Raw genomic sequence first — 576,716 nt, 5'->3', positions numbered from 1 at the left:
CTGGCTCCCCGTCAGCAAGAGAATCAAGTTCAGACTCCTCACCCACGCACACAAGGCCCTCCACGACCTGGGCCCCAAGTACCTCAACGACCGCATGACCTTCTACACGCCCACCCGCCAGCTACGATCGACCAGCCACGTCCTCGCCACCGTACCACGCATCCGCAGAGCCACCACCGGAGGAAGATCCTTCTCCTACCTAGCAGCCAAGACCTGGAACTCCCTCCCCTCCCACCTTCGGCGAACCCAAGATCATCTCTCCTTCAGGAAGCACCTCAAGACCTGGCTGTTCGAGCAGTGACATACCCTCTCCCCCAGCGCCTTGAGACCCTCCCGGGTGAGTAGTGCACTTTACAAATGCCGTGATTGATTGATTGATTGATTGAGCGGTTCACACAAGTGTCTGGAGGTGAAGTGTATTAGCAGATGGTATTTAAACTATGTCAGTCGTGCGTCCACTGCACGTTCCACACAAGCTATGGCGACCCGGGTACACACAGAACGTGCCCTTGTGAGAAGGAGGAAGCATCTTGACCTTCACGTTAATGACCTTCTCACAGAAGCCGCCTGGGCTCTAAACACAGGCATGTTCCATACCGGCGCGTCATCCTACAACAACTCTGCATCAGACCTCGGTGGGCTTCAACTTGTAACGAACCCTCAGACAGAAAAAACACACAAAATAGATTATTTTAATATTTTCTTTTTTAGCGCATTACAATGGTTGAGGTGGGTAAAATGATTACCATTCAAGTTTATTAGAATTTCAAAAGCCACTTCTTATACCAAGTCATTTTTGCATTCTTGCACCGCCGGCACATCATTTTAAAATATGGGAAAAAGTGGCATACGAGTGGCGCAAGGGCCTTGTAAATAAGCCCTTAAGTTTGTTAGATACCTCACATGGGCGTCTGCAGAAATATTTTCAGGGGTAGCATAATTAAATATAATCAAACTTGTGCTGCCGGTATTATACCCCCAGTGCGATCCTGAAATGTTGTTAATGGGCAAGTGAAAAATCCACGATCCGTTGGGTTGGGGGGGGGAGGAAGCTCCCTCCCTTGCAGACGCCCATGATATGTGACTAGACTGAGCACTCACTGCAGCCTAATCATTAAGATATTTTAAGCTGCAAGCGTCAGCTGAAAATGCTTTACTTACACCTGAGGAATTGACAAAGAGATTCTAGGCAGACGTATGTGCTATTATAAAGCCTGGTTTGTACCAGAAGTTTGGGAATGCCCACAATCTTAAACCCCAGACAGGCGCTGTGATTAACCTGAAATCTTTAACAAAGACCCACAATCACCCTGCAGCCCAGCTCTGTTAAGAAAAGAAATGCAGCAACTCTACAAACACGACGTGAAAAGCACACGTCGTGTTTGTACAGTTGCTGAATTTTTCTACTTAGTAGAGCACAGCTGAGGGGTGATTTACACCTTTCTGTGTTTGGCATAGTGGGCCACCCTACACGTATTTTACCGTTTCTGTCATTGCATCCAGATATATGATACAACAAGTAACATCATGCACATATGGGCTCACAGGACAGCATGCCAGCAATGACCAGCCTATCGGTGCTGCTTTCTTACCAAGTTTGGCTCTTGGCTTTTCTCTCAGCTATCATGGACAGGTGCTAAGCACTATTTAATGGGCCACAGATCAGTGTGCTTTCGTTAATCATGTGCACCATGCTTCCCAGAGAAGAAATCCAGTTAATAATTTGCACAGGTTACCAACAAGCCGCATTCTTTCGTTTACAATTTTCTCACCATGTACTTGTTGAAATGTTATTTGTTAACAACAAAGGGCTGGGAAGAGGTCCAAGTTATTTTTTCTTATTAATGCTGATAGTCAGATTTGCCTCGAGTTCCATTGACAGTTATACATTCGTCTAGTACACTTGTTAATTGTTTCTGCTACTCCCACCGCCTGTTGAGCAACCTGTTGCGAAAGATCGGGAAAACAATTTAGTGTTCTGTCTCCAGTAATTTATGTAAGAGCCCACTCGTAATATTTGTGTATCTTGGCTCATGTTTCAAGAATTTGTTTTAGCAAAGCATATACATTACCTTGCCAACCGGGACCAACATTGGTGAAATAACGCTGTAATGTTTGTGTGTGTGTGGAGCACGATAGATAGCTCTTTATCACAAGTGTGTCGTATTACTGGGCTTTCGAGTGTATGACCCAATCAGAGTCGGTAATAAAATGCAGTTGCTTACGAGAATTGATTAGTAAATCGCGTCCTTTGTGATCTGCAGGGAGATAGTACAATCTATTTTGCCTGGGAGTGCTCCCATATGAATGAATTTCTCTGACCCTTATATAGACTTGCTCTTAACCTTGTGCTTTTCTTGCTGTTTCAATTGAGCTTTAGATGTCTTAAAAATTAGTAAAATGTTCAAGTGAAGATATCTTGGTCAAACTGCCTTTAAACTGCTAGGACGGAGAGGATGTAGCCTTATGGCTAGAGCGGTCGATGTAGCCGTATGGCTAGAGCGGTCGACTTCGAAGCTGGGGAACCGGGTTCGAACCTCAACAACGATTATGGGCAAATCACTTCATCTACCCATGCCTCACAAAAATATGTCCTTCTGTAACTGGTGCTCATGTAAAGCGCTCTGATACCCGATGTCTCGGGTCTAGTTCGTGCTATATAAAACTCTTAAAATAAATAAATCATACCTACAAGTAAGGTCTATTGACTTTGTCAATGGTTGTTAGTTGCATAAGATAAATAAGCAGCAACTATGACCTGTGTGTAATATTGAGAAAGGCTTCAACTTAAAGCCCTGGTGGCACCACAATAATGTTGTTGCCCCTGAGTTTCAAAAAGAGAAGGGAAGCAAGTGTTAGTGAAGAGAATACTCCAGACATATGGATCAGTCATTTACACACTTGCGCTTGCCATCTGTTCAGGCCTGCATCTTGGCAAGATTAAAAATCTTTGCAATGCCTAACCAGCCTTCCACCCTTCTTAGTTTGTTCAGGTGAGCACGGTTACATAGAGCGCGCATTTAGAAATGACAAGATGGCGAAAAAGGCTCCTTATAGAACACCCCAACATCAATATGCAGAGACGCTACTTCTGAAGCATTGCCACACCACACTTGCTGTCTTCTCTGACATATCTTTTGTCCTTTTTTCTTCCACTCCCCAGCTGCTCTCACCGTCTCCTTCTCTTCTTTTTCTTCTTCCTCATATCAGTCCCGCTCCACGTTTACCCACTTTCCCCTTCTCCCCATCCCATTCTTGTCTCCATTTCCCTCTCACTGCCTGTTCTTTGCTTTCTCTCTTACCGGCTTTCCATTCTCATTTCTCCCTCACAGTTCTCCAAAGCCTCTGGCTGCCTTTCTTTCTGTCCCTCTCTTACCAATTTCTCCATTACCCCTTCCCCATTTCTCGTCTTTGCGCCCTGACTTTTTCTACTTTGTTCCTCTCTCTGCCACTAAATCCTATTTCTCACGTGTCTCCTCTCCTTTTCCTTCAGGCTATGTTACAATTTTAAAAACACAGACTGTCTGGTGGCCTTTAGGGTCCCGGCTTGGGATACGCTGAGCAAGATAGCGACTAGTATTAAATCTGGCTTGCCTAAAGATCCTGCTCCGGCTAAAGTTTCAAGGGGTAGCACTGAGACTTTGGAGCCATATATCAGACACTTGTTAGAACTCTCTTTTAGCTCAGGTAGGGTGCCGAAAACACGGAAGGAGGCAGTGGTGCTCCCTTTGAAAAAAAATCCGAACATCAGTATGGAGCAGTTAGACAACCTGCACCCCATCTCGCTTTTACCCTACTTAGCCAAGATTGCAGAGAAAGCTGTTAATCAACAACTGACAGCCCATATTGACACTCAAAAGCTGCTCCATCCCCACAATCTGGCTTCCATACACTCCACTCGACGGAGTCAGCTCTGCTCTTCTCCACGGAGACTCTACGTAGACATGTGGATGAGGGTCAAACGGCGGCACTCATTTTACCTGACTTAAGTGCCGCATTTGACACTGTAGCGTATCACACTTTGCTGCAGTGTCTGAATAGTGGAGGAGTGGCTGGTAAGGTGTGGGAATGGCTGGAATCCTTTCTTCATGATCGTAGTTCCCAAGTAGCACTAGGACCATATAGGTCAAAAGCTATAAGCCTGAAGCAGGGGTTCCATCAATGGTCCTGCCTTAGCCCGAGCCTTTTTAATCTTTATGTGGCGCCAGTGGCAGAGATTACTGATAAATATGGGGTGGAAGTTGTGTCATATGCAGACGACACTCATCTGGTTGTGGCTTTGGCACAGCCAGCTGAGAGTGCAGCCAGTAATTTCACCTCTTGTTTACAAGAACTGGCGGTCTGGGTGGCTAGCAACGGTCTCCGATTGAACTGTGATAAAACCGAGGTGCTGATTGTTGGGAAGGCGCCGTCAGTATGGACTTCGGCATGGTGGCCTCAGATGCTTGGCCCTCTACCCTCACCCAGTGAACAAGTCAGGAATCTGGGGGTATGGATTGACTCTAAAACCTCATTCGAGTACCACACTAGACGAGTTGCAGTCACCTGTTTTGGCATCTTGCGGGGCCTCAGGAAGACTTTGGATCAACAGGTAGGAAACCCTTAATCCATGCCTTGGTCACTTCGAGGCTGGACTATGGTAATGCCCTCTATTTGGGAGCAAATGTGAGGTGCATCCAGAGGCTTCAGTGCATACAGAATGCGGCTGCTCATCTGGTGTTGATGCTGCCAAAGAGACCTCCCTCTATGAAAGCTCTGGAGACGCTACACTGGCTGCCAGCGAAAGAACGGGTGCAGTTCAAAGCCCTATGTGTGAGTCATCGGATCACACAGGGGAAAGGGCCCTTTTATCTCCAGAACCTGTTAACCCTATACAATCCGACCTGGAAATTGAGATCTAGCGGGACGGGACAGGTTAAGGTCCCTAAGATCAGAAGAGCGAGAATGAGAGGGCGCGCGTTTCGCTTTCTGACAGCGCAACAATGGAACAGATTACCTCTGACGCTTTGGTTGGAAACCTTAGAGCTGGCTTTTCGTAAAGAGCTGAAAACCTACCTATTCCCTAGTGGGTAGGCCAGAAAGGTTTGTCCGGGGGAATGGGATATATGGTGGCAAGGGAGGCTGTGCTAGGCTGGTACTACAGCGCGGGGACACAATGGTCAGTGTAACCATGCGCTTTATAAGCTCAGTTTACTTACTTACTTACATCCAACTATCTCAGAATATTACATGGAAGCACATTTCGAATTTGGACCAGTGTGCCTCTGCAGTGTCGGTGACCTGGCCAAAAAGGACATGAAAAGGCTGAAATTGGATCATAAATCCAAGGCTGTTCAAATCAGGGGCCCCGGAAATAAGTTTGGCCCTGGCAATCAAAATCCTTAGGATGTCCCTGTGCATTTGTTAAAGTTTTCAAGTTAATCGCAGCACCCATCATGAGCGGCAATTAACATGAAAATCTTAACAATAGCTCACAATCACCCCGCAGCACAACCCTATTATGAAAAGAAATGCAGCAACATAGCTGCCAATTTTTCAAATTGCAATGTGGGATGTTTTCATACTTTCACTGTAATTATTAGTGCCATTTTGAACAGGGCCAGCTTTAGTGCAGGTGGCGCCTGCTGTGACCGTGTTTGTTGGCGACTCAATAACCACCTCAGCCACGGATGCTCCCATTACCAACCTTTAACAGTGACCCTCAAGTCTCCAAAACCCCTCTCTCTTTCATATTTATATTGTTTAATGGAGCCACTCATACCAGTGTAAGGTGTTAAGCACTTTACATCACATACACATTACACAGAGACACTGAATCATAGTGCGTAAATCAATGTATAGGAAATGTTACATCAGACAGAGGAATAAAATGTCTTTTCTTAACAGAGCTGGGCTGCTATGGTTTTAAGAAAACGTTTGTAGTGATATTTGGCACTGCACACACGTGTGGTGTGGTTCCTGGTGCACATAGCTACAGCTGAAGCGCACAGAGACCCTACACTGCCACACAAAGAGGAAAAAATTAGAGGGAACATTGCTTGGGGGTCGCATCTGAGTAAGATGCTACTAAATCATAAACGGGTGACGGGTGCCATTTCAAGAGAGCAGCGCTCCTCTATGTCCCGATTGGTTGCTCCGGCTCTAGTGGTGTATGAGGGTAAAGCGGTGAGATCGGCAATTTACGGCGCTGAACTCTTTGGCTTTGAGAATATTGTAGAGATCAAAAGATCAGAAAATAAATTCATCAGAGATTTGGTCTCCGACCCCATCCATACACCCCTGTAGCCATTATTCCTCGATATGGGTAGACGCTCATTTAGTGAGAAGGCCAGACGTCATCCCCTATTGTACTGGGCAAGAGTAAGACGCACCCCAGAACTGACACATTACGCTGCTGGCCTTACTGAGTTGATTGCTCTGGATACAAATAAGAGAGTAAAATGGCTAAGGGATCTGAAGGATCTATTGTGCAAACTAGGCCTAGCAGAATCCTGGGAGGATCAGGCCCCCCTGACCAAGGTAGAGATTAAAAGAATTTACTGGAACTGGGTTAACTATCAGCTTGTGCACCACTCTAGGCTTGGGAGACTAACTGACGAATTCCTCCTTCACAAATACGTTAGTTACCAGGAACCATATTTAGATTTTATTAGACTTCCTAGAGATAGGATTCTCTACATGCAGTTCCTCTTTGGCTCCTTATACTTAAATTCCACGCTTGATCAACGGGACCCCACAAAATATACCTCAGCCTACTGTCCATGTTGGGGAGCACAGCAAGAATGGGTAGCCCACCTATTATTTGCATGTCCGGCCTATAAACAGGCTTGGACAAAATGGCTCACCCCAATTTGCACCCAACTGGGAACCAAGAACCACCTATTGGCGCTTCACATCCTGCGGGCAGATGCCTCAAGGTCTCTGTTCGTATGCGGAGTTGCCAAGTACCTGGGCTGTGCATCGAATATCCGCTCAAAAATTATTTACAAGGTAGTGGTTCCAAACTGAACAATGATTTTCTGTGCAGGAAGCACTTTCATGATTGTAACTTTGCTAGTAACTGTTGCTTAGAGATATGCTGGGGATATTCTAATAATAATAGAAAATGTTTCCTCTACCCTGTAAAGGCAATGCATTACCTTTGGGAAAATCATGTCTTAATCCTCTGCTTTTAATTTTTAACTTATCTTATTTTAATCTTTTACCTTCTTTATATTGTATAAATGCATTGGTATTCCAGATTTGTTATGGTTCTGTACCGCTTTTATGATCCTTGTGATTGAATAAAGCATATTTGAATTACAAAGCCTCTATAAAGCTATGAGAATGATGCAGTTTAATGCCATGATGTGTGTAGTTTACCGAGTGCTCTACTTGTGGGATTCATGGTAGAATGAAATTGTTTTCACTTGTTTTGGATTTATATTTGTGAGAACCATGATTTTTGTGTCTTTAAGACTAACATGTGAGGCCCACTGTTTGTATGGAAGTTCTTTTTCAGCTCTGTTTAGAGGCTTTCCTTAGTGGATGAATCATTTTTTGACACAGTAGTCTGGGAATCTCTGTCATGCAGGACACACTTTATGTAAGATAGGTTTCACAGTGGGTTGAGTGATTAAAGTCTTTGCAAAGTTGCTTTGGGCTGAGACTGCAACCCATGCCTTCCCCCTTTTCATGGCCAGAGACGCCTGTGTGCCTACGTCTGAGGGCATTGTGCCTAGGACACAGAGAGGTAGGTGAGAGCACGTGTTTATCGTGTTTATGTTTTAATTTCCTTCATGTGCATTCGAGAGATGTGTTTCATATGCTAAGAGGTGAAGGACCAGACCTTTACCTAGCAGAGCTATTTTCATGCCAGGATGTTTTTTGCTAACTTCTACTGTGCGAATGTTTGATAGAAAGAATGTTTACCAGAGTGAACCCCCTCGCCTCCGAAGAGTGGGGCCAGGGCCACCAGGGTGACACGTGGCCAAAGGCCATGTGCAGCTGCTGTCCTGGAGATACAGCTTGTGCCGCCACCACTTCTTGTGGCTTCTCTCTTTGACACCTCTAATGGCATCTCTCTCTGCCACCTCGCTATGGCTCTGTAGGGTGGCACCAGTGACCACAAAGAGGGCCAGGGAAGCTGGGAATCAGTTCCGACTGCTGCACCTGATGTTTCACGTGCATTTGTTGCTTAGATTCATTGCACAGTTTGTACAAGGATCACGCCGTGAAAGAGGGTCAATTACTCCTGAGATGATGCCAGGCAGACAGGAAGCACTCTTGTGGTGAAATACCAGGCAACCAACAAGCATTGTAGAGGTGATAGAGCGCTCACAGCACTTTAACATATCTGGGTGCATCCTACTCATGGTTTAAACGCATTCATTCATATTTGTGGTGTGTGCAGTGTATTATGTTTATTAAATGCATTTATGCATTTATTCTACATCTTAAGCAATATATGTAATGTTCACCTTTAAATAGAATTTAAATGTGTTAAAGACACCATCATTTCTGTATGTAGAATGTGCAGAATGACATTATATTCATATAAATGTAGCTGTGCGTTGTTTAAGTGGGCCCAGAGCTGCAGGTTGTTGATAGTTTCGATACTTGTGGTAGCTAAAATAAATAAGTTGATGAGTTTTTTTGTGTGAACAAGAACAGTATGCTCTCATCCTATTGCGTGTATAAAGAATTCAACATTGTTATTTTAATTTAAGGAGATAACGGGAATGTCTTTGAAAAGTCTAAGAAGCGGGAAGGGAGGATATCTTCTGTGCCTGGCCTATCTACACTCCAAGGTCACTAGAAGAAAAGAAGAATTAATTAAAGAAGCAATGGAAATTCACCTCAACCTTCAGAAGTGAAATGATTTGTCAAGTGATACATTTAGGAGGGGGCTAAGATTGTCCTTTCGTATTATGTACAGGGACAGAGAAATCAGACTTCTACATTTTTGGAGAAAAGGGAGCATCCTGAGAGTGAGCTCCATAGCCTTAAGCTAATTTGACCCAATTGACGTGAGTACTTCTCAGGAAGTCTACATGTGCTGACACCAGGGCCGGCTCTAGGCATGGGCAGTGTGGGCAGCTACCCAGGGCCTCGCACCCAGCTGTAAGACAGGGGGCCCCACTTCTCTGTGAAAGGCCACACTTTCACAGATTCCCCACCTGCTCCTCCAGGAACCCCTCCCCACACAATCACAATACACATGCAAGATGGCTTGAGTCGACCTTGCTGATCAGGGCGTGTTGGCATTCCTTAGGGTGCAGTGGTGGGGGAAGGCACAGCAGCTGGGCCAGCAATTATGGCTCACAGTGTCAGGGGTGGGGCAGCACCTGTGTTAAGTACCAGCCATTCCCTTGCTGCATTTTGTTGCTAGGTGACAGAAGGCCCCTTTGTTTCCAGGACCAGCCAGACACAGGTAAGGCGAGGTGGGTGAGGGAAGGGGGGAGTAGCCAGATCTACTGGCTCTTGTTAACTTTTGCAACACCCATTTTTTTTAATGGGAATGTGTATTTAAAATATATGTAGGGCAGTGTTTTACGAAATGCCTCGTTACTGCTTCGAAGGCCAGAGGAGGGGTCCCCCTTTCCCTGGGCCTCTAAGCACTATAGAAAGCTGCAGGGTCCAGCTGTGGGAGCCCTCTTCCCTGGGCCTTGTAGACAGTACTCCCTCTATCCTTTCCTTTATTTGTCCCCCAGTGAATTTAATCCAAAAAATAAAAACACTTTTGCTGGAAAGGTCGTCTTCTTTCTGACATTTTTCACTTCCAAAGTGCAGCCTTGGGATGGAGAGAAATAAAAGGTTCAAAATGTAAAAAAGAACTAAAGCTAGACAGAGTGGGTCAAAAGGAGGCCATATTAGTTTTATTCACACCCTAAACACATTAGTGCCACTTTGCAGAGTTTGCCAGTGAAGCACTACTTTTGCTTTCTTGTCTTTCTCTGAAAAGCATTGTTTTCCCCGGATAAGGAAGTGCGCTATTCCTGAATGTACTGCAATACCTGCTTGATGGGCGGATTGGATAACAAAATGCATGCCATGTCTCTGTATTCACGAATGTGGTCTTTTTAAACCATATTGCTTACGTTTTGTAAGGATATAAGCAAAGGATATTGAAACTGGCCCCTTCCGGCCCTGTAGTTATGGCCTTAACTGTTCATGCGAAAGCACTCCTCTCATTGATTTTTGAAAAAAAGTGTAAAAGCGTTAAGGTAACCATGTTGTCCCTGCTTACATTTCACATGCTTTTAATTAATCTTACATTCTTTATGAGTATTTGCTTTTTCTAGGATGTTGTCACTTTTTTTTAGGCAGCATATTGCTCTTGTCTAGAGCCAAATTTGAATTGAGTCACCTCCAGGTGTTTATAGCGGATCGCAATTGGGTTGTAGTTGAAGGCAGTGCGAGTTTGTCTCAGTGGGGCAGTATGGTGTTCAGTGGGGGAGAGGATGTGGCACTATGGTCAGAGCTACCGAATTTATAACTGGGGAACCAGGTTCAGCCTTCATGACCAGTCCACCAGACCACTCTCCTGAGAGAGCACATTTCCATGCTAGACCTTAGAAGGCCCAAAAGACCTTAGAAGAATGGTGTCTGAGCACCAGCAGGTAGACCATAGTGGTGGCAAGTGTGGGTTAATTATGAAAGCCTGTCCACTACAACCCCTATTGAAGCTCACCTCAAGTCTTTTGGGCAGGTCCTCGAAGCTGCACACTCTAGAGCACCAGTGACTCTGCCATTGAGGTCACAGGACCCTTGAGCAGGAAGGCACTAGGGCGGTTCGACCTATGAGATCGCACTGAGTACTGACTTCGGGTGGGGGCGTCATGTTTGCGAGTATATTATGTTTCTAAAAGCACTTGTTGCCTCCTTCCTGGCCTCCAGCAATTTTTGGCAACAATAAAAATGTCATGATAACTCCGGTGATTAATGTTCTTCCTAGAGAGAGATAGAGTTTTGTCAAGTGAAGGTAGCGCAGAGGGTTAATGTGCCTGCTGCAAAGAACATGTACCATGCAGATCACTAAGTCCACATAATTTAAATAGGCCAGTGGGTTACTACTTTTGTCAAAGAGATCCTATTGTTACTTGCAGTTTATAAGTCAAAATCCTAACATAGAACAATGAGCTATTAACTGACATCTAAGAGCTGCATGCAAACTGCAAGGTATAAATTACAGCGCTATGGTTTTTTCCCCAGTCTTTGATTATCCTAATGTTGCAAAAAGGGTTCATTTGGACAGAAATCAATTCATGGTATTACATTTTAAATTTAGAGTTTGTGTTTCTCCACATCAATCACTAATAAACTATACTGCCTACTAGTATGATTGTAATGTGACTCCTAGTCCTTTGTCTTATGGAACATTACCTATTGTGATTTACACACGTATGCTTGATTGTTTCTGTGTAATGTGTGATATAAAGTTCTCTGACTCCCTACACAGGTATCAGTTATGATGTAAATCAAATAAATGCATCTGAGCAAGAATGTGGTTATGGTGACTTGAGTGGCACTGTTAAAGGGTGGTAGTGAGGGAATCCGTGGCAGAGCGAGTCATTGGGGGGCACCAACATTATCGCACATGGCTCCACCACTGCTAAAGGCATCCACTTCTACTTCCTACAGTGCTACCACCAAATCAAAAACGTTAACCCCTTGAATCTGAAGTGTACCTTCAAGTCAATGCATGATTTAGCAGTGGTCTTGGTTGTTTTAAGTCTTTTTTTATTTATGTACAATCTTTATTTGTTTGCAATGGTGTCTTGTAATTATGTACTATGTTTTGTGTTTTTGCCCTTAACATAATTCTGGTGAGTAAAGAGCCCACACACAAAAAAGATTGTCCTATGTCTCTTAGCATGTGTATGTGGGATACTGATGAGAGGATTTACGTTAAAACAAATTACGAAGTATTAATGTCATCCTAAGGTAGCACAATAATGGCACAGAAAGATACAGGAGCCTTTTTTATAATTTGTAATTATATCCATGGTGTGAGAGGTTTTCTCGTGTCATTTTATATTTTGAATGATCACCCCCCTCATTACCTCAACGGGATCTCCCACTTTGATGAGGCAGAACTAGAAATTGTATCATGCACTCATCTGGAAACAATCAGTCAACGAGGAGTAAATAATCTACATATTTGTGAGACCTGCTCCTAGCTTTTCCATCCAATGTGAAAAATGTAATATATTTAATACAGTTTTAAAATATATGGACTTATTTTATTTGTATAGTTATCTTTTTGTCCATGTTACTGATAGCCACGTTAGGTCACTTCGGGGATGCCAAATAAGATCAATTGTCCTGTGATGTCACTTTCTGTGATCTCACTTCTTGCGATGTTACCAAGGGCGGCTCCTCCACTTGGGCGGAGGAGCGTCGCACTACTGCTTTCTCACAGTGCGAGAAGCAGAAACACAAAATGCTAAAACTACCATTTTATGTTTCTGCTTCTCGCACTGCGAGAAAGCAGATGTGTTTGGTTGGGGGCGGGCGGGTCTGCTTGAGGGCAGGGGAGGAGTGTCTTGTCCACTGCTATGGGCGCTGTCTGTTTGGTTGGCCCTCCAGACGCGAACCCCCACAAGATCTACACTGGCGCCTCATGCTGGCCACAACTGGATATTACATGCAAATTAGAGGGGCCTTGCATCTTCCCTTTTGCTGAGGGCCCCAGAAGCTCTAGGACCGACCCAGGCTGACACCTTTGGGAAACGAGGTAGGCCTTATAATAAAATCCATAAACTAGAATTCGGAGTCTGTGGTCTTTAAAGCATGACTACATTGTAAGTATAATCTTGAAATGTTTATTCCCCTAGACAACTTTTAGCAGGCAAATAAAAGATCATCAGTGCTAAATTTGTAAGGTAAGGAAAGGCTTAAATTTAGCTAAGTCAGAGGTGAGGCCCAGCAGGTAGCAAGTAGTCCTGTGGTGAGGCCAAGCAGACAGCAAGCATTTGTATGTCAGAACCATGCAAGCCATTACAATGCATGGCTTTATAACACAGTTTTTACAGTGACCCGTTTGTACCACAGCATTACTTTACCACGCTAGTCCTTACGGCAAGCAAATTCTTGCATTAGGGAAAGCGCTGGGGTTTAGAGAGGGATGAATTACAATTCCAACTCCAGTCTGCCTAACAGTAGTGAATGAACTCCCAAGCACACGTTAGAATTAAGACAAGGTTTCCCAATTAATGAGCGAACAAAAAATAGTATTTCACAAGACAAAATATACACAATTTCTTTGGATGTTCTTTTTTTACCCCGTGTTTTATTCTGTTGATTTCAGCCACAGCCAACACGTGTTTCGTCGCATTCGGGGCGTAATCCCGCGACTTCCTCAAGGTTATAATGTCCAAGTGCAAGATTGTAAATGTGGTGATACTTCTGACCCAAAAAGGAGTTCTAGTTCGTGATGTAATCGTCCAGCTTACTGACTGAACACGGCGGTACAGTATGCTCTTGGAGGTCTCTGCGGTACTGCTGAATATGAGATTATAATTATCATTGGAAACTTGGATTTGAAATTGAAAGGAAACTTATTGCTGGATGATTACATCACAAATTAGAACCCCTTTGTGGGTCGGAAGGTTAGCTCAGCCGCAAGTCATCCAGGAAGGGCCAGGCACACCTCAACTCCCCTCCCCTAGTGGCTGTCTACAGCAAATGCAACCCAGCCCTTGTCACTCTAAAACCAGACAGTCAATCTACAACAGTTAGAGGCAAACAAAATGGTAAACAAGAAAATGCCTACTTTTTAAAAGGGCATTTTCAAACACCCAATTTAAAAAGGATCTTTACTAAAAGATGTGTTATGAAATCATGAGTACAGAGAGCCTAAACATTATTCCTCCATCTTATACAAGTATACTTGTAAGATGTTACAAAGTATCTTCCATGCTATCCTATGATACAGATAGCCTTTCAATAGTGAAAAATACAATTGGTAGTATGTTGTTATGTTATGTTATGTGCCGCCAAAATTCTTGGTGTTTGGTTCGATGAGAATCTGAATTTTGTAACGCATGTAAAAAAAACTGGCAGGCACCTGTTTTGGTGTGTTGAAAAGTTTGAGAAAGTTTCTGCCCTTCTTGCTGAACTCGGCCAGAGAGACGGTTGTTCGGGCACTGATTCTTTCTCGCTTGGACTATGCCAACGCCCTCATAGTTGGCAGCCCAGGTTTCCTTGTGAAGAAACTACAAGTGGTTCAAAACTCGGCTGCCAGACTCCTAGGGGGGCTGTCATCCAGGCACAGTGCTCGGGCTCTTCTACGTTCATTACACTGGCTTCCTGTCGAAATTCGCCTGAAATTTAAAATGCTCCCAATTCTGCAACAGGCCCTTTACGGTCTTGGTCCTACCAATTTGCAGAAGAGACTTACTTTTTATACACCAGCGAGACAGCTGCGTTCGTCTTCACAGCTGCTGATGCAGACTCCGAAGTTTAAGCGCCAGCGACTGGGGGGGAACTCCTTTGTGCGCAAAGCTTGTCTGGCCTGGAATTCGCTGCCCTTGGCTTTGAGAGCCACTCAGGATCCTCTTCTGTTTAGGAAAGCATTAAAACCCCTACTGTTTTAATTGGTATTTGTTCATCTTCTGCCTTTTTGCTGTTAGCGCCGGGACACTTCAGAATAGCTGCGCGCTGTATAAATTAAAATAACATAACATAAGTATCACCACATTTACAATTAATGGTGAGGCCAGGCAGACAGGCAACAAGCACTCTAGAGCTGAGATCAGACGGGAAGCAATTACTCGAGTGGTAAGGCCAGGCGGACAGCATGCACTCTAGTAGGGAGACCAGGCAGACAGCAGGCACTCTAGTAGGGAGTCCAGGCAGACAGGAAGCACTCCCTTGCTGATGGTTAGGCATACTGTAAGCACTCCTTTGGTGGTGGTCAGGCAGACAGTAAGCACGCCAAAGTTGATGCAGTTTGTCAGCTGTAGACAGGAGCATACAGGATCGGTCGCCAATTATAGTCTCTCCTTTGTAGCTCAGGGTCTGAGGATGAGAATGTTTCTTTCAGTGGGGGGCCTTTCTTCTGCCTTCACGCAGGGGCGGCTGGTGTTAAAGAGTGTGAGAAGCATTGCACTCCCACCATAGGGCAGAAAGAAAAAGATTTGAAAGAAGACTGAGCAGCTGGAAATAAACTACAATTGCTGATCCGTAATGAACTGAAGTGAATTTCTGAATTTCTGAATTTTTTATGGCAGGAGGAGTCCAAGGAATGTGGTCGGAGGCCTCCTGCTCATTGCGTATGTGATGAATGAGGAAGAACTTCCTCGCTCTGGAGGCACAAATCAGGCATATGATGACAAACTGAGTGGAATGGTGGCTTTTCAATTTTACAAATGAGTTTCTCTATGGGTTGTTATTTAAATGGCCCAGGGTGAGACCAGAATAGAGCCTTTAAACATAATGGCTGGGGCCAGGGCATGTCATGTGAACAAAGAGGGAGTAGGTGTGACTCTGCCCTCTACCTCCTTCATTGATAGCCAGCAACTGCTGTTGGTCACGACGCAGCTGTTTTTTCTGTCCTGTTTTTGTTGGCTATAGGACTCTTGGCCCTTTACTACTGCTGTTCACTGCTAAAGTGCATATGGTCTCTGTGTAAATTTTTATCTTGATTGGTTATCCATGATTGGCACATTTAATTTACTGGTAGGTTCCTAGTAAAGTGCACTGAGTGGGCCATGGCCTGTAAAATCAAATGCTAATAGTGGGCCTGCAGCACTAGTTGTGCAATCCACATGAGTAGCCCTGTAAAAGTATCTCAGACCTGCCACTGAACTTTCTGCAGATCAGTTGACTGGGGGTGAGTGTTTGATTTGCTCAAACACTCCGTCCATCATCCCCCTTTGTATCGCTTTGTTTGGCCTAAGTTGGCAGGGTATGCTCAGACGTGAGTCCCTTGCTCACTTGGCCACTGGATTCAAGATAGCCTGGCTGATGAAGATTATGAATCTGAAACTGGTCCCAGGATTCTTGTTTCCGGTCCAGAGAAGACATGGCTTGGCAGTTCGGGCTGGACTGTTCCCATGAGGCACAGGGTCAGACTGATTTGCATATGGCCATGTCTGAACTGGGGTGGCTAAGTGAGCTAAAGAATGGTGATGGATTAAACCCAGATCAGTTGACTCGGGTGAGTGTTTGGTTTGCTCAAACGCTCCGTCCATCAACCATTTTCTTTTTCGCTTTGTTCACCCTAAGTTGGCAGGGTATGCTCAGACGTGAGTCCCTTGCTCACTTGGCCACTGGATTCAAGATAGCCTGGCTGATGAGGATTATGAATCCGAAACTGGTCCCAGGATGCTTGTGTCCGGTCCAGGGAAGACATGGCTTGGAAGTTCGGGCTGGACTGTTCCCATGAGGCACAGGGTCAGACTGATTTGCATATGCCCATGTCTGAACTGGGGTGGCTGAGTGAGCTAAAGAATGGTGATGGATTAAACCCAGATCAGTTGACTGGGGGTGAGTGTTTGATTCGCTCAAATGCTCTGTCCATCATCCCCTTTTGTATCGCTTGGTTCGCCCTAAGTTGGCAGGGTATGCTTAGACGTGAGTCCCTTGCTTACTTGGCCACTGGATTCAAGATGGCCTGGCTGATGAGGATTATGAATCCGAAACCGGTCCCAGGATGCTTGTTTACGGTCCAGGGAAGACATGGCTTGGCAGTTCAGGCTGGACTGTTCCCATGAGGCACAGGGTCAGACTGATTTGCATATGGCCATGTCTGAACTGGGGTGGCTGAGTGAGCTAAAGAATGGTGATGGATTAAACCCAGATCAGTTGACTGGGGGTGAGTGTTTGATTTGCTCAAAGGCTCCGTCCATCATCCCCTTTTGTATCGCTTTGTTCGCCCTAAGTTGGCAGGGTATGCTTAGACGTGAGTCCCTTGCTTACTTGGCCACTGGATTCAAGATAGCCTGGCTGATGAGGATTATGAATCCGAAACCGGTCCCAGGATGCTTGTTTCCGGTCCAGGGAAGACATGGCTTGGCAGTTCAGGCTGGACTGTTCCCATGAGGCACAGGGTCAGACTGATTTGCATATGGCCATGTCTGAACTGGGGTGGCTGAGTGAGCTAAAGAATGGTGATGGATTAAACCCAGATCAGTTGACTGGGGGTGAGTGTTTGATTTGCTCAAACGCTCCGTCCATCATCCCCTTTTGTATCGCTTTGTTCGCCCTAAGTTGGCAGGGTATGCTCAGACGTGAGTACCTTGCTCACTTGGCCACTGGATTCAAGATAGCCTGGCTGATGAGGATTATGAACCCGAAACCGGTCCCAGGATGCTTGTTTCCGGTCCAGGGAAGACATGGCTTGGCAGTTCGGGCTGGACTGTTCCCATGAGGCACAGGGTCAGACTGATTTGCATATGGCCATGTCTGAAATGGGGTGGCTGTGTGAGCTAAAGAATGGTGATGGATTAAACCCAGATCCGTTTACTGGGGGTGAATGTTTGATTTGCTCAAACGCTCCGTCCATCATCCCCTTTTGTATCGCTTTGTTCACCCTAAGTTGGCAGGGTATGCTCAGACGTGAGTCCCTTGCTCACTTGGCCACTGGATTCAAGATAGCCTGGCTGATGAGGATTATGAATCCAAAACTGGTCCCAGGATACTTGTTTCCGGTCCAGGGAAGACATGACTTGGCAGTTCGGGCTGGACTGTTCCCATGAGGCACAGGGTCAGATTGATTTGCATATGCCCATGTCTGAACTGGGGTGGCTGAATGAGCTAAAGAATGGTGATGGATTAAACCCAGATCAGTTGACTGGTGGTGAGTGTTTGATTTGCTCAAACGCTTTGTCCATCATCCCCTTTTGTATCGCTTTGTTCGCCCTAAGTTGGCAGGGTATGCTTAGACATGAGTCCCTTGTTTACTTGGCCACTGGATTCAAGATAGCCTGGCTGCTGAGGATTATGAATCCGAAACCGGTCCCAGGATGCTTGTTTCCGGTCCAGGGAAGACATGGCTTGGCAGTTCAGGCTGGACTGTTCCCATGAGGCACAGGGTCAGACTGATTTGCATATGGCCATGTCTGAACTGGGGAGGCTGAGTGAGCTAAAGAATGGTGATGGATTAAACCCAGATCAGTTGACTGGAGGTGAGTGTTTGATTTGCTCAAACGCTCGGTCCATCATCCCCTTTTGTATCGCTGATGAAATTGAGTCTTTGGAGGATAATGCGTCATGCAAAAATGGACTACATGCTCATCGGAGACCTCAACTTCCACCTCAACAACCTCAGTGACCTGAACTCCATCACCACACCCACCCACAAGGCAGGACACACCCTCAACCCCATCTTTGCAGGAGATAACCACGTCCACTTCAGCCACATCAAGCAATGCCCCCGGCCAGACCAGCACTGCGATCATTTCCACCTCGACAAACCCACTGCGCACAAACCTTCACCCCGCCCCACACAAAGGTACTGGAGTAAGGTCACTGAGGAGCAGCTCAACTTCACCCTCATCTGCGCTGCCCCCCTACCCTCAACCGACACCACCCTCCCAGCCAAAGAACTCCAGATGGTCACCAACTGTACAGACAAGCTTGCACCCCTACGTAACCCCCACAGAAAGGCCACCTGATTCACCTCCAATAGTCCACACCCACCTGCAAACATCTTGATAAAAATTGGATGAACAGCATATCTTAGGAAGACCGCACCATCTACAAAATCGCCATTATAGAATACCACCAATGCATTAGATCCACCAAAAGGACTTTCATCCAAAACAAGCTCCTCACCAACTCAAAGGAACTCTCCAACATCATCCAGGAATTCACAGAACCCCCCAGAGAAGCCCCAGATACCACCCCCTCCCTGGACTTCTGCACCAAGCTTGGCCCCTACTTCAATCTGAAAATCAAGGGCCTTTACGACAACTTCAATGACCATACACCTGGCTCTGAAACCACTCCCTCATCCAGAAAACACCATCCAGGCCACCATCTTCTCCTGGACCCCAGCCACCACCAAAGACACTGCATCGCCCATGAAAGGCATCCACTCAGGAGCCCCCACGGCACCTGCCCAGGCACGTCTTCCACATGGCATACGCCGCCATCGCACCAGAAGTGCAGCGCACCATCAATGCCACTTCCAAAACCAGCCTCTTTCCCGACGACTTGAAATGTGCAGAAGTCAGGTCCCTACTCAAGAAGCCCTCAGCAAATCCCAGTACCTGAAGAACTACGGACCCATCTCCCTCCTCCCCTTAACGGCCAAAGTCACCTAGAAAACCGTCAAATTCGAACTAATGAAATTCATGGAAGAAAACTCCATCCTCAGCCCCTCCTAAATCGTATTTTGCAGCAACCGCAGCACTGAGACAACTCTACTCGCTGCCACAGATGATATCTGAACCCTCCGTGGCCAAGACTACACCGCAGACCTGATCCTTCTCAACCTCTCTGCAGCCTTTGACCCCGTCTCCCATCGCACACTCACCGCCTGACTCCACGATGCCGGCATACAGGGAAGCTCCCTCGACTGGATCCACTCCTTCCTCACCGGCAGAACGCAAAGAGTCAGACTTCCATCCTTCCACTCTGAACCCACAGAGATCAACTTCAGAGTACCCCACGGATCATCGCTCAGCCCCACGCTCTTCAACATCTACATGGCCCCCCTCACCGCCATCGTCAGACAGCACGGACTCAGCATAGTATCCTATGCTGATGACACCCAGCTCATCCTCTCCCTCACCAAGAACCCCCCCACTATAAGACTCAACTTCCAGGAACGAATGAAGGCCGTTGCATCCTAGATGAGCAACAGATGTCTAAAGCTCAACTGGGAGAAGACAGAGGTCCTCATCCTCGGACCCTCCCCCTCTGCATGGGACAACACCTGGTGGCCCACCGCCCTCGGCATCCAACCCACCCCCACAGACCATGCCTGAAACCTCAGAATCATACTTAATTCCTCCCGCTTCATGACCAGACCGGTCAAGGCCATCACCTCCACCTGCTTCAACAACCTGCGCATCCTCCGAAAGCCCTACAAATGGATCCCCCCGAATCAAGGAAGACCGTCATCCAGGCACTCATAACCAGCAGACTGGACTACAGAAACACCCTCGACGCCGGGATCAACATGTCTCTGCTCTGCAAACTCCAGACCATGCAGAATACTGGAGCCAGACTTGTCCTCACCATCCCTAAACATGAACACATCTCCCAACACCTGTCTAACCTCTACTGGCTCCCCATCGAGAAGCGAGTAACTTTCAAAATACTCACCCACGCATACAAATGCCTCCACAACACCGGACCCCAATATCTCAACATAGGAATCTCCTTCCACGTACCCAAGAGGAACATCCGATCCACCGCCCTCACCCTGGCCAAATCCCAACGCATCCACAGAGCAAGAACTGGTGGAAGAACATTCTCCTATGTAGTGGCTAAGACCTGGAACAAGCTCCCGATCTACATCAGATGCACCCCCACCCTGCACACCATCAGGAAGTCCCTAAGACCTGGCTCTTCAACTGACCGGAGCTGTACCCCCCCAGCCCCCCCCCAGCGCCTTGAGACTCTCATGAGTGAGTAGCGTGCTTAAAATCCCTGATTGATTGAATAATGTTAGGGTCCTCAATGTTCCAGCAGGTCTAGAAAGAGAGAACATCAAGGGCCTTATTATAGGCCTATTTAAGGAATGTATCCCCTCCATTGATACTGCAGAACCTGAGGCAGATATACAGAAGATTCACCAAGACTCATTTTCAAAGAATTTAAACAGGAAAAATCCCCGGAAAATCTGCATTAACTTTCAAACCTACACTTTTAAAAGAAAAAGTTTTTTCCGAGGCCTTAAAGGCAGGAAGGTTCACCAAAGGGGACTGGGCTTTTCGAGTAGGTCTGAAGTTTCAAGAATTACACAAGATAGACAGTGGGAGTTGAACAAATTCATTCCAGAAAAAAGATCTTTAGGCACTACTGCCCAAATGAGATTTCGAGCTCTACTGAGAGATATGTGGAACAAAAAGATGCACAATACAAGGGACACGAAAGAGGCTAGAACTCTGCTTGATCAGATGAGGGCGCAGCAGAAACATAAATAATAAATGCCAGATGAGGCAGAGCGCTCCAACGTATATAGGTACATACCCAAAGTAGGTTTAGGGAGGGTTCCCCAGGGAACGTGGGGTTCGAACTGGGCACTTATGGCTGTAGTTTGGTTAGAAATGCACTGTGTGGCGAGGACGTGGGGAAAACAACAAAAAAATACATAAGTCCCCAGTCACAGAAAGCTAGAGCAAATGGGTGGAGCTGTGCATCTAAGAAAGGCAAGGCGGGACACCGATGTGTAAGGAATGTTGAGGGGGCTAAGTTATCAAGTAAAGGGGATGAACACTGTGCTAAAATTGTGTCTGTTAAAAGGCAGATTTAAAGAGCAAAGTTTTAGCAGTTTACTGTTACACGTGGCCTCAGTTTTTATAGATTCAGGAATATGCGTGCCAAATTATACATTTTAATCCCAATCTTCTGAAACCGTAATGTCTTCATCTAAGCCCTGTATACAAACTAAACCCAATCTTGGTGGTACTGGGGGTTGTCCGTGTTTTTCCAAGATTAGGGGTATCCAATCCTTGCCTTTCAAACTACTCTGAGGTCTCTCAAGAGTACATTTGAGGTATTCCAATATGGCAAATGTGGTTCTGGGTTTTGTAGCTGAAATTTTGTTTGGCTAATGGTTACAGTTTGACGGTAAATCACTATTATGAGTAGTAGCCCCAAACAGCTCACATCTTTCTAAAGCTTGTTTGCAAATCAATTCAGGCTGTGACTGTTGATACGGTAAGACTGGTTAGGAGATGAGTGGTAATATCCTTGGCCTAAAGATCATGATAAAGGGGCTGACCTTGCATGTGAAGTGCTCTCCTAACAAATCAAGACATTTTCTAGGGCTGGCTTCTAAGTTTAAGGAACAGTCAGAAGACCCCAGTTATAGTCAAGGGAACTGGAATCTACTTGGTAGGAGCACCAGGCAGCATGGGGAAGAGAAGTGAAGTACATTGTAATGTTGCAACTTAAAACACAAGGGCCTGTAATATGTATAGTCCTCTATCAAATCATTAGGAAAATTATGATGAGAAATCCACTTTTTCATCATCATTTTTCCATTGTTCTCTTGGGGAAGGAAGGTAAATTTCACCCTTTCGGAGATAAGACATGTCTGGCATACTGAGAAAGTATTGCAATTTTGTATTTGTGCCATTCAGCAGAAACCCCGATAGATTTTTTTTTATTTGAAGTTATTTGTTTATTTCATTTTACATTGCATAGCTCACTGTATCACAGCAAAACTCACAATATAACTGATGTGCAGAATGAAAACAAAACCTTTTTACACGCACAATAAGCACAACCCACTGGGCGAGACAAGCCCTTCTTATTGGACATGTTACTACATCTTCATCGTTACTAACAACGTATACAACAAGCACAGGGTGAATCCTATTTACCGTGTATGGACAGGTCACTGAGCAGACCGACAGAACGTTCATAGGTCAAAGTGTTCAAGTCAGAATAGTTAACATTCTTCACATGTTGAACAGTTACAAATCTCAACCGGTGTATGGAGACTAAGGAGTGGTTGGTTCTTTCGTCTCCACCTTCTGGCTCTCCTGCCTCTTTCCCAATCAGATATTGCTGGTGTAACCCACAATAACGTTTGGGAAGAGACTGTGGTGGAAGGAGCTCATTGTATGCATCAGATTGTGTGTTGCCTTAAAGCATATCTGCAATCCATTCAGAGATTGGTTGAAAGAGGCCCTATGACCAGTGCATGGCTACTCTGCATTTGGCGAGTAACAATCCCATTGCCACTAGTTTCCTGCTGCTGGCTGTAATCTCCTTTTCATACCCCAACAACACGACTAGGGGGATTGGCACCCACCGCTGTCCCACGACCCCGCTAAATATCGAGAATACTTTCCCTCATAAAGTTAAAATCCTGGAACAGTGCCATGTCACATGGAGGTACCCAGGGCCTCATTTATGAAAGCCTTGCGCCACGGATGCATCACTTTTTCACATGTTAAAAGTGCCTGCACCGGCAGCGCAAGGCCTTCATAAATAAGGCCCTTAGTTTCCTGCTCCACTCATCTGTCGCAATTAGCTGAGTCCTGCAGCCCGTATCAAAACCATCTGCTGGGAGTGTAGTGCACCCTATTGATGTACTTAAAGTGTATCAGACGATGCCTGCCATTCAGGGACACACACCTTGTCACTTTGCAGAAGTAGGCCCAGCATTTGTCGTCTAGTATCATGTCTCGGCCCCTCTTCCATTCCTGTTTAGCTCAGTGTAGGGGTGTTTTCCTGGGTTCCTGAGCTAGGCAATGTAACACTGTGACTAGTTTGGCTGCGGAGTTTGCCTTAATAATATGGGAAAGCACGGGAAGGGAACTAGGTTCCTGAATATCCTCTCCCATAAGTTACTGCAATGCATGACAGGCCCTGGAAATATTGAAAACTACAATGGCGTGAGACCCTGTGTACCCTCGGAAAAGTCTTCCTAGCAACGTACCACCCCTTCTTGAAAGATGTCTTCCAATGTGTGTATACCCACGCGCTTCATTGTGCGGAGCACTTCCCGTTCCGTGCCTGTTGGAAACCAGGTACACAGTCCAGCAGTGTCAGCAGAGAGTAGATGAGCGCGCCTGTCTGGGTGTTAAGCCGTCTGTGCCATGTGTGAGCCGTGGAATTGAGGGAGTCCAATACAACGCATCGTCTGATTGGGGACTTAAGTAGGATCTGCGGTAGTGTGTGGGAGTCTGTAGATTCTCCCTCAATGAACAAATGTGGCAAGTCTGGGGGGCCGTGAATCCACGCTTATGCATGAGAGGCCTGCGCCACCCTGTAGTTTAAGTCTAAGTTTGGTGCTCCCAGTCCCCCAGCAACATACAGAAGAGTCAGTGGTTCCCATCAAACAATCAGTTGCTTTCCAGCCTAAGCGAGTTTAATCAAAGGCTTGCGACAGTTGGCAAACATAGAACGTGGCAACAGGATGGGAATGTGAACAAACATAAATAAGAAGTGGGGCAGGATAACCATTTCCATTAGCGAGATGTGCCCTAGCAGCGAGAGCCTTATCCACCTGTTAATGTCATCCTCTAGTCTTGAAATAGCACTCACATAGCTCTCCAAAATCACCACAGACGAGTCAATGTGGATCTGTATTCCTAAGTAACGTATCAGGTCTGAACTCCACTGCATAGTAAAGTCTGAGTGGTGGTTATCACCGGACTTTGCAGGAAGATTAACCATTTTGTTCAGTTGATCTTAATTCCGGATATCCTCCCAAACTGCACCACCTTTGACAATACTGGGTTTAGATTGGTCCCGGCGTCCTAGTGTCATCCGCATATGCTAAGATTATTAGTTGATATCCGGGAACCGTAGCCCTCTGTGTTTGTGATATTCCCACAGTGCACAAGCCAGTGGCTCAGCTACCAGTGCAGAGAGGAGAGGAGACAGCGGGTTACCCTGACAAGGCCCTCTGGAAATAGCTATAGCAGCTGTGACCACCTTGCCCAGTTGTATCCTAGCCGTGAGGAGGGTGAAAAGCATTGTAACTAATTGGATGAAATTGTCCCCCACTCCGATTCTCCTCAATACTTCCTTCATGAACGCCCACTCAATGGAATCAAATGCCTTCTCAGCATCTAAGAAGAATGGAATGGAAAGAGTTCTTATATAGTGCAATCTGCCACCCTACGGGTATCCTGGTGCTTCGACCGAGAGAGGTAACCGCTCTACAACTTGCTCCAGACATCTTAAAGGAAGATGAATCAGACCCTAGGGAAGAGCCATGTTTTAATGTTCCTCTGAACTCGAGCAGAGAGTCAGTTTGTCTAATGTTCTGAGGAAGCTTGTTTCAGACAAGAGCAGCGGTCACATTAAAGGCCCTTCCTTTCATCCTAGATCGTTTAAATCTAGGAGTTACCAGCGAGCTGGCACTTGAAGAGCGAAGTTGTCTCTTGGGATAATACCAAGAAAATCTGTCTTGCAAGGGAAAAGGGCCCAGATCATGTACCGCTCTGTATACCAGGCATAATGACTTAAAAAGGACCCTTTCCTTGATAGGCAGCCAGTGGAGGTCCTTCAGAGCCTGTGTGGAAGAAGAACTGCGCTGTCTATTTAGTGCCATTTTTTGCAGCTGCAGACTGGACTCTCTGCAATCCCTGAAAAATATATGGAGGGGCTCCCAAATATAAGGAATTGCAGCAGTCCAGCCTGCTAAGCACTATGTTTCTCACTACCATTGAACGCGATTCTTCTGGCAGTAGTTGAAGTGTCTGACGCAGCACGCGCAGCACAGAAAAACACACCCTGGCGGTCTGGTTGGCCAGTGACTCCATTTGGAGATTGTCGTCAATTAGAACCCCCACATTACGTAATGTGCTAACTGGAATCAGTGGTTCCTCCTCCGGAGTTCACCTAAACTCAAGAGGGATACGGTTAGACAACTTAAGGGAAGAGCAATACACTACCTCAGTTTTGCCACTGTTAAACTGTAAAGAGTTTTCTCGGAGCCAGCTAGCGGTACAGTGCATACACTGTTGAAAAGTATCCATGGATACTGCATGTTTTCCTATCAAAAAGGTCAGCTGTGTATCGTCAGCATAATTAATTAAATCGACTCCGAATGATTTAATAATGGAAAACAGCGGCTGTAGGTAAATAATAAAGAGTATGGGGCTGATCGCTGAGCCCTGTGGTACCCCATGAACTACTGGGGTTTTGTAAGAGGTGGACGGTGCCAAAGACACCATCTGATGTTTCCCAGTTAGATAAAACCGCAGCCACTGCAGAGCCTGCCCTTTCACCCCTATCCTTTTCAGTCTCTTTACTAGGATGGAGTGGCTTACCGTGTCGAAAGCTGCCGTCATATTGAGAAGCACTAGAACAGAGTCATTGCCGTTGTCGGCCCGCATATGCAGATTGTCTTACATAGTAACCAAAGCCGTTTCAGTCCCATGCTCTGGGCGGAACCCAAATTGGTCCCTGTCCAAGACTTGACTATACTCCAAAAAATTAGATAGCGTCTTACTTACTGCCTTCTCCATGATTTTAATCGGGTAGGGCAGAAGAGAGATATGATCTGAAATTTGCTGGATTCGTTCGATCCAGAGAGGGTTTCCTAATCAGAGAAGTCACCACCGCCTGTTTCCACCTCTCCGGAACGATTCCAGTTTCCAGAGATTGGTTGCAAATTTGTCACAACCAAGAAAAAGATCCTTGGCCACATGTTTTCCAGATTTTATGGGGCAGGGTGTCCGTAGGGGAGCCTGAAGACACGCTACACGCCAAGTTATTAAAGGAGATATCGGTAAGAGTTTGGAAGTTGTCTAAGGTCACTATTTGCTCCTGATTCTTATCCTCCATCTCACTGGAGCTATTAGCTACGTCATTGCTACCCGTAGGGTGGAAAGTACCAATGATTTTGATGATTTTTTGATTAAAGTAGGAGGCAATTTCTTCGCACAATTTTTGAGAGGCCGCCACTTTGTTACTGAGGCAAGTTGGTGATGAAAGCTACTTAACTATCTTAAATAGGGCTTTCATCCCATTTGTCGCCTGTATAATGAAATTGGCATAAAAGTCTGCTTTAGACCTAGTGATAAGCTCCTTATATTCCAGTTGTATTACTTTCAGCTCTTTTTTGTCTGAAGACTGATAATTCTTTCTCCATTTCCTCTCTGCCTGCTTGTAGGTCAGGCGTAGCTGTTTCAGGCCTTCATTATACCAAGGGGCTGAGATTCTCTTCCTGTTTTTTAGTTTCTTTACTGGAATTGCCTGGTCCAGGATGTTAGTTATGAAGGTGCAATAGGTGTCATAATTTTCCTCAACTGTGGCAGTGAGGCTAAAATAGGTTACACCCGAAGGGATTTCAGAAGTCCTAATTTTCTCTAATTTGACCATTCCCTCCCTCTCCGATAGGTGGCTAGGGGGTTAACTTGGTTCTCAGGACAGAATTGCTTAATATTGAAGAGGATTAAATAGTGATCAGTCCACTTTTGTGGAATTATGTGAAGTACTTCAGTCTCATCTTCATTGGAAAATAGAAGGTCAAGCATATGGCCTCCCTGGTGGGTAGGATGATTTATCAACTGTTGAAGGTTGAGATTCGCACATATATGTTTCATATCTCTGAATTGGCTACTGAGCCTCACATCAGGAGGTGGAGGAGTGTGGCTCACTGATTAGAGCGGCAGACCCTGATGCAGAGGTCTGGCGCCCGGGACCAGGGTTCAATTCCCGACGCGGCAGGGTCCTGAGCACAAAATGTCCACGGACTCGATAATTCTCGCCTCGGTGCCTATTCTAATCATGGGGTCCCACACTGCAACTCTGGGCAATAGCTTGCTTAGTCTCCACTACAGCGGCCCAGCCGCTGCGCGATGCCTGGCTTTCACCTTGGGGATGCCCAGTAGGGGTTATCTCACAGGGAAAAAGCCAGGACGGGTTCCCAAGGCAAGTGCCTTGATGCCTTCGGGTGATACGTGAGCTATATAAGTCGCAATACATTTACATCTCTCAGATTAAAATCGCCCAGAATTATCATTTTAGAATATGAGAGCGTTAAATTCGTAATAGTATCAAATAAGGTTTGAAATTGTGTACTGTCTCCTGGTGGCCTATAGCATACCAATCCTGTCAATGATCTACCACTTGTTTCTTGCAATGAGAACCCTATAAATTCTATCCCTTAAATTATATCTACCTTCAGAGCCACAAAATTCAACTCTTCCTGAAATATCATCCCCACCCTTCCCCCTCTACCCACTACTCTGGGGTTATGCAGAAATGTATAACCACCTGGACATGCCAGAGCCAGTTCCACCACAGACTCAGCCTTGGTCTATGTTTCCGTTAGGAATAGGGCGTCCATTTTCAAGTTTTCAATCATCATTGATATCTCTGTATGATGTTTAACTAGGGAGCGGCTATTAATTAGTCCGCATTTGAGATGCTTTCCCCCATTAACCGCAGAGGTTGCCAAAAGCTTGCATTCCCTACTATCCCTCTTACCTAGACTTGCCAGCATTTCTCTGGAATAAATCTTATCCCCCTGTTTGCTGTTTGAACAAACAGCATGGCTGGCACTGTGCGCGGCCGGTGCGTGGACGGGCGCTGACGGGCTTTCATCTGGCGCGCCAATGGTGCTCCTGCTGCGTGCGCGCGCTGCGCGCTTGCATTGCTCAGGTTAAGTAGGCAGGCACGTGCAGGACAGCCCAGGACTAGAGCACCTCCCAATATGGCGCTACAAGTTGGCCAAAAATCACCCAATCCCTCACTCAAGATGGCGTCTATAGCCGGGAGAATGCCTAAACCTCGCTCAAGCAACGAGTATGATGAGTTATTTTTTAATGTGCGGGTAAGCAAGTAAAATGAATTATTTTTATTGTGCAGGTAATACTGCAGCAGCCTAGACTTCTGGATATAGTCTTTGAATTGCATAAAAATAGTTAATAGATTTAAGGTTAGATTACACCTGGTTACAAACCCTGCCTGCTCTAGTCTCAACCTCAAGTGGCATTAATGGGATTAAAGTATTAGCCAATATTTTAGCATATATCTTGACGTCCACAATTAACAAGGCAAGGGGTCTGTCGGATGAACAGGCTTCAGGTGGCTTCTCTGGTTTCAGAATCATGATTGTCCGTGCCTCTCTCATAGAGGGGGGCATTGTTTCTGCCTGTGCCATGTGTTTGAATAATGTCATTAGATGAGGAGCAAGTTGATACTGAATTGCCGTGTAGAATGCTGCTGTAAGTCCGTCTATGCCAGGGGCGTTACCAGTGCGCATAGACTTAATTGCTGCTATGACCTCATCCAGAGTGAGAAGGGACATAATGTATTCTCTGTGAGTGTTTCTTTGCCGTGTCATCTGTATTTGCACCAGATAGTCCTGAATAGCATTGTCTTCAGAAGGGGATTGGGAATCGATGGAATCTATTCGCTACATCTGTTCTATCGTGTAGCAGGAGGCCGTCTTCATCTTGTATCTCTGTGATGGTATCCTCTTTTTGCTGAGGGTGCAATAAGGTTGCTAAGATGGCTCCCGGTCGTTCCCCCTCGCCATAGACCCTTGCTGCGACATATATGTCAAGTTGTTTGACTTCCCTGTCTGCTGTATCCTTCAATTCCTTAAGCGCAACTGTTATATCCCCCAATATATATGCATCCCCTGTCCTTTGGAAGGTTTGTACAAGTGCTGGAATATCCTTCCTCAAGTGTGTCAATCGGTCCCTCAATGACCGGAGCACTCCGACGTGCTTAGAAATGACTATACCATCGATATCAACTTTAAAGCCCTCCCAGATAGTGGCAAAATTGTCTACAGACCTGTAATGAATCAGGTGTTGGCACAATTTGGAGCTCATTCCACTCGCTAAGCCATTACTTACCACAGCCCCTCTCAGGACTCATGAAAACACCACATATAGAATACCTGCCTGAGAAAGGAATAACACAAGTAACAACACATATACAGCTAGAAATACTGAAGATCTGGAGCCATAGTCTTAGGGGATATGTACAACAATACAGCAAAACTAACACCTTCGGTGACAGCTCCTCACTGCACGGCAAGAAACAGCAAAAACCAACACCTTCCAGTGACAACTCGCCACTGCACGGCAAGACAACGCGCACTCAGCACGACAACGCAATTATGCGAAAAAGCACCACCTATAATTTGGACATTCCTGATGAGAGCCGGTTTCCCTTCCTCTAAAAGGGGTCCGGCCTTCCCTCACAGGAAGTATAAGATACAAATTGCACTTGTAGTCATCCCTAATCACTAGCAGACCACCTTCCTGTCATCAGTTACCTGCAAGAAGGGCAACTTACCATCCTTCTGTGCGACAGCACCTGGCTAAGAAGAACCCATACTCCCTCTCAGAGACAACAGACAAATGAAACTATTTCACATTGGGGTCTCTTTATTACACAATGATAGAATGACAAGGAAAGAAATAAGTAAACATTACACTGAGCAATCACCAACACATACATACACATAAAAGGCTGAAAAGAAAAATATGGTTAAGCATAAACAGGTATAATGAAAACATTCTTAGAACACCTCACCATATTTCCATATATCTGGCTTTCAAGGGGCCCATTTTTCTGGTTCGATCAGGATTCTCTGTTATCACCAGACCACCATCACCAACAGACCAGCATCTGATGTTACTCATGGCCCTCGCACTCCACTCGGTTTCAACTGGCTTCCAACTGGCAACTGTCTACTGACCCTTCCAGCCGAACAACTGGCTTTCAACTGGCAACTGGCCCTCTAACTCTCTTGCTAATATAGAATGCAGCTTTTCCAGAGAAGCTTCTAGCAAGCACCTAGCCTCCCATCAGATTCCTGGACAGCTCTGTGCCAAGGACGCACCCCCAGCCGGCCGAACTGTTGTTGCGTCTACGGCACAGGGCAAGTACATTCCTCCGATAAGAACCAGTTCTCCCTGGAAAGAAAGAGCGAACAACAAGTAGAAATGTAAGCATTGCCTCTCACCTAGAGGGGTTGGAAAGATGGCGACAGTTTAGAACATGAAGTCACTCGAGCATAGGCCTCTATGCTCGCGAAAGATGCAAGAAGACATAGAATCATGCCAAAGCCAATAGGCAAACCCTGCCACTAAGCAAGATAAAGTCCGAAACATAGAGAGAACTTCAGGCCTACACATCCCTATGTTATATGATGATGTGAATTGCAAAGCATGTCAAAGGCAATTGGCTACAATATGCTGAGATGGTGGTGGGCAACGGTCACGGTCATAAGCGGACCCAATCATTACCAATACCTCTGTCATTACATTCCACCCATGACCATTGTCCAACACCATCGAAGCTTCAAACAATATGCAAACTATTACAGAAATAACAACAAACATAACTGACAGAATGAACAAAAGCAGTTCTAGGGCAAAACATATTCTAGACTAGGCAAACATTGAAAATAACACCATAATGCAACTAAAAACAGTGGACTGAAAGATACACCACCCAAGATAAAACAAAGCATCAGGTAGCCACCTAAGGAGCTAATCCCACAGTCCTTTACCAAGGGTCCATTGACTCAAGCAACAGTTCAATAGCGGGAAATAAGAACAACCCCATTCTGCAAAATAGCTAGTCTAGTACTACGCATGTCAAGCAGGAAATCAGATAAAGCTATCAAGGTGTGGTTAACATATTTATCCAGAAGATAAGCCAGTTTGCTAATAGCCATAACAATATGAATTGTCAATCCAGGAATCCTAACAACTGAAGCAGCTAAATTAAGAGATTCAGACTTGGAAAACAGAGTGATAGTAGACCAAGCCAAAGGCAATAGGCTGAAGTCATAATTCACCTAACCCAAAGAACAGTATGCACCTAATCCCTCTGTATCCACTATGGAGCTCATGCGTGCACCATCACCAACAACATTGCACCTCAACATCTCCTACCTTCTATTCTTTGGCAAGACTGTTCTACTGAAAAATAGCAAACGTATAGAACAGAAGAGAAATAGAAATATGCAAGGCCATTCTACATTAAGGCTAGGATAACATAGCATACTAAAGTCAGTACACCATGGCGGTTATTGAGGGTTATCACAGGGCATCAGATCACAAAAGCAGCTCATTCGCTACATTGCACCCCATGACCCCTGAACATCACCATTCACATATATTAAAAAAGAAAATCACTGAACTAAAGGCTTAACTATAAATGAGGCACTGCATCTCTGAACTGCAAAATTGGAAGTATAGCAAAGGAACCATTAACCTTACAACAGGATAGAAAAAGAAAACTATCATTGGGGCACTGTATGCGTTAACTGCAAGAATGGCATCAAGGCAGAATAACCAGCTTCTGAGGAAAACCCCATTAAAAATGTAAATGTCATTGAAGCATCCATTTAAAGGCAAAACCATGGAAAACTATTTTTTACAGTGAAGAACACAAGACTGCAGGCCATAATGAAAAGCATACTGGTAAGAAAAAATTACATTACAGCTTCAAAAACACAACTTAGTATAAATCAGCATTTCCTGTGTTGAAATGGCTACACAGAAAACATTACATTCAAAGCAAATCATTACTAATTGTTGGTTCTTTTTAGAGCTTCACTAGATGAGTAAGGAACACAGTAAAAGATATGATGATCACTATTAAACAGGTCAAGACTGTAACACGCAAAGCCAAAAAATCTAAAAATAATTCAGAAATATCCGGCTGCTTGTTGCATTGAACCTCTAATGATTAAACTGCAAATTTCACTGCCATAGCAGCCAACTGTAGCTCAGAAAATATTTACTCTAATTGCAGCAAAACATCTCTATTGAAGGGGGAAAAAAGTTAATTTCTGTGAGAAAAAAAAGGACTCTTTACGCAAGCAGTTCTCCTCTGTGAAAGACACACAGGTTTCATGCCTTCAAAGTTAGCCTCACTTGAAAATAACAGTTCCAAATGTAGCACACTCTCTTCTTCTGTTTTAAAAGGTATATCGTCACACAGTTGTTGATGCATATTTAAATGAACACTGCTATCTCTGTCCAAGATGTTATACCTCTGTCTGCCAGCTTGAATACACTTTTCTCCCGAGTCTGTAAACTCATAGGAATTCCAAACATTTTCATCCCACGTTTCACATAGCAAATGAGCACATTTTAAATGCATTTTTACTAAACACTTGAAAGGGATCCAGCCCTTTTCGGCCTAATGTAGCAAGCTATTTACAAGCCCTTTAAACAAAACACTTTACATCCAACAGAGCACAAGTAACTCAGCAAGTGGGTTTTAGCACAATTTGGAGCTCATGCCACTCGCCAAGCCATTACTTACCACAGCCCCTCTCAGGACTCATGAAAACACCACATATAGAATACCTGCCTAAGAAATGATTAACACAAGTAACAACACATATACAGCTAGAAATACTGAATATCTGGAGCCATAGTCTTAGGGGGTATGTACAACAATACAGCAAAACCAACACCTTCCGGTGACAACTCGCCACTGCACCGCAAGAAACAGCAAAACCAACACCTTTCGGTGACAATTCGCCACTGCACGGCAAGACAACGCGCACTCAGCAAAACAACGCAATTATGCGAAAAACCACCACCTATAATTTGGACATTCCTGATGGGAGCTGGTTTACCTTCCTTGAAAAGGGGCCCGGCCTTCCCTTACAGGAAGTATAAGATCAAATTGCACTTGTAGTCATCCCTAATCAATAGCAGAGCACCTTCCTGTCATCAGTTACCTTCAAGAAGGGCAACTTACCATCCTTCTGTGCGACAGCACCTGGCTAAGAAGAACCCATACTCCCTCTCAGAGACAACAGACAAATGAAACTAATGCACATTGGGGTCTCTTTATTACACAATGATAGAATGACAAGGAAAGAAATAACTAAACATTACAGTAAGCAATCACCAACACATACATACACATAAAAGGCTGAAAAGAAAAATATGGTTACGCATAAACAGGTATAATGAAAATATTCTTAGAACACCTCACCATGTTTCTATACATCTGGCTTTCAAGGGGGCCCATCTCTCTGGTTCGATCAGGATTAAGCATTAGCGAATTCACGATCCGCGGATTTGTGGATTTACGAATTCGCGATCCGCAAAATTCGCGAATTTGTGTGAATTTGCAGATTTTTTTACTTTTGCGTGTTCGCGGGGCGCTTTGCGTGTTCGCGGGGCGCTTTGCATGTTCGCGGGGTTTTATTTGTGCGAGACCGCGATGTGCCCTCTGGTTCATCACTGCCACCCTCTCGTTTTTGTGCCCTTCTGCCCTCTGTACCACTTGTTTTTGTGCCTTTCTGCCCTCTGCCCCACTCGTGTTTGTGCCCTTTTGCCCTTTGCCCCACTCGTTTCGTTTCAAAAACTTTATTCGATTCATAAAATGGATCATAAAAGTACTGAACATACAATTCATCATACCTCATAAGATAAGAAAGTTCTTATTTAAAAGTACAGTTTTCCAAAATTTATGAAGACATAATAATGACCATAAAAATATATAAAACATGATTTTCACCAGGGGATATTCTATACAGTATAATACTACCCATAGGCCTTCCTGATCTTTAGCGAAATTCTAATAAAATTTAGCATGGCACAACAAGTTTCTACGGAGGATAATGCTGACAGATAATCATACCCTTCTTTATAGGTGCAAGGTTGCCTCCCCTTCAAGATTGGTTTAATAAACCGAAGTCTTGGTTCTTGATATAAGGAGCCAAAAAGGACCCCATGTATAGTGCTTTGGCTATCCCTATTATTACATGGACAAGGGGGCAGCCTCTCACACCAACCCCCTTGTTTCGGGAATGCAAGCAAAAAATGCAAAATGTCCAGTCTAAACCTTGTTAGTAGGAATCGCCATTGAACATTGAGGGTAAATGTTAAGTAAAACTGAGGTTGGGGTTTACAAGCATAAACAGTAGCATCGTCCAAAGGTGGTGGATTCAATGATTTCCAATACTTTGCCTTTATGTCCACCTTATAATTTCCCTCTATTTTCCCAGGATTCTCATAATAGGAACCCAGTCCAATCTTATTTAACATGTTACAAACATAAGACAACCAGGGGATCTGTTTTGAGTTTTCTAAAGCCATGCAATCGATGATAATGTCTTTAGTAAGTTGCAGGTCTTCAGATTTCCAAACTTTGCCCCATAACAATAGAGGGGCCAGGCGAATCGTATCAGAGACACTGACCATGCCAATTTCTTTGTGGCAGAAAATGTTCGAACAACCTTTTGGAACTGATAAGACCCTTTTTATAAAATTATTTTCCACCACCTGTATCACAGATGGTATTTCGGTCCCCCACACCCCTGCCCCATAGGTGGCCACCGATAGACATTTTGAAGTGTAGAGGGTTTTGAGGTGCATAACATGTTTTTGCCCCAGTTTACTACAGAAACGGAAAATGCCCTCTATGGCCCGTGTCATGTTCTGGGCTCGAACCTTCATGACCGGCGTCCAGCTTAATTTGCTATTAAACAAATTACCAAGGTAGTTAAAATTTTCCACCTTTCCAATTATGCGATTATTTACCACGAACTTCCTAATATTTGACCCTTTGGGCCCACAAGACATTACAAAGGATTTGTCAAAGTTCACCTTTAAATCGAGGTCAAGCATGAATGTATTGAAGGCATCTAAACATACTTGCATGCTGTTTCCTGTTAATGTCATTAGGACAGTATCGTCTGCATAAGAAAGGATGGGAATGCTTTTACCATTAATTTTTGGGAAGTCACAACCCTGGCTTAATAGATACTTTTCTAACCCATTTGTGTAAACGAGGAACAGAAAAGGCGCCAAAATGCATCCTTGACGCACACCCTCAGTGGAAGGTATTGATTTAGTTATTTCACCTCCAGGGCCAAATCTGATTGATACAGTTGTTGCTGCATGTAACCTGTGGAGCAATGTGACCAAAGGTTCCTCAAAGCCCATATCATCCATCATCCGCCACAACTTATCTCTACAAACAGTGTCGAATGCACTTGTCAAGTCCATGAAGGCAAGATGTACTGAGGATTTTTTTGCCTTCATGTACTTGCCTAGAATTAGTGCCAGATTAAGGCACTGCTCGTTAGTCCCCTTTCCACGCCTAAAACCATATTGGGAGTCAACTATAAGTCCTGTAGAATCTGCCCAACTTTCTAATCTCGCCAGGATTACCCTACCCAGGATTTTACATGAGGCATCTATTAAGGAAATCGGGCGATAGCAACGTGGGTCGCACCTATCGCCCTTCTTAAAAATCGGCACTACAGTTGCCTCCTCCCATGTACCAGGGATGCGCCCAACCACAACAGCCTTGAAGACATTCAGTAATATGGGTGCCCACAAGCTAACATTGGATTTAAAAAGGTCCAAGGGGACAGCATCTGGGCCTGGAGCTTTTAGTGGTGCTCCCTTCCCTAAGGCTTCCTCAATCTCTATCAGTGTGAGTGAAGAGCTGAGGGTCAAAGCCGAGGGAGGTGCCACCAAATCCCCTATCCCATCCGTACCTGCCCTTGTTGAAATGGACTTAGGATTAAAAATCTTAGTAAAATGTTGAACCCATTGTTCAGCGGTGACCTGCATAACTATAGATTCTTTATTTTCGCTCTTAAAAAGGGGTCGATTTAGGACCTCCCAAAAGAGTCTACTATCTTTTAGTTCTGCAGCCTTTTCAAGGTCTTCCCAAGCGGTGTTTTTTAGGTCCTGCTTCCTTTTTGCAATAGCATCCCTATAGGCCTTTCTGCTAGTCCTTACAAGCTCTTTGTTTCTTGGTTTTTGGCGCAGAGCTAGTTTTAGTGATCGGTGTGTGGCAGAACACACGGAATCAAACCATCTAAAGGCCTTTTGGCCTCCCTTCCCCTAGGGTTTCCGAAGGTGCTTTGCTACATGACCACACAATTTCTCAAAGCTTTCAATAACCTGATGGGGGTCAGATACTGGGGCCAGACATGATTCCATTTCCGTTTTACATTTAACAACCATGTCTTCCTCCAGTTTTATCGCGTTTACCTTCCCCCATTTCACTGTAACACCCTGATTTTTACTATACTTAATTGGCTGTTCCCAGATCCTTGGTAATTCTTGTATTGGCACGCACAATGACAATATTAGGGGATTATGATCACTTGCGGGATTAGCCACCACCTCCAACTTATCAACATACTTGAAAAAGCTACTGGACACCAGGACAAAATCAATTGTGCTCATCTCCCCCCTTGTACCCTGAAAGGTTGGTATATGCGGAGTATCGGGGGCAGACCAGGGGTCTACCACACACAAGTCATTTGTGATGATGATATTATTCAAAGCATCCCCCTGGGGTGTGTGTTTAAAGTGGGTCAAGGGCTGAGAGTTCGAGTCCTCTAGTCCACACACGTTCGAACCTCCAAAACTGCACAGCGTGCAGTTAAAATCGCCAACCCAGATGAGAGACGATGAAGGGTGCCTGCTGCGTGCTTTACCCACTGTATCCTCCAAACTTTGTATTATCGCGATGTCATGTCCATTAAGATGTTATAATACCAATTGATTAATAACACAGGTTCCGGGAAAAGATGTTCTAACAACAGTAGTTGGTACCAGTTTGTCTCCACCAGTTTCGAAGTTTTCATGTTCTGTAGTTTATAGACAACGCTGTTGTTATACCACCCTTTGCCCTCCCTGATGTGGATGGAACAGCCAAGACAGTGAATGATTGAAAACCCTCAATGTCGCAGGTGGACCTGGTCCACGTCTCCTGTAAACACAGGATTCCATGGGCCTCCACAAAATCCAACCATGCCTCGTCTTCCAGTCTGCCTGTTAGTCCGGAAATGTTCCAAGATATTAAGGATATTAAAGATGGCCCCTGTGTTCCATGGTGGCTTCCCAAAGCATCTCGAGTGTCGGAAGGATCTTGTTCAGGCAGTAATGATGTCTGCTTCTCATAACCCAAGGAGATATTTCCCCCAAACGTGACAGCATTCTCTACTTGAGGGGGGCCAATACTCACAATATCACAGTCAACAGTCACCAACGCTGAAACATCATTGCAAAGTGTCCCTAAGTTTTCCTTCTTTCCCAAATCTAGGATGTTAGGCGCATTGCCTTCAGACCCAGTTAGTGGTCAGTCTACCCCGTCCATACCCATTAATGGATCAAAGCGGTTCATCAATGGGATATTATTATTATTATTTGGGAACCATCCTGGGTAATCTACGCCTTGAAACCTTGGTCTCCGTGGGTTAAAAGGAACTTGTATAAAAGGGGCCATACTTGGTGGTCCCATGAGCGGGCCATTTGTCTCATGCCATGGGACGTGATAATTTTGTGGGCCTTGATTCCTGTTCAGGTTATGTGCCCAGCCCATGTGATTTTTACCATTTGTTCTATACCCACGGTGGTTGGGATTTGGGGCAGTCTGATAAAGGTTGGGATAGAAATATTCAAGCCCCACACACTGAATATCTCCCATTCTACCAAACCTCGCTTTACTACAAATGATGTCCTTAACCCAGATATCTCTAAAGTTGATCAGGATGCAATCTCCCTCCAGGTCTTTTTTGCTTGGCCCAACCCAGGGGACCCTCCGTACACTTAAGATTTTTGTGGCAGTATCTTCGGTTAAAGGCCTATTGGTATTTAGCCAAAATTTTGTTTTGTTTAAGAGGTCCTCCCTTGTCTCATATTTGTTCTCTGCAATTAATGGAACACCTGTCAAAATTGCCATATACGGGGCAGACTCCGAGGTATATTTACATAGATCTGTTTACCTTGTAAGGGGGTTTTACTAGGGACTAGATGTTTACTAGCTGGAGTTTCTTTCCCTTCAGTATTTGGCAGGGTCGGGGCATCTGTGTTTATAGGTGTAGCCACCACCATGGAGTTGTTAACCTTAGAGTCTGCAGTAGTCGCCGGCTTAGTTTTAGATAAAATAGCTGGCGCTATGCAAGAGGTAATGCCGTTAGGATCTGTAGACATTGCAGTTTTAGGTTGCTGTGGTTGTATCTGGTTGTTCTTAGCACCCTTTTTTGCTAAACTAGAGTTATTATTACCACCAGTAATAACGGGTTGTTTGCTATTACCCACAAGACTCTCCAATAGAGCGGTGTTTTTAGATGTTAAAAACTCTAATTGATCTAGTTTTAAGTCAATGATTTGAGTTTTTTCCATCAGGGGATTCAGCAGGATTTTTATCAACTTCTCAAGACTGGCCATGAGTTCCTTATCTTGTTTATGGGTTGGTTTTTTTATCTAAATTTGAAATGCTTTTTTCCATATTCAAAAGCTGGGATCCTATCTGTAAAAGTCTATCTTCAAAGGGGTTTAGAAGCTTTTTAAGTGTTTCCCATACCACAGTTAAAAATTCAACGTCTTTCCCTTTTATAACGCAGAATGGCACCCCACTAGTTTCATTCTCTATTACGAGATTCTTATTATCATGAGTTACCACCAGCGAATCTATGTCAATTTCTGGTGTTAGAACAGAAGGCTGCTTGTTGATCATTGGGGGTGGATCATGGGGTAACGGAGATGGTGCCTTGGTGGATAACTGTGCCTTCGCAATCTTAGCCTTCACTCATTTTTGTGCTCTTCTGCCCTCTGCCCATCTCGTTTTTGTGGTCCTCTGCCCCACTCGTTTCTGCCCTCTGTCCCACTCGTTTTTGTGCTCTTCTGCTCTCTACCCCACTCGTTTTTGTTCCCTTCTGCCATCTGCCCCACTCGTTGTTGTGCCCTTTCTGCCCTCTACCCCACTCATTTTTGAGCCATTCTGCCCCTTGCCCCACTCGTTTTTGTGCCATTCTGCCCTCTGTCCCACTCGTTGTTGTGCCCTTCTGCCCTCTGCCCCACTCGTTTTTGTGCCATTCTGCCCTCTGCCCCACTCGTTGTTGCGCCCTTCTGCCCTCTGCCCCACTCGTTGTTGTGCCATTCTACCCTCTGCCACACTCGTTGTTGTGCCCTTCTGCCCTCTGCCCCACTCGTTTTTGTGCCATTCTGCCCTCTGCCGCACTCGTTGTGCCCTTTCTGCCCTCTGCCCCACTCGTTGTTGTGCCCTTCTGCCCTCTGCCGCACTCGTTGTTGTGCCCTTTCTGCCCTCTGCCCCACTCGTTGTCATTCTACCCTCTGCCCCACTCGTTGTTGTGCGTTTATGCCCTCTGCCCCACTCCTGTTTTATTTTAGAATGGCAATTTCTGCATTGAATACAGGATCTATTAGTGAGTATGGGGAGAATCTCCAAAGAAATGCTGGGGCCTGTTTGATGGGGCATTTTAAGTCCAATTGTACAGATGCATGGTCTGAATAAGTGCTAGGGTGTAGGGTACATATCTCCATCTGCCCAGATAGCCTCCTAGACGCGAGCCAGTAATCAATCGTGTGTATGTCATGGGGGCAGAATAGTGTGTGAACCCTGCAATATCGGGACAGTGCTGCCTCCACGCATCCACCAGGTCAAAGCTCTCAATGACATATAGGATGACTCCAGCTGCGGCTGAGGGGCGATGAGCAGGCCCCCTTGGAACGAACTCTGAGCTGATCTAGGATACAATTAAAATCCCTGCCTATTATGAGTGGAATATCCCTGTTGTGCAGCAAGACATCACCAAGACTGTGATAGAAGTGTGGGTCATCATAGTTGGGACCATACACATTGACTATATTTACTGATAACTAACCCATGGCATAGTACTACGCTACGCTCGTGGAGCGTGCATAGTTTGTGCTACTATGCACTACGCAAATTGCACGTATCACAGTGCAAAGACACATAGTGTAGATTAACAGGCATTTTTTGCTTGCTCGTGGTCCTCAACGTCAAGTTGGCGACCGCAAGCGAGCAAAATCACCAACCCGGTGAGACTTGTGATTTTTGGATGCAGAGAGCTGCTAAGTATTCTTCCTAAAGACTGCCATTTGGTGGACAGTTCGATATAAGGGTGGGACTGCAGTTCCTGTCGTCAGGGTTTCAAATGTCTTTTGAAAACCATCAGCCTTTTGGGTCTTTTCCTGATTACAGTCAGGAGTGGCTATGATAGTCGGGTGTACACCGCTCACACCTCTTGGTGTCGTCTGTTGTTAGTGCTCTAGTCTAGGGATGGCCCTGCTGTGAAGAGCATTACTCAAGGGAAAAGGCTAAGTCCGGAAGACAGCCTAAAGGGATACATGAAAACAGAATCGGCCCAAACTGGTTCTGAAAGTGGAGAATGAGAATACACCCCCTCCCCCCCCGCCCCCCCTGTCTGCTATAACTGAATAAGAATGCTGCTGACTCACTTGTTGTTCCAGTTTCAGTTTCTCTCTGACCACAGCGTGGGTGCTACACTAAGTATAATGTAGGACTACTGCACAATCTGAGCTGTTGTTGTATGCCTGATAGCCAGATACCCTGAGGTGAAGGCGTATCACTTGGAAATTAATCTGCATGAAAAATGGCTTCATCCTGTCCTGGAGATACTTAAAACACCTGCCTGAACAAAAAGGGAAGGTGAAACCTAACCCAGCAGGTGGTGTTGAGAGGTAATATGGCCAAAGCAGTAGATTCTGGTGCTGTTGTCCATCCACTTGAGACTCAACAAGAGTGTAACTTGCGTGCTACTGACTCTGAATCAGTCATTGATCCTGAAGAGAGGAACAGTGGCACTGCTGAAGTACACCCAAGGAAATCTGGACATCATCACTGTTGTTGCAATCATGGCACTAGCCTTAGTGTGCCTGATCGGCTTGCACCGCTGTAGACCAGGATTGGCGTTGATCAGCTGCATACTTTTTATGCTCCAAGTAACTATTGCCATGTGACTGTAGCACATATCGAGTTGTAACCAAGCAGCAAACGCCACTGAAGAACACTGTGAACCTGTGGCACCTACCCCAGGGTGACTAACAAATTTAACATGTGGTTAGCTATGGCTTTGCTAATTGTGTTTGACACAAACTAAGCTGGCCAGAAACAGCAGCCTTGAGACACTTTATGCACGTGTACTGTAGTGTAGTTCCTATATTCCCAATAGGCTCTGCGCATTGGAATAATATATCCTAGAACTTAGGTCAACTAGGTCTCTATCGAATATATTAGACTTAATTGTGAGTGCTAGCTAGCTCAGAGGTAACTAGAACATTTCTTGTATAAACAAGAAGGGATTCGTTTCTGACAACCACATAAACATGACAACTTTGTTTCCCCAAGAAAAAAACTGATCTTCAGAATCGTGGAAAAAATAGATACATATTTTACTCAGTCAGTCGTGCATCCTTCGTTTCATCAGAGGTGCAGAGAAATAGAGAGACGGGCGTTTTCAATAAAAGGGTTTATTGAACAGTCTTCTTCTAAAGTGAACTGCCACAATCATAATACTGGTTGCAAAGTATAATGCGTACAGTAAGAAGAGCATTATAAAATAATACTGTAAAAGCATTGTATGGTTTCTAAACCATAGATAAATACATACATAAATAACAGAGACTAAAAAGTACTCAACTGGTGCTTCTAAAATACGCCTACCCCAATGTACCTAACCTAAGTATAGTACGCGGGAAGAAGTAAGTGAGGTGTAGCATAGGTTTAGTTTTTTTTGCCAGGAATCTAACCAATATTTCTCTTACGATTTAGTCAGCTCCGTACCTTGGTTTTAGAATGAAGGAGGTCTGGTATCTGTGTCTCGGACTCGATTTCCCAGCACCCCGCGAGGGGAGCTTGGAAACACTGGAGCTGGATTCACTGCTAGAGAATGGACCGCTTCTCGATCAGTGCTTCAGCTGGAAGGTCGGCTTCCTTCGGCACTTGCTGTAGCGAGCTGCGTCGGGCAAGTAGATAGTCAAATTTGTTCCGAACCACTGTGTGTTTGCTAGGGCAAGTGTAGGCATATTTAACCTTGCAGGTGCCTAGTTTGACGTAAAGTCAGACATAATAACGTCATCAAAGAACCCCAAGGGAATGGTAGTTCCTTGAAAACTTCATGATTTCTAGGAAAAATCAATATTCAAGCAAGGGGATGTCCCTGACTGCTGAAGCCGAGTTTTCCAAGAAATCGCTGTTGCTTTTTGGAACAAGTGGAAGTAGCCATGCCTGTATTTGAACTGGATGGGTTATGTCTAAATATGGGTATGATTTCTATGCCTATATAAGGGCAATGTGAATTATACCTATATAAGGGCATGAATTACGCTTGGATTCTGAAATGCTACACAACATTACCAAAAGCACTGATTGGTACTTTTGACGACAACTTTCAATACACCTAATTGACCACAGTCGTTGCTGACAAATTCACTTTGAATCTATTTGGTCGCTGTCCAGGAACCTATACCTTGAAGAAAGATGCCCAGCACGGCCTAATGACTATTACCCAGGCTCAATGAGTCAGTAATTTGTCAGTAGACATAGCCTGACATTTGACCTCTGCCTTTAAACACACTGCAAATATGGCAAGATAAAAACTACATTTAAAGGCATGTTTATTGCTCATTCCCCTTCTGAACTCAACATGGTGATTTTGGGGGTGCTGCAGCACCTCCCAGCGTACACCTACTTCCATCCCCTATGCAGACCCTGCCTTCTTGGTCTTCATTTAGCCCCTCTTTCCGAGGCGCATGGTAAATTTGCCAGGTGAAACTGTCTAGCGGAATTAGTGCAACCATGTGCTTGTGAATATTTCGTATGATGCTACTGGTCGACTATGATTTTCAGAAGCGGACTAGAAGTGTACTTGCAGTTTTTGATTTTACCACACGTGTTTCCCCCTCCATGGCCTGGTTCCCCAGAAAAAATAGCTCAAGATAATACCTGGAAGGATTTGCACAAGGGAAATACTTCTTGGTTTGAGCACAATTTGCGCCTGACTTGGTATGTCGAGTTGACAGTTTGTCTGTTCGGTGCGATATCTAATGACTAAAGTATACTGCATGCACTTTCATCACAGCTCCATTTTGAGTAGGCCAGGGCTGGCCCTGGGCAAGGCTGGACGATTAGTAGAGCGCGCCGTCATTATGGTGGTCGCACGGCTCCCCTGAGTGTCCAATAGGCAGCGTTCGTCGGGCGTGAACTGGAAGCGCAGGCGTCCAACATTGGGGTCCAACCGGTTTAGAGTGGCCTGGCCCGTGCCCCTCCTCCCCCCTTAAAAGCGCGTGTGGGGAGCAGAACAGTTTTTTGTTCCTTTGCTCCCCACAGACATGGCCCGGGCCACCAGCGGCCCATAATTTGTTTTCTTTTTTTATATTCTTGCAGCCGGAGCATCAGCATCAAGTCGAGCTGCAAAGTGGAGGAGCTGCAGGCATTCCTTTCATGCAGAGCATTCTCAGGGGAGGGAACATGTCAAACTCGATGACGAGCAATCGGCTGGAGAAGCAGCTGGCAGGCGAGCCTCGGCCGAGGTGTTGGGAGTTATCAGCTGTTGAGTGCGCTGCGGAGAGAAGAAAAATGATCAGCTCTGCGAGGTGAGCGCGTGTGTACTCAGGGAGGTCTTGCCTTTGAAGCTGAGCCTTTCATTGTGGTTCGGTCACCGGAGTGTAGTGCTTGGGGCCGAGATTGCACTTTGTGTGAAGGCGAAATGCCAGAGTTCATCGCTTGAGAGTAGCTGTGTGTGGCGGTTTGGCAGCAAAAAATTTCAGTTAAACAGAGACCCAAATTTTTACATAGATTGTGTGTGTCTATCTTTCATGACTAAGGCCAGTGGGGTCAATTGAGGCATTAACAACGAGCGCTTCTGTTCACATGTGTGTTCGCCAATAGGCCTTTCCATTGTTCTGTTGTGAAGGCGAATGTTCCCACACATGCGAGGCATGATGGCGATCTTTCTGGCAGCATCGGATGCCTGACCTCTCCAGGGTCCCTCAGCATGCACACTTCCAAGACGTGCGTCATTAGACAGTGGCAGGTCAAACAGCCGATGTCAGCCATTGTTTTGGGTGAAGTAGGCAGGGGTGACTTCTCTCTGTTTCTCCAGTGAGAAGACACACACATCATTCACTGACTGAATTGAGTTTGGGGCAAAGTCTTGATTTAGTGGACTTTTGTAGAGATTGTGGCAGTACGGGGGGCCCATGTCGGCGTTTGACCGGTCATAGCAGAGAGGGGTTCCATGGGGTTATCAACATCGGAAGAATGGAGGGTGGAGGCAGTCCCCTCAGTCAGAGGTGTATCGCTCTAGTGTTTCTGAGGTTCTCGGCTGAGCCGCGGAAACACTAGCACACTATGTATCACCTTCTGGCCAGGCGTGGCCAGAAGGCTATAAATAAATGGGCCAAAGTCGCTCGGGACTTCCGGTCTGACCCAGTAACCAGCGTGTGGGAGTCTGGCTTATTCGTTAATGCCCATAACGTAATTTAGTGCAAGCCCCTCGACCTGCACAATTATTGCATGCCCCCTTTGTACTCGACAGCCCCCACACTGGCAACGAGGATGGGATCCCGTTGATCGCCCTGGAAGCAAAAAACCACACCTGTACTCGTGCATCGCAGAGGAGGCGGCGAGCGTTGGTGCCGAGAAGCGCTTGAAGCCAAAAACGGCGACATCAGTAAGAGGCGTGCATCAAGAGCTGCGTGGGGCACCGGTAGAGGAAGCGCCAGGAAGACGAGACCATCGGCAGCAGGCCCGTCTCGCGGGGAGGCCTGACCGGCAGTTTGTAAAATGCGCGCATGCGCAGAAGCAGCGAGGAGGCACGCAGAAGGCCCGAGAAGGGCACAGGAACACTGAAGCACCCCGCAATGCCGGGAGAGAGAAGGGCAGTGACAGGGAGGACCCACATCCAAGAGAGAAATGAAGAAATAACAAATAGTCATAATAAAACAAGCACTGACAAAAGGCAGAAGAGGCAAGAGAACAAGCATTGGCAACTACTCAGCCAGCAAAGCAGCACAGGCAAAAGGGCAACGAACACCACAACAAGCAGGGGCTTGAGCAAGGAAAGCAAATAAGACACAGCGACATAAGGAAGGGCAGAAACAAGAGGCGCCCACAACAAACAAGCAGTGGCAAAGCCAAGAGGAGAGCAGAAAATAACTGCATCAAAACACCAAACGCCAAACAACGCAGAGGAAAGCACTAGGCGCTGAGCATTCTACAATGTCAAACCCACCAGATGCCGCAGCAGAGGGACAACAACAAGGGGCACCCCCTATACAACTTCCAGGGCCACCGACGCTGCAATCAGCCCACTCGCAAATTCAGGCCCTACCACCGTTCAGCGAGCTGATTGATCCTGCGACAGCGGCTCCGAGATGGGCGGTCTGGATTGGGCGACTGAATAACTATTTTGTAGCCACCAGAGAAAAGGATGAGGAAGTCAAGAGGTCGCTACTCTTACACTTTGGGGGAGATGAGATCTATAAACTCTTGGTGCACTTCCCTAATATCGGAGCAGCCAACAACTATGACGCAGCGGTAGGATGCTTTCCATGCGCGCCTGAGAGAACTGATAAGCACCTGCATGGAAGATGACCAAACGAAAGAAGTTACAGCGCAACTGATTCAAGGATGCCGTAATAAACCATTGAGAACACTGATATTGCGCCAACCACGCATCACGCTAGGAGAAATACTAATCCTTGCTCGATCGCATGAGCTATCAGATGCCCGATCCACAGCGATGGAGGCTGCCCTCAACCCTCACGCAGACACCAGAACCAACGTGAAGACCGAAAGAGAAGATGCCATCCACAACCCTGGCCGGGGCGGGCGAGGACGATGGCCAACCCGGACAATGCGACAGGCGTCATGTGGCTACTGCGGACGTCAAGAACATAACCAAGATGGATGCCCCGCGTGAGGGAAGACCTGCTCCAAATGCAGAGTGCCAAATCACTTCGCAGGTGTATGCAGAGGTGGTTTCCGCGGAAGAAATCCGTCAAGGAAGAAGACAATGACTGGAGTAGTCAGACACCTAGCCCAGGACGACGCTCAATCTTCACGCTCCACAACGACCCAGCATAGTCACCACGCGCGCCTAGATGATTCCTCTACTGAGGAGGACGATGAGTGCTATTTTGTATCCTTCACGAATGACTTGAAGAGAAGGCGAAGACCCCAACCTAAATGCCAAATTCAAATTGATGGATCATCAGTGACCAGAGTGATAGATACTGGCGCCACCCTAAATGTGAAGGGCATACAGCACTATAAGGCCCTCAACCCAAAACCACGACTGGTACCGTCTAAAATTGGATTCCTGACGTATGGCAGCCAAGAGCCACTTCCTCTGCAGATGTTAGTGCTAGTCAAATCTGAAGATCGAGAAGTGACGACATTCCACGTCGTCGACAAAGAAGTTGACCTACTCGTCGGGAGCCACACTGCAGAAGATCTCAACCTCATTGCTTTTGCCAATGCCGTGAAGATACTCCAAAGAGAAGACATCTTGCACCTGTTTCTGTCCCTCTTTGAAGGATTGGGAACAATCAAAAGGCCACCCGTGAAACTTCACATTGACAAAGCCATTCAACCAATTGCATTGAGACACCAGAGGATTCCGTTCCATCTACGGAGAAGTGTGGCTCACAGGTTAGAGGTGCCAAACCCAGAAGCAGAGGTCAGCCCGGGGCCAGGGTTCAATTCCCAACGCGGCAGGGTACGGAACTAATGTCAGCGGGCTCGATAAATCTCGCCTCGGTGCCTCTCCAACCATGGGTCCCACGCTGCAACTCTGGGCATGAGCTTGCTTAATTTCCACAACGGCCCCCTCGCTGCCGGGGATGCCTGGCTTCACCTTGGGGATGCCCAATAGGGACCATCTCACAGGGAAAGCCAGGACGGGTTCCCCAGTGGTACACAGCACCAAGAAACCCTAGGGTGAACGTGCACTCTACAAATTCATACTAACATAACATAACATAACATCTACGGACAGCAGTTGAAAAAGAGCTAGTCCAATTAGAGAAACACAGAGTCATTGAGAAGGTGACAGGCCCGACACCATGGGTGTCTCCCATGTTAATAGCAGAGAAACCCCAGCAGCTAGGAAAAATAAGAATTTGCATCGATATGAGGATGCCTAACAAAGCAATAAAGAGGGAGAGACACATCACGCCCACAGTGGATGACATCTTAGCTGATCTTAACGGAGCCCAATGGTTCTCAAAACTAGATCTGAACGCCGGATACCACCAATTGAGGCTAGCCGAAGAGAGTAGATACATCACTACATTCTCGATACATCTGGGCCTCAGAAGAGACAAAAGACTAAACTTCGGAATATCCTCCGCAGCCGAAATCTTTAAAAACACCATAAAAGAAATCTTGTCAGGACTACAGGGAGTGTTAAACGTCAGCGATGACATCTTAATACGCTCCAAAGCAAGCGTAGAACATCAAAGGAGACTGAGAGCTACGCTCCAAAGATTGGCCGAACACGGAGTGACATTGCACAAAGATAAACGCAAATTCTTCCAGAAGTCGATAGAGTTCATTGGCTATGTTTTCAACTCGGACGGAGTCAAAGTGGACCCCAGAAATCTCAGGCTATCAGACACGCCCCTACACCAATGACAGCCTCTGAAGTGAGGAGCTTCCTGGCCATGGCCCAATACTGTGCAAGGTTCATCCCAAACCTGGCTACAATTGCCAAGCCACTACGAAACTTAACAAAGAAGGAGAGCCCGTGGAGATGGACCAACACAGAGGAAGAGGCATTCAACAAAGTCAAAGCGACGCTATTGGATGGGACCACCATGGCCTATTTCGACACGTCAAGACACACCGAAATATTGGTAGATGCCAGCCCGGTCGGTTTGGGGGCCCTACTCACACAAGAAATGGAGCCAGGGGTGTGGGCTCCATTGGCATTCGCGAGCAAAGCGCTCACCGTAACTGAGGCGCGATACTCCCAGATCGAAAGAGAGGCACCAGCTGTGAAATGGGCCTGTAACCACTTCCACCTATACATCACGGGTCACCTGTTTCGAATGGTAGCTGATCACCAGCCGTTGATACCTCTGTTCAAAGGCACTGCTCCCCACCCACCACCTCGAATTGAACGTTAGGGCTTTCAAATACAACAATATTAAATGGACCTTGTGTACAGGCCCTGGGCGAAAAACCCTGCTGACTTTTTATCTCGGCACCCAGCTACCGAGGAGGCGCTAGAGAGCTAACAGGAAAAACAAACTGAGGAATTTGTGAACATGAACATGATATCCCAAGCATTGTCGGCAGACACAATTGTAGCCCAGTATGCCAACGATGTGATACTCCAAAGAGTCACGGACGCAATACGAACAGGATCCTGGGAAGGTGTCTTGCAAAATGTCCATGGCTGGAGTGAAGCTGACCGACTGTGTCTAGGCCAATTCTGGAAGGTTCACAACTAACTCAGCATCGCGGAAAATGGGCTTATACTGAGGGGGCCTCGAGTTGTGATAAAAGCCAGAATGTGTGAAAAGGTATGGTTCCCCAACCTTGAGAAAAGTATTGATGCAGTAGTGCAGAACTGCTGAGCGTGTCAGCTGACCAGCGCCCCTGAAACTCCAGTGCATATCATTACTGATGACCCCGCACCATCTCAATGGTCATTGGCCTGTCTGGATTTTGGCAGCTTTCCGGATGGGAGAGTTACGTAGTGCTTATAGACAGCTACACCAAATATCCCATTGTGGACCTAGCACCATCCACTAGCTTCGCAAATGTCCAGCCGATTCCAAGCAAATCCTTTGCCATGTTCGGCATCCCGCATGTCCTCCAAACGGACAACGGTCCTCCGTTGCAGGGAAACCAGTTCAAAGCGCTCCTGCATGCACTGGGAGTGAAACATCATTGTATCACACGCAGTGGCCCTAAGCCAACTGGGAAGTGGAGAGGTTCATGAGGACTATCAATAAAACTCTGAGAATAGCTATGGTAGAAGGAGAAAATCCAGAGGAAGCATTCCAACACTTCCTTAGAGAATACAGGAGCACACCTCACAGCACGACTCAATGATCACCCTGGTCGCTCTTGCTGGCTGGACCAAGGTGTGAATTGTTGCCCATGGCGGAAGACTGGGTGCCTGACCCATACCGGCCTGAGAACACCCAAGAGCGAAGATGGCAAGCTAACGACAAAGCAAGTCGGAGGAGGAGAGCTCATGAATGGACGTTAGTCCCTGGAGACTCAGTGCTCATTCGAGCCAGGAGACCACGCGGGAAATTCCGTACCTCCTACGAGGCGGAACTATGGACAGTCAAAGCAACAAGAGGCACAGCTATAACAACACAGCAAAATGGAGAAGAAGTGACAAGAAATGTCTCGTGGTTCAAGCGAATACCATCTGCACCTAGCGACAGGGAGCAAGCCAGCGAACCACCGACAGGAGAGAACACGGTAAGTGGGTCAGAAGAATTTTCTCCTGACTCGCCAACAGTCATCCCTTTGACGGCACCACCATCACCACAGAGAGACAGTCCAGAGCATACCCCAGCAAGAGGAAGACGACAATATAACCTCAGGCCAAACCCAAGGCCTAGTCAGAGGCTGGCAGACTTTGCATGTTAAATGCCTTAATGTTATTTGTTCAAAAGACCAACTTGGGAAGGAATGTAGCGCTCTAGTGTTTCTGAGGGTCTCGGCTGAGCTCCGGAAACACTAGCACACTATGTATCACCTTGTGGCCAGGCGTGGCCAGAAGGCTATAAATAAATGGGCCGAAGTCGCTCGGGACTTCCGGTCCGACCCAGTAACCAGCCGGTGTGAGTCTGGCTTATTCGTTAATGCCCATAACGTAATTTAGTGCAAGCCCCTCGACCTGCACAATTATTGCATGCCCCCTTAGTACTCGACAGCCCCCACAGAAGGCCCCTGTGTTTTTCGTGGCGGTGGGTTCTCGGTGAGGGATGGAGTTTTTTGCGCACACTGCAATACTTGGTACAGAATGGGATTGCATAACAGGTGATTGAAAGGGCAATCCGTTTACATTTGAGCAAATGGTTTCAGAAGATTTTCCGAATCTGTGGCAAATGAAAAAGTATGTTTTCGAATGTTTGGTTGCTTCTATATAATCCTGTGAGGTCGGCGGCCACCATGGACAAAGATAGTGATTGGTATGTGTAACGCACAACTGTCTTTATATAAAACTAGCAGCCCGCCCCGGCGTTGCCTGGGGCTGGGGGCAGCATCGCAGCAGGAGATGCGCAGCAGAGCGGCCGGGAGCAGCAGAGCGTACTTGCAGTGTTTCCTTGCTCCGGTTTGTTGGTCCTGGCCGCTTCTGCCCAAGCTCGTGTCCGCTGTTTCCCCCGACGTCTCGACTTTGAGGAAAAGGATTCCGAGCACTCATGGCCCCCACCCGTCTCTCGGTGCGCACCCGCGGCTCTTGTCCGCTGTTTCCCCCGACGTCCCGACTTTGAGTAAAAGGCTTGCGAGCACTCATGGCCCCCGCCCGTCCCTCCGCCCGCCCCTCGGTCAGCACCTGCGGCTGCTTCACTTACCTCAGCCTCCGCTCCTCCCCGTGCTGCTGAGTTTACTGCTCCACTGCTCCTCCGCTTCTCACCGCTCCTCACCGCTTGTCCGCCGCTCCTCCCCGCCTGTCCGCAGCTCCTCCCTGCGCTCATGTCCGCCGCTCTTCCTCTTGCTCCTGAACGCCGCTCTTCCCCGCGCTCCCGATGTCTTCACGCACGTCGTGGCCGGCGCTACTTGCAAGGGACTACTTTTTTTTATTCCTAAATTTTTAGAACGTATATATCTTTTTTTTATATAGCCTATGCCTTCTGCTTGCCCTGAGGTTTTCAAAGCTGTCTTGGGTGTTTGGATTGGTGGTGTACTTTTCGAGTTTACCTGGCTCAAAGGACACAGTTCTCTCTTTATAATAGTAGTATAGATGGCCAATCTGACAATGGATTGCTAGTTTGTAGTCCGGTGATCATAAATCTACTATTGCTGGAGTGACGTTGACCTTGTGCGATTTCTTTCGCACTGCACATCTTACATCTGATGTGAATGTAGTTTATGAGAACCAGCACAGTCCCTGTGTCTAGGCCTTACTGTTTCCTTCCAGTTCCCTGGACACCTACGGGCAGGCACAGGCCTGGCCCACTTTTTTAAGCGCTGCAGTTGAGAAGCTCGTCAACGCTGCTTTTTTCCTCCGCACACATCGTGTTAATTACGCTTTGGGGAGTGTGTAATGCTAACTTATTGTCAGCAGCTTTTCATACCATAGTATTGGGCATCCGCAAATAATGATGAATTGTTGAATGTAGCTCTTCATGCCACAGTATTGGCTATTTCAGAGCACAGTGAATAACCGTTGTTATTATTACTTAATGTATGGTTCCCAGTAGGATTATATGTCAAATCACATGGCCTTTCGTCCCATATGTAATATGTCATGTCTTTTGTTGTGTTGTACCTTTTAACAAGTAGATTCTTTCTATTGGAACATCAGTATGTCATTTGGAACTATCTTTGTATTGGATCTCAACTGACCAGCTTTGGGTCTACAACTCCATTTGTGGCCTCCTTCTTATTTGAATATATCTATTCAACAAACTTGGAGAAAGAAACCTAACTTCAGTATACAGAATTCTTCTTTACCCCGTACTACACGTTATGGTACCAGGAGTGGGGTATGAACCCTCACGGACACATGTCCATTGACACTCAAACTATTAGAGATAGAGTAGCTGTCAAACAAACCATACAGAAAAAGGCTTATGACAACACATTAGGTTAATTTTGTCCTGACATCAAGATTAATGATTGGGTCCTTCTTACAAAACCATACAAAGTTCCTAAGGGTGAATCTAAGTTTACTATACCTGTTCTGGTGGTCAAAGTCACTAAATCTTCTGTTCAATTGAACAATAAAAGTTGGTGGAATAAAAACAATGTTGTTAAAGTTGGAGACAACCAAGTAAATATTTTTAACGATGTTTATGCTAGCAAAAGAGATGAAACTGATAATGATTTCACTTTTGGACCTGGTTTTGAAGTGGTCAGTCACTCAAATGATTCTGAATGTATTCCTTCACAACAAACTAATTCTTTTAGATGTTCACAAAACTGATTCTGCCAGTCCAACTATACGTGGCCATCGTATTTGCAAAATGGCTGTCAGATTTGAAGATTACGTAATATATTAATTTCTATTTATAAGGGGGGGAGGGTATGTAATATGTCATGTCTTTTTTTGTGTTGTACCTTTAACATGCAGATTCTTTCTATTAGAACATCAGTATGTCATTTGGAACTTTCTTTGTATTAGATCTCAACTGGCCAGCTTTGGGTCTACAACTCCCTTTGTGGGCTCCTTTTTATTTTAATATATCTATCCAATAAACTTGGAGAGAGAAACCTAACTTCTGTATACAGAATTCTTCTTTACCCCGTACTACACGGTACATAGGTGGTGTTTTTTAGAGGCAGCTTCTGGGGCCCGCGTGTCATGACTCACACTTGAGATGAGGTGAAAACAGCCTGTTTTATGCTCTGAAAGTTTTTAAAACTGTTTCTGTCATCTCATCTTGTTACATTAAAAATGTTTAGGTTATCACTGGTGGGGTTTGGATCCTAGATATTCGAGTTTTGGTGCCTGCACTGCTGAAGAGCGGAGTACCACGTTGGTGTTACCTGCGGGTGTTACCGCGTGGGTGTTTACTGGCGTTGGTGTTTACCACTTTTGATGTTTACCGCATTTTTGTTTTTACCGTGGGGGTGTTACCGTGTGAACGTTACAGGATGAAGGTTACCGTGGGTTACCACATCGGTGTTCATGAGTGATTGTTACCGTGTAAGGGTTACCACTTAGGTGTTAACAAGTGGTTGGTACTGTGTGAGTGTTAGCGTGTATTATCAAGTGGCTGTTACCGCATGGAGGTGGCTGCAGTGATGTTTCCACATGGGCGTTATTTGGTATTAGCATGTAGGTGTTACTGCATGGGTGTTACCAAATGTTACAGCGTGTGTATTACCGTGGGGTGGTTACCACGTATTATCATGTCCATCTTAGCATGACTACATCACATGATACGAAGGAGCAAGGCAGGAGATCACTTAATCTCCCCGTGCATAACAAATATGAATGTTTCCTCATGTAATGTGATTGTTAAGTGTTCTCAACACAATGTCTTATTTCAATTAAGCTATTTTGTAAAACTCTCGGAGTCCCTCAGTTTTGGGTTAGCCAGCCCTTAAATGAGCTGACACACTGTTACACTAATCTTAATGCTGAGAGTAACTAATGACAAAAACATGGAAATTAGAATTTCAACCAGCTAGATGGCTGTTATAATTCACTGGTGATAATGCATAGCAAACCGAGGATCCGGTATATGGGATGCCATTTCATGACCAAGTTGTCTGATTGTGATTTTAATGAGGATATGTTTGCTGGTCAAAACAACAAGTGTACAAGGTAGCAGTCAGAATACACACATTTTACGTTGGGTGCGGGTGGGCTTCAACCTGCATGGCCAGATTTCAATGTTCAGCAGGTAACGCAACTTACGCTACGCTAAGCGCTCTCATTTGAAAGTCTGATTTCAATGTTCAACAGGTAATGCAACTGGTACTATGCGTAGCGCTCTCAAAGTCTCTCTAAAAATCTGATTTCAATATTCTTCATGTAATGCAACTGGTGCTATGCTTGGCGCTCTTAATTGGAAGTTTGATTTCAATGTTCCTCACTGAATGCAACTGGTGCTATGCTAGGCCCGCTCATCGAAAGACTGGTTTCAATGTTCCTTTATGTAATGCAACTAAGGCTATGCTAAGCTGTCAGATCTGAAAGTCTGATTAAATTGTAAAGTTTTAAAAGCCCTGCATGGCGGGCTGGGGACCATTCGTGCTTGGAGTGAGCTGGGACCATATCAAAAGGAACACAAGTTATATATACGGTATATTACCTGTTATTCTTTTTGTAGTTCCACAAACAAATCCTTGCAGAAGCTAAAGAGTGATGACATCCTGGTTAGCTCACTCTAATTTCATGCCACATTGTGTGGTAGAACTTACTTATGGAGTGAGAATGTGTCTGGTCAATCTGAGCGCGAAGAATGCAATGGTACGCATCCATGGAGTGACAATTATTTACCATCGTAATGGAGAAACCATTGACATTTTTTCAGGTTGAAACATGACTGCCCTACTGTTGGCGTCACATCAAGAAATTCCAAGCCGTGGTGATGTCACATCAATATATTCCATGTTTTTGATGTCAGTCTTGAGATGTCACTTACATACATGATCGGTATTTGTGATGTCACATCAATACATCCCAAGCCTTGTTGTCACACCTTCGAGAGTGCCACATGCACGCGTGTGCTGTTACACATATGAATTAGGAGTCTGGGTCAAATAGCATCTATGCACCCTTTGCAGGTACACGTATGCATTGGAAGCTGGTTATGCCACGCGCCACCTCTGCACTTGTGTGCTTGTACACGTATTCAATATATGGCTGTGGTTTGTCACACAGTACCTATGCATCCTTGTGCTCGTACACCTATAATAAGTGATGTATTGGATCACACAGTACCTCTGCCCCTTGTGCCTGAATGCTTATGCATTGGATGTCCATGTTGTTTCACACGTTACCAATTCACCCTTGTGCTTGTGCAATCAAGCTTTATATGCCTGTGGTTCGTCTCACAGTACCTACGCACCCTTGTGCTTGTACACTTATGCTATTAATGTATTGTCACACAGTACCTCTGTGCCCTTGTGCCTGAATGCTTATGCATTGGATGTCCGTGTTGTGTCACACAGCACCTATGCACCCTTGGGACTGTACAATTAGGCATTATATTCCTGTTTTGTGTCACACTGTACCTAGTTCCTGTGTGCTTGGGCACATTTCTGCATTAGATGCCTGGGCCGTTTCATACAGTACCAATGCACCCTTTGCTTGTACACTTTTTAGGCTAGATACATATGTGGTGGCACACAGTACCTATACATCCGTTTGCTTGCGCATTTGATGTCCACGTTGTGGGCTGAGGGTGTGAGTGGTAAGGAGGGGTACAGTCTCATGATGTGGTCAATGGGCCTGGCATATGAACCGCATCTCTTATCCAAAGGCTAGGAGCACTAATCATCTGTGTTTTTCATGTACCTTTATGTATGGTGGATCCATGAATGTGATACCTGTGAGGTGATCCACACCGCAATGACGGCGAGATGTGGGCAAGAAGTAGGGACCGGAAGATCTGGAATGCGTGCGGCAAGCGCTGGTGATATGTGCTGCCATGTTGCGAGACTAGAGGCCTTGATGGCACTGCAGATGTGGCCCTGGTCAGGGCAATTTCTGCTACATGGCGATGGGTCGCTCCTCACAATCTTTCTGTTCAAAAGAGTCATGGGTTTGGCCAGCCAAGACGCTGGGATGGATTCAGATAACTTTGGGACCCACTCCTTTAGAATTGGGGCTGCCACCGGGGCAGTGGCAATGGGTTTAAGGGAGGAGCAGGTCAAGAGGATCGGTAGGTGGTCCTCTAACTGCTATAAGCGCTATGTGCAGCTGCACATGCTCTGGCCCATTGGTTCTTTTTCATGCGAATTGCAAGTTCTTTATCCTGTGGCTCAGGGAGAAGTTTGCATCATTACATAGTATCATGTGCAGTACTGTAGGTTTTTAACCTGTCAGTAGGGCAATACACTGACGGATGTTCTATTTTCACGTTTGCTTGCAGTCTCACGAGACCAGGGCACGTATGTTGGGAACAAAAATAGAGTTTCATGGACAGGGCAGAATGTGCATGGGGCAATTCAGGGAGCTGGTGAACCGCGCTTTAAAAGAAAGTAAGGGACCACCAGCAATCTGGATCCTTCACCTGGGATGAAGGGTTTTAGTTGAGGAGCTGCTCATTGAAGTGGGATGGTTGGCAAAGAGGTGCTGCAATGCTAAGATCGTCTCGTCTCACGTGATCCCAAGGTTCCAATGAGAGGGGGCAAGTCAGTGTGAGCATTGAATCATGCGGTGAAGCGGATCAACAATAAGTTTGATAAGCTGTTCAGGACCCCGAAACTGAATTCAATAGGACGTGGGTACATACGGGGTGATCAGTTCTTTTTTGCAAAACGGGGTTCACATATCATTCAAAGGGTCGGCAAGTCATGGAGGACATTTTAGCATTGTTGGAGGGCGCAAGTTACAGGGCATGACCTCCTAGTGGTCTGAGGGGAAGGACAGATAGTCGGGCAACTATGCTGTCCTGTGGCGGTAAAGTCATGATTAGAAAGCATAGTTTTCGGCCCTTAGCAGTCAGAACCATGTAACTCTAGGGGCAGAGACAGCCGGTAGGTAGGCTGTCGGGATGCTGAGTCCAGGGGAGTCACTCTTGCCAGGGGGCCGGTGGCCACCCTGGCACACGCATGTGCATCAGGGCGCAAGTATGCAGAATTTTTGCAGCCCCCGTTATGGAGTTTAAGTCACATGGTGTAGGGGGGGCCCGGGGGAAAGTGTCCGTCCGATAAGCTGTACCCCCTGCACAAGCCTACTCCGGCGGAGTCATTTGTAGTTTGCTGGGATCTGGAGGCTGCCAGTCATTGACCTTGCCATAGGCTCTAGAGGGTACACGCAGAAAGTGAACGTATGCATTATTAGATTTACGGTAGGAGTGTTGTGTGTATTAGAGTTTGTTAAGGTTAGCCACTTTACATCATCTGTCTATACAGACTTCTACATGATTGTACATGATGTTAATAAATGTTTTTTAATTTTGTAATAAATACGTCCGGGGGATACTCCCCCTAATCCAAAAATGGTGTGGTCTTAATGTTTGACTTGACAGAGGGAGAGATAATCCATCTGTACAAAGGCTGTGGATCCAAAAGGTAAAAAAGGGGACTTGGGGAGTACCAGGCCATATACCAGGCAGCAGACGTTTTCCTGGTGAGCGGCAGGGTGGGAGCTGATTTTACTGCTGGCGGGTGCTGGTTTTGTTGCTGGGAACTGCGAGTAGCACTGGTATTCGGGGGTTCAGAGGGAAGGAGGTGAGGGGTCTGCTGTTACTTGACTCAGAGAGTCAAGTACCTGTATGATAATGCCTCTTCAAAACAATGTAATTCTTTATAATGTGGCCATTACAATGCATTTCCGTTTAGTACATTAATATTACTATTTCATTTGGCATCACCTGTTAGAAGAGATTCTAATCATGAATTTAGAAACATTTATGCCCCTCCCCCTCTGCACTGTTGACGATGCAATTAGTGACCAAGAGGGGCAGTCAGTTTTCCTTTGTTCCTATAACTGGCCAAGTGTGCTAATTAAAGTAGACTAACATTGAAGCATTTTATTTTGTTCTGCACACACACTAAACTTATGAATTAAAGGTGCTCTCATGTAATGATGAAAGAAATGGAGGCACTCTGAAACAACCTAGGATCACACAATGTGGTCTATTGGAATCCGGACTGGTGCACAATTTCCTGTTTTTTTTATATATTGCAATTAATCCTCTTGGAAGTTATCATTTTACATCAAAGCGTAATGCTTTGTTTTTAAATGTCATCCTTTCTTCAATTACTTCACCCCCGCACTCCACACCCATCCAGCCATTCATTCAATCATTCTTTGAGCCATGCAGCACTGCCACTAATCTTCATACATGCATGCAATGATTCTACAAGGGAAAGTAATGAAACGTGTTCTAAAATGCACAATATTTTCATTGTTCCCCAAAGAATTTCTTTGAGGGGAGAACCGCACCCCACAACTAAATTCTAGTGGTCAGGATTGCTTGCTTCTCTAGCTCACTATACACAGTGTGAGGGCTGGTCTCATGAAACATGCCAGAGCTGGATTTAGTTCCCAGTACTCCCTGATGGGAAGGCCTGACAACATGAATAATACGAAAGAAACTAAAGATTTAACAGCCTCCTTAAAGCTCTGAGAATTGAACAGTGATAGGCCAAGGTGTATATTATTTATACCGTGCTCAACTGGTGTGATAATATGAAACTGTTTTCGCTGTTGTTGAATTTAATTTTTGGAGATCAATGGTATTTGCTTCACGTGCGATGCCTACGGTTTACAGCAGGTCTTTATCAGATCTGTTTGGAGGCTTTCTTCAGTGAAAGACTAAAAAACTGATCTTTTACACATTAACCTCTTTATATTTGTGTAAGGTAGGCTTCTCAGATGGATTAGTGACTACTATGTTTGTTGATTAGCTATGCGTCGAGGATGCACACCATACCTCCCCCTTTCTCTTCATATAGACGTGTGCCTGCCTCTGTTGGAGTACATTATGCCAGGAACGCAGAGAGGTAAGAGAAAGTCTCTGTTTACATTACTTGATGTGCTTTAGAGAGAAATGTTTCATGTCCTATCAATCAATCAATCAGGGGTTTATAAGTGCGCTACTCATCCGTGAGGGTCTCAAGGCGCTGGGAGGTAGGGGGTGGGAGGGGAAGCAGCTCAGGGTCAGCCAAAGAGCCAGGTCTTGAGGCTCCTCTCCTGAAGGTGTGTAGGGTAGGGGAGCGTCTGATGTTGACTGGGAGTTCGTTCCAGGTTTTGGCTGCACGTAGGAGAAGGCTCTACCCCCGGCTCTGCGGATGCGTGGAGTAGTTGCTAGGGCAAGGTCAGCGGAGCGGAGGTGTCTTTTGTGTGTGTGGAAAGAGATTCTTTCGTTGAGGTATTTGGGTCCGATGTCATGGAGGAATTTGTTGGCGTGGGTGAGTAGCTTGAAGGTTACTCTCTTCTCGATGGGGAGCCAGTGTAGCTCTCGCAGGTGTTAGGTCATGTGTGCATGTCGTGCGGTGCGGAGGATGAGTCTAACTGCTATTGGATGAATAACCATATATTTACTTGGCATCACTATCTTCATACCAGGATGTTTTTGCCAACTGTCTCGATATACATGTTTGGTGGAAAGAATGTTTACCAGAGTGTACCTCCTGGTCTCTGGGGAGTGGTACCGCTGCAGGAGGGTTAGTTGCTTTTTAGGGCTCTCCTGGAAGGTGTAGATGCACAAACAATATGTTATGTTGTTTGATTAGAAGAAGAACATGCAAACTATACGTGCAAGCTGAAAAGAGCTCTCTCTCATGAAGGACTTGTTTTACGGCTTACTCGATGCATGTTACATCAAAATTTCTCCATGTTGTATGCCTTTCAATATTGTGTCAGTCTTTTCCTGGGATTTCCTAGCTTTTCCCGCTTGAAAAATAATTTTAATGAAAATAAATACATATTTTCAAGCAAGGCAGCTGATCACTTCTAATCAAGGGCTCACATGCTCCAGTAAAGTAGCAGTAGTGTAACATCAAGCTAATAATGTTCTCTCAAAGAATGGGCTCTCTTGCTCATTTCCTTTTATTCTCTTCTGAGACTAACTAGGAGCAAGGCAGAGTGGTAGCCCTGGCTGAGATGCAGCTGATTCTGATGATTAATAATTCAGTGTTCCGGACAGAGGGGGGTATTTACAAGCTCTGTGCACTGCCGGTGCATCAGTTTTAATATGGGAAAATGTGACATACCGGCAGCGCAAGGGGCTTGTAAATAAACCCCACAGTTTTCCAAGGTGCAGAAGCACTGGGCCCGATTTTACTGGCAATAAATTCTTGATGGTAAAATCATGTGAGGCTTTGGGTGTAACAGCAGCAAAGCCTCGCATCCCAGCCCCTGCCAGCCTTTTTATTTAACAAGGGTGCTTGCAGGACCACCTCCTGCTAAAAACATCCTCCCCTTGCCCTCCTTTGCCATCCCAGCCCCGTTCCTCCAACTCAGCTCCACAGGGAAGCCACTGCTTCCATTTACCAGTAGCTCAAATCAGGTGGTAAATGGAGCAATTAAGCCCTAGGAATATGGAATTCCACATGTTGTTCCATGTCCACACAGGTAGTCCACATTCTGAGGATTCTAACTCGTAATAGGTGATATTATCAGACCCCGCCCAGGATATTGCGGCATAGATTTGCAAATTTTGCAGCATAACAAGTGAAATTTAGCAGCTCAAAAATTGACATATAGCGGCATTATTGAGGCACTTTATTTTACTTGTAATCATTACTTTTCAGTCTTAAATCAATGTAAACTGTTTAAGCAGAGTATTCCACTTTCAAATAGGCATGTTTAAAGTGTATGAGAATATTTGTTTGCTATGCTAAGTCCCCAAGTCCTGTAATGGCTGGCAGCAAAATTGTTGACATGTTGCTGGCAGCCAATCAGAGAACTTGATGGACTCTGACTTCCGCAGGAGTGATATGGCCCAAGGGAAATAAAAATCCCAGGGCCAATCATAACTCTCTACTTTTAAACTAGAATATCTGCAAGAGTCTAAGACAATCCTGCTGGGTTCCAAAACAAGAAGAGAGGGGATGCAATGGTGCCCAAGGCTGCTCCCAGTTGGCTGTCTAATCTTGCCCCAGGACAGGGTGCAGGCACCTCTTCCCTGACCACTGGCATCAACCCTCTCCGACCCTTCTTACAAGCCTGCACTATAGTTTGCTGTAATTCGATTCTCTCCCGGCTGCTCATGCATTTAAAAGTGTGCAGTAAACAACACATTGCACATGTGATCATACTGACAGACCTCTACCCCCATCTTCCACCACCCCTGCTCCACGGCACAAGTCCTAAAAAATAGAAAGTGGGGGGACTAACCAAGTTAGGTACTTTGCAAGTCACTTCCCACTTAGGTTTATCTGGTATATCATGAGTACAATTAAGCGCATTATGATATTTACCAAATTAGATTTGCTTTAGGCTTGCTCCAAAAATAGTGGTGCAATCCCAAAGCAAAATCTGGCCTCAACTAATATATAATTTTTTAGAAAGCCTTGCCACAAATACATTGGCAACAAGGAGAAGCATGGCATTGGCAACAAGGAGAAGCATGGCAGTAAATCTCTTCTGCTTAATTGGTTGCAAAATCTGCATTTTAAAATATTTATGTTGGTAAGGCTTCTGCTACTGAGGTGTCCAGCAAATCTCAGGGAATAATAATAATGGTTAGATAATTCTGGAGGAAAAAGCATTGCTGGAGAGATCTGCGTTTTTTGTAGTCACAGATTTGCATCAAAGTAGTATGGAAGATTAATGTGCCAATCAACTAATAATATCACTACACTGTTCTGGTGTACATGGATCAGTATACATCGACCACCTAATGACGCTACACTTTTCTTCTGTACAGGGTTCTCAGTATGCCAAACACTTAACAATGCCAATACTTTTTACAATACGTATCACTCACGCAATGGCTATACACCTTGTGATGCACGTGCTTTCAATGTGCCTACCTTCTAATAACACCAGGTTGCCTTTTTGGAGCATGGGTCTTTCAGAACTTCCTCAAACTAATAATGCAACACTTTACTGGGGCAGTGGTCGCGTATTGTTGCAACCAGTAAAGCTACAGCACTTTATTGGTTGCCAAGGGTTCTCAGTAAGCTAACTACTTAATGCCGTCACATATGTCTGAGGCACAAGCTTTTCAATGTGCCTGCCATCTATCGTCACTATGCTTTTTATGTTCTTTAGGGCTTTTGATGGGCCACCGACCTAGAGCCACCACACTTTCCTGGTGTCTATGGCTTGCTATGTATCAAGCTAATGCCTGTGGTTTTCTTTTGCAAACAATTATCTGTATATGCTAATAGCTCAATGTTGCACCACTCTGGCACACAAAACTCTGAATGGCAAACCATCTACTGCCACTACATGTTTCTGGTGCACAGGCCTCATGTGGTAAGCACAAAGGGTCACTACACGTTCCCAATGCACAGGGCTCTTGATATGGCTAAATGCTGGAGGGTATGTATTCTGTGCAGTGATGTTGGTTGGTAATGGTAATTCTGGCTGTTGGGAAGCTCGACATGGAATTCCACCTATCTCATAATCAGGGCCTAATTGTGGAATCTACATACCTCTACAGAGAAACAGTTCAAATATCGGCAAGTAAGGCTGGAAAATTAGAATCTAAAGTTATCTTATATTTACTAGAAGTCTAGCCTTGCCAGTTCTTTTCAAATGGACATACAACCCTGCTCTTATCTACCCAGAAATGGCACTCCTCCAAATCTTTGATGTTAGGTTGTGTGTATCCTGCGGCGCAGCTAGACCTGTTGAGATCTGTTGCAGTCAGGGTGTTTGCCTCCCTTCCCACCCTCGTCAGCTGCATGTAATAGCGGGCGTCCCCCGCTCCCAAAACTCGGGCCACCCGGCCTCCCCACTTGCTACGCAACTGTGTGTATCCTTGCTGACAGAATTTAATTTTTATCCCCAAATTTGGTTTAAAAAGAAAGGCAAACAGGCCTTTTCTGCTAAATATTAGCTTCAGCAGAACATGCTATTCCGTTTTTTGATGCATTGGTGTAAGCAGCTCTGCTGCAGGTGATGGCAAATGTAGTGTTAAGGCACAATATACATCTTCATGTGAATAGAACGGCCTAGAAAAGTTAGGGTGTGTAGAAAGCTGTTTCTTTTTTTATGATGTACTAAAATGAAGTACACTGTGCAAGAAGTCTAGTTAGACTCAGATTAGTATACAGAGGCAAAAGTAGATAATACTAATGCTTTATATATGGTGGTTTGGGTAAGCAGTTAGGCTTATCAGAGGCTAGTGCTAAGCATTTGTTGTACTCAAAGGTTCAAGGTTCAAAATAAGCTTTATTCGATATTTAGACAAATATCATATAAGCATACCTTCATATACATGATTTAAAATGCATTTCTATAACAAAATGAAAATGTCTTAGTTTAAAATTTCATACAAAGCTTCGGAAAGAATAAAAAGTCTACGTTTAAAAAAGACAGATTAAAAACAGAGAGGAGTAATCACTATCTCCAATCTCAATCTAAGGTTTTCCTAAATTTTATCACTAATTTTAAAAACTGTTCCATTTTGATTGTCACCTCCTTATCCTCAAGTTCCTGTAGACGCTCAAAAGCAGTTTTACATGTCCTGATATTCCATCTCTTTAGTAGGGGTAGTAATAGGGCTTTTCTCAGAATCCCGTAATACTTGCAGAAGAGAACGGTGTGAATGTTAGATTGTTGTGAAGTAGTATCACAGGGACAGAGACAGGTGATCCGTGACCAGTCATTGCATTTTGGGAATGTTACGTATTGATAAAAAGAGCCCATTCTAAATCTGGTGAGTAACATCCTTGAGTAGCACGGAAAATCTGATGATAGGTATGATTGGAGGCCCTTCTGAGGTGTTGCCCTTTGATATGCCAGGATGGTGTCAGAAGATTTTTGTTTGTTCCATCTCACTGCTTCCAAGTGCTCCATTAATATCTTTCTCAAATGTTTTCACGAGATATTTTCAAGTGACGATGGATCTGTAAACCACTCTTGGTGCCCGATCTCAAAAAAGGAATTTCTGACATAATTCAACCAGTTCGATTTGTTGGGATGTTTGGCCCCTTTCAATTTAAAAATGTCTTGTAGCACCTCTCTATTAAAAGCAGTCTCAGGGGTAGTCCAAATTTTGTGCCAGAGAAGGGGGGGTTCAGTTTTTATAGTATCTGTTATGTACGGGAGATCCAGCTCAATGTGCATTTTATATACAGAGGTTGCCTTTGAGGCAGCGAGGAGATACCTTAGGAATTGATTTTCCAGAGTTTGTAACATTGAGATGTTTTTATCTATTCCCCAGAGGCCAGCCCCGTAGATAGCGGTAGATGCACATTTTGCTTTATATATAGTTAGTAGTTGTTTAACTGGTCTGCCCCCTATCTTTCCTGCAAAATCCCGGAGACCTCCAATCGCTCTCAAAAAAGCGAGTTTCCTCTTCTCTATTGCAGCTTTCCAGAGTAACTTTCTATGTAGGCAGATTCCCAAATATGTAAATGCCTCCACTGTCTCCAATCTTTGGTTCTCAATAAAGATGGGGCATGGAATTTTTTGTCTTTTGTTGCATAGCATGGTGTACGATTTTGCTATGTTGACTTTGAGGCCCCTGTCATTCATAAAAGTCGTGAAAGCTGATACTGCCTTTTGTAGGCCCACTCTGGTCTGGGATAGAATTGCAGCGTCATCTGCATATAGCAGAATTGGAACCGATTGTCCTCCTATTTTAGGGAAGTCACACTCGATGGTTTTGAGATGCTCGCCGATCGCGTTTATATAAAGGGAGAAAAGCAGGGGAGCCAGAATGCACCCCTGTCTAACCCCTCTGTTGATGTTAAAACGTGGCGAGCACTCTCCCCTCAGTCCGTATCTCACTCTGGCTCCTGCATCACGGTACAAAGCCTTAATGAAAAGAAGGATTGATGGATCCATCCCGAAGTGGGTTAAGATATCCCATAGTTGGTCATGGTGGACACAGTCGAATGCTGAGGTGAGATCTATGTATGTTATATACAGACTGTGCCCTTTGATGTCGATGTATTTTGACTTGATTAGATGTAAATTGAGGACCTGTTCAGTTGTACCTCTGCCTGACCGGAAACCATATTGTAGTTTCGAGAGTATATCTTTTTCCTCTATCCAGGTGGTTAATCTTTTCAGGATTATACGTCCAACAATTTTCATTAAGGTGTCGAGGAGAGATATGGGCCTGTAGCACGATGGGAGGTGTCTGTCTCCTTTTTTAAAGATTGGTATTACTATAGCCTCTCCCCAAGTTGGCAGGAGCTTTGTGATGCTTATAGAGTTAAGGACGGAGGTCAATAGGGGAACCCAGAATTCCATCTCTGCCTTGTACACATCTGCAGGGATTGCATCCGGTCCAGGGGCCTTCCCAGGCGGGCTTTCTTTAATGGCTGATTCCACCTCCTCAAGTGAAAAAAGGATTTGGCATGGAGTATCCCGGGTTGGGTTTATGGAATATGGATCCGGGTTGAGGTTATTTAAACATGCGGGTTTAGAATAGAGCTTCTGGAAGTGCGCCGCCCACATCTCTCCATTTATTGCCATGTCAAGGTTCCTCTCGGGCATTTTTACCCATGGCAAGGGGGAATTAATAAGTCTCCAAAAAGCTGACATGTCCCCCATCTCCGATGTTTCCACCAATTTCTGCCATGCTTCCTTTTTCAGTTCCTTTTTTCTCTGTTTTATGGCTAGACGATATTGATTTCTGGCCTGGCGTATTTCTAATTGAGGTTTAGGTTGGACACGCAGAAAATTCTTTAGGGAATTCAATGCCTTCGTACATTTTGAATCGAACCACCCATTTTGAACCAATGTACCTGTTTTAAACTGTCTCGTCAAGAGTTCTTTTACGGTGCCTTGAATTTTAATGAAAGCATTACAGATATCATCGGGATTGTCCTTATTAGAAAGACAAGTATGGATCTCCTCCCTCCTTTTATTGACTGGGTGTTTGAGGAGGTTTTTTGGGTTGATTTTATCCCATTTGACACAATATCCGTTTTTTGCTCCCAGCGTAATTGGTTGTTCGTAAGGATCTTTATTAGAGTTCCGGCTCAGCGATAATCCCGGTAAGTCTATGGTCATCGACAGAGGATAGTGGTCACTGTGTGGATGGTCGAGTGTGTTCCAATCTTGTATTAATAAAGCATGTGCTTCAGAGAATAATAGAAAGTCTATGATGGTGTTCCTGCCTCTGCCATGGAAGGTTGGTTTAGGGGGGCATGGGGTCTGCAGGAGCTCATTTACCAGATGTAAGTTAAAAGAGGTCACGAAAGTGTTAAAAAGGTCCCCTGTCTTTGTATGCAAAAAATGGCTGAAGGTGGAAAAACCAGGGTCTGAGGCATATGTATCATGAATGTCACAACCATCTCTTTCTGTGTTTGGGCAGATATGGCAGTTTAAATCGCCCGCAAGAAGAATTGCACACTCTCCACCCAGGTTTACCTTAGTCATAAGCATGGCTTGACGTAACTTATCCATGACTTTCTCCAATTGGTCTACAGGTAGGTTGTTGTAAAAATTTATAATTAGCAATGAGAATGACGGGGCGATGTCCAGTACAATTATCTGGAAGGAATCTCTCAGTAATGTTTTCCTAATCTTCTGACCGACTGTTACACTAATGTAGGTACATAGACCCCCCTTGTGTCTGCCCCATTTAGTAGCGGCAGCCGGTGAATGGAAAGTCTTAAAGCCTTGAAGGTGGATGGGGGAGATCGCCCAAGTTTCCTGGAAGCACAGGATGGAATACTGATTTACCACCTTTATCCAATCCGGTAGGATAGTTTTAGAAGAGAGTCCTGCTAGATTCCACGAGAGGAACTGTAAGTTACCAGTTTTGTTTTTGTCTGCCTTGTTGTTAGAGTATAAATTGGCATTTGTACTAATGGGACGACAACTTAGACTATTTTCTTTGCCCCTGTCAGTGGTTTGGACTCTGTTATTTACCCCGTTATGTGGGGAATTTTTATTTGGGCCCTTTTCATTATTAACCTGCTTATGATTGGAGTGAGCGATGGTACTCTCAGATCTCCTACAGCCGTCATTTACTTGCTTCTCTTTAGCGAGTCATTCTACGTCTTCCATACCGCAGAGTGGCTCAAAGAAGTTATAACTAGGTATATTCCAATTTGGGTGGAAAAAGGAGGGGCGGTTGACATGGCCATGTGGATAAAACTGTGGAGTCAGTGGTAGAAAGAGATCGTTTGAGGGAAAGGATATCTGGTCTCTTACTCCCTGGGTAAGGTGGTTATTTCCATACTGCGCAAATGAATGTTTAGGATAGTGAGATTTATGTGGCTTGGAAGACATTAAAGTTTCAGGGTAAAAGTAGGCTAAGGGTTTTGGCAAAATTGGTCCCCTGTGGAGTCCCGAGAACCAGTCTGTAATATGTGCAATGACCCTTGGATCTTTAAAGGTGACAATAACCACATCCCCTTCTATGTCTTTGGGGCGAATACCAACCCAGTCAGTTCTTCTCACCATTATTATGTCCCCATTTATATGAGGGGGTAAGGGCCTATTTTCCCTGAGCCAGAAAATCACCTTGTTTTTTAAACTGTGATGATTTTCGTATCCTCCTGTACTTGAGAGTGGTGCGACCCCCGTTAGTATGATAACATTTTGTGATGCTGTCGGGGGTAGGTCGACATATCTTTTACCTGGCCGTTTATCCTGTATCACGGCAGGGTGGGTTTTTTCCCGGGTAGGAGGGGGATTTCCCATTTTTGCTGAAGCAATGAGAGAGTTGATTTGTGTCGAATTTGCCTGCGTATGAGGAGGCGCTTTTGAGGAAGCAGCTGGTTTTTGAGTGGTTGATGGCTTCTTTATGGAGACTAACGGTTGAGTTTTGTTGTGGTTTGATACCGGGGTTTGCTTGATAGGTATCTGTTCTTTTGTCGATTTTTCACAACTAGGTTTCTCTCCCCCGATTTTTGTGATTAACTATGGTGGTTGTGATTTTTGCTTCCTGTTTAGATTTGTCGCCAGTTTTCAACATGGAGTCAGGATTTGCTACTTGGGCTTGGGTCAGGGTTTCCGAGAGAGTGTGCAGTTCAGTAGCTATTCTTTTCACTCTCTCGAGTATTGGTGTTAATAATGCCTTCACAAGATGTTCCATGGCGTCCACAAAGTCTTTAATTGTGGGAGGGACGCAGGAAATTAATGTTTCCCGTGGTGGTTTTGGTATTCCTTCTACAATTTGTAGCAATTCTTTTGTGAGTATGTCCTTAGCCGAGGTTTGAGTTTTAGGGGTCTTTTTCGTTGGTAATTTTTTCCTCCGTTTTTTGGGCGGTGATCGAATAATAGGCTGGTTCTTTTTGGGTTTCTGTTTCCCTTTAGTCACTTTATCTGACTTTACTACCACTGGAGAAGGGTGGAACATAGAAATCTTTTGTGTGGCCTGGGAGGATGGAATTTCTATGATATCCGGCCCCACGAACTCCGCAGTCTTTGGCAGATTTGGTGTAACCAAGTCTATGAGGTCGGGGGATGCCGTGGTTATATGATTAACAGTTTTTAAAGGGGAAGGGAGCAGAGATCCATTATTTGGCGGAAAGTAAGATTGAAAAACTGAGGGCACATTATCAGTGTTCATTAAATCCTCTACCGTGATTTTTAAGGTGGAATTAAGTGGGCTGGGCTCAAGAGTAGGTGAGGGAACCGGAATGAGAATGTTATTTTTAAGTTGCTCAATAGATTGTCTCCTTGCAATGCGCCTCTCTGCCAAGGTCAGATCTCTATCAATTTCACCCTTAACTTTGGAGAAGAACTTGTCCAGAGGGCCACAGATTAAACTCCCTTCACCCAAAGGTTGAGCTTCGCATCCAGCTTTCGCCATAGTTATATGTCTTTTAGACGAGGATGCAGATTATGGGGGTGGCCCGACCCGGCCTAGTCAGGCCTTGGAGGGCCGTAGAGGGCCCGCCCTTTGCCCGGGCTTAGCCCGGCGCCTGCCCGCGCGCGTCCCGCGACGCGGGAAGGGATGCCCCTTTTTGTGCGCCTCCTGGCGCGCTCAGCCTCGACGCGACTTCCGTCCAGGTCGCGGAGGCTTCTGGGGCTTGTGGTCCTCAACTCCCCCGCTCGGCGGCAGCACCGGTGGTCAGCCCAGCGGAGCCCAGCGGAGCCCAGCGGACAACAGCAGCAGGGAGCCTGGGAGCTCCGAACAGCAGAAGCAGAAGCAGGTAACAGGTAACTGGCAAGAAAAAAACACTCCCACTCCCCAGCAAGGGATGCCCCTTTTTGTGCGCCTCCTGGCGCGCTCAGCCTCGACGCGACTTCCGTCCAGGTCGCGGAGGCTTCTGGGGCTTGTGGTCCTCAACTCCCCCGCTCGGCGGCAGCACCGGTGGTCAGAGGCTGCAGCGGGGGGAGGAGACCGGCGATGTGAGGAGAGCGCGCTGTGTGACACAAGCAGATCCCGCGATGGTGAAGGAGAGCCCAGCGGAGCCCAGCGGAGCCCAGCGGACAACAGCAGCAGGGAGCCTGGGAGCTCCGAACAGCAGAAGCAGAAGCAGGTAACAGGTAACTGGCAAGAAAAAAAAACAAAAAACACTCCCACTCCCCAGCAAGGGATGCCCCTTTTTGTGCGCCTCCTGGCGCGCTCAGCCTCGACGCGACTTCCGTCCAGGTCGCGGAGGCTTCTGGGGCTTGTGGTCCTCAACTCCCCCGCTCGGCGGCAGCACCGGTGGTCAGAGGCTGCAGCGGGGGGAGGAGATCGGCGATGTGAGGAGAGCGCGCTGTGTGACACAAGCAGATCCCGCGATGGTGAAGGAGAGCCCAGCGGAGCCCAGCGGAGCCCAGCGGACAACAGCAGCAAGGAGCCTGGGAGCTCCGAACAGCAGAAGCAGAAGCAGGTAACAGGTAACTGGCAAGAAAAAAACACTTTGTTGTACTCAAAGAGACAATAAATGAGACACATGCACTCAAGAATAAATCGAGACCAATTTGCAATAATAACACAGATTTTTATATAATTTTTAAGACCAAGAACTAGCAGGCACCTGCATCATTCTATGAATTTGCGATTCTGTATTTGTGAATTTTAAGGAATCGCAAATAAGTAATCGCAAAACGCGATGCATCATAAAAATAGCGAAAAATTAAAGAAACACTAAAAATCGCACAATTATTTGCGATTTCTAGCTTTTGCGATTTCGCAATTAGCAAAATCGTAATTTCCAGAGTCGCACATTGATGCATCTTGATGACATCAGAACCAGGAAGTGAGCACTCCAAGCCTCATTTTCAGTGCAGAGGCTCAGGGAGAGGAGTGAGCTGACTCTGGGAGCAGAACAGGAGTGGGAGAGAGAGATTGCAAACACCTGGCAACCAAATGAAAATGGAAGATACACAAACAGCAGAGGACAGCCAAACAGGCAGGAAAAGAAAAGTAAAATTTTCAGAGAAAGAAATTGAAACACTCATTGAGGGAGTGGTCCACAGCCATGATAAGCTGTTTGGCAAAGCTTCATTTTTCTGTCTCTGTTAGCCACCACTTTACCTTTTCTGGCCTGCTTATTTACCGGCCCCCGGGTCCGGATGCTGCCTTCAGGGCTGCCCTTCCAGATGCAGTTGGTTCACTGGCTCTAAGAGCTGCTAACTTTAGCATTGTCGGTGATTTAAATCTCCACTTTGATTCTCCATGCTCCCCAGCGGCTAGCAGTACTCTTGCCGACCTGGAGGCTCTCCAGTGATTCCAGTTAGTTGATCGCCACACCCATGCTGGCGGTCATATTCTGGACCCCATTTTCACTAACCTAACGTTGGTTAAGGTGATGCCTCCAAGACCTATGGCCTGGACTGATCATCATTTAATTGAATTGCACCTTACGCTTAATGATTCACCTCTTAAAGCCTCTATTCCTATTACTCTCAGACGTCCTTGGAAAAAACTGAAACTGGCCGACGTCCATCAGCTTCTTGGCTCTTACCCCTTGGGCCCTTTCACTGATGTGGAGTCTGGCTATGATCTTTATTGCAACTGGCTGATTAAAGCCTTAGATAGGTTGATTCCAATCGCTGAGAGCAAACAGCAGCGTACTGAATCCAGTCCCTGGTATGATGACTCGCTTCGGCTCCTAAAATCAAACAAGCTGAAAGAGCCTGGCGTAAATCATATCAGCCTGATAGGAAAACTCAGTACCTTGCTAGTATTAAGAAGTACCATAGAGCGATCTGTAAGGCTCGTGCTGCCTACTTCTCTCTTGAATTTAGTACCAGCAATAACCCGACTAAACTGATATTCAAGGTGCTTAAGGATCTTACAACCAGCAGAGCCCCAGTTGCTGAGATCTGCTCCTCCACCCATTGCGAGGATTTGGCTGCTTTTTTTATTGGAAAGGTGGAGGCTATCTACCGTTCCTTTCCCTGCTCTATAGGGTCCCCGGAGAAACAGATACCGGCTTCGAAAACTACTTTATCTTTATCTCACCTCCCAGAGCTTTCAATGGAGGATTTTAACAAATTGGTAGTGAAAGTTAAATCAGGTTCTCCTATGGATCCTTTACGACCTGCTCAATTCAGAGAATCTGCCTCCTCTGCCTCCCTCCTTTATATGATCTTATCAATCTATCCTTATCCTCAGGCTCCGTCCCGGGCACCTGGAAACAGGCCCAGGTGATTCCCATCTTAAAAAAACCTGCCCTGGACCCACTGAAATTGGAGAATTATCGCCCTATCTCCCTTCTCCCGTGGGTAGCTAAACTGACCGAGGCCCATGTTAATACCATCTTATCTAATCATCTCCATTCTGCCAATATATTAGACTCTTCGAGAACGGGTTTCCGCCTGGCCACAGTACCGAGACTGCGTTACTCTCAATGGCTGAACATCTACGAATGTTGGTAGATTCTGATCATACTGGTTCTTCTTGATTTCAGTGCCGCGTTCGACACGGTCTCCCACGATATCCTATTACAGCGTTTGGTAGAGGCTGGTGTCGACAACATGGCACTTGAATGGTTTCGATCTTTTCTACCTGGTCGTACCTTCAAGGTTGCCATTCCACCTTTTGAATCTAAACCTTATTCGATCGCCCAGGGAGTTCCGCAGGGATCGGCTCTTAGCCCCACTTTATTCAACCTCTATGTGCAGCCCCTGGCTGCTGTCGCCAAGCGTGGGAACCTGACTATGGTGTCCTACGCTGACGACACACAGCTGGCGGTTGTAATAAGTGGGGCTTCCGATCTTGAGGCAGCTAAGTTCCGAGAGGGGCTTATTTCAGTGGCCCGCTGGATGACTGATAATTACCTTCAATTGAACGCCAAGAAAACCGAGGTGCACATTGTTGGGAAACAGAGTCATCTATGGGGCGACAATTGGTGGCCTTCAGGGCTCGGTCCTACTCCCATCTCTGTTACTGAGGTTAAAAATCTAGGGGTTTGGTTCGATTCTAAACTCAGCTTTTCCACCCATACTAAAAAAGTTGCTGCCATGTGTTTCGGGACCTTGCGTAAGCTCAGATCCATTTTTTAATTCTTTGATGCTCCTACTAGACAGCTTATTGTACAAGCTATGATTCTGTCTAAGTTGGATTATGCCAGATCTCTTCTATTGGGAGCTAATCAGGCTGAACTCTCTAGACTTCAACGCATTCAGAACGCTGCCGCCAGGGCTCTGGTAGGCTTACCTAGATTTTGCTCAGCCAAAAAAATTATTCATAAGCTCCACTGGCTTCCTGTTGCTCAGAGAATTAAGTTTGTCTCTTTGCCTTTCATTCAAAATCCTGAAACACTCTTCCCCTCAGATTCTGAAGCATCTCATCTCTTCATATGCTCCATCACGGTCTTTGAGGTCCTCTGGACTCCACCTGGCTATGGTACCGCGTTTCAAGAGGTCTAGGATCGGCGGCCGCTCCTTCAGAGTGCTTGCTGCCAAGTTATGGAACTCCCTTCCTGTTCATATCCGTGCGATTGACGGACTCTTGGCATTCAGGAAGGCTGTTAAAACTTTTCTTTTTCCCTTAGATCTCTAGTGTTGTTGTGTTCTGGTTCTTGCTATTGCTTCTGTCCGGTTTTCTGTTCTGTCAGCGCTGGGACGCCCCTTTGCTGGGGCATCTGTGCGCTCTATAAATCTGGCTAACATAACATAACATAACATAACCAGAGCAGGAGAAACGGAAAATATGGATCCGGATCCAGAACAGAGTAAATGCAATTGGGGAGACACACCACACCAATGAAGAGCTAAAAAAGCGATGGTACGATCTGGGCAGTCGGCTAAGGTGTGCATTGCAGACCGGCTGAAGGAGACAAATAAAACAGGAGGGGAAACACCAACAGACGCTGGAAACACTCCCCTGGAGGACTTGGTGGAATCCACAATCCAGCCTGAAGCTGTTGTTGGTGTGACTCAGCTGGACACTTCAGGAACTGCACACACATCTGAAGGTAAGAGGAATGTATGTCACATTTGTCCCAATTACTTAAGTCACAACCTGAGCTCTGTACAGCATAAATGCACATTGTAAAGCATTAACTACATTTGTTATCAAAAAGGGAAGTGCATTATGGGAGATGTAGGCAGGTCACTCAGTGACAATGACTACCACACACATATGCAAAAAAACTATTACAAATAGTGTAGCTGATGTTTAAATTAATGACAAATGTATTAATTGTCAACTGTGACATGACCTCACAAGCATGAATTAATGCTGTTTTGCACTGTTCAACGTCACAGATGCAGAACGTGTTGAGGCTGGGGGATAGTGAGGTCGAGGAACTGCAGCACTCCAGTGAATCTGAACATGAGGACACACCAGCTTTGCCAACTAAACAGTCATGTGTACCAAATTCCCATAGGGCACCTGTCCCAACACTGGTTCCCATGGCGTCAGATGATGGGCTCAATGCAACACCTGAGGGCAGCCTTCGCCAAAGTACCACCATCACAACCCCACCAACACAGATCCGCAGAGGCAATCCCAGAGTGTGACGGAGAAGACGTACAGCATGCAGAACACAGCAGGCAGAGCAGACAAATGAGGTCTGGGGTGGCCTAGAGGGACAAATGCTTTGTACACATCGCCTGCAAAGCAAGAACACACAATTAGTGAAGATGGAAATTACAAAGATGGCAGATAAAATAGCAGTACTGTCCAGTAGTGTGCAGGAACTGACTAGGGTCATGCAGGAGGGACATGCATCTCAAAATAGACAGCATGAGCAACTTATGCAGCACCTCAAACTGTATGTAAAATCAAACAATAGGCTGGCCACTACAACTGCACTTCTGGCACGTAGGTCGGTGACCATGTAAACCCAAATGTGTCATTGGCGCGGAGATGTAGCCAAAGCACTTAGACCAGGTCACATGCTGTTGAGATGATGAATGCATCCACTAGTGGAGGCAACATGTCTGCGCAGGAAGAGAGTATTGAGTGTGCCTCAAGCATGGGCAGTACAATAATGCCAGTTGCCACTGCAGTGAGATGCAACACACGCAGCAGCACACCCTCCACTCCCAACGTGAGGCATGAAGCTGCTGCCACTGACAGGCGTCTGGGTGTTCGTGGGAGAAAGCGCTAGGCTCCCATGTACAATGATTTTCAAAGATGGTGACATAACCATTGTTACAATGTCACCTTATTACTGACTTTCAAGTATTCGTTCCTTTGCATCTTACATGTTTATTACCAAGACTCTTGTGCCACTAGTCACATTGGGAGTGTGCTTGAACACCCTGGTCATTATTTCCTTACGTAAAACTTATTTTATTAGCAAAATACTGTTTTTGTGTCATCATTACTCACCTTAGAAGTAATTTTGTGTGATCTCCAATCTTCTCCTGCGCCCTTCTGCAGCACCTAATCCTTGTAGGGCACGGTGGTGTTGCACTTGCTGGTTCCCATCCTCTGAGTCGCTGTCAGACAGCTCCATTTCCAAACCTCCCTTTGTCGCAATGTTGTGCAGCATGGCACATGCTGCCACTATCTTGCAGTACTTTTCAGGGTTGTATTTCAGTGCTCCACCGGTCTTATGAAGGCATCTGGATCGGCTCTTCAGCAGCACAAATGTGCGCTCTATGACATTCCTGGTTGATATATGTGCTGCATTGTACCTTTGTTGGGCGGCAGTTGTAGGATTGAGGTAAGGTGTCATGAGGTAATTCTGCAAGGCGTATGCGCTGTCACCTACATGTGAGGAAGCAAAGGGTGTCAGCGGTTGTTTGGCATTGACATACGTACAATGAATGTGTTGGTCTATTGCACATATTTACCTAGCAGATGACTGAAGGAGAGTAGGGTATGCTATCCTATGGTCACCCCAAATTTTTGCTCTTTGTTTCACTGGTTTATGACTTAATGTGGCTGTAGGCCTGCTAATCAGACCCACAGCCTGCTGTTCTCTCTCTAAATTTCTGCCAATGCACTCTAGGTGCATTACGAATTGGATACTGGTTCACCTCATAGGCCCCTGTAACAGTGTACCATAGGTACCCAGGGCATAGGTGCATCCCAGGCCTACCAGGGGCTGCAGCATGTATTGTGCCACCCCTGGCCTGGCCTCCATATTTGACAGAACTGGCTGATCACTCAGCTGGGGTAAGTCGGTGTAATCACCTCTTACTTAGGTATAGTATCCCTATGCCTGACCTTAAACTGGACACATATGTTCCTATCAGCCACTGCTATGGAAGGCCTCTTCAATCCTGGAGGCAGAGTGCTTGGAAATATGTGAGATGGTGCTCTAGCATGAGCTGAGCCTGTCTGCAGCTGTCTGGAACCACTCCCTAAGCTGTTCCGGGATATTGCCATACCATATACTCTTAAGTGCATTATAATCCTCGCGGTTATATGTTATCTTTGGTTTGGCTTTATCAAAACATGTCGAGTAAGGTGTCATACGAATTGGAATACTATCCCCTCGACAGTTCTGTCGACGGGGATAGCATTCCACCCTTCTAGAGGGACACGACATGTGTGTAGCCTTAACCCCGGTTAAAGTTAACCAGAGCCTCAGCATCACAAAATGGATGCTGCCACCACAGACACGAGTCTGACCTCCTGCTGCTGGGAGTCCTTCCAGCGAGGGAGGCTTGGACAAAGGGTTTCCTGCCTTGGGAGGTGCGAGCACCTCCCCAGACAGGGTTTTGTGTATTGGGTAGGACAGGGCTGAATAGATTGAGACATGCCCGGGGCACACAAGGTGTCCCCGTGCATAAGCCAGTCCAAACCGGTACTGGGACTTTCCAGACCCAGGCCTGGCGAGGAGCTGGACAAAGGAAAGGGGGTGTAACCGCCCCCCTTCCTGGTTCCTCCCAGAGGAGGGACCTAGTAGGTGATCCACCCCTCAGATTGGGAATAAGAGTGGGAGCAGTTCCATTGCACAGCAGATCATCCTGAATCAACTTTACACGAAGAAGACTGGACTTCGACATTCTGCTGCACAGAAGACTGAAGAGAATCTCCCTTGTGGCCTAGGAGTGGCCATCCTCTGAACACAGGCACCAACCAGCAACTCGACGTCTGCTTTGCCGCCGCCTCCCGCCGGAGCCCGAGCCTAGAGCCTGACAAGACCCAAACTCCCAGACCTCTCACAGCCCGATCCACAGTCCCTGCAAAGAAGGGACCCGTGGAGGCACCGAGTGACGTGGGAGAGGACCTCTTGGAAGACACTCAAAAAGCTGACTGCGCAGCAACCGAGGCATCCTCGATGTTGTGCTTTGGGGACTGAGAACCCCCACCACCGAGCAGCCCTTGCACCGAAGATCAGCCCCCCAGCATCTCCACGATCTGCATGGGGCTCTTTTGCATTGTGCCACTCGACGCGCCATCCCGGCCACTAGCCACGTGGTCAGCGGCCATCTTGGCGAGGAAACCGACAAACTACACTGCGGGTCTGGTTGCTCCAGACTTGCCCTAGCTCCTGTGAAAAGGAGCACCCGCTCTGACCTTGCTGGTCCGAGTGTTAAGCCTTTTTTGACTCCTGCGTGGCTTGCATTAGCCAAGGCCTGTTTGCTCTGATCAAGTTGCCAACACCGCCAACCGCGAGAAGCCTGCGTGGAACAGCTCGTGACCGACTCTTGGACGTCCTCGACCCCCGGTGTCCACGTGGCTGCAGATAGAAGCTACACCTCAACGCCTGTTTGCACCCGACATCGCCTGGTTCCAATCTGGTTCCACGGTAGTCACTGGCTAGTGACTTTGAACATTGTCCCCTCTGCTTTCAGGTCTTCACATCTTCAGATCCACCCTTGGATCCACCGGAACTCTTCACATCGAGCCGCCTGCAGCATCTTCAGCTCCAAGCACCATCGACCAGCGTGACGAAACCCGACACTACTTCGACCCTGTGCACCTGCTTCCTGTGGGTGAGGTAACTCAGCTCCGCCGGTGTTCCTACACTGGTACACATCTCAAGGGCCTGTGTCTTAAGTTTCAGCGTTCTAGGTCACTCGGAAGGTTCCGAACTAACTAACTTTGTACTTTTTACGCACCATAGACTTTACATTGGTGAGTGCGTGCACTTTAAACACTGCACCGAGTCCCGCGGGCCTTTCCCGACTTAGTCACTGCTAGTCTCGAATAGCTCCAGCGATTCCCAAGGCCCTAGGCCTGTTTCCGTTCTGATTGGTATCTCTTATACCACTTTCTTAGTATATGGTTTAGGTGGCCCCTAGGGCTCATCCATATTGTGCAACTTTTGTGTATTTTAAACTGTCTTGTGATTTAACGCTTGTGCTTCTGTGCTCATAAAGAGTCCAGGGGATACTTTTAGTTAATAAATCAATATATATTTTCTATATATATCTGTGTGGTGTCCTTTCATTTGGTATTCAAGGGGGTTGTGTATGGTAATACAGCTGGCTTCACATGCCTTTCAGAGTTTAGCCTAAGACTGCTTTGTCCACGTTACCACTAGGATAACTGGTCTATAAGGTTGACTTACAACCAATCATCATAAGGGTTGCCTGGCATGGTACAAAGTGATCACTAGAATTAGTGAGCATTATATACCAGGCCAACTTCTCACAATGACCCTCTCCAATTTCTCCCCTTGCAAGACGGGTGTGAATGCCACTTTGCCTGAATATGTATGAATCATGTGCACTGCCGGAAAATTGTGCCACAATGTCCGTTATGATGTTTTTGGCATTACACACAACCTGAATATTGAGGGAATGATAACATTTCCTATACATATACAATTATTCCTGTGCAGCAGGGGGACATATTGCCACATGGCTGCAATCGATACAACCCAAAACTTGTGGGAAGCCTGCAATCTGGTAAAACTCCTGCTTAGTCTTGGCAATGTCATGGGCTGTTGTAGGGAAATTGATATGTGAGCCTATCCGGACCATCATGGCATCAAGGAATGCTTTAAATACTCTTGACATTGCGCTTTGCGACACACCTCCTGCTACTGCGATTACACCCTGAAAACTGCTTGGCGCCAATAGATGTAGGCAACATAAAACCTGTACATGCGTTGGGATGGCATTGGTCCCACAAGTCTGTCATTGCAGGACGGGGTCCCATTCATTGATGAGATCATGGATCATCTCAGCATTAAGCCTATACTTATCGTATATCTCGTCCTCATGCTATCCTAGCAAAGTTATGCCGACTCTGAAGATGCGCTCATTGATTCGCCTCAGTCTGTCGCGCAGCCTCATCCTCCTCGCCATCAGGTACAGCCCTGCCATTGTGAGTCCTGGTAGCTCATTGTGGGTGGGTTTAAATCGGTTTCAGTGGATTTGCCGCTGTGTGAAATTTGCACTCATGATTACCATCTGGTTGTGTTCCTTCTTATTTTGAGATTGCAATTTAGCGATTTTCAAAGAAATCGCTATTTGCGATTTTTTATGCTTTCCATTTGCGATTCTTTATTCGTGATTCTCTATTTGAGAGTCGCAAATAAAGAATCGCAAATGTTTCCTTAGAATAATTTTGTGATTCTTTAATTTTGCGAAAAAATACAGTTTTTCGCAAAAATAACGGTGATGCATTGCTACACTGTAATTTGCGATCGCAAATGCCATTTTTTTGTGATTCGCAAATTTAGCGATTCCTTAAATGCTTGATGTATGTGCCTGTTTGTTCACAGGTAAGTACTTCTTTTGTTATGAATTTCCCAAGCCTGGAAAAGAACTCTCAGCTGTACTCAATTATGCACAATAGAAGTCTGAAGAGAAAATTAGAAATATGTATAGAAAATCGTACAGTTGGTTCTCGTGTTCACCTTAGGGTTTTAGGAGAGTAGCAAGGCTAGGTGCAATGTTCCATCAGCAGATTGTTGGGGCGTCCTAGGTTCAGCTGGGAGCAGGGTGTTGAGGTCATTGATAGCAGGCGCTACAGAGAAGGGCGGACCACCTCAAAACAGGCTGCACAAGGGGACTTACAGCTAAGTCCTGGGGACCCCAAATGAGGGATCGGGTCGCAAGAGCCTCAGGACCACTGAACCACAGATTGTTCACAGTCCACCCAGCCCACCCAGGCTGGGTGGGCTGGGTGCAGAGCAAGTATGTTAGCTGGACTCTGTGCGTCAAAATAATCTTCGTGGTCAGAAGCAGACAGATTGCAGGGACAACTGTAGAAACCTACGCTCCGCCAGTAAGAACCTCCTGATTGTTCCTCGGGTTCGAAAAGTCAGGTGGGGAGGAAGGGCCTTTTCGGTTGTTGCACACCCTTCCCCTGGAATTAAAAAGTCAACCTGCCATCGGTCTCTTTAAGAGGGCATTAAAAACATGGCTTTTCTCAGAGGCATATCCATACGCTGGCTCCTGGCACACATATTTTGGGAATTGTTTCTGTCAGGCGCCTTGATGCCCATGGGCTAAGTCTGCGCGTTATAAGTTTTGCTTTCATTCATTCATTCATTCATTCATTCTGGGTCAGCTGGGCCACTAACAGAGTAGGTCTCAGGGATCTTAATGTCCCTCAATGGGTGCTTGCTTCCTGGGCTGTTTGTGTCCGGATTGGAATCTTCGTCTCGGTGTCAGTTGCAGATGGTCTGGTACCTCAGGTTTTGCTACTGCACAGCTTCGATAGGTCCTGGTGTCCTCTCACTTAGTGGGAGGACAGATCTGACCCTTCAGAGCTGGTGTACCTCTTCTCATTTGGCTTCTGCGTCAGCGTATCCATGGAGCAGCAAGTCAGTAAGCTGGACTCTGAGGCTTTGGTGTCTGCTGAGTTCAGGGAAGTAGTTCTTCTAATCCAAGGTAGTTCTCTGGTGATTGTCGAAGATTGTCGAAGAGCTGGATGTGCTCTGGGGTTTTTGGAGGCCTCACAGCAGCAGGACAAGACAGCACATCATGATGGTCGAATCCTTGAGGCAGCAGGCAGTGTTTTCTGCCAAGATTCTTCAGCAGGAGCTCCGTTTTTGAGTCAGCAGCTCTGTCTTTATCCGTTTTCTTCTTAGGACCATCAAAACTAAAGTTCACTTTCCAAGGGTGCTACATAAATATTACATTTAGGGGCATTAAAGGGAGAACCAGGTAGTAGCCCATGGGCTGCCTACCTTTGGGGTAACTACACCCTCCTACGACCACTTCTGTTAGGAAGTGGGCATAACCCTGAACCTGGCTGTATAATTCTCTCCAACAAACAGGAGGAATTGGAAAAGTGGGGTACATATCGCCTACCCCACCTTGGGGGTGGTGCTGGCTTAATGTGGGCACACCTCCCAATCTAACAAATGTTTCCAACAGTTCTTCCACCAGAAGTGGAGCAAGACAAGGGGGGTTGTCATCCTTCACTACAATATCCAAGAATGAACTGGTATTGTAGGGTTGTATCTGCCTAGGCTATACATGTGGTGTAGTGCACCCTGACTAAGGGCAGTAAGGCCTGCAGTAGGGGTGACATACTTATACCACATGCACGTCCTAGACACTGTAGGCACTGCTATGCCCAAAGGCAGCTGCTTCACCTTAGTGGAGTACAATACTTCAAACATTTCTCTTGTAATCTTACAGAATAAAATTGTACTGAACAAAATTATAACAGTAAATCAATTCTGTTTTTTAATTCTGTTGTTCGTAGATAAAGACTACTCTTCACAAATGTTATTTTTCACATTTGTGTCGTCCAACATGAAAGTTAAATACATTTCTTGTGATCATCTTTTCAAACAAGCCTAATGCATTTTGAATCTGAAAGACCCTTCATCAGGGTCACTACAATCAAAAATGAAATGCTTGGATTCTTGAACTCAATACATTATATTCTTTGTTCAAAGTTTGTCATACGACTCGCCATCTAGGTATGCCAAAATGGAAGATAAAGTGCAAGAAAAAATTCCTGGCGGTATAAAGACCAAACTAGGACAAAGATGCGCTCCATGAGCTAGTGCGGTAATTGACTACAGTATCTATGAAATTAGTGATCTCAACATGCATATTTTGGTATTATTTGTAAAGAGACTTAAATTCCCAGCATGCAACTTGAAACCAATTGTGAAATCATGCCAGAGATGGTGCTGAAAATAACACAATGTATAGCAGTATCTGGCGGTCTTTAAGTGTTACCCGTAATTCATGATTAGTATTTATGTGATTGTGACAGATTCTGACCTCTAGCAGGATGCTTAAGCCTCTGGTCGAAATGGCGGGTGCTCAGAAAACGATCTCTGTTTCGTTAAGCAGGATTAAAAAATAAATGACAATTGTGTGAGCGAATCTCCTTGGAATAAATACACAGGTGCTCTCCCTATCATAGCTGCACTAGCATCACCAGCATCAGGGTAGATAATCCGTATTACTCCGATAATCAGGATGGATTATAGAGCAAAGCTTGTACATGTTAGTTTTTCTGAAATTCCCGGGTTTGCAAATGCCCGATAAAGACAGCTTTCCTTACCCGTCTGGAGGGACAAGTAATTCAGGGCCAGATGCATCAAGCATTTATCTCCTCGCAAACGGGCCGATTTGCAGAATCGGCACGTTTGCGATTTCAAAAAATGCATCAACCCAATTTTGCGATTCAGTAACCTGTTACCGAATCGCAAAATGTGATTGCAATTCGCTATTTAGGAGGGGCGTATTTAGGGCGTCCCTTCCAAATAGCGAATCCTATCAGTATGCATGAATGTTTTGTGACCCTGAATGCGGTTGAAAAACATTTGCATATTACCACCTACTTTAAGTAGGTGGGAAGTCATTCGCAAATGGGAAGGGGCCCGTTTGACCTTCGGGACCCGCAGCAGTTGTTTATCGGTAGATCTCAGAGTCCTCTTGGTGTCATATAAATGCACCAGGGGCTGCAGCAAGGCTGGACCTTTCCCCGATATCCATTGGAACAAAAAGGACAATCCTACCGTTAACCTCTTCACTGATCTACTTGACATCAATGACCTTAAACAACTATGCCACTCTCCCTCTCACTCCAAAGGAGCAATTCTTGACGCTATCATTACTAACAAAGAGTTGGCCTCCCTTTCCTCCATAGTCCCCATCAACTGGTCCGACCACCACCTTATCCTTTTCATGATCTCCAACACTTTTCTACCCCCTCACCTTGTCCCCCAGGTGAACTTGAGACCAAAGTTCCCTCACAAAACACCAATGACCTCACCGAACACTTTAACAAATCCATCGTCAAGGTCCTTGACCAAATTGCCCCAGCCAACCTAAAGTGATAGAAAAACTCCAATTCCTGATTCAATCCAGATCTCAACAATGAGTGCCTCACTTTTAGATCGACAGAACGCTTATGGAGGCAAAGCCCTTCCTCCGGTGATTTCTCTCTCCTCAGATCTGCTAGATCCAACTGTAAAAAACACATCCACGGTGCTAGGACATCATTCTTCCGCTCCCAACTCAACCGGGCTAAAAACCGACCAAGGGAACTCTTAAGCATTGTTAAAAACCAAGCATCCTCTGTACCCCCCAAAGTGATTACCACCACTGAAAATGCGAGGATGTTGCCAGCTACTTCTTAGAAAAAATCTCCAAAATTGATCAATCCTTCACCTTAACTCCCCTCCTTCATAACCCTCTACCCTCACCAGACATTTCCATAAATTCTCGTACACTCTCTACGCTCCCTCAAGATTCCTTATCGCTCCTGCTTATCGTCTCTATTCTTGAACTCGGCCCCATCATACTTGAACTAAAAAATAATGCTTCTTGGCATGACTTCCATCCAGTCACTGAACGTGATGTACTTAACTTCATTTCCAGACTGAAACCATCATCTGACACTAAAGACCCTCTCCCGTCCAACCTTCTCCAAGACGTAAAACATATCATTACCCCCTACTGGATCTCCATCATCAACCCCTCCTTTACCTCTGGTTGTGTCCCTGCATCCCTCCAATTGGGACAAATCACTCCCATCCTCAAAAATCCAGCTGGCAACCCTAATGACCAAAATAACCTTCGTCCTATCGCTAACATTCCTCTTCTCTCAAAAGTGCTTGAAAAATGCACCCTGTTACAACTAGATAGGCACATTGATTCATTCAATCTTTTAGACTCATTCCAATCAGGCTTCAGAAAGGGCTGTAGTACTGAAACAACAATGCTAAACATAATTGATGACATCCAACACACCCTCGACAAAGGCGAATCCTCCCTACTCATTCTCCTTGATCTCTCCGCTGCTTTCGACACTGTTAATCACTCTATTCTACTTAACACACTTAAAGATCGTTATAGTCTTAGCGGATCAGTCCTCAAATGGTTCACCTCCTTTTCCCAACACAGAACCCAGCAAATTAAAATCCACTACTGCCTTTCCAAACCTCTGCCCGTCTCCCTTGTGGTCCCACAGGGCTCTATCCTTTCCCCCTCTGTATTTAATCTCTTCCTGGAACCCCTCCCCCTCATCCTTAAACAAGTGGGAATCAACTACCACCTATACACTAATGACACCCAACTTTACAATAAGATTCAATCCTGATCAGATATCTTTCACCTCAATGATGCCTTGAGCAAGATTCATTCCTTGTTCCACTACAACCACCTCAAGCTCAACCCAGAAAGATTGAAATCATTATCTTCTCCCCTGAAAACAACTCGCTCCCCATTCTATCCTGGACCTCTGACCTTACAGCTCTCAATTGCTCTCTCACTATATCCAACTCAGTTAAATCCCTCTGTTTTAACATTGACCAGAACCTTACTCTTATCCCCATATAAAAAATTCGGCCAAAAGCGCTCTCTTCACACTCCATCACTTAGAGAAAATAAAAACCTTCATTCCAGCAGACGACTTTAAATTAGTAGTCCAATTGCTGGTCCATTCAAAAATCGACTATGGGAACACCATCCTCGCTGGAACTCCTAAAGCTCACCTCGCCCCCATCAATTGGTTTCTGAACCATACCGCTAGGCTCATTAGGGATATCTCTCCTGCCCTTAAAGCCCTCAAATGGTTGCCCATTGAAGGAAGAGCTTCCTACAAGACTGCGTGCATTATGCACAAAGACCTGCATCAGTGCTCCCCACAGTACCTCGCAGACAAACTTCATAAAGCCGGCTGCTCTAGATCACTAAGGAGCCCCAACACCCTTCCTCTTATCCCTCCTCTATCAAACAAGAAAACCAACAATCTTGCTCCTTTTCCGGGAGCGCACCAAACATCTGGAACTCCCTCCCCAAAGATCTTTGTTGCAACCCCTCTCATGCCAGCGCCAAAAAAGACCTCAAACTTCTCCTGCTGAACAAATGCTGGGGTCCTTAAATCCGCCCTTGGGCACTCATCCCACCCCTACCATCAAACTGTTCTCCTCCCCCTTTTCCATCTTTCCTCGCCCACTAACCACTCCCTCCAGCTTTTCCTACAGGACCTGCCCGTCCCTCCAGATATTACCTAATCCTCCACCCCCTCCTCAGCCTTCCCCCATTCTTTTACCCTTCCCCCTTCTCTCCACGTTCTACCTCCCACGCTAGGCTATTTCTCTCAGGACTTGCTGCAACCCTTTGCAACTCATGTAATGTGATGGTGCAAAACTAGAGCTGTTTTAACCTTCTTGTTGGGTTTTGAATACTACCTCATTGTAATCCTGTTACATTCTATTAATTTATCTATATGTAGTTGTCGGATATTGCCTTAACTATACCCCTCCCTTGCCTGTCCCCATTCCCACACCCTTCCCCCTCTCTTCCACCCTCTCCCTCTCTCACTAGCCTAATATCTATTAATTTGCTGAATCCCTCTGGCAACTTGTTTGTTTAAATTGTGTAATATTGAAATTCATTTCTACCATTCTGTATTGGTTTCTGAATACTACCTCATTGTAAATTTTTCTAGACTGCAATACATACTCATGTAAAGCACTCTAATACCCCCGGGTCCAGCCACTGCTGTATAAAACATGTTAAATAAATACATAAATAAATAAATAAATACGCAGTTCTGTATTCCCCTAATTCACTACCCTTGGGGCAATGAGAATTTGGGGCTGCCCTGAAGGCAGCACATTATTTGTAATAGGGCACATTGTTCCTTTTGGTACATAGTGCACTTCCCCAAATGTGTGACATGGCTCAAACAAAGACAGTGTACCCATTTTATAATACTAAAGTATGCAAAAATGATGGATGGAACGCTTGAATGAATCTTAGTCACTGGTAATTGCTTGGGACTGCATCCCAGTAAATCGTTATTTTTGCGCACCATTCCTCAGCCAGGTCCTCCCTGAACCGGAACATGAACAACCCATGATCGGTTTCACCCTTGTTATGGACTCATACATTTCTAAGTTCTATACATTTTTTCAGATAGAGGAAGAAAGTCAGACAGAGGTAAATGTGTTCGCTAAAGTCCCACTGTCTGACCAAACTACGATTACAACCTACGTCTTTTGGTTCAATAATCCACAACCTAGACACTAGGTCAGATCTCCTGCACAACTCTCCGCAGCTGACTTATTAAGCCACCACGTTATCTTACCCATAAACACACCCAGGCAGTACTGACTCCCTTATCATCTCCCCAAGCAATACCTGCATTTTTTTCCCATAAATGGATCCTGGACTCAAGCCCATTAACAAACAAACCAACGATTGTAAATAAAACAATATCCCTGTGTTTCATCTTAGACAATAAACATATGGAACATATTGGTAGTACATCAAAAAATGAATGGCAGCTGCGTATCATTCATAATTTAAAATACCAGGTATTTATGCAAGATATCTAAACCATAATCCAATCTCCAGTTAATTTGCTTTCAGGCCTTCAAAATCTAGTCCATCCTTTCCAAATTCAACCAGTATATCTTGTTTACAAGTCAAAATTCTTCATTGTTCGCATATGTGGTTGTATGGATGGTCGAGTGGATGACGGTGAGAATGAATGCATGCATGAATGAATAAGTGTGGGAGGGCATAGATGGATTGTGAGTTGAATTGGAACTGCATGAATGGAACTGAGGCAAGGGTACACTGATATGGCGCTGGCAGCGTGGGACAAGGGGGCAATTAATAGAGAGGAGGCAGTTAATGAGTGAAGGATTGAGTGTACTGGTGGTAAAGAAAGTGCAAGGATGGATCAGTGGCTAGATGAATAGGCGAGAGCATGAATAGAAGAAAGGGGGAAATTGCAATATTGTGTTTCGCACAGTGTGTCAGCAGTACCTTGAAGTCTACCTGTAGGTGGTGAAGCATTAGCGACCACATGTTATAATTGCCAAAAGTACGTTGTATTCTAAGACAACACAAACCACGAGCCAAGCAAACAAACACACTAGTAGGATTAGAATGCTTGCATGTTCAAACAACTAAGTTACAAAGAGGTACATTTGTTTTTAAGGCTACAGGTCATGAAACTGGATCCCCAATAGGACGTCCCTTCACTTGGGACATTTGGCTTAAGGCACCGGAAATGGTTTGCATATCATTTTATAGAAAAAACACAATGTCATAGCCTGGTGACCCTTGACACAGACAATGAAGCCATTCTGGAGATTTTTACAGTGTACAAAACCTCACTGTCTCCTCTGAGTCACATGTAGGAGTGTATACAGAATGGCTGACAATGACAAGATCATTGATTTGCAACATCTGATGGAAAATTGAAATCCGTAAAATAAAAGGACAATTTTCTCTGAGTGTGCACTATGTAGCAGAAGTGATTCCATGGCCGCACAGTAGTGGTGGTCTGAATCTCAAGACACAATGGTAGTCTTGGTTGAAGAATGGCATGTTCATGAGAAGCTGGAGTGATGTATAGGGTATCTCCCTTGATCCTCTTATTCTAGTGAGCGCACATTTATGGGGAGAATAAGGGGCTGTCAAATCTCACTAAGACCCTACTACTTTTAATGTGAGTTCATTTGTATATCGATAGGGCTAGAATGTGCAGGCTGAATATCTTACTTTTGCTTCCATTTCTTTTTATTTTGAATTTACTTTTGTTGGGCGGTTGCTGGCATGGTCCCAAGTCCCAGGACCCACAGCTTCAATACATGGTATTGACAAGAAATCACCATTCACTACCGGCAAATCAGCACCCTCGACCATACACTTAGACTATTGCTCCCCTTATATTCGAATAGCTAGAATGGGTGAGTGTCTGGATAAATGGTTGAATAAATGAGTGCCAGGATGGATAGCTGGATGAATGGGTGAGCTGATGTGTCAGCTGGGTCTGGAGGCTAAGTGGGCTAATATGTGTACTGCAGGAACCTGTGTTTGACCTCGTGGTCACAGGTTAAATACCTGGTGAGTCCTTTCATCCTTCCGAGCTCGATAAAATGAGTACAATTGAGTTGGGGAACAATAAAATCTGTTATTCAGTGCCAAGACACCCTTCTGGGCGAATGTGCACTTTACAAATGGTATGTGAATGAATGGGCGAGTGACTGCGTGGATGAAAGCAGGCAGTGTATTCCAAGCTCACATGGTTAGACCTTGGACTGCATTTGTGATAATGTGTTGAAAAGTTCGATATTGTCCAATATAATGTTACTGCAATCTTTACTATACACGTTCTTGCAGTTCAATTTGAAATCGTAAAGCGAATGCATTAAGTATTATTTCATGAATCGAGTCTTTTGCAGATGGTGTAGTTATCTTTGACTAAACTCTAACTGGATTACGAACTTTCTACATATTAATATCTCTAAAACTAAGGTGCCAGCTTTTAAGCCTAGGAAACATTTAAAACCCTTTGGATGGAACTTTGGGGACGAGTGATTGAACAGGTCAGGACATAAACCTACCTTGGCAGAATATGTTCCTAACGACCGTGCAAATAAGTATAATTTTAGATTAATAGGGAATAAAGTATTTATACACACCAATTTATTAAAGAAATATTACAAATCTATAGGAAAGACACATTTCATGTATTTAATGGGCATTTATATAGCCATCATTTACCTAGTTTATCCTACGCATTCAAATACACCTCAATAAATGAAGGGTCTTTTATAAATCCATACGACGGCATGATCTTACAGAAATTTTGTGTAGTAAGTCTAGTAGATTTAGTTCAGGTACTGAGGCTGGAATTTGCCTTGGCAAGTACATATACCCCATCATTCGCAAAAATAATTCTCTGGCCGTATTGTGAAATGCATGACTCCAGCCATTACATTTCAAGACCTTGGTAGTCTTAAAAAAGTACGATACCTTTACTGTTAACCTCGACTGACACTAGCAACACTAGGGTGCACAATTGAATATCTCTGGTCTAGTGGCATATCGAAAATTGAAGGGACCCACCCTGTAGAGTACAAGTAGGGGGCTTTCTCCTACTAGTCCCAGTCAGGAGCTGTCAGGCCAGGGGCTTGCTCCCGTACAAAGTGTTGCAAGGGTCCCCCAAAAGCTCGGGCCCCCCATACTGCAGCGTGGGTTGAGGGGGCTAATGTTACGCCTCTGCTTCAGTCATCATCTCCTAGACAACCTAGGCTTTTTCTTAAACACGCTGGGGCATATTACCAAGCAATAGCGATAATTATCGCTATTGCTTGGTTAGCGTGAAAAAATTAACGCTGAGCTGCGGCGATTTTTATCGCAGATAAACCTTGGTATTATCAAGGTTTATCGCAAATGCGATAAAAATCGGCCGCAATGCATGAATATTGCTGAAAAGTCAGCGATATTCATGCATTAGCGAGCTAATGCTCTTAGCCATGTTATCCACCTCCTATTGGATAACATGGCTAAGAACTGCTCAGGGCAGGTGTTAGCTTTTGGAGATATTTGCGCTTAGCGCAAATATCTCCAAAAGTTGGTAATAGTAGATAGCGATGTTAGCAACTGTTTTCAGTTGCTAACATCTTGGCACGCCCACTTTGCATGTCATTAGTGATAAATATCACTGACATGCAAAGTGGGGCCCAAGATGGTCGCTATCTCCTACTAGCTGTCGCTAACTGGTGTTAGCGACAGCTAGGTAATAGGGAGATCATTTTATCTCCGCTTTCTTGGCTTTTAAAGCCAAAAAAGCGGAGATAAAGTTATACTTTGGACAGCGTCCACTGTGTGAAACTGAAACTGAATAAGGCCTTGCCAGATATGGTATGTTATAAGCAAACCCAAAAGGATCTCCCCTTTTTTTTAACTTAGAGTTCAAAGACTAATGCCACTCTTCAGGATAGGCATCCTTCCATTGAAGGATTGCGTAGGTGAATGGGTAGATCACACAAAAGATTTCACTTTGTGCCTGATTATAAGTAAAGGTGCTGTTTATTGCACCTGTTGAATTATGATACCCTGGGGTTCGTTATTTTTTGGGTGCGATAAATAGTACCTCTTATGAGTTATTGGGGAATAACATGCGGATTTTGGTGTTTGACACTCCAAATCCACATTCTGCAGCAAATACTTACACATTTCCACTGTTAAATTTGATCAGATTCGACCTGATGAAATTTAATGAATGTTGGTTTATTTACCACATCCGATAATTATCGGATGCATGAAATAAAACCAAACTCGTAATTCCGTACCTTGTGTTAATAGGGGTTTGCGCACAGGATGGAATTAACCTCCCAACTTGTAATCAGGGCCTTTGTGGCTTGTATGTCGAGGTAGAAACAGGTTTTGACACATTCTTTTTCGTTTGTCCGGTACTGGCAGACACATTAAAGCATTTTGTAAATTTGATATGTATAACATTTTATATAATATATTTAGATGAATTAATCAATTTTATAATGATTACACCAAATTAACATATATTTTCCAACCCTTATGAATTTTTAAAAGGTTTTTAAAGTTATTTTAATATTTATGTATAAATTTAAAATAACATTGCTGTAATAATGTCAAATATTTTAAATTGTTGATCTCAATTGATGTCTAAAAGAATTTTGATAAACTCCAACTAGTTTAAAATATAGCAGAGTAGGTAGTTCTCTTGTTTGCATGTCATTTTGTAATAAAAGTACCTTCAGTTTGATTTTGAAGTTCTGCAGCGATTGCATTGAAAACTATTTGGTGAAGGATTTTGGATGCACTTTATTGAGTTTTTTGCATCTTTTTACGGGTATTTTCTATTGTAAAGTGCATTTTTATCATTACATTTGTGCTATACGTAATGTACGACACATTTATAAAAATGTAATTAGTCTTAATACTATATGATTTGTTTCTATATTAGGTAGCCAATAAACTATGTTTCCTGCTATACAAAGGAAGTCAATGACCCATTTATCATAGGTCAATGACCCATTTATCATTGGTCAATGACCCATTTATCATTGGTCAATGATCTTTCTTTAATAAACTACATATACAATTTGTGTTAGAACACCTTACTGTTTCCTAAAATGAACCCAACTTCTACCTATACAAGATTATTGAAAGACGAACAAAATCTCTGTTTATACAAGTTACTTCTCTTTCACAGTGTCACTCACAGAAAGTTCGTGAATTTGTGGTGCTGCATCGCAGATTCTGGATTGTGGCATTACTGCAAAGTTTCAAAGCAACTCTGCACAAGAGCCTAAATACTACATTTGAATTTAGTATGGATTGCGTTGTCATTGGACAAACAAGCAATGATCAGCAGAGACCTTAATCATACCCCCCCAACACAATGTTACTGGTGACTTTAGCTGAAGCAGTGATATGGTAATTTTAGGTATTAACTGATTGCTGTTTGTAACAAGTGTAAATATTTATTATCATGTGTACTGGCGTCTCACATCTTATGCTAGTCAATACAATAATTGGCCCAAGTTTCCACATCATATTCAATTTTCTGTCATCATTTGCATGCAGAGGCGCACCCATCACATGCCAGTCGTTGCTATCATGTGTTAAGGCATCCCATCTTACATGTCAGACATTGCATTATGTGATCATATTTCTCCCATATGGTATCTTGTACCATCTTGTTCCTAGGTATCTCTAACATATGTCATTGCTATGGGGTGTCTACATATCCTCATCATATTTCAGTTATTGCCACAGTGAGCTCAGGGATCTGTATTGTATTGCAAGTGTGCCTATGTAACCAAGCTTTAGACTAGTCTTTTCAATCTTGTGTCTAGTTATCCCTTCACAAGCCAGCCAACAAAACCATGAAACCTGGAATGCTCTAACATATGAAAGTGTTTGCCATAAAATGCTTAAACACCTCTTGTATACACTGGTTATAGCCTTCACTTAATGAGGTAGTCTGCCTGGTCGGGATGGGAAAGTCCCCTGCACTTTATTTGAGTGTGAACACCTGCCCTGAGTTCCACACTGCATGTGTAACTGGTATCCTGACTCTTTACCTCACCCTGGTATCCTACTAATCTAGCATGTGCACATGGCCTAGCCTTGTCCCTTTTAATGTGAGTTCCAGAACCTGTTCTATAACCTGACAGGGTGCATCAAATGTGGCAATAAAGATGGCTTAGGACTACTGTTCAACCCATGGAAAAGTCATGTAAAGCAGTACTGTAAATGTACTGAGTACTGTGTTATGTATCAAGAAGAGCCGGGAGGTGGCTTCTGTGAAGCATCTTTGTATGCTATTAAACACCAGGTCTGTGCGCAGTCACGCCCAGGAGCTCTTTGACCTCTTGACTACGGAAAAACCGGTGTGCCTGATGCTTACAGAGACCTGGCTTGGAGTTTCTTCCAACCCGGATATCGCTTCTGCGATCCCGCCAGAATATAGCATCTACAGGCAGGATAGACCGGAAGGAAGGGGCGGCGGCGTAGCACTCGTGGTGAAGAATTCCGTTGGATGTTCTATCATTCCTACTGAGGCTATCAAAGGGTCTGAATCCCTTGCCTTTTCTCTATCTTTGGCGCGCATCAGTCAGTGAAAGGACTGTTAGTATACAGACCCCCTGGTCCAGCAGGTACTTTTTTCGAAGAGCTCCAGTCTGCTATGTCAGCGTTGGCCTTGAGAGCGGACCATTGCATTTTGCCTGGCGACTTCAACTTTCACATGGACGATGCTTTGAACCCAGACGTGATTAAACTATCCGATATCACGGCTCCTTTGGGCTTAGCCCCCTTCCTCTATGAACCAACGCATGACAAAGGCCATACTTTGGATCAGGTCTTTTCTACCTCCCCTTTAGAGGTGACGGCACTTCTGCCGGTCCTATGGACTGACCACCGTCTGGTTAACTTTTACATACTGGCCAATAAGAAACCCCTGAGTAGTGCCCCCAGGCAGTTAGGATCAGCGTCAAGGGCATTTCACCGGGTGACTCCTGAAATGTTGTCACAGGCACTGTGCGAACATCCTTGCCCTCTTACGGGGGTTTTGGATAGGGACCTGGAGTCCTTGCAGGCCTGGTTTGTGGACAGGTTGAATGACCTGGCCCCCTTGAGGGCCCCCCATTCATTGCCTAAACGGGTTTCTGCTCCATGGTTCATTGGTGCGCTACTTGCTTCTCGCAGGCAGTGCAAGGTGGCGGAAAGAGCCTGGCGAGCTCAGTACAATCCAGCCGCCAGACTCGAATACAGAACCGTGGTCAAAGCCTACCACCGAGATATTTTCCTTGAGAAGAAGAGCTACTTTGCTACGAGGATTGAGGATGCCTCAAATTCCTGCAAAGAGATCTTCACAATCGTGATCGTCAGGGAATTTACTGCTCCACGGTCGAATGCGGCCCAGACTGCTCCCACAGAGTCGTGGGCATCGGATCTTGCATGCTTCTTTACTGCAAAGATGAAGTTGATACAGGACTCCTTTCCACCGCGGCCGGCTGGTGCCTTCCTTTGTTGTGAGGCTGGTCTAGTTCCATCGGTTCCCCTAAGGCCAGTCTTCTCAGACTTTCCGCCTATTTCAACTGCTTCGTCCCTGACACTTCTGGCCAATCTCAAATCTGGATCGCCGCTCGATCCATGCCCGGCCAAATTTTTGGCGAAGATGGCGGCAGTTGTAAATCCGTTGGTCAACCCCCTTCTGAATCTTTCTCTGAGCCAGGGTGTGGTCCCTTCGGCTTGGAAGCAAGCTATGGTTATTCCCCTTATCAAGAAGCCCGGCTTGGCCCCGAGGTCTTGGCCAATTACAGGCCTATTTCTCTTCTCCCCGCTTTGGCCAAGACCGTGGAGAAGCACGTGCATAACGTGCTCTCCAATTTTTTGGAATCACATGATCTGCTTCATTCCACTCAATCGGGCTTTCGTCCCAATCTTAGTATGGAGACAGCGCTGCTGGAGGTGTCTGAGGCTATCAAGGAGACGCTAGACTCGGGTGGTAGAGCCATGCTGATCATGCTCGATTTGTCGGCGGCCTTCGACACCGTCCCCCATGAGGATCTGCTCGTCAGACTTCATGAGATCGGTCTGAGGGGGACGGTGCTCAGCTGGTTTACATCTTTTCTGGCCGGCCGCCGACAGACGGTCTGGGCCTCCTCTAGCTCTGCCGAGATGCCGCCATTGGGAGTCGGAGTCCCGCAGGGCTCTGTATTGAGCCCGACTCTTTTTAATATCTTTATGACCCCTCTGGCGGCTCTGGCCGAGTCCTTCGGGGCCCAGATCGTATCCTACGCAGATGACACCCAGCTGCTCTTTACCTGCCGGAAAGGAGAGGATTTCGACAGAGAGAGTATCCGTGAGTGCCTTGGGGCTGTTTTTAAATGTCTCCAACTGAACAGCCTCAAGTGCAACTCAGATAAATCGGAGGTGCTCTTCTTCGGTTGTCAATCCGTTCCGGACTGGCAGGTGTGGTGGCCGGCTGACATGTCTCCTCCGGGGCGGTCGTCTCAGTCAGCTAAGAATCTGGGGGTTAAAATTGACAACGGTCTGACTTTAAGATCTCAGATCCTCGCCCTCACTGGCACCTGCTTTGGTCTTCTCCGCATGCTTCGGAAGTTTTTCCCTTTGCTCTCTGAGGACCACAGGAGGATTACGGCACAGGCCTTGATCGGTTCAAGACTGGACTACTCCAATGTCCTATATCTTGGCCTGCCCGAATATCTCCTGCAACGGATGCAGGTGGTCCAGAATGCGGCAGCACGTGCCATTTTTGGCCTGCATAGGCGAGTCAAAGTCTCTGACCTGCTGCAGTCGCTTCATTGGCTGCCTATCCGACAGCGGATCGTTTTTAAAGCTTTAACCCTTGCTCACAAGGCCTTCTACGCCACAGGGGCTAAATACCTTCAGAAGAGGCTCGTTTCCTATCGTCCTGCTGGATCTTTGAGGTCAGAGTCGAAGTTCCTTGCCATTGTCCCTCGTGTGAGGAGGGCCCGTATGGGAGGTCGTTTCTTTATGCTCCGGGCCCCTCAGCTTTGGAACTCTCTGCCCCTGACGTTACGCAGCACCTCAAATCTGTTGGCTTTTAGGAAGGGCCTGAAAACTTGGCTTTTTGCTTCCTAGATTTCCGTGTTCTGTTGACCCTGCTTTCTTTTAATCTGTTGTGTTGTGTTTGTCTTCCTAAGTTGTCAATAAAGCGCCGGGACACTCTTCTGAGTAGCCGAGCGCTATAAAAGACACAAAATAACATAACATAACATAACAAGAGTGTGAGCCCTCTCATGTAAAACTGTGAACCCCATACTCCTGTGCTGATATTCCGTTTGTTGAATATGTGTATGTACAGTGAATGAGTGGCATATGTTTTTGGTAGTACTCTGGGTGTGGTGAGAATATGAGTCCTGTGGATAGTGGATTAAATTTTTGATGGACCCTACTTTAGTCTGCCATAGCACAAAGGGCCGATACCTTGTGTTGATTTGATTGTCCACTCGTGTGCCATTATGAGCATCGTCCCTACAGAGGGAGGAACTGACTGATGCACATGCAATGGGAGTGGGTCCCTTTTGCAAGCTCAACCTCTGTGAGCCAGACATTGTTTTGGGATGGGTGCTGGCAGACATGTGCACTGACGTGACTTCAGCAATGCGTTATCTTGTGTCTATCGCATGCTACCTCTTTGTAGTGAATTCCACGTTGACACAGCATTATTTTCCCGCGATAGGCTGCGATGTTAAAAGTTGCGTTATGCTACTAATATTTATTTTATTTATTTTATTTATAAAGTTTTATATAGCGCTAGCTAGACCTGGGGGTATGAGAGCGCTTTACATACACAAGTAAAGGAGAAGTTGCATTACATCGTAGAACATGAGGAATCATAAAATATATAAGCAAATACATCACACTTAAATATACATTGGGGGAGTGAAGAACCCAGGTGGTTGAAACAGTGAGATGACCCCCTCCTAGAAAAAGTCAGAGTGAGAGGGGAGACCATTAGTCTATTGATCTCTAGGTTGCTTGACTTGGTCAGGGAAGTATTGGTTGAGGAGCAGTAGTTTCAGCTCCTTTTTAGGTCTCGCCTAGACGAAAGCAAAAGCGAAGCTTTTGCTGTCTATGCGAGACAACTTATGTTGCCGCTTTTCTGGGAATATTGTGGACATCAGACTGTGACGAGCCTGTCCTCCTGGAGATTGCAGCTCGTGAGCGCGCACGTCGCGTCGCCCTGCCTGCTATTCGCATTCACACAAAGGCTCCCGCACGCATGCGCACATACACACACTCCATACACACACACGCACCCCCCTTTAACAGACACACGCGCAGACAGACACACGCACGCACAGACACACTACAACAGACACACGCGCACACCCCACCCCCACTCACCTCTCTCGGACAGTCTCTTCTCTCTCGCGCTGCGATGGGGGCGGGACTTCCGGTTGGGGCCGCGCTGCGATTGGCCGGCTGCCCAACCGCTTCCGGGTCGTCGCAGGCAGCGCGGCGGCAACTTGTTGTAATAGCAATGGTCTGAGAAGGACAGTGGCACATTTGTGTATGTTTTACTTCAAGGTGGTCGGTTCCGGAGGCACAGTAGCCTTGTAGCAGCATGACCATTAGGAATTACACTCATTCTTGTTTTTTCTTAAAATTCATTTTTCCCGGCCCGGCCACGCGGCCAATGCTTGTTTTGTAAATTTATGCACTCAGGCACCGCTTTCCCTCCCACAGCACCTAAACACCGCATCCATGCTTGGGGCCGCAGAGAGGAATTCCCTCCCACCTCTCCCCCGCTGCTTCCTGCATCATTTCCCACAAGCCGACCGTAACAGATTCCTAGCCCGCCACTAACCGATGTTCCGGAGCGGAAGCGCTGCAGAGCTCTAGGCGCTATGCACCCGTTGGCACTTGCAAACTCTGAGCTAGACAATGTACCAGAAGTGGTTTTCTTGGCGCTTACTTGGCAACCCATGTAAAACATGCGTGTCTTTTGTGCTATTACTAGCGAGGAGTGAACTGAAGGTTTCTTTACAGGTCGGGTCGGTGCTCTCAGCTGTGCCAGCCTTTCATATAGGCAGTGTGTGGCCTTATACAGCGCCCGTGCTCCCGGAGAATGGCAGCACTGCCACGGCTCAGTATCCTGCTCCCCAAGCTCCAAGCACACACGCATCCATGCTTGGGGTCGGAAGAAGGAATTCCCTCCCACCTCTCCCCGCTGCTTCCTGCATCATTTCCCACAAGCCGACCTTAACGGATTCTTAACTGAACTGTACCAGCTGTGCTGACGACCCTGGCACCCTGTGACCCTCTGCATCTCAGCGGCAGTGTAAAGCCTTGTTGGTTCTAGTGTGTGCTAAGACTGCAAGATGTCTATTTCGAGGCTCTATCCTGCGTCAGATGCATTACCAAAACACAGCAATATAACTCCCGATGCATTTAATTACTGGTTTGTAATTGCAATTAAAGTTTACAGAGCTGTGAGAGACAATAGGTATTGAGCACAGCCAGCAGTAATGCTACCTACAACCCCTGCACCGGGTTCAGCTATTATTCCCATGGAATGTGAATCCTGCTAAGAGGAAAGAAATCACCCGACAGCAGAGCGGCGTCACTTTGCTCTGTTAAGAGGCAATGCTGGCTGACTGCTTCCGACAGGCACGAGCATCAGTTCGAGCTGTCGGCTTTAATCACTTCCTCGGATCCTGAGGGGCAGAGAGAGCAGAGTGCAGAGCAAGTTAACACGCTTACTCTTATTAACTCTGTCGTTTGCACTGTAATGTGCTCCTAGAAATACGCTTGTCAGATGAACAAGGTCTATTTTATTAAATGCAGCATTCTGTGGCTACAGGTCGGTGATGTGAAACCGATGTGTGATGTCTCTGAGCACAAGATGTGGAATGCTGCATCTCAAACCCAGCCTGTGCAGTGAATCTGCCCATCAGACTAACTGGGGGAGTGACCCCAAGAACAACCAGCATTTGCAATGCAATAGGTCTCTCATTTAGGAGACTTTGAGCTATTGGCAATGTAAATGACAATACCTTTTATTTGTTTTAAAAACCTATATAAAAGGCATTGCCATTTACAATGCCAATAGCTCAAACTCTCCTAAATGCGAGACCTATTGCATTGCAAATGCTTGTTGAAGCAAGGGAATGAGGGGTTGGATCTGAGGTCAGTATGGAGTGTGTTTCATATCTTGGGAACATTACCAGAGAAGGATCGGCACTGGGTCACATTTCTTTTTATTTTTGGGGGGATGAGAAGAAGTGGGTTGGTGCTTCTCAGAGTTCTTGATTTTCCTGCTTTAACCAGTTTGTTGTTCAGGTAATTGGGGATTGTGTGTGAAGGGCCCTGTGAGTGAAGCAGGCCAGTTTGTAAATACATCTGCCTTCCAGGGGGAGCCAGTTGAAAGATTTGAGGGTAGGTGTGATGTGTACAGATCTTTTTCCACCAGTTATGAGTCAAGCTGCTATATTAAGGAATAACCTTAGAGGGGCAGGGTGAGCTTTTGGTGCACCTGTTAGGATGGCGTTCCAGTAGTCTTGTTTAGAAAGGACTAGGGATTGTACAAGTGTCTTAAGATCATCCTGGGGAATGGAAGGTTTAATTTTCTTGAGGTGTTTTAGAGAGTACAGTGCACCTTTTGCAGAGTTCTTGATGTAGTCTTTCATTGACAGGTTCTTATCCAAGGTCATGCCTAGAGATTTTACTGAATCCAATAAGACAAAGGAGCAGTTAAGAGCATTAAGATTTTTGAGCCAGGCTTGGATAGGTTGGTGGTAACTTTTCGGAAAGAACAGTATTAATTCAGTTTTGTCCGGGTTCAGCTTTAAATGGTTTGCATTAAACCAGGATTGGATCTTGGTAAGCGTGGTATTGAGGTGTAGGATATCCTTTTTGTGGTATATTTGGGTGTCTTCGGCATAGAGGTGGTATTGAACCCCTGCTTGCTTCAGAATAATTGCAAGGGGTTCCATGAAGAGATTGAAGAGGGATGGTGAGAGAATCAATCCTTGAGGGACTCCAAGTTTGACAGGTAATGGTGCAGAGAGGCAGGAGTTGACTTTAATTTGTTGCGAACGGTGCTGAAGGAAGGAAGTGAACCATTCAAGAACTGTGCCATTAATGCCAGAGCGTCTATTCAGAGTCTCAAGTAAAGCTGTATTGTTTATTGTGTCGAATGCCGCTGATAAGTCAATAAGGATGAGGAGACCGACCTCACCTTCATCTAAGCCTCTGTGGATATCATCTGAGATATTGAGCATCGCTGTTTCAGTGCTACAACCTTTCCTGAAATCCGATTGAAAGGTGTCCAGCAGGTTGAAGTTGTCCATATGTTTTTTGAGTTGTTGGAGAACGCATTTCACTAATGTTTTAGCTAGGAACGGTAGGTTGGAGATAGGTCTGAGGTTGTTGAGCTCGTTGGGGTCGTCCCTTGGTTTCTTGAGTATGGGGGTGATTTGCCCTAGTTGTAGGGAGTGTGGGACACAACCTGATGAGAGAGATGAGTTAATGATTTTTGTCCAGAAAGGGGTAATGATGTGGCTGAGATTTTTTACTATTGAGGATGGGAGGGGGTCCAAAGTGTGGGAAGATGGCTTTAAGCTGGCAATTTTATTGATTTCAATTTCTGACATGAGTTTGAAGTTTAAACAATTAGCACCATTCTTTAGTTGGAAGCAAGCCTGGTGGTCTGTAGTAGGTTTTTGGTTGGTTTCGTCAGGAGTGGTTAAAAGGGGGCAGGTTGCTGGGGAGGGAGGCTTAGGGGTTTGGATGAAGGATCGCTCCATTTTTGCGACTTTATCTGTGAAGAAGCTAGCGATTTCTTCTCATCGATCCTTGGTGGCAATTATTTCTTGTGGCGGTGTGACGTTCGTTTGACTTTTTACAATTTCGAAGAGTTCTCTAGGTCTATTCTTTGCCTGGTCTAGTTGGGTGCGAAAGAACGAGGCCTTTTCTCTAAAGATGTGTTTCTTATATGCCAGCCGGGTAGACCTAAGTTGCGCTAGGTGGAGATTCAAAGGGTTTAGTCTCCATGTCCTTTTCGATTGTCTGAGTTATCTCTTTTCGTTATTGAGATCAACATTGAACCAGGATTTAGATTTGGTAGATCTCAAATTTTTTAGTTTGAGAGGAGCTACTTGATCTAACACTTCTGTCATTGTGGAATTAAAGTGGGCTATGAGGTCATCAGCTGTCATATTGGAGGGCTGGGGTAGTAAATGGGCCTGAATTCTGGATTCTAGGTCGATTATGGGGACTCTTTTGCTGTTCCTGGTCCAGCGCTTAGGTTTGACAGGACGTTTAGAATCGTTTCTGACATGTGAGACAATATTAAACAATATGAGGTGGTGATCGGACCAGTTAATGGGAGAAATCGATCTGAGAGAGATCAGCTCATTTTTGGTGATGATCGTATCCAGTGTAGCTCCTTTGATGTGTGTTGGTCCATTGCAAAGTTGTTTGAAGTTGTTTATTTCAAGCAGGGTGGAGAGGACCTATGTAGTGGTGTCTTCTGGGTTGTTCCAGTGAATATTGAAGTCACCCAGGAACATGTCTTCTGTGTCTGTTAGGGAGAAGTGAGATATTATGTCGGTAAGCTCTTCAGTGACGATGGCACATTCACAGGGAGGATGATAGATGGTGTGAAATTTTTTGGACATGGTGCCTTTGATTGTAAGTTCAACACCTAGGTACTCCAGAGTTTGGTATTCCGTTGATTTTAATCTGGTAAGTTGTATTCCTTCTTTGTAAATAATAGCTAGGCCGCCACCTCTTTTGATCTGTCTGTCATGTCTGATGATGTTGTAGCCTAGGAGGGGGGGGGGGTGAGAAGGTCAAGAATGGGGGTAGAATGGTCATTGAGCCATGATTCTGTGAGGAATGTGATGTTTATTTCCTCTGCGAGTAAAACTTCAGCAATTTCTGTGGTGTGTTCAACTGCTGATCTACAGTTGAGGAGCATGCACGTCAGGGAACAGGGGGCCGCAGTGTTAGTGTGTTCTGTATGTATAGACTTGTATAGAGCAGGGTGTCTTGGCGAGCTGGCAGGTCTAGGATTTCTGTTTGTGCTCACTAAAACAGGGATAGCAGAAGGGGCCGTGTTCTGGCTTTTTGTGAGGTACGAGTCGTTGGTCTCCTCTGCTTCTCGTGCTGAGATAGGGCAGAGAGTCTGGCTAGGTCCATGAGCCTGCTTCCTCATAGAGTTGGTGGGCCAAGGTGTACCAGGCAGGGTCATGAACAAAGTTGTAGGGCAACCCTGATTGTGTGAGCAAGGTGGTTTAATCTGGTAGGTGAGGTCATGTTGTAGGTGTAGGATATCTGCCTCTAGGGAGTCTATTTTCTGCTCCATTTGGGTCAGTAAGTGGGTAAGTGCGCTGCAAGGGCATAATGCCTTCATCTGTAGTAGTGTATGCCTAGAATTAGTGGAAGGAGAGAGTAGACAGTTGTGAGACTGAGTGGCATCATTGAGGTTAGGAGTGGGGATAGATTGGACGAGAGGAGTCGGGTCATTGTTGCTTCTGGTCAAGGAGTTAGGTGGAGGTATCGTGGTAGTTATCACTTGTTCTTGTGAATATACCCCCGTATGTTCAGAACAATAACATTGTGAGCTGAGTATATGAGCAAGATTGACATGAACCTTAAACTCATAGGTTATTTTAAGTCGGTCCCACGGAACCATTTGTCCTATGTTTCTTAAACTGCTATAGTTATTACTGTGTATCACCAACGTGCACACCAAAGGTACAGTTACAGTTTGCATTCACAAATCCGTTTCAGATTGATTGTAAAGTATCACATTTATGAAAGCATATTTTATATCTTTCATGAAAAGAGTTCCAGTTAAGCGTGTTTTACTGAAAAAAACCCTATCCACATAGCAGGTGTCATAGTTACCCGACACAGCCAGTTTTCTAGGGTGCACACAGAGCATGACAAGGATGCATTCCAGTTTGGATGGTTTAAAAGATTTCTCCTTTGTAAGTTATCACCTGCCTTTCTCCGAAGAGTCTATTTCTCCTCAGCTTGAGTCCTGCACTTGTTGTGTAAGTGCTTGTTTAGCACTTGAAAGTCAGTAAGGGCTGTGGGCGTGGATGTTGAAAACAATTGCTGTTCCCAATGTGCATGTTACAATAGATCAGCATGCAGAATGAGCGATAGTATAGGAGTCAAAGATATGCATTTGTATGGCGTCTACCACTCAAAAAGGGCCCCTTGGCTCATTAGAAAGAACCAAATAATATCTGTTTCTTTGTGGAGGAGCCCTCCGCATTAGAATATTGAACAGGCATTGGTGTTGAGGTCAGTGCTCAAAGGATGTTACATTCTGCTCGTAGTGCGAGCCTGGCGCTTCAGATCTACTGCACTGCACTGTTCATAGTATTGCCATGTCTCATCTTGTGTCCTTCCTCTGTGTTTCATTTGCAGATTGTAAGATCGCAAGATGTCTGCTGAACTTTTAAAATACAAAGACATGCTCTTCCCTTCAGTTGGTTTTTCAGAGGAGAGTGTGAGTTTTGCAGAAAACTATTTTCCAGTACTGGATGACGATGTATTTAATGTCACCTATCCCAAATCAGGTAAAAGAAGTTTCTGTTTAGATGTGGCTTGACAGAGCAGCTGTGACAAGACCTATTGTTACAATTATTATTATTATTACATAAAGTGGGTATTTCGCTCCACTATGAGTAGTATTGCACTCGTGCCTCATACTATTGGATATTAGGGCTATATGCACTTTCTATTAAGTTGTTCCATCCGACTACGTGAGGAACTATGGGGCATATTATCAAGGGGGTTTATCTCTGCTTTTTTGGCTTTAAAAGCCAAGAAAGCAGAGATAAAATTATCTCCCTATTGCCTAGCTGTCGCTAACACCAGTTAGCGACTGCTAGTAGGAGATAGCGACCATCTTGGGCCCCGCTTTGCATGTCAGTGATATTTATCACTAATGACATGCAAAATGGGCGTGCCAAGATGTTAGCGACTGGAAACAGTCGCTAACATCGCTATCTCCTATTACCAACTTTTGGAGATATTCGCGCTAAGCGCAAATATCTCCAAAAGCTAACACCTGCCCCTGAGCAGTTCTTAGCCATGTTATCCAATGGTAGGTGGATAACATGGCTAAGAGCATTAACTCAGTTTTGCATGAATATCGCGGACTTTTCAGCGATATTCATGCATTTCGGCCTATTTTTATCGCTTAGGAGATAAACCTAAGAAGTGTGGCTCAATGATTAGAGCGGCAGACCCTGATGCAGAGGTCTAGCCCGGGACCAGGGTTCAATTCCCCGCCTCGGCGGGTCTTGAGCTCAAAATTCCACGGACCTGATAATTCTCGCCTTGCAGCCTATTCCAATCATGGAGTCCCACTCTGCAACTCTGGGCAATAGCTTGCTTAATCCCCACAACGCTAAGGATGCCTGGCCTCCACCTTGGGGGTGCCCAGGAGTGGACACCTCACAGGGAAAGCCAGGATGGGTTCCACAGCGGTATTCGTACAAGCGCCTTGAGACCCTTGCGGGTGAGTAGTGCTCTATACAAGTATCAATTTACATTTACAATTTACATTTACCTTGATAATAGCAAGGTTCCTAAGCGATAAAAATCGCCGCAGCTCGGAGATAAAAATACCGCCGCTAAACCAACATAGCGATAATTATCGCTAGTTGTTGGTAATATGCCCCATAGTTACATCTGAACTGTGCACTCAGTCATCACACTGTTTATCACATTCAACCCTTTATTTCTTATGTCCATTCGTGAAAGAAAATAATCGTTTTATTGCTTCTTTTTTGTTGGATTGGGAAAGCATATGGGGCTTGCATTATTGTTCTAACCATCATTGTGAATGACTGTGTCAACAAGTGTTAGCAAATTTAAGCCAGACCCATAGGCTTTGTCAGTGACTATTTTAATGATGATTCCAGTGTATGTCTCTTTGTTTTGCAGTAAATGGCTATTTAGCGTTTTCTGATACAGGCCCATTCACAATAACATACCTACTGTAAACAAGCATCTTAAACAATATGTTGTTTAAGTTACCAGCAAAGATCATTGGCGATTGAGGAACAGACTTACTTATATTTCCAAAAATGGGTTAAACTTCAGCTAGCAGAATACATAGGGTCACATTCCCAATGAGTTATCGCCGTGTTAGCGCACTTTTCTGCCGCTAATGCGGTGACCATTTTATTGTTATTACCAAGCTGTCGACGCTAACAAACGTTAGAGACCGTTTTTAGGCAAAAGCATCCGTTGTAAAGATCGCCACTTCTGTTAGCAATATTTACATGCAGGAGAGGCATTCCCGTACAAAAACGCACACAAACAACACTAATCCATATTCACAAGGGGAACCGTGAACTTCTGAAGACCAAAAAACTGCCTGTAACTGCAGTTAGAGCCAGTTACTTAACACCAGAAAATAGCTGGTCTTAAAAATGGGGATAACACTTGGGGTCACATCTCAGCAGGTTTTGGTGCTGGACAGCGCTGCAAGCAATGTTGCAGTGCAGCCTTGCGACAAAACTACAGTGAAGGAATGCACACGATCAATAAGATAATGCACATTCCTGGGCCCCAGTAATGAAAAGTGTTGCAGCGCTGCGACAAGACAGCATTGCAACAGTCTCCCTACGCCCTTCTTGGGACAGCATGGATGCGCTGTATTCACTGGACAGCTTCATGACGCAAGTAATGACAGATATGTCAGGAATCCTGACGTATCTGTCTGTGCTAAAGTCACACATTGCTGCAGTTGTGTCACAATCATGACGAAACTCCAGCAATGCATGGGGCTAGCCTATCCCTCTGGCACTGCGTCACCCTCACTCCTGCCATCAGGCAGGCAAAAGGTACTGACGCAGTGCCGTTCATGAGGGGGGACCGAATGTCGGCGCTGTTGGAGATCCATCAGTGGTGTTTGCGCACTGCGGTGTCATCGTTTGGAAGCATTGGTGGAGTGTTGGTGTGGAGGGAGTTGACGAGACGTTCTTTAGTGGCCTTGATTTAGCTGCGAGAGGGTGCGATTATGGCGGTGGCATCAGGTGGGCAAAGTGAAGATGTGATGTTACCAATGATGGTTGGTCCAGGAGAGTTCGGTGTTGTGGCTGTAGTTGAAGTTCCCACAGGCAGAGGTGACGTGCTCTACCTTGTGTCCTGCTATGTGGCTTGTTGAGGTGACTTGCTGCTTGCGTCTGATGTAGGGGACCTTCCCCAGGAGGGGGTGCTGTCCTGGTCACAGAGGTTGTCCAGGTGGAACTTGAATTCACCAAATAGGATGTCGTTAGTGGATGGGATACCCTGGGGTGCAATGAAGATTGGAGAATGAGGGGCCATGGCCCGGGGGCCTACACATGAGGGTGCCACAATGGATGTGCTTGGGCTTGGTCCTTATCTGGGAGTTGAGGTGGTCCATGGTCACCCTTGGGTCAATATAGTGCGTGATCAGACAGAGTGTGCTTCTGTAGGTGATGGCAATGCCTCCTCCTTGTTGGGCAGGGGTGCTCCCTGCGGGTGATACTGCAGCCGTCAGTGATGGCGATGACGATAACCGGTCTGGAGCAGAGGTTGCTCCTGGCAGGCGAGGTGGCGTACATGTTTGATGGTGAGGAGAGTGTTGGAATAGTAGCAGTGGAGTGTCCAAGAGGAAGCCTCCTTGGTGCTGAGCGCTGTCCAGGGGCAGACTGACGCAAACGGCGTAGGCTATGGGCTACCATTGGCACGGGAGATGACCATTACAATGCAGGCAGTACATCGTTAACATCACAACTTCGACAACGCAGGTGCCTTTGCATCGCATTTGATTACAACTCATTGTGAGGTCAGTAATGGGCTAATTTAACGTTTTTCGGTGGGTATGGGGTTCGGATGTAAAATATGAAAATTAGGGGGTGTTTTGGGGTAAAATATGAAAATTGTCTCTCTAGGACCTTTACCATTGTCGAGGCGCTCTTCCTTAAGCCCAATCGCCATGGGTGTGGCTTCACAAACTTCCTGACTTCTTACCACACAAGACAATTGCAGTCTTCTCCTGCAATTGTTTCTTCACCTGCACCTACACTTGTACCTGGTGTGGAACTTTCCCATTCAGAACCTGTAACCAGGACCAGTATAGCTACCAGGACACGGACACAGGCTTTTAAACTCCACACCAAGGCCAAGAGGAAAGAGCCACCAGTAAGGTGAAGAAGGGGTGGGGGCATACGAAAACCTAAACAGCAGAAAGTGACCTGAAACCCCAACTCTGGGGTAGTACAGACTTGTACAATCAGTACACAAACTGATGTTGCTTTTGCTTTTCCTGTACTCACATGTAATACTCTGGGGGTTGCAGCCCTGGACACTGTTAGGGAGACTTGTTTGTGTGCCTCTCTTGTACGTTTTAAGGAACTACCAGACAACAGCCTTGAACCACTCTGGGGGTGCTTGAAAAATCTGGATTCGGTAATGTGTAAACTGGCTGGCAAAAAAGATTTATTGCAGCCTACAGTTGTTGCAGGGGAAGGTTTGGGCTCAGATGTTTCCTTAATACAAGCAGGCCAACACAGATCTGCGAGGGAGGCATCCTCAAACATCCATGAGGAAGCTACTGGGACGGATGTTTGCACCACTGAGTTAGTATCCACCACTGTTCCCCACGAAGCAGGGTCTGACCTCTGTCAGACTCAAGCTTGAGCGCTTTTCAACGGTCATAGGGGTCCCAACATCATAAAAGGCTACGATGATGCTGTCTCCCCCGTGATGGACCCAAATGCTAAAGCGTTGGCCCAAACATAGACAGGGGCAGTTGGGGCTGGAAGGGCCCAACTGGGGGTTAAACTAGTGGCTCATGAGGAAGGTATTGGAACCGTGATGCTTTCAACCATTGATTTACCTCCAACATCACTTTCATATGTCATTATGCTGACCGGTGTGCCCGTGACTAAAGCCTGCCAGAAGGAAACACAGTTTGAACTAAGGAACAAGTGTTTATTCTGGCTGGCTAGACATGGGCAGTTGTAATATGACTAAGTGGGAGAGATTTTAATGGTTCCTAGGGTTGACTGGGTGGGTACGAGACCCAAAACAATACGAGGGGATTGCATTGACATTAACTTTAGTCACCCCCCAGACTGCTCTCTCTTTGGCTAGCTATATCTTTAGCCTCCAAGTGATACCTACTGTGGTGTCGCCCGCAGTCAGAGACATTTGGGATATCGCTTGGCAGTTTCAAAGCCCACATTCTATACCAGGAACATTTGTGGACTTCGAAGGCTGACACCTGGGGTTTCCTACGTCGGAGCGGGACTGCGAGGACCAGAGGTGTTTGCGGTTCCTCATCTCCCGCACCTGGTGCCTCATCCCGCCCCCTCCTTCCCTACAGCCCTTCAAATACGACTGGCGTCATTCGCTCCGTGGGTGACTCTCGCAGTCAGAGACATTTGGGATATCACCTGGCAGTTTCAAACCCCACATTCTATACCTGGAACATTTGTGGACTTCGAAGGCTGACACCTGGGGTTTCGTATGTCGGAGCGGGACTGCGAGGACCAGAGGTGTTTGCGGTTCCTCATCTCCTGCACCTGGTGCCTCTTCCCGCCCCCTCCTTCCCTGCAGCCCTTCAAATACGACTCACATCCCCCGCTCCGCAGGGGACGCTCGCAGTCAGAGACATTTGGGATATCGCCTGGCAGTTTCAAAGCCCACATTCTATACCTGGAACATTTGCGGACTTCGAAGGCTGACACCTGGGGTTTCCTATGTCGGAGCGGGACTGCAAGGACCAGAGGTGTTTGCGGTTCCTCATCTCCTGCACCTGGTGCCTCTTCCCGCCCCCTCCTCCTCCTATTTAGCTACGCCCACAACCACTACCGCGGGACACGCGGGCGAAGCCCGGGCCAAGGGAGGGCCCGTTGTAGCCCGTTAGAGACCATGTAAGACCGGACCGGGCCACCCCTCTTGGCTGGAGAGTATTTAAAATTTTGTATTTAGACTCACAAAGATATACCGGTCACTGTGTTATCACCAATCTTGGATTATGGCGGCCCGAGAAACCAGAAGTAAAGCTCTAGCATCGAGTACATTGGTGGCAGGTACACTGAACAATTTTCTTGTTAGAGCAAATTCTCTTTTATCTAATGAAATAGTTATATTGGAACCCCGTTTGTCTCAGGGGATTGATAATGCGAAGAGATCTTCGCTGGGTCATATTGCTAATGCGAAAGCACCCGAGAGACGTGTAGGTTCCCCTGGCGCTCCATTAAATAGTAATGATCAATTAAGAACAGCTGTCCTGTTGGACTCTAGGAGTAGCTTGGGAGCATGCAGAGACGCTCTACCTGACATTCCTGAATCAAGCCCAGCACCTCCTGTTGGTGATAGTACGACCCCTGATATTAGGCCTCTCATTGGTACTATCCAACTCCGAGGGAACCGGGAAGGGGCTGTTCCCAAAAGAAAGCGTGGGGCACAGACAGGGGGTGGAAAGAAGCCGAGACTAGACAAATGTCCCACTGGTAAACATCCTAATGGCCAGGCAAAAGGAGGAGAGGCCCCGATAGTAGCTTGTGACGCTGTAAGCTTCACGGTGCAAAGGTTCCCCCTGGTGCACACCAACATGTTTAATTTTGGAGAAAGAATACAGGATTGTAGCGACCAATCTAGCTCAAATCTAGCCAGCATTTTGAAATCCTTGATTGAGCAGCTGGTTGCCAGGCTGGATCAAATAGACTATAGACTGGCAAAAATAGAAAAAGTCACTGGAGCAATGTCGGACAAGTGGAAATTAATAGAAACTACGCAGGGGAACTCCAACGTCAAGGAGGGAGGCGCATCTGTAGCTAACATCATTACCACACCAAACTCCCCTGCCCCCGCACCAGTTACTATTTCTCGGGTAGTACAGAGTAACCCTATCACTCTCCCTGGTAACTCCTCTGTGGTAACGACTAAAAAGCCCATTGAGAATCTGGAGCGAACTAGCACGGAGGATAAGCTATCTAGAACGAAAAATTTAGTAAATCTACCTCCAGAGGCAGCCCCCCTTGTAGTGGTCCTAACTGGTGTCGCAGAGCTCAGCACTTCAGTAGTGGAATCATTTTCCTCACTTAAAAATAAGGTGGCAAACTGGTTGAATAATCACAGACCCCTACCCCCCCATATTTCTAGCGAAATTTTGATGGTTAGAAGGGTTGCTTGGGTGGTATACACCAGTAAAAACATCACTGGTGATTGTATCCTGGTTAATTTTAGGAACCCCGGGACAGTCTTGCACATTTGTAATTGGCAGGGCAGTGAGGTAGATAGCACAATTCAAACTTACCCACTGTCCTTCTTTTACCCTTCTAATAGTTTTCGATAGGATTTAGGGCACGAAAAAGGCTGGACAAGGGTCGGACCTAGGGGTCAGCCCAGAGGGCCAAGGACACATTTTCACACTACCCATATGGCCACCCAATAATTCCAAAACAATAGGTGTAGCTGCTTGGAAGAGGTAGACTGACAGAATAAATCGGGAGAGGTTGGTCGAAAAAGAGGGATTGATGGTACAGACTATACACATACACCATTGAAGCGGATGGATGTTTGTTTGGATGTGCGCAGGACACAAGTAGATGATAGTGTAAAGAGCAATCATCTAGAGACACTGTTAGTTGTTCCCCTTGGTCCTAGAATCATTGACTCTCAGTCTGAGCATCAAGCTAATTTGCAATCTCTGGCAACCCCAAGTACTGCCATGGAACCAAGCCTACAAACCCATGGTTGTACAACTAACGGCAGATTGCTGAAAATATTGCCCTGGAATTTGGCAGGTCTAGGTAATAAAATAGCCTGTCCCAATTGGGGCTCCTTTATAGATAAGAGCGACATATGTCTGTTCCAGGAAACCTGGGCAAGGGAGGAACAACTGCGGAACGGTTTTGCCTCATTCTCAGTCCTGGCAAGGTGGGGTGGGAAGGGCAGACCGTCGGGGGGCTTAACAATCTGGGTAGGATCCCACCTAGGCTGTAAAGTCAGAGTAATGAATACAGCATCGGAGGATATTCAGTGTGTGGTCCTAGAGTGGCCGGATACTTCAAAGCTCGCTTTGGTTAAAGTCTATTCTAGACCAGTGAGCATTGCCTGCGATTCAAGAACTATCGAAGAACTTTCCACATTCTTAAATAGGATCCCACAGGGTACCACATTTCTGGTCGGTGGGGATCTTAATTCTCACTTTGAGCCACTTCCTGGCTTGATGGATGAGGTGGGACTGGAGGAGGACGAGCAATGGAAATTTTCCCCGGTGGCGGGACCACCCCCCAGTTCATGGGCACCGCTGGCTGTGCAAATCATGGCTTTGACGCTGAATCATTCTATCAGGGCCTGCAATGGCCGTGTAAAATCGGATATACCATCTAAATGTACCTACAATAAGCCTGGGCATCAGTCAAGGTTGGATTATATATTTGTTGAAAGTTGTGCTTGGCATAAGGTTTCCGACTTCAGGGTAGAAACTAGGGGTGACCATAACGCACTGACCCTGGATTTTATATTACCGGGTATCCCCAACGATGACAGTAATACAGCTAGTGCTTCAGATGATAGGGTGATTTTGTCCAGTAATAGGCGCAGGGTTAGATGGGATAAACTTGTAACACACCCAGAAGCAGTGGCTGAGCTATATGCCCGGGCAATCCCGGTACTGGAAGCAGTTGGTGCTTTAATCCTGCAGCACCCCCTATCTGAAACACATTCTCAACTTTGGGATCGCAATCTGGAATTAACTATCTCACTAACAGAGGTCCTTAATCCCTCAGTGCCAACAGGGAGAAGGGTGCGAAACACACCTACCTGGTATAATGCTTCCTGTAGAAAGGCGAAAACCCAACTCCTCAGGGCCCTGAAGCAAAATAATAATAAAGGGCTGATAAAAGAAAGGAGATTAGAATATAGGCACCTAATACATCATGCCAAGGTTGAGTGGGATAATGATTACTGGGCTAATCTTACACCTGCTCTTAAAATTAGGGATGCAAGGAATTTCTGGCAACTTGTAAATACAGGGTCTGTTGACCCATTACCGGTAATAGAGCCTAATATCGCTGTGACTGTGTGGTAAGAGCATTTTTGTACCCTCTACGGAGGGGAAAACTCCGATTCTGGTATGGAACAAGGGGGAAATGTGACCAGTTTTAATGACCTAACTACCGAGTTTGAGTTTTCTGAGGGAGAGGTCCGTGCTGCTATTTCCAAACTTCCAGCAGGCAAAGCTCCAGGGTTAGATAAGCTCCCTGGAGATCTTTTCAAGCATGAACCCACGGGTTGGGCCCCCTATCTAACGGCTATATTTAATGCAATCCAAAGAGATATGGCGGTCCCTAGTACTTGGCTGGGAGCTAAGATAGTCCCTATCTTCAAGAAGGGTTCTCCTCTCCTCCCAGCCAATTACAGGCCTATCAGCCTTATCGATGTATCGCAAAATATCTTTGCGAGGCTGATTCTAGACCTCCTTCTGGAATGGATGGAGGAACACTCCATCCTTAGCCCCTACCAGGCAGGGTTCAGGAAAAATGTATCCACTACGGACAAGATTTTCCGCCTGACCCTACTATGTTGGAAAACCGTTAAAATGGAGGGTGGCTCTTTATACACTGTTTTTGTCGACCTACGTGTGGCCTTTGACTTGGTCCCATGTGGGAAACTGTGGGCTGTGCTTTTAGAACTGGGCATTCCCTCTCCCCTTCTGAGTATGATAATCAGACTCCACAAGGAGAACTACGCACAGGTTAGGTGCGGGAGAAATGGTGTTTTGTCTGCTAGATTCCCCGTTGGTAGGGGGGTGAGACAGGGGTGTGTACTGGCACCAACCCTGTTTTGCCTTTATTCAACGGGGTAATTGCTCACTTGAAATCGGTGCCTAATAGGGATGCCCCCAAGCTCGCTGGGTGCCGGGTTCCTGCGATCATGTTTGCAGATGACACCTAATTACTCTCCAAGTCCCCTATGGGCATCCAACGAGTTTTGAATGGCTTTGAGGCCTTCTGTTGGGAGAGGGTGTGGTAAATATTTGATTTACCGTCCTAATTTCTATGCAGGTAAGTACTTAACAAAAATAACTCAATCGGAAAGAAAGACGCAGAGTCCGTGGTGTTAGAGTTCTTAGGGGTTTTATTCCTTAAAAAGGAATGGTACAGGTACCGGATATCGTGTTCCCGACACCACTGGGGTGCAGGAAGGGATAGAGCATACTTTATTGACAAGACATAACTTTTATACTTAAACCATATAGTGAATACCAATACAGTAGGCGTAACAGCTGAGAGAAGCAAGATAACAGCATACACGTGTTAGCAATACGTAATCAAAAGGCGTGGACTAGGCGTGAACATAGAGGTGTGTGCTAGAAACGTCACACGTAAGTGTCACAAGTAGGTGGGTACAAAGCAGAATATTGCAATGTCAGCAGAAATCTGAGGCCTGGATGCGCGCGCAGCTGCATGACGTGTGATTGACGTGGAGCCGGAGGGTGCAGGGGACTTGACATTTACACTAGCGGAAAGAGACAGAAGTCTGGCATGTCAGATCAACTCGTACCTATATCATATCTGATATCTGATGTTTGGGAACCATATTATTTAGAGGGAAAGGTCTCTTGGGCAGAGGCTGTTCTATACTGACTGTGAGTGTGTGTATAAGCGTCTAAGGGTCTGCATGAGATGCGAGGGGGCATGGGCCTACCATGGTAACGGAGCTATGAATTACTTGCACAGAGACAGTGAGGCCGGGCCCTTTGCTCTGCAGCTGGAAGGATGTTTACTTGAACTAGTAGGCAGGAATGTATGTTTGAGGAGCGGAACAGATAATTCGAAGGTTGAATACAGTCTTGGCAGGCAGCAGGCTGAGCTAAGCGCCGTTAGCCGCACAGGGAGTAAGGCAGAGGTCATGGGTCCAGAGGCAGCCCAGGCTGAGGCGTTCAGAGTCAGAAGGCAGAAAAAAGGCTCAATGGCAGAATTCAGGGCCTACTTCGCCAGAGCTGAAAAACGTGTAAAGTACACCACAAAAAGACGTTGGCATGGCATACTTAGGAACGGAATATTCAACCCGTTCAGGGTGGATCTGAAAGAGGACATGTTAACGTTGGACGCAAATGTATTTGCGTCTTCATAGCTGACACAGGAGGGAAGTTACATGCACTTTAAGCTGGTACATGGAGACGGTGGGGTACACGTTAGGGAACATTTCTTGACCATAAAATTTATATTTCCTCATTCCCTCCTTGTTCCCTACGGACCCTTCATGATATATCGATCCTCATGAATCGATCAGTCTGTTCTTGTAACATTATTTGCTCTTCTTTCTTCTTTTCGCGTCTTGAATGAAAACTAGAATGTGGAATACATGAGGTGGCGCACAGACCACACATCGCTGGCCCACACTGTAGGCACAGGCAGCAACTGAATACTATAACAAGGGCAATGCCTAGGAAGGATAGGATCTTCCATCCCCAAGCGGTCAATGTTATCCAGAACCAACCGGACCAAGTCCAGGTGCCTGGATTCTGATGTATCAAACTTGCGATCTTATGAAGACGTGTAATAGCTTTATATACAGTTGGCGCGTTTTCTGGAATGAAAACACAGCAACTTGACCCGATGACCTTACAAGCTCCGCCCCTATCTGCTAGGATGACGTCAATAACAAGACGATTTTGGAGAACAACAACCCGCATGGCAGATTGCTCCTCTGTTAAGTTGCCTAGAGCGGAGGTAGTTTCATTCACTACTGCTTCGAGTGTTCTAGTTAATCTACGTATTAGTTTACTGTTTTGGACGGGACCTGTGAAGAAAAAGAATCCTTTATTGAAATCGGTGTATTGCTCCCATGCCGTTTCAGTATAGTCGACAATCGGAAGATCTCTTCGGAGTCTTTTCGTTACTAGATTTGTATTTCTGTGATAATCAGGAGGGGCTAGAAAAACAGGTGACAGAAGGAATGCAATGTAACAGGTACCATCCCAATCTGGAGGTAAACGTATGTATGCGGTATGGCCACAAACAAAGTAGGAATGACGAGTAGCTCTAAAGGAAGACCTGCCTTGATCACTGAATTCGACCACAGTAGTACATTTACTATGACCTAAGTGTACTGAACCCTTCTTTCTGACACATAAGTCACCTGTGACTGGTAATACTGACATAGCAGGGAGAACTGGTGCAGCTTCCGATTCAACAGTAAGAATCATAAGGTTAATTGTATAATTTCCTAATCCATATACTTCATTTTCTAGATCAGTTCCTATTCTAGTGGGAACTCCCTTTTTGTCGGGATAACAGGCGTTAAGCAGAACTAAGTTCAAGTTTCCCCAAACCCAATTTCCTTTGAAAACAGCAATATCAGGATCTAAGGAATTAATTATTCGAAACCATGCTCCACATGAGCCATTGTGTGTGAACGGATACGGAAAGAGGGGCAGAACTCCCTTGTATTTCTGATAGGGAGGGAGTCGGCCACATATCCAACAGTTTGTAGCATTATTAGTCTGATGGGAGTGATGTAACATACTAATGAATGTGTTGTTGCGCAGCGCAAGTCTGTAAGATAGTTCATGAGGGGGTAATTCGCTAAAAGAATGTTCGGCAGTGACATTGTAAGCAGATTGTTCACGCTTGAAGATAGGGTAGTATATAGGCAGTAGTATACTAGCAACAATAATCAAAAGACTTAGAAAAAACATAACCAATAATGTCACTATACAGTGACTACGGAGTGATTTGCAATATGCATGTTTCTTGAATTGTCTCTCTCTCTCTCTATCTCGATCTAGGGGATACATGTCAGAAACTATTTAACCGATTCACCTAGGGGAGGACTTAAACAATTAAACTGTCTGACTTGCTAGATCGTAATTTCTTTTTGTACTCCTCTTGGGGAGTATTCTCTCTTTTGGGAACTTTAAAGTCACTAATATCGAGGCAGTCCTTTGAGGGGGTGGACGAGTCAGTCTCTGGCAACAGTTCATTACATTTTTTAATATGACTCGTGTGGATCCACCCCTTTCGTCCTTCCACTTTGATTGCCGTCCTCGTGGTCAGAAGGACGATCTTCGGCTCCTTCCAGCGGGGCTCCAGCGGGCTTTTCCTGTCGAAGTTGCGAATCAACACAGTATCTCCGGGACGGACATCGTGTGGCTTTACATCAGTGTTGTCGGGAAAGGCTGCGGCAACCTGTGAACGACATGATTGGAGTGCAGACATCAAGGAGGCAAGGTAATCTGTCAGCATATTACAATCAACATCGGTTATTTTCTTAGGCATGGGCGTCCCCCACATATTCGGTGGTCGCCCAAAGACCACCTCATACGGGGATAGTCCTGATCTCGAATGGGGGACCATTCTCATATAGAACAGTGCAACTGGCAGGGCGACTATCCAGTCGACCCCTTTCTCTTTACAGATTTTAGCAAGGCGTGTTTTCAGTGTCTGGTTATGCCTTTCCACAAGGCCAGCGGCCTCGGGATGTCGGACACAATGGAATTTCCACTGATATCCTAGCAGAAGGGAAACCTGTTTCATGAGCTCGGATGAGAATGGCTGTCCGTTATCTGAGTACACGACACGAGGCAAGCCGTACCGTGGGAAGAATTCTCGAACCAGCTGCCTGGCAGTGGTCGGGGCAGTGTAATCTGGGACTGGATATGCTTCGGTCCAACGGGAAAGTGCACAAACAACTACGAGGACATACTTGAATCCTCGACAACGGTCCATCTGGATATAATCCATCTGGAGGACTTCAAAAGGGTGATCGGGAGGATGAAATCCACCTTGCTCTACAGGGACGCTTTTACCTGGATTGAACTGACAACAGATCATGCAAGTACGCACTTTCTGTTTTGCTGCTGCTCGTAAATGTTTGTTGTACCAGAGATTCTGTAAACTGTCTAACATAGCTTTTTCTCCTAGGTGTGCTGGACTATGTGCTGTATTTATTATGACTTGAACCATCGAGTCTGGGAGAAACCATGTAGATTTTCCCTTTGTCATCCAACCTTGATCTGTCTGGATCCCTCCTAGTTCAGTCCATTTCTTGATTTCATCTGGCGTAGCATGTGTCTGAATATCGATTACATCTAGTGTGGGATCCCTAACTGTCATACAATGTGTCGGCACTATTGTCTTTGTCACATCAGTTGTCTGGGTGTGAGTCAATGCTGTATGTTTTGCTGTTTGGTCTGCCAGGTCGTTACCCTGGGAAACGGAATCTGTAACTTTAGTATGTGCTTTACACTTCATGATGGATATGCCTGAGGGCAGATGTATTGCTTCTAATAGTGCTTGAATGAGGGGACCGTGTTGGATCTTCGCACCGTGAGAGGTCAAGAAACCTCGTTCTTGCCATAACACTCCGAAGTCGTGTACGACTCCGAAAGCATAACGTGAATCTGTGTATATGTTAACATTTCTGTTCTCGGCTAGTATACAGGCTCGGGTCAGAGCGATGAGCTCTGCTGCTTGAGCGGACAGTGTATCAATACGATATGTTTCTTTAATTTCAGTTTCAGTGGTCACTGCATACGCGGCCACTAATTCTCCTGTGTTTGTTCTCATACATGAACCATCCACGTAAAGTGTCAGGTCTGCATTTGTCAGTGGAACATCTGTTAAGTCTCGTCGGGGCTTTGTTACTGCGTTAATGATCTCTATACAATCATGCGGGGCTGAATTAGTCATAATTGAAGGTAACAATGTTGCGGGATTCAGAATGTTACAGCGTCTGATTTCTATGTGTGGCTGGAATAGCGTCAATTCATAACCTGTCAGTCATGCTATAGTCAAGTGTTGAGTCTGGGTTCGGTTTAGAAGAACCTCTACAGAATGTGGAACTTGTACTGTTAATTGATGTCCTAAGACAATTGAGTCGCTCTGTCTGATTGCTAGGGCTGTCGCTGCGACTGACTTTAAGCACGCAGGGAGTGCCTGGGCTACTGAATCCAATGTACTTGAAAAATAAGCACAAGGCTTATGAGATCCTGCTTGATCTTGAGTGAGGACAGACAATGCTGTACCATCACGTTCTGTGACAAAAAGTGTAAAAGGTTTGCTGTAACATGGTGTTGCTAAGACTGGTGCTTGACATAAAGCTTTCTTTAATTCCTCAAAGGCCTGTGTATGTTCCTGAGTCCAAGGGAGGGCAGTCGGAGTCGCTGCCTCCTGTGTTGTCAACTGAATGAGAAATGCATATTGAGGAATCCATTGTCTGCAGTACGAGGTGAGGCCTATAAAGGCCCGCACTTCCTTTTGTGTCTGGGGTTGTGGCATATTTACAATTAACTGAATGCGGTCAGGAGTGAGCTGTCTCCCCACTTTGGACAGCAAGTGACCCAAGTACACAACTTGCTGAACACAGAATTGTAGCTTCGAAGGAGACACCTTGTGTCCTTTGTCGGCCAGAAAATGTAAGACTGTCAGTGATGCTTGTTCACATTCGGGTTCACTTCGTGCGGTGATCAGCAGATCATCGACGTACTGTAGTAAGGCGGTGTTAACTGGCATTTGGATACAATCAAGCTGTCTTTTTAGTGCTTGACTATAGATACTGGGGCTTTCTGTGAATCCTTGAGGTGCGCGTGAAAATTTGAAACTTCGTCCATTTAAACTGAATCCGAAGAGGTATTGGCTCTCTGGATCAATGGGCACACTGAAGAAGGCGTTCTTGAGGTCAATTACAGTAAAGAACGTTGCTTCTGAATCAATAGCAGTCAATAGGGAAGAGATGTCGGGAACCACAGGGTACTGTGGAACAATGCATTTATTCAGTTCTCGTAAATCAATCACCAGCCGATATACTGGCGGTGCATTGGGATCAGTACGTTTAAGAATCGGAATGATGGGGAATTACAGATATTGGAGTCGGTTTCTACGACCACTCCCTGGGCAATGAGCTCTTCAATGATTTCCAGTAAAGCCACTACAGCATCGGGTGGTAACTTGTATTGTCTGATTCGCGGCAAAACAACTCCAGGTTTGAGTGTAACACGGTATGGTGTAATGTGCATGCAGCCCACATCGGTTGGGCCTTGTGCCCACAAGTGCTTCGGTACATTTTTCAATCTGACATCAAACTCTCGTAATACATAGTGACCCTTAAAGTCACGCAGAAAAAGTCTAACTCCTTCCGGAGAACAACATATCACAGCTCCTAGAGCCTTCAATGTTTTGATACCTAACAAGTTTTCTGGACATGATTTCGTGAGTAACAAGTCTGTAACACGTGATAATGGACCTACAGCCAGGGGGACTGGTTTCGATACCTCATTTACAATAGGCTGTCCTGAAAAACCAAGGGAAACATTCTGTGAGCCTGAGAGGGGTGCCCCTGGGACTTCATTATGGCTGATTGTTGTGCGGCTTGCCCCTGTGTCAATTAAAAACTTTCTGTCTTTTCCCAATACTTGACTGTGTACATAAGGACCCTCTTGATCTACAGGAATCTCAATAAGAGGCAAGCCAACCTCCCTCCCAAGTTGTTTCATGTGTATCGCTGATAATCGGGATAATCAGATTGGGCATACTGGTTCATCTGTCGTGAAACTTGCTGTGTCGCGGCAATGGGCTGTGGCTGTGGCTGTGATACCGCTGCTGTCTGTGCTGTATGTGGTGGAGCATGCATAGGTTGGGAATTCTGTGAAGTCTGTTGCTGGACCTGGTCTTGTCTAGGCGGATGCGGTCTTTCTTTAGTTTTACCTGTTGCTATATTGTGTTTCAGGACTGGACATTCATGTACGTAGTGACCTGGCTGTTTGCAATAGTTGCATGTCCCTTTAACGGGAGCTGCTGCATTTCCTGTCTGGGTCGTACCCTTTCTCTGGCCGTCGGCTGGAACCGACTGGGCCACTAACATTTTCATTTTCGTGTCTTTCATACGTCTCTGTTCGTGATCCTGTTCTTCTCTAATTCTGTTCTGGTGGTATTGTAACATTTGTAACATCTGGGATGGTGTATTTGCTTGCCATGTACTTTCAACTTTATATACACGGTTCTTAACTGCTGTCAGGGAATTCTCGACTAACTTCGATACAAAAAGGTGCTGGTACGACTCGCTACCTGGTTTTAGGCCACTATTAATAATGAAACATTTCTCGAATCTTGAATAGAAGTCACTGGTATCTTCATCGTGTTTCTGTTTACAGGCTGAGATTGCGTCCCAGTCTTCCTTTTTGGTTGTCAGTAATCTTGGCAAGACCTGTACTATTAAACCTGGTAATGCTTTTGCTTTGTCCCCAAGGCCTAGCCCTGGAGTACGAATTCTTTCCTCGTCTTCTATTTCCGTCCATATAATCTTTTTATCTCCCACCTCCCATTCCTTTTCCTTCAGTTTCTCGTAGATGCCGGTGGGCAGCAGTACCTTTAACAATTTCATAATGTCAGTATATGTGTAATCTCCCATGAGTAACATGTCTTTAAGTTCTCGGTGAAAACCTGCAGGGTCTTTATCATGACAGGGTACTAGTTTCTTCATTTCTAATAGTTCTAACTTGGTCAGAGGTGTGTATACATACACACGTTTCAGGGTATTATCGGTGCCCATAACTGGGTGTACTTCTCGTAACGGATTCTGCCTGTCAAAATGCTCAAAATGACACATTTTTCTTTCTGGTGGCTGAGCTGGAACATATTGTGGGCCTAAAAAAGCGTTATATTTACGTCGTTGTTCTAGAATTATTTGAATCAATCTGGTACTTAGGCCTCTCCATCTATTCATAAGTAGGGCTTCTAATGTATCGGGTAAGGGACCTGAATCAGAATGTTGTTGTCTGTATAACGTGATGAGATGCTGAATCATGTATATACCAGCTAATTTCTGCTCGTCTGGGGAAAGGTTCAGAAATGTCTGTGCTACTGTATCATCATTGTACGTGTTAGAATTGTCAGCCCATAGTACTGCTGACCGGGCTAGTTCTTGTTCATCCATAGAATTGAGTACGTGGTACCCCATTTGTTCTTGAAGCATTTTATCGGTAACTTGAAACAGATGTTCAGGCGATTTTGGTTTTAATATGCCAGAGAGAAAAACTCTCTTGCTTTCTGGACGAATGCCTTTCCTAAGGTAATTTCCCTTACCTACATACGCTATCATATCTGTAGTCGTTTCTGGTTCTTCAGGTCCTTCCTCCTCCTCCTCGGAGTTGTCATTTTCTTTTTCTTTTTCATGTATTTCTATTACCGCTTTTCTGATTTTCTTGTACATACTTGCTATGCAATTCATTTTATCATGCTTTCCCTCGGCTATATTTTGACCCCACTTGTTTAGTGATTCTATTTCATCCTGGTCTACCCCAGGCCTGTCTCGGTCTCTTATTAAGCAATTTATGAAAAAACGTAATATATATGCTTGAGTGTCAACTTTCTGGTGTGCCAGGGCCTCCTTAATACTATCGGGATTTTCTCCAGTCTGGACAAAATGATATATTCTATCTAGGTGATCAGTCATCCCTGGGAATAACACTAGGTAATCTGTAGCTTGTCGCAAGCGTAGTGATGCTATCAACATCCTATCTTTTTTACCGGGTACTGGATCGTATCTGCAAACTGGAAGGGGTTCTTTGAGTCTGTCGAGACGGGGTGATTGGGGTGTATGTTGTTTCAGCATGTCTCTAAGGTGTAATCTGTGTGTTGTTGGCGGGGTCTGGAGACCCCCTGAGCCAGAGGCTTGAGCATTATTTCTCTGTGGAGTCTGTATGTGTATCTGAACTTGTCTCTTACTGGGATCGGGCATAGTCGGATTCGGTATATTAATTTTAGGTGCGGGAAGTGGTGGAGGTGGAGGAACAAGTGGAGCAGGGTGTCGAACGGGGGAACCTTGTTGTGGTAATGGCGGGATATGGTCTGGAGGCGGGTTGCCACCTCCGTCCCCGTCACAGTCAGTAGGCGGGACGCGGGCACGTGGATTGGTGTAAGCGGGTGCTACATCGTCTAGATAGGAAGCAAGGAATATGTCTTTGGTGGCCCTTTGATTTACTTTAGTCGTAACCAATGGTGACGGCAGATTTTTCGGTATATCGGAAGTGGCTTCAGGCGAACCCTCGGCCACTAAGTACATGCCATTTACAAGATTGTTTCGCGCGCGGTCTACTTGTTCTGATTTTACTCGGATCCCTTCATTAACTAATTCATTTTCTCGGGCTCTATCTGACTCCTCTCTATGTCTGTCTTCTCTACGGAGCACTCTTTCAGCACGTTTATGTGATTCTTTACGCCAAAATTCTATGGCGTCTTTCTGAGATTGTCTGGCTTTCTTTTTCCATATCGCTTCTTCTACCTTTACGATGCACTCGGCATCCCATGTTCCTGTAACGGGCCATCTGTGTCTCTCGTCTAGGTGCTTGGTATAATCAGCCCATAAATCTAGGTACAGTATGGCATCTAAGCCATGCTTATGATACATAAAATTTCCAGGAGTGTCCCTAGGGGGGATAGGAATTTCTTCCTCTAATATCCCTTTCCTAGTTCCTATCTGTCTTAGTTTATTGAAGAACGGCATCTTGTTACCTAGTACTGAATACTCGATACTGGTTACTTATTCTGAACACAGCTGGTTACACAAAAACACAATAATGTACATCAAACAGTCACTCATACCACGACATTAATCACATAAAAAACCTTTTGAACATATACGACTACCCTTGATACCAGATGTACTGCTAAACAGCACAGATACACTGTCGAGGACAGTGCAAGAACTTGAATTTGATTTGATTGATTTGATTTGGACTTGTAGAGCGCATGGCTGCCCTGGAGCGTCCCAGCGCTCTGATAACTGATATACTGCTAAACAGTACAGATACACTGTCTAAAACAGTGCAGACCGCGTTTGTGTACCCAAACACGTCTTTACCGGATACATAATAATGCACCCGTCTAGATACGTCCCAGCGATGGTGCTCACCGGGAAGCACGGAACAGAAGGCCTCGGAAAACTCGACTGGACTGGACCGGACTGGACTCGACTCGACTCGACACGTGGATACATCGGAAACTGGTGGGCCTCTTGACACCTCGGACCTTGCTTCTTTCGGCTAGGCTCTGGTCGGGATCCTCCGCACTCCTTACCGCCTCGTCTGGGTGCTGATCGCAGTCTCCGTCACCTCCGTGGGCCAGAGGGAGATACAGGAAATCCTGCGGGTACGCGTAGTGGTCCGTCTTGACTTATGGCAGGGGGCAAAGGTTGCAACGCACCAACCGGCGCGTAAGGTGGGGGAGGGGTCCCTATTCGGGCGCCAAAATAATGTGGTAAATATTTGATTTACCGTCCTAATTTCTATGCAGGTAAGTACTTAACAAAAATAACTCAATCGGAAAGAAAGTCGCAGAGTCCGTGGTGTTAGAGTTCTTAGGGGTTTTATTCCTTAAAAAGGAATGGTACAGGTACCGGGTATCGTGTTCCCGACACCACTGGGGTGCAGGAAGGGATAGAGCATACTTTATTGACAAGACATAACTTTTATACTTAAACCATATAGTGAATACCAATACAGTAGGCGTAACAGCTGAGAGAAGCAAGATAACAGCATACACGTGTTAGCAATACGTAATCAAAAGGCGTGGACTAGGCGTGAACATAGAGGTGTGTGCTAGAAATGTCACACGTAAGTGTCACAAGTAGGTGGGTACAAAGCAGAATATTGCAATGTCAGCAGAAATCTGAGGCATGGATGCGCGCGCAGCTGCATGACGTGTGATTGACGTGGAGCCGGAGGGTGCAGGGGACTTGACATTTACACTAGCGGAAAGAGACAGAAGTCTGGCATGTCAGATCAACTCGTACCTATATCATATCTGATATCTGATGTTTGGGAACCATATTATCTAGAGGGAAAGGTCTCTTGGGCAGAGGCTGTTCTATACTGACTGTGAGTGCGTGTATAAGCGTCTAAGGGTCTGCATGAGATGCGAGGGGGCATGGGCCTACCATGGTAACGGAGCTATGAATTACTTGCACAGAGACAGTGAGGCCGGGCCCTTTGCTCTGCAGCTGGAAGGATGTTTACTTGAACTAGTAGGCAGGAATGTATGTTTGAGGAGCGGAACAGATAATTCGAAGGTTGAATACAGTCTTGGCAGGCAGCAGGCTGAGCTAAGCGCCGTTAGCCGCACAGGGAGTAAGGCAGAGGTCATGGGTCCAGAGGCAGCCCAGGCTGAGGCGTTCAGAGTCAGAAGGCAGAAAAAAGGCTCAATGGCAGAATTCAGGGCCTACTTCGCCAGAGCTGAAAAACGTGTAAAGTACACCACAAAAAGACGTTGGCATGGCATACTTAGGAACGGAATATTCAACCCGTTCAGGGTGGATCTGAAAGAGGACATGTTAACGTTGGACGCAAATGTATTTGCGTCTTCATAGCTGACACAGGAGGGAAGTTACATGCACTTTAAGCTGGTACATGGAGACGGTGGGGTACACGTTAGGGAACATTTCTTGACCATAAAATTTATATTTCCTCAAGGGGACTGGAAATAAACACCCTAAAAACAAAATTTATGATCTTTAATCCACCAGAAACTACCCGCTCAAATCCACAGATTGGCAAAGATCGGCTAGAAAGGGTACAGACTTTTGAGTATCTGGGTCTTACCTTAAATGAAACCATGACCTGGCTCCCTCATCTAATAAAATCTCAACTCAAGCTGGCCCAATTATCAGGGGGGATCTTGAGACTTGCAAACAAGTCCACTGTGAAACCGATTGGCCCTCTGCTCGAAATATATAAACTGCAGGCACGGGGGGCAGTAACCTACGGTGGCGAACTGTGGGGCTACCAATGTAGACCAGAGATTGCCGCGGTGGAAAATACATTTTTACGCCAGCTGGTGGCCTTGCCCTCCAGCACATCTTTATTGCCGCTCAGGCTTGACTTGGGCCTCAGACCCATAGATGAGGAATTAGGCCTCCAACCTCTGACATTTTGGCAGAGGCTCTGGATTACCCCCGAGCTCACGAACTACAGGCAGGAGCTCAAGGGAATCTTAACGCTCCCAAACGCGGGCAAAATTCCCTGGTTGAAGTATGTGAAAGAGGGATTTGTGAGATTGGGTCTCCCGCAAATGTGGTCAGATCCACAGACGGCCTGCACTAGGATATTCTGTCAGCATTTGGCAAAATTGTATTATGAAAGCAAACTAACCGGCACTTTATCCGTCACCTTTTTAACTATCAAAGATTTTTATCAATTTGAGACAGTTTTAGACGGCATTAGTCCAATCGCTCTGAGAAAGTTGTATCACTAATGGAGATATGGAACTCTACCTATTAGAGCTTTTACAAGCAAATGGTCCATGCCAACACCCCAAAATTGCCTTGGTTGCACTTCGGAACAGGAAGATGAATTGCATGTTTTATTCTTTTGTCCCCCTTACCAAAAATCCAGGAGGTGCTGGATTGTCCCCCTATGTAAAAATCTTGGGTTTAAGCACTGTATGCAAGCCTATAGAATATTTAAAACGGATCTCTCAACTGTGATCGTGTTTGCAGTAACAACATTTCTGGCAGCCATGGGAACAAAAGAAGGTTGCTTGTTAATAATGCTTGAATTTGAATTTATCAGTAACAGCTGCATGATCCTCTGGTGTTTTGTATCTAAACTCTAGTTTGTAATGGAGGAACACATGTACATGCTTATTTATTATTCTTTATTTGCAATCACTATGTGCACCCACACTTTCTCGCTGTTTCTTGTTTTATATTCTAGTATTGTATTGTATTAGATTGTTTTTATACTGCCTAACCATGTGAATTCTTTTATGACAACATTGTCGAAATAAAGATGAAATGATGATGATACCTACAGGAGTCAGGGCCTAAACGTTGGACTATTTTTATCCCCACAGTTGTAATTACTACAGGTCTACTATTATCTGCGCCCCAGTCACTAGCCCCTTAGGACAATCAATAGTGGCTTCCTAACCCAGACCTCTCCTTTTTAACATCCCAGTGTTGAACAGGTACAGGGATCTGGAGGAGGTGGATTGACTGGTGTGGAATGGCGGAATCAAACAGAATAGTGAGCACAGGAGCACCGGTAGGGAACCAAGGGATTCCTATAGTGGGCAGTTGGTCCCGGCCATACTGTGTGGTACTTGGGAGAAAACAGGGGACCTGTTTACTGACTTCCAGCAGGGGAACCCACCGTTGGAGGTGCACGACTCTCCACTTTTGGGAAGAGTAGGCAACAGCTTTCCCGAAGTAAGAGTTGAAGCTGCCCTTTTGGTTCAGTATGAGATTACTTCCAGCTTAGATCCTAAAGCAATCTTCCATCCGGGGAAAATTATAATTCTGACCATAAATCGAGGATTCTATCCTGGAACATTGCTGTAAACAAAATTAAACTGGATTCTCCAGACAGGGGGCTCTTTGTGGGTGCCCATGATGTCTGCATGTTTCAGGAAACCTGGGACAGGGATGACCTTGTGAGGACGAATACGCAACTTTTAACATCCCAGCCATACAGGCGGTGAAAGATATACCCCCTGAGGGCCTTAGCACCCTGGTTGCTAAATACTTGGACTGCTCGGTGGACCATTTGAATACCCAGTCTAATGACATCCAGTGCACCATACTTACTTTCCCACTCAGCCTCAGAATTGCTTTTATTAATATCTACTCCTGCCCTGTAAGCATTTGCCATGAATTGCGGACTTTTGAGCAACTGAACGCCTTCATCAGCACTGTTCCCATGAATATAAGACTGGTTGTGGGTAGTGAATTTAACTGTCAATTCGAGCCCCTTGTTGTCTCTCTTGTTGCAAATTCTAGTGCTGAGGATTGGTTATGGTTGATCCCCGACCCTCAGATACAAGCAATCAAGGAATGGACTCTGCTGGAACTCCAGATCAATGCTGTTACTCTAACGTATTCCTTGAGAGCTTGTAATTGCCGTACTAAGTCAGACAGACCAGGGAAGACAACTTTTATAAACCTGGACACTCCTCTCTGCTTGACTATATTGTTGTTGAAGCTAGATTATGGAAATGGGTGGTTGACTTTGCTGTCCAGATACGGCACGACAGCAATCACAATGCTTTGCAATTGGAGCTACAGCTTGCAAACTTTAGCAATCCTATGGATACCAGCACCCATGTAGCTAGCAATATAACTCTCGCTAATAATAGGAGGATAATTAGATGGGGGACACTAAATCAGTCTCCGGATAAGGTAGCTGCATTATATGCTGTAACTATGAAGCCCATTCAGGAAATGAGGGAAATTGCTGGGGAAATGAATTCTGCCTAACCTAACGATAGAATAGAGGTGCTGCACGTAGAACTAACAACTAGTTTGGCTAATATATTTAACCCCCTTGCACACTTGCTATAATGATAAATGACGCAAGGCAATAAGAGCTCTCCTTGATGCCATCAAAAGTAGTGACAGATCTTTGATCAAGCTAATGAGGTGCTGCTATAGAGACTGCATCAAAGAAGCAAAGAAGGCCTGGGAGACAGATAGATGGGACGCCATCAGACAAGCTCTCTCAAATAGAGACATGAAGTCATTGTGGTCATTAGTGTGCTCAGATAGTGGAGAAGGTCAGACAGCGTTAGAGCCCAATATTGCAGCAGCGCCAAGGAAGTCCCACTTCCTATCCTTATACACTATGGAAACAGACATTGACTCAGAATCTGGCAGACCCCTATCAACCCCTGTGATGGCAGCTGGCGAGGAGCAAGGGATCACCCTATTTGAAGTCCTAAATGCAATAAGGAGGTTACCTTCTGGTAAAACACCGGGTCTAGACAAGATCCCAGGAAACTTATATAAGGAAGAACCAACAATATGGGGTCGTCCATTCCTTTGGGGAGTTTTCAGTTAGCTGTCTGGAGTCTGAAATGTATCCTGTTGTCAAAAGGGGCTCACCTATTTTACCGACCAACTATAGGCCAATCAGTCTGATTAATGTTTCACAGAAACTGTTTGCTAGGGTCGTCCTCGATCTCCTTCAAGGTGTTGAGGGAGAAAGGAAGCCCTCTGGGGTGTGGTCACGAGTCACAACCCACAAACAACCCTGCTGTGGTCATGAGCCGTGGTCACAGGTCACCGACGCACACTTCACTGAGGAACAAGGAGCAATGATATGAGATGACAAAGATCACATTTAAAGTGGCATTTTATTTGTTAAGTCTTAAGTACATCAGAAAATGCATTTATTAATTGATCAGCCTGAGCAATGAAATGTTTGAAAGTCTGACTTTTAATCTGTCAGGATAAAAACAAAACGCAAGTTCACATTCATTATGTGCAAGAGCCTAGAAAACAGGCTGGAATGAGGACCTGTAAACCGGTATAATCGAAATCAGTAGGCGATTTAAAAAGGCTCAGAATACATTCAAAGAAAACATAGCGCCTACAAAGGTGCTTTTCTGAAGAAATTACCCAAGCAAGTTTAACATTCTAAAGAGATCCAAGGTGCAAAAGGACTGGGATCTTTCAAAAGGCACAATAGAAATTAGTTAGGGAAAGCAGAACACTTTATAAAGTCTAGTGCCTTGAAGCACTTTAACTATGGAGACTATCCCAGCAGGGCCTAATAGTTTAAGGGAACCTAAAAATGCAAGGAATTGGGTGTGAATGGAAAATACAGAGCAAGGACAGAGATTTAAAAAGACAAAAGTATTATCTGGCTTAGGAAGTCTACCACCTGAGAGAGAGGAATTGAAGACCCAAGTCAGACAATCGGCTAGCCGGAGAGCTTGCATGCAAAGGTCGCATCAGCAGAGCTCTGGCTTCAGATTTGACGTTTGGGCCTGATATACCCAAAATTGAGGAACTCGGGTTTTATGATGACGCTGACCCACGCCCTTTCAGTCCAGGTGGTTTACAGCGGAAGGAAATGTTTTCAGTACATCATGTTCCGTATATTTTTAGAACAGAACATCTTGTACCTTTGAAAGAGAACATTTTCAGGACATCTTGTACCTTAGAAAGAGAACATTTTCAGGACATCTTGTACCTTAGAAAGAGAACATTTTCGGGACATCTTGTACCTTAGAAAGAGAACATTTTCGTCACTTATTTCTAAAAAAAAATGGTTACATGTTGTACATTGCTAAAAAAGGACATTTTTCTGTCACGTACATTTCTACATATCTGAAAGTGTGAACTCCCATGATTGATGCCGTTTATTGCTAGAAATTGCTGCTTATACTTGTGCAAGCTATGTTTCAAAATATAACGTTAGCAGGGTTTTCAGGAAGCTGTACCAACGGGCACCCGTCTATGTGTGTGTGTGTGTGTGTGTGTGTGTTCGTCTTGAAGCTGGCAATGAAACTAACTAATCTTTGAAGGCCTAATTTTACCTTGTTCAGTTCAATGCACAGAAACGTGTGTTTTTAAGCCTTAAGCATAGTGAGCCCTGGGGCCTTTATTTACTAATGAGGAAAGCTAGTTATTTTAGCATGTTTTCAGATTTCTATCACGCAGGGCCATGTAGGGCCTTCAGGCTACCAGGGTCGATAAAAAGGCCCCTCTATCAAAGGGTGGATGGATGAGTATAAAATCTTGAGCCGCTACCAGGCAGGGTTTAGGAAAAACATCTCCACCATCGACCAAACTCTAAGGCTACAGCTATTATGCTGGAAGACGGTATCAATAGAGGGTGACAGCTTCTATTTGATATTCGTCAATCTGAAAACAGCCTTTGATCTGGTACGAAGAGATAAATTGTGGGAGGTACTCAAACAATTGGGAATGAATTGGAAAATTGGGGTGTGCATTAGGGGTAAAATATGAAAATTGAGGTGTGTTTTGGGGTAAAATATGGAAAATGGGGTATGCATTTGGGTCATATTTGATTTTTGGGTGTGTTATGGGGGCTCAAAAAAGAATTCCAGGGTTCATGGTTGGATTTGGGATGCAAAGGTTAGTTTTGATTTGCACTCACTGAAGTGGGAATAGTGATATTAATGTCTCTGCTATGCAACACCTACTTTACTGTTACAAAGTGCCTAGTATTAGTATGCATTGGAATAGAATGCGATGTTAAGGCATGCTTCGCAACCACGTATGTGCCTTTGGAACACGGGTGGTACGCCCGCTGTGCATGGGCACACAGCGGCCACCATTGAGAAGCGCTTGGGGGGGCTGGACAGCTGAGAGGTGGTAAACGCTGGAAAGAACACTGGATGGGGCGTGGACGCGGGGATGTATGTGTGAGCGGGTGTTGTAAAAATGTTAATAAGGGAAGTCTTACCTCGAAGCTGGGTCCCGTCTCATCATTGCTCCTGCTCTCCTGCGTCTGCTTTCATGAACAGGAAGTAGACAGCCAGGCTGCCTCCCCTGAGCCAATCACAGCACTACAATGCAGCAGTGGGATTGGCAATTAGCACCGGGAGAAGACATACAGCCAGGGGCTGGAGGGGTGGGCATGTTCTCTATGCAGGCTGTAATGCAACCTGAATTACGAACAGGGAAGTGCACATGACTGCTTTGGGCGGCCTGAGTGGGCCGACCAAATAGTCATTGCGCACTTAAGTGGGCATGCCGATGCGCCCATGCCTTGCCCTATGCTTGGAGCAGTCCTAAACACGTCCTTCCCGCAAGGGAAACATAGCACATTTACATCAGTAAGTTATCATCATGTGATGATTGTTCCTCTTCTGCAGTGCTTGAAAGCAGTAGGGCGACGCTCTTCCGCCTTAATGGATGAGCCACCACTGGGGGTTCGTCATCTACGTGTGCTAAGCCCGGAGGACTCGACCCCCAGGCATCCTGCGCAACGCATCCCACCTTCTCCTTACCTGGACATTGACACCATGGCACAATTTGCTGCACTCTCTCAAAATTTGTGACTCAGCCAGCAGGAGCCTCAGCCAGGAAGGATTTCACAAGCCTGGGTTCAGCAGTCACCGCCAAGTCTGCTGGTGAACCTCCTGATGCAGTTGATGCAGAAGGGCCCCCTTAGGCGTAAAGTTGCAGCGCTCCCGCCACACAAGTTTGACGCAGCTGAGGGGCCTCAGCGTCCGGCCAGCCCAACCTCATCCGGTCTGTGATGCAGAGAGACAACACCCACCATTGGTAATACCCTCTGTGCACGCCGGTGTAGCGGTGGATCGTGGTATGCCATGCAGATCTCCCTACGTTGGGGGGCAGGTGTGTCTCTACTACTAACAGCAAAGTGTCTCCATGCGACCTGCTAGACTGCACCACCAGGTACGGGCGATCGTCACACCTCAATGTCTACTGCCATGGCTCATCGACTCCACAGCTCCTCGGAATCCCACTCCAGGCTCCAGACGCAGGTCCAGCGAGGCATCCAGGCTCCAGACGCATGTCCAGCAAGGCATCCAGACTCCAGGTGCAGGTCCATCGAGGCATCCAGGCTCCAGATGCAGGTCCAGCGAGGCATCCAGACTCGGGGGGCGTGGCTAGCTGCTGAGCATGGCGGACGTGAGCTGAGTTAGCTTCGTCTGAAATCCCCTATAATTTTGTCAAATATCCTGAAAATCTGGTGATTGACCCTCACCTTGCACCTTTCTGTTGTGGAACTGCCGACGACTGCGCCAAGAGGACTTTCCGGTGGCCGGGACCCCCACACGCAGGAGATTGCACCGGAGTAATGGTGGGGCAGGACGGGGTCTAACAGCAGGAAGGAAGCCGCGGTCCACAGTGCGTCTGGAGGCGGACCGGAAGTGGTGATGCCTCGGGGGAGATGTAGACACCATTGGCCGCTGTAACCTACGATACCACAGACAGGCACCGGAGCGCGGCAGACACCAGTGGGGCAGCATCACACGGAGAGAGTAACGGATGGTGTGGAAGGGCACGCTTCCGTTAATAATTGGGAAACAGGCGTCTGAAACCACACTGGCAGGTAAAGCTCAAGAGGCACCCACGCCCGTAATGAACGCCATAAGGTAACTATTACCCGGCGAATTTAACAGTACCTGGCACGGTGTACGAGGCGTTCTCGTGGGGGAGGCGAGGTTCTGCTTGCCGCGACACAGCAGCTGAATGGGGAGAGACGGGCAGGCCCGCCCGGACTCCGGAGGTGTGGCCTAACGGCCAGACGCGGCACGCAGGCCCACAACAAGACAGAGACCGACCCGGAGGAAAAACGTCACCATCCGGAGAGTGGGTGCCCATGCAGCCAAAGACCGGGACTACGGTCAAGAGCAGCATTCAACTGGATGGCCGCAGACAACGGGCCCCGAGCCTAGCACCCACAAACATACTGCGGATCTGGAGCTGTTGCATTGTGGCGCTATAGGGCGGGTAACTGCACAAGACACCACAAGGGGCAGGGAACGCCTTCACCGACCGTGGATGGCGGAAAGGAGCGATCGCCGCTGAGAGCTGGATGTAGCGCAGAGCCCCCATTGGACAATTGATACCACAGGGCAGGGCAGGCCCCCCTGGTGGGGTCTAGGGACAACGAGGAAGACACCTGCACATCTGGAGACCTGGGAGCTCGACACCTGTCCCGCTGGGAGAGGTGCAGGGCTCGGGAGGCACGCACAGGGACCTCATCACCCGACTACCGACGTTACAGCCAAGTAGACCAGCCCGAGGGGTAATACCGGAGGAAGGGCAGCCATAACAGTGGAGAGCAAACCGGAAGTATACCGCTATACGGATGCAGACCGCTGCAGTGGGCTTCATTGACTGAACCCCGAGACCGCTGGTGCATGCTGGTCTAGAACGTCGTGAAGAGGGATCACGGGTGAGTGTGGGAAACGGAGGCATCACACAGTTGCCCCCTGAGGTAAATCATCACAACACAGACCAGAGTGGTTGGGGCGGGCTAATCCCCGGAGAGGGCACAGGACCGCCGAGCACAGAAGGCCCAAGCCCCACCAATGACCTGAAGTATTCAACACCAGGGCGAATGATGGGTAGGAACAGACTTCCCCGCAATAGGGCACATGCCTCCGGATCGGAAGACCCACTGGCCTCCTCCAACGAGGATATGATACCCCCAACAGGTGTTAATGCGAATGAGGCTAAACTGGACCTTATCCTGACGGAAATTCGAGCATCCACGGAGGTACTAGAAACGAGAATGGACACTATGTCGACGGGGCTGTTGCTGCTGAAGGACGACCACAAAAACTGGCGGAGAAGGTATTGGAGCACAACTAGCCGTCGCAGATTTGATACCACAGCAAACAGAACATTCTACGCGGCTTGAAGCCCTGGAGAAGCAGGTACGGGGGCTGAGAGACAGGGTGGACGATGCTGAAGGGCGCTCGCGCCGAAACAACATACGCATCTTTGGAGTGCCTGAACGCAGAGAAGGGGCGAACCCGACCCGCTTCGTGGAGGACTGGCTGAAAACGATAATGGACCCGGCGGAGCTCACCCACATGTATAGCGTGGAGAGAGCGCACAGGGTGCCCCCAAAACCACCGAGACCGGGGGCACCGCCACGACCCCTGATAGCGCGCCTCCTACACTTAAAGGTCCTGAAGGCCGCGAGGGAGAACGGCCCAATTAAGTATGAGAATCACACGTTATCCATATACCCGGATTTCACTCAAGCGGTGCAGAGGGCTAGGGCGTCCTTCTAGGGAGTGAAACTCGCCCTGAGAGACCGTAATGTGAAATATGCGCTGTTCTTTCCGGCGCGCCTGAAAATTATATATGACCGCAAGTCTTACTTCTTTGACACCCCGAGGAGGCATCAGAGTGGATGGAAGTGACATTCACGCCGCCCCTGTCCCGACGGAACGGAACAGAAGGTCCGGATGCACAAAGGTCCGGTAACTGGGAAGTGGCTCGGAATCGTCCCCAGACCCCGGAGATGGAGATCCAGCAGACAGACCAACTGGAGGCGTCGGAAGGAGAGCACTCGATAGCGGTGGCGATACTGACCACCAATGCCCTGGCAGCACACGATGCGAAGATTGGGGTGGAGTCCGCTAGCCAAACCAGCTCTTGTATGGCAGTGTCGGATACAGACGTCAGCTTGCAGTTGTTCCCACGCATCACGGCGCAGATGGCGGAAGACATGTGAACACTGGCGTAGTGGAAACAGTATGGTAACGTAACAGACTGCACGTATTGACTACAAAGGGGAGGGTCTAGAAACCAAGGCACCTGCCATCATGGGGAGCTTAAGAGAACAAGATTTTTGGTAATTACGTGCCGAGAGACTCCGGCGGGGCTCGCGCCCCCCAGGTATAGGCACAATTGCATTCAGTTTGCACCCCTGTTGGGTGTTATGGTTTGGTCCCCTTTGTTTTTGCGGAGGGGACCTTGAGGTTGGGGAAATGTACACGCACACAGCACTGACACTGTGCATCTTAATGGCAGTCTTCCTTAGGACAGGGACAATGTATAGTGATGGGAGTACTTGGTGTAATGTCGTCTCCTAATAATTACAAGGTCTGCACTTGGAACGTGAGAGGTATGGGCTTGGTGCATAAAAGACACAGAGTGTTAGCCCAACTGAACAGGCGACAAGTACACATAGCGTACCTCCAAGAGACCCATCTAAACGGGGCGGAGAGTGCTAAGCTGTTGCGGAAATGGAAAGGCCAGCTTTACGCCACAACATATTCTGTGTTTTCCAGGGGGGCGGCCATATGGATTAGGAACACTGTTCCATTTAAAACATTGAAAACGAGAGTGGACAAGGAGGGTCGATATGTGTTCATAAAGGGGATGATGAATGGCAAAAGTGTAGTGTTAGGTAGTATATATGCTCCCAACACGGACCAATCCAAGTTCATTGATGATGTTAGTAGAGTATTGTCGGACTGGGTGGACCATGACTGGGTTATAGGCGGGGATTGTAACGCTGTATTAGACACTGCACTGGATAGGTCGCACCCACCGCTACACACGTCGGAAAGCCGAAAGCAGGCTGTAGCATTAGCACAGTGGGCGGCTGGGTGGGAGCTGGATGATGCATGGAGGGTGTGGAACATGAACAACAGGGAATACACATTTTACTCCCCACCACACAAGTTACACACAAGAATAGACCGAATATTCTGCTCCAGGACACTGACGGCGTCGGTGGCATCGGTCACGCACATGGGGAAGACACTATCGGACCACAACCCGGTAGAATTGTCGCTGCACTGGGGGAGACTGCCCACCCCGATACCGACATGGCGCTTGTCCCCGGGCCTATTAGAGGATACCGCTTTCAAAGCCGCGCTATTGGACGCAAGCACAAAATGCTTTACTGAGAACGACAACACGGCCAGCTCCAGACAAATCAAATGGGACGCCTTTAAGGCGACCGTAGGTGGGGTGGCGACGGGTACCAAGGTGGGAGTTAAGCACCTGGTTCTGGACAAACTGCGGGCAGTGGAGGGCAACCTGGTGTTACTAGAGAATGAAGCTGCGGGCGTGGACGGCACTCTCACACAACTGCAAGAAGCTCACATACAACACGCAGAACTACTGGAAGAATTAAGGGTGATAGACTACAGGGAGTACACGCGCAGGCTGATAGAGCGGGCACACTTTTAGCGCACCTGACACGCAGCGCCCCGGACAACACCCCCATACTGGAAGTGCGTGACGACTCTGGAACGGTAGTGCAGGACCAAATGGAAATTAATGCCACGTTCTGACAATATTACTCTGCTTTATATAGCCCCCCACACCGCTTTCGGAACAAGACTTAGAGTCCTTTCTCTCAGACACACGCATCACCCAACTGACTGATGCACAAAGCGCGGACCTCTCGAAACCCATAACAATAGCAGAAGTTAGGCAGGCCATCAAGGCTTTACCAAGGAACAAGGCACCCGAACGGACTCCCGGCAGAGTTCTATATGACATTCATTGACTTACTGGCCCCCCGTTTACACGCACTATACAGGGAGGCACTAGGCAGCAACGCTTTACCGGACACGACGTTGCAGGCGCTGATAGTGTCCTTGTTGAAACCTGGGAGGGACGCATTACAGCTGGAGAATTGCAGACTCCTGTCTCTGCTGCATACGGATTATAAAATCCTCAGCAAGATCCTGGCGAAACGTCTCTCTCAGTACATCCCAGGCGTGATCCACCCTGATCAATGTGGATTTGTACCGGGCAGGAGCACTGCATTGAACTTAAGAAGGCTCAGCCAACTGATGTTGCCGGATGGCAGGGGGACGGACACCAAGGGATGCATAGCCCTGGACCTGAAGCAGGCCTTTGATTCCCTTCGGTGGGATTATATGTTTGCGGTGCTGAGCAAATTCGGGATTCCGAAGGAATTCATAGCATGGGTGTCTTTGCTCTATCACAAACCCACAGCGAGGGTTCGAACCAACAAATGTATCTCCAAACAGTTCGAGATAGCGAAGGGTACAAGGCAGGGGTGCCCACTATCGCCCTTCCTATTTATAATTGCCCTGGAGCCTCTTATGATGAAGGTGCGCACCATTGCGGTCACAACTGGGATTGTCAGACTTAACACCCATCATATCATATCGGCCTATGCGGACGACATATTGCTATTTCTAAATGACGTTGCTGGCTCGCTACACCCATTGTCGACGCTCTTTAATGACTTCCATGGGCTCTCGGGACTCCAGATTAATGGGGCGAAATCGTATGGGTTCAGCTTTCACAGGCCGCTGGAAGACTGCATCTCTTGTTCGAACCCTACAACCTCCAGGTGGTGCCCACGACCTTCAAATATCTAGTCATTCAAGTGTACAGACAACCACAAGATCTGTTGCAGGGCAACCTAGGCAAGGCCCTGACCGCCTTGCGTCACAGGTACAATTCTGGAACACGCTGCCCCTGTCGGTGGCGGGCAGAGTGGCGATATCCAAAATGGTGGTACTCCCAAGGCTGCTCTATTTCTTCACAAACTTGCCGATACTGGTGCCCATGACCTTTTTAAGAACCCTTAACACGCTCTTGATGGAATTAGTATGGGGGAAGGGCAGACAACGTATCAGCTTGGCCAGGCTACAGCTTCCCACAGACAGAGGCGGTATGGGAGTACCTGATTTGATTGCTTACGGGTATGCATGCCAACTCCAATGGCTAGCGTACTGGTTGGCAGGTCGAAACCTACAAGAACTAAACATGACGGAAGCAGACAGGAAACGGGGAGATATACATCGGTTGTTACTCCCAAAGGCCAAGATCCCGGTCTCGACCCCACCCCTGCTTAGATTAGCGATCAAACACTGGAGGAAGGCGGTCAGTTACACGAATAAGCACTCAACGTACGCACCCTCGATACCGTTGTTGGGCATCCCCCTGGGGTCTGGAACACTAACAGAACGCAAACTGCGACCCTGGACAGACACAGGAGTTATACAAACGGGGGACTTCTTCTCTGAGGCAAACTCTTGTCAAATGCAGACTTCACCCATTTACACCAGGCGCCGAGGGAGCTGTTTATGCAACACGCGCAGGTCACACACTACATAACCACACACTGGGCCAGGGATGGGGCGGAGCCGCACACGAACACATTGATCACTATGCAGTACCTCATGGGGTCGGGCAGCCACCTGACGAAATGGCTGACTAATGGTATCAGAACCAACAAAGCTATTTCACTACAACCCATTAGACAGCGCTGGGAGGGAGATGTAGGGAGAACTCTCAGCGACAGGGAATGGGAGAAGGTTCTGAAGTTGCCAAAAAAAGTGTCGCGGAACCCTAAATTCAAGTTTATACAACTCATGATTGTCCATAGGGCTTACTTGACTCCCCAAAGGTTATGTGCAATGTTCCCTGACGCGAACGGAGCCTGCCCCAGATGTCACCAGGACGACGCGGGGCTGACACATATGTTCTGGGATTGCCCGAAGTTGGGGCATTACTGGGCTATGATTCACCGGATCCTCACTGTGCTGGCTCCGGACAGGCCCTATGAGTCCCTCCTCTATGGCATATTGGGACTAGGACACAAGGAGAGGAGGAGGTCAGTGGCTACTAGATTTGTGGACCTGGCACTGTTGGTAGCAAGGCGAGCGATAGCGATGAAATGGAAATCACCACGACCACCAGATATAAAAGCCTGGAGCGGGAAGGTATTGAAATGAGGTAAGGCAGAAGGACAGGAATTGCACAGAAAAGAACGCAGAGGCCTCAGAAAGAACCACATCTCACTAGACTGGAATGCGTTAATGGTAGAATTTGAACAGGGTGTTCAGGACCACGTTGGGCAGCTACGCACTCAGGCAGCCATGATAGTGCCGTACTGGCAGGACCCATAGTGTTAGGTACACCGAGCCCCACACACGCTGTGCGATGGAATGCGAACATTGGAGAGGGGGTGCAGACCTTGATCACACAGTACATTACTTGCTTATACGTTGAAATGAGAGACCAGACACCACGATAGAATACCATCATGGAGAGTATGCTAAAGTCACTGTCAGTACGGAATGCATTGTATAACATGTAGGTGCTGAGGGGGGAGGAAGGGGGAGTTTAAGGAGTTGTAAGTTTACAAGAAAGTGGAAAATAGACATAGACACCATAGATATGTTAAGATAATCATAATTGAAGTGTATTGTGTACATGGTGAATTGTTGTCACAGTAAACATATTTAAAAAAAAAAAAGCAAGGCATCCAGACTCCAGGCGCAGGTCCAGTGAGGCATCCAGGCTCCAGGCGCAGGTCCAGCGAGGCATCCAGGCTCCAGGCGCAGGTCCAGCAAGGCATCCAGGCTCCAGGCGCAGGTCCAGCGAGGCATCCAGGATCAGTCGCATGTCCAGCGAGGCCTTAAGGTTCTCATCCTGATCATCCTGGATGTTGGGTGGCTTGCAGGGGTTGTTGATGTGTGCTGCACTTGGCCATGGCTGCTTGTTGTATTTCACCTTTTATTTATTTATTTCCTTTGCTGGAACTAGAACCCTGCTCCTGTGTGAGCCTTCCTGGTTCTATGTTCCAGATTCTCTGTTTGGCAGTTTAAGCCTGCCCTGCTGTTCAGCTGGATGCTCTGTGCCTTTTCCACCTTTAATAAATCCTTTTCTTAATATAAATCGTTTGGCTCTTACCTTACAAAATTGGCGACGATTGGAGAACCTAAGGAGTCCTTTTGCGGCATTTTCAAGGCACAGGTGCGAGGATTCCTTCAAAAAAACGAACCCGTCTGTTTTTTCCACTTTCAACTAAGTCGGAGCACTGTTGAAGAAAGTCCCTTCCCTTACGTTTCATCGGCAGCCTCGGGGTATGTACTTTGCCAAAGTTATTGATTTTTATTACTTTCCCCGTTACGAGAGGTTTGCCGTTTGGTTGCCATAACTACCAACCAGCCTGCTGCTCCACGCGTCATCGCGCTCAAGACGTCACCGCGTTTAACGCGTCATCACGTGGGTCACGCTCTTTCTAGAGCTAATCCTCCTTGTTTTCCTTGTTGCCTCGTCACACAGCGCGTCACAAAGCGTCCTCGATCAGCGTCCTGGATAAGAGTCCGCTTCAGAGGACTCTGACTAAGCTGATCGAGTGGGATTCCAACGCTGTGTTTACATTTGACGCGCAACAACGTGGTTAAGCATTCATTTCACCTTCAGCGCGTTGAGAGAGGTATTTCCAGGCTAAAACGCTACACGCTACAATGGTTGGTACTTCTACATTGGAAAGTTGATTTTGACTGGCTTTTCCTGAGAGACTTGTTTCTTCCACTGCTCTGTAAAGATTGGTACTTTACTGATATTTTTTTTTTAATAGTTCTTGCTGTTTCCAGTATAGTTCCAGTATATTTTTGACATTCTGACATTCCCAGCAGTCATTTTTGTGTGCATTTTGACACGATTTTTACATTTCACTCTTGGCATTTTCTGTACTATTACAGACACTGCTACTTTATTTAATTTGTGTTATTAACTTATTATTCAGCCATGCAATTTGATCCTCCAAGCAAGTTTCTACAAAGCAAAGGTGAACCATCTATTCCATGGTCACGTTGGAAAGAAGAGTTTATTACTTATCTAAAGGCTATCGATGGCGAGCGTATGTCTGCTGAGAGGAAGAAGAATATTTTCCTCCACTGCTTGGGTTCAGAGGGTCAAAATGTATTCAGAACTCTTCCTCCTATGCGCTCAGGAGGGGATCACAATGTTTATGATGAAGCTTTATTGCGTATTGAAAATAGATTTAAACCAAATATTAGTGTGGCATTAAACAGGTATAAATTCTATACTAGAGCTCAGGAAGAAAATGAGAGTTTTGATGATTTTCTCACTGCACTTCGAGCTTTGTCCCTACATTGCAATTTTGGTTTAATGACTGACGAAATGCTCAGGGACCAAATCATTGTGCACGTAAGAAGCAAAAAGGTTCAGGAACAGCTTTGGATCCTAGGTGATCCCAGTTTAGAAGTGACTATCAGTACCTCCAAAGCCCTTGAACAATCTGAGCGTTGGATGAAAACTCTAGAAAGTAAAGCCTCCTCTGGTACTGTTAGCAAATCATCCTCTAGTGTTGACGAGGGCAATGTTAATGCTGTTGCTGTTTCCTCCTCTAGCTCATTTTCCAATAGCAAGCCCAATGCTAATACCAAAACTCAGTCCAATTCTAAGAATTATTACTGCTTTAGATGTGGTAATCCCAACCACATTGCCTCGTATTCTCGTTGTCCTGCTATTGGAAAAGAGTGCACTAAGTGTGGCCGTGTAGGTCATTTTTCAAAAATGTGTAAAGACACTGGTACTAGAAAAGATTCTTCCTCCTCATCTAAAGGCAAAATTTCTACTGTGTCACAAGGTATGTCTTCATCCCAAGACCTAGAACATGGTATTGTTGTTTCTATCCGCAATGTGGTTGGTATCAAATCTGCAGAAACTTTGAGTTCTCCGGATTGTATCGTTAATATTTTAGGAAAAGAGCTCAAACTTATGGCTGATTCAGGCTCTCCCTGGACCATTATTACCAAGTCATATTGCAATGAAATCTTTGGGAGCCTTGTTGATCTATCTACCTTATGTGAGCCCGATATCGTTGCACAAAACTTTGATGAATCCTTTATTAATGTTGTTGGTTATAAAGAAGTTCTCATTGAATTTAGAGGGAATAGTGCTTGGATCAAAATGTACATTGCTGTCAAAGGTGTGAATGTTCTGGGCTGGAGGGATCAATTCAGACTTGGTATTACCTTAAATCCCAGGAACAAAGATCCTATCTCTGTGGTTGCCATTACTTGTGATACTGCACCTTTGGACAACACTGCTTCCTGTAGGGCCAATACTCTTCTGTCTGATGATAGTATGATTGCTTCTGAATCTTCCAAGAATGTGTGTGATCTTGAGAAGGACCTCCCTTTGTTATTTCCTCAAGTTTTTTCTGAGAAACTTGGCAAACTTAGAGGTTTTTCCCATAGGATCAAAGTTAAAAGTGGTGCCATCCCAGTCAAACAAAAATTGAGGGGTGTACCCATTAGTATAAGAGCTGAACTCAAGATCTTATTGGACGACATGATCCTTGGAGGTGTTATTGAGGAAGTGGAGTCCTCTGAATGGGTTTCGCCCATCGTTTTGGCTCAGAAACCCGATAAAAGTATCAGGTTGTGTGTGGACCTAAGGGCTCTCAATGCGAATTTAATCACTGATTGTCACCCTCTCCCTAATATAAACGAAATGGTATGTTTGTTGGATGGTGCTTGCATTTTTTCTACCCTTGATTTGCGTTCCGCTTATCACCAAATCGAATTGACTGATGATGCAAAGCACTTTACCGCTTTCATCACTCCGTTTGGCCTTTTTCAATTTAAGCGGATGCCTTTTGGCCTAGCCTCCGCCGCTTCGGTGTTTCAGAGGGCCATGCACCATATTTTTAAGGAGGTTAGCTCTTTCGTAAAGTGTTTCCAGGATGATATCCTCATTTTTTCAAAGAATGTGAATGATCATTGTGTCCATCTTAAGGATGTGTGCAACAAGTTATGTGATGCTGGTCTTACCCTCAAATTTAACAAGTGTAAATTATTTTGTAAGAGTGTCGAATACTTGGGTCACACCTTGTCTGCTGACGGTGTAGTTCCCAAGCGTTCCCTTGTTGATGCCATTGTAAAAGCCCCTTCTCCTGATAACAAGGATAAATTGCTTTCCTTTGCTGGCTTATGCGAGTACTACAGTAAGTTCATTCGCAATTTCGCCACGAAAATGGAACCCCTCAGGGAGCTTACCAGGAAGTCCTCAGACTTTGTGTGGTCTGAAAGACAGGAGTCTGCCTTTTCTTCTATCAAAGAAGATATCGTCAATGCTCCCACTTTGAGATCCTTCTCTCTTAACAAGAAGTGCATCATCACCGTGGATGCCAGTTGTTATGGCCTTGGAGCTGTGTTAGGTCAGGTTTCTGGCAAAGAAGAATGGTGTGTTGCCTTTGCGTCAAGGACCCTATCTCTCACTGAGAGGAGGTATGCGGTCATCGAAAGGGAGTTGTTAGCCTGCACATGGGCTGTGGAGCATTTTCGCAATTATGTTTGGGGCAACAGATTCATTCTTAAAACTGACCACAAGCCCTTGGTTGGAATTTTGTCTCCTGGGGGAGGTTGGAACTCAACTGCTCGCATTGCACGCTTATCTTCAAAGTTGCAGGAGTATGATTTTGAGGTTTTGTATGTTCCTGGTAGGAGTAATGTCACGGCGGATTTTCTCTCCAGGTTGCCTTGCCCTGATGTTGGTTCCAACCCAGATAATCGTGATATTGATATTGTTTCTGTGGTCAATGACTATGTTTCTAGTGATTTCAGGGGTATCTCTGAGATTGAATGGATGTCGGAAGTTGAGAAGGATCCTATTTTCTCATTTATTTTTGACTGTTTGGAAAGAGATTGGCCCAAGGATAAATCTGTTTTACCTGAATTTGGCCCTTTTTGTCAGGTTTCGTCTGAGATTGAGGCTGTGGGAAGGATTTTATTTAAGGCTGGGTAAATGATTCCTCCTGCTTCTTTGTACAACAAGATTCTTTCTTTGGCCCATAGGACTCATATTGGAATGTCCTCTATGAAACGTCTCATTAGGACCAACTTTTGGTGGCCTGGCCTTGACAAGATGGTAGACAGAACTGTCCGTGACTGTGTGGATTGCATTAGTAGTGATAAGATGCTTAAGGTGTCTTCTGCTCCCCTTCATCCTGTTTCTTGGCCTGACCATCCCTGGCAGAAGCTAGCTTTTGACATTTCTGGTCCTTTCTATCGCCTGCCAGAGAATGCTCGTTTTGCTTTAGTTTTAATTGACTATCACAGCAAGTGGCCGGAAGTTAAGTTTGTCTCCTGTGCCACCACCTTAGTCATCATTTCTTTCCTTAGGGAAGTTTTTGCTAGAGAGGGTTCCCCTGAAATCCTTATTACTGACAATGGCGTCCAACTTATCTCTCGGGACATGGAGGATTTTCTTGTTTCTTGTGGTATCAAGCATCACACTACCTCGCTGTATGAGCCTAGAGAGAATGGCCAGGTTGAGAGGTTTAACCGTGTCCTTAAAAATGCTGTGGAGCTTGCTTGTTCTTCGGGTGAATCTTGGAGGGATGTGGTAAGGGAAAGACTTTGGATGTACCGCATCACCCCACATGCCGTCACTGAGGTCAGTCCCTTCCAGCTTCTGAGAGGGAGAACTCCTAGTTCAGAAATCTGTCCCTGGTGGGTTAAGAAGTTGGATGTTAAGGTTGACCACTTGGACATCTCGCAAGTGGCCAGTCGGGTTGAAACCAAGCAGAACACTATGAAGACTTTGTTTGACCGGAAAATGAATGTGAAAGTTCCTGATTTTGTTGTGGGTGAGTGGGTCAAGATCAAGAAACCTGGGTTCACTCTCAAAGGTCTTTCTAAGTTCGGCAATCCCATTAAGATTGTTAAGGTTTTCAGGAATTCTGTCATTACCCAAGATGGTAGAGCCTGGAACATAAGGAGGGTTGCCAAGTGTAAGTCTGTTCCTCCAGGTTCTGTTCAGACATCTACTCATGACAAATGTTCTGCTCAGAGTTCTTCTCATGACGACAGCAACTGTGTTCTGCCCTCCCAATCTGTGGCTCATAGAGTTAAAACCAATGCCAGACCTGTTGTTATGCCTTCTAGGTTTTTATCTTAATTCTCCTCTTCACTGTACAGTTTGGCTTGTTTTATAGGAAGGAGATGTGTTGTATTTCACCTTTTATTTATTTATTTCCTTTGCTGGAACTAGAACCCTGCTCCTGCGTGAGCCTTCCTGGTTCTATGTTCCAGATTCTCTGTTTGGCAGTTTAAGCCTGCCCTGCTGTTCAGCTGGATGCTCTGTGCCTTTTCCACCTTTAATAAATCCTTTTCTTAATATAAATCGTTTGGCTCTTACCTTACACTGCTCCATTCTGCATTCTAGTGGTTTTTATGCATATTTTATATCGGAGGTTAACTGACAGGCTATTTATTGCATTAGAAACAAAAAAAAACCTTACCTTGGGCTAACTAGCATGAGTTTTTTTGCTGCTAATGGGCCTATCGGTAGTTATCGCCACTAATGCCGGATTTCCTATCGCCATGGCGCTGATGTTAGCAGCAGTTTTCACTGCAGTTCCCTGATACTATCACCAGGTAGCGACGGCTTGGGAATACACCACTAACATGGCGATAGTTTTCAGGGTTAGGTGGCGTTAAAAACACCGCTGGTAACTGGCGTTTGCGGTAGGTATCGCCGGTCCTTGAGAATATCCCCCATAGAAGGGTCTTTAGAAGGGCGTATATTACAGCAAAGACAAAAGTATGACAGGTTAGACGTTCTTATATAGATACATCTAATGTCGATGCTTCTGTCCAATAAATTCATATTTATTAGGTTTTTGTATAAACAATAAAGATAATATAATAATTACTGGTTGGTTGGTTGATGCTTTATTTCGATATGCACATATCATAAAAGCAGTACAAAAAGATAAAAACAGCATGTCGAAATAGATAAGACTGTACAAATGGAATGATAATTACAATAAACAGATGTCATATAAATGTTTACATTTAAGTTTAAAATATTAAAATAAGCAAAGCCTATATATTCAAGTTAGGTGTTACATTAAATTACGTTGAGTTCATCCACGATTAAAAGCATTTTCTAATGTTAACGACCATCAGTACAAAGCACAATACTGCAACATAATATCGCAATCAATCTAGGGATTGGAGAAACATCAGAGCCAGCCTATGCTGAGCAAAATCTAATAATTGTTTTTTAAAGTGTGACCTGAGAATTTTATAAAACTTACAAAACACATAAAGTGCATAGCGCTGCGTGTAGAACAACCATCGTAAGGACAGAGTGTACTACTTCTCTGCCTGTGGCGCATTTTCGAGAAGAGCACCATACGATGGGTAATGTAAACGAAAATGTTTCAGTATAAATCGATGCTGATAATGTAATACTGTAACGAGATATTGGTTGAATACATTCTCCGCATAATACAAGATCATAGGCACAGGTTGTGGACTTCCCTAATTCTGTCATTCCAGTTTTCAACAATAACTCGTTTTAGCTGTCTTTTCAATTCCAATTTCAAACTAACATTGACAGTGTTTAGTACTTTGAAATTGGCCATATCACCAAGAGAGCTACACATAGTTAAAAAAGAATCACGCTAGGGTATCTTAAAAACATAACAAACTGATAACGAGTTCAGAATATCTAACCACTCTAGCATAGGGGGCATTCTTATGGTATCTTTAATACATTCCGGCTAATGTTCCTTTTAATTGGTTTCCTCTTTGTGCGGCAGTGCAAGGTCGGTGTGCCCTGCAGCCTAGGGAACGTGAACCAAGTACCTGACATTCATGGAAATCGCAGCCCGAAGCTGTCAGGGCTCTCATTCCTAGCACACTTACACAATCACATTTCACCATCAATCAGAGACAAAACCCACAGTCATATGGCAGCCAGTGGTGATATTCGGTGCATACGAAACTTGTTAGGTGAAGTTTCAGGATTCCTTTTCGGCACTTAGTGATCTTGGGCTATGATCACTGTACTTTACGAAAAGAATTAAGGAACTTGCTGAAATCTTATATAACTATATAGAATAAAGAAATGAAATACTGCTCAATATAACCATTACTTATTGATCAGCAATGTTCTTAGTGAATACTTCGGCAACACCCATCTAACATCTAGCTCTCATTAGCCTAATAAATAACCAATACATTCAAGACCAAAAAAACAGCGCAGCCAGGAAGCAGAGTGTTTAAGATATGTAGATAAAAATTCTTTGAAATACGATATTTGCACTTCACATCCACAATGTGTGATCTTCGTCAGAAAAAACCTGAACTGTACAACGGCAGGGCCTAAAAGCAGAAGACCACAGGTTGAGCGCATTATGGGCCATATTCACAAGCCCCTATCGCTACCATAGCCACTCACAGTGACTTTGTGATGGCGATACGGCCTTCACCTTATTCACAAGGGAGTGTTAAGCCACTTAACTTGGCTTAGCGCTGCCTTGTGAATAAGGCACCCTTTCACTCTGTATTTAGCGTGAAAGGGGCGTGCAGTGGGTGTTGCGGTGGGCGCTACACCGCAACATCCATTGATTTTGACACTGTCCCCTAATCACAAGGGCAGCATCAATAGGAGGCAGCACCAAAATTAAGACCAGGAAAATCCTGGTCTTAAACAGGCGAAACGAGGAGAAATGCTTTATTTCTCCTCCTGTTTGCTTTTTTCATATGTGCTACCTTGTGGAGCACACATGGAAAAAGCAAATTGCCATGGTTTGTGTATGTACAAGAAGGTGTCCCTTCCTGTACATAAACAAACCTTATTTTTTAAATGCCATTCTCTCACTTTCATGTGTGCTGCATAAAGCAGCACATATGAAAGGGAGATAATTGCATTTAGGACTGTTTATGTGCAGGCAGGGGCACCTTCCTACACATGAACAATCCTCCCCTGCACACAGACACTCTGGTGCAAGGGTGCCAGTGTTGGCGCTAAGCTGTTAAACTTGTGATAGAGAATACAAGGGTACCCCAATATGTGAACTTGGGGCGGTAAACTGTTTAGGGAAAACAATGGTGGTGGTGTGGCCTAAAAGTCCATTCAGAAGTGACCTGGTGGGGGGCACTATGTATTTAGAGAAGGAAGTTGCATCTTACAAGGGAGCGGTAAGTAATATACAGAGGAACTTGTAGGTCAATTGATGACAGGTGTTTATTCCAAAACAGTAGGACTCAGGTGCTCACACAATAAGTGACAATAAGCGTGACGTGAGAAGTGAGGGTTATATTAAAATAAAAACATTGCATTGATAACAGTAATAGGAACTCCTTTAGAACGTTTTTACAGAGTAAAAGGAGTTGAAGTTGTAATGGATCGACAGCATTTTGAAGTCAATTATTTGAGTTCATCATCAGGACAAACATAGGTGAGCAAGCTGAATTGGATTCAAATGCTATTAATTAACATCCGTGGCAGCCAGTGCCTGTAAAACGATTGCGTTCCTCTATTAGTGAGCGCGGGAAACTGCAGTGCTGAATTTAATTTTGCGAATTCTGGACGGGCTGCTGTGCACTGTGAAGCACCGTCAGAGCCGGGCAATTATTTAGAAGACTTCAGGGCACTGAATGAAGGCTTGGAGACGTAGAACGGGACGTGTCCTTCTGCTGTGGTTGCCTGTGCTGAGTGCGCGCTAAGTTGTTAAACTTAGCGCCATCACAGGGGGAAACGCAAGGCTGCACCATATCCTTGTGAATATGGTGCCGCCATGCATTTCCGAAGTGGCGGAGAGAGGCGTTAAGCCAAAAAGGTTAATGCCTCTCTGCCCAACTTCCTTGTGAATGTCCCACTATGAGCTCTATGTTCGTGCCATACATTTGGTAAAAATGGTCTCAATTTGTCGCCGACTTTCAAAAATTACATAGTTTTTTTGCAAACCAACATATGTTCAAACGTTTTGGTTTACAAAATTCAAAGTCCTAGGGAGTGGCAATTTAACCTACCTGATTAACTTAAGTAAGGTATGTCTTAGATTGTGACCCATTATAAATAGCTGCCATCCAATGGAAGGTATTCAGACCAGCCAAATCTGAGTTTGTCTCCTCTTTATCCAAAAGCTGGATAAATAATGACTTATTTTTCGATTTACATGATCATTAGTCAAAATGTGCATATGTCTTTGTGGGGAACGGGGTCGGGAGAATGAGAATCGTCACGAGTTTGAGTATGTCTTTAGCTATTTTTATTCGGTTTGACAACACCGAGATAAGTTCAAAGACTTTAAAGCACAGTCTCCTGGAGAAACAAACAATACACGAGGGTCCTCTCCTTTGGGGAAACTTCCGGGTCTTCGGTTCCAGTCTTGAGGAAGCGGGAGTTGACCACAGGGGTGGAGATACACTCGGAGAAAAGGAAAAGAAAAACAGCCACGTTAGGGGGCTGGGCTCGACTTATATAACAGATGAGAGGAGGGTAGGGTAGTGAGGGTTCACCAGGGTGCTACCACCAAACCTATCAGTGAGGGTGTGTAGGCGGCCGGCAAGATACGACGATAGTGACCACCCTCAGGCTACCCCGTTCCACCCCGTGATTTGAACAACCCTTGAAAACGGCCCCGTACCTTGTGGAGCCACACTTCTCCCCTGGAAGTGTGGCGGGGCGACTCGTGGTATCGTTGGCCTCCTGGCTTGTCGTCACTCGGCTTCAGGGGTCCCAGCAGCGGTTCCACGACAGTGACTCCGTCTTCCTCCGTGGCGTCCTCCTCGTGCTTCAGCTGGCGTTCCGAAGGTTCCGCGCCGGCAGTCCAGAACGGGGCTTCCTTAAACGCCCCCAGCTCCTCCGATTGGTCAGTATCAGGTGACGTCGTCTCACCTGATTGGGTGAGTGCTGTCGAACATGCCCCTAGCGTCACAGAGGCTGGATACAGAGGTGTACGTCCCTGAGGCAGAGCCGTGGAAATCCAGGAAACGTCCAAAGGATCCTGCGGACGGGGTGGAAAGGAAGAAGCGTTAGCAAGGACACCCCGTCCGTCCGAATCAGGGAGCTCATCTAGGTCAGGGAGCTCTGCTTCGTGACACATCCCACCCCCAGGATTGACCCGATCGGGGGAAATCGGATAGCGTGACAGGAAGTCAACATTCCCCTGCAAGGAACCCTTTCGATGACGGACCTCGATCTGGAAGGGCTGCAGGGCCAAAAACCAACGCAGAATGCGATCATTGTTCCCCCTGTTACGCTGAAGCCAAGTCAAGGGAGCATGGTCCGTGTACAACACAAATGGCCTCCCCTCAAGATAGTACCTCAGTTTTTCGACACCCCAACGGACAGCCAGGCACTCCTTCTCAATCGTCGAATACGCCTGCTCCCTAGGAAACAGCTTGCTACTGATAAAGAGCACGGGTCTTTCAGCCCCAGTCTCATCTTCCTGGGAAAGGACCGCACCAATGCCAACCCCAGAAGCGTCTGTCTGGAGGATGAAGGGTTTAAGGAAATCAGGGGACATGAGGACAGACGAGGAAGTCAAAGCGTCCTTCAAGGCTTGGAAAGCCGTAGACTGTGCTAGAGAGGGTGTGGGGAGTGCAGCAGACTTGGTGTTCTTCCCAAGGAGGTCTGTGAGAGGAGCGGCCAGGCTAGCAAACTGAGCAATGAATCGGCGGTAATAACCCACCAATCCCAAGAAGGCCCTGAGTTCTTTCTTTGAAGAGGGGTAAGGTAGAGCTTTGATCGCTTCCAGTTTCTCAATCTGGGGCTTAATCTGTCCATCGCACAAAAGATACCCAAGGTATTTGACCTGCTGGAAAGCAAATCGGGACTACTTCGCATTGATGTGGAGACTGGCCTCCCTTAGACTGGTCAGTATGTTTTCGAGGTGACACAAATGGTCTTCCCAGGTTTTGCTAAACACCACAATATCGTCCAGGTAGGCAGACGCATATTGTAGGTGAGGTGCCAGCAGTGTATCCATAACTCTTTGAAATGTAGCTGGCGCCCCATGTAAACCAAAGGGGAGTACCGTGAAGTGGTAATGACCAGATGGTGTTGAAAATGCTGTCTTTTCCATGTCTTTGGGAGCAAGGGGAATCTGCCAGTATCCCTTGGTGAGATCTATGGTGGTGATGTACCGAGCCTCCCCAAGGCGTTCCAATAATTCATCGACCCTAGGTAGAGGGTATGCATCCTGTTTAGACACCCGGTTAACGGCCCTAAAGTCGATGCAGAAGCGGATGCTACCATCAGGTTTCGGTACTAACACCACCGGCGAGCACCAGTTGCTGTGGGAAGGAACTATGATCCCAGCCTTCAGCATGTTGTCTACCTCGGCTTGGAAAGCCGAGCGTCTTGCCTCGGGAATTCGGTAGGGCTTCTGTTTCACCACTGTGTTTGGGAGGGTAGGTATGCTGTGTTCCGCTAAGTGAGTACGACCCGGTTGATCCGAGAAGACCACTGAATGTGATAAGAGTAGTTTTCTAACTTCTTGTTGCTGGGTCGATGATAAGTCAGGATTCACAGGGGCAGCACCGACAGTATGCTCTGTATTGAGTACAGGAGACACTACATTGACTGACTGGGGGGGCGGACCTAACCATTTTTTCAGGATGTTAATATGATATATTTGGGTTTTGCCTCTACCTAACTGGACCAGATACGTGGTACGTCCTATTTTCTTCAGGATTTTGTAGGGTCTCTGCCACTCCTTCCTCATTTTATGCGTAGAAGAGGGTAATAGGATTAGAACCCAGTCACCTACGTCCAACACCCTCCACTTTGTACCACGGTCATACAGGGTTTTCTGTTTAGTTTGTGCTACCGCTAAATGTTCGTGAGCAAGGGTTCTGAGTTTATGTAACCTGCTCTGGAGTTGCCTTGTATAATCCAACAGGGCTTCAGCTTCTTGTGCTCCCTCAGTTTCCCAGCTATCCTTCGTGATCTCGAGGAGCATTCTAGGGGGTCTCCCGAACAACAACTCAAATGGGGAGGTCCCTAAACTGGATTGTTTCTGGCTACGAAGTACAAAGAGGGCCAAGGGTAATAACTGATCCCAGTTCTTTCCATCACCCGACAATAATTTTTTTAGGGTCAACTTAAGGGAGCCGTTGTAGCGCTCAACCAAACCATCTGTTTGGGGGTGATATACAGAGGTTTTGATGTGTTTGATATTTAGCTGTTTGCATACTTGTTGCATCAAACGAGACACAAAAGGGGTGCCTTGATCGGTAACGATCTCTTTGGGGAAGCCATGCGTGAGAAGACTTCAACTAGCCTCTGGGCTATTGCTACTGAAGTGACTGATTTGAGAGGAAAGGCCTCGGGATACCGCGTAGCGTAATCAACCAAAACCAAGGCATACTGATGTCCTCGGGATGATTTAGGTAAAGGCCCGATTAGATCCATTCCGATACGGTCAAACGGGACCCCTATAATAGGCATGGGTACTAACGGGGCAGGAGGCGGAGTGTAGGGATTCCATTTCTGGCATATTCTACACTCCTGACAGTATTTCTGAACCTGGGCATATATACCAGGCCAAAAAAAATGTCGCAATATAGATTGACTCGTTTTTTCTACCCCGGAATGGCCAGCTAGCAAATGGGCATGACCAAAGAACAAGATCTGCTCACGAAAGTCGTTTGGGACCAACAGCTGGGGTTCAGCGTCAGCCTTGGCAAGTCTATACAGCAAACCGTTTTTTTCGAGAAAAGTGGGATAAGCCCTAGTGGTCGGATCCTGTCCGCTTCGTGCAACCTGCCATGCGTTGGCGAGACTTGCATCATTCAATTGGGCAGTCCTAAAATGGGTATCCCGGGCCCATGGTTCTGCAGCCAACAAGGTATCATGGGGAAGAGATAGGTGTTGTAAGGTCTCCAATAGCAAAGCACTAAACGAAGGATTATCAGTCCCTATGATTATGGGTTCAGGTAAACCAGCCATTACTCCCACAACAACTTCCATATTCTTCCCTGAAGGTGTGTGAAGTGTGATTTTAGCAACAGGATATTCCTTGACGTCCCCATGGACACAACGGATACTAACCCGTTTCCCTGGAATGTGCGAGTTGCGGTCTACCAGCTCTTCCCTTATCACTGAATGTTTGCACCCGGAATCTAGTAATGCTCTTATACTAGTACCGTTCAAAGAGACACGTACATAGAAGGTGGTTCCGGTTTCTTGTGCATATAGGATAGACCTTGGGGCATAGCTCACGTCCATAGGTTCGTCTTCTCTGTCCTTTTTCTTCCGACAAAATCGAGCAATATGTCCCCATTCACCACAGTCATAACATTGAGGCCCTGAATTGGGAAGTTCAGGTCGTTGGAAACGGACTTTGGGAGGTTCGGGAACGGGTTTTTGGAACCGCTTCTCATTTTTGACAGGTGATATGATTTTTAGTGTTTTTTTCGGGCTCCTTCATGTACGGCTTACCCTGAGCCCGGGCATAACAGGTAGCCATTTCGATAGCATGCTCCAAGGTTAACCCCGCATGTTGTTTAAGCCACCTTTGGGTACTATAAGGAAGGGATTCGATGAACTGTTCAAGATACACTTTATTCATAATGGCGTCGATGTTTCCTTCATGTGGTTTTAACCACAAGTCGGCAGACTCCTTTAGTTTGAAAAACAGGGTTTTGGGCAAATCCCCGGGTGACCCCTTCTCTTGCCGAAACCGTAATCGATGGGCTTCTTCGTCTGCCCCCAAGCTATCGAGGATGTATTGTTTCACAACCGCATACGCAGTTGTTCCATCCCGATTTACTGTCTGATACGCTGCCTGGGCCTCACCAGTCAGCAACGGCGCCAAATAGAAGGGCCACCTATCGCCAGGCCAGGAACTAGCTCTCGCCGCTCTTTCACAGTTCAAAAAGAAAGCAAGGGGGTCTTCACCTGTGCTAAATTTCTGTAAAGGAACGACAGTACCCGGAGGTGGAGCTGTAGCCCTTCCCTGTCCTATTACAGTCATCAATTGTGTTTGTCCTTCCGCCAATTTTAGAATGTTATCGGACTGCGTTTGAATGGCTTGGGAAAATGCAGTCCGGTCTGCTTCCATTTGGGTCAAAAGATTCTCCATTCTGTATCGGATGGCGTGGTTCACTGGTTGATCCGAGTCACGGCACCACTTGTGGGGAACGGGGTCGGGAGAATGAGAATCGTCACGAGTTTGAGTATGTCTTTAGCTATTTTTATTCGGTTTGACAACACCGAGATAAGTTCAAAGACTTTAAAGCACAGTCTCCTGGAGAAACAAACAATACACGAGGGTCCTCTCCTTTGGGGAAACTTCCGGGTCTTCGGTTCCAGTCTTGAGGAAGCCGGAGTTGACCACAGGGGTGGAGATACACTCGGAGAAAAGGAAAAGAAAAACAGCCACGTTAGGGGGCTGGGCTCGACTTATATAACAGATGAGAGGAGGGTAGGGTAGTGAGGGTTCACCAGGGTGCTACCACCAAACCTATCAGTGAGGGTGTGTAGGCGGCAGGCAAGATACGACGATAGTGACCACCCTCAGGCTACCCCGTCCCACCCCGTGATTTGAACAACCCTTGAAAACGGCCCCGTACCTTGTGGAGCCACACTTCTCCCCTGGAAGTGTGGCGGGGCGACTCGTGGTATCGTTGGCCTCCTGGCTTGTCGTCACTCGGCTTCAGGGGTCCCAGCAGCGGTTCCACGACAGTGACTCCGTCTTCCTCCGTGGCGTCCTCCTCGTGCTTCAGCTGGCGTTCCGAAGGTTCCGCGCCGGCAGTCCAGAACGGGGCTTCCTTAAACGCCCCCAGCTCCTCCGATTGGTCAGTATCAGGTGACGTCGTCTCACCTGATTGGGTGAGTGCTGTCGAACATGCCCCTAGCGTCACAGAGGCTGGATACAGAGGTGTACGTCCCTGAGGCAGAGCCGTGGAAATCCAGGAAACGTCCAAAGGATCCTGCGGACGGGGTGGAAAGGAAGAAGCGTTAGCAAGGACACCCCATCCGTCCGAATCAGGGAGCTCATCTAGGTCAGGGAGCTCTGCTTCGTGACAGTCTTCTATTAGGATAGTGGCTGGGTATGTTTGTCTGCTATTTGCAAGCTACCATCCAAATAGTACATTATGTTTGCTATTTAGCCAACGAATGGGCAAATAGTGAAATGTCTTTGCAATTTAGATTGGCGTCAACCAATCTATTCATTATCTCTACTTTTTAGCAAGCACAGGAGTAAACAGTGAAGTTTCTTTGCTATTTGCATCACGACCATCCAATTGGTATATAATGATTGCTATTTAGCTTGCAACTATGTACATTGGGAAGTTTCTTTGCTATTCGTACAGCCACTGGCTAAACAGAGTATAATCTGTACAATTTAGCCAGCAGCTCTGCAAATGCTGTTTTCTCTGCTATTTGCACAGTAACCAGCCAAATCATACATATATTTTGCTACTTAACCAGCAGGCAGATAAATAGTAAAGTTTCCTTCCTCTATGCATGGCCATTCATGGATAGGCAAACAGTGAAGTTTCTCTGTTATCTACTCAACCGGAGAACACACAATGCATAATCTCAACCATTAAGCTAGAAGCCCCGTAAATAGCGAAGTATTTTACTATTTGCATGGCTGCCAGCCAAATAGTAAATAATGGCCCAGATGCATCAAGCTAAAATCCGCTCGCAAAGTGGTAGATTCTCAGAATCTGCCCCTGTTGTGAACGTATCTAGGACCCTAATTAAATTTTCCGGATTTATGCCCTTATGTGGTTATAACAAATCATATCCTTATAAAGGAATAAGAATCATATCCATATTTAGTCATTGCCAATACAGTCTAAATACGGCAAGGCTACTTCCCTAAACTCCTAGAAAGTACAATGCGTTCTTTAAACAAACCAAACCTCCAGCAGCCAGGGAATTCCCCCTGCTTCTGTTTTGATTTGTCCTAGAACTCCTGAGAGTCCTGAAAGAACTGCTATTTCTTAGTGACAATTCTTAGTGACGTCTTATGTCTAACCGTATGTCAAACACGGCACCTTCCAGGTATAAATATACCAGCATTTGCCTTGACAAACACACAGTGGTTTGGAGCAGAGCGGCTATCTACTTACCCAAAGCCCAGCTGATGCGAGTGCCGAAGGAAGCTGACCCTCCCATTGACGCACTGAGAGAGACGCTGTCTTTTCTCCTGCCAAGAAATCTAGCTCCAGTGTTTCCAGTCACCCTTGCGGGTTGCTGGGAGATCGAGTCCTGAGAAAGAGATACAAGACCTCCTTCATTCTAAAACCAAGGCACGGAGCTGATTAGATCCTTAGAGAATTCTTGATTCAGATTCTTAGCAAAACTAATTTAACTTTAACTGCAGCTCACTTACTCCTTCCCACGTACTAGGATTAGGTTAGGTACACCTGGGCAGGCGTATTTAGAAGCACCAGTTGAGTACGTTTAGTCAACTTTTATCATTGTATGTATTGTATATATTTTATCCGTTTTAAGTATCATATGGCTCAGAAACCATATAAATGCTTTTACAGTATTAGGTCCGGGAATAAACTGTCACTTTATTTTGCTTTAATATTTGGAATTTAGTTACACATAAGCACTCCTTTGTTGTTTCTAATAAACCTTATGGGGCACAGGAGTGTTGACTCGAGCCCTACCTCTCTCGTTGATATTTAAATAATTATTTCATAATACTCCTTTTACTGTACGCACTTTACTTTATGATAAGTATTGCAATTGTGGCAATTCACTTCTCTTGCATGAGAAAGAAGACTGCTCAATAAATAACACCTTTCATTGAAAACGCCCGTCTCTCTATTTCTCTGCACTCTGGTGAAACTAAACATGCACGATTGACTGAGTGAAACAGCTATCTATTCTTTTCACACGACTCTGGAGATATACTCCTTATTCTGGAGGGAGCAAAGTTGTCATGTTTATGCGGTTGTCAGAAGCTAATCCATTCTTGTCTATTCAGAAAGTTAACTCATTCCAGGTTCACTCGAGAAACTTTCGAGTGACCTCAGGACTCTCCCCACGCCGCACGGCTCACCAGCGGTGCCCCTCACTGCTGCTCGGTCTCCTTGTTCCGTTTTTGCAGGCCGATCCTCGTGCTCACTGTAAACATTTCCCTGCTATTGTGTGGTCTTCTTCTGCCTTTGTATTTTGTGTGATATTTGTTTTTTTCCTGTTCTTGTGTATTTTTAACTTCTGCCTTTCCTTCACTTGTGCCTGATTTAGCGTGCCTCGCCACTACCTCGGGTGCCCCCACCCGCTCCCCGCTTCCCGCCACTGCTCCATCGCGGCCCGCCCTCTTTCTTCTTTTGTACCCGATTGGCCCCCAGCTCCCGCCTCCCAGCTGCTCCGCCCTCCCACTTCGCCTCATATGGAGCCCACGCATACGCGCAGCGGTCACGCGCAGCGGGCGCGCCGATTGTGCGTCGAAGGTGCGCCAAAGGCAAGCCCATCTGCGCCCGTCCGTGCCTGGACCGCGCCCAGCGCCAGGACCCCTGGCACCCGTGGACGCCAGCCCACACGACGAACCTATGACACCGCCACCCTCTACGCACTCAAACCTGGCCGGAACCCCGCCTCCTAACGAGCCACCCCGAAACGCACACACGGACCCTTCACCTGCCAAGCCTGCAAGTTCACCTACATCCGGACCTGCACCACACCCGCCAAGCCGAGCACCAGCAACAACCACCTCAAGTCCATCCTGCTCAATACCCGCTCCGTCCACAGACACACCGTCGAACTGTGGAACCTACTCGACACAACATCACCAGACGTCGCCTTCCTTGCAGAAACCTGGATAAACGCCTCCTCAGCGCCTGACATCGCCATAGCCATCCCGGACGGACACAAAATCACCCGGAAGGACCGCGCCAACCAGACTGGAGGAGGCATCGCCATCGTACACAAGAACACCATCCACATCACAAGCAACCCCGACGACACTTTCACCGCCGCCAAACACCTCCACTTCCAGATACACACCGATCCCAAGACCACCTTCGAAAGCACCCTCATCTGCAGACTCCCGGGACCACGCACACAATTCAGCGAAGACATCGCGGACTTCATCAGCCCGCACACACTCCCCTCCGCTGGCTACATGCTCCTAGTGGATCTCAACTTCCACCATGGAAAACAACAAGAACAGCAACACCACCACCATACTGGACAACCTCACCAACCCCAGACTCAAGCAACTGGTGAACACCCCCACCCACTACGCCGGCCAATGCTTGACCCCGTCTTCTCCTCCAGCAAGCACATCTCCTTCAGCCACGCCACTGGACTCCACTGGACTGACCACAGCTGCATCCACTAAAGCTTCAGAAGAACAACGACCCACCACCACTCGCAACAGATTCCTCGCAGAAGATGGAGCAAGATTACCATCGAGCAGCTCACCACCTCCCTCCGACAGAACCCTCCCGCCAGCACAACGGACCCCAACAAAGCAGCCAACAACCTAACATAGTGGCTCATCAACTGTGCAAATGACCTTGCACCACTGAAGAACCCTCCAAGCAGACCCGGCAGCAAGAAAGCCTCCTGGTTCACCAATGAACTCAAAGTTCAAGAATTTATATAGCGCACTACTCACCCAGAGGGTCTCAAGGCGCTTGGGGATGGGGTTCATTGTTTATCGAATAGCCAGGTTTTAAGTTCCTTTCTGAAGGAGATGTAGTTCTGTGTAAGGCGGAGGTGGGTGGGGAGTGAGTTCCAGGTCGTGGCCGCCAAGTAGGAGAAGGATCTACCTCCCATGGTGGATCTTTGGATACGCGTAATTGCGGCGAGGCCTTGATTGGAGGATCTTAATTGGCGGGTGGGTGTGTAGAAGGATAGTCGAGTGTTGAGGCATTTGGGCCCATTTGGGCCCTAGTTTGTGGAGGGCCTTGTGTGCGTGGGTGAGGAGACAGAATGTTATTCTCTTGTTGACGGGGAGCCAGTGGAGGTCTTTCAGGTGGCCGGTAATGTGATTTTGGCGAGGGATGTCCAAAATGAGTCTCGCTGATGCATTTTGGATGCGTTGGCGTTTTTTCAGTAATTTGGCTGTGATTCCGGCGTAGAGGGTGTTTCCATAGTCCAGTCGACTCATGACTAGTGCGTGGGTGACAGTCTTTCTTGTCTCGGATGGGATCCAACGGAAGATTTTTTTGAGCATACAAAGTACGTTGAAGCAGGAGGATGAGACGGCGTTGACTTGTCTGGTCATCGAGAGTGAGGAGTCTAGGATGAAGCCCAGGTTGCTTGCGTGATCTGTGGGTGTGGGTGCTGTGCCCAGGGCCGAAGGCCACCATGAGTCGTCCCAGGCAGAGGGGGATGATCCTAGGATGAGCACCTCCGTTTTGTCTGAGTTAAGTTGTAGGCGGCTGTTTTTCATCCATTCGGCTACTTTTTTCATACCTTCGTGAAGATTGGTTTTGGCGGAGTTAGGGTCTTTGGTGAGGGAAAGGATCAGCTGGGTGTCGTCAGCGTAGGAGATGATGTTAAGGTTGTGTTGACGTGCGATGGATGCGAGTGGACACATGTAAACGTTGAAGAGGGTGGGACTGAGTGATGATCCTTGAGGTACACCGAAAATGACTTCGGTAGCCTCTGATTTGAATGGGGGAAGTCGTACTCTCTGGGTTCTTCCAGCGAGGAACGAGACAATCCAGTCCAACGCTTTTCCTTGTATTCCGATGTTGTTGAGGCGTTGTATGAGGGTGCTATGACAGACTGTGTCGAAGGCGGCGGAGAGGTCGAGTAGAATGAGGGCCACTGTTTCTCCGTTGTCCAGTAGTGTTCGGATGTCGTCTGTGGCTGCGATGAGGGCGGTTTCGGTGCTGTGTTTGGCTCGAAAGCCGTTCTGTGAGGGATCGAGGGAGTTGTTGGCTTCGAGGAAGGCGGCGAGTTGGCTATTGACTGCTTTCTCGATGACTTTTGCCGGGAAAGGGAGGAGGGATATTGGGCGGTAGTTTTTGAGTTCAGAGGGGTCTGCAGTGGGTTTCTTCAGGAGGGCGCTGACTTCGGCATGTTTCCAGCTTTCTGGGAAGGTAGCAGAGTTGAAGGAGCAGTTGATAACATCACGGAGATGGGGTGCGATGATGGAGTCTGCTTTGCTGAAGATGTGGTGGGGACATGGGTCGGTTGGCGAGCCAGAGTGGATGGAATTCATTAGGCGGATGGTGTCTTCGGTGGTGATTGGGTTCCAGGCGTTGAGATTGTTAGAGGGCGGTGTAGGTTCTGAGGGGGGGGGGAGGATTGTTCGTTGGTACTGTTTTCGAAGCTGTTATGTATGTCGGTAATTTTGTTGTAGAAGAAGGAGGATAATGAATTGCAGAGGTCTTGGGAGGGAGTGATGTCGTTTGAGGCTGCGGTGGGGTTGGTAAATTCTTTGACGATATTGAATAGTTCCTTGCTGTTATGGGCATTGTTGTCAAGTCGATTCTTGAATGCTGACTTCTTGGTGGATCGAATCAGTTGGTGGTGTTTGCGAGTGGCTGCCTTGAAGGTGGTCATGTTGTTGGAGGTTGGGTTTTTTCTCCATGTTTTCTCGAGAGTACGGCAAAGTTTCTTGGATTTTTTAAGGTCATCGTTGAACCAGGGGGTCTTTTTGCTGTCTTGTTTGGTGTGATGGGTTTTCAAGGGTGCTAATTCGTCAGCGCTGTGAGTGATCCATTGTTTAATTTTGATGGCAGCATGGTTAGGGTCCGATGAGAGGGTGGGTGGGTTTTTGGTTGAGCGATGCGAGGAGTTGGTCGGTGGTGATTTTGTTCCATTTTCTTCAGGGAATAGGTTGTGGGGGGTTGTGGGTCGAGGTGGTTTTGTAGCTGAAGTGAACACAACTGTGGTCCGTCCAATGGAGAGCTGTGGTGCGATCGAAGGAGATGTGCTTGCTGGAAGTGAAGATTGGGTCTAGCGTATGACCGGCTATATGGGTGGGGGTGTCAACAAGTTGTTTGAGTCCGAGATTGGCCAGGTTGTCCAGAAGGGTGGTGGTGTTGCTGTCGTTCTTCTTTTCCAGGTGGAAGTTGAGGTCTCCTAGTAGGATGTAGTTCTCGGAGGCGAGGGCATGTGGACTGATGAAGTCGGTGATGTCTTCGCTGAATTGTTTACGTGTTCCTGGAGGCCTGTAGATGAGGGTGCCTCTGAGTGTGGTTCTTGGGTCATTGTGGACCTGGAAGTGGAGGTGTTCGGTGGTGGTAAGGTTAACGTCGGAGCTGGTCGTGATTTTGATGGTGTTTTTATGGACGATGGCGATGCCTCCTCCTGTTTGTACGGTGCGGTCTTTACGGATGATCTTGTAATTGTCCGGGATGGCTATGGCGATGTCAGGTGTTGATGATGCTTTCATCCATGTTTCAGTGAGGAAGGCGACGTCTGGTGATATAACGTCGAGTAGATCCCAGAGTTCGGTGGCGTGTCTGTGGACCGAGCGGGTGTTCAGCAGGATGCACTTCAGGTGGTTAGGGTCGGAGCTGTGTTTGGGGTTAGTGGTTGTGGTACGGGTCTTGACCAAAAACTCCAAGAAGAACTGCCGCACCCTCGAGAAAGCCTGGCGCCACGACCAGACCACTGACAACATGACTGCCCTCAAGCACGCCACCCGCAAACACCACCAGCTGATCCGCACCACCAAGAAGAGAGCATTCACAGAACGACTGGACAACAATGCCCACAACAGCAAGGAACTCTTCAGCGTCATCAAAGAGTTCTCCAACCCAGGCGCCGGAAACAACGACATCACCCCCTCGCAAGGACTCTGCGACTCACTCGCCTCGTTCTTCCACCGCAAGATCGCTGATATACACAACAGCTTCGGCGCACCTACCACGCACCCAACCACTGAACCAACGCCCCCCACCACCACCCTCTACGCCTGGACCCTGGTCAGCACCGAAGACACCACCCGCACAATGAACACCATCCACTCCGGATCACCAACCGACCCCTGCCCCACCATGTCTTCAACAAGGCCGACTCCATCATCGCACCCCAACTCCTCGACGTCATCAACACCTCCTTCAACACGGCCACCTTCCCGGAGACCTGGAAGCACGCTGAGCTCAGTGCCCTCCTGAGGAAACCAAGGGCAGATCCCACCGACCTCAAGAACTACTGCCCCATCTCGCTCCTCCCTTTTCCTGCCAAAGTCACTGAGAAGACCGTCAACAGTCAGCTTGCCGCTTTCTTTGAGATGAATGGATCCCTTGACCCCTCGCAGTCCGGTTTCCGAGCCAACCACAGCACTGAGACCGCCCTCATCACAGCCACTAACGACATCAGATCCCTGCTCAACAACGGGGAAACAGCGGCCCTCATCCTCCTGGACCTCTCTGCAGCGTTCGACACTGTCTGCCACCGCACCCTAGTGCAGCGCCTCAGCAACATCGGAGTCCAAGAGAAGGCACTGGAGTGGATCATCTTGTTCCCGCCGGAAGAACCTAGAGAGTCCGCCTCCCCCGTTCAGATCCGAGGCCACCAAAGTCATCTGCGGCGTACCACAAGGATCATCACTCAGCCCAACCCTCTTCAACGTCTACATGAGCCCTCTCGCAGCCATCGCACGCAAACACAACCTCAACATCATCTCCTATGCCGACGACACCCAGCTGATCCTCTCCCTCACCAACGACCCCGCCACCGCCAGAACCAGCCTGCACGAAGGGATGAAAGACGTCGCAGAGTGGATGAAGCACAGCCGCCTGAAACTGAACACAGACAAGACGGAAGTCCTCATCCTGGGATCATCGCCCTCCGCCTGGGACGACTCCTGGTGGCCCCGTGCCCTGGGCACTGCTCCCAAACCAACGGCCCATGCACGCAGCCTTGGCTTCATCCTGGACTCCTCCCTCTCGATGACCAGACAAGTCAATGCCGTCTCATCTTCATGCTTCAACACCCTGCGCATGCTCCGTAAAATCTTCCGATGGATCCCCACTAAAACCAGAAAGACGGTCACTCCGCACTCGTCACCAGCCGACTGGACTACGGAAACACCCTCTACGCCAGAACCACAGCCAAACTTCAGAAAATACTCCAGCACATCCAGAATGCCTCCGCATGACTCATCCTGGACGTCCCCCAACACAGCCACATCTCCGTCCACCTGAGAGACCTGCACTGGCTCCCCGTCAGCAAGAGGATCACGTTCAGGCTCCTCACCCACGCACACAAGGCCCTCCACGACCTGGGCCCCAAGTACCTCAACAACCGCCTGGCCTTCTACGCGCCCACCCGCCAGCTACGATCAACCAGCCTCGCCCTCGCCACCGTTCCATGCATCCGCAAAGCCACTGCCGGGGGAAGATCCTTCTCCTACCTGGCAGCCAAGACGTGGAACCACCTCCCCATCCACCTTCGACTGACCCAGGATCACCTTTCCTTCAGGAAGCTCCTCAAAACCTGGCTCTTCGAGCAGTAGCGGACCCCCGCCCCAGCGCCTTGAGACCCGACAGGGTGAGTAGCGCGCTATACAAATGCCCATGATTGATTGATTGATCTGAGCTAGCTGGCATTCATAATTAAGTCTAAGATATTCAATAGAGACCTAGTCGACCTCAGTCCTATGTCTAAACTATTGTTTATGTTATTCCAATGCGCAGAGCCTATTGGGAATTTATGCCCAGATGCATCAACCGTTTTAGGAAGTGCAAACGGTGCGATTCGCATAAATCGGCCTTTTGCACTTCCTAAATTGGTTACTGGGATGCATCAAGCATTTTTTGGAAATCGCTTTTTTTGCGAGTTCCAAAAAAATGCGATTGCTGTTAAGGAATCGCACATTTGCGATTCCTTAACAGCAATGCATCATCCCCAAAACATTTGCGATTTCCAAAATTGCAAATGCAAATTACCACGAAGTTGAACTTCGTGGTAATTTGCAAAAATGTTTAAAAACGCATGAAAATGCATTTTTTAAACGTGTACGTTACAGGCACACATGTCCTTAGGACATGTGTGTATGTAACTCACATGTAAAAGTGCATTTCATGAGTGCAGGGGGGGGTCCTTTGGACCCCCCTCTCCACCCTTGAAAGGCTTTGATGCATTCCGTTTCGAAATTGCGAATTCGCAATTCCCATTCATTCCTATGGGCATTTCAGCCCATAGGAATGAATGGGAATATCGGATTCGCTATTTGGAAATCGCAATTTTATTGGAATTCGGTAAAAAATGCGATTTTTACCGAATCCCCAAAAAATAGCGAAATTAATGATGCATTGCCATTTGCGAATCCTTAATTGCGATTCCTTATTTTTCGCAATTAAGGAATCGCAAATGACAACGTTGATGCATCTAGGGGTTAGGAACTACACTACACCCCTTTGCGACCGGTATTTTTGCATTTGGGATGCATCATCCCAAATGCAAAAATTGCAATTTAAGAAATCGCAAAATTGCAATTGCTTAAATTGCTATTGCATTTAAGGAATCTCAAATTGATATTCCTTAAATGCAATGCATTAAAGTTAAAAAAATAAGCGATTTCGCTAATAGGTGGCGCAAATTACCATGAAATTGAACTTCATGGTAATTTGCAAACTTTTTGAGAAATGCACTAAAGTGCATTTTTCAAAGTTCCATTTTACAGACAGACATGCCCTTAGGGCATGTGTGTGTGCAAAATGTACCCATATGCAGATTTCAGGGGTGCAACAGGGTGTCTTTTTGACACCCTGGCACCCTTGAAATTGCAATCTCAATTTGCGATTCTCTAATTGAGAATCGCAAATTGAGATTGTCTTCCCATTCATTCCTAAGGGCCTCTAGGCCCGTAGGAATGAATGGGGAGGTATTCCTTAATTGCACTCGCAATTTGCGACTCGCAATTAAGGAATTTTAAGGAATCGCTATTTTTTAAGTGAGTTCTTCATGCATGGTATTTTGCTGTTCCTTATTAGCGAATCCTTATTTTTCGCTAATAAGGAATTGCAAAATGGATGCTTTATGCATCTGGGGTAAATCTCTTATTTAACTGGTGGCCAAAAAGCAGAGGCCACTTTATAATAAAGACAGAGATGAGACAAACTCCAAACGTTTCTCCATCAGTGCTATCTAGGAGCAACCCCATGTAATGCATTTTATACAGATATTTCCATTGCTGTGCAGAGGAACAGCACCAGAGTACTGAACAAGAGTGCACACCCTGAGATACAATTTAGTATCATTTACGAGGGACCTGGTGGAGCAACCATACCTATGACAAATAATAACGAAAAATTAAAACTCCTGTCTATGCCCTTCGCTGGTTATCTATTGCTCTACACATTCAGTTATGGGTTCTATGCAAGGTGCTCTGGTTGTGGAAACCAGATTATCTTCAGATGTGACTCAATCACTTCATACTTACCTCAATGCTCAGGCCACTTCTGCTTCCCTATCCTTCCAGATTGGAAGAAACCTTCTTGTGGGGGAAAGGTACCAATATCCCGAAACTCTCCCAGAATAATTTGGATAGTTTGACCATCAGCATTTGGCGGTCATAGTCATGCTCTGTATCTGGGATTATGGATAGCTTGAAGCCCATTTCAAAACCTGGATAATACTACTATTTTCACATGTTCACTCTTTAACCCCTTCGATACTCATGACGAGCTCAGCTCGTCATGAGGTATACCTCTTGTGTGCTCATGACGAGCTGAGCTCGTCATGACCACACCCATTTACATTAGGGCCCAGCACAGGAGAAGGATACCATCAGCAGCGATGGTGTTAAGACATGTGGAAGAGAAGGTTGTGTCTTTGAGTTATAATTTGACATAAAATATTCTCAGAATACAACTCCTGTGGCGGTTTGGGCAAACAAAACACTGATGTTTTCTTTATAAAAAGTACTCATGTTACTAGTGATCCCCATCAAATATTTTTATAAAGCACTGTCATGTTGATAGGCTTTGCCTTTACACTGTGTTAAGTTAGCATGAGCTTATTAGGAGTTTAAACGCCATTTTGTTATTAATGCTTTGAGCCTAGTAGAATATTTTGCTTCACACGAGAATAATATGTTTTCCTATAGTATCAGCTTTGCTTGGTAAGCTATGTCTGAACATTGAGTGCTGAGGCCTTCAAGGTTATTTCAACACAGCTGTTGTTGTTCGGTCTGATCAGCGCACATCTTAGACATAACACATAGGCAGCTGTGGTCAACTCTGGCTTTTGGCGCGGTTAATAATGCACTGCGGAGAGCATGCAGACACACTTGATGAATATCCGCATGCAGAGAGTTGGTGTAGAAGATGATGTGATCTCTTTCTACTAAGACCAGAGGTATGGGGCCGCCCTTCTAAAACCCAAAGAGACCTTCTATAATATAATATAATATAATATAATATAATATAATATAATATAATATAATATAATATAATATACTAGCAAGGGAGGGTAAGACTGAGGTTCTATTTAGACCTTTTCCCTTTAGCATTTTAACATGCTTTCACCCTTTGTATTTTTTGGACTAGTAACTGTGCTGATCACCTTGTTGCTTATACTATGTTTGCTTGTATTAGCCAAGATACTGCGCTTGAGAACACTGCATTAGAAATAAATATTTTAAACTTGTACGTGTCATCATTTACTCCTCGTTTTGGACTGGTATGTTAGTATAACAAAAGAGTGTTCATGTGTTCCACGTGACCTGAGGTGTTCATGTTCTGGGTTGTCTAATCATTGGCGGTGTGTAAGAACCAATGAGACACTGATTGCTAGTCTGGTAGGAGATTTTAGATACTAAGGTGAGTTTTGGCACACCCTAATTCACTGAGGTTCCAAGTCTCTATGCACAGTTCTGTGTAGGAGCAGAATCCCTGCGACAGCACATAGTAAAATTTGTTGCATTAGACATGAAAACAGAGTTAATAAAACATAACACAAAAGTGTCCTAGTTCTGGAGTTGACTCCAGTGGCACAGCTTTGTATCCCTATTTCGACATGTTTAGACATAAAACTAGCATAAAAATGTTTAAATCTGGCACTTTTCTGTTGTTTAATTCAAGTTAAAATGTAGTATTTTTTTTTTAAATACTACCAAGGAAAAACGATAACTGTAATTCACTTAAATAATGGTGTGATGACTTTGTGCTAATCCTTCCAAATTCTCGGAGAGAAGGCTACCAAGCTCTCTTTGTTGCCCGAGTGATTCCTGGTTTAGTCACCTGGTTCTTCTTTTCAAAGGGACAGTGTGGATGATTGAGATCCTGAGCCTCATTCGCAACAACGGAGACCCAACATGGAACAGAGAAGTGCCCAACTGGTGCCGAATACCGTGGTATGAATGTATTGGCGTTAAAGAGACGGCGAAGAAACGCTCTCCACCTCGGATGTTTACCTCCCACCTCCCCAGACAACTCTTTGCCAAATCCTTTTTCAGCACCAAAGCCAAGGTATGGTTAAAGCAGGGCAGGTCATTTTCACCTGAAGCTTTAATGACAAGTTGTCACTGTGACCTACAAGAAGTGGAGCACGTTGAGAGAACAGAATAACCGCAGGTGGAAACCACAACCGTTGTTCTTGTCGGGTAACTTTCTTTCTTTCTACTCTGCCGCTCATTTATCATACTTTCTCTATTTCCTGTCCATGTGCCCACACTCTCTTTTTGCCCTACCTAACCTTTTTACCCTCTCCTTTCTGGTTCTTCTTCACCAGCTTTTCACTTATCTCTCTTTCCCTCCATCTTCTTCTCTGACTCTTTCTTTCTCTCTCTATCTTTCTCCCTCTCTCACCTACACACACACCTTTCTCTCTTTTGTCCCCTCTGCCTCTATGCCTTTCACGTTTAAACTATTTTTATTAAACTATATTATTCCACATTCTTTCCACTTCTCCCGTTCCATTGTGTGCTTCAGTTCCCCCAACTCTCCCACTTTTGTACTTCCAACATGCCTTACAACTATCCTCTCATGCTTTCTACTGTTCGCTCTTTCTTCCGGTTAGGTTACTACCGTCTTGATGCAATCTGTGCTGAGAGCGATATTGAGCTAACCCTGCTCGGTCATTGGTTACTGAAAGCACCGTTCATCACATTCATCAACCATTGGTCAGATGTAACTGTACAGTACCATTGCACAACGACTTATGGTTATTTTATTGGTGCAGAGTCCACATTGGATGGGACATCGTGTCTCTTTCTTTTAAGTAGTGCAGATGGTGGATGTCTGAGGGAAACATGACTTTTTTTAATTGGCATTTATATACCATACAACAATTGGGCCATCGTGTTCACATTTTTGACATAGAGAAGAAAATAATACATCCGTGAAGTAAGGCCTTGCGAACAAAAGTAAAACAGCATTAGTGGCCAATTAATAATAAACATCAGATATTCATATGGTCAATGAATCAGTCCCACCTTTGCTCCTCTGTGTCATCTTTTCACATGTGTGAACCTTGTACATGGTTACAAGACAACCTTACTTTAATTCAGATAGTGTCTATATCTAACTTGTTAGTCTGTGTTTGGACATAGGTTACCTGCCGTGTCTTACCGTATTGAAGCAATTAAATGAATGAATTGGTAACTAAGGAGGGTTTTAATCCATATCTACTTGACTGGTTTGGCTGGTGGTGTAGTGAAGGTAGGGCCTTGCTTGCGCACATTGCTATGTTAGCCTAAGCTTATTAGAAGTTTAAACGCCATTCTGCCTTTTTGCCGCTTTTGCACACGACACTGCATGTAGCTGTTGTGTTAAGTTTGACTTTGTGACTATCTTCACTTGAGAATGGCTTGTTTTTCAACATCCCTAGACTTACAGCGCGACCTTAGTCTGCACAGTGAGTGTTGAAGCCTCCAAGGTTATCATAACAATGTTAGCTGTTATTCGGGCTGATCGGCTCACGTTTAGACACAACATGCACGCAGCTGCAGCTAACTGTAATTCTGGCGCCTTTAATATTGCACTGCAGCATACATGATTTTAGGCACTTGGATAAAATCTGTTTCCAGAGAGAGAGAGAGCTTTTGCAGATCCTGATGTGATTCACCTCTGCTGATCTTGGAGGTATGAGGTTCCCCATTCAAGCTTAAGAGACCTTCTATATTATATAAAACATAGTTCCTAGCAACGGAGGGTGGCAAACAAGACACTATAGGACCTGCTTCCACTATCATTACAATATGATTTCTCCTTTTGTGTTTTATGGAATTGTAACAATACTGATCGTATTATTTTTAATCATATGCCTGCTTATGTTAGCAAAAATACTGCATCTTAGAGCACGTCGTTAAAATAAACATTTAAAACTGTATTTTGTCTCTTTTTATCCATGTTGTGGACTGGTATGGAAATAACAAACAAAAGAGTGTTCTTGATTCCCACCATTCCTGAGAGTAACCTAAGCCGCATGTTCTGGGTTGTCTAATCATTGGTACCTTTGCTATAGGACAAAGAGCTAATGTGACACTGATGCTAGTCGGTTAGGGGTTGTAGGCACTGAGGTGAGTTTTTTGGGCCACCACAATTCACTGAGGTCCTGGGTCTCTGTGCACAGTTCTGTGTATGAGCAGAATCCCTGCAACATGGCGCGCCTAACAATGTGGTCTTATTTTGAGACTCTCCAGTAGTGCTTATATCAGTCCACGAAACCCTCACTATTGTTTCCGGTTGACAGTCGTGACGGATTAACCTACCTATAGTTACCTAGATTTTTTTCAAGCTTGATAATTTAAAAAGGTTTGTACTTTGAGTTACTACCCCTTATGGCTGACATTGATATCCCCCAACATGGTAGGATGGCCGTCCGCAATCATTTGCAGACATATGGCGTCACTATAGATGGCATGGCTGCAGTTTTTGTGGTGAGTGCTGAAGCTGCATACCAGTTTGAGCTTTTCTACTCATGGGTTTCCTTTCCTGCGGTCAATGCGGATTCTGGTCTGTTTCACATTTATACTCCCACAGCCGTGCCTCTAAACTATACCCCATATAGGACGCTGGAGATTCCTATTTCAGCCTGGCAGCATTCATTTTGGTTTAATGGTGTCACGATTACGCCGTAGTATAGGCCAGGGCAAGTAGACAACTACATCTCCCAGAATGCCTGCAGTTTTGTCCTACTTTTCTTTCCTTTCCTATCTAAACCTGTTCCTCCCCTTCCCTGGTGCTTGTCACCTGAGGACTTCCTGGATTTCCCCTCTGCCGAGTTAGTTTGTTCATCCCCTGGATTCAATGTTTGATGTTTGAGACTTTTTTCGAATCGCGCTGAGCGCGTTTGTGGTTCGTTGAATACCGACAAGTGCCTCATCTTTGAATTTAGCGCTGTAGCCGTTCGTGTTTTGTTGGCAGTCTGCTGTGAGCCTCGACATTTGGATTAGCGCAGAAGCATTGGTGGCCTTAATAGGATTTGGTAAAAGTTCTTGTGCCTTACGAGGAAGAACACATAAACTAAAAGGAAACTTATTATATGCCCGTAAGGATATCTACGGAAAGGATTCAATGGTTTGTAAAATCATGAAATAATGACAGACAACTACAATCGTCTCCTCGATATCGCCATTTCTGAAGAAAGGAGGGGTGCAGGATTGCCTGTTTGGATTACTTGACTTCACCTGCATGCGCTATCATTGAAAAGGGCAGCTAAGTACAATTTCATGGTCCTTAACGTTTCGGATAAACTTTGGAAAGGTCATGCTGTTAATCCCTGGATGATTCCAGGAATATGAAAGACTAATAGTCCCTCTTGTTTACTTTTCTTTATTTTTCTATTTTGCACTGTGTTTGCTTGGAGCAAGTGGGGCACTATATTATGTAAGTGTGCAGTTAGATGTTTCTTACTACATTGATAACTCTTTCATTAGGGAAGGGAGGGGTCACTTACTATTTGTTTGTTTGTTTCACATGCAGGAATTCAAGGGCGCCTAGAGAAGTAAAGATTGCTATCTGCCCTGTATCGCACGCCTTCTTGATTTACTGCACCAACGTTTTTGTTTCCTTTGTCCCTTTTTACCCTTTCCCCGGCTATGGTATCTATCTGTAGAGTTCTTTGAATAGACTCACAGGTGTTGCCAGAGTAGGGGGATTGGTATTCTAGCATCGCTCCTGTTGTATCCGGCCATTGAGGTTAGTGAACCTTTACTCTGTGACAAATGGCGCCTTTCCCCAATCGGTAATGGTGCTTTGGTTGGGCCCTTTGTCTATTCCCAGGGCCACATGGCCAGTTTTCACCAGTTACACACCGCATCCGAGTTATCTGCAAGTTACCATAGATTAGTTGCATGCACTCTATGCCTTCCTCGTTGGAGTGCATCGGGGTCTTGTCCAATATGTCTCCCGCAATGTCCAGGTGGGGCCATCTGGTGCTGCGGCGCAACCAGATGGACAGGCCGGGATGAAAATGAATCCCATCATGGTTAATTCGGTTATGGTAAGGATGATATGCCTTTTTGGCTTGCTGAAAAATTTGACCAGTTGGAAGCAGTATTTACTAATGCAACTCCTGGTGAGAAACACAGGATTCTAACAATAAGTTTGCAGAAAGACTTAATACCTGAGGTCCCTGATTGTGAAACTTGGGGTAAGATTTTTGCGACAGTCTCCACTAAGTGCTTCGGCACTCCGTCTATGGCTGTCCTGTCCTCCGTCATGAGCGTGTACAGGATGAACATGGAGCGGAGGCGGCTGTGGAATTGGGAATGAGACTTGTGGGGGTGTTTGAGGTGGTTTCCTATCTTATCCTTGCTAATGTCAAGGGAGATGCGGTAAACTTCCAGGTTTCTAATGCTCTGCGCGATGTTCCCGATGCCGATAAGCCTTGGCAGTTAATGAAAATCATTGCGGAGGCTTATAAGACCATTGGCTTCAATAGTTTGGTTGTTAAGCCTTTTGCTAAAGCAGCACAGAAGCAAACCCGGGAGCAGAAGTCTAAGAAAGATGAATGCCCCAATTTTCTAAAGCAGAATTGGAATAAGAATAAGAAACCGGAAAAAAAACAATAGAAACAGGGGTCGTGCCCTTCTTCGCCAATACTTGTGTCTACTGAACGCACATATGATAAGTCAGGTTCCTGACCAACGTTCTCCTCGCTCTTTGCAGGATACATCGGTCTCACCAACCGGTGGAGGAGACAGCGGCAAAGGTCGGGGTGCCCAACAAAGCCTTGAGCAGCCCCGCAAGACTGAAGGTAAAGGCAAGCAAGACGAGTTTCAGCGTCATCTACCCCAGTTTCAGAAGAAGAAGGTTGCCACTTTAAGAGCGAGATCTGCCACGGATAGTGAGAACACAGCTTCGGAACCTGACGTGGGTGCTGATGCTGTTAGACAGCACAGCGGAAATTACAGTAGTGCGGAAAGCATTGCGTCCATTTCTGAAGGTGACAGCAACTGACACGTTCGTTGCTGTTGAGACAGCTGACACTAGAGTAGCTCCCCCTGAAAGACTTTATGAAATAGTCCTTTTAATTGAAGGTGACATACAACGTACTATAAAAGGGGTATTTTGGGAAAATCTACCAACTACCTAAATGTAAATGTAAATGTGTGGGACTTGTAAAGCGCACTGCTGCCCATAAGCGTCCTGGCGCTGAAGACCGCTGGGGAACCCGTCCTGGCTTTCCCTGTGAGATGGTCCCTTCTGGGTATCTCCAAGGTGAAACCAGGCATCCCCGGCGTCTGTGGGGGGCCGTTGTAGAGATGAGGCAAGCTTAATGCCCAGAGTTACCGAGCGTGATCCCTGGTTAGAGTAGGCACCGAGGCGAGAATTATCGAGTCCGCTGACCCTGGTCCATGACCCTGCCGCGTCGGGAATTGAACCCTGGTCCCGGGCCGTTTTCTGCTTCCGGGTCTGCCGCCTCTAACCAGTGAGCCACACCACTCCTATGACATTTTGTTAGCAGAAGTGGATTTTCCCCCACCTTTCTTTCTAGCCGCTCCGCAAGGGGAGAAGGTAATCCTCCCTGCTTTCGCACACACAGTGCCAAAGGAGCAGGCCTTGCATTTTGCAGAAGAGTGGGCTAATGTGCTTGCACTGGCAGTGTACATTACTCAATGTGGATGGGACAAATTTTCACCCAGACATGAGATTACATTGCGGTCTATGCGACAGCCTCAACCCCAATATCCCATGAGACATGAAGCGAACGGTCCTGTGGCAGAAATCCTTGAAAAATTGGAATACCAAGGTGTTATTGAAACGTGTGTGTCTCCGATGAATAATCCTCTTTTTATTGTGACCAAGCCTGATGGCTCGAACCATTTGGTATTGGATTACCGGCACTTAAAATCTCATTGTCAGACCTACGTGGTACAGAATACTCACAGTTCTGCCATTGTGGATAGTCTCATGCGTAAAAGGTTTAAGACCACACTTGACATATCCAATGGCTTTTTTCAGCCATAACCTGTCCTCTATTAGTTGTCAAAGGACAGCTTTCACCTGTGGCGGCAAACAGAAACCGTTCCGAAGATTAGCTGTGGGCTAGAACAGTCCTGGAGACTTTGCCGCCCGCAAAGTCTCTCTTTTGGAGAGGCTCGACCCTGATGGTTGCTCGTATGTGGATGACATTTATCTCACAGACGACGAATTATGGACTCATCTCTATCACGTTGACAGCATCATTTGTATGTTTGTGGACTTCGGTTACAAATGTAACTTAGCAAAATCCCACATTGCAGAGTTTACAGTGTTGTTCTTGGGCTATGAGCTCAACAATTAACAATTCATGTTACCACAACAAAGGATTCTATGCGGGTGCGCTGTACATATGTGATTATAATGCATGTAAGAATCTGGCTCTATATATATACTACACCAAAATGAGGTATAGTGTGTATAGAGTCAAAGGGTCCCCAGAGGTAGGCAGAGGTTAAAGTTAGATAGAACCTTACTCTCTAATAGTGGTAGGTTGGTCGAGCAGTAAGGCAGTATCAGAGGACAGTGTTAAGCATTTGATGTACCCACTCAGTCAGCAAATGGATTCACGCATTCAAGAACTGAACTCTAGGCTAATTGTTTTTGCATAAAATTATACTGTTGTTTATATTTAGAACCAAGCAAACCTGGTACAGGTAAGCACTAAATACTTTTCAGTAATGACTGGATAGAGAACAGTTTGAAAATGCAATAGAAATTGTACTTTGATTGATTTACAGGGGAGCAGTAGTATGACACACTTAGCAAATACAGCACATTGAAATGAAGAGGCTTTCACAGTAAATTGCATGTAAGTTACTTTTCACATTACTTTTCTAACTCAGTGCTGGATTAGTAGATTCAGCACTGGGCCATTTCCTTCAAACAGGTGAGTAAACACGTTTTGGTTATTTGCGCGATTTTTAAGGAATATTTTTAGGTTTAAAACTCACACAGAAACTTTTTGGAGAAAAAGTGCCAATGTTATCCTATGGGAGGAAAACAGGTTAACGGTTCACAGGTAAGTAAACAGCTGTGGGAGTTAAGGTTCTGGGGTTAGACTCAAGGGTTCCCCAGGGTCAGTGATGCAATGTTGTTGCACCCTCAGCAGCACTAGGGCGGTCGTGTGCAGAGTCGTGTGCAGAGTGATGAGGCCCAATGTTATCCAATGGGGAATAGGGGGCCTCCGGTTGGTGGCTGCTGGCAAGCAGGCCACTGGGTTGTGGGAGCAAAGCTCCTAGGGTTAAGGTCAGGTAAATGGTATAACAAAGTAGCACAAAAGGTGCACCCTCAGCGACACTAGGGCGGTCGGGTGCAGAGTGCTGTTTCGTCGTCGGGTGCCCTGTTGTTTTCTATTGAGACCCTCCGGTTTGGAAAAGCACTGCAGGCAATGAGACGCAGGACTTCTGGCTGAGACTACCACCTTGAGAGGTAATTTGGGAAGTTAAGGGTTGGCCAGGCACCATCGGTTTGGGCACACAAGGCCGTGGGGCGTCGGGTGCAGGGGTGCCTTTTTTGGTGTTGGATCGTCTTACCAGCTTCTGGTCACAGTTAGGGGGGCCTTATGGATTTAGGCTGCAAGCGTCATTTGGAGGCTTGAGGCCGGTCAGGATCACTGGGGTAACCTCCTCATGGTGTTTTCCACTCAAGCTCTGGACGGTTTCGGTGGGTGCAGAGTGGGCTGGATTTGCAGTTTCTGACTGGCACCGGAAGCTGTAGTTTGAACAAGTCCGGTGTTCACGCGAAATTCAGTCTTTGAAGTGAAGGCAGGTAGGTCCTCGGGGTTTTTTGAGAATGCAGGCTGCAAAACACACCGGGATTTCGCAGGAGCAGGTTCGAGGAGAGGCAGTCCTGCAGGGCTGGGGCCAAATCAGTGGGCGTCCTCCTCTTGTTAGCTCTGCACGGCTCTTCATCCTTCTTCTTATCTTCTTTTCTTGTGGTTTCTGGATCTGAGGAAGGAAGGTTCAGGGTGCCTCATTAATACTAAATTTAGGGGCATTACAGGTAGGTAAAGGGCAGCGACCAATGGGTCACTTCCCTGGGGTGGGTACACCCCCTATTCTACCACGCTCCAGTGAGAGCGAGGCAAGAGCCTGTCCCTGGTTGGCTGGGTCCCCCCATCCTCAAGATGGTAGACACTCGAGGTTGTGCTTCACCTCACTTTCCCCACCTTAGGGGTGGAGTTGGCAGAGAAGGGCACACCTCTCTACCTCACTTGTTTTTCCCACCGGTTCTCCCAACCAAATTGGGGGTAGAACCAGTGGGGATCAGTTGCTGGAAGCAGCAAATGGTCCTTAGAGGCTCACAAAGGTGACATTACTTTGCATCTTCTCCTTCGTGAACCCTGCCCATCTATTGCTTGGCACCTCATCCCAGGCTGTACATTGTTTCAGGCCCCCGAGAGCAGCAGCTCTCGACCCAGTGGTCCAGAAACATTTCTGGTGGTGGCAGCATAGGCCGCCACTCAGTCAGGTCACTAGAAGTTAGTAGAGTTTCAGGGGGCATTTCTAAGATGCCCTTTGTTGTGCATTTTACATTAATTGTTTAATGTGCTGAGAAGTTTAATATAGGCATGGGCGGAATTTGCAAATTCGCGATACGCAAATTCGCACAAATTCGTAATCGCGATTCGCAAAAATCCGCCAAATTCCATGAGCGTGCGAAATTCTTTTTTTTTTGCAATTTTTTTTACCGTTTTGGGAGCGAGACTTGCGCATGTGGTGGCAACGGTCGCGAACATGTTGTTTCCACTTAACCAGCCTGCTCGCGATGCCTTTTTCCTGTTTTGGGTCGCAATGACGTGTTCGCATTTGCAATTTCCTGTTTCGGGTTGCAATGACGTGTTCGCGATCGCGGCATCGCTCAGCCAGCTACCAAAATCTCACAATGCACGTGAACAGGGAGGAAAACTCATCAGCGAACGCAGAATCATGGTAAGTCAATGCCACGCGTGCAAGATTGTATTTTTGAAGCGCGAACAAGAAAAAAAAATCTGCCAACTCGCGAATTGCAGATTTTTGGGCAATTTCGCGCGGATCGGGAAATTGCTAAAAATTTGCAAATCCCACTAGCCAAACGAATTTTCCACCCATACTTAGTTTGATACCAAACTTCCCAGTCTTCAGTATAGCCAATATGGTGCTGTGGGGTTTGTAATGACAAACTCTCAACACCATATACTCTTAATAGAAGCACTGCACTTACAGTGACCAGGAATGGACCTGGGTACTGTACGGGTACCCTCACCACTGGCATAGGGCACACAGCTAGATGGGTGACTTATATATGCCAAGGCAGTGGTTCGTGGGCGTAGCTCACAGGGATGTGTAAAAGAACGTGGGGTGCGTGAGGAGGACTCACTTTTAGAAACGCTAAACCTACTCATGGGTTGGTGCTATGATTGTAAGGGTTGTCACTCCCGGATTCAACTGTGGTTAAGACTAGCCAAAGGGTTAGTCCAATCATGCACTGTTCACTCGGTGTATTCCCACACCTATTCTGTTTCGAAATTCAAATTAATTCTTAATACCATCAGTATTCATACTTTTTTAATTTTCTTAGTTTTCACCACAATTCATTTTATGTAATGTGAATCATTAATTCTTCATGATCATCTCAAAACTGTAAATTGCATATACATTTACATTTATACATAACATTATTTTCCTTAATACATGTCAAAATCAATCAGCATTAACATTTAACACGACTGATGCATTTCGGTACCCTCATGGTACCTTCCTCAGGGGAAATACTAAAAAAGAAGAAGAATGTGTGTGTTAATTCATGAGCCCATGGTAGCTAATTATGTATATGTTTCCTAGTCATTATATGTTCATACCTTGTTAAGGATGGTATCAACGAAGTCTCCCTATAGAGTAGAAAAATATCTGTTGGCTATATGTATTCTCACAATTACATTGTAAGTTTAAACATTGTCGACGTGTGTCTCTTACCTAGAGGTATTCTGAGCTGGGGCTATTGCTGCAATGAAGACCATAAGTATAATTGATTAAGACCGTACCTATGCGTGCTTCAACAACCATATTTAAGAAATTCTATGCAATGAAATTGCACAGCCTACCTGTGTGTAACGACACCTTCTACGGGAACCTATTTGTTATTGCAAAGAAAACAGTGCAAAATTACGTTAATCCTCTCGTTTCTCATAAATATAAGCTGCTTCAAAATGCATTGTTAAGGGTCCTACCTGAAAAGATGGTCTGCGTGTATCTGTGAAAAAACAGACACGAACATAATACGACCGTTATTATTCTCAGTCTAAAGTGAACGGTGGCTATGTAAACAGCCAGTTATTTCCATAGCGCTACTCGGTTTGTAACGTACCGTATGACATGTATTCTCGATTTCTTTCTCAGACGCCAAAGATCCCGGGACGTTGTCTCCGTTGTTGTTTCCTGTGTTTGTAGTCGTCTGTATTCACGGACACTAAAAACGGACTAAATTATACCAGTGCCGAGCACCATCTTCGAATGGAGCGAAACTAGCTTGATCGTTTAAATGTTTTGATAAACTTGCGTTGTGTTCTGTTTCTAATATTTGTGGTATAAAGGCTATATCTTGGCGGCCGCCTGAGTGTATAAAAGCGATCTATATCGGTGGATGTGTGAGCGTTTCACTTGAAACGAACTCGATATTGTTTGCTCTGAAGTGCTCATGCCTGCTCGGGCTCCATCTTGGAGTGGCATATTACAGTACGATGTTGTTGACTGATGCCAATTCAAGTAGTAAGGGATGAAGGTCCACTACAGTTAGTATTTGTGTTGAACCCTCATTTTAAGTTTACACCTAGGTGTGATGTCTACTGGTTATTGAAAAATACTCAGTGTTTTGAAATTGAAATTATAACTTGTGCTGCAGAGATACAATAATGCATTTTGGTGGAATGTACACTGTTACATCTATAATGAAAACATCACAATAACTGAAATTTCAAACAAGCAGTAATGATAAAAGTATATAAAAAATGTATATATAAACTTATTTTGGACTCAAACTCAAAATCAGTAGTTGTATTGGTGTAGTATGGTGGTTAACCTGCCCATAATCATGTTGCCATTGTGTTCTATTAGGTGAACATCATTAGTCTAAATTTACAAGAGTATCTATGTTGACTCTCTTTTATATGTAACATGATAGGTCATATCTGTCATTCAACACCTTCGGGGACATTGTTTGTAATGTTTTAATCCAAAATAACTCCAGTTGGAGTAATTTTTGTCTATTGTCTACTCCCTGTTGCATTGCTAGCATTTCAATTACAAAAAAACGTAGTTGGGAGATTGAGTGATTCGATTCTTTCCAATGTTGTGCTAGCGGTGATGCTAAGGTTGAGTTTCTAATCTTGCTCTTATGTTCCGTCACCCTGATCTTGATTTTACGCTCGGTTTTTCCGACATACATCTTGCCGCATGGGCATTTGATTCCATAGATCACGTTTTGTGTGTTGCAGTCTCTCGTATGTCTCAGCTTTATCTTTTTGCCTGTTGTTGGATGAGTGAAACTGTCGCCTGTTATAACATTATTGCAGTGTATGCAATTTTGACAACGTCTTGTTCCTTTGTGGACTGTTGTTGCATATTGTGGTTTTGGATGTTTTAAAATTTCTTTCAGATTTCTCCCTCTAGTGTACGCGTGTAGTGGTACTTCCTTGAAGAGGCCCTTAAAGTCAGGTTCTGTTGCCAGTAGTTTCCATCTTTTGTTGATGATTGTTTTGATCATTTTTGACTGAGTGGTATATTTAGATACGAAAACCATTTTGTCCTTCGTCGTTTTTACTTGAGTTTGTAACAGGTCCTTTCTCTCTAGTTTGATTGCTTTTTCTTTGCTTTGCTGTAACATATCCATTGGGTATCCTCTATGTTTGTATTTGAGCAAATGTTCATCCATCTTGATCAAACCTGTTTGTGTTTCTGAACAGATGCGCTTAATCCTTATGAGTTGTGAAAAAGGTAAATTGCTGATTAAACTCCTTGGATGAAAGCTGTCGAATGCAATAACAAATAGGTTCCCGTAGAAGATATCGTTACACACAGGAAGGCTGTGCAATTTCATTGCATAGAATTTCTTAAATATGGTTGTTGAAGCACGCATAGGTATGGTCTTAATCTATTATACTTATGTTCTTCATTGCAGCAATAGCCCCAGCTCAGAATACCTCTAGGTAAGAGACATACGTTGACAATGTTTAAACTCACAATGGAATTGTGAGAATACATATAACAAACAGATATTTTTCTACTCTATAGGGAGACTTCTTTGATACCATCCTTAACAAGGTATGAACATATAATGACTAGGAAACATATACATAATTAGCTACCATGGGCTCATGAATTAACACACACATTCTTCTTCTTTTTTAGTATTTCCCCTGAGGAAGGTACCATGAGGGTACCGAAATGCATCGGGCATGTTAAATGTTAATGCTGATTGATTTTTACATGTATTAAGGAAAATAATGTTATGTATAAATGTAAATGTATATGTATATGCAATTTACAGTTTTGAGATGATCATGAAGAATTAATGATTCACATTACATAAAATGAATTGTGGTGAAAACTAAGAAAATTTAAAAAGTATGAATACTGATGGTATTAAGAATTAATTTGAATTTCGAAACAGAATAGGTGTGGGAATACACCGAGTGAACAGTGCATGATTGGACTAACCCTTTGGCCAGTCTTAATCACAGGGATGTGTGCCATGTCGACTCTTCACTTTGTTCTGCAGTAAGACACACAGCCTGCAAAGACAGTGTGTGAGTGTCAGGGTACAGGGCCTCTAAGGATAGCACAATAAGTGCTGCAATAAGTGCCGCGGCCCTTAGAGGCCTTCTCCGGTCAGAATGCCTTGGGTACCTATGGTACAATTTACCAGGGGCTGACATGTGGCTGGAGATGCCAATTGTATTTAGGCTTCAATGCATTTTTAGGGAAGGAACATAGGTCCTGGGTAACTGATTAGCAGGAGCCGAGGGCACACTCAATCAAAGTAAATCAGCAATTCAGCAAAAAGTTGCGGCATACCATGCGTGAAAGAGGGTACTTTCTCATAATGCACCCCTACAAATAGAATTAACTTTCAGCTACATCAACTCAAATCAGAACCCAAGACTTGCACAGGACTAATTACAGAACTTGGGACTGGGAATGGAGCATTGCAGGCCTGGTGCAGGACTGGTTGATAAGTGGTGCATAAAGAACTGATGTAGGGTGAAGGAGTAGTGTGTGTGGTTTTAGCAGAAACAATGTACATGCCATTTGCATTTGGAAGTACTGGGCAGTTGCTGATAATGTGCATTAGTACAATACAGTGCTAGTTCTAAGCAAATTTGAGGTTCTGTGAATGTCCAGCTAGACTGCACGATAGCAGCAAAATGCAGGCTCTGGACATAGGTTGAGCATAGTGTAGGTTTTAAATTGTTCCTGGTCCTTGGCAGAAACAGACTACAGCTATTGCAGAGGATATCTTCTAGGTAGAAGGAACGTGCATACAGAAGGAATATAGGTGCTCAGTTAAGTACAAACCCTGGGAAGAGTCACGTTTTTGGCATGGTGGGAGCAGAAAGCAGGTCCGGCTATCAGATCACATCTCTCCTATCTCCAGCAACATTGAAAGTAGAGCTGCCTACTTCATGGCTCTTACTCCTTTCTTTTCACTAGCCAAAAAATGAGTTTGTATATTATGTTTGAAGTTTGCTGATAGCCAGTGTGTTTATCTGCTTTTTGTGAGCCATTCATCTATTTTAATACACTTTTGGTGTTTTAGACTTTATTAGATGTGTATTTCACTTATTTTACTACTATCTCGTCTTGTGTGGCAATTTATATCAAAGGCTGTATGACGTCTCTGACTCTGATGTCATTAAAATGCTAATTATTTTTCACACTTAGAATTTTTTCAAATAGCAGAGCCCTGCAAATATTGTTTGCATGGTTTATAACTTCCTGTTAAACTACACAATGCATTTCCAAGATTGTAGTTGTAATAACTGAGGCAGCCACTTAAATGTGGGGCATTTTGTATTCAGGTTATTTACACGATTCGAAACCCAAAAGATGTCCTCGTGTCCATGTACCACTTTGCACTGATTGCAAATTGTTGGAAGACTCCGCGAAACTTTGAAGAACTTCTGGGGGACTTCCTTGCAGGTAGAGGTGAGTGACCGTAGCTACATCAAACATCATGCACAAATTAATATCAGTTTCATTTAAACTAGGTGGGAAGGCCAACTAGCCTGCCAGGTCACTGAAGACCATCACAGCCACTCCCTGATTAGAGCTATTCCACCAATTTAACACCTTGGATGCTCATGGTATTCCCCTCCTGTGCTAAGGAATGCAGAATCCCATTGTTCATGACGAGCTCAGCTCGTCATAAGCACAGCTCCACTGTGCCTCCACTGAGCAGCGAAGGGGTTAACAGATTTCCACCAGGCACAGCTCCACTGTACCTCCACTGAGCAGCGAAGGGGTTAACAGATTTCCACCAGGCAGGCAGCTATCTCTATGTCTTCAGTGGAGTGGTTGGAACAGCAGCTCCACAAAAGCCTTGAACTTTGCAGAGTGGGCACCAAGGGCCAGGTTTATTATAGTATTGTGTTGCCCTTACATCACCCATGTTGTTGCAAGGGCAATGCAGTACTAAAGCCAGATTTACCAACCAATGCAAGGCCACCTTGCATGGCTGTGTGTTGCTTGGTAAATCTGGAATAACTTAAAGCAGAGTAAGTTGATGGCTTGTGATCTTACTTTACCATAAGAAGGCGTTCCATGGGTGAAGCATAGGTGGTCCCATGCAACCACCCATACATTTTTGTGCATTACCAGATTTGTCAAGACTGGTATACCTGGAAATGCTTCAAAATGGTTTGCCTGCCAGGGAAGGCACAATGAAAAGAAATACCCTTCTTCTATTTTTCCTCTTACTAAACACTTAGTTTCAGGCATCTCATTTCAACAGGTTGTCTTGTTCTATAACGTTGTGTGAAATATTGATTAATCTAGAGCCATGGTTGTAGGGCACACTCTTACAAGTTTTTTGTATATTCAGAAAACAAAAAAGCAATGTCGCAGACAAGCTGGGAGTTGTGTCCCTACATGCACTAATAATTGTAAAAACTCAAGATGCCTTGTGGAACTTGCATTAATTGTGAGAGACATTACCTACTCAAAGTGTTTTTTTTTTCCAATCCACAGGCACTGTCATTGGATGGTTAAAAGATCTGGCAACCAATGGGAGTGTGTTTTGGTAAATAAATGAAAATATTAGACCCGGTTTAGGAGAAGCATTGACAAATTCTCTCAGAGCCCACCTTCCCTCCCATTTGAAAAGAAAAAAAATAACCCCCAACCAAGAGCGCGCCAGGAGACGCATTTGCACAATGGTCGAGAAAGAGGGTGTGGCTTGTTATCAGAACTCATCAATCCTTCTATGTGGGACTTACTGGAGGTAATAAGAGGGATAGTTGGCCCACAAGGACTTCCTTGGGGCCAACTACACCTCTTGTTACCTTCAGTAGTGGGATTGCTAAGAGGTCTTTAGAGGCCACGAAACCTTTCTCCACCACTCTGCAAATGTGCCTTGTGGTGCACCACTGGTTGGGGGATGAAGTCCCTTTACCTCTGAGGGACCTTGGAGGCCAAGAAGCCCTCCTGGTACCTCCTATAAGTCTTACACAACGGAATTCCTGAGAGCTGGTCAGAGGCCCAGCCCCCATTCTCCACCACTCTGCAAATGCGAACACTACTTAAACTAAGAAATTCACAGAAAAAAAACCTAAGGTTACAGTGACGTTATAGTTTGGAATAAGCATTTAAAAAAACCTTAGAAATTTACTGAACAAACACAGGTTTCAGGAATGTCATAGTTAGGAATTAGCACTTAACAAACCTTACAAATTCACAGAAAAAACCACAGGTTACAGGAACGTTATAGTTAGGCTGACATTTCACTCATACCAAACCAGAGAAATTCAGCCATTATAGTTAGCTGAGCTAACTATAACTCGTAACCCCGCAATGCACTGCTGATGATGTCACATATTATGTCACTCAAGACATGTTCAGTGACATCACTGATGACGTCACTGATGACATCTCAAATGACATCACTGATGAGGTCACATCATAAATCTATCAGTGGGTATTTAAGTCTCTGAGTGGGTCTGTGAGTAGCTATATAACTCTCGTATTAGCTCTGTCATTAGGCGCCTGGGTCTTTGTGTGGGTGTGTGACTGGGTGCATTAGTCTCTGGGTCTGTGAATGGTTGTATCCATCTCTCACTGGGTCAGAGAGTGGAAGAATTAGTCTTTTGGCATGTCTCTTAGTGGGTGCATAAGTCTCTCAGTGGGCCTATCACTCAGTCTGTCAGTGTCTCTGTGGGTCTGTTAATGAGTACATCAGTCTCTGAGAGGCTCTGTGAGTTTATGCATGAGTGTCTGACTGTGTCTCTAAGTCAGGGCATGACTCTGTGAGGTGTTCTCTCAGAGTATGCAAGGGTGTCTGAGTGGGACTGTGAGTAGATGCATGAGTGTGTAAGTGAGTCTGTGACTAGGTGAGTTACAGTCTGACTGAATCTGTGATTTGCTGAATCAGTGTCTCACTAGGCCTCTGACTGGGTGGATCAGTGTTTGAGTATGTCTCTGAGTGGATCTGTCAGTGTCACAGTGGGTCTATGAGTGGGTGCATCAGTGTTTGAGTCAGTCTACGAGTGGGTGTCTGAGTATCCCACTTAGTCTCTCAGTGGCTGCATCACTGTCTCACTAGGTTGGTGAGTGAGTGCTTGCATTTGTGGCTTACTTTATAAGTGTCTGCATGGGTCTCTAAGTGGGTGTATGACTCTTTGTACACATCTGTAACAAGGTGTGTCAGTATCGGAGTGCAACTATCAGTGGGTGTATGAATTTCTGAATGGCTATGTCACTGAGTGCATGAGAGTATGCAAGTGGGCGTGAGTATGTAATTAAAACTGATGGCAAGTGTGTGTATATATATATATATATATATATATATATATATATATATATATATGGTTTGGAGTTTCACACGTGACACGGCATTTAACACAGTTAAATTCACGAAAAAAAGTTATTGAAAATGTTAGTGAGCATGTTGTCGGGTCTCCTATGGTAGTGATCTAGGGCGCTGTGATGCCCGAAACGCGTTTGGCAACATTTGTGCGCTGAAACCAGGCTGATGCACTCCTTGAAATAAATGAACTAACACGCTGTGTTGTGGCTTCCTCAGTTGTGGGCAACTCGTTTTTGGATGTATAGCGGCTGGCTCAGCCGCATTGAGGCCCCACTGCGCAGCATGCAGGTCCGTAGTGTAGGATACAAAGAGGCACTACATGGAACAGCGTGTTCGTTTTGAGGAGGATGAAAGCAATCTCATGCTTCCCTGCAGCGTATATCCACTTGGGTAAGACTGTTGATTTTTTTGGGGGGACCCGCATCGTCCACTCAGGTTCTATTTGAGAGCGGACTACACTTACCAGAATTCTTCATGGCACACGCCCACATGGGCGGGACATTTAATTGTGCTCAGGTGGACTGCTCGAGTTGTGGGGTCTCGTATGCCAGTGATCAAGGGCGCTGTGACGCCTGAAACACGTTTGGCAACATGTGTGCGCTGAAATCAGGCTGATGCACTCCTTGCAATAAATTCCCTAACACACTGTGTTGTGGTTTCATCAGTTGTGGGCAACTTGTTTTTGGCTATATATATATACATATATATATATATATAACCTACTGGCGGTCGCCAGTAGGTAGGTATAGCTAGGATTTTTTTCAATGCAAAATCTCAAAATTCTATTGTGAATAACTTTGGCGCCGGTAGACGAATCTGCCTGAAAATTTCCTCAAATTTGCCTCGCGGAGCTTCGGTCCTTCCCTGAAAGTTTCGGGGGGATTCGTCAAGCGGGGGCCGAGATAAAAGGGGGGTCTCAAAACGTGTTTTCCCCATGTTAATTTCCATAGGGCGGTCAACCTCACTTTTAGCCCGAACGGCTGAATGGATTTCCACCAAACTTGGCAAAATTGTAGGGACTGGTAGCCCGATGTGCCTTTGCTATGTCTCAAGATATGTGCTCCAGTGGTTTTTACGAAAATGTACTTTGAAAAAAAATATATTGGGCTACATTGGGCTATATATATGTTAGAGCCCAAATGTAGCCCAATGTAGCCCAATGTAGCCCAAAGATGGCCACCAGAGACAAAAAAAAACAAATGTAGCCCAAATATCAGCCAGATGTAGCCCAACTATAGCCCAATGACAGAATGTCCCAGAGTGCTCTAAAGAACAACTAGAGCGCTAACAGTCTTACTTATGACAAAAGTATGGCACACCTGAAGTCATCTTGATTGGAATAAAGTGTTAACACTACCCCTGGCCCCTCTATTCCGGTGGTTTCACCGCCTGCTATTAACACTGGGCTTGATGTCTCAAATCCACCTACGGGGAGTGCTCCAGCAACCGCAATTACCCTCCCAGCTCCTTATCTGACAGCAACCAAAACAGTGAATAAAACCAAACCCTCCACTTCTACAGGTCCAAGTGCAGTAAATAGAAAGGCAGTTACCAAAAAGACTCCTGACAACCCAGCCCCTATTATTCCACAGTCCCAGTCCAGAAAAACCACATCGCGGCGCAACATCAATTTACCGCCAGATGCTTGTCCGTATGTGGTTGTCCTGACAGGGATTCCTGAGCTGCCAATATCTACTTCTGAGCCCTTTTGGGCGATTAAAAATAAAATATGCCACTGGCTTGACAAAAATTACCCTCCACCACCCGGCCTAAACAAGAACATACTTATGGTTGAACGGGCTCCTTGGGTAGGTGGGAAGAAGAAAAGCATAAAGGGTGATTGTGTCGTTATCACGTTTGAGGACCCACGACTTGTAGAATTTATATGTTCAACTCCTCCCTGTGATAGTAAGTCAGTGGTAGCAGCCAAACCCCTGTCTTTTTTTATATGCAGGAGGGCCATGAGGATGTTAGATGGAGTTGGATGAGGCCAACTAGGAAAGGCTTGGGTAGAGGTGGTACATACCAGAATCCACAACAATGGGGAATGCCTGCAGAGGAAGGATGGAACTTAGTCAATAGGAGGAGGGGGCACCAGTGGAAGGGGGATTCACATTTCAATGGAGAAGGGTGGGGCCCACAGCTCAATTACCCTTTATTTCCTTGTTTTAACCGATTTAGTGGGTTGGAAGAAGTGGACTGACCATCACCCCAGTGCATTGAAGATGGCGGGGGTTGTGGGGTTCTTTCCACTGTAGATAGTGGTTCTATTGTTCCTACTATGGAGGAAGTACCGGACCAGGGTAGCACTATTCCAGACCCCTTGTTAGGGGATGTTGATACTCAGGCCGCCATGGATACACCTATGCTGTCCCCTTCCCTTGTTAAAATCTTGTCCTGGAACATAGCCGGCCTAAAGAAAAACCTGCCTGACCCGGAATGGAACAATTTTGTAGATGATTTCCATATTTGCATGTTCCAGGAAACCTGGTGTGTAGAGCCACAACACAACAGGGCTATTCTACGTTTTTTGTCCCTGCAACACAGTTTGGGAGGGGGCGCCCATCGGGAGGATTACTTATTTGGATCAGGATTGATTTGAACTGTAAAATTACTGTGAATTATGTCCCCTGTAATGATATTCTACATATAACTGTTAAAAGGCAGTCTGCCAGGAATGCTTTTGAACTTTTTTGTATTTATGCCAGGGGGCTCCCAGGGGGCCAATTGTCTCCAACACTGGAGTTGCTAGACAACACGCTTTCTGCCCTCCCTTCTAAATCCTCAGTATTAGTGGGAGGCGATTTTAATTGTGCATTCGAGCCTCTTGATGAGGATGAATTTTTTGGATGTTATAATAAGCCAGGAAATCAGTTAATTCCATCCTTATCTCTGGCCCCAATTCAGAAATGGTCGGCTCGATCCATACAGTTGAATGCTCTGGTGTCTGCACATGACCTATGTGCCTTAAATGGCCGCACCACATCCGATCGTATGGGCGCTATGACCTTCAATCGATTAGGTTCCCCGTCACGGATTGACTACATCCTTTTGGATGTAGGGTCATGGGCTAACCTGGTTGATATGGAGGTCAGACAGAGGATTGATAGCGACCATAATCCCCTTTGCATGGGTATGTTCTGGGGAGACAACAGTGGTGAGGAGGTTCACAATGAGCTGATTACCAAAGAACTAGTCCCCTCTAACTGTAATCGCAGGATTAAATGGAATGTGGTTAGGTGCAATGAGGGGACACTTGAGAATATTAGGGTTCTAGTTTTGGCTGCCTCATCTACCCTGGCCCCAGTGAACCAAATTGCACTCCAGCTTCAGGGGTCGGTGCTGGCAACTAAGTATAAAGACTTAATAGGGGAGATCAGTATGTTTTTCTCAAAAAAAACAAAGGGTTGTCATTTGTTTAATTGCATGCAAAAAAAGGGGAACCCTTGGTACACTGCCTCCTGTAGAGAGAAAAGGAAAGCAATTTCACTAGCTATTAAAAATAAGGATGCCCCAGCTGCTAGATTAGCTAGAAATGAGTACCGCACTAGTATTATGAAAGCCAAAAAAGATTGGGAAGAGGAACATTGGCAGGCCCTAAAGGAAGCGGCTCATGGGAAAAATGCCACTGCATTTTGGAAATTGATCAACGTCATGGATAGACGAGGCGCTGAGCCCATACCAAACCATATTACTGAGTCCCAATGGTATTCCCACTTCTCAAATTTATATGGCGTGGGCTCCTTAGAAGCTGCGCCAGTATCCCCTATACTAGGTACTGATTGTACGGTCCATGGGAATGATGGCTCTACTGATGTACTGTTCTCGCCCCGTGGGGTACAAGAGGCAATCCTTAAAATAAAACCGGGTAAGGCACCTGGCCCGGATGGAATACCGGGTGATTTATTGATGTCTAACCCACTGGTTTGGGCTGATTTTATTGTAAATGTTTTGAACCTTATTCATTTAGGCCACCAGGTACCGGACTCATGGAAGGGTGCTGAAGTTGTTACCGTTTTTAAAAAGGGTGAGAGAGAGGACCCTGCCAACTACAGACCAATTAGTCTAATTGACGTTATTCAAAAAGTAGTTGGCAGGGTAATTGTAAATAGGATTGAGGGTTGGCTTATGGAAGGAAACATTCTGTCCCACTTTCAGGCCGGATTCAGAAACAATGTTGGGGCCATTGACCAAGTCTTCAGATTCTGTGCAGTTTTCTGGAAAACAGTGTCAATAGCCAGAGGGAGCCTCTACCTGGCTTTTATTGACCTCAAAACGGCTTTTGATGTAATACCCCGTGTTAAACTTTGGAATGTCCTACTGGATATGGGTTTCCCATCTTACCTGTTAAATCTTATCATCAAACTCCATGAGGGTACATATGCAAAGATACGCTGGGGGGTGCAGGGGCAACTCACTAAGAGTATACCTGTCAACAGAGGGGTGCGGCAGGGGTGTGTGATGGCCCCTACTTTATTTTCCCTCTTTATAAATGGGGTTGTGAAACATCTGCAAGATACACCGGCCGATGCCCCCATTGTGGCGGGGGAGAAAATACCATCCCTCCTCTTCGCCGACGACACCCTCCTTTTATCAAAAACCCCTACAGGTCTCCAAACCCTTCTTGATCAGTTTAGTGTTTTTTGTCAGGAACGGGGACTCACAATAAACACGACCAAAACTAAACTAATGGTCATGACCGCTAAGAAGAAATATAGGAATATCCACGTGACCCTGAATGGATCTCCTTTAGAGGTGGTCGATGAGTTTGACTATCTTGGTGTTAGGATTAATAACTATTTGAAATGGGAACCCCATATATGTAAAATGATTTTAAATCTTAAAAGGGTCTCCGGCACTATTTTAAAAAACCAACGCCTCTCTATAAGTAGGCCAGTTGCCCCTGTCTTATCAGTCTACGAGGGGAAAGCAATTGCCTCAGCTGTTTATGGCTCGGAACTGTGGGGCAATGAGAATACCAACGACCTTGTCCGATCAGAGAACAAGTTTATGAGGGACTTGGTGTCGCTTCCATCCTCTACCCCACTTAAACCTTTATTCTTAGACCTGGGAAGAAAGTCTATTCGGGAAATCCTCCAACTCCGTCCCCTCTTATATTGGGTTTGTTTGAGGAGGACCCCCGAACTAGCTAATTATGCCCTTGTGCTAGATGAAATACTAAAATTAAACACTTCAGGCACAATTAGATGGCTAAATGCATTAAAAAAGCTTGTAGCAAGTGTGGGTTTAAGCGACGCTTGGGTATCCCAATCACCTCCACCAAAACAAGTGGTGAAAAAATTATATTGGGATTGGATAGAGACCAAGGCGCTACAGAACCCAAACTGGGGTCATTTGACCGAGACCTTTTTGACCCATAAATGCACCCTAAAACTGGAATTGTTTTTGGACTTTATTCAGGTTCCTCGGGAAAGGACTTTATACCTTAAACTTAGACATGGAACACTGCCCCTCAAAACTTTTACATCTAGATGGAACAATAGGAGGGAAGAGGATACAATGTGTCCAGGGTGTACAAACCCCGAGGAATCATTGGGCCACTTTTTCTTTGCCTGTAAGGCATATATCTTACCTAGGAAGAAATGGTTAAAACCAGTACTAAAGATTCTTGGTGTTAGAGATTACAAATCAGCTTTGCGTATTCTTATCTCCGACACCTCTTCTATGGTTACTATTTGTGGGGTTGCAAAGTTCTTATCATGTGCCTGGATCATTAGGACTAAGATTTTAAAAAATGCTCATCAAGTCAATTTTTCCACATAACTCTTAGATGTCTTTTTTAAAATAATGAACTGTTTTTGTAATTATGTATGTAATGAACTGTTTTTATAATTATGTATGTATTTCATGTTTGTACTTTTTATGATACATGTGTCGAATAAAAGTATAATGACTTGTTAACACTTAAAACATTTAATTTGCAAAGGAACAAAATGAGGGGGTTCATTTTGCCATAGAAATTATGATTAGTGCTGAAGAAAGAAAAATTAGGGCACATTTTGAGTGACTTTTCAAATCCTCTTTTATTTCATTAAAAAAATTCTGATATGCAGTCTCCAAAGATGGCCACCAGAGACAAAAGAGCCCAAATGTAGCCCAAATATCAGCCAGATGTAGCCCAACTATAGCCCAATGACAGAATGTCCCAGAGTGTTCTAAAGAACAACTAGAACGCTAACAGTCTTACTTATGACAAAAGTATGGCACACCTGAAGTCATCTTGATTGGAATAAAGTGGTAACACTTAATACATTTAATTTGAAAAGGAACAAAATGAGGGGTTTCATTTTGCCATAGAAATTATATATATATATATATATATATATATATATATATATATATATATATATATATATATATATATATATACATATATATATATTCACTGAAAAAACCATAGGTTTCACATCAGTTATAGTTAGAAATTAGCATTTAAAAAACCTATTAAATTCACTGAAAAAACCATAGGTTTCACACCAGTTATAGTTAGGTGGAAATTTCAATCGCATAAGACCATTGAAATTCCCACGTTATAGTTAGTTGGACTCACTATAACTTGCGCGTGCAATGCACTGCTGATGACGTCCTATATTACATCACTCATGACATGGTCAGTGACATCACTGATGACATCTCAAATGACATCACTGATGACATCATCCAGTGAATGTGTATCTTTCTGAAAAATAAATATTTTTTATATATGTATATCTAAAGGTTGATGGAAGAATAAATGGGTAAATAAATGTCTAAATGGATGTTTTTTTGTGTAAAATTGATTGGTTAACTGACTTATTAAATGTATCTTAGTTAATACATATATTAGCGAGTAATGTTTAAATATTTAAATATCTGTATCTGTGTCTCACTTTGTTTATAAGCGGCTGCATGGGTTGGTGAGTAGCTACATGAGTGTGTATATGGGTTATTAGTTGTTTTTTTGAGTATCAGTATCAGTGTCTGTATGGTTCGGTGGGGGATATTACTTAGAGCACAGATGCATGAATGAGTGACTCACTATTTGTATGTATTTTGAAGACAGCATGTGTGCAAGACTGTATGGGTGGATGATTGTGTGTATGGGTGGGTTAGTGAGTATGTGTTTTTATAATTGATTGTTTAAGAGAGTAAATATTTTTCAGTTTCTGTAGAAGTATGTGTAGTGGTGTTTATAAAGCAGTATAATCAAGTAAATGGTTTTTGATAGTTTATTTGCATGTGTGAATTTGTGTGTGAGTAACTATATGGATGAGTATTAGTGTGTAACAGGATGTATAGGTGTATGAGTACATATGATGAGTAAGTACATGCATGAGTGGCTATATAGAACTGTTGGTGAATGAGTGAATGTGTATGTAGCTGTTGTAATTACCTAATAAGTTGTTGTAATTGGTATTGGTTTCTCCTTTTTTAAGAAAATGTTAGTTTCTATTTTTGAATGTGTGTGTCAAAGGTTATTTTATGCTGATAGCAGGTCTGCCACTTTGTCACAAGGATGTTGTCATCAGTGATGTCATTTGAGATGTCATCAGTGATGTCATCAGTGATGTCACTGACCATGTCATGAGTGATGTATTATGTGACATCATCAGCAGTGCATTGCACGCGCAAGTTATAGTTAGTCCAACTAACTATAACGTGGGAATTTCAATGGTTTTATGCGAGTAAAATTTCCACCTAACTATAACTGGTGTGAAACCTATGGTTTTTTCAGTGAATATATATATATATACATATATATGTATTCACTAAAAAAACATGATAGGTTTGAGGGACATTATAGTTAGAAATTAGCATTTAAAAAACTTTAGAAATTAACAGAAAAAAGACAGGTTTCAGGGACGTTATAGTTAGTTGGACATTTCACTGGTACAAAGGTTATATTAGGGTGTGAGGAGGTGCATCAGATTATCACGTGGATGATGTCATCAGTGATGTCAACAGTAATGTCACTGACTATGTCATGAATAATGTAATATGTGACATCGTCAGAAGTGCATTGAGGGGGCACAAATTCTAGTTAGCTCAACTAACTATAACTGCTTAATTTCTGTGGTTTTGTATCAGTGATATGCCCAACTAACTATAACGTTTCTGAAACCTGTGGTTTTTTCAGTGAATTTCTAAAGTTTTTTAAATGCTAATTTCTAACTATAACGTCCCTTAAACCTATGTTTTTTTCAGTGAATTTCAAAGGTTTTTTAAATGCTAATTTCTCACTATAACGTCCCTGAAACCTATGATCTTTTCAGTGAATTCCAAAGGTTTTTTAAATGCTAATTTCTAACTATAACCTCCCTGATACCTATGTTTTTTTCAGTGACTTTCAAAGGTTATTAAAGTGTAATGTTTGAAACATATTATTCTAAATTTCTTTTATAGTTATAAAAATAATGTTTTCTCTTTTCTAAAATATAAATATAATGTTTTTTTTAAAGTGGATACGCATACCACTTTTGTACCTTTCTCAATGGGTGCGCGAATCTGAAAATTTCCCCGCCATATTGTTAAGTCGTGTAAGATGCGCGTTCAGAAAGAGAGTGGTGTACAGATTTGGGCCCGCATAACCTCATGTACGTAGTTCCGGGTGTCGACCCAGGTATGCGAATCCATCTCAAATCATTTACTTTATTATATATATATTATACCAAGACATTATTTAAGGTAATTGTAAATATCATGTATCTATAACTGGAGTAAAGATATATTATTTTAAATATATTTTTCAGGAATCGTAACGGGTACGTGCTGGTTGTGCGCATTCTTTGAGGAAAAAACAACTGCTATTCACCTCTCCTTTCCCCCTCATAAAAATACACCACAGTTTGAAGCTCTAGCAAACCTGTCATCTGACCAGCCACATATTCTGAATGAATTTATAAAATTTGACAGTGATGAGACCATGTCAATCGGACTGAAAATAAAGTCCTGGTCTCCCGCTGACCTGATTTCCCCTAAACATTTTTCTAAACTTGCCCCGGTACTGGTGGAACATTTGACCAGTCTTTTCAACAAATCACTCTCAGAGGCAGACTTCCCCATAACATGGAAGGCAGCAAGAGTTAGACCAATCTTAAAGAAACCCACGACCGACCCTAACATTCTTTTAAACTACCGGCCCATCTCATTACTCCCTTATTTCGGGAAAATGCTTGAATTGTTTGTCAATAAACAGCTTGTTAGCCACCTTGAAAACCAAGGACTTCTAGACCCCTAACAATCAGGTTTCAGGGCATCACACAGCACGGAGACAGCACTGGTTGAGGTTGTTGATAATATCAGACTGGCATTAGACAAACACCAATCAACCATCCTCGTCCTGCTCAACCTGTCTGCGACCTTTGACACCATCTCCCATCGCATTCTAATCCAACGGCTTTGGAAGATTGGTGTCAGAGGAACCGCCCTCAAATGGTTCACCAGCTACCTATCCGATCGGGTACCAGCTGTCCAGATTGACAAAAATATAACAGGTGAAAGACCCGTTAAGATGGGTGTTCCGCAGGGCTCCATCTTGAGCCCAACGCTTTTCAATGTTTATATGACACCTTTGGCCAGAGTGATCAGAGCCTATGGCTTTGATGTTCTGTCCTATGCCGATGATACCCAGATCTTAATCACATTGGTTCCAGATCCAAATGAAACAAAACAACGTTTCAAAGACTGCCTGACCCTTGTTGAGAAATGGATAAACACTAACCACCTTCAGCTAAATGGCAGCAAATCAGAAATGATGCGTTTTGGCAAAGCTGCAGAACATTGGACACAAGATTGGTGGCCAACCAATCTGGGCACTTGTCCAACATCTTAGGAGTCAGTCCAAAACTTGGGTGTCTACATGGATAACAAACTGATCGTGAAAAACCAAATCAATCTCATTGTGGGTACCTGCTTCGGACTAATGTGCAGCTTAAGAAAGATATTCAAGTGGATTCCCGTTGAGGCCCGGAAACACCCAGTTCAGCATCTTATCATAAATAGAATGGGCTATGGGAACACACTTTTTCTCTCCATAAATAAACACCACCTGAACAGGCTCCAGGTTCTCCAGAACACTGCTGCCTGGCTGGTTCTCAATCTTCCGCGAAGATCCTCATCAGTCCCCTGTTTAAAAAGCCTCCAATGGCTTCCGGTGAAAAAAAATCCTCTACAAAACTCTATGCCTGGTCCACAAACATAAGTATGGAAATGGACCAAAATATTGGTCTCAAAAGCTAAGATGGTACTAGCCTCGAAGAGTCTCTGCTGACGCCCCTCATAGTACAAACTTCCAGAAATAGCGGTCATGCCTTTTCTTTTCTCGCCCCCGCCTCATGGAATAAAATGCCCCTTAATCTACTCACTATCTCCGATCACAACTGCTTGCGCAAGAAGCTGAAGATCTGGCTTTTTGTGAACTGAACCATCCTGTTTTTCTTGTCAGAGCTGTCTACAAAGCGCCATGAGACTACTCGGATGTGATTTGTGCGCGATGCAAATGTCCTTGACTTGACTTGCGCAAGTCCCATGTGACTTTAAAAGAAAGACTATAATTGGTTTAGAGGCGTTTGATTCTAGAACTTGAAGGACCCCACCCATTTTGTTTCATTCTTCCAAAACCATCTCAGAAGATACACCTCTTCTCTTTTGGATCTCTTCCTTAGATATTTTTGGTGTTTTTTATACCATTAAATAATGGCACCTGGAAATCCAAGACATGAGCTTCCACCAGAAGAGGAAGAAGATTTGGAAGAACCCATCAAAATGCGGTATGAGAGCATCGTGTGGGCTTTTTTCACTATACCACCCGGTGAGAAAAATGTGAATGCCAGGAAGGTGACATGCACCATTTGTCAAAAAGTAATGTCACGAGTGTCTGACAAAACATATTCTTGCGGGACGTCTTCCACGCTCAACCATTTTCAGATAGTGCCCCCTCGATGTCTCGCAAAAGAACAACTGCGTTGTCAACAGTAAAAAGAAACAACTTATGACAACACCACTGGAACCACTACCTCTTCCGCTGGCACAACAACTGCTGCAATCAACATCCATCCTGACTTTGCTTGAGTAGAGCAGCGTTGTTTGAAATGTAAAAAGACATTATGTGTTGGTGAGCAATGAGTCAATGCTATCCTGGTTGCCATTCAGAACCACAAGTGTTATTTTGTTTTATTTATTGTTTATGCAATGAGTTTTACTTGCATAATTTTTTTCAATGTTTTTCTTGTTGGTTCTTTTTTCCGTAAAAAAATAAAAAAAATTAAAAGAGTTTACAAAAATACAAAAAGTATAAAACAATAAAAGACAAAAAAAGAACCACCTATTTGGTTTAAAAAAGAAAACAATTGTAAGTGTTGTCTGAATTGTGGTAAGTGGATATGTGTATGGTTAGTGCATTTATGATTGAAGCAGTGCATGGGTAATTGCAAGAGTGCTAAAGAAATGTCTGGCTGATTACAGGAGTGCAGGAGTAGTGTCTGAGTGATTGCATGAGTGGAGGGATAATATGTAAGTGATTGGCGGAGTGCAAGGGTAATGCCAGACTGATTGCATGGGTGCAATGGTAGTGCCTGGGTGATTGCATGAGTGCAGAGGTAATGCCTGAGTGATTGCATGAGTGCTATGGTTATGCCTCAGTGATTGCATGAATGCAAGTGTAGTGCCTGAGTAATTGAAGGAGTGCATGGATAATGGCTGATTGATTGTATAACTTGGTTGATTTTGTAAGTGCATGGGTAATGCATGGGTGATTGCATGAGTGGAGAGGTAATTTATGGGTGATTGGGAGAATGCATGGGTAATGCCTGAGTGATTCCATGAGTTTATGGGTAATGCCTCGGTGATTGCATGAGCGCATCGGTAGTGCCTGGGTGATTGGAGGAGTGCATGGGTAGTGCCTGGGTTATTACATAAGGGCATAGATAGTGCCTAAATGATTGAATGACTGCTGGAGTAGTGCGTAGATGATTCGAAGGCTGAATGGATAGTGCTTGCTTGATTCCATGAGTGCTGCAGAATTGTCGGAGCACATATATCACTGCATGAACAGTCCCTGAGTGATTGCGAAAGGTAGTAGCCCACCGAAAGGCAAATACTACCAGTGGCAACTGTGCTGTGATCGGAAGAGGTTTGTTTATAGTCCGCTTTTATTCTGTTTTAAATGTGTTTTAAGCATTGTTAGGTTTGTGTATTCCTTGTTGTGTGGGTTTTAAATGGGGGGCTTACTTGTCTCTGCACGCCTGCACTTTTTCAGCGTCAGGAGTTCCTGGTCCGTCACAGCTCGATTGTGTCGATTGCATGGAGAAATGTGACTCCGCCCTCATTCTCCCTCACTTTAAGGGCCAGCAACACTATTTTAACACACTTGGGTGCCCGGACGCACAGCAAAAGGTAGTAGCGCGCCGCAAGGGAAAAAAAAAAGTGGTAACTGCGCTGTGACCAAAAGCGATTTGTTTATAGTCGACTTTTAATCTGCTTTTAAATCTGTTTTAAGCATTTTTATTTGTGTGTCACTTGCTGTGTGGGTTTTAAAAGGGGGGCTTTCTTGTCTCTGCACACCAGCACTTTTTCAGCATCACAAGTCCCTGGTCCGGCACGGCTCAATTGTGCCAATTCTACGGAGGGACATGACTGCCCTCATTCTCCCTCACCTCTGGGGCATGCAAACACTACTTTAACACACATGGGTGCCCAGACGCGTAGCGGATGTGCCGCTGGCGTGCAAAGTCGCGCCAAAGGCAATCACGTCTGCACCTGTCCATGGCCGGATCGCTGCCAGTGCCAGCCATGATGGCCGACTGTTGAGCAGTTTGAGTTACAGTTGGCCTATGGAGGTATTGATGTCCTGCAAAGGTAAGACATGCCGGAAAGCACACACCATCGACCTAGCCTCCACTCTGCTCCCAAACACATGCACTGAGTGCCCCTGGGAATCGAGAAAGCACACAGGGCGCACGGGGAGTAACGACATAGATTATGCTATCAGGGGGCAGCCCAGGCACTCTGACAGGATCAAGGCCTACCCAGTAAACTGTACATCCTTGCCCAAGCATGCAGAGGAGTTATGGTTAGTTTTAACGGGGAACGCTTGGGATGTTAGGTTTCTGTCGGAAACTTTGTTGAACGTGGATTCTGTTTCAACAGTGGCCCTAGCCATCCCTCCTGGCTTTAAAATGTGCTGTGCTAATAGGGAGAGTGGCAAAAGAGGCAGTGGGGTAGACATCATTATTAAGAAGTCTTGGGTCTTAGCATCATCAACTCCTATCAAAAATGGTGGAGATAGAGGGCCCTAATTTTTGCTTTCAACTGGACACTTCTTGGGCATCCTCATTAACAGGCCACCAAATTGTGCTCTTAACTTAAATCATGAGCTTTGCAATTACATTGCCTGGAAATCGCTTCTATATTCTAATTTCACTGCACTAGGTGACTTCAACCAACATGCAGGCAGCCCAGTCAGTGCTATCACTTGCGGGGGCCAATTTAACCCAACTTGTCACCTTCCCCACCCACAAGGCAGGGCACACACTGCATCTTGTGTTCTCTAACTTGGAGTCTCTTCGCATAGAGGCCCCCATCGAACTGGTTTGGTCTGACCACTATCTGATCCCATTTTCCTTCAGCAGGGAGAAACCCTATCACAATATGGGTAGCCAATTTTTTATCAAAAGAAATTGGAAAAATCTGTCAGACGCGTCCTTGGCCCCTATCTTACAGGCCAGTCAGCCTACACTCTCGTCCAATCCTAATGTGGATTCCCGGGCTGTTGATCACTGGATTTTGACAGCTGTCAAATCCATAGTCCTGACTAGAGCCGCCAGGTCAGTGAGGCTCTCTCCCTCCACCCCTTGGTTCTCTGACTCTCTTAAAGCAGCCAAGAGTATGTGCAAAAACCTGGAACGGCAGTGGAGGGTAAACTATTGTGAGGCAGCCAAAACTACCTATAAAAACGAACTGAAAGACTTGCATAAATAAATAAGAGCTTCCAGGAGGGAATACATAGCTAGTTGCTTACTTAAAGCTGGAAACTCTACAAAAGAGGTATTCAAGGTGGCCAATTCTTTCCTCAAGCCAAAACCATTAGAGACTGGTGTACAATCATCCCTCTCTCTGTGGGAAAACATTTCCGACTTCTTTGACAACAAAATCCAGAAGGTCTACCAGTCTTTCTCTGACATTCGGGAACCAGAAAATTCTGACAGTAAGGTGCACAAAAGCCCTTATTTATGAATTTTAGCCCCATTTCAATGCAAGAAGTGTTGGCGGAAATCCAGGTGTGTAAGTCAGGGGCACCAGAGGACCCCTGCCCCCGAAACTTTGAAAATAGATGGCATACTCTCTGAAGCATGTGCTGTCACACATTTGGAACTCATCCCTCGAGTCCGGCATTTTTCCTGACATATGGACATATGCCACACTTCTCACCCTGTGGAAAAAAACTAATGGGGATCCTGGGGATCTAAATACCTATAGGCTTACTTCTCTGCTGCCTGCCCCAGGTAAAATGTTGGGTAAACTAGTGCAGCTGCAAATAACTAATTTCAATAAGAGCAATGGCAGCCTACATGATACCAAATCTGGCTTTAGATCGTGTTTCAGTTCTGAGACGGCACTCTTGGAGGTGGCTGAGTTGGTGAGGCTGGAGGTGGATTCAGGGGCATCTGCTATGTTGGTGCTCCTGGATCTATCAGTGGTATTCAACACTGTTGACCATACCTTGCTGTCTCAGAGACTGCAGGAGATGGACTTAGGGGGCACAGTACTGGCCTGGTTGAACTCTTACTTAAACAATTGCTCCCAGAAGGTCTCACTACAGCCATTTGTGTCTAAGCTGAAACCGCTATGTGGTGGAGTCCCTCAGGGGTCATAGTTGAGCCCTCTCCTGTTTAATCTATACCTGGTTACTCCATTCTCCCTGATAGCCAGTTGGGGGTAAATATGATTACATACGTTGATGTCACCCAGCTGGTCTTCTCTTTTAAAGAGCAGTCTGAGGACTCCTTGCGGAGCTTCAAACGCTGCCTAAGAGATATTGCGTTGTGGATGAATAACAATAAACTGAAACTAAAAGGAGGAAAGACGGAGGTGCGTTCTTCGGGAAAGAATCACCTCCAGCACCGGATCTTTGGTGGCCTGGGGAAACGGGTCCCTGTACCCTGTAGGCAGTATAAAAAATCTTGGTGTGAAGTGGAAGTCTGATTTGTCATTCTCTCCTCAGATATGGCAGGTGACTACCACCTGCTTTAGTAAACTCAGAAATCTGCATACATTTCTGCATCTACAGCCAGAAGTGTGCTGGAAAATCACTGTCCATGCCATGGTGACATCCAGGCGGGACTATGCCAACAGCCTATATTCAGGTCTACGAAAGTACCTAATTAGATGCCTTCAGATGGTCCAAAATGCGCTGCGAGACTGATTAGGTGGGTACCTTTCCAACATCATGTCTCTCCGCATTTAAAAGAACTTCACTGGTTACCCATGGCTAAAAGAATCGAATTTAAGGCGCTGACGTTGGCATTCCGAGCCACCCATGGCAACTGCCCCAGCTACTTGAAAGTAAGACTACTTGGCTATAAGCAGACAAGATCTCAAAGGTCTAACTCACAAAGGCTGCTCCGCACCCTCCGATTCAGTAAGGCCCACCTTGGGGGTTGAAACTTCATGGTTGGGTCAGCTAAGTTGTGGATTTCCTTGCCAGGGGACCTGCACAACATAAAGGCAGAGCCTCTTTTTAGGAAAAAATGAAGACCTGGCTCTTTACGGCAAATAAATGGGTCCGTGGCTTTGCTTCTTGGCTTTCTATCTGTATAATATTGATCGCTTAGCGCCGAGACACCTCTGTTCGAGGAAGCTGTTGCGCTTTACAAGTATCTGTATTATTATTATTATTATTATTAATATCATTATTATTATTATTATTATTGCAGTACTGCATGAGTAATGCCTGGGTGATTGCATACATGCAAGAGTATATCTGGGCGATTAAAGGAGTGCATGGGCAGTACCTGAGTGATTAGATAAGTGTAAAGACAGTGCCTGGGTGATTTGAGAAGTGCATGGTTATCACCTGGGTGACTGAAGGAGTGCAACAGGAGTGCCTTCGTTATTCCATGAGTGCATAAGTAGTGCCTGCATGACTGCAGGAGAAGTACATAACTAGTGCCTGAGTAATTGCATGACTGCAGGGGCAGTGCCTGAGTGATTGAATGAGTGCATGGCTAATGTCTGGGTTATTGCATGAGTGCAGGAGTAATGTCTTGGTGATTGAAGGAGTACATGGGTAATTCCTGGGTGCATGGAAGAGTGCCTGGGTAGTGCCTAACTGCATGTAGGACTGCCTGGGTAGTTCTTGGGTGATTGGATGAGTGCATACATAGTAGCAGGGTGACACATGAGTGCAGTAGTACGGCATAGATTATTTGAATACTGCATGGGTAGTGCTTGTTTGATTCCATGAGTGCTGTAGAAGTGCAGAGCACATGTATGACTGTATAGTCAAGGCCTGAGTGATTGAAGTAGTGCATGGGTAATACCTGGGTGATTTTATAATTGCATAGGTAGTGCTTGGATGATTGGAGGAGTGCATGAATAGTGCCTGAATGACTGCAGAAGTGCAAGGATAGTGCCTGGGTGATTGCATGAGTGAGAAGTAGTGCCTGGATGATTGGAAGACTGCATGGGTAGTGCCTGGGTGATTGGATGAGTACATAAGTAGTCTCGTCTCTGGGCGATATTATAAGTGCATAGATGCAGGCCAGGTGAATGGCAAAATGCTTGGATAGTGCTTGGGTGATGGTAGGAGTATGAGAATAGTGTCTAATTAAATAGATCAGTGCATGGGTAGTATTTGATAAAATGGATCGGTCAATAAAATTACTGTAAACATTACTTCATATTATTATGCTTATTGCATTATTTCATCTTACCTTCTTTATTCAAAAACATACCAAACTCAGTGAAACAATTTTACAATTCTTTTGTTGTGAATTGAATGTAAAAGCTTTTCAAGATTTACTATTACTTTCTGTAATAAAAAAAGAAGCAAAGCTGTTATTACATATAATATTATGATTTTTAGAACACAACATCATTTTACAATTACATAACATATTCTGTTTACTTTTTTACTGTTTTCAGATTCTAGTGAATTTCACAATACATAGTGTTTTCAACGTAGATCATTATATTACAGCAAGGAAAAAAATACAATCAATGTGATTGTAAAAAATACAAAATATTTGCAACAAATTCAACTATCTGTTTACCTATCCACATTTTCTAAGTTACATTCTTCAACTACATTAAATTATTTATTTTTTTAAAGTACATTTTCTAAAATATACACTCTCATTAACATTACATATAATATAAAAATCAAATACATAAACTAGTTCCTTGAAACACAATTTAGCAAATGCAACAGAAATAATAATCCAAACACTAATTGGTCACATCTTCCCAATAGGCAGAATAATGTTCCGTATCCATTCGCATTCATAATATCCAAAATAAACTCATTATTTTGTGTTCACATCTGCCCAATAGGCCAAAAGATGTTTTCCAAATTTTGGCATAAAAAATATCAGATATGAATGTGGTAATTCGTAAGGCATGGAATCTAATAGCCACTGCTTTAAAAGTTCCCCTGAAATTGACACTTGACTTGCAACAACATTCTTTACTTTTGTTTGCAATTGTCTTCCATTTGTTCTACAACGTTGTAGCATTAAAATGACATATTTTCCAAATCTTTCTATATATAATGTTGTCAACATTCCTAATTTACAATAAGAACATTTCATATCTCGATTGACTGTTTTTACTAATTTGTTAAAAGACACTGATTTGCAGTCTGGTATTGTCACATATATGAATTGTTCAATGTCTATTTGAGTGGTAGAACAAAATGAACACTCTTCACATTTATGATTTCATCTGTAACTTAGTCCAAACACATTTTCAATTCCTATTCCTTCATGTTCCAATACTGCAAGCATTAACATAAGAAAATATTGTGCATCTTGTATATTAAGTGTCAAATTGCAAAGAACCAGTACATATATCCAAAAGATGCTGAATGCCAGAAGCAGTATGGATTATATTTCTATCAGTTGCCAACTTTTGAAAATTATAATGTAATAAAGGACAGAATCACTACACCAAGGCTTGAACAGTTACAGAAGTACCACATAGAAAAATTCCCTTTTATCTGGAGTATTAAAACTGAGTTTCCTGTGATTAATAAGATGTCCTTTGGTATGTTTTACCAAGCATCCATCACATCCAACTACTGCGTATTTTACTTTATTTATATTTGTTACTTTTCTCTCAAAGCTATAATATTGCAGTACTTCAACGAGACATATGTTTTCCGGATGTGGACTTCTTTTAGGATAGTACGTATTCAACATATTTGTTTTAGCAATATCTGTACTTTCCGGTTCATTCAATGGGTAGTATTCAATTTCTTGTACAGATTTCAATACTCGATTTTGTGTTGCAGCAATACCTAGACTTACCCAAATGATTCTTCTTGACTTTGAATATAAACTTGCAGAGGTCAACCGATCCGAACATTTGTACGGTCCAATCTCTCGATGAGAATGCATCTTCAAACTAAAGCTGTACAATTTGGTACTAAGAGTCTTCTCTTGTGAAATTTCTTCCCACATTTCTTTCAACTCAGTCTTTTCATATTTGGTTACACATGATGTAACATAGCTATCAACAGCAATCGAATTATCTGCAACATATTGGATATCCATATTTGCATTCCACATCATCAAAATCACTCGATTGTAATCATTAATATCCTTTGAATCTTCACTTCTTTTTATATTGTTAGTATTCTTTGGATCTTTCCGAGTTATAGTATGCCTCAATGCTGACATGAAACTGATGACTCTTCCTTTCGAAATTACTGGACGTAGGAATCCAAAACTACATTTTGTATAAAACTTTCCCTTTGACTTGTATTTCCGTCAACAATATTTTCCACATCGATGACTTTGAAACCGTAAAACTTGTTGTCTTATGCTATTTTTTCCTCCTATTTTTGGAATAGCAAAATAAAAAAGCAATAGTCTTCAATGAAAGATAAAACAGTTTCAGCAGAATCGGTTCCAAATTTAGGTGCATCCTTGATCCATAATAGCATGTGTATATGAGGAACACCTCTAGCTTGGCAGTCCTTTCTCCAAAGTAAATCTATCACTTCTTCAAGAGGTGGATAATTTTATTGCAGATAAAAGACATCATAGCTTGAAACCTTTGATTAAAATATCTGCACACATTTACAGGAGCCAAGAAACACAGTTCACCAGCTGTCTTCAATTTAATGTTTTTATTATTTGAATTTGCTTCTCATAGAAATTCAAGTAAATCGTCCCATGCATATTCAGCACAGCTAAGCATAACAAACCGCGTTGGGGTTCCTTAGTTCCTTAACATACATTTAAGTTCTCCATGATGACAATACCAATACTCATTGGTACCACGTTGACATGCCATCAAATTAATTACCTGAGATTCTAAATATTCATCTCTTTGTTGAACTTTGTCCAAAAAAACCTTGCAGAAAGATGTGAAATATGAACTCCTGTTTTTAATATGTGGTTCACTGCATATGAAAGTCCAAACAAGTCACTTTCAAACAGAAGATGAAATAAATATGGAACACACTGTCGAAATCTTGGATCTTCTGAATACAATCTTGTTGAACAATATTCTGAAGCTGAAATCTGTACTGATCGTTCATCATATCGTCCACATTTTCCTGCGGGATAAGTTGTGGTAAACAACGAGCTTCTAAACTTCCTACCCAAACACTCATCGGAGCTCCCTTCGCTTTCTTCATTTTGAATAATTTAATAGTATTTCCAATCACTTCTTCTGAATGTAAAGGATGTATACTATAATCTTTATAAATTTCTCCACTCCTGGAGTTGTCCAATTTTTGAATCAGCCAGTTGAAATTTCTCTATCATCTCCTAAAGATATTTCTTGTTCTTCCAGATATGCCTTTTTATAATATTGTTTTCTGTGAGATATAACGTAGCCTTTTGATCTATGGTGACATCTACCATATTTTCCTACTCTTTGTTGGTACACCATTAACTAGAATAACTACAGGTTCAGTTTCCTCTCTTACAGCACAAACAGTTTCAATATTTTTTTTACAATCTAAAGATAATTATACAACTCTTCCTTTTAAACCTCTGTAAATCTGTGCAAAGCAGCTTACCTGTTTTAAGCTCCAAACATACCATAGACTAAAATGGGTGCAAAGATTTAATAAGAATAGACTCATATATTTAAATGCAGCAGTTCCAGAGGAATAGCTACGAGCTCTAGGTTATTGTGTATAGCTCTAGCAGGTATTTTGTTCTCTTCTAATTTGCTATAACAATATTTACAAATACGTTACTAACTACTCAACTCAAAACAACCTTCCACCAACAAATAAGCACCACATTGCCCACTCTTTTCCTTTTCACTTTTTAAACACACATCAACATTCCTAGTTTGATTTCTATAGTGAGTACGTCGACAACAAATACAAACATAGTTTGGTTTTTCATAACAAATAACGTTAAACTTTGTAATTTCTTCTACAAACTTCTCAGTAGTACTATCTTCCACCTCTTCTCTAACACCTACACTTATCAAACTCTCACTTTCTCTACACTCTTGTTCAGTACCAAAGAAACAAAACTGTATATCGTCACAAACTTTTTCACATCCAATATTGAACCATGCAAAAGAGCAGTGTTTATTACAGTCTTCTTACTAACTTACGCATTTCTGAGTAATGTACTGCTAACATTCTCAAATGATGAAAAGTATTTTGAAATACTTTTCTAGAAAGACAAGCCAGAGAATAACCCTGCAAGCCATACTTTTTATCACTTTACAAGGATCTAGTCCTTGCAATATCTTAATCTTCTGTTTAACACTTTTTTACTGTAGTCTCGTAAGAAATTTAGTAAAATAGCAATAGATTCCTTTCGTATACTACAAATACTACTACGATCCCACCTATACACTGAAGCTTGTGAATGTCTCCCCTAAACTTCTTCAGCTATTACTTGTTCCACATTTCTAGCAACCAACTTTTTTTTTCAATTGGACAACATTTTTTAATCTCATAAGAACAACCGCTGGTATCAACAGTGTGAACTAATGTATTTTGTTGAAAATACCTTTTTTCGTTAAATAAAGGTTCTTAACTAGAAGTGTGCTTCCACGGCCGGGGCGTAGTTTGCGGAGGTTTGCTTTGCGGAACTCCGTGAAGTTACAGAGGGTAGTGCAAACTGCAGTTTGTGCTGGTATTCTTGCCCCTCGTGTAGAAATTCGGCAGCTCGCGAACTACCGTTTGCAATCGAGAACTTACAGTTCATGATCGAGAGTGGGAAAAAACTATTTTCCACAGAGTGCAGAATACTATGCATACTCCGCGAACTGAGCGAAGTTCACCGCCCAGGCCTAGCTTCCATTCACCCAAATTATTTCCGCTTAAGTTAGTCTTTTTCTTTCACTTTTCTCCTTCCTAAAATGCATCTATTAATTCAATATTTTCATTCGCTTCAATACTAATATAAACAATCTTCTTTTCAATTCAAAAGCGTTTTTTACTACACTTTCAATCTTTTGTTTTTTCTTGTGAACTGCAGAATTTTTTCTATATTTTTTGCAATTTTTCAATAAATTCTGTAGAACTCTACTTTTATACATTCTCTTTCTAATTTCTTTATATTCTTTCATCCTTCTTTCAACATAGATTGTTTTCCCATAACCTGATTTTCTATTAATGTCCTTTTTCGTTTCCTTCTGAATTGTTGTACTACTTTTCTTTTCTTTTCTTCATTTTGAAAATTAATTATCTTCTTTAAAATTCTTTTAACAGATTCTTTAGTTCTCTTACAAGAATCCCTTTTCTTCATTGTCACATGTTGTACTTCATCTAATTTCACCTTTTCTCTTTCCTCTAAATAGTACTATTTTTTCCTTTTCTTTTAATCTTTTCTTGCCATACACAATTTGTATTACTAATAGTAGTGAGTATCTGAAAACAAAGAAATGTTTAAATATTTTGTTAAATCATTTAATATTATTAAAATAATTCTATACAAATATTCTCATATGTAAATAAAAGCATATTTTTAATTGCATTGTAAAGGTATGTCAGAGACTGCAGAATTCCCACAATTAGAAGACATCACAACCTATACAACAGAACCACAGAGCACAACTAAAGGATTTCTCTTCTGCTTCCCGAATCAAATTTGAAGTGCACTCTGTAGTGCATGGGTGATTGCATGAGAACAAAGGTACTGTCTGGATGATTGGATGAGTACTAGGGAACTGTATGTGGGATTGCATGGGAGCATAGGTAGTGTTTGAGTGATTTTATAACTGCATGATTACTGGCAAAGTTATTGGAGGAGTGCATAGATCCCAACACAGTCATTGCAGGAGTGCAAGGGTAGTGCTTGGGTGATTGAACTAGTATATAGCTAATGCATTGGTGATTGCATGAGTGCAGAGATAATATCTAGATGATTAGAGAACTACATATGTAATGTTTTGCACCAGTCCAAACGATCCTTATTAATGGTAGGTTTAAAGACAACCTATATAGAAAACAATCGTAGTGGTAGTTGAGGAGAGTAGCCTTCAGGCTAAGTCTTGAAGGAATGTAAAGCAGCTTGTTTTACCAGTCTATAATCTCATGAATGACCAAATGAAAGGAGAACCACACCAAGTATATATATATAAAATATATGTATTTATTCTAAACACATCCCTCTAGTCTCTTTATGAGGCTTGAGGCAAAAGTACATTCAGTAAACTTATTTAGCACACAGAAAATTAGCATAATATACGTTGAGCCGTAGGGGCGTAGCAAACCATATATTTAGAAACACCCAAAGTAGTGACACAGGGGAACCACTGGGGACGTGTGCGTTGTCTAAACACAGCCTTGAATCGCCATTATCTTCTATAGGTAGTAATGCCTCTCCTGGACCTCCTTTTAAAAAATCCATGCAGTAATCGACGGCGACCTTAACACTAAATGGTGACACCGCATTAAAGACCATAGACTTGGGTTCTACCCTCAAATAACTTTGTTAAACGTCGTCATAGGAGATGATTGGTGACTTTCGAATCTTCCCTAGCTCATAGCTTTTAGCTTGGATATCTCCATTTCATTTCGCCTTCAAGACATCCTCAAGCAACCACACTCCATTGGGGGTGATGCTAAACGGATCATTCGCGCTCACAGCTACTAAGCTGGGACTTCTTCATTTCATTTCGCCTGATAGACATTCCTAACCAACCAAACCCCATTGGGGTTGATGCTAAACCTCATTTCAGACAATCCCTCTCTTCACACTATTTGTATCCCTGGACTGTAAATGCCGCCCGTAACGTAATGTGAACTGTGCGAACTCTCTTTTATGTTTATTTTTTATTTATTTTTAAATTTTTATTTCTAGTCTAGGTATAATCGTAAGGTTTCACCTCACTGCTGTTTTTTTGTAGTGTGACATTAGCCTTGCTATCCACCTCTGCTCTAAGTGCACTAATTTCATTCTCCTCCTATTTATCCCCACTACTCACAATTTAAAATTTTGTATTTTTAACTCTAATTTCTTGGATTATCCCTGGACTGTTATGCTACCGGTAACGCAATGTGAATTATGTTATCTATTGTATTTATTATTTAGTCAGACCAATCTTAATGGTTTACCCTCTTCTATTTTTATATTTTGATATTTTGATATTTAATCTTGTTATCTACCTATGCTCTACTTGTACTCCTTTTAGACTCCCCCACTTCGTTTTTCGTCTCGACTGGGTAAAATTGTAATTCTACTTTTCATCTCTCTCAACGTTGCCTACCCCATCCTATGATTAACACACACTGACACACCTTTATCCTCACCCCCCTGCTCCCCTTTGACTTGCTCCAACTTGTGCTCACTGATCTTTTTCTATCTTTTCTACCCCCCTCTATTTCGTTCTCCCCCCACCACTTACCACCACTACTCTCCATTAATTCCTCTCCTGATTAGCACCACATCTCTTTCTATCTCATCTTCCCTCTATTACTTTCCATTTATCTCTCCCCTTAACAGCACTATCGCTCTTTCTACCACCTCTCTTAACACTAAACCTGCCCTTTACCCCTCAAAAACTTCCCCCTGTCCACCCGCCACTTCCCTCTGGCTGTCCGCCTACCTCTACACCGCCAATCCCCCTGAATTTCCCCATCTCTCCTATTTCCTGCCCACATTGTGCTCCACCAATACACACCTCCCCTCAGCCCTCCCCTCTCCCCTAGCCTCTAACTTTGACCCATCATGACATCCCCTAACACTACCCACCTGTTACAAGACTCACACTTCACCAAACATGGGCCCAACTCTTGCTCTATCCTCTACCCCTCTACCCTTTCCAAAAATGGAAAGAAAAACTTCAAACACAAACTTCTTATTCGCCATCAAGAAATCTTATTTGTGGACAACTAGCTCATCCTTACCTCCATCATTAAAACTAACTACATCTTCTTTCCTATACGCCCCTCTAATTGGAAAAGTTTCTTTCTCCGCCACCTTCCTATCACAAATTCCCGTAAAATCCCTTACGGTCTGAAACTCTCCACCACCCCTTCCCTCACATTCCCTGGTGAAATTGACATCTCTATTTTTAAATCAGGAAATATCCCCATCCAAGCTTCCGAAAACCACCTCACCATTTTTGAACTCCACTTCAGCTCATTATTCCATAACCTACCACCTACTTCATCCACCAACCTCTCTACTTTATCCACTTTCCTCTCTCCCCCCAATAGCAAGTGACCCCCTTGCCACCCTGACCCCAACCCAACTGATCCCAGATTCACTAATAGACATTGAAACTCCTGTTTCACAAGTATTTATTCCCACAACCGCATCCACAACCTCTCCCCTCTTGTTTTCCCTACAACCCCCTCTGCCACCCCAAATCCTCTCTCACCCAGCTCCTTTGCCCCCCGTCACCCCAACAGCTGCACAAATTTCCCCTTTCACACTCTCTCCTTGCAGCCTTACTATTTCTCCCACTTCCATCTTAATACTCCCCCATTGGCACATAACTCACGCCTTTGACTCCCCTACAGCTCCATCAATTTCTCCTATCCTGTCTCCCGCCACTCATCCCACCCTTCACATAGCTAATAGCCCCCAACTCCCCCCCCCCCATGTCCTCCTATCCTTTACTCTATGCCAACTGACTCTTGGAATGACCACCTCACACCCTCCTACACCATTGCCTCCTGGATGACCACCTCACACCCTCCTACACCACTGCCTCTCTGGAACGCTCACTCCACCCCCTCCCCTCCACCTGGTTTCCCACTGATCCCACGCCCCAATCCAACGCCTCTGCCCAATTGGGACCACTTTCTCCTCTCACTAGATCTCCTATCCTCCCTCCCCATCACTCTTCTCACTCAGTCTCTCCTAAATATAGAACTCCACCTCTCAACTATCCTATTAGAACTCTCCTCCCTCAAAAATGGTTTCCTCTCCCTCGCCTCAAAAAATCTCTCCAGTCAAACATACCCCCAGGACCTCTTACCTACAAACCCTTCATCCCACTACCAAGGGGCCACTCCCCCTATTGAAACCACCTCACCCGATCCTCCCACCAGCAAATGCTCTAACATACCACCTTTCGTTTCAAACCATCTCCCCGCCCCTGCCCTACCTATCCATAATTTAAACCCCCTCACCACCTCGCTAACCACAAAATCTCTCCCACTTCAATCATCTATCCCTGTGATCCTTGGTACTAGTAGGGTCCCATCCTTCCCTGCTTCGCCCAGACAACTCACCACAACAACTCACCAGTACCCACTCCTTTTCCCCCACAAAAAGGATTGACCCCAAACCCCTCTATTCCATGCTGGTCAACTGCTTTTCAGCTTCCTGCCATGCAACTGACTTTGACTCGAAGAATCCTTCCAGTCATACCTATCCCCTGGACAGCTTACCTACGTACCCTACACCCCGCATCCGAGGGGCTACTCCCCCTTTTGAAGGTTTCTCACCCGGCCCGCACTGTAGTAAATGCCCTAGCTTACCACCCCATTTCTCGAACCTTCCCCTCCCCACTGTTCTTCCTGGCTTCACTCTAAACCACCTCGTCTCCTCACCAGCCACAAACTCTCTTCCACCGCATTCTTCTATCCCTGTGATCCTTGGAACTAGTAGGACCCCGTCCTCCCCTTCTTCGCCCAGACCTCCACAACAACTCACCACTATCCACTCCTGCTCCCCCACTAAAAGGACCGACCCCAAACCCCTCAACTGCATGCTGGTCAACTGCTGTTCAGCTTCCTGCCATGCTACACCATGGAAATCGCTGAGACCATTCTCAGAGAAAACATGGACATCGCCTTTCTGACTGAATCATGGCTAAATGACCACTCCTCATCAATCCTGAACCTGCTTGCACCCCCTGGTTACACCATCCTCAGAAAAGACAGGCTGATCAAAATTGTTGGAGGTCTCTCCCTAATCTATAAAGACGAACTTTTACTCACACATGCCCCACACCCTGTCCTGACTACTTTTGAATATCTGAGCGCTGAACTAACTGTTCATGGCTCCCCCGATTCGTTTACATAATATTTACCATCGCCCTGGTGACCATTTCTCCTTTGTCGATGAATTTTAAGATCTTCTTATTCAATCAGCAGTTAATAACTCTAATCAATGATGGGAGCACACTGCTAGCCTCTTCACCGGATTGCCCCTCTGCACTCTAATATATGCAGTGCTTATGACTTGAAGAGTTGGGAAAAAGTTTGTGAGTGTTTCACCAAGGTTGGTGCAAGTAAGTACTTGATATTTCCAGTATCTCTAGACACGAGACATGGGTCATGTTTCAGGATAGTATCCCTCATCAGTAGAGAAAAATTCTGGGGTGGCAGAGAAGCCCGCCAAACAACCATCACAGGCTTCGTTGCCTCTCAGGCGGGCAGGTGCTTCTCCAAAAGCTCGTCAGCTTGGGGGCTCACGGAGCCCTATAACAGGAATCAACGATGGGAGCACACTGCTAGCCACTCCGCAGGATCGCCCCTCTGCACTCTAGTATATGCAGTGCTTATGACTTGAAGAGTTGGGAAAAGGTTTGTGAGTGTTTCACCAAGGCTGGTGAAAGTAAGTACTTGATATTTCCAGTATCTCTAGATACGAGACATGGCTCGTGTTTTGGGATAGTATCCCTCATCAGTAGAGGAAAGTTCTGGGGTGGCAGAGAAGGCCGCCAAACAACCGTCACAGGCTTTGTTGCCTCTCAGGCGCGCAGGTGCGTCTCCAAAAGCTCTGCAGCTTGGGGTCTCACAGGAGCCCTATAACAGGAATCAACGATGGGAGCACACTGCTAGCCTCCCGCCGGATCGCCCCTCTGCACTCTGGTATATGCAGTGCGTATGACTTAAAGAGTTGGGAAAAAGTTTGTGAGTGTTTCACCAAGGTTGGTGCAAGTAACACTTGATATTTCCAGTATCTCTAGACACGAGACATGGCTCGTGTTTCAGGATAGTGTCCCTCATCAGTAGAGAAAAGTTCTGGGGTGGCAGAGAAGGCCGCCAAACAACTGTCACAGGCTTCGTTGCCTCTCATGCACGCAGGTGTGTCTCCAAAAGCTCGTCAGGTTGGGGGCTCACGGGAGCACTATAACAGGAATCAACGATAGGAGCACAGTGCTAGCCTCTCCGCCGGATCGACCCTCTGCACAGTGTGCTCCCATCGTTGATTCCAGTTAATAACTCTAGTAACCTCTTCCTTGGGGACTTTAACCTCCACTGGAATAAAACTGACGACCCCTCAATCAACCTTATTAACGACCAACTTGATACTAGCAACTTGCAGCAACTCTGTTATTCTCCAACACTGATAAAGGTGCCACTCTTGACGCTGTCATCACCAGCAAAGACCTGGCTATTCTCACCAACATCATTTCTATTGACTGGTCCGATCACCACCTCATCCTCTTCAAGATCAACAGCTCCATATCCTCCCTCCTCTAATACAACAAAACAAATTAAACTAACCAGAAATCTTCATCTTATCCCCTCGGGTGAGCTGGAGACTAAAATAAAAGCCCTCCTACGACTTACTCCTCTCCCCCACAGCATTAATGACCTCACAGATCATTACAACAGATCCGTTGCTGAGGTTCTTGACCAAATTGCCCCAGCCAAACTCAAAATACAAAAAATCCTGGTTCAATGCCGACCTTAACAATGAAAGGCGAGCCCTCAGACAAACCGAACGCACTTGGAGGCAACATCCCTCCTCCTCTATCCTTACCATCCTGAGAGCCGCTAGGGCCAGCTATAAAAAACATATTTCTAACGAAAAAGCATCCTTCTTCCTTTCACAACTAGACCGGGCAAAAAATCAACCGAGAGAACTATTTAACATTATTAAAAATCAAGCTACCTTTGCCCTCCCCCCAACCCAGCTTCGGTTGAAAGATGTGAGGAAATCACTAGCTTCTTCTCTGACAAAATCACAAAGATTGACCTATCTTTAGCAGCTCCACCCCCCTACCTCCCCTCCCTAACTTTCTCCCCGTACCTCCTGCCTTTCCTTTCCCCCCTCAGACTTGGCTCAACTTTCCAACAATGTCCCCCACGTGGGACCCCACCACACTATTCCCCAGCGAAAGAACAATGCTTTCCGGAGTAACTTTAGTCATATCTCAGAAAGGGATATCCTTAGCATCACTTCCAAGTTGAAACCATCCTCACATTAAAGAGATCCCATACCGGCTCATCTAGTTCAAGATCTAAAACACGTGATCGTCACGTATTGGACCGCCATCATCAACTCCTCCCTTGCTTCCCGTTTGGTTCCTGCATCCCTCCAACTAAGTCAAATTACCCCCATCTTGAAAAACGATATAGCTGATCCAACTGACTTAAATAACCTGCGCCCTATCTCCAACCTTCCGTTCCTATCCTAGGCCCTAGAAAAATGCGTCCTGAGCCAGCTGGACAAACACATCAACTCCTTCAACCTTTTAGACCCCTCACAATCAGGTTTTCGAAAGGGCTGTTGCTCTGAAACAGCCATGCTCAAGATCAATGACGACATCCATCGATCCCTAGACAAAGGAAAAAACTCCCCTCTCATTCTTCTTGACCTCTCCGCTGTCTTCGATACTGTTAACCATGCTGCCCTACTCAACATACTCAAAACCCGTTTTGGCTTTGACGGAACTGTTCTTAAGTGGTTCACTTCCTATTTCCTACCCAGAACACAACAAATCAAAATAACCAATTGCCTCTCCAAACCTCTTCCTGTCACCATGGGCGTCCCCCAGGGCTCCATTCTCTCTCCCACCCTGTTCAACCTCTTCATGGAACCCCTCACCTTCATCCTTTAACAAGCTAAAATTGGTTACCACCTCTATGCTGACGACACCCAACTTTACTATAGGATCAACTCCCATGCTGACATCCTTCATCTCAATGATACCCTGACTAAGACCCAACTCTGGTTCCATCAAAATCACCCTAAAAAAACCTGAAATAATTCTATTCTCACCCAAAAACAACCCTCTGCCCATTCATCACTGGATCTCTGACATCAAAGCCCTTAACTGCCCTCTCGCCATCTCTAACTCTGTCAAATCCCTCGGCATCAGCTTCGATCAGAACCTCAGCCTCACCCCCCACATAAACAATTCAGCCAAAGGTGCTCTCTTCGTACTCCAGCACCTCAAGAAAATCAAACCCTTCATTCCAACCGATGACTTTAAATCGGTTGTGCGGTCACTGGTCCTATCAAGATCTGACTACGGTAATGCCACCCTCATAGATACTCCCAAAGTCCACCTTGCCCCTATCAAAGCTGTCCTCACCTTGCTGCCAGGTTGATCACTGGCTGCAAATGATTCAACTGCATTTCCCCCGTCCTCAAGGACCTCAAATGGCTCCAGATTGAAGGCAGATCTGCCTACAAAATTGCCTGCATCGCTCACAAAGCCCTCCATCTAAATACCCCTTCTTACCTCACTGAAAAACTCCACAAAGCGGGCTGCACCAGAACACTGAGGAGCACCAACGCTCTTTCCCTTGGCCCTCCTCTACTAAAAAAAAACTACACAATCTCGATCTTTCTCTGGAAGTGCACTCTCTGTCTGGAATGCTCTCCCTAAAGAACTACGCTGCAATCCCTCCTACACCTGCTTCAAAAAAGAACTTAAGCTGCTTCTTCTTAACAAATACTGGAAATCTTAAGTAACTGGTCACTGAGCACTCTGCCAATGCAGCAACATGATTTCCTTCCTCTACCACTCTATCCTCCATGATCTATCCTTGATCTTACATGTTTTGTTCCATTTAATTTATGCACCACATGCGCAAATTGTGTATCGTTTTGTCTCATTTGTACCTATTCTTTATTTCAATCTGAATCTTTAATTTAATACTGTAAAGCGCTCTGATACTCCTGGGTCCAGCCAGCGCTATATAAAACCTTTTAAATGAATAAATAAAATAAATATGAGGAAAGTCGCAGTTGGCATTTTAAAGATAAAGGACACTCGGAAGAGGAATTAGAGCATACCCTTTTAGAACTAGGCAGTTCTGGAGTCCATACCCCCGAGAGCACAGTAGTACTTGAGTGACCTCACCCAGGGAAGCCAGGTGCATAGGTGTCTTTTGATGTCGGGTATCGTCGTCGTTTTCAATGGCAATCTGCTGCAAAGTGCTGCTGGCGACCAAGTCGAAAGTGTCCGGGTGGTTCCAAGAGTGGATCGGAGGTCTGAAGAACCTGAAAGCAGAGGGGACAGAGTCTGGGTCACTTACCAGTGACCAGGAAGGCGATGAGAAGATGCCCACCAATGTCGGGTGATTTCAGGTGAAGGTGAATCGTGACTCTTCATCCACGAAGACCAGGAGGTATCGATGCTGACCAGGAGCTGGATTTGAGCTGTCCCGCAAAGCATGTCGAGTGCTGCAGTGTCGGTATCTGGATTGGACCCAACAAGCCTTGGCAACAGCAACCCATGCAGAAAGCAAAGATTGGCTTTGGTGCAGACCAGCAAGGCCTGAGGGACTAACCACTTGATGGGGAGTCAGGACACATCTGGAGCAACCGGGAAAGACCAAGAAACAGAAGAGTACCTCCGTGGGGACCCACCAGTTGACGGACCAGTGATTGTGAAGGAGCCTCAAGCAGAAATGCTAGAAGCAGGCCCTCGGAACACTCGTGGAGTGTAGTCCCACAATCTTCAGTGCAAATGATGTCCGGGCTTGGACTACAAGTAGTCCAATGCACATTTTCGGGAAAGCTTGGGAAGTTGATGCACTAGCAAATGTGCAATGTGTCCAGGAGTTCCGGTCCCACGTCACTCATGAGGTTCTCACCTTTGCTGGGATCTCGTGTCAGCCTCTGAGAAGACTGGAAGTCTGTGTCCTGAGTCACAAATCCATCAGGATCCGGCAGGAGCCTTGGAAATGCAGACTTGCAAGATGCTTCTTTGGTGCCTGTGTTAACAGGGGAGTCACTCCTTGACCCCAAGGGAGATTCTTCTGTCTTCTAGACGTGTAGAATGTTGAAGTTCCAAGATATATGTTGCAGAGCTTCATCCAGGTGTAATCTGAAGTCCTAAGGACTGGGGTCCCATACTTATACTAAGTTACGGGGGTAGATATACTTTGGGGACCCACCTATGGGAGGGTCTGGGGAGAGGGGTGGTTACATCTCTTTCCCTTTGTCTAGTTTCACCCCAGAGCTGGGGTTGAGTGCCCCTGCAACCGGTTCGAACTGGGGTATGCACAGGGACACCAAGTGTGCCCCCTGCACTGTCTGAAAAACATTCTCTGAATGCACCCACCCAGCCCCAATACACTAAAGCCTGTATGGGAGGTGAATACACCTCCCTGTGACAGGAAACCTATTGTCCAGGCCTCCACTGTCAGAGTTTCATCCAGCAGCAGGAGGTCAGACCCGTGTCTGTGTCATCAATTTTGTGATGCCAGGGCTCTTTTAAACTATTACTGGTTAGACCAGTGTGTACATGTCTCTCCTTCCAGAAGGGTGGAATTCTACCCCCACCACCAGGACTGGTGGGGGAGTAGGATTCCAAAGTGTTTGACACCAAACACTACGTGTTTCCATGCAGCCATTCCAAAGATAGCATTTACCGCTAAGTTATAATGCACTTAAGAGTATATGCTGCATCACAGGATGGCCTCAGAGAATAGATTCCGAAAGCTGCAGAGGGGCCCAGCTCATGCATGGGTACCCTCTCACACAAAACCAAGCACTCTGCCTTCAGGATTGATAAGGCCTGCCATAGGAGTGACTTATAAGTTTATATGTGTCAGTGATTAAAGGTGATATAGGTAACATATATCTTAGTAAGGGGTGCATGCACCACCTTAAATAGGCTGCAGTAGCCATTTTGAAAGTCTTCCCAGGGGGGCTTATTACATGCTTCAGCCCCTGGTAGGCCTCTGGGGCACCTATGCCCTTAGTACCTAAGGTACCATATACTAGTGTTGTGTATCGATTTAGATTTCATATGAATTTTCCTGATTCATGCCCTTATATAGGTACAATTCACATTACCCTTATATAGGCATAGACATCCAGTCCTTATATAGACATAGCCCATGCTTCCCAAATACAGGCATGACCACTTCCATCCGTTCATCTACCTCTCAACGATTTCTTGGAAGCCAGACTCTTAAGCTGTTAGGGACATCCCCTTGCTTGACTATTGATTTCTCCAAGAAACTCATTATTATGCATGAACATCTATTCCCTAGAGGTGCATTCAAGACGTTCATATGCCCGATACTTACGTCAATAATGGCATTCCTAAACACCTTCATGGTATAAAAATACCTTCGCTTGCTATGGCAAAGCATGGTGTGGTTCGGTGCAGTTTGACTACCTACTTGCATGACACAGCTCGCCACAGCAAGTATCGAAGGAAGCCAACTCCCCAGCTGACGCACTGACCAGACGCTGTCATCCTCCTGCCCAGAATCCAGCTCCAGTGTTTCTGACTCCCCTTGCGGGGTGTTGGGAAATCGAGTCCTGGGAAAGAGATACCAACCTCTCTCATTCTAAGGTATGGAGCTGATTAGAACCTTCGGCAACTTCTTGGAAAAACTAAACCTATGCTAAAGCAGCACATACTTCTTACCTAGTACTAGACTTAAGTTAGGTGCACTGGAATAGGATTATTTAGAAGCACCAGTTGAGTATTATAGCCTGTGTTATTTATGTATGTATTTTTATATGTCATATTAACAGACAATGCTATTTCAGTATTATTTTATATTACTGTTTATGCTGTACACATTATACTTGGCATTCTGTCTTATGATTGTAGCAGTTCATATCTCTTGCATGAGAAAGAAGACAGTCTCTCTATTCCTGTGCAACTCGTAGAAATGAAGCATGCACGATTGACTAGGTGAAATAGTTATCTATTGTTTTCACAACTCTGAAGATACTGTTCCGACTCTCAGGGAAACAAAGTTGTCATGTTTATGCGGTTGTCAGAGACTAATCCCTTCTTGTTTATTCAAGAAATTTTCTAGTGACCTCTGAGTTAGCTGACACACATACAATTAAGTTTAATATAATCAATAGAAGCATACTGACCTCAGTCCTATGTCAAATCTATAGTGTATGTTATTCCAATGCGCAGAGCTTATTAGGCATATAGGAACTACACTACATGGCGCCCAACAGTTTGGTAAGGCACTAATTAAATTTTTGATACTAAAGTAACTTAGTCGTGCTTTTCTCAGAGACCCCTACACTCATAATACTCCCATAGACGTCTGGAGTGGGTAAGGGATAATATCCGCCATAGCTGAGTCGGAGGGAAAATCCTATGTATTAGCTTTTTGGTTTCTTCAATGTTGAAGGATACAGTGTTCCAAAATATTGTGCCCCTTATCTTTATTTCCTTGAAACTTGCTCTGCAACTTTCATTGAAATGGCTGACGAGGATAACTCCTCTACTGCAGCTACAGGCGACAACGCCGACAGAGTTTTACACGTTACAGGTTTCCAAATAACCGATGAGAATGCTATTATCATTCCTCAAAATTTAAGGAAAGTAATCACTATAAAACTTATAAAACATGGCCTAACATCAAGAGGTGGTAGGGGAGTCTTTGTGGTATTCTATTCATGGATAGTCTTTACTTATTTAGTTTAAAGGTTTTGTAAAGCGCTGGCTAGACCCAAAGATATCAGAGCACTTCACATGAGTATCAGACCAGGTTACATCATTACAAGATTACACTGTTTCAAAGCATAGTTACATAGTTACATGTTAGGTCGATAAAAACAATAATGACATATAATTAAGGTAAAGAGCAGGTATTGGGGCATTCAGGGGAGAGGGAGTAGAAGCAGGGGAAGTAGAAACCAGAATGAAAGAGGGAAAGAGGTGGGGAGGGTGATAGACAGAGTATGAAAGGGGAGGGGAGGGTGATTGTGGCACAAACCGGTGGACGAGTAAAAGCTGTGTCCAAAGTCCGGTAAGCTGTGATCCCAGGGGAAGTGGAATTATTCCCATATCTCCATTGCGTAAGGCTCCCTTGACCCAGTGGACTCTCTCAGAGGGGACTTTGAGACTCCAAGGCCTAACTATTGGATCCTTCCCCAACAGGGGGAAAGGGAGCATTTTGACAAGGGGGGGGGGCATACCATAACCTCAACTGTGAGTGGCTCCCTTGAGGCTGTGGATTCTCTCAGCGTGGTTACTGAGACTCCAGGGTATGAATATTGGATCTTTCCCCAACAAGGGGAGAAGGAGTGCTTAGGCAAAGGGCACAAGGGACAGGGGGCTAGGCGGCGTAGATACATGTTATGTCGAGAAAAAATAAAGACATATATGTAAGGAAAAAAGCAGGCAACTGGAGAGATTCAGGGCAGAGGGGCTAGGAGCAGGGGAAGTGGTCAAAGAATGAAACAGGGAAAGAGGTAGGGGAGGATGAGAGACAAAGCATTAAAGAGGAGGGGGAGGGAGGATGCACAAGCCTGTAGATAAGAAAAGCTGCGTCCAAGGTCCGGTACGCTGTAATCCCAGGGGAAATGGTATCACTCCCCCATCTCCGTTGCAAGTCGTTCCCTTTATGCAGTTGACTCTCTCAGGGGGGTCTCTGAGACTCCAAGGCCTACATACTGGATCCTTCCCGAACAAGGGGAGAGGGAAGGCTTTGGCACGGGGTGCCACACCATACCTAACTGAGTGGACCCCTTGGCACAGTGGACTCTCTCAGAGGGTCACCGAGAATCCAGGGTATGAATAGTGGATCTATCCCCAACAACAGGAGAAGGAGTGCTGAGTCAAAGGGCACAAGGGACAAGGGTTTAGGAGGAAGGTCGGAACTGGCAGGTCAACAGAGGGGGAACATAAGACAGAAAAAGACAGGGTCCTCGAAAGGCAAGGGTCATGGAGAACTGGGAGACAAAAAGAGGGAGTCAGCAAGTTGTAGAGTCCCACAAGGACGAGATACAGATAGAAGAAAAGGAAATGTATAAGTTATGGAGTAACTCAGGGGAGAAATGCAAACGGGTATGCTCAAAATCACAAAATAGTGAAAGAAAGTACAACAAACTACTACATATATTGGTGGTTAGAGTTGTGTATCTGCAGATAGAAAATTCAATTAGGATTCCATTATCGCAACAATTAGGTTAAAAATTATTATATAATATTTATCTACAGAGTGAACGGAGAAACAAGACATTCAAGGGGGTAGAGAAAGGGAAGGGGGGTGGATGAGATAGGTGATAGGCGAGACAATATCTACAGAGTGAACGGAGAAACAAGACATCCAAGAGATGTCCCAGAAGCAAATCCAGTAACACATATGTTTCACTTCTACAAAGAAGATTATTCACCGGATGAGTATATTCCTTTTGAGGATATTGAAATTCCACTCACTTACCAGGAGCATGAGCTCTGGTTTAACGGCGCCCTAAAACATTTAAAACACATTACCACTAGGTAGACCAGGAACAACATTGCCAATTTTAGCAGGTTACACACCTCATCCTGAAATCGAAAACATGACAGATGCAGAATTACTTGCTCATCTCAAAGAGTTAATCAAAATCTACAGACAATTAGTCCAATATGTCATGCAGACCTTTAAAGTCCAGCAGCAGTAGTTATTCCACAACATAATTCTCACCAGGGGAATACACTAAAAATTACACCACAGACTTTACACGCAGTCATGGGTAAATTACCCACAAAACGTGAACAAATTCCGTTCTGGATAACTCAAAAAATTACTTACATTGGAGCAGTATTTCCTAATACTAGCCCTCGTGAGAAACACAGAATTTTAACAATTTGTCTGCCAATGGGGATCACATCATATCTAGAGGACTGCACTACTTAGGGTACAGTCTTCGCTGCAATCTACACAAAAACACATGGTGTTCAATCTATGGCGGTAATACCTGATGTCCTGAAACATATTCAAAATGAATATGGGGCAGAGCCTGCTCTGAATTTAGGTATGAAACTACTGAAAGATTTCAAACAGATATCCTCAATAATATTAGCTAATATTAAAGGGGAAGCAGCTTTGGTGGCAATCCGTCAGAAGTTAAGGGAATTTGACGTAACAGAGCAGCCACAAGAACTAGATAGAATAATTGAAAAAACCTATGAAGAATTAGGCAGAGACACTTTGGGTGGTAAAACAGTAAAACCACAACTGTCAGAAAGTCCGGAAAAAAGGTCCTTACTAAAACACTCCTACATCTTCTAAAAAGAAGTGGGAAAATAGCAAACAACCTTCCAAATAGAAGCGTTCTCATTCCTGAGGTAGGTCCCCTCAAAAGGAGCCATCTGAAAGAAAGTACAACCTCAGTAATCAGGATAATTTGTAAAAAACCTGATACATATCAAGATACTGATGCACGTTCCTCTTGTACCTGTCAGACTTCGTCATGTAAATTCAAAGGAAGAGGACGATCAGAAAACAAGGAAGATCGCATGAAGTCCAAAGACGATCAACACGTTCAGAAAAGCAAACAAAATCCTCCATTCACCAAGAAAAAGGTAGTAGGTCTCAAAATCAGAAATGCCGAGGATCTTGAGGACACAACTCAAGAATGGAGAATGGGCTCAGACAATGCTGGATAGCGCAGCAGAAATAACAATAGCTCGCCAGAACCTGAAGGGTCTTCTGGAGACAGTGGACTTGAATGAGGACATTCAAGTTGTATCTGCAGATACCAGGGTTAGTTCTCCACATAGGTTATATGATATAACACTCCGGATGGAGGGAGACATACCAAGAAAAGTGAAACCACTCTTTTGGGAGCGACTTTCTAAGGACTATGATATACTTCTAGCTGAACAAGACTGACCACCAGAATTTGTCAGGGAGTGCCCACATGGCGAAGACATCATTATGCTAGCCTTCTCTAACCATATTCCAATACATTTGAAGTACAATTATGCCAGGAAATGGGCAGTCTCCCAAGCCCCTGCTTTATATAAAAATCATGTAGGATGGGATGCGGATTAACCTCACCATAAAATCCAGTTAAAAATCAACCAACTGCACAAAGGCAGTATCCAGTTACGCAAGAAGCTAATGAATAGGTCAGGGAGATCTTAGATGAACTTGAATACCAAGGGTTGATATAAACATGCACCTCATCAATGAACAATCCTTTGTTTCCTGTCTCCAAACCAGACAATACATTTTGTCTAGTTTTGGATTACAGACATCTAAACTCTTGTTGCAAAACTTTTGCAGTGCAAGATGCACACAGTAAAGCATAAATGAATAACATTATGCGCAAAAAATATAAAACCACATTAGATATTACTAACGGTTTCTTTTGTCAAATCATTGCATCAGAAAGTAGGTATTTGACCGCTTTCTCAATAATGGGGACACAGCGTCACTTCTGTCGTCTCCCTCAAGGATTCAAGAATAGTCCTAGGTTATTCTCAGCAAGGGTAACAGAGTTACTAACAACTTAGGATGACGAGGCATTGTCATACGTCGACGATATCTATCTGATGGACAATAACTTGGAGAGGCACTTGAACAGGATGAACACCATTATACTGGGCTTCCCCTCTGAGGGGTATAAATTCAATTTTAAGAATTCAAGAATTGTCCATCTCAACATCATTATTCTAGGATATGAATTATCAAGTGAAGGCAAAAGCCTGGCAGCTAACTGTTTGGAAAGGTGTGCACTGCTCCAACCTCCAAAAACGCTGAAAAACTTACAGTTGATTCTAGGTTTCCTGAATTTTGGTAGAGCTTACATTCCTAACTACGCAGAAAGGGTAAAACCTCTCTTCAAATTAATCAAACCTGATTTTTTAAATCATTCATTGGGAAAAATAACATACAGAAAGTTTGCATTCACTCCATGTTAGCAACTAAACATTTACAAACACGCTTAAACGTATGCAACCTGGTGATCTGAATAATTCCGGGTCAATGTGAAATCACCTACTTAACTTTTAACAAAGGTGAGAAAGTACCAATTGCATACAAATCACATTTGTACACACAAGCAGAAATGAAATTCACTTCTACAGAAAAAATTCTAACAGCTGTTCAAACAGCTGTAACAAAAGAGAGAGCCCTCGTACAGGGAAAACACATAATGATCGTGACACTTGTACCTGCCTTAGAAGCAGTGACAAAAGCGAGCATTCCAAAGGCTAAAGCTTTACATCCGAGATGGATACAATGGGTTAATTCTCTTGCTGCAACTGATGTTGAATACGTTTTTGATCCTTATTTAAAAACACAAGCATTCCTGCAATACAAACAAGAATGTCCTCTGCCTACTGAAATTCTCCCTCTTGATCAGTATGAATGTATAATTCACACTGACGGATCTGCACAACTCGCTACGGCGGTAAACAAGCTTATGGGGCTGCATGCGCGATCATTAAAGGTCGTATGCGCGATGGCAAATTTAGACCTATGGTCACTAAAGCACAGTCTCTAGGAGATTGTACAGCTCAGCGAGCTGAACTACAAGCTTTCAAAATGGCACTTGAAAATACGGATTGCGAATTCTCCACACTCATAGTGTGCGATTATTTCTATTGTGTCCAATCTTACAATGAATATTTAGAGAATTGGCTTTAAAACAGGTTAAAAGATAGGGACAACAAAACCTCACATGATACACACGCTTAGTCATCAACGTGATGGCTTTCACATTGAAGGGAATTCATTGGCTGATGAAGCCGCAAAGGCAGCTGAGCAAAAGGCCTCCGTAGCTGCAATCACTCGCTCAAGAACGAAAAGTGAAATAATCCTGGCTGTCAACAAGACAAGCAAAGGCAGCGGTGCAGCATTACCTAAAGGGTTTCCACTCAAATACTCCTATATAACTGATACAAATAATGTTCAATTTGCTCGAATCACTGGAAGGGGAATAGGGCAATTCCAAACATGGAACATAAATAAGGACTAATCCTAGCAGCACATAAAGGGCTCGCCTCTGCTCATGCAGGTGTTTCCGCCACAGTATCAAATTAAAACAGAGGTACTGGTGGCCAGGTATTAGGAAACAAACAGGAAACTATGTTTTGGAATGTGAAATATGCCAGAAGATGAAGGTCTCTACTGTGAAACATCCTGCGCAGACGCCCCTGTTAATCAAAGATAAACCATTAGCGTGCGTTTACCTGGGCCACTGCGGTCCCTTACAAAGGGATTTGTGTTCTAGGTTCCATTGGATGTGGCCTCAGCGCTCGGCTGACGCTCGAACTGTTGTAAAAGATTTGTGAGTCTTTATCGACACATACGCAATTGGCACGCTACATTCTGACCAGGCTCCTGTGTTCAGCTCTCGAGCATACAAAGAAGCCATGGCCAGTTTGGGTGTTGCATTGTGGTATTCTAGTCCATTCCATCCTGAGGAAAATTCAGTTGTGAAGAGACATAAAGCAGGACCTAAAGCAGTCTATAACAGCTAGGGTATAAGGTTTGGGTGACGGGTGAGTTAAACATTTAATAAGTGTCCAACGTAGTCTTAATAACTTGCGAAGAAGTTCTCTAGGGGTTATCACTCCATATGAAGTCCTTTTTGGGACAAAAATGTTGATCTCGGACTTTGAATATCACATGTCAGTGGTGGAACAAAAGACATTTGATATCAAAGATCGTTTGGCTGTTTTACAGGACTTAAATGAACTAAGAACGAAACAAAGCAATGTGTTCCTGAAGCCAACCACCACTGGGGAAAAACCAATTGTCCCAGCAAGGCCTGTCTGGATCCCATAGCTTGGTGATCTAGTCAGAGAAAAGATCGCGGACAAGAAGGAATTTCGGCCTTCTTATAGACAACCCATACCTCTTCTAGCAGTCCACGGATCAAGAACAGTTTTACTGCTTCCCCTTGCTAGTAAAAAGGAGAACAGGTTCGTGTCTATCAACCTGATCAAACCACACTATATGGCCGATACTAAGCAGTAGGCCAAGTAGACTCTGCCAATGTAGCAGACTCATTCCTCTAGCTGCAATCCAAGAGGTTTAAACTGAGAGGCTCATCACCATTGAAGAATCTGCAGTGAGAAAAGAAGGACTAAGCAACAAAGCTATGGAACTTGTACCTCTTGAGACCCAAATAACAGTTTGTCATGAAACACATGTCTACAATGAAGTAACACCTGTCTACAACGAAGTAACACCTGTCTACAACAAAGTAACAAGTGATCAAGTGGTTCCAGTGGTTTCAACAAAATCTGGATGCAATCCCCACCATTGAAAGAACTGCCTCTGGCTATTTCATTAACTTTGATACGTTTTCTGAGGATCCTAGCGAACATGCATCCCAACAAATCAGATCCAGATTGGAATAAATGGTTAATCTGGCCCACAGACACAAACAACTGTCAAGATAGATTCCGGAACAAAACACAAGGGTTTAAAATCAATAGGCCAGATCCAAGATATGTTCAAAGACAGCATCCTGGAAGAGTAACAACATACAGTGTAGGGAAACTCTGCCTTGATTGGCTATAGAAATCTACACTTAAGGATGTAAAGCAACATTTATCTTTACTTAAAGATGGCGCAGACCGTTGGGAATTCTTGCTAGGACCAAGAAAACCGCATCAAAAAAGTTTCATATATGCCGGTATATATGCTGCATATAACGAAATATGGAAGATTATGCACGAAGAGACTGCAGAACGAATACGAGAAATTGATCGTATTAATTTAGAGAAATCTCTCTCTGTGGTTGACAATGGGGTAACGACTCTGTCGTACAGGATATATTCATTGGACAGCATAGTGTCTTCTGCCATAGACATCATGGAAGTCGTCTTGGTCATGTTGCAACAAGGTCAGTCGGAACTTTGTTCTATCATGCTATTAGGCTGGACGTTACAAAACCTACTTTCAGGCTATGTGCCTTGGCATTTAATCAATGCTACGTCATTATTTTGAGAATTCAATCTCACTGATAAACAGATCAAATTGGCACAGAGGGGAGCAGACTATATGTAACTGTAGTGATTGATCCAATTTTTTGACAACTTTCGAATCGGAGTTACCTTATGTTGAACGATCACAGCTGCTGTGGCATGTTGTCAGGTATACCAGATCTAGTAATTGTCATTCAGGGTCAGTTGCTGTATGCAGGTATTGTTTCCAAAAACCAAAGCAGTCAGGAGGTTGCCACTTTGGCTTCACTGAACATCTTTTCCATACAAATTGATACTCTAAGCAGAATGAAAGCCATTCTTTTGCAAAAAACGGTGCCACTGACCTCGGCCAAAGAAACCTATGATCTACAAGTCGCAAGGACTTCTGCTGAGATATGCCCTTTTAAATACAAACTGCCCTATGCATTTCTCAGAAATGTTAAGTCATATCTTAAACATGTCTGATAGAAGCGGTATTGTAAATGTATTTAAGTCCTTATTTCCGGACTGTTAGCACCTTTTCAAGCAGTCCTCGGAATCATTCCAAACGTTGTGCACTCTGTGTTTGGCGGACTGCCCCTCCAATTGGGACTCGTTGCAGGGATACTACTGTTGCTCCTACTGCTACGATATGGCAAGCCACATCACCAGCGACACCCGCTCTCGATGGAGACAACTCTACTGGCGATGAAGTGTGAGCACATCGTCCAAATTTTGGGACTACCTCGTCTATGAGAATTAAATACCACTGGTTTCTGTCATTCAGACCAATTTGGCCAGATTGCATCTTACCTGTTCTATGCTGCCTGCTATGTGGAGATGAATGCATGCTAGACACCTGTCTGACACACCCATCAGTCATGCCAATAGATGTTGATACTTTGCTGGACCCAGTAACCGCCCATGCTCTATGTTGTCCCCAGCGACTACCAATTCTGATGACAGCATTCATTGAGATCTCACAGATGCAAATTGCAACTGCCGAGGAACAAGAGGATTCATCAGGCATGCAGGTACCATCCGATTCGAACATTGCCGATGCGTCCAATGCTGAAGGCGATAGTTCACATCTATGTGCGGTTAATCCTCTAAACAAGGTAATCCAACTTTTGCCTACAATGGTAGACAATTTTTTGTCTACAGACATAGAAGATTTCATCTTTTCTCCTAGTGACGTACGTCCGGGGGCGGGCTACAGGCGGGCCTTCCCTGGGATATCCTCATTTAAGGGAATGGCGGCACCGTCGCGCAGCGTCTGCTCCAGTTCGGGCCCAGGGGTCAGGACCCCTGGCTCTACCACTGTCTACTCTAGACCGTTCTTGCTACGCTGTAACTCACCTGTCCACAAACTATCAGATAGGGTAATGTTGAAACTTATTTGGGAAGGACTCCTGAGACCCAACGCCAGCCTTAAGTTAGCAAGTGGACCACCCCTACAGGACACTCCGCCGAAACAGACTAGCAGGCAGGGATGTAAGCTCTCATTACTTAACACCCGATCCCTACAGAAGCACTGCCTAGAAGTCTTTTCCCTCCTGCAGGGGGATACCGTTGATATCCTATGTATTACTGAATCCTGGCTGAATGACTTCTCTACCCCAGACTTAGTGGCAGCCCTCCCTTCAAATTTTTCAGCTATCTTTGCCAACATGCCAAATAATGTCATGGGGGTGGTGTTGTGTTCCTCTTTAACGACACCTTTAAGATGGAAACTATATACTCTGAGTGTATTGAAGGCGTAGACGTCCTGGGAGTAAAATTCTGCTCCCCTACTGACTAACCTTCTTGTTAGTCTACCGCCCTCCAAGCACAACTGCTAAGTTCCTAAAACCATTTTTGAAGACGGTCCAGGACCTCAGCACTCGCAATGAAGGGTTGGTGGTACTAGGGGACTTCAACTTTCATTGGAAAATCACCCCAAAGAATAGTCAGGCAAATCAACTGGATGAAGTCCTTACGCACCTAGGACTCACAAAGGTAGTTGTGGAGCCAACCCACCTAAAAGGCCACACGTTAGACCTGATTTGGTCCTCCCGCCCTCTCCTAGCTCCCCCGGTGATCTCCCTTTGTCCTTGGTCGGATCACTACCTGATTGAAGGCCATTTTCCTCTCTTGCTAGGACAGCAAGAAGCTAAATCTCAGTGGAAATTCCTTCGGAGCTGGAAGCAGGTCAAAGCTGATGAGTTATTTACTGCCCTTTCACATACCACAAATCCCTTGTCACCAAGTGACGATGTGAACACTGTAAGCACCGCCTTGTAGGTCTCCGTCAAAGAAGCTATTGAGGCTGTTGCCCCTGTTCGCAAAATCAGAATGAGAGACAAGGTCAAAGCCGCAGGATGGTTTAACAAAGATCTCAGGGAACTAAAGCAAGTTCTACATCAACGTGAAAGAGCCTGGCGGAAGTCCCGCGCGCCCACTGAACATGAAGCTTATACACTGCAGCTTGCACTTTATAAAAAAGCTATTCGTTTGAGAAAGGCCGAATTCTATGAAACAGCCATACAAACGGCAGCTAATCTCCAGAAAGAAGTTTTTAAAGTACTGAATGACCTACGTACCATCAAAGAGCCAAAACCTTCCTTTGACTCCAAAGATTGTCAGGACTTTCAAGACTTCTTCATGAATAAAATTAAGAAATTGGTCTCAGAAATCAATCAGACTCCAATCCTCCCGTGCCCTACCGAACCCCTCCCACCCCCCACCAGACTCACCTCTCAAAAATGATCCGTTTTACCAGCTCTAACAAAGGAGTGTCTAGCGACTATACTGAACCGGGTGAAATTTGGCTCTCCAGCTGACCCCTGCCCACCTCAGATTTCTAAGCTGGGCTGGCCTGGATTGGAGGACAACGTCCTCACGCTGCTAAACCACTCCATAGAGCAGGGACTGGTGCCCTCTAATTTTAAAGAGGCTAGGGTGGTTCCGTTACTTAAGAAATCTGGTGCGGACCCAAAAAACCTAAAGAACTTTAGGCCCATTTCCCAGCTTCCCTTTCTTGCGAAGATCCTGGAGCAGCATGTTCTACATTCTCTCACCCACTTCCTGGAAAGCAACAACCTCCTTGAGCCCAACCAGGCGGGTTTCAGAGCTCACCACAGCACGGAATTGGTGATGCTATCCGTGCTGGATGACCTGAGACTCAAGGCGGATAATAAGAAACCTTGTGCCCTGATCCTCTTGGACTTATCCGCGGCATTTGATACCGTCAATCACTGCCAACTACTATCGCGGATACAGGACCTGGGGATTCGGGGTACAGCCTTTGCCTGGTTGACATCCTTCCTTGAAGACAGGTCGCAACGAGTGCAGCTTGCCGATCTGGTGTCCAAGCCAGCAAAACTGACTTGCGACGTGCCCTAAGGTTCGGCTCTGTCACCTCTACTTTTTAATATATACCTTCAGCCACTGATTGCGTCACTGAACAGGATGGACTGTAGAGTCTACAATTACGCAGACGACACACAGATTCTGATTCAGATTGACAACACTGCTCAGGCTCATTTGAGAATGCAGACCACTCTCAAATTTATAATCAGCTGGATGTCGAAAAACTCCCCAAAAATAAATCCAGACAAAACGTAAGTCCTGGCAATCACTACAGCTGCCAATCCTTGGTGCGACCAGTTTTGACCGGCTGAATTGGGGCCACTTCCAGCCCCAGCTCCAGCAGTTAAAAGTCTTGGCATCAAAATTGCTGTCCGACTATCTATGACTCAGCAGGTATCATCTGTGTTAGGCATCTGTGTGAGTCTGATACGCCAGCTGAGGAAACTCTCCTCATTTCAATCCTTTTCCACTATGAGGCTGGCGGTCTCCGCCTTAATTCTGGCACGGCTGGACTATGGTAATTCCCTTTACTATGGCCTCCCAAACAACCTTCTGGCCCGACTACAAGTCGTAATGAATGATGCGGCAAGGCTTATTTTTAATAAACCTAGGCATACTCGTGCTACGCCCCTACTCCGCAGCTTACATTGGCTGCCCATTGCCCAAAGAACTAAATTTAAAAGTCTCTGCATTGCACACAAAGCTGTCTACGGCTCAGCCCCTAAATACATCAAAGATCGGCTCCCTAGGTACCTACCTACTAGATCCCTCCGGTCGGCTGAGGCATGCAACTTACTCTGCCCTCGGTACAACCTCACATCCAAGGGCGGCAGAGCATTCTCTAGCACTGTCCCCCTGGCATGGAACCTTCTTCCGGCTGAACTCAGGAAGGAAACAAACCTATTGTTGTTCAGGAAAAAGCTGAAGACAGTGCTTTTTGCGGGGGCGTGGGGACCTCTGTGATCTGCTTCTGCACCCGCTGATGTTGTGTATCCGCTGATAGCGCTTAGATACCCCTGGGTGATATAGCTCTCTACAAGCTTATAATAACATAACATAAGATAACCTTCATTTTCTAAAACAATGTACTAACTTTGGAACTTTGCACGATTGACTGAGTGAAATAGTTATCTATTGTTTCCACAACTCTGAAGATTTTGGTCCGACTCTCAGGGAAACAAAGTTGTCATGTTTATGCAGTTATCAGAGACTAATCCCTTCTTGTTCATTCGAGAAAGTTTCTAGTGACTTCTAAGTTAGCTGGCACACACAGTTAAGTTTAATATACTCGATAGAGACATACTGACCTCAGTCCTTTGTCAAATCTTTAGTGTATGTTATTCCAATGCGCAGAGCCTATTAGGGATATAGGGAGTACACTACTTAGGGACTCACAAAGGTAACTCAGTAACCAATCTGGAGTGTACATAAAGTACATGCAATCAATTTAGAAACGAAGCGTCTAGGTCGGGTCCTGAATAACAGAGCTCCAGCCAGACTAAAGTCGAAAAACAGTGAAACACCATACAAAAGTGGGGGTAACCATAGTTAGCAGATCCTACTCTCCTACAGAAACTACCTGAGTGATTTTATAAGTGCAAGGGTACTACGTAAGTGTTGGACCTGGCCCTTTTGGTAGGTTCACCTCGAAACGTTTTGCTTTTTCCTAGCCTGTTTCTGTGACCTTTTTCACTGTGGTACAGTGTAAAGTGCATGAGCTCTCCGTGTATGAGTGGTGAGTGACCTGCCCTCCCATAAGAATGAATGGGGAATATGTATGCCCATGGTAGTTCCTGATGTGTGGGGAGTGCAGGGTCGAGTTTGGTATGTGCGAACTCGTGAGATTGAATGCTGCGCAATGGTATATGCGGCATGATTGTGTCTAGTGTAGAAGTGCCACTTTTAGAAGTTGGCATATTTGTGTAATTTGTGTCTGGCGTGTGATTGGCTGAGGCTGGCTGGTGAGCCTGGCTCCAAGAGTCTGGGAGGGTTTGCCCCGGTGGTGAATGGAGTGTTTAGCATGCTGATGTGAGGGGAGGAGTGCTTGTGGATTGACCGTCTGGTTTGAGGGTCCTGAATGAGGCTGGGTTTTCCCCCCACAATGCTGGCTCCACCCCCTGGGGTGCGTCTGATGTCGCCAGCCTGGCCAGTGAAAGGAATTCCCTATAACCAGTTCTAGCTGGTTCTCACACTGCCTGCACCCTGCTAGACAAAGGATTTTATAGTATAAAAAGGGGCTGTGTCCCCTTCCAAAATTTTCTTGTTTCTGACTTGAATCTGCCAGGGGTGGGCTCTGCCCAGCCCCTGGATGCCTGGAGGACTTCTGGGGGACCCCTCTGCCTTGCCCAGGCTGATAGGGGGACTTTGCTTTGCCCTGGATACCTGATGGACTTGTCCTGGATGCTGAAGGACTTTGCCTGGACTTTGCTGGCTTCCAGCGCCTGGAAGCGCTGCATCTTGACCCTTAGCACCTGAGAGGGCTTTATTCTGCCCCTAAGCGCTTGGGAGCACTTTTTTAGCTGTGCAGGTGCCCACCCTGCTGGGGGTGCCGTGGCGAGTGCCCACCTCGCTTATTTTTCATGATGTTGTCCCCTGGCAGGTGCTCACCCCGCCAGGGGCCTGGCCGCTATTTTTATATTTTTAATTTAACTCGAGGGAGCCCACCCCTCAATTAATTATCCCCCAGCCTACAAGTGCCTGAAATTGCAGCGCGGCCCAGCCGGAAGTCCCTCCCCCGCAGCCAGGGAGAGAGAAGGAGAGAAGAAGGCACCCGGGGAGATGGCTGCCGGTGTCGCCGGTGCGGGGCTCCCATTGCTGAGGGAGAGCCCTGCAGGCACCAGCCCGCAGTAAGCAGAGGGCGGAGGGGGCGCGGGGTACATTGCCGGTGCCCGCCCCCGCCGCAAGTGAAGGATCGCCGCCCTCAAGGAAGAGACCGGAGCAGTCCCCGTCGCACAGGACCGGTGAGTGGGGCTTTGGTGTTTTGCCCCTGGGGCGCTGGTACATTTAGGGCGGCCCCGGAGGGCAGTGGGCCGACCCAACATTAGTACTGAGCCGCGGGGCTCCAACCAGGCCGCAGTGGCTTTCAGAGCCTGTCTAGGCTCTTCCGACGACAGGAGCATCTTTCTTCATTAGTAGAGCGGCCCCGAAGGCAGCGGGCCGCTCCTTCCTTGCCCCACCTTTCGCTCGCGTCCCGAGGGGCGCAGGGGGCATATTGTTGACGAGCCCCGAGAGGCTCGTGGCGGCATATTTATTTAGCGAGCCCAAGAGGCTCCTGGGCACCACTTGAGTTTCGAGCCCCCCGAGCGAGGCTCCTACATTGCAGGGGCGATTTATTTAGAGCCCACAAGGCTCCTGGGGACATTCAGTGATTGCGAGTCCCCAGGGTAGGGGACTACAACGTTGGTGCCACTTTTGCTTGAGCCCAGAGAGGTTAAGGGGTACATTGATATTGTTCAGAGCCCACGAGGCTCCCACGTTGGCCTCCACATTATCTGCACAGCTACCCAGCAATTAGGGGGCAGCTGCACCGTTTAGGCCCCTGACTTTTGGACACAGGGCGTCCTAGCCCCAACAAGGCCAGTTGGCCTAGGGACTGCCACAGGTAGTGGCTAATGTGAGTTTTGCGCAATGTGATGTGGTGCTAGGAAATGTAATGCATTTAATATGATTATGTACCTTGATCTTACACCTCTGAATGTTTTTAGGCATCATGTGTTTTTGCACTATTTAGTTATGTTCTGGCACCTCTGAATGTTTGTATGCATCATGTGTCTTCCTGAATTTTACACCTCTGAATGTGTTGGTTTATGCATCATGTGTTTTTCCTTCCCTGTACCTCTAAATGTGTTTTTGATGCATCATGTGGGAGACCCTTGAATCTTACCTGAATGCTTGGAATCTGTATGAATCTAGTTGTGGGGAATTTGATAGTAGAACTCCTACCTTTAAAGGTAATGGCAACGGTACTGTAATTGACTATATATTTATGTCTTGTCAGATTTTAGAGAGGGTGGTTCACTATGGTACTATGGTCTCAGTATTTAGCAACCATAACCCTGTAGTAGCGGAGGTGTTGTCAACTGTCTTTTTGAATCAGTGTGGGTTAGGTGGGAATAGAAGTCAAGATGTGGTGTTAAAGGACCAGGGTCGCAGATTGAAGTGGTCTTCCGTTGTCCCCGAGGACGTTTTTCACGCCGTCCTTGATAGCACTGAAAATGATGTGTTAACATGTTTGGATACAAGGGCATCAAATCTCCAAGTAATGTCTGCCTTTGGTAATATCTGTAAAACCATTGACATTAGCCTGCCAAATAAGAAAAAAAAGACTAAGCTTAGGGAGAAAAAATGGTTTGACCATGAATGTTCAAGAGCTCATACTGTTCTGCTTAAGGCCCTTAAAGCTGTCCCTAAAGACCGCCCACTAATAACTACATTAAGATCTTTATATAAAAAAGCCTTAGAAAATAGGAAGAAGGAGATCAGGGAAACTGCCTGGTCACAACTGTCTGACCCTGAGAGTGTTAAAAATAGTGCTGACTTCTGGAGGGTAGTCAATCAGCCCTTCTTTTCAGATAAGGATCAAGCTTCCCTTGAATTAAATATCCTGGATGGTGATTGGATCGATCATTTTGAGGCAATATATTCGAGCAATTTAGTTGATGATCTGTCAGACGGTCTCTCTTTTTCTCAGGAGGTGCAGGGTGTTGTTTTTGAGGCCTCTGAAGTGGAAAAGGCCATCAATCAGACCTTAAAAAATAAGGCTCCCAGGCCGGATGGAGTCCCTGCTGACTTCTTTAAAACGGACCCAAAGTTTTGGTCGAGGGTGTTGTGGGGTGTTTTTAATGCCATAACTAGATATAGTATAACAGCATCCTGGAAGGAGTCTGTAATTATTCCCGTCTTTAAGAAGGGAAGTAGGGTAGACCCAGCATGTTATCGCCCGATATCTCTTATTGATTCATCAGTAAAAATTATGGGCAGGGTCATCCTACTTAGACTCCAGGCATGGCTTGATGATAGAGGGGTCTTATCCAACCTGCAGTACGGTTTCGGAACTAAACGGGGTACCATGGACCAGTGCCTTAATCTGCAGATGTTAGTGGATAAATACACCAGGGCAAAAGATTGGTCGTTATATTTAGGGTTCATGGACTTATCTTCGGCCTTTGACCTCGTGAACTGTACTAAATTGTGGCACATCCTTGCCGATTTGGGTCTTGATCGGGCACTTGTAAACCTTCTAGCTGATCTCCACTCAGACCTCCAGGCCTCCGTCAGGGTTGATTCGGGGGGGGCGACGTACTAGTCGTTTTAAGTCCAAAAGAGGGGTGAGACAGGGGTGCATTTTGGCACCCCTGCTCTTCACAGTTTATATCAATGCCCTTGAATCTGAGTTAAAGACAGCAACACCGGACTTACCGCGTATAGGGGAGACTTGTGTTCCTGTCCTCCTGTACGCGGATGATGCGGTGCTTTTGTCCCGCACAGGGCTGGGACTCCAGCGGTTACTAGACGCCTTTGGCTTTTTTATGACTTCATTAGATCTTAAAATAAATGCCAAAAAGTCACAAATTATGATGGTGTGTAAAGGCTCACGCTGCAAGAAAGTTAAAACTTTCTACTGTAGTAAAGCAGAAATGCAAAGAGTATCGACATTCCCGTATTTAGGAGTCATGTTTGAAGATAAGGGGAATTGGGGCCCCCAAATAAGAAACAGAAATAGCGCCCTAGTAAGAACATCTTCTGCCATTTTGAGTTTCAGCAGAAGGCTGGGGGCTAGGCCAGTCCCAGCCCTTATGACTATCTACAACGCTAAGTGCGTGTCAGTTGCAACCTATGGGGATATGGGGATATGGATCGATAGACTGTCTTCAGGCTTCTGTAAACAAATTTCTTAGATAAGTCCTGTCTGCACCTCAGTCTACACCATCTTATTCTGTTCATTCTGAACTGGGGGCCGATTTTATAACCGACAAAATTCGAGTGGCCCCTTTAATCATGTGGCTTAACATTTGGCTTAATAATGAACTATCTTTAAACCAGGCCATTTTGAAAGACTGTCTTCTACTTGACAACGCCCACAAAATCAAGTGGTTAACCTATGTTAAAAATGGTTTTAGCGCTCTGGGACGACCTAACCTCTTTTCCTCACCGGAGTCTATATCCCGGATTGATATTGTTAGAATCAAAAGTGAGATGCTCATGAGGCTGTCTCTATTAAGAGAGGAAAAGGAGCTGATAAAACCTTTGGTTAGAGCACACCTTTTGGTTGCAACCCCTCCAGGCCCTGAATTCTATCTTACTCTGGTTAACCGCCCCTTTCATAGGTTTTTATTAAATCGTTTCCGCCTAAATATGATTCACCTGATATTAGGTCAGTACACAACTTGGCATAAACCTGATGAATTTCCACCTTGTTCTTGTGATAGCTTTTCTATCCAAGATACTATACATTTCACCATGTTCTGTGGGCACTTTATAGTGGAAAGGAGGAAGTATCTTGTGCCAATCTTTAAAAAGGCAGGGTTTCTGCAAGTCAGACCAGCACTTCTCTACTTGCAGCTGTTAAATCACCCCAGCACTGTCTTTCACGTAGCCAATTATTTGGTGTGTGCGGTGCGCACCAAGAAAAGACTCATGGAGAATGAGAGATTGGCCACATTGTTGTGAAGCTTTGCACCTTGCACTTTAGTAGTTAAATATTACTATATATCAGGAACTAGGTTGACGGCGGTATGATGATTTTAAAATATTTTATGACATAGTTTTTTTATGAACTTAGTGATGATTTTAAAAATCTTTCGCTCTTTTGTTTTGTCTTTTAGTAAATTATGATATGTGGTTTTTAAATCTAAAGATGTATATTTTTAACATTTTATAACGTATGTTTTTTTTGTACCGTGCCTTTTTTTTATATTAATTTATCGAAATAAAGATTTTTGACTGACTGACTGGCATCATGTGCCTTGTTCTTACACCGCTGAATGTATGTTTTATGCATCATGTGATTTCCTTCCCTACACCTCTGAATGTTTGGGATGCATCATGTGTAATGTGTTCTTGGTTATACCCCTAATTGTACTGTGATACGTAGGTGGTTGTTCTCTCTAGTACAGGTGGTCCTAGTGAGGTCCTGGTTCCCCTGCGTGACATTCTCCTAAGGTGTTTAGGGTTGCGTAGGTGGTACTTACCTGTTGCCAGTGGTTACTGGTTGTGTGTTATATTTACTAATTTGTGCTACAGTGATTTTATATCCTATATTCTATGTTCTAGAAGTGCTATTTCTACTAAGTGCTGATTCTGACAGTGGCCCATGTGGCCCTGTCCTGGTGTAAATAATCCCTTGTGAATATTGCCTGTGCCAGTTGGCACAATGTATATTGTGCGATTACTATCTGATGTGTTTTGACAATACAAAAGTAATTTTTATATAACCTTGTGTGGAGTTCCTTTTGTGGTGTGCCTAGGATGTTGTTGCTGTTGTGTGCGTGCGCAAATGCTTTACACATTGGCTCCGGGATAAGCCTGTCTGCTCGTGCCAAGCTACCAAGGGGGTGAGCAGGGGTTATCTTGGCGTGTGACTCCCTTGCCCTGACTAGAATGGTGTTTCTGCCTAGCTTTGGCGTCAGCCTTAGCCAACCAGAAATAGCCAGTTCTAACAGTAAGTGATTGGAGGAGTGTATAGATCCTGACATATGGTGAGACTTACAGCTAAGACATGTTATAGGCTTTTTTATATTTGCCTAGGCCTAACACTCTCAGCATTACTAGAATGGTAAAGCAGCAGTACAAAAGTGATGGTTAATGTACCGAAAGAAGCAGGAGATGTGCACAAAGAAAAAACGTAAACAAAAAAGCAACAGGGGTGCAGAAAGAGGGAACAGGTGGACAGAGAGGTACAGCAAGAGGGAAAAGGGGTGCAGAAAAAGGAAAGAGGGATGCAGAAATTTGGAACAGAGGTACAGGAAGTAGCCAGAGCAGTGCAGAAAGAACCAACAGAGGTGTAGAAAGGGGCAAGAGGGGTACAGAAAGAGGAATGTGAAATATAGAATGAAGCAAAAGAGGTGCACAAAGAACCAACAGAGGTGGAAAAAGAGGCAAGAGGGTGGCACAAAGGGGTAAGAGAGGTGCACAAACAGACAAAAGGTGTACAGAAAGAGGTAGGAGGGGTACTGAAAGAAGCAAGAGGAATGCAGAAAGAAGCAACAGAGGTACTGAAAGAAGTAAAAGAAATGCAGATAGAAGAAACAGAGGTGCACGAGGAGGGCAGAAATAGGGAAGAGGAGTGCAGAAATAGGCACAAGGGGTACAAAAAGAGGCAAGTGAAGTACAGAACGAAGCAAAAGAGGTGCAGTAAGAATCTTCAGAGGTGTAAAAAGAGGCCAGAGGGGTGCAGAAAGGAGTAGGAGATGTACACAAATATGCAAGAGGAGCACAGAAAGAGGCAGGGGGTGTGCAAAAAGAGAAATAGAACTGCAGAAGGAAGCAACAGAGGTGCTGAGAGAGGCATGACGTGTACATAAAGTGACAAGACAGGTGTAGAAAGAAGTAACAGAGGTACCGAAAGAGGGACGCATAGTACAGAAAGAGGAAGAGAAGTGTAGAAAGAGGCTTGAGAGTTGCACAAAGAGGATACAGAAACAGGCAAAATAGATGTAGAAAGAAGAAAGTGAGGTACAGACAGAGGCAAGGGAGGTACCGAAAGAAGCAAGAGAGTTACAGAAAGAGGAAAGTGAAGTGCAGAAGGGGGCAAGAAAACTGCAGCAAGAGGCAACAGAAGTGTAGAAAGAGGCAAGTAAGTTGCAGAAAGAAGCAAGATAAGTACAGAAATAAATAAAAGAAGTGCAGAAAGAGGGAAGAGGGGTGGCGAGAGAGGCAAGAGGGGTGCAAAAAGAAGCAAGAGAGGTTCAGAAAGAAGCAAGAGAAGTGCATAAAGAAACAACAGAGATCCAAAAAGGGGGAAGTGGGGTGGAGAAGGAGACAAAAGGGATTCGGAAAGAAACAAGAGAGGTGCAGAAAGAAACAAAAGAAGAGCAGAAAGAAGGAACAGAGGTGCAGAAAGAGGCAATAGGGATCCAGAAAGATGGAAGAGGGGTGTGAAAGAGACATGTGGGGTTCAGAAAGAAGCAACAGAGGTGTACAAAGAAGCAAGAGGAGTGCAGAAAGAAGCAACACAGCTGCAGAAATCAACCTATAACATGTCACTATCATAACTCTAACCATGTTACTGAAAGCATGCATGCTTCTATCTGTACCTATTTTGAAAAGCATAACACATATCACAATACATGTGCAAGTAGAAACATAACCACACTTAAAAGTGCATGAAGGCCTTAAAATTTAACTGAGTACACTCATATTTCAAACACAGACCTAGATTTACGCAACAAATTTAAAATGAACTTCAACACAAACTCTTATAAAGTACCATGATCAATAATTCCTCTACCAACATATCTTAAACATCACTTTTCTACTACAGCTGCTTCACTATTCTACTACTAATCCGGTATTTAGGATAGGCAAGTGCAAAGCAACCCTTCACTTATCTCTGTTGAAACTTTCCCCATATTTCTAAAACTATGTATGCATATATATATGTACCTTGTCCTAGTATCAACATGTATAAAAGTAAAATACAAATACATCTATACCTGTATTTTATAAATCTAACATCTTCAGATGTATAACACATATGAAAATACATCTGCAAATACAGACATACCACAGTCACAAAACCAAGCAGATCTTAACACTTAAAAATGAGTACTTCTCATTTCAAATAGACACCTAGTACCTGGGTGAATGCATGAGAACAAGGATGGTGCCTGGCTAATTAGATGAGTGCACACATACAGGTTCAGTGCATGGATAAGTATATAAACCTGAAGGCAGAGATGACTCACAAAGAAGTGCCTAGGTGAATAGATAAGTGCAACTGAAGGGCCTGGGTGATTCTATGACGGCAAGAGAAGTGCCAGGTTTACTACATGAGTGTAAAGGTAGTGACTGCATATTTGCATGACTGCAGGAGTAGTACATAACTAGTGCATGCGCGAGCGCATGACTGCATGGGTAATATCTAGCAGATTACTAGAATACATAGGAAGAGAGTGGCTGATTTTATCAGTCCATAAATACTGCCTGGGTGATTACAGGAGTACTAAGGTACTGCCTGAGTTATTACAGGAGTGCAAATGTGGTGCCTGGGTGATTTTATAAGTGCATGCTAACTGGCTGAGTGATTACATAAGTACAAGAGTAGTGCCTATGTGAATCAAAGACTGCAAAGATATTCACCGGGTGATTGAAGGATTGTATACCTAATGCATTGGTGATTGCATGAGTACAGCGGTAATGTCTGGGGGATTAAAGGAGTACATAGGTTACGCCTGGGTGATTGCATGACTACATGGGTAATATCAGGGGATTTACATGACTACATAGGAAGTGACTGGGTGATTTTTGAAGTGCATGGGTACTTCTTGGGTGACTACAGGTCTACTGAGGTAATGCTTGAGTGAATATAGGAGTGCAAAGGTAATGTCTGGGTGATTTCATAATAGCATGACTACTTGCTGATTGATTACATAAGTCCAAGGATAGTACTTCCGTGATTGAAGTTGTAATGCCTGAGTGATTACAGCAGTATATATGTAAAGCCTGGATCATTGAAAGACTGCATGGGTAATACTTGGGTGGAAAATGTACCAGCCTGATCACAGACCACGTCCTCCACAGAAACTACAGGTTCATCTTATTTATCAGAGATGACAATGTCATCAGAGTGCTTACCATTGAGCGCCAACCTGGATGGGCAGTCTGCTTGTTTTTTCTGCCACCCAGGAATAAACTCAAGGACAAAATGAATTTCTTGCAGCCTGGCTGCCAATCTGGCTAATTGAGGAGATCCCTTGCCAGCCCTGCCAGGTGCTAACACTTTCAGTAGAGGTTTATGGTCTGAATGCAGAAGAAATTCTGTGCTCCACCCATACGTGTGGTAGTACTCTACACCCCAAGCGACAGCCAAGTCTTTTCCCGCAAGCACAGAGTAGTATTGGTTAGAGTCCTGGATGCAATACATACAATACATACCATAGAGATAGCAGAATACGAGGTAGCTTAGAGATAGCAGAATTGGAGGTAGCGGGATACTACACCATCTCCCTTCTTCAATAAAACTATTTACATGCACAGTAATAACAAAATCATTTTTATTGTTATACATATTCCTTAAGATAGGACAGTCGTTTTAACAGTCTCAAAGATAAACATTTTGATAGTTATACATATTCTTTAAGATACAACAGTCGTTTTACCAGTCTCGAAGAATGTCGTGAAAACAACATTTCATGACAATGTTTTGATTGAGGATTACTCAAAGAAGAACATTTGTTTTCACCTGAACACTTTTCTCCATTAAATTACTAAATTTGTTGTACTTTGTTCCAACTACCACCCCTCTATTAAGATTCCACACACGATGGTCTTCTGTTTTTATAGGATTGCTGAATACCTTGATGACAACCATTGGTTCAAAATATTTGGATTTGGCATTACCCACAAAACCAGGACCCATAACAACAACTACGTCCCCTACTTTCACCTCCAATTTCTTGACAGATTTCTTTTCGTCAAAGTAGTTCTTCCTTAACAAAGCTTTATGATGTTCTCTTAGTTGCACATGTTTACCATCAAAAACACGTTCTTTCCCTGTGTAAAAAAAAATATTCATTTCCCCAAAATGGCTCGAGATGAGTGTCTGGAACTCTACCACAAAAAAGAAGAAATGGAGTCTTCCCCGAAGTGGAGTGAGGTGTCAATCTATACTCTTTTATCTTTCTAAGTACATTCTTCTCTCCACTCAAGAGATAAGGTCTTAGCCAATGTAATGGTTTCTTTCAAAACTCTGTTAATTCTCTCCACCATCTCATTTGCCTCAGGATGATAGAGAAGAAGCAGGAGTTGGAGCTGGACAGTTGAGAATGATGTTACTTGGATGGATGGGATATTTCTACTGAGATTAAACCTTTTGAATGAACCTTTTGAAGACTGGAAATTGCATTTCTTCAAATATCACATTGGCGTAGTCGGTAGTCTTCAAGAAGATCTCAACAACAAGGACTCTGACACTAAGAAACCTTCATTTCTTCTGGTGAGAGAGAGTTTTCATTATTCATATCCTCTTTAATTATACTTAGATTTAAGGGTTGGGAGCATTCGCCACACATTTCCCTGAATTAATGGATGGGAATTTAATCAATGTGGGCTCACTCTTTTTCTATATGTATATTGAGGAATACATGTCTCTTGAAATTCTGAAACTCCAATGGACAGGATTACAAGATAAAGTGTGATATTTGAAGAAATGCAATTTCCAGTCTTCAAAAGGTTCAATCAAAGGTTTAATCTTAGTAAAAAGATCCCATCCATCCAAGTTACATCACTCTCAACTGTCCAGCTCCAACTCCTGCTTCTTCTGTCTCATTACCTATCTACATTCTATTACAGAGTAATCATGACAATAGATACAGGGAGGATAGACAATACATACCATAGAGATAGCAGAATGGGAAGTAGCAGGATACTACAAAAGGATACAGTTTTCTCAGCGCCACAATGTTTTTGAGAAAGAACAGCACCCAAGCCTGTTGCACTTGCATCAACAGCTATTATGGACTTCAACTTGAAATTAAATGAAACCAAGATCCCTGCACAACAAATTTCCTTCTTGATGGAATCAAAGCACTCTTGTCTGTTCATTCCTCAACGCAGACTTTGATTTTTTCAGTTATGGCTGTGAAGCAGTGTTCTAACTTTCTGTAATATTCAATGAGACCCATGAAAGATCTTAATTCATCCTTATCAATAGGTCTTGGGGCTTGTTTGATGGCTGTGAGTAGGCTTTGCTTAGGTTTGACACCCTCAGGTGACAAGGTATTACCCAAATACTCAACAGTGCCAGTGAGGCAAGAACATTTTTCCCTGCGCAAAGTAATTCCCACATCAGCAATTCAGAAATTCTTTTTAGGGTCTGCTTCAACAAGGCATTATGTTCTTTTTTTTTTTTTTGAAAAACCTTTATTGCAGCATTCATGAAATACAAGGATGGGCCTACAACAGCAGGGGCCGGCCGCTAAACAGTAGCAAACCTTGACGTTTCACAACACAACACAGCTCTTCAGCCCACAACCCTGAGGTCCGGCAGCGATTCCGGATGGATCTTGTATCAGGACGTATTAATAGATCACAGGATATAATAAAGGTCTTCTTTTTATAATATTTAAATGATCGGATCAGGTGCCATACAATCTAACAGGATACGGGGGACAGGCCAGGGAAACAGGATATGCGTGTGGAAACAGCAATTTGTGGGTCTCTGGCGTTGATACCTCTATATCAGGGGTACTCATAGTACGGCCCGCGGGCCGGTGGCGGCCCGCCAAGCCTTCCTTGGCGGCCCGCGGACCTTACAGACATGTGCCAGTTTAAAAAAAATAATAATTCTCGAGTGTCAGTAAACACCACCGGCTGCAGCAGCCTGGAGAGGCTCTGCTCTCTGGGGGCTGAGAGATTACAGCCATAGAGTGGAGCTGCAGGGGCCTCAGAAGAGGTGAAACAGAACAAAGACTCATTAAAAAGTTAATGGTCTTTAAAGACGTGTGAAATGCTCCGGCGCGGCTGTGGGCGCGCCAGGCAAGCTGTCTCATCCCGGGCTGACAAGGGGGTGGCAGGGTGCTAAGAACTTCAGTGTATGTCGTCTTTAACCAGCAAATGTTAAACGTTGTGCCAAGTACATCTGCACTTGAAAGCATTACTTAAATAACTTGCTTCGCAACAGGAGCCAAACTGCCAACTACAACTCTGAACACTCTTTTTCTTATCACGGTGCCGGACACAGGCACAGGGAAAGTGGGTGGCCGGAGTGTGCGTGTGCTGCTGACCAGCCTTAACATTGCTGTCAGAGCGCGACTTGCAGAGTTGCTAAAATGCATATTTTTAATTTTACCAGCCTTGCTGCCCTTTGCCCCCAAGAAGGCATTGCTGGGGCTTGGCGGGCTCCCGGGAGGGAAAGTCAGGGGAGGGAGAGAGAGGGACGGGGAGAGAGAGGGATAGTCAAGGGAGGGCGATGGAGGGAGAGAGGGAGAGTCAGGGGAGGGCGATGGAGGAGAGAGAGGGATAGTCAAGGGAGGGCGATGGAGGGAGAGAGAAAAGGAGAGTCAGGGGAGGGCGATAGAGGGAGAGAGGGAGAGTCAGGGGAGGGCGATGGAGGGAGAGAGAGGGAGAGTCAGGGGAGGGTGAGGGAGGGGGAGAGAGGGAGAATCAGGGGAGGGCGAGGTAGGAAGAGAGTCAGGGGAGGGTGAGGGAGGGGGAGAGAGGGAGAATCAGGGGAGGGCGAGGTAGGAAGAGAGTCAGGGGAGGGTGAGGGAGGGGGAGAGAGGGAGAATCAGGGGAGGGCGAGGTAGGAAGAGAGTCAGGGGAGGGCGAGGGAGAGACAGGGAGGGAGAGTCAGGGGAGGGCGAGGGAGGGAGAGACAGAGGGAGGGAGAGCGAGGCTGGAGGGAGAGCCAAGGCGAGGGAGGGAGAGCCAGGTCGAGGGAGGTATGGAGAGTGAGGGGAGGGTGAGAGAGGGAGAGAGACAGGGGAGGGCAAAGGAGGGAGAGGGAGGGAGAGAGTCAGGGGAGGGCAAAGGAGGGAGAGGGAGGGAGAGAGTCAGGGAAGGAAGAGAGTCAGGGGAGTGTGAGAGGGAGAGTCAGGGGAGAGTGAGGGAGGGAGGGGGAGGGCGAGTCAGGGGAGGGAGAGAGGGAGAGAAGGGGGAGGGAGGAAGGCAGAAGTAGGGATGGAGAGAGAGGTAGGGAGACAGCAGGAGGGAGAGAGGGAGGGAGACCGAAAGAGATGGAGGGAGACAGAAAGAGAGAGGGAGGGAGACAGCGAGAGAGAGGGAGGGAGACAGCGAGAGAGAGGGAGACAGAGAGAGGGAGACAGAGAGGGAGGGAGGGAGGGAAGGAAAAGGAGGAAGGGAGGGAGACAGAGAGGGAGGAAGACAGAGAGCAGGAGGGAGGGAGACAGAGGGAGGGAGGCAGACAGAGAGAGAGAGACGGAGGGATGCAGAGGGATGGAGACAGAGAGAGAAAGACAGAGAGAAGGGGAGGTGGAGGGAGACAGAGGGAGGAAGAGGGAGGGATGGAGACAGGGATGAAGACAGAGGGAGGGATGGAGACAGAGTGTGAGAAGGAGGGAGACAGAGGGTGAGAAGGAGCAAGACCGAGGGTGTGAAGGAGGGAGACAGAGGGTGTGAAGGAGGGAGACAAAGGAAGAGGGAGGGCGACAGAGGGAGGGAGGGAGACCAAGGGAGGGAGGGAGACCAAGGGAGGGAGGAAGAGAAAGAGAGAGAGGGAGGGAGACACAGAAAGGGAGGGAGACAAAAAGGGAGGGAGACGGGGAGGGAGGGAGGTATAGAGGGAGGGAGACGGGGAGGGAGGTATGGAGGGAGGGAGACGGGGGAGGGAGAGAGGGAGGGAGGGAGACAGGGAAGGAGAGAGAGGGAGGGAGGGAGACAGAGAGAGGGAGGGAGACAGAGAAAGGGAGGGAGACAGAGAAAGGGAGGGAGACATAGAGGGAGGGAGACATAGAGGGAGGGAGAGAGACAGGGAGACATGGAGGGAGGGAGACAGGGAGGGAGACAGAAAGGGAAGGAGGGAGACAGAGAGGGAAGGAGACAGAGAGGAAAGGAGACAGAGAGGGAGGTATAGAGAGAGGGAGACGGGGAGGGAGGGAAACAGGGAGGGAGACAGGGAGGGAGGGGACAGAGAGGGAGGGAGACAGAGAGAGGGAGGGAGACAGAGAGAGGGAGGGAGACAGAGAGAGGGAGGGAGACAGAGAGAGGGAGGGAGACAGAGAGAGGGAGGGAGACAGAGAGGGGGAGGGAGACAGAGAGGGGGAGGGAGACAGAGAGAGGGAGGGAGACAGAGAGTGAGGGAGACAGAGAGTGGGAGGGAGACAGAGAGTGGGAGGGAGAGAGGGAGGGAGACAGAGAGGGAGGGAGACAGAGGGAGGGAGACAGAGAGAGGGAGGGAGACAGAGGGAGGGAGGGAGACAGAGGGAGGGAGACAGAGAGAGGGAGGGAGACAGAGAGGGAGGGAGACAGGCAGGGAGGGAGACAGGCAGGGAGGAAGACAGGCAGGGAGGGAGACAGGCAGGGAGGGAGACAGGCAGGGAGGGAGACAGGCAGGGAGGGAGACAGGGAAGAAGGGAGAGAGAGGGAGGGAGGAAGACAGAGAGAGGGAGGGAGACAGAGAGGGAGGGAGACAGGGAGGGCGGGAGGGAGGGAGACAGAGGGAGGGAGACAGAGGGAGGGAGAGGGAGAGAGGGAAGAGGGAGAGAAAGATAGGGAGGGAGGGAGAGGAAGAGAGAGAGGGAGAGAGAGAGAGAGAGATATGTGTGTATGCTGGATCTGGTGAGTCAGTGGACGAAGACGTCTGCTGCAGGGGCGTGTGTTCAACCTCATGGTCACAGTTTTTTTTTGCTCTAGCCCCGCCCCCTCTCTCACTGACCCCGCCCCCACTGGTGCGGCCCTCGGCCGCAAACCACACTGTAAATGTGGCCCCTGTGAGAAATTTTGTGAGTACCCATGCTCTATATCAATGTGACAGTGAGACAGTATACATTTTCGTGACCGCCAGTTCTCAGGGCCCACCCACCCAGTAATACGAGTGACGTAAGAAGCATGGACACTAATTTCAGAGCACAATGAAATCAGGGCAAAACACAGACCATACTGATCCTAAAGGAAATATGGGTGGGGAGAAAAAGGCCGTAGAAAACCAAAACGAAAAATAACCCCCCCCCCCTCCAACCCTGCACCCCTGCCGATGGCTATAGCCTAACCCCACTAGCAGCGTGCCTGTCGCCCTATTAACCTAAACCCTAAAAGAAGGAAAAAGAAGAAGAATGGAGGAGGGCCTAATCATACGGTGTTCCCGGCCCCTTGGCTCCCCCGCCAAAACACAGATACCCCCTACAGCCAAAGACGGACGTAAAGCAACTCTTACAAAAATCAAGAAGGGGCACCGTGATACGCCGCCCAGCCTCTATTGTTAAACAGTTACAATTCGAACTTCTGTTAACCAGTGTTCCAAACCACCCCAGTTCAATTGACTAAACCTTGACCCTTTCGAATCATCACACGAAACCACCCCAGCGAAACCCCGGAGGACACAAACAAGTCATAGACGAGAGGGAAAGCATCGGAAGTCAATCCATTACCCCATGTGGCTAGTGACTCCAAGAGGTCTTCACGCGCGGAAAATTCCCCTCTCCAAGCTGGACTGTCCCGATAGTTCTTGTCCTGCAATCGTAGAACGTCCAAAAAAGGGGGATATAACCACAAGATGGGGAAAGAGTTTACAACACAGTTTTCCGGGGGGGGGAACGCCTTTCGAGACCTCCAAAGTCGATGATGATGAAAGGCATTGTGATATACTCGTGGTCTCGGGGACAACGTCTTCCAGGGCGCCATCCCTTGGATCCGACATTAACATCCACTCTCGATCCCACACGGGGTCCTCTCACGAAGTCAAAATGGCCGCGGCTTGAGGGGCTGTTGTTTGCTGGTTCAACCGTGGGGCAGGGACCGGTACTTCGAACAGGATCCCAGTCAGACTTACATCCATTTTAGCCATTAGCACAGCCACTTGCGAGTGAATTGCCCAAAGTTCTGCCAATATTGTTTCCAGCGTTGGCCCAGATGCCGTTCGATCCACTATACCACGTTCGGTGGCAATCACAATCGAATCCCCGGGTGAATCAGGCATTGTCGGGGGGGACGAACAGGATACTGAGAGGGCAAGCGTGAACAGCAACCCATAGTTATCCACAGCCGGGAAAACCCGGCGCAGCACCGCAGTCCGGGGTCCCGACCCGCCGAACCCCGGCAGGAATCTATACCGGGTCCGCGGTACAGGGATCCCCACACACAATCAGCAGCAGCAGGTCACTTCTCTCACAACGCTGGGCAAGGAAACAATCGCCACCAGATTCGGGCGTAGACAAAGTCTCCACTTCGGTAGACCGGACCCTGCCATGGTCTCTCAGCCGATGTTGTTGAACTGCAACCCGGCCTTGCAGTTACTCGAGGCCCCGGCTTCACCGCTGGAACAGGCCACAATCTTTAACTCGATGTAAGTTCGTGAAATCAAATGATAAAAGCTTGGGGATTTCACCACCGGAGTGAGGAACACTTCATCCAGGTAGAGGCTGGGTGTAAGATCAGGATATCGTACAGGATCTCGTGGCGGAATACGGAGGTCGGCGGACCCGGGAACCTAAGCAGCCATCTTGCTTGCCGTCGTAGCTCCTCCCCCGGCATTATGTTCTTAAACTGTATCACCAAAGACTAAGATGTTATCCTGGAAGTATAAAACATGATCAAAACCTTTAATAACTTTCGACATCATGCGCTGGAACACTCTGGCCATAGAAGAGAGGACAAAAGGTATGCAAGTAAATTGAAATGTTCCCTCAATGGTGATAAAGGTGATGAGGGGCATTGAGTCTGGGTGGAGCTTGATCTGGTGGTTTGCATTCTTGAGGTCTAATTTTGAAAAGTATTTTCCACCTTTCAGTAACATAACTTGTTCATTAATATTTGGTAGAGGATGGGTATCTGCAATGATGTTCTGATTGAGTGACCTCAAGTCCACATAGAATCTCAAGCTGCCATCGGATTTGCATGTTATGACCACTGGCGAAACCCAATTGGAAACCTCTTAAAGTTCAATAATCCCCTTCTTTAGCAAGTCTCCCAGCAATTCTTTCACTCCTTCCCTAACAATGAGAGGAACTCTTCTGAACTTGTGCTGCACTGGAATTGCATTTTGTAGCAGAAAAATCTTGTGGACATACCCAACTTATCATCAAAAACATGCTTAGGTGAGTTCAAAACATCATCAATGCATTCATTGTCTACTACCATAACTGGCATATGTGCCCTCAGATCAATTTTAATGTGTAATTCATATTGATGAACCAGACCTAAAATAGCAGGTCCATCTTCTGACACATATACCTTTCTGAGTACAGACCTCCCTCAAAACTCTCTCATGGATTCCATGTACCCTAATATATTGATTGTCTCACCTGGATAACATGTGGGTGAAATGTCTCTGGGTTCTAATACTGTACCTCCCCATAATTGTGTAAACATGGATTTGGGAAAATGTTGTATTTAGATCCTGTGTCAACCATAAGTGGCACCTCACAGCCATTAACTAAATGTCGCATTTGGTCTAATAAATCTGAGTATTTCAATTTCTACATCCTCTGGTTCACTACTATCAACACATACAATTCTATCTGAGGTTTCAATTTGTTGAGTAGTCTTCTCAATGACACAGGCAACTTTCCCTCTCCAAACTAATCCACACATCTATGCAAAATGTCCAAATCGACCACATCACCTGCATTCCTTGTTTTGTGCAAAACAAACATTAGAGCCAGAACTATAATTGAGACTGCCACAATGATTGCAACACTTATCAGGAGCAGAAGAGGCAAATGTCCTTACCTTACGGACAAAGGTTGGAAGATGGGCATTCATCTGGGCTAATTTGTTTACAGCACCCACCTCTGAAATATCAGCCTTTTGTTCCTTCTTTTCTAGTTCCTTCATACGCAACTGTGATTGTTCTTGGAGCTTAGCTCTCCCTATAGCATCACCCAAAGTGGGATTTTTAACTGCCCACAATCTCTCCTGAATTCTTTTGTTGGCACCTTGTAAAAAAAGTTTGTCTAATATGAGTTCCTCATCATGGGCCTGAAGTTACATCTAGTGGATAACTCACGAAGTCTTAGAAACAAATTCATCAATAATCCCCTCAACTTTCTGATCTTGTGTGTAAAATGTATACCTGGACATAACTAAGCTTTCCTTGGCGAAACATATCTCTAATCTTCATCTGGCCTTCATATACACATCCTGGATAACTTCATTATAAACACCAACTGCTTGTGGCAAAAACCTGAACGCCCTCTGGCCTTCCTTACCTAAAGCACTAAGGGCTAGATGTAGGTAATTTAGATTTACCGATTCAAAAATACCGAATTTTACTGATTCGGTATTTTAGAATCGGTAAATCTGATGTGGGTAATAATTCGGTATTTTTTACCGAATCGGTAAGATTCGGTAAATACCGAATCAGTATTTGCTATTGAATCCTATGGGCCATGATCCCATAGGATTCAATAGCAAATACCAATTCGGTATTTACCGAATAGGTAAAAATACCGACTTGCAAAGGGGAACGAACAGAGTGTCACTTTGACACCTTGTTGCACCCCTGTAACTGGCTTGTGCGCCATGTGGCACACATACTTGCCCTTAGGGCAAGACTGTGTGCCACATGGCACAGGTGTACATGCACAGAAGTGCATGTACACAAGAATTCGTTATTTACCATGCAATTGTATTACATTGTAAATAACAAATTCTAAAGGCCCTGTAGCACCGTTAGAAGTGCTACCTACATAGGAAAATACAGATTCAGTAATTTTACCGATCGGTAAATTTACCGAATCTGTAAAATTGACCGATTCTGTAATTTTACAGAATCAGTAATTTTACCGATTTGGTAAAATTACTGATTCTGTAAAATTACCGAATCTGTATGTTTTCAGTGCCCCTACATACCAATGTCAAAATACCGGTCGGAAACGGCCAAAAATCGGTATTTTCGGCCGAATCCGACCGGTATTTTGACACCTAGATCTGGCCCTAAATGACAAGGCTTTTTTGTGTGATGGCTTAAACTCCCCTCCATCTAATGCTTCCAAATAGTTATTGAACATTATATTCCAATCATCCCAAGGCATAGATGGTGTGCCAGGCTGCATCAAAAAGGGGGGTGGGGGAATTAATGAAACATGTGATATAACAGACACAGGTATTATGTCGCAATGACTATCTCCTGAGGGCTCCATGGTTAAAGAGTAAGGGCTAGATGTAGGTAATTCCCATTTACAGACTCTTAAATACTGAATTTTACTGAATCGGTATTTAAGAGTCTGTAAATGGGAAGGGGGCAGATTTAGGTAATTCTGAATTTAGGAATACCGAATCTGTAAGAACTGATTCGGTAAATACCGAATCGGTATGGCCCATTGATTCCTTCCTATGGGCCTTGAAATCACCGCAGGAGCTTGTGCGTGCACAAAGAATAATTTTACCAGGTGTGCACATCACTGTAGCATTTCACATTGTGAAGCTCTAATTCTCCGTTGTGCAAGTGGTAGCAGAGTACGATTAAATTACTTAGGCCTCCTAACCAGCAAAGGTTGTACAGACGCTCGACAACGACTGGAGCATACACCACCACTTCCTGTAGGACATCAAGTCACTATGAGGAAAACAGAAAGGCTCCCCTTCCAGGTGTGAGATGCTCGATGGGCACGGCAGACCTTCTAAGCAGCTGGGAGGAACCACAATGACTTGGGAATATACTGCCCTACGCCCACCACACAGGTGCTGCAGACTCCCTTAGCTGCTGGGTGGAGCAGCACTGACAGGACTGCAGATTTAGTGCTTCCACTTTTGTAAACAGTAGCGTGGCCTTGGAGTTCAAAGTGCTAACTGAAGTGGGCCTTCTGTTTTTTCCACTTTCTGCATGGTGAACTGGTCTGTATGATTGGTGTTGCACTTTCTCCACTCTTTCTTTGCTGTTCTGTTTTGAAAGGGAGGTTCTTCTTTGTCATCCCTCCCCAGTCAAAGCTCTGAGTTTTCAGGGGATATTTTGTCTGAAGCAGATGGTGAGTGGATTGAGGAGATGGGATTGAGATTGGATTGTGGTTTTCTCAGTGAATTTCAGCCTTTGTTGTTCTGCAGTTCCTAAGGCTGGTCAAAATAGACCATGACCTGGAGGGTTTTTGGAACGCGTGTTGCATTTTGTTAGGCTCAAGGAGCAGTAGTAGTGGTGAGCTGTGTCACTTACTTCGCCATCACTATCGAGTGTCTTTCTAGGTACCATTTAGGCCATCATTTCCTTGACTACTGGTTGTACTGCTGGATTTTCTGGAGGTACAAGTCTAGTAGTTTTTCAATTAAGATTAAGTGGCATTGAGCCTTGTTGTTGTATTCCTTGCCCTTTAAGTCATCGTCTGTGCTCCTGTTTGTCTTATTCTGCTTAAAGGTGGTGTTGATTATGGAAAAGGGAGGCTTATGTTGAGGCGTGTGATTGAAGGTTAAAGATGAGGTTGAGACTATGGCCTTAGACTGTTTGTTAGCTTGGCAGCTACTCAGGAGATGCGTGGGACTGCGTTGAGTAGTTGAAATAGTTTAGATGGTTATCGATCATTATTACTGATCATTATTCGTTTACCTAAAAATAGAATTTCTAATGATGCTTGTTCCCAATTATTGATTGTATATTATTGATAATTGAATACTGAAGCCGCTGGGCAGTGACAGGCCACCCTCTATCCTGGGTATCCCAGGGGCCTGTTCCACTGTGACAAAGGTGTAGAGCTTTCTACAGTTCTGCTGAGTCGCTTCTTGGACTTCAGTGTCTTCTTTCTAGTGCCTTGTCCCTGCTAGCTTATCCTCCAGGGGTCCAGACAACTCTACATTTGGGCACTATAGGCTGGGGTACGGGTCTCCAGCGATGTAGAGGACTTTTCTGTTCCAACAGTGGTAAGTTACATGAAATGTCCTTGTACTTTTTGGCTCTAGTGGCCTAGAAAACCTTAGAGCTCCCCCTACAAATTATGATGAGGATGCCTCCGACATATCCTCATTGAACTTCTCCCCCACATCCTGCCTTCAGAAGACCATATCAAGCCAAGCTACCATGTGGTTCCAGAGACCCACAGACTCTGGAATGAGACTACTGAGCCTCAGGTGAAACAGAATTTGCAGGCTCAGACTTGACATTAGGCAATTATGCACAACTGTGCTCATTTGCACTGAACTTATTTTCATAATTAATCTCCTAAAACAGTGTGAGTTACTTCCACTGTTCTGCCTATAATGCCAGTTTCTTAGTGGCTGTGCGCTGGCCTTGTGAACGTTTGAATATCTGGATTCTGCTAGAACCACCTACTATAAAAGTCAAACTGCATTGTCAAAATGTCACTATCTTTCACATATCGATGCCTCCATATGTACCTGGGCTCGCGTGTTTATGACTTGTATGTTGGGCTCCACCTGATGTATGCTTTAAACTCAACCAATGGGCATATCTATACTACTATTATAAAGAGAGAACTTGCACCTTTGGGCAAGGTAATCTCAGGAACCACAGCGCCAATCTACACACCCAAGACATCTTAGAAAACCTCAGGGCAAGCAGAAGGACATAGGCTACATAAAAATAAAAATAAAACGTTGTTTAAAATATTAATAAATGAAAGAAAAAAAGTAGTCCCTTGCAACTAGTGCCGGCCGCGACGTCTGCGTGAGGGGAGGAGCGGCGTTCACCAGAACCAGGAAGAGCAGACGACATGAGCGACGTCTGCGTGAGGGGAGGAGCGGCGTTCACCAGAACCAGGAAGAGCGGAGGACAACAGCGCCGGTAGGAGCTGCAGAGCGGCGAGAACCGGAGGAGCAGTGGCAGCGCGGGGAGCAGCGGCGGGAAGCGGAGGAGCAGTGAGAAGTACGTTGCTGGAGATGTTGCTGGGGCGGGAGGCGGGAGGGAGTCGACGGGTGCACCGCGCGGGCTGCTACTTAACTTAAATCGGATGTTGCTGGAGTCCGGGCGGGAGGCGGGGCGGGAGGGAGGGAGTCGGCTGGTGCACCGCTCGACAACATGCTGCCCCAGCCCCCTTCTGCCCCGGGGTAAAAATGCAGCCCCCTTCTGCCCCAGGCAACGCTGGGGCGGGCTGCTAGTTTACAATAAAGTGGTGAAGCGTGTTATTATGCCAAGAAGGCTAAGGACACGCTTTGTCACTTTGGAAATGCAGGGCTGCACCATATTTACTAGAATTTGGTGTAGCCCTGTGTTTCCCCCTGCTCTGGTGCTAACTTTAGCTGCCTAGCGCCAACGCAGACACCCTTGCACCATAGTGCAATGGTGCCTGTGCTGAGGGGAAGATTGTTTATGTGCAGGAAAGTGTCTCTTCGTGCACATAAACAGTCTTTAAATGGTGTTTTGTAACATCTCTGTGTGCTGCTTAATGCAGTACAAATAGAAGTTGCAAAACAGCATGTTTTTAAATGATTCTTTATGTGCAGGAAGCTCTCCCTTCCTGCATATAAACAATCATTGGTGTTTTGCTGTTTCTAATGTTTGCTGCACAACGCAGCACACATGGAAACAGCAACAACGAGGAGAAATTAGGCATTTCTCCTAGTTTCACATGTTTAAGACCTGCCTTGTAAATAGAGGGCAGCGTCAAAATCAATGGGTGTGCGGTGGAGTGCCCAATACAACACCCATTGCCCGCCACTTTCACGCTAAGTGAAGTGAGATATGGTGCTTTATTTACAAGCCCCTAGCACCACCACAACGTCACTAAAAGTGACATCATGGTGACGATAGAGGTTGGTAAATATGCGTCTACGTTTCTAATTCCCTTAATACATGGGCTTTGAACATGGCTGTTCAATATCAAGAGAAACGGTATAAAAACGATTGGTGCTGTGGACAAAAAATGCATGTTTAACCTTGGCTCTACCACAGAAAAAGCACATATTAGCAGGTCTCTCCTCTATGCAGCACTCATTGCGGGGCCTGGCAGATGGCTGGAAGTTATCCTAAGCCTCCATTATATTGCGCGGACGTAATGAATTTAAGCGGGGGTGCTGTTGTGGTAGATTAAATTATTTTATGGTCCTTCTCCACTTTCATCTCTGCTTGCAAGTCATCTCAAGTCAGAAGATAATAAATGCTGCATTAATAAACTACAATAAAGGAGCAAAAGATGAAAACCAAAGGTGACAAATAAAAAATATTTATATTACAAAGATAAAATAAGTTAAAGGTATATGGAGTGAGAGCGGGAAGGAAACAAAGTAGAATGCAAGTAATGCAGAAAGGAAAGAAAAATAAGCATGATGGAAAGAGAGTACACAAAACAGAAAATAATCTAAAAAGTTGCAAAGGAAAAATGAAGATTAAGAATAAAAGATGTGAAGAAGAAAATAAGTAGGAAAAGTTAACAAAAAAGACAAATGGAAGTAGGAAGAGAAAGAAGGAATGCCGAAAATATCATGATATAACGGAAAAAAAGACGTGAGATGAAAGGAAGGGCAATGGAAGGAAAGAAGAGAAATAAAGAATTAACAAATGAAAGGATACATAAAGAAAAGATGGAAAGAATGTGCAAAGGAAGAACAGAAGCATGGAAAGAATAACGGCATAAGAAGAACAGAGCGCTAGAAAAATGGACAGCTGGAGTAGAGAACAATGTACAGGATAAAAGAAAGATGGAAAGAATGAATGAAAGACACAATATAAAAGAAAGATGATGGAAATATAGAAGCATAAACGAAAGAAATAAGATGGAATGTAGGGAAAAAATGAATGAGATAAATCAGTCAGCATTATTAAATGTGCAATTTGAGCCCAAAGTCTATCAAATCAGGAACAATTTTCTGCATATTTTCTACAGGGGTACAATTCCCATGACACTTCATAGTGTAATGGTGGGCGATCAGCATGAACCGGACGGCTGCCCAGTGGAACGGGGGTATTAGATGGGGGAGGCCTAGGACAAATAGGCACAGACAAGTAAGGGAACAACCACAGCAGCAACCTTCTCTGAAACCTCCCATGCCAAAGATAAGGCCATTCTGTTTTCTTTTAGGGTTACCAATACAGAATCTTATAATGGGCTCCTAGTATACAGACCACCGGGCCCCAGAAATACCTTTATTGAATCCATCTCAACTATTATGGAATCCTGTATGGCAAATGCAAACTTCACCGTACTAGGGGACTTTAATTTCCATCTTCAAGATGTTGAAAACAGAGACACTAAACAACCTACAAACCTATTTTTAAGCCTAGATCTTACTCAAATAGTAACAAAGCCTACACACACTGGCAAACATACCTTGGATGGCATATTTACAAATCATCCTCAATTACACTTAACTAGGACACTACCCTTACCATGGACTGATCACAGCGCAATATTCTTTATGATCTACAAGACAGGCTCCTTAAACAGAAGTTTCAACACCAATACTCTGGTGACTCAACGCTCTTGGTCTCATATCAACCCCACTGATCTTCAAAGTATGTTACAATTAAACTCTGTCACTCTTGACACCGATCCCGACCAAGCCGCGATAAGCCTCAACCGTTGGTTGGAACAGGCCGCAGCTAGTCTAGCCCCGGAAACCAGAATAGGAGCCCGAAACAAAAATAAACTGTCCTCAGCCCCCTGGTATAGTACTGAGCTAAAAGCTCTAAAGAAAATCTGTAGAGCTAAAGAAAGGCTCTGGAGGAAAGAATACTCGGAGAAAGACAAAAAGCTCTATGGGGCAGCCATAGCCAAATATAAGAAAGCCACAAATGAGGCCAAATCATGGCTGCCAAAAATACCTCCAGAGAACTGTTTAAGACAGTCCACAGGCTTTCCGAGTTTACTAACACCACACACCATAAACTTACTAAAAAGTTCTGTGTCCAACTAGCCAATTTCTTTCGAGAAAAAGTTGTAAAAGTCTATGAGGAATTTTCCATTAACAATAGTGTGCCGGAATTAACTGAACAAAAACTGGTTGTCCCTAACAACCTGACAGTTTTAGAAAAATTCAGTCACCTCACTAAGGAGAAAGTGGAAAATCTCATCTTGACAACCCATTCAGGATCGCCTTTGGATCCTTGTCCAGCTACAGTTTTCCACATGGCTCCAAATGCTATTGCTAAGGTTTTGACACCACTTTTAAATATCAATCAATCAATCAAAACACTTGTATAGCGCGCTACTCACCCGGAAGGGTCTCAAGTTCAAGTTCAAGTTCAGGAATTTATATAGCGCACTACTCACCCAGAGGGTCTCAAGGCGCTTGGGGAGGGGGTTCATTATTTATCGAATAGCCAGGTTTTAAGTTCTTTTCTGAAGGAGATGTGGTTCTGTGTAAGGCGGAGGTGAGTGGGGAGTGAGTTCCAGGTCTTAGCCGCCAAGTAGGAGAAGGATCTACCTCCCATGGTGGATCTTTGGATACGCGGAACTGCGGCGAGGCCTTGATTGGAGGATCTTAGTTGGCGGGTGGGTGTGTAGAAGGATAGTCGAGTGTTGAGGCATTTGGGCCCTAGTTTGTAGAGGGCCTTGTGTGCATGGGTGAGGAGACGGAATGTTATTCTTTTGTTGACGGGAAGCCAGTGGAGGTCTTTCAGGTGGCTGGTAATGTGATCTTGGTGAGGGATGTCCAAAATGAGTCTCGCTGATGCGTTTTGGATGCGTTGGAGTTTTTTCTGTAATTTGGCTGTAATTCCGGCGTATAGGGTGTGTCCGTAGTCTAGTCGACTCGTAACCAGTGCGTGGGTGACAGTCTTTCTTGTCTCGGCGGGGATCCAGTGGAAGATTTTTTTGAGCATACGAAGTACGTTGAAGCAGGAGTATGAGACGGCGTTGACTTGTTTGGTCATCGAGAGTGAGGAGTCTAGGATGAAGCCAAGGTTACGTGCGTGGTCTGTGGGTATGGGTGCCGAGCCCAGATCCGAAGGCCACCATGAGTCATCCCAGGCAGAGGGGGAAGATCCTAGGATGATCACTTCCGTTTTGTCTGAGTTAAGTTTTAGGCGGCTGTTTTTTATCCATACGGCTACTTCTTTCATGCCTTCCTGAAGATTTGTTTTGGAGGTGTTGGGGTCTTTGGTGAGGAAAAGGATCAGCTGGGTGTCGTCAGATTAGGAGATGATGTTAAGGTTGTGTTGACGCGCGATGGAAGCGAGTGGACTCATGTAAACATTGAAGAGGGTGGGACTGAGTGATGATCCTTGTGGTACACCGCAGATGACTTCGGTGGCCTCTGATTTGAATGGGGGAGTCGGACTCTCTGAGTTCTCCCAGCTAGGAACGAGATGATCCAGTCCAAGGCTTTTCCTTTTATGCCGATGTTGCTGAGGCGTTGTATGAGGGTGCTGTGACAGACAGTGTTGAAGGCGGCGGAGAGGTCGAGTAGAATGAGGGCCACTGTTTCTCCGTTGTCCAGTAGTGTTCGGATGTCGTCTGTTGCTGCGATGAGGGCAGTTTCGGTGCTGTGTTTGGCTCGAAAGCCGGACTGTGAGGGATCGAGGGAGTTGTTGGATTCGAGGAAGGCGGCGAGTTGGCTATTGACGGCTTTCTCAATGGGCCCGATTCACAGAACTAACTTAAGACAAAATCCTAAACTTACTACTTTTGGTATTCACAGAAGTTAGGATTTTGTCTTAAGTTTGTCTTAAGACAGACTTAAGACAGACTTAAGTTAGGATTTTGTCTTAAGTCTGTCTTAAGACAAACTTAAAACAAAATCCTAACTTCTGTGAATACCAAAAGTAGTAAGTTTAGGATTTTGTCTTAAGTTAGGTCTGTGAATCGGGCCCAATGACTTTGGCCGGGAATGGGAGGAGGGATATGGGGCGGTAGTTTTTAAGTTCAGAGGGGTCTGCTGTGAGTTTCTTCAGGAGGGCGCTGACTTCGGCGTGTTTCCAGCTTTCTGGGAAGGTAGCAGAGTTGAAGGAGCAGTTGATGACATCACGGAGATGGGGTGCGATGATGGAGTCTGCTTTGTTGAAGATGTGGTGGGGACATGGGTCGGTTGGCGTGCCAGAGTGGATGGAATTCATTAGGCGGATGGTGTCTTCCGTGGTGATTGGGTTCCAGGCGCTGAGGTTGTTAGAGGGCGGTTTAGGATCTGAGGGGGGTGGAGAGGATTGTTCGTTGGAACTGTTTTCGAAGCTGTTATGTATGTCGGCAATTTTGTTGTAGAAGAAGGAGGATAACGAGTCGCAGAGGTCTTGGGAGGGAGTGATGTCGTTTGAGGCTGCGGTGGGGTTGGTGAATTCTTTGACGATGTTGAATAGTTCCTTGCTGTTACGGGCGTTGTTGTCAAGTCGATTCTTGAATGCTGATTTCTTGGTGGATCGGATCAGCTGGTCGTGTTTGCGGGTGGCTGCCTTGAAGGTGGTCATGTTGTCGGTGGTTGGGTTTTTTCTCCATGTTTTCTCGAGAGTACGGCAAAGTTTCTTGGATTTCTTAAGGTCATCGTTGAACCAGGGGGCCTCTTTGCTGTCTTGTTTGGTGTGATGGTTTATTAAGGGTGCTAATTCATCAGCGCTGTGAGTGATCCATTGTTTGAATTTGATGGCAGCTTGGTTTGGGTCCGATGAGAGGGCGGGTGGATTTTGGTTGAGCGATGTGAGGAGTTGGTCGGTGGTGATTTTGTTCCATTTTCTTCGGGGAATAGGCTGTGGGGGGTTGTGGGTCGAGGTGGTTTTGTAGCTGAAGTGAACACAACTGTGGTCCGTCCAATGGAGAGCTGTGGTGCGATCGAAGGAGATGTGTTTGCTGGAGGTGAAAATTGGGTCGAGCGTATGTCCGGCTACATGGGTGGGGGTGTCAACAAGTTGTTTGAGGCCGAGATTGGCCAGGTTGTCAAGAAGGGTGGTGGTGTCGCTGTCGTTTTTCTTTTCCAGGTGGAAGTTGAGGTCTCCCAGTAGAATGTAGTTCTTGGAGGCGAGGGCATGTGGACTGATGAAGTCAGTGATGTCTTCGCTGAATTGTTTACGGGTTCCTGGAGGCCTGTAGATGAGGGTGCCTCTGAGTGTGGTCCTAGGGTCGGTGTGGATCTGGAAGTGGAGGTGTTCGGCGGTTGTAAGGATGTCATCGGAGCTGGTCGTGATTCGGATGGTGTTCTTATGGACGATGGCGATGCCTTATCCTGTTTGGACGGTGCGGTCTTTTCGGATGATCTTGTAATTGTCCGGGATGGCTATGGCGATGTCGGGTGTTGATGATGCATGTTTCAGTGAGGAAGGCGACGTCCGGTGATGTAGTGTCGAGTAGATCCCAGAGTTCAGTGGCGTGTCTGTGGACCGAGCGGGTGTTCAGTAGGATGCACTTCAGGTGGTTAGAGTCGGAGCTGTGTTTGGTGATAGTGGATGTGGTATGGGTCTTGATGCTGTTAAATTTGCAGGAGTGGCAGGCGAATGGTCCATGGGTGAGTCCTGGGGCAGCTACGCAGGTGTGCGTCCCTAGGTTAAGGGCTAGGAGGGTGGTGGCGTCATACGTTATGCTGTGGGGGTGCGCTTTGCGGGGACCAGGGGGTCTGGCGCTGGGAGCGGTCCAGGCGCGGACGGGCGTAGACGGGCTTACCTTTGGCGCACCTTCGGCGCGCATGGGGCGCTTCCGCTGCGCGCAGAAACATCTGTCATATATGGATAGTGAGAAGGGAGGGGCGAGGGAGGATCAGCTGGGAGGCGGGATCGGGTCGGAGGAAACGGGCTCCGAGGCACAACAACAACAAAATGGCGGCTAAAGTGAAACAGGCAACAGGATGGGGCACAGCGAGTAAATGATGGATTTAAACACCCTGAGAAGTAAGCGTTACAGATATTGAAGTTCAAACGATGTTAATTGGGGTCAAAGCTATAACAGGCCGTGTGCAACTTGCCCTGCGCATAACAATGTAAACAGTGCTAAGTCTGGAAATAGTCAATAATAGTTCTAAACACTCGGCAATGCTTCAAACAGTAAAGCGCTTTGAGAAGCGGCAGCTGGCAAGCAGGCACTGCTAATTATAAACACTCGATAATGCTAAAAATAGTGAAGCGCTATGACAGGCGGCAGCTAGAAGAAGACAAAGCGCTATTAATAATTATATATTCTCTAGCGCTATGTCAGGCAGCAGTTAGCGAGTAGCACAGAGAAAGCAGTGAGAACAGCCAACGATACCACTAAAGCAGGGAGCTTGGGGAGCGACCGTCTCTGAACGCGTCACGCCGGTCATAAGGCGCTTGGGGGAAGGGGGCCGCTACTGCTCGAACAGCCAGGTCTTGAGCTGTCTCCTGAAGGTGAGGTAGTCCTGGGTCAGCCGAAGGTGGATGGGGAGGGAGTTCCATGTCTTGGCCGCCAGGTAGGAGAAGGATCTGCCTCCGGCGGTGGTTCTTCGGATGCGTGGTACGGTGGCGAGGGCGAGGCTGGCGGACTGTAGCTGGCAGGTGGGTGTGTAGAAGGTCAGGCGGTCGTTGAGGTACTTGGGGCCCAGGTCGTGGAGGGACTTGTGTGCGTGGGTGAGGAGCCTGAACGTGATCCTCTTGTTGACGGGGAGCCAGTGCAGGTTCTTCAGGTGGCTGGAGATGTGGCTGCGTCAAGGGATGTCCAGGATGAGTCGGGCTGAGGCGTTCTGGATGTGCTGTAGTCTTTTCTGTAGCTTGGCTGTGGTTCCGGTGTAGAGGGTGTTTCCGTAGTCCAGCCGGCTGGTGACGAGGGCCTGGGTGACCGTCTTCCTGGTTTCGATCGGGATCCAGCGGAAGATCTTGCAGAGCATGCGGAGGGTGTGAAAGCAAGAAGAGGAGACGGCGTTGACTTGTCTAGTCATCGAGAGGGAGGAGTCCAGGATGAAGCCCAGGTTGCGTGCGAGGTCTGTCGGCTTGGGGGCGGTGCCCAGGGCTGGGGGCCACCAGGAGTCGTCCCAGGCGGAGGGTGATGGTCCAAGGATGAGGACTTCCGTCTTGTCTGAGTTCGGTTTCAAGCGGCTGTTCTTCATCCACTCGGCGACGTCTTTCATCCCTTCGTGGAGGCTGGTTCTGGCGGTGTCGGGGTCTCTGGTGAGGGAGAGGATCAGCTGGGTGTCGTCGGCGTAGGAGATGATGTTGAGTTTGTGTTGTCGTGCGATGGCTGCGAGATGTCTCATGTAGACGTTGAAGAGGGTGGGGCTGAGTGAAGATCCTTGCGGGACGCCGCAGATGACTATGGTGGCCTCGGAACGAAACGGGGGGAGTGTTCTTCCAGCGAGGAACGAGATGATCCACTTCAATGCCTTCTCTTGGATGCCGTGTTGCTGAGGCGTTGGACTAGGGTGCTGTGGCAGACAGTGTCGAACGTGGCGGAGAGGTCCAGGAGAATGAGTGCTGCTGTTTCCCCGTTGTCGAGAAGGGCTCGGATGTCGTCGTTGGCTGCGATGAGGGCGGTCTTGGTGCTGTGGTTGGCTCTGAAACCGGACTGCGAGGGGTCGAGGGATCCGTTCATCTCGAGGAAGGCGGCAAGCTGTCTGTTGGCGATCTTCTCGAAGACTTTGGCTGGAAAAGGGTGGAGCGAGATGGGGCAGAAGTTTTTGAGGTCGGTGGGGTCCGCTGTTGGTTTCTTTAGTAGGGCGCTGAGCTCGGCGTGCTTCCAGCTCTCCGGGAAGGTGGCGGTGTCGAAGGAGGTGTTGATGATGTCTCGGAGTTGGGGTGCGATGGTGGAGTCGGCCTTGTTGAAGACGTGGTGGGGGCAGGGGTCAGTCGGAGATCCGGAGTGGATGGTGTTCATCGTGCGGGCTGTGTCTTCGGTGGTCACCGCGGTCCAGGTGCGGAGGGTCGTGGCGAGGTGCGTTGGTTCGACGGTAGGGTGCGGGGATGGTGTGCCGAAGCTGTTGTGGATGTCGGCAATCTTGCGGTGGAAGAACGAGGTGAGGGAGTCAGAGATCTTGAGAAGGGGTGATGTCGTTGTTGCCAGTGCTGGGGTTGGAGAACTCCTTGACGATGCTGAAGAGTTCCTTGCTGTCGTGAGCGTTGTTGTCCAGTCGATCCTTCAGTGATTTCTTCTTGGTGGTGCGGATGAGCTGGTGGTGCTTGCGGGTCGCGTGTTTGAGGGTGGTCATGTTGTCAGTGGTCCGTTCGAGGAGCCAGGCTTTCTCAAGGGTGCGTCAGGTCTTCTTGGAGTCCTTGAGTTCGTCAGTGAACGAGGGGGCCTTCTTGCTTCTGGGTTTGCTGGGGGCGTTCTTCAGTGGTGCAAGGTCGTCAGCGCAGGCTGTTAGCCACTGCGTGAAGTTGCGGGCTGCCTCGTTGGGGTCCGGTGTGCTGGCAGGTGGGTTCTGGCTGAGGGAGGAGGTGAGCTGGTCGGCGGTGATCTTGCTCCAGCTTCTGTGAGGAACCTGTTGCGGGTGGTGGTGGGTGATAGTTTTTCTGAAGCTGAAGTGGACGCAGCTGTGGTCGGTCCAGTGAAGTCCGGTGGAGTGGCTGAAGGCGATGTGCTTGCTGGATGAGAAGACGGGGTCAAGCGTGTGGCCGGCGTAGTGGGTGGGGATGTCGACCATTTGCTTGAGTCCGAGGTTTGCGAGGTTGTCCAGCAGGGCGGCGGTGTTGCGGTCCTTGTTGTTCTCCAGGTGGAAGTTGAGGTCCCCTAGGAGGATGTAGTCGGCGGAGGGGAGGGCGTGTGGGCTGATGAAGTCCGTGATGTCTTCGCTGAATTGTGTGCGTGGTCCCGGGGGTCTGTAGATGAGGGTGCCTCTGAGGGTCGTCTTTGGGTCGGTGTGAATCTGGAAGTGGAGGTGCTCAGCGGCGGTGAAGGTGTCGTCGGTGTTGGTCGTGATGCGGATGGTGTTCTTGTGGACGATGGCGATGCCTCCTCCGGTTTGGTTGACGCGGTCCCTCCTGATGATCTTGTATCCATCCGGGATGGCGATGGCGATGTCGGGGGCTGAGGAGGCGTTCATCCATGTTTCGGTGAGGAACGCAACGTCTGGTGATGTTGTTTCGAGCAGGTTCCAGAGCTCGACGGTGTGTCTGTGGACGGAGCGGGTGTTGAGCAGGATGCACTTGAGATCGCTGCTGGGGTTTGGTTTTGCTGGCGCGGTGCATGTTCGGAGGCAGGTGAACTTGCAGGTTGTGCAGGTGAAGGGTCCGTGGAAGCGTTTCGGGGCAGCTCGGCAGCAGGTGGGGTTCCGGCCGGCATTCAGTGCGTTGAGGGCGGCGGCATCGTAGGTCTGTCGGGTCGTCTTGCATCGTCGGTGGGGGCCAGGGGTCCTGGCGCTGGGCGCGGTCCAGGCGCAGACGGGTGCAGACGGGCTTACCTTTGGCGTGCCTTCGGTGCACAATTGGCGAACAAGGACATTTTCCGATGCACTGGAATAACTCACTTATAAAACCTATCCTGATAAAGCCCACCCAGTACCTAACTGAAGTCGCAAACTATCGTCCTATCACCTCTTTGCAGTTTCCCTCGAAAATGCTGGAAAAAGCAATAAATGAAGAATTAGTAAAATTCATTGAAACTCATGATGTACTGGATCAAGCACAACACGGCTTTAGACCACGCCATAGTACTGAGTCTGCATTGACTGCAGCTACTGAAAGTATACGTGTCCAAATGGAACAGGGCAGGAAGGCAATATTGGTATTGCTTGATTTATCTGCCGCTTTTGATACGGTGGACCACCAGATATTTCTTAAACGGCTGGTTGAAATAGGCATTATAGATAGGGCAGCAAATACTATTAAAACATATTTGGCAGACAGACAACGAACTGTGCTATTAGATGAACACAAATCCCCTTCCTTCCTAATACCATGTGGAGTACCCCAGGGCTCGGCTAAGCATGAGCGAATTTTGCGGATCTCGCGTTCGCGAATTTTGCGGATTTGCGGATTCGCAATCCGCAAAATCCGCAAATTCCCGCGAATTTGCGGATTTTTTTTTTTTTGTGTTCGCCCGTGTTTCTGCCAGTTCGCGAGGGTTTTTACAATTTCGCAATTTGCGAACTTACCTGTCGGGTCGCAAGTTTTGCGAACTTGTTGTTTCTACGTGTCCAGCCTGTTTGGGACACTCTTCTTCATCACTGCCACTCTCTGTCACCACTGCCACTCTCTGACTACTCATGCCACCCTCTGGCCCACCCATGCCACCCTCTGTTTCATCACCACACCCTCTGGTTGTCCAGTGTACATTATTTTCGGCAAAGCAAAGCACACCTTCCCTGCCTCAAGTGACCTGAATTAATTTGGGGCTGATTAATGTGTCACAGAATATTTTTTTAGCTGGCACCTGCTTCCTTAGTGCGCCCTGATTAGTGATCTTTTGCACTTGCTAAGTGCTTTCATTGTTGCAAAATTAGTTACAACACCTGCCCTGCCCCAACTGACAATAATGAATTAGGGGCTGATTAATGGATTTTAACTTCCAGCCTGGCTCCTGCTTGTCTCCCTTAGCTGTAATTCAGGACCTTTGTGGCATATGTGTAACTATTCTGAGGTTCAGAGCAGGGTCACATAATAGTTTCAACTGGCAACTGAACTCTGGAGGGGCCCCTCAGGAAGCACTACAGGAAATGGCTACTAATGATGTGCCTGAACTTTTGAACCTGGTAAGTAGTTACTTTCAGTTTTGCTAAAATCGTATTTCTGCAATTTTGCACTTATTCGCGGGGCGCGAACTCACGCGAACAGTGCGAGCAGTGCGAGCAAAATCCGCTGCTCGCGGATTTGCGGATTTTGCGGGAAATTCGCAAATCTCGCGGATTGCGGATTTCCCGAAAATCCGCAAAATCCGCGAGCGGAACGGATTTTCCGCCCATGCCTAGGCTCGGCACTCTCGCCCACCCTGTTCAATATATATGTAGCTCCACGGGCAAAACTTATTTGCTCCTTTGGTTTTACAACAATTTGCTATGCAGACGACACACACATTGTCATCTCCTTGGTTAACCCATTGGAGGATGTAGCAGCCCGCTTCAACTCATGCATGACCCATATTATAAATTGGATGCAGAGTAACTGCTTAAAGCTTAAAACTGGAAAGACGGAGGTCCTGACCTTTGGAGGGGATACTTTTCTTTGGAACACAACTTGGTGGCCCGATACCGCAGGAGTCCCGTAAAGAATGTAAAGAACCTGGGGATTATAGTAGATGACCAGCTTTCCTTATCTGACCAGGTCAATAGTATTACGTCTTCCTGCTTTTATACAATTAAGATTCTTAGGAAAATTCTTCCCTTTATTCCGATGTCTCTCAGGAAGAGGGTAGTCACTGCGCTGATCCTGTCGAAAATCGACTATTGTAATTCATTATATCTTGGTGCCAAACAAAGTGTTACACATAAACTACAGATTCTACAGAATACAGCGGCGCGGCTACTGTTGAACCTACCTTAATTCAGTTCCATCAGCCTGGCGATTCGAGAGCAACTTCACTGGCTCCCGATTACAGCTAGGATTAAATTCAAGTCGATGTGTATCCTACACAAGGCTTTATATAGCAATGGACCAGGACAAATTAGACAATACGTTGACTGCTATATCCCATCAAGAAACCTTTGCTCCACCTCAGCGTCCTTGTTAACAGTCCCTAGGATAAGGACGCTAAAATGGGGTGGCAGAAGTTTCAAATACCTAGCCCCTAAGTTATGGAATTCCATGCCCCTACATCTTAAAACTCAAAAAAACTTATCCCAATTTAGGCGGGATCTTAAAACCTGGTTGTTCTAATACCCAGCTCCTTTATTTCTGTTTCATCTCCTCCACTTTATTCCTGGTACCCTTTGATAGTTCAGCGCTAAGACGCCACTGGCATGCACACGCTTTATAAAAACCCTAATTTAATTTCATTTCATTTCATCCCATTGCGGAAGCTGTTGGCTGAAGGTTCATCAGTGAGGGGGAGAATCATCTGGGTGTTGTCAGCGTAGGAGACGATGTTAAGTTCATGGTTTCTGACGATGGCTGCCATTAGGGCCATGTAGATGTTGAAGAGGGTGGGCTTCAGGGAGGAGCCTTGAGGGACTCTGCAGCTGATCTGTGTAGGTTCTGAGGAGAATGGTGGGAGTCTGACTCTCTGGGTTCGGCCGGGAAGGAAGGAGAGGATCCACTCTAAGGCTTTGCTGTGGATGCCAGTGTTATGGAGTCTTGCATAGAAGTTGTGGTGGGAGATGGTGTTGAAAGTGGCAGAAAGGTACAGGAGGATGAGGGCTGCTGTTTCGTCTCAATCAAGGTGATTGCAGATGTCGGCTGTTGCAGTGAGGAGTGCAGCCTCAGTGCTGTGGTTGCTTCTGAAGCCTGATGTGGAGGTGTCCAAGATGTGGTTTGTTTCAATTAATTTGGTGACTTGGGTGTTGATGGCTTTCTTGATGAATTTGGCTGGGAACGGGAACACAGAGATGGGTCTGTAAATCTTGTGGTCCGTCGGGTCAGCAGAGGGTTTTTTTCAGCAGGAGGTTGATCTCTGCATGTTTCCAGTCTTCAAGGAAGGTGGCGGATTTGATGAAGCAGTTGATGTTGAGACAGAGTTCGGGGGCAATGGTGGCGGTGGCTCAGTTGAAGATGTGTTGGGGGCAGGGTTCCAAGGGGGATCCAGTGGATTGTCTTCATGATCCGTAAGGTGTCATCGGTGGTGAGGGTCATCCAGTTGAATAGGGTCGTCTGGGATCTGGAGCATTTGGGTGCAGTGGTTGCTGTGGGGTGGGTGTGTTCTGTGTTGAGAAGCTGTTGTAGATGTCTGTGGTCTTGCGGTGGAAAAATGTGGTTAGTTTGTTGCTGAGGGCTATGGAGGAGAGATGCCATTATCATCCATTTTGGGTTTGGTGAATTCTTTGATCACAGTGAAGAGTTCTTTGCTGGTGTGTGCGTTGACATTTATATTCCTGTGTAGCAGTATTCTTTGTGGCTTTGATGACGCGGAGGTGCATGGTGATTGTTATTTTGAAGGCTGCATAGTCTGCTGGGGTCTTGCTGCTCCTCCATATTCTCTTGAGTTGTCTGCAGGTGCACCTGGACTCTTGGAAGGCGGGGAGAACCAGCTGGCTTTCTTGGCAGGTTGTTTGCTGGAGGGTTTCCTGAGTGTTTTTGCGCTGTTTAGATCCATAATTGGAGTTGGTCTTCAGAGACCTTATTCCTGCTTCTGCGCATGTAGCAGTAGCATTGTGGTGTTGGGTGAGTTTGGTGAAGGAGAAATTGACACAGTGGTGGTCAGTCCACTGGAGTTCGGAGGTGTGATCAACAGAGATGTTGCTTGTGGAGAATATGGGGTTGAGTGTGTCTCCTGCTGAGTGCATTGGGGAGGTGACCAGCTGTTTGAGTCTAATGGTGTTGAAGTTCTCCAATAGGCCTGAGATGCTGGGGTCACTAGGGTTGTCCAGTTAAAAATTGAGGTCACAGAGGAGGATGTAGTCTATTGAGTTGAGAGCATAGTGTGTGATGAAGTTGGCTATGGATTCGCTGAACAGGGAGGGGACCGAGGGCTCTGCAGATGAAGGTGCTGTGGAGGGTAGAGTTTGGGTTTGTCTGGATCTGGAGGTTGAGGTGCTCCATGTCGGGTGAGTGGCGTCGGAGCTAGTTGTGAAGCGGAGGGTGTGTTTATGTATAATGATGATGACTCCTCCTGTTTGCTTAGTGCAGTCTTTGTGGATGATTATCAGTTGGGGATCGCAGTAGAGATATCCGGTGCAGAGGTGGGTCACATCCAGATTTCCGTGAAGGAGTCAACATCAGGGGAGATGTTGCCGAGCAGTTTTCAGATTTCCACAGTGTGTTTGCTGAGAGTGCGTTTACATAGATAAGGGACCCCCTCTAAATGTACTTTAAGGTCAGGGAAAGAGAGGAACACAATAATAACATAGAAAAAGATTCCCTCATGACCTAAATTATTTTACACTTGACAACTTTTGTGCTTTCAGCAAAGACCTTCAACACAAGGTGACAACATAAATGTTGTCATATTTTTAACTTTTATTTCTTTTTTATGTGTTCTTTTTGACAAGATTATATTTTTCACAGTATTTCTTTAAATTCATCACAATTATTTTACAAAAAAGGACATATAATTCATCAGTGAGCAATAAAAATATAAATACAAACACCATACAGAGAAAACAAGTCTAGTACACTCTCACAAGTATCTTATACATACACTCTCATACACCCTACATTCATTCTTTATTCTGTGTCTGAGGGGGTCACAGGTTGTTATGTGATCTATTACGCAAGGTTGACGCGTTTCGGTGGAATGGGACCACCTTCCTCAGGACCTTTAGCAGAACATACACTCTTTCCAATAATTTATAGGCTATGTATGGATATCCTGATTGTAAAAGTTAGAAGAATCATAACTTCGATTGTCGATCTGTCTACGGATAAGCGATCCCACATAAAGTTATCCATTGACAATCGATTCAATTCAATCAAAATGTAGTCGACTGCATTACTTCATTTCGCTATTTAATATGATACGAGTAGATTTCTTATATGAAAAGGTAACAGCTCATAAATCATCCATTAACGATCTTCAGGTAACCTCAATGTGTTCTCAATTTATCGACGGCATCTCTATGTTTCTTTCAATTTTGCGGCTTGGCTCTTAAAAGACGCCACCGACAATAAAACCTCGGCTCGCAATCCCGTAGGCTAGAGCGTGCGTGCACACAGTAGGATGCAGCTGAGGTGGTGGAGTCAGGTTCCTGGAGGTCATGGGGTTGGTAGGTCTGGTATGTGAAGGCAGGCAGTTGATCATCCGGCATTGAAGGCATGGAGGATGCTGGTGATATAGTGTTGAAATGCCTCAGGAGAAAGGATACAGAGCCCAAACCACCTAGAGTCATCCAGGAGGTGCAGGAGCACAATGCCCAACCTTCTCGGGGGTACTTCATGGCAGAAGGAGGTCTTGGAGTTGCAGCTGTGGAGCCCAGTGAGGATGTACACAAAAGATGCCCACAAGCTGTTCCATGATGGTCGAAGAAATGCTGGATGGTCAGTGGTCGGTAGGACCACCAACAAGCCTTGGCAAATGCAGCAAATGCACTGCAGGAACAGTTACAAAAAGGAGGACCAGCAATGGGAAGATAACTCATTCAGCACAGGTAAGTTAGAGCTGACCCTCAGCAAGCAGGAAAGTCAGCAGGAATGGATGGAGACCCCAGAATGACCCTCTGGCAGCATGCACAGGGAGTCGCAGGGAGGCCTCAGCAGCCCAACAAAGATGGAGACCCTTACACACAGAAGATTCAAGAAGTATGGTTGGTGATACTTGCGGCTTGGGAATCCTGAAGTTTGAGGATATTCAGATTGGAGTGTCAGCAAGCGTTGGCAGCAGCAGAGAGATGCAGTGAAACAGGGAAGCAGTTCCAGCAGCTCCATGAAGGATTGCACTCTTTCAAGATGCATAGAAGACAGGGCAGGCATCAGGAGAACCACCAAACTACCACCTGCATTGTACAGCCTTGAAGAGTGTATGACACATCAGGATCCACAGTCCGGTCGTCAACGTTGAGATGCCTATGGTGGCAGGGGAGTAACTCTTTCACTCCAATGGAGATTCCATCCAGTTGTCCTTGATGCACACAGTCCTTGTGAATCTGGAGGATGCACAGATGCTTATGTTGCAGGATGGGTGTGCATGGAGACAAATTTGCAGTTGGAGACTTCCTAACAGGAGCAGTCTTGTCTTTGGGTCTAACACAGCCCAATGGCAAAGGTCAGTGTCCAGGAGGGCTCAGGGACGCTACTCTAATGATTTGACCAGTCAGAAGCTCCAATGAGCCTCTGCTTATCTTTCAGTCAAGATGGCAGAATAAAGTGGCCACCTGGTGGAGGTCTGAACACCTTCCTGGGGGAGGTGCTGGACAAGGAGGAGGTCACTCCCCTGTCCTTTGTGTAAGTTCGCGTCAGAGCAGGAGCCATAGGCTCCTGAACTGGGGTAAACCGGTTTATGCAAGGAATGCACCAAATTGTCCCCTTTAAAGCAGTCTGGTGGTGCTTGGAATCCACCCCGCCCTGGCCCAGGGACACCTATTTCTAAAGAAGAGGTGGCTACATATCTCCTCTACAGGAAATCCTTTGCTCTGCCTTTCCCTGTCCCAGTTAGACCCACCAGCAGGAGGGCAGAACATTATCTGGGGTTGGGGGTGCAGTGGCTTGAACCCAGGCCCTGCAAGGCTACACAGGTAGACATGGGGGTCTTGAAGCCTCATTAAGATACAGCCCACTGGTGGAATGCACTGAGCACTTTAAGTTTAGGAAGGGGGTCCAGCAGGGATGCATTTTAGCGCCTATGCTTTTTATTTTATACATTATTCATTTGGATCAGTTTTTAAGGGAACACTGCAAAGATGTGCCAAAGGTAGGACAAAGAATGGGTCGCCCTTGCTGTACACAGATGATGCTGTTCGTATTTCCCGCACAGCTAATGGCCTACAACTTCTTTTGAGCTGGATTTATGATTTTATGGAAAATATCGCCCTAAAAATTAATTATACAAAATTATACCTATGATAATGGTATCTAGAAATACTTAAACCAAAACCTATGCAATAAGGGATCATGTTATAGGAAAGGCGGATAAATTCTGCTCATTAGGCATCTTGCTGGGTGAAAAAGTGTCATTGGATCCCTTATTAAAAGCACACATTCAATCTTTTAATAAGGTCGCCTTCAGTATTGATGCCTTCTCTAGGCGACTAGGCTATAGCAATATAAAGTCTGTAATACACCTTTATAATGCAAAGTGTATTTCAACTGTACACTTTGATGCAGAGATTTGGGGCTAAAAGTCTTCTATTACTATACAAGTGACTGAAAATATATTTTTTTAAATCTGCTTCCAATACCGCAGAATGTACCATCAGAAATAGAACATAATGAGATAGATGCAGGCTTTATTGCTGATTATATACATTTGCGCCCTGTACTTTTATGGCATTCGATATGGGTCAAAAACAAGTTGGAATTCAACAGATTGATTCTGAGAGATTGTCTGAATATCAAACTTAGCCTGCACATACCTTGGTTAGTTTAAATAAAAACAACACTGACAAATTTGGGTAAACCAAAACTTTTTGTTTTTCAGATCATTTTTTTTTAAATAGCACAATAATGAAAGCAAATACATACATACAACAAAGGTAGATAAGAAAAAGAAATGAAAAAAAAACAATAGTAATGAGACCGAATCACATAATACAAATATGTTAATCATTACATACGTGCTAAACATTACATACATGCTAACGTGATCAAGTGCCTATCGAATGCGCCCAATATTTATATGAGGGCAACAGGATATGAAAGTAATATTGAACGCATATGTATACCATGAGTGATCATATAAATCGGCAGTATGGCGTCAAGCCAAAGGATTAGATAATAACATAACATACACCTTCATAGCAATGGCGAAACATAGTAGTTACATATATTGTCACAATAGGTTCAATTCATGGAGGATCAAATGAGAATGATGAGGCATCTAGGGATTTCCAGAGTTTCCAATGAGTCTTACGCCATAGAGAGGAGTGAAGAGCTGGGTTGTCTGCACCTCTTAGGAAGGACAGACATTCATGCCAAATTCTAAAAGACACGTCTTTAGCATATTTCCATTTACACAATATGACTTTACAGGCTAAGGTGAGCAAGAGGTCCATCAAGTGTTGATCGTTATCTTTGACCAGTGCTGGATCCAGGACGCCAGATAAAATATATGAGAACTCCCTGGAAGGATGGATGTTGAAAATGTGAGCTATTCATTTGTAAACTTTGTCCCAATATACCTGTATTGTGGGGCAGGTGAAGAGCATGTAAGCGAGATCACCAACAGCAGAGTTACAGTTCCAGCATGTCGGACTATCGTTTAGGCGGAGTCCAAAAAGTTTTTCGGGAGTCCAATCTGACCTATTGAGTAACATGTATTTAGTCTGTGATAGAATAGGGGATATTTTATTCGAGAAGGCTGTGCTATATATTTTATCCCAATCAAATGAAATATTAGTGGAATTGGGTTCGGATTCCCATTTGGCCTTGTTTTGTTTATGCATTTTCCTTGGATTAGGTAATAGGAGTTTGTATATTCTGGAGAAGTTGTGACCTGTCCTCAGCATTAGTGACAATTGAGACACCAATGATGGATCAAAGGGTTTAACAGAGCGTGCCGAGTGGAGAGCTTTCAATTTTAGGAAGTCATAAAAATCCATGGGGGTTAGGTTGTGTTGGCTCTGAAGGACTGAGAAAGGTATCGGGTTGGGCCCTGTATAGAGGTCTTTTACTAGGCTTATTCCTTTTTGGGACCAGAGCTCCCAGTAGCTCATGCTACCTTCAGCCCTTAAAGAGGGATTTCGCCATAAAGAGGTCATGCTAGACGTATTTACTTTTAGTTTATACAGGTGGTCAATACGTAGAAGGGCTCTTTTAGGATTAAGGAGAACATATCGTGAGTGAGGAAGGTGGGAGAGGTCCATGGTGAGGCATTTTATCTATGAGTGACCTTTCTATATCCAGCCAATGGTGTATAGTCTGAATGTACGGACAGCCAGTTTGCTCCATGCTTGCAGAGAAAAGCCGTTTGATAATTCCTAAAATTAGGAAGGCCCAGACAGCCCTTTTCTTTAGATAGCTGCAGCTTACTCAGCGATATTCTGGATTTCTTACCCTGCCAGAAGAATCTGTTGAAGAGCTTATAGACCTTGTCCAGAAAATCAGAGGAGAAAGTGATTGGGAGCATGCTAGCTAGATAATTAACCAAAGGAGTCACAATCATTTTCAGAGTTTCGGCCCTGCCCCACCATGAGAGATATTTAGGGGACCACCCTTCCAATAATGTGGATATCTTTTTGTATACTAAGGTTTCGTTAGTGTGAAGGGTAGAGATCAGATCTTTATCAAAGTCAAGGCCCAGATATTTAAAACATTTGGGTTGCCATGAAAGGCCGGAGTCTCCCATATAATCTCTTTGCTGCCGAGGTTATGTAGGAGTTTTACTTCAGTCTTATCTTTGTTTAGCTTATATCCGGATACCCTAGAGAAGTTTTCTATCGAGGACATGAGAGCATGGATAGCCTTATCACTAAAACATCATCGGCGTAGGCGGTAATCTTGACCGTGTAATCGTTAAAGTGGACCCCTGATATACTCTCATTGCTCCTAATGTGATATAAGAAGGGCTCAATGGCGAGTAAAAATAATGAGGGAGAGAGGGGGCAGCCCTGTCTAGTACCCTGTTGAAGTTGGAAGGAGGGCGAGATCGAACCTCCTGCATGGACCCTAGCCGAGGGGCTGAAATATAGAGACATTACCATACGAGTGAAATTTTCTCCTAGCCTAAATTTATTCAGTGTCGCTTCTAGATATGTCCAATCAACTTTGTCGAATGCTTTTTCGGCATCGAGCGTGACAGCTACTGTAGTCCAGTTGGTAAGTTGAGCCCTTTCCAAGACATGGGCTAGGACCCTGGTATTATCACTAGATATTCTATTTTTTTTAAAACAAACTTGTGATGGGTGAATAAGTTTTGTCAGGATATTTTGTAGATGGTTAGCCAGAATCATTGCAAAAGGCTTACAATCTATGTTAATGAGGGAAATCGGCCAGTAATTTTTGGGTAGTGTTGGGTCTTTCCCGTCCTTAGGCAATACTGCAATGATAGCTTCAGCCAATGTTCCTGTGACTTTGCCTGCCTCACTAAATACGTGGAACAGATGTAAAAGTGGTGGAACTAAAAGTGAGGGGAAACACTTATAACATTTTGCGCTAAACCCATCGGGTCCAGGGGCCTTCCCACATTTAAGCGATTTAATTGACTTTTCAATTTGTAAAGTGGTTATTGGGCTGTTGAGTTCTGACTGCTCTGAATATGAAAGGGCTGGGATTTCACACTCATTGAGATAATTCTGAATTTTAATGTTGTCTACATCTTTATTTTTAGAATATATGGTATTATAAAAATCTTTAAAAATGTCTGCAATCTTGTCTGGGTCAGAATGGACAACACCATTGTGATCTTTTATGCTATTAATCGTGTTTTCCTGTACTTTAAATTTTAAGTATGCAGCTAGGCTTTTGCCTACCTTATTTGATTCACAGAGCCTGAATTCCAGCTCTATTACTTATTATCTTATAAATATACCTTTTGTTCCCTAGTTCATTCATTGTTGATACATCTGTAGATGCTATGTGCTTACTTTCTAGGATTGAGATTTCCTTTTCTAACTCGTCAAGGGCCTTGTTGTATTCCTTATTCATGGCTGACCTAATTTTAATAATTTCACCCCTAATGGTGCTTTTCAGAGCCTCCCAGCGGGTTAGGTCAGACGTGTCCGTCCTTTTATTGTTCAGGAGGTAACTCTGGATTGCATTTTCTATGATTTTCCTATGTTGTTCCTTCTCTAACACTTTATCGTTCAGTCTCCAAAGGGACTGACGAGTGGTCGGTTTCACGTTAGATATAGAAAGGGAGGATGGGGAGGAAGATGGCGGACTAGACGCCGCTGCTGCATCTCTCGGGCCCGCAACTAACGGCTCGCACTGGCCGGGAAGAGCTTTCCTAAACAATCGGAGAGAATGAACTAAAATGCGTTTACTTCTTTTTCTCAGGAAGATTGAAAGCGGAGGCCTCCTCCTACGGTAACGGCATCAGAGTTTGCGGATGCTGTTGGTCCACTGCTGTGTAGGCTGGCGAGTCTCGAGGCAGGCTTGCTGATGAGGTAGTCGACCAGTGCTTTGCTGCCACCTGGTGGATCCTGGAGTTCACTGGCCCAGTATGACTTCAAGGGGGAATCATTCAGTCACACACATGGCTCCTCCAAAAAATACGGTGAAGGTGGCTCGAGCAGCTCGTCTGGCGGCATTACAGCTAAACGCACCTAGTGAAGAGAATGAAAGGTTGTAGAGGAACAATGCCAAAACTACAGGGGTGAAATCCAGCAAGTCTGTCTCTCGGATTATCGAAGCAGGTGAGGCTGTGAAACTGATTATGGAGGGGGAGCTCCGGGTGGCTACTTCAAATACAATTGCCTGGCTTCGCTACTTTGTAGCCCCGTAGAAAATGAAGCTCCAATGCTTAATGATATTGAGAATGCTTTGGAGGAGAATGCTCTTGAAGAGAACAACAGGCTATCAAAATTAGCAAGTGGCTCTGATTCACAAGGTTTAGGGGATGCTATGGAGAATTTGGATGTACAGACTGGCAATTGTAGCGATAATGGGGCAGATAGCTCTCCGTTGTGTCTCGTAATTCAGGGTTTTTTACCCCTGCAGCCAAACAGTCTAATGAGGATGCTATGGCAATACTAAATGAACCTACTAGAGCACTGGATAAAAACCAGAAAGATGTTACTCAGCAGGGACAGAGTAACTCTGGAAAAGCCACAGCCACTAAATCTCAACAAGCTGCCTTACAAAACATTCATAAAACTCCGATAATAAACCAGAAGGGGGAAAAGGAAAAGGCCCTAAATCCAATAGCCGGAATCCTCAACCGGGAAGTATCTACACCACTTCGGGCTTGTGCCAGGAGTAGAAAACAGCCCACTGCAAAATGGGTACAGGCCAAGGGAGAGGTCAGAGCTATGATTTCACGGCTATCTGCTACTAATCCTGCTAAAAATCCAAATGTGGAGGGGGCTACTTCAGATCTTAATTTAGATGCTGGTCTTGGTCCTGGGCAAGATATTCCAAGGATCCCTTCAATGAACAGTGTTGATAGTCCAACTAATGGCGACGTGGAGCGGTAACACATTATGCTGACTTTTCAGAATGCAGAAAGGGGCTCAGATTCGGGTGCGAGGGAGGAACCTTTCCTTTTGCTACTACTACAAGTGCTGCAAGAGCAGCGTGCTGAGGCCCTCGCTCATCATGGGCAGATTAGGGTGCACTATCAAAACATTAAGGTCTCACTTGACTAAGTATTGAGTGCAGTTGCTAATATCACAAAGGATGTGACAGAGCTGCAAAGCAGGGTGGCAGAAACAGAAGAGACTGCCTCAGCGGTCATGCAATCCGTTCAAGTTCACGAGGAGCAGCTTCAAGCTTGCCACGCCAAGATCGAAGACTTGGAAAATAGACAAAGACGAAACAATCTAAGGTTTTTTGGTGTACCGGAAGGGAAGGAAGATGCAGATCCTCGGGCCTATGTGGTACAACTTTTACAGAAAGCTTTTCCTGATTTATCAGATTGGGATTGGGACTGCCAAATTCAAAGAGCTCACTGGCTCCCTTTGCCTATACAAATTAGTAATGCTCGCTTTCCTCGGCCTATACTTATTTTTGGGGGGAATTTCTTACTCAACAAGCACTTTCATTCACCAGTTACATTGGATTCTTTGTCTATATTCTTTCGTTCTGACCTGAGTGGTGGAAATATAGAAAGAAGATGGAAACTCAGGCAACTTATAGATCCAATCAAGGCAACAGGTGCCCAGGTGTTTCTGCCGGAACCTGCGAGACTGAAAGTTATTAAAGACGGCAAGCCTGTGTTTTTCGTCCCAGAGTTAGAAGCTAAATCTGCGTTACTAAGATGGCAGACTGTCTGAGTGGCATTAACTTGAGCTTTTTTTATTTTTTTTTATTTTCTTTAGTTCATTTTTTTTTCTCCCTTTCTTTTTGCTGGGGGTCACAGTGGTATTTTTGTTGGAAGAATATTTCGGGACACTAACGTGCTTGATCTTTTTTTAGTTGATAATGTTAAACTGTCATGGTAGCAATTCAATGCTTAGCTTGAAACGTATCTGGGCTGAATAAAGCATCCAAAAGGCAGCTAGTCAGGAAAGATCTCAATGCATACAAGCCTCAGATAGTGCTACTGACTGAAACACATTTAGCATATAAGGACTGGCGCTTTCTTGACCAATTGGGTTTTCGGAATGCTGTTTGTACTTCTCAGAACGTGTCTATCAGGGGGGCTGCTATTTTACTTTCAAAGACATTAGAGTGCCAAATTCTTAAAGTGCTCTCGGATCAAAGGGGGAGATGGGCAATTGTCCAGGTTGAAATTAATTTAGATAAATATGTTTTCTGCATTCTATATGGGCCTAATACTAATGACCCCACTTTATTTGACGATATTTGTTTGGAATTAGTGGGTTTGCAGGGGCAGGTGATTGCCATGGGAGATTTTAATTGTGTAATGAATTACGCTATAGACTCCACCAGTCAGCCACATGCCTCAAGAATGAAGAAGGTGAGAGCCTCTATTTTGGAATTAGCTCGAATTCACTCTTTACAGGATGCATGGCGGGTTTTGCATGTAAATAAGCCGGGGTATACGTATTACTCTACACCTCATGGTCAATACTCAAGAATTGATATGGCCTGGGTTTCAGATACTATCCTATCGACTACTAAAATGGAGATTTGCCCCAGGATCACATCCGATCACAACCCCATAGTTTGACTTTTCTAGCTAAAACTGCTGTCAAAAGCCCTCGATTATTTACATTTCCTAAGAATTTGATTAATGACACAGAATTTGTGGGCTTTATTAGGGAAAAACTCACGAATTATCTTACAGAAAATATTGGCTCTGCTTCGATCTTTATGGTTTTGCACACTATGAAAGCGTATATAAGGGGAATTTCCCAGCAGTATATATATCAGAGAAACGGAGCACAGGAGAGGCAAACTTGGGAGGCTCATAAAAATTTGGTTCTGCTAGAACTCCAGCATGCTGAGGCTGTTTGGCTTAAACATATCAATCAAGATTCCTTATATATCTCGCTACTAGAACAAAAAGCGACAATAACTAGGGCTCTAAAAGAAAAAGTAGCAGCATGTTATCCTAAACACAAGACATTACAATACGAATATGGAGATTGAATCAGCAAAGTTCTAGCACATCAGCTTATGGATAAACAGGTTAAAACCAAAATTAAGAGTATAATGGGGGAGGGTGGGGCAATTCATGTATGCACTCAGGAGATAGCTAGTCAATTCTCCATCTTTTATCAGCAACTGTACTCCCCGGACGCCCAGCAAGGTATAACTAATATGCCGAGTTACTTAGAAAGGTGTGAATTGCCGACTCTAACAGAGGAAGATTTGTCCCTATTAGAACAAAAGGTTATATTAATGGAAGTATTGGAGGCGATTGAGGCGCTACCATCAGGGAAGGCGGCTGGGCAGGATGCCCTCCCTGCAGAGCTATATAAGTGTTGTAAAAGTATTCTTAGCCCGGTATTGCTCGAGGTGATTTTTCAAATCGGAAATACAGGAGTCGTCCCTGACTCCTGGAACATGGCAAATATAGTTTTTTATGAAAGAAAGGGAAACCTCCATAGGAAAGGGCTTCCTATCGGCCAATCTTATTAATTAATTCTGACGCAAAAATATTTGCCAAGATATTGTCCGCCCGGTACGCTCCAATGATGCCTGCCTTAGTTTTGTCCCAGCAACATGGGTTCATCTATGGAATAGATACCACCACCCACGTAAATACAGCAATTGCCGCTTTTGATGTTGCTGGGAAGTTAAAGAAGAGACTAGGAATGGTATTATTGGATGCTGAAAAAGCATTTGAATGGGTGGCCTGGGATTATCTCTGGACTACTTTTACGAAATTTGGGATTAAAGAACATTTTTGCAAATTGATAAGGGCAATCTATCAGAAACCAATGGCTAAGATATTGTATTCAAATGCCCAAACTGCTGCTTTTTTTATTCAACCAGGGACTAGACAGGGATGTCCCCTACCCCTCTTTTATTTGCTCTTTACATTGAGCACTTTTGGATAATAATTTAATCTCTCCTTTTGAAATAGAGCAGCGCTCCTTGAAATTAACGCATATGCTGATATAGCCATTTTTTGTGAAAACCCAACAGCGGCTATAGAAGTGATAGACCGGGAGGCTAAATTGTTTGGAAGTTTTTCTGGCTATAAATTGAATAGGAATAAAACTTACATTTTACTTAATTTTCAACCGGAAGACGCAATGGGGAAATCCAATGTTCCCTGAAGTCTTTCAAGATAATACGGATTGCGATGGATTAGATACGATATATATATACATTGGGACAACTCTGATTGTAACGGTATTAAGTCGTTTGAGAACCTCTGGGTAACTTTTGATATTCCCCACAGCATGTTTTTTAAATATCTACAGATCCGAGATTATCTGATTAGAGCTTTGGAGCTGGCTGAGTATGACATGTGGGACTTCGTTTATACTATATAACAAGATGGTACCATCAGCAAGGCATACAGATTATTTTGTCAACAACGAATAGAAGGGTGTGATAAATTAGCACTTAGATGGAGTGAGACTCTGGGTGAAAATATTACAACGGATAATATGAGGGCAGCCTTTGATGCTATTATGCAAGCAGTGCATTCGGTTAGCCTACGGCTGCAGCAATTTCGTACACTTTGTTTAGTATATTACACACCTGAAAGGATTGTTCGATGGTCTAATGGTAGAGATACACGGGGAAGAACCCAGGGGGCCATGCAACAGAAATGCCCGGAGTGTGGTCTATATGCGGCAGATATTGCTCATATGTTTGCTACATGCCCTTCCCTTTAGAAATTTTGGGATAGAGTCCAAGGGACAATTCAAATCAAATTAGAATTAATAAGGATATTACAATTAAAGTGATGGAACAGATGATGGGGTATAAAGAGGAGGGGGAAGGGAATGGCCCAAATCTGGGCTGCTGCTCGCTTGGCAATAGGTGGAGCTTGGATCTCCCCATCACCTCCTACTGAGATAGAATGGTGGACAATTCTTAAAGAAACTGGGGAAAGGGAAAGGGCTCTGGCGAAAGCACGAGGGGGTAGAGCATTACCGAAGTTTAGATCTATATGGCAGGCTCTGGAGGTAGCTTGAACGAAACTACTTATTGCGGGTCAATTGAAATAATTGCTGGATCTTAATAACAACTCTGGAAAAGGCTCAGAAGAAGACAATGTAATTGTTGCTCTATATGCTTAGTTAGTAGTATCATGATTGTTGCTGTTTATTTTCTTCTACCTTTGTTGTTGTTATTGCTGAAAGGTCATTTTTTTATTTGTATGTTCGTGAAATTGTATGTATAATTCCCTTTTTTCTTTTTGACAACTAAAAAAATTATATAGATAGGGAGATACAGGAGTGATCTGATACCACCCTGAGTTCAATTGACGTCCCAAAGATTCTAACAGTGGCATTACTGGTGATAAATAGGTAGTCGATACGTGTGTAGGAATTGTGAGTTGGTGAGTAAAATTAGTATTCTCTACCTTTGGGGTTTTGTAATCTCCAGGAGTCCAGCAGATTGAAGTGGGAACAGAGGTTAGTGAAGGCTTTATGGGAGTTGCTACTGCAATAAGCACACCGCGAGTCCCTGTCTAGAGCTGGGTCGAAAGGCAGATTAAAATCTCCTGCCAGAATATGCATAGCCGAGTCTGGGATAGTCTTGATCTGTTTAGATAGGTCATTCCAGAAGTCTAATTCGATAGTTTTAGGTGCGTAGATATTGGTGATAAAGAATTCCGTGTTGTCCTTGATCAATTTAGTCGTGACCCACCTCCCATTAGTATCGGCCGTGTGTGCTCCTATTTCAATGCTTTATTTTTTTCACCATTAGGGTCAGAACGCCATTTTTCTTGCCCACCGCCTCAGAGCCAACAACTTCATTGTAAAATCTATTTTTAAGTGTGTTGAGCTGTTTGGCATCAATTTTTGTTTCTTGTAAAAGGACCATGTCCCCTTTCTGACTCTGGAGGTAGTCCAGAATCTTCCTCCGCTTAACTGGTTGATTAAGGCCTTTGACGTTAAGTGAAAGTATTTTCAGGTTATTCAGAGTGGAAATCCCTGAGGGGCTATTGGGTGTAGTCTGTGACATCATAGGTATGTCATAAATATGATCCAACTAAACCAATGCTACTGCTATTGTAAAGGCCCTGAACCTTGTGCCCCATGTGATGTGTCAGTGTGTACAGGTTGTATGGAGAAAAGGGGCTATATAGCCGTGATGTATCAACTATGCACTTAGTGGGAACACTAATTGAGAGCCCACCGTAGCTTCTGAACCAAACATGGCAGGCGAGTTGTATTTGGTGCATGCCTGCAGTTACTTCATGCATAATAGTGGTAAATTAGCATAGTAAGACACTAAGGTTGGGCAGGAAATCCTCTTACCATTCTTGCAAGAAGACATATAACCTGAGGGCTGCATGTACGAAGCAGACCTGCACATTTGAATCAAACAGACAAAAGGTGCTACATGTTGGGTCACAGTGACAGGCGGATGTGTGTTGGAGCACCCCTTCAAGATGACACATGGGGCTACAATCAATAATTGGAGATTGGCACTTGAGTAAAGAAAATAATACATAGAAAAAAGTAAACAAAATATACAAGCAATTCACAAACATATCCAGAAGTCAAACCCAATCCCTCCCACCCCCTCCCCCAAACCCTCCCACCCCACCCAGGGAAAAACTAGTAGACATGTTGACAAGGGGAAAATAGCTCCCCTCCCATGGCACTTATCAAAGCCATGCTAGGCTTATTGAAAACAGTTCCCATCCTCGGGCAGTGGACGCTAACTGTATAACTGGCATTAACTAAATGCTAGGTTATTGAACACAATACCCATCCTCAGAACAATGGACTCTAACTGTGTAACTGGCGTTAACTAAATGTGAGGCAGACATTGGTGCAGTCATGTGGCGGAGCCGGAGGCAATTAAAGTGTCACCGCCATGGAAGATTTATAGGAGCATTTATAGAAGCATTTATAGGAGCATTAGCATTTATAGGAGCATTAGCAGGTATAAAGGTAGGTAAGCGATGTCAAGGCTATGATGAGGCTCCTGTTGAAATTTAGCTCTAAAGATGAGCAAGAGTGAGTTAACAGCGAGGTGGTGCTGGGATAATGATCACATATAAGTGGGACACCACTTATACACTTATAAGTAGGAAACCAGTAACTTGTAATGCCCCCAACAGTAAGTTAAACGAGCGCACATTGACTTAAGCAAGACCTCGTTAATATGCTGAGTGCAAAGAAAAGTAGGCCGGAATCTTATGAGTACAGAACCTAGTTGAAACTCTACTAAGACATTTCAAACAATTGTGATACTTCTGCAACCAATCAAAAGTATGAACTCATTACAGAGTAGTGAACCCACAACCTTGTAGGGAAGTACTTTAGAAGGATACTCAGGTGCCTGTAGTGGAAAGACCAGGTGTTGTTGTGTCCATAGAAAGTTCATCCGGCCCATCGAGGAATCTTTTGAGCCTTTGGGGGTCCATAAAAACCTGGGGAACCCCCTGGATAACCACACGGAACCTTACTGGGCCTGCAAAACCAAATTGGTAATTTAAGGAGTGTAATCTGGGTCGGAAAGCAAGAAAACCTTTCCTAATGTCCACCGTCTCTTTGTTGTAGTATTAAGAGATACAGATTTTGTTGGATTTCCATAAGATATTGTTGTTTTTACGCATGAAGGCCAAGATCTGTTCAACATGTTGGTAATGCAGGTGCTTGCATATGATTGGTATTGGGCCTTTTTGATTTGGAGTAATTCTGGAGGGAACCCTATGAGCACGGTGACATTCAGGCGGATGGTGGAAGGTTGATTAGTTGCTTGTGAGAACCAAGATTCTAGAAAGGCGATGCAAGAACCAGAACCATCCTCCGAACTCTCCGGTATTCCGGAAATGCGTAGATCCCCCCTTTGATTTCTGTCTTCAAGCTCCAATAGCGTCCTAGTCAGGGAATCCATTGTAGTTGATAGATTTTTGAGGGATTTGCAGACTTTTGTCTCTGTATCTTCTAAGTGGCTTATTCTGTTCTCTGTTTCGGACAATCTGGCGTTGGGATCTCTAATGTTTTGTCTGATCGCAGAGATTTCTTCCTTTGTTGATTTTGCCAGATCATGAACGTCTGCTAGCTTGTTCAGTATAGTGTCCATGGTAGCGTTCAAGTCCCTTTTGCCTTTGGTGGGTGAGTCAGGGTTTCGGCAGATCGGCTTTAAGCCTCTTGAGGTTTTTAGCATCCTTATCACCCATGCTGAACAGATTGAAGGCGACGTATTATGGTCACAGACAGTGTGCCCTCTGGAGATTTGCTTACACTAGGTTCCAAAGGTAAGATGTGCAGATAGAATTGTGTTCTTCAAAGCCTTGGCGCAAAATCAGAATGGTGGTAAGTAAATAATACAGTCAATAGCTGTAGTGGGGCCTGCAGTTATTGGGGCGTAAGGAGGAATTTGCGCTGTTAACCCTAGTGTCAGCCCTAGTGCTATGTTAGGTGAGCTTAATGGCAGAGATAATGAAATGTTTGGTGAAGTATTTTTATTTGCAGACAATGAAATGTTAGTTCGCCGGAAAAGAGTTGACAGGTAGCAGCACCTGGTAAATCTGAAGCCCTATTTAAGCATCCATCTTAGGGTCAGGCAAAGCAAGGACACACATAGATATTCCCAGGAGGCAGCCATTTTAAATTCAGGCAGCAAGGTAATGGTGGCAGAACACTGCATTGCTGAAGCACAAATGTCAGCCAACAATTGAAGTTTGAGCATAGTGCAGCCGATCGACATATGACCACTGTATTGGGATTAGGACACCAGAGGGCCACTCAAACTGGTTGTGCAGACGCCATTTCATGGGACCCAGAACAACAAAAGAAAAGCTGATGGCCACTTATATCATATAAAACGGAGTTCCCAGCGTGCAGCCATGCCCCTTAAGCCTCAGGGTGCAACTGATGGGCTGTTAAATCCCTCATTTTACAAAAGGAAAGCAGATGGGATCGGCTCTGCATGGATCTCTATACTGCGCTGGGGGGCACCCGCCATTTTATGCCCGAGCATGCATTGCTTACTGCATATTAGGGCCCATAAGAGCATTGTAGAGCAACATAGACAGAAATCTGGCCGTAAAAGAGCAGTTCACAAATCCTGCATTGGTCTGCAGCAGCTATTAGAGTGGTATGACCGTGCCGCTTAGCCTCCAAGTCTTTCAGACTTTATCCGAACATCGCAACAGCATGCAGCATGCGGCGGCGGCGAACTTACTGTAGTATCAGTTCTCTATTAGTTCTCTGTTAGTTTGATGATCAGGAGGTCCGGAAATCTTCTGTCTGCTCAAGACCACTAGAACACTGGAACAAGAGCCCTGATGAGCCCAATGAGCCCTGATTATCAATCATTACCGCCACATCGCGGTAGCGTGTGGAACCTCGGACTCTCCCATGCGAGACGGTCTGAGCCCGGGCTCCAACAGGGGCGGGGGAAGGACCGCGTTGTTGCTCCTCGTCTGGCCCCGTCTCCAAACGTGCAGGGAACTCCACCAAGAAAGGTTCGAGGATGCACCTCACATTCCAGCAGCAATTTCTGTGGTAAAATGTGTTGCCACTTCAAAATACCACCCAAAAGAAGTGATGGGAAGCTATGCCATGAGAAGAGGGGAAAGCTCACGTCGCCATCTACTCCGGCGTCCAAACCACGCCAAACCAAATCTTCTTTATACTCCAGAGCTAATTTCTAAATCAAACATAGCATGGGTTAATAGAGCTTTTAAGGTACATATTCACGAAATTAGAACCTTAGGTTTACAGGATAAACTTTGCTACACATATTATGTTACAATGAAATCTAAGGGAAAAAATTGAACTTTACCTAACACTGGATATGCCTGTTATGCACAGAAGGTTTTTAACATACTTTTGTCTGAATATTTTCCCTCAATTACTCGCGGGATGGCACAAGCCATTAGATCCCCCTCTTGTTCTTGTGATGCGTCCTATGCACTAGACACTGTGCACTTTGTTTTATATTGCCATAAAACGGTTCGACCTGCAGCGTAAATATATTCGTCCATTACTCGTACCTGTGAATTTTCATCAAGCATTGCCACTCTTTTATATATGCAATTTTTAGATAATATTAAAGCATTTATCTGGATTTTTAGCAGAGGTGTATTTCTTGTGTATGATATTGTAATTTTGTTGATGTTTATGCTATGTTCATTCATTTATTTATGTTTTTATTGTATTGTATTGTATTCATATGATTGCTGATGCTAATCAAAATAAAGAGCTAATGATGATGACATAGGGGGGCCCTCTACAAAGCACCCCCAGTACATGGTATCATGCAACTAACACTGGAATCAGTTTAGCTGCATGACGCCAACATGTTTGGTACCAAAAATGACCAAGTTCGGTTTTGCAATTATGTAGTTGGACATCTCAAGTTCGCTAGAGTCCAGTACAGACCTTAAAATGGCTTCTTTGCACTTACAAAGCCTAGAAAATGGAATCCAGGGTTTGTAGAGGATCTCTATGCACCCTCACACTTAGAACTATGTACCCTGTATGTGGGCCGGAAGGTCTACCTTAGGGGTAACTTATAGGTTTTAAGTTCAGTGACCGGGATATATGGTAAACCCTATATCGAAAGTTAAAGGTGCATCCACCATTTCATGTGGACACTTTTTGCATGGGCTCTCATGGGTGGTATAACATGCTGCAGCCCATGGGAGACCCTAGTGGATCACTGCCTTGGTTACCTTAGTACCATATACTAGGGGGTTACACGGGTACACCCGTATGCCAATTGTGGAGTGTACAGAGTATTTATCAGTCAATTTAGAGGGGAGAGCACCAACACTGGGATCGTGGTAAGCAGAATCCTAGTGCACTACAGTGAAAACACACTGATACCAGGCAAAAAGTGGGGGCAACCATGTCAGAAATATCCTACTTTCCCATAGTGGCTCTCATGGTTGTCAGCTACAACACATTAAGGACTGCATGCTCTGAAGATGCCAGATGCCACCGGATGGTAGTCATGCTGGCTCTAGTGTCTCTCAGAGCCTTTACCCTCTGCCCGTTAATGGTGACCCACTGACTGCACTTCATAGTATTACTAGGCATGAGGGTTCTCCGCACTATTTCCCCATCACCCAGGGACACAAGGGAAACCCCAACTCTGTTCCCATCACTAGCTGGGGCAAACTCCTCCCCAAGCACTACACTAGCCAACCCCTGGTGGAGGGATGTTTCCCACTTGGGACACTTGGTGTCCCCCTTCCAGTGCCTTTCCTGTTGACACTCATAACACTTGGTTGGTGCCCTCCATGCAGACTTTACTGTCAAGGGACCATTTATTTTTCTTCCCAGCAGGGGGATCGGATTCCTGGTTCATGGGAGTATTTTGAGGCCTTTTAGAGAACTCCTTGCATTTTTTTTGTCCCCTCTCTCCTTGTGGCAACCCTCCAAATATCTCCTTGTGGACCCTGGTTCTGACCCAGCAGTCTATCTCCTTAGCAAGCACCTTGGGGACCAGAGAGCTTACTATCAATCAAGTGCTGGTGCAGATTTGAAAAACAAAGGCTAAGCAAGTGTATTTTGGAATCAAGTTATAAATCCCCTGATAATCCTTAACATTACTGCCCTTCATCCAAAAACTCCAATGCCTTGCAAAAAGAATCAATATAATCCACCCACATCTGTGGGGATAGTGTCAGACTGTCCCTAAACATCTACCTGTACTTCTTTGGGGGTCAAACCATATTTCCATATTAGTGCTTCCTGCATGAATATCCCTCCCATCTAAGACCAATAGGGTGTCCCTCCCCTCAGTAGGGATATGCTTCAACAGACTATTCCCCAATACCTCGCAGGGATCTTGTGCATTTGCATAGCAATCTCGTACGCCTCAAACCATCTGTCTATGCTATCTACCATTCCATAGTCAGGCAGCAGACCCTTGGATATGTATACTCTCTTGTCAAAGAGCACTGGAGAAATGATACCATCATCTTGGCTGGACTCCGCCCTCCTAGCCTTTATGTCCAGATCCCTCAGGTTCACCTCCTGAGCCAATCTCTTCTCCTTCACTATGAGCTTAGCCAGCTCCAATTTGAAAAGTCTCTCTTCTCTCCTGTCAGGGGACAGGCCCCTGCATGAAATGCTGCTCCCTGCCCTGGTGGAAACCCCTACTCCTGTCAGGATGATGCCCATCTGTCCCACACGGAATCCCAGATTCTCCAGTGAATCCTGGCCCAGATCCTCCTCAATATCCAGTCCCTCTTCCGCTGGAGTTACAGGTGCTGCATCACAACCTTCTGCCTAGACTCTCAGTGCCTTTTGCAGCTCCACCTTCATTGTGAAGCCTTTCGAACAAAGCTCAACGCTCTTGCAGAAATCCTTGAGATGGACCACAGTATAACTCTCAAGTTTGGCCAGCTCAAAATTCATTCCTGCAGGTGCAGCTCTTCCAGTCATAGACATGATTTGGGAAAACAATAACAAATGCCAATTAGGGAAAATCTAAAAAGGTTTGAATTGGTCTGTGATATGGATAGTAATGTACATCAATGACTGTATGGAACTACACAAATACAAATCCTACCCTATTCCAATTTTAAAATTTGGGTTTCTGGTTGGCAGAGCAATGCACCCTAGTAGTAGTAGGAACCACAATCCTAGTCAGGGTAAGTCAGAACGCACCCTAAATTAACCTGTGCTTGTGCTCTGGTAGCTTGGCACAGAGCAGTCAGGCTTCTCTTAAGAGGCAATGTGTAAAGTATTTTTGCTTCACTTTAAACAGTAACAAAGTGAAAACACCCCAAATTGGCTTCAAACCAGTTCAGAGAAATAGCTTATATTTTTATCAGTAAAATAAGACTAAAACAACAAAACTCCAGTAAGTAGAATATGAACAAACTGTTTTGTAGTGCTTAGAAAAAATAGCGCCAACTGGGGCTATCTTGTCGTCTTGACTGAAGAAATACTAAAAGTTCAGGCTGACAGCTATGGAGCGTGGGTTGGATACAGGGCCGGAATTTGAGTATTTCCTTCTACACCAGTCTTGGCCCTTTGACAGTTCTTAGGGTGTGTCAACATTGATACCTAGAAATGTCAATACATAGAGCAAAGGAGGCAATGCGTAGTGGTCGATCCTGCATATGTATGCGATGCATAGATTCAGTGCTGCTCAAAGTCAAAGAAGCACCAAGAATCAGGTTGTGATGAACATTGGGGCGATGTGTAGCCGTGAAACCATCTGGGCATGCAGGTGGTGCGAGCAGCGCAAAGCAATGCATTGGTGCCAATCTGCGCGAAGTCGGAGATGCATCGAAAACAGGGGCTGATGCATTGTTCAGGTGGCTATTAGATGTCCATGGTTCATGTAGCAGCAGCGGTACATCGGTGTAGAAGGAAATACTCCAGTTCTGATCAGCGCAACGTAGTCAATTTATGGATTTTTTTGGCTGTAGCACTTGCCACTCACTTCCAAGGGCCCAGTACTAAAATGACACCATTGGACAGAGTAGGACTCACAACATAGAGAATCAATGTGCTGGTTGCAGATTGAAGAGAGAAGTCTTTGGGATCCCTGAGACTTCAAAAACAGGAGGAAAGCTAACAATCCCTTGGAGATACTTTGCTTCTGGGATGTAGAGATGCAGGCCCAGTCCTCCTCACTCCCAGGCAAGAATGAGCAGGCACCAGACTGACACCACAAAGCAGTTCAGCAAAGTGGCAGTCCCTCCAGCATCACAGTAATCCTTCTTCCTTGTAGAGTGTCCTAGGTTCCAGACATGTTCTGATATGGTGGTGTCAGAGGTCCAGCATGTATACCCACTTGGGCCTTTGAAGTGGGAGAGACTTCATGAGAAGCTGTGAAGTGCACAAACTCTCTTTATTTCCTGCCCTGGCTCCAGGATCCCTGCAGGGGGGTATGCAACCCTTTGTGTGTTGACAGGACACAGTCCCTTCAGGTATAAGTGTCAGCTCCTCCCTCCAATCCTGCTTAGGATGATCCATCAGCATGCAGATGGCCACTCATTCACACCTACCCTTCCTCTGTGTGTGGCTGTCTAGAGGGACTCCAGGAAGCCAGCTGACCCCCATTCCAGATTTGTATTCCAGATGCAGGCAGAACACACTAAATGGTTACAGGAAGAAAATGCTAAATTTCGAAAAGCGGGATATTCAGAATTGCAATTTAAAAACCAACTTCACCATATGTTGTGTTTTTTAATAGTGATTCTATAGATACCAAATATGGGTGTCCCGTCGTTTCCCAATTAATAATGACACTTATAAAATGTAATAAGGCATTACCAATTTTATCCTGTGAAAGAGCTAGGCCTTGCAGTGGTGAAAAATGATTTATTAAGTATTTCCCTACCAGGATATATAAAAGCTAAAAGTGCCTGTCCTACATTTCCAATATACTGCACCCTGCCCTTGAGCTGTTCAGGACCTACAATGCGGGTGACCTATTTGTAATAAAAAGGAAGGTTTGGGCCTGGGAACTAGGTTAACTTGTCAGGTCGATATGGCAGGTTAAAACTACACACACAGACTCTGCAATGGCAGGCCAGTGGCACGTATAAAGGGCTACTTAAATGGGTGGCACAATCATTGCTGCAAAGCCCACTAGTAGCATGTGATTTACAGGCCCTGGACACATGTAGTGTACTTTACTAGGGCCTTATCAATAAATTAAACCTGACAGTTGTGGATAAACCAATATTACCATGTTTTATGTATAGAACCCATTCAATTTAGCACTGGTTAGCAGTGGTAAAGTGCCTAGATTCCTAAAGTCAGCAAAAAAGTCAAAAACAGGAGGTCAGAAGGCAACAATTCAGGGGAAGTCATGCCAAGGATGCCAGAACTAACAGGGGGTACACATGTTCACCTTCAACCATTCACTTACAAGTCCACAAACATACTCACACCCACCCATCCATAATTACTCTCACTCACACTTACCCATTCAAAAGCGCACACATATGCACCCACCAATAACAAGCACATTCCAGGAACCCGCTCAGTCACGGGATGTGTGAATTGCACACACACACACACACACACAAACACACACACACACACCCCAACACCCAACATTCAATGAACACTTGCAGGGCCTCAGCTGTGACAGATGGAAGCAGAAAAGCCTTGGAGATTGCTGGGGACTTTGTGGAGGGAAGGCTTAATGGAAGATCCTGGCTCAGGAGGACCTTCCCATATTCTGCACAGAGTTGGATGGGATCAATGAGAGTTGCTGACTCCTCCACATGTTGTGATGGGATCACTGACATAATATCGACAGTGAAAATATCGACTTGCAAAAATATCGAGGTAAAAATATAGAATGCCAGAATATCGACTTCCTATCTACAAACAGGTAAGTACAAAAAAATCGACTCCAAAATATCGATAGGAAAAAATATAGACAGTCAAAATATCGAATTTTTTTAAATATCTTAAAAGTAATTTAAAAGTAATATAATAATAAATATAATTAATTTAAACATACTTAAAATACTTAAACTTAAAATTAATAAATAATTAACGTAACTTTAAAAAAAAAAATTAAAACATATATATATATATATACACATATTATTAACAAAACATATAGAATATTTTTTCTGTAGCATAGCGAGAGGGTTAAATTTACTATTCACACTCCAGAGAGTGCAACAGTAGGAAAAGCGTTGGATAGCGTAGGGGTAAAAATTACTATTCCCACTACAGAGAGGGCAACAGTAGGGAAAGCGTTGGATAGCGTAGGGGTAAAAATTACTATTCCCACTCCAGTGAGCGCAACAGTAGGGAAAGCGTTGGATAGCGTAGGGGTAAAAATTACTATTCCCACTCCAGTGAGTGCAACAGTAGGGAAAGCGTTGGATAGCGTAGGGGTAAAAATCACTATTCCTACTCCAGAGAGTGCAACAGTAGGGAAAGCGTTGGATAGCGTAGGGGTAAAAATTACTATTCCAACTCCAGAGAGTGGAACAGTAGTGAAAGCGTTGGATAGCGTAGGGGTAAAAATTACTATTCCCACTCCAGTGAGTGCAATAGTAGGGAAAGTAAATACTTCATATATAAATAACAAAAATATTAATACCAATTACAAAATAATTAAAATATTTTACAATTTTATAAAACATATTAATTAATCAATTAAAATTAAAACTACAAATTAAATAATAATAAAAATTACCTACTAATACTAATTATTTACCAATTACAATAAATTATTTTTCAATATAAAAATAAATAAAAATTAGACACAAAAAAATATTAAATGTAATTACTTACAATTAAATTACTTCCCAAGCTATTCCCCTATAAGCACACAACCCACTACAGAAAAAATTGTAATACAATTAACATATTTATCAATTAATCAATTACAATAAATTACCAATTATATTTTAATTAATTATCAATTAATAATTAATTAAAAATTAATTCGAAATAAATACCAATAAATGCATTAATATATTTAATTAATTATAATTAAATTACTTCCCACCCTATTCCCCTATAAACCCAAAACCCGCTACAGAAAATAAATTACTAAAATTAACATACTTATCAATTAATCAATTAAAATTAATTTCCAATTATATTTTAATATTTACCAATTAATAATTAATTAGCAATTAATTCTAAATAAATACCAATAAATAAAATAACATATTTAAGTAATTATAATTAAATTACTTCCCACCCTATTCCCCTATTAAGCCACAACCCGCTACAGAATTATATTACTTACAAATTAAAAATTTATATTAACTTACCTTAAATTCGATATTTTTGTTGTCTATATTATGTCTAGTCGATATTATGTCCATTCTATATTTTTGATTCGATATTATGTCCATTCTATTCGATATTAAAATTTTCTAGTCGATATTTTGGTAGTCTATACTATGTCTAATCGATATTTTGTCTATTCTATATTTTTTACTCGATATTATGTCTAGTCGATAATTAAAACTCGATATTTTGTCTCTATACCGTTGTGATGAGGTGTCATTGATAGGGCACTTCAGGTCTGATTAAATCAGTGACATTTTTGCTCATCACAAGGGGGAGGACATAACAGGGCTTTACTCGGCTGATGAGGTCACACCCTGAGGGCTGTGAAACATTCCACCCACCTTGGCTCAGGCTGCTAGGGGCTTGCTCATTAGTTCAAATAAAGCACCTCACTGTGTAACCCTTACATGATGAGCACCTGTCAGGCTGACATCTGCTTAGCTTGACAAACACTTATCATGCTTTGGAAGAGGAAGAGGGCGGAGCCCTTAATGACAGGCCATGCCAGGCTTTGCTATTGCTTTAGTGCTTTTTTGTGTTAGTCTTCATTCAAACATACCTACTCTTGAGCTGTGTTTTTCCCCAATGGATTTATATGATTTTTATGACATGTTACATTCACCTGCAACTTACTCTTTCTGCTCTCCTCACAATCCTTGCTGGCTGCCAATCATTGCTGGGCACGCCTTTGGCTGTGCTTAGCAGCATTGGCCATAGCGCGGGATCTGTAAGCAGGCCTTACAGCACCAGTCACAGCATCCCACCAAATTGCAGTTCTGCATATCCCACTTTTGAAAATTTAGCAATTTCTTACTGTAACCATTTGGTGTGTTCTGCCTGCATCTGGAATACACATCTGGAGTGGGGGACAGCTGGCTTCCTGAAGTCCCTCTAGACAGCCACACACAGAGGAAGGGTAGGTGTGACTGAGTGGCCATCTGCATGCTGATGGATCATCCTAAGCAGGATTGGAGGGAGGAGCTGACACTTTTACCTGAAAGGACTGTGTCCTGTCAACACACAAAGGGTTGCATACCCCCCATGCAGGGATCCTGGAGCCAGGGCAGGAAATAATGAGAGTGTGTGCACTTCAAAGCTTCTCATGAAGTCTCCCCCACTTCAAAGGCGCAAGTGGGTATACATGCTGGACCGCTGACACCACCATATCAGAACATGTCTGGAACCTAGGACATTCTACAAGGAAGAAGGATTACTGTGATGCTGGAGGGACTGCCACTTTGCTGAACTGCTTTGTGGTGTTAGTCTGGTGCCTGCTCATTCGTGCCTGGGAGTTAGGAGGACTGGACCTGCATCTCTACATCCTAGAAGCAAAGTATCTCCAAGGGATTGTTAGCTTGCCTCCTGTTTTTTAAGTCTCAGGGATCTCAAAGACTTCTTTCTTCAATCTGCAACCAGCACAATGATTCTCTATGTTGTGAGTCCTACTCTGTCAAGTGGTGTCAATTTAGTCCTGGGCCCTCGGAAGTGAGTGGCAAGTGCTACAGCCAAGAAAATCCGTGCATTGACTATGTTGCACTGATCAGAACTGGAGTATTTCCTTCTACATCGACGCACCGCTGCTGCTGCATGAACTGCGAACATCTAATAGCCACCTGAACAATGCATCAGCCCCTGTTTTTGATGCATCTACGACTTCACGCAGCTTGGCACCAATGCATTTCTTTGTGCTACTCGCACCACCTCCATGCCAAGATGGTTCCACGGCTACACATCACCCCAATGTTAATCACAACCTGCTTCTTTGTGCTTCTTTGACTTGGAGCAGCATTGAATCTATGCATCGCATGCATATGCAGGATCGACCACAACGCATTGTCTCCTTTGCTCTATGTATTGACGTTTCTAGGTATCAATGTTGACGCACCCAAAGAACTGTTCAGAGGGCCAAGACTGGTGTAGAAGGAAATACTCCAGTTCCGGCCCTGTATCCAACCCACGCTCCATCGCCATCAGCCTGAACTTTTAGTATTTCTTCAGTCAAGACCGACAAGATAGTACCGGTTGGCGCTATTTTTTCTAAGCACTACAAAACAGTTTGTTCTTTAAAAATTAATATTTGACTTCTACTTACTGGATTTTTGTTGTTTTAGTCTTGTCTTACTGATAGAAATATAAGCTATTTCTCTGAACTGGCTTGAAGCCAATTGGGGTTTTTCACTTTGTTACTGTTTAAAGTGAAGCACAAATACTTTACACATTGCCTCTTAAGTGAAGCCTGACTGCTCTGTGCCAAGCTACCAGAAGACAAGCACAGGTTAATTTAGGGTACGTATCTGACTTGCCCTGACTAGGATTGTGGTTCCTACTTCTTTCTTGGATAAGGTGCATTGCTCTGCCAACCAGACACCCAATTTTTAAAATTGGATAGGGTAGGATTTGTATTTGTTTAGTGCCATACAGTCATTGATGTACATTACTATCCATATCATAGACCTATTCAAACCTTTTTAGATTTTCCCTAATTGGCATTTTTTATTGTTTTCCCAAATAATGTCTCTGACTGGAGTTGCTGCAGCTGCAAGAATGGCTGGCCAAACTTGAGAGTTACACTGTGGCCCATCTCAGGGATTTCTGCAAGAGGGTTGAGCTTTGTTTGAAAGGATTCACCAAACCTTCTATCCCATCACTTACTACCTTACACTTCCCTCCCCTACTCTTTGGGCACCACTCATGTGATTTTTTTACTCTGTGATGTTGTTTTTCCTGTGAATTCTTATCTATGTAAATAACTTTCCACCAATGTGATTAAATAACATTGGTTGTAAATGTACTACTCCTTTGCCTTCATTTTATGAAACTGTTGAATATGTTCTTGATTTGTGTTTTTCCCTTTTTTGTGCAAATTTTCAATACATTGGGACCACTTTAGTGCATATCGTTTAGTACCCAGGTCCCAGTGATTCCGGGTTACCCCTTTTTGTAAAAACAACATTCTGACAGGAGCAGGGATTCCCACCAGGGCAGAGAGCAGTGTATCATCCATAGGCCTGTTCCCAGACGGGAGAGAGGAGAGACATTTCAAATTGGAGCTGGCTAAGCTCATAGTGAAGGAGAAGAGACTGGCTCAGGAGGTGAGCCTGAGGGATCTGGACATAATAGCTAGGAGGGCTGAGTTTAGCCAAGATGATGGTATCATTTCTCCAGTGCCCTTTGACAAGAGAGTATACATATCCAAGGGTCTGGTGCCTGACTATGGAATGGTAGATAGCATAGACAGATGGTTTAAGGCGTAGGAGATTGCTTGGCAAATGCACAAGATCTCTGAGAGGGATTGGGGAATAGTCTGTTGAAGCATATCCCTACTGAGGGGAGGGACATTCTTTTGGCCTTAGAAGGGAGTGATATTCATGAAGGAAGCACTAATAAGGAAATATGGTTTGACCCCCAGAGAAGTACAGGCAGATGTTTATGGACAGTCTGACACTATCCCCACAGATGTGGGTGGATTGTATTGATTCTTTTTGCAAGGCTCTGGAGTTTTTGGGTGAAGGGCAGTGATGGTAAGGATTATCAGGGGCTATATAACTTGATTCCAAAATACACATGCCTAGACTTTGTTTTTCAAATCTGCACCAGCACTTGATTGATAGTAAGCTCTCTGGTCCCCAAGGTTCTTGCTAAGGAGATAGACTGCTGGGTCAGTACCAGGGTCCACAAGGAGATATCTGAAGGGTTGCCACAAGGAGAGGGGGGACAAAAACAAATGCAAGGAGTTCTCTAAAAGGCCTCAAAATACTTCCTTGAATCAGGAATCCGATCCCCCTGCTGAGAAGTAAAATAAATTGTCCCTTGGCAGTAAGTCTGCAGGGAGGGCACCAACCAAGTGTTATGAGTGTCAACGGGAAAGACACTACAAGGAGGACGCCAAGTGTCCCAAGTGGGAAACATCCCCCCACCAGGGGTTGGCTTGTGTAGTGCTTGGGGAGGAGTTTGTCCCAGCTAGTGACGGGGACAGTGTTGGGGTTGTCCATGTGTCCCTGGGTGATGGAGAAATAGTTTGGAGAACCCTCATGCCTAGTAATACTATGAAGTGCAGGCAGTGGGTCACCATTAACGGGCAGAGGGTAAAGGGTCTGAGAGACATTGGAGCCAGCATCACTACCATCCGGTGTCATCTGGCATCTTCAGAGCCGGTAGTCCTTAGGAGCGCCCACCCAGGGGCCTGGCAGGAGCCCAGGCCCAGCTGGTGCTCCGGGACCCAGCTGCACAGGGAGGCCTCCTCTGGCCACAGGACCCCATCCCAAGGCCTTGGCAACACCATGAATGAGAGGCTGGAGGCCCGGATGGGGGCACCAACCCAGGGCCTGCCAGGGACCCGGTTAGAGGTTCTCAACACGGCCAAGCAGGGGAACCTCCCAGGGCCTGATAGACCCCCCTCATCCCAGGCCCTTTGCCATGAGGCAGGCTGGAGGACAGAGCCTAGGGCAGGAGCACCCACCCCAGGGCCCAGTGGGGCACGGGCCCTGTCAGAGCTCTATAACCCAGCCACATAGGTGAGGCTTCCCTAGGCCCATGGGACACCGTCCCGGCGCTTTGGCATGCAGCAAATCAGAGGACCGAGCCTTGGATGGGCTCTTCCAACCCGGGGCCCCGCTGGAGACCCTGTCAGAGCTTTTGAGCCCATCCAAGCAGGGGAAGCCCTCCCATGGCCTGACAATTGGTAAAAACACTTATTCTACTATTCTGTGTTCCATTAGGTTTTGGACCCCGACTCAGCAGGCAACTAGAGAAACCTAGCCAACCTGTACATTGTGGATGAAAATGTGATTTTTAATTCAAAGTTTGAGCTTGCAACTGATTTTGGGATAAAGCATGGTGAGAGCCACAAAAGTAAAAAATGTACAGGTTGGCTAGGTTTCTCTAGTTGCCTGCTGAGTTGGGGTCCAAAACCTAATGGAACACAGAATAGTAGAATAAGTGTTATTACCAATTGTCAGGCCATGGGAGGGCTTCCCCTGCTTGGCTGGGCTCAAAAGCTCTGACAGGGTCCCCAGCCGGGCCCTGGGGTGGAAGAGCCCACCAAGGCTCTGTCCTCTGAATTGCTGCATGCCAAAGCACCTGGATGGTGTCCCATGGGCCTAGGGAAGCCTCACCTATGTGGCTGGGTTATAAAGCTCTGACAGGGCTCGTGCCCCACGGGCCCTGGGGTGGGTACTCCTGCCCTGGGCTTTGTCCTCCAGCCTGCCTCATGTCACAGGGCCAGGAATGAGGGGGGTCTATCAGGCCCTGGGAGGTTCCCCTGCTTGGCCCTGTTGAGAAGCTCTAACCGGGTCCCTAGCAGGCCCTGGGATGAAGCTCCCATCCTGGCCTCCAGCCTCTTGTCCATGGTGTGGCCAAGGCCTTGGGATGGGGTCCTGTGGCTCGAGGAGGCCTCCCTGTGCAGCTGGGTCCAGGAGCACCAGCTGGGCCTGGGCTCCTGCAAGGCCCCTGTGTGGGCGCTCCTAACCAGGGCTCTGTCCTCCAGACTGCTGCACAGCCAAGGGCCTGGGATAGGGGGTCCATTGGACCCAGGGAGGCTTCTCTTACTTGGCCTTGTTGAGACACTCTAACCGGGCCCCAGTGGGCCCTGGGGTGGAGTCCCCTTTCCTTGGCTCCATTTTCTGGCCATGCTCTTGGGCAAGACCCCCTGACGGTGCCCGTGGAAGCTTCCCCTGCATGGTCAGGTCGAGGGGATCTGGCTGGACCCAGGGCCCCTCCAGGCCCCAGGATGGGGGTCCATCGGGGCTGGGGAGGCATCTGCTGCTTGGCTGGGTTCAGAAGCTCTGACCAGGACCCTGGGATACTTTGGGATGGGCACGCCCATTATTGGCTCTGTCCCTGGGCCTGCTGCATGGCAAAGCATCCAGGATGGGTTCCTGCAGGCTCGGGGAGACCTCCCCCGTGCGGCCAGGTACACAACCTCAGACTGGGCCCCAGTACTTGGCCTCTCTCCTCTGGTATGCTGCTCTGCCTAGGACCCAGAACAGGGGTTTACCAGGCCCAGGGAGGCTTCTTGTGCTTGGCCGGTTTTCAAAGCTCTGACCAGGGCCCATGCAGAACTTGGGGTGGGGGCCCCCAATTCTTGGCTCCATCCTTGGGCCCAATGCATGGCAAAGCACCCAGGTAGAATCCCCTGGGCCCAGGAAGGCCTCCCATGCGCTCTGACTAGGCCCCGCAGAGCCCAGGGGCAGGTCTTTCCACCTGCGATCCATCCTTCAGTCTGCTGCACCACTAAAGGCCCTGGACCAGAGTCATCGGACCCAAGCAGGCGTCCCCTGCTTGGGTGGGCTCGGAAGTTCTAACAGGGGCCCAGCATGCCCTTGGGTGGTGGCCTATAGTCCTTGGCTCCGTCCTGAGGCTTGCTGTTTGGATAAACACCTGGGACGGGGTCCTGTGGGCTGAGGCAGGCCTCCCCTGCGCTGCCAGATTCAGAAGCTCTGATTGGGCCCCGGTGGGTTCTAGTACCCTGGGGTCTATCCTCTTGCTTGACTCACCACCAAGGCAAGGGACAGGGGTCCATTGTGCTTGGGGATGGTGAATGTGGGTGTGGTTGTGTTTGTGGCACCACAGATGTGCTGGTGATGAGGGTTATAAATGTGGGAGTTATGTTTGGATGTGTGCCAGTGTTTTTTGTGGTTTAGCACAGAAATGTTCAGTTGGCCCATGAGGGGAATTACAGGGACTCATTCTGGAGGGGACACAGACATAGTCCACAGAGTGAATGGTAGCCACACACTGGAGGAATTAGGATCAGCATGTCTTGTTATTATTATTATTATTATTGCATTTATTGAGCGCACAGCTACCCGGAGGTTTCCCGGCGCTTGCCTTGGGAACCCGTCCTGGCTTTTCCTTGTGAGATAGCCCCTATAGGGCATCCCCAAGGTGAAAGCCAGGCATCCCGCCGCAGGGGGGCCGTTGTGGAGATTAAGCAAGCTTAATGCCCAGAGTTGCAGAGTGAGAACCCATGATTAGAGCAGGCACCGAAGCGAGAATTATCGAGTCCGTGGACATTTGAGCTCAAGACCCTGCCGCGTCGGGAATTGAACCCTGGTCCCGGGTCTGACCTCAGCTTCCGGGTCTGCCTGCTCTACACCGTGAGCCACACTTCTCCACGTGAGCCACACTTCTTGATGGCAGAGGTCTTGCCATCCTCACCTCTTAGTAATATGCATGGACGTCCCCTCCCGTAGGGGGGCGGGGGGATCCACAGTTGCAGGGCCTAGGGGTGCTGAAGGTGGTTCAACCGGTGGTAGGGCCTCCCTTCCTGTGCAGATGTAGAAGGGCCAGATGTTTTAGGAGCGCAGTAAGGGGTAGATGGATCAAGGAAAGCACTGCAAAAAAGGGGTGCAAATGTCCTGCAGTACCCCAGTCAGGGAGCCCATATTGGAGTTGTGATCCTCCATTTGAAAATTGAGCTCCCTGTGCCACTGCTTGATCTCCCAGAGCTCAGTGAGTACCTGGCCCATCACGTCTTGGGACTGACGGTAGGCTCCCAAGGCTTGGTTTTGGGTTTCCTGAGTGATAGTGACCACAGTGGCCTCAATATGCCCATCCAACTGTGTTTTGGGTGAGCTGGAGCTGATGGTGCTGTGGTCTCCGCATTACCACAGACGGGAGGGCAAATGATTGGTGTTACAGTGGTAGGAACACAGGAAATGGAGGCTTCAGTTAGCGGCGGTTGACTAGATGAACTAGGCTTCTCATCTTCATCCAGATTACCAAGAGTGTTGTCATCAATGAAGTCTTTATCCTGGGCTGGAGTGGAGGTCTCTTCATTGTCTGATTCCTGCACATGTGGTCTAGCAGTGGAACCTATTGACACCATTTTCAGAAGAGGGCATTAATTAGGGATCGATCAGTAGTAGACACTTTAACATATGCAGAAATATGTTAGACTAGAGAGAATGAGCAATATGACATTGTGATATTCTTTTACACAAACCACAACAGGGCATCCTGGTTTTTGTAGTAATTTCAAAGACAATTTCCCAACACTTGCAAAATGGTTAATGAACATACCTGCGGAAAATGTGCAGCTGAATGGGACAGACACAATTTGACATGTATATGGATAATGGTTTGTGTGGTGTTCTAACAGTTACAGGCACCTTAAGATCATGTGTTAAATAATGGTGATTGACAACTATGATCTTAGATGCAAAACAATACATTCATACAACCTATACAAATTATCTGATACTGATACTTTGAGGTTTGGATGGTAGGAAAATATGTGCAGGACACACTAGCAACAACTGAGTTGAGAACAAAGAGGACATTGAGGTTTAGTAGGACTTTGTAAAGTATAACTTACCAGACTCCGCTACACCAGGTGTATACCTGTCAAACCTTCAAGATGTAGGATCTGCAAGACCTTCTACTCCCAGGGAATGAGTGCAAAGGGGGGGGCTTTGAGAACTACCACCAGTTCTCTTGGCCTTCATGTGCACTTGGGGACTAGGCAATGCACCCTACCCTTCAGGGCATTCCACCTCTACCTAATTTCCTCCAGTGTGCTCAGGTTGTTAGCTACAGCATTCACTCTGTCGACTAATCTGGATCTGCCTTTTCTGTGATGGGGTGGGACACAATTGTTTGTTTACTGTTGTGATTTCATCCACCATGACTGACACTTCTACTTCAGTAAAATAGGAATTTTTGGGGCCTGGTATTGTGCAATGAAATATAATGAAGTTAAATAAAATAATAACAAGGAAACAAATGAAATGATAAAGGGTCAAGAAATGGAAAATCAAAAGAAAACCTCACTTGACTGACAAAAGTTCTCTTGGTAGATGTTGTAGAGCATGAATGGCAAAGGATCATGACCTGCAAGGGGGTGTGTTTTATAGTGAAGCATGCAGAAATTTCCATTTGGCCAATGGATATCAGGTCTGTTCTACCTGCATTCATCCAATAGCCACAGTGAAGGTGCATTGTTGAGCGTGTACTGTGATGGACTCCCTCCATCAGGGAGCTGCCACTAGGAGACCACCAGCACAACTGTGAGATCTGAATCTGCTCTGGGGAATCCCCTGTCCTGACAGTGATGGAGCATAATTCGCCAGCATTGTAGTCTGCTTTGTCGGCAGCTGTGAGTCATAACCACGGCCGGAAACACCCCTTCGACATGGACAGTGAGTCAGCCTGGACGCATCTAAATACAGCAGGTAAAAGGCCCTTAACGTGGTCGCCTCTGCGGCTGGAATGTGGCAAGGGCATCAAGATCTAAGTCAGGCCCTACACATAACAAAGTTGAACAAATAAATATTGAAACACAAAATATTGTCTACTATTTAAATATGTACAAAATATTGAAAAACGCAGTATTGACTACATTAACATTGGTAAAAATAAGGAAAAAGAATTTACAACTTTTTCAAAATAAATATGTATAAAAATAAAAATAGCGGTACAAAAGGGGGTGGTGGTGAAGGACGGAGCATCTGAACCAATCAAACACTCACACCCAGTCAACAGATCTGGATTTAATCCATCACCATTCTTTAGCCCACTCAGCCACCCCAGTTCAGACAGGGCCATATGCAAATCAGTCTGACCCTGTGCCTCATGGGAACAGTCCAGCCCGAACTGCCAAGCCATGCCTTCCCTGGACCGGAAACAAGCTTCCTAGGACCGGTTTTACAGCCGTCTTCAGCCAGGCTTGCTTGAATCCAGTGCCAAAGTGAGCAAGGGACTCACGTCTGAGCATACCCTGCCAACTTATGGCGAACAAAGTGGTACAAAAGGGGGTGGTGGTGATGGACAACGGCATCTGAACCAATCAAACGCTCACACCCAGTCAACAGATCTGGGTTTAATCCATCACCGTTCTTTAGCCCACTCTGCCACTCCAGTTCAGACATGGCCATATGCAAATGAGTCTGACCCTGTGCCTCATGGGAACAGTCCAACCCGAACTGTCAAGCCATGCCTTCCCTGGACCGGAAACAAGCTTTCTAGGACCAGTTTCTGGCATTACAGCCGTCTTCAGCCAAGCTTGTTTGATTCCAGTGGCAAAGTGAGCAAGGGACTCACGTCTGAGAATACCCTGCCAACTTATGGCAAGCAAAGCGGTACAAAAGGGGGTGGTGGTGATGGACAGAGCATCTGAACCAATCAAACACTCACACTCAGTCCACAGATCTGGGTTTAATCCATCACCGTTCTTTAGCTCACTCAGCCACCCCAGTTCAGGCAGGGCCATATGCAAATCAGTCTGACCCTGTGCCTCATGGGAACAGTCCAGCCCGAACTGCCAAGCCATGCCTTCCCTGGACCGGAAACAAGCTTTCTAGGACCGGTTTCTGGCATTACAGCCGTTTTCAGCCAGGCTTGCTTGAATCCAGTGTCAAAGTGAGCAAGGGCCTCACGTCTGAGCATACCCTGCCAACTTATGGTTAACAAAGCGGTACAAAAGGGGGTGGTGGTGATGGACGGAGTCTCTGTACCAATCAAACATTCACACCCAGTCAACAGATCTGGGTTTATTCCATCACGGTTCTTTAGCCCACTCTGCCACCCCAGTTCAGACATGACCATATGCAAATCAGTCTGACCCTGTGCCTCATGGGAACAGTCCAGCACAAACTGCCAAGCCATGCCTTCCCTGGACCGGAAACAAGCTTCCTAGGACTGGTTTCTGGCATTACAGCCGTCTTCAGCCAGGCTTGCTTGAAATCCAGTGGCAAAGTGAGCAAGGGACTCACGTCTGAGCATACCATGTCAACTTATGGCAAACAAAGCGGTACAAAAGGGGGTGGTGGTGATGGATGGAGCATCTGAACCAATCAAACACTCACACCCAGTCAACAGATCTGTTTTTAATCCATCACCGTTCTTTAGCCCACTCTGCCACCCCAGTTCAGACATGGCCATATGCAAATCAGTCTGACCCTGTGCCTCATGGGAACAGTCCAGCCCGAACTGCCACGCCATGCCTTCCCTGGAACGGAAACAAGCTTCCTAGGACCGGTTTCTGGCATTACTGCCGTCTTCAGCCAGGCTTGCTTGAATCCAGTGGCAATGTGAGCAAGGGACTCACGTCTGAGCATACCCTGGCAACTCATGGTGAACAAAGCGGTACAAAAGGGGGTGGTGGTGATGGACGGAGCATCTGAACCAATCAAACACTCACACCCAGTCAACAGATCTGGGTTTAATACATCACCCTTCTTTAGCCCACTCTGCCAAACCAGTTCAGACATGGTCATATGCAAATCAGTCTGAACCTGTGCCTCATGGGAACAGTCCAGGCCCAACTGCCAAGCCATGCCTTCCCTGGACCGGAAACAAGCTTCCTAGGACCGGTTTCTGGCATTACAGCCGTCTTCAGCCAGGCTTGCTTGAATCCAGTGGCAAAGTGAGCAAGGGACTCACGTCTGAGCATACCCTGCCAACTTATGGCGAACAAAGCGGTACAAAAGGGGGTGGTGGTGATTGACGTAGCATCAGAAACAATCAAACACCCACACCCAGTCAACATATCTGGGTTTAATCCATCACCGTTCTTTAGCCCACTATGTTACCCCAGTTCAGACATGGCCATATGAAAATCAGTCTGATCCTGTGCCTCATGGGAACAGTTCAGCCCGAACTGCCAAGCCATGCCTTCCCTGGACCGGAAACAAGCTTCCTAGGACCGGTTTCTGGCATTACAGCCGTCTTCAGCCAGGCTTGCTTGAATACAGTGGCAAAGTGAGCAAGGGACTCACGTCTGAGCATACCCTGCCAACTCATGGTGAACAAAGCGGTAGAAAAGGGGGTGGTGGTGATACATGGATAGATGTAGCCAGATTACTGTGTTAAGTTAGCATGAGGTTTTGTGTGTCTATATGCCATTTTTCCTTTCTGCTGCTTTTGCACACGACACGCATCTGCTGCTTTAGCTTTGAGCCTAGTGAAATGATTTCGGTTCATACGAGAATAATATGTTGTTACACTGATATCAGCCTTGCTTGGCGATCTGTGTCTGTACAGTGAGTGCTGAAACCTTCAAGGATATCTCAACACAGTAGTTGTTATGAGCACTGATCTTCGCACGTCCCTAGACATAACATACATGCAGCTGCAGCCAAGTTCTGGCTTTAGGCGCGTTTTTATATTGCTTTGCACAAGAGCATTCACACACACTTGATGGTGCTCCGCATGCAGAGAGCTGGTTGCTGATGATGTGATCCCTCACTACTAGGATCTCAAGGTATGGAGCCGCTCTGCTAAAACCCAAAAGAGACCTGCTTAGATATAATATAATATACTAGCTAGGGAGGGTGAGAATTAGGTTTTGTTAAACCCTATTAATTTTAGCATAATACTATGCTTGCACCGTTTGTGTTCTATGGACTAGTGACTATGCTGATTACTTTGTTTCTCATAATATTTGATCAAATCAATAATGTACGCCGATGATACCCAGCTCATCGTGTCCCTTAACCAACTTGACAACGCCCTCTCCAATCTGTCCAGCTGCCTGGAAAAAGTTCACCAATGGATGTGCGAATCCCGGTTAAAACTGAATGGGGAAAAATCTGAAATACTTCTTCTGGGAAACCCTAACAAAATACCCACCCCCATTCCCTGGCCACCATGCATGGGATCCCCTCCACCCCCAAAATCCGAAGTTAAAAGCCTGGGGATATGGCTGGACCAGGACCTCAGCTTCAAAACACAAGCGAGGAAAACCACGGGGACGTGCTTCGGCCTTCTGAAGATGGCACGAAAGATTCTCCATCTACTCCCCCCCTCAATCCAGGAAGCTCTTGATGCAGGGGCTGGTGAACTCCAGACTGGACTACGGGAATGTCCTATATCTGGGGGCCCCAGCCTCTGTACTCCACAGACTCCAATGTTCACAAAACGCGGCTGCAAGAATACTAACAGGAACGGCAGCAAGGACCTCTGCTAAGCCGGCCCTCAGTCAAAGAACGGGTCAACTTCAAGACCTTGTGCATGGCACATAAAATACTGCACAACGAAGGCCCCCCTATTCTTAGACCTCTTGTGTCCTTTCAACAATCAATTAGACAACTCAGATCTAACTCCCTTTCCCTTGCAAAAATCCCCAGAATTAGAAAGGCCAGAACAGGTGGTCGCTTGTTCTCGTACAATGCTCCAAGACTGTGGAATGCCCTCCCACTCTCCCTGAGGCAAGAACAAAACCACCTTAGATTTAGGAAAAAACTGAAGACCCTCCTCTTCCCCTGAGCACTACCCCCCTTGATCGCACACTCTCCAGGATGATAGTTACCAGCGCCGGGATGCCCTAGGGTAGCTGAGCGCTCTATAAAACCCACAATCAAATCAAATCAAATCATGTTTGCTTGTATTAGCTTAGATACTGCGCTTGAGGGCACGGCATTAGTGAATAAACATTTCAAATATGCACTAGTCCTCTTTTACTCCTTGTTCTGGATTGAAAGGATTGTATAACGAAAGAGTGTTCATATGTTCCACGTTACCTGAGGTGTACTAAGTTCATGTTCTGGTTTGTCTAAGCATTGGGAGTTTATGATGACCAATGAGACACTGTAGCTAGTCTGGTAGGGGAGTTTGGGTACTTAGGTGAGTTTTGGCACATCCTAACTCACTGAGGTTCCAAGCCTCTATTCACAGTTCTGTCTGAGCACGGAAACCCTGCGACATGGCGCCCAACCGTTGGTGGTCTTATAGCATGATACTTGAGTAGTACATCGTTTCAGTCCTTAACCCCTTCATTGCTGTTTCCAGTTAACGGTGGTGTCGGACAAACCTACCTATATTTGTATAGGTCTTTTCAAGCTTGAATCTTTCTAAACGGTTTCCTTGAATTACTACCCAGTTGTGCTACAGGGTTGACTTTGTACCTTTACCTTTCTGTGTCGCTATGGCCGCGGTGGACATTCCGCAGCATAGTCGCATTGCGGTGCGCAATCATTTGCAAAAATATAATGTTCCCGTGGATGGCATGGCGGTCATAATGGTGGTGAGTGCGGAAGTAGCTTACCAGTACGACATTTTTTATTTGTGGGTGACCTTCCCTGCTGTGGACGATATTCCGGGTGTGTTCCATACGTACACTCCCTCTGTTGTGACAAATGAATATACTCCCTATAGGGCACAGGAGGCTCCTATTGATACTTGGCAGCATCGAGTTTGGTTTAATGGCGCCCTACCCCATCCATTAGCAGCACTGAGGTTGGGTCCTTTGTCCATTCCAGGCGCTACTTGGCCTGTTTTGGCTGGGTTTACCCCTCATCCTCAACATGGAGCATGTTCAGTAGCTGAGTTACGGAGACTACATGTAGTCTCAATCAGCGTGATCAGGTCATTAGTGCAATACATTACCCGCAAGCTCCCAGGTGGGGCCGCGGGTAGTGCGGCGCTTCCTGACGGACAGGGCGGTATGAAGCTCAGTCCCATTATGGTCAACGCTGTGATGGGCAGGCGTCCCCAAGAACAGGATGATTTTCCTTTCTGGCTTGCCGAGAAGTTTGACCAGCTGGAAGCAGTATTTCCTAACACGTCTCCTGGTGAAAAACACAGGATTCTGACAATAAGCTTACCCAAGGACTTGACCCCTGAAATCGGTGACTGTGAGTCGTGGGGAAAAACATTTGCGGCAGTCTACGCGAGGTGTTATGGCACTCCGTCTATGGCTGTCCTGTCGACGGTCCTTAAACGTGTTCAAGATGACCACGGACCAGAGGCTCCGGTTGAATTGGGTATGTGCCTCTGTGGCACCTTTGATGTGGTTTGCGATCTCATCCTTGCTAATGTCAAGGGGGATGTGGTGAACTTTCAGGTAGCCAATGCATTGCAGGCGGTTCCCGATGCCAATAAACCCCGGCAGTGGCTTATAAAACCGTGGGCCGCAATAGTAGTGGTCTCAAGCCCTTTTCTACTAAAGATAAAAAACAACCCCAAGGGCAGAAGTCGGAAAAGCGACGATCAAGTCCAAAAAACAAAAATTGGCCTAAAAAAAGAAACAGGGTAAACAACAACAACAGAAACAGGAGTCCCGTCCTGTGTCTCCATTGCCTGCGCCCACAGAACGTGTTTATGACTTGCGCGATCGCGCGACGATAAAATCACCTGATCGTTTTCAGGTTTCTGATCAACGCTCTCCTCGTTCTTTACAGGACACATCGGCTTTTTCATCCGGTGGTGGAGGAGGCGACAAAGGTCGGGGCGGCCAACAAAGACACGACCAGCCCTGCCAGAAAGACGGCAAAGGCAAGCAGGACAATTCTACACCGAAGAGACCCCAGTGTCAGAAAAAGAAAGTTGTTGCTTTAACAGTTCACAGATATGCCACAGATAGTGAGAAGCCAGCTTCGGAATCAGATGTGGGCTCTGACCTTGCTGGACAGTGCAGCGGAGATTACCATAGTGCGAGAGGCCCTGCGTCCACTACTGAAGGTGACAGCGACTGACCGTTATGTTGTTGTGGAGACAGCTGACACTAGAGTAGCTCCCCTTGACAGGATGAATGAAATAGTTTTATTCATTGAAAGTGACATTCAACGCACCATAGAGGGGGTATTTTGGGAGAATCTTACGACTACCTATGATATTTTGTTAGTGGAGGCTGACTGGCCCCCATCTTTTGTTCTCACAGCTCTGAGAGGGGAGGAGGTAATCCTCCCTAGTTTCGCGCACACAGTCTCGAAGGAGCATGCGCTGAATTTTGCAGAAGAGTGGGCTAAGGCCCTCTGTACCGTACTCAATGTGGATGGGATACATTTTCCCCTCACCACGAGATTCCTTTGCGGTCTATGCCTCAGCCTCAACCCCAATATCCCTTACAGCGTGAAGCTAAGGCTTCCGTTGCGGAAATCCTTGAACAATTAGAATATCAGGGTGTTATTGAAACTTGTGTGTCACCAATGAATAACCCTCTTTTTACTGTAACCAAGCTTGACGGTTCATATCGTTTGGTTTTGGATTATCTGCATTTAAACTTGCATTGCAGTACCTGTGCAGTACAGAATACTCACGGCTCTGCATTAGTGGATAGTCTCGTGCGTAAGCGGTTTAAAACCACGCTTGACATTTCCAACGGTTTTTATGCCCACCATTTGGATGGTCTTAGGGCTAGATGCATCAAGGGTTTTTGCTTTCGCAAATGGTGCGAATCGCAAACTTCGGCCGTTTGCGAATGCAAATCCTGTTTTTGGGGTGCATGAAGCATTTTGCTATTTTCGCAATTTTAGAAATCGCAATTTTTTGCAATTTCTCAAATTGCAATAGCATTTAAGAAATCGCAAATTTAGCAATTTCTTAAATGCTATGCATGATTTTTTTTGCGAAATTCCAATTTTAAAGGGAAACATTACCATGAAGTACACCTTCATGGTAATTTGAGAAAAGTTTACAACACACACATGCCCTTGGGACATGTGTGTGAGTAAAATGTACTTACATGACATTCCAGGGGTGCAGGGGGGGGGTCCTTTGGACCCCCCCTGCACCCTTGAAATTGCATTCTCATTTTGCGATTCCTTAATTGCGAATTCGCAAAATGAGAATGCCTTCCCATTGATTCCTATGGGCCTCTAGGCCCATAGGAATAAATGTAAAGTGTTTCCTAATTTGCTGTTCGCAATTAAGGAATCGCAAATAAGGAAAATTAGCGAATCGCAAAAAAATTTGCGATTTTTTGATGCATAGGATTCCCCTGCATGTTCAGGTCCAGGGGATCTGGCTGGACCCAGGGCCCCTCCAGGCCCCAGGATGGGGGTCCATCGGGGCTTGGGAGGCATCTGCTGCTTGGCTGGGTTCAGAAGCTCTGACCAGGACCCTGGGAGACTTTGGGATGGGCACCCCCATTATTGGCTCTGTCCCTGGGCCTGCTGCATGGCAAAGCATCCAGGATGGGTTCCTGCAGGCTCGGGGAGACCTCCCCCGTGCGGCCCGGTCCACGACCTCAGACTGGGCCCCAGTACTTGGCCTCTCTCCTCTGGTATGCTGCTCTGCCTAGGACCCAGAACAGGGGTTTACCAGGCCCAGGGAGGCTTCTTGTGCTTGGCCAGTTTAAAAAAGCTCTGACCAGGGCCCATGCAGACCTTGGGGTGGGGGCCCCCAATTCTTGGCTCCATCCTTGGGCCCAATGCATGGCAAAGCACCCAGGTAGAATCCCCTGGGCCCAGGAAGGCCTCCCATGCGCTCTGACTAGGCCCCGCAGAGCCCTGGGGCAGGTCTTTCCACCTGCGATCCATCCTTCAGTCTGCTGCACCACTAAAGGCCCTGGACAAGAGTCATCGGACCCAAGCAGGCGTCCCCTGCTTGGGTGGGCCCGGAAGTTCTAACAGGGGCCCAGCATGCCTTTGGGTGGTGGCCTATAGTCCTTGGCTCCGTCCTGAGGCTTGCTGTTTGGATAAACACCTGGGACGGGGTCCTGTGGGCTGAGGCAGGCCTCCCCTGCACTGCCGGATTCAGAAGCTCTGATTGGGCCCGGTGGGTTCTAGTACCCTGGGGTCTACCCTCTTGCTTGACTCACCACCAAGGCAAAGGACAGGGGTCCATTGTGGTTGGGGATGGTGAATGTGGGTGTGGTTGTGTTTGTGGCACCACAGATGTGCTGGTGATGAGGGTTATAAATGTGGGAGTTATGTCTACATGTTTGGATGTGTGCCAGTGTTTTTTGTGGTTTAGCACAGAAATGTTCAGTTGGCCCATGAGGGGAATTACAGGGACTCATTCTGGAGGAGACACAGACATAGTCCACAGAGTGAATGGTAGCCACACACTGGAGGAATTAGGATCAGCAATTCTTGTTGATGGCAAAGGTCTTGCCATCCTCACCTCTTAGTAATATGCATGGACGTCCCCTTCCGTAGGGGGGCGGGGGGATCCACAGTTGCAGGGCCTAGGGGTGCTGAAGGTGGTTCAACCGGTGGTAGAGCCTCCCTTCCTGTGCAGATGTAGAAGGGCCAGATGTTTTAGGAGCGCAGTAAGGGGTAGATGGATCAAGGAAAGCACTGCAAAAAAGGGGTGCAAATGTCCTGCAGTACCCCAGTCAGGGAGCCCATATTGGAGTTGTGATCCTCCATTTGAAAATTGAGCTCCCTGTGCCACTGCTTGATCTCCCAGAGCTCAGTGAGTACCTGGCCCATCACGTCTTGGGACTGACGGTAGGCTCCCAAGGCTTGGTTTTGGGTTTCCTGAGTGATAGTGACCACAGTGGCCTCAATATGCCCATCCAACTGTGTTTTGGGTGAGCTGGAGCTGATGGTGCTGTGGTCTCCGCATTACCACAGACTGGAGGGCAAATGATTGGTGTTACAGTGGTAGGAACACAGGAAATGGAGGCTTCAGTTAGCGGCGGTTGACTAGATGAACTAGGCTTCTCATCTTCATCCAGATTACCAAGAGTGTTGTCATCAATGAAGTCTTTATCCTGGGCTGGAGTGGAGGTCTCTTCATTGTCTGATTCCTGCACATGTGGTCTAGCAGTGGAACCTATTGACACCATTTTCAGAAGAGGGCATTAATTAGGGATCGATCAGTAGTAGACACTTTAACATATGCAGAAATATGTTAGACTAGAGAGAATGAGCAATATGACATTGTGATATTCTTTTAAACAAACCACAACAGGGCATCCTGGTTTTTGTAGTAATTTCAAAGACAATTTCCCAACACTTGCAAAATGGTTAATGAACATACCTGCGGAAAATGTGCAGCTGAATGGGACAGACACAATTTGACATGTATATGGATAATGGTTTGTGTGGTGTTCTAACAGTTACAGGCACCTTAAGATCATGTGTTAAATAATGGTGATTGACAACTATGATCTTAGATGCAAAACAATACATTCATACAACCTATACAAATTATCTGATACTGATACTTTGAGGTTTGGATGGTAGGAAAATATGTGCAGGACACACTAGCAACAACTGAGTTGAGAACAAAGAGGACATTGAGGTTTAGTAGGACTTTGTAAAGTATAACTTACCAGACTCCGCTACACCAGGTGTGTACCTGTCAAACCTTCAAGATGTAGGATCTGCAAGACCTTCTACTCCCAGGGAATGAGTGGAAAGGGGGGGGGGGGCTTTGAGAACTACCACCAGTTCTCTTGGCCTTCATGTGCACTTGGGGTCTAGGCAATGCACCCTACCCTTCAGGGCATTCCACCTCTACCTAATTTCCTCCAGTGTGCTCAGGTTGTTAGCTACAGCATTCTCTCTGTCGACTAATCTGGATCTGCCTTTTCTGTGATGGGGTGGGGTGTGGTGGGGTGGGACACAATTGTTTGTTTACTGTTGTGATTTCATCCACCATGACTGACACTTCTACTTCAGTAAAATAGGAATTTTTGGGGCCTGGTATTGTGCAATGAAATATAATGAAGTTAAATAAAATAATAACAAGGAAACAAATGAAATGATAAAGGGTCAAGAAATGGTCAAGAAATGGTCAAGAAATGGAAAATCAAAAGAAAACCTCACTTGACTGACAAAAGTTCTCTTGGTAGATGTTGTAGAGCATGAATGGCAAAGGAACATGACCTGAAAGGGGGTGTGTTTTATAGTGAAGCATGCAGAAATTTCCATTTGGCCAATGGATATCAGGTCTGTTCTACTTGCATTCATCCAATAGCCACAGTGAAGGTGCATTGTTGAGTGTGTACTGTGATGGACTCCCTCCATCAGGGAGCTGCCACTAGGAGACCACCAGCACAACTGTGAGATCTGAATCTGCTCTGGGGAATCCGCTGTCCTGACAGTGATGGAGCATAATTCGCCAGCATTGTAGTCTGCTTTGTCGGCAGCTGTGAGTCATAACCACGGCCGGAAACACCCCTTCGACATGGACAGTGAGTCAGCCTGGACGCATCTAAATACAGCAGGTAAAAGACCCTTAACGTGGTCGCCTCTGCGGCTGGAATGTGGCAAGGGCATCAAGACCTAAGTCAGGCCCTACACCTAACAAAGTTGAACAAATAAATATTGAAACACAAAATATTGTCTACTATTTAAATATGTACAAAATATTGAAAAACGCAGTATTGACTACATTAACATTGCTAAAAAGAAGGAAAAAGAATTTACAACTTTTTCAAAATAAATATGTATAAAAATAAAAATAGCGGTACTAAAGGGGGTGGTGGTGATGGACGGAGCATCTGAACCAATCAAACACTCACACCCAGTCAACAGATCTGGGTTTAATCCATCACCATTCTTTAGCCCACTCAGCCACCCCAGTTCAGACAGGGCCATATGCAAATCAGTCTGACCCTGTGCCTCATGGGAACAGTCCAGCCCAAACTGCCAAGCCATGCCTTCCCTGGACCGGAAACAAGCTTCCTAGGACCGGTTTTACAGCCGTCTTCAGCCAGGCTTGCTTGAATCCAGTGCCAAAGTGAGCAAGGGACTCACGTCTGAGCATACCCTGCCAACTTATGGCGAACAAAGTGGTACAAAAGGGGGTGGTGGTGATGGACAACGGCATCTGAACCAATCAAACACCTGCACCCAGTCAACAGATCTGGGTTTAATCCATCACCGTTCTTTAGCCCACTCTGCCACTCCAGTTCAGACATGGCCATATGCAAATCAGTCTGACCCTGTGCCTCATGGGAGCAGTCCAACCCGAACTGTCAAGCCATGCCTTCCCTGGACCGGAAACAAGCTTCCTAGGACCAGTTTCTGGCATTACAGCCGTCTTCAGCCAGGCTTGTTTGATTCCAGTGGCAAAGTGAGCAAGGGACTCACGTCTGAGAATACCCTGCCAACTTATGGCAAGCAAAGCGGTACAAAAGGGGGTGGTGGTGATGGACAGAGCATCTGAACCAATCAAACACTCACACTCAGTCCACAGATCTGGGTTTAATCCATCACCGTTCTTTAGCTCACTCAGCCACCCCAGTTCAGGCAGGGCCATATGCAAATCAGTCTGGCCCTGTGCCTCATGGGAACAGTCCAGCCCGAACTGCCAAGCCATGCCTTCCCTGGACCGGAAACAAGCTTCCTAGGACCGGTTTCTGGCATTACAGCCGTTTTCAGCCAGGCTTGCTTGAATCCAGTGTCAAAGTGAGCAAGGGCCTCACGTCTGAGCATACCCTGCCAACTTATGGCCAACAAAGCGGTACAAAAGGGGGTGGTGGTGATGGACGGAGTCTCTGTACCAATCAAACATTCACGCCCAGTCAACAGATCTGGGTTTATTCCATCACCGTTCTTTAGCCCACTCTGCCACCCCAGTTCAGACATGACCATATGCAAATCAGTCTGACCCTGTGCCTCATGGGAACAGTCCAGCACAAACTGCCAAGCCATGCCTTCCCTGGACCGGAAACAAGCTTCCTAGGACTGGTTTCTGGCATTACAGCCGTCTTCAGCCAGGCTTGCTTGAAATCCAGTGGCAAAGTGAGCAAGGGACTCACGTCTGAGCATACCCTGCTAACTCATGGTGAACAAAGCGGTACAAAAGGGGGTGGTGGTGATGGACGGAGCATCTGAACCAATCAAACACTCACACCCAGTCAACAGATCTGGGTTTAATCCATCACCGTTCTTTAGCCCACTCTGCCAAACCAGTTCAGACATGGTCATATGCAAATCAGTCTGAACCTGTGCCTCATGGGAACAGTCCAGGCCCAACTGCCAAGCCATGCCTTCCCTGGACCGGAAACAAGCTTCCTAGGACCGGTTTCTGGCATTACAGCCGTCTTCAGCCAGGCTTGCTTGAATCCAGTGGCAAAGTGAGCAAGGGACTCACGTCTGAGCATACCCTGCCAACTTATGGCGAACAAAGCGGTACAAAAGGGGGTGGTGGTGAAATATGGATAGATGTAGCCAGATTACTGTGTTAAGTTAGCATGAGGTGTTGTGTGTCTATATGCCATTTTTCCTTTCTGCTGCTTTTGCACACGACACACATCTGCTGCTTTAGCTTTGAGCCTAGTGAAATGATTTCGGTTCATACGAGAATAATATGTTGTTACACTGATATCAGCCTTGCTTTGCGAGCTGTGTCTGTACAGTGAGTGCTGAAACCTTCAAGGATATCTCAACACAGTAGTTGTTATGAGCACTGATCTTCGCATGTCCCTAGACATAACATACATGCAGCTGCAGCCAAGTTCTGGCTTTAGGCGCGTTTTTATATTGCTTTGCACAAGAGCATTCACACACACTTGATGGTGCTTCGCATGCAGAGAGCTGGTTGCTGATGATGTGATCCCTCACTACTAGGATCTCAAGGTATGGAGCCGCTCTGCTAAAACCCAAAAGAGACCTGCTTAGATATAATATAATATACTAGGGAGGGTGAGAATTAGGTTTTGTTAACCCCTATTAATTTTAGCATAATACTATGCTTGCACCGTTTGTGTTCTATGGACTAGTGACTATGCTGATTACTTTGTTTCTCATAATATGTTTGCTTGTATTAGCTTAGATACTGCGCTTGAGAGCACGGCATTAGTGAATAAACATTTCAAATATGCACTAGTCCTCTTTTACTCCTTGTTCTGGATTGAAAGGATTGTATAACGAAAGAGTGTTCATGTGTTCCACGTTACCTGAGGTGTACTAAGTTCATGTTCTGGTTTGTCTAAGCATTGGGAGTTTATGATGACCAATGAGACCCTGTAGCTAGTCTCGTAGGGGAGTTTGGTACTTAGGTGAGTTTTGGCACATCCTAAATCACTGAGGTTCCAAGCCTCTATTCACAGTTCTGTCTGAGCACGGAAACCCTGCGACATGGCGCCCAACCGTTGGTGGTCTTATAGCATGATACTTGAGAAGTACATTGTTTCAGTCCTTAACCCCTTCATTGCTGTTTCCAGTTAACGGTGGTGTCGGACAAACCTACCTATATTTGTATAGGTCTTTTCAAGCTTGAATCTTTCTAAACGGTTTCCTTGAATTACTACCCAGTTGTGCTACAGGGTTGACTTTGTACCTTTACCTTTCTGTGTCGCTATGGCCGCGGTGGACATTCCGCAGCATAGTCGCATTGTGGTGCGCAATCATTTGCAAAAATATAATGTTCCCGTGGATGGCATGGCGGTCATAATGGTGGTGAGTGCGGAAGTAGCTTACCAGTACGAAATTTTTTATTTGTGGGTGACCTTCCCTGCTGTGGACGATATTCCGGGTGTGTTCCATACGTACACTCCCTCTGTTGTGACGAATGAATATACTCCCTATAGGGCACAGGAGGCTCCTATTGATACTTGGCAGCATCGAGTTTGGTTTAATGGCGCCCTACCCCATCCATTAGCAGCTCTGAGGTTGGGTCCTTTGTCCATTCCAGGCGCTACTTGGCCTGTTTTGGCTGGGTTTACCCCTCATCCTCAACATGGAGCATGTTCAGTAGCTGAGTTACGGAGACTACATGTAGTCTCAATCAGCGTGATCAGGTCATTAGTGCAATACATTACCCGCAAGCTCCCAGGTGGGGCCGCGAGTGGTGCGGCGCTTCCTGCCGGACAGGGGGGTATGAAGCTCAGTCCCGTTATGGTCAACGCTGTGATGGGCAGGCGTCCCCAAGAACAGGATGATGTTCCTTTCTGGCTTGCCGAGAAGTTTGACCAGCTAGAAGCAGTATTTCCTAACACGTCTCCTGGTGAAAAACACAGGATTCTGACAATAAACTTACCCAAGGACTTGACCCCTGAAATTGGTGACTGTGAGTCGTGGGGAAAAACATTTGCGGCAGTCTACGTGAGGTGTTATGGCACTCCGTCTATGGCTGTCCTGCCGACGGTCCTTAAACGTGTTCAAGATGACCACGGACCAGAGGCTGCGGTTGAATTGGGTATGTGCCTCTATGGCACCTTTGATGTGGTTTGCGATCTCATCCTTGCTAATGTCAAGGGGGATGTGGTGAACTTTCAGGTAGCCAATGCATTGCAGGCGGTTCCCGATGCCAATAAACCCCGGCAGTGGCTTATAAAACCGTGGGCCGCAATAGTAGTGGTCTCAAGCCCTTTTCTACTAAAGATAAAAAACAACCCCAAGGGCAGAAGTCGGAAAAGAGACGATCAAGTCCAAAAAACAAAAATTGGCCTAAAAAAAAGAAACAGGGTAAAAACAACAACAGAAACAGGAGTCCCGTCCTGTGTCTCCATTGCCTGCGCCCACAGAACGTGTTTATGACTTGCGCGATCGCGCGACGATAAAATGACCTGATCGTTTTCAGGTTTCTGATCAACGCTCTCCTCGTTCTTTACAGGACACATCGGCTTTTTCATCCGGTGGTGCAGGAGGCGGCAAAGGTCGGGGTGGCCAACAAAGACACGACCAGCCCCGCCAGAAAGACGGCAAAGGCAAGCAGGACAATTCTACACCGAAGAGACCCCAGTGTCAGAAAAAGAAAGTCGTTGCTTTAACAGCTCACAGATATGCCACAGATAGTGAGAAGCCAGCTTCGGAATCAGACGTGGGCTCTGACCTTCCTGGACAGTGCAGCGGAGATTACCATAGTGCGAGAGGCCCTGCGTCCACTACTGAAGGTGACAGCGACTGACCGTTATGTTGTTGTGGAGACAGCTAACACTAGAGTAGCTCCCCTTGACAGGATGAATTAAATAGTTTTATTCATTGAAAGTGACATTCAACGCACCATAGAGGGGGTATTTTGGGAGAATCTTACGACTACCTATGATATTTTGTTAGTGGAGGCTGACTGGCCCCCATCTTTTGTGCTCACAGCTCCGAGAGGGGAGGAGGTAATCCTCCCTAGTTTCGCGCACATAGTCTCGAAGGAGCATGCGCTGAATTTTGCAGAAGAGTGGGCTAAGGCCCTCTGTACCGTACTCACTGTGGATGGGATACATTTTCCCCTCACCACGAGATTCCTTTGCGGTCTATGCCTCAGCCTCAACCCCAATATCCCTTAAAGCGTGAAGCTAAGGCTTCCGTTGCGGAAATCCTTGAACAATTGGAATATCAGGGTGTTATTGAAACTTGTGTGTCACCAATGAATAACCCTCTTTTTACTGTAACCAAGCTTGACGGTTCATATCGTTTGGTTTTGGATTATCTGCATTTAAACTCGCATTGCAGTACCTGTGCAGTACAGAATACTCACGGCTCTGCATTAGTGGATAGTCTCGTGCGTAAGCGGTTTAAAACCACGCTTGACATTTCCAACGGTTTTTATGCCCACCATTTGGATGGTCTTAGGGCTAGATGCATCAAGGGTTTTTGCTTTCGCAAATGGTGCGAATCGCAAACTTCGGCCGTTTGCGAATGCAAATCCTGTTTTTGGGGTGCATGAAGCATTTTGCTATTTTTGCAATTTTAGAAATCGCAATTTTTTGCAATTTCTCAAATTGCAATAGCATTTAAGAAATCGCAAATTTAGCAATTTCTTAAATGCTATGCATGATTTATTTTGCGTAATCCCAATTTTAAAGGGAAAAATTACCATGAAGTACACCTTCATGGTAATTTGAGAAAAGTTTACAACACACACATGCCCTTGGGACATGTGTGTGAGTAAAATGTACTTGAAACCCTTGAAATTGCATTCTCATTTTGCGATTCCTTAATTGCAAATTCGCAAAATGAGAATGCCTTCCCATTGATTCCTATGGGCCTCTAGGCCCATAGGAATAAATGTAAAGTGTTTCCTAATTTGCTGTTCGCAATTAAGGAATCGCAAATAAGGAAAATTCGCGAATCGCAAAAAAAATTGCGATTTTTTGATGCATAGGATTTTGCGATTCCTTAATTTTTGCAATTTAGGAATTGCAAATTCCTACAATGATGCATGTAGCTGGTTCCCAATATACCTCCTTTACTTGCGGCGGTGTCAAAAAACATTTCAAACGTTTACCCATGGGCTATAAGAATAGTCTTGGAGTGTTTGCTGCTCGCATAGTCTCCCTCTTAGAGAGGGTTGACCCGGATGCTTGTTCATATGTGGATGACATTTATCTTACGGATGATGAACTTTGGGAGCATCTGTGTCCTGTTGACTGCTTAATTTGTAGCTTTGCGGACTTTGGTTACAAATTCAACTTTGCAAAATCGCACATTGCAGAGTACACAGTGTTGTTTCTGGGCTACGAGCTCAACAATGAAGGTCGAGGATTAGATCCTCACTTCTTGGAGAAATGCGCACAATTGCGCGCTCCGACAACTCTGAAAAAGTTACAATCTTTACTGGGCTTTTTGAATTTCGGGAGGACATACATTCCGGATTATGCTCAGCGTATCAAGCCCTTGTATGCCTTGATACAACCAAATTTTACAAAATCGAACTGGCTGCCTGAGCATTCAGCTATACTGCAGTCTTTGCAAGCTGACCTTCTCGCTTCTAAATACTTATTGACTCATGATAATCACACCAACCTGGTGATAAGAATCATCCCTGGGATGGTGGGTTTCACATACCTTACTTTTAACGAAGGAGATACAGTACCTATCGCTTACAAGTCACACTTGTACACTTCGGCTGAATTGCGATTTTCCACTGTGGAGAGAGTTTTGACGGCGGTGCAGATGGCGATTCTGAAGGAACGCGCTCTGTCACATGGAAAGCGCATGTTGGTTGTTACCCCGTGTCCTGCTTTGGAAGCAGTTACGAAAGCCAGTGTACCTAATTCTAAAGCTTTGCTCCCTCGGTGGATACAATGGGCAGCATCATTGACGTCTCCGGATGTCACATTCATTTTTTATTCCTCCTTACGCTCGCAGGAGTTTTTGCAATATGACTTTGTTCATCCTGCACCTTTAGCTATGCGGCCTTTGGAGGATTTCCATTGCATCATATACACTGATGGTTCGGCGCAGGTTGCGCATGGTTCTAAACACGCCTACGTTTCCGCATGCGCCATTGTGGTAGGTGCCATGGTGAACGATGAGTTCAAGTCCAGAGTCGTGCACACGCAGACTCTTAGGGACTGCACCGCACAATTGGCAGAGCTCCGGGCTCTGATGCTTGCATTGGAGTACGCTGTTCCTAGTGTGACAACACTAATCGTAAGTGATTCTTACTACTGTGTCCAGTCTTACAATGAAAACTTGTTCTTTTGGATTCAGAATGATTTCGTGATTCCAAAGGTAGCACAATAAAACATAAAATGATCTGGGTCCGAGTGGCTGAGCTTAAAGAGCAGTTGCCACTCGTGTTTGTAATTCATACTCTCGGTCACCAGCGCGTGGGAGCCCACGCTGTTGGCAACTCGCTTGCTGATGAAGCAGTGAAATCAGCAGTATCAACATGTTTAGTTGCAGCAGTCACACGGTCCAAAAGTAAGATTGATAATGATATCTTGGCGGCTGTTGCTGCCACTGAGAAGGGAGATAAATATCCTACGGGGTTCCCTTCGAAGTACACATACCACTTAAGTCCTGATAAGGTTCCTTATGTGAAAATTCCGGAAGTTGGGGAGAGGTTGATTCCCAACTCCGATCGCAGCCATTCACTGATCACAGCGGCCCATGAAGGGATTGCGTCTGCGCATGCTGGTGTTTCAGCTACTGTGGCTCAGTTGCAACAATGTTTTTGATGGCGGCGACTGTACAAACAGACACGTGACAATGTCCTTCAATGTGACATTTGCCTGCAGATTAAGCCTTCAACTGCTACCCGTCCACCCCAAACACAGTTGTTAATTTCTAATAAACCGTTTGGTTGTGTTTATTTAGATCACTGCAGTCTTTTTTCTTCTGATACTGCGTACAAGTACATCTTGGTAGCAGTTGATTCATGCACGTGCTTTGTTTCGGTCTGGCCTCATCGCAGCGCTGATTCACGGACTGTCATCAGGGGTTTGCGTGTCTTTGTAGGGAATTTTGCCTGTGGTACCTTCCATTCGGATCAGGGTCCTGCTGTGGCCTCTAAGGCGTATAGGGATGCCATTGCTTCGATGGGGGTGCAAGTCAAGTTTTCGTCTCCATACAGACCTGAGGGTAATAGTGTTGTGGAGCGAATGAACCGTGACTTAAAGCAATCATTGACAGCTCGAGTTATAGGTACCGGCAGAAACTGGTTGGCCCATCTTAATAGCGTGCAGCGTGCCCTTAATAATCTCCCTAGAAGGTCTCTGGGTGGGCGGTCCCCATACGAAATGCTCTTTGGTATCAAGATGTATGTCCCAGACCTTGACTGTTTAGAGGCGGTCGATTCGGCTGTCTCCTTTGACGTAGATGAATATTGCAATGTTTTACAGACTCTACAAGAGACCAGAGACAGTCTTGCAAAGGAACACTTGCCCTCCACCCTGGATGATGCCTTGCAGATCCCGGTAGTTGGCTGGCTACCCCGAGTTGGAGAATTGGTTCGAGAGAAGTTCGATAACAAAAAGGAATTTGGTCCCTCATACTGTGCTCCGGTTCCCGTGCTTGGAGTGAAGGGCACAAGAACAGTCATTTTACCACCACTTCCAGGTCGTAAAGAAAACAGGTATATCTCCATTGACAATGTCAAAATAAACAGAGTGGCCGATTCTTCTTAGCATGACACCGGCAGTCTCATGTCCTTCGATGGTGAGAAATTCTGTTTTGGCCACTGCTTCGGATTGTGCACCGGAGATGGTCCTCGAGATGCCTGCAATTTCCAGTCCTTTATTGAGTGCGTTGCCTGGTACTCACCTTGATGATACAGATTACACTTACCCAACTGACTTATCAATGCCTGATTTGCAAACTCGTTTAGCCACAGAATCCAGATTTTCATTTGACACTGTTTCATATATATCAGAGAAGCCCACAAGGCTGAAAGCCTATGCAACTTTGTTTAAAAAAAATGTTTTGATACCCCCTCGGACTTACATTTGGCTGGAGCTTTTTGCTCTCTATAATTTTATGTCTATTGCTTTTGTGTTTTATTTTTTCCGATTTGTCAATGGACATTATGTCGAGAAGAGAACATGCATCATACATTTGAATGGAACTTTGGCACCCCACTCCTCCTCACATTCAGCACACAGACTGAAAAGAGACTTGGCCTTTGTTAATATCACCGCATGGCCTGTCCTGGATGGAATCATCTGGGATGCAGTCAAATTTCAAATCCATGGCCCGACTGAAGTTGTTAACGTTCCTATTGTACTTAGAGTTAATATGGGGGATGTGGTTCAACAAAATATATGTTCTGATGATTGGGAAGTTCGGGCTGTGGAGGCTTTGTTTGCTGATTTGAAATATTATGCTGCCTTTGATGCTGAAGATTTATATTTACAATCAGCTAATTATGGTGCTTTGTTTTGTTACCAACATTTTGGCAATCTCTACTTGCACAAAACTAATTCTAGGAGGAGTACTGTGAATTATACCCAGTGGGAACATTGACCAGCTCCTTTAAGAGGCAGCTCAGACACATTTTTGAAAAAATATACTTATTTTACTGATTTTAATCAGTCCAATCCCGCATCATTTTATTTTAAAATGACTGATAAATCCAATTCCAAAGTTAGACTTACCGATACTAAATTGCTGTATTCGAAGTCCTTTCTAGACCAACTAGCTGTTGGTGGCTACGAGTTATGGAAGGAAACTATTGACCTTAAATCAGTTTGGGGTTCTAAAATTTGGCAGGTACAAGGCACTGAGGCTTTGCACCGTGCATGTCTCATCCCAAATCATATGTTGTTTTTGAATTCTACTATCTCACAGACAACATGCTTTGGATTGGCTACTTCTAAAAAATTAAATACTCCTTCCTTCCCTGATTTGGAAGAATATTCGGGTTGGGAAAATTCAACTAAATTTTCAATTAGAGAGTTGCAGACCCTTTTGCTAAATTCATCTTTTAACATATCCAGTTTGGATCCCAAGGGGATGGTTGATGTGGCACAGAAGTGCAGATTCGTGCCAGCATCGTTTTTTGGGACTGGCTGAGGGTTTTACCCAGGTCAGAGTAGATCCCCGTTTTGAGAGTGAACATTCTGTTACCACTTATTCAGTAGGCAAATTATGCCAGAATTGTCTCAAACACTCTACATTGGAATCGGTAAAAGTACATTTGTCTAAACTGACTGATGAGGTTGACTTAAAGGATTTCATCAAAGGCCCGACTAAGGGTAGATCAAAAAGATGGATATATGCCATTATTAATGAACTCTGGAAAACATCACAGATTGAAGCAGCTACCCGCCTGAGGGCCATTGACCAAGCTAATTTAGAAAAAGTGCTTGCAGTGGTGGACAACAGCATTAATACCCTTTCCTCCGAATTCATACATTAGATAGTATTTGATGTAGTTAGATGTAGTTGAAATTGTACATGATGAAGTGTCTGTTTTGTACCATGGTCAAAATCAATTATGTTCTGTTATGCAGTTTGCGTGGACCTTACAGACGCTGAAAAATGGTAAAGTGCCTTGGGCTTGTGTTGATGTCACTTCTCTGTTTGCACCTTTTAATTTGACTGAAAAACAGCGTTTGCTTTCCATGAGAGATGCTTCTTTTTCGATGTTACACTTTGAACGCTTAGAGTCTTTACCCTTTTCGGTGGCAGAGGCCACGGCTGCAACGTGGCTAATCCACGGCGTGATTACTCTCCCTTTCCCGCTCTTCCAGTTTTCAAATTCCATGAAGTATTTTGCCATAGGCAGACATGAGCGCCTCGGTGCCTCCTACTTATATGAAGCCTGGTCGCTCCCTTTTATTTATAGATGCCTTAGGGATGGGAAAGAGGTATATCTGAATGGAGATGAGTGCACAGAAACACCAGATCACTTGTTGATGTGTAGGCACATCCAATTACATGGTTCGTGTAACATGGACCGCCCTAATTTAGCATGTGTTTTGAAAGATACACCGGTGCCCGCTATAGTCCCTACTTTTACCTTATTGGTTAACGAAAGTTATTTACTTTTAAACAATGAAGATTGTTGTATGTTATTGAATGGCATCGCTTACATTGTAACAGTGAGTGAGCGTGTCGTTTGCTGTAAGAATGTGCTTTAGCCACCCCCGCATGGAAACCTGGATGTTTCCATCTGGCCGAGGATTCCAGCCTTGAAGTCAGAGTTCAATAAGATGAGCAGAATAAGAGCCTTATTGTCACAAAAAGAATTTGCCCTGACATCTGCTCGTGAAACATTTGTCCTTCACGTTGATAACACCTGCACAGAAGTGCATGCCTTGTTGAATACTGACCTTCCTTTACATTTTGGTGAGCTGATTCACACAATCTTTAATGCATCCTCCACTTCTGGGCTGGCTCATTTTTTTAAAGTAGTAAGCGGTGGCTTAGTGACTTCTTTCCAGAAAATATTTGGAGTCATTCCTGCTTTCCTTCACTCGATATTCTCTGGTCTGTTTGGTGGATTTCCTGTTTTGCTGGCTCTGGCTGCTGGTTTTCTGTTCCTATTTTGTTTATTGAAAAATGGATGTCCGTCCTGTCTTCGCAAACGAGCAGGAGCTGTTAGCGCTGTTTCGCAACAGGATGCTTGAATACTATGGTGTGCTGCCACTTGCGACTTTGAGTGTTTCATATGGATTATCGTTTCGATTTTCCTATTTCACCTGTGTCCAGCCTGTATTTCATTGCCTGAGCTGTGATTTCATGTGGGCCCTGGATTTGTGTCTCTGCAGTTTGGTGTCTCCTGAAGTGGATTATGATCATCTCATGAGTCCCTTAGTTGCTCATGAATTGCTTGGCAAGCTGTGTCTGTACAGTGAGTGCTGAAACCTTCAAGGATATCTCAACACAGTAGTTGTTATGAGAACTGATCTTCGCACGTCCCTAGACATAACATCCATGCTGCTGCAGCCAAGTTCTGGCTTAGGCGCGTTTTTAGATTGCTTGGCACAAGAGCATTCACACACACTTGATGGTGCTTCGAATGCAGAGAGCTGGTTGCTGATGATGTGATCCCTCACTACTTTTTTTTTAAGTTCAAGTTTATTGAAACCAAAACATAGCATAGAATTGTGGTAAATTAAATTACCTATACATTTTTCTATACATTAAATATCAATAAGGATAACTCATAAAATGAGAGGCAGAGTCCGTGGTATCTGAGTCATACGGGCTTTAATCCAATGGCTCGAGCCACGGGAGAATCGTGTTCCATCACCACTAAGGTTCAGGAAGGGATGTCACCTATTTTATTAACATCATACAATATATATAATAAAACTGTACAGTTACATTGAATACAGTAGACGTAACAAGTGAAAAGAGAGAGATAAGAACACATGGGCGTAAAAGAAGGCATGTAAGGAGGCGTACAGGTAGGCGTGCACTTGAGTCAGAGAAGTGTCACAAGTGGGTGGATGCAAAGTGAAAGTTTGCAGGGTCAGCAGAAACCTTTACTCGACATGCGCGCGCAACTTTTAGTCATGACGTGCAATTGACGTGTAACTGGGGAGAGCTGGGGGCTTGACTTTAGCACTAGTAGAGGAGTCTGGTGTCTGGGATGTCAGAACGACCTATACCTATAGCATATCTGATATCCTGTGTTTGCAGGACGTATTGTCTGAAGTAAAAGGTCTCTCGGGCAGAGGCCGCTCATCACTGAATGCTAGGATGTGCCTATATTTCTTCGTGCATTACGGGGGGCATGGGCCTACTATGGCAACGGGTGCAGTAAATTAATTGCAAAAAGACAGGAAGGCCGGGCCCTTTACTCTGCAGGCGGGAATATGTTTACCTATTTCACTAGACTGGAATGTGTTTTCACGGAGGCTGAACAGATAACTGTAGGCAAAATACCGTCTTGGCAGGCAGGCCAGGCCGAGCCGGGCACTGCTCGACTGGGCAGGAAGTGAGGTAGAGGTCAGGGATGCATACCTAAACTGCAGCTTTCTGAGACAGAAGAGGCTTGGAGCCTCAATTAAGGGCCTGGCTCGACTGAGCCAGAAAAACGTGGAAAACGTGTGTTTCGCGATATTTGAAAGTGCACCATGTAAATGCATTAGAAAAGCAGGCCTTGGTGCAGAATTAACGTTTCACTCAGGGAAGGCCTAATAACTAACATGTTAACGTTAGACGAAAATGCAGGGGCATTATCATGACAGACACGGGAAGGGAATTACATGACATACATGGGGTACAGGTGCATGGATAGGGTGCGAGTGGGGGACACATTGACCATACAAAAATTTCTATTTCCTCATTCCCTCCTTGGCCCCTACTTCACCCTTTAGAATATGTCTATTTTCATGAGACCATCTATCTGTTCATATAACATCATTTGCTCGTCTTTTCTTATTCGAGCACGGGAACGTGAACGTGGACGGGGAACACAAGCAGTGGCGCACAAGCCGCAAATCGCTGGCCCACATTGCAGACAAAGACAGCAACTGAATACTATAAGCAATACTATCCCTAGGAATGATAACACTTTCCATCCCCAGGCAGATATCACACTCCAGAGCCAACCGGACCATGTCCAGGTGCCTGGATTCTGGTGTATCTGGTGAGCTATTTTATGAAGCCTTGTTATTGCTGAATACACTGATGGTGCGTTATTAGGAATGAAAATACAACAACTGGAGCCGATCACTCTACAAGCTCCGCCCCTATCAGCCAGAATGACGTCAAGGACAAGGCGGTTTTGAAGAACAACAAGTCTCATAGCAGACTGTTCCTCGGTCAAGTTACCTAGAGCAGAAGTAGTTTCGTTCACTACCGCTTCCAAAGTTCTGATTAATCTACGTATTAATTTACTATTCTGAATGGGACCTATGAAGAAAAAGAATCCTTTATTGAAATCTGTATATTGCTCCAATGTTTTTTCAGTCTGATCGACAATTGGGGACTCGATCTCCCTCTTATGTCTTATATGTACGAGGTGTGAATTTCGGTGATAATCGGATGGGGCTAGAAAAACAGGTCGTAATAGGAACGCGATATAACACGTTCCATCCCAATCTAAAGGCAGATGTACATAAGCTGTCTGACCACAAATAAAATAGGAATGACGAGAAGCTTTGAAACTAGACTTTCCTTTATCGCTGAATTCGACCACAGTATTACAATCACTGTGTCCTAGATGTACTGAACCATTCTTTTTACCGCATAATTCGCCTTTCACTGGTAAAACTGTTATAAACGGTAAGTCCGAATTAGTCTCGGACTGGACGTTCAGAATCATGAGGTTAAGGGAAAAATTACCTAAATCATACACTTCATTTTCTAGATCGGTCCCTTTCCTTTGGGGAAGACCGTCCTTGTCTGGGAAACAGGCCTTATTCATAACTGTATTCAGGTCTCCCCATATCCAATCACTCTGGGAAACTGTGGACTTACTGCCTAGTGAGGACATTAAAGCAAACCATGCTCCGCACGAACCATTATGTGTAAACGGATAGGGAAAGAGGGGCAGAGCTCCCTTAATTTTCTGGTAAGGTGGGAGTCGGCCGCATACCCAGCAATTTGTGGCATTGCTGGTCTGGTGAGTATGGTGTAACATACGACTAAAAGTGTTGTTGCGCATTGCTAATCGATAGGATAGTTCGTGAGGTGGCAGATCACTGAATGTGTGCTCTACGGTGTCATTAAAGGAAGAATGTACATGTGAACCAAGAGGAGGAAAGAAAACATGTAGTATCAAGCTTATACATATAATCGATATACTCAGAAAAAACATAAAAAGCAATGTAACGATGCATCTACTACGTAGATTTTTGCAGTATTTGTTTTTCTTGACTTCCTGTCTATCTCTCTCACTATTTGGGTCTATCTCATACATGTCAGAAACCTGTCTAACCGCTTCACCCGAGGGGGACTTAAACAATTAAACGCTGTCTGACTTACTAGACCGTAACTTGGCTTTATACTCCTGCTGCGGAGTTTTCTCTAACAAAGGGAGTTTAGAGTCAGTATCAGAATCAAGGCAGTCCTTGGGAAATGTCTCTGGACACAGTCCATGAAATCTTTTTACGTGACTGGAATGGAGCCAGCCTTTCCTTCCCTCGACTTTCACTGCGGTCCTCGTGGTCATCAACACCAACTTCGGCTCCCGCCACCTGGGCTCCAGAGGGCTTGAGCGGTCAAAGTTCCGTATACAAACAAGATCACCCGGAACGATTTCATGCGGTTTCACTTGGGTGTTGTCCGGGAAAGCAGCCACGACCTGTGAACGACAAGAGAGTAGTGCAGACATCAAGGAAGCCAGGTAATCTGTCAGCATATTACTATCAACATCGGTGATCTTGCGCGGCATAGGTGTACCCCACATATTTGGTGGTCTTCCAAAGACCACTTCGTACGGGGATAGTCCGGTTCTGGAATGAGCTACCATACGCATGTAAAAGAGGGCAACCGGCAGGGCTACCATCCAATCTTCACCTTTTTCTGCACAGACCTTCGCTAACCGTGTTTTCAAAGTCTGATTATGTCTCTCAACGAGACCAGGTGCTTCGGGGTGTCGTACGCAGTGAAATTTCCACTGGTACCCTAACGGGAGTGATACCTGTTTCATCAGTTCGGACGAGAATGGCTGTCCATTATCTGAGTACACGACACGGGGCAAGCCGTATCGCGGGAAGAATTCACGAACCAACTGCTTGGCAGTGGTCACAGCAGTGTAATCTGGGATTGGGTACGCTTCTGTCCATCTGGAAAGGGCACATACAACTACGAGGACATACTTGAATCCTCGGCATCTGTCCATCTGAATATAATCCATCTGGAGGACTTCGAAAGGGTGGTCAGGAGGATGAAATCCACCTTGTTTCACGGGAATGCCTTTGCCTGGATTGAACTGACAACAGATCATGCAGGTACGCACTTTCTGTTTGGCTGCTGCACGTAAATGCTTGTTGGACCAAATGCTCTGTATACTGTCTAACATGGCTTTTTCCCCTAAGTGTGCTGGACTATGTGCTGTATTTATGATAACTTGAACCATAGAGTCGGGGAGGAACCATGGTTTTCCACTGTCATCCATCCCTGATCTGTCTGGACCCCTCCTTGTTCAGTCCATTTCTTAATTTCGTCTGGAGTGGCATGTGTCTGTATGTCGAGTACATCTTGTGTGGGATCCTTAACTGTCATGCAATGTGTCTGTGATGATACTTCAGTCTTTGTCGGGTCAGTCGATATGTCTGTTTGAGTCTGAGCTGTGACTTTAGCTGTTCGATCTGCCAGGTCGTTACCCTGGGAAATGGTGTCAGTGACTTTCGTATGTGCTTTGCACTTCATGATGGCTAGGGCTGTAGGCAAGTGTATTGCTTCTAACAGAGCTTGAATGAGGGGACCATGCTGGATTTTGGCTCCATGGGAGGTCAGAAAACCCCTCTCTTGCCAGAGGACACCGAAGTCGTGAACGACTCCGAATGCGTACTGTGAATCTGTGCATATATTTACTTTCAGGTTCTTGGCTCGTATACAGGCTTGGGTCAGAGCAATGAGCTCTGCTGCTTGGGCTGACAAGGTATCAATTCAATGTGCTTCTATGACTTCAGTATCAGTGGTCACTGCATATGCGGCCACTAACTCTCCTTTGCTTGTTCTCATGCATGAACCATCCACATAAAGTGTCAGGTCTGGGTCGGGTAATGCTATATCTGTCAAGTCTTGTCTCGGTTTTGTTACAGTATTAATTATTTCCACGCAGTCATGTGGTGCAGGGTTTGTCGTACTAGAAGGTAAAAGTGTAGCAGGATTTAACGTGTTGCAACGTCTGATCTCGATGTGTGGCTGAAACAGTGTCAATTCATATCCTGTCAGTCTTGCTATGGTCAGGTGCTGTGTCTGGGTTCGGTTCAGGAGAACTTCTACGGAGTGTGGAACTTGTACTGTCAGGGGATGTCCTAATACTATGGAGTCGCTTTGTCTGATTGCTAGAGCTGTTGCTGGAACTGATTTTAGGCACGCAGGCAGTGCCTGGGCTACTGGATCCAATGTACTAGAAAAGTAAGCACAAGGCTTGTGTTTGTCTGCCTGATCTTGTGTGAGAACAGATAATGCTGTGCCATCGCGTTCAGTGACAAAAAGTGTAAAAGGTTTACTGTAACATGGTGTCGCTAAAACAGGTGCTTGACATAAAGCTTTCTTCAGTTCATCAAAAGCTTGTGTATGTTCCTGAGTCCAAGGGAGGACAGTCAAAGTTGCTGCCTCCTGTGTTGTCAACTGTATGAGTGGCTTGGCTAGATATGCATACTGGGGAATCCATTGTCTGCAGTAAGAAGTGAGGCCAATGAAGGCCCGTACTTCCTTTTGTGTCTTGGGCTGTGGAAGATGTGCAATTAACTGGATACGGTCGGGTGTCAACTGTCTACCCCTCTTGGACAGCAAGTGTCCAAGGTATACCACTTGCTGGGCACAGAATTGTAGCTTAGAAGGGGACACCTTGTGCCCCTTCTCGGCCAGGAAATACAAGACTGTCAGTGATGCACATTCGCAGTCCCGTTCTGTTCGTGCTGTGATCAATAGATCATCAACATACTGGAGTAGGGCAGTGTCAGTAGGCATGTGAATACTGTCTAGCTGTCGTTTCAGAGCTTGACTGTAAATACTAGGGCTTTCTGTGAACCCTTGAGGAGAACGTGCAAATTTGAAGCTTCGACCATTTAAACAGAATCCGAAGAGATACTGGCTTTCCGGATGTATCGGGACACTAAAGAAGGCGTTCTTGAGATCGATTACAGTGAAGAACGCAGCTTCGGAATAAATGGCAGTTAACAGGGAGGAAATATCTGGGACCACTGGGTACTGGGGTATTATGCATTTATTTAATTCTCGAAGATCAATCACTAGTCTGTAGACCGGTGGTGCATTAGGGTCAGTTTGTTTAAGAATTGGAATGATAGGAGAATTACATACATTGGAGTCAGTTTCTACAACCACTCCTTGTGCAATGAGCTCGTCAACAATTTTCAATAAGGCAACTACAGCCTCAGGTGGTAATTTGTATTGTCGGATTCGGGGCAGTACAACTCCTTGCTTGAGTGTAACACGATATGGTGTAATGTGCATGCAACCTACATCAGTCGGACCTTGTGCCCATAAATGCTGTGGTACATTCTGAAGTCTGGGGTCAAAATCTCTTAACACATAATGTCCTTTAAAATCACGTAAAAACAATCTCACTCCTTCCGGAGAACAACAAATCACTGCACCCAGCGCTTTCAATGTTTTTATACCAAGCAAGTTTTCTGGACATGATTTCGTAAGCAACAAATCTGTAGTGCGGGACAAAGGACCAACTCCTAGGGAAACTGGCTTTGACACTTCGTTAACAATAGGCTTTCCTGAAAATCCCAAGGAAACATTCTGTGAGCCTGAGAGGGGTGCCCCTGGAACCTCGTCATGACTGATGGTAGTTCTGCTCGCCCCTGTGTCAATCAAAAATTTTCTGTCTTTCCCTAATACCTGACTATGTACATAGGGACCCTCTTGATCTACAGGTACCTCGATAAGGGGCAATCCAACCTCCCTCCCTAGGCTGTTTCATGAGTACTGCTGATAGTCTGGGTAGTCTGACTGTGCATACTGGTACATTTGCTGCGTGACATGTTGTGTGGCAGCAATGGGTTGGGGTTGGGGTACAGCTACTGTCTGTTGTGCGTTCTGTGGTGGTTGCGTGTTCTGCGGGATATTTTGTGGAACATGTTCTTGTCTAGGTGGACGCGGTCTTTCTTTCGTCTTACCGGTAGCGATATTGTGTCTCAGAACGGCACATTCGTTTATATAGTGACCTGGCTGTTTACAGTAATTGCAGTTCCCTTTAACAGGAGCTGCAGAATGACCGGGCGGTACCGTACCCCTCTTCTGACCATCAGCTGGGACAGACTGAGCAACTAGTACTTTCATTTTCGTGTCTTTTATACGTCTCTGTTCGTGTTCGTGTTCTTCTCTAATTCGGTTTTGATGGTACTGTAACATTTGTAACATTTGGGAAGGGCTATTTGCTTGCCATGTACTCTCAACTTTCAGTACTCTATTTTTAACTTGTGGTAATGAATTCTCTACTAATTTGGTCACAAAAAGATGTGGGTATGATTCACTACTTGTCTTTAGGCCGCTATTTATAATGAAACATTTCTCGAATCTGGAATAAAAATCACTAGTGTCTTCGTCTTGTTTCTGTCTGCAGGCTGAGATAGCATCCCAGTCTTCCTTTTTAGTAGCTAGTAATCTTGGCAAAACCTGTATTAATAACTCGGGCAATGCTCTGGCTTTTTTTTTTTTCCATAGTGCTTCTTCTACTCTCATGATGCAATCAGCATCCCATGTCCCTGAGACAGGCCATCTATATTTCTCTTCCAGATCTTTAGTGTAGTCAACCCATAAATCTAAGTACAGTATGGCATCTAAGCCGTGTTTGTGGTACATAAAATGTCCGGGAGTGTCCCTAGGCGGGACGGGAACTGCCTCTTCGAGTATCCCCTTCCTGGTTCCTATCTGACGTAATTTCGAAAACAGCGGCATGTTTGAACTGACTTGAACAATAACACATTAAACACGAAACAAATTGCAAACAGTCATTCATACCATGACATCAAAACATTGCGAACAGTGATTACCTGATACATAGAATAACACAATTCTGATAATCTCGAAATACAACACTAGAATATTACTGGAGATTACTGGATGCACTGCTAAAACAGTACAGACATACCGGTCCCATAAAGAGACACGTCATACCGCATCCACCTAGGTGGACACGTCTGGACCGGGTCTGTGTACCCAGACCCGTCTTGACCGAGCTCAATTTAATGAACCCGTCTATATGCGTTCCCAACAACGGTACTCACCGGGAAGCAGAACTGAAGGCCTCGGAAACTTGATACTGGACTGGACAGCTACGACTTCTTGCTATGCATGCGCCTCGGAACAGGTGGGCCTCGGGATACCTCGGACCTTGCTCTCTCGTCTCGGGCTCTGGTCGGGACTCTCCGCATTCCTCACCGCCTCGTCTGGATGCCAGATCGCAGTCTCCGTCTCCTCCGTGGGCCTGAGGGAGTTAGCAGGAAAACCCGCGAGCGTGCACTGTAAGGGGTCTGTCACGGCTGTAGAAGGGGTCAGGGGCCTGCGTTACATCGCCGGCGCGTGGGGAAGGGGAGGGGTCCCTATTCGGGCGCCAAATTATGTGGTAAATTAAATTACCTATACATTTTTCTATACATTAAATATCAATAAGGATAACTCATAAAATGAGAGGCAGAGTCCGTGGTATCTGAGTCATACGGGCTTTATTCCAATGGCTCGAGCCAGGGGAGAATCGTGTTCCATCACCACTAAGGTTCAGGAAGGGATGTCACCTATTTTATTAACATCATACAATATATATAGTAAAACTGTACAGTTACATTGAATACAGTAGGCGTAACAAGTGAAAAGAGAGAGATAAGAACACATGGGCGTAAAAGAAGGCATGTAAGGAGGCGTACACGTAGGCGTGCACTTGATGAGTCAGAGAAGTGTCACAAGTGGGTGGATGCAAAGTGAAAGTTTGCAGGGTCAGCAGAAACCTTTACTCGACATGCGCGCGCAACTTTTAGTCATGACGTGTAATTGACGTGTAACTGGGGAGAGCTGGGGGCTTGACTTTAGCACTAGTAGAGGAGTCTGGTGTCTGGGATGTCAGAACGACCTATACCTATAGCATATCTGATATCCTGTGTTTGCAGGACGTATTGTCTAAAGTAAAAGGTCTCTCGGGCAGAGGCCGCTCATCACTGAATGCTAGGATGTGCCTATATTTCTTTGTGCATTACGTGGGGGCATGGGCCTACTATGGCAACGGGTGCAGTAAATTATTTGCAAGAAGACAGGAAGGCTGGGCCCTTTACTCTGCAGGCGGGAATATGTTTACCTATTTCACTAGACTGGAATGTGTTTTCACGGAGGCTGAACAGATAACTGTAGGCAAAATACCGTCTTGGAAGGCAGGCCAGGCCGAGCCGGGCACTGCTCGACTGGGCAGGAAGTAAGGTAGAGGTCAGGGATGCATACCTAAACTGCAGCTTTCTGAGACAGAAGAGGCTTGGAGCCTCAATTAAGGGCCTGGCTCGACTGAGCCAGAAAAACGTGGAAAACGTGTGTTTCGCGATATTTGAAAGTGCACCATGTAAATGCATTAGAAAAGCAGGCCTTGGTGCAGAATTAACGTTTCACTCAGGGAAGGCCTAATAACTAACATGTTAACGTTAGACGAAAATGCAGGGGCATTATCATGACAGACACGGGAAGGGAATTACATGACATACATGGGGTACAGGTGCATGGATAGGGTGCGAGTGGGGGACACATTGACCATACAAAAATTTCTATTTCCTCAGAATACAGAATGTAATACACTCAATCAATGAAAGGTATATGAGATACAAAAATAAAATTGAGAAGGCATAATAAAACGGAATCAGTAAGCACCTATATCTAAGTCATGGAAAAGGAAAACAAGGGGGAAAAGGAAACAAAACAAAAAAGGAAATGAAGTATGAACATTTCATAAAATATAACATTGTATGCAGATATTAAAACTTAAATAAAATGTATACAATTGACAGCGAGTAATAAATAAGCATAAAACTTTATAAATCGAAGGAAAAAGATAAATAAGCAAAATCATGGCGGCTTATGAACATCATCAGATGGATTTTGGTGGGTAACAATAGTATTTTGAGGAGAGGGAGAGGTTTTGGAGAGGTAGGTAGTAAGAGGAATCCATAATAGGTCTCGTTTAACAGGTAAGGAATGGGGGTAACATAATTCGTATCAAGCCTATGGTGAAAACAAATAGCATTCCACCAAGCTGAATAACTGACTTTGGTAGAATCTTTCCAATTGGAGGTAATCAGATGAAAGGCTATGGCCAAAAATAAGTCAAGCAACTTATAGTGAGAAGGGGAGAGTGGTAAATCAGGAGACAAAGAACCCAAAAGGACGTTGGAAAAGGAGAAAGGGAGTGTGAAACCAAAGTTTTTGTGCAAGCGGGAACAAATCAATTGCCAAAAGGAAGCAATGTTGGGGCAGTGGAACAACATATGAAGTAAATCAGCAGATTGGCAAGGACAGGACCAACACTTAGGCGAAATGTCCTGGGAGAAAGTGGCCAATTTCTGTGGAGTTAATAGTAAACAGTGATATAAAAAGTAAAGAGTTTGGGTACTATTAGCAGCTCCGGAATTTTGTGTATTTTTAACCACAGCTTATCCCATAGAGAGACAGGCCAGGATATTGACAAATCCCATTCCCAGGCCAATCCAGTCTTCGATTTGAGTCGGTCAGGTGAAGTTATAAGACATTTGTAACTGTGAGAAGCGGACGGAGAGGAATTCAAAAGCGGGCTAATGATAGAGTAAGAGGAGGGTGTCTCAGAGGAAGAAGAAAGAGATTAAAGATATTGAAGAAGAGCAGGAAGCAACAGGTCGTATTGTTTTCTAAAGGAAGCAGAGAGAAGAAATTGAGCTTGAAGATCTGTAAAAGAAATTGGAACGTTATGAAATAAGAGTTCGGAGATCCAAGATAGACCTTTGGATTTCCAAGATTTCCAATAAAAAGAACGGTTCTTAATGCGAAGTAACTTATTATGCCAAATAGGTTGGTGGGACAAAGAAGTAAGGGAACAGTAAGAAGAAGGTAAAAGGGGAGATAAGAGGTGATGGGTATTAGCAATGACAGGGGATTTCAAGAGAGAAACGTTGGCCGAAAAGGCAAGGGTCTCCAAAAAATCAAACGGAGAAAGGAGAGATTTCTTCAGAGATAGCCAAACTGGAGGATAAGTGGGAGTTTCTGTGGAAAGCCAACGAGAAGCTTGTTTGAGGATAAAAGAATAATGGTATGATTTAGTCTGGAAATTTAAGACCACCAGACTGTTTATCTTTTTAAAGAGAAGACAAGGCGATCCGTGGAGGCTTATTTCTCCAAAGAAATTTCACTAAGAGCAAGTCTAACCGTTTAAAATAATAACAGGGTATGCGAACAGGAATCATGGATAGTGAGTATAGGACGATAGGAGCTAACATCATTTTGATGGAGTCCAAGCGACCCCACCATGAAAGAAAGAGGGGATGCCATCTAGTAATAGAGTCAGTTAATTTCTTTGTAATATATTCAAAATTAGCCTTCAAAGTGTCTGGTATAGAAGGGGGAAACCACAATCCTAAATATTTTACCTTAGTCGACTGCCAAGAGAAACCAGTATGATCCAGGTAATGACGCTGACATAAGACATTAAGGGGTAGAACTTCACATTTGTCATGATTGAGACGATATCCCGAAACCTGTGAGAAGGCGTCAACTTGGAGTAAAAAGGCAGGAAGAGTGGACTCAGGATTAGAGCAATAGAAAAGGATGTCATCTGCATAAACAGATAATTTAACTTGATTAGGGCCGGGGTTAAAACCAGTGATTTGGGCATCCAGTCGTAGTTTAGTGAGAAAAGGTTCCAATGCTACAATAAACAATAAGGTGGATAAGGGACAACCTTGCCGGACACCCCTGGAAAGAGAGTAATAATTGGAAATATTCCCATTAGCAAAGATAGAAGCTCTAGGACCGGAATACAAAAGGGAGATCAGGGAGATCAATTTAGGGGGAAAGCCAATCCAAGTGAGGGCATGAAACATAAAGTCCCAACTGATCCTGTCAAATGCCTTTTCGGCATCTAATGTGATGGCCGCAAGTGGGTAGGATAGGGAAGAAGCCTTACTAAGAACATTAAAGAAAACTCTGGAATTGTCAGAGGACAAACGTCCCTTCACAAAACCTGATTGTTCCGGACCTATACGTTTGGGTAAAATGGGATCAATACGCAGGGCAAGTAATTTGGCAAATATCTTATAATCCGTGTTAACAAGGGAAATGGGGCGGTAATTCTTACAAAAGGAAGGGTCTTTGTTATCTTTGGGGATGAGGCAAATCATAGCGTCTTGAAAAGTACCTTGAGAAGAGCCATTTGCAATGAAAGAATTAAATAAAGCGAGCAAGCGAGGAAGAAGAAGTTTCGAAAAATGATCATAGAATTCAATAGAAAAGCCATCAGGACCAGGGGCTTTACCGTGTTTTAAAACTGAGACTGCGTGGGATAGTTCTTTAAGGGTTATATCCGCTTCAAGTGAAGGAAAATCAACATGGGAAGAAGGAGGAGACGTAATGGATTGAAAGTAGGAGGATAAGTCAGAGGGAAGCGGAGAGGATTCGGGAGTGTAGAGGCCTTTGTAGAAAGTGACAAATTCCTGCAAAATGTCATCATCTTTAAAATGAGAAGTACCACAAGAATCAATTATAGAGGAAATCCGAGTTCTATCTTGGCGTGCTTTCAAATAATTAGCTAAGAGTTTGCCCATTTTATTTTGGCCTCCGTAATAACGAGCACTGCTTTTTAAAAGATAAGAAGCAGCAGCGTCAGTAGATAATTTGTTGAAAGCGACCTTAGCAGTGATGAGATCTTTTAAAGAGGTGTCTGAGAAGGAATGAAAATAGGCATGTTCTAACTGTTTAATTTGGGCCAAATGTTGGGAAGATTGTTTCTCAAATCTCTTCTTTTTCTGGGAGACGTAATTAATGATAAAACCTCTAGCGGTTGCTTTAAAAGAGTCCCATATCATGGTCGGAGAAGAATCCGGGGTGGAGTTTACGGCAAAAAAGTCAGCAACAAAAGAGCTGAATTGGCCAGAGAATTTAGGGTCTGCAAGGAGGGAATTATTAAAACGCCATCTGCCAGAGGGGGGGCGCGAGGGGGGGAAGGGAGTAGATCAAAATCAACAAAAACTGGGGCATGGTCAGAGATAAGGATAGAGCCTATTTCTGAAGCAAGAGTGCATTGGGCTAAAGATTTACTAAGAAAAAGATAATCAATGCAGGATTGTGTCTTGTGCTGAGGGGAGAAGTAGCTAAATTCTTGGAGGTCGGGATGGCAAAGTCTCCATATATCAACTAAGGGTTTACGACGGGTGGCAGAGGTAAATTGAGTATGCATTTTAGAATGAACAAACTTAACAGGGGATCTCCTATCAAGAATGGGATCATGGATTTGATTACAATCTCCACCAAAAATGATATAATCATCATCAAAGGAAACTAACTTATCAGAGATAAGGGGCCAAAAAGCATTATCCACTGTTACCGGGGCATAAACATTAAAAATAACCAAAGGTACATTGTCAATTAGTAACTTAATAAGCACCCAATGACCATCAGAGTCTGAATCTTGATGAATAACAGAAACAGTAAACTTTTTGTGAACTAGGATAACCACCCCATTCTTTTTCCATAGAGCTGGGGAGAAGAAAACATTACCAACCCATAGTCTTGTCAGTTTAGAAGCTTCAACATCAGAAAGATGAGTCTCTTGCAACATAGCAATATCTGTTTTTTGTCTAGACAAGTGGGATAACACTCGCTGTCTTTTAATAGGATTATTTAATCCTTTAACATTCCACGAGGTAACTCTGAATGTAACAAGATAAAGGTAGTATGATAATACATAAAGCATACAATACAACATGACATCAATAAAACCAAACTGTATACAGAGTAAACGATAATGAAGCAATAAAGCGAAGAGGTATAGGAAAAAATAGAGTAAAAAGAGAGAAAGAGTAAGGAGACAAAGAGAAGAAAAGAATGAGAAGGAAAGAGGAGGGAAGAAGAAGAGGTACAAAAGAGGAAGTAAATGAGAAAGGTGAAGAAGAGATGATGGAACATAAGGGAAAAAGAAAGGAGAAAGAGTAAAAACTTACATATACCGTAGATCATACGAAAGGTGGAGGGGTGGGAGGCCATAAAGGGATGTGACGGCAAATGGGGAGGAGACAGCATCAACGAGAAGCAGAGAAACCATGAGGAGGAGGAGGACAACTGGGCGGACAACCTGTTGGGAAGAAAAAATAAAGATATATACATATGGAAAGAACAATCATCAGAAAAATAGAAAAAAGAAACATAGTCAAGTGAGAATCAGTCTGACCCTCTGCCTCATGGGAACAGTCCAGCCCGAACTGCCAAGCCATGCCTTCCCTGGACCGGAAACAAGCTTCCTAGGACCGGTTTCTGGCATTACAGCCGTCTTCAGCAAGGCTTGCTTGAATCCAGTGGCAAAGAGAGCAAGGGACTCACGTCGCAGCATACCATGCCAACTTATGGCGAACAAAGCGGTACAAAGGGGGGTGGTGGTGATGGACGGAGCATCTAAACCAATCAAACACTCACACCCAGTCAACAGATCTGGTTTTAATCCATAACCGTTCTTTAGCCCACTCTGCCACCCCAGTTCAGACAAGGCCATATGCAAATCAGTCTGCCCCTGTGTCTCATGGGAACAGTCTAGCCCGAACTGCCAAGCCATGCCTTCGCTGGACCAGAAACAAGCTTCCTAGGACCGGTTTCTGGCATTACAGCCGTCTTCAGCCAGGCTTCCTTGAATCCAGTGGCAAAGTGAGTAAGGGACTTACGTCTGAGCATACCCTGCCAACTTATGGCGAACAAAGCGGTACAAAAGGGGGTGGTGGTGATGGACGGAGCATCTGAACCAATCAAACACTCACACCCAGTCAACAGATCTGGGTTTAGCCCACTCTGCCACCCCAGTTCAGACATGGCCATATGCAAATCAGTCTGACCCTGTGCCTCATGGGAACAGTCCAGCCGGAACTGCCATGGCTTGGCAGTTCGGGCTGGACTGTTCCCAGGAGGCATAGGGTCAAGGCTGATTTGCATATGGCCATGTCTGAACTGGGGTGGTGTGGAGTGCAAAAAAAAAAAGATTTAGGCCCAGATCTCTGTGCTGGGGTGAATGTATGCCATTGTTCTGCATTCTATCCATCAACTGTTGTTTTTGCATTTGTCACCCTGGCTGGGATGGGTATGCTCAGACGTGAGTCCCATGCTCTCCACACCACTGGAGTCAAGCTATCCTGGCTGATAGCTAGAAACCGGTCCTAGGATGCTTGATTCCAGTTCAGAAAAGACATGGCTTGGCAGTTCGGGCTGGACTGTTCCCATGAGGCACAGGGTCAAGGCTGATTTGCATATGGCCATGTCTGAACTGTGGTGTTGTGTAGTGCAAAAAAACGATGGATTTAGGCCCAGATCTCTGTACTGGGGTGAATTTATGACATTGTTCTGCATTCTGTACATCAACTGTTGTTTTTGCAATTGTCCCCCCGTTTGGGATGGGTATGCTCAGACGTGAGTCCCATGCTCTCCAGACCACTGGAGTCAAGCTATCCTGGCTGAAGACGGCTGATAGCCAGAAACCGGTCCTAGGATGCTTGATTCCGGTCCAGGAAAGACATGGCTTGGCAGTTCGGGCTGGACTGTTCCCATGAGGCACAGGTTCAAGACTGATTTGCATATGGCCATGTCTGAACTGGGGTGGTGTGGAGTGCAAAAAAACGATGGATTTAGGCCCAGATTTCTGTACTGGGGTGAATTTATGACATTGTTCTGCATTCTGTACATCAACTGTTGTTTTTGCAATTGTCCCCCCGTTTGGGATGGGTATGCTGAGACGTGAGTCCCATGCTCTCCAGACCGCTGGAGTCAAGCTGTCCTGGCTGAAGACGGCTGATAGCCAGAAACCGGTCCTAGGATGCTTGATTCCGGTCCAGGAAAGACATGGCTTGGCAGTTCGGGCTGGACTGTTCCCATGAGGCACAGGGTCAAGGCTGATTTGCATATGGCCATGTCTGAACTGGGGTGGTGTGGAGTGCAAAAAAACTATGGATTTATGCCCAGATCTCTGTACTGGGTTGATGTATGACATTGTTCTGCATTCTGTCCATCAACTGTTGTTTTTAAAAATAAAAATAACCAACAAAGTGCACAAAAATAAAACTGTATTAAACCAACTAACAGTTATCTAAATATATAACCACATATATTAACCATACAATTACTTTTAAACATTAACATATTTTATTAAACCAAACATTATTATGCTAAAAGAATTAGAGCAAATATTAACAATAAATATACTTAATTTCACATTTCAATATATATCAAATACAGCAGCCCAACAAATTCACATCAATCAATCAATCAATCAATAAGCTTTATTCGGTTGAAACACAGCAACCATAAAAGCACAGTACAAAATTTAAAATACATTCATTACAATACATAATAAAAAGGGAAATACTGTATCAAAGAATAATAACGTTAATACACCAAAAAGAAGAAAAAATAAATGAATGAAAACCTCATTCTTTATAAAAGAGATGCAACCCTCAATGTCTCTTGGTTAAAACAACCTATTCATAGTGGCTTTTCCACACTTAATACTGTCTCCTCTGCAATTCTCCTAGTGTAGACAATAAATTCATCAGTGTTACAAATGGGCTTCAGAATATACGGGAGTCCTAAGTGCGTAAAGACTTATTCAAGTAAAGACCAACCCCAAGCTTCAAGTCATTATTAACAGGCCATTCAGAAAAAATGATTACGGATGGGTATGTTAAAGTTGGTGGGTATATGGCCTCTATTGCTTCTACAGTGGTTCTTTTCTACGTTTACAGGGGGCAAGTATACGGTTCTAGGATAGAAGTCTCTCAGTTCCCTCGTAACTATAGGGCCGTCTCCTATTTGTGACTGCCAACCTTGCAGAATTGGGACAACACGGGGATCCCTAAAGTTTACAATGATCAGGTCACCCACTATATCTTTAGGTAGAAGTCCCAACCACTTCACCCTTCTAACATTTAAAATTTTTCCTTCGATGTTTGGTGGAAGGGGCCTGTTCTTGGTTAGCCAGAATGATACCTTATTTGCCAAATCCGCTTGTCGTTCAATCGTGCCAGTGGTTAGTTCGGGCACGCCTGAGAGAATGCACACAAATGGAGCGGCCTCCGGCGGTAGGTCAATGTAGGTGAGCTTTCTTTGCATATGGCCATGATTGGGAAAAGTCCCCTCTAAGGGTGTGGGAGCATTTATCGGCCCTACGTTATTGACTGTGCTCTGCTGTACTACCAAGTTTGGTGTTGGGTTCCGAGTATTTAATGTTATTGGCATTTTTGGGGCAACTAACTGGGCTGGAGCAGTAGTGCTTTGTGCCAAAATTTTAGGAACATCAGTAGTAGCTAGAGGTTCTACCTGCTTCGATCCTACCAATCTTTTAAGAGTTTTGTGTTCTCCTTCATTGTCTCTTCTATACTAGTGACCTTATCCCCTATTACCATGATTCTCTTTACCAGTGGGGATATTAATGATTTGACAAGAAGTTCGATCTCTGACTGTAGAGCTTATGATATGGTAGATAAGGGGGAATTTGGAATTGAACATGCCCTAGATGATTTTGGGGTGTTGCTAATGACTGGGGGGGGACTAGAGTACAATTTATGTTTTTTTGATAGCATACCCCTTTGTTTGGCACCTCTGTGCTCTCTTTTAACAGGGGGAGTCTGAGGGTTTGTTATCGAATAAGTGTTGACTTTTGCTGTAGGAAAAAGGGGAGTTCCCGGATTACTTGCTGTAGGTATGGATGGGACGACTGATTGTTGTTCATCAACATTGGCATATGCAGTTTGGCATAGCAGATTAAGTTCATCCAGTAGGGTTAAATTTTGACATCGGTCTGCTACCGTCAAATAGGATTGGCAACTATATGTGACTTCTATTAAGGGACTTTGTTCAACTCTCTCTAATTCACATTCAATGTCCGATGTTACCCTAGTTAGGTAGTTGTCCAGAGTCCCCTTCAGAGGCCCCCCCTGAAAGAACACATTTTTTAAAACTTCTTTACCAGTCATGATGTGGATTGTTTTGGTGGTAAGAACAAACTCCAGCGCTAGACCAACATGTTACGTGGTAACCGCGGTAGTCAATAGGTCTTTAAGCGATAGCCAAGGTGTTCGAGGCAGTTACTGTTAGGGGTCTAAAAGGTCTGAAAGGTGTACCTCTTTTTTCCAGCTGTAGGCAGGCAAGAAACAAGTGAGGTGGCCCTGCCCTGCCTCTTCCGGCCTCTGAGGGCCACAGAGGGCCCGCCCTTTACCCGGGCTTAGCCCGGCTTTGCCCGCGCGCGTCCCGCGACCCGGGGGCTCCCGCTGGGCTAAGAGCACCTCCGGGGGCGGGGCAGAGAGTGCGCGACTTCGGGTTGCGAAGGGGCCGCTGGGGGATGTAGTCCCCGTTATTCCGTGCAGTGGCTGGTATGATGAGCGTCAGGGGTGCAGCGAGGCAGCAGAGAGGCTGCAGACGGCAGCGGCAGTTATCGCGGGTGAAAGACGCTGCTCCCAGACTCTCCCCGCAACACCCAGGTCAGTGACAGCAAGTCCCCCGGGGCTCTCGCTGGGCTAAGAGCCCCCCCGGGGCGGGACAGGGAGTGCTCGACTTCCGGTTGCGAAGGGGCCGCTGGGGGACGTAGTCCCCGTTCCTCCGTGCAGTGGCTGGTATGATGAGTGTCAGGGGTGCAGCGAGGCGGCAGAGAGGCTGCAGACGGCAGTGGCAGTTACCGTGGGTGAAAGGCGCTGCTCCCAGACTCTCCCCGCAACACCCAGGTCAGTGTCAGCAAGTCACATAATTAAAAGTAAAACAGAAACACTAACGAGCATCCACCAAAAATGGTAATAACTGAACAAAATCAAAACAACTCACAATGTAGCCAATAAAATTTACAGTAAAACAAAATAAACAATACAAATATAAACAAGTTTAAGACAACCCTAGAAAAAATCAGAAAACCTCACTATTTATCACAGGAAAAACTTCACAACTGCATGAAAATGACACTCTGCAGGACTGCACAAAAATAAAAAGGTTAATAAATCGCTGTGCATATGTACTTGTAACAGACGTAGCTCAGAAGAAAGTGATTTATCGGCGCGTATTCCCTTTCCAATTTGACGGTATTGTTATCGAACGCGTTCATTTCCATTCCGACGCTTTGCAAATTCAAAATCGAAGAGAAAAACTTGGATCTACGTCGAAGAACAGGAGGCCTTTCTCGACGCAGTCAAGCCCGGAGTCCATGGAAAGGACTCCATTCAAAAAATGTCCAACGTGTGGTGCTAAGTTCCCACACAAGGACCTACACGAGGTGTGCAACCTCTGTCTATCGCCTGAACACGAATCCAGGGACTGCGAAGCCTGTGCAGCATTCTCCTCCAAGCTAACGATTAGAAATCGTCGAGCTCGAAGACACGAGGTTTCCAGAATGCAGGCGGAAGCGATCCCGGAGCTGTTCGGAGACGAACAAATCGAGGAAGAAGAGGACCAGTCGGGGTCGGAAGGGGACCAGTCGGAGGTTGAAGAACTCATCGAGCAACAAACCGTGAGTGACGACGTCCCCTTACCGAAAAACCGACCCTGTGCGGTAACGACCCCGCCCTCGGGCCCGGTCAAACCGCTGAAAAAAGTTTCCGACGCCCCGCCCTCGGGCCTGGCAACGAAACCGAAACTGAAACCGAAACACTCGGACTCCCACCATGTCGGATCCGAGAAAAGGGCGACATCGACTTCGGCACCGAGGCTACATACAAAGGACAGCTCGGTATCGAAACATTCCATGTCGAAACATAAATATGACTTATCGCCCAAGAGACACTCGATACCCAGAAAGTCGGAATCGAGCAGACATTCGGTGTCGAAAACAACAAGATCTGACGATCGAAAACAAAAGCACCTCTCGGAACCAGGACCTTCGGTACCGATTCAGGAGCAACAAACAGATCCCAAACAAAAGATCTTGTTTATTGATCCACAAACTGGGAAAGTGGTCACGAAGAAGAGAAAGAGTGAACAGTCAGAAGATAAACCTCTTCCTTCAAAAAAGAGAACAATGGGGACGAATATAACTCCTCCTGCTTCTCCTCGTCCTAGAGTCACACCCTCTTCTCCTATTCCTCACAATAGGCCAAATATTCCTACACCTTCCACAGCAAGACCAGCTACACCTCAGTCAGATGTAGACAGTGATCTAGGGGAGGGAGAACCTCAAGAGGATGATGAAACTATCCCAAATGAGGAGGACCCATGGGAAAATTATGATGTAGGGTCAGATGAGGACAACGACCCAGAGCTATATCCCTCAAAGCCTTCACCACCTGATGATAACACAGGTTTTATGCAGCTCATTAATAGGGCAGCAAAATATCACAAACTATATATGCATACAGAACCACAAATAGAGGATTTCTTGTTAGAGACTCTACCTAATGCACAGAGAACATCAGGTACTCTTCCTATGTTGAAGGGTCTTCTTAGTCACACAGAGGAAATATTCGAAAACCCAGTGAGAGCCAGGGTGTTAAACCCAAGAATTGATAAAAAATACAAAGCGGCTCCAAAGGACCCAATATTTATTAGAGGGCATGTACCTCTAGACTCGCTGGTGGTCTCAAACGCTCGTAAAAGAGCAAACTCATTATCTACAGGAGAGGCTCCTCCACCAGATAAAGAGTCGAAGTTAATAGATGCATCAGGCAAAAGAGTAGCATCACAGGCAGCGAATAGCTGGCGTATAGCCAATACACAAGCACTACTCGCACGTTACGACAGGGCACATTATGATGAGTTAGAAAAACTTCTCACACATCTCCCAAAAGAACATCAGAAAAAGGCAGATCAATTAATACAGGAAGGTAAAATAATAACCAATACTTCCATTAAGTGTGCATTAGACGCAGCAGACACTGCAGCAAGGTCTATTAACACCAGTGTCATGCTAAGAAGGCATGCATGGCTTAGAATCTCAGGATTCAAACAAGAAGTACAAACAGCCCTACTGAACAAACCATTTGATCAGAAGACATTGTTTGGTTCAAGCACAGACGAGACATTAGAAAAGATGAAGAAAGATACGGAAACGGCTAAGTCAATGGGAGCATTGCAGCAGCCGACACACAGAGGTTCCTTTCGTAGATCCACCTATAGAGGGGGCTCAAAGAACACAGGAACGAATCAGCAATCCACATCTTTCACACCAACATCACACAGAGGTAATTCAAGAGGCAGTTACAGAGGTAACAACAATAAGGGTAGAGGCCGCAGAAATAATAACAACCGCAACGCCTCAACACCAAAACAGTGACTTCATAGAGCTCCCCCCAGACCACATAACACCGGTCGGGGGACGTCTATCACAGTTCCTACCTGTCTGGGAAGACATCACGTCAGACAAGTGGGTGAGACAAATTATCCAACATGGTTATTGCCTAGAACTCACAGCTACCCCACCAAACATCCCCCCCAAACAGCGTCCAATGAGTCAAGATCATCTGACATTGTTAAGAGAAGAAGTTCTAGCACTTCTACAAAAGCATGCAATAGAGAAGGTCCCAAAAGATCAACAAGGAACAGGAGTATACTCTCTATACTTCCTGATCCCCAAAAAGGACGGGTCCCTAAGACCAATATTAGACCTCAGACCTCTCAATGCTTACATAAATTCGGAGCATTTCCACATGGTCACGCTCCAACAAGTACTCCCTTTACTGAAGAAAGGGGACTTTATTTCTACACTGGATCTAAAAGACGCTTACTTTCATATCCCAATTCACAAAGCCCACAGGAAATACCTAAGGTTTGTGTTAGAAGGACAACACTATCAGTTCAAAGTCCTTCCGTTCGGTGTCACAGCAGCACCAAGAGTTTTCACAAAATGTCTAGCTGTGGTGGCAGCACACCTAAGAAGACAACAAATACATGTCTTCCCATACTTGGACGATTGGCTAATAAAGGCCAAGTCAAAGGAAGAATGTCTTCACAACACACAGAAGACAATTCAATTGCTGCACCACCTAGGGTTCACGGTGAACTACAAAAAATCACACCTGCAACCAAACCAGATTCAGCAATACCTGGGGGCTACAGTAGACACAGAAAAGGCAATAGCATACCCCAACCCAATCAGAGTACAGACAATGGTCGGGTTAATACAAAGATTTCAACCACAACACTCACTACCAGCCTGAGTGTTTATGCAACTATTAGGCATGATGTCCTCCTGCATACTGCTAATACCACATGCCAGACTACAAATGCGCCCACTACAAGAGTGTCTAGCGACACAGTGGAATCAGGCTCAAGGTCAGATTACAGATCTGGTGTTGGTAAACGACCGGACGTATCGCTCTCTGAAGTGGTGGAACACAGAAAACATTTCCAAGGGACGGTCGTTCCTAGAGCCAATTCCACAAGTGATAATAACAGCGGACGCATCGCTCTCCGGATGGGGAGCGCATATGGACAGATACACAGTGCAGGGGAAGTGGAGTGTGCAGCAAAAGAAACTGCACATCAACTACCTAGAACTATTAGCAATATTTCTAGCACTAAAAGCTTTCCAAATGCAAATAACAGGCAAAGCAGTCCTGATCAGAACAGACAACATGACTGCAATGTATTATATTCAAAAACAGGGGGGGACACACTCTCTCCAACTGTCCAGACTAGCACAGGACATATGGAGATAGGCCATTCCTCAAAAGATCTACCTGTTAGCGGAACACCTACCAGGAGTTCAAAATCAAATAGCAGACATCCTAAGCAGACAGTCAGAACAAGTACACGAATGGGAGCTGCACGACCAAATACTACAGCCATTCTTCCAAAAATGGGGGCAACCAGAGATAGATCTGTTTGCCAATCATCAGAACGCAAAATGTAAAGAATTCGCATCCAGGTACCCACACCAACGGTCCCAGGGCAATGCACTGTGGATAAATTGGTCCAACAAATTTGCTTACGCGTTCCCTCCTCTACCACTAATTCCATTACTGGTTCGGAAACTGCAGCAACACTCAATGACAATGATACTAGTGGCACCCACGTGGGCAAGACAGCCGTGGTTCACCACGCTGCTACAACTCTCACAAGTACCACATCAAAAGCTAAGGTTATTACCCATGCATCTTACACAGAACCATGGAGAAATAATGCACCCAGATCCCAAACAACTGAACCTAGCGATCTGGCTCCTGAGGTCATAGAGTTTGGGTATTTAGATTTACCACCAGAATGCATGGAAATCATTAAACAAGCAAGACGTCCTACCACCAGAGCATGCTATGCAGCAAAATGGAAGAGGTTTGCTATACACTGTAACAGTAAGCACATCAACCCTCTGGACGCATCCACTAAACAAATCATTTGCTATTTATTACACTTACAGCAATGTAACTTAGCATATACCTCTATCAGAGTTCATCTCGCAGCCATAGCGGCGTACCTACAAAACAGGCAACATCTGTCACTGTTTAAAGTACCAGCAATTAAAGCTTTCATGGAAGGACTCAAAAGAGTCATTCCACCAAGAAGACCACCTTCCCCAGTCTGGAATCTCAACATAGTGCTTACCAGACTAATGGGGCCACCATTTGAACCTATGCATAGGTGTGAAATACAATTCCTCACATGGAAGGTGGCCTTCCTCATAGCTATCACGTCACTTAGAAGAGTAAGTGAACTGCAGGCTTTTACGATTCAAGAACCATTTATGCAGCTACACCAAAATAAAGTGGTTCTTAGAACAAACCCAAAATTCTTACCGAAGGTTATTTCAGCATTCCACATCAATCAGTCAGTGGAATTACCGGTTTTCTTTCCAAAACCACAAACAGTAGCTGAAAGAGCCCTACATACATTGGATGTTAGAAGGGCCATATTGTACTATATAGAAAGAACACAAACTTTCAGAAAGACAAAACAGCTATTTGTTGCGTTTTCTCCTACACATAAAGGCAATCCCATCTCCAAAGCGGGCATTGCCAGATGGATTGTAAAATGCATTCAAATATGCTACTTAAAGGCAAAGAGAACATTAACTGTTCCTCCTAGAGCTCACTCTACACGTAAACTAGGAGCATCTATGGCATTTCTGGGAAACATTCCACTAGATGACATATGCAAGGCGGCTACCTGGGTTACACCGCACACCTTCACAAAACACTATTGTGTAGATGTGCACACAACACAACAAGCTAGAGTGGGAGGAGCAGTATTAAAAACATTGTTTCAGACAGTTGCAACAGACACGGGCGACCACCGCTAGGGAGAGAACTGCTGTATAGTCTATTCATAATGTACCATCTGCAGCCCATATGCCTCGAACGGAATATGCTACTTACCAGTATGCATCTGTTCTTGGCATAGAGGGCTGCAGAGTGGTACATGCCCTCCCAGCCTCCCCGGAAACCTGTGTCTGTTCCAACATTATCTTATTTAGATACACTTACATGGGCACTCTTATCTGTATTCTACTATACTACTCCATCTAACCCTACTATGGCAAAACAATCTAAGGATGGAGCCGATGCCCATGCGCACTACCAACCAAGGGAGGAGTCACCAAGATACAAAAGACTCTCCAAGAGAAAAACAAAGTGCAATCATCCGAGCCCAACACCAGATGGCGATCTATTCATAATGTACCACTCTGCAGCCCTCTATGCCAAGAACAGATGCATACTGGTAAGTAGCATATTCCTTACTCGTTTAAAAATAAAAATTATTTAATATAATTAAATAATCATTAGTTAATTAATTATTCAATTAAAATGTAATTACTTCACTACATTTTCACTTAAAAATTCCAGTACACACACCTAAAATTAATTAAACAATTAACATAATTAATTAACATAATTAATTATCAATTAACTAATTGAAAATATTTAACTAATAATCACTAAACTATTTATATTAAATTAACACATTAATTAAGCAATTATTTTAATATATTTAAATTACTTCCCACCCTATTCCCCTATAAACCCACAACCCACTACGGAACTATTAACACTAAATTCAACATAAAATACATTATTAACTAATAAAATGCTACAAAATATACTAAATTGACAAACAATACTCATTAAAAACACTAAGGGGCACATTAGGATGGCGGGCGGGCGGGATGTGGACCACCCGCCTACAGGGCGGGGTTCCCGAATTGGGCATTAGGATGTGCCCGCCACACAGGCGGGCGCATCCTGTATATTTACCATTGCGGCGGGCGGAGCTGAAATCTCCGCCCGCCGCAATGGTAAAAATGCACGTTGTGCATTTCAAAGCACAACATGACAGGCACCGCGCGGTGCCTGCCATGTTGCACATTGAAGTGCGGGGGGGTACCATAGGTACCCCCCATGTGCACCCCCCAAGCCCCGGACTGCCAGGGGGCCCGCAACGGGCCCCCGCAGGGAGTCTCCGCATGCCTTTCCGTGGCGGCATTGCCGCCACGGAAAGGCGTTGACAAATGCCCATAGTAATATGGCGGGCGGTGTCTGACAGACACCGCCACCATGTTACTGGTTTTCCGCCCCGGCCGCAAGGCGACCGGGCGGAAAACATGCAGGCGGTGTTTTGCACCGCCGCAGTCCCCCCCCGCCATACTAATATGGCGGGGGGGGAATTGGGCTGTGGATGTCGGGCGGATTTGCTCCGCCGGGGTGGCGGTGGCCACCACCACCCTGGCGAAGCAAATCCGCCCGACCTCCTAATGGACCCCTAAATTACTTATAATTATTAAAAAAACGATATTTTTGTAAACCATGTTTTTGTAAACGATATTTATTACAACTATATTATTGTTAGCGATATTACTTACCTGACTGTCGATATTCTGGTCAAACTATATTTTTGACATCGATATTTCTTCTTGTAGATATTTCTGCGGCGATATTAATGTAACTCGATATTTTCCCGTCGATATTCCCGCTCTACACCACTATACATTGCATACCCACTAATCTACTCACAAATAAAATAGAACAGACATAACACCAGTATAGCATACATTATTTTACATCAGTATTAGAATAATTATTTTTATATACAGGTCTACAAAAAACTTATTGAGAAAATAAGACTGAAAATAATATGTTTTTTTCATGTTTAATTAAAATATTCCAAGGGGAAAGAAAAATATGCAATGTAAAAAAGGTACAAAGCAGATCAGGAATTCGAAAATACATACTCATACAAATTAAACTCTTCAGTTGTTGTAAAAGCAAAATATGTATAGATATTAAAATATAATAATTCCCACATAAAACGAATTAAAATATCATATTTACAGATGCATAGCTGAGGTACTTGATCTACCCCCACCTCAGAAAAATCCAAGCCACAAAACATAAAAAATATTAAATGAAAATAAATGTAAGTAGTAAAAAAATAGTGAAAATCAAATGTTCAAATTAAATCCACAGAAGTAATCCACAGTAATTGGAAACCATAAAAAAACTGAAAAGTTATTGTAAAAATCACTCCTGAGAATCCGAAAAATCAAAAGGAAATTGAGAAATAATGTTAGTTGTAACTTTAAAAAAGGGTAACATACCCACCTTCACAAAACATACATACCAAATACAATACAAACAGCATCACAACTCTACGAACATAAATCAACACATACCTATATTAATAATAACATACTCCTACATATATGAATCCCTACCGCATAACACTACATAACAACCCAACACAAACTATCACTAAACAACCTTACCAATAAACCTAATACCATAAGCCGCACTAACTAGATCTTTCCAAATTCCACTTTCCCCAATGCCCAAATACAAACTTAAGATAGGCCTTACCTACTATGTTGAACACCAACAGGGAACTTCAACTGACAGAAATGACACTACTAGCGTACAAAATAGAGTTTGGGGGTAAAAACAATGGAACAATGGCTGCTAAATTAAAATAAAAAAGAGTATCTCTAAATAACACTCAATAGAAACGTTATTAAAATGTCTTAAAACAAGTAAAACATTTATAGAAATATTTATTCTAATTGTAAACAAATGTTAAACAATATATTGAACAAGTACAAATATATATGTAAACACTGAATTGGATTACAAAAATGTAGCTGTATAATAAGTGCTAATTAGTATGTATTAAAGATGCATTATAAAATGTAAACATACAAAGTACTATTCACAAGAATTATATGCACAAAATAATAAGTATGTACCATCTTTGTATACAATTTTTAAAATATACACATGTTAAAACTGCAAAATATGCAATACATGTGATACCACAACAAAACAATACAATCAAATGTTGTATTACTATAAAATGAAAATACGTTTTCTCTTTGCAAAAGAATGTATGCATGACAAAATAAATCAAAAAATGTACATTCAATAAAATAATTAAAATGCCTAAATAAAAAATATGTAAACTTTTAACATGTATTTATTACTATATTAAAAAAGTACACACTAAACAAAATTCGAAAATACAATCCATTTTGCAAAAGGTGTTTCCCACTCAAACGATAACCCCTCCAACCTGAACGATTTTAAGGAAGGTGTTCCACACTAAAGGTGTTCGATTTACTATTCACATGCCAATGTAACCATTATAAGGAAGGCAATGAACACTAAAAGAGCAACATTTACTATTCCCACTCCAATCTTAACCATTTTGGAAAAGCTGTTGGGCACTAAAGGGGTTAAATTCAACATTTTAAATCCATTATGAACCATTTTGTAAAAGGTGTTGGGCACTTTTGGGCCAATTGCGAGTCTGGCGGTCCATGGAGATGTGTGCGGTGGCCTCCTGACTGCCCTATTATGATTAGAGGCACCATTGCCCCACCACAGCCACCAGGGAACTTCTGCTACCTTGCAGTGTTATAGCAGTCAGGAGGCCGCAATATGCCTTGCGGGACCACAGCGAACCAGCAAAGGATATTATGAGTTTCCTCTCTGCCAAAAGTGTCATGGAGGTTGCGTGGAGGAGAGGAAACAAAGGGAGCTCTTCAGGGCCCCCTGAGCCTCCTTCACACAGAAATGCATGCAGGGGGGCACAACATGCATGCGCCCCTATTCGGTTATAATTTATGCACAGGACTCAAGGAAATGTCCACAAAGGAGCAGACCATGTATCATATGCAGCAGCATACACCTTCCCTCTGTATGGAGTATGTCACTCTAGGACCCTCAGATGTTTGTGAACCAGGGTCAGTTTGCAAGATCTTCCCAAGGAGACTTATTTGGGTATATGCCCAAAGAGCTTCTGCTGTGAGCCTGAAACCACTGATAGAAGAATCCTCTCCCAGTGGACTGGAAGCATCACGTACAAAGAGACAAAGCACTTTGAGGTTTCCAGTGAGGGATCTTTCAGCTCAACAAGCACGAATATTTGAATCACCTGCAGGTGAAATTCATTTTGACCATGAAGTTGTGCAAATTGACCAACACTCTTGTAGCAGATTCCAGACGTTTTTACATTTCCTGACTTTGCTTGCATATAATTGTCCTGCAAACCCACTTTCACCGCTTTTTTCCCACTATATTTGATATTAAACTTGACACTTCATACAGTTCACAAACGTAGTACAGATAAAAAACGTACCTACTGCAGTGCCATTGAGCCGTGTAATGGAGTGCTTTCAAGCGGCTGCGATTAATATATGTGACCTGCTAGCACTAGGCACAAAACCCTTGAGTAGGAACATTAACCAAATGGACTATCTCTCTGACATGCAAAATTGCTTTTTATAGCTATGAATGGCCCTGTCGTAGTTCAGAGAGGTTATTTTTCAAATCCATAGTGGGGAGGTAGCAGATCGTGCCTCAGAAGCACAGACCGGTTTTACCTAAATACTTTCACTCAGACGTGCTCAATTAAACGGCCCCACTGTGGGGCGAGGAGCGAGCCTGGGAAGCGCGGGCACAAAGAGGCCGCTTCCCGCGCTCCCCAGGCTCTTAACCCCTTCTAGGCTGCGGTCCCGCCCCCTTGACCCTGAAGTGCAAAACTGCTTCCGGGGCAAGGGCGGGACGCGCGACCAACCAAGGATCGGCCAGAGAGGGGGGGCCGGGCCCAGCCATGTGTGCGTGGGGGCCCCCTTTTCTCTCTTCAGATACCAGAGGCTGCAAGTACTCCCTCAGTGTGGGAACGTGTTTACATTTTATTTATTTTTTTATTGAAGGGAGTGATGCAGGCCCCCACTTAGTGGGATGGGTGCAGGCCCATCTGCAGATTCTTTAATTCTATACCTGTGTAATTATTTGCATGTTTTGTGTGGCACCAGAGCACGTGGGGTTTGTTTTCTGTGTCTCTTGGGGATGTTCCCTGCAATTAATCCAGCCTTGTCCTATACCCAGTGACAGGGGTGCCTCAATTGTTGACTCCTGCACCTTAGGGGTTGTAACACATAAACAATTATATGAGAAGTATTTTCTTAGGCGTTAGTTGCCAGTTCAGTTCTGGCTTCTTTCTACTGAGTGTGTGACTGTTCACAAGCCCCAGACTCAGTGGTGTATCGCAAAAAGATGCCACTTTTACCAAACAAAACTCAACTAAACGCGCAGTGCGACTGGGTGCAGGGGCGTAACACAGCCCCATGTGGCAAAGGCTCTTGGGAGCCCCATTCATTCTAAGACCAATGAATTTCTGTGAGATATAGCCGAAAACCAAGGTGCCCCTCATCACAGTCAGCAGGGGCAGCAGCATGTGTTATGCCACTGACCCGGTGAGGAGAGAGTTTACAGTCAAGAGGTGTGCACGCTGGACAAAGCACCACTAGGGGACTTCAAGAATTCACTCTCTCCTGATACACGCTCTTCAGCTCCTGAAATCCCTTGGGTCCAGGTGCTTCGTGACACCTCACAACAATGTACCCAGAACTGTATAAGACAAAAGAAGCACAGAAACATGCAAACCCAGCACAGCCCAGAAAAGCGATGCATGGCTATTACTGCTCACCCCTCCAAATCCTTGGTATACCTTGCCAGAAGTTGAACTCAGAGGAAGGCCAAGAAAGATGTAAAGAAGGGTGTATATCGGCGTGAGAGGTTTTTGCTGCCTCGATTCCTATTGTACCAGCTGCTCAGTTGAAATCAGAAAACTCTTCCTACCTCTTGGGTTCTAGTGCTGAGAACCCCTTTCCTGTGTTCTGCTGTTAGCTATGCTCATTGCCACAAAACTTGGCTGTCCCAACTGCCCACAGAAAGGCAAGGCCAGAGAGCTCTGATTGTCTGCAAGAGTCCCCTTGAGCAGTGCTTCAGCTTTCCTCACTCCCCTCCCTCATGTGACCTAAACTGTAAGGTAGTGTGGGGTGGGGAGAGAGAGACGGGGTGTTTCTTGTTCAAGTTGAATATAAGTGACTTAGAAGACCTCACAAGCACTGCTGATTAAGCAATTCTGCTGGTGGAGTGGCATAATTAATGAGTAATTCCGTGTTATAAGAATATTACGCCAACTCCGCCGGTGAAATTAAAAACTTCAGTCCACCAGCAATTTATCATTCCTACTCCAATCCAAACCATTTTGGAGAAAATGTTGGATGCTCCAGGGGTTATTATTATTTCCACTCCAATCTAAACCATTCTGGGGAAGGTTGGATACTAAAGGGCTTACATTTAGTATTCCCTCTCCGATCTAATCTGTTTGGTTTAGGTAATAGGCACCACAAGGGTAACATTTAATATTACAGAAAAACAATACATAATTATTTCCAAATATACACATTCATAATTCACATAAAAACTTTAAAAAAATAAACTTATAACAATATAAAAGTATAACAAATAAACATAATTTCAAAACAGACAAAATAATCCAACTAAAACTAAATTGAAACGTTATATATAAACATAGTAATACAAGTAAAAGATTTGAAAGTACAGTGTTCTAGTTCTACACTGTTACTAACAATACACATATTGTAATGAAAAGAACACAATAACTTCAAAGTTATTGTATAATATGTCCCCAAATTAGGGTAAATTATACATTAAAAAAACACAAATCAAGAATTAAAATAACATACTTTAAATAAAATGCAACAGAATATATACCTACAATATCTACATTCAACACAAAGGTGAATATATATATATATATATATATATATATATATATATATATATATATATATATATATATATATATATATATATATATACATAAATCAACAATTGAAAGCTCATGTATTTTTTGATAAGTAAAATGGAATTATAATTAACTACACTACTTAAAAACTGAAATATTTTTTAAAATATAAATGTAATACCAAATATTTAAAAATGCCCCCACCCTAGTCACTATAAATTCAAATCCCACAAAAATTATTAATCGTTTTAGTTTAAAAAATAGAATACATACAAGCAATTTTTACTAAACTATATAATAAATTCAAAATTATAGTTACAATTTTAAAGAAAAAAATATATCATATCAATCCAACATCCTGGTACTAAAATGTGGATTACAAAATAAAACAAAAAAATGCATTTTAAAATTAAACAGAATCAATATACCTTTTAAAAATAAATATGCATAACATCAAAGTAATTTAAATTTAAATACATAAAATAAATTTCACAACTACTACAGCTGTTTAACAAACATATTGTCAAACACAACATATATACAATACTATTTCAGTAAACTATATCTTTTGGAAAGATTTTAAAAACAAGTCCATAATGTTTTTGCCATCACAATATTCCTGCAAATATTTTTTTTCTTTATCAAAAATATTCTTTTTGAAATTCTGTCCAAACAGCATTCTCAATCGGGTATCCATGGAGGGAGCTCAACATTTTCTGTAACCCAATATGGCATTATTTAATGAGTACTTTATTATCTGCATACATTACACAATGAATAGCTTGGCTACCATGGTTGTTGGCCAACTATGTACTGCATATACAACATCAGGGTTAAGACACAGCCTTGTTTAGCCCACAAACAGGGCTTGACTGGTACATAAAATGGGACAGGCAACCAAAATGAAAGTGTCCTCTGTTAGCGAATCTGGCAGCTAAAAATGTGGTACACATTCTGCGAATCAGGGCACTTTTGGACATGCTGTACAGGTGTTTTACAGAGTATCGGAGACAACATGCATTTGTTTTTCCTGCAGACAATGTTACAGTGGTCAACAGTAAACAGTAATAAAAAAGGAACAGCAAAACCCAGTTCACCAGACCCAAAACAGCCCCTTAAACAGCCGAAAATCAGACCCACACACTGATCTGTCAGATCAACATTTTTGAAACTGCCAGATTGCCTTATAGGCCAGTCCGAAAGACAGTTTGCAAGTGGCACCTGACTGGATTTAGTTGCTTTTAGAAAACTATCAATAATCAGATCTGTTCTATTTTTTAGAGCCTATAGGGCAGCTTTACAAGAAACTCTGCATCTGTAGAGATGCGTCAGTTTCCATACACTCCATACAAAACCCTTGTGCCACCAGAGATGTGCCGTATTTACACTAAAGCACACCATGGCGCAAGTATTGACAGATGCGTAAGAAATTCTGACACATCTATAGGCGCCAAAAGTGACGCATTGCTGAAGTTGCTTATGAAAGTGATGCACCTCCAGCAATGCTCCACAACAGATAGATGAGTCCCATTCAAAAGTACCTGCATCTTTCCTTAAGTCTGGTCTGAAGAGGCGTAGGGATTGTTTTTTTGTCCTCATTTATGCGATCTTTGGTGTTTTAGCAACAGGAGAGAACCATGCCATAATCCAACAATTTCCATGAGTTAGCGGAACACTGTTCCACCCCAAATAAAACTCATGCAGATTGAAATCGCGTTGGTTAAATCATTGGACAACCCTCCCTACCCTACTGCCTATACTTATTCCAAAGATCCCAGTGCTTCGTACGCTTACTTTCCCCTCTAGCTCTCTCCATATTTCTACATTTTTCTACTGATCGAACCCAGTCGTCTACCCTAGGGGCAGAGGGAAGAATCCAATTTATAAAGATCTTGCGTCTGGCAAGCAGTATTAAGGTAAATAAGAGATATTTCTGACTTTTTGTTAAGATTATGCTGAATTCTTCAATATCCACAATGCCAAAGATAATAGTAAAAGCGCTTACCTTGATAGTCATCTCTAAGCTTTTATCAATGATCTTACCAATTTCGTGCCAAAATGTATCAAGGTGATGACATGAGTAAAACATGGATATCGTTTGCTTCCCTCTCAACACATTTAGGGTATTTTTTCGTCATCTGGTTGTTAATTTTTGACAACTTTTCGGGGGCAAAGTAAACAAATGATTTTTCCTAAGAGGTGTAGAAATTATAATGTCCCATAAATAAGTGCAGGATACTTGCCAAAGTAGTTGCAAGTCTTGAGCCGGAAAAGTCTTCTTCCAAATACGATCTGGAATATCATAGTCGGACTCCATCTTCTCCACCAAGTCCCAGTACCACTTTGCGACGTCCTTCCACGCAGGGTCTTTCTGAAATTCACCTTCTAGGTTCCCTATATAGTGTGGCCATAACATTTGATCTTTTGACCAGCTGATCAGCTGATAAAATGTGAACCTTGATATTTCATTCTCTGTTCTTTCCAGTATCTCATCCCATGATTTTAAGTTACCATTGTCCAAAAGATCTCCCCATTTGATGATACCAGCCCTTTTCAGAGGAAGTGCTAATGAGTCTTTCAGACATTCAGGGGTTCCTGGAGAATTCCATATCGTGCCTGAGGGCTATAGTACAGGAACTTCTATACTTTCCTTATCTCTGACCACAATTTAAATGCTGATCCTGGCACCTTTAACCTGATTTTTGTGAAGTACTTTTGGTGGCCGAACTTTTAAAGGTAATGAATGTGATTAGTTACTGCTTTCCGATAGGCGGAAGAAGACTCATAAGCTGGAAAAAGATGCCTTATCTTCTTAAAGTGAAAAGACTTATAATACATCATAAGATCCAGACTTGCTATCCCTCTTCGAAGGATCTTCTGGCTTAGTCTCCTCCAAGCTATCCTAGCAGTTTTGGACGACCAAATAAAAGTATTAAATTCACTCTGTATTTTTTTTTAAGCAGTTTGAGCTAAACTCCAGAGGTATTGTGTTAAAAACAAAAGTAAACTTTGAAAGGATAGCCATTTTTATCACATTGGCTCTCCCCATAAAAGTGAGGGATAAACAGTTCCATGACTTTAATAGTTTCCTCATCTCTTTGATTTTTAGGTCCACATTTACCTGGGCGATATCCTCAATGTTCTTTGAGACTTGGATCCCAAGATATCTAATTTTATTTTTGGCTTCAACAGGTGGGGAAGATATATTCCAATGCATAACCTCTGTTTTTGGTGATTTATTTGATAACCAGAGATTTCCCCAAATGATGTTAGTAAGCTGACTATGATGTTAAAAGACTCCTCTATATTGCTAGAATAACTCATCAAGTCGTCAGCATATAATGCCATTTTTAAGTTCCAGCTATTGAAGCTAAAGGGGTTGATTTCTCTTGTGGTCCTGATCACATTGGCCAGGGGCTCTATATATATATTAAAAAGGTGAGGGTAGAGTAGACACCCGTCTGGTACCTCTTTTGATTTGAAAACTATTTGAGGTGCTTCCATTAATAAGTATTTTCCCCATAGGAGCAGAATAAATGTTTTCAATTACCCTAGAGAAATTCTGACCTAAAATATTACATAAAATACCTTTCTGTAAGTATGACCAGTTGACACAGTCAAACGTTTTGGCCGCGTCAAAAGGGAATATCACAAGGGGAACCTTCTCATTAGCTGCAATATAAATGGCTCCGATCAGTTGATGGGTGAGCTTGTGCAACTGTCTGCCCCTAATGAAGCCCTTCTGATCTTCATGTATAAGCTTACCAGAAAGGAAGGCAAGTCTTTTTGCTAAAACCTGGGAAAAGATCTTGTAATCTGTATTTAGAAGCAAGATTGGCCTGTATGATTCACAATAAGAAGGGTCTTTACTCGGTTTTTAAATCAAGTTAATCGACGCTTCAGTCCACGATTTAGGAATTGGACGACCCTCAAGAAAGATCGTATTAAAAAGATTAGTTAGTATAGGGTTTAGGTAATCTTTCAAAGCTGAGTAGAGCTCATTAGGTATAGCATGAGGCATCAGGGCCCGCTGCCTTACTTCTCTTCAGGTTATTAATTGCCTCCATTACCTCCTTTATGCTGATAGCTGAATTTAAAATTTCACAGGAGTCTACATCTAATTTCAGGAGTTGTGATTTGTTTAAATATAAATCCACTACTGTAGGTGAAGGGGATAGATCTTCCTCATACAATGACTGGAAAAAAGTATGAAAGCTTCTTTAATACCTTCTCTGTTTTCTACTATCTGTCCACTGTTGCCCTTGTGGACAGCTGTTATTCTATTTCTATTAGAATCGGTTTTAAGTTGCCAAGCTAAAAGTTTACCACTATTCTCGCCAAATTCATAGTTTGATAGGGAACTGGCTTGCCATCTCTTCCTTAACTTTTCCTCCAGATCTAAGGCCAACTCCTGTTTCTTTTTCAGAATATCATCTTTCTAGGTACTTTTATCTTTTTCCAAGTCTGTAACATCAAGCCTCGCTTGTTTCTCTAATTAGTCAGCCTCTAATTGTGATACTTTAAGCCTTTTTAATTTGTTTATTCCTATCGCTATACCCATTAGTGTTCCTCTAAGAAGAGCGTTATAAGCATCGCAGACTACAATCTTGAAAGTCTCGCCCTCACCATTTTCTTTAAAGTAATTTTCTGTTGTTAGTCTTATGTTATCAATAACTTGCTGGTCGAATAGGAGTGTTCAGTCTAAAGTCCACCTTTTGGCTTGAGGGGAAGAACATGGCGGCCAGCTGAACGCCAGGTCGTGAGCTCCGCAATGGTTTGGCAGTATTTTGTTAAAACGGCTCAAATTAAGTAATTTAGACGCCATATTAGGGGTCTCTACTAACTGGGCAGACTTGGTCATTTGATCCAGTGAATTCGGCTGCAGCACTTCAGAGATACGCAGAGGAATTCCAAGGTCCGCAGCGGAGGAGTGCTTTGTCAGAGCCCCTGCCGGGCAGCTGCGGCAGCTCCGGTCGACATTCGACATGGGGCAGAGACTACTAGCGAGTTCAGTGGTGGCTGGAGGTAACTACAGGGTGTTGCTGCTGAGAGAAGGCAGCTCTACGTGGAAGCTGGATTGTGAACAGGATCGAGTGAATCAGCCCAATGCAGGCTGCACTCAAAGGCACCCGCTCAGCGGCGAGAACGGCACCAATAAAGTAAGGGCTTATTCAGGATTGTTTTTGGCAGAGGTCAACTGCACCTTTAAACATTTACGTGGGGCTACATTTAGAAAATGTTTTAGGTTGTCCCCCTCATAAACTTTCGGGGTGTCTGTATGGGGTTTTAAGGTCTCTCTCACCACATGGGTTGTCATTGGAGAACAGGCTGAACAATAATTACCAAAACTTACCAGACTATCCAATTGATTTGCCTAGCCTGCCTATAATTCAATAAAGAAGAAGGGTCGAGGTAAGAAAAGGTGTACTTCTATTTCTACTTAGAAGCTACCCTCGCTGCAGTTGGTGGGCGAAAACAGCAATCAAAATCTTACAGACCACGAGGGGACTCCAAGTGCCCCTAAAAAGGGCTTTCAGAAGTTGGATCAAGTTACTGTCCTGCTAGGTAAAGCTGGCGAATTACAGGAACAAGAAGAAGAGAAACTGGGTACACCACACGCTAACGGTATAGCTACAGTGGCAGAAAACAGAGGGTGCAGAAAACCAAAGGAGCTATTTCAGCTGTTATCTCTACTAGAGCCGCAAAAACAGCAAAAAAAGAGCAGATGAAGAAAGGCTCAAATTTAAAATCCACCCCCTCGCTACGCTCCTTTTTTAAAATCCAAGAGAAGCCAGTTGGGGGAGCCGGTTTGCTTCAAGGGATTTCCTCGCCATCTCTGAAGACAATGGAGTCACCAAATAAATATCAAGTTCTTATGTCAAAAGACTCCAGAGAGGAGGAAGAGATTATAGTAGGTGACTCAACAGAAGAATCCCCACAATCTGAAGATCACCCACACCATGGTAAGTCCACCAGAGAGCAAGGTATGGATCAAAATAAGGATACTGCCATTAAGGACAACATTAGCGAATGGGTGGCCTCACTCTTAAAAGTGATTAGAAACTAAGGTTAATGCACTTGTAGACAGAGTAGTGGTGGTTGAAACAGCTTTAGAACAAATCAGGGAGGAAGTTAGGCTCTGCCAGACAAGGTTTCACTATCGGAGAAAGAACTTAGGGACAAAATTGAGGTCCTAGAAAATAACTCCTGGAGAGATAACTTACGGTTATTAAATATTCCTGAAGGTCAAGAAGGTCAGAATATAAGGTCTTTTGTAGTAAATCTTCTTAAAGGCTTTGTCCCTGACATGGACGAAAAAGATTTGAACGAAGACATACAAAGGGTTCATAGAGACCCTTCCAAGCTCAATAGAGACAGGAAAAATCCTCGCAGAATCTTAGTCAACTTCAAATCTTATTCAATAAAAGAATGTATTTTGAAAAAAGCTCTGAACTCTGGTACTCTCATAAAAGATGGATACAATTACAAAATCCGCTCGGATATATCCAAAGCAACTGCTGACAGGCAATGGGCTTTAGGAAAATTCATGCAAGATCTCAGGGCCGAAGGAGCAACTGTTCAAATGAAGTTTCCAGCTCTCTTACGTATCATGTGGTGTAACAAAACCTACAATATTAGAGACCCGAAAGAAGCAGAGCTATTTTTGGATCGCATGAAAATAAATAGGGAAAAGTAGCACTATGAGCCTTTCTGCGTTAATTGATCCCTTTATGATTGTGGATCTCAAACTGGGCAATTAGGATTGCTCAAACAGTAGTGGGGAGGGTTCTCCAGAGTGGGGGTCAGCACAAGCCTGTTTTTTTCCTTTTTAGTGCACATTGTAGATTTCTTGGGTGGGGAGCATTGGAAAAAAAATTAAAAATATATTTGTCCAATATGTAAATTGTATAGCAAACAGGGCTGGAGTAAAAAGCAGGAGAAAAGATGCCGAATTTATTGGGTGATTTAAAAATAGCATCATGTAATGTGAATGGTCTAAGAACGAGGGGCAAGTGAAATTTTTTTGAGATCCACAAGTTGCTGAATAGTGACATAATAATATTACAAGAAACCCACCTCCTCAGAGAGGAGTGCCTTGAAGCTATAAAACATGAGAAATGGATTGGGGAGACTGTCTGTACAAATCAAACTTGTAACATTAAGGGGGTCTCTGTTTTAATCAAAAAATCACCCTATCTTACGTTAGTAGAACAAATTATAGGTTTAAGGGGAAGAGGGGCTATAGCAAATATAAAAGTCGAAGACAAGGTACTGTCTGTGGTGGGATACTACGGCCCCAACACAGATGACCCTGCACCTCTTCAATCCCTGTATGCGCAATTGCTACTACTGTCCACACCAATCATACTAGGAGGTGATTATAACATTTTGTTAGACCCCAAGAGAGACAGACACCCCCCAAGGCAGAGTTTTAAGCCTCCCTAGAATGCGAGAATGTCTAAATAGGCTTATAGATGACTTGAGCTTAGTTGATATTTGGAAAAGGAAAGGAGACCAAATCAACAAATTTACTTATAGGAATCATAAAATTGGCCACGCATCAAGAATAGATTTCTTTTTGGTTGATGATATTTTAAGTAATAAAGTTAGGGGAGTTTATCATCAGCCTACACATCTCTATGATCACTCGATGGTTCAACTAATTATAGTACTGGAGTTAGTGCAGGGAGACAAAAGGTAGGGATTTTGACGCAGTGAAGGCATAGAGTGACGCAGTGAAATGTTGTAAATTTCACTGCGTCAGTTCTACATGGCTTTTTGTGTGGGAATGCACAGCCTGCATACATTATACCTGACAAAGGTATAAGCTGGCGCAGGGCTTTACAAATGACGCATCTACCTAGAAGTGTCAAGTAGTAAATTGGCCACACAGTGGTGCATTGTTTATGCCGCTGCTGCGTCACAAAAATTAACACAATATCAGCGCAAAAGTGTCGCCAGGGCTTGTTAATCTGCCCCATAGACTGTAAATAAGAGGCAAATGAGAGAAAGATGCATTGTGATGATAATAATGTAAGAGTTTGTAAGATTACACAGCTAATTAGATATAGCAAAATTGAATTTAAATGATAATGGTGCAGTTGTTCCTTTGTCTGGGATGGTATTGGTATATTGTGAACGTGACTTACATTGAGAATATGATGGTCAGTTTGTTGTTGCAGTAATAAGGTATTCTGTTATGCCATAACATATTCCTTATATGGTAGAGTATGATAGTACTTTGGGTATTATATGATGGGACACACGTTTTGCAATCCAAAATATGGATTTCATTCATCAGTATAATCTTTATGGATGTGATTTCCAATAGTTTAGAGGGATTAATGTGAACTCGTGATATAGTATTGTGAAAACATGTTTGACTTTGTCAAGTGTGTAATTTGCACAGTTTATTAAGGCTGGGTTCTTGTGTAGATTAATTATGGTATAGATAAATATCTTAGTATGGGATGTATGTGTAGCCCCAACAAGGTAAATTGCCATATTACACAGTAGTAAATGCTCCAGTTAATGTCTCTTTTGCCCTTCCACAAGATCCTGTGCTTCCCACTCCTCTCTATGTCTCCCTGTACACCTTGTACCATACCTTCAATGAAGTAGACAGGATTTCTGTGCTCCCCTGAATGATTTGAGCATGTTTCAGGAATACAGCACGTGGGCTGTAAGCGGCAATACTACATCTGAAATAATGGGATATGCTCTATGACCACGGCCTCATCCTCTGTTTAGCTCTAGCAAAAGAGCTGCATCCTCAGCAACAGACTCTTACTGATTAAATGTAATCTGTAGCAAATTCAAATTCCCTGCTAGCATTTTAGAAAGAGGCTCATTGTATGGGCTCACAATGATACCCAGGAAATAACTTCACCTTGCTACTTGTAGCAAATCTTTGTTTACCAGCACAGAGAAGAGGATTGAATGAGCAAAAAGTATCCTAATGCCCTGAAAGTCAAGAAAAGACTCATGAGATGAGGACCGTGAGGAGCTTATATCTGTGTTGAAGAAAATGTTTGAGTCCTGAATCATTGCACTGAGACTCAGGCCGTCAGTATGATGGCAGTTGGACCATCACTCACAGCCCATCAGAGGCGGTCTGCATGCCATCCAGAGCATCTGTCGGGCTGCTGCATTGCAACGTAGCCGGTCTCACTGCAGAGGTCGGGGTTGGGGCACCATCCCAAAGATCCCATCGGGACGGTGGTCAGATTCCTAACCCTATAATGGAGGCGAAGCCTGCGCAGGCACAGCCATAGGGTAATCCCTAACCCTTTCCGACTCCCTGTTCATGGCAGTCCCACCACCATGAAAAGGCAGATGGAAAGGGAATTTGGGGGTCCTGTCCCCTGTAGGCCAAGGCTCAGTGCCCTTGGGGGTACATGTAGTACCCTCCACACACATCCATTTACCATGTGCCAGGCACCACAAGGTGCCTGGCACACAGTAAATAGATGTGCACAACATGCCTTTTACTACTTTGGCTTATTCTATTGCCCTCTTCCTGGGCCACAGCCCAAGCAGCGGTAGAAAAGAGCACTTTACGACCACCTGCACAGCTGTCCTATCATAATAGGGAAGGTGGGACCATTCACTCTTTGTTGGATGGTCACCTGCCCTAAACGATAGCGGTAGGCGGTCCGGCCGATGGCCATCGTAATGAGGGCCTCATTGTGTCCCCTGTCAGCAAGACAGATGTTCATCTACTCCAGACTCGAAGCAAAGGAGCTGAATAACCTTATCAATATGCATTTATTTTAAAACCTATAGAAGTTGTAAACCCAAGGGGTCTTGTCCTTCAGGGTGGTTAGTACCATCTGTGAGATAGCTAATATGACATAGGTCATCAGAAGGTCTACAAAGTACAAGTACAAGTACAAGGATGTCTTAAAGATTCTTAAGAGTCAGGATTTCCTGCCATTGACTTTTTATGTGGCTGTGAGTATTTTTTTCACAGCTGTATTGTACTTAAGCATACTTTATAAGAATGCTGTCTCATTTAGCACCATGTCTATCTCGTAATTGCAATTGGTCTCCAAGATATGTGTTGCTTAAAGAATATACAGTTTGTGCAATTCTTATTATATAGAATCTTAACAATATTCCCTTTCCTTCTCTACAATACCTCCGGTTTTCAAATATTTGTAGTCCTAGCTGGTTACATTTAACACTTGTGCAAAAAATAAATACTGCTGACAGGGATTGAACCTTGTATGGTAGAGGTTCTAAATATTAAGGGCCTCATGACCATGAGGCTTTTTAGGTCTTATAACGGGTTTCACTTTTGACAGCCGTATTACGATGCAGGCAGTCAAAAGTGAAACCAGCCTGTTATCCCAGCAGGATTCCAACAGACTCAAGGAGCCTTTCGGCCAGTTGGAGGCCTACCCACAATCCCTATGGACGGAGTTTCCGCCATAGGGATTAGGATGTTGGTTTCCGACAGGCTTTCCATGTCAGGCTTTCTGACATGGAAAGCATGTCGGAAAGAGACACTGAGGTCCCCTAGCAGGGCCCCTCTGTACCCTGCTGTCTCCAGCTGGGGGCTGAGGGGGCACTAATATAAGTATTTATATGTAAGTATAGGTTTACTATACTTAAATCTACATATTTGTACTGTGAAAATATATATTTCTTTAAAGTACATCAGTGTATTGGTGTGAAATTAAGAATAGTTAATCTAAGCTCACATATGTGCACCTTCCTCCCCAAAATGTTGGTCTTTGATATTTTGACTACAGTACTGTGGTAAGTTGCAATTTACTACTCAATAGTCAGAGTATTTTCTTTCATTTTAATATCAATGTGATCCACTGCATTATGTTGTATCATCTGCACTTCTCTTATAAGCTATTATAAGAACTTGGACGTGTCAGTCAGTCAAAGAAATGTTTATTTAGACCCTGGTCTTTAAACAATAATAAAACCAATTGCAATAAAAACATTCCACAGCACAATTTATACATTCTCAATGTTAGAAAATATTAAAACAAATGGAGTAACAATAGTAACATTTCTACACAGGGAGACACGGCTCTTTATAAAAATGATATGTGGTTTAAAACCCACTTTAAAATACTATACAATTCATATATTTGAAAAGGAAAATTTATATTAACCATGTTTAAAAATTAAAACAATTTAAAAGCACTAAAAGTTTACAGCTAATATGCTCTAAGAAAGCTTTGGATTACCTTCATATAGTTCCCTAGTACAATCGCAATCTCGATGTTAGGCATTTCTGTAAATAGGTCTACCACCTGTGTCCGTAGCCGTATGTCATATTTTAATATTATTGGGCGAAGATATCATTTACGCTGCTCTAATATTGTTGCACAATCTAGCAAAATGTGCAATATATCACCTTTTGTTCCCAAAGAGCACCTACAATAACCATCATGATCCAACAATTTAGTTTTTAATTCTTCATTTACCAGCCAGGGTTTTATACCAATGTCCAATCTTAAGATCTCCTGTATTTACCAGTGGTTTGGTAAAATGTCCAAATAGGGGAACCAATTTTCATTTAACCAAGACTCCCTCATAAAATGTACGTATTTTTTCTAAGCCAGATATTCCATATCTGTTTGTCTAGAGTCTTCTTGTCCATGATTCTTCAAGTTGCTTTTAGTAAATTCTACATAAAGGATATCTTGGCTAATTTTCACCTTTAAATTCTTACAGGCCAATAAAATTTTCTTCCTATTCTATTTTGCCCATTTTAGGTTGATAGTTTGGATCTCTTTTCTGCACCATTGGGATACCTTCTGACCTTTCTCTATGTCCAAGCGTTTCCAAAATCTAATGAAAGCTATTTGTGACTGGAGACTCCAAGAAGTTGTACCTATCTCGGTTCTTATTGCTTGGATCATCGACAAGTGTGGTAGAGTCAACAAGGTTTTCAGGCATTTCCCTTCCTCCAAGTCCCAATCACGTTTGCTACTTAAATAAAGGACTTCAGTTCCACAGAGTACTTGTGGCGGTATCATTGCACTGAAAGCCTTTAACAGCGGTCTGTGAGACATATCCCCGTAATCACGGTTAAATCTTTTCAGTCCACAGATCAATGTAAAGGCTTTCGCTTTCTGAGCTTCTAGGTGAGTGTGCAACTTTAGAGACCTGTCAAACCACATCCCAAGATAGCAATATTCATTCACCATTTCCAGTTTCAAATCACCTAAAAAGCAATTAAAACTAATATCTTTTTTTCCAAAACATAACATTTTTGTTTTTTCCAAATTTCAATTAAACATTTCCTTTCACAATATTGTCTAAAAGAATTTAACTTTCTTTGGAGGCCTATCTCAGTCTGATCTAAAATTACCAAGTCATCTGCATACAATAGGCAGGACACTTTATTTCTGTCCATTCTTGGGCTTGCACTTCTTTTGACCTCTAGGGATGCTGGTAGATCTGCTAAAAATATGGCAAGTAACAGAGGGAGCAATACACAGCTCTGTCTAAGGCCATTCTTGATTGCTATTTTTGGTGTCTGTGTCCCTTCTGTGTCTTTAATTACTTGTGCCCAGTTTCCACTATGCAGCTCTTTTATTATAGCCAGCATGCCTTCCGGGATATTTTTATTTGCAAGGGTTTCCCAGAGGCCGTTCCGGTCAACTGAGTTGAATGCTGCTCGGAAATCAACAAAGCAGCAGCACAGCTTACCATTTTGTTCTATTGATTTGCGTGCTATTGCCCACAGAGCGAAACAGTGATTGACCGTGGAGTGCCCTTCTTTGAAGCCCCCTGTTCAAATCGAACAATTGTGAACTCCTCCACCCAGACCTTTAGCCTATTCAGAATTATTTTTGAGAAGACTTTTTCTCCTCTGTGTAGCTGTTTAATAAACCTGTAGTTTGGAGGTGCATTCATATTGCCTTTTTTATGGACTGGCCTTATTACTGCACCCATCCAATTCTTTGGTATTTTCCCTACTGCAAAGATTACCTGGAACAAATGGGAAAAGAATCTCACCCACCACTTCATCTGTGACTTTAAGATTATTGCTGGGAGATTGTCTGGTCCTGCTGCTCGTGTTTATTTTACATTCATTATTGTATTTTTTACATTCTGTTCTGTAAAGTCTGGTTTTAATACTTCCATTAGGTCTTCCCATGGCAGGGGCTCAGCTACTACTAATTCTCTACGGGGGGCATACAGTTCCTTCAGGTACTTCTCCCAAGCAGCCTGGTCTACCACACAGTTCATTGCCCCCACGGGGTGGTCGACTGCTGCTTTTACCAACTTCCAGAACTGTCTTATGTTTTTTGATTTAATAGATTCTAGTAGGTTTTCCCAACATTTGTCTTTATATGCCATTTTTGCATCTACAATCATCTTTTTATACTCTCTTTCTAATTTATTAAGATAACTTTGTCTCTTAAGGTTGTAACTTTTACAAATACTTCTTGTTACTTTCCTTATCTCTCTTTTTTTCTTTAGGCAGTCAGCAGAGAACCATTTAAGTCGTCTAACAGGAATTATTCCTTGTTTTATTTTTATCTTTTTTTAGCTCTGTTTGAAGGCATTGCACCACTTGATCTATTTTTCCCTCATACCATTCCAAATTCTGGCCCCCTATGTCCCCCAGATCTACCTTTTGCTGAAATGTTCTTAATTTTTCCATATACCCTTCCGTTAACCTAGTTGTCGCTGTCTTGGGGTATTCTACTTGTTGTGAGATCACTTTATATCTGTGTTTCTGGATTCCCCCTTGAATCATCAGCTACAGTGGATTGTGGTCACTGCCTTCTTTCTGGAGTATCTTAAATGCCCTTATAACACACAAATTGCAAGCAAACATGAAGATATAATCTATTGGGCAGTTTTGTGTTCCTATTTTAAATGTTTTCTTTGCTGTGCAGTCAGCTTTAAGTCTGCCATTAAGGCAGAAGAGACCCATCGTCCCTAGATAATTTCCCAGTTCTTTATCCTGTCTTGAGGTTTCACAGGCTGGAAAAATTGCTTGTTTTATTTCATATGCATCCAGTATATCCCCATGCCAGCGGTCTTTCTTTTTTGGGTGCAGTTTATGGTTAAAATCCCCCATAATAAGAAACACATCTAAATCATACTTTTCAAATAAGGAGTCTATACCATCTTTAAAATACCCCAGCTCAATTCCGTACTCTATAGCATTCTCCCATTGCATATACACATTTATAACAATTACATTTTCATATATATAGATCTAAAATCTGCAAAGATAGTCTATAAGCCAGAAGCCATTTGCATTTTACTTTTAAGGAAATCACGTTTTTTGTTACTTTCGTAGACAGAAGGGTCATGATGTAGTTGGAGGAAACCATCAAATATAGAGGTTTAGTCGCATAGCCAGGTTTCTTGCAGACAAGCAATTTCCACGTTATTTAATAGCTTATTTATACATTCCTGTTTTATTACGTCTCCAAGATCATTTATATTCCAAGATGGGAAATTTAGGCTATGCGACACCCCTTCATCCTATTCCACCTCACTTATTCCTCCATCTTCCTCCATTACATCCTTATACCTCTGGGACGGTCCTGCAGGGCTACTTCTTAGGCTCCAGTTCCCCAAGAGTTATCATTTACTGAGTTATTGACTACTACATTCAAACTGCTTCCCCCTCCTCATTTTCCTCCAGTAGCCTCACCTGTCTCCTTCCTAGACCTGCATGTCATTTTAGAAAGCTACTTCCAAATTGGCCTTTTCCCTTTAACTCTCTCTCTGGGATTAGCCGTATACCTTCCTGGTGTATCTCGCTCGCCGCTTTCCAAATAGCCATTTTTACCAGGTCAGCGTAAAGTAGTACTCTTGTGATTTCCTTTCTGTTTATGTTTTCTATAAAGCCCACCTGTCTCAGGTCTTTTGCTCCTATTCAGCAGCGGTGCGTCCATTGGGGCGTAGGGGCGTAGCCCCACCAGCCACCATGGACCCGCATTGCGGCCGCTGGCCGCATTCCTATCAGTATGCCTTCAGTCTGACTCTTCTAAATAAAAGCCGCCGGCGGGAATTCAATTGCGCAGGGGGGGTGGCCTGCTGCAGCTTGAGTGACAGTCCACACTCAGGCTGCAGCAGACCGTAGGGCACAGTGACAGTCCCGCTGGGGAACTTACAGTGCGCATGCTTGGGAAAGTTGAAAACTTTCTCAAGCATGCGCATTGTAAGTTCCCCAGCGGGACCCAGGGGTGCTTGTTTGCTGCCACAGCCCGTGTTTCCAAAGGGCGACAGGGCGAGCAGCAAAATGACCCCCTAGCCAATCCTGGCGCGGCTGGTCCACCACGCAGCATCCATCATTGGATGCCGCGCGTGGTGGGGGTGGGACATCCTGATCCTGTCTGACATGGAAGATAATCGCGTGGTCGGAGGTCCCCAAAGTAACTAGCAGAAACTCTGTGCTACTGCGTCGATTTTCTACTGGGGAAAGCTCTGCCTCTTACACACGTTATATAACTACTCCAATATCTTCTTCGGAGATGATGTGATTAAAAATGGAATTGACGTGGAAAGTCTCGCTCCATACACCCTTTATTTCACAAGCTGTTCGGAAGACACCATGTACTGTTGACTTGGCCTTAAACTGAACGCAAACAGCAGAAGGCGGCTGGCTTCCAGGATGCTGGTCACATGGAAGGAAGATGCAAGAAAAGTCTGAGGTAATGTTTTCATGTATTACATAAGACATAAAGTCCATCTGTGTGAGAGATCATGTTACAAAACATTTGCACTGTGGTCTAAACATTATACTTTTTATGCCAAAGTGGAACACTTCTTAAACACTACAAATTATGTAAACAGATGTTTATGCCTAGCATATATTTGGATCCCCGACCACTTTTGCGTCACATTAAAATGCTTCAAACTATGTCTATGCTAAAAGCACCAGACAAAAACTACTTTGATGTTTCTATTCTTAGCTGAAGTTTCCTGTTTTGGTGCTTAATTCATAGTTGCTCTTCGGAAAGACGATTGTAGTTTTCGGATCACGTGCAACTAACTTGTTGATTTTTGTTTTTAAAATCGGTAAATAGTGTTGTACTTCTATGACCAAATTGTATGTTCAAGTCTGCGGTACCTTTTAAAATGATATATCAGTACCCTCAATTTTCTTCTAACGCCTGGTCAGCACCAGAATCTGATTGCATTCGTTTTTCCATGAATGAGTTGTAGCCAGACACAAAAACTAAGTGACAATGACATGGAAACAGTGGAAACCACGTGATGAGGCATATGCTTAGTTCACAACACACGACCGTCAGATATCGGGCACACTTCCTCAGAAAATTATTCCATGTCAAGCTGGACCCCTAGATAGGGTTGAAAGAATGATATGTAAGCAATGACGTCACAGACTTTTCACGGTAGACTTTAAGTTACTATGGGGTTTGAAAAATGTCCTTGTTGTTAAACTAGCAAAACATGTCTGTCATTGTTAAGGCGTCTGCCTACTCCGTCGTCACTGTCATTACTTCGGTGACTGATTACCTAGGAGGGTGTTCTTTTTAAACATTTTCTGTCTGGCTCTTAAGACCCAGGTAATGTGTAAATGACGGTGTCTTCACAAACTGTGTATTTAGCTGTAGGAGTGATGAAGCAGAACTAAGAAAAGGAGCATTTGACAACATTTTACATTGTTGTATCACTGCAGCGTGGTACAGCCACAAACAGTGTGCCCACAGACAACTGTCTCCCGTTCAGTTCTCCACTTCCCACAACCTGGTCACTACTCTCCTAAGAGGAGAAATTACAAACAATGCAATGGGCATTAAGTGGGCAGGTGAACTGAGTGTGTACATCCCATGGTCAGCCGGGAAGAAGTCCAGCAACAGCTCACTTCGATGACTCCTCGAGATTAAAGGATTTTTTGAAGCCTGTTTTGAGTTAACTTTACAATTTACTTTCTATTCATTAATCTAGAAATTACACTGATAAGAAAGTGCACCGATTCTCCATTGGCTACCTTCCATCACGTTTCGTGGTTGAAAAATAAGGAAGAGAATATTTTAGCCTCAGAAGTAGTTTAATTACAAAATTGTAAGCATTAAAAGCAGACTTTGGTCAACCTTTGGGTGAATGGATTACGATAACAAACTGAGGGCTCCATCACATAAATTATGCTGAATCGACTTTGTAATGAGGATCTGTATCGCGTACAATAGGTTCAGTATCAAAGTGAATCTGAATTGGTAAAGGGAACGGGGAGCACCTGTTTCAAGCACTAGTTGTATCGTTGCACTGGAACTTAAAATCTGCTAAATTATTTTGAGAAAACGTCGTTAAAACTGATCTCACGTCATGATTTTATTGTACTAATTGACATTCGGGCGACCATTTTGGAGGTTCGGCTAGAATACACCACGTTGTAAGAAATTGACAGTAAATATGCCTCCGTAATTTCTCGTTGCTCTTCCAGTTTTGAGAGTATGAAGCGGAGAAATTTAGGAGAGAATTAACGAGACTGTTATTGGCGGGCATTTTTGTGTGTTTTGGCTTTGAATAAAAACATTGATTTTATGAAAATGTTCTCTGGCTGTTTACATACCAGTTCACGTTTATTTAATATTGTGGATTTTTGAAAATGTTATTATAACAGGTATATGTGTATACTTTTGAGTGGATCTTCTGCGCTAAATTGAGGCTGGCAGTTTGTGAAAAATATGCCATTTTGCATTCTCGGCTTTGTTTTAACGACACACTATGATTTTTAATGACGTCTATAACATATACATTCTATTCACAGGCTGGGGCTTGAGGGTCAAAGAGGGGGGGGGACGTCAGAGGGCAACAATCATGCCCCTTGATGTGCGGAAACAGATGGTTTACTCATCTAAACTCACTTGTGAGAGATTTCATGTCGGGAGTAGGACAGAAGAGGGTTTCCCTGAAAACACTGCAGCGTCCGTGAGGGAAGGGGCCAAATTTAGAATTGTATCAATTAGCCTCCCAACTGCAATGGCTAGCGCGATGATTGGAGGGAGTGAATACGGAGGGGACGTTTCTGTCTGTGCCCGGCTTACATCCCACATTTTTGTTAGCAAAGATACTGGACTACACAACTAGGACCCCTTCCTGCCTCTGTTGCACACTGCAGCCCTGAGATGATGGAAACGACGATGCATGTCCAAAATGATGGAAACCCCCAGATACACGCTGATCCTCCCACTGGTGAGCCTGCCTCATGGAGTTCCATGCTTGATATTTGGGCCGGAGCAACTGCTTGCTTGGACGGAGGTGGGGCTAGAGACAGTAGGAGACTGCTATAGTGAGAACGCCCTGATCCCCTTTGAGGACTTAGTAGAAAATAATGGCCTATCCGTGGGCCAGTTCATACAATATGAAGCTCGGATATGCACCTTTGGAATGTTATGGGGCAGAGGTCGTGAAGAACTGGTGACACATACTCCGACTCCTACATGCCTTGCTCACCTTAGGCACAGCTGGACACCAAGTAAATTGTTTTTTTAAGGCACTGATAGAGACCACTTTGATGCCCTTAACCAAGATTAGATCTAAGTGGGAACAGGCCTTAAACAAAGAATTCACTGATCAAGACTGGAAAAAACTGAAATATACCCAGCTAAATTTTGTCAATATGACCTACATGACCCTGCACAGGCTTCAGACTATTCATGGAGCAGAGATGCGCAATTGCCCGAGGTGTACCTTCCGAGACGCAGACTGTATACACATGGTCTGGGACTGTGAGTTCTTGCGTCTGTTTTGGGGTGTAGTGACAACACAGATAGGCACCACCTTGGAGAGAGTAGTGGACAATTCCATCGAAGTGTGCTTGTTGGGCCTGTTCCCATACCTCCCAAGATGAAAAGTAGGGAACAAATTCATAGATTCAAATTCATAGATTTAGCCATGGCGCTAGTGAAGAGACAGGTGTCAATGACATTGAAATCTAGTACAGGGACACAGTTTGAGGCCTGGAGAAGGGACGTCTCCAATTGGGCGGCGGCTGAAGGCCAAGCGTTGATCATATAAAAAAAAAGAGTACACACTGGACTATGCAAGGAGGATCATGTACTTCCAAGTACTGACAAAAATTAAATAATTAAAAGCTTCTCTGCGGATCTAACAACCTATCACAGAGTCGAGGTAGTTAGCCCAAATTTAGAACCATCTGAGAAACGAACATATTTCTTATGTGCTCTATGAGAATTCCAGTATTGGAGCATTCACATATTATTGCCTGGGGAAGCATACATTGATCTTTAATTCTGGCTGAGACTAACGGCTATATTGTGCACCGAAAAAATCTATTTGCCTGACAATATTAGATGGATCCTTATAATGATAAAATCTGAATCTGCAGACTTATACACCAACAGAAGGACCTTAGTTCCGGGAAATGTCCTAGTATGGCAGTTGTACTACTGGAATACATTTACAAGGAATGTGGATGTTTTCAGGACAGGGGTAAAAGGGTGGCCAATTGTCCATTAAGGACAACCCCAAAAGTGTAACTTGTAGTATTTACATACCTTCTCAATAGGTTTGTTCAGCTCACATGCAACCTGTTATCTAGCAGTACATCTTTCCATGCATTAGGCATTGAAGTGATTCACTGAGAGCCACATATCTACCAAGTCTTTGGACAATGGATTTTACAAAGAGGAAAACTGTTGCATTTTGTATAAAAACTGTAATATAAATGTACTCTAGGGATTGTCTACATGTATAATTTAAAGTATTGGTAATAGTACAGGAAATCCACAACTTTTGGCGATTTACTGGTGTTATCTTTCAACCACAGTTGTGCTTAGCTGAAAGATCACTGGCCCCTGCTACTTCAGCCACAATGTAAAGCACTGCTTCTGCAAAGCAACAACAGGCAGAGTAAAGTTCCTTACCAGGAGTGACCCGGCATAACATTTACAAATTTAGGCTGCTGTGATTTGGGGGTTCACCATATGATTTGGCTCCACTGACCATGCTGCTCTCCTGCTGCGGAACACAAGTATAAGATCTTGTGATAAAGCTTTGTGAGAAGTCTGATGCAGGTGTTAATCTGCACAGTCACTCACCATTTCAATCATCCACTCACCTCATTCATCCACCCAGTTACTGATTCATCAACCCATGTATCAACCCTTCCATTTATCCACTCAGGCATCTACTAAGCCACCCATCAGCCCATTCACCCATCCTTCGATCCACTAATCCACCTATCTGCTTATTCGCCTATCGAATCACTCACTCATGTACCCACTCATCCATCTACGCATAACCCCATTCACAAAACCAATATAATCACCCATCCACTGAAATGCATTTACTCGCTATTTCACCCATCAATCCCCCTCCCCCCCGATCCGCCTCTGCCCGCCGATGTGGAGTGTGTGCTAATGTCACACTGGAATAGGATAGGCGCAGACAGCCTGATAAGTGAATCAATACCAGGCAGCAAGTTTGAGTTTCACTTTGAGGCGCTCCGCATAAAGAGCAAAGGGTCACTCAGTGCCACTGAATGGTTGTTATAACGTTAGCAGATTGGAGACTAGAGGTGTGCAGAAATGTTTTGTGGTAACAGTTATGTGATGAAGTGGATTGGTAAGGAATACGGCAATACTGTGTGAATGGATTACACCTAATATTTTTTGTAGCTTTAAATCTAAAGCTTGTGGAGAGCTGGCAGGGGTGGTGTCATCAGTGAGAAGTATGAGCTGCACCAGACCATGAAGTTCAAGAGGAGGGTATTGACATCAAGCCCAAGTGCTAGACACTTGGATTTTTCAAAGTTCCTAGCGTGCGGACCGGGGTCATTAAAGCATGGGGAAGACTGGCACAGCATTGGTGGGGGCAGACAAGGTGCTGGGACAGAAGGGGTTAACTTAAGGTCATAGATTGTGTGATATTGCACCTGGCGGATATAGAATGAGCGAGGGCACAGAGGGAGTGACGGGACAGGATGTCCTACCGACCTTGGAGCTGGGGATTCAGGTTTGGGTCTCGGCTTCGGCTCAACAACCTGTGATTCTGGGCAAATTACTTAATATCCCCGTGTTTATCGAAAATGGTGTGTATTGTTATTGGTGTTCGTGTAAAGCGCTGCAATACCTTCTGGTCGAGTTCGCACTATATAAAAACTGCAAGAACAAAAAAAGCGGATGAAGGCGCGAAGATGGGGTTACTTACAAGTACAAACCGAGTGGTATGCGCATGGGGGAGTGTGACGCAGTGGTAGACGGTGCACAGGGCATGGGTGCCATAGAGTGCAAGAGGGCAGAGAGTCCATCATAGCTCAGTGAAAGTGGGAAAAGTCGCAGAGTGGGCGTTTTGTTTTGTTCTGCTTTAGAATATGCTGTAGAACCTTGCATGGTTATTCTGTGGTTATACTGAATAAGCATAACTGCACTTTCACAATTGCTTTATTAACCTTCCTGCTTTCTCAAATTTGCTTGAAAATGCACGATTTTTCTTCTTTTTTTCCAAAATTTTCTTGGGGGGGGGGGTAATCCCCCCAAACCCCCCTTTTGGGGTTCAGGCTCGCTCGCTGCGCTCGCTCGCTACGGTGCTGTATGCAAATCAGTTTGCGCCCCACCACTTTAAAATCTCACCCACCGCCCCTGCTCCTATTACCCTCTGACTAGGGCATTTAGAAAATGAGAATAGGATTTGAAACCTATTTAAAGGTATAATCTTCCTTGTTTTCTTTACCTTTTGTCCTAAATGCTCCAGTTCAAAGTACAGCCATTTGTTACTACCTACCTCTATCCCTGTCTTGGGGGCTTCTATAACTATCTGCCTGGTGTTTACCCACACAGCATTACCCATTTTTTAATTTTCATCTGTTTTACCTCGTTGCTGGGCTGCTTTTCCTAGGTTATGATTCTTCTGAAGATTTATATTGTGTCCTTCATAACCTAAATTTGATATGGGTTTTGTATTTGTGGGTTTAGTTTTTAATTGCTCCTTTCTGGGTCCCTTACTACTCTGTTTCTTTACTTGATTATTGGGACCTTTTCTCTTACCCTCTGCCCTAGGGGTCTTGGCAGGTGACATTGTAAATACGGGAGTTTTTAAGTTTTCCTCTTTCTCCTTTTCCTTTTTTTTCATATTGTTTCTGCTTTAGTTTCCCTCTTTCTGCGTATCTTTCTTTTAAGTTGACCCCTATTGTTCAAGAAACTATATCTTGGGTTTTCCCCTCTTCGTTAGATCAACATCGGGCACTTAGATATGTATACATTGTGTGGGGGTTCTACTGTTTCTCTGCTTCCTTTCTGTTCTATATGCTGGGGGTCAGCTACTGGTCTCATCATGTGTGGCATTTGCCCTCCAATTCCTTGCAGCTCCTCCTCGATCTTTTTTAAATAAAGCTTTTGCGTTTTCTAGACCCCATTGTTTAGCATTGTAACTTCAAGTATCCCTTACAGGTACTTCTGAAACATCAACAATAAATCCATCATTGAAGAGGAAGGGGTAGCGGAAATGTCTAGATCTTGTAGGCTATTTCTCTCGGGAACATCTGTTCTCTCAATTCTCTATGTTTCCTGCTGGGTTTGAATTCTTATCCCTTTTGATTGTAATGCCGTTAAATTTGAAGAGTGCCCACAATCAGTTCTTGGCCCTTTCTGATATTCTTCATTAGGTCTGAGGTCTCTAGTTTGTGTGCTTGCATCCAAAATAGTTTGGGGGATGATGACAGATGCAGTGCTGTTATTAACTCTTTTTGGCTCAGAAGGGAATGATATACTAGGAATGATGTCTCTAATAACTCTTAAGGAGGTTCTCCAATGCCATTCCCACTCTGTTGCTCTTCTTCTATTTCCAAGGACTTCGTAGTTAGGTCTAATCTTTTGTAATGTTTTCATAAAAAGTCTTTTATGGATTTAGTAGCTGAGATACTGCCATTGGTTTCTTGCAGTCTCTTTTTAATGGCTTTTTTGTTTTTTCTCTGTTGAGGCGCCCGTTTAGTTTTTTCTCCTGGGCTGGCCTGGCTCTCCAGGCTCTCTTCTAAAATCCTGATTACCCGGAAAGCTCTCTCCTCCCAGGGCTTTCCTCCATATGTTCCTTCTGGATTTTTTGCTTCCTTTTTGGTGCCATCATCACTTGTATGTTGCAGATCTGTTTCTTTTTATTGAGCACTTATATACTCCAATATAACTGTGCAATATAATTTTTAAGCACGTCCTTGCACTTTCCTTGCTTTTTTCCCTTCACTTTGCCCCTAAACAACCGAGATTAACAGTTAATGGGTACTTAGAGGGGTATTGGGGTATAGCAATCGATCAGGCAATCATTCGTACACTTACCTCTGTTGTGCCTTTATCTCGCCATGCCTGCCAGTTTGCATTTAGAGTTCTCTGGTTTGACACCACTCAATGACCTGGTGGACTCCCCCTGCCTCTTTCGTTCCGCTGGGGAGCGGCACACCTCTAGTTCCAGTAATTCCACCCCGGGCTTTGGGTTTATCTTCTGCGGTGGCCTGGGTCGGTTCCCTCTCAGCCTTCCCCACCTTTCCTCTCCTGGAGACTCTGTCCGATTTCTTTCTCCTTCAACCTACTTCCCTCTGGGCGGTCAGGGCAGGCCTCGGGGCCCAGCTGTCCACACAGGAGTGCAGTTTAACTGCACCTTCCTTACGCAGCACTTTTCTCCCACAATATCTGCAGTGTCCACAATATCCTTCGCTCCTTTACAACCATTTTCGGCGGGACCCAGTAATTCCCTGGGTCCGCAAAGAATAAAGTACTCAAAAGTACTCAAAAAGAACAATATGCCGGTACGCGGCGCGTCTTACTGCTCATGTCCCGCGACTCGGCTCACAGATCTGGGTGGGCGGAGCTAATCCAACGCTGGTTGCGTCCTTGCGGCGTAGCGTGGCATTTGGGGCCCATCAGGAGAGGGGGGTACAGACCAACCGGAGACACAATTTAAGGTGTGACAAAGGCCGCTTTATTGGAAGCAGGTGCACCCTAACAATGCCAAAAACCCTTGGCCTGTGCCGTACAAAACTAGGCCTAACTAAATATGCATTACCTAACAACCCCCCACCCCCACCCCTAAAATGGTTCTCCCCGAAGAACAACATACACATAAATGCAAACTGCACCATGCCTGGCTAACTGTTATATCCTTGTCATCTGTTCACTCTCCCCCCCTCAGTCCAGGAACACCTCAGTCCTCATATCCTGGCCCCTCCCCCCCTAGACTAGGAAAAAGTGCCATCAAAACAACCTTCCCACCAGCACCTGTTCCAGCGACACGACACCCAAACTTACCACCTGCCCTTGGACACACCTGCTCCCAAGAAAGACACCCAGCAGTTACCCTTACCCCGGAAGCTGACCCCCGCTATCACCCGCCACGAAGCCAGAGCACTATCAACCCCAGACCACCCCCCAAGGTCCTGCGATATAGGGAGGGTGGGAGGGCAAAATTCGCCCCTGCCTAAACACCGGCTGCCGTGTCACTGTCCCTAAAATGGTGGACAGTGACCTGACATGGCCGGTTAAATACCCCCACAAGCCCAAGGAGCCCAAAACCAGCCCAACAACAGCCCAACCAGCCCAAACAACCCAAAAGCCTAGTCCCAGTCTCCTCCTGTCAACCCCCCTCCCCTCTCCCGGGGGCCCCTAAACTCCCCATGTGGGCGAGCCTCCCTCCGGTCGGCCACCCCCCCAAAGCCCCATTGGGGCCAATGAGGAGAGGGGGGGTACAGACCAACCGGAGACACAATTTAAGGTGTGACAAAGGCTGCTTTATTGGAAGCAGGTGCACCATAACAATGCCAAAAACCCTTGGCCTGTGCCATACAAAACTAGGCCTAACTAAATATGCATTACCTAACAACCCCCCACCCCCACCCCTAAAATGGTTCCCCCCGAAGAACAACATACACATAAATTCAAACTGCACCATGCCTGGCTAACTGTTATATCCTTGTCATCTGTACACTCTCCCCCCCCCCCAGTCCAGGAACACCTCAGTCCTCATATCCTGACCCCTCCCCCCTAGACTAGGAAAAATCGCCACTCGAAAGCCCCACTACAGCTTTCGACCCCCCGTAGGACCTGTACCCTCAGATACCTACGTACCCTATAGCCCAATCTGCTGCCCCCGTCAGCCGTACTATATATATCTCCATCCCACACCGGGACCACTGGCCACCGTCCTCCTTAAAGGAAGACACTGCGCCATACCCAACTCCGGGCGCTCTAACCTACCCAAAAGTCAGTCTCCTAAACTCCCCAACTCCCTACCACTCGTCCTTCCTGTCCTGTCAGGGTGCGCCGCCCCCCATGCTCCCCCCCAGCCATGCCTAAAGAGAAACTCCGCCCAGGACCAGGCACCCCTCCCCCTGTTACCACAACGTCCCCTTCCAGCCGCTTCACCAGAACTATCCCCTGGCACTGCACCAAAGCCGCTCCCCCAAATGCATGACCAGCCCAGCCGGGCAACTCCCCCCTGCACAACATCGTTCAAAGCTGGAACTCCCTCGTTCCCGTGCCTACCCCCCAGTTCCTTCCAATGCAAACTGCAACCAGTCGATTAACTACCACTTGATGTCCTTGTGCCTGTCCTCTACACCCCCTCCTCTTTTTAACAAAGGATACCACAGCAGGGCAAACTCCCCCTGCACAACATTGTTCAATGCCAGCAATACTCTTACCAGCGCCTACCCCCCGATCCCCGCCAATGACACGTAACAGCTGGCCAATTAACTCCAAAGCGAGGTTTCTGTGCTTGCCCCCTTCAGCCCCCTCTGCACTTTAACAAAGGATGACCAGCACAGCAGGGCAACTCACCCTGCCCAACATTGTACAATGCCGGCACCAAGTGGTTCCAGCGCCTACCCCCCGTTCCCCGCCAATGACCACGTCATAACTGGTTGATGCACTCCAAATTGGGGTTCCTGAACAAGGGACGGCCCCACCGTTGAAACTCTCATTACCACTGCCGTTGGCCCCGCACCTGCAAAGACACACATGTAGGCAGCAGGCAAAACATTTATGTTGTCACTCCATGCCTACCCCCCGCATCCTAACACAAATGCGTCCCGACTCTTATGGGTCCTTACCCCTCCACCGTAGGGCGTGCCGCAGGACACACCACCTTGAGCTGCCGTACTCTCACCGGTCCCCCACCATCCTTAACTTCCACATCCCCCAGTGCCCCCCGCAAGTCGCCTCCCCCAGCTGGCACCGGCGTCTCGACCACGTCCGCCGCCAAGGCTAGCCCACGAAACCTCCGCCACAACGCCCGCTACCAAGCATCCGCAACCTTACTGCCCACCCCCGACACATGCCGGGCCTCAACCGCCAGTCATATTTGAAGCATGCCAAAACGCAAAATGCACCTACGAACACCCCACTGACTGCCCGTGCACCACCTGCACCCCCGCCACCTTGCACACCCGGCACCATAACCGCTTGTGCCCACTTCTTGCACCCATAAGAAGTGTGGCTCAGGGGTTAGAGGCGGCAGACCCGGAAGCTGAGATCGGCCCTGGACCAGGGTTCAATTCCCCGCCTTGGCGGGTCTTGGGCTCAAAAAATTCCACGGACTCTATAATTCTCGCTCCGGTGCCTTCTCAACTCACGGGTTCACACTCTGCGACTCTGGGCAATAGCTTGCTTAATCTCCACAATGGCCCCTCGCGGCAGGATGCCTGGCTTTCACCTTGTGGATACCCTGCCGGGGTTATCTCACAGGGGAATACCAGGACGGGTTCCCTAAGCAAGCGCCGGGAAACCCTTTGTGGGTAGCTGTGCGCTATATAAGCTCAAATACATTTACATTTACATAACGTAACGGCCCCCACCAAAGAGCACCATCTGAAAACAATACTCCTCCCCCTGCCTGCCAGGGAGCCGGCCCCTGCGCTGTGCACCATCACCCCGACCAGCAAAGGCCGAAACCGCCGCCTCTCGCCACCTCTGAACCTCTCTTGACCATTCCCTGGAAAAGCACTCCTAGCCCCTGTGACTCCCCCGTACCATCTGAGTTTGCCCTCCTTGAAACGCCCCAGCAAGCCAAGTACATGCGCATGTGTCCATTCATCCCACCGTCCGGCGTACCTAACGAGGAGGTAGCGTCAAAAACCCCGACCGCGCCAGCCCCAATTGCCGGCGAACGTTTGCTCCACTCGCCCCACGCGGCATGCGAAAGTCAAGTGGCTCCATAAGCCCCTGTCCCACCCCCGTCCCATCTGCCCGGCCCGCGCGTCTCCTGCCAGTGACACCACCACCGTCGGCTCATCGCCCGGTAGGCGTGCTTCCATGGCCGCTGAGTCGAGCTCATCCCGAGAAAGGGCCGCACCGTGCTGGGTCATGATTCTTCTCCTGCGCCAAGGGGGCCCCACGGTAGCCCATTAGGTCCATAAACCTTCCAGCTGCCTCTGACCGTCCGTGGAAACGGGCCGCCCCCAGTAAGAAATCATCCAGGTAATGCGTCACTCCCTCTGAGCCTGTGCGCCCGGAAGAAACTCACTGCAAGACGGAACTGAAACTTCCGCACAACGCACATGACACTGATGCAACCGTCGGCTGAAAACCCCAGCCACTGGTGACCCGCCGCATGTACCGGCCGCAACCCACACACGGAAAGAATGTCGCATGTCGCCACAAGGGCACCCTGTCCCGCTGCTGTCACCAACTGCTGCGCCTCGTCAGCCTTATGCTGCAGCCCCTAACAGGGCAACGCTGAGGGCCTTAAGCCCAAATCCCACATACCTCCCAGCGCCGAGCCAATTCTACAGTTATGAATGATGTATTCTATGAGGTGATTTACCTGACCAGGTATGCAAAAATGCCAAAAGGGGCAGACAGACTAGTAATGACACCCACCTGGGGGACAGTATTGTCGTGGTAAAGAGCTCATAGTGCTTTATTGAACTTCCAAAACAAACTGCCGTTATGAACCAGGGGTGCTAATGCGGACCTAACCTGTACTGCAAAGATGTCTATCTCTCCTTCGGCCCCGGTGCAAAAGGTGGATTTTCATTAGATAAATAAATCCTCCGGAAGATGAAGTTGTTTCATCGTAGATGCCTACATCAGAACCTGTATAGCGAACGTGTCCATGCAACAACAGTTTAAGCACAACATATACCCCAGGGTTTCCCCAACGAGTCATGCTCCCTAGCAGCTAAACGGGAATGCTTCAGACTTCTCAACTCTGAAAAGGACGTAAACAGAGCAAGTTCGTGGTAGTTTCCGGCAGCCATTTCCAACATACCAATGTAAGCAGGAGGCAGAAGAGGGTCCAAAGCAACAATGTCCTCCTTAGAGGAGTTACCAAGAGACATCAGACCCGCCAGGCCTCACGCACATGATATACCAGCCTACCGTGCCCTGCCCCGTGTACCATGACAATGGGGTGACCAATTTCAAAACCAAAACCGCTACCTGGCATAAATTATAAGCTGGACTACAATTTTCATTGCCTTGGGGCGTAGGGAGGCTTAACCGCTAGAGAGGACCAACTTACAAACACCTCGAGGCACTCAGCGGCATACATAAAATACCTCCACTACCCAGACTATAATAGGCCGCCCCCTCGATCGGGAGCCACCTGGCCGGTGCCGCACAACCGCCCTCATCCCCGCCGGAGCTCTCCTTAACCGCCCCCAAGCATCGCCGCATCCGCCGCCGCTGCACCAAACCCCCCCCATCCCGGCGCTCGCCAACGCTGCCACCACCACCACCCTTGTCCTGGCCCATACCCCCCGGCATCCATCACAACCTCCTCTCCCCCAGCATCACCAAGACGTCCCCCGTGCCTCCACCTCTGGCCTCCGATGCGTGCCCAAGCCACTCCCCACTCTACCACCACCTTACCAGGCCCACCACCCTTTTCCTGGCCCATACCCCCCGGCATCCGTCACAACCTCCTCTCCACCAGCATCACCAAGACGTCCCCCCGTGCCTCCACCCCCAACCTCTGGCCTCCAAGGCGTGCCCAAGCCGCCACTCCCCACTCTACCACCACCTTACCTGGCGTTAAGGCTGGCATCCGCACGGGAACCCGCCGCCCAACCAGTTTGCTGGGGGGGGCCGTCACTCTCGGAGCTATCCGCCGGGGGCGTACCTGTAAGACACTTCCAACATCATTACTCCTCACCCCCCCCGCATATCCCCCTCCCCTTGGACTCCAAGCTCTCTTTGTTCCAACCGGCCCCCCCACTGCCTCGCCTGCCCCCCAACAGTATTCACCCGCTACTCCCCACTTCCACCCTAGAAATAAGACTCCGTTTAGCATCAGAGAACCATGCCGACCCGGAATAATACAACAGCCCCTCCAATTAAGGCAAAGCAACACTCTATCCCCATCTCCCGGCGGCCGTCACGACCCTTCGGGGCGGGGCAATTCAGCACACGGAAATACCACAACAAACTCGGTTTAAGGTAAGCCACACTCTATCCCCATCTCCCGGCGGCCGTCACGACCCTTCGGGGTGGGGCTGGCGGGGACCTAATCCCTCGCCATCTAACCGTCTCTTGTGAGAGGTCCCACGTTGGAGCGTGACCGCCCGTACCAGGCTGAGCCGGCCCATCCACTCGGTGGGTCGGAGCCGCATGCTGCTCACCCGAGCACCCAGCCAACCGTTCCTGCCAAGAAAAAAGGGGGGAGGGGGAAGTCCAGCATGCGGGGATTACTCGCCACCCCCTACTCCCCACTCCCTCCGTGCGCACCTTCCCCATGCCGCAGAATGTCCCCCCCGCCGGCCACCCACCCCCACCACCCTTTCGACCCCTCCCCACTCCTCCCCGCCCCCCACCCTCCCCCCACACCTACCCCCCCGCTGGACGCCCCCTCTGCCCCGAAACCCCCACCCCAACCACTTCTGCACCCCCCCCGCTCACCCCCCGCTCCCTGAACCAACCCCTAACACCCCTCCTAGCTCAGCTGCATCTATACCGATGGGATTCCCCCCCTTTCCCCTACGCCGGGCCAACCCACCCCACCCCCTCTGCATCCCTCCCCGGCCAGGCCAGTCCACGTGTACCCTCTAACCCCCCCGACCGAGATCCCCCCAACGTGTGACCCCCTCCCAGCCCCCCCCTGCACAAGCGTCCGTTCCCGAACCATGCCGTCAAACAAGAAAGCGGACGTTCTACCTGGCTGTCAGCTTGTGTATGTGCAGGGACCATGGGTATAGCTCCGTGAGGGGATCTGAGAACGTCCCCCAGCAACCGTCGCCCGGACCGCTTTATCGTTGGGGCAGAATGCAGATTAAGGTCGCTTTGCGACCAACCGGAATCCCGAGGCAGGGTGGGCGAGGCCAGGGACCGTGAGATTGCAGCCTCCTCTCCCCACGTAAGAGCGTCAATCGACCGTGTCTAGGGGCTGTCAGAGTCAGCGGGGGCTGTGACGTTGCACCCACGCAGCCTCCCACAGCGAGCGAAGGTGACAGAGGCTAATTCCCCACCCATGCCGCTCGGATCCCGCCCCCCCCCCCTCCCCCCCACCATCCTACCTGGGCAGGTACGCTGCGAAGGCAACTCCCCTGCCTAAACACCGGCTGCCGTGTCACTGTCCCTAAAATGGTGGACAGTGATCTGACATGGCCCAAGGACCCCAAAACAAGCCCAACTAAAGCCCAACCAGCCCAAACCGCCCAAAAGCCTAGTCCCAGTCTCTTCCTGTCAACCCCCCTCCCCTCTCCCGGGGCCCCAAAACTCCCCGTGGGGGCGAGCCTCCCTCCGGTCGGCCACCCCCCCAAAGCCCCTTTCGGCAGTGCCATTCATTTCTCAACAAAATCCAGGCAACCTCCAGACTTTATACAACATGAAAATCTGCAATCCTTAAATAAAAGCGTCTCTAGTCCCCTGCAGTAAGAACATGCCAATTTGTAATAACTAATTACAGCTGAGATGTGACATGATAATGCATGCTACTACTTATCCTGATTTACAGCCCCATTTATGTTAAACACTAACTGCTATTTGGTGTTTTAATGTTACAGACTATAGTTTAATTCTTCAGGTGTGCAGCTATAGTATCTCTTTATTAGGAAGGATGTAATTGGTTTACAGGTCCATGTGTACTACTTGCCATACGTTAAAAGGATATTGCAAGTGACGTCAGAGTTCTATGAGTGTATAAAAGAACACGGAGAACCCTGAGTCAGTTGCAATATTCGTAAACATGACAGCATGGAGTACTTTCTCCATGTATAACACTAAAACAACACTTTGGTAGATTTACTAATAAATCATAAAATACAGCAACCACATTTTCTGTGCTGCGTTGCATCAGAGTGAAGAGCATTTCAAGGCTGTATCTACTTTGATATGGCCCTACTGCTCTTCTCTGGTTCAGGCACTAAAACAGGCTGCCTAGTGCATGATATTGCACAATATTGCATTTGTGTCTGCGTGATTTCTAGCATAGGTTTTGTGCTATACAAAATATTATGCCTAAACATACTTTTACCACTTTGCATACGCGCTGTACATCGTAGAACGCATGCAATGTCAGAAACGTTTGGAGAAATAAAAACATTTCTCCTTATTTAACGCTTTCCCTAAAGAGGCATTTTTTCCGGGTGCTAAGCCTTGTCTACTATTGTTAGTAGATAGGTCTTTGCCTCAAAAACAATTAGTGGTTACATGGGAACGCTGATGTACCATTCATGTCCCCTTGACACAAAGTAATTCTAAACAGCACAGAAGGCCTCTTTCCATTATTTTCAGGCAACTATCCAGTGGGAAAAAAAAGTTTTGTGCTGAAAATTGAATACCAAGTAAGCATATTGAAGTCGTTTGTGTCACTTTTGTGACACAAACCAGGTGCACAGTGTTAATATATACATGGCAATAAAAGTTAAAATAATAGTTTGTTATGATGAAGAGCTGGAGTAGAGTGACAGTTCATTACATCGTGTTAACTTTCCCTTTGTGATTCCTCAGTGCCCTTTGGTTCCTGGTTTGATCATGTTCAAGGGTGGATGGAAATGAAGGACCGAAACAAATGGAAAGGGGCGACCACTCGGTCCCCCCGAACGTATGGCTGAGTGCCTCGATCCCCCCGGGAAGCCATTTTTGGGCGGGAGGCACGTCTCGGCTGGTATGCCCGAAGCGGCGTAGCCGGGGCGCGCTTTTTCCCGCCCTAGAGTGGGCTGGCCTAGACACCGACGCAGCCGGCCACGCCCTCGGGGCGGGCAGGGGCGGGTTTTCGCCCACCCTGAAGACGGATAAAAGAAGGCGCAAGACCAGAAGACGTCCTCTTGTTCTTGTGCTCCGAAGCTGCACCCCCTCGCTACACGTGAGCTCGGGACGGAACGAAGAGCCAATTTTGAGCGTTTTGATCTTTTTCTTTGTCTTCTAGATACTTCCTCGGAGAGATGCCCAAGAAAGGCGCAAAAAGAATGACGACCGAACAGATGGTGCGGGCCCTTTGCAAAGAAGTGTCCGACATAAAGAAACGGTTGGCGGAGCGAGATGGGGAGGAGGGTTCGGGCACCCCGCCGGCTGGAGGGAGACCTAAGAGGCCGAGAAAGGTTCCAGCCGGTGGGGCCGTCCCGGTTCCCTCTGCCCCGCTCGAGGCGCCGACCCCAGTACCGATGGAGGGGAATCCAATCCCCGTTGTCGTCACCCCGACATCCAAGGAAGACATGCCCCCCGAGCTGGCAGCACAGCTAGCAGCATGGTTGGGGGATAGTAGTGATGGCGCCACGGCTGCCGAAGCACAGGCGCTGATAGAAGGGCTTCGTGAGAAGAAAGAGGCAGCTAGAGTGGCTACGCCGTTGGCGGGGATAGACAAGCCGCAAGCGGCAGAAGCTGCGTCCGGTGCAGGTAAGCGGCCATTGCCGATTGCAAGGGACGAGTCAGCACCCTCTCGTAGAGAGAGATTAGGACAACATGTGCCTTTAGCTATAAAGGAAAAGATCTGGGCGGGGGAGTACGTGAATATTTTTTCCCTGCTTGTTGATCATTATGATGTGGAGCATGTAAAAAGTCAGAAGGACTTAATGCATCCGAGTGTTTGGCGCGCAAAGATGGCCGCCTTTAAGGTAAATGAGAACATTGGCAACTGGGGCAATGCATGGGGTATTTTCACATCAATTTTGGGGGAACGTAGGCCCGAGTTGCTTCCTGAGTTTCCCGTTTATCAATCACGAATTATGGGTTACTCGACAGCGTATCAAGGTAACCATTGGTTTTGTTATGACAATTTGTTCAGGAAAGAAAAGGAACATAACAAGAGTTTGACTTGGGATTGTTACGATTCTTTAACATGGGATAAGATGAAAGAATCGGGAATGTTAAGAATGCCATTGGTCGGGAGCACTGTTGTTGATTACTCCCGCCAAAATGTGGGGACGCCCTTTCGACCAAGTACGAGCACCGACGACCAGTCGAGGCCCGCAGGCAATACAGGGAGAAAGGGTTTCTGTTTTAATTTTAACAAGGGGAAGTGTACCAGGCCTCCGGGATCGTGTAAATTCAAACATGAGTGTAGTACGTGTGGGTCGTCCCATCCTGAGTCATCGTGCAGAGCCAGAACGAGTGAGAATGGGGGTAAGGGAGGCGCCAAACAGGTCTAAGCTAGGCCGAGGGGCGCCTTTACCAACCCCGATTGATACCTTGGCAATGATTCCCTGGCTCAGCGAATACCCGGATCGTACTTCTGCCGGGGTGCTGCGGAACGGTTTTACACATGGTTTCCGCATCCCGGTAGGGGACTTTCAGGGTGTAGGGATGTGCAAAAATCAACTTTCCGTTTTACAACATGCATCTGTAGTGCAAGAAAAAATTCAGAAAGAGGTTAGCCGGGGACGGGTCGCCGGCCCGTTTAGTGAGCCCCCGGTACCGGATTTCGTTTGTTCTCCGTTAGGGGTGGTCCCCAAGAAGGACCCGGGTGAGTTTCGTTTGATTCATAATCTATCTTCTCCATATGGTCTTTCGGTGAACGACGCAATTGAGCCAGAAGTTTGTTCGGTGCGATACGCATCTTTTGATGAGGCGATAGCCATCTTGAATCGCCTGGGGCACGGGACGTTGATGGCGAAATCTGATATCGAGTCAGCGTTCCGGTTGCTTCCGGTACACCCAGACGATCAGCGTCTTCTGGGATTCGGGTTCCAGGGGTCATTTTACATGGATAGGTGTATGCCAATGGGATGCTCTATATCATGTGCTTACTTTGAGCAATTCAGTACTTTCCTGCAATGGGTGTTCACTAAGAAAACGGGTTTCCGAAATGTAATGCACTACCTTGACGATTTTCTGTTCCTTGGCCCCGCCGGTACTTCCGAATGTGCCCGGGCCTTAGCTGAATTCTGTGTGTTAATGGATCATCTTGGCGTGCCATTGGCACCAGGTAAAACTATGGGTCCCACGACTTGCCTCGAGTTTTTGGGGATCGAGTTGGACTCAAGGGAGGGGTGCTTCCGTTTACCAGCTAGCAAAGTGTCGAAATTCAGGGCAGCCCTCCAAGTATGTTTAAAGGCATCCAAAGTTACACTGCATCAGTTGCAACAGTTAGTGGGAAAGTTGAACTTTGCCTTGAGGGTGATACCAATGGCTCGCCCCTTTTCCCGCTCAATTGCCCAAGCGATGGTTGGCTTAAAGGAGGGTCATCATCGCACAAGGTTATCGGCCGAGGTCCGCCAGGACATGCGGATTTGGTTAGCATTCTTGGCGGACTTCAATGGCCGGGTCGTCTGGAACAAGCCAGCCGTCTCCTCTGAAGAGCTTGGGCTATGGACAGATTCAGCAGGAAGCGTAGGTTTTGGCGCCATCTTCGGCACAAAATGGTCGGCACAAAAGTGGCCCCTATGGTGGCACGAGAAGGGGCTGACAAGTAACATCGCTTTCCTCGAACTATTTCCCATTCTGGTGGCCCTGAGAACCTGGCCAGAAGGGTTCAGAGATCATTCTGTTGTGTTCTGGTCCGACAATATGACCGTGGTAGAATGCATCAATAGTCAGGCAGCCCGTTGTAAGTTGATTTTGAGGCTCCTCAAAGAAATTGTCTTACTGTGTATGCAACTGAACGTAGTATTCAGAGCAAAACATGTCCCAGGGGTGATGAATCAGGCTGCTGATGCACTGTCTCGTTTTCACATGCAGGCTTTCTCGGGTTTCCTTCCTTCAGCGGACCCGGAGCCGGCACCCTTCCCCGAAGCTCTCTGGTCTCTCGGTGCCCCGAACTTCGTCACCTCGTGGGAGAGAGTCTAGCACCCAGGACAAGGAAGGCATATGAAGGGGCGTTCCAGGCCTATTTAGCCTTTTTGGGGGCAGAGAGAGGAGGACTTTGGGGTCAGGAGGAGTTGGTAGTACTTTTTCTGATGTCCTTACGTAGGGCTGGGAAATCGGTGGCTACGGCCCAAAGGCATCGTGCCGCCATTTCCTTTGTTGCCAGGGCCCATGGCATCCTGGACCCAACAGCGTCTTTCACGGTACAAAAAGCGCTACGTGGGTGGCAACGTCTAGAGGGTCGCAGAGTAGATGTACGACGACCGATAGGTCTAGACAGGTTGTCCCAGTTACTGGTCACGCTCCCGAACACATGCTCGTCCCCGTTCGAGACCTGTTTGTTCCGGACTGCATTTACGCTGGCATTTCACGGGGCTATGAGAGTTAGTGAGCTGGTTGCAAGGAACAAACGGGACGTGACGGGGGGCTTGTGCAGGGAGCATGTCCAGATCAGGGGTGATGCGATGATTGTCTCCTTTCTCAGGTCCAAGACTGACCAAGATGGGAGAGGGGACTGCACGATCATCCGCAGGAACCCCGACTCATCCATGTGTCCGGTACAGTGCTTAGAAGATTACCTAGCACGAAGGGTGGCATCATGGGGAGGGACATTGTTGAGGCATGCAGACGCCACCCCGCTGACGAGGTTTCAGTTTCAACGGGTGCTTGCAATGGCCATTGCCGCAGCGGGCTTGGACCCGGGCGAATTTGGGACCCACTCCTTTCGTATAGGGGCTGCCACTGAAGCTACAGCCAGAGGTCTTAATGTAGAACAAGTGAAACGTGTGGGGCGCTGGTCCTCCAATTGTTATAAGAGGTACGTGCGATTGCACATGTTGTGAAACTGTAATCATGTACTCACGCCTCTTGTTTTTGTTTGTTTTCAGTTGCGCAAGCCTACGCGGCAGGGCAGACTGAGCAGTCGACCCAACACCAGGTCAGCGGTCGCACGTCACCGGCTGTGAGGAAGGAGGTTTGGGTCGTGGGCCACTCATACGTGAGACGGGCTGCAGACGTATTCAAAGCAGGTGACATGGTTCACGTACCTGAGGAATACGGGTACAGAGTGTCCTTCTACGGAAGGGGCGGTCTCTGTATTGACCAGTTTCAGGAATTTTTTGAGGGCTTGTTAGAGCGGATGAGGTCACCGCCGTCCATAGTCATAGTGCATTTGGGGGGCAATGATTTGGTCACCACCGGTAGACGACTTCTCCTGGAGGCTATGCTTTCCACGGTAAGTTGGTTAGCGAGGAGAGTTCCGGGGTGCCTAATCGCATGGTCTCATATGATCCCACGAAAAGTGTGGCGGGGGGCTATCTCGATCCCTGCTTTGAATCATTTGGTTAGAAAATTGAATAACAAAGTGAGTAGGTTGTTCCGTTCCAAGGCATTGCATTCGATCTCGCATAATTGTATTAATGATGACAGTATGTATCTGGGGGATGGTGTGCATTTGTCGAGGGCGGGGAATGAGTTACTCATAGGAGACTTCCTAGCCTGGTTAAAATCTTTGGAACATGACCTTTAGGTAGGAGTTTTGTGGGGGGTCCGGATAGCCGGTCAACTATCCGGACCTGTGGCGGTAAGGTCATGATCGGTGAGCACTAATTGGTAGATCCCTATGAGTGGGCGTCACCCAACACGGATGGGAGCGCTCGGGAGAGGTGGCCATTGGCCCCTCAGTGGGGAGGCGGTCCCGTCTAAGGGCGGGTCGCCGGAAGTAAAGGAAAGGCGGTCAAGGCCCCTTCCTTTGTAGGAGGGGTTACAGCCCCCTCCTGGGGAATTTCCCGGGGCCAGGGTCATCTGCGACGGCAGATGCGGTAAGTTGTGTGGGGTGGGGAGAGGTCAACGATACCTTCTAGATACCACACACAAGTGTTCGAACGACCTTTAAATGGCGTCGAGTCTTAAGGGCCCCCGTCAAGTCAAGGGAAATTGTTAGTAGTTGCACTTGAGGTAAGCCTCTGTGCTGTCGCCCCTCCCAAGTGGGAGGGGTAAGTCTGGTTAGGGATCTTGACACCGGTTATGACCTTGCCGTTGGCCCTTAAACGTTAGGATGTACAATTTCAGTGTTCTTAGAGAATGTTTTGTAGGATGCTAGTTCGGCTAGGAGAACCTCTGTATTAGAGATTATGTTAAGGTTAGCCAAACATCGTAATGTGATAATGAAATTGTACATAACATGAAAACGTTTAATGTTTTAATTTTGTTTTAATAAATACGGCCGGGATGGTCACTCCATCCCACATCCAAAAACTTTAAGAACTGTTTCCGGTTTCCCTCCTTTTGGGGATTGTGTTGAGAGGGGGTGGCGGGTATCTCAGCCATATGGAAAGGGGCGACCACTCGGTCCCCCCGAACGTATGGCTGAGTGCCTCGATCCCCCCGGGAAGCCATTTTTGGGCGGGAGGCACGTCTCGGCTGGTATGCCCGAAGCGGCGTAGCCGGGGCGCGCTTTTTCCCGCCCTAGAGTGGGCTGGCCTAGACACCGACGCAGCCGGCCACGCCCTCGGGGCGGGCAGGGGCGGGTTTTCGCCCACCCTGAAGACGGATAAAAGAAGGCGCAAGACCAGAAGACGTCCTCTTGTTCTTGTGCTCCGAAGCTGCACCCCCTCGCTACACGTGAGCTCGGGACGGAACGAAGAGCCAATTTTGACCCACCCACCAGCCCCTGAGGACAGCAAGTTGTTGTGCAATAAAGTGAAGTTATAAGTTGGTTTTTCCATTTCGTTTACAGGCTGTGACAGTATCAGTTTGTGGTTAATCATAATAAAGTATGGTGAATACAGTCTAGGTTGTTACGATTAAAATGAGTTGATGTAGTGTTGCATTTCTAGCAGGCTCTTTCGGTCGTAGTGACCAATGTTTTCATAGGTTTCAGAATTGTCGTATTTATTTTTGGTAGGCGGTAAGGTCATGATCGGCGAGCACTAATTGGTAGATCCCTATGAGTGGGCGTCACCCAACACGGATGGGAGCGCTCGGGAGAGGTGGCCATTGGCCCCTCAGTGGGGAGGCGGTCCCGTCTAAGGGCGGGTCGCCGGAAGTAAAGGAAAGGCGGTCAAGGCCCCTTCCTTTGTAGGAGGGGTTACAGCCCCCTCCTGGGGAATTTCCCGGGGCCAGGGTCATCTGCGACGGCAGATGCGGTAAGTTGTGTGGGGTGGGGAGAGGTCAACGATACCTTCTAGATACCACACACAAGTGTTCGAACGACCTTTAAATGGCGTCGAGTCTTAAGGGCCCCCGTCAAGTCAAGGGAAATTGTTAGTAGTTGCACTTGAGGTAAGCCTCTGTGCTGTCGCCCCTCCCAAGTGGGAGGGGTAAGTCTGGTTAGGGATCTTGACACCGGTTATGACCTTGCCGTTGGCCCTTAAACGTTAGGATGTACAATTTCAGTGTTCTTAGAGAATGTTTTGTAGGATGCTAGTTCGGCTAGGAGAACCTCTGTATTAGAGATTATGTTAAGGTTAGCCAAACATCGTAATGTGATAATGAAATTGTACATAACATGAAAACGTTTAATGTTTTAATTTTGTTTTAATAAATACGGCCGGGATGGTCACTCCATCCCACATCCAAAAACTTTAAGAACTGTTTCCGGTTTCCCTCCTTTTGGGGATTGTGTTGAGAGGGGGTGGCGGGTATCTCAGCCATATTCTTTTTCATCACTTATGAGGAACTACTGGAGGTAAATCTCTCACTACAATGATTTCAATTAAAGTGATGCAGGGGGATAAAAGCTACTTAGAAAATCAGGGGTTCATGCACACTCCTTTCCATGTTTTTGTTCTCCTAAATTAGTGGTAAGTTTCACCCTAATGCTAAAAAACATCTTTTCATATCGAAGGTTTACCATAGGCGTGCATTGAATGGGAAAGCAGAATGCCCATCCAGAGGACCAACGTCCATTCCATGCATTTACTCCAGTTTCTTTGTGGTAGATACAATTAATAGGTATTCAGTGAAATCATTAGTGGGGCTGCATAACTTCGTGGTTGTGGGAATTATTAGATAGACAGGCTGAAAAAAAACCAAGGGCAAGTAGGTTGAAGGGACATGGTTTTTAAGAAGGATGCAATTTACAGTAGGTTGTACTCAGAGCGAAGGGGGCGAGCAGATGATGGAAGGTAGTTAGAGGACCATTGAAAAGAAATAATGGCTAGGAAACAATCAAATGGTTGAGGTCAAGGCCAGTTCTTCATGCAGGATTTTAGGAACGTAGAGGAAGGAGACTTTTGGAGATAGCATACAATCTGAGAAATATCAGTGTAGAAAATAATCATACTAAATGCACAAAGGTCCAGCTCAAGCTACGTAGAGACCCAAATGTGACCCTCGTCCACAAAATGCATCTGAGCTGAAACATGTGCAGATATTTTCAGACTCTCTTTTCCTTGAGTTGGAATGGGATCAATGCAGATTTTGGTTCCCATTCTTCAGGGCCCCCTAATCTCTAAGCCATTGTTCCCAGTTATACCATGACTTAAAGGTACATAGTTCCACACTCACATTTGTGTACCCTTGCTCCATCATTCCCTTAACTGCTGCATCCTGGACAGGGCCGGCCGCCTGGTGGAGGGGCTTGTGGGACCATAGAGCCTACTCTGTTATTTGGCCCTATGCTATGGCTCTTGGTGGACCATATTGGGTGGAGGAGGCTTCATCAGGCACATCTGATGGCTAATTGGGGTAGGTGCAGACAGGCGAAGTAAGCTGCTTATGGTAGTAGGGGAGAGCCTCAGAAAGTACTTCAGGTCCCAGGGGTAGGGCAGGTAAGCTCAGCCTGGGAAGTACTGGTAGAAACAATTGTAAGGCATGCGTGTCACAGAAGAGTCTGCTTTAGCACCCATGAAGGAAGACCGCAGACTCAGTGTGCTGATAGGCCTGTTGTTCTCCTGGGGAGATGACTCTCCTCTACTGGGAGGAGAACTTCCTCATTGGGGCCACTTTCTGTGGCTACCTCGATTGTAAAAGCAGGCCACTGCAAAACGTATACTTGCTGTGAAGAAAACATTGAAAACATTAAGATGAAAACGTATTTAGTTTAGGCAAATTGAAAAAATGTAAGAATTATGATGAAACCTATTTCATTTAGCAAGCAGGAAACATTGGAAGCATTAAACAACTGAAATAATACTATATTTTCAAAAACTGTGAATTTATTTAAAGCAACTAGGCATCTTTCTTTCCTAGCGCTTCTGAACAGTATGTCCAACATGCACAATCAGATTCAAAGCCAAAACAGTTTTAATATAATATGAGACGCTTGAGGGCACATGGATTTCAACATTAAGGGCCCGATTACGATGTGGGCTGGAACTTCTCCGACCATCATTTGAAGCCCTACAGCCCGCTTCATAATCGGCTTGTCAGATTACTTTTCCACTGACCCATTTTGATGGGATTGGTCGGAAGGGAATCCAAACCAGTTTTCGAAATGACCTCCGATGGGCTCGGAGAGCCCGTCCCCCATTTGGAAACCCTGCAATATTCCCTCGGTCGGTTCTTTCCGGCCGAGGAATTACAATGGCAGCTTCCCGATGCCTTTCTTTGCTGGCTTTTCTGACACAGAAAGGCATTGGGAATTTGTCTTTGGGTACCACCAGCAGGGCCCCCATGGGAGCATGGCGGCCAAATGGTGGCCTAGGGGGTGCGTAGTGTGCCCCCTTTTGATCCCTGCACTCCATACCAGGCACCTTGAGGTGCCTGCCACAAGATGCAGGGATGAACTGCATGCACCCATGCTCTTTACAATGAGAGCATGCATGCTCCAATTGTAAAGTATAGGATTCTTTGGTCGCATCCTACTTCCTGGACAATAGGAGGTTGTTCGGTTCCAGTTCCAAACCGATGCTGGACAGACTCCGGTCCATCCAACATTGGAATCAGGGCCTATGAGGGGTCTATCATGCTTACAAAATGTAATGCATAGAACTTTGAAGTGGTACAGTCTATGATGACCACTAGGTTGCGATCAAGTTGGTGACAGAAACTGAAAATTGGGAGAGAACATTGGGACATGGCAAATGCAGTTAGCCCCCCATGGAGCATGACATGTTTACATAATGAATCCCCCACCACCAAGCCAAGATAGAGTATCAGTTCACATCTAAAGAGTAGGACCACCTCTCCAAGCAACAAATACCCCACAAAGGTTATATAGGCTGCATCACTGGACCCACCTTAGGGTGCCATGTCCCGACTCATCCCCTATCTCTGCCAATTCAGATCACACTTGCAGCTTTTATATCTTTTAGCAAACACAGATGATTCATTACCAATTAGTTTGAAGAGAGGCATTTTAAAAGAATATATGATTTTTCAACTAAAACAAGTTCCACGCATGGCATTACCACGCGAATTTTACATCGCAAGTGGCTTTACCACGCTGGAATTGACAACAAAGGATTGTACCACGGTAGAAACGTCTTACCTGCACGTCTTTCTCCTGCAGCCCCTTACTTCCATCTACCATGGAAACAAGCGTCAAAACACGTCTTCTAAAATAAAAAAAGGACTGTTTTTTTTTACGTACACTGCACGTCTTTGGGGGAGGGTCATTCCTTTTTCTTCATCAATACCACAGAGCGTTTTTTTTTAATCTAACTCGCTCGCTCGCTTGTTATTTTTTGGGGGGGAGATCCCCCCAGCCCCCCTCCCAACCCTCCCCCAGCCCCCCCAGCACGACTGGACGGAATACCACGTCTCCCCCCAACCCACGCTGAACGTTTTTTCGTGGTCAAGACGGTCGTTGAAGGCTCCCTCGTTGAAGAGACGTTTGCGGGGTAAGTGGATCGTTTAAAACGTCAAGCGTGGAAAAGACATCGTTGTAAATGATGTTTCCCATTTTAAAACTGATTGCCAAACATTTAGCAAAGATTTTTCCAACCTTATTATTCGAGGAAACTGGTGATTGATGATGGGGTAAAGTGAGAATAGAAATCCAGAGGAAATTCATCTGAACCCGGAGAGTTTCTTTTTTAAATGCAGCTTATGAGCCCTGGCAGTGTTCTCTATAATAATATATTTTTGATGAATGGATATATCACGATATAAATTGGTATATTTTGTATATCAGGAATACATTGTTGGAAGTCCTGCGTGGCAGGAAAATCTCTGAGGGCTATACATTCTCAAAAACGTAAAAACGAGAAATAATTTCGGAGCTAGCATGGACTGTTTTGTCTGTTGGCCTATGATATAGCATATACAAGTTTTATCATTTTTAAAATATTAAAAGTTTGCTAACAATTTAACTTTTATATTCAGACAACCACAAAAATGTGGCTTTAGCCTTAAATGAAATCCATGAACCGTATTCCATTGTACATTGATTAAATTGCAATTTAGCACTAATTAATTGTTTAAAATCCATTATCTTAATTCCGGAGTGGGAGCACCACTGTCTTTATTACTGCTTTGCCTATCGGTTCCCCTATGTAGGTGTAATATCCTCTTGTATTTACCTGCACGGCCAAATGAACGAACAGCTGGGATTGTTTTCTTGTTGGCTCTTTTAAAATCAACACATTTAGTTATAAAAAAAAAAATCCATTATCATTGGGAACGGAAATAAGCATGCTTTAAATTATTTATTATTAACAACATTGCTTTACATTTTCCTCATTACGTTCCTCTTTGGAGAAATGCAATACGCAGTAACATCTCTAGAAGAATCTTTTAAGCGTTCCAATAATAGATGTATCATAAAAGACATTAAACAAAAATAATGATGTTATAAAATTCAGAAATGAGTGAGTAAATTTACCACTTTAAGTTAAAAGGCAATCACCTTTTCCTTTTTCAGCCACATGCAGAACAAAATCAGAGATGACTAGAGTATGGCCAACATTTAAAATGGCTCCTATTTTAGAGTGTGTGAGATTAGTAATGAAACAAGCACTAGTGAAAGTGTGATCTGTACTTCAGTTAGAACTGTTTCCTGACAAGAAAAAGGTACATTCAAGAATGTTAGGATCACAAGTTCTCCATGTGCCAATTGGTGATCTTTGTGAGATAACACTTTTGGTATTTCAATATAAATATATTTGAATGTTGACTTTCCGGGTGAGCTTCTTAAAGTTGGCTAGAGTGCCACACAGAATTAAGACTAGGATACTCATAACATTAGTACTCTACAAAAACATAACATCAAAATTAGTTGTACATCATTGACTGTGACTAGAACGGCATCTAGTAGGATTTCTAACAGACTCCATCTTCATTTTGAATCCTCTTCTGGTCTATTATTTCAATGGAAACGGATCTACGCAAAAGAGTTATAAACTCATTTGTAACATGTAAAGGTTTTGATATATGCACATGTCTCAATGCTCCTTTAACTTTGTAGCTTTGTAAAAAGAAAAGTGTGCTTCATGAAGTAAAGAAATGTATGCTTTGAGCTTTGCTAAATGGAAAAGGAAGCGTTGTCACTATAAAAAAATAGAAATACCTTTGACTTTGTTGTGCGAAAATGCCTCCTTGTGCATTATCACCTCCAGTCATTTGAAGTGATGCTGTTGGTTTTTGGACTTTGTGCGCTGGGACCCTGCTATCCAGGTCCCAGTGCATGTACTCTGACTTCAAATGCTTGTGAAATTGGTTAAAAATCCTAATTGTCACATTTAACTTACCTATAAGTCCCTTGTATAAGGTATCCAGTGTACCAAGGGCCTGTAAATTCAATCTCACTGGTGGACTGCAACAGCTATTGTGCCAGCATTAAAGTGACACAGCAAAGCATATCATCATGCCTGCCCCTGCAGCCTGAGTGTGCTTATTTAAAACTGTAATTTTGACCTACTTTTTTATGCTTAACCCCTTCGCAGCGGGGGTAATTCCTCCGCTGTGCTGGGGGGTGGAGGGGGCGCGCACAGCGTCCCAGTGCTTCGTCATCAGCCACGGTGCTCGTGTGCTGATGACGAGCTGAGCTCGTCACGGCACGCCCGTTCCTTTAGAACGCTCGCACAGCAGGGGAATTATCCCCGCGTGTGAGCGTTCTAACGGCCATGACGAGCTCAGCTCGTCATCAGCACACGAGCACCATAGCATGGGAGGGGTTAAAAGCCACAAATAAGGTAGGCCCTAAATGCCCATACAGCAATGTAAATGGTAGGACATGTATGGTTTCCATGCCCTGGCAGTAAAAAATATCCAAAGTTGTTTTTCACTGTGACGAGACAGTCTCTCCAATTTTAAAGCACTTAGGTACATTATAACACCTTACAATGCATAATTCAGTTTGGGAATAGCTAGAACCCTGATTTAGGGGCTCACATTGTTAGTAACTGAAAAACCAATCTAATGGTCAAGTCGAGTTTTAAATTACTATTTTGAAAATGCCACTTTCAAAAAGTTGGCATTTTCCTGCACAAAGCCTCTAATAGATATTTCACAATTAATCACAACTGTCACATGGCAGCCTGTTGGGGAGGGGGAGGCGAATGGCTCCCAGGACAGGGAAAAATAGGGCCTTGGCTGGAAGGCTCTTGACAGGATGGCCTGGGTTAAGTGCCCACCAAACGCACAAGCGCCAAAGGGGCACCCCTGTCACAGGCAGATTTAACTCACACCTTTGTATGCCCCTGCCATTGTTCAAGTATCTAGATTGTCACCAATACCAGTGGGAGGGGTCCAGAACAGGTTTGCAAGGGGAATTTATCATTTCCAAAGGGGACCCTCAGGTGTGTGGCCAGAGCTCTGCACAAGGGCAGAATGGTTCTGCAATATTGGCTTTAGGTAGAGAGAGGCATTGTAGAACTGTTTATAATAGCACACTTAGGAAGTGCTGCAAAAGTGTGCAAGGGAACCCCTGGGAAATGGTTCCCCTCTCCACAACCACAGGCTGGCACTGGGCATAAAGTGGCAACCTCAGCACCCACTTCAGAACCATCTGGACCAGTGAAAGACATAAAAACTGCATCTGCTGTTGAACCTATTGACAGAAACACCTGAGGCTAGACCTGATTTCCACTTATACCCAGGAGAGAAGCGGGTACCCCAATGGGTAGATGCCTAGCCCGCCTATTAAGCTCCAGGAACACAAAAGCTGCAAAAAAAACCAGTTCCAACTGTATTCACCTTGTACTCTGCTGATGGCTTCTGGATGATTGGGTTTCAGCTCCCAAACGGTGGTGGCTGGTGTTAGAGTGTACTTTTTCCCCATCAAAACCTGCAAAACCGGACATTTAGAAACTTTTTTCAAAATTTGTGAAGAAAGAAGCAGAGGCTATCGGTAGACTTCCTATGTAATATGAAAGGTAGGCAGTTCATTGAGCTTGGAAGAGAGGATCTAGGTCAGGGAAGCTGAGACATCAGATCCGGGATATGATTGCTCAAAAGTATTAGCCTTCACACACCCGTGTGGGTATCATGCTTTATCACCGGGCAGCTCCTCATTGGACCGGTGCTGCAAGGCACAAAGGGCCCATCAAGGGGGCTCTTTGACGGAAGTCTTTTTGAGAAAGAGATGCTGATGTGAGGCGCATGGTGCAGGTGCTCTAGTTGAATATTTGTGTACTGTGAATTAGTGGTATTAAAAATAGCTAGGAGATAACCAATTAAATGTAATAAGTGAGTTATCTTGTTATGAATAAAAGACAATGGGTGGCTGAGTGTGGAAGTAATGATCCTAACCAGCTCATACAATATTGTTTGCCTCAAGTGCTGCTATCAACCTTGGAAATTCTTGAGGACCTAAAAATGAACCCTTATCTACTTGTGATTGGGGAAAATGTATGTAGCATTGATAAAAAGTACCCCAATTATAAAACCAAATCCTCACAGTAAGATATACCTGGGTATAGCTAAAACCCAACCTGTATGCTACTGACCCCTTCCATGTTGCCATGTTGGCAGACACCACGCTAGCTGTGGAATAAAAGGTTTTCAGGTTGCTCAATCACCAGTGACCTACCCCATCTCTTCCACACTGGACACTCTGACCTCCTCCAAGTCACAGTTGCCAATGTCGAACTGCCGGTCTGAATCATCTTGCTGGTTTGTCCTGTTGAAAGGATCCTGACTTCTAGAAACGTTTTAATGTCTGATCATAGAGGACTTTACTGGGAACGAAGCCAAGTGGCAACCTGATGATGACGAGGCCTTCTTGGGCCCCAGCTTTGGACTTCGTCCCCTCAGAGTTTTCCTGATTATAAAGTTTAGAGCCTTGAACTACCTGCCAGAGAGGAGGCTTTCACCAAGGCCTGCATTTCAGCCAAGCACCATTGATGAGTCTGTCTTCCACGGGTGGACTGTGAACCAAAAGTGGCCCTGGCAAACAGGTTGGCTGGCCACATTTGACAGGAGGGTGGTAGCTGGAAGCCTCACTCCTGTCTCACCACTGCCTCTTTTGTTGCAGTGGGCCGATATTGCATGCTGCAAAACCGGCCTGTGGTAACAAAAACAACCCATCAGTGGCCCAAAACTGGCCGCCACTCCAGCAGCCCACGGGGAAAATTCCAGTGCCCCCTACAGCCAGTCTGGCCCTGCTGTCTTCAGATCCAGGAAGCTGTCTTACGACTTATACTTTCTCAGGTAAAAATGTGCGTTTGTTGGACAGCATAAACTTTGGACTGATGCTAGACTGACTCTGAGCACCCCATAGGATATGTTGGTCTATAGTACTGTTAGCTTACATGCACCATCTGTTCCCCTAACCTTAGAGGGTATTACTTCCGCCAGATCCTAAAGTTCTAGTTAACTACAGGCCCATATCCTTACTTCCAGTCTTTTCGGGAAATGTGGAAAAAAATAACCTTCTGCATATTAGTCAGGCTGGCTTCAGAGCTAACAGTAGCAGGAAAGCAGCATTTCTGGAGGTCACTGAATATATCAAAGAGAAGTCAGATCAGGGGGGTGGAACAATCATAGTATTATTAGGCTTCTCGGTGGCCTTTGAAACAGTCCCACATGCCAGGCTCCTGGAAAGGGTTAAGAAGCTTGGTATCCGCAGTTCTGCATTAGTGTGGATGGATTCCTTTCTTGAGGACAGAAGTCAGGAAGTTTGGACTCCTCCCTTTGCCGCCACCATTCCTAATTTGAAAGTGGGGGTCATGCAGGCGTCTGTATTGAGCCCAACCCTTTTGAAAGTGTATATGTCCCCACTTGCATCATTGGCAGAAGCATGCGGGGCTAAAATAATCCCATACGTCGATGATACCCAGTTACAATTTACCTATGAAAAAGGGGCTAACATTGAGGGTGAGAGGATCAGAATATGCCTCTCCAGGGTGTTCAATTGGCTAATGAGGAATCAATTGAAATGTAATGTGCAATCCTGAGAAATCAGAGGTTATCTTTTTTGGCTCACCTCCCCCAGAAGAGTGGAGACTCTGGTGGCCTAGGGATACGTCACCAACAACCTCTGCTCAAAACATAGTAAAAGATCTGGGCATCTCTATTGACAGCTGTCTCTCTATGAGTCCTCAACTCCAGTCGGAAGTAGGTATCTGGTTTGCTCTGCTGCAAATGCTGAGGAGATTTCTACCTCTGCTATTACTGAATACAAGGAAAATGGTGGTCCAGGCACTGGTTACCTCCAGACTGGATTTTGCAAATGTCTTGTACCTGGATTTACCTGAGTATCTTCTCAACCATTTGCAGGTAGTTCAAAATGCAGCGGCTAGAATGGTGCTCATGCTTAATCTCGGGACACATATGTGGAGAAGTGTGGCTCAATGGTTAGAGCGTGGAAGGGTATTCTCAGATGTGAGACCCTTGCTCATTGCACCATCAGGATTCAAGCAAACCGGGCCGAAGACGGCTGTAATGCCAGAAACCGGTCCCCGGGAGCTTGTTTCCTTCCCAGTGTAAGAATTGGCTTTTGTAGTTTGGTTTGCCCTGTTCCCATCTTGCACTGGGACAGGAACAGACTAATTTGCATACAGCCAGGTTCTGAAACTGGGATGGTGCAGTGAGCTAAAAAACGGTGTTGGATCTAGCCCTGATCTCTTGACTGGGTGAGAGCTTTCTGCTTAATTCAGAGACTCTGTCCCTCACCACCCCTTGTTGTAAATATCAATGGTTAGAGCGGCAGACCCTGATGCAGAGGTCTAGCCCGGGACTAGGGTTCAATTCCCCGCCATCGGCGGGTCTTGGGCTCAAAAATTCCATGGACCTGATAATTCTCGCCTCGGTGCCTATTCTAATCATAGAGTCCCACTCTGCAACTCTGGGCAATAGCTTGCTTAATCTCCACAACGGCCCCCACAATGCTAAGGATGCCTGGCCTTCACCCTGGGGGTGCCCAGGAGTGGACGCCTCACAGGGAAAGCCAGGACGGGTTCCACAGCGGTATTCGTACAAGTGCCTTGAGACCCTTGCGGGTGAGTAGTGCGCTATACAAGTATCAATTTACATTTACCCGCACCTCAAGGCTCAACGCTGGCTTCCAGTGAGAAAGATGATTACATTTAAGGCCTTGGTTCTGATTTTCAAAGCCTTACAAGACAGGGATGTTGGTTATCTCAGGAAGACTATCCCTTTACACGCCATCCAGAATGCTATAGCCCTCCTCGAATGGTTTGCCCTCAGTACCCAGCATAAGTAGAGCCCCATCAGGAGGAAGATCCTGTAGGTTCCTGGGGGCCCTAGCCTGGAACCTCCTCCCAGCGACCTTCAGATCTATAATGGACCTGGCTGTCTTTAGGAAACAGCTCAAAATCTGGTTATTCTGCAACTAGGGGCAGATGGGGACAATTAGAGCCGGGACACTTGTGCTGAATAGCTGTGCGCTCTATGTATGCAGCCATTCTTTTATTCATACATGGATGTGCAACCCTAGAACATGACAAACCTGACTCCCCAGGAAATCCTGTTAACAGATCTAAAGCCCTTTTGCTCAACCTCTTCTGCAAACCCAAAAAGATACACAAGAAATACACAGTATGCGGTTTCAGTATTTATTGAAGCATTATGATTTGTGAGTAGACTTTTGTATGCTCCAATGATTTATAGAAGGAAACAGAATAATGTGATTAACATTATGAGAATGGTAAAAAAGATAAACAATTCAATCATTTTGATAATTACAGAGAACTATGTGCTTGCACACAAGTACTATAATATTGTGCAAGCTACCCTATAATGTCTAAGATGAGTGGATCTGCCAAATACCTCTCATGTGCTCTAGCTCCCCTTTACCTGTGGGTAAGTGTCAACAAGTAGTCTGTCTTGGTGTAGAGTTGGACAACATCTCTCGCATTAGATTAGAGAAATCTGCTGAGCTGGAATTCCGGCATGGACCAACCTCTTAATGCCAGTGAAATATATAAGGTCCACATCTTTCTGTAAAAATATGTCTTTCATGCTGCCTAAAGCATGAAAGTGCACATTTGTAAGCTTTATCAAAGCTCAAAGTGTTGCATCCCCAACTGTGCTGACAGGTGGAAACAGTACTTATGTACAGCAAGTAACAATCTTAGACCCTTACCAGATAGGCAATGCCCAAACTCCTCCCAAAGCAGCCTTAACCATTCAGCATCATGTAACTCCCATTCAAGAGTAATCTAAAAGCCAGACTGATCACAGCAGCTGGGCAATCTTTCAAATAGCCCAACAGGTTTGCCTTAGCTGCATTACCAGTGCCATGCAGTGAAACCTCCTTGCTCACTAAGGAATGTCCCAAGGTACTCTTGCAATTGGTCCAGCTAAGAAAAGCCTCAGTCTCCATGTTTGACATCGGTATTCAAAAGGTGAGTTCCATGACTCATGTGCATACCCCTCTCCCAGTGCTTACTCTCTGCCAACTTGATTGTGTTGTAAGCAGTATTGAAATGTCAAAATTGGAAGAGAAAGGAAACTGTGGATTATCCAATCTGCAAAAGGTGTTTCAGCAACAGTGAATGGTAATTTCTCTAGGTTCTCTATGTGTAACATGTGATATGTTGCATCCTTTATTGCCATAACTGCCTGCTCTTTAATAAGATTATATAGCAAATACCAGCTAGTGGCACTAAGGTGTCTCCACGGAACTCAACCGGTCTGCAGTGTCTGCAGAGTCCAAGTTAGTAACATTATAACCCTGAACTGTGACTGCCCATGTTATCTCTTGATTTAGTGGAATAACTGCTATACATTTTGTTTTACCCCCAGCTCTGATGTAGCCCATGTGAGCAAATCCCAATTTTAAGCAATCCACTTTTGCCACATGTGTTGAAATATCATCATCCATCAGATATATGTCATCGACATAGGACAATGCATGGTCATCATATACTTGCAGATCTGTACAGTTCTGTAACTCGGGCTGAAAACAGCACAGAGCTGTTCTTATACCCTTAAGGCAAACAGCAGAACTGGTTTGAGATCCCAGTATGCTAAATGTGTTCAAATACCTGCTTTCAGGTGCTATGTTTTAGCAGAAACATCCATTTGAGATGTCTAACGTTGTTTTGTATTTAGTTTGCACTATGTTGTTCATAACTGTCGCCTTATGTGTGTTTTGTACAGCAAATGTACATGTAGCTATGTTCAAGGGTCTGTAATCTAATACTACACGGTATGAATGGTCAGGTTTCATTACTGGAAACAAAGGATTAGTCATAGGGGGATGTCACTTTCTATTACGGCTTGGTATTCAAGCTGTGTGAGTATTTCTCTAAGTTGTTTTCGAGCCTCAAGGTTAATGGGATATTGTCTTTGAGGCTGTGGAGTCGACGTCACTCGTATAACATGGTATAGGGAAGGGTTATCCCACCTCATAGCACTAAACATCGATCCTTGGCCTAGGAATGTTTCACTGTCTCTGGGACGAGGTTGGAAAAAGCAGGTAAAATTACCATTTCTCCATAGGGCAATCCATTCCAAATTCAGGTGGCCAATAATTTTCGGCCAACAGAACATCATAGCCGAATGACAAGTTCTCTCAAATGAGAACATTAATGTTTCTTGGTATGTCTCCTTCCGATTGGAGTTGCATCTCAAACACTCACTCTTGTGTACAATGTTTCCACCTGGACATAGTCACTTAATGCTACTGCCATCAGGTACCGGTGAACTGTTATGACTTACCCATGGCTGCATTTATTGTTTGTCAATTAATTTCCTTGTGGAGCGAATTGTGGTTGTGCAGCTTGAGTCTTCATTGAATTTATTGTCCTGGTTCGCATGACAAACTGTGTTTAACATCTATGTGTTTTTTTAACCACATCTGTGTGCAATATATGTAGTTCTCAGATTATCTATATCTGGATTTGCTGTGTATTTGGCTATGACTGGTAATCGTGTTCCCCCATTGCTAATAGGGCATAGTCTAACATTATTGTATGTATGTGATAGGGTGCTTTCAAACCAATGTTGATGTTCTTGGTAAGTTAGTGGTATTTCTTGTGCTTCCCATGCTGTGTAATTAGGAACTACCTCTACAGTGTATGTCTGAAACAGTCTTGAGGCTGTATTTGTTGCTGGAAATGTAACCCAGGAATAACATTTCTCTGTCCTGAATGCTTTGTGTGCCTCAGGCACACAGGTAACGTCTCCACTCATATAGGGTAGAACATGCTGCAACAGCAGCTTTGTAACCACAGTGTGCAGATAGCATTCAGGGACAAATTAATAGCCATTATTATGTTAAATTGGTCTAAAATAACTCTTCAGAATGACAACTGAACTAGCCAGTTATTTAACATATTTCCACTAAAGGATCCGTTTGCAACAATTTGGTTTGTGTTGTCTGAAATCGAGATTTTATCTTCACATGTCCAAATGTTTAACCATGTGTCCTTCCCAATTTGTGGACCAAGTTGTGTTTCTCAAGTGGAAACGTATGAGGGCTTCAGAAATGTTGTATAAAATTGATTCATCCCTTCTAGTGCACCCAATTGTTAGAAAAGACTCAAGAGAAGTTAAATCTCTGAGTTCTGTTTCTTTCATTGTCTGATATTGTGCCCAGATGAGAATGTAAGACTGATGCAATAGATCTAGTGTGTCTCCCAGCATTGCTAAAGGAGCAGTAATCCATTCTCTAAACCTTCGTTAACAATAGCCTGGGAGAAATGGGATAGTGGCCAAAGAGAGGGACACATGGATACCCCTCTATGTCTCACCACTCTTGTCTAATATTTCATAATTTGTATTTGGGGCATATACTAGTAGCATCATATTATGTGATCTAGGTGGCAGACTTGTTAAAACTTGTAGGCTTTTCCATGTAGGCATCTTCTGTTTGTAGCTTCAAAAGAGGGCAACTTGCGTGCCCCCAACTGCTGCACAGCTGAAATGTGGAAACTTTCCTCCAAAGTGAACCATATTTATCCAAGTAATCCATAGTGTTCGATGGTAATCTCATACAGTGATCAATGTATTCCAATGTTTTAAAGACACTCCAGAGACAGCCAGATGATGCTTGAATGTTTATTACGCATTTTCATATATCGTATGTCGCCTTAAGCTTGAACATAGATATGTGCTTTTAACATTCCTTCGAGCGAACACAGTAATAACCCAATGCATTTCAAACTCTTATAAGTTCTTCCTCGGGGGTACTGTAATAAATTGAAAAAAGACTGTATAAGCAATAAATAAAATACACAAACCTATATTAACTGTGCATAATTACATGAGCAAAAAAGATTTATACCAAGCATTGTCCATGCCCCACCCTTGCCTGTGCTCCCCTAATGAACTCACATGTTGAAATAATTTAAATCATCTGCAAACTTATCCAAACCACTAATGCCTATAAACCTCCTGAACCCTCACCGTGCTGCCCATTGAAATCATCCCACTTGTTTTCTCAAATACTCAAAACTGCACGGAGACACAATATCGTGCAAATACTCTCCCCTTTCCCCAAGCTGTTCTTGCAATTATGAGAAATGCTACTGTGTTCTATTTACCTTGATACCGGAACCAGTGGCTCCCAATATACGTGTCGTCTTGCACGTTCAACAATAAAGAAAGAACCAACCTACCACCAAGTAAATGACAATACGAGTGTTTTTCGCTTTAACAAATTTTGAAAATAAATAAATTATAACATAAATCCACTGTTACTTATTCTCCTAGTGAACCACCTTTTCAATCAAATCAAATGCGCAGTCCTAAGTTTTAAAATTATGTCAGAGCGGCTGCCCTCAATGATCCTCCAGGCGGCTGCAACTTCCTCTGGTCACGCGGCCCCGCCCACAACCAGACAGGGCCGCCTAGCTTCCGGGTCGCGATGGCAGCAGGCCGGCAATGTTTTTAAACACTCCTGGGCTGCGGCGGTGATACGGAGGGGTCACAAATGAAGGGTAGGCTCCCTCGAGGGCAACAGCAACTGCAGCAGCGGGGTAGGCACCTGCAGGAGATAATAAAAAGTCGCTTATTTTACAGGGTGGGCACCCGCTCCGGAATCGGCAAAATGAGGCATAGGCACCCACTAAAACGGCTCCCAAGGCGGGCAAAATTCAGGGTGGGCACCTGCTTCCCCATAAAATAAAAAGGGGCAAGTGGCCAGTCAATCAGCGCTCCTCTGGAGAAAAATAAAGCGCCACCAAGAACCAAAAGTAAAGCGCTCTCAGGTGCTTGAGGTGCGCAAAAGTCCAGGGCAAGTCCTTTAGAAAGGTAGGCAGGGAGGCAAGGGCTGGGTCCAGGGTCCAGCTCACAGGATCCTCCAGGCAGGGAGGCAGCCCTCAGTTGCAGTATCCTCCTGGCACCCAGCAGCACGCCCCCCTCAAGATAGGATCAGGAAGAACATTTTGTATGGGGTCACAGCCCCTTTATATACACATTTCCTTTGTCTGAGGGTGCAGGGTGGGGGAAAAACCAGACACAGCTGGTTTTGGAGCACTCTGTTGTGCTCAGCCCCTCTCCTCATTCACTGGCCAGACTAGGGATATCAGACACACCACAGGGGGTGGAGCCAGCATTGTGTAGGGAAAGCCCAGCCCTATTCAGGTCCCAGGTGCACTCCTCCCACCCATCTGGCTGTCAATCTCCCTATTCATCACCGGGGCAGACCATCCTGACTCCTGGAGCCAGGCTCACAAGCCAGCTCCAGCCAATCACAACAGGCAGTCTCCAGACAGTCACTCCAGACAGTCACTTCACATTTGTTACAAAGACATGCCAACTTCTAGAAGAGGCACTTTCACACCAGACATATTAACGCCACACACATCATTGCGCAGCATTTGATCACACATACCAAACTCGACCCAGCACTCCCCACACATCAGGAACTAACATGAACACATACATTCCCCATGCATTCCTATGGGAGGGCAGGACAATCTCACCACACGCACTCAGAGTGCGCACGCACTTTACACTGGGACACAATGAAAGTGCACAGAAGCCAAAAACAACTAACACCAGGTCACAATTAAAAGCAAAAAGTTTAGGGGTGAACCTGCCAGAAGGGCCAAGTCCAACACAACCCCCTTCCAGCCAAAACGCAGGGTAGACCAATCACCACTGTGATGGGCTTCCCTGCTTTGGGCGATATAACACGGACGCGGGCCTGCAACTGCAGGGACACCCTCCTGTTCTATGCCACGGTGAACCCATGTGGTTCCTTCTAAAAACACTGTCTGGAACAACTCGGCTACCCCACTGGTACTCCCAAGCTGTTTGCGGCCAGGACCAGGCCCTAGGCCAACCAGGTGCCACTGGTCCTTGCCTATTCACAGAGTGGGGGGTAGTAACCCCTGGTACATAGTAGCCATTCTCCAATCTTCCTCTCCTCAGGACAGGGCTAGACTGCCACTGGTTCTCCAGCCTAGGGTCTGCACCCTCAGGCGGACCAGGAGTCATGGGTGAGGCTCTCCTCCCTCTACCTCTCCTTCTAGGGTTCCGCCCTCTCCTCCTTCGAGGGGTACCCATAGAACACCATTTTCCCAACCTAGGGTTTAACCCCTCAGGTTGCACCGGGGTCAGAGGCGGGCTCTCCCACCCTCTGCACCCCCTTCCAGAGTTCTGCAGCATCCCAACTGGAGTGGTACCCCTGGAAGATGAAACGGTCAGGACGCTGGTTACAGACGTCCTAGCCGTCAGGTCAGGCTGATCCTGAACCTGGCCTCCCAACCTCTGGTCTAAAACCTTTGGTGGAATACTTGCCTGGCACTCCAGGACTTCTGGGGACTTACACACCATCCCCCTGAGGCTAACTCATGGCTCATATGTTGTGTGACTGTCTTTGTGGTGCAGATCTCCAGTCCCCTGTCCATCTGACAGTGGGCGAAGACCCCCCAGAATAGAAGTGGTCTCAACCGGGTCCCCCCAAGGGAACGCAGCCCAACTGGCCAGTCCCTGGTCCACTGGTTCTTCCACTGGGGAACTCATCCCCCATTCACTCCTCACTTCGGACTTCTGTGCCCTCTCAACTGGAGTAACACTGCTGGACACCTGAACCACTGGAGCTCTATTTACAGACGCTCCAGGTCCTCTATACACTAGGTGATCTTCCTCAAATAGACTAACCGGACAGCCTAGATCCCCAACCTCGTGTTCCCTGAAGAAACCATCAAGGCTCTGAGACAGGGCTTCGGGTGTCTGGGGACTCTTGGTCACACACTCACTCCTACTCCACTGAGACAGGTCGTGAGCCCCTACACCCCTCTCGCTACACTGGGACCTAGCTGGGCAACTCTGAACATCTTCCACCACGCTGGGCTGGAAGATACCTGAACCCCTACTTTTGGAATCACTCACCATTGACTCTTCAGACCCTCTAGCACTTTCCCAGTGCTCTCCTTCCTCTGCAAGGAGCTCTGAATCAGTAGTCCCATATTACAACAGGTGTTAGCACGACCCTGGTGAACAACAACTGAGCACCTGCTCTTTGAGAACCAGACCGAAAAGTTTATAAGAATCATATTCTGTGTGAACCTCTACCCAATCAAACAGTGCATCCTCACATTCATCCACAAACTCCTCCCAAGACTGGTGAGACAATTTCTTACTGCCCCTGAATTTCAACCTATGCTCCTCTTCTTGGGAAACAGGTACCATACTCTGGGTACTGGGAAAGGGACTTCCTGCACTGAAGTCTATATCACTGCCACCACTGGACTCAACCCTCCCTGGGGAATCCAGAAAACCATAACTGCGCTCAAGGGACAATCTACCCTCCAGAGCTAATTTCTCCCTGGCAAAGGCCCTCTCAGCCTGTGCCATTCTCTCCTGCACACCTAGCGGTGCTATTTCCATGGCATGCTCTAACCTGAGCTTCTCCAAAGCCAGCTGGTGCTCCCTTTCTTCCCTCCTATCTACCCACTCCTCTGGGGACAGGGAAAGGGATAGGGTGCTGCACCTGACATTGGACCCAGCAAGGGACTCCCTATCTATGGGGTCTTCACTATCTACTGGTGTCCATGTACTTTCATCTTCTTCCTCCTCTTCAGACTTTTCAGGGCTCCCCACAGACCCACCACCCTCATGGTGTACGGCCCGGGCCCTATCTTCCTCACTGCGCTCACGTTCCCATTCATCCTTCTGCCACAGGATCAGGTTGTCCCTCAGTTTGAACTGGGTGTCTGACTCACCCACCTCTATGTCTCTCTCTTCACAGAACCTTACCAATTCTAACATACTGTATCTAAACAGACCACAGAAATCAAAAGCAGGCTCCATTTTGGCGGACGTTCTTGAGAAAAGGTTAACACAAGGAACCTAGGTGTCTGAGCTAGAACAGGAGTACACAATTCACAAATTGACACCTTTAGGAGAAGAAATAATGGAACTGCGAAAAACAATAATCCCCAAAATGTGATTATCTAAAATGCAGAGTTTTGTGGTGCAGCCAGTTGCTGCTGTGGTACAGCGCAAACCCAAGTCCTTTTCCCACCGCTGATCACCAATGTTAGAAATGGGATTTCTTGTTGGCTAAGGCTTGCGCCAAAGCCAGGCAGAAACAACCACTCTTGTCAGGGCAAGGAAGTCACCCGTCAAAGATAACCCCTGCTCACCCCCTTGACAGCTTGGCACGACAGTCAGGCTTTTCCCGGAGGCAATATGTAAGGCGTTTGCACGCGCACCCGGCAACCACACCCAAGGCCCACCACAAAGGAAACTCCACACAAGGTTATATATAAAAATAGCCTTTGTATTATACCAAACACATTAGATAATAAACACACACTTTACAATGTGACACTGGCACAGGCAGAATTTACAGCGGATTATATACATGGGACAAGGCCACATGGACCACTGTCAGGAATAAGCACTTTTAGAACTAGCACGTGGTAGAATTAGAACTTTGTAGGAATAACGCTTAGCAGATAGCACCTATAATAACTGTAGCACCAAATATTAAATGTAGCACACAACCAGTAACCACTGGTAAAAGGTAAGTACACACTACGCAACCCTAACCACCTTAGGCATATATCACGCAGCTCACTTGTGGAACCTATATTATGAAAAACAACCTCCTAAGCAAAAACATACTTTAGAAGTATAGGCAATAAGGCATTTGCATATTATGCAGAAATCACAGTCGGCAGGTAATCACATTTGCGCCACAAAGTACACAGAACTGACCCCAGGCCAACCTGGCCTCTCAGGGGCTCACAGGCCCAATGTCCTGAATGTCTGGGTTGGCTGCGCAGGCAGGGAAAGAAGATTGAGCAAAGGAACAGGCCTAAACGAAGCAACTGCCCACTAAGTGCTGGGCAGCTGTGGAATGGAGCCTGGCACCAGTGTGCCTCCTGGCTCTCCTCTTGGGCTCTAAATAGCAAAATGCCCCCAGGAGCCTCTCAGGCTCTGATTACAAAATATTCGCTGGAGCCTCGTGGACTCTAAAGAAATGCCCCCGAAATCGTTGGAGTCCCGCTCTGGGGACTCGCTAAATAATGGCCCCCTCGGAGACCTCGTGGGCTCGGAATAAATGCTGCCCACCTGGGGGAGCGGCCCGCTGTCAACCGGGGCCACTCTATCCCTGATGAGACTGGCCGAATCGTTGGAGTCCACCCTCTGGGGACTCGGAAACAAAGGCCCACAAACTGCAGCAGCACCACTGGGGGGGGGGGGGGGGTGGGGGGGGGGGGGAACTGGCAATGTGCCCTAACGCCCCCCTCCTCTCAAAGTAGTACAGGGGCCCTACTCACCGGGTCTGCAGGACTCCTCGGGTCGGTCCTGCACTCTGGCTGCGGGGCACTCCTCGCCTTCTTCTTCCCTCGATCTGGCTCAGCGCGGGCTAGGCTCTCGCCTGGGTCTTCTTTCCTGACTGCACTTTGCAACACGGCAGTCCGGGGCTCTTCCTCGTGCCCGGGCTTCCGTCCGCTTCCTGTTTCTGCCCCTTTACTTCCGGGTCACCGCGGGCCGCGCAGCGGCCCTCAATGATCCTCCTGGCGGCTGCAACTTTCTCTGGTCACGCGGCCAAGCCCACAACCAGGCAGGGCCGCCTAGCTGCCGGGTCGCAATGGCAGCGCTCCAGCAACGTTTTTGAACACTCCTGGGCTGCGGCCGTGATACGGAGGGGTCACAAATGAGGGGTAGGCTCCCTCGATGGCAACTGCAACTGCAACTGCAGCAGTGGGGTAGGCACCCGCCGGAGATTATAAAAAGTCGGCTATTTTGCGGGGTGGGCACCCGCACTGGAATCGGCAAAATGCGGCATAGGCACCCGCTAAGACGGCTCCCAAGGCAGGCAAAATGCAGGGTGGGCACCTGCTTCCCCCTAAAATAAAAAGGGGCAAGTGGCCAGTCAAATAGCGCTCCTCTGAAGGAAAATAAAGCGCCACCAAGAACCAAAAGTAAAGTGCTCGCAGGCGCTTGAGGTGCGCAGAAGTCCAGTCCTTTAGGAAGGGAGGCAGGGGGACAAGGGCTGGGCCAAGGGTCCAGCTCACAGGGCCCTCCAGGCAGGGAGGAAGCACCCAGTGGCGGTATCCTCCTGGCGCCCAGCAACAGCAGGCCCCCCTCATGATAGAATCAGGAAGAACATTTTGTATGTGGTCACAGGCCCTTTTTATGTACACATTTCCTTTGTCTGAGTGTGCAGGGTGGGGGAAAACCAGACGCAGCTGGTTTTGGAGCACTCTGTTGTGCTCAGCCCCTCTCCTCATTCACTGGCCAGGCTAGGGACATCACAGGGGGCGGAGCCAGTATTGTGTGGGAGAAGCCCAGCCCTATTCAGGTCCCAGGTGCACTCTTCCCACCCATCTGGCTGTCAATCTCCCTATTCACCACCGGGGCAGACCATCCTGACTCCTGGAGCCAGGCTCACCAGTCAGCTCAAGCCAGACAGTAACTTCACATTTATTACACAGACATGCCAACACACCAGACACATTGACGCAGCACACATCATCGCGCAGCATTTAATCACACGAGTCTGCACATACCAAACTCCGCCATGCACTCCCAACACATCAGGAAATAACATGGACACATACATTCCCCATGCATTCCTATGGGAGGGCAGGACAATCTCACCACACGCGCTCAGAGTGACGGCACGTGGTCTGATGCTCAATGTGTCAACTTAGAAGGTTAACAGTCTGGGGGACAAAATAAAGATAGGCATCTAGTTGCAATACATTAAGCGTAATGAGCTTGATTTGGTGCTAATACAAGATACACATCTGGTTGGGAACTCCTTTAGAGCCCTGAACATTAAAGGATACAAAATGGTGGTCCATTCTGATTTTACCTCTGGATAGAGGGGGTGGGGGTTCTGCTGCGAAGGGGTTGTCCTTTTATCATCCACAGCACCTGGACTGATCCCCAGGGCAGATTTGCCGCGGTTTTGGGCTTCTGGGAGGGGCGAGTTATTAACATTGTTTCTGTGTATGCCCCCGAGTTGCAGTGCCCGACGCTGCGTGACCTGGGTACCCTTTTATTAGACCTGCCACTTGGAGTGTTGGTGTTGGGTGGAGATTTTAATTTTACAATCGATGTTTCCCTGGATCGTCTCCCTCCCCGGAGGGACCCACTGAGAGATTCATACTTGTTGGAGTTTACAAATGCCCTGGGGGTTGTGGATGTCTGGCGGTGGTTCAATCCGTCACACACCCGTTTCACGTTTCAATCTAAGGGTGCACGGTAGCCAATCGAGGATTGACTATGTATTTACTCATGCCCAAGACGCTCATCTTTTTACGAAGTCCAATTGCTTGGCCCATGGGATCTCTGACCATTCTCCCATCCTGGCGACTTTGGGTTCTCGTTATGGGGGATGTTCCAACACCATTTCCGTATACCAGTGGGCACTAAAAATTCCAAACATCAAAGAGGTTCTTGGCAAGGACACTGAATATTATTTTCTGTAAATACTGGCTCTGACAACTCTGCATTGACACTATGGGGCCCTTTGGGGCAGTCATAAAGGGCAGGGCTTTATCACTCATGGTGGGACACAGGGCGGAGCGATCCAGGAGAGTGTTGGAGCTGGAGGAGGATGTCTCGGCTCTGGAGGAGTCGGTCGCTTGGGTCCCTGACCACGCCACACGTCATCGCCTTGCAATTAAGAGACAGGACTATTGACAGCTTCTCTTTGATGACGCCGCGGCATGCTTTGCAGCCTCCCGGCACAGGATCTATGAGCAGGGTGAGTGGACAGGTAAACTCCTGGTGTGGCTTGAACGATGGGAGCAGGTGGCTAGGTGGGTCAGCGCAATAGTGAATTCTGAGGGTACTCTTTTCACTCACCCTCAACAAATCACTGACACATTTGCTAGTTATTATGTGGATGTTTACACTAGCTCTCCCATGTCTCAGGCCCCACTGTCGGCTGACCTCTTGGTTACTATCGACGTCCCCACTATTTCCCTACAACACAGTGAGACCCTGGAGGCAGATATTACAGTGAAAAAGGTCTAAAAGGCTATACAAGATGTCTGTTCCGGTAAAGCTATGGGCCCCAACGGGCTTCCCATTGAATTTTTGTAACCCATGTCAACTTCGTTGGCTCCCCAGTTGTTAGATTTCTACACTGAATGTTTTGAGTTGGGGGTCCTCCTCGCAGAGATCCGAACCACAGCCATTGTGGTTATTCACAAACCAAACAAGCCTGCGGAAGAGTGCAAATCGTATAGCCCATATCTCTTTGGACGGTCGAGGCTAAGATCCTGGCCAAACTCCTTGCGAATCGGCTCCTCCATGATATTAATGATCTGGTCCACCCGGATCAATCGAGAATAATGCCAGGGAGAAATACGGCTCGGAACTTGTGTCAGGTCCATTGGGTCCTCGGTAGGGTCCACACCCTAGAGAAGGACGCAATACTGCTATCATTGGATGCCTTAATGGCCTTTGATACCATGGAGTGGGACTTTCTTTTTGCTGTTCTGACTTGCCTGAGGTTCGGGCCTAATCTGATACGCTGGATCCAGCTATTGTACACTTGCCCGACTGCCCATGTAGTTGTTAATAACCATCACTCCGCCACTTTTGAGCTTCATCACGGCATGAGGCAGGGCTGCCACTTGTCGCCGTTACTTTTCGCCCTTCTTTTAGAGCCGCTGGCAGTTTGAGTCCGGGGTGATCCAGTGATACGGGGGCTTAAATGGACGGCGAGTTAAGAGGACCGTACCTCGTTTTATGCTGACGATATCCTTCTATACTTAGGTTCCCCTGCGAGGTTGCTGCAGCGGATGCTGCATATTTTTCCCATTTTTGGCGCTCACTCTGTATGTCAGCTAAACTGGTCCAAGTCCCAGATGTATGCGCTATGGGGTCCCCCTCCGGCGAGTCCTCGGGTTATGAGATAGCGGTGGCTCCTCTGGGTTTTTGATATTTGGGCATCTTCGTCACTCCTGATGCCGATCTCTTTTTTGAAGAAAACCTACTTGGGCCTCTTCAGCGTTTTAAATCCGACGCCATACATTTGCGCTCTCTTCCCCTGACTCTCCTTGGATGTGCATCCCTGTTTAAAATGCTGGCTCTCCCGCGTTTTCTTTATGCCCTGCAGAACACCCCCAATCTGATCCCAGATTCTTATTTTTTCCAAATTGACAGAGTAGTGCGGGGATTGCTGTGGGAGGTCTGTACCCGCACGAATAGCAATGAATAAACTCACTATGGGTTGGTATTTATTTATTTATTTATGGGTTTATACCGCTCTTGACACCGCAAATGATAGACCAGAATAGAGGAGCTGAACATTTCTATAGATTTACCGAAATACTAAGCCTGGAACAAAAAGTTTTTAGCCGTTTCCTAAAAGACAGATGATCCGAACATTGCCTAATATGGTCCGGAAGTTTATTCCAAAGGCTAGGGCCAAGAAGGGATAGAGCTTTACCACCCTGTCTAGCCTTTTTAACCATTGGAACTACAAGCAAAGACTGATTACTAGAACGGAGGGTACGTACTGGATTGTAAGGAATGAACTTTTCTGCCAAGTATGAGGGACCTAAACCATGTATACCCTTATGGACCACACAGCAGGTCTTGAATTTAACCCGCTGGCGTATCGGCAGCCAGTGTAGTTTTTCCTGCAAGGGGCATGACGGAGATCTAGGTGGGGCGTTCATGACCAACCTAGCAGCAGTGTTTTGCACCACCTGAAGCTTGCTTAGGACACCATCGTTTGCCGATAGCAACAGCCCATTACAGTAATCTAGGCGACTGAGCACCTGAACCAATGTTTTCCTGGTTGTGTCTGGAAGTAAGGGGAACACTTTATGAAGTAATCCAATCGTGTGAAAACAGGTCCTAACTGTCTGGTGAACATGGTCTATTAAAGATAGATCTCGATCTAGCCGTACGCCCAAGTTCTTTGCCACCTGTTTGGGGCTAGGGACAGGACCCAGATCTGGAGGCCACCAGTCTGGGGTCCACAACATTGATGCTTCTCCAAAAAGCATAACCTCTGTTTTTCCCACATTACATTGTAGGAAATTCAGAGCCATCCACTGAGAGACCGCCTTCATGCCTTCTGAAAAGGACTGTTTGACCATGGGGCTTAGTGACTTAAAAGGGAAGAGGAGCTGAGAGTCATCAGCATATGACACTGGGATGAATCCATAAGATCTAATAATACTGGCCAGAGGGGCCACATATATGTTAAAAAGAGTAGGACTTAAACAAGATCCTTGCGGCACCCCCTTTGTGAGCTCTACAGAGGTAGATCGAAATGAGCCCATATTAACACACTGTGTGCGGCCAGTTAAAAAGCTCCTCATCCAGGCCAATGCCGAACCCTCAAGCCCCACCTCTACCAGATGCCTGAGCAAGATGTCCTGGGATATAGTATCGAACGCCGCCGATAAATCCAATAGTACCAGAATCACTGAATGCCCCTTATCCTGGGACATTTGGATGTCATCTACCACTGAAAGCAGCGCTGATTCGGTACTATGGCGAGGCCTGAAGCCGGACTGAGAATAATCCAGACTTCCTGTTCGCTCGATAAAACTTGACAGATGGAAGTTAACGTGCTTTTCTGTTAATTTGCTCAGGTACGGGAGGAGGGATATGGGCCTGAGGTTGGACAGCTCTGTCCAAGGAATGGAAGAATTCTTCCTGATGGGTCTCACCATTGCCGTCTTCCACTCCTGTGGGATCCGGCCCTCGGAAAGAGAAAGGTTGACAAGAGACTGGATCGTCTTGCCGACAGATGACAGAATTCTTACCGGGATAAGATCTAATGGTGAGCCGCTCCTCTACCTCATCCATAGAGGTAGCAGGAAACTTGGAGAGCATGAAGGACTTCATTCCCCTACTTTCCTGAGATGGAGCCAAAGGCTGCCCCATTGAATGGCTCGAGTTAATGATTTTATCATAGATCCTGTCAATTTTGTTGTTAAAGTAAAGAGAGACATCATCGAATAGTTGTTGCGATGATATGATATGATATGATGTATGATGGAGGCATTGGCCTACTGGATCTCAGATTATATTATCAAGAGTCCCAGCTTACTGCTGTCAATGGATGGGTATTTGAACCCCACAACAAGCCTAATTTCCACACAGACCACTGGCTCATGGGTAGAGGCGGTACAATAAAGCGCTTTACACCAATCCACGCAAACTCAATTTAACAGGGCCTACAGTGCGCATGGTCGAGATTTTGCACAGTGTTACCAAACGGTTGGGTTGGCACAAGCGGCTGATGAAAGCAACCCCTTTATGGCAACCTGATGTTCTGGGCCATCTTAGCTCTATGAGAAGCAACAACAATATTTATGTTTCTTTCAGGTACTGCCCCCGACGAAGGGCCGTGTGGCCCGAAATGCATTGGGCACGATAACTTTTGGCCATAAATTGTAAGATGAAAGCCACTCTGATGTGACTATAACATCAAATTTCAAATGAATAAATTACATGAGAATTTAAATGTAATTGTTGATTATGTTCTGACAATACAACTTAGTACAATCATAATCACAGTTGGTGTTGTTTTGATTTTTTGAAAAATGATCAACAATGTGTTTAGATCTAACCCAAAAGGGTAAGAGCTACAGTGCGCAGAGGTCAGGCTGTTCAGCTTGATTCTTTCATGTCCATCTTAGCTCTATTCCATGGTTTGACAATTGGGATTTAATCAGAATATCTATGGTTAGAGATGCCTGGGTTAAAGGGAAACTGGCCTTGTTTACAGAGCTCCAAGCTAAATACCAACTGGCTCCGTCCGAGACATTTAGATAGTTGCAGATTTCCGATGCTGTGTCCTCCGCCCTGCTGAGGGATGGCCCCCTCCTGACTCGTCCCCTCTGGAGGACCAGCTATTTTTGGATACCTTGGATCGAAAGGCCATCTCACTTACATACAAAACACTGGTTTACAAACCGTGCTGAACTGTTATTAAAACTGAGGGGGGTGGGAGAGGGATTTGGGAGAGTTGGAGGATGACATGTGGCGGGGCGCCTTGGCCTCAGGAAGTAGCCATCCCCATGCGCATGCTGCTCCTCCAGTTTAAGATCCTCCACCGGGCCTTTTTTTAATGTCTAACTATTGTTCAAATTAGGCAGACGCCCAGATCCACTATGCCTCCAACACTCTAACCAAGAGGGCACTTAAATTCATATTTTAAGGACTGTCCACGTATCCAGGACTACTGAGGAAAATTGCACGCCAACTTGGGAGGACTGGAGGCAAATCCCTTGGGTTATCTCCCCAGCTGTGCCTACCTAATATTTGGGGGGCGACGGACCTCACATAGGCTGAACAAGCATGGGCCTCTATTGGCTTTATTATAGCGAAACGGAATATAGCTCGGAAATAGGGGGGTGGAGGCACTCCCGCTCCTGGTTGACTGGGCTAAGCATATGGACATCACCATGGTTGCAGAAAAGTCAGTATTCAAGGGGTGGGGTTGCCCCAAGAAATGGGATCAGAAATGGGGAAAATTGAATAGATACAGAGGAGACATTTGCATCTCCCCGACAGTGGAGCTTCAGAGAGAAAGGCGAACACTGATGGCCCAGGTGACGGTGGAGGTGATGGCTCCCCCCACCCTTAGGTGTGGTGTTCTTGCTCTCTTCAGCCCCAGCCACCTGTTGCACCATGTTTGTATTTTCTGGATAGCGTTGTCTCCTATTGCTCCCTGTAAATTGTATGACCGTATTGCTTTGCATGGATCCCTATTCCATAAAGGGGTAAATATCACTATCATGCTGTATGTATTGGAGGGGGATTTCTCACAGTGTAATGGTCTGTATGTACCGGTACCTGGTTGTTGTTGTTCATATGAATAAAAATAGTTTTAAAAATATGGCAATTGGGGATAAGCCAATATTATCATGTTTAGAGGAGCGAGCACAAGCACTATAGCATTGGTTAGGAGTGGTAAAGAACGCACAGTTCTAATACCAGCAAAAACAAGTTCAGACAAAGTGGATGAGGAAAGAAATAAATTGGGGAAAAGACCACCATGAAGCTGAAAGTTTGAACAGTACGTGTTGACAGTAGGGTGCAACCTTTTACTCAATGTTTTTCTTAAATAATTCCGAATGGCTCTTTGAAATGCCTTCTTCACGTCAAGTGAGAGAAAGAGCAGTTGAGTCCCAATTTTCTTTCAGTTTACAATATGTTTCCATTCAAACGGACAGCATCCATAGCCTGTCTGTGCTTAAACTAAGACTGGGCTGGATGTATTAACATAAGCCAAATTTCTTCTAGTCCAGACATTCTTAGCCTGCGGTCCTGGGTCTCCTGGGTGTTAGCAAAGCCTACTCAGGGGGACTGCAATTGCATATAAAATTAAATAATATTAAAAGATTAATAAAGTGTGTATAAATAAAGAAGCAGAATGTAAAATTGAAAATGTTAACACCTTCTATAAATGTGAAGGAATTTGAAATTGGAGGCTAAAAATGTAGTAGGTATCCTCAAATAGATGTATGGAAGCAGTGCAAGTGAATCAAACATAATACAGTATTAACAATGAGTGGCCTCAATTGAATTTTAAAAAGTTTCAACCTCCCCAGTTTGTGAATTAAATAAAATATTGCATCATTTGTGTACTTGTTTGAATGCTTGTTTTTGTATTTTCTGTGTGCCATTTTCGCAGTTCAAATCATCGAAAATGCTTAGGCTAGGTTCTTCGTCTTCCTGTAATGGTCCATGGATTCCAATAATTAAGTGGGGTGTGCAGAAGTCAAGAAGTTAGGAACTACTGTTATAATTGGTGAGGAAGGGATTTGCATAAATCTTTACATCTGTGTTAAGTAACGGTATAGTACGATATGAGCCGCAGCTTGCATGGCCCTTCTTAGCATTTAGTAACAAAGGTGCCCTCCACTCAACTAATCATATTATACACAAAAGCCCTTAGTATGGTACACACATCAAATCCTTTTTATACAGGTTTCAGGGCCACTTCATCTATATCTAAGATAGTGTACATCTGAATGAATGAATGAATGAATACGCACTTGTATAGCACTTGGCTACCCGAAGGCATCCCAGCGCTTAATATGGCCACTCACTCAGCAAGCACAACTCAGGCGGAAGGCAAGGTTTTCAATTGTTTCCTGAAGCTAAGGTGATTGGATTCTAGGGGAACATGTTCAGGAATTCGATTCCATAGCTTGGCGCACTATATAAAAACCATCGACCTCCTGCTCGAACTCGCTTAATCAAAGACAATATGAGTATGCGTTTATGGTTGGATCTCAACAACCTGTTAGGCTGATAGTGTTCGAATCATTGACTGGATTAGAGGGGAGCCTTTTCCAGAAATGGTCTTGTGGACAATGCACATGGCCTTGAAACTAATTCTGGGATGACCGGGAAGCCAATGCAAACCAATAAGGGCTGGTTTGGCTGATCTCCATTTTGGAATGTTCATTAATAGGCAAGCACCACAATTCTGAACAATTTGTAACCTGTTGGTAGTTCCCTGGGGTGCACCAAGGTAAACAGCATTAGCATAGTCCAGTTGCGAAAGTATCAGCGCCTGGACTAACACCCGTCTAGCTTCAAGAGGATGAAGAGAGAGGATCTTCCTAATCATCCTGATCAATCCATAGAAACTAGCTGCAGCTTTCCAAGCATGTACTTTCAAGTCAAGCTTCCAGTCGCGCCAGACACTAAGGCTCTTAATCTTCTCACATGGTACAGGTGGAGGACCCAGACAACTGGGCCATGAAGCATCAATACTTGCAAGGATTGTATGCCCAAGAAGCATGAGTTCTGTTTTAGCTCCATTTAGCTTCAAGAACGACTTACCCATCCATTCAGTGATCTTTCCCAAGCATGATGTGAGGGCAGGCTCTGATTTGTCCTTCTGACTAAGGGAGACAACTAATTGCATATCGTCAGCGTACGTGACGATTTGGATCCCCCAGGATATACCAATTCAGCTAGAGAACTCTTGTAAATATTAAACATGGTGGGACTTAGTGATGATCCTTGGGGACTCCACATTGCAGATGTATATACTCTGATGCAATGTCACCCTCATAGACGCAGAAGCATCGATTGTCCAAGAAGGACTGAAACTAGGCCAACGCAGTTCCTGCCACACCAACCTTGTTAAGTCTCTGGATCATAAGTTGATGGTTGACAGTGTCAAAGACTGCGCTGAGATCTAATAATATTAAAGCAGCACAGCCTCCGTCATCTATGATGTTCCTGGTCTCTTCTATCACCACAATGAGGGCTGTCTCAGTACCCTGTTGGTGTCTAAAGCCTGTCTGAGAAGGATGCAGAGAATTATTGTCTTCCAGAAATGGTGAGAGAACCAAGTTGGCATGTTTTTCAGCTAACTTGCTGATACCAGGCAGCAAGGAGATGGGCCAATAGTTTGCCTAGTCCTCCGGTTCAAGATTCACCTTTTTTAAGAGTGCCTTGACCCTAGCCTGTTTCCAAAGAGGGGGCACCACTCCACTAAGGAGGGAGGAATTTATCACAGCCCGCATAAATGGTGAGACTATTTCAGGGATTAGATTTAAAATGGACGGAGAAGCAGGGTCTATGGGAAAACCCGATTTCAATTGTCTAAGAAGTTCCTGCGTGGATGATAGAGAAAGAGGGGGAAACTCTTCCAACAGAGTTAACTGTTTCAGAATAACATCATCAATATTGGGGTTAGAATGTGAAAAGGTCTTATAAATCTTTTGGACTTTAGACGAGAAATATTGTGCGATGTCATCAGATCGCTGCTGAGAGTTATCAGGGGCAGAGATGGGGGCTAGGGAGTGTGAGAAGAGATTTTGTGATTTTAAACATTTTGCGGTGGGAGTTAGCTGCAGAAAAAATCTTATCACGGTAATAGCTTGATTGAGCAGCCTTTAATTCTTTTTTATACAGTTTAATTGCCTTTCTCTATTTGGCTTTTTTATTCACAGAAAAATCCCTTCTCCACTTCCTTTCCAGTTTTTTGCACGATTGTTTGAGTTGCCTCAAAATCTGAGAATACCAGGCCTTTTTATTAATTCCCACTCGATGAAGGGATTCTTTCCTGGGGAGCACTGTATCTAAAGCACATTCAAGCCAATTATTACAATCATTATTGGCAGTAATGGGATTAGCCTGAGGTAAGGGGACTGAGTTCTTTAACTCCATAATCAACTTTTATACCGGTAATTTAGACATCTAAAAAGACGTTCCAATGTGTGTGTGTACTCTAAAAAAAAAACAAGAAACGAAAACAAGAAATGTCTGGTGTCGAGGGAAATATAGAGCACAGTTATTAGATACCCTTAGAAGCAAAACATAGGGAGTGCCTCATGTAAGCAATCACTGGGGAGCGATTGGCAGTTTTTCCCCAATTTGCTCACTATATCATCATCAGCAACTCTCCTATGTATGGAAGGAACCGTGACTCCAACAAGTTTAGAACAATGTTGTGTGTGTTTCTTGTAACATATCTACTCATATTGTTAAACAACACATCTCAACACCCCTCTCCCCTGACAGAAAAAGTATTTGAGGTTGGTTACCGCAGTAACCAAACACTCTAGATGGGGGTTCACTATGAATATCCTGGAAAGCTTTGTGAAAAGAGGCCATATATAACCATCAGCTACTGGGGCTTATTACTGGCCAAGTTTTCAATGGTGGATCTTAAGGCATATTTTACCTCTTCAGGGGTTATGCATTGTTTGAAATAAATGTAAAGCATGTATGTATGTATGTATGTATGTATGTGTGTTCTTATATAGCGCTCGATTTTACCCTTGGGCATCTCGGCGCTTGCCTTGGGAACCCGTCCTGGTTTTTCCCTGTGAGATCACCCGTGCTGGGCATCCCCAAGGTGAAAGCCAGGCATCCCGCCGCGGGGGGGGCCGTTGTGGAGATTAAGCAAGCTTGTTGCCCAGAGCTGCATAGTGTGAACTCGTGCTTAGAGTGGGCACCGAAGCGAGAATTATCGAGTCCGTGGACAATTGGGTTCAGGACCCTGCCGCTTCGGGAATCGAACCCTGGTCCCGGGTCTGACCTCAGCTTCAGGGTATGCCTCCTCTAACCAGTGAGCCACACGTCTCCAAAGCCCCTATCTTGTGGGTCGGAATGGTGCCATTTAGTTTAGATGTAGATCTTGTAAAGCCTGAACTAGAGAAGCTGGGCCATTAGCTTTTCTGGCAATGATATGTTATATCTATTTAATAAAGCAAAACACATCACACCCAGATGTGTAAGTCAGTGCTAGGCCTCCACAATAAAATGCACCAAATAATTTAAAACAGCCAGATTTTTCAAACTTTTTAAATTGAGAAAAATGTGAACAGCTGCAAAGGTGTTACTACTGTTAGAGAAGTGTAACAAAAGGCTCTGCCCCCATATGTTTAGGCTGGAACATGGGGAATAGACAGCAACCCCTTATTGCTGTATCCTAGAGTAGGAGACGGACAGTAGTAATGTAGTTTGTCATTAAGATACAAATAATACTTACAAAATAAGACTTTATGGGCAAGACAACAGATCTTAAAGACAATACGCTTCCTTACTTGAAGCCACTGAAGAGAATGGAGTATGGGCGCAGAAGGAGAGCTGGCTGGAACATTACAGAACATCCGGGCAGCCATATTTTGCACCATCTGCAATTTAGTCAGGAGGGTATCATTGGCTGCCATCAGCAGAGGGTTACTGTAGCCTAAACAGCTGATGATCAAAGCATGGATCAACGTTTTTCTTGCTGAAGAAGAAAGCCAGGGAAAGACTTTCCTCATGAGACGCAAGGTAGCAAAACAAGACACTCTTATGGCGTCTATGTAACTTTTCATGGATAATTCAAGATCGTTTTTGATACACAGATTTTTCACAAATTTTCTTGAACAGGGGGCAGATCCCATTTCATAAGGCCACTCGTTTGGGACCTGAGACTTTGAGCTTTCCCAAACAACAACCTGAGACTTTGAGTTTTCCCAAACAACAGACTGTCAGCTGAAGACAGTTTTTTACATCCAGGCTGCAATTTTCCTCTTGCAAGCTTGAAAATGACACCTGGCATAGTTGATGTTCTGTCCTGGGACAATAATTAGCTGAGTATCATCAGCATAAGAAATTACTTCAAAACCTGATGCTTTGACAATCTGGGCTAAGGGGGTGTCAGACCTGGCATCTTTGGAGTGGTTACCCCTATCTTTTTGCCTCTACCTTTCGTTTTTGCTGGTTTAAATGCTTTGGACACTCTGCCACTGCCGATCAGTGTCAGAGTGTAAGTGCTCCCTGTGTAAATAGTTATTAGGATTAGATATGCATGATTGGCATATTTGTATCACCATGAAGTCCCTAGTAAAGTGCACTGGGTGTGCCAGGGCTGGTGATGACAAATGCTACTAGTGGGCCTGCAGCACTGATTGTGCCACCCACATGAGTAGCCCTAAAATGGTGTCTCAGGCCTGCTACTGCAGTGCCTGTGTGCAGTCTGTGAACTGCCATGTCCTCCTGGTCAGTGTCCCCACTGACCAGGCCTAACCCTGCCCTTTTGGTGCACATTGGTCCCCCCTATGGAAGGCCCTAGGTACCCCCTTGGCCAGGGTGCAGTGTATGTGAAAGGTAGAGCATGTACTTGTGCAGGTGACATACTCTGGTAGTGAATTACAGCATTTTCGTTTTTCACTGCTGCAAGGCTATCTTGCTCCATAGGCGATCATGGGGGATGCTGGCTACAGTGGCTACCAGCAGATCTTCCCATTGGAACAAGATAGGACATAAAAGTCTGGTATCCCTGAACTCAGAATTTAATAACACATCTTTTAGGAAAGGTTGTTTTTAAATCCTGTGATTGAGAACAGCACTGTTAGAAAGTTGCTGTTGTCTTGTCTGACCTTTCTGTGTGCCTTGGCCTGTCTGTGTATTGACTGTCTGGTTTGAGAGTGACAAGGGCTGCGGATTCCCCAGGAGGCTGGCTGAGTCAGCCCTAGGCTGAATGACTTCATTTGCAACTTGAGTGGTGGGAGGAGATAGCACCTGGGCCTGAATAGGGCAGTGCCTGCCTTCCACAATGCTGGCTCCACCTCCTGCTGGGTGGCTGACGACCCTGCCCCTCACTCTGAAAGGAAAGGAAAAGACAGAAAAGAAAAGTGCTCAAGGAACACCCAGAATTGGTTCAGACCGGGCTCAGGGCCCACTTGCACAAAGAGAACAAAGACTTTTAGGGACCCATGGCAACAGAAAATTAGATCATCCTGCAGTCAAGAAGGAACCTCTGCCAAGGAGAAAGCTGAATCTGAAGAAGGAATACTGTCCTGCTGTTGCTCTGCTGGACTTACCTGCTGTTGCTTTACTGCCAAGGAGAGGGGAAGGACTTTGCTGTTGTGCTGTGTCCCCTGTCTTGACTGAATCTCCAAGGGCCTGAGAAGAGCTGGCTCCCTGTTTTTGAAGTCCCAGGAACAAAAGGACTTCACCCCCAGCTTCCCTGAACTCTGCTGAGAGAGTTCTGTCCTTCCTAGAGTACTTGGGCCAGTTGTGGTGCCTCTGGAAGTTGTACCTGTGCTGGTAAGCTGGAAACTAAGATTGAGAGACTTTTGCAACTGAAAAGTTTTCACATCGCTCGCTGCGGAGGGCATCCCCAACAGTGCGAAGAAATTCCAACCGCTACGGAGGTCGAGATCGTCACAGCGCCTGCTGCTGCTGCCTAAGATGATGCATCCTTCGATTGCAGGAAGATCACCATCGCTGGGTGAGATCGTCGCACCGCTTACTTGCGGACCGCATCATGTCGCTGCGAACATCATCGCAGAGCCATTGCATCGAGGATGTGCGAGAGAGAGATCGCCGCTGGATTGTGCATCGTCACCCCGGAGATCGTCGCAGCCCCTACAAGATCGTCGCATCGTGCCTTTGCAAGAACAAACTTCTTACGGAACCTACGCACCGGAATCTATACAAGTAGCCTTCTTCCCCATACAGACCGGATTCGTCGCAACACGCTCGCTGCTGCAGCGGAGTTGTCGCATCGCCTCCCCAAGGTCTCAGGAGCAATGCATCGCTTGTTTTTCACCGCACCAGCTTCTGCTTTTGGAACTTTGTTGCAACTAAAGGTACTGTCGACTAAAGCGTGACGCAACTGTGAACTTTTCACGCAACTGTGGATTATTTTATCGCAACCTAAAGAACTCTTTTGCAACCATATTCTTGAACTGTGTATGTTGGATTTTTGTCGTTTGGTCTTGTGTAGTTTAGATTAAATACCTTTATTTTTCTAAACTGTTGTTTAGTCAGTTTTGGTGTTTTCACTGTGTTACTGTGAGTGTTGGTACAAATACTTTACACATTGCCTTCTGATTAGCCTTGACTGCTGGTGCCATGCTACCCAGAGGGTGAGCAGGGTTTATCTCAAAGGGTTTCCTCCTTACCCTGACTAGAAGCAAGGGTCCCTATTTGGACAGTGGTACCAACCTCTGCCAACTAGAGAACCCCAGTTCTAACATTGTTGGTCAGCGGTGTGGATTTGAACTTGTATTTGTACAAGACCCACAGTGATTGGTGTACATCACTAGTGAGTGCAGACCACTACGCTACCGCATACTTCTAGTTTTGGATTTTTGGTTCCATTTTTGAGTAACTCTTCAAAGCATCATGTCTACGAAAGGAAAGGCACTCAGTGAGGGGGCAGAAGTAGAATTGGAGTTTGTCATTGAGGACTCGTATTCCTACAGAGCAAAGGATCTTAGGAGAATCTACCAAGAGTGTGAGGGCCCCGCAAAGAGTACCCTCAGGAAAGAGGAGCTGCAGAGAATCTTGAAGGCCTATTGGGAGGTACAAGAGGGAAATGATGTGAATACAGGGAATGGTTTTCAAATCACAGATCTGCCTGTAAGCAGACCTGGCTCAAGGCCTGGCAGCAACCATTCCAGTAGAGGTTTCACTCAAGAAGAGTTAGAGGAGAACCAAAGAGTGAGAGAATATGACTTGGAAGTCATGAAAATAAAAATGAGGCAATTGGAAATGGATAAAGAGAGAGAAAAGGCGGCGGAGGAAAGCAAAAGTGCCCACCCTTGGAGGAAAAGAAATTGCTTCTGGCTTATGAGTTGAACATGAGAGAACTGGATCTTAAAGCCAAGGAGGTGGATGCCAGTTCAAATGGTGGCAGCGCACAGCCAATGCAGGGGGGTAAAGTATACATTCCCAAAGACCTGGTGCAGAATTACCATAGGAGTGAGGATTTTTATGCCTGGTTTACTTCTTATGAGATTGCATTGAGAATGAATGGTGTGCCTGAACAGCATTGGGGGGTGGGCCTGTGGAAACATTTTGAGGCTTCTGGGAGGAGTGCTCTAGAGCCCTTAGAGATGGCAGGTGCCATGACCTACCCTAATATGAAGGAGGCATTATGTCTCGAGCATGGCCTTACTCCAGACCAGTATAGACTGTTGTTTAGAAACTCTAAGAAGAGAGAGTCTGAGACTTGGATGGAGTGTGTGAATGTGTACTCACGTGCACTGGAAGGTTGGATGAAGGGCAGTAAATTAACTGATTTTAAGGGGTTGTTGCATTTAATCAGTTGGGAGCACTTGAGTAGTCTTTGTGTTCCAGAGCTGCACCAGCATCTTTTAGACAGCAAGCTGACAGACCCCATTGAGCTTGCTAAGGAGGCGGACCACTGGACCAGTACCAGGGTCCGCAGAGGAATTGTGGGTACCACAGCCAAAGGTGGGCAGGGTCTCCAGCAGAAGAGTGGGGGGACAAGGGTAACCAAAAGGAGTTCTCTCAAGGGTCCCAAAATAGTTCCCAGGGAAAGGAATCCCAACCCCCCAGACCTAGACAGCCATTGGCCCCCTAAGGGCAGGCGGGACAATAGGGACAATAGAGATAACAGAAACAACAGGGCTCCGCCTACCTGCTATCACTGCAACGAGGTGGGCCACATGGCTCCTAAATGTCCCAAAAAGAATCCAGCACCTACTGGTACTCCAGCCCCGGTGTTAGCAAGTGTAGCTTTGAGCGGGGATTTGATTTCCAGTGGGGAGGAGGGTTTAGCAGTTATGTCCCTTGTCTCTCTAGGAGACCAAGAGATGGTCCAGGAGAAGTTACTGCCCTTGAACACTAAGAAATATGGGCAGAAGGTGTCCGTCAATGGGAAGGAGATAGAGGATCTGAGAGACAAAGGAGCCAGCGTGACATCCGTGAGGTGTCAGTGGGTGTCTGAGGAGCAGATCATCCCTGATGTACTCCGCCCTTTAGTGGCCGCTGACAGCTCAATGCGCCTCTGCAAGTTGGCGCGTGTTCCCTTTGAGTGGGGGGAGTCTATGGTCTTTTGGAAGTTGTTGTCAGTGATGCCTTGCCTGTAGACTGTCTGCTAGGTAATGACCTGAAGAGTTCTCCATTGAAGGATATAGAACACAGAACTCATTTGGCGATGTTGGGGTTGCCTGCGTGAATCTGTGTGACCGCGCGTGCTATGGCAGCCAGTAGGAGTGATTCAGCAGAACTGGAGTCTGAAACAGTGCCCCAGAGACCTGCCAAGCGAGGAAGAGGCAGAGGGCGTGGGAAACCAGCCCCAGCCGATCCCATGGTCCAGGAGGAAGCAGAACCTGAGCGGGATGCCCAGGAACCTACAGGGGAACAGGTGGCTGAACTGGGCGACCTACCTTAGCTGACCCATTGGCAGCAAGAAGGTAGGCCCTCCAGGGAGGAATTCTGCAAGGAGCAGAAATAGTGCCCTTCTATCGCTGGGATGCGGCAACAGGCCATGGACCAGGCAGCAGGCCTAGGGTCCAAAGATCACTACATCTACTGGGAAGATGACTTATTATATAGCGAGCCTAAGTTTTCTGAACCCGGTGCAGGACGTGTGCTGGTGGTACCCGCAAACTTCAGGAACTTCCTAATGGGTCTGGCTCATGACGTGCCTCTCGCAGGACATCTGGGGAAAGACAAGACCTACCACAGGTTTGTCGCCCACTTCTACTGGCCTCAGATAAAGAAGCACGTTGGTTCCTTTTGCAGGTCTTGCCAAACATGTCAGGCCAGTGGCAAGACGGGAGAGAAGTGTAAGGCACCCCTCCAACCCTTTCCTGTGGTGAGCACCCCTTTCGAGCAGGTGGGCATCAACATCGTGGGGCCCCTGGACCCCAAGGCAGTCTTAGGCAACAGGTTCATCCTAGTCTTGGTGGACCATGCCACCCGGTACACCGAAGTAGTCCCTCTCAGGACAATCACAGTACCCGTGGTGGGCCATGCATTGATGGGGATCTTTTCCCATGTGGGGTTCCCCAGAGAGGTGGTCTTCGACCGGGGTACCAACTTCATCTCTAGGTACATGAAGTCTCTGTGGGAGGAGTGTGGGGTAACTTATAAGTTCACCACTCCTTACCACCCTCAAGGAAATGGGTTGGTTGAAAAGTTCAAAGACACCCTAAAAGGTGTGATTATGGGCCTAGCAGAGCCCATGAGATGGAAGTGGGACGTCTTTCTACCATGCCTGTTGTTTGCCTGCAGGGAAGTGCTTCAGAAGTCCTTAGGGTTCAGTCCCTTTGAACACCTGTATGGCCAACCTGTTAGAGGACCTCTCACACTGGTGAAAGAGGGGTGGGAGAAATCCCGTGGGAAAACCCCCCAGGATGTGTTCAGCTATGTTCAAAAAGAAGGACGAGACACAGCGATCGGGAGGGATCTGTGACGTTATTGCGCAGAAAGATTTTTCCCTCTTATCGAGCCTGTTAGACCTGATATCATTGGCTTGAGTCTCTCCTCCATTCTTTCTGTTTGCCTCCACTGTTTTACGATGTTTTTGCTGGATAATGCTTTGGGAACTGTGCCTCTGCTGATCAGTGCCATGGTGCAAGTGCTCCCTATGTTAAATTGCTGTATCCATTGAATTCCATGTTTGGCTTATTTGGTTTACTATCAGTCCCTAGTCTAGCGCATCAGGAGTGCCAGGGCTTGTAAATACAAATGCTGCTCGTGGGCTTGCAGCACATGTTGTGTCACCCACAAGAGCGGCCTAGTTAAACTATGTCTGAGGGTCTGCCATTGCCAGACCCACGTGCAGTCTAGTACTGTCACGCTGACTGCGCAAGTACACCTACTTGCCAGTCCCTAAACCTTCCTTTAACTTCATGTTAGTCACCCCTATGGTAGGCCCACGGGCAGGGTGCCTTGTAAGTATAAGGTAGGACAGGCCTGACCAAGTTGGCATGTCCTGATAGTGAATTACAGCCATATTCATTTTTCACTATTGCGAGGTAACCTGCTCTCCATTAGTTAGAATGGGCTGCCGGGATTATTAATGCTATAATCCTAGCTGGCTCGGGGAGCATGGTGCAATGTCGAGTTTGGCATCCCTGAACTCGGGGTTTAATTACGCATCCGTTGGTGTGGATGGTTTTTGGACTCTGAGTTTGAAAATAGCACTTTTAGAAAGTGTCTATTTTCTTGTCTAACCATTTCTGGTTTCTGCTGGTCTTGTGTGTGCGTGACAGGAGCTGGGTGGCTCCAGAGGTCTGGATGAGTCAGTGTGGGATGAGTGGGACATTTGCATTGAGAGTAGGGGGAGAGTAGTTGCTGATAGCCTGCCCTGCCTGATACAATGCTGGCTCCACCTCCTGCCTGGCGACTGATGGCTCTGTTCCTGCCATGGACGATCCTGGCCCCACCTCCTACTAGGAGGCCGATAGCTCTGCTCCTGCCAGTGACAATGCTGGCTCCACCTCCTGCTGGGCGTCTGAGGACCCAGCCCTGCTCAGTGAATAGGCCAGGTGCCTCTGCCTGGCTCCACCCACAACAGACCCAGGATGTTGGGAAATCCCCATGCATGGAAAAAGGGGTTTAAGAGAAGGACCCCTGAACCAAGAATTTAGATCACTTCTGAGAAGGAACCCTGAAACCAAGGACAAGAAGCCTGCTGATCCAAGGACTTGCCTACCCCTTCTGCCAGTGTGCTGTTTGCTGGGGGGAATCCTGCATTGCTTCTTTATTTTTGCCAAGGAACCAGGAGAGAGGAACTGTGTGTGTACTCTCACGCTTTGCTAAGAAAATCTCCAAGGACTGGAAGAGTGCCAGTCTCCTGTTGAAGTCACAGGGCTAAAGGACTTCATCTGCTTAAAGTGCTATTTGCTGGAACCTGTGAATCCAGCACCTCTGAAAGAAACCAGCAATCTCGACGCCGACGGACGTCGCCGAATCCAGCTCGACAGTGTGAGTATCGGCTCCAGTGTCCCGCTTCCTCGACGCCGGCCGCCGGGGCTGATCGACGCCGGCAGCAACGCCAGTGAGTAGTGAGTTCGGCTCCAGCTCCAAGGGACCTCATGTCTGCACCGCTGCTGATCGCATCGACTTCGTGCCCTCTCGACGCCGTGAGCGCTGCTCACTCTTGCAACAGCCTCATCGACATTGACGACCACTGAGGCCTGATCGACACCGACGACGCGAGGACGGATTGCTCGACGCCGCTGATCATCGTGTGCTTCATTTACCTAAGGTACTGTGTTGTTGGGGTCCGTGTGACTCCGGGCTCGACGTAGCGCTCCTCGCGGTCGCGCCGAACCTTTGAATGAACTTTGCCTCGATGTCGTGTAACTCCCGTGTGGGTTACATTGTTGCCAAGAACTGTGTTTCCAAGAAGAAGAGTTGCTTTTGATACGAAAGACTTTGTGCTAAAGAAGAAACTACATTTGAACTATATTTTCCCTTCCAAGAGTATTTATTAAGATTGTGTATATTTTTGTCGTTATTTGGCCTTGTGCTAAGCCTTATATAAAAATACTTATTTTTATAATACTACTGTGTCGTGTCCATTTGTAGTGCATTCACTTTATTACTGTATGTGGTCATAAATGCTTAACACACAGCCTCTGAGATAAGCCTGTCTGCTCTGCCAAGCTACCAAGGGGGTGAGCAGGGGTTATCAAAGGGTGTGATCCCCTTGCCCTGACTAGAAAAGGTGTGTCCCTATTTTTCAGAAGTGTATACCTCTGCCAACTAGAGACAGCCGGTTTTAACAGAGCCATAGAGTAGATGTACATTGGGGAGAAAAATACAAACAAACAACAGTACCCATGCGCATGTAATTACTGAACCATGCTTAAGAGCACTATCGTTTTAAACCATTGGCCGCAGAGAAGACGTTGGTTTCTCTTCTATACTATTAACAATCTATCCCTCCAACAATGGACCAATAATGCCTAATATATTGCATCATAACCAAGAAGTGTCTGGAGCCTTAAGAGCCCCATTTAAGTTCAACATTCCCCAAGTGAAGGATACATCACCTTGAAATTATTGAGTATCAGCAGCAAGAAGAATATGGAGCATAAAAAGCCCGGCTAAATATTTTTTTAAACTTGCTACCACCTTTGGACCGCCTCAGAGATTTCAAGAGCATACATTTGGGGTTTTTATTGGGAGAGAGCTATCTATATACATTGTCCTGAAGAAGGTGTCCCATAATATAAAATCCACTGAAACGCGTCGACGCACTACATGGTGTTACATCAGAGGATCTGACTGGGTGTCGAATAGATGATACGATTCATGGACACTCATATGATATCATATCGAATCTTATGAGGAGTAACAAAAATGAGGATGTTTTTATGACTATGCACTGTTGTTTATTGCTCTCCCGTTTTCATTCTTTATTGTTAATAGATTTGTGTTTTTTTAATTGTGTGTGCACGTTATGAATTTGTACGCAAGAGGTGTTTTTTATTATTGTACAATTTACATGTAATTTTATTAAAATTATCTTGCATATTTTTGTAAATTAGTTGCCTTGGAGTATTGTTTCAATTATTGACTGTTGGGGTCCCATTTGGTTTTTGTTTTGTTACAACTGGTAACATTATGGGTGCTGTGGATGAATGAAGATAAGAGAGGAAAAAATTGTTTGGTTGAGATCTTGTAGTACCGCTGATTTCAGTCTAGTTAAAAAGTTTCCCAGGAGAAATTTGTCCTTCATTTACCTGTGTTCAGCTATTTGCTAGCCATCCGCAACCAGACACAACGCTTCAGGAAGCTCGCTCAGGAGGACCTAGAAGCTAGCCAGGAAGAAATGAAAAGATGGTACGACCAGAATACCACTCTGGTCGAATTTCAACCTGGGCAGAAAGTGTGGGTGAATGCACCAGTGGAGCCTTGGGCGCTCCAAGAAAAGTGGACTGGGCCATATGAGGTGGTGGAGCGCAAGAGCAAAGTAACCTACCGGGTTAACTTGAAGACTCCCAGGCAGCCCCTGAGAGTCTTGCATGTTAACCGCCTCAAACCACACTTTGAGAGGTCTGAATTGACAATGCTCATGGCTACAGATGCAGGAGGGGAGGAGGATAGTGATCCTCTCACTGACCTCCTGGCAGTTAAGGAGCAAGACGGGTCAGTAAATGGTGTGGTCCTCTCTCCAACCCTGATCCCAGAACAGCAAAGGGACTATTGCCAGGTGTTGGGTCAGTTCTCCTCCCTGACCTCAGGTATCACCAATTGGTGGTTCCATGATGTGGACACTGGAGATAGTCTGCCTGTGAAACAGAAATTTTAAAGGGTAGCTGACAAGGTCAGGCCCAGCATCAAGGAAGAGGTTTCCAAGATGTTGGTGCTAGGCAGAAAGTGTGGGTGATGGCACCAGTGGAGCCTTGGGCGCAACAAGAAAAGTGGACTGGGCCATATGAGGTGGTGGAGCGCAAGAGCGAAGTAACCTACCGGGTTAACTTGAAAACTCCCAGGCAGCCCCTGAGAGTATTGCATGTGAACCGCCTCAAACCATACTTTGAGAGGTCTGAATTGACTATGCTCATGGCTACAGATGCAGGAGGGGAGGAGGATAGTGATCCTCTAACTGACCTCCTGGCAGCTAAGGAGCAAGAACGGTCAGTGGATGGTGTGGTCCTTCCTGCCACCCTGATCCCAGAACAGCAAAGGGACTGTTGCCAGGTGTTGGGTCAGTTCTGCTCCCTGTTCTCCCTGACCTCAGGTATCACCAATTGGTGGTTCCATGAAGTGGACCCTGGAGATAGTCTGCCTGTGAAACAACATTTTTAAACTGTAGCTGACAAGGTCAGGGCCAGCATCAAGGAAGAGGTTTCCAAGATGTTGGTGCTAGGGGTGATTGAGCCCTCCAGCAGCCCCTGGGTTAGCCCAGTGGTCTTGGTACCAAAAGCTGCTGGGCCCGGTGCCACTCCAGAACTCAGGTTTTGTGTGGACTACCGTGGGCTCAATGCAGTCACGAAGACTGACGTACACCCCATCCCCAGAGCTGATGAGCTCGTGGTTCCGTTGGGAGCTGCCCAGTACCTCAGTACATTTGATTTGACTTCTGGTTACTGGCAGATTGCCTTAACTGATGGGGCCAAAGAGAGGACTGCATTCTCAATGCCAGAGGGGCACTTCCAGTTCCGAGTCATGCCCTTTGGGTTGAAGAATGCCCCTGCCACCTTCCAGAGGTTGGTTTATCACGTACTGACCGGGCTGTAGGAATTCAGCGCCGCATACCTGGATGACATTGCTGTGTTCAGCTCCACGTGGGAGGAACACTTGCAACACCTCTGTGAAGTGTTGAAGGCTTTGCAAAGGGCAGGCCTCACTATCAAGGCCAGCAAGTGCCAGATAGGGCAGGGATCTGTGGTGTATTTGGGACACCAGGTGGGGAGCGGCCAGGTGGCGCCTCTTTAGGCAAAGATTGATACCATTCTGGCTTGGGAGCCCCTCAAGACCCAGACAGAGGTGAGAGCCTTTTTAGGACTCACCGGGTATTACAGACGGTTTGTCAAGGGATATGGCACCATCCTCGCCCCCTTGAGAGAGCTGACTTCAAAAAGACAGCCCAGGAAAGTGAATTGGACCGAAGCCTGCCAGACTGCTTTTGATGCCCTGAAGACTGCCATGTGCACAGCACTGGTGCTCAAGGCACCTGACTTCACCAGTGAGTTCATAGTGCAGACAGACGCTTCAGTCATGGTGTGGGAGCAGTATTCTCACAGATCACTGAGGATGGCTGGGACCAGCCTGTAGCTTTCATTAGTAGGAGGCTACTCCCCAAGGAACAGAGGTGGAGTGCGATTGAAAGGAATATTTTGCTGTGGTCTGGGCTCTGAAGAAGCTGAGGCCCTACCTGTTTTGGACTCACTTCCGTGTTCAGATAGACCGCAGGCCTGTCAGATGGTTAATGCAGATGAGGGGTGAGAACCCAAAACTGTTGAGATGGTCCATCTCCCTAAAGGGAATGGACTTTAGGGTGGAACACCGCCCTGGTACAGAACACTCCAACGCTAATAGTCTGGCCAGATTTTTCCACCTTAGTGAAGAGAACTCCCAAGAGGGTGGGTAGTTCTTCCCACTTTCAGCTGGAGGGGACACTTGTTAGACCTAGCATCTTTAGCGTGGTTACCCCTATCTTTTTGCCTCTACCTCCTGTATTTTTGATGCTGTGCTGGATTTCGTTTTTGCTGGTTTATATACTTTGGACACTCTGCCACTGCTGATCAGTGACAGAGTGTAAGTGCTCCCTGTGTAAATTGTTATTATGATTGGATATACATGATTGGCATATTTGTATCACCATGAAGTCCCTATTAAAGTTCACTGGGTGTGCCCGGGCTGGTAATGACAAATGCTACTAGTGGGCCTGCAGCACTGATTGTGCCACCCACATGAGTAGCCCTAAAATGGTGTCTCAGGTCTGCCACTGCAGTGCCTGTGTGCAGTCTGTGAACTGCCATGTCCTCCTGGTCAGTGTCCCCACTGACCAGGCCTAACCCTTCCCTTTTGGTGCACATTGGTCGCCCCTATGGAAGGCCCAAGGTGCCCCCTTGGGCAGGGTGCAGTGTATGTGAAAGGTAGAGCATGTACTTGTGCAGGTGACATGCTCTGGTAGTGAATTACAGCCATTTTCGTTTTTCACTGCTGCAAGGCCATCTTGCTCCAATAGGAGATCATGGGGGATGCTGGCTACAGTGGCTAACAGCAGATCTTCCCATGGGAACAAGATAGGACATAAAAGTCTGGTACCCCTAAACTCAGAATTTAATAATACATGTTTTTGGAAAGGTTGTTTTTAAATCATGTGTTTGAGAACAGCACTGTTAGAAAGTTGCTGTTCTCTAGTCTGACCTTTCTGTGTGTCTTGGCCTGTTTGTGTATTGACTGTCTGGTTTGAGAGTGACAGGGGCTGGGGATTCCCCAGAAGGCTGGCTGAGTCAGCCCTAGGCTGAATGACTGCATTTGCAACTTGAGTGGTGGGAGGAGATAGCACCTGGCCCTGAATATGGCTGTGCCTGCCTTCCACAATGCTGGCTCCACCTCCTGCTGGGCGGCTGATGACCCTGCCCCTCACTCTGAAAGGAAAGGAGAAGCCAGAAAAGGAACACCCATAACTGGTTCAGACCGGTCTCAGGGCCCACTTGCACAAAGAGAACAAAGACTTTTAGGGTATAAGTACAGGACCCCTGACAACAGAAAATTAGATCATCCTGGAATCAAGAAGGAACTTCTGCCAAGAAGAAAGCTGAATCTGAAGAAGGCAGACTATCCTGCTGTTGCTCTGCTGGACTGACCTGCTGTTGCTTTGCTGCCAAGGAGAGGTGAAGGACTTTGCTGTTGTACTGTGTCCCCTGTCTTGAAGGAATCTCCAAGGGCCTGAGAAGACCTGGCTCACTGATTTTGAAGTCCCAGGAACAAAAGAACTTCACCCCCACCTTCCCTGAACTCTGCTGAGAGAGGTCTGTCCTTCCTAGAGTGCTTGGGCCAGTTGTGGTGCCTCTGGAAGCTGTACCTGTGCTGGGAAGCTTTTGCAACTGAAAAGTTATCGCATCACTCGCTGCGGAGCGCATCCCCGACAGTGCGAAGAAATTCCTACCGCTATGGAGGTCGAGAACGTCGCAGCGCCTGTTGCTGCTGCCTAAGACAACACATCCTTCGATTGCGGGAAGATCACCATCGCTGCAAGTGTCGTCGCAGAGCCTGTCATCGCTGGGTGAGATCGCCGCACCGCTTGCTTGCGGACCGCATCCCGTCGCTGCAAACATCGTTGCAGAGCCATCGCATCGAGGAGCTGCAAGAGAAAGATCGCCGCTGGATCACGCATCGTCACCCCGGAGATCGTCGCAGCCCATACAAGATCGTCGCTTCGTGCCTTTGCGAGAACAAACTTCTTACGGAACCTACGCACCGGAATCCATACAAGTGACCTTCCTCCCCATACAGACCAAATTTGTCGCAACACGCCCGCTGCTGCCGCGGGGTGTTCTCGCATCGCCTCCCCAAGGTCTTGCAACTGTGAACTTTTCACGCAACTGTGAATTATTTTATCACAACCTAAAGAACTCTTTTGTAACCATATTCTTGAACTGTGTATGTTGGATTTTTGTCGTTTCGGTCTTGTGTAGTTTAGATTAAATACCTTTATTTTTCTGAACTGTTGTGGAGTCAGTTTGTGGTCTTTTCACTGTGTTACTGTGAGTGTTGGTACAAATAGTTTACATTGCCTTCTGATTCGCCTTGACTGCTCGTGCCAAGCTACCTAGAGGGTGAGCAGGGGTTATCTCAGAGGGTTTCGTCCTTACCCTGCCTAGAAGCAAGGGTCCCTATTTGGACAGTGGTACCTGCCTCTGCCAACTAGAGACCCCCAGTTCTAACAGGGAGCAACATTGATATTGAGCAGAGTTGGGCTCAAAGATGAGCCCTGCGGCACTCCTTTGGTGATGGAAACTGTACGGGATTTGAAAGGACCCATAGTAATTATTTGAGACCGATCATCCAAGAAATCAGCCAGACTTGCAGGACAGTGCCTCTCACACCGTTCTCATGCAGTCTGCTAATCAGTATCGCTTGAGAAATTGTTGAAAGCTGCAGAGAGGTCCAGCAGCACAAGCATAACAGGCGTACCTGTGTCTAGAGAGAGACAAACGGAATTTGTACCAGCAACAAATGCAGTATCAGTGCTACATGCCACTCTAAAACCTGATTGGGAGGGGTCTAGGCCCGCATACTCCTCAAGGAATAACATAAGCTGTTTGTTTACGTAGCTTTCAAGCATTTTCCCTAGCAATTGAAGGAAGGAAATGGCCTGCAATTAGGCAGGTTTTTGGGGTCCGCATTAGGTTTTTTAAGAATGGGAGAGACAAAATCCATCTTTCCAAACTAAATTTTGTTTAGCAGGTTAGAGAGAATGATTGAATAGAGAAACAAGAGCAGGATCTGTCACTGCTGATAGAGTGGCTGAGATCCTAGGGGGCAGACAGCCACAGGAGAGTCAGATTTGGCTTTAAATAAGAGTATTAATATATGGTCGCACGTGAGAGGTTCAAACCTATCCCATTAAAAAGGAGAATCATTACAGGGTGATATGGATGAACTGGGGTTGATCAGCTGTGGAGTGATTGGGAATTTCTTGTGAACAGCATCAATTTCGTCCTAAAAAAAATCAGCTAGTGAATTGCAATGACAACTGAACATTCTAACGCAATGAAGTCCCCAACCATGATCACCAACCCCTGAATGAGGTAATAAGGCAGAATATAAAGCCTTTGAGTTTTCACTTGGGCCATAAATTTAGATAGACGTTATGGCTTGGCTTATTTTTCAAAGGCAAATAAGAAATAATGACCATCTGGAGCACTAGATGAGCTCTCTAAGTGTAAGCAAAATCCCCTTCTGAACAGCATGACCACTAATGTAATTTTGGTGGGGTGGTTGAATGGAACTATATAGCGTAAAGCAGTGACTTAAGTCTTTGGATATCATTTTGCACTCCACCTAGCCTCACGCTTATCCTTATTTGAGAATTGCCTTACCCAGAGGCCATCACTTCATTGTGCATTAGATAGGAATTCCTCCTCAGGAGTTGAGAAGTTCAGGATTAGGGCAGCTTCTTGTTTGGTACTGGGTGACTGAAAGTGTACCTGTGAACGTGACCAAACGCCTGAGGGAGAGGCCCCGACAATAAGTTATTTTTTCATTGCACAGGTGGGACGTAAATTAGTGTGTGCACGGAATTGTCTTGATAAATAGAGATATTGCCCCGTTAGAACTGTATGTTCTTGTTCCGGCTTGCCACAAGGAAATCTATTCCTTCAACCGATAGAAATGTACCCTGGCTAGCACATATAGGGTGGATTCTTTTGTTTTTAGAATTATGAGTACATTCTGTGTTACGATGTAAAAAAAATCTGTCTTCTCTGAGGGTCCCCAGATCCTGCAGAACCATTTCTGTTCGTGGGTGGCTAGCCCTGCTTCACTATTTCAGGCTTGACACCCCCAAATCAGTAAATAATTACATTTGGAATGACTTTTCTCATTGTCCATTGTATCCTGAATTACTTTTTTTTAGAACTGACCCTTGCCGTGTAGTCTAGTGGTTGGGGTCGAGTTAAGAGGGAGGAGCAGGAACGGGAGGAGCCAGTGACAGGAACCACGACAGTTAGAGTAGGGACAGGCACGAGGAAGGAAGCATGTAATAAAGCTCCTTTAAAGACCTCATGTGTGTGTAGTTATTCTTGTCAAGATATGACAACTGGCGAACAAGGGTGGGATTTGCAGCCTGGCATCCCTGAACCCTGCAAAGAAACGTCCTGTCCCTGGGCACCAAGAAAAGGAAAGTCGCCGTAGCGACACGTGTGCCCCAGTGAAATCGCCGCCAAGAACCTGAGGCCAGCGATAATTGTCCCAGCTCCGCGAGTGCCAGTCGCGTAGAGCTTTGCAGGATCAACGTGGTCGAGCGCTAAAGAAGATTTGAAAGGAAGCGCTGTGTGGCGCCAAAACCAGGAGCTTATCCCGGGGCATGTAATCAGTGGTGCGCTGCGGAGACAGAGATCGGGAGCCTACCCCGATCCTACCCTGCTGCTCCGGTAGTTGAGGAGCGTGTGAGACATTGTGGAAGCCGTGAAGAAGTGCTGGGGAAAGAGCGCCGGCATGCGCTGAAACCAGACACTTACCCCTGATGCGTGAGACACGGCACGCGTGGAAAGAAATGAAGTCGGGAGCCTACCCCGACCTCACCGGTGTGTGCTGACGGCCCAGAAGCGTGTGCGGCATCGACAAAGCCCTGCCTCCTCCAGGGACCGGCACAAGACTGAAGAGAAAAGACACCTAGGACGGGAGCCCACCCCGGTCCTACCTGTGTCCCAAGAAGCGTCTGGAGACTCAGCTGCGTTGAGGAGCAGTGGTCCTAGCCTCCGCGAGCGTCCTGTGTGCCTGCCATCGGTCCGGTGAGTAAACATCGGCGTGGAAGCAGCAAAAAGAGCCAAATCCCGGCAGAAACGAGATTTCCACTACAGCGGCCATCTTAGAGTCAGGCAGTTTTGCTCCCATCCCCTGTTAGAGATCCAGGCGGCCATCTTTAAGTCAGGAAAGCAGAGCTTGGAAACGAGCATTGATAAAGACAAGCAACAAGCATTGGCACCCATAATATAACAAGCATTGGCAAACATAGAAAACAAGCACTGACAACTGTAATAAAACAAGCAATGATTAATGTAAAATAAACAAGCACTGAGAAATGAAACTAACCAACACTGAACAATCACTGGCAATAGCAAATAAAATAAACACGAGCAAAAGCAACAATAAAGACAAACAAGCACAAGTAAGGACAACAATAAAGTAAACAAACACGAGCGACTGCAAAGAGCAAAATTAACAAACCTGAGTAAATGCAAAAGGGAAATGAGAAAACAAGCATGAGCTAAGGCAAGAGATGAAACCAGTACACAAGCAAATGCAAGAAGTGCAACAAAACGAGCATGAGCAAATGCAAGTCTCGACGTAAACAAGCACAAGCCCACACAAATCTCGAATGAAACTAACACAAGCAAATGCAAATCCACAACGCTACAAGCACGAACCAATACAGACCCGAACATACCAAGCACGGACAAATACAAGTCCCGAAGTCAGTGAGCGCAAGCAGGTGCACATCCTGACTGCACCAAGCAAATACCGATCCAGAACGTAACAAACACGAGCAAAGGTCAGTACCAAAGTAAACTTCCAGCACCACGCGAAGATAAATGATCAACAGTAAGAAGAGCCAAGAAATCAAATGATCCAGAAGCATGAGTAAACGGATACCAAGGAAGCCTTCTCTCATAATTGAAACCACTGGATAACCGGTGCCAGGCTGAAAGGGAACACAAGAACGAGATGTCAATGGCGTCACGTATCATCGCGGAAGAGTCCCAAATTACCTACAGTTAGCAGGTCACCTTAACAGAATTGGGAAGTTGCTGAGCCACGCATCACGTAAGGAGCAGCTGAGTAGTGGCCATTTCGAAATCATGAAATTCAAGCCTCACTCATTGAAGCCTACCGAGACAGTCGTACTAAGGGCAGACAGAATACAGTAGTCACTCAGGAGTGGCGAACCTTCCCAACATAGAAGGAGACGACTAGACACAGGACCCCAGGCGAAGAAGGTCAGCAAATAAGACTGGAGGCAAAGTGAACAATCCTGCGACGGTAGTAGACTAAACCTTTCCTCCATCATGGCGGGGGTAAATGCAACCCATAGGTCCAATCCCTGCATTGAAGTACCACCCCCAGTGCAACAGACTGACAGTCAGAGTTTGGGTCTCAAATGGAACCGGTGGCTGGAATCACTGGACGATTTTCTTGAAGCAATTGGTGAGCGAAGAGATAGAAAATGTCTGATGCTACTCCTCCAACTGGTCGGTCATGAGGGCCGACGCCTAATCAGAACATTTCCCAAAAGGGACACAGAGAGCTATGAAAGACTCCAAGTGAAGCTACGTGCCCATTTCCATGCACAGTGGAAGTGGATCATGCTCGCATCGCTTTCAATACAGCACGGCAGGAACCAGGAGAACCATTGCCGAAATTCATCACCCGGTTGCTAAGTCTGGTACCCCGCTGCAACTTCAATACATTTACAAATGAAGAAGCAGTTCGGCTCCGGATAATCGAAGGCTGTTCAAGCGCAGACACGAAGCGCAAGATTTTTCAGGAGCAGTGGTCGCTAAAGAGAATCATCAGAGGGGCCGAGGTTGGAGTTCGGATAAAAGCAAAAGACTTATCGAAAGACGTGCACTCGAATGCAAGCCACATGGATGTCTGGAGAGAGACATCCCTCATGTCTGGGGGCAAGGCCCAGGAAACAAACAAAACTGAAAAGAAGGAGGGTGAATCAGAGCCAAGACGAAACAAGAGACACAGCGTCATGGAACACTCCAAGTCACCATCACAAAAGACCAGGATGAATCAGGATTGCGAAAGCGGCACTGATACACCCTCACAGAGTTATTCAACCTCAAGGAGTCAGTCAACAGATGATGATACTGATACAACCTCACGGAGTTACTCAACCTCAAGAAGTCAGTCAACCGATGATGAAAATGGTTATGAAGCAGATGAAGTGTCAAGCGGGTCAGATCACACCCATGGGCAAGATGACAGATTGCTCAACAAGAAGGCAAGCAAGACAAACTACAGAAGACAGGACCAGTCCCGTCAACATCGGAAATCGGCACACGAACATCCCAGGGCATCCTTCCGCTATGCACCAAAGTCTATAGATGAGTCCGAGGAAGCGTCAAGCTGCAAGACATATCACGCCAATGGCACGGACGTCAGCACGCCCAACAAGCGAGAAGAAGAAACCAACCACATGAGGAGTGGTAAGCCACTCAGACACTGAAAAGGGAGTGGCACGTGCACTCAAGACAGTTGTGTCAATGAGAAAACGGAGAAGGGACAAGTGATGTCCTGTGAAAAGGGTAAAGACCAAATGCTCAGAGATCAAACTAAAGAAGTAAATGTGTGGTTAGCAAACAATCTCTCCATCGCAACAACACAAAAGACACATAAAGAGACGTACCCAAAGGAATGTTCCGTAGATAGCTCCGACTCCAGGAGCATGTCGTCCCAGACTACCAACTCAATAAACTTATCAGTCACGACGCCCTCAAAGGAACGTTCTCAAAAGGAATCAGCGAACGACTCCTCTGAGTCGGAAAACATGTCTGTCCGATCATTAGGGTCAACAAAATCATGGTCCCGATCACGTCCATGGCATCAATCACCCGAACGACAACAGAACCAAAGGACAACATGTCACATCAGTCATCGCCATTTCAAGACATGAGTAATATACCGTCACCCCTGATGGGGTCAGCGAGACTGACTCAAAGAACTGACGGAAGGAAAACAAAGAGATGGGACAGTATCTACCAAGTGGAAAAGGATTATCCTGTCACCCCGGGAGGAGGACCAAAAGTGGTGACAGAGATAGACTGTCACCGACTGAGAGAGAAACAGGTACATGACCGGAGGGTCAAGGGTTTCGTCAGTCTCAAACACGAGTGGGAGAGGAAGAGACAAACAGAGGCAGCAAACGAGTCCAAGAATCAAGACAGGACACCCATTTCAGATAGTACATTAATGCCTGGCATGCCTGACGGTGAACAGAAGAACAGTGCCGCTCCCAACCTGACAAGACAAAGAGAAATACCCTTACAGGTGGGAGCTCGGAAGAAGACCAGACCATTGTCCACTCCCGAAGGAGATCAACCGTCAATAGAACAAGAGTCACCGGGGAAAGCAGACTGCCACTGCCGAGCTGTGCCTGTAGCAGTCACACAACAAGAAAGAACCATGATAACTGCGGAACCGGATAATAAGCAGCCCACACACAATGGGTTGCATTCTCAAAGGTGCACTCCCGTAGTCAAGGATGTCTTGGTTAAGACACCGGAAAGATTGATCAACGTCAGGACCACCACGGATTCGACACTACTGATGCTGGAAGAACAAGCTGTCCGCCAACCTGTGTGGTGGATTGAAGAATTGCGAACACTGTGGAAATTAAGTTCATTTTGTTAAGAAAGGGGGAGATGTCGTGTAGTCTAGTGGTTGGGGTGGAGTTAAGAGGGAGGAGCAGGAACGGGAGGAGCCAGTGACAGGAACCACGACAGTTAGAGTAGGGACAGACACGAGGAAGGAAGCATGTAATAAAGCTCCTTTAAAGACCTCATGTGTGTGTAGTTATTCTTGTCAAGATATGACAACCCTCACCCAAGCAGTTCGTCCCGTTCATGATTTCTTTCGGTTAAAGACTTTTCCAATTGGTCCGCTCAAGTTTCGATTTTCTGCAAATGATAGCCGGGGTCCGATATTGATTGGGAGACATCCTGCTTGTGATTTAATAGTTCTTGAATTAGGAATTGCATATCACCCTTAGTTGCTGGTGCTGCATGTGTTGTGATTGGTTGATTCGAAGGGACGGGGTCAATTACATGCTCAGAATGCCTAATTTGAGCCTAATTTTAGGTGACTGGCACATAATTTCTGCGTCAAGCATTACCTAAGAGCAAGAGAGGGAAAACGTACAATGATGAAAGATGGCAGAAGAAAAAACAGAAAAGCGGTCACAAAGGCTGAAAGCAGGAACCTACAGCTAGAGGAGTGACTTAATAGGCAGGCAGTGTCTGGTAGTGGATTAAACAGACGTGAAGTGGATTCAAGACTATGCATTAGTATCTGTTATTGGTATTTAATTGTACCCGCAGCGGGCTTCGGATCAGAGCTTTGGGCACCACACTCATTCTTTTACAAATCGAGCACTGCATGCTCATCTTTTCCAGTGCCTGTTGGCAGCCTTGTTGCCTCCCAGTTGCAGTGATACTAGTTGACTGGCATCTCGTATAATATGAAGAGAGGAGAGTACCATCACACATCAAACACCTTTTCTCCGAACACAATGCTGCTCAACAGACACTGTATCCAATCAGTAGGACCAATATTCGAGTGCACTTTCCAGCATGTAGTAGAGGAAGACTCGAGGAAAGAGAGCTGATATCCTGCCAAATAAGCTGAAAGATCAGCCTCAGAAAGACTCTCTCATTGTGATAATTGAGGGGACCAAGGATGGAAAACCTTTTGTGGTAAGATCGGGTACATGCTCAGTCTAGCCTCTGAAAGTCCTCAGTCATCAGGGTTCTACCAAACATATTAATTCTGTTTAATTGTGAGCCAGCTACCAGGTGTGTGAATCTGTCTGCATGTGAAGACCCTAAACCTCTTGGAGTCTCCTCCAGCCCATTGGGGCCTAGTCAAGTGATGTGTCTGCAACCTCTCATGGGGGTGATTCCTTCATTTCTCACCCAGACAACAATGTAGTATATACAGCATCAACAGCTAACACAGTCATACCATTGATAAAATGAGATGCAGTCAGATGTAGTGAAAGACCAACAGTTCTTTGAAGGTGAATAAGTACTGAGTATTATGATAAAGGCAGAGAAACTCGCAGAGGGCTATGCTTTGCTATTCATATTATGAGACCCCCCAGGTTTGGTGTCAGGCACGTGACCGGGTGTAGTGGTCCCAATGAGCCTCCGTTTAGCTGACTTTACAAACTACACAAACACACTGTCTAATATGGAAGTAAGAGTGCACTCACAAAGTTCAATTCCTCAATCTGTTTTTAATTTGGTAAAGGCTGACAAGATTTCACCAAAGTAAAGCCACATTACGGAAATGCACTTTGTGATTGTACCCTTACTTTGATAAAGGACGATGTGTTTGCGTAACACTTTATATACTGTGTAACACAGCATATATGTTTATACATAACTTACAGTGTGATTTCCATATGAGCACAAAAACGGTGTGTTTGCAGATATCCACAGTGGGATTATGAGCAGAAAAATAGAGTATTACACAGTTTACAATTCAGACATAGAAGTGCCAAATACACAACAGTGGAGCGCAGTACAGTATTTTCAATATTAGGTCCATTGGTGTTGCTGGAGAAATACATTTATTACAGATAATGGAGGATTATTGGCAGAAGTACTGTGAGACAGAATAGGTTCAGTCTCTTACTTATAGGTGGTATTGGGGATATAATTGTGTCATATTTATCACACCTGATACAGCAGACACCTCTGAATTGGTATATTTCAAATGCGATAAATACCACCAAAATATGAGCCCTGATATTTATCAAAAGTCGCATAATTGTGGCTATATCAAAGATATTGCTATGCCAAAGCTCACACCGGAGTTGGTGCAGCTTTTGGAAGATGACTTCTCGGTCGAGGAAGTACAAATGGCCATTGGCTCCCTTGCGTCCGGCAAGGCGGTGGGCCCAAATGCTTCCCTATCGAACTACACAAGCACACAGCACAGGTGACGGCACCCTTCCTGCTAAACATGTTCCAAGACAGTCTTCAGGTTGGAGAGCTGCTGCATGACCAACGCCTGGCCACGATTGTAGCAATCCATAAACCGGACAAGCCACCGGTGGATTGTACCCCCTACCGCCCAATCTCCTGAAATAATGCTGAGCCAAAGGTATTGGCCAAATTATTGGTGATGCGGCTGACCCCGCATCTTTCCTCCCTGATAGGTCCAGATCAGTCCAGATTCATGCCTCACCGCAGTACGGCACTTAACTTACGAAGACTGCATGCAGTACTAGCTAGACGATCCTACATTCAGGAGCTGGTGGTGATCCTCTCGCTTGATCCCAGTATGGCGTTCGATACGGTGGAATGGCCGTATTTGTTCGCAGCACTGCAGCACTTGGGATTTGGTCCCAAATTCTGTGCTTGGATCCGTTTGCTCTACAACAACCCAATGGCACATGTGGTGGCCATTGGGCACATTTCAAGAGACTTTCCGCTTGCGCAGGGTACGCGGCAGGGGTGTCCACTATCCCCCCTGTTGTTCAAGCTGATATTAGAACCGCTCACAGATTGGCTCCGATGGGAGCCCTCTATCAGAGGGATCCGCTGGACTGATACCTGAGAAGATCGCATATCTTTGTATGCGGACAACGTATTGTTATATCTAACCTCCCCTAGAAAATCCATCCTGGAGCTATTGAATGTATGTGAAAAATTTGGTAGAGTATCTGGAAAAAGGATAAATTGTTCCAAGTCCGTTCTTTACGTGCTGGCTGGACCGTCACCCCTGCTGCCTCTGGACTGTCCACTGCAAGTTACTGATGAAGCCTTTAAATACCTTGGCTTTTATGTAACTTCTGACTCCACTGAGTTCTATATAAAGAATTTAAAGCCCCAATTAGATCGATTTAAACGTGATGTGGTGGTGTGGCATAATCTCCCCTTCACCCTGTTGGGGAGGGCGGCACTTTATAAAATGATGGCGCTTCCGCGTTTTCTCTATGTTCTCGAAAACACACCGTTTCTAGTCCCACTAGCCTACTTAAAGGCCATATCGACAGAAGTTTCCGGTTTACTGTGGGGAAACAAACCGGGACGGATCGCACAGGACAAATTGGTACGCAGTTGGTACGATGGAGGGATAGCACTCCCGAATGTCCAGCTGTACTACTGGGCGGCACATCTTAAAATAATTAACTATTGGTTGCACGCCCCACAAGACGAGCCGGCATACCACACAGACAGACAGAGCTTGGAGGAGAAAGGACTGATGGCAAATCTATATAGGCGCCGTAGGCCCCCGTGATTGCTTGGCCCTACTGCACACACAATACATATTTGGTACCAAGCACAAGCCCAATTGCAATGTACAGGGACACTCACACAAATAACACTAGTGTGGGACTCCCAACAGCTGGGATGCCTCTGCAGGAGTAAAGGATTTAAAAATTGGGACAGCATTGGTCTTTCTGTAGTAGGAGACCTCTGGAAAAAGGGGACTGTGGTCGATTTTAAACACCTACAAACAAAATACAGCATGGCCCAGACGGAGAAATTTAGATATTTCCAAATCCAATATGCACTCCAGGCAGTCATACCACTGGGCACTTCCCTACTGGAGGCCACTCCATTGGAAGATAGACTTCTGACAGAACACATGACAAACAGGGCGACATCCTTGTCGTACCGTAAACTAGAGGGACGTGCAGTCATGAGGGTAGTGTAGGAAGGGATAGTGATAATAAAAAACACGTATCTATCAAACATTCGTAAAAATTCAATGTCGGATAAACAGTAGAATGATCATAAATCAACATCAAAGATTCAAAAAACACATGCCCCAATGTCCATACTATACAGGAATCATGGGTAGGAGGAGGCTGTGTTTCAAGGTGAAGGAGTGTGTCGACGTTTCGACCCAAGCGGAGCAGGAATCAGTGAAATCCTTGCATGTGGGTCTTCATCAGGACGAGAAAGGGGTAGTGGGGCAAACAACCTAAATTTAAATAGATGTATTGAGTCAGTTTAATAACGTTCTAAAAACTGTCCAATTCGCAAGTTGTATAAGGGTAGACATATTTTTGATAGACATACCTGAATAAATCAGAGTTGGTGAGTAATATTCATTTCGAAAATCGATAGTAAACATTCAATCCTGAGAAAAATCAATAGTATGCCCATTAGAACTATAGTCAAACACTGTGCGTGCTATTGTCGAGGGCTGGAGAAAGAAAACTTTCAGACTTACTTGAAAAGTTAAGTCCGATATCCCAAGGGGATAAGGCAAACGATCCTGGTACTGGACAAGGAGGAACCACTCTACGTATCTGAATAAAGGGAACATTGTTCAGGCAGGTTCGACCAAAGTAGATTTCCTCAAGATGGAAATTAGAGAAAACCATGGTCGGTAAGGCTTACCGATTAGTGTAGAGTTTTTCTTATGTCCCCGATGTTGGAAAGGAATATGTCCGTGTGAATCGGGATACGTATCCTGGGAGGAGGGAAGCAGGAGGAGGGCATCATTATTAAAGGATAAGTGGGTTTGAAGCACATTAGTTGACGCTGGTTTCGGGAGCCGATGTGCGGCGGGCTTACCGGCCAATTACGGTTCAATGGAGATCAAGCGTCTCTCTCGGCAACCTCGAGGAGAACGCCGACCTTCCTGATGCGAAGGTTGACATAGCAACAGGAGGTCACGTGGGTGATGGTAAGGGAGAAAAGACTCAAAGAGTCAATGGTTGCCAAGGTAACCCGAATGGATGGTGATATATAAAGTTTACGAGAATTATTAAACAGGGGAACATCCCGTAATTATTTAGCGATCAATATTGGATGAGGACTAGGAATCAAAATCATTGATTCAAAGGTTAACATATCTTGGAGAGAGCTCAGGTAGGGGTATGAATCGCAAAAGAATCGAGGGAGCACGACCACATTAAAGTGCATCCTTCGTAGTCTGGGCAAGTCGGGATAGTTAATTAGGCATACCTGATAAACAAAAGAAACGGGCATGTTTCAAACAATTAATTGGGAGTTATGATTCATACAGCATACTCATAAGATGGAGCATGTGCGAAAGTGCTCCCTACCAGTAGGAGACCTCTGGAAAAAGGGGACTGTGGTCGATTTTAAACACCTACAAATAAAATACAGCATGGCCCAGACGGAGAAATTTAGATATTTTCAAATCCAATATGCACTCCAGGCAGTCATACCACTGGGCACTTCCCTACTGGAGGCCACCCCATTGGAAGATAGACTTCTGACAGAACACATGACAAACAGGGCGACATCCTTGTCGTACCGTAAACTAGTCAACAACCTGCCAGGCCCAACATCCAAACTGAGACGGGCCTGGTCCCGGGAGGTGGGAGACTTTGACGACTCGGAGTGGCAGGAAGCTCTGTCATCAACATGTGAGACAGCAATACCATCCAGTCTTCGACTGGTCCAACTCAAAGTGTTACACCGCACATATTACACTAGGACAACGCTCCATGCAATGGGAGCGGCATCGCACAAATACTGCCTGCGCGGCTGTGGGGAGGAAGGCACGTTTTATCATACCATTTGGGATTGTTCCTGTGTTGTGGCATATTGGGTCAAAATAATGCAAACTATTTCCCAGGCAATTGAAATCTCGGTTTTACAGGAGCCGAGACGATGTCTGCTAAATGTATGCGAACCGAATGTCCTCAATCACCGAGAACAAGACTGGGCCTTGCTTGGTATGATGATGGCGAAACTTAATATTGCTATGTTATGGGGGCCAGACGCACTGCCTACGCTCCAAAAATGGTGTAAAGATATGGACGAAGCGATGGTGGCGGAAAAGGCAGTGTTTGTACATCGCGGATGTCCTCAAAAGTGGGGAAGAGTATTGGGGGCATGGAATAAGTGTAGGCGAAACATCTGAGATCCACCAGAAATTAACACAGACAATGTATTACCGTAATAGGGCTGCTGTGTCTTGGGAGGCTGGAGGACAGGGTTGTATGTATGGGACTGTTTTTACGTTATGTGTAAGTGTAAACATATCTTATTATTCTAAGATTTTGATGCAGATGCGGACTATAATTACTCTTGATGTATGTATGACTCCCCTGATTTCTAACTTAATAAAGATTAAAAAAAAAAATCCCCTAATTGCTAAATGTATGTTAACAGGAGGTACTGCACATATTACAATTAACCGAGCCCATCATTATGTGAACCAAAATACGATGCTGATGATGGGGTGTTCTGATCCATACTTCTAACAACATATTCCTCATCTCTAGAATAGTACTCGAGGCACCTGAGTATATCCGAAAAATTTTCAGAGCGTTGCTCCTGAGCACTACTAGGAGGTGCCATGTGATTCTGTATAGGCTTTGTTCTGCCCTGGAAGTGACAGAGGAGAGGTGCGCCAAAGCACTACACCTGCTCGCGATCCGTGCCATTGAATGTGGATACGGAGCTCCGCTCCCACTTTTCATCAGTCTTTCACTGTCTTCCATAAATAAAATCCAGAGTTCAAGGGAAGGATGTGCCCTACTAAAACTACATTATTTAAGCCATGCAGTGACAGCAGTGAAAAGGTGTCTGTCACCAACCCACATGAGGTCTGTCTTTGGTATTTGGGATCGGGTCACGACTCCGAGTTCTGCGATGTGTTCATTCTCATGCACCTGAAAGCAGAACGGGACTATGAAGCAAAGCTGTGTTCTTCCCCACACAGGAAGAAGTCATGGGCCACAGGTAGGTCCTTCTTCAAGTTTGGGGCAAGGACCTGCAGCAAGAAACTGAGTTTCTTTGCAGTCAGTCTTCTCATAAGTCGAAGTCCAAATGGAAACACAGGAATGTGAAGCTGGACTTGCCCACATATTGCAATTCTTTATCAAAATAGAAGTCACAAGGGAAATACAGTTCTTGGTCACAGACTGAGGAGCTCATTTCACAATTCTTCTTGATACTTTCTTAATTCACAGGCCACTTGCTGCACTGCAGCAGGTCGAGGCCGCTCTTCCGTCTCTATTTGGGGTGCCTACAGGCCCCCAGGATCTTTAGGGACCCCCAGTAAGATTATCAATGTTAGATCCATCCTCTGCACCAACTGAACCTTTTGGACACATCAAAGGTTCTCCACCGACTGTGTTGCAGACTTCCACCCCAGCCCTAAGGTCTCCATTGATACTTCCTTCATAGACACCAGTGCTGATGCCGCCAGGGCCAGCCCCAGTAGAGAATCCAGTACCGACTCTGATGCCTGATCCCAAACCGGCAACACCTACACACCTTGATCGAGGTTGTGCTCTAAATTCACTACACGATAACTGGTGACCACACAGCCTGATTCAGATTCTATGCTTCCACTTCCACAGAGGCAGCCACAAAGGCTCCATAGGGGTTTGGGTCTAGATCTGACCACAGCTTGCCACTACCCGGAGATGACCATGGTCGGGATTGGGGATCATTTATCCCTTCTTTACGATGAGAACAGTCTCTTCATGAACTTAGAGGAGGCCAGTGGCTTCATTACTTTCATGATAAGTATTGGTGTAATCAGCCTCATGGGCCTCCAATAGAAGAGAGTGCTTCCTTTGCTATGGTAATTCAATGAGCAACTGAGGTCCTGGAAGTTCAACTGCCTCCTGTTGAAATCAATACAAATGTCCTTACAGACATTTTGCAACCTGGGCTAGCCTCATCTGTACCCATGCTTCAATTTAATGAAGCCCTTACTGACACCTAATGGGAACTTGGTCTAAGCCCTGTTCTTGCCTGTATGTGAGTAAGCAGTTGGCAGACGTCACAGACTAATGCCTGGTGACATTGGTTTCCTTACACAGCATCCTGTCTCTGAGAATCTGGACCCGCAGACCGATTATCAGAGGATTGAGGTGTTCAGGAAGCAAATGTTCTCTTTGGATGGCCTAGTGCTGAGATCACTTAATGCTGTTTTTTCATCAACTCGATCCACTCACACACTCTAGGACATGGTCAGTGAGATCTTGCCGTTCATCCTGGAAGAACTTAGGGCATTCTTGGCTCAAACAATTCAAGATTGTCAAGATGTGCCCATACATATTATTCGCGCTTGCCTTGATACTACAGATTCTCCTGGGCGACCAGTTGACACCAGTGTGGTGCTCTGTTGCCATGCGTGGATGCGATCCACATCTTTCTTAGCTGATACTGCCTTAGAATATTTTAAGGAGAGTATCGTCACAGCAAAATCCTTAGGACTTTATTAACCCTGGGCGTAGTTCACAAAGTAGTGCTATGCGTAGCTACACAAAGTGCACTTCGCGAGCTACGCGTAGAGCTACATGAACTCCGAAGTGCGCTGTTCCCGATGATTGCACAGAGCCGGATGCTTGTCCGCACTGTGCAATCATTGAAAACAACATCTTGCACAGTGCGATCTGTCATTTTTTGCTGCTTGAGTAGATTTTTACTCGAGCGGCAGCTTTCTCAACGCTGACTGGTAGTTTCTCATCACGAGTGGTCGCGAGCATCCGCGACCACTCACAATGAGAAACCTGACCTCCCAGCGTTGAGAATCTCGCCTGGAGGTTTATTCTCCAACTTGATGTTGTTGATCGCGAACAATGAAAAAATCTCGCCGGGATGTCATCTTGCTTGCTCACGGTCGCCAACTTGACGTTGAGGACCGCGAGCAAACAAAAAATGCCAACTAAGCTTTGCGTTTTTTCACTGTGGTACGTGCAATTCGCGTAGCGCGAAGTAGCATAAACTACACAAACTACGCGAGAGAACCATAGTTGTCCGCCCAAGGTTAGTCTTTATGCCCCTGCTAAACACTTTCCTCTCCAGTTGAGGAAATTCCAAGACTACTCCAGGAGATTAGTAGGCAGGTAAAGCCAATCTTCCCTGGTCCTAATGTGGTATGTCCTTTCAAAACCAAAAACGTGAACTGGCAGTCAACTTACAGGTTACCATGGGGCATCTGTCTTCCCAGTCCCCCTCCTATGAGGCAACTGCCTCTACGCCACTTTAGCTTACATTAGTCGAGCACAACCACCCTGTGGGAGTCAGAATCCAGTACTTTCTACTAGGGTAGTATCAATCCATCACAAATGAAAGATGGGTCCTTCAAGTCATTTAGCATGGCTATGACTTACTTTTTTTTCTGACCAGCCACACCTTCCTCCTCTCCATTCTACTGCAACAGATGTGAGCTTTGCTCTCTAAAGAAGCCATCAAGAGGGCCCGGGCCATGGAACGGGTGTTATTGCGGTTTCCTTTTCCTCGTGCCTAAGAAGGATGTAGGGCTCAGCCTGCCTTACAAATTTGTCCTCCAAATGCCTTCTTATGGAAAGACAAATTTTAAATGCCCATAATGGTGTTTTTTTGCACCCCACACCACCCCAGTTTGCATATAGCCTTGTCTGAACTGGGGTGGTGTTGAGTTAAAAAAAAACGATGGATTTAGGCCCAGATCTCTGTACTGGGGTGAATGTATGATATTGATCTGCATTCTGTAAATCAACTGTTGTTTTTGCATTTGTCACCCCGAGTGGGATGGGTATGCTCAGACGTGAGTCCCATGCGCTCCACACCACTGGAGTCAAGCTATCCTGGCTGAAGACGGCTGATAGCCAGAAACCGGTCCTAGGATGCTTGATTCCGGTCCAGGAAAGACATGGCTTGGCAGTTCGGGCTGGACTGTTCCCATGAGGCACAGGATCAAGGCTGATTTGCATATGGCCATGTCTGAACTGGAGTGGTGTGGAGTGCAAAAAAACCGATGGATTTAGGCCCAGATCTCTGTACTGGGGTGAATGTATGACATTGATCTGCATTCTGTCAATCAACTGTTGTTTTTGCATTTGTCATCCCGAGTGGGATGGGTATGCTCAGACGTGAGTCCCATGCGCTCCACACCACTGGAGTCAAGCTATCCTGGCTGAAGACGGCTGATAGCCAGAAACCGGTCCTAGGATGCTTGATTCCGGTCCAGGAAAGACATGGATTGGCAGTTTGGGCTGGACTGTTCCCATGAGGCACAGGGTCAATGCTGATTTGCATATGGCCATGTCTGAATTGGGGTGGTGTGGAGTGCAAAAAAAACGATGGATTTAGGACCATATCTCTGTACTGGGGTGAATGTATGACATTGATCTGCATTCTGTCCATCAACTGTTGTTTTTGCATTTGTCAGCCAGAGTGGGATGGGCATGCTCAGACGTGAGTCCCATGCTCTCCACACCACTGGAGTCAAGCTATCCTTGCTGAAGACGGCTGATAGCCAAAAACGGGTCCTAGGATGCTTGATTCCGGTCCAGGAAAGACATGGCTTGGCAGTTCGGGCTGGACTGTTCCCATGAGGCACAGGGTCAAGGCTGATTTGCATATGGCCATGTCTGAACTGGAGTGGTGTGGAGTGCAAAAAAAACGATGGATTTAGGCCCAGATCTCTGTACTGGGGTGAATGTATGACATTGATCTGCATTCTGTCAATCAACTGTTGTTTTTGCATTTGTCATCCCGAGTGGGATGGGTATGCTCAGACGTGAGCCCCATGCTCTCCACACCACTGGAGTCAAGCTATCCTGGCTGAAGACGGCTGACAGTCAGAAACCGGCCCTAGGATGCTTGATTCCGGTCAAGGAAAGACATGGCTTGGCAGTTCAGGCTGGACTGTTCCCATGAGGCACAGGGTCAAGGCTGATTTGCATATGGCCATGTCTTAACTGGGGTGGTGAGGAGTGCAAAAAAACGATGGATTTAGGCCCATATCTCTATACTGGGGTGAATGCATGACATTGATCTGCATTCTGTCCATCAACTGTTGTTTTCACAAAGCGTTACACCACATCACACCAAGGTACTAGGCATCATAATTAGACTTGTCTGGTTGATGCAGATCCTCTAGAGGCAACAGCAACCGCCAATTGTTGCTAAAACTGTAGATATTCAATAAAAACAAAACTTGCAAATGAGCCTTCTCAAATATTTCCCTGAACATTTGAAACTCCCTGCCTCCAGATATCAGACTGATCTCTTTTGATGCAACTTTCAAAAAAGAAATTAAAATACTAATTACGTAAAACATTAAATCATAGGTCACACATTTTGTCTCTTGACAGTCACCCATGATCATTTACTCGTTTATTGGATCATGTCTATTGTCCTGTCCTGTGCAGGTTACTTTCCTCAGTTTTTCAATTTACACAGTTTGTACCTCTCTCAGGTAAGTGGCTGTTCTCTTGTGTCTTGCTTGTTTCTTACTTCATGTCACCTTAAAACACTCTGAAACCCTCACATGTCGTTTGCGTGCTATTTAAAACTGTATAAATAAATTAAATAAATAAATACCAACAAACCAACAGTTGCAGCTAAAGTCAGTGGTCAATCTACCCTCACCTATAAGGGTATCCTAAAAAATCAATTATATTCTTGGCTTTTATAGGACCTGCGTGGCAGTGTGCTGCGGATCTGCGAATTCCTTGGCAAGAAGCTGGATGAAGATGCAATTGATGCTGTGGTCAAAAACAGTACAATTGAAGCAATGAAGAACAATGACATGTGCAACTATTCCAGGGTGTCTGAAGAAATAATGGATATGACAAAGGGACAATTCCTTAGAAAAGGTGAGAGTGGGCTCATGAGCATGGCTGTAATGTAGTTCAGACGTAATGATGAAACATGCTTTAAAAATCTATGCACTTTCTATGTTTTTGTCATTTATTTTTAAAACTCTAGTATCATGGATACATGTAGAAACTTGAGTCACTGGTACATGTCAATTGTAACCTTATGATGTATTAGCGTTCTGCAGTAGCCTCCTTACTGCTTTAGTGCTACTTAAATGCAACAATTATATTTAATAGCTTCACCAATAAACACGTGCAAAGAATATTTAGATGACATTTTCACTTGCAGTAAATCACGTGAATCTCTTCCGTGCATATCGAGCTAACTGAGCATAGAAATCACTATATCAGAGAATGTAAAGATTCAATTAAAAAAAATGTGTTGGTGCTAAAGAGAGTCAGGCTGAGGTCCTAAGAAGACTACCTCATTTGGCTTGCTTGTCAAATAACCAAGGAAATCTTTTATTAGATGTTGGCGGGTGTCCCACGCATCCACAAGATATATTTAGAGCTCTCCGCTGGCCTGGGGAAGATCTTGGGCCAGATGTAGGTCATCCGATTTTACCGATTTGGTTGTCTAGTGTAGCCCCAGCGATTCCCTAGGCCCTAGACCTATTCCCTATTCCTGAAGTGGTTCTTATACCACTTACTTAGTATATGGTTTGTGAGGCCCCTAGGGCAGAACTGTATTTGTGCAACTTATAGTATGCTTAATGAGTAACTTGTGATTTATTTCGATCTCTGACCTCATAAAGAGTTCAGAGGGGTTGAGTTAGAAATAAATACATATATATTTGATATATACCTTGTGTGGTGTCCTTTCAGTTGGTACTCAAGGGATGATAATTGGTAAAACAGCTTGCTTCACATGCTCTCTGAAGTTTTAGCCTAAGACTGCTGGTCCATGCTACCACTATGATAGCTTGTCTCTAAGGTTGACTTTACAACCACCATCAATAAGGGTCGTTTAGACTGGTGCATGGTGCCCACTAGAATAGTGGACATCACATGCTAGGCTAACTTCTCACAGGGTACCCCTGTGAACACAGGTGAGGCCTATCTTAAGTGAAGAGACCCTGTTCTACAGTGGAAGGGTGCAGAGCCCTGGAAGGGAGGGAGTACCTCACCTCTGATCCCGGTGCATCCAGTGAATGTGGATCCCAGGTGGTAGGCCAATTGATGGAGGGAGGTCCTGAACTGGTAGGAGAGTTGTGTTCTGGAGGGTGTTTTGCCTGGGATAGTGTGCAACCCCAGAAGTAGAGGTAGGGTGACTGTGACCTCTGGTCAGCATTAGGGTACTGACCCTAGGTTGAAGGATCAGTGGTAGTTTGGAACTATACTGAGAAGGAGAGTCGAGAATGGCTATTGTATGCCAGGGGTTACTGCCCCCCACTCTATGAATTGGCAAGGATCAGTGGTATCTGGATGGCTTAGGGCCTGGTCCTGGCCGTGGACAACTAGGGAGTACCAGTGGGGTTAGCCTAGTTGGGCCTGAAAGTTCTTTTTCAGAGAGAACCATGTGGATTCAGAGTGACGTTGAGCCAGAGGGTGTCACTGCAGTGCGGGCCCGAGTCCGTGTTCTATCGCCCTAAGCAGGGAAGCCCATCTGGGTGGTGATTGGTCTGCCCTGCTTTTTGGCTGGAAGGGGGTTGTGTTGGACTTGGCTCTTTTGGCAGGTTCACCCCTGAACTTTTTGCCTTAGAGCTCGGACATAGTGGTAGTGATTTTTGGCCTCTGCGCACTTGTGCACTGTGGACCAGTGTAAAGTGCGTGCGCTCTCTGAGTGTGTGTGGTGATATTGGCCTGCCCTCCCATAGGAATGCATGGGGGATATGTGTGTCCATGGTAATTCCTGAAATGAGAGGAGTGCAGGGGCAAGTTTAGTATATAAGAACTCGTTAGAATAAACGCTGCGCAATGGTCTGCCAGTTTTATGGTGACTGGTGGAGAAAGGCCACTTTTAGAAGTTGGTATTTCTGTGTATTGTGTTTCTGCCTCCCTGCTGTGAATTGCATGTCTGGCTTGTGATTGAGAGGGGCTGGATGGTGTGGTTGGCTCCAGGAGCCAGGATGAGTCTGCCCAGTGGTGAATGCGGAGACCTGCATGTAGATGGGAGGGAGGAGTTGCACCTGGGACCTGAATAGGGCTGTGCCTTCCCTTCACAATGCTGGCTCTGCCCCCTGTGGTGCATCTGAGCACCTAGCCCCCACCTGACAAAGGAGGGAGGAGCCGAGCACAACCAAAGCTCCCCCAAACCAGTTGCATCTGGTTTTCCACCCAGCCCTGTGCTGTGTCACAAAGGGAAAATGTTGTATAAATATAGGAGCTGTGTCCCCATGAAAATGTTCAGTGTTCCTGACGGAGGGGGCTTGCTGCTGGTGGGGCCCAGGAGGGACCGCTATAGGGACTGCCTCCCTGCTGGGGGGCCCTGTGTGCTGGCCCCTGGGCCCTACATTGCCCCCTGGATGCCTTAAGGACTGTTTGGACCTTTTGCTTTTCCTTTTAACTTTTGCAAAGACTTTATGCAGCCATTTTGCACCCCACGGAGCACTTTGGCTTCCTTTCCCAACAAAGGAGGAGAGCATGTGGGCTGTGCAGCCCTGCGCTGCAGCCCTGGGTGAGGGTATCCCCAGTGTAGGGTTTCCCCCCATGATGACTTTCCTTTGGCTTGCGGGTGCCCACCCCGCTTACTTTTGTATTTTCATCGCAGGTGCCCACCCTGCATTTTCGCTTTTAAATTTAATTGATGCTCGGGTGCCCACCCCTCTTACGCTCCTATTTTCATAGCAGGAGCCCACCCTGCTTTATATTTTAAACTATGAGGGAGCCTACCCCTCATTGGCACCGAAGAGAATTCACTGCCGTGGCCCGATGGCGAAACCGGAAGTCAGGCAACATTGTGCCTGGCGGCGGGCGGGACTTCCGGTTTTTCGGGGGAAGTCCCGCGCACACCCATGCAGCCTGAGAAGATGCCCAGGTGAAGAGTACGGCACCTGCCTGTGATGGGCTCCCATGGCTGAGGGAGAGCCCCGCAGTCAGTAGCAAGTGAGGAGAGTAATGCAGAGCGGGGGCGGCCGCCAGCAGAGAGGAATCCCGGGTCTCAGGAGGGGACACGGGTGAAGAGGCGGCGGGAGCAAGCAACAACCCTGCGAACCGCAGCATAGAGGTCCTGCCCCACTGAAACCGGTGAGTGGGGCTCCGTGTGCTCTACAATAGTGCTGTTGGAGGCACAGTGACTGTGCCTAAGACTGAGCAGCCCCGCCAGGAGAGAGGGCTGCTCCCCTGCTGCTGGTATATTTTTTCCTTTCCTTAGTGCCCAGAGGGGCCCATGCTTTTATTGTTTGTGGGCCGGTGATTGTTCTAGAGCCCTGTGTGGCTCCAACACGTGGGGTCAGTTTATGTGGCTAAGAAAGCCCCAGAGGGCCACAGTTAATTGGGGGCAGTTAATTTAGAAGGGCCCAGAGGGGTTGAAGAGGCACAGTGGTGCCAGGTCCCCTTCTATTGTTCTTAGCTGCTCTGCACCAGCGTGGGTAGCTGCAATATTTGGCGCATTTCTTCCAAAGGCACATTAAGAGCCCATGCCTCATTTTAACTTTCCCAGCTGCCCAGCAAGTAGTGGGCAGTTGCACCGTTTAGGTCTTTCTTTGTTTTAGGGGCATGCCTGCAGTTAGGAGTGAGATGCACTCCTTCGCCTCCATCTATTCCCAGCTGCGCAGCACTTAGTACCAGCTGCAAGGTTTAGGTCTGCGCGAAAGTGCGCACCCTTGACTTTCACTGCCCAGGCAGCACGCCCTGACTCTTGGGACATATGGCATTTGAGCCATCTTTTTTAGAAGGACAGTTGGCCAGGGGGACTGTTATGATTGCAGGGCACCAGGCCCTAATGTGATTATGTGGTGCAAGGAAATGTAAAGTATATAGTATGATTATGCACCCTGTTTGATACCTCTAAATGTGTTTTTATGATTATGAGGCTGTTTTGCATATCATGGTTTATGCCAGTGAGATTATGTTTCACTGTGTGATTTATGTCCCTAATGTGAGTTATGCTGAGGAGGTTAGGGTCTCATGTGTTTTGACTTGTGAGAGGATTGCATAATGTGTTTAGAGCTGGTGAGGTTGGCGCAGAATGTAATTCGCGCCTGATGTGATACTGTGCATAATGTAGTTTATGTTACAGGTTGATGCTAGGTACAGTGATTACCAGTGGCTACTGGTTGTACGTTTACGATCTGTTTTACTTTTACTATGTACACTCTATGATGGTTCTGACAGTCGTCCATGTGGCCCTGTCATGTGTATATAATCCCTTGCAAATAATGCCCAGTGCCAGTTGGCACAGTGTATATTATGTGACTACTATTCTAATGTGTTATTATAATACAAAGGCTATTTTTTTATGTAACCTTGTGTGGAGTTCCTTTTGTAGTGTGCCTGGGATGTTGTTTCTGCGTGCTTGCGCAAATGCTTTACACATGGTGTAGGAAGGTGGATATCTGACTATGCTTACCCCCAAACTTTTTGCCTGGTGTTTAGCTGGTTTTTGACATAGTTGGCCTGGGATCCTGCTATTCAGGGCCCCAGGCTAATTGCTCTCTCCTTAAAATGGACTCCATGTACCCTAGGTGCATACACAATTGGAACTGGTTCACCTTATAATAGCTCCAGCGATTCCCAAGGCCCTAGGCCTGTTTCCGTTCTGATTGGTATCTCTTATACCACTTTCTTAGTATATGGTTTAGGTGGCCCCTAGGGCTCATCCATATTGTGCAACTTTTGTGTATTTTAAACTGTCTTGTGATTTAACGCTTGTGCTTCTGTGCTCATAAAGAGTCCAGGGGATTTTATAGTTAATAAATCAATATATATTTTCAATATATATCTGTGTGGTGTCCTTTCATTTGGTATTCAAGGGGGTTGTGTATGGTAATACAGCTGGCTTCACATGCCTTTCAGAGTTTAGCCTAAGACTGCTTTGTCCACGTTACCACTAGGATAACTGGTCTACAAGGTTGAATTACAACCAATCATCATAAGGGTTGCTTGGCATGGTACAAAGTGATCACTAGAATTAGTGAGCATTATATACCAGGCCAACTTCTCACACATGGCCTCCGGGATAAGCGTGACTGCTCGTGCCAAACTACCAATGGGGTGAGCAGGGGTTACCTTTGCGTGTAACTCCCTAGCCCTGACTAGAGTGTTGGTCTCTGCCTGGCTTTGACGCAAGCCTTAGCCAACCAGAGATCCAATTTCTAACACCCCACTTCAACTCACTTCACTTAGGCACCCTCACAGAACATCATCTAGCTTCAGAACTGCAAAACCAAGAAGACCTATGGCAAAGAGCCCTCCTGAGTGTCCCGTTGGGCATTGCAGCTCCGGCCCAACGAGGAGCTGCCCTATGATGAAGCATGACACCCCTTGGGGTTTGTGAGGGCCCTTGCTCCTTAATGGAGCTATCCCTAGGCAAGCACTCACTACCTTGTCCCATCTAGCACCTACAGATAACCTCCATCACTGACGTGGTCTTTCACCTACTTCCTCCCTCTAACTCCCTAGGAAAAGCATACCCTTTGTCTTTAGGTTATCCTTGGGGCATGTATGCTGGACCTATCAAGTCCCTTGTCCCTCCCTGGGAGACTTTATAGGATAATTATTAACATTCAATCAATCAATCAATCAATCAATCAGAGTATTTGTAGAGCACGCTACTCACCTGTGAGGGTCTCAAGGTGCTGAGGGGAGGGGGTGCTGCTACTGCTCGAAGAGCCAGGTCTTGAGAGGTCTTCTGAAGGCGAGTTGGTCTTGAGTCTGCCGTATGTGGGTAGGGAGGGTCTTCCAAGTCTTTGCAGTGAGGTAGGAGAAGGATCTGCCGCTGGAGGTCGTTCGTTGGATGCGGGGGACAGCGGCGAGGGCGAGGCTGGCGGAGCTGGAGGGTGGGGTTGTGGAAGCTGAGTCTGCTGTTAAGGTAGGCTGGTCCGGCATTGTGAAGTGCTTTGTGTGCATGGGTGAGGAGCTTGAAGGTGATCCTCTTGTCGCCGGGGAGCCAGTGTAGGTCTCTCAGGTGGGGGGTCGTTGACGATCAGTCGGGCAAAGGCGTTTTGGATGCGTTGTAGTCGTTGTAGGTGTTTGGCTGGGATTTCTGCGTAGAGTGCGTTGCCATAGTCCAGTCTGCTGCTGACGAGGGCCTTTGTCACCATTTTTCTTGTTTCGGTCGGGATCCTGCGGAGCATGCAGAGGGTGTTGTAGCAGGAGGAGGAGACAGCGCTGACCAGCTTAGCCAATGGGGAGGGAGGAGTCGAGGATGAATCCTATGTTGCGTGCATGGTCGGTGGATGTTGGTGCTGTTCCCAGTGTTGGGCCAAAAATGTGTTCCGCTCGTGGAATTTGCGGATTTTCGGCAATTTCGCGATCCACGAATCTCGCAAAATTGCAGAAAAATCCACAAATCTGTGAGCGGGACACATTTTTTCTATGAAGCACTTACAGGGTTACAGCAGGTGCCTAAGTTGAAGCTAATTTCTTTGTAACCATTTACAAAATGGTTACAAAGAAATTTACTTCAACTTGGGCACCAAGAGTTCGTTACCTACTTGCAACTATTCTCTGACCCTTCTCTGACCCTCGAAGCAGGGTCAGAGAATAGTTACAAGTATGGCAAGCGGCTCCTCTCACAAAAATTAAACCTCAACAGGAAGCAATTACAGATAAATAAAGCAGGTGCCCTAGTTGAGGCTCAAAGTCAGTAACGTTTTAATCAGCCCAAAACGTTAGTGAGCACGGTCGAGGCTGGCCAAGTGTGCTTTAACCCCCTTCTCTGCCATAGAAAATTTGCTGTAATACTCGAGGGAGGTGTTTGCATCCATGAGTTTCTCGAGCGTGATCCCTTTGTAGTTCCTGTGGCCAGGAGGCTGCTTTCTCCTCACCTGCTGCCCTGCTCGCTCTCTGACCCTTTATACACAAGAGGCATGTGCACACGCATAGAAGCCCTGCACCACACACTAGCGGTATCAAACGTCTTCCCGCACTTTCCCAACTATGATGGACAGCTCTCTCAAGGGACCTCGGCGCCTTTTGGCGAAGTGGCAGTTAAACGGCACACATGGTCACTGGAGACAAATCTTCTGGCCCTTTATGCAGCTGCTGTGTAGGAAAAGCACTATACATTTACCCAACGAGGTAGCACTTACTGATTAGCCAGTAGAAAGTACTCCAGTTGAGTATAGTGCAAATAGCAAATAAATCCTTAATTTCACGGGAAAATCTGCGAATTCGCAGATTTATTTAGCAATTTCATGTGAATTCGCAGACCGCAGATCCGTAAAATTCGCCCATACTTACTCGGCCACCAGGAGTTGTCCCAGGCTGAGGGGGTGGGTCCGAGGATGAGTACCTCTGTCTTGCCCAAGTTCTGCTTCAGACGGCTGCTCCTCATCCAGTCAGCGACGGCCTTCATTCCCTTGTGGAGGTTGGTTTTGGTGGTGTGAGGGTGAGGGAGAGGATGAGCTGGGTGTTGTCGGCGTAGGAGATGATGTTGAGGTCGTGCTGGTGGGCCACTTGTGCAAGGGGGGCCATGTAGATGTTGAACAGCGTCAGGTTGAGTGATGAGCCCTGGGGTACACCGCAGATGATGTCGGTGGCTTCGGATCCGAAGGGTAGGAGGCGGACTCTCTGTGTTCTGCTGGAGAGGAAGGACGTGGTCCAGTCAAGGGCCTTCCCTTGGATTCAGGCTTCTAGGAGGCGTGCCTTTAGAGTGCGATGGCAGACCGCGTCGAATGTGGCCGACAGGTCCAGGAGGATGAGGGCTGATGTTTCACCGTTGTCTAGTTGGTGCCTGATATCGTCTGTGGTGGTGATGAGGGCTGTCTCAGTGCTGTGGTTTCATCTGAATCCGGACTGGGACGGGTCCAAGATGTTGTCTTCCAGGAGGCGGATCAGTTGCCTGTTGACGATTTTCTCGATGAGATGGGCCTGAAGTTCTTGAGGTCCTTGTGGTCCACCTTGTGCTTCTTGAGGAGGGCGTTGATTTCGTGGTGCTTCCAGCTTTCTGGGAATGTGGCTGTTTCGAAGGAGATGTTGATGACCTTCCGTAGTTGGGGTGTGATGGCTGCGTCTGCTATGTTGAATACGTGGTATGGGCACGGGTCTGACGGAGATCCTGAGTGGATGGAGTTCATGACCTTGACCTAGCTGTTGTGGATGTCAGCGATCTTGTGGTGGAAGAAGATGGCTAATGGGTCGCACAGTTCTTGTGAGGGCGGGATGTTGTTTGCATTGGCACTGGGGTTGGAGAGTTTCTTTACGATGCTGAAGAGCTCTTTGCTGTTGTGTGCATTGTTGTCCAAGCGGTCTTTGAAGGAGGATCTCTTGGCTAATCTGATGAGCTGGTGATGTCTGCGGGTCGCGCCCTTGTGGGCTGCGTGGCTGTCAGGTGTGCGTTCGTGGAGCCATATTTTCTCCATGTTTCCGGCATGCACATTTGGAGCTCTGGAGCTTGTCGGTGAACCAGGTGGCTCCCTTATTGGCATGGTTGTTGGAGGGTTTTTTGAGCAGGGCGAGTGTGTTGGTGCAGTAGTCAATCCACTGTCTGAGGTTGCAGGCTGCGGCTTCTGGGTTGGTGGGGTCAGTGGGTGGGTTCTGGGCGAGGGTGGTGATCAGCCGGTCTTCGGTGACTTTGCTCCAGCAGCGGCGAGGAAGCTGTTGGGTGCAGTGGTGCATGGTTGGTTTCTTGAAGGTGAAATGAATGCAGCGGTGGTCGGTCCAGTGGTGTGGTCAAAGGTGACGTGGGTGCCTGTGAAGAATACGGGGTCCAGCGTGTGGCCGGCGGTGTCGGTGGGTACGGTGACAAGTTGTTTGAGGCCGAGGTTGGCGAGGTTGTCGATCAGGGTGGCGGAATTGCCGTTGTTGTTGTTACTGATCAGATTTCTAAGTCTTAATGTACAGCACTGTTGGACTTTTAGCATTTGACAGACTCTGCCCTCTTTTATGCATAGGACATGTAATGCAAGTTTGTGTTGTACTACCACAGATCTGATAGCAACCATTTCTGAATCCATGACAAGGACACTTCCTGCAGTGTCAGTTAATAAACAATCAACTACAGTAGAGAGTTTTGAATTTTGTGAGAATTTAGAATCACCCCAACTGATGGAATTATTGCAGCCAAAATGTCCCCAATGACGATCTCTTTCTCAGTGTAAAAAACAAACAGTCACTGTACCAAAAAGAGGGGCTTCGCACAGCACTCACGCAGCCGCCATCTTGACAAGGGAAATGCTTTAACTCACCAGTAGATATACCGATGAGTCTCCGGATTTACTGACGGACTGCCGATTCAAAAACAGATGAAGTTTCCGAACATTGGGGTCCTAACGGCTCGAGCTGTGTGGACGCTTCTCTCGGAGGCGGCTGGTATCAAGCAGGAAGTGCTCCGGAGATACGGGGGAGTTAACCGCTACTTTCTCTCAATGGGAATGCTGCCAGAGATTAAAGTAGCAGAAGCGCGTTGCAACATTGGTGCCACGGAGTCAAGGTTGCCGGGCTGCGACTATTGCAACATGCCGGCGAAAGCGAAATCTGTGGGAAAAGGCATTGGTGCTCCTGCAGGAGATAGGGGATTATCCATGACTCAGCGTGTGATTGCGAAGGGGAAAGGTCTCAATTTGTCCCAGAGCAACACGTGCTGTGCAGAGCAGAATGAAGACGGGGCTAGCAGCGAGAAACTGGCAAAGGCACAGCACCCCAATTAAATGCCAACTAAAACAAAACAGCTAATTGTACCTGGAAGTTAAAAAACGGTGGGAAAAAAGCATGGAGCCCCGGACAGATAATCTAAGCCGATGGGAATTATTTACCAGCAGCCATGGAACTGCCCAAACAAGCTCAAAAACTAAACACACAGTTTTAGAATATCAAAACCAACCAAGCTCCAAAAAGAGTTCTCATAACAAGGAAGAGGAAGACAAGAAAAGAAAACAGAACATAAACTTAAAGAACCATGGTAGAAACATCAATAAACTATTGCAGCAACTATATCGAGATGGCCCGGACCAAGAAGTCCAAAAGGAACTGCAAAAACAAAAATCCATCAAGAATAAACTAATCTGGAACCTGAAATGGGAGGCAGAGGAAGAGCTATGGGCCAAGCTGCTCTATGATGCAAAAGGAAACAACACCAGTGATAGATTCTGGAAGACAGTGAACGACCTCCAGGACTCAAGAATACCCAGCATAAATTCTTATATTACCGAAGAAGCATGGTCTGAATATTTACGGCTCCACTTCAATATAACAACAAGAAGCCATCAGAACCTAACAGAAAAACGTTAGACAGCATACAACCAACAGAGTTAACTTCAATGAGCTTTACAGAAAAACAAATCATAAACAGGATAGCAAAAGGAAAGACACAGGGGGCTCCAGGCCCCAATGGAATTCCTCCCATCTTGTACAAACAAAATCCGGAATACTGGGCAGCAGCTCTATTGCCACTATTCAAACAGATTTATGAAACAGAAAATATTCCTGACTCATGGAAAGGCTCAATAATAGCTCCAATTCACAAGAAAGGCAGCAAAAATGATCCAAAAAACTATATACTTGTTGCCTTAAACAACAACGAGGCCAAATACTATGCTGGTCTATTGCTAGAGGAGCTCCCTGAATGGGTGAATGAAAATGCTGTGATCACCATCACCCAGACAGGCTTTTGGAAAAAATCAGGACCTACGACAAATATTCTGGCCCTAACTCTCCTAATAGAAGCCGCCAAACTCGCCAGTCTACCCCTCTATGTATGCTTCATTGACTTCACTTCAGCATTCAACAACATCAACAGAAACCTACTATGGGACAAGCTGGCAAACAGGAAAATACCATAAACTTTACTATCGCAACTGCTGCTGTTACACACGGACACATGAGTAAAAATAAAGTTGGGCTCAGGAGACTGCCTGTCAAGAAAAGTACAGACGACAAAGGGCCTCAAACGAGGGTGCGTTCTAGCCCCAACCCTTTTCAACATTTTATGTTGGATCTTTCTTTAATGCTAGATGAATGCAATCCTCATGCCCCACTACTAGGAGGACTGATTGTCTCAAACTTGATGTACACCGATGACATTGTGCTTATTAGCCGCACGCCGATAGGGCTACAACATCTAATCAACACAACATACACCCATGCAGCTACAAATGGCCTCAGTATAAACCTCTCCAAAACAAAAGCCATGAGAATAAACGCGAAGACGGCTACACCCAAATTTCTCTGGCAAATGAGAGGCCTAACATTGGAAACCAAGGACGAGTGCAAATTTTTGGGTGTAATCGTTGATAGAAAGGGGATATTCCTCCCTCAGAAGGAAGCAATAGCAAGGAGAGGAACCACAATATCGGTTGCACTGAGAAATTTCAAAAAGAAAGTATCCGTCAGCAGTTTCAATCCACTCCTACAAATAATTCAAGCAAAACTAACACCGGCCATCACCTACGGAAGTGAATGCCTCCCAGGAAGGGATGCACAGATACTGAACATTACAACAGCCAGGGCAATGCGAATGTTATTCAATCTGCCTAAATACACCTCCCAAGCACAAATAAGACTTGAATTTGGCCTGAGGAACTAAGGAATAGAAAGAATGGGTGCCTATGTCAAAAGTTGGCATAAAATACGAGTAGCCGATGCCTCATCCTCGGACCACTATCTCTGGAATGAGCTATCAGTGAGAAACACGAGTGCTGCCGCAACCTATCTAAAGCACTCCATAGAAACTTTGGAGCTACAAGATGCTTGGAAGAGCAATATCTCACATAACTTGTTCAAACAACTAGCAAATAAATCTGCAAGGATCATGTCACTAATAGAGGACAATATTTACAACAAGGGGTGGTGAGGGACAGAGTCTCTGAATTAAACAGAATACTCTCACCCAGTCAAGAGATCAGGGCTAGATCCAACACCGTTTTTTAGCTCACTGCACCATCCCAGTTTCAGAACCCGGCTGTATGCAAATTAGTCTGTTCCTGTCCCAGTGCATGATGGGAACAGGGCAAACCAAACTACAAAAGCCAATTCTTACACTGGGAAGGAAACAAGCTACCGGGGACCGGTTTCTGGCATTTCAGCCTTCTTCGGCCCGGCTTGCTTGAATCCTGATGGTGCAATGAGCAAGGGACTCACATCTGAGTATACCCTTCCACGCTTAGGGTGGACAAAAATATTTACAACAAGGGGTGGTGAGGGACAGAGTCTCTGAATTAAACAGAATACTCTCACCCAGTCAAGAGATCAGGGCTAGATCCAACACCGTTTTTTAGCTCACTGCACCATCCCAGTTTCAGAACCCGGCTGTATGCAAATTAGTCTGTTCCTGTCCCAGTGCATGATGGGAACAGGGCAAACCAAACTACAAAAGCCAATTCTTACACTGGGAAGGAAACAAGCTACCGGGGACCGGTTTCTGGCATTTCAGCCTTCTTCGGCCCGGCTTGCTTGAATCCTGATGGTGCAATGAGCAAGGGACTCACATCTGAGTATACCCTTCCACGCTTAGGGTGGACAAAAATATTTACAACAAGGGGTGGTGAGGGACAGAGTCTCTGAATTAAACAGAATACTCTCACCCAGTCAAGAGATGAGGGCTAGATCCAACACCGTTTTTTAGCTCACTGCACCATCCCAGTTTCAGAACCCGGCTGTATGCAAATTAGTCTGTTCCTGTCCCAGTGCATGATGGGAACAGGGCAAACCAAACTACAAAAGCCAATTCTTACACTGGGAAGGAAACAAGCTACCGGGGACCGGTTTCTGGCATTTCAGCCTTCTTCGGCCCGGCTTGCTTGAATCCTGATGGTGCAATGAGCAAGGGACTCACATCTGAGTATACCCTTCCACGCTTAGGGTGGACAAAAATATTTACAACAAGGGGTGGTGAGGGACAGAGTCTCTGAATTAAACAGAATACTCTCACCCAGTCAAGAGATCAGGGCTAGATCCAACACCGTTTTTTAGCTCACTGCACCATCCCAGTTTCAGAACCCGGCTGTATGCAAATTAGTCTGTTCCTGTCCCAGTGCATGATGGGAACAGGGCAAACCAAACTACAAAAGCCAATTCTTACACTGGGAAGGAAACAAGCTACCGGGGACCGGTTTCTGGCATTTCCTTCTTCGGCCCGGCTTGCTTGAATCCTGATGGTGCAATGAGCAAGGGACTCACATCTGAGTATACCCTTCCACGCTTAGGGTGGACAAAAATATTTACAACAAGGGGTGGTGAGGGACAGAGTCTCTGAATTAAACAGAATACTCTCACCCAGTCAAGAGATCAGGGCTAGATCCAACACCGTTTTTTAGCTCACTGCACCATCCCAGTTTCAGAACCCAGCTGTATGCAAATTAGTCTGTTCCTGTCCCAGTGCATGATGGGAACAGGGCAAACCAAACTACAAATGCCAATTCTTACACTGGGAAGGAAACAAGCTACCGGGGACCGGTTTCTGGCATTTCAGCCTTCTTCGGCCCGGCTTGCTTGAATCCTGATGGTGCAATGAGCAAGGGACTCACATCTGAGTATACCCTTCCACGCTTAGGGTGGACAAAAATATTTACAACAAGGGGTGGTGAGGGACAGAGTCTCTGAATTAAACAGAATACTCTCACCCAGTCAAGAGATCAGGGCTAGATCCAACACCGTTTTTTAGCTCACTGCACCATCCCAGTTTCAGAACCTAATAGAGGACAAAGCAGCATTAAAAAAAGAGGGCACACGGTTGGACTGTCATCCAAAGCTACACCAGCAGCTCATGCCAAAGCTACTTAGGAGCTGGTTACACACAGTCTACAAAGGAGAAATGTATACTACTAAGGCTGGGCATCCTTCCATCACAAAACGATCTTCCCCCACGGAAACGGCCACAAACGACATCAAGCTGCCGAATATGCGGGAATACAAAAGAGGACATCCTTCACTTAATATGCACCAGCAAAGGGCTGGATAAGAAGCGCCGACAACACCTAAAGCCAACCCTAAAGAAACTGGGAATAAGGACATGCCGGAAGCAGTTAAACCATGTTTCGACGGAAAAAACATCCAAGGCCCTCGTCACCAGCCGACTGGACTACGGGAACGCCCTATACGCAGGAACCACAGCCAAACTTGAGAAACGCCTTCAGCGCATACAGGACGCCCCTGCACGACTCATCCTCGACATCCCCCGCCACAGCCACATATCCGCCCACCTGGGAAACCTGAACTGGCTACCCATCAACAAGAGGATCACGTTCAGGCTGCTCACCCACGCACACAAAGCGCTCCACAACATGGGCCCGAGTACCTCAACAACTGCATCTCATTCCACACCCCCACCCGTCAACTCCGCTCCTCCAGTCTTGCCCTCACCACCGTCCCACGGATTTGAAGAACCACCACCGGAGTGAGATCGTTCTCCTACCTGGCAGCGAAGACATGGAACTCCCTCCCCGCACACCTACGACTGACCCAGGACGATCTCACCTTCATGAAACACCTCAAAACATGGTCATTCGAGCAATAGCTGCACCTCTGCCTCCCCCCCGTTTCTTCAGTGCCTTTAGACCCTCTGATTGATTGATTGATTGAATTAGCAAGTGATCTGGTAAAATTCCTGGAAAAAGCTGAAAAGAAGCAGAATGACGGAAGGGAGAGCCCGGAAGAAACTAACCTACACAACATTTAACTCCAACTACCTTCCCAGTAAGCCTCTACCATAAATTCAAGCCACAACCACCACGGACGGATCACAAACTTCTAAGAATCTGTAAAGGCTGCAGAGAGTCCATGGGCTTGCTTTTTTTAATATTATTTTTCACATCCTTTAGAAGGTTCAGCGCAAAACTGCTCCAAGAGCCCATTGCGGCACGGACAAGAATAAAGACTCTTCCTGTCTACACAATGATTTAACATTTAGATAAGCGAAAGTCTAACGACTCGCAATCTATATTTTTTAGCTTCACGATGTTCTCAGACTATTTTAAAGTTAATTTTACCAAAATGTTGGATAAGAATGTTTTATTAGATAAAAAATGTATTTTAATTTCACATACATGCAATATGCAGATTGCAATGGTTTTAATTAACTGAGCAATAAAGAATTACTTACTTACTTAGAATCGCATCCATTAATATTTGTGGGCTAAACGACCCCTAAAAAAGGAGAGTCAGTCTCGATGTTCAATTCTTGCGGGCAGATATTTTATGTCTTGAAGAGACACACATTGAGGGGCACAGAAAGGGGGTTCTTGAGATTGCGGGATACCAAATTATTGCTACTACCACACAGGAAACTAATGGGCAAGAGGGATGGCGGTACTGGCACGAAAGGGAATGGGTAGTTTTTGACGCCCACTGGTAGATAAAATTGGCAGATGAGTAATACTGCAATCCTGCTTTGGGAACAAAATGCTCAGTCTTTGCTCAGTATATGGGTCAGTGCTTGATGATCCTGCATTATTCGAATGGTTGAATGTTGAGCTTGTGGGGCGGCCCCTCCGTCTTATTCTCTACGGGGATATGAATATTAACATGAGTTGTCAGGTTGCCACCCATACAGGGACGATCTATCAAGGTCGTAAACCTAGAGTTTTTAAATCACTGTCACAACTTAAATCTTTGCATGGGTTAGTGGATATATGGGCAGCACAGAAGGGGTGCGATCCCCGTTTTACGTACTTTTCCTGCACTGCATTGAGTGCACACAAGATTGGATTATTTTTTTGTGTCGCAAGATCTTTTTCAAGGGTGCTCGATAAGTAAATATCCCAAAGTTATGTCGGACCATAACCCTCTGGTGATTTAAATAAATATGGCGCTTCAATCCATTCAAATACGTTGGACATTCAAAAAGACTGTATTAAGTGAGGAGGGATATTTTCAGCAAATGGAGGCGTGAATCCCGAGGTTTATTGAGGAGAATTTAGGGAGTACTAATATCAGCATTGTGTTGGGTACACTAAAGGTAGGGGTCAAGGGAGAAACATCAGGGTACCGTTGGGAGGTGCAAAAGAAAGATAAAGCCCTGTTACAGACCTAGTATGAGGATCTGAGGAAGGCAGAAGTTGAACTGATAGAGGTACTGTCTGTAGGGACAGATGTGGACCCAGCCCAAGTAAAGATCACTATCGCTAGGTATGCTGTTACTGAGATATCTCTTAAAAAAGTGGCCTGTAAATATACGGTCTGGAAGAGTAAGGTTTACGAGAACAGCGATAGGGTGGGTCCTTTACTAGCAGTTCGCACCATGAAAAAGACGGTACAAACCCAGATTAGCAAAATTAGGGATCCTAGTGTGGGTGTGGTAAATGAACCTGACGCTATTCTCACTGCATTTCAAAATTTCTATCAAAGACTGTATACTGAAGATGTTCGGGCTGGGGACCGAGAAATCGAAGCTTATCTAAGGGGGCACATTTCTTTAAGAGTTATCTCCGGAGGAGAGAGATCATTTAGATGAGCCATTTACAATAGAAGAAATAACCAACGCTATTGACTCCCTTTCATTAGGTAAAGCTATGGGAACTGATCTACTACCAGGGGAATTCTATAAAAATTTAAGACACAGGTGCTGACACTTATGTGAAAGAGGTGTGGCGCCGCGGCTTGGAGGACTGACTCCGGAATCTGGGGATCACGGTTCGATCACCGACACCGGCGGCTGATTAGCCCAGCACCATGTGACTCTGGGCAATAGCTTGCTTAATCTTCCCGACGGCCTCCAGCACCTAGAGACCCTTGCGGTTGATTGTGCACTTTACAAATGTGGATTTATTATTATTATTATTATTATTATTATTATTATTATTATTATTATGTTGGAGGTTTTTATAGAGCACTACTTGATCTACTAGCCCCTGAGTCCTGGAAAAATGCTAATATTATAGTATTCTCTAAAAAAAGGTCAATCCTTAAAAGAACTGGGCTCGTACCGGCCAATCACGCTGGTTAACAGCGATGTTAAAATTGTCTCCAATATTCTGGCTAATAGACTAGCTGTAGTTATCAAGAAGCTAGATTCTCCTTTTCAACATGGGTTTGTCCTCGAAAGAGGCACAACTGAACATACTCGCCGCATAATTACGTTGTTTGACTTTACATAGGTTTCAGGAGACCATATGGCCGCAATACTACTTACAGAAAAACGTTCAATAGGGTCTCCTGGCCCTTTTTATGGGCAATAACAGAAAAGAAAAGTCATGGTAAATGGGAATGCTGCCAGAGATTAAAGTAGCAGAAGCGTGTTGCAACATTGGTGCCACGGAGTCAAGGTTGCCGGGCTGCGACTATTGCAACATGCCGGCGAAAGCGAAATCTGTGGGAAAAGGCATTGGTGCTCCTGCAGGAGATAGGGGATTATCCATGACTCAGCGTGTGATTGCGAAGGGGAAAGGTCTCAATTTGTCCCAGAGCAACACGTGCTGTGCAGAGCAGAATGAAGACGGGGCTTGCAGCGAGAAACTGGCAAAGGCACAGCACCCCAATTAAATGCCAACTAAAACAAAACAGCTAATGATACCTGGAAGCTAAAAAACGGTGGGAAAAAAGCATGGAGCCCCGGACAGATAATCTAAGCCGATGGGAATTATTTACCAGCAGCCATGGAACTGCCCAAACAAGCTCAAAAACTAACCACACAGTTTTAGAATATCAAAACCAACCAAGCTCCAAAAAGAGTTCTCATAACAAGGAATAGGAAGACAAGAAAATAAAACAGAACATAAACTTAAAGAACCATAGTAGAAACATCAATAAACTATTGCAGCAACTATATCGAGATGGCCCGGACCAAGAAGTTCAAAAGGAACTGCAAAAACAAAAATCCATCAAGAAGAAACTAATCTGGAACCTGAAATGGGAGGCAGAGGAAGAGCTATGGGCCAAGCTGCTCTATGATGCAAAAGGAAACAACACCAGTGATAGATTCTGGAAGACAGTGAACGACCTCCAGGACTCAAGAATACCCAGCATAAATTCTTATATTACCGAAGAAGCATGGTCTGAATATTTACGGCTCCACTTCAATATAACAACAAGAAGCCATCAGAACCTAACAGAAAAACGTTAGACAGCATACAACCAACAGAGTTAACTTCAATGACCTTTACAGAAAAACAAATCATAAACAGGATAGCAAAAGGAAAGACACAGGGGGCTCCAGGCCCCAATGGAATTCCTCCCATCTTGTACAAACAAAATCCGGAATACTGGGCAGCAGCTCTATTGCCACTATTCAAACAGATTTATGAAACAGAAAATAATCCTGACTCATGGAAAGGCTCAATAATAGCTACAAATTAACAAGAAAGGCAGCAAAAATGATCCAAAAAACTATATACTTGTTGCCTTAATCAACAACGAGGCCAAATACTATGCTGGTCTATTGCTAGAGGAGCTCACTGAATGGGTGAATGAAAATGCTGTGATCACCATCACCCAGACAGGCTTTTGGAAAAAATCAGGACCTACGACAAATATTCTGGCCCTAACTCTCCTAATAGAAGCCGCCAAACTCGCCAGTCTACCCCTCTATGTATGCTTCATTGACTTCACTTCAGCATTCGACAACATCAACAGAAACCTACTATGGGACAAGCTGGCAAACAGGAAAATACCATAAACTTTACTATCGCAACTGCTGCTGTTACACACGGACACATGGGTAAAAATAAAGTTGGGCTCAGGAGACTGCCTGTCAAGAAAAGTACAGACGACAAAGGGCCTCAAACGAGGGTGCGTTCTAGCCCCAACCCTTTTCAACATTTTATGTTGGATCTTTCTTTAATGCTAGATGAATGCAATCCTCATGCCCCACTACTAGGAGGACTGATTGTCTCAAACTTGATGTACACCGATGACATTGTGCTTATTAGCCGCACGCCGATAGGGCGACAACATCTAATCAACACAACATACACCCATGCAGCTACGAATGGCCTCAGTATAAACCTCTCCAAAACAAAAGCCATGAGAATAAACGCGAAGACGGCTACACCCAAATTTCTCTGGCAAATGAGAGGCCTAACATTGGAAACCAAGGACGAGTGCAAATTTTTGGGTGTAATCGTTGATAGAAAGGGGACATTCCTCCCTCAGAAGGAAGCAATAGCAAGGAGAGGAACCACAATATCGGTTGCACTGAGAAATTTCAAAAAGAAAGTATCCGTCAGCAGTTTCAATCCACTCCTACAAATAATTCAAGCAAAACTAACACCGGCCATCACCTACGGAAGTGAATGCCTCCCAGGAAGGGATGCACAGATACTGAACATTACAACAGCCAGGGCAATGCGAATGTTATTCAATCTGCCTAAATACACCTCCCAAGCACAAATAAGACTTGAATTTGGCCTGAGGAACTAAGGAATAGAAAGAATGGGTGCCTATGTCAAAAGTTGGCATAAAATACGAGTAGCCGATGCCTCATCCTCGGACCACTATCTCTGGAATGAGCTATCAGTGAGAAACACGAGTGCTGCCGCAACCTATCTAAAGCACTCCATAGAAACTTTGGAGCTACAAGATGCTTGGAAGAGCAATATCTCACATAACTTGTTCAAACAACTAGCAAATAAATCTGCAAGGATCATGTCACTAATAGAGGACAAAGCAGCATTAAAAAAAGAGGGCACACGGTTGGACTGTCATCCAAAGCTACACCAGCAGCACATGCCAAAGCTACTTAGGAGCTGGTTACACACAGTCTACAAAGGAGAAATGTATACGACTAAGGCTGGGCATCCTTCCATCACAAAACGATCTTCCCCCATGGAAACGGCCACAAACGACATCAAGCTGCCGAATATGCGGGGATACAAAAGAGGACATCCTTCACTTAATATGCACCAGCAAAGGGCTGGATAAGAAGCGCCGACAACACCTAAAGCCAACCCTAAAGAAACTGGGAATAAGGACATGCCGGAAGCAGTTAAAGCATGTTTCGACGGAAAAAACATCCAAGGCCCTCGTCACCAGCCGACTGGACTACGGGAACGCCCTATACGCAGGAACCACAGCCAAACTTGAGAAACGCCTTCAGCGCATACAGGACGCCCCTGCACGACTCATCCTCGACATCCCCCGCCACAGCCACATATCCGCCCACCTGGGAAACCTGAACTGGCTACCCATCAACAAGAGGATCACGTTCAGGCTGCTCACCCACGCACACAAAGCGCTCCACAACATGGGCCCGAGTACCTCAACAACTGCATCTCATTCCACACCCCCACCCGTCAACTCCGCTCCTCCAGTCTTGCCCTCACCACCGTCCCACGGATTTGAAGAACCACCACCGGAGTGAGATCGTTCTCCTACCTGGCAGCGAAGACATGGAACTCCCTCCCCGCACACCTACGACTGACCCAGGACGATCTCACCTTCATGAAACACCTCAAAACCTGGTCATTCGAGCAATAGCTGCACCTCCCCCCCCCCCCCGTTTCTTCAGTGCCTTGAGACCCTCTGATTGATTGATTGATTGAATTAGCAAGTGATCTGGTAAAATTCCTGGAAAAAGCTGAAAAGAAGCAGAATGACGGAAGGGAGAGCCCGGAAGAAACTAACCTACACAACATTTAACTCCAACTACCTTCCCAGTAAGCCTCTACCATAAATTCAAGCCACAACCACCACGGACGGATCACAAACTTCTAAGAATCTGTAAAGGCTGCAGAGAGTCCATGGGCTTGCTTTTTTTAATATTATTTTTCACATCTTTTAGAAGGTTCAGCGCAAAACTGCTCCAAGAGCCCATTGCGGCACGGACAAGAATAAAGACTCTTCCTGTCTACACAATGATTTAACATTTAGATAAGCGAAAGTCTAACGACTCGCAATCTATATTTTTTAGCTTCACGATGTTCTCAGACTATTTTAAAGTTAATTTTACCAAAATGTTGGATAAGAATGTTTTATTAGATAAAAAATGTATTTTAATTTCACATACATGTAATATGCAGATTGCAATGGTTTTAATTAACTGAGCAATAAAGAATTACTTACTTACTTAGAATCGCATCCATTAATATTTGTGGGCTAAACGACCCCTAAAAAAGGAGAGTCAGTCTCGATGTTCAATTCTTGCGGGCAGATATTTTATGTCTTGAAGAGACACACATTGAGGGGCACAGAAAGGGGGTTCTTGAGATTGCGGGATACCAAATTATTGCTACTACCACACAGGAAACTAATGGGCAAGAGGGATGGCGGTGCTGGCACGAAAGGGAATGGGTAGTTTTTGACGCCCACTGGTAGATAAAATTGGCAGATGAGTAATACTGCAATCCTGCTTTGGGAACAAAATGCTCAGTCTTTGCTCAGTATATGGGTCAGTGCTTGATGATCCTGCATTATTCGAATGGTTGAATGTTGAGCTTGTGGGGCGGCCCCTCCCTCTTATTCTCTACGGGGATATGAATATTAACATGAGTTGTCAGGTTGCCACCCATACAGGGACGATCTATCAAGGTCGTAAACCTAGAGTTTTTTAAATCACTGTCACAACTTAAATCTTTGCATGGGTTAGTGGATATATGGGCAGCACAGAAGGGGTGCGATCCCCGTTTTACGTACTTTTCCTGCACTGCATTGAGTGCACACAAGATTGGATTATTTTTTTGTGTCGCAAGATCTTTTTCAAGGGTGCTCGATAAGTAAATATCCCAAAGTTATGTCGGACCATAACCCTCTGGTGATTTAAATAAATATGGCGCTTCAATCCATTCAAATACGTTGGACATTCAAAAAGACTGTATTAAGTGAGGAGGGATATTTTCAGCAAATGGAGGCGTGAATCCCGAGGTTTATTGAGGAGAATTTAGGGAGTACTAATATCAGCATTGTGTTGGGTACACTAAAGGTAGGGGTCAAGGGAGAAACATCAGGGTACCGTTGGGAGGTGCAAAAGAAAGATAAAGCCCTGTTACATACCTAGTATGAGGATCTGAGGAAGGCAGAAGTTGAACTGATAGAGGTACTGTCTGTAGGGACAGATGCGGACCCAGCCCAAGTAAAGATCACTATCGCTAGGTATGCTGTTACTGAGATATCTCTTAAAAAAGTGGCCTGTAAATATACGGTCTGGAAGAGTAAGGTTTACGAGAACAGCGATAGGGTGGGTCCTTTACTAGCAGTTCGCACCATGAAAAAGACGGTACAAACCCAGATTAGCAAAATTAGGGATCCTAGTGTGGGTGTGGTAAATGAACCTGACGCTATTCTCACTGCATTTCAAAATTTCTATCAAAGACTGTATACTGAAGATGTTCGGGCTGGGGACCGAGAAATCGAAGCTTATCTAAGGGGGCACATTTCTTTAAGAGTTATCTCCGGAGGAGAGAGATCATTTAGATGAGCCATTTACAATAGAAGAAATAACCAACGCTATTGACTCCCTTTCATTAGGTAAAGCTATGGGAACTGATCTACTACCTGGGGAATTCTATAAAAATTTAAGACACAGGTGCTGACACTTATGTGAAAGAGGTGTGGCGCCGCGGCTAGGAGGACTGACTCCGGAATCTGGGGATCACGGTTCGATCCCCGACACCGGCGGCTGATTAGCCCAGCACCATGTGACTCTGGGCAAAAGCTTGCTTAATCTTCCCGACGGCCTCCAGCACCTAGAGACCCTTGCGGATGATTGTGCACTTTACAAATGTGGATTTATTATTATTATTATTATTATTATTATTATTATTATTATTATTATTATTATTATTATTATTATTATGTTGGAGGTTTTTATAGAGCACAACTTGATCTACTAGCCCCTGAGTCCTGGAAAAATGCTAATATTATAGTATTCCCTAAAAAAAGGTCAATCCTTAAAAGAACTGGGCTCGTACCGGCCAATCACGCTGGTTAACAGCGATGTTAAAATTGTCTCCAATATTCTGGCTAATAGACTAGCTGTAGTTATCAAGAAGCTAGATTCTCCTTTTCAACATGGGTTTGTCCTCGAAAGAGGCACAACTGAACATATTCGCCGCATAATTACGTTGTTTGACTTTACATAGGTTTCAGGAGACCATATGGCCGCAATACTACTTACAGAAAAACGTTCAATAGGGTCTCCTGGCCCTTTTTATGGGCAATAACAGAAAAGAAAAGTCATGGTAAAGGAGCTATCAGATGTATGTATCAGGATCTTGTGGCTAGAATAGCGTTGATGGGTCTCATTTCTGATGAAATTAAAATAACTTGCGGTACACGTAAAGAGTGCCCCTTCTCCCCATTAATATTTGCATTATATATTGATCCTTTAATTAGGAAAATAGTGGAGAATAATAAGATACAGACCATTCATTCTACCGGAGAAGACACTAAGATTTTAGCATATGCAGATGATCTTGCTATAATAATGGCTAGCCCTCTGGAGGCTATCATTGAGGTGGAAAGTTACTGGATGAGGTCCAAATTGGGTTTCGCCCGGCACATGGAACTGAGACTGCCCTGGTGGCGGTCCTCGACGACTTGAGAATGCGGGCAGACAGTGGTCAGGCAGCCTTTTTAGTGCTGCTTGACATGTCGGCCGCGTTCGATGCGGTTAATCACCGGACCTTGATCCGGAGGTTGGAGGAACTGGGTACTGTTGGTAAGGCTCGAGATTCGATTCAGTCCTACCTTTCAGATAGGCAGCAGGCAGTATTCTTGCCTCCTTTCTGTTCAGAATACAGCAAGGTCAAACAAGGGGTTCCTCAGGGCTTGGCTATCAGCCCGATCTTGTTTAATCTTTATCTCTGGCCCCTTTTTGCTCTGATAAAATCGTTTGGAATTAATGTTGTCAACTATGCTGATAACACTTAACTGGTCTTCTCTTTTGAGGGCAATAATGCAGTCTCTTTAGAAAAGTTTCACGACTGCCTATTCCAAATGGCAGGCTGGCTAAAATGGAATTCTTTGCAATTCAATGAAGATAAAACGGAGGTCTTGTGTTGTATGATGGGTCGCATTCAGCGCCCTCTGCCTCCGACTTCTGGCCAGCACCAACTACTAATTCTGTACTTCCTTCTAAAACAGTGCGCAACCTGGGGGTTATGAGGGAAAGTAACCTCCAGCTAGACTCCTAAGTGAACAAAACGGTCTGTACATGTATGGCTCTACTCTGAGCCGTGCGTAAGATTCTCCCGTTTCTGCCCGTTGCTACTAGACCCAAGTGGTTCGGAGCATTGTGCTAAGTAGAAATGACTATTGCAATGCTCTGCTCCTGGGTGCTCCGGTCTCTCTGCTTAAGAAGCTGCAGAGAGTGAAAAATATGGCAGTCAAACTTGCATTAAACTGACCCTGGGACGCGTCTCCGTCCATAGCTCTTAGAGATCTTCACTGGTTGCCAGTTGTACAAAGGGTATTAGGGCAGTACATAAAATTGGGCCAAGGGCACTTCAGAGGAAATTTGTCTGGTATGCATCGGCCAGATCCTTGCGCTCTTCCTCTGCAAATTGTATCTGTGTTCCTCATGTTAAGAAAGTACGCACAGGTGGTAGGTTTTTTAGTTTCACTGCCTCTAGACTTTGGAACGCCCTCCCCGTGAAGCTTAGACAATTGAACACCTTGTCTGCTTTCAGGAAGGAATTGAAAACTAGTTTGTTCCCTAGAGATTAGATCTGCCTTTTTTCTTCTGCTCCGTTGCTCTGGAATCTAAGCACCAGGATACCCTTTGGGTGACATCCTCGCTGTATAAGTGATCCTTACATTACTTTAAATTACGTTACGATAGAGTGTCCAAAGATTTTGGTAAAATGAACTGCTTACACCTTACACTCTTAGGAAGGTGTAATGTTATCAAGATGTTATTTTTGCCCACAATTTTGTATTTCTTTAGAGCCATTCCAGTTGAAATAAATAAGGGGTGATTTTCTGATTTTAATCAAATAATTTCAAGATTCTTGTGGGCTGGGAAACTTCCCAGCAGAGCACTAAAATACATTACTCAGAAACCGAGTGGGGTGGTCTGTTCCTTATCTCCAGATTTAATACTGGGCATCAGCTCTACAACAGATGGCTGAACTATTGGGAAAAGAGATTGCTGAAACAGACGAAGCATCATACACTTCTATATATAGGTTAGTATTAGGGGAGGAGGCTTATGGCTGCCTCATGCATCAAATTGATTATGCCTACTTTAAAAGAGTGAAATTTAAAATTCTACTGGGAGCATTTAAGGTCTGGACGGCAGTCAGGAAGAAACTTAAAATTGGTAGGATACACAGATATCATTTGACGGATAATTACCTATTGCCCGAAATTTTCAGAGTTGAATATATGAAAATCTGGCTGGATAAGGGCCTGAGGCATATTGGTGATCTTATCGAGATAATTCAATAGACCCTTGTGATATAATTAGGAGGAAATTTGCTATTGGCAATATTCATTTCTTTACATTTTTACAGGTGAGGGATTATTTATCTAAAAAGTCAATTATAGGGCTTAGAGTTCCCTAACTAGTTACAATATTAAGGGCCCCTTCACCAATAGCGAAACTCTGTAAAATACTTAGCAATATAATGCAAGATGATCTTACCAAACAGTTTAATCGCCGGCAGGATTTGGTACAAGCAGAGGCTGGGGATTGCAAGGACTCTCTACTACTGAGTCAGACTGCATTTTTCTCAGCTAATTGGAAGTGCAATGCTTTAAAACCTGGCTTAACTTGTACATTACTCCAGCACGGATCTCTAAATGGGGAGGTTCTACAGGATACACTGCTCTTGCTGTGGATGCTTTGCTGCAGATAGTGTACATATGTTTGCAACTTGCCTCCGACTATCAATTTTGGCTGACGAGGTGGAAATTACATCAAGCTTAAGCTGGGGTTTGAGGTTGATCTTTCGCTGCAAGTAATTGTGTTGGGAGTAAGTAACCAAGCAATGATAGAATCAAATTGAACCTTCCTTTTCACCACTATGGCAGTATTTAGGTTATGCCTGGCCATTGTATGGTTAGATAAAGAACCTCTGTCAGTACACTGCTGGTTGGGGAAACTGCTAGCTATACACCACTGGGAAATGGCGGTATACTCAAGGAGGGGTATCGAGGTTAAAAAACAGAGGATTGGAAATCTGGTCTCCAAAAACTAATTGTACTAATGAGGCTATGAGCTGATATGATTTAATGCTTTTAATTTAGCTTAAAACTTGGGTATAGAAGACAAGCCAAACAAGATTATATAATATTCCAAACTCTATGGATTAGTGTAAATTAAGGTATAATTCAAGTAGGTATCCTTTGGTTTCGGGGTGGTTGGGGTGGTGAGTAGGTTAAGGGTTAGGGGTGACTAGTTATAAGGGTGGGAGGGTCGAAAGATAAATAATCAACTTACATATTGAAATATAAAATGCGGGTAAATGTATTTATTATAAGCTTAATGTATGTCCTGGATGTCTAAAATAAAGAATTAAAATAAAAATCCCCAATTATTTCAGCAGTACTTATTCCCCTTCTCAAACGTTCAAGTTTAAATTTGTTGATTCCACTAGCTTGATTCACTTGATACATTTTTGGAAAAGCTATTGCCATGTAGGAGCATCCGTACCAGTGCATTGGCAACCTATAATAGTCATTTCTTCCACAAATATAGAACAACCCTGAGAAAACAGGCCCAGATCCTCAGGGATATAAATCCCAACCTCCCACAATTTGGAAGGTGTGATCACATTCACTGGAACCAACAAAGTTATGGTTAAATTCAGTTTTGAGTCTCAGTATGCATAGCTTCACTTTATGTTACCAATTCAATTCCAGAGCAGAGTGTGCTTCGCCCTGTTTAATTTTACCCTCCTGGTGTGCCCAAGGTGGAATATTTGATTTTTTTCAGACTTTTTCTTCATTTTCCAACTTCTGTTCTCAAATGAATTTATAAAATAATTTTCTATTTTCTACAATATGCAAAGAGCAAGTTTATTTATGTCTATGCGCACCTACTGCATCAATGCTTTGTGTAGGTTGAAAAAATTATTTCAGCAGTTTATCTGGCACAATGTTTACATTTTTCTTAATAGGTGTTCAATGAAAAGATCAAATCATAACTTGAGTAATAATATTGAAATTGTCCTTTGCAATAGAATAAACTGGTATTACACTACAAGAAATGCCATAGGTAAGAGGTAATGGATGGTAAGTCACTCACTCTGATACTGAAATTGGTAGTAGCATGCTTACATAACAATCTCTTGCATTCATAATGTTCATATATTCATAGAGAAGTTTAGTAAAGACATTTAAAGAAAAATCATTATTAGATTAATTATCGTGTGACTTCTTATCAGTTAGGTCATTAGTTAAAATCCCATTATGCTTTTCTTCCAATGGTTCAGTAACAGAGGTAAGGCTAATGTCATGCTGCACCAAGACATGATGAGAAACATAGGACAATAAGGACCAATAGGATGATTGTGGAACAAGCAGCTAAAAAGCAAGCAAATATACATTTACGTTTTACCGATACCGGGTTTGGATATTCCATCTCTCCAGAAAAGGAAATCTTATTTTCCGAAGAATTTTAGGAATGCTTTATAGGGCGGGATTTTGCAGCAAGTATATATTTAAGCTCAGGAAACAACGTTTTTACTGTCGCAATTCACAAGTTTAAATGGTTTGGCATAATCTGGTCTATTTTGTCTCTTCGGTTATACATAAGCCATTTTCTCATTTTCTTGTGCTTTGCAAAAATGTCTCTTATCATAACAGTTCCTCAAGGTGGTTTTCATAATTTCGGATTGCTTATTCTTGAAGCAAAAGGCATGATATGCTCTCTCCCTATCATTTGCTGCTGCTAAATAAATCCAATCTGGTGCAGCATATTTCTGACTTTATACTTTAGCTATTTTCGATTTCCTCACTGTACTCTCATAATTTTTGTGTCGCTTTGTTCAGTTTGACTTGAGACTTCAATCACATATTTTACCTTCTGCCAAGACTTGCTTCAATCGGCCAGTTCTTCCGGGCCAATGGTCTCCACTGTTTGCTTGCTTTTTGCTGGCACTGGTCACAACAGCTGAATCGTTACTTCACTGAGTCAGATCCCTTTCCACATGATGCTCGTTCCCTACAGGGACCGACTCTTTCAGACCCTCTTCTGAACTAGTGCTTCAAGACCAAGTAGCAGCCCCCTCTACTCTGTGACTGACCCAAGTTGTATGTCTCACTGTGATCATCTGTACATCCACTACAGGTCCCACATTTTCAAGGGGACATGGGACTCGGCGAGTATGTGCAGCATGTACCCAGTTCGGCAGACAACCACATTAACAACAGTTGTGGTAACTAGAAACACTTGATACGCTCATGCCAACAAGGCTCCAAACTTGTTTTGTGCACATGCTTCTTTTTACTAGTACCCAGTCCCCTGGGCCAGATCATGGCACTGCCCCTGTTGTGATGAATTGGCAGCTTCCCTAACAAGTGAGACACAGAATGGATCACATCAGCCAATCCTTTACAGTTATTGAGTACCGAATCATCAGTTATATTCACTAGCTTATTGGCTGGGACTGCAGGTTGTCTCATAGCCCTTCCCATCATGGTCCTGTTTGGGGACAGTCCAATTCTTCTGTCTGGGAAAGGATCTGACCATTTCAGAGATGTGGAAGCACACAACTTTGCCAAATAGGACTTTAGTGTTCTATTCACTTGTTCGACCACTCCAGACGCCTCTGGTCGATATGCACAGTGTAGCTTCTGTTTAATTTCTAATATTGCGCAAAGCATTCGGATGACTTCATTATTGAAATGTGTCTCTCTTTCAGAATACAAAAAGGTTGGAAAACTGTGGTATAAGCCTTTTAAGGAGTAGTTTTGCTACAGTCAGACTGTCATTACGCCTGGTTGGATAGGCTTCTTCTTAATGAGAGAACAGACGCACAATGACTAAAATGTATTTAAGTGCATTGCAAGGAGGCATCTTGATGAAATAGAGTTGCATCCTATTAAAGGGTCCTCCAGATCTCCAAACAGGACTCATTGTGACTAGTGTTTTCTTTCCACATTTTGTTGTTTACATATTGGCAAACACATCTGGAATAGCTCTAAATTGGCGTTTGAACTATGTCTGTTGGAAAAGACGCATTATAGCATCTCTCCCAACATGTGCAGGTCCACAGTAGTTGCTTGCAAAAACAACAGGTGATGGACAGAATGCAGAGCAATGTCATACATTCACCCCAGTGATCTGGGCCGAAATCCATGTTTTTTTTGCTCACCATGTCATTCCAGTTTGAACCCAGCCTTATGCAAATCAGTCTTGACCCTGTGCTCCATGGGAACAGTCCAGCCCGAACTGCCAAGCCAGGTCCTCCCTGGACTGGAAACAAGCATCCAAGGACCAGATTCAGGCTTTCAACCCTCATCAGCCTGGATAGCTTGATTCCAGTGGCATGGAGAGCACGGGACTCTCGTCTGAGCATACCCGGCACACTCGGGGTGACAAATGCAAAAACAATTGGTGATGGACAGAATGCAGAACAATGTCATACATTCACCCCAGTACAGAGATCTGGGCCTAAATCCATAATTTTTTTGCTCACCACGCCATTCCAGTTTGAACCCAGCCATATGCAAATCAGTCTTCACCCTGTGCCCCATGGGAACAGTCCAGCCGGAACTGCCAAGCCAGGTCCTCCCTGGACTGGAAACAAGCATCCAAGGACCGGTTTCGGGCTTTCAGCCCTCATCAGCCTGGATAGCTTGATTCAAGTGGCATGGAGAGCACGGCACTCACGGCTGAGCATACCTGTCCCACTCGGGTGGCAAATGCAAAAACAACAGGTGATGGACAGAATGCAGATCAATGTCACACATTCACCCCAGTACAGAGATCTGGGCCTAAATCCATTGTTTTTTTGCTCACCATGCCATTCCAGTTTGAACCCAGCGATATGCAAATCAGTCTTGACCCTGTGCCCCATCTGGACTGTTCCCATGAGGCACACGGTCAAGACTGATTTGCATATGTCCATGTCTGAACTGGGGTGGCTTGATGAGCAAAATAACGATGGATTATACCCAGATCTGTGACTGGGGGTGAATGTTTTGCCATTGTGCAACATTCCGTCCATCATCTTGTCTGTTTTGCTCCACAGTAGTTGCTTGCCATTGGTGACAACAAACTATCAGGCAAGACTGGTCTCCGATCTGTGTAAACCCACACCTCATCCTCTTGTCTTGATATGCAACCTGCTTTGATCCACCCCTGTCATTCAATTTCTGTAACTTCATCCTGTACTGCTTTTATCTCCTGTCATGTTTCCACAGCTAAAAACATCAGCCTGCATTCTGGGACATTAGGTCGTTCTTTTAATGGCACCCCATTAGAAATGTAAGAATTTAGGGTTACCGACCATCTCATAATGATTACCTTTTCGATGGGCTGGGCCCTTTACAACTGCAATGTGGGCTGGCAAATTATGTTAGCAGTACGTTTTTCACGCTCTCTCCATTTCGGATAGGTGAACCTGAGGAGGTCATGAACCCACAGTGACATTACAACTGCCTAAATCATGGACAACCCTAAATTCATATTGGCTGTCCGTGAAGACGATAACTCTAAATTTTTCAGTAATGCTGCAAGCTCTGGTCAGTATGATTAGCTTGGCTACCTGATCCCAATACACTCCTTGTAACCACAATGCTTCCACCACTTCCACAACAGTACAGATGGCCTATACAGCTCTCAGGTTTCGTCTGGCATCTCCAAACATGATCCATCCACACACAATACATGATCTGACTCAGGCAATGGAACATCCATGATATCCATATGAGGCTTCGTACACAGTTCAGTCACATCCAAACAATCATTATCTGCTTCATCAATCACAACTTCATTTCCTGGTAATGGCATCAAGGTAGCCATGTTTAGACTTGTGCATCTCACCAATGAGACATTCTCGGCTTCCAATATCACCTGCTCATACTTTGTCAACCAGCTACCTGTGAGATGTATAGTATGAGTAAGCAAAATCTCAACAGAGTATGGTACATGCACTTCCAACGGATGACCCATCAGAGTGCTCCCACACTGCTCCAAACTCACACAGCAACTGCTTTTGCAATGCTGCAGCTCCAGGATCTAATGTGCCTGAGAAGTATGCAATAGGTCTGCGCGCAGTTCCATGCCTGTGAGTTAACACTAACAATGCATAGCCTTTGCGCTCATAGTAGAATAGAGTGAAGTTTTTGTTAAAGTTGGCAATTTCCCAGTGGCATATCCTTGTGCATAAGTCTCTGAAGGGGCTTAGCAGTCAACAGTAAATTTGTAATCCATTGGCAGCAATAGCCAACAATTCCCAGAAACATGTGAACCTCCTTTTGAGTTCTTGGTGGGTTCATCTGCAGAATGGCTGTAATCCGATCTTGTGACACCTTCTTGACTCCCTATTCAATGTGATGTCCTAGATAAATGACTTCCCTTCAGTAAAACTGTATCTTTGTTGATGACACCTTATGCCCACTCACTGCCAGATGATTCAGTAATGCAAAGTGTAACATATGCAAGCCTTCTGGGTACCTGACGCTACCAATAAGTCATCAATGTACTGCACCAGAACAGAGTGGTTTGGCATTAGCAATGACTTCAAATTCCTTTTCAATATTTGGTTGAAAATGGATGGACCTTTTGTATACCCTTGTGGAACCCCGCACCCTGCCAAGACACGGTTTCTGACGGGAATCCAAATAAAAATTGGCTATCCAGGTTCAAAGGGATGGAAAAGAAGGCTTGGCACAAATCAATGACAGAAAACCACACAGCTTCCCAAGGAATCTAATATAGTATCATAGTTGAATTTGGCACAATTGGACAACATGGTATCCAATCCAATCCAAAAAAGCTTTATTCAACAAATAGTCATAAAAGCACAAAAATATATATAATATTTACAATAAAAATGTCATACACAGATTTTTGAAAAAACCTTGTTAGGCCAGTGGGCTATTACGCATATCTTATATGCCAACAAAAATTCATGGTCTCCTGAAGCAATATCTACTATAACAGTTAAACAGGCCTAACACCAACATCTTGTTTCTTAAAACACTGTAACTAGAAATTCCTAAAAACACTATAAATAGGAATTCATATTGTTAGGGTACACTGTATTGTATAGATGAATATAGATGTCTAAAATCATTAAACCAGAGAAGTGTTTTAACTCAATTTTACATGCACATTTTAGGTATAGTTAAATGTCGACCTGGTTATCCAAATTCACCCGAGATATTTGGCAACTGCCAAAAAGATTGGGGATGAGGTGTTAGTACGCAAAATTCTTTCAGCAGCCAGGCTACTTCTTGTCCCTAGAGGTTACATTTGGGCCTCAACCACACTCTCCGAGGGATTTCATAAGCTGGGTAGGCAAATAACATCTGTGCAACTGATTCAGTGCAAGCCAAACAGCTAGGACACTTGCCACTACATGCTTTATTCCACCTTGGTGTAAAAGACTTTAGGGGCCGTGTGCCTGCTCTTAGCTGGAACTAAGCTTCCTGTCTAGTGGTTTGGTTACAGTGTCGCAGTATGGTTCAAGACTCGGGATGAGTTTGAATTCCAACAATATTCCTACTAATGAAGATGAATCACTGACTCTTAGGACATTGAGTGCAACCATCTCCCAATACTATTCCTTTAAAACCTTTTTTGATGGGAAACGAGCAGCAGTAGGGTCCTCGCAAAGCTTTGTCATATCGAGATTGCCTAAGATGTCTTTGATGCCATGTATCCAACTGATACTATGGAAAGTGTTGGCTTTTATTATGTCCATAAAACCCTCGGCGTATGGTGCCAATTCCAGTATTGTCCACAATCTGCGCCAGTACAACACAATGTGTAACTTTGCAGTGCCAAGGAGTGGTTTTCTCCCAAGGCCGCGAAGCAACAGGCAAAATGGCGTACTTTGTGGGAGGTTAGTAATGCCTCGCAGGAACTTGTTTTCTGACACACTAAGTTTGGACAAGTTCTCTAGTCCCCATAGTTCTACACATAAAGTGCGGAACTCACTACTTTTGCATCATATACTTGGAGCACCGGTCTAATAGGTTTTGTAAGGACCTGGTATGCTCAAAGCGTAGCACCCTCAACAGTTGCCGATGTTTCAGTGTGGCCATATCAATCTGGTGGTTCCACTTTAGGTCGCTCTGTATATTCACCCCTAAATATGTGAACTCCCTAACTTGTTCCAGAGGACGATTAGCCATTAAAATGCCACCTTTAAAAACTCTTTGTTGGTTAAAAGTCATAAGTTTCGTTTTCAACACATTGATTTCGAGACCACGAGCAGAGCGGATTTCCTCAAATACTTTCAGAGCTCGTTGAAGCCCACTTGGAGTCTTCGAAATTATCAATGTGTCATCCGTGAACATTAAAATCTGGATTTTAATCTCAGCTAAGCTCGAGGCATCTGTGTTCACACGTGCCATACAATCAACTATCCCCTTAATAAACACAGTGAACAAGGTCGGGGCCATAATGCATCCCTGATGCTCCCCTCATTCAATAAAAAAGGAACTAGTCACCTGACCCTGGGAACCCCAACATATATTTGCATAATTGCCCTCATGCAATCTCTTTAAAAGCATCAGGAGTTCAATGGGCAGCCCTAGTTCTTCAAGGGTTGCCCATAGCCTAGGACGGGGAACAAGATCGAAAACTGATTTTAGGTCCACAAAGGCAGCATACATGCTGCATTTGCCCAGGACCACCACCTTCCAGTGTAATAAAACAAAACAAAACAATTGATCGATGGTAGTTGTATATGCATGGAATCCAGATTGCAAAGGTGACAATATACTATGCTCCTCAACCCAATCCTGGATTTTTTTAAGGATTAATCTCCCCGGTATTTTTAGCACTGAGTCAATCAGGCTAATGGGTCGATAGTTCCCTGGCAATGATTTATCACCTTTTTTGTAAACTGGGATTATTTTGGCTCCTTTCCAGGAGTCCGGTATTGGGGATCCTCATGCAATTGCATTAGCCAGTAGCATAATATACTTTCCCCATCTAGTTTTGTCCTAGAGGAACACATCCGCAGGAATGCTGTCTGGGCCCGGTGCTCTCCCTCCAACAACAGCACCAAGAGCTGTCTTGACATATTTGCTGTTAAAAGCCTCATCTACATAAAATGCATAGCTTGCCCCTTCCACAGTTGGCTCTAGTGGGCTATGCATATTGTGGTTCAAAATGATGAAACCAATCTGCCTGTGAAACCTGATGCTGTGGTGATTTAGGAGTATCCTCCCTGTCCCACTTTATAATGTTCCAGAATTGTTTACTGTCTTTCTTGTTACTAGCCTCTTTGAGATCCTGCCATCTTTTTCATCCCAGGAGCATTTTTCTGTGGCCATGGAATTTTTATATGCCTGCCTGGCTGCATGTACTGCGGCTGGTACGCCACCTTTAATGGCCTTCCCAAGTAGAGCTCTTGTCCTCCGGCAATCATTATTGTACAAGCGGCAGGATTTCTGATTTGTTTCTTTCTTTGGCTTGTGAGGCTTAGTAAAATAAGTTCTCATATGTGAAAAAGACTGTTGTGGGTATAGTCGGTGGAGAAGTGTGGCTCACTGGTTAGAGGAGGCATACCCTGAAGCAGAGGTCAGACCCGGGACCAGGGTTCAATTCCCGACGCGGCAGGGTCTTGAGCCCAATTGTCCACGGACTCGATAATTCTCGCTTCAGTGTCCACTCTAATCATGGGTTCACACTCTGCAACTCTGGGCATTAAGCTTGCTTAATCTCCACAACGGCCCCCCGCGGCGGGATGGCTGGCCTTCACCTTGGGGATGCCCAGTACGGGTTATCTCACAGGGAAAGGCCAGGACGGGTTCCCAATGCAAGCGCCGAGATGCCCAAGGGTATGTCGAGCACTATATAAGACCTCACAAAAAAACCCAAAAATAAAATAGTGACGATCTCCAAACCTATGGTAATGAAAAATACAATATCCAGCGTTATTAAGGCATGGTCAACTTCCTTTGCAATTTTTTCAAGGGACCCTGGGTTTTCAACTATGCTCGACCACTTGAGTCGTCTCATGTCATTCGTGGGGACTACATCGTGGGAGTATAATTCAGCCTTTCTGTGGGACGATTGTTCAGGCAGCCACCAGCTTAGAGCTACACACAAGGGATTATGGTCGCTTTTCGAGTCGAACCCTTGCTACCATATACTCAATTGTATGCCACAGTTTCAAGCTCACAGATATATAGTCAATCCTGCTTTTGCTGGATTCATTTTTAAATGTATTGGACCCTAGCCTATCTTTGGAAGTCCTACCATTTACTGCCCTCAGCCCCTTCTCTAGGAAAATAGAATTTATCTGTATTACCGGTTTTGTCCATTTCTTTATGGAAAAAAGTTCCAGCTTTGGGATTCCCCCCTGAGCATCTTCCCCATCAGTGAGGATCATTTCTTCACTGGTGAGCGGCTCAAACATTGAGTTGAAATCACCTGCTATATTTATGTTACTTTCTTGAGAGTAGGAGTCAAGGAGATCATCTAAAGCTGCTAAAACCTGACACTTACCCCCTCTTATTCCCCTCACATAGATGTTATAAATATCAACTTTGCCTGGCAATCCCAAATTTAATCTTAGTGCTTGGATGTCGTTGCTGTTGGAAGGTAGTTCTGTGATACTGATGCCTAATGCTTGCCGGACCCATATAATAAAGCCACCAGAGGGGCAGCCTTTTGCCCCTTTTACTGCCAGCACATAATAATTTAAAAAACCTACCCGATGTTGTGGAGTTTAAAGCCACGTTTCTTGAAAGCAACAAATATTAAATAGATCAATAAAAGCAAGCCAGTCTGGAGATAAAAATTCTGAACCGATTCCTGCAACATTCCACGTTATTAGAGTATCCCTTTTAGAGACTTGGCTGCTATATGTTGAATCTGTATGATTCTCTATGGGAAAATTACTAGACCCTTTCAGAATCACAGGTTCAAATGGCTGGAAGATTGCATTTTGGACAGGCTTAATTGGTCAATTATGAATTCCACAGGACAGAGTCATCATTGGATTGCTTTCCCTAAGTGTTATCAAATCTTCAACACTTCCAGTTTGGGAATTGGGCACACCAGTCAGTCAGTCATTACATTCAAGAGTCGAATTACCTATTCTAGTTGTCAGTTGCTCATGGTAGTTATTAGTGTACATGGTATCACAATCTAGTTAATTTTGGCCAAATCCTGCACAATCCTATACTTCCCATTTGGTTTTTGAATTCCCATGATATGTGTTTAAATTGGACTTCCCATGATTTCTCTCAGGATTCCCTGTTCAATCAGTGACTTTATCAAAGTGGTTATACCTGTAGTAGTCCCAGTACTAAGATTAACAGGTGGAGTTCAAGGACATTTTTCATCTGGTTTCAGAGTGATTCGTATTGGAGCTACTCCTTTGATCATCCTATTATCCTTTCTTGTGAAGTCACAAACATCTCGAAAACACAGTATCTCTCAATTTTAGGGTTAATCATTTCTTGTTAATAAAGGAAATAACCCATCAACTCCTGTCCTTGTTTTGACAAATTTTTAATACAATATCGTCATCATTAGTATGGATTTCTGTTCCTTTTGGAGTACAATAGATGGAGCAATTAAACTTGCACTTTAGGTCTCAACCATGAAGATTTACTGGGCTTGAATCACATACAACAAATTTATGCAAATCTATAAATATTCCTATTTGTACTGTGACAGATTCAGATACAGGCGTTGACATTAATCAGTTTGAAACTCTTACAACTTGTATTCTTTCTCTAGATAGTGGTTCTCACAGTGGATCGGGTAGCAACAGTGTCAACAAGGAATGAAATGGATGTTCCATTTACCTTGCTATCCACATAAGGACCACTCTGGTCTACCTCTAAGAAAGCACCAAGCACGCATTCCTCCTCACCCCTTAGGCACAGTCAGTGGAACTGAACAGGATCCCTGTCATTAATCTGTATTAGGTATTGTTGAGTTAATTTTTGAATTTCTATCAATGTGATCATTTGTATGAAATTCCATGTTCACAATATACTTCTGCACTTGACCATTCAACTGAGGCATAGGGGCTTGAGGCATAGTCAAGTTACCATTTTTTTACCTTTGAATCTGCTGATTTTGCATCATATCACCTGTCTAGGCCTTTTTAATTTTACCCTGTGCTACCTGCCCATTCATCTGATTCAGTATATTGAACCTACACTTGCGCTTCTAATGGCCGAACTTGCAGCAAATATGACACGAGTGAGTCTTTTCAACATTTCCATTGGTACTTTATATATAAATATTTTTATTTCTAAATTTTCAGTTTCCCCTTCGAACATTGGCATTGTTGCCTTTTTTATTTCCTTCAGTTCAGCCCAGCTACCTTCCCATTTCTCTAAATCACCCTATTTCCTGTGTGTTGGCAGTATTTCTTTAATCTGTAATCTTTTTTCTAATGGGTTAAACTCTGTAGATCCTTGTCACTAAAATCCAACCAATACGTTTTTTGTAATGCTTTTGCCTTCTGTATATCCACACCATATCTTTGCACCACCTAAGCAAATTTCTTGTGTGTGGTTCTAGCTCTAAGGGTAATATCCTTACACATGAACAATAATGCATTGTCATGGTAATTAGCAATCCTTCCTGGACAAATAGTTCCCAAGATAATTTCTTCCAATTCTACCTGAAATTTGGCTATATCAAGTGTTTTTTCATAAAAATTCCTACATTTGAAATGTTCCTTTCTACCACACCTCTTTCATAGGTGGAAGAAGCTATATCCTTAATGCAGTCATCCGGTTCCTGTGAGGAAGGATCTAGTGCCTGATTTAACATACCCTCTTGTGATCCGCCTCTAACTCCCTCCATTTGTGGAGTTACATGGGCTTCAGAACCTCCAGTTCCCAATTGTAATCTGTGGTCCTCTAGTGCTAGTATCCATGATCCTTTCTGCAGTACTAGATACTAGGTGTGTTCTCCCTTTATTAGGGGGCATAGTAGTATGTATAGTCCCTTCATAAACTCCTGATTCATTCCTTGTTGTCAGGTACCCTCATTTAGAAGTGTTAAATAAAAATTTCTTTGACCCTTATTCAGTTCTTGGGATACAGTATTTGCTCCTCCTAATATAGTGGGAATGGTTAACATATGTATTTGTAGGCCTCCCATGCCTGTCTGATGTAAAGGAACTATGGGCCCTGCAGTTACTGGAACTGAAGGAGCTTCTGGAGCATTAGGTATTATGGGCATATTAAACCCTACTCCTATGGGCGTTTGCTTCTCAATAAAAAAGGGATTTACAGTATTGAAACTATTTGGCAACGCAGGTCCATCTGATTGAATTCCTACAAATGAATTTGACCCTGTTTGTGACTTTTCTTTAATATATGGTGGGGGTCGCTTCATTAATAATTCACTCAGAATTCACTCAGAAACTCATCATGACTAATACAGGATACATTCGTGCTTCCTCAGTAATATCTCTCATCAATATTTTTCATTGTGAAGCCCACTTAGCCTCTATCTATTTATTTAAATTATTTTTTTATATCGTGCTTGATATTTCTCCTTCTCTTTCTGATGAACCACATGTTCCCATTTTTCAAAGGATTCAAATTGCATAGGTCTAGGTGATGGCTTAATATAATTCATTTGTCTCCTTACATTTTTCAAGAATTTGTACACTAAAGATACCATATTGAGGTAAAGCTAAAGGTCCATCTTATTTAGTATACTTCATCCAATTTTCTAACCAAGTATGAGAGAAGTCAGCCTGGTATATGATGTACACTTACGTAAGTGGACACCTTGCACCAGTCCAAACAACCCTTATGGTGATTTGAGAGGTCTTAGACAAACTTAAAAAGCTCTCTAAGTGGTAGATGTGAAGAGCAGCATTCAGGCGTAGTCCAGAAGGAGTTTATTATTCCAGAATGCAATCTCATTGTATGGATTAAGTGAAAAAAACTACACCAAGTATTTATGGACATATATATTTATTATATAATACTCTCTAGAATGTTCACATAAACAAAATGCACACAATACTTTAGTTAGAAATATAGTAAATAGCATGATATACACAGTGGACTCCGGGGGGGGGGGACCTAACCACATATTAGGAAAGTGGTATAAGAACCACAACTTAAGGCAGGATGATTCCGAGAGGGCGTAGAATTGCTGGGGACCCACCGAACCAACCAAGGTAAGTAGATAGGGACCCAACGGAGAGCATGTGTTATGTTATGTTATGTTATATTAAGGTGTCTTATATAGCGCGAACAGCTGCCCAAGCAAAAGGGCTTCCCGGCGCCTAAAGAAAAGACTGACACAACACAACACCAGCTAGTTAGTAGGGAAGAGAAAAGTCTTGATAGCCTTCCTGGATTCTTGATAGTTGTTAAGGTCCCGAATCTGCACAGAAAGTTTGTTCCATAGCATGGCAGCTCTGTAACGAATGGAGCAGCCGCCAGCCCAGACTGAGCGGCCGCTAACCCAGACTGTATGGATCCGAGGAACCACCACCAAGTTCTGGCCCTCTGACTGAAGGGGGTGTGATGGAACATAAGATGAAAGAAGATTAGCCAGAATAGGCAGAGTGGCAGATTTCAAAACCTTAAAGGAGGTGCATGAAGCCAATGGAGTCGACTGATGGCACTGGACACAGAGCAGAACTTCCACAAGCCTAGAGGGGTTTTGACTGCTGCATTTTGTATCCTTTGCAGCCTCTGAACCTCTGCTTTATTAGACCCTAAGTAGAGGGAACAGGCATAGTCAAGTCTGGACAAGACCATCGCTTGAATGATGAGCTGCCATGTAGAGGCATCAAAAAAGCCCATCAGTGGCCTGAGCCCCCGTAGTAGTCCAAAGCAGATCCCTCATGTTTTTTTGGTTTGGGCTCAATAGTTTAAAGATGAGTCCAACCAAAGGTTCTTTACTTCTTTCTTAGGAGAAGGGGGCGTGCCCAGGCTTGCTGGCAACCAAAGGTCACTCCACAGAACATGGTCTCTGCCTACAAACAATACCTTCGACTTGCTGGAATTCTATTGGAGGCAGTTAGCAGTCATCCACTCGGCCACTGCCGCAAGATCGCCCTGAAACTTGAGGGTGTTTTGCTCGGTGTTATTGGAGAGTGCCACCACTAACTGAGTGTCATCAGCATTCGAGACCATGGTCAGGCCCCTACTCAAAGCGACAGCAGCCAAAGGTTGAACATAAACATTAAAAAGTAGGAGACTGACGGAGGAACCCTGTGGCATCCCTTGTCTGATACAGTATTCACTGGACACAAACGGGGGGGGCTTATTCTAAGAAAGACCTCTCGTGAAGAAATGAAGCGAGCCACTCCAGTGCCCTACCTCTGCCAAGCGTCTCAACAGAATGTCAAGCAATACTGTATCAAACGTGCCGCTTAAGTCCAACAGTCTAATCCTTGACCCAGTCCTGAGGCAGAAGCCGGGAGCTGGAGGTACGAATCAGACCATGTAATCATCGTGTTTTTAAAATTGTGTGGTGTCACTTATAGATTTGCTTTGTGATCTTTACTGTTCCTGCCACAAACAGTAAAAGCCTCTTGAAACACACAGCGGTGCTAACGCTGTCGCGCTATTGTTTTGCTAAAGCGGCCGCCATTAGACCAGGCGCGCTCGCGACCACGCCCACTAGAGGCCACGCCCCCTTTTTAGCCTACTTAAACGCTGATCGTCAGCGCAACGTTCTAATCCTTGACCCAGTCCTGAGGCGGAAGCCGGGAGCTGGAGGTACGAATCAGACCTTGTAATCATTGTGTTTTTAAAATTGTGTGGTGTCACTTATAGATTTGCTTTATGATCTTTACTGTTCCTGCCACAAACAGTAAAAGCCTCTTGAAACACACAGCGGTGCTAACGCTGTCAAGCTATTGTTTTGCTAAAGCGGCCGCCATTAGACCAGGCGCGCTCGCCGACCACGCCCACTAGAGGCCACGCCCACTCTCCCTAGAAATGTGCATGCATAGGAAGCGCAGCGCACGAGCGCAGCGGGAGCGCCGTTTGCGCGCCGAAGGCGCGCCTAAGGCAAGCCCGTCTGCGCCCGTCCGCGCCAAGACCGCGCCAGGCGCAGGAACCCCTGCCCAAATTCCTCTCATCATCAGGTATGCTCCCAACGACCTCTGCCAACTCCGAGGCGGATTCGGCTGCCCCTGTAAGCTTGATCTGTCAAAGGTACTCGGTTCCACCAGCTGTTACAAATGTCGCTGGACACTCAACTTCGATGCCGAGCGGCCAACCTCCCCCAAAATCCTGCGACCTCTCTTTACAGGTGGCCTGATAAACGCCAGGTCGATGTGTAAACATAGTCAGGATATTCACGACCTCATCATTGACCATGACCTGGATTGTCTCATGATCACTGAGACCTGGCTCACTGAAGACAGTAACCCAGACATAGCCGTTGCCCTCCCCCTGGGTTACTCCTTCCACAGACAGGATAGACAGAAAGGTAGAGGAGGAGATGTTGCATTTATCCTAAGGAACACCTTTAGCTGCCACACCTTCTGCCTTGACCCTCTCACTGACGCAGAGGGACTAGGTTTCTCCATCAAACTCAGTCAAGCTCTCTCCTTTTCTGGTGGCCTGATCTACCGCCCACCTGGCAATGCTGCCAAATTCCTTGACTCCCTAAACGACGCTCTTGGACACTTCCTGCTCCGTTACCCACATTTTACCCTCCTGGGAGATTTCAACCTGCACCTCGAGACCTCAGTCGACTCTCACACCAGAAATTTCCTGCAGACATTGGATATCTTTAATCTACAACAAAACGTCAAGCTGCCTGCCCACTCCCTTGGCCATACCTTGGACGGTGTTTGCTCCAATTTCCCGTCCATCTCCACCCTGTCCCCCATACCCCAGATTTGGACTGATCATTGTCTGATCCCCTTCCATATCTCCAGCTGTCACCCTCCTACCCGCAAAAAACGCACTCTCCAACACGCCCACTCCATTAATTGGAAAACTGTCCAGAAAAATCTTATTCTTCATCCCTTTTCCCCAACCAATGCCCCCTCTCCCTCTGGTAACATCGATAGAGATGCAGTTTGTCTCAATAACTGGCTCTCTCAAGAAATTACAAAACGATGCCCACCCAATCAACAGGACACTACTTTGAAGAAAACTAAAATCAAAGCCCCCTGGTACACGCCTGACCTAACAGCCGCACATCTACTCTGCAGGAAAGCGGAACGTAAATGGCGCAGAACCTACGATAATGGCGACCGTAGCAATTACATTCTACAGAGGAAAAACTATCTTTCAAATATCAAATCAGCTAAAAGAACTTATTATGTAAACGCCATTAAGGATGCCAGCCAAAAGCAAAAAACCCTCTTTACAATAGTAAAATCCTTCACCAAACCCAAAGCTCTCCAACCGGAAATCCCCCCATCTCAAGAGCTATGTGACAAGATTTCCGACTACTTCGATGATAAAATCACCTCCATCCATAAAAATTTCCCCCCTCCCCCTCCTGTTCACTTAATCCCGGATCCGGACCAAACGCGCATGATTGCTAACAGTCTCAAAAACTTCACACCGGTGACTCTGACTCAGACCAGAGAAGCGATCCTTTCCTGCAAATCTGACTCCCCCTCAGACCCTTGTCCCCCATAGATCCTCCACCTCATCATTGATGAAGTCAACCCCATCATCAATGAAATAATCAACCTATCCCTCAATTCCGGCTCTGTTCCCCTCTCTTGGAAAAAAGGTGTGGTTAAGCCACTCATGAAAAAGGCGAACAAATCCCCTTCGGATTTGACCAACCTCCGTCCCATCACCCTGCTACCCGCGTTGGGTAAAATAACTGAACAGTTAGTCCACAAAGAGCTCAAGACCTTTCTGGATTCCCATAACCTACTTCACCCCCAGCAATCCGGGTTCCGGTCTAAACATTCAACCGAAACCGCCTTGATCGAACTGACCGATACCATCAAAATCCTTCAAGATCAAAGGAAGAAGGCCATTCTGATCCTTCTTGACCTCACGGCAGCATTCGATACCATTTCCCACTCCATTCTGATTAATAGACTTATGGACATCGGCGTCACCAACTCTGCCCTATCTTGGATTAGTTCCTTCCTCAGCGATAGGTACCAAACTGTCACCCTTGGCCCCTTCCAATCTAATGAGAAAAAGGTGTCCTTCGGAGTTCCCCAGGGTTCCATCCTAAGTCCCCTCCTCTTCAACATTTATCTCATCCCTCTTCTTACTCTTATAGAATCGTTCGGCATAACCGTCACCTCCTATGCCGACGATACTCAGCTTATCATCCCCCTAGACGACAATTCCAACATGGCAGAGCTCAATCTGAAACACTGCCTAACAGCAGTCTTTCAATGGATGGACGCTAACCACCTCCGCTGCAACTCGAATAAAACCGAGATCCTTCCCATTGGAAAGAATGCCTCTTTCTGCCCTGCCCTGTGGTGGCCTGACAATTCTGCTGCTCCACCTCAGACAGTTTCATCGGCCAGAAACCTCGGGGTCCTTTTCGATTCTGAACTCTTTCGATCTCCACGTCTCGACCGTAGCAGGAAAATGCTTCGGCATAATTAAGTCCCTGAGAAAGTTTTTTGATTTCCTCCCGCTTGACTCCAGAAAGACTGTTGCGGTAGCCCTTATACTCTCTCGGGTAGACTACTGTAATGGCCTTCTGGCAGGGACCAAAAAGTCCACTCTTTGGAAACTTCAAAGTGTTCTGCACACTGCTGCCCGCCTTGTCTTAAAACTTCCACGCAAATCCTCAATTTCTACAGCCCTTACAACCTTACATTGGCTCCCCTTGCACAAGAGAATACTCTTCAAAATTCTCACTGTAGCCTTCCGAGCCTTCAACAAATCCGGTCCGTCCTATTTGTCTAGACGCTTCCCCCACTATATTCTGTGCCGCTCCCTCAGATCCTCACAAGAAAACCTCATGACCCCCACCAAATTCAATCTGAAGTCTAAAGGCGGAAAAACTCTCAGCACCCTGGCTATTAGAGCCTGGAACAGCATGCCTAGGCATCTCAGACTTCAGACGCTCGAGAAGCCTTTTAGGAAGCTCCTAAAAACGTGGATTTTTTATCTTTCCGACGACTGGACTAAAGCGGCCATCTAGCCCCCCCCTCCTTTCACTCTGCGATCTGGTTACAGGACTTACAGCGCCATGATGCTCCTTCCGGAGCGAACGTCTGCGCTCTAGAAATACCCCTCCAAATATCCAAATATCCAAACAGGATCAGCGCAGATGTTTGCCCTGCATCCATGGACGACCAGAGATGTTCTGTCACAGCCAGGAGAGCCAACTCCGTGCTGTGACCTGGCTTAAATCCATTCTGGGAGGGGTCCAGTATATTGTTGAGAGTAAGAAAGACTAACAAGAGGGAGTTCACATATGCCTTTGTGATCTTAGCTGCCCGAGGAAGCAAATAAATGGGCCGATAACTTTCTGCTTTAGTTGGATCAAGGGCAGGCTTTTTAAGCAGCGGAATTACTTTGGCCGGTTTCCAGATCCTGGGCACCGTAGCCATACTCAGAGACTTATTGATCAGCTGAGTCAGAGAGGGTAAGATGGTTTGCAGTACCTTCTTGAATTGGTCAGGTTTAAGAGAATCAACAGGAGAGCCTGACTTGATCCTGCTATCCAGCAATCGCAACTGATCCACGGAGATTGGGGGAAAGGTGTGAAGAGTATTCAGTTGCTTATAACAATGCAAAAGAATGGGTTAACAATTAGACTAGAGCGCACAGCAAATATAGGTGAGTTACAATGTCACAAGTCTTAATATAGTGCTCCAGGAAAATGGGATCGGTTACCACAACCCCAAATCCAACCACCTTCCGGTGATCTTAAGCTATAAAAAAAGTTCTTCCGAGCACTTGCAGTATATAAGAATAACAGTCCTCCACTTAAGTTTTCATTTGTCTGTATCCAAGTTTTATTTTCTCCAACAAATTCAAAGCCCATAAACTAGTAATAAATAAAGTAGTAAACTAATATTACTAGTTGATTACACAGATACTACTGTTTCAAAATGATGCTCAGCTTGAGCCCCATACTAGCCCCGTAATAGCGACAGTGCATTACATTGCACCATTCGAGTACATAGATGAGGTATCATGGCCCCCCGGATGAATGCTCTTAGGATTCTGGTACGACATTATACTAAATAGAATGATCCTCGTTATACTTGAATTGTATTATCGCAATTTAGACCACTCCTGTGATACCTTACTAATGTATGGAATATCACAAATAGAGATATGTTAATATTATGACGCAATAAAAATAATTTGGTCTTACAGATTAATCACGAGATCAATTGATTATTTATGGCCAAAAGCTCCTTGACCTTCTATTATTTTACACTATACTATATGGCTATACGGATTTAAACCATTATAAGATGGCGCCCATTCTTTGCCATTTCGATATGGCGACTATGAAGTACACCAGGATTTATTACTTAATGGGAGCTAAACACTGAGATGAGCGATTATAGTATTATTCAGGAGATGAATAGAATATTTATGGCTATATTTACTTGACTTTGTAATATTTGACAATATACTATGCAGCACGATTTAACCATTACAAGATGGCGCCCGCTCTTTTTCGCTATAAATTGACATTTCAATATGGCGGAGATGCAGTACACTGGGATTTATTACAGACAGGGAGCTGAATACTGAGGTAAGCGACGGGACCTAAGGGTGTGATACGGGGGACATATTATTGACGATTTTGTTGCTTAAAAGCAACTTTATTTATCTTTAGGACACGGACTCGTGGCTTTGAAAACTTTTGAACACATTAAGAATTGGGAATAAAATATAGAGGTAAGCCCTGATACGAGGATATGCTATTGTCGAGCGTGTTGCTTACATGCAATCTATCTTCTTTTAGGATACAGAAAAATCGTTTACAAGGTTTTATTGAATGGTGATACGATAATTGATCCCAGTCTAGTTTATACCAGGGTCATTTCAGCTATGTCAGCCTCCCCTTAAGCTGGACATGAGTGATTCCATACAGAGACATGGAGACCAAAAAATGGTCCGTCCAACTCATCCTGACCGGTGCATGCATGATGATATGGGATATATTGGTAAAGACCGGGTCTAATAAATGGCCAGCAGTATGTGTAGCACCTATCACCAACTGCAGCAGCTGGCACGCTGTAAGGTCGTCTATGAAACTCACTATGTCTGTATCCTCGGTGTTGTCTAAATGGAGATTATAGTCTCCCAGCACCGTGAAGATAGCAGAGTTCACTGCTAGTGAGTTCACCATATCTACAAGTGCCTCCCTAAAACCTGAAGAAGGTCCCGGAGGTCGGTAGACCAGGAGTCCTGACATCGTACAGGTTGGACTCAAGGTAAGTTTGAAATAACCACTCTCACAGGAGCAAGGATAGCCTGACCTATAAATTATCGCTATGCCCCGCCCAGATGCTCTGTTTAATGACAGAATCCTATAACCCACGGGAAGCGCCAGCCCAGGTTCAGCTGTTGTTATATAAGAGAGCCATGTCTCTGTAGATGTCTTATGTGCAGTGTGGAAACACGACTGGGTGCTCGGTACAAGTCTATGTGCAAGTCGCGGTTGGATTTTTAAAGATTAGGAACCCTTACCAATAGACCCTGAGGAAACCCCTTGGAAGTCAGCATTTTGGAGAGCCACCCTATCCGTGCATATCAGAGTACCCATGTTACCTACACCAGGGACGCCAGGTGCATAGGACCTAATGGAGGACTTCAGGAAAGTGCAGGTGATGGAAGAGAAGAAATTGTCCGTGGGAGTACAAACGTGGATTCTTGAAGTGGAGTACTTCAAAGCAGAGGGTACAGTGTCTATGTCATTCAGGAGTGACCAGGAGACTTTCAAGATGAATGCCCTCCTATGTCGGGTGCTTCAGGGAAGATGACGTTGACCATGACTCTTTAGCTGTGAGGACCAGGGGATTTTGAGGAATTAAATCTTGTCCCACAACGAATCTAGACACCCAGGTAAACTGCTAAGTACCTTAGGGAAAGGGTTGGGAAGATTCAGGGGATCCTCCCAGGGGAGGGTCTGGACAGGGGGAAGTTACTGGACTATGCAAAGGGACTATGCAAAGGGGCACCTAATGTGACCCTCAGGCAGACTTTCTGGCACTGGCAAGTGCATCCACTCGTTACCAATACACTAAATCCTGTCTGGGAGGTGGTCACGCATCCCTGTGGCAAGATGCCTATTGTTCCTCCTTCCTTTGCTCGAGCTTGGCTCAGCATCAGGAGGGTATAAATGTGTCGCTGGTCGGCAGCAACCATTTTGTGCTGTCCTGGGCCAGAAGGTTGGCACCAGGAACACTGAAAGCATAATGGAGGGCTCTTCAAGTGCTTGGAATCATATCTCTCACACCATTTATGTTGTGGGATATGATTTCAACATGTTTGATGGAGTTGATGGGGTCACCCAACATGATGGGGTTCTTTGCAGCCGGTTTTGATATGGTTATCGCGTAATAACGCCATGCTCCTCTATATAGTATATGGCTGATTCACTGACAACCGAGAGAATAGGCGGCAGGGTGTCTTGCTCAGGCAGTGGCACTCTCTCACTTAGAATCAAGCACACTGCCTTCAGTATTGCAAAGACCTACTATAGGGGTGAATTATATATTTTAAGTGCAGTGACCCAAGTTATAGTAAACCTATATCTTTAGTAAGTGGTACAAGCACCATCGTATACAGGCTGCAATGGCAGACCTGTACTTCCATTTTAAATGGCCTCTCATGGGTGGCACAATACATACTGCAGCTTATGGGAGACCTCTGGGGTACCTATGCCCTATACTAGGGACTAACAAGGACACCCAGGTATCCAATCTGGGGTGTACCTAAGTACTGAACGCAAGAATTTAAGGAGAAAGCAGATATACTGGGGTCCTGATTAGCAGGATCTAAGTCAGGCTAGTCAAAACACAGCTTAATACCAGGCAACAAGTGTGAGTAACCATGCAGAAGGATCCTACCTTTCTACAATGCACATGAATGATGTCCATTCTCTAAAGACATGTACAATGCAAGTGTGCCTTCAGGTGCTATGGGTTCTCCAGTGGCTAGAGTCATGTCCCTATGTATCAAAGTTTTTAAACATCTTAAGATTTTCTTTATTTCTGATCAAATAATTGTAATGTCCTTTTACAATTATTCCACATGTTTCAGGAGAATCTCATTTCCTTACTATTGTTCTAACTTCCAATCCCTACTCAGCTTTCCCTGACACCTTTAACCAATCCCAGCGCTGCTCTACACCAACCACCCTATCCCAGCGCAGCACTTTATGACATCAGACTAACTCCTTGTAGCAACTGACCCTTCCTTTTCAATCCAGCTTTTTCAACTCCTATCTTAAACAATCTACTAGATACAGATAAACTCTTGTCTGTTCCTCTAAAAGAAATTATAGATCTCCATTCAACCAAGAATTATTCATCCAACCCAAGCAAAATCTCGACCAGTGGAGCTTCACCTGAAAAATCATCTGTGCACTTGAGAAAAATCAAAATGATTTTTGCTTTTCATACTCTCACAGAGTTCCCTTCTCTGGTGGTACCTCCGATAACGTCTCACGAACTGCACCTTTAAAACAGCAGACAAATGTACTCAGAGTTTGCCACACTGAGACCACCCTTAGGTGTATACACAATGATCTTAGCCCACTTCAATGCAACAACAACTCTAATCTACATCAAACACTAAATATACCTTTTTCTATTCTAGTTATCGTTAGTATATGAATGCAATATTTTCACAACTCTATTAAAACTCACCGATTGTTTTGTCTTCTTCAGAACTGGTATTCAGTCAAAGGATCACTGAACTCGAGATTTTGGCAAATCTGTGGTAACCTCTTTACACTTCCCTCTTATATTGCAGTTTTGTCAGACAGTAAACCATCGTACACCCTACTGGGAAAACGGTTGTAGCTTAAATGTATTGGGCCTCATTATTTTAGTTGTTTGAATTTCTATCTCAGAATATCCTCAGCTACCACACTAATCTCATTAGGTCTTCAGATGGATCTTGTGCTGAAGGGGACCAGAATATTTAGGGGATGAGCACTTATCAAATGAGGACCTGGAATAAAATAATTGTTAACATTCAATTGTTACTGATGGAATTTCTAATTTTATAAGCCACAACAAAATATTGAAACAGAATCAGCAGAGTAATTTATCTCAAATTGTATCTTTATCAAATTTCAAATGATTAGAATACTAATATAATGTATGAATTGAAAGAATTGAATAAGCTTTTATTTATTTATTTATTTAATTTGTATGGCGCGTTATAACCACAGGGGTCTCTAAGCGCTGTCTGACCATATTTACGTGATAGATGTTATATTCACTTGAAACCAGCTGTACACCTAAGGTCTGCTCCATGCTTGTTTGAATAGTACGGTTTTTAATTTTTTTCTGAAGGAAAGTAAATTACTCTCCTTCCTGAGCTCTGGATCCAATTTGTTCCATAGGGCTGGGATTGTGTTGGAGAAAGCACGGCCCCCCACCGTGGTCAATTTAAAACGGGGCTGGGACAGAAGAGTGGCGTCCGACGAACGCAAAGTCCTACCCGGTATGTAAGGGGATAGTCGGGATTTTAGGTATTTTGGTGCTTTACCATGCAATGCCTTGTGAGCAATGCACATCCCTTTGAAGACAATTCTCTGGCGAACTGGTAGCCAGTGTAACTCCTGCATCAGGGGAGAGGCATGGGCATTTCTGGGTTTTTTAAATATCAACCTAGCTGCATCGTTCATGACTCCCTGTAGTTTGTCCAGCAGCCGCTGTGGCAAACCTAAATAAAGGGAGTTCCCGTAGTCCAGCCTAGCCAGAATTGTGGCTGAGACCACGTGTCTCAGGGTAGAGAATGAGAGTAGGGCCGCGATCTTCCTAAGTTGTCTTAAGAAGCCTATACTGGTGCCTACTACGGTGGTAACTTGTTTTTCCATGGATAATTTATTATCCACATATAGGCCTAGGCTTTTGACTGCAACTGCCGGCTTTGGGGGTACACCCAGCTCCATTGGCCAAAATTTATCACTCCAAGGGTTACCCGAGATGGAAATGGGTAATACTTCCGTTTTATCCGGGTTGACTTTTAAGGAGTTCTCGGACATCCAATTGACTGTGGTTTTCAGTATGTCCTGTAGCCTGGTGGGAGCTCCTGGACCATCATCCAGCCGGATGATTATCTGGGTGTCATCGGCATAGTTGTACACTAGGCAGTCCATCCTATTCAGGAGAGCAATTAGTGGTTGCAGGTAGATGTTGAAAAGTAGTGGAGACAAGGCAGATCCCTGGGGGACCCCGCAGGTGATCGGAGCAGGGGTAGAAAGTAGATCCCCCAGCTGTACTCGTTGTGTCCTACCCTGCAGAAATGAGGAGAGCCATGCATGTGCTGTACCCACGACGCCAAAGGATCTCAACCGCGACAGAAGCTGTTTATGGCACACGGTGTCAAACGCCGCGGAGAGATCCAATAGTACCAGGGCGCTCGGTGTTTTTACATCAGCTCGCATCCTTAGCTCATCCAAGATGGATAGCATAACTAGTTCCGTGCTGTGATTAGCACGGAACCCTGCCTGATTGGTCTCCAACAGGTTGTTACTCTCTAGATGGCCCGATAATAGAGCTAACACATGCTGCTCAATTACCTTGGCCAAGAAAGGCAACTGGGAGATGGGCCGAAAATTTTTCAGACATTTTGTGTCTGCTCCAGGTTTCTTCAATAAAGGGATCAGGCGAGCCTCTTTAAAAGCTGAAGGGATCTGTCCTGTCCGGAGAGAGGTGTTCAATAGGTGCAGAACCTCCTCCTCTATTCCTGGCATTGCCATCTTGAATATGTCAGGCGGGCAGGGGTCCACCAAGGAGCCTGATTTGACTCGGCCTGTGATTTTAAGTAATTCCTGTTTGGAAATAAGGGATAGCTCAGCTAGAGGTGGAATGTTTAGCGGGCCAGTGAGGTCCGGTATGTGCGGGCATTCGAGGGGTGCAGTTTCTGCAATTTCATCCAAGATGTCGGATATCTTCTTTACGAAGAAATCCTGGAACCTCTGACAGTCCTCCTGGGTGAACTCAGCACTTTGCTCCTTGTTCACCCTGAGCTCCGCCAGGACCCGGAAGATTTCTTTTTGCGGATTTCTAGCAGTAGTTATTCTTTCCTCAAAGAAAACAGCCTTCCTTGATTGTATGGCTAGGTTGTACTGGGCTAAGGATGAGGTATATTCTTGTTTGGAGATAGCGTCGTACTTTTTACGCCATGCCCGTTCTTTCTTCCTCACCCCGCGTTTCATCTCTCTAAGGGAATCATTATACCAAGGCGCCCCGGCTCCTCTCGCCACCTTCTTCATCCTGCGGAGAGGTGCCACCACATCAATGGCACTCCCCAGTTTATGCTGAAGATGTCTGCATAGAGCATCAACGTTGGCATCCTGCTCTATGTCTGAGGGATGATGTTCTAAGATGTGGACCAGTTTCTCCTCATCAAGGTTTCTCCATTTGCGGGCCGTTTTCCAGCCCTCCTCAGGTTTGGACAGGGGGCCCCTCAATGTGAGTCTACCCTTAATTAAAAAATGATCAGACCAAGCACAAGGAAGAATTTCCGTGATACCCTGAGCTGGCATGGTGGTCCAGACTAGGTCGAGCACATGACCTTTCTCATGTGTTGGTCCCTTAACCTGTTGGATGAGACCTAAGGAGGAGATCGCCTCCTCGATCTGTAATGCTTGTCCTTCTTTAGGGGACTTTTCCCAGTGATAATTGAAGTCTCCAACGATCACCAATTTATCGTATCTTGTACACAGGTCCTGGACCAATCTTACAAAGAGGATAGGGAAGTCAGGCGATGCCCAAGGTGGCCGATAAACCACCAGGCACACCACACAGACTGCTCCCCTCCTGAGCTTAACCCCCATAACCTCAGCTCCTCCAAGGGTTTCGCAGAGGAACCTATTGGCACGGAGGCATGATTTATAAAGAAGGGCTACTCCTCCTCCTCTCTTTGCTCCCTCTCTGTTAAAATGAATAGCCAAATAGTTATCTGGGAGGGCCGCCACCAAGTCGGGCGCTGAGCAGTCCTCCAGCCATGTTTCAGTAAGCGCGAGGACATCTAACTCCCCGTCTTCCAGGAGTGTAAAAACCTCTAACCTATGGCTCTGCAGAGAGCGAGTATTCAGTAGACCGTAGCTCAGGGTATGTATGTTGGGCGTGCGCTGGCGCCCTCTGGCGCCTCTAGGTGACATAAGCAGACCCTCGCAGCCCAGCCGGTGTAGGGTAGCCGGCTCCTGTAATATCCAATCTGAAAGGAATTATCTTCCTCAACCCAGGGAGATTATATCCTAAGGAAGTGAGTCAATAGAAAGCAATTATCTCTCATACAAACAGTAGGGATGAAAGTTTAGTAAATCACCAAATGACCAGTTCCAGTTCATGGGCAGGATTGTCTGCCCCTGTGCACACTGTAGCGTCAATGCCGCAGCTGTTGTTGAAACCTTCCAGCCAGAAAGAATCCACTACACATGTATACCAGCTAGCAGAAAACCCAGTATTTCATCCCAGTTCGCTTTGTTTCTGAAAGTCCAAATCTTCAGTCTCTTTATGGCAAGATGGTTTGAAAAAGTGGGCAAGATGGGAACCGCCACAGTCCGTACTTTGGGCAATTATGCTCCATTGATTTCTGGTTTATTCCCCTTGACATCACCAACTTTGTCAGACCACTCTATCCTGTTGGTCAGTTTCAGTAGGATGAGATGAAGTGGTTGGTAAAAGTATACACATCCAGAAGAATTAAGTAATCCATTACTTTGTGTCTTCCTTAGAATCACTGTACCTTGTCATATCATTGGTTGTGAAATTTAGGAACTAGGCAAGTCCATACCCTCATCCTTTGTCAGTTCTTTCTCAAGGATGTAATCTAGGAAGTAGCAATTTTGTTGCAAGTCCAGTCAAATAGGCTACAAACGTGAAAGGAATTATTGATTAGAGCACAAGTATTACCTTTACGAAAGGCTTCACACTATTCAGTTCATAAGTTCATGCTAGGAAACAAATGGAAGGAGGCCTTCATGAAATGAAACTCAGCTTCTGGACAAGGGATTTATGCAAAAATATGAATCTCATTATCAAATACAATGCATTCGTTTCTCAATTAGGCAGATTAATGATTTGCATCTGCATTATGTTCGTATAAAGTACTCCTTATATGAAACATTTTTTAACACTTTAATATTATTTTGCATACTAATTTGCAATTCTCTTTTCACGTTATAGGTTAATACATCAGTCAGGATTCAAATGTACATTTAAAATAAACCCTTACATAGCACAAATTATTATAGCATGTTTTCTCTACAATGTCAGTTCTCACATTACAAGCTCTAATGTTACTGATACATAACAGTTTTTTTCTTTTATGTTAGCGTTTATTTATTACATTTATTTGTGTATAAAGAAAAACATATCAATATATTTGTTAACCCTTACATTAGTTTGTTTACGGTTAAATGCCATCACAAATCTATGTGTAACATTCTGCATGCTTTTATGATGCAGTATCTAACTCAAATTTCATTTGTGCATTTACTTAATCGTGATAACCTAACACACATTTGTCATGTTTGCAAATAAATATCACAAATAATTTTCTCAGGGTGAATTCATAGAGGTAGACGAACGATAGCATCCATGCTCTATCAACTGCTGCCCACTTGCCTGGCTGAGAAGGAATGCACCTTGTGTGTGGTTCTAGCTCTAAGGGTAATATCCTTACACATGAACAATAATGTATTGTCATGGTAATTAGCAATCCTTCCTGCAACTGTTGAACCTAGGACCCTAAAATGAATCCAAGAACTATTTGTTTGGCCTGCTGACTAGAACATCAGTGACAGAAGGCTTCAACAATTTTTAACCCGGCACCTGAACTCTGCCATCTGCAAGTTTACCCTGTCAAGTGGTTCCACCCCAGTCCTGGACCCCTGGAAGTGGGCCTAAGGTGCTCTGCCAGACTCTGAGTTACAGTGGATTCAGAGGAGCCGACACATCTCCTCTGCTGTGAGGCGAAAACTCGAGCAGAGTCAATGCATGGCTGCCGCAGAGTAGATAAGAACCTTCATAAACGCCCACCTCGCATTGATGTCCATTACCTCATCAGAAGCGCCACTGCACAATGCATCATCAGCACAGGCCCTTGCAACCCTCATTGACATCAGCCTTGATGATGACGCTGGACTCCACATCACAGCCTCACAGCTCCTCAGAACAAATGCATTGCCCTACTGAGCAATGCATCCTCGGTGCTGGACTTCGCGCCGCAAGCCCTTGTTAATGGGAGCCTCGATGATGTTGCACAACCTTGTACTGAGGTCTTGCAGCAACTCAGAATCGACACATTGCTTTGGCTGTATGATGCATCTTTGATGCAGACCTGCACCACAATCCTCAAATCATAATTTAGGGTACTTGTTCCTCAGGACTAATTGTGTTCCTGCTTGTAGCCGGCCCATACTTCATCGCGGTCAACCTGAACTTGTGACTTTTTACTGGTCTAGCACAACTAGATATCCACTGCTGGCACTTGGTGCTTTTGGGAGCTATTTTTAAACTGAAAACTTCATGCTGCATATTTCCAGTTCTACCAATTGGATTTTCGTTGTTTTGGCCTTGTTTTATTTATTAAAAAGTGCTATATTTGTCTACCCTGATTGTTAATGACCTGGAGCCTGGGCCTATCCCCTGGAGATCCGTTGCGAGGGGGCTGTCCTTACTGGCCGCACAAAAGGATCTCGTCTGGGCTGTGGTGGCCTGATCCCACTTGAACTGGCTCTGCTGTGGACCAAAGGAATCCTCTGTAGGAAGGTACATGAGAGGCACTCCTTCAACCGGGCATTCAGGAGTTGGACAGCCCCCTCCTGGAGTTCACCGACATCGGCTCCCGCCCTGAGAGTACTGTCCTTTTCTGACAGTGCTCAACTGAGGCTCGCTGATCAGCGTGATCACAGCTGATCAGCGTGGTCACAGCTGATCAGCGTGGAAGGGCCTGTGCCACCCTGGCAGGTTGATCGGAGGTTGGCACGTAGTGTGACCTGTGGTTGGGTTTCTTTTCCTCTGTTGGGGGAAGATGGCAATCTTGGTGCTGGGGGATAAGGGCTATTCCCAGGTTTCCACACTGTGATACCCACACTGGTGCGCTGCTGATGTCCTCTCATGATCAACTGAGTATTCGGGGTTGGATGAACCATGTACAGGATTGAACTGAGTTTGGGGGCACCTTGTTGTCTCTCCCTCTCAATACTCCTCGCTAACCAAAGGTCACCATTTTAATCTCTGCCCTTGGCCTCACTTCCTCCTTGCAACCAAAACTGATAAAGGACTGAGCAAGCCCTGGAAACTCCTGTATTCCACCTTCCCTCCTAACAATTGTTATGACCAAATGACCGATGTTGCATTTTTTACTCTTCATACTTTCGCAATACAGCGGACATCTTGGAATTGTACAACGATTACGATAGACCAATGAACCACTGATGCCCATGTATCTTACACCTGCTGACTTAAAAAATATCATAACTCCCTGTCAAGAATTCAGTGAACTAAAGTGTGTGGTAAGCTACACATCCCCCTATGGCGCATTACTGCTGTAACCCGACCTCCCAAATAATCGTCAACTATGTTCATACTAAATCCCTCCATCAACTCATCTTTCGTGCACTACAGACCCAACTCATGGAAGATAATTTACCCATACATTTGGTCCAATTATGCAAAAACAAATTTCAAGCACAGAATTTTGAAACACATCACCCAGAAACACTCATAGTTGACAACTTCCGCAGCGCAATAGATGGCAATAAGAAAACCAACTTCATCTTTTACACTAAACACCCACCAAAATGGAATAATATCTTCATTCTCCACCTCCAAGTCACTAAGGGCCAGATGTACGACCATTGGATTTTCCAACTCTCAAGTTGCGAAAAATTGCGAGTTGCAAAAGCCAATGTACAACAGTGTCAGAGACGCTGTTAGCGATTCCCAATGGGGTCTCAAAATGTGAGGCTCATAACTCACAATTTACGACACCATTGGGAATTACTGGCCCTCCCAGGGATGGTGGCCTGCTGGTCTCAGCAGACCTCCATGTCTGATACTGCTTTGCAATAAAGCAGTTTTTGTTTAAATGCAGCCCCTAGGTACTCACCATCCTGATATTCAGAAAGGTACAATTCTCATACAGGCTACTGGCCCTCACCTCACAACTTTTGACCATCACTTCCCTACTCTATTCTCTGTATTAACTCAACAGAATTTCCCAACCCCCACTCCCATACCCCTCTCCCCAACAAAAAATCCAGCCAAATCACTCTCAAACACAGAAGCATCCACCTCCACTCATTACAACCACAATACCCCATTATCTCACTCCGCAAAACTAACATCCACCATAATGACTGTAATAACCCCCACCCTGACCAACAGATACTCTGTTATCAAAGGCCCCAAAGCTTATCCCTAGAGAGGGAGATAAGACACCAACTACAGTCGGTCCACTAGTGAACTCACTTTAAGCATTTCCCTCCAGACCACATTAGACTCTGCCTGCTCAAACTATCTCTAACCCGAATACTATCCTCTTTCCACATGCCCAAACCGTCCTTATTGCCCAGGTCACTGCTAACCACAATGACTCTAACCTCCCTCTGAGTACTGCGCACAACCTGACTCTGACCCAAGACCCCCAACATCCCTTTCAATCCCAAGTCTGGAAGCATCAATTATCTGACTTCACCTATGCAATCAATCCCCATTTCTAATCCCAATCTAAACCACATCCTCCCGCATAATCCAATACCCCAAGTACTCCCTCCTGACATTGAATCTAGACATACAATGCCCCCACCGAAGGCTAGAAGCACAATTGACTCACTTACACAACAAATGTTCAGTATGGAGAAAAAAATCGTCTCTTTAGGTGCCAACATCCTTCATCTTCGAAAAAGACCTTCCTTGCCCGGTTAAGCCACTCTGGCGACTCACTCCAGGCATTGCACATTACCCCCCTTGCTGACCCCCCCTTGGCCCTACAAGGCAACACATGGCTCGCTGCTCCTTTGGAGGGCCAGTCCCAATGTCTCCTCCGTGTGCTCCATCCCATCTCTATCTAAATTCCAGAAGCCAATGATATCAACAATTCTTACCTCACAATGAGCCAGATTAGGACTCCCTCCTCAATCCCTGTAATACTTGGCACAAACAGAATCCCTAGAAAGGTCTATTCGCCCAGACCACCTGCACAAGACACTACTATTCATACAGTACATTCCAGCAAGGATTAACCCTGTCCTATATCATGCAGGCTTCTCAGCTGTGGATCAGTAGAACAACACACACAGATATTGCTGAAGTTATAGTCAGTGAATAAATTGGCATAGCCTCCCTCACCGAATCCTGGCTCAACGACCACTCTACCCCCATTCTAGACATACTCATCCCTCCAGGCTACATCATCAGACAGGACCGTCTGATTATTTAGTACAGGTGGCGGACTACCTATCATTCACGAAGAAGAAATACAACTTGCCACATTAAAAGATGCAGAATACCTGACGTTTGAGTACCTTGGTGTTGCACTTACAGTCAAAGGCTCCACGCCCACCAAAATCCACACCATCTACCACCCACCAGGTGAGCGTGCCCACTTTGCCCTAGAACTAACCAACCTTGTAACACGATTCTCACTAACTGATACAAAAGACATGTTCCTTGGGGACCTCAATATCCACTGGAATAACACATCAGACACCATATCCAGAACCTCTCCAACCTGCTTGAAATCAATGACCATACACAACTTTGCAACAAACCAACTCACATCAAAGAAGCGATCATCACCAAAACTGAGCTATTGTCTCTGAGATCGATTTCTCCCACTGACTGGTCCGACCACCCCCCTCATATTGTTTAATATTGATTCATACGCTAGAGTTCAATCAACGCGGTCTGCCAAACCTAAACACTGGACCAGGAGCATCACAAAAGTCCCCATCACTGAACTGGAATCCAAGAGGTATGCCCATATAGAGTTTTATCCCCTTATACACACAGCTGATGACCTCACAGCAAATTTTAACAAAATAATGTCTAAGGTGTTAGATCAAGTTTGTCCACTCAAACTGAAACAACTGAGATCCATAAAATCAAATAATAGGTTCTAAAAGCATCTCAATAGTGAAAGGAGACAACTCTGGCAGGGAGAAAGGTCATGGAGACAAAACCCCTCGACAATGCACCTCGATCTATTTAGAACCACATGGGTGTCCTATAAAAAACACATCTTTAGAGAAAATGACTCTTTCTTTCGCAGCCAGTTTGACCAGGCTAAGAATAGACCCAGGGAACTCTTCAACATTGTTAAAAGACAAACTAACAGTGCACCCTTGTAGGACTTAATAGCCACCAATGAACGCTGAGAAGAAATCACCAGTTTCTTCACAGATAAGGTCACAAACCTTGATCAATCCTTCCTACCTCCCCTCCGAACATGCCCCACTTTGCTTGCCTCTGACCGAACGGAGCAAATTCCTGCCAAGGATAACCTGGTCCCCATCCATACCAAAATAATGCCAACTGGTCGGACTTCAAAACCATGTCTGAAAAAGGAATCTTCAAAATAATTGCGAGCTTAAAGCCCACTTTCCACACCTTAAACCCCCTTTCTTCCACAATAGTACAAACTATCAACCACATCATTGCTCCCTTCTGGACAAAAATCATAAATTTCTCTCTCACTTCAAGCTGTGTACCAGACTCCCTCTGACTACGACAATCACACCTATTCTAAAACAAATGGGGCTGACCCTAATTATCTCAACAACCTCAGACCTATCTCCAATCTCCCGTTCATAGCTAAAACCCTAGTAAAATGCATTCTCCAACAACTCAACAAACATATTGATGATATCAACCTTTTTAATACCTTTTCAATCGGGATTCAGACAAGGATGTAGCACTGAAACAGCCATGCTCCATATCTCTGATGATATCCACAGATCCTTAGATGAAGGTGTAGCATGTCTTCTTATCCTTATTGACCTATCTGCGGCGTTCAACAAAATAAATCATTCAGCTGTACGCGACATCCGTACGGTTCGAAGAAGGTTCTCCGGACCCAGCAAGTACGATTCGTGTCGGGTACACACTGTACAACGCTTTTTTTAGAGGAGCCCAAAACGTCCGGAGAAGCAGAGTTCGCCTTGAAACAGGTAATGTAATGTATTTGAGCTTGTAAAGCGCACTGCTACCCGTAGGTTTCCTAGCGCTGTATAACGCTGGGGAACCCTTCCTGGCTTTCCCTGTGAGATGGTCCCTATTGGGCACCCCCAAGGTGAAGCCAGGCATCCCCGACGTTGATGGGGCCATTTGTGGAGATTAAGCAAGCTATTGCCCAGAGTTGCTGAGCGGGACCCATGGTTAGAGTGGCACCGAGGCAAGATTTATCGAGCCCGCTGACATTCGCCCAACACCCTGCCGCGTCGGGAATTGAACCCTGGTCCCGGGCCTACCTTTGCTTCTGGGTCTGCCGGCTCTAACCAGTGAGCCACACTACCCCCCCCCCCCCCCCCCGGGTACGGTGCATACACCCTATGTCTGCAGGGGTACGGTGCATATACCCTGCAATCATGGGGTGCATGCACCATACAGTGTGTATGTGATTGTGTGGTTGTCCGTACCAATCGCCCTTACCTGACATTGACAGTACGAATCGCGTCCTCATACCCCGGTCCGGATCGTACTCGTCGGGTCGTACAGCATGTTTACGAATCATACGATTCACTGTGAGGGTCCGTGTCGTACGGTTTCACCCTTGCAATTCGTACGGTTCGCGATGATTCGGACGGATTGACGAGATACGGATCGTACTACGCAATTTAGATGGACATGTATGATTCGTACGGAGAGGGCTCCGGATACGATTCGGACGGACACTTTTTTCCCCGAATTGGAATCGGCCCCTCCGTGTCTAATCCTGGACGAAAATGATCTACCAAAAAATGATGCATTCTCTAATCTCAAATAGGTATCTTACATAGCAGCCGAGATGTGGTGATCATATGTTATACTTTGGCAAGCATTTCCATGTCACCGTTTACGTATTTGTATTAGAATGTAGTCCAGTTATGTTACCTATTCAAATGAAAAAAGAACAATTGATGAACAATGACAAACACCCACATTTGGAGATCTGGGCTTAAATCTATGGTTTTATTTGCTCACCACGACATTCCAGTTTGGACCCAGCCATATGTGATTTAGTCTTGACCCTGCCCATGGGAACAGTCCAGCCTGAACTGTCAGGCCATGTTCTCCCTGGACCTGAATCATGCATCCTAGGACCAGGTTCAGGTATCATTCCTCATCAGCCAGGATAGCTTGAATCCAGTGGCATGGCGAGTATGGGACCCTATGTGGGCATACCCGCCCCACTTGGGATGAAACATGCAAAAGAGCAATTGATGGATGGAATGCTGAACCATGTCAAACACTTACCACCAGTCAGAGATCCGGTCCTAAATCTATTGTTTTATGCTTACCACGACATTCCATTATGGACCCAGCCATATTCAAATCACTCTTGACCCTGCTCCCCATGACCTGACTTGACAGTTTGAGCTGGACTGTTACTATTAAAGCAGGGTCAAGACTTATTTGCATCTAGCTGGCTCCAAATTGAGGTTACAGTGTACGGAATAATGATGAATTGGTATGTGGCCTGAGTGGTCTGTAGTGGCTGAGATAAATTCAAGTATTCCATTCATCACTGTTTTGTATACTAATGTGTTGCTCTAAGTGGGACGGGCATTCCCAGATGTAGATCCTGTGCACATTCTATCACTGACACCAAGCTGTGCCCAGCTCGTGAGCCCATAACTAGGGCAAAACTGGTCCAGGCTAAATGCTTTTGTTCTGATCCAGAGATGACCTGACTTAGTAGTTCGGGCTGGACGGTTCCTATTGGAGCAGGGTCAAGACTGATTTGCATCTAGCTGGGTGCAAACTGAGATGGCATGGCATGCATAATAACGATGGATTGGGATACCGGCTGAGTGATTACCAGTAACTGAGATAAGTTCAAGCATTCAATCCATCACAGTTTTGTAAAATAATGTGTCGCCCTAAGTGCAAAACTCAGAATTGGGACTTTTTTTTACTGTATGCCAATAACTACAGATAAAGCCTGCATGAAGTTTTGTGAAGATAAACCGAGAGTCAGTGCAAAATTTGCACACAACCTGGAATAAAAAATCGGGTGCATAACAGTTTGCTCACCATTTGACAAACTCAGAATGCCTGAATGTGAGATTGCTAAAAGAATCCCACCAAAGGCCACTGCCTGGTTGTTGCAGGCTTGTGCACACATTGCGATCAGAGAAAGATTGCAGAACTTAGAACTTTTATTGATGACTGACAATTCAATCCTTCGTCTTAAATGAACATGGTAGTGTTTAAACTAACATAAATTATCGTGTGGTTATTTTAAGCATGCAGATGAGTTGTGGCCATGCATTGCGGTGCCTCTAGTGATTCTATTATCAAGCAGGTGAGCTTTCAGTTTGCACTTTATTCAATTTAATTCAGGGAAAGAAGAATTCACAATGTAGTGCGTTTCTCATAAGCGCTTGCAAAAAACAGATTCATTCTTCTTATCCCCAACAACTTCGTTTTAGTTTCATAGAGTCAGAGTAAATCATAATAAAATATTAAAATGGGCCTCTGTGTTTTGCTAATAGTAAGGTAATGCTCAAACAGACACTGTAGTTACCTTAACTTTGCCATGTTTTGGCTGATAGCATAAATGTGCAATGGGAGGAGTCAGACTTTTATTTGTCGTTTTAATTGTGTTTTACAGGTACATCTGGGGACTGGAAGAACCATTTTACAGTGGCCCAGAGCGAACGCTTCGATAGAGTTTATGAAGAAAGGATGAAAGGCATTAAAATGAAATGGGATGAAATTGACTCCAAAATTTAATTACCAAGACAGTTTTTTTAAGCATTCGCTGACAAACTAATGTTTCATACACTGAAATAATAGAAAATATAATTTCATTATGCATAATATAAAATGCAGTCATAATAAAACTAATATAAGCTAATATCACATGTGATGAAAACAGATTTGATAATCTTAAAAAGGAAAACAAAGATAAAATGACAAATGATTAAACAGGCTTTTACTAACCAGTTTTTCAATGCTCAGCACTGTATAGTCTGCTGCTCTTTGTGCCAAAGAGATTTGTTTATCTGTAAGGTTAAAGACAGTAAACAATGACGTGGTATTGATGAGACGCCATTGCATGTAGCCTGAATGGAGATTTTGTAACATCCAGCCTAGCAGCATCATAGAACGAAATTGAGACTGGCCATGTTGTAACATTAGCAAGTCCTGCTCTTTTATGTCAATGGCAGATAATACAATGCTGTCCAAAGAATAAATTCTGGAGCACAGAGTCGTTAACCGATTGTCTACTCCAGAGGATGATTTCTCTAAATTAATACGATCAATTTGTCGTATTTTGTCAGCAGTTTCTATTTGTGTTATTTTCCAAGCTTCGTTCTACGCAGCGTATATACCGGCATATAAGAAACATTTTTGACGTTGTTTATGAGGCCCAAGTAAAAAGTCTTGCAAGTCAACGCCTTCTTTAAGTAAAGATAAGTGTTGTTTAATTTCTGGAAGTTTGGATTTCTGTAGCCAATCAAGGCATAGTGTTCCTAAACTGTATGTGGTGACTATCCCTGGATGTTGTCTCTGGGAGTATCTTGGACCTGGCCTATTCATATTGAACCCTTCTGTTTTGTTCATGAATCTGTCTTGACAGTTATTCGTGTCTGTGCGCCAGATTAACCATTGTTCTGTTGTGTTTTAAAATCTGTTTTACGTCTACCTCCTCATCCGAAGTGTTATTACTATCAGGTGTGGGTTTAGGTATGGACGGTTTGTTTAAATCTTTTATCTTAGCTAAGCCAAGACAGGATGTTTGTTGAACTGTGTCATTAAAAAATATAATTTGTTCTGGTATAATGCAGGCTCTGAACAAGGCTTCTAAACCCTGCACCTGCCATTCTTTTGTGCCCCAGACAGTTTTTGTCTCAATGTTGTCTCTCCAAAAGTTAAAACCTAATGTAGACAGTTGAGCATAAAAGTTTGCAGAGTAAATTTGTTTAGTGTTGGTCAACATTGTATTCAATCCTGTCTTATTCATATTTTTGAAATAAAACGTTTCTGGGTTTGTAACATTAAAACCTTAGAAGTATGGAAAGTTTTCATAAAATGTTTTTGAGCTGCTCTTCGGTGGAGTCTGACAATGTTCCCATTGGTTATAAATAAACACATATCTAGGATTTACAGATTTGTGCAAATAATGGTGACCAAAATGATTATAACAATACAGTTCTTCATAACTTGTTGAACCTCTAAGTGTTCATGTTTTTTAAATTTTGCTGACATTTCTAAGTTTGGCATCATATTATTAACAATTTCAAAGTCCCAATCATCAGAAAATGTGCTGGGTGAGACAAAGTCACTCAAAGAAACCTTAAACTGGTGTAGAATCTTTAACAGTTCCACCGGGCCATAAATGTCATAATTGGTTGTGTCCCATGCTATACCACCAGGTATAGGAACGGCTGTGATGTTCACTGATGACAGGTCTCTTGGTTCACAATGAGATGATTTGTAAGGTTGCAGGAGTAAGTTGATGTTCTGACTTGCTGTGTTCATTGTACTATATTTTCCATCTATTATTTTACCCATACTTAACACCAGAATGAGCCAGATCAGGAGAAAACATACACCTAACACAATCCAAAATTCAACCCATTGTGAAACCAGATAAGTTTTTCCAAGTTGATGAAAGAGTTATGTTATTTTTTCTTTAAAAGTTTTATTTACCGGCATAGTCTCAGGTTCACTGGGATCCTTAGGAAAGTTATCGAAGTTGATAAAATAGCTAGAGACAGTTCTGTCAATAGTCGGTATTGCATCCGGATTTTTTGAGATCACTGGAGTTGCTTCCTCATTTGACATGTTTGTATAGTCAGACGCTACATCCTTGTAGACAGAAGTTTCTTGACAAACTGATATTTGGGTATCAAGAGGGACGAGTTCCATGGCTGTGTTGCAAAGTCCTTCTTTTCTCACTCAGGTTTATCAAAGGTGATAAGTCTTTCAGTTTGAACCTCTTGAATAGAAGCCAGATTTGGTTGTCTGCTACTTCTTGGGAGTCACTGGGCCTACTACTTATTATCGGCCACATGATGTGGTTTTACCAGGTCAATTGATACTGTTCTGTTCTCCCTTTTTCCAGCAAGCGGCGGTAGTAACACTGATCTTGTTCCAAGAATTGCTAAGACAGGTACTGCTTTTCTATAAGAAGGCCCAAATTCCTTCTTTACAGCAATCTTTTCCCTGACTAGATCCCCAATCTTTGGAATCCAGACAGGTCTTGCTAGGACAGGTGATTTTTCTTCAGTGGGCGTTGGGCTTTGAGTTGTGTTACTCAGACTTCTTCTTGTTTAATTTAAGTCCTGTAAAACAGCCAAACGATCTTTGATATCAAAGGGTTTCTGTTCCACCACTGAAGTTTGACAATCAAGGTCCTGGATAAGCATTCTAGTACCATGTAGTAGTTCATATGGAGTGATTCCCCCCAAGGAATTTCTTGGCAAGTTGTTAGGACTACGTTGTACACTATTAAGATGTTTGACCCACCCCTCACCCGAACCTAATACCCTAGCTGTTATAGATTGCTTTATGTCGCGTTTTTTTCTTTCCACTACTGCATTTCCCTCAGGATGGAAGGGACTCAAAAACCGCAATGCAACGCCCAAGCTGGCCATGGCCTCCTTGTAAGCTTTTGAGCTAAACACAGGACCCTGGTCAGAATGTAGCGGGCCAATTGCGAATGTGCTGATAAAGACTCGCAAATCTTTTATAACAGTTCTGGCATCAGCCGAGCGCTGGGGCCACATCCAAATGAATCGTGTGCAGGAATCCATTGCAGCAATGATATATTTGTAGTTACCATACCTCCGTAAGGGACCACAGTGGTCCAGGTAAACACATGCTAATGGTTTATCTGAAATCAGAAAGGGCGTCTGCGCAGGTTGTATCACTGTAGAAACTTTAATTTTTTGGCAGATCTCAAATTCTAGAACATAGTTTCTAGTTTGTTTTCTCATGTGCGGCCACCAGTATCTCAGTTTTGAAAACAACAATACTGTGGCTGAAACCCCTGCGTGTGCAGATGCGCGCCCTTCATATGCTGCTAAGATTAGTCCTAACCTATGTTCCATGTTTGGGATTGCCCTATCCCCCACTCCAGGGATTTGAGCAAAATTAACATTGTTTGCGTCAGTTACATATGAGTATTTTACTGGAAAGCTTTTCGGAAGTGTCTTACCACTGTCTTTTATTGAAGCAGTGACAACGTGCATTATTACGCTGTCTATTTTCGTTTTTGAACGAGTGATTGCAGCTACAAAAGCCATTTGCACAGCTCTCTTTGCGGCCTCATCAGCCATGAATTCCATCACGCTGATGACTCAGTGTATGAATCACGTGAGTCTTTTGTAGTTCTTTTTGTAAAAGAACTACTTGTTTCCAAAGCATTTTATGCTTAATTGTACCACCTTTTGTGTCTTTGAAACCGTTTTGAATCCAGTTCTGCAGATATACATTGTAAGACTGGACGCAATAATACGAATCGCAGACTATGAGTGTGGGGAATTCGCGATCAGTATTTTCAAGCGCGATCTTGAAAGCCTGTAGTTCAGCTCGCTGAGCTGTACAGTCTCTGAGTGATTGAGTTGTAGTGACCATAGGTCTGAATTTACCTTTGCGCCAGCGACCTTTAACAATCGCACACGCAGCACTATAGGCTTGTTTACCCCCAATCGCGGGCTGTGCTGCTCTGTCTGTATATATTATACATCCGTAATGTTCCAGAGGCAGAATTTCAGTCAGCAGAGGACATTCTAATTCGTATTGTAGGAATTCTTGTGTTTTTAAATATGGATCAAAAACGTATTCAACATCTGTTGCAGGAAGAGAATTAACCAATTGTATCCATCTTGGATGTAGAGGTTTTGCATTTGGAATGCTTGCTTTTGTTACTGCCTCTAAGGCAGGTACAGGTGTAACAATGTTAATGCGTTTACCCTGTGCGAGTGCTCTTTCTTTCTCTACAGCACTCTGAACAGCTGTCAATATTTTTTCTGTTGAAGTGAATTTCATTTCAGCTTGTGTGTACAAGTGTGATTTGAATGCTATAGGTACCGTTTCTCCTTCATTAAAGGTTAGGTATGTGAATCCGCATCTTCCAGGGATGATTCGGATTACGAAATTGCGCATGTTGTCGCGTGTTTGTAACTGTGCTTTTGCTAACATGTCTGTTTGCACTGAATGAAAAATTTCTGTGTGTTTTTGTGTCCAATTAGTAGGTTTTATTAGTTCATAGACAGGTTTAACCCTTTCTGCGTAGTTTAGAACATAAGTTCTTCCAAAATTCAGGAAACCTCGAATTGACTGTAAGTTTTTCAGTGTTTTTAGAGGTTGGAGCAGCGCACATTTCTTTAAGAAGTTTGCTGCAGGGTTTTGCCTTCACTTGATAACTCATATCCCAAAAATAGGACATTGAGGTGGGCAATTTGTGATTTCTTAAAATTGAATTTATACCCTTCAGAGGCAAACCCAAGTATTATGGTGTTCACCATTTTCAAGTGCACGTCCAATCATCGTCTGTAAGATAGATGTCATCGACATAGGATAATGCCTCATCGTCGTACATTTGTAGTAACTCTGTTACCCTGGCTGAAAATAACCCTGGACGGCAAAATTGTCACTATGTCCCCATTATTGAGAAAGCCAGTAAAATACCTGCTTTCTGGTGCAATGTGTTGACAGAAGAAACCATTTGAGATATCCAATGTAGTTTTATATTTTTGGCGTACAATGTTATTCATCAGTTCTACACTATGTGCATTTTGTACTGCAAATGTTTTGAAACAAGGGTTTAGATATCTGTAATTAAAAAATAGACAATATGAATTGTTTGGTTTGGAGACAGGGAACAAAGGATTGTTCATGGATGAGGTGCATGTTTCAATCACCCCTTGGTATTCAAGTTGATTTAAAAACTCCCTTGCTTGTTATTTAGCTTCTTGCTTCACTGGATACTGCCTTTGTGCAGCAGATTGATTTTTTAACTGGATTTTATGGTGAGGAGAATCCTCATTCCATCCTACATGATTTTTTATATAATGCTGGAGCCTGAGCTACTGCCCATTTTCTGGCATAAGTGTATTTTTTATGAATTGGAATGTAATTTGAGAAGGCTGGCATAATTATCTCTTCGCTATGTGGGCACTCCCTGACAAATTCAGGCAGCCAGTCTTGTTCAGCTAGAAGAATGTCATAGACCTTAGAGAGCTTTTCCCAAAAGAGTGCTCTTATTTTTCTAGTTATTTCCCCCTCCATCCGGAGTGTTACTTCATATAACTTGTGGGGTACACTAACCGTGGTGTCTGCAGTTTCACTGTCTCCAGATGATCCTTCAGCATCCTGCGAACTATGGTGACTTCCGCTGCGCTGTCTAGCATTGTTTGAGCCCACTCCCTGTTCTTGAGTTGTGTCCTCAAGATCCTCGGCATGTCTTTACTTTACGTTTGCTACCTTCTTTTTGGGAAATTGAGCTTTTTTACTTTGGTGAACGGGTTCTTTGTCTTTGGACTTGAGGCGTTCTTCCTTGTGTTCTGACCATCCTCTTCTTTCCGATTTCTGTGAAGAAGTCTGAAAAGATCAAGAGGGACGTGTATCATTATCTTGATATCTGTCAGGTTTTTTCAAATTATCCCTATTCCTAAAGTTATACCTATTTTCAGAGGGCTCCCTTTGGGGAGACCTACCTCCCATTTGGGGAGATCTTCCTCTGGACTGGGAACTTTTTTCTCTAGTGTCTGTTTAGTATTTTCCCACTTCTTTTTAGGAGTAGTGAGATTATTTTTTATAAACACCTTTTCAGGATTTTCTATTAATTCAGGTTTTACTGGTTTCCCACCCAAACTATCTCTTCCTAATTCTTCATAAGATTTTTCAATAATTCGAGCAAGCTCATATGGTTGGTCTGTAATATCTGTTTCTTTTTACTTTTGGCAGATTGCCATGGATGCTGCTTCACCTTTAATGTTAGGTAATAATATAGCTGAGACCTGTTTGAATCTTTTCAGTAATTTCATACCTAGATTTAAGGCCAGTTCTGGACCGTATTCATTTTGAATCTGCCTCAACACGTCTGATATTACCGCCATAGATAGTACACCATGTGTTTTTGTGTAGATCGAAGCAAAGACTATACCCCAAGAGTCACAGTCCTCCACATGTGGTGCTATCCCCATTGGTAAACAGATTGTCAGAATTCTGTGTTTCTCATGAGGTGTACTATCAGGGAATACTGCCTCTATCTGAGTAATTTTTTGAGCTAACCGGAACGGAATTTGTTCCCTATTTGCGGGTAATTAACCAATGACTGATTGTATAGTCAGTGGTGTTATTTTATTTGTGTTCCCCTGATACGGGGTGTGCTGTGGAATTTCTTGCATGACATATTGAACCAATTGTCTGTGTATTTTAATTAACTGTTTCAGCTGAGCTAACAGTTCTGGACCTGTCATTCCTTTAATGTCAGGATATGGTGTATAGCTCTCTAGTACCAGCCATGTAGCTCCTGGTCTACCTAGTGGACCGAGCCTGGTAATATGATTTTGATGTTGTAGGGCGCCTTTAAACCAGAGCTGATGCTCCTGGTAAGTTAATAGAATTTCAACGTCCTCAAAAGGATGGTATTCCGCTGGAGGTTCCTCTAATTTGTAGTAGTGGAACTCGTGTGTTACTGCATTTGCTGCAGGAAATAGAATCCATGAATAGAATAACTCTGTCCACCGATATTCATGTGCCTCTATAACAAAGATTACTTTACCACCTCTTGATGATACCCCATTTTGTATAAGTTTTATAGTTATAGTTCTTCTTATATTTACCGGGATGATGATTGCATCTGCGTCATTTTGTTGGAGATTTGTGTCATCTAAGACTACTTGAGCTGCTACTCTAGCTCTTTCCCTTTCATCGTCATTCTCCGACATTTTGTCGACTGATAGTTTTTGCAGAGCAAAGTTTCAAGGACACAAAGATTAGGTGCACAATATTTTGGAACACTGTATCCTTCAACATTGAATAAAACAAAAACTAGTACATAGGATTTTCGTCCTACTCGGTTTTGGCGGATATTAACGGTTAACCACTCCAGACGTCTATTGGAGTATTTTACGGGAAATAAGGGTCTGTGTGAAAAGCACGACTAAGTTAGTCTAGTATCTAGCATTAAATTATCGCCTTACCAAACGTTGGGTGCCATGTAGTGTAGTTCCTATATTCCCAATAAGCCCTGCGCATTGGAATAATATATACTGTAGTTTAGACATAGGACTGAAGTCGACTAGGTCTCTACCTAGACTTAATTGTGAGTGCCAGCTAGCTCAGAGGTCACTAGAAACTTTCTCGAATTCACAAGAAGGGATTAGTTTCTGACAACGGCATAAACATGACAACTTTGTTTCCCAAGAATAAGAAATCAAATCTCTAGAGTCGCGGAAACAATACATAACTATTTTTAGAGAGACGGGCGTTTTCAATAAAAGTATTTATTGAACAGTCTTCTTTCTCAAGCATTAGAAATGAACTGCTACAATTGTAATACTGCTTATAAAGTACAATGCATATAATACAAACAGTATTATTAAGTAGTACTGTAAAAGTGTGATATGGTTTCTAAGCCATAAAGTGCATAAAATATATAAAATGCATACAGTAATGAATAATGACTAAAAGTACTCAACTGGTGCTTCTAAAATACGCCTACCCCGGTGTACCTAACCTAAGTCTAGTACTAGGGAAGGAGTAAGTGAGGAGTAACCTAAGTTTAGTAGTTCTCTGCCAGGAATCTATTCCAAGAATTCTCTAAGAGGTCTAATCAGCTCCCTACCTTTGTTTTGGAATGAAGGAGGTCTTGTATCTCTCTCGAAGGACTTGATTTCCCAGATACCCGCAAGAGTAAGCCGGAAACACTGGAGCTGGATTTCTCAGCAAGAGAAAAGACAGCGTCTCTCTCAGTGCGCCAGCTGGAGGGTCGGCTTCCTTCGGCACTTGCTGCAGCAGGGCGTCGGGCAAGTAGATCGTCGATCTGCTCCAAGCCCCTGTGTGCTTATCTGGGAAAACCTAGGCATATTTATACTTTGAAGGTGCCGAGTTTGACGCATGTTTGGACTTAATAACGTCACTCAAAGTCTAAATTCTTGGAAAAAGCTAGGAGTTCTTGGAGAACCTAGTATTCAAGCAGAAATGTTCTCGAATGAACAAGAAGGGATTTGTTTTTGACAACCACTTTAAATATGACAACTTTGTTTCCCAAGAATAAGAAATCAATCTCTAGAGTTGCGGAAACAATAGATAATTATTTCACTCAGTCAATCGTGCATGCTTCGTTTCACCAGAGGTGCAGAGAAATAGAGAGACTGGCGTTTTCAATAAAAGGGTTTTTTATTGAACAGTCTTCTTTCTCAAGCATAAGAAATGAACTGCTGCAATCGTAATACTTGCGGTAAAGTACAGAGCGCACAGTACGAGGAGTATTATAAAATAACATTGTAAAAGCATGATATGGTTTGTAAGCCATAAAATACCTAAAATGCATAAAATAAATACACTGATAAATAATTACTAAAAATGCTTAACTGGTGCTTCTAAAATATGCCTACTCCAGTGTACCTAACCTAGGTGTAGTACAAAGGAAGAAGTAAGTGAGGTGTAGCTTAAGTTCAGTATTCTTTTGCCAAGAATCTATTCCAAGAATTCTTTTATGGTCTACTCAGCTCCGTACCTTGGGTTAGAACCGAGGAGGTCTGGTATTTCTTTTTCAGGACTCGATTTCCCAGCAACCGCAAGGGTAGCCTGGAAACAACGGAGCTGGATTTCTCGGCTGGAGAAAGTACAGCATCTCTCAGTGCATCAGCTGAAGGGTCGGCTTCCTTCGGCACTTGCAGCAGCAGGGCATCGGGCAAGTAGATAGTCAAACTGATCCAAACCACCGTGTGTTGGTTTGGACAAGTGTGGGCATATATATACCTTGACGGTGCCGAGTTTGATATAAGATTGGACATAATAACGTCATTAGAGACTTGATTCTCTGATAACTCCATGAGTTTTTGGATAAATTAATATTCATACAGTGGGAAGTCCTTGACTGCTGAAGGCGGGTTTTTCCAAGAAATCATTGTAGATTTTTGGAACTAGTGGAAGTAGCCAAGCCGTATTAGAACTACTGGAGCTATGTCTTAATATGGTTATGATTTCTATGCCTATATTAGGATATGATATTTTATACCTATATAAGGGCATAAATCGGGAAAATTACACTAGGGTCCTAAAACAATATACAACAGCCTTGGGGTAGCAGATCTCACAGCCATCGTTTCGTGAATTGCTCCGGGTTCCTAGCTTCCTCGCCTTCCTGCAGGTCCACCACATGGATGTTGTTACGGCGTGAGCGCCCTTCCACATCTTCTGCCCGATCCTCCAGTATGTGGACACTGTCTAGCAAGTCCTGCAGTGCGGCCGCATGATTCTGTGTCACAGGCTGAAGCTCCTTCAGGGTTTGGTAGTGTCTCCTTCAGGGTTTGGTCATGTGTAGTGGCTCTATCAGCTAGCTTCTGGTGATCTGCGTGAAGCAAGGTGAAGTCCAAGGTAACTTTGTCAATTCTGGTCTCCAGGGAATTCCTAGTGTGGTCCTGTGCTTCACCAATCTGCTCCTCTGCTGCAAGGACAAAGTCCATTTTTGCTGCTAGGGCTGTGGTCGTCGGCTCCGGCATCTCTCCCGCAGTTCCCTGCATAGGGTCAAGGCTGGCGGCCCGCAGATGTCCTTGTTGCGACTTGGCCCGTATCTGGCCCATCACCAGTTGCTGCGCTGTGGGCTTTCACTGGTTACTTCCCACGTCCCTTTTGCGCTGTGACTGAAGCACCAGTCATTGGGACACGTGTATCACCTTTGGCAGGTTGGCCCACCAGCAAGAGAATAGATCCCGCCTACCAGAGGTGGTGACGCACCCGGTCCCAGTGGCGTGTGCGCTGCAAATCAGGGTAACTTAGCCAACATCAGCTTTTTAGTAGATAGTAATGCGATAACGGTGGTTTCTTAGTAGTGGAGTAGCAAGACGCTACAAGAGCCTCTTTCGGGTAATGTCTCTTACTTGTGCTCCTTTGGTTGTGTTTGTCAGCTCGTTCCCCAAACCCAGTCCAAGGCCGCATTAGGAGCCTTCAAATTCCACCGACTCCCACCAGCACCAGCCATGAATCCCACAGATTGTCCACCAGGAGCGCCACCCACGAATCCACACCAGCATCCTCAACTGGTCGTCATAGTCGTCCGACTCCAGGGCCTACCCATCTCACTTCCAGGCCACAGGAGTTTCAAGCACTTTTCTTGTCATGTTGCCAAACCACTTTAAGGTCAGTGAATCCCCAGGTAGTCCCACCAGGACCTACCGCTCCGATCGCCACGTGTCTTCACTCTGTGGCGCTCCCCACCGGTTCCAGCTAGGTCACCTATGTCTCTACAGATGACTGCCTCCGGGGTAAGTCTCTTATCATGCAGCCCACTGGGTCAGAGCTCCCACGAAGGGCCATGCAGTATTACTTGTCGTGCTTCACACCGCACAGTGGGGCCCCTGGTAATTCCCAACCCCCGCATTCGGCGGCCGCCGCAGTCCTAGGCAACCTTCTCGCTGCACCGTCACCCGCTCTGCATTGGCCACAGTACGGGGGTCCACAGGTAGGGAGCCTCTAGCACTTGCTGCCCAGCTCAGGAGGCGCAAACAGGCATATAATACAACTGCCCCAGCACCTGCACCTTTGGGTGTTTCAAACCCCAGCACTGGGGCATTCACGCCACCTGTAGCCCCCAGTGCCTGTCCTTCTTCACCCGTCTCAGCACACCAGCAGCGGGCACGAGGGTCACTCCAGCAGGAGGCCAGATCCCCTATTGCCAGGGAGCTCCCAGTGTCTTTATAGGTGCCCAGAAGCAGCCTGAACCATGAAGGTCTCCATTTTGCTGTGGGCCTCGTTTAGTCTCGCTTAGTAAGGCCTTCGGGGATATCAGGTCCTTCCTCTCGATGACAACTCTGTGTTACACGCTGTCCGCGTCACTCATTCGCCGGCCCCACACAGCCCTCAGCACCCGGAGTCCCAGGAGGAGCACCCGCAGCCCTTAGTAATGTTCTTAGCGGGTGGGCGAGGGCTAGAGCACATTGCCACCTCTACAGTGCTCACACGCCCGGAAGCTCCAAGCACCAACTAAAGGGGCCTGTCTCTGCTGCCCAGCATCGGTTGTCCTGTTAGCGGGGCCGCGTACTTGTCATCCGAGGTATTTCATAGTCAGTGATCAACTTGCTCAATTCTGCGCTCCGCATATGCAGCACGCCCTCGGGCATCATTGCTTTCTTTAAGTAAAGATAAGTGTTGTTTGATTTCCGGAAGTGTTGATGTCTTTAGCCACTCAAGGCACAGTTTTCCTACACTGTATGTTGTTACTATCCCTGGATGTTGTCTCTGGGAGTATCTTGGATCTGGCCTGTTCAGTTTTAACCCCTGTGTTTTGTTCAGGAATCTATCATGACAGTTATTGGTGTCTGTGGGCCAGATTAACCATTTTTTCCAATCAGGATTAGTTCTGTTTTGTGTTTAAATATATGGTTCTTCGACCTCCATTTCTGTAGTTTCATTACTCTCAGAAGTGGGTTTAGGTAAAGACGTTTTATTTAAAGCTTTTATCTTAGCCAGGCCAAGACAAGAAGTCTGTTGAACAGTGTTGTTTAAAAACATTATTTGTTCTGGTATAATGCAAGCTCTAGACAAGGCCTCTAAACCTTGTACCTGCCAGTCTTTCGTGCCCCAGACAGTTTTTATCTCAATGTTGTCTTTCCAAAAGTCGAAACCTAATGTAGACAGCTGAGCATAAAAGTTTGCAGAATACATTTGTTTAGTGTTGGTCAACATTGTTTTCATTCTTGTCTTATTTACATTTTTGAAATAAAACGCTTCTGGATTTGTAACTTTAAGCCCTGAGAAGTACGAAAACTTTTTATGAAATGTTTTTGAGCTGCCTTTTGGTGGTTTGGGACAAGTTCCCATTGATTATATGTAAAAACATTCCTAGGACTTGCAGATTTGTGCAAATACTGGTGACCATAATGATTAAATCAATACATTTGTTCATATTCTGATGACCCTTCTAAATAGTCATGTTCAGTAAATTTTGCAGACATTTCTAAATCTGACATCATATTATTAATAGTCTCAAAGTCCCAATCATGAAATGAAATGAAAAAGCAACTTATATTGCGCAACTAAAACCCGAAGGCATCAAGGCGCATATCAAAGAAGTTCCAAAGAGGCAAAACAAAACTACAGGTAGGCTTTGGCAAATAGCCGAGTCTTCAGGGCCTTTCTGAAGGACTGCATAGTGGGAAGGGGATTAATTTCCACAGGTAGAGCGTTCCACATTTTCGGGGCTAGGCTAGAGAAAGCTCTGCCACCCCATTTAGCTCTTAGCTTAGCAGAGACTTATTAGTGGAACGCAGATTTCTGGTGGGGGTATAAGGAACCAAAAGGTCCCTTATCCCACCTGACCTATTTCTTGCTAGGGCCCCATAGGTCAGACACATTATTTTAAAGGAAATCCTGTCCTCAATCGGGAGCCAGTGTAAAGATTTCCTTGCAGAGGTGGCTGACGCACGTTTGGGTAGGTCTAACACAAACTTGGCCGCCGCATTCTGGACCATTTGTAAGCGCTGAAGCAGCCCCTTGTTGAGTCCTGCATACAGCGCATTACAATAATCAAGTCGGGAGCCTATAAGCGCAACCACGACTTGCTTTCTCGCCTGCTGAGATAGATAGTGCTTAATCTTCCTCAAGATGTAGATTAAGCCCCAGCAGGTGGAGACTGTTCTATTCACCTGCTGGTGCATACTGAGGGTGGGGTCGATCAAGACTCCCAGATTTTTTAGCTAAGGCAGCAGGTACCGGGCATGCTCCCAATGATGCGGGCCACCAATTTGCCGACCAATCATCAGAAAATGTGCTGGGTGATACAAAGTCACTTAATGAAACCTTGAACTGGTGTAGAATCTTCAATAGCTCCACCGGGCCATAGATGTTATAATGAGTTGTATCCCATGCTATACCACCAGGTATGGGAGCGGATGTGATGTTTACTGATGACAGGTCCCTCTTTTCACGACGGGATGATTTATGAGGTTTTAGGACCAAGTTGATTTTCTGACTTGCTGTGTCCATTGTACTGTATTTCCTATCAGACATTTGTCCCAAGCTTAAAACTAATATCAGCCAGAGTAGGAGAAAAAATACACCTAAACCTATCCATAATTCAATCCATAGTGAAACCAGATATATTTTCTCAAGTTGATGAAAGAGTTCTGTTGTTTTTTCTTTGAGAGTTTTATTTGTTGGCTTTTCTTCTGGTTCACTTGGATCCTCAGAAAATGTATCAAAGTTGATGAAATAGCCAGAGGCAGTTCTGTCAATTGTTGGAATTGCATCAGGATTGTTATTAATCTTTGGAGTTGCTTCTTCCTTTGTCATATTGGTATAGTTGGAGGATACATCATTGTAGACAGGTGTTTCTTAATGAACTGTTATTTGGGTCTCAAGAGGCACGAGTTCCATGGCTTTGTTGAATAGTCTTTCTTTTTTTACTGCAGGTTTATCAAACGTGATAAGTCTTTCAGTCTGAACCTCTTGGATAGTAGCAAGATTTGGTATTCTGCTACATCTTGGGAGTCCACTGGGCCTACTACTTATTGAACACATGTTGTGGTTGGACCAGGTCGATGGACACAACTCGGTTCTCCTGTTTACCAGCAAGGGGCGGTAGTACTACTGATCTTGGTCCTTGGATTGCTAAGACAGGTACTGCTTTTCTGTAAGAAGGCCCAAATTCCTTCTTTACCACTATCTTTTCCCTGACTAGATCCCCAATCTTTGAAATCCAGACAGGTCATGCTGGGACAGGTGGTTTTTCTTCAGTGGCTGTAGGCTTTTGAGTTGTGTTACTCAGACTTCTTTTGTTTTCATTTAAGTCCTGTAAAACAGCCAAATGATCTGTGACATCAAAGGGTTTTTGTTCCACCACTAAAGTTTGACAATCGAGGTCTTCGATTATCATTCTAGTATCAAACAGTAATTCATAAGGAGTGATTCCCCCCAGAGAATTTCTTGGCAGATTGTTAAGACTACATTGGACACTTATTAAATGTTTGACCCACCCATCACACGAACCTAATACCTTAGGTGTTATGGATTGCTTTCTGTCACGGTTTTTTCTTTCCACTATCGCATTACCCTCAGGATGGAAGGGACTAGAATAACGCAATGCAACGCCCAAGCTAACCATGGCTTCCTTGTAAGCTCAAGAGCTAAACGCAAGACCCTGGTCAAAATGTAGCGTGCCAATTGCGTATGTGCCGATAAAGTCTTGCAAATCCTTTATAACAGTTTTGGCATCAGCCGAGCGCTGGGGCCATAACCAAATGCAGGAATCCACTCCGACCATAATATATTTATAGTTGCCATCCCTTGTTAAGGGACCACAGTGGTCCAGGTAAACACACGCTAGTGGTTTATCTGAAATCAGAAGGGGCGTCTGTGCAGGACGTTTCACTGTAGAAACTTTCATTTTCTGGCAGATTTCATTTTCTAGAACATAGTTTCTAGTTTGTTTCCTCAAGCGCGACCACCAGTATCTCTGTTTTAATAATGACACTGTGGCGGAAACTCGCGCTTGTGTAGATGCGAGCACTTCATGTGCTGCTACAATTAGTCCTAACCTATGTTCCATGTTTGGGATTGCCCTATCCCCCACCTCAGGGATTCGAGCAAAAGGAACATTATTCGCATCAGCCTTTCGGGAGTGTCTTACCACTGTATTTGACTGAAGCAGTGACAGCTTGCATTGCATTATATCGCTGTCTATTTTTGTTTTTGACCGGGTGATTGCAGCTACGGAAGGTGTTTGCACAGCTGCCTTAGCGGCTTCGTCAGCCAATGAATTCCCTGCAACGTGAACGCCATCACGTTGATGACTCAGTGTATGAATTACATGAGTCTTTTGTAGATCTTTCTGTAAAAGAACTACTTGTTCCCAAAGCATTCTATGCTTAATTGTGCCGTCCTTTGCGTCTTTGAAACCGTTTTGAACCCAGTTCTGCAGATATGCATTGTAAGATTGGACGCAGTAATATGAATCGCACACTATTAGTGTGGGGAATTAGCGATCGGTATTTTCAAGCGCCATCTTGAAAGCCTGGAGTTCAGCTCGCTGAGCTGTACAGTCTCTGAGTGATTGAGTTTCTGTGACCATAGGTCTGAATTTGCCATCGCGCCAGCGACCTTTAACAATCGCGCACACAGCCCTATAGGCTTATTTACCCCCAATTGCGGGCTGTGCTGATCCGTCTGTATTTATTATACATCCGTATAAGCCCCCTGGCTAATCCATCTTTTATGCCATTACCACCTGAGGGACTGCATTCCTTTCCTATTTTAACTTCTGATAGCCTTGGCACATTGGCTCGTCAAGTGAAGTCTGGGTCCCCAGAGGATCCACTCTGCCCAGACGTGTTCAAAGACCTAGCGGCACACGATATCTCGCCGCTATGTTCCTTGATCAATACGTCATTAACCTCTGGCGATGTTCCACTGAAGTGGAAGCGAGCCATGGTTCGGCCTATCCTTAAGAAACCCAGCCTGGACGGGAGCAAGCCGGAGAGCTATCGGCCGATTTCACTCTTGCCGTGGCCGGCCAAGGTTACGGAGGCGCACGTAAATGCTGTCCTCTCGGAACATCTCCGCCGCGCAAATATCCTCGATGCGACGCAGAATGGGTTCAGGGCCGGTCATAGCACGGAGACGGCTCTGCTTTACATGGTGGAGCACCTTCGCTCTGTGCTTGACCCGGGACAAACGGCAGCGCTTGTGCTATTGGATCTGAGCGCTGCCTTTGACACCGTCTCGCACCCGATCCTTCTGCAGCGCCTAGAGGAGGCTGGTGTGACCGGCATCGCTCTCCAGTGGTTCCGGTCGTTCTTAGCCAACCGGGCCTTTAGCGTGACCGTCCCACCTTATCAGTCCAAATTCCATCCGTTGAACCTGGGGGTCCCCCAAGGCTCCTCGCTGAGTCCTACGCTGTTTAATCTGTACGTAAGGCCGCTAGCTGAGGTTGTCAGGCAATGGGGTATGACGATGGTGTCATACGCCGATGACACCCAGCTAGCGGTCACGATCAGCGGGGATGCCGGAGTGGATGCCCCCAGGTTTCAACAAGGACTGCGGGCGGTCGCCAGCTGGATGACGTCCAACTGTCTCCAGCTGAACGCTAGTAAGACCGAGGTCATGGTTTTTGGCAGACACCCGGAGCTCTGGGGAGAGAGATGGCGGCCTGGGGATTTGGGTCCTGCTCCCATCCCAGTCGCCGATTTTAAAAACCTCGGGGTCTGGCTGGACCCTTCCCTCACGTTTGTGTGTCACACCAAACGCACGGCGGCATGCTGCTTTGGCACCCTGCGCGGGCTCCGTCCAGTGCTTAAGTTCTTCGATGCCCCCACCAGGCAACTCATGATCCAAGCCACAGTCATCTCGAGGCTGGATTATGCTAGTTCCTTACTGGTTGGTTTGAATCAGGCGGAGATTGGGCGCTTACAACGGGTGCAGAACGCCGCAGCAAGAGCGGTGGTAGGCCTTCCAAGATTCTGTTCCACCTCCAGTACCCTGCGGTCACTGCATTGGGTCCCGGTGGCCCAGCGGATCCAGTTTAAGGTCCTCTGCGTCGCCTATAAAATCTTGAAGGGGTCCCCAGCTATGATCTTGATGGCCCTCCTTGCCCATTACACCCCAGCGTGACTTTTAAGATCTGCGGACCTAGAATTAGCTGTGGTGCCGCGCCTCAAGCGGAGCAGAGCTGGAGGACGCTCGTTTCGAGTGCGTGCGGCGGTCATGTGGAACTCCCTGCCCCTGGCGATTCGTGCTATGAGGGATCTGCTTTCCTTTCGCCGTGCGGTAAAAACCTTTTTATTCCCTTAGTTTGGTTACACTGTTTGTCTATTGTTTAGTTGTGTTGTGCAATTTTGCTGCCTTGCCGGGCGCCAGGACGCTCCTTAGCTGGAGCATCTGTGCGCCAAATAAAAAAGCATAACATAACATAACATAACATAACGTAATGTTCCAGAGGCAGAATTTTGGTCGGCAGAGGACATTCATGTTCGTATTGGAGAAATTCTTGTGTTATCAAGCTGGGGTCAAAAACGTATTCAACGTCTGTTGCAGCAAGAGAGTTAACCCATTGTATCCATCTCAAGTATTATGTATGTTATGTTGTTCACTCTTTTCAAGTGCCTGTCCAAGTCCTCATCTGTAAGATAGATGTCATCGACATTAGATAAGGCCTCATCATCGTCCGTTTGTAGTAACTCTGTTAGCCTTGCTGAAAATAACCCGGGACTATTCTTGAATCCTTGCGGCACACAACAAAATTGTCTCTGTGTCCCCATAATTGAATAAGTAGTCCTATGCCTGCTTTCAGGTGCAATGTTTTAACAGAAAAACCCATTTGAAATATCTAATGTGGTTTTATATTTTTTGCGCACAATGTTTTTCATCAGTGCTGCACTGTGTGTATTTTGTACTGCAAAAGTTTTGCAACAAGAGTTTAAGTGTCTGTAATCCAATACTAGACAATATGAATTGTCTGGTTTGGAGATAGGAAACAAAGGATTGTTCATTGACGAGGTGCATGTTTCAATCACCCCTTGGTATTCAGTTGATTTAAAATCTCCCTTGCTTGTTACTTAGCTTCTTGCTTAACTGGATACTGCCTTTGTGCAGCAGGTTAATTTTTTAACTGGATTTTATGGTGAGGAGAATCCTCATCCCATCCTACATGATTTTTATATAATGCTGGAGCCTGAGCTACTGCCCATTTTCTGGCATAAGTGTATTTTTTATGAATTGGAATGTAATTTGAGAAGGCTGGCATAATTATCTCTTCGCTATGTGGGCACTCCCTGAAAAATTCAGGCAGCCAGTCTTGTTCAGCTAGAAGAATTTCATAGCCCTTAGAGAGCTTTTCCCAAAAGAGTGCTCTTATTTTTCTAGTTATTTCCCCCTCCTTCCGGAGTGTTACTTTATATAACTTGTGGGGTACACTAACCGTGGTGTCTGCAGTTTCAACCTGAATGCATTCATTCAAGTCCACTGTCTCCAGATGATCCTTCAGCATCCTGCGAACTATGGTGACTTCCGCTGCACTGTCTAGCATTGTTTGAGCCCACTCCCCGTTCTTAAGTTGTGTCCTCAAGATCCTCGGCATGTCTTTATTTTACACTTGCTACCTTCTTTTTGGGAAATTGAGCTTTTTTTCATTGGTGAATGGGTTCTTTGCCTTTGGACTTGACGCGTTCTTCCTTGTGTTCTGACCGTCCTCTTCTTTCCGATTTCTGCGAGAAAGTCTGAAAAGATCAAGAGGGACGTGTATCATTATCTTGATATCTGTCAGGTTTTTTCAAATTATCCCTATTCCTAAGGTTGTACCTTTTTTCAGAGGGCTCCCTTTGGGTAGACCTACCTTCCCTTTGGGGAGATCTTCCTCTGGACTGGGAACTTTTCTCTCTAGGAAGTGTCTGTTTAGTATTTTCCCACTTCTTTTTAGGAGTAGTGAGATTATTTTTAATAAACAAATTTTCAGGATTTTCTGTTAATTCAGGTTTTACTGGTTTCCCACCCAAACTATCTCTTCCTAATTCTTCATAAGATTTTTCAATAATTCTAGCAAGCTCGTATGGTTGGTCTGTAATATCTGTTTCTTTTAACTTTTGGCAGATTGCCACGGATGCTGCTTCACCTTTAATGTTAGCCAATAATATAGCTTAGACCTGTTTGAAATCTTTCAATAATTTCATACCTATATTTAAGACCAGTTCTGTACCGTATTCATTTTGAATCTGCCTCAGAACATCTGGTATTACGGTCATAGATGGTACACCATGTGTCTTTGTGTAGATCGAAGCAAAGACTGTACCCCAAGAGTCACAGTCCTCCACATGTGGTACTATCCCCATTGGTAAACAGATTGTCAGAATTCTGTGTTTCTCATGAGGTGTACTATCAGGGAATACTGCCTCTATCTGAGTAATTTTTTGAGGATAACCAGAACGGATTTGTTCCCTATTTGCGGGTAATTTACCAATGACTGATTGTATAGTCAGTGGTGTTATTTTATTTGTGTTCCCCTGATACGGGGTGTGCTGTGGAATTTTAATAGCTGGTTGGACTGTTAAGAGTCCGCATGCCATATTGAACCAATTGTCTGTGTATTTTAATTAACTGTTTCAGCTGAGCTAACAGTTCTCGATCTGTCATTTCGTTAATGTCAGGATGTGGTGTATAGCTCGCTAGTACCGGCCATGTAGCTCCTGGTCTACCTAGTGAACCGAGCCTGGTAATGTGATTTTGATGTTGTAGGGCACCTTTAAACCAGAGCTGATGCTCCTGGTAAGTTAATAGAATTTCAACGTCCTCGAAAGGAACGTATTCCGCTGGAGGTTCCTCTAATTTGTAGTAGTGGAACTTGTGTGTTACTGCATATGCTGCAGGAAATAGAATCCATGAATAGAATACCTCTGTCCGCCGATATGCATGTGCCTCTATAACAAAGATTACTTTACCACCTCTTGATGATACCCCATTTTCTATAAGTATAATAGTTATGGTTTTTCTTATATTTACCGGGATGATGATTGCATCTGTGTCATTTTGTTGGAGATTTGTGTCATCTAGACTACTTGAGCTGCTAGTCTAGCTCTCTCCCTTTCATCGTCACTCTCTGACATTTTGTCGACTGAAAGTTTTTGCAGAGCAAAGTTTCAAGGAAACAAAGATTAGGTGCACAATATTTTGGAACACTGTATCCTTCTACATTGAATAAAACAAAAACTAGTACATAGGATTTTCGTCCTACTCAGTTTTGGCGGATATTAACGTTTAACCACTCCAGACGTCTATTGGAGTATTTTACGGGAAAAAGGGGTCTGTGTGAAAAGCACGACTAAGTTAGTCTAGTATCTAGCATTAAATTATCCCCTTACCAAACATTGGGTGCCATGTAGTGTAGTTCCTATATTCACAATAGGCTCCGCGCATTGGAATAATATATACTGTAGTTTAGACGTAGGACTGAAGTCGACTAGGTCTCTACCTAGACTTAATTGTGAGTGCCAGCTAGCTCAGAGGTCACTAGAAACTTTCTCGAATTCACAAGAAGGGATTAGTTTCAGACAACGGCATAAACATGACAACTTTGTTCCCCAAGAATAAGAAATCAAATCTCTAGAGTCGCGGAAACAATACATAACTATTTTTGCTCAGTCAATCGTGCATGCTTCGTTTCACCAGAGATGCAGAGAAATAGAGAGACGGGCGTTTTCAATAAAAGTATTTATTGAACAGTCTTCTTTCTCAAGCATTAGAAATGAACTGCTACAATTGTAATACTGGTTGTAAAGTACAATGCATATAATACAAACAGTATTATAAAGTAGTACTGTAAAAGCATGATATGGTTTCTAAGCCATAAAGTGCATAAAATGTATAAACAACATACAGTAATAAATAATGACTAAAAGTACTCAACTGGTGCTTCTAAAATACGCCTACCCCGGTGTACCTAACCTAAATCTAGTACTAGGGAAGGAGTAAGTGAGGAGTAACCTAAGTTTAGTAGTTCTCTGCCAGGAATCTATTCCAAGAATTCTCTAAGAGGTCTAATCAGCTCCATACCTTGGTTTTAGAATGAAGGAGGTCTTGTATCTCTCTCGAAGGACTCGATTTCCCAGATACCCGCAAGGGTAAGCCGGAAACACTGGAGCTGGATTTCTCGGCAAGAGAAAAGACAGCGACTCTCTCAGTGCGTCAGCTGGAGGGTCGGCTTCCTTCGGCACTTGCTGCTGCGGTGCTTCGGGAAAATAGATAGTCGATCTGCTCCAAACCACCGTGTGTTTTTCTGGGCAAACCTAGGCATATTTATACTTTGAAGGTGCCGGGTTTGACGCATGTTTGGGCTTAATAACGTCACTCGAAGGCTAAATTCTTGGAAAACGCTAGGAGTTCTTGGAGAACCTAATATTGAAGCAGGGGGAAGTCCCTAGCTGCTGAATGCGGGTTTTTACCAAGAAATTGTTGTAAATTCTCAGAACTTAGTAGAAGTAGCCATGCCGTATTTGGGCTGTATGGCTTAGGCCAAATATGGTAATGATTTCTATGCCTATATATGGATATAATAAAGTATACCTATATAAGGGCATGAATCTGGAAAATTACACTAGGGTCCTAGATTCATTTACAACAGTAGGGTGAAATTAAACCAGAGCTGATGCTCTTGGTAAGTTAGCGGAATTTCAACGTCCTCAAAGGGAACCTATTCCGCTGGTGGTTCCTCTAATTTATAGTAGTGGAACTCGTGTGTTGTTGCATTTGCTGCAGGAAACAGAATCCATGAATAGAATACCTCTGTTTGCCGATATTCATGTGCCTCTATAACAAATATTACTTTACCACCTCTTCGTGATACTCCATTTTCTATACGTTTTATAGTTATGGTTTTTCTTATATTTCCCGCAATTATTTTTGCATCAGGGTCATTTTGTTGGAGATTTGTGTAATCTAAGACTAATTGAGCTCTTGCTGCAGCTCTCTCCCTCTCGTCGTTACTCTCTGTCATTTTGTTGACTGAAAGTTTTTGCAGAGCAAATTTCAAGAAAACAAAGATTAGGTGCACAATATTTTGGAACACTGTATCCTTCAACGTTAAACAAACCAAAAACTAATACATATGATTTTCGTCCTACTAAGTTCTGGCGCATAATATTTCCTTTAACCCACTCCAGACGTCTATTGGAGTATTTTATGGGAAAAAAGGGTCTGTGTGCAAAGCACGACTGAGTTACTCTAGTATCTAGCGTTAAATTATCACCTTACCAAACGTTGGGCGCCATGTAGTGTAGTTCCTATATTCCCAATAGGCTCTGTGCATTGGAATAGTGTATCCTGTTGTTTAGACGTAGGACTGAAGTCGACTAGGTCTCTACCGAATATACTAGACTTAATTATGGGTGTGCCAGCTAGCTCAGAGGTCACTAGAAATTTTCTCGAATGAACAAGAAGGGATTTGTTTCTGACAACAACTTTAAATATGACAACTTTGTTTCCCAAGAATAAGAAATCAATCTCTAGAGTTGCGGAAACAATAGATAGTTATTTCACTCAGTCAATCGTGCATGCTTTGTTTCACCAGTGGTGCCGAGAAATAGAGAGACGGGCGTTTTCAATAAAAGGGTTTTTTATTGAACAGTCTTGTTTCTCAAGCATAAGAAATGAACTGCCGCAATCGTAATACTTGCGGTAAAGTACAGAGCGCACAGTACGAGGAGTATTATAAAATAATATTGTAAAAGCATGATATGGTTTCTAAGCCATAGAATACCTAAAATGCATAAAATACATACAGTGATAAATAATGTCTAAAAATGCTTAACTGGTGCTTCTAAAATACGCCTACCCCAGTGTACCTACCCTAGGTCTAGTACAAAGGAAGAAGAAAGTGAGGTGTAGCTTAAGTTCAGTATTCTTTTGCCAAGAATCTATTCCAAGAATTCTTTTACGGTCTAATCAGCTCCGTACCTTGAGTTAGAACGGAAGAGGTCTGGTATCTCTCTCTCAGGACTCGATTTCCCAGCAACCCGCAAGGGTAGCCTGGAAACACCAGAGCTGGATTTCTCGGCTAGAGAAAGTACAGCGTCTCTCAGAGCGATAGCTGAAGGGTCGGCTTCCTTCGGCACTTGCAGCAGCAGGGCGTCGGGCAAGTAGATAGTCGAACTGATCCAAACCACCGTGTGTATTTTTTTGGACAAGTGTGGGCATATTTATAGCTTGAAGGTGCCGAGTTTGACGTAAGATTGGACATAATAACTTCATTAGAGTCTTGATTCTCTGATAACTCCATCAGTTTTTGGATAAATTATTGTTCATGCAGTGGGAAGTCCTTGACTGCTGAAGGCGGGTTTTCCCAAGAAATCATTGTAGATTTTCGGAACTAGTGGAAATAGCCAAGCCGTATTAGAACTGCTGGAGCTATGTCTTAATATTGTCATGATTTCTATGCCTATTTTAGGATTTGATATTTTATCCATATATATACGGGCATGAATCGGGGAAATTACACTAGGGTCCTAAAACAATATACAACAGTCTTGGGGTAGCAGATCTCACAGCCATCGTTCCGTGATTTGCTCCCGGTTCCTAGCTTCCTCGCCTTCCGGCAGGCCCACCACGCAGATGTTGTTACGGCATGAGCGCCCTTCCGGATCTTCTGCCCGATCCTCCAGTATGTGGACACTGTCTAGCAAGTCCTGCAGTGCTGCCGCATGATTCTGTGTAACAGGCTGAAGCTCCTTCAGGGTTTGGTCGTGTCTCCTTCAGGGTTTGGTCGTGTGTAGTGGCTCTATCAGCTAGCTTCCGGTGATCTGCGTGAAGCAAGGTGAAGTCCGAGGTAATTTTGTTGATTCTGGTCTCCAGGGAATTCCTAGTGTAGTCCAGTGCTGCACCAATCTGATCCTCTGCTGCAAGGACAAAGTCCATTTTTGCTGCTAGGGCTGTGGTCGTCGGCTCCGGCATCTCTCCCGCAGTTCCCTGCATAGGGTCAAGGCTGGCTGCCCGCAGATGTCCTTGTTGTGACTTGGCCCGTATCCAGCCCATCACCAGTTGCTGCGCTGTGGGCATTCGCCGGTTACTTTCCACGTCCCTTTTGCGCTGTGACTGAAGCACCAGTCCTAGGGACACGTGTATCACCTTTGGCAGGTTGGCCACAAGCAGGAGAATAGATCCCGCCTACCAGAGGTGGTGACGCACCCGGTCCCAGTGGCGTGTGCGCTGCAAATCAAGGTAACTTAGCCAACATCAGCTCTCTAGTAGATAGTAATGCGATAACGTGGTTTCTTAGTAGTGGAGTAGCAAGACGCTACAAGAGCCTCCTTCGGGTAATGTCTCTTACTTGTGCTCCTTTGGTTGTGCGTCGTCAGCTCATTCCCCAAACCCAGTCCAAGGCTGCATCAGGAGCCTTCAAATTCCTCCGACTCCCACCAGCACCAGCCAAGAATCCCATAGATTGTCCACCAGGAGCGCCACCCACGCATCCACACTAGCGTCCTCACCTGGTCATCATAGTTGTCCGACTCCAGGGACTCCCCATCTCACTGTCCAGGCCACAGGAGTTTCAAGCACTTTTCTTTTCATGTTGCCACACCACTTTAAGGTCAGCGGCTCCCTAGGTAGTCCCACCAGGACCTACCGCTCTGATCGCCACGTGTCTTCACTCTGTGGCGCTCCCCACAGGTTCCAGCTAGGTCACCTATGTCTCTACATATGCCTGCCTCCGGGGTAAGTCTCTTATCATGCAGCCCACTGGGTCAGAGCTCCCACGAAGGGCCATGCAGTATTACTTGTCGTACTTCACACCGCACAGTAGGGCCCCTGGTTATTCCCAACCCCCGCATTCGGCGGCCGCCGCAGTCCTAGTCAACCTTCTCGCTGCACCATCACCAGCTCTGCATAGGCCACAGTACGGGGGTCCACAGGTAGGGAGCCTGTGGCACTTGCTGCCCCGGGCAGGAGATGGGCACCATCAGGCATATAATACAACTGCCCCAGCACCTTCGCCTTTGGGTGTTTTAAACCCCAGCACCGGGGCCTTCACGCCACCTGCAGCCCCCAGCGCCGTCAATCCTGCGCCTGTCCTTCTTCACCCGTCTCAGCACACCAACAGCAGGCACGAGGGTCACCGCAGCAGGGGGCAAGATCTCCTATTGCCACGGAGCTCCCAGTGTCTTTATAGGTCCCCAGAAGCCGCCTGAACAGTGGCGGCTGGTGACATTTGAACCTGGTGGGGAGGAAAATGATTTCCGCACTGAGGCTCGCGAGCGAAGTGCGCGTGCCCGAAATCAAGTGGACAAATGGTGCATTTGCAAGCAATTTTGAGAAGGAAGGAAGGTTAATAAAGAAATTGTGAAAGTGCAGTTATGACAGTAAGAAAGAGATGTCATACAACATAGGTAGCTACCGGCTTAATCAATATGTGGCTTCATAACAGACTTTGAGATACAATGCATTCCTGACTACCTCACAGAGGTTTTTTATTTAAAAACAAGTAAACAGATCGCAAACTAGCAGAATTCACCATATAGTTACTTTTTGTAATTAAAATCAACACGTCTGTCTTTAAGAGCAGCAAATTTTTCAATAACTTGTGTGTTGATCTCTGGTATTCTTTTGGAGCAGCTCGCTCTCTAAAACGCTGATTGAAAAACTAGACAAACTTTCGGCCCTGGTAGTAGGCTTAAACATGAAATTGCAAGAAAGGTTAAGGTGTCCCTTGGGTGCTCTAAACAATACCCTGCCTGACCCATTGGTGCCCCTGAGGAAAACATAGCCTAGTAGGAAATAGTATCCTCGCTAGAGCTGTAGAGGTCGACAAGTATTTCCAATGCGGTGAAATCCTGGACCACCGGTGACTGTCCCCAGCGCCACGAGGCCACCAAAGGTAAAAGAACACTAACGAAAACCAAGTGAGATGAGAAGGCGTTGGGTGACACCCAATTTCAACAATAGAGCATAAATCTAACACGATCCAGACATAGCAGATCGGACGTGGCAATCGACCAAGTCTGTCGAACAGCTACCCTGCTTCTCTCTCGTACCGCCATCTGCTCGCTCTGGGACTGGCCTTTCTATGGCAGATTTCTCCTCAGTCAGCCAGTTAAATTAATATATTGGATCAGACGCTTGTCAGAGGCCAGCCTGCAGTGAGTGAGTCAGCCTCCGCGCGATAAATGCTTCTCACATTCCAAGAGACAGCTGTAGTGCATTTCTCTAAACGTTCCCCTCCTGAACCTTTGAGTAGAAGTCTGCAAAATCCCTAAACATCATAGTCTGGCAAATGAATTACTTCGCAAGAAAACAGGCACATAAACACGCGTGGACATGCTCCTTGATTTCCATTTCAATCATTGTGTTGCATCATAAAATAAGTGGTGCCCTCAGGGAACTTTCATACTGCGTAACGCCCGCGGCCTCCACCAAAATACTTTAAGTTGCCTCGGCAAACATCATGCATAGAATCTCAATCTTCGCTATCAAGCTATCCATAGGCATAATGGAAAAAAACGGGTACAGCTGTGGGGGATCATGGGTAATGCTTAACGGGTGGTGGTGGGAGTTTGAAATCCAATACAAAATGGCGGTAATGGGTAATCACCATTGTGATCAACACCATCACCATTGTGGCTCACCTCCTCGTTGTCGTCGATGTCCAGTTACAATAAGGTAACGGTTACGGTAGTAGTCATGCTCCACGACAAGGCAGGATTCCAGGAAGAGTTACCATCAGCAAGGCAGGATTCCAGGAAGAGTTACCATCAGCAAGGACAGGAGCACGCACTCGACGCACACCACGTTTGAAGCGGGAAGCTGGCAGCCCATCGTCAGAACCTACGGACTCAACATCGTGTCATATGCAGACGACACCCAGCTCATCCTCTCCCTATCCAACCAGCCCAACACTGCCAGACGCAACTTTCGAGAAGGCATGGAAGCCGTCGCCAAATGGATGAAAAACAGCTGCCTTCAACTAAACACGAACAAAACAGAAGTACTCATCATGGGCCCAAACCCCGATGCCTGGAGCGACACCTGGAGGCCCACCGCCCTCGGAAACCCGCCAACCCCCACAGACCACGCACGCAACCTGGGAATCATCCTGGACTCGAGCTCAAAATGGACCGCCAGATCAACTCTGTCTCATCTTCCTGCTTCCACACCCTCCGCCTCCTTCGTAAGACCTTCAAATGGATCCCCCTCGAACACCGAAAGACAGTCACTCACGCCCTGGTCACCAGCAGACTCGACTACGGCAATGCACTCTACGCCGGAATAAACAAAAACCTCATCCGCAAGCTACAGAACATCCAGAACGCCGCCGCAAGACTGGTCCTCAACCTGCCAAAACACTGCCACATCTCCCAGCACCTGCGCACACTCCACTGGCTCCCCGTCGAGGCGAGAATCACCTTTAAGATGCTCACCCACGCACACAAGGCCCTCCACGGCACCGGACCAGTATACCTGAACAGCCGACTCAAATTCCACGCACCCCAAAGGATCCTACGATCAGCCCAGCTTTCCTACGCCGTGGTCCCCCGCACCAGAAAGACCAGATCGGGAGACCGCTCCGTCTCCTTCCTCGCGGCCAAAGCATGGAACGCCCTTCCGCTCCACCTCAGACAGACAACATCGCTCCCCATCTTCGCAAGAAACCTCAAAACCTGGCTCTTCGACAGACCCCCTCCTTGATGGAATGGAACCTGCACCCCCCTAACCCCCCACCCCTAGCACCTTGAGACCCTTACGGGTGAGTAGTCGCACTTTAACAAACTCCTGATTGATTGATTGACTGTGTGTGGCAGTGGCTGCGGCGGGTGCGGGGTGAGAGTGACTAAGGAGGAAGTGACGTCATCAGGCAGGTGGGTGGACTGACTCCAGGTAAGGATTGGCTGGAGCAGCCAAATTTCCTGCGCCATTAGGTGGCTGGGGGCTGCGGCATGAGGCAACCCCCGGTTTCCCAAGGGGGGGGGGGGCTAGTGCGCATGTTCCGGGCAGGAAAATGACCTGTCCGAAAGAGGACACGCCCATTAGCGCGTCTGCACAGCCCCCCCCCCCCCCCTTTCCTGATGGTTTCTGGTCCGGCCCGGTGACCGGCCTGCCAGAAACTGGATGCCGAATGTGTGATTTTAAGCACACATTGGCGGTCCCGGATGGCGGCGGTGTGCATTGGGAGGGCAACACCCCAACGGAAGCACCGCTGCTGCCTGAACCACGCACGAAGGTTTCCATTTTGCTGTGGGCCTCGTTTAGTCTTGCTTTGCAGGGCCTTCGGGAATATCAGGATCTTCCTCTCGATGACAGCTCCGTGTTACACGGTGTCCGCGTCACTCATTTGCCGGCCCCACACAGCCCACAGCGCCCGGAGTCCCAGGAGGAGCGCCCGCAGCCCTTAGTAACGTTCTTAGTGGGTGGGCGAGGGCTAGAGCACGTTGCCACTTCCACAGTGCTCAAACGCCCGGAAACTCCAAGAAGCAACTCAAGGGGCCTGTCTCCGCTGCCCAGCCTCGGTTGTCCTGTTAGCAGGGCCGCGCACTTGTCATCCGCGGTATTTCACAGTCAGCGACCAACTCGCTCAATTCTGGGCTCCGCATATGCAGCACGCCCTCCGGTAGCCAGACTCGGGCATCAGTTGCACAGATGGCACCGACAGGAGAATTTTCCAGGATAATAGGGTATCTATGGACAGAGCACTAGCAAGTTGTGTCCACCATGTTTCCCGGCTGGCCAAGCCCCCTAACAATCTCACAGTCATGAAAGTCAATAATATTTATTCTTCTCATCTCAGAAGGGTAACATCCTTATGTTCCTCTCCAGAGTAGACATGGATTAGTGCTGCACGAATATTAACCAATTTACCTTTCCTAGTATTCAAGCCGGCAAGGAAGGGTTGCACCATATCTGTGCAGAAGGCACATTAACACTTTAAGTCATCTAAGCAGAGCCTGACACTTTGACTTGTGGATTATAAATCCGCATTAACAAACTGAGTTTGTGACATGAAAATTCTGCACCAATCTCCGAGAAAGGTGATTTAACCCTTAGCATCCTCGTCAGGTTTCAATCACTGACTGCAGTTTACACGCCTGCACACAGATACATCACAGCAGCACTTGTATTAACCCACTGACCTACTAAAACTCATAATTTGGAGGTTTAACACATCCCTGTCTGTAGAAGACACAGTAATCCACTGATCTGTTTTACCACCATCCCGGATATCTCTGTTGCACAAACTCGCAACTCAAATTTGGAAGGGTTTTATCATGTGACTTTCAGGATGCACACATATATATCTGCAGCAATCATTTTAACCCACATAGCTATGTCACCAGGATTCACCAGTAAGTACATAATACATCCTGTGGACAGTATTTTAAGTAGATTTTTATCTGCAGCCCTTTTCACCTGCTGTTTGTGCCTTTCCTTCCTTTATTCCCTGACCAGAAGATTAACAAACTACCACAGGCCCATTTTCGCCGAGAGAAGGTGGCTATTGCAGTCCTAATAAGAAATACCTCCATGACAGACATTGGCAGAGCGGCAACCTCAAAGTCAGTTCATAAATTTGCCAACTGGCCCTGAGGCCTGCTAACACCTTAGATAACTTGGTGCGTCAGGCCCCATAACACAATTTATTTTGTGGGGAAATATTGTAATCATGTGCCTAAAGCCTCTGGAATCCTCCTTCAGGGCAGAGTGTAAATTATTTTGCTATTCTACTGTGTGTGGATGTCAGAGAGAATCCCATGACAGAGAAGGAACTGCTACTTACATGTAATCTTAGTTCTCTGTCATAACTATGACTTCTCGTCCAGCGTCTCCACATACACGCACTTAACGGAGGTACAACAAACATGAGCGATTATCTATTTTCCCACTGTGTCTGAATATGTGTCAAACACTTCCCCTTCAAACACAGCTCACCGATATTGGCCCTCACAGATTTCTACATTAAACATTCCTTCCTTCTTGCAGGCATCCTTCACGAGCTACTTTACTTGACAGGAGTAAATCCAGAGTATATGATACTTTACTTGCAAAATTTGCCAGTTTCCACATGTGAAGTTCTGCTAGTGGAGTACTTTAAGAGATGTTCCCTTTCCAAATGCATTTTTAAATTATATAAGTAATTTAGGCAAGAAAACCCAGGCTACATAATAGTTTACTTTCAAAAGTGTGCCAGTTTCCCCCTGTGAATTTCTGAAAACTGAGTATTTAAGGAAATGTTCCCTTTCCCAAATGCATATTTAAATTATATAAGTAATCCACGCTATAAAAAACCCAGGCTACATGATACTTTAAATGCAAAAATGTGCCAATTTCCACCTGTTAATTTCTGCTACTGGAGTTTTTGAGGAGATGTTACCTTTCCAAATTACTTATTTAAATTATGTAAGTAATCCAGGCAGTGACAGAGAGAAACATCGGTTTCCATCTAAACGCAAAGTAACATGATGAAAGCTTTGAATGTAGACGCAAAATGTGAAGCACGCCGTACCCAGAATCCTACTCTGCCACTTACAATTCAAGATAATACTTGATATGTGTTATTTTCTCTTCACCTGCTCTCCCAATCTGTACTATCACATCTTCCGTCTTCTCAACCAGCTCCCCCCTTTTGTACTATTATTCCCAATGTCGCCTCTCTGGCATCTCTCCTTCTTTGTCTTTCACTGGTCTCTTATCTCACTTGCCTTAACTTAATTTCCATCACTGACTTTTACATTAAAAACAGAGCTTTAGACTGTACCATTTCCCACTGAAAGGCAACATTTTTCTCTGTGTGTTCCCATACCTGACGTGTCACGCAGTTTGCTGCTTGCTTTCCCTCCATGTTAAAGAACAGTAGATGTTTCAGCACCCAGGCTAATGTGCTACAGAGGTAAATACATAGAAGGTCCCAAAAGCAAGACCGAATGCATTGCAAATGCTTGTTACATCCTGCGTTTGAAAATACCAGTTTTAGAAAGTAGGTATTTTCTTGCCTAACCATCCAGTGCGCCTCTGCTAGGTTTGTGTATTGCATGTCTGGCTTTTGGATGACAGGGACTGGAGAGTGGCTGCAGCTCAAGAAGTCTGATGAGTCAGGGCTGGGCTGAATAGACCTGGGCTGCTTTTAGAGTATGGGGAGGAGATTTCCATTCATCTGAATGGGCTGGTCTGCCTTCAAGAATGCTGTCTCCATCTCCTTCCAGGAAGTTTCACTAGTGAGGACAGAACTGTCTTTGGCTGGGTACAGACACTCTCTGCCTTCTGAGACAAAGGATTTTGGTGTATAAAAAGAGGGGCCCAGACCCCAGACATTTAGATCACTTCTGGGAAATCAAAAGGAACCTTTGCAAAGGAGAAGAGCTGGATAAGCTGAGGAAGAATACTGCCCCTGTGCTGTTTACTGTCTAGGGTTGGCCAGCAGTGGCTGCTTGCTGGCAAAGAAAAGAGAAAAGGGACTTTACTGTTTGCTATGTCACCTACTTGAAGAAAAGATCGCTAAGTGCTTGAAACTGAGCTTGCCTCCTGTACTGAAGTCTCAGGGACACAAAGACTTCATCACCAGCTCCCCTGAATTTCCTTGCTGGAAATTCCAACCTGGAAAGAGGTGCCTACTGCCGTTTAGGACCTCTAGAGACTGTTTGTCAGTGGGAGCCGGAGAATCGCCACATCGAAGAAGTGTGTTGTATCTGCACCGGTTTCCGACAAATGGCGAAGAAACCATTGCAGTGCTTGCAGTGGCTCGTGAAATCACCGCACGACGCATCGGGTGCAACGATTTCCAAAGTCTGAGATCACTGCCCCAATCCCGATGCAAGCCTGTTGTGCAGTTGCACGAACCATGCATCGAACTCGATCAATGCATCGCGGTGCCAAGACTGCCACTTTGTTGAGGGAAGCAGTAAGAAACCGACGCATCACCTCACCACGCAGTAGGGATGTATGTCATTACAACGCATACTTTTACAACGCATGCCATTACAACAAAACTTTTAAAACGCAACATCCATTACAACGCATTCCATTACAAGGCATGCCATTACAACGCATTTCACAAAACTACCATTACAACTCATTCCATTACAACGCATTCTACCTTTACAACGCATACCATTACAACGCATACCATTACATAGCATGTATGGTAAGTATTGGATAGTGTAGGGGTAAAATTTACTATTCTACCTCCAGGGGGTGCAAAAGTAGGGTAAGTTTTGGATAGTGTAGGGGTAAAAATTACTATTCTAAGTCCAGGGGGTGCAACAGTAGGGTAAGTGTTGGATAGTGTAGGGGTAAAAATTACTATTCTAACTCTTGGGGGTGCAACAATAGGGTACGTTTTGGAGAGTGTAAGGGTACTATTCATTGTAATGGTATGTATTGTAATGGTATGCGTTGTAATTGTATGCGTTGTAATGAGTGCGTTGTAATGACATGCGTTGTAGTGGTATTCGTTGTAGTGTCATGCGTTGTAATGGTTGCGTTGTAATGATGGCATACGTTGTAATGGATGTTGCGTTGTAAAAGTTGCATTGTAAAGGTTATTTCCCAGCAGTAGGAAGTTGACGAATCACTTCCTCTCTGGTAAGTAACCAATGCATCTCCTTCCCTGTGCTGCAGTAAGGAATCGACGTATCACCTCCCCCTAAGCAAGGAACTGAAGCATCACCTACCCTGCGTGTAAGGAACTGAAGCATCGCCTTCCCTGCGGCCATTTTGTTTTGTTTTGCGTGACACATCCAAGCTACTTTGTGAGAAACGTGTCACATTTACAACTTTCATTGAACTGAACTATTTCTACCATTTGAAAGCCTTATTTTTAATACTGTTTTGTGGATTTTTGTTGTTTGGTCTTGTTTTGGTTTAGATAAGGATTACTTATTTTTCTAATGCTTTACACACTGCCCCTGAGATAAACCTGTCTGCATGTGCCAAGCTACCCAGGGGATGCACAGGTTTTTTTTTTAGGAATGTATCCCCCTTACCCTGACTAGAAGCAAGGGTCCCTATTTGGACAAAGGTATCTACCTCTGCCAACTAGAGACCCCCATTTCTAACAGTATGCTAGAAAATGGCACTGGAAAGCTGAGGGACCCTTTTGCCGGGTGGTAGTGAGGGAATCTGAGGAGGAGGTTATGAGACGGGGTGCTAAAAAAGATTGTCGTACCGGGCGCAACTAGTGCTAAAGCTGGCCTTGGGTGATCTTTAGGGACAAATGTGTATCCTCACTGATATAAAGACAAAATCCTCTTCTTCGGGTAATACCTTTTATTATTGACAACTCCTCTCTCCACCAGTGTTCAGTAACTCCAGTAGAAAACAACTCCCTCACTCAACATTCTAAGGTAGCCTCCAGAGCATCAAGGAATTTACCAACAGGGATGCAGGGGAGGGGAGAAGGAACATACCATATATGAAATCCCATAAATAATAGGCAACATTATAATATTAAAGATAAATACATATTACATATTAGAAACAACACACATTGTAACACATCTTCCCCCTAATGCCAATAAAACATAAAATATGGTCCGGGATGCCCGCCACCCCTCCCAACACCATTCCCCATGGGAGGAGACAGACACAGATTTAAACTTTTGGAAGGCGGGGGGGCCTCACGACCCCCCTGGCCGTATTTATTAAAATATGAAACAAATTTTAAAACTTTAACTTAAAAACGTTTCATGAATCATGTACATATTCAACTTCAATTACATTTTGATGAAGACAGGTTTTTCAGGCTAACCTTAACAAATCTCTAATACAAAGGTTTCCTAGCCGAGTCTAGCATCCTGATAAATGCATTACATTTTTGAATTTGTACAACCTAGCATTAAGGGCCAACGGCAAGGTCTTAACCGGTATCAGATCCCTATCACCAACTTCCCGCCCTCACGGTGTGAGTGGCGCATGCTCAGAGGACTTTACCCTCGCAGCCAACTGTAACTTCCCTTGTCGTGGGGGCCCCCTTTCACTCGACGCCATCTTAAGGTCGTCCGAGTTCCCGTGCGAGGTATCCGTAAGAAGGGCAGAGTGGACTCCCCCCCCCCCCCCCCTTCCCCACACTCTCTTCCGCCGGAGCGGATATCCGGCCCCCGGGAAATTTGTGGGAGGGGCATATAGCCGTCTCCCCCTGGGAGGGGCCTATGGCCGTCTCCCCCTGGGCGACCCATCTGTAGTGGGTGCCGCCCCCCGTGGGAGGGGCCAATGGCCGCCTCCCCCCCGGGCGCTCCCATCCATAATGGGTGGCGCCCCCCCTAGGGACCTTGAAATCACTGCTCACCGATCATGACCTTACCGCCACAGGCCAGATAGTTGACCGACTATCTGGCCCCCCCACACCTCCTATAGGTCATGCCTCCACAAACCCACTAGCCAAGCTAAGAGGTCTCCTATGAGTAATTCATTCCCAGCCCTGGACAGATGCACCCCATCATTCAAATAATAGTGATCCCCCCTAATACACCCATTGGAGATGCTTTGGAGATGAGCAGAGCGAAACAGTTTCTCAATCTTGTTGTTGACCCTCTTTACCGAGTGGTTCAACGCTGACATAGACAAACCCCCCGCCATATTCTCCTGGGAATCATGTGGAACCAGGCAATCGTACACCCAGGGAGCCTCTTGGCCAACCAGCTAACTGCAGACAATATGTGCTCAACTAACACCCGTCTTCCCAGTCTCACCAAGTCATGGCCCCCCACGTGCACTATGACTATAGATGGCGGTGACCTGTGCCGCCCTAAGAGTTCCTCCACAAAATTTTTCAATTGGTCAATACAGAGGCCCCCTTTCCCATGGAAGGTCACTCTGATCCCATATTCCTCAGATGCGTGGATCGCGTCACCTGCTTTGAATATGTCCCCGGCACGCCTCACGTATGAGTGGCCCACGACCCAGACCACTTGATCTCCATTCGGTGATCCCTTCCCGCTGGTCAGCTGATGCTGGGCCAATCCCAATTTCCGCCCCGCGTGAAAGGCTTGCGAAACTGTAATCCAAACAAACGACAATAAGCATGACTGCAGTTCATCAGTCTTTTACAACATGTGCAGTCGCACATACCTCTTGAAACAGTTCGAGGACCAACGGCCTAATTGTTTCACCTCGTCCGCCTGCAGACCCCGAGACGTAGCTTCCGTAGCGGCCCCTATTCTAAATGAGTGGGTCCCAAAATCACCCGGGTTCAAGCCCGCCGCTGCAATCGTAATTGCCAGCACCCTCTGAAATTGAAATCTCGTCAATGGGGTGCCGTCCATGTGTTTAAGCAGGGCCCCCCCCATGTTGTCAACCTCTGTTTCAGGTAGGCCTCCAAATGCCCCACTGGACAACCGGGATTCCCCCGTGCGCGCTGCAACACCACACTATTCCCCAGGGCCTCCTGGTCTGTTTTTGACCTGGCTATCGAGATCAGCAGAGAATCGCCCCTTACTTGGACGTGATCCCTGCGTAGACCTCCTTCCACATCTTTCTTGTTTCCTGCCACTAGTTCACTCACCCGCAGGGCCCCATAGAACGCCAATGCAAAAGCTGCTCGGAACAGTGTTACCTCGCTGGGTGAGGAGCATGTCTCATCCAGTTTCGCCAGTCAGGTGGTCAATTTATCCAACCCAATCGGGTGCCTGTTATCCTGTCTGCGACCCTCCAGGCGCCGCCAGCCGCGGAGAGCCTTCTTGACTATGAAGGAATTTGTCGGGTCCCTTACCCCGTGGAGCTGTGCCATAAATGATATGGTGGCCCTATACCTGTTGGCGGTTGCCGCCGACCGGCCTTCACTATGAAGTGCCACCAAAAATCGGAGCAAGGACTCCTCCCGCCCCCATCTATGCTCCCCTACTGGCCCCAAAAAGGCCAGTATGAACGGAACGCCCCTTCATAAGCTTTCCTCGTCCTTGGCGCTAGACTGGCTGCCACGAGGTCTTGTAGTCCAGGGCACCGATCTGCCAACGTGGTTCGGGGAAAGGTGCCGCCACTAGCTCCGCTGTTGGTAGATAACCCCTGAAAGCCTGCATTTTTGAACGAGAGAGTGCATCAGCTGCATTCTTCAGTACACCCGGCACATGTTTTGCCCTGAACTGTACGTTCAATCTCATGCATCGTAATACAATTTCCTTCAACAGTCGTAGGATCCATTTGCAGCGTGCTGCCTGGTGATTAATGCACTCAACCACTGTTATGTTATCTGACCAAAATACCACTGAGCGGTCCCTAAAGTCTTCTGGCCATGCCATCAAAGCCACCCAGATGGGGAATAACTCCAAGAAACCAATGTTACCTGTTAGGCCGCTTGAGTGCCACCACGCCGGCCATGTTTGTGCCGACCACTGGTTACCGAAAATTGCGCCAAACCCCACGCTCCCCGCCGAGTCGGTCCATAAGCCAAGCTCCTCCGACGAGGCTGGGGGTTTGTTCCACACCACTAGACCGTTGAAGTCCTCCAGAAATGCCAGCCAAATGAGCATGTCCTGGCAAACCTCTGCCGACAGTCTAGTGCGGTGGTGTCCCTCCTTAAGGCCCACCATAGCCTTCGCTATGGAACGCGAGAAAGGGCGAGTCATCGGCATCACTCTCAATGCAAAGTTAAGCTGACCCACTGCCTGTTGTAACTGGTGTAGGGTCACCTTCTCTGTTCGGAGACATTGTACCAGGGAGGCCCTAAACGTGGCCACCTTCTCAGCCGGCAGGCGGAAACACCCCTCCTCTGAGTCTAGTTCTATACCCAGAATCTCGAGGGAGATAGACCGCCCCACCGTCTTACCTGGTGCCAACGGGACCCCAAAACCCTGCATGAGCACGCAGAAGTCCTGCAATGCCTGCGCACAGTCCTGAGTGCCCGCTGGGCCCAGAAAGAGGAAATCGTCCAAATAGTGCATCACCTGTCTATGGCCCGTGGCCTCTGTGAACACCCATTCCAAAAAGGAGCTAAACATTTTAAAATAAGCACATGAAATCGAACAACCCATGGGCATGCATTTATCCATGTAGAATTTCCCCTGGAACGTGAATCCCAGCAGCCGCTGGTCTTGGGGGTGTACTGGGAGTAACCTGAAGGCAGATTCAATGTCTGATTTAGCCAACAATGCACCGGGGCCCAGGCGATTCAACAGTACGACTGCGTCATCAAATAATGCATACTTCACTGAGCATACCTCGGGGTCAATAGCTTCATTCACTGAGGCCCCCCTCGGGCCGACAGATTGTGGATGAGTCTATACTCCCCTGGGTCTTTCTTCGGAACCACTCCTAAGGGTGAACACACAAAATCCGCTACTGGTGGGCCGCCAAATGGTCCTGCCACTCGCCCCAAGCTAACTTCTTTCGCTATCTTTTTGGTGGCCACCGCTGGGTTGTGTTGAATAGACAGCTGGTTTTTACAGGAAGGGCTCCCCCGAAAATTGCCAGCCGGGATCTTGAAGCCATATGAAAAGCCATCCCTCAGAGTCCCGGAGGACGCATGATCAGGGTATCGGTTCAGCCAAGGGGTCAAAGCCAAGATATCTACGGGCGAAGATGTTTGCTTCCGAGGCACCGCATCAATCCTGCTTGGATCCCCCCCTTTCCTTCCGTGCCATTGGTTTTAGATCAGCAACTGGTTTCCGGGTGTGAGGAGTTCCCACAGCCCGAGCATGCGTGCCGGAACCTACACGTTCCCTGAGGCCTGTTACAAGTTCCTTTGTTAAATCCCCAACAAACCCCTCGCTTGCCTCCATTCCTGCTAGACCTTGGCTGGGATTCCCCCCTGGCTCTCGCCCGAAAGGTCTGTGACGGCCTCTGATGGAATCCCTCAGAGCCACTCGTGCATGGCACCGAAGCACCCGCCGGCCCTGGCAAGAGCTGAGCGTGCCATGACACTGTATCCAAACAATCCCATGTCAAGGCCTGGTTAAACTCCTTTGCTTTCTAAAGGCAACATCATAACCCTTCCATTCATTTCCCCCATACATCGCATGGAAATTCATGATCCTGTTCTGATAACATGCAAGGTCAGTCAACACTTCTGGTTTATGTTCTCCAATAATTGCCGCGAAGATAGAAAAGGCCCTGACCCAGTTTACCATGGTCTCTTCGACCCTGAATTCCGCCATCTTGGCCCGCCATACACTGGGGTGCCAGAGATCTTTCTGGGTCTTTGCATATTCTAACTCCCGATGGTCAGTCAAAAGTGAAAACATGTTAATGTACTTTCGTAACCATGGGAATATGTTGAGATAAACTTTCCCGCCTTGAGGGCACCGGGCCCTCCCCCACCAATGGCAACGCTCTCTTACCGGCTTCAGCCGAACTCCCAGCTGTGTCCGTTGTCTTCTCCCGATCGACAGTCGTAACCACCTTCGCCATCTGCGGGGAAATAGAAGGTACATTCGCTGTCCCGGCATCCCTTGCCTGCCGCAACTGCTCAATAATTAGTCTGGCTTCTTCGGCCGGGTCTCCCGCAGCCGCTGATCCCCCTGCTCCCTTCTTTAGCCAGGGTAATACCGCTGCTAACTGAAGTGCTAATTCCGGGGGCATCTGGTCATCCCCCAGTGGCGTGATAACCACGGGGATTGGCAATCCCCCATCCGGTCCTGGTACCGGGCTGGCCGCCGGCGCGACGGGAATCGTTGGAGTTACTACTGGGACTGGGGCCTCGCTGGGACCTGCCCTCCCCTTCCTTTTCCTACCTTTATCCCCTGGGGTGACGTTCGGCAATGCCGGTCCTATGACCTTTTTAGGCCGGCCCGAGGGGGCATTCTGGGCCTCCACCTGTTTCCTGATGGCCGCTAGGCCACGATCCAGCCAGTCTACTTTACCCAACTTTCGGTACATCACCGCCACTTGGTTCACCAACGTGCGCAGCATCCTTTCCATCTCGGAGCTCTTTCCCGATTTCTTGCCAGGCATGTCTTCGATCAATCCGTCCGACTTGACTTGCAAGGTGACTCGACCTCCCAACACGTCTTGGTAACTGAAAGAGAAAGACAAGGATTACAAGTTCTCAAAAAAGTGCAGCTTGTTCCCTTGAGGGCTCACGAGCGACGAGTGGTGCAGCCTTCAGAGCACAGGAACAAGAGGACGCTTTGTTGGATTCCCGCACTATTTATCCAGCAGCGGGAGGGCGGGGACCTGCCTCAAGCACGCCCATCCGTGCACGGACTTCCGGGCTGGTGTCTAGGACAACCTCTTTTGGGCGGGAGGGGCGTGCTCCGGCTATGCCGCTTCGGGCATACCAGCCGGGTCACGCCCCCCGCCCACAATGGTTTCCTGGGGGATCGGGGCACCCATCCATACGTTCGGGGGGACCGAGTGATCTCCCCTTTCCATTATTTGTACATAATAAAATCTTTATGCCATCCCGGAACTTTGCGGGTTCTTTGAGTAGTAGGAAGGTTGTTTGACTGTGAATCTGTGGTGAGTCTATGATCTGATGATTGCTGTGTTTGTGTTGTGATTTAACTAACCTATCTATACTCCACAATTGATTATTGTCCAAAATGGCTGTGTTGTTTCTTACAGCTGTTATACGCATAGGTCTTGAAAACTTTGTTTCAGGGTTGCTTCTTCTAGGATTCCTGACGCAAACCCAGTCTCCCACCTTCCATTGTGGAATCTTGGTTCCATGTTTGGAGTCATAGTGAGTTTAATATTTGTTTTGGTGAGTGTGAATTTTATCTTTGAAATCTTGCATGTCATTCGTGATGTGGGACCCCCCTCCTAACCAGTTAGGAAAGAATTCGGTACAAGGTTTCCTTCCTCTTAAGGCAGGGAAAGGCGAGATGCCAGTTATTAGATTACGAGTGGTATGATAAGCCCACAACATCTCTTGTAATGCTTGTTCTGTAGGAATTCTGATGACAATTGCTAATTGTATACAACCGTTGACCATGCGGTTCATTCTTTTTACAAGACCATTGGTCCTAGGACAATAGAGCGGTGATCTTATATGTTATATATTAAGTTTACTGAGGAATTCTGTCATAGCATGAGAAGTAAATTGGACCCCATTGTCCGTAATAATGGATGCTGGTATGCCTTCTACCATAAATGTATCTCTAAGAAATTGGATGACAGACAATGTTGTTATCTGATTGACCATTTTGACAATTGTCCACTGTGAACGGTAGTCTACCAAGACTACTGCGAACTGTTTTGCTATCCCTCTGAAGTTGAATGGACCCATTACGTCTAATGTGATTTTTTCCCCACGGTTTATCTAGTACAGATATCGGGTAGATGGGGAGTTTTCTAGTTATTTTTGACTTGTCGCTGCTAGCACATGTTAGGCAATTCTTAACTTATGTTTCCACCATTGAGTCCATGTTAGAGAACCAGTATTGTTCACGTAGTCTTGCTTTGGTTAAGCTTCTGCCTAAGTGACCCTCATGAACAAGATCAATTATTCTACTTCTAAGAGCATCTGGTGGAATTATTTAGTTGTTTCTAAATAAAACACCTTCATCTATGTTCAATTCATGACGTACTTCCCAGAATTTCTTTATGTCTGCATTCATTTGGTCAGAGGAATCAGGCCAACTATGTATAGTGTAAGAAGTGAGTTGTGTCATGGTGTTTTCTGTGTCCATACAATTTAACCACTCTTGGGAAGTGATGGTGGTAAGATTAAGTTGGCAGATTGCTCTTCTTTGTGGAGTGGACTTCTGGAAAGAAAATCTGCCACCGAATTTTGTATACCTGGCACATATTCAATTCTAAAACAGAAACCCTCCAACCCCAGTATCCATTTGGCTATACGAGGGGTGTTGCAAGAATTATTTTTTGGGTTAAACATAAGAACCAAGGGTTTGTGATCTGTACGTATACAAAATTGAATGCCCAAACGAAAGAATTTAAAATGTTTCACCCCCCAAAAAAAAGCTGACGCTTCTCTTTCCACCACCAAATAGTTCATTTCTACTTTAGTAAGAGATTGTGAGGCAAACACAACAATTCTTTCTTTGTCATCAATAACCTGTGAGAGGGTAGCCCCTAATCCTTTTCCACTAGCGTCTGTAGTAAGAATAGTTTTTCGGTTATGTTCAAAGTTACACAAGTATGGAGCTGAGAGTATGCCCTCTTTTACTTTTGAAAACTTGATGTTCCTCTGACAACTGAAACTGAACGTTCTTTTTAGTGAGTTCTCTGAGATTGGCAGTCAATTCAGCAAAATGATTGACATACTTTGCCATATATTCCGCCAATCCTAAGAAAATGTTTAGTTCCTCTTTATTGGTAGGTGCTGGGGCATCTTTCACTGCTTCGACTAGACAATGTTTAGGTTTGAATCCTTCCCTGGAAATGCAATGACCTAAGTATTCTACAGACTCTGCACCAAGTTGGCAATTCTCTTTCTTAAGCGTTTGTCCTGCATTTTTGAATTTTGAAAGAACTTGTCTTAGGAAATCGTCATGTTCATTGATGTTGGCACCATATATTAGAATGTCATCCTGGAAGCATAGAGTTTTGGGTACTTCTCCTAGGATGCGTTGCATAATTTTCTGAAATACCGCTGCCACAGAGGCCAATCCGAAAGGCATGTGACAGAACATGAAAGTTCCCATAGGTGTAGTAAACGCAGTGAGCCTTCTAGATTCAGGGTGCAGTTCTACCTGCTGGTATGCCATGGAGAGATCCCGAACACTGAAATACATAGCCTCTCCCATAGTGCTCAGCACCTCATGGATGCGGGGTAAAGGGTGCCTTTCCGCTAATATGCTGTTGTTTAAGTCCCGTAAGTCGATGCACATTCTGATGTCTTGACTATGGTTTTTTTTGCCATGACAATGGGGGCCAGCCATTCAGAGCAATCGACGGGGTGTATGATGTTTAATTTTTTCTAATCTGGATAATTCTTTTCTTAATGGTTCCCATATAAGATTGGGAATAGGTCTGGCTTTGTGAACTACAGGACTAGCATTATGTTTCAATTGGATTCTGTGTTGAAAGTCTTTGAGTAATCCTTAGTTCTCTGAAAATAATTCTGGGAATTCATTGGCAATATGCTCACTGTTGTTTGAAAGATTTGTGAACAAGACTTGTTCTGGATTGTTGGGGTCTAACTTAATCCCCAACTCCCTTTGATGTTGCCATCCCAACAAGTTGGATCCGTTTTCCACAACGTATACTTTACCTACAGTGGAACGGTCTTTAAAAGAAATGATAGACTTGAACATTCCCTTCATAGGTATGGGGTCTCTATTGCAACCGCTGGGAGCTATGTCTGCTTTAAAGAGTTTATCTTGTTCTTTGCCGAATATGGATTTGAAATCTATCTGAGAAGTTCACCAGGGTGAATGGAGAACAAGAGTCTGCAAACATCTTGATACATTTTCCATCAATGTAAACATCACATTCAGGATACTTTTGTTGATCACTAACTCCCACTTCATTGATTTGTATAATAATCTTCTTGACTTGCGCTTTATCATCACTGAATTTGTTACCTCCAATCTTCCTCAGAAAGCATCCACAAACTCTTGCCAGGTGCCCTTGTTTGTTACATTTCCTGCACCAAGCAGATTTGGCTTGACAATTAGGATCGTTGGCCAAATGATTGTTGCTTCCGCAGCGATAGCATTTTAATTTGGAATATTCTGGATCTACTGTCTGGTTGCGCCAACTATCCTTAGATTTGGATATGTCATTTTTGATTTTGTAGACTTCTGGCTCTAGTTATTTCCGCTTCTTTCTCATTTGAATCTGAAGAGTTTATTTCTTTTATGCAAATATCTGTGCGTTCAATAGACTTTGCGATTTTAATTGCTTTCTGGAGATCGGGTTGTTTTTGTAATAATTTCTTCTGAATTTCTTTGTTATTTGTACAACGTACTCATTGGTATCTAATTAATTAATTATTTAGATCCTGGAAGTCACACAGTTTGCTGAGACCTCTAAGAACTGCAACATAAGTAGAAACACACTGAAAAACGTGTGTCTTTCTTATACTATATTTATTTTGTCCCCAAAATGAATACATAGTTTTATTAATGTGGTATTGTAAATGTCCTCATCATCCTCCTCAATTTCTGGTTCTGGAAGTGATTCAAATAGATTCCTTCCAGTAGAACCTAAATTGTGCAATAGTACATGCTGTTTACTGAAAGCACTGAATATTTCTCCTCCAATGGCTACCAGATATGACTCGAAGATTTTCTACCAGTCTTCGCATGGGAAACTGGGTTCCCCAAACTCGTTCAAAAATGGAGCTGGTTGTGACATGCTTGCAGCTGCCATGACATCAGATAATATCAGAGGAGGATAATAAACACAAAGAGCCATCTAATGGTGAGGTACCCCCATATTTAAAAGATGACAGAGAATGACACTTTAAAAATTGTTCTAAGGGAGGTGAGCACAAAGAATTATAATAGAGCACATACAATAAATCAATAAAAATGTCACACAATTAAGGGTATATGCACTGCTAGTGAAAAGGAATTGTGATATAATGTTCTAAGGTGTGTGTGTCACCGTGATTAAAAATGACACACTATGAAGAATAGGATGCATGGAATACTGTAAATATATTAAAAAATGAATTGTCTGGAAGAAGATGTATTAACTACAATTGGTGTGCGTGTCACCGTGAAAGGGAGTATTTAAATGTATTGACACCCTGAGGAGTGCGTGTCTCCGAAGTATACTGACGGAATGCCAACATTAAATTGTTAAGAACTTGGTGTGCGTGTCACTGTAAAGTAGCGTTGCTGAAAATAACATGCTGGGAATAACAATGATAAAATAGAATAGCTCGGGCTGATAGAAATCCTGGAAGTAAGCTGTTCTTCATTTCAACTGGTGTGCGTGTCACCGTGAAGGAGAGTGTTCTTTTGTATAGACACGCTGAGGAGTGTGTGTCTCCGAAGTGTACTAACTGAATCCCAACTTTAATTGTTAAGAATATGGTGTGCGTGTCACCGTAGAGTAGTGTTGCTGAAATTGACACGCATCCCAACTTTAATTGTTACAAATATGTTGTGCGAGTCACCGTAGAGTAGCGTTGCTGAAATTGACACACCTGCCCCGAAATTGTTGAGGCGGAATTGTTAAAGCTGGGGCTTGAGGCGACTCCGTAGGAGCTGGGCGCCGGGGCGTTCCTCACAAGAGATTGACAGAAATCCTGGCCTCAATGTTACGTTGTGGCGCTGGGATTGTCTGTCAATACAATAGAAGCTTTAGGCGGCTGAGGGAAGTAAGGCACCGGGCGTTCCTCACAAGAGATTGACGGATCAAATTTACACAAAACAAAAATCCCGGCCCGAAGCTGCTGAGGCGCCAGATATCTGTCAATGGGGTTGGTGCTTGAGCCGTTAGTGGAAGGCTGGGGTGTCGGGGGTGTTCCTGATGAGGAGCTCCGGAAGAGTTATGACAGGGATTTCGGGCTGGAAGAGCCCAAATCGGAAGTGCGGACCGCAATGTACTCCCTCGCAGGACAAGTAGGTGCGGGGAGCCAAAATGTCTAAGAAGTGCCCTCCGACATGTCCGATAGGGAGAGAGTGCGCAGAAAGAAGACACATGCTCCCTCAACCTTGCCCCAGGGCGGAACGGAGACACCACCCGGAACAAAATATAAAAGTTGAAGCGCTATGAGGCCAAAGCCCTGCAAGTCAGTGATGTTGGGAAATGGTGTCGAGGCGAACTTGGTGAAAAGTGCCACATGGATGGATACAGGGATCAGCAAGTGGAAACATATGCAGGTCGAAAATGCCAATAAGTCACCACTGGTTCCCGGCACAATGGACAGACGTTCAGGAGAGTAATGCCGTGTTGGGCAGAAACAGGGCAGATAGCTGTGCTGATCCACAACGGACGTTGGCCTTAGCCACAAGCAACAAAGAACTCCAGAAGACGTTCCAGAAAATAAGGAGCATGCAGTCAGAGCAAGTGAAACAACAGGCGTAAAGCAGTCACTCCAATGATGAAAACAACACCTCACCAGGGGTTTGAAGTGAAGAGAAGATCTGCTTGAATGTCCTGAAACCTCATAGGACACAAATCCAGAGGACTGCTGTCTTCAAGAAGAGCTAGTGGAGTGCATGCAAAAGGGGAGGAGTAGGTCACATCTGTCCCCTTTCACAGATCGTCCCAGAGATATAAAGACGAAATCCTCTTCTTCAGGTAATAACTTTTATTATTGACGACTCCTCTCTCGGCGTTTGCGAACGTATTAGTGCTAAATGGTATGTATCAAAGAAATCTGTGCAAAATAAGGAATCGCAAAATTTGCGATTCCTTATTTTGCAATTGCATTTAAGGAATCCCAAATTTTGGGATTCCTGAAATGCAATGTAAGAAGCATAAAAAAATACAAATTGCCCAACTTCAAGTTGGTGGTAATTTGCGAATTCCTTGAAAAATTCACTTTTTTGCATTTTTCAAAGTGCAATGTGACACACATACATGCCCTTAGGGCATGTATGTGCGCCACATGTGCACCCATGCTTATTTCAGGGGTGCAACAGGGTGTCCTTTGGACACCCCTGCACCCTTGAAATTATTCTCAATTTACGATTCTCAAATTGCGAATCGCAAATTGAGAATAACTTCCCATTCATTCCTATGGGCCTCCTGGGATGGGAAAGTATTCCTTAATTTTGATTCGCAATTTGCTAATCGCAATTAAGGAATACTAAGAAATCGCTATAAAATTGCGGTTTTGTACATACAACCCTATTTACGATTTTCAAATAGCGATTTCTAAAAAATCGCTATTTGAGAATCGCAAATCAGGTTGTTGATACATATGGCCCAAAGACTCTTCATATTCAAAAGAGTTCACTTCTTTATGATACCATTGCATTGAGTAACAATTGTTAGAAGTGATTCTAATCATGAACTTGGAAACATCCATACCCGTCTGCCACTGTCATGACAACGATGTTAATAGTGAGCAAAAAGGAAGGCAGTTGCCTTTTTCTCCTATATGGGGTCTAAGAGCCTGCTATCGATGAAGTAACATAATCTTTTGTTTTTACGCACCGCTGACCTTGAGGTACTGTAGTTATAGGTGCACTCATGAAATGATGAAGAAAAAGGAGGCACTGTGAAAAATGTAATTGCTTAGGAGCACACAATGTGGTTTAGTGAAGCTGGGATTGGTTTAATGATTCCTGCTTTCACGCTATGAAACTTGGCCTCTTCAAGGGTACCTGTAGATCAAAGCTTAATGTTTTGTATTTATTTCTTTGAGGTGCTAAGTCAGGGCCCTGTGTTTATGTACTTCCTGGTTATGCATGTTTCAAAATGGTTGGTAGTGATAGTTTTTAGGGAGGGTGATGTTTTAAACTTAAAGCTAAATTGAAAACCCGAGGATCCACCCTTGGTCCGTGCATCGACAACACTTGCTCCACATAGCTAAAAGTCTTCATTAATATTATTCCTTTCTTGAATTACTTCATCAGCCAGTTCATCATCCATCCAACTGTATATTTATTCACTGAGCCATACATCCATGTCTCCAATCTCCATACATCCATTTAATGAAAGGGAAAGGTTGTATAGTGCAAAATGAGTTGTAAAATGCACCATATTTGCATTTTTTTTAACGTGGTCCCTCAAGCCGCATCGCAGTGGTCAGACTAGCTCGGGTGGTCAGCCTCGCTCGGGTGGTCAGCCTCGCTTGGGTGGTCAGACTCAGCTCGCCATGTGCAGTATGAGGGCTGGTCTAACAGAGTGAGCCTGGGCTGCTTTCGGGTCCCAGCCCGGCCCTGGTTCTGAGCAGGCCTGCCAACATGAATAGTGCAAACGAAAGAGGGAAAGCACAAAGCCTCTATAAAGCTATGATACAGTGTAATGCCTGGATGCGTATAGTTTACAGCGTGATCTACTTGTGGGATTCATGAGAAAATGAAATCGTTTTCACTGGTTGTGAAGGTATTTTTGTGAGATCCATGATTTTGGCTTCTTCGAGACGAGCATGTGAGGCCCACTGTTTATATGGAAGTTCTTTTCAGCCCTTTTTGGAGGCTTTCCTCAGTGGATGAATCATGTGTTTGACATGACAACCACGGGATATGTGTCATGCATGACACGCTTTATGTGAGAGAGGCTTCACAGAGGGTTCAGTGGTTACTGTCTTTGATAAATTACTTTGGGCGGAGGCTGTGGCCCTTGCCTTCCCCCTTTCCGAGCCTAGAGACGCCTGTGTGCCTGCTTCTGAGTGCATTGTGCCTACGACGCGGAGAGGTAGGTGAGTGCCTGTGTTTATGTTTTCAATACCTTCATGTGCATTCCAGACATATGTTTCATGTGCTAACAAGTGAAGGACCAGACCTTTACTTGGCAGAGCTATTTTCATGGCAGGCCGTTTTACTGTGTATATGTTTTGTAGAAATAATGTTTACTAGGGTAACCCCCTCGCGCCTGAAGAGTGGTGCCAGGGCCCCCACAGTGCCACGTGGCCGAAAGCGCCCATGGAGCTGCAGCTTAGGCCGCCGCCACCTCTGGCGGCATCTCTTTCCGCCACCTCTGGAGTTTTCTCTCTCTGCGACCTCACTATGGCTCTGTACGGTGGCACAAGTGGTCAGAAAGATGGCCAGGGAAGCTGGGAAGAAGTTCCGAGTGCTTGATTAGATTAATTGCAGTGTGAGCAAGGATCAGGCCTTGCCGGAGGGTCAGTTGATCTTTGTTAAGTCTCTCCTGGAAGGGTCGATGCGCACATCATATGTTATATTGTTTGATTAGAAGATGAAAGTGCAAGCTATACGAGCAAGCAGGAAACACGCTCTGTCTGGGTGGGGAGTTTTGGGGAGCGAGAAGACCTCAACGTTTCAGGGGTTATATGTATTTTCCCTTAAAAATCCTCTGTACTCGATGTATCTCAAATTTATGTTTCCCAGGAATTTCCTAACGTTTTCCGCTTGCTAATTACATTGTATGAAAATTAACACATATGTCCTCATGGGAAATGATGAGTTGAACACTTCTAATCAAGGACTATTAGTAGTATGATTGATGAGGGGAAAGATGGATGAGGGGAAGGATGATGGATGGAGGGGAATGATGATGGATGGAGGTGAAGGATGGATGGAGGGGAAGGATGGATGGATGAGGGAAAGGAGGATGGATGGAGGGGAAGGATGGATGGATGAGGGGAAGGATGATGGATGAGGAGAAGGATGGATGGATGGATGAGGGGAAGGATAATGGATGAGGAGAAGGATGGATGGAGGGGAAGGATGATGGATGAGGGGAAGGATGATGGATGAGGAGAAGGATGGATGGATGAGGGGAAGGATGATGGATGAGGAGAAGGATGGATGGATGAGGGGAAGGATGATGGATGAGGAGAAGGATGGATGGATGGAGGGGAAGGATGGATGGATGAGGGGCAGGATAAATGGATGGGATGGATGGATGGGTGAGGGGAAGGATGGATGAAAGGAAGGATGGATGAGGGGAAGGATGGATGGATGACGAAAAAGGATAGATGATGAGAAGGATGGATGGATGGATGGATGGATGATGAGGGGAAGGATGGATGGATGGATGGATGATGAGGGGGTGGGTGAAAGGATGGATGATGAGGGGAAGGGTGGATGGATGATGAGGGGGTTGGTGAAAGGATGGATGATGAGGGAATGGATGGATGATGAGGGGTAGGTGAAAGGATGGATGGATGATGAGGGAATGGATGGATGATGAGGGGGTGGGTGAAAGGATGGATGGATGATGAGGGGAAGGATGGATGGATGGATGATGAGGAAAAAGGATGGATGGATGATGAGGGGAAGGATGGATGGATGATGAGGGGAAGGATGGATGATGAGGGAAAAGGATGGATGGATGATGAGGGAAAAGGATGGATGGATGATGAGGGGAAGGATGGATGGATGATGAGGGGAAGGACAGATGGATGGATGGATGGATGATGAGGGAAAAGGACGGATGGATGATGAGGGGAAGGATGGATGGATGATGAGGGAAAAGGATGGATGGATGATGAGGGGATGGACAGATGGATGGATGGATGGATGGATGATGGGTGGGTGAAAGGATGGATGGATGAAGAGTGGGTGAAAGGATGGATGGATGGATAAGTGGGGGGGTGAAAGGATGGATGGATGGATGATGAGTGGGTGGGTGAAAGGATGGATGGATGATGAGTGGGTGGGTGAAAGGATGGATGGATGAGTGGGTGGGTGGATGGTGGGGGGTAGGTGGATGAGTGAAATGATGAATGGATTGATAAGTGCAAGGGTGAATGAATGGCCATATGAGTGAAAGGGTGGGTGTAAGGATGGATGAGTGAGTGAAAGGGAGGGTAGATGGAGAAAAGGATGAATAGATGTGTGAAGGGGTGAAATGATAGATGGATGAGTGATAGGGGCAATGGATGGATTCATGAGTGGATGAGTAGATGGATGGATGGGTGGGTGGATGGATGGATGGAAGGAAGGCTAAGTGAAAGGGTCGATGGCGAGAGAAAGGGAGGATGGATGGATGACTAAAAGAGTGGATGGGTGGAAGGATTAGTAAGTGAAAGGATGGCTGGATTGGTGAAAGGGTAAATGGCTGAATGGATGAGTGAATGGGATGAAGAGTGGATGGATAAGTGTACCGATGGATAGGGTGAAAGGGTGGATGGATGGATGGATAATGGAGGATGAGTGAAAGGATGGATGAAGGGATGGATGAGTGAAATGATAGATGGAAGGATACATGATGGATAGGTTTGCAAATGATTGAATATGTTTGGAAATGGCTGGGCTTACTTATATACTATTGCACGACCTCTGATGTGTCTGTAAAACGTACCTATTGTCCTGAAGTTTTGTCCTGAATTTTGACCTCCTGTCCTGAATTTGTGTCCTGAATTTTGACCCTTTGTCCTGAATTTCTACACTCACCGTCCTGAATTTGCACCAATGCCAGTTGGTCACCCTACTTCAGGGGTGAGCCCAGGCAAGCAGCAAGCGCTCCAGGGGTGAGCCCAGGCAAGCAGCAAGCGCTCCAGGGGTGAGCCCAGGCAGGCAGCAAGCGCTCCAGGGGTGAGACCAGGCAGGCCGCAAGCGCTCCAGGGGTGAGCCCAGGCAGGCCGCAAGCGCTCCAGGGGTGAGCCCAGGCAGGCAGCAAGGGCTCCAGGGGTGAGCCCAGGCAGGCAGCAAGCGCTCCAGGCATGAGCCCAGGCAGGCAGCAAGCGCTCCAGGGGTGAGCCCAGGCAGGCAGCAAGAGCTCCAGGGGTGAGCCCAGGCAGGCAGCAAGCGCTCCATGGTGTGCCCAGGCAGGCAGCAAGTGCTCCAGTGGTGAGCCCAGGCAAGCAGCAAGCGCTCCAGTGGTGAGCCCAGGCAAGCAGCAAGTGCTCCAGGGGTGAGCCTAGGCAGGCCGCAAGCGCTCCAGTGGTGAGCCCAGGCAGGCAGCAAGCGTTCCAGTGGTGAGCCCAGGCAGGCAGCAAGCGCTCCAGGGGTGAGCCCAGGCAGGCAGCAAGCACTCCAGGGGTGAGCCCAGGCAGGCCGCAAGCGCTCCAAGGGTGAGCCCAGGCAGGCAGCAAGCACTCCAGGGGTGAGCCCAGGCAGGTAGCAAGCGCTCCAGGGGTGAGCCCAGGCAGGCCGCAAGCGCTCCAGGGGTGAGCCCAGGCAGGCAGCAAGCACTCCAGGGGTGAGCCCAGGAAGGCAGCAAGCGCTCCAGGAGTGAGCCCAGGCAGGCAGAAAGCGCTTCAAGGGTGAGCCCAGGCAGGCAGCAAGCACTCCAGGGGTGAGCCCAGGCAGGCAGCAAGCGCTCCATGGTGAGCCCAGGCAGGCAGCAAGTGCTCCAGGGGTGAGCCCAGGCAGGCAGCAAGTGCTCCAGGGGTGAGCCCAGGCAGGCAGCAAGCACTCCAGGAGTGAGCCCAGGCAGGCAGCAAGCGCTCCAGTGGTGAGCACAGGAAGGCAGCAAGAACTCCAGGGGCCATGTTATACAGCACATTTTCCTTTATTGCGTGTGCATCTTTTAAAATGTGCGCCCAGCACAATCAAGAGAAATGCGCTTTATTAGAGTAAAATCGCTGCCCCTAGGGCAGGTGCGGACTCGTGCTGCCCTGGCGGTGGTGCATTCATGTGAAAATTGGAAGCTGCCCTGTGTTTTCCCAGGGCCGGTGTGTCTCATAGGGCACAGGGGCGTAGCCCCACTCAAATTTTGGCCCCCTGATCCCCAATTCTGTTAGTAAACTACAAAACATTAAAAAAATAATTCAGCCGCGGGCCAGTACCAGCAGCAGCAGCATGGTCCTGTATAAGCCAAAGGAGGTAGGGCTTAAGAATATTGATAGACACCAGCAGAATTCCTCAGTCACTACTCACCAGCCAGCCGGGACCAAAGTGCGCATGCATGGTTGGACGGCTGTCATTCTCCTGACAACCCAACATGCACACTAGAGGCTCCTCTGACAGTCTCAATAACTGCACATTACTGAGGGGAATAACTCAAAGCACAGCCCCCAGTCTCTGTTAGGAAGGTTGACAGTGTCTGCCCCAACCAATCCATGCGCTGCTGTAACAGAAGGAACAGCGTCTGGATTGGCTTAGAGATGCGTGGCCATGATGGACCTCCATGAAGTGTGTCAAGTGAGGCGGTGTGGGGGTGCCAGTAGGCTATCTCATTCCTGCTGGAATTTGTGTCTGACCTGTGATGCACTTTTACATTAAAAAGGCGGCCAGACACATGTGAACGGACCATTAGCGATAAAGCCCATTCAAGGAATACAGAGACGGATTTTTACTTTTGCGGAGTGTTGTTTGGACTTTGAAGTGTGTGACTCACGGGTGTCTTGAGCAGTAGTGAGTGTTTTTGATAGGCTAGCAGTATTTTGAATGTGAAACATGGTGTCCTAACATTCTGTTCTCATAGTTAATTTCAATTTTTTGGGGGGTTCTTTTGCTGCATTGGGGTACAAAAAGCATTAATGAATCATGGGCGTCCATGGGGGCATACAGCCTTTATCACTAGAGATGTGATGCCGCAAACAATGGTCATTCGCTAATCCCGTGGCGTTTTTGTATGGCCTATGTTGCACTACAAAGGGTGGCTATGCCTTAATCCATCTGCCAAGAATACCCATGCAAAAATGTTGTTAATTAAAACTCCTCTAAAGCCTCATCAAGTTAAACAAATGCATATTTTGAAAAGGGAGGATGACATGTTCTCATCCTGGCCTGCAGTGTGATTCTATTGATGTACAAAACAGAAAAGCAATATAACACTCTAATGGAGTGAAGTCACGCTCACGGCCCTTGTCCAGTCATGCCTGTGAACTACCTCTCATTTGAAAATCAACATTGAAAACGCATTCTAAAAGGGGGTTCAAAAGTGGGGCAGGGAATCAAATGTGAAGGGCACAAAGTTAAAGAAGGAAATGGACGTCTTGCAAAAAAGAAGAAAAGAATATGATGACAAAACATATTTCCCCATTCTCTGCAATATGCTAATATTTGTAGAAAGATAAAGGCACGTTCCACACAAACTGTACTGTGTGAACGCACGTGTGTGCATCCTCTCTTGTTATAAGCCGACAATCTACAGTGGTGCCCGCTTTGCTTGTGTACTGAATCCAATCGAAGTGAACTTGCATCCTTTCAAACCTCACATGCAGTAAACTGCCATATTCTAGACAACCATCTACACATATTGTACTCACCTTTTCCAAAGAGGCGCCATCCATTTGTGCTACATATTAGCATGTGAAATGTAGCCTTGTGGGGTAGTACTCGCCCTTCTTCAGTGCATTATCCGCCTCTTTAATCCATTCGCTGCTCGACCTCTCTCCGCCCCCCATTGCTGGGCTTTTTTTGGGCTATTTGGGGTAGTTCGCATTTCGGCCCCTGTAACGCTTTGTCAACACAAGGTATCCACGCCAAATGTGCACCCTTTCTTCCAACATCTTAAGTATTCTAACGGTACTCAAGGTTTGTGGATTCCCCTGGATGGAACCGAGAAATTGGGCAAAACACAACAAATTTGATTTTTTTCTTTGTTGTAAAAATGGGAAAACAGTGCTGCAGGAGAAAGTGTTGTTTTTTCCCCCCTGCAAACGGTATCAACAAAGGGTTTATGGTGCTACAATCACCATCTTAACAGCTTTCTGGAACAGGCAGACTTTTGTCAGAAATCCAACATTTTGAACAGTGTTGGCATTTTACTGGGACATAGCTATTTTTCCTATTTTTTGTGCTTTCAACCTCCTTCCAGTTAGCGGTAGTAATGGATGTAAAAGCAATAATGGATCCTGAAAACTAAACATTTTTAAAAAATAGACAATATTCTGAATTCAGAAAGGGGTCGTTTGTGTAGCTCTTTCAAGGTTTTTCTATAGAAACTAACAATTTAGTGAAAAATATATTAAAATTGAGTTAAAAAAAACAGCCATTAGTGCTAATGTTTTCACCTGTAATTTCTTTTAAATATGGCAGATTTTTTAAGCAATATACAACATGTTTGCTGGACCCTTCTTGTTGTGGAAATATATAAGATTTGTAGGTTCCTGAAAAAAGTGGGGTATCCAGAGCCAATAAATGAGCTGCGTCTTGCAATGGTTTTTCCTTGAGTACCGCGTATATAGCAATTTATTTGGTAAAATATAAAGAGCAAAAAATAGGTACCATGAAAACCTATATATTTCCGAAATGGGAACAAAATATAGAAATTAGAAGCAGTGTTTATTTGCACATCTCCGAAACTGTGGATACCTATATGTTTGACCTGGCATCATTGGTGTGAGTCTCCCTTCCATTTTTGACGGATTGCCTCCTCTGTTTTGATATGTTTTTGCTGGATTTATGCTTTGGGCACTGTGCCACTGCTAATCAGTGCCACAGTGCAAGTGCTCCCTATGTTAAATTGATATACTAATTGGATTCCAAGATTGGGTTATTTGATTTAGCTGTCAGCCCCTAGTACAGTGCACCATGTGTGCCCAAGGCTTGTAAACCAAATGCTGCTGGTGGGCTTGCAGCCCTGGTTGTGCCACCCACAGAAGCAGCTTGTAAAGTGTGTGTCCGGCCTGCCATTGCAAGGCCTATGTGCAGTCTAGCACTGCCATATCGACTTGGCCAAGTGCACCCACTTGCTAGTCACGAAACCTTCACTTTGCTTCATATTAGACACCCCTATGGTAGGCCTGAGGGCAGGGTGCATTGTAGGTATAAGGTAGGACATGCCCTGATGTGTGTAGCATGTTCTAATAGTGAATTACAGCCATTTTCGTTTTTCACTTTAGAAGGCTACCTGTTTTCATAGGCCAGAATGGGCAGTTAGATTATTACATTCTTATAATCCTAACTGACTCAGGGAACATGGTAGAAATTCGAATTTAGAATGCCTGAACTCAGAATAATAAAATACATCTTTTAGTAAAGTTAGTTTTAATATTCTGTGTTTGGGGCAGCCCGGTGGTGAATAGATGGGAGGGAGGAGTTGCACCTGGGACCTGAATAGGGCTGGGCCTTCCCTCTTCAATGCTGGCTCCACCCCCTGTGGCTTATCTGATGTCTCTGCCCTGCACTCTGAAAGGAGAGTCTCTACCCTGCACTGAGAAAGGAGAGAAGGAATCATTTCAACAGAGTGCTTCAGAGCTGTATCTTCCCTCCCTGTGCTGGCTCCACCTCCTGTGGGGCGGCTGATGTCTCAGCCCTGCACAGTGAAAGGAAGAAGCGAGTCATGTAAAGAAAGTGCTCAGGAACTGGTTTGGACTAGGCAGAGGCCTCTCTGCCTTCAGAGAACAAATGATTTTGGGGTATAAATATTGGGACCCTGATCCCAAGAAATGAGATCACTTCTGGATCAAGAAACCTTTCTGCCAATGAGAAGAACCAAGGAAGCTGCAGGAGTTGTACTGCCCCTCTGCTAGTTTGCTGTTTGCTGGGTTGGCCTGCAGTGGTTCCTTCATTGCCAAGGGAAAAGAGAAGGAACTTTTTAAGGACTTTCATCTACAGAATTTTCTCCAAGGGTTTGAACTGTGCTTGCCTTCTGCTGAAGTCTCAGGGACAAAAGACTTCACCTCCAGGTCCCTCCTGAATTTCCTTTGCTGGGAATTCTGACTCCAGACACTTGCGTGCCCCTGGGAGCTGGAAGCGCGACGCATCGAGAAGAAGTGTGTCGCCGCCGCACCTGAAATCATCGCAACGCCGGAGAAGGAAGCCTTCGCTGCATCTCCATGGAAGCGTGTGCTCATCGAAGCTGCCTGCTGTCGCATCACCAGAGAAGCGTGAATCCATCTAGAGAGTCGTCAGCGCATCACTGGAGAAGGGTGTCGCAGGACCTGTCGCGGCTCCAAAGTACAGTGTCGTCGCAAGGGTGCCAGAGCGTCCTCGCATCGTCATCGCATCACCGCATCAAGAGCACCATCTTCTCGCCTCACAACCGGATCATCGCATCGTATCAAGGCTCCATCTTGCGTACGGCAACGGGCCTGCAAGCCGAGAACCTACGCATCACCTCCGCACCGGTAAGGCTCACGATGAGTCCCCCACTCTGCGCAAGCATTGAGGAAGGACGCAACCGTTCCCTCCGGTCACAGAACCGACGCATCACCCCTTTTGCGAGCCTTTTGTTCACTTTGCATCACACATCCAGGTACTTTGTTAAGAACTTTGCCGCATTTACCAATAACTTGAACTAAGTGATTTTAATCATCTTTTAAGTAATCATCAGTGTAGTATTGTGGATTTTTGTCGTTTGTGGTCTTGTGTTTAAGTCCATATAAAGAATACTTATTTTTTATAAAACATGTGTTGTGTCCATCTGTAGTGTTATCACTGTATTACCGTGTATATTCACAAATGCTTAACGCACTGCCTCTGAGATAAGCCTGTCTGCTCATGCCAAGCTACCAAGGGGGTGAGCAGGGGTTATTAAGCAGTGTAAACCCCTTATCCTGACTTAGAAGTACGGGTCCCTATTCGGACAAATGTGAATACCATTGCCAACTAGAGACTCCCCGACATTGGTGGTCAGCGGTGAGGATTTGGACCTTGCATTTGTGTTTCAGATACAGAGTTTGGTGTACACTACTAGTGAGTGCGGACCAAACATGACCACATACTTTTTTTTAGAATCTTTTTCCTTGGACTGTTTGTTTTTCCTGAAAACACCCAATTTTTACTACCATAAGTAAACCAGCATCTGTTGCATCTATGGATCTTGATTTTGAGGGAGAGAGGTTGGAAACCTACACTGTGAAACAGCTCAAGTATCTCTGCAGGAAATTGAAAGTTGCTATACAAGGCATTTCTAAAAAGGAAGACTACTAAAAGGCGCTGAGGGCCTGGGTAGAAGCAAGACATGTCCCTGATCTTGTGGTGGAGCCAGTTGGGGATGCAGATGGGCAAATTGAAAGGCCAGTGTTTCCAGCCAGGGGAGGGGTGCCGTCCCCACCTTGCAGCAGCATCTCTTCCAAAGACTTGTCCCCAGACAATTGGAAGACAGGGAGAGAAATAGGGCACTGAAGCTGGAGTTGGCTAAGCTTAAGATGGAGGGTCAGAGAGAAACAGAAAATAACAGGTTGTCTTTGGAAAGAGAGAGAATGAGAATGGAGCATGAGAGGATGTTGAGGGCATTAGAGATCAAGGCCAAGGGCTTAGAAATCAATCCCGCTGGTGGCAGCGCACCCTCTGCGCCTTCAGAAGGCAGGGTACATATTCCCAAGGATGTCATCAAAGATTTCCACAAAGGTGAAGATATTGGTCAGTGGTTTGCAGCCTATGAAATAGCAATGTTGGCCCACCGGGTCCCTGAGAAGGATTGGGGAGTGGGGTTGTGGGGCCGCTTTCTGTCTGAGGGGAGGGATACTTTGTTAGACCTACCCAGTGAGCATAGGATGTCTTATCACCACATGAAACAAGCACTGATGACAATGTATGGGTTAAATCCAAAGCACTATAAACAGAGGTTCAGAAATTGTAAGAAACTGGAGAGAACCACCTGGGTAGAATATATGTCTTTCTTTTGCAGAGCTATGGATGGTTGGGTGAGGGGTAGCAATGTTGATATTTTTCAAGCGCTCTATGATTTGATTGCTAGGGAGAACTTGTCTGCTAATTGTTTTCCAGAGCTATGCCAGCACCTTATTGCTAGCAAGTTGACTAACCCTAGAAAGCTTGCTGAAGAGGCGGACCGCTGGGTCAGTCCCAGGGTCCACAAGGGTCTTGTGGGAGACTCCACCAAGGGTGGGCAGGGTCCCCAGCAGAAGCTTAAGGGGGGACAAGGCTAAACAGTGGGAGCTCCAAAAAGGTCCCCAAAGTAATTCCCAAGGGAACCAAGGTAAGGGTTCCCAGCCTCCCCCTGAGAAGAAGTCAGGACCCCCGACAGGTAAACTTGTTCATAGGGGGCCTGTTACCTGCTTTCAGTGTAAGCAGGTAGGACACCATTGGTATGACCTCCAGTGTCCTCAGAAGGGACAGTATGTGCCACCCCATCCACCACCCCATCAGATGGCCAGTGTAGCCCTGGGTGGGAAGGAGATGGATGCCCAAGGTGGGTGGGGTCCCGCAAAAATGTCCGTTGTTTCATTAGGAGACTTTGAGATGGTCCCTAAAACTCAGTTGCCTGAGAACACTAAAAAATACAGGCAGTGGGTGACCATCAATGGCCATAGAGTGGAGGCTCTGAGTGACACAGGAGCAAGTGCGACAGCTGTTAAGTGTCACTTGGTCTCTGAAGAGCAGGTAGTCCCTCATGCATTCTTCCTAGTTGTTGTCGCTGACAACACAGAGAGCCATTGTAAGGTGGCTCAAGTTCCCTTTGAGTGGGGGGGTCTTTGGTACTATTCAACTAGCTGTAAGGCCATCCATGCCTGTTGATTGTCTGTTAGGCAATTATTTAGAAAACTCCCCTTGGGCTAAGGTGGAGCGGAAGGCTCATTTAGAGATGTTGGGTCTGCCCAAGTGGGCATGTGTGACCACTCGGTCTATAGCAGCTAAGGGTGTTCAAGAGACCCTGGAGCCAGAAAGTATGGCCCAGGGACCTGCCTTAAAGAGAAGAGGTAGGGGGCGCGGAAAACCAGTCCCCATTGTTCCCACGGTCCAGGAGGAGGCGGACCTTGAGGGGGATGCCCTGGAACCCCTCAGGGGAGCAAGTTTCTAAACTGAGGAACCTACCTGAGCTGACTCATTGGCAGCAAGAAGGGGTCCCTACAGGAAGGAATTTTGTGAAGAGCAGCAGAAGTGCCCTTCTCTTGTGGGTTTGAGACAACAGGCCACATACCAGGCAGCAGGTGATCAGTCTGGATCACATTGGATCTACTGGGAGAATGGTCTCCTGTATAGCGAGCCTAAGGTTGCTGAGCCTGGGTCAGCCCGTGCGCTGGTGGTACCCCAGTGCTTCAGAACCTTCCAACTGGGTTTGGATCATGATGTTCCTTTAGCTGGTCATATGGGGCAGAACAAGAGCTTTGAAAGGCTTGTCTCCCACTTTTATTGGCCCCAGATGCGGAAGAGTTCAGATACTCATTGTAGGACCTATCTGACTTGCCAGGCAAGTGGGAAAGTGGGAGGAGGCACAAGGCCCCTCTCCAACCTTTCCCTGTAGTCAGTACCTCCTTTGAACGGGTGGGGATTGACATTGTGGGGCCACTGGACCCCAAGACAGCCATGGGCAACAGGTTTATCCTGGTCTTGGTGGACCATGCTACCCGTGTACCTGGAAGCCATTCTGCTCAGGACAGTGACGGCCCCCGTGGTGGGAAATGCACTGAAAGGGATCTTCTCCCATGTGGGGTTCCCCAGAGAGGTTGTGTCTGACCGAGGAACAAACTTTATTTCCAATTATATGAAGTCTCTGTGGAAGGAGTGTGGTGTTACCTACAAGTTCACCACTCCTTACCACCTACAAGGAAATGGGCTGGTTGAAAGATTCAACCGGACCCTTAAGGGCATGATCATGGGTCTTGAAGAACCAATGAGGCATAAGTGGGACGTTCTCGTGCCATGCCTTCTGTTTACCTACCGTGAGGTGCCACAAAAGTCTCTATGGTTCAGCGCCTTTGAGCTTTTGTATGGTCACCCGGTAAGAGAACCTTTGAGTTTGGTCAAAGAAGGCTGGGAGCAATCTCCCAGGAAATCTCGCCAGGATGTATATAGCTACATGCTAGCCTTCAGGAACCTGACTCGGTGTTTGAGAGATCTCGCCCAAGCAAATCTGGAAGCCAGCCAGGAGGAAATGAAGCGGTGGTATGATCGGAACGCCACTCTGGTTGAGCTTCAGTCTGGACAGAAAGTTTGGGTTATGGCCCCTGTGGAGCCTTGTGCTCTCCAGGACAGGTGAACCGGTCCATATGAGGTGGTGGAAAGCAAGAGTGATGTCACTTATCTGGTGAACTTGCGGTCTCCCAGGAACCCCTTACGGGTCCTGCATGTGAACCACCTGAAGCCCCACTTAGAAAGGTCTGAAGTGGGCATGATCCTAGCGACAGATGATGGAATGGAGGAGGATACCGAGCCTCTTCCTGACCTCCTCTCTGCAACAGAGCAAGATGGGTCAGTGGATGGTGTCAGCCTCTCTGCCACACTGACCCCTGATCAGCAGCAAGATTGTCGCCAGCTGTTGGGGCAATTCTCTGATCTATTTTCCTTGGTTCCTGGTGTCACAGAGTTGTGCGTCCATGATGTGGACACTGGTGACAGTCCTCCTGTGAAGCACAAGGCTTACAGAGTGACTGACAAGGTTAGGGCTTACATTAAGGAGGAAATCACGAAGATGTTTGCTTTAGGGGTCATTGAGTCCTCAAACAGTCCTTGGGCCAGCCCAGTGGCCTTGGTCCCAAAGGCTGCCTCGTCGGGTGCCACACCCGAACTTCGGTTCTGTGTGGACTACAGAGGGCTCAATTCAGTCACCAGGACTGATGCACACCCCATCCCCAGAGCTGATGATCTCATTAATCGGTTAGGGGCTGCACGGTACCTCAGCACGTTTGATTTTATGTCAGGGTACTGGCAGATCGCCTTGACTGATGGGGCTAAGGAGAGGTCAGCATTCTCCACACCAGATGTACACTACCAATTCCGGGTTATGCCCTTTGGGACGAAGAATGCACCTGCCACCTTTCAGAGGTTGCTATACCAGGTGTTGGCTGAACGGGAGGATTTCAGTGCCGCCTACCTGGATGACATTGCAGTGTTCAGCGCCAGTTGGAAGAACACTTGCAGCACCTCTGGGAAGTGTTGATGGCACTGAGAAAGGCAGGTCTCATGATCAAGGTGAGTAAGTGCCAGATCGGGCAGTGTTCTGTGATGTACTTGGGTCACCAGGTAGGAAGCGGCCCGGTGGCGCCCCTACAACTGAAGATTGATACCATCCTGGCATGGGAACCCCCAAAGACTTAGACACAGGTGAGAGCCTTTATAGCACTTACGGGGTACTACAGGAGGTTTGTCAAGGGGTATGGCAACATTGTTGCACCCTTGACTGAGCTGACTTCTAGGAAGCAGCCCAAGAAAGTGAACTGGACTGACTCCTGGCAGAAAGCTTTAGATGCCCTGAAGACTGCCATGTGCACAGCACCCGTGCTTTAAGCGCACAAATTCTCAAAAGAATTCATTGTACAGACAGATGCTTCAGAGCATGGTGTGGGGGCTGTTCTATCACAGATTAAAGAAGAGGGCCTAGACCAACCTGTAGCCTTCATCAGTAGGAGGCTACTTCCACGGAAACAGAGGTGGAGTGCAATTGAGCATGAGGCATGTGCTATGGTCTGGGTACTGAAGAAGTTGAGACCATACTTGTTTGGGACTCACATCCGGGTTCAGACCAAGCACAGGCCCCTCAGATCACTGATGCAGATGAGGGGTACAAACCCAAAGTTGTTGAGGTTGTCTATTTCCCTACAGGGTATGTACTTTACGGTGGAAGACCGCCCTGGTACAGAACACGCCAACGCTGATGGTCTGTCAAGATTTTCCGCCTTAGTGAAGAGAACTCCATAGGGGAAGGGTAGTTCTCCCCACATTTCAGCTGGAGGGGACACGTGTTCGACCTGGCATCATTGGCGTGAGTCTCCCTTCCATTTTTGACGGATTGCCTCCTCTGTTTTTATATGTTTTTGTTGGATTTATGCTTTGGGCACTGTGCCACTGCTAATCAGTGC

At 45.5% G+C, this 576,716-nt stretch overlaps 1 protein-coding gene across 1 annotated transcript; it reads left to right on the top strand.

Moving 5' to 3' along the window:
- Window positions 1–101,750: 101,750 nt before the first annotated feature.
- On the top strand, window positions 101,751–517,053 carry LOC147701770 (sulfotransferase 2B1-like). Its single transcript, XM_086930398.1, has 7 exons — window positions 101,751–101,898; window positions 164,267–164,475; window positions 178,490–178,616; window positions 382,970–383,030; window positions 389,915–389,948; window positions 453,509–453,689; window positions 515,664–517,053. Exons 1-7 carry the CDS (start codon window positions 101,763–101,765, stop codon window positions 515,783–515,785), a joined length of 870 nt encoding a protein of 289 aa, XP_086786524.1. The 5' UTR covers window positions 101,751–101,762; the 3' UTR covers window positions 515,786–517,053.
- The last annotated feature ends 59,663 nt before the right edge of the window (window positions 517,054–576,716 follow it).

Source organism: Lissotriton vulgaris, chromosome 7 (genome assembly GCF_964263255.1).
Source record: "Lissotriton vulgaris chromosome 7, aLisVul1.2, whole genome shotgun sequence".
Classification (NCBI taxonomy): Eukaryota; Metazoa; Chordata; class Amphibia; order Caudata; family Salamandridae; genus Lissotriton; species Lissotriton vulgaris.
Note: the sequence above shows the minus strand (reverse complement) of the source record. Positions and strands in the feature narration are given on the sequence as shown.

Excerpts from the sequence above, each read along its gene's own strand:
- LOC147701770 (XM_086930398.1), top strand. The coding sequence starts at position 101,763 with ATGTCTGCTGAACTTTTAAAATACAAAGACATGCTCTTCCCTTCAGTT. Across the intron at positions 101,899-164,266 it reads TGTCACCTATCCCAAATCAG|GGACAGTGTGGATGATTGAG; the intron begins GTAAAAGAAGTT and ends TTCTTTTCAAAG. Across the intron at positions 389,949-453,508 it reads CTTATGAGGAACTACTGGAG|GACCTGCGTGGCAGTGTGCT; the intron begins GTAAATCTCTCA and ends TGGCTTTTATAG.